General features: G+C 37.1%; 1 protein-coding gene and 1 non-coding gene across 11 annotated transcripts; one reads left to right on the top strand and one right to left on the bottom strand.

The window, feature by feature from the left end:
- Positions 1–54,251: 54,251 nt before the first annotated feature.
- LOC136401904 (U6 spliceosomal RNA) lies at positions 54,252–54,358 on the bottom strand. Its single transcript, XR_010750828.1, has one exon. It is a non-coding gene; the product is annotated as a U6 spliceosomal RNA (small nuclear RNA).
- Positions 54,359–262,061: 207,703 nt separating this feature from the next.
- Positions 262,062–561,832, top strand: EYA4 (EYA transcriptional coactivator and phosphatase 4). 10 transcript variants are annotated; one of them, XM_066373184.1, is made up of 20 exons: positions 262,062–262,542; positions 295,548–295,642; positions 415,468–415,517; positions 494,607–494,731; positions 496,092–496,160; positions 505,227–505,319; positions 509,984–510,050; positions 511,254–511,396; positions 511,547–511,690; positions 513,273–513,352; positions 516,723–516,906; positions 522,434–522,570; positions 524,154–524,237; positions 539,766–539,855; positions 545,665–545,723; positions 545,831–545,991; positions 548,500–548,614; positions 552,690–552,811; positions 554,684–554,784; positions 558,477–561,832. In XM_066373184.1, the coding sequence occupies exons 2-20, from the start codon at positions 295,610–295,612 to the stop codon at positions 558,555–558,557; spliced, it is 1,938 nt and encodes a 645-aa protein (XP_066229281.1). In that variant the 5' UTR covers positions 262,062–262,542; positions 295,548–295,609; the 3' UTR covers positions 558,558–561,832. The 10 variants fall into 10 exon arrangements, with proteins under 10 accessions (XP_066229281.1, XP_066229282.1, XP_066229283.1 ...); XM_066373185.1 differs by having other exon boundaries at positions 295,544–295,642; positions 516,723–516,888; XM_066373186.1 differs by lacking the exon at positions 554,684–554,784 and adding an exon at positions 554,545–554,645 and having other exon boundaries at positions 295,544–295,642; positions 558,667–561,832.
- Positions 561,833–576,716: the final 14,884 nt, after the last annotated feature.

Here is a 576,716-nt window from a genome sequence, read left to right as displayed (position 1 = left end):
GTTTGTTCTCCCACAAACACTTGCTATTCTGTTTGTTTACATCTATTTTTTTTTGTTTATTCTAAAATTGTCTCTAAATATAAACATTTCTGTGTAGTGATTGTAACACATAGAACGTATGCATGTCTTTCCTGAAGATGCTTCCTGAAGCATCTGCCATTTAAAATCTCAAGACAGATACAACATTGTAGAATGCAACTCTACAAATAACTTTCTAGAAACTGGGTTTGGAAGCATGATACTTTATTCTGCACCGTCTGCTCTGTTCTAATTTACAAGTAACAACTTCCAAAGGTGAAGTTTTAAGATTATTATTTTTTAAATCAGGTACTGCAAAACCAGACTTTGGCAAAACCAATTTTAAAATAGGAAAAGTTTTCTGTGAAGTTCTATAAAATTTCTTTTTAAAATTATTACATCAAAACCAAATAAAAATCTATATAGATTGATTAGATTAGTTTCTTCTAAGAAGACTTAAAAGGAGGATCTGGTTTTCTTATTAAAGTATTATTGTTGTTTTTGTTTCTTTTTTGTAGAGAATTTATTATTTAATCACAAATCTAATTGCTAAGTTTTTATCCTTTAAAACATTCAGAAAGTTATTTTGTAATAGTTATCTGCTTTTAAGACTTCCCTCAAAGCTTGATTTTCTTCTCCTTCTCTTTTAGTTAATGAAAGAATTTGGTAACATCCTCCTCATCATCACCATCAGATCACTCACTGGGAAACCAAGCACTTTGTGTACGTTGTTATAATTGTCATAACAGCCCTGAAGTATTTACAGGTGAGGCTCCAAAAGTTAATAAAGCTCCAAGGGCCCAAAGCTAGTAGTATATGATGGCTCTAGAATTTGAACTTAGTTAGTCTCTTTCAAAATTTCTCACTGTCCCTAATTCTGAGATATATAAAATTATCAAAATCTAAAACATTGACTAAGCATGTTAATAGTAGATTTATTAGCATTAATATATCCAGTGGAGCAAATCCTTAAAGTGCCTTGTGTTTGTGTCTCAGAATCTCTGAGGATCTGGGACTCCACCACACCATAAAATCTGCTGGTTTTGTTTTGTTGTCAAAGCACTTAATTCCCTGCCAGAGAATAGTTCAAACATGTTGGAAGAATCAAGCTTCCTGAATTGAGCAAGGCATAATTTGGTTTAAAACTGATATAACAATCGGAAATTCTACTTATCCACTGAATCATGGTGATTACACACCAGAGTCTTGTTCTTTAACCACACTCATCCCATTCTTTTTTTCTTCTATAGCATTCTTACAGCTACAAAGCAAATTTCAAAATGGATATTCAAAGGGATGATAGGGCTTAGGTAACTGGATAAAAATTATAAAGGGGAAATCAATTTCAAAGATAACTAGAAGTCTGGAATACACAAATAGCATCCAAGGTATTGGTAATAAAGTCATGTTATTTTATATTATCAGAAAATAGAAAAAGAAATAAAACCCCCAGATTTTAAAATATCAATAGAGATAAAGCCTAAAAATCAAAAGCAGTTATGAAGATAAAGTGAAAGACAAACAGGAATGTTTGGAAAAGTCAGATATTAGAGATCCAAAAGGGAAAACCCTCAAGCCACTCACAAAGATAAATACTGATGTAAAATAATCAGGGCACAAGGTTACAATTCAAAGTCAATTTTCCAAATTGCACATCCTGTTGGAAATGTGTGTTTTGGAGTTTTACGTGAGCTCGCTGCAGCGGGAAATCCCTGGAATTGGAATCAGAGGCCCTGGCTTGGGATCTGGTTCAGCCATTTGTTACTTATATTTCCTTGGACAAGTTACTTGGGGCTCTGTTTTCTGATGTATAGATCAAAGAGACACTATTAAATGTCTTCCAGTGCTAAAGAACCCAATCTAGCAACAGAGAACAATTTAGAAGGACACCTTAATTTGTGGCAAGATGATATTTTCTTACCATTTACTGATACTGTACTGATGGCAAGTTGCATAGGACCCAATCAAATTCAGAGAACCTATTCTTTTAAATAGTAGCTTTACCCTGTCACTGTAACAACCATATTTTGTTAACATTCTGCCAACATCTCCATGCAGGGCATATTTGATCTTTCTTACTGATTAGAAACTGACCATGCAAATAAAAGGTTGATATTTTAAGTGTATTGTTGTTCTTGAGGTCTAGATTAAATCAATGTACAACTGATCATCACTGTAATTTGGGTTCTCTGTAGAATATACTTTAGGTTTTTTTTGCTTAAATTCTCCCTGTAATTGCCAAAGCAGTAAAACCTTTCATTTCGAATACATAATAATGCATAAAAGTATACTGTGGTATTTAAATAAATTTTAAGATGGTCTGATGGAATGTATGTCAGAAAAAGTGAAGGTGAGTTTGACATTATAATGTTCATCTAGCTTTGAAGATAACATCAATAATTTTTTTTTCTTCTAGCAAGAAAGAAAATATTTTCATATCTTTTTGGGCTTCTTAAATACTAATAATAGTCACCTCTCCCAATACTCTTGAGTAATATGAAAACAAGTTCTCTATCTCCTTCCCTGATTCTTCTCCCTCTCCTATCTCTCTCTCTCTCTCTTTCTCTCTTACACACACACACACACACACACCACACACACCTACATACACCTGAGCACATTAGTGGAAGGTATAGGTATTTGAGGATGATGACGGTAGGCACTTGGAAGGCTGGTGTTCAATATGGACCCATGATGGAGTTTGAGAAGCTGATTTAGAGGAAGGAGGCACAAATGGAAATCAGTATTACTCTGAGCAGAGCTGTCCTTTCACTCCTTGCATCCTAACTTTAAGGTATGAGATCTTGTGAAAGTTATTTAAACCCTCTGACGTGCTGTAACCTACTCTGTCATGTTAGTATAAAAAGAGTACTCAGGTTACAGAATTGTTGTCAATAACACATAAAAGAATCCAGTTTTGTGCTCCAAAGCTTTCAAAAAAGTTATCTGTTTGTTCTATTTTTCAGAGGTCCATGGGTGGATTGCTTTTTATTAAGTGAAAATAAGGGACTATTCAAATGAGTAATAGTAAAAAAAAGTAAATGTGAAACATTTATAAAGATTATAAAAGAGATTTTTGAATTTTAGAATGACACATTTAGGATGCAGGAATTACTCGGTAAAAATCAGGTCACAAACAAATCAGATTCTTCATCTTCATGAAGAAAAAATGTAAATGATTAATTCTTTAGAAAATATTTCTGGATACATAGAAGTATTTACATGAAAGTCAGAAAAACGAATGTATCAGTGAGGCTGAATCAGACGTATAGAAGAAGTGAAGCTGACAAAGTTTGGTCTCGCTGTCCCCTCAGATTTACAAAATCAAACCCATAGTGCAATGATACCCACTTATACTGTTTTTTCTTTTGGTCAGGTGTCTTAACTTGGAAGAATTTGTTTCTTATTTGCTTTGTCAGCCATCATCGTGTGGGTAGATATAAAAGCATCCAGTGTTGGTTAACATGAAAAGACTCAATAACTAGACTCTTTAAAAAACAGTAAGTGAAGGCAGAAGTCAATGCTGTAAAGGGACCCAAGTGCTTTATCTCCAAGGTGGTCCAGAGGTGGTCATCATGGAGGGGAAGGACCTGGGTCGACAAAGACTCCTGTTCTTCATTTGCTCCCATTTACGGGATGACATTAACTGCAGGACGCCAGGTGGGTGAACAAGATAGTAGTCAGGATTAGTGAGCTTCTAGCCACAGTGGGAAGCCTGGTGGTCTGGGACTGGGGAGGTACACAGAGAACAGGGACATGGCAGTTTGAAAAGCAGGAGATACCAACATGACATAGATGATATGGGGCCATGATATGATGAAGAACCCTTTGTACCCGGTCCCTCAGCTGTAGGGCTCTTAAAATCATGTTTCTACATCTTTACTAATCTTTAACATTATTCTGTCATACTCGAGGCTGTACCCACCTGTCTATGTTTTTCAAAGCTGACTAAGCAGTCACTTTGATGAATTCAAATGTTGCATAATGTTCACTTGTTTCCTCATGTAAAAGTTAATTTTCACATGGAAAATATGGATAGGAGTAGAAAATCAGTCTATTAAAAATTAGGTTTTTAAGTATGTACATTCAAACAGTAAGAAAATACAAGAAATTGGTAGAAATGTAAAATTTGTCCCTATTTTTTGGACATGTAAATATTATCCATCCTCTCAATTTGTTTCTAGGTTCCTGATTAAATTAATTTTCCTATATAATTTAAGACTTTTTTTAGAAGTCTAAAGTTATAAATATAAAATCTATATTTCTTCTATATTACAAATTCTGTTTTGAAAGAAAATGAATATTCTCTTTGCCTTTTTCCACAATGTATATAGGCAATGAGGCAAAAGACAAGAAAAGATAGCACATGGCTTTAGAAAACTCTAATTTATTTGTACTTTAATACACACCTGAAGCATACATTATAAAGTCAATTTATATACCTTGTATATAACTGTAGAATAAAAACAGATATATTGAAGAAACACATAATGAAATAGTTAAAGCACTTACCATTTTTCAGAACTGCTTTGTTTTCAGTTGTTTTGATAATATTTTAAGATATTTTTTCAAAATGTGTAGTATTAAGCTTTGTGATAGTGTACTGAAGGAAATTTATTTCAAATAAATGCTTCAAATTCAAATGCTTGGGAGCCGCAAACATCCTATAGTTTGTTGTTATGCAAAAATAAAAATACTCAATTATTTACCTAAAAGCATAAGTGGAAACTTTGTATTATCATTCATTTCAGATTTCCATTTTTTTTTTATACAGATACAATAGAACATTGTTTACTGAAATGAAATGCAGAAGATTTGGACTTACACTCTAAATTATTTACTAGTTCTTGCTTGTATTTGTTAGGATAGCAGAGATGGAAAACCAGGAATCAATGGAAGCATATCTCAGAGGGAACTCTGGAACAGGAAGTGGACAAGTTTCCCGACTGGCACCCAGGAACTGGACCACGGGAAGAACACTGTGGTTTTCTAAAGGGTAAAAGAATCGGGTGCATCCTTATTGTTAAATACTGGTTGCGCTCTTTCCTTTTTAAGATTTCTGTGTTTCTATTTTATTTTTTAAACATGTCTTTATAAGTTATGATTAAGAGAGAAGGAATTAATGCCTGACAGTGGGAGGAAATAATGGCTGACATCTTTTGAATGCTGGGTGTCAGGTACTTCATTGAATTCTTTACCTGTAAAACCACTTATTCTTTTCTCTATTGTTCATTGCCTTAGCCAAAAAATAAAGGTTTACTAAAATTTCAAATGACACAAAATTAAGAGGATAGAGCTAATGAGTTGGAAAACAAAAAAGAATTCACTGAAGGTACTTTATAAGCTAGAGAGATTGGTTAGAACAAAGAACTTGAAATTTAATAGCATAAATGAAAACAAAAGCTTACATTTAGATTCAAATCATCAATTCCTTGTGTGGTGAATGGTGAGAAACTGACTTGGTAGTTAGTGGAAAAGAATACTTTAGGTTTTAGTGCAAGTTCATGTCACCCAAGAATGTGGATCTACTGCTGTTCGAACCCTTAACTCAGTCATAGACTCTCTTAATTGCAATCTAGTGAGTGTCCAATCAGGGGAATTATTAGCCTGACCTCATTTGTTGCAGGTCAAACAGGAAGTGCACTGTTGAGTCCTGGGCGCCACTTTTTAAGAGAGAAGTTGACAGCAAACTGGCACGTTTTCAAAGAGAGGATGCTGAAGGGTCTGGAAACCATATAGTACAAGGAAGAGCTGGAGGAATGTGCTCCTTTCACCTGAGAAAATGACAAGTTTTGTCAAAATATTCAAAGGATGTTTTACGGAAGTGGAGGTAGATTTTTCTACTTAGTAACAACTAAAAACAAATGGAAGTATCCACAGGATGGTAAATTCGGGCTCACAGGAGAAAACTATCATGATCATGAACAGGTTGTCTTAATAACGGGGAGCTGCTGGCCACTGAGATTATTGGGCAGGGTCTGTGTGTCCCCCTGTCAGAGCAGGAAAGAGGGTCAGGGCTGCAAAGTCCTTGTGTGTCTGAGACAATACTTTTGACATTGAATCTGTGACAAGACTTTTGTTCACTTACTATAAATAGCATAGTCAGGGCTTCAGGCAAAATTTTCCCCTTTTGTAACCAAGGCCTATCTTCCTTTCCATTAGAACCTTCTTAGGATATCTTTATGCCTTCAGTCCCTAAGCCCCCCGCCCCCCCCCCACATACACACTACCACTCTATTCTTATATATATTTTATTTATTTATTTTTCTTTTCTGAAGCTGGAAACAGGGAGAGATAGTCAGACAGACTCCCGCATGCGCCCGACCGGGATCCACCCGGCAGGCCCACCAGGGGCGATGCTCTGCCCACCAGGGGGCGTCGCTCTGCCGCGACCAGAGCCACTCTAGCGCCTGGGGCAGAGGCCAAAGAGCCATCCCCAGCTCCCGGGCCATCTTTGCTCCAATGGAGCCTTGGCTGCGGGAGGGGAAGAGAGAGACAGAGAGGAAGGAGGGGGGCTGGTGGAGAAGCAAATGGGCGCTTCTCCTATGTGCCCTGGCCGGGAATCGAACCCGGGACTTCTGCATGCCAGGCCGACGCTCTACCGCTGAGCCAACCGGCCAGGGCCACTTACATATATTTTACACCTTTCCTCCTTTTGCCTTCTTTTTTAAAAGTTTTAAAAAAGAAGACAATGTCAATAGAATAGATTTAAATCAAAGTCACAATTAGCAACTGTTGCAGAACTGTTTTCCCAAGTTTATTTCTGACTTGAACAGCAGTAGTTCGTGACCCAGCTTGGCACACCTTTGCCAGGCTTATTCCTCGTACCATGCGTGGGAAAAGGTATGCTAGAGACAACATAAGAGGTAAACACTAATAATGTTTGCTCTATAGCAAAAACCATGAAGGTGTTGCATTAAATGACCAAAAATGAAGTTGCAGATGTGTGTGTATTTTCTTGGAGATGATAGGGTAGAACTATAGTAGGAAAAGAAAAGACGAAAATGTACTGTAGTCAGCATCCATCGTTACACAGTTTTCTATTTTTTTTTTTTTTTTTTTGTATTTCTCCGAAGCTGGAAACGGGGAGAGACAGTCAGACAGACTCCCGCATGCACCCAACCGGGATCCACCCGGCACGCCCACCAGGGGCTATGCTCTGCCCACCAGGGGGCGACGCTCCACCCCTCCGGGGCGTCGCCCTGCCACGACCAGAGCCACTCCAGCGCCTGGGGCAGAGGCCAAGGAGCCATCCCCAGCGCCCGGGCCATCCCCGCTCCAATGGAGCCTCGGCTGCAGGAGGGGAAGAGACAGACAGAGAGGAAGGAGGGGGGGGGTGGAGAAGCAAATAGGCGCCTCTCCTATGTGCCCTGGCTGGGAATCGAACCTGGGTCCCCCCGCACGTCAGGCCGACGCTCTACCGCTGAGCCAACCGGCCAGGGCCGTTACACAGTTTTCTATAAAGTTTTTTGAGTGCATGTGTTAGTGACTACTGTATTATTCTTCAATGTGCGTCCTTCATTCGTAATGAATGGGAAGCCCAAATCATAGATTTATTTATAAATTCAGAAATGGACACTGTGGAGATGAGACTTCCTCCTCTTTTATTCTTCCCTTTCTCCTTTCCTCCTTTTTCTCTTCTTCCTCCTCCTCTTTTCCCCCCTTCCTTCTTCTCCTTTTTTCTTCTAACAGAGAGGCACAATTTTTTGCACCTCCTGTCCTCCCTCAGCCACCAGCCTTCAGTCTAGAGATTAAGAATGTATTTTTGGTGTAGGCCTGGCATTTTAGCTTTTTTCTGCTGTTTGCAGATTTCATGACTCTGCGATCTCTCTCTCTCTCTCTCTCTCTCTCTCTCTCTCAGGGCAGCATAAGCTATGTAGAAATAATTGCTAAAATTTCAAAAAGTCAACTCAGCATGTAGTGGATGATGAATGTAGAAAGTTTTCCCTATTGTTGCGTGGTTCTGGCCAGGCGGCCCAGCTTGTCCTGTGTGCTTTGGGGCCTTTAACTCGGGGGCCGGCCATTAACCGGCTGGTGAGGCGGCAGCACATTGTTCTGTTATTTTCAAACCACAACAGTCTCTGTGGAATCCAGAAGCCATAAAGACACAGTTCTGATGCTGCCTGACGGCAGCATAATTCATGAACTCTATAATTTAAAGGGATTTCAATGCAATTGTAAAACTAATGAAAAATGAATTGCTTTGAGGGCACACTGGTACCTTTTTTAATCAATTGACTCTACCAAGTTAAAAATACCATCCAACCTGGTAGCTCTGTGTGTGTGAAGGTAAGTAAGCTTCAATCTGAGGCCAGCACTTTCAAGTAAACTTCTGACGTTGCTGTCGGACCCAAGAGAGAGAGAGAGAGAGAAAAAAAGAAAATCCCAGAACAATTTATGGCTAATAGCCAGTAACAAAGTGTTTCTCCCTGTACCCTTTTATCATTACCCACCCTCCCCAAATGTTGATTATGCCCAAATTAAAAAAAAAAAAAGTTTTGGTAACTTTCTAGAAGGTTTAGATTTCAGTCTGGATTAAAAAAAAAACAAAAAACCCTCAAATGAAAGGCTCTTTTTAATCAGATAATTGACCAGTAATTTTAGCCCGTCTGTGACACGCCATTTGGCAGGTACGGAGGTACACAACCCGGAGCCTTCTCCTCCATCCCCCTTTCCTGCCTCCTGGGATTGTCACTAAGCTTCCCTGATGGTCCCCAGAGATTGTCCCCAAACATTTTGGAGATCAGAAAAGGAGAGTCAGCTGTAAGAGGTGACCATGCAGATGGCACAAAAGGGACTCCATCCCTCCATCCTCCTGAGGGGGACACGTGGGGCCCCCCAAAGCAGCTGCCTTCTGTCCAGAGCACCCCCGTTGGCACATTGATCCCCGGTTTCCTGAAATCCTGGCTCTGAAGTTGTTTGGGGAGGCTTTGGTGGGGCTTTAAATACAAGCACATTAACTCCCCTATTTAACTCCCCCATCATGAGTAATGGCAGTTCAAAAATGCCCTCTTTAATGTCACGTCACAAAAGGCTTGGAAAATTATCCCTTACCTCCATTGTCTGCCTGTTTTCTTTTATTCCTTCTCTACTCATCACGTTCGCTGGCAGCCATGAATGAAATGTAACATGCTAAATGACTGACATCCATTAAAGCTCCTTGACAAACCTTGGAGCGAGCTTTGAAAGGCCCTTGGAAGAAAAAGGATTGTGTGCTGTTTGAATCTTGGTCTGCTGAACGGCTGCCAAGTGAAGGCTGCTCCATTCAAAGGCCGAGTGAATAAATGAGAATAACATCCTTGGGGACCCGCAGGATCAGTTTACTCTGAAAATGCTCAGCTTCACAAAGGGTCAGAGTCACAAGGTAAATGAAAATGGCTAGGAGGGGACTTTGATGGCTGAAACACGGTAACAGTAGAGGACTTGAAAGAAAACTTTATTTAAAAAAAAAATTAAAAAGAAGCAAAAAAAAAAAAAAGAAGTGGGGGGTGGGGGACCTCAGAACTGCTAAGTCAATTGGTAAGAACAAAACGTTTGGACAGTGGCATCCATGAACGATTGCTTGGAAATGATACACGGGCAGTATATAAATATATGTGCTTATGAAAACAATCGGCTGTAAACATCATGGGGTGATTTTATTTTACACATGAATAAAAACTGGATCAAGCCTGCTAGCTCATTTTCTTGGTGGGCTATAACCTAAGGACTCTCATTATCATCTTAGTTGCAAGTAATAAAATCCTGTGAGCCATCAAACATGCCATATTTTGTTTTTGGATCACTCGTTTCCCCCTCCCACACACACACACACACACATGCTATTTCTCAATTAGAAGGATTTCTAGCTGACCACTGTAATGGGGTGCATCACAAGCAGTTTCTAGGCAGGGAAGGCAGGAAAACCACAGGCATTCTTGACACGTTTCCACAGAAACTCGGCACAATACCCATCACAGTTACTCCCAGGAAGGCCCTCTCACTCCTCCTCACTTTTTCAGATCACTTTTAGATATGCAGACTGTGATAAAATTAAAAGATATCCTATAGAATTGGTTTCATCTGATTATTTCCAGGTGAGGATGGGAACAAAGTTGAGTCCCCCGTTTTGTTCAGCAAATGACAGTTACGACAGGGGCAGTAGCTGAAGTGAATGAAGACTTGGGGCAAATGGCCGTTTTGCCTCTAGTATGATTTTCTTGGACATGATACGTAATCATACAAATTCAAGTTCGGAGGGGTACTGTGGATTAGATAATGCCCCTAGGCCTCCAAAATTCTGTCACCTTCAGAACATTGTTTAGATTGGATAATGCCCCTACGCCTCCATATATTCACCCAGAATCTGTGAATATAAACTTATTTGGAAAAAAGGTATTTGCAGATGTAATTACATGAAAAAATTTGAGATGAGGTTCTCGCGAATTGTGGTGTGCCCTAAATCTGACAAGTGTCCTTAAAAGAGAAGAGAGGGGAGAAGGAAATGTGAAGACAGAGGTGGAGGTTGATGCCACATGTCTACAAGACAAGAGCTGTTAGCAGTCACATGAAGCTGGGAGGAAGGCATAGACCATATTGTCCTGCAGAGCCTCAGAAGGCGCTGCCCACTGACACCATGATTTTAGACTACTGGCTTCCAGAACTGTGAGAGAATAACATTTTGTTGTTTTAAGCTACCAAGTTTATGGTAATTTGTTATTGCAGCTCCAGGAAACTAATACAGATGATAATGGCTGTGTGCTGTGGCATTCATGAGGCCACCCAGCTTGGGCTTGCTGCTCTTCCCAGTGAGAGGAAACTCCATTCCTCCTAGGGCAGCCCACTAAGTTACGGGGTCACCTGGCTATGTACGTGCACTCTGCTGTAGGCTTCCCTGCCTATCATTTCCCCAGGAGAATGCTTCCCGGTTCTAGGAACAAAATGTGCCTGTCACCTTCAGATCATTGTTTATAATGGAAAAAGACAATTGTTCCTCTAAACTCAGTACAGTATGGGGAAAGGCTCGTGTTCTATTTCAAATAAGGTGAATATCGGCATCGGCATCGTGTGGAATCAGGAAGGCCACGTGACTCTACACAGAGAAACTGTGCGTTGATAGAAGAATCAACTAGTAACTAGTAATTAATGGTTTCAACATTTTGTCAGTCTAACTTACTAGTCATTTACTTACATATAGAAATCATCATGTTTTAAAAAATTGTTGGTGTTTTGGGTTATTATGCAACACATTTGAATTTTTTCCATTTAAAATAATAGGAAATGGGCTTTCAGTGATTGTTTTCTTTTGGAATGGCTGATTCTCAAGAACGAACAATGCATGTTTGACAAGAGAGAGCTGTCCTTTTTGTGTGTGTGTGTATGCATATCTTAAAAAGAATTTTTTTTAATTTACTGATTTTTATAGAGAGAGGAAGGGAGGGAGAGGAAGAGACAGAATCATTAGTCTGTTTCTGAATGTGCCCTGACTGGGAATCAAACTCGCAACTTCTGCACACTGGGACTACTTCCTAACCAATCAACCTATTTGGCCACGCCTGTATGTACATATTTTAAAGAAGCATAATTGTAATGTTAGAGAAAGTCTTTTGGTAAAAGTTGTGAGGCGCTATCTTTCTCAAATGAACTGAATTAGAAACTTTAGGGAGTGGCCACCTTAGTATTTATATGATCCTTCAATGTTTTCAAGTTCAGATAGATTATTTTTTAGTTTTCATTTATGTTATTGAATATAAGAGACATTTGACTAAAGGTAATTCATTTAAAAGAGACTGTTTTCAGGGAAAAAAACTGTTAAAAAAAACTCATTGATTAAGCTTGAGTGTTTAGGAATCAGGTCAATAGCACAAAATCCTTTGTATTTAACTACTATAAAAATTTTAAGGAGGCCCTGGACAGGAAGCCCAATTGGTTAGAGTGTTGTCCCAGTACAGCAAGGTTGCTGGCTGGATCCCTCCCTGGTCAGGGCACATACAAGGATCAACCAATGAATACATAAGTAGGTGGAACAACTAATTTATGTCTCTTTCTAAACACCTATCAATAAAATTTATTTTAAAAATTTAAAGAATACAACATTTGAAGAAGAGTTTCAAGTATGTCTAATTATCAACAAACATTTTCAGGTGTCAGAGGTCTAAAATAGTTAATCTACTGTTTTTGTTTCAATAATTCCCAAGGAGTAATATATTAGAAAAGTGGCTAAAAGTGTAAATTTATAAAGCAGAAGTCATAACCAACAGTTCATATGTAAATATCCATTTCATTGCTTAAAACATGTATATAGAAGAAATCCTACTTCAAAAAAAAAAAGAAAAACATATATTATCTAGTATAAATTTATCTCAATTATATCTTTTAAAAATCTTTTTAAAAAAATCAAATAAGACTGACACATGGAATTCATTACATTCTAGCTAATGGTTTCAATCACATCTATAACAGAGCAGAGTAGACAGCAGATGTTTCTGGGTCTGCGTCTCCAGGCAAAGAGTACGCAGAACACAGGCCGTCACACACAGAGGAAATAGGTACCCAGGCCACTGAGGGCCTCTGTCATTCACACTTTTAACTCCAGGAATAAAATGTTGTTTGTTTTTTGCTTTTAATTTACTTTTTGAAAAGCCAGCACCAAGGGTTGGTAGGGAAATTGTTTTAATTTTTTTAATTGTATTTAATTTTTTAATATCATGAGAAGTTCCTAGTAGAGTTGGGTGTAATGGAAGGAGAAGATTTTTGTGATGTGTCATGATTCATTTCCAAAACTCGGTCATTTGCACGTGGAGAAAACGAGACAGTGATTTACTGACATTAGCTGGTACATGTTTCTATTTACTCTCTTTTTTTATTGCATTCAAATGTGATTTCAAGTTGACATTTATCTAGATAGCCTTCACATTCTAATTTTTATATGGAGTATTCTGTTAGTTCTTCACATACTATTTAATAATTTTATTAAAATGAACAAATGAGCTATTCTTTTCGTTTTCTTTAGGGTGTGGGGATTGATGTAAAGAAAAACTCTGTGAGTGTTTTATTTTATTTTATTTTATTTTCACAAGAATGCTCTAAAAAGAATTGAGTTGGAAGCTTATTTTCAGTTATGGGTGTGTTGAAGTACAAGGGGGAATTCTTTGCTTGTGTGTGCAGTTCTGGCCTTCAGGGGGCAGCCAAGGGCAGTGAAGCTAAATAAGAGCATGCACTGCACTGTTTTCATGCTACCTGAGTAACCCTAGTTCAGAAAAATGTAACAAAAGCCAAAGTAAGCACTTCTTTCCTATCTGTCACTGCATGGCAGAGAGCTGAGGCAGCCATATTTAATCAACACTGAAGTCTCCCCCTGGGTGATGTTCGTGCCCTTCTGCAATTTTTTATTCTAAGCCATTTCCCAGACAGCATTATTGATTCGTGTCATTATTCTCCCCCAACCTCCAGGAGCTTATGCAATGTGATACCAACTGCAGTTCTCCTCGTGAACATAACCTCAAAACCAAAAAGTAAGGTGACTGCCTGCAACATTCAGACTTAACCAGATGGCACATTATACAGTATTTTGTTGGCATTTACACTCTTTCAATCTGACATCAATTGATTACAATGCATTTTCAAAAGTAAACAACTACCAAAAACCCAAACAAACAAACAAAAAAAACAAAGAACAAAAGGAATTTGACATTGTTTCTTTTTCTGCTTTTTTTACTTCTTAACTAGTAGACTTATGCTCATAGTGAACAGATACTGTACTTTACGTATTTTGTGTGGGTGACTTGGAAGAGAATCTTCCCTCCTCTGGAAGACTCATTAACAACAATAATACATTCGAGTTTTATAGTTTTATCCTGAATAGGGTTCTGAAATTCTTTCCTTTCCTTTCTCTCAGAGGTAAAGAAGAACAGTAAATATTTTCTTTTTTTTAAATGACAGATTCTGATTTGTAAGAGGAGGCCTGGTTGTTGAATTGATGAGTGAGGCAGTGAAGGTAAGATGGAAGAAAGAAAGAAGGAAGGAAAGAAGAAAGAAAGAAAGGAAATAAGGAAGGAAGGAAGGAAGGAAGGAAGGAAGGAAGGAAGGAAGGAAGGAAGGAAGGAAGGAAGGAAGGAAGGAAAGAAGAAAAACAGTAATTTTTACTTTCAGGAAATGGTTATTTGATTAGTTTCACAAAGCCTTTTCAAATTTGAGTTCATTAGTATCCTTAAAAGTGTACATACTTTTATTTACTTGTTGGATATAGTATCCTAAAAACTAACAAATGCTCTCCACCTCGTACCTTACCTATACCCATGCAAGCATATCCTTGGGTAAAGGTCTATAAAATAGAACTTAGATATTTGCAATTTTAGCACCAGTCTTCGTTTTGTCTTGGGCCCAGTGCACTAAAGGTAGTTGAAGTGCCCACTTCTTTCCTCCAAAGTTTTTCTAATTATTGTATAAAAGACAATCCTAGTGTTACTTACTAAAACCTACTTTGCTAGTTGTATGTATTGTACTTCAAATATCTTTTTTGTCTAGTTTAATTTAAGTTTGTTATTGGAATTTTTCATTGTACAATAATCATTATTCAGAATGCTGCTTGCCACCTTTCAAAAGATAAAGTTATTATGTAATAATTTTTCTGAATACCACCACAGAGAATACATCAAGATAAGAATAATCATTATACTACCAATTATTGAACATCTTCAATGCTTCAGGCACCATATGAGGCAATTTACATCAACATTCAATTCTCACAAAATTATAAGAAGTAGAGATTATATTTAATTCAAATAAAATAGCAGAAAGACTAATTATTATTGTTTTAATTATACCACTCAAATTACTTCAAGGGCAGTAGCTGTTTTCTAAAGAATAGTTATATAATAAAGCCAAAATTATTCTAAGAAAAAATGAGTGCAAGATACTTGCCTTACTATATGTGCAACTATATTATAAAGACATAATCATTAAAAATAAATTATTGGCACAGGAATGAGCAAATTGCTAACACTGTAAAGAAAATTAAGTAATAAGCCCAAGTACCAGCTTGTAACTAATTTTATTGAAACTTCTTTTTCTTTTCCTTCCTTCCTTCCTTCCTTCCTTCCTTCCTTCCTTCCTTCCTTCCTTCCTTCCTTCCTTCCTTCCTTCCTTTCTTTCTTTCTTTCTTTCTTTCTTTCTTTCTTTCTTTCTTTCTTTCTTTCTTTCTTTTTGATTTAGTAAGAGGAGAGGAGGGAGAGACAGACTCCTGCATGCACCCCAGTCGGGATCCATCCAGCAAGCCCACTAAGGGGTGGTGCTCTGCTCATCTGGTGCCCTTGCTTCGTTGCAACCAGAGCCATTTTTAGCTCCTGAGTTGGAGGCCATGGAGCCATCCTCAATGCCCGGGGCCAACTTATTCCAATTGAGCCATGGCTGCAGGAGGGGAGGAAGAGGCAAGAGAGAGAAGTAAGAAGGGAAGGGGTGGAGAAGCAGATGGGCACTTCTCCTGTGTGCCCTGGCCAGAATCAAACCCAGAACATCCACATGCCAACATGCCAGCCTGTTGTTCTACCAGTGAGCCAACCAGCCTGGGCCTGAAATTTCTATAAATGACAAATGGCCTGGCTAAGAGTTCCTTACACTTTTCATCTCGTAATACTCACATGGTCCTAGGAGGCATTATTATCTCCACATTTTAGAAAAAGAAACAGGTTAAACGGATAGATTTATTAACTTGTCCAAAGTTAAACAATTGGTCATTGTGAACATGTCTTCTTAATTCTAGCATCAAACTGCTTTACCGTTATGTCCAGTTCCTCCAGTATATCATATAAGTTCATGATAAAAGTAGCATTTTAAATCAGCCAGTGGAAAAACAATATATTACTTAAAAAATGGTGCTGCTGGGGTAACTCCAAAAATTAAGGAAAAAAAATGAAATTGAATATTTAGTTTAATCCTACCAAAATAAATTCCAGGAGATCAAATATATAAATACAAAAAGTGGATCCATAAACATCTGAAAAGAAAATTAGGATGAATATTTTTACATTCTTAAGAAGGCTGCTTTAAATCTAACGGAAAAACCAGAAATCATAAAGTAAAAGGTTAATAACTCTGATAAATGTTTTAAACTTTAACTACAAAAGATATATTAAACAATGTAAAAGGCAAACAACATACTAGGAATATATTCACAACACATATGTTAGATAAAGTACTAAAAATCTTGATATATAAAGAACTCTTTAAATCAATAAGAAATCATAATAATCAATACTTTATAATAATTCCAAAAACTTAAAAAATAGTTACAATTAAAATATATATTACAAGATATTTAGTATATTCAAGTAGATTTATTTTGTATTACTTTTATAGAGTGAAATCAGAAACAACATAAATGTCTATCATGAAAGTACCAGTATTTCTGTTAGACATTATGGTATATGGATACAATGGAATATCATGACCCATTAAAAGTAATGCTACATAAGTGAACGACAAGATAACCTGGAGTTGTTATCTTTGAATATATGTATCCTGATTTATTGATGTCGCCCCATTAAAAATAAAATTATTAAAAACAAAACAAAACAAAGTATATGATGATTAGTTAAGGAGTTGATTAAACAAATAGCTACATAGTAAAAAAAAAAGTAATGCTACAAGGCTATATTTATGAGCATGGAAATGTGTTCATGATATTTAAGTTAAAAAATGCAAGCTACATATCGGCCATGAAAAATCATATATGTGTATTAATATATGTCTAGGAGAAGTCTAAGAGTCAACAAAACATTATTAGCATTATAGTGATTTTTTTAAAAGAAATCTTTATTGTAATCAAATATTTTATTTGTTTTATGATGTCTTATGCTTACTCCCAGGAAAGCAGCAAAGCTACTTTCCTTTTGGGATACGGTTGCTAATACGTTCTGCTCTGCCATTACTTTGACTTGCACACGTCTTTGGCTAGTCATGACCCATGCTGTCATGTTGCCATTTCTACTGCTTTCTTGGGTATTTCCTACTTAAAATCACAGAGAAAAGGAATCTGATTGACACAGATATCTTTTCTTCCATTTAGACCAGGGCAGATGTTATTGGTAGGTTTGTGGCTTGGATATCCTTTAGGCAGGTACTCACTCAATTCAATCATGGAGACTGATTAGGATATTTCACGATACACAGGTCACCCAGGCCAATCCCTCACTCAAGTAATAGTTTTGAGAAGACCATTTTTTTTACAAGGGTATACTCCAGTGGGCAGGCAGGCAGGGAATATCTACTTGGCAATGAAAACGATCATGTAGTGACTATCCTATTTACTTTCTGTGACTATTAGTTTAATAATTTAAAGAGATGGTGGGGACAAACATATCAGATTTTCTTCTTTGTAACCTTGGAAATTCAGAGATAAGAAACAATAAAAACATAGTCCAGAAGGAAATAGATGTCATTATCAAATTTGACCTCCAGGTACAAAGTACCCGGACTGTTGGGCACTCTTGTATATTCTTAGGAAATTATTCACAGCATGTATAATATGATAATTTTTTGCTTCAAGAAGTGTGATATGTAAATCTTAAAATTAAAAATCAAGAATAATAGAAAAATAACATTTAAAATGACAATTTAAATAATTTAGTGTAAATTTTAATAAAAATTTATAGTAATATTAATTTGTCCATGATGTACCGATTTAAAAATTAAATTTCTTGTAAATTCTCATAGTAATGATTTGCACTAATTACTATAATTTACTCTTTCTAAATATCTTACTACACGTCACATCTTATTGATTAATGAACAGAGATAAAAAAAATTTAGGTAATTACTCTGTCCAAATTCATATATTTAATTATTTGCTTGAACAAAGCAAAATCAAATCTTGTTTAATTATCCTAGGGATTAATTTGCATGATCAATGTCAATAATACTGTGAAAATTCCCTAAGCAAATAGAATAAATGTTGATATTACCCTAAAAGCCAGTGTTTTAGACCGAATCTGAGGATTAGATTCCATGATAATTACTCCTTTCCAATTATATTTATGAAAGATTTTAATGCAAGTAAACATAATGCTCTTATTTTGTCATTCCACTATTTTTAAACCTTGATTACAATTCCCAATGAGACTTGGAGTATGCTAGCAATATGGATAAAGATTAAAAGATACAAGCCCTAATTTGAAGGAATTTGAAGTTTAGTAGAGGAGACAGACAAGTAAATAGATTATAGCATGTAGTTTCTTAGAAAAGTGTTCAGGATGTCACAGGGGCCTGGACAATATTTCTTTTTTCATTCCTGTTGGGAGTCATCTATCTACTAATATTCTCATGAACATCCAAGTGTTTCAATATCCTGGTTTTTAGTGTCTTCTCAGGGTAGAGCCATAACACGTTTCTGGAGTTAATACATAGTCTACACATACACACACAAGCCGTTAGGCATAATTTCTACAGATATGAAACATGGCTTTAAATTCTTGCCAAACAATACTTCTGTAGTGTTTCCTGTTCGATGAGAACTGTTGTATTGAGTTCTGACAGCAATAAAGGTGTTTCATCAATCCATCTCATGAAGTTGCGGTACCCATCTAATGCAACCAACCAAACACTTTATAAAGTTTAATATTCTCATTTCATTTCCAAACACTCACTAAATACATGAAATACATTTTTAACACACACATTGTTGATTTTCTATAGAGTAAAAAGAATGTACCTTATTCAAGTAATTTTATTCAATCTCCTACACTCATCTTATTTAAAATTCCTTCTTTTTCCTACTTTCTAATATCAACTTACAAGTCATTTCGCAGTTCCCTCGGTGCCTTGTTTTGTAGATAAAAATCACATAATACAAAAAGTAAAAAAAAAAAAAATTAAAAAAGAGAAAAGTGAATTGATATATGAGCTACACATTTCGTTGATGGGCAATGAAAAGACCACAGGAATTCTCCCGATGACCCGTTTCATTTCCTAGTTACACAAGTTAGAAAAGATAACCTTGCAAAGAATCCATTGAGAAAGTGCTCTTCTAACCTCATTGTGACACTTTAATTTCAATTAAAATAGGACTTTTCACACAGTCTGAAATTGAGAATAAGACTGAAATCTTTTTTTTTCTCAGCTAGGGCTATGAGCCAACAGACTCACCCTGAAGGATAGAAAAATGAGGAGAATAAAAACCTTTAATCTTCATAAAATGTGTTACTACACATTACAACAAATAATATGTGAAAGACCAAAAAGATATGATGTGTTTTGAATATATAAAACACAGTTTATAGCCATTTGCTTTAGCTCAGATAATAAAAATATAATTAAACTATGGAAAATAAAATAGGTTTCTTTCAGAGAATAAAATGCTAAAAGACATGTGAGTTATTAGAGAATTAAAGGTTAAATAATTACTTGTTCAGTAACAAAAAGAAAAAGTAGAAAACAAAATAGAATAAACAGTAAGCATTTGAGAAAGATAGTAAGCAAGCATTTACCTAAGTTAAGAGATAAATGAATAATACATTGCATTTTGCTTAAGGTTTTCATGACTTATCTTGAATAACACGAGTTTTTCCTGAAAAGGACTAGTGTTCTGTTTTGGTTCCTTGAATGACATCTGGGAGAAAAAAAAGGCTAGATGGTGATTATTAATGTTCACGTTTTGAATTGCATGGTAGTTACAAATGCTCCTGGTTTGACTACAATCTTTTTCCTTTTTTTCCTTTTTACTTTCTCCCTCTTTCTGATTTCTTCTATCATTTTGATTAGAAAATGGGAGAGTGGGTGTGCATATTTTCAACTGTGCCCCATGTCTGTCCCTATTTCATTTTTTAAGCCTGGGACAATATCCACTTACCCACCTGGAGGTTGGTGTCTAAGTTAAAATAGTCTTATTGGTGAAGTTCCCTTTAAAAGAATAATAGTAGTCTCTATCACCTTTGAGGTTAATTATCTCTTAAATATGCTGATTAAAGAACTACTAAGGTAGAATAAAGATGTCTTTGACATATAAGTTCCTCTGAAACACTTTCAATTGAATTGAGAGAACACACAGTAATGAATGAAATCGATAATGAAATGTTTTTACAAGGAATTTTAAAAAGTTTATTAAATCCCTTGAGAGAATCCTTAGCCTGTTACTCTCAGACCCATGGCTGCCTCTTCCGGTACTCTGCTTCTGATCTTGATATTTGCAGGCTACATTCCCCAGGCTCTGGTGGCCACTGGCTTTTAGCTGTTCTTGACTAATGGGAGGCTCTGGTGATTGAGGGGTGGGAGAAGAGAGAAACCAGGGCAGTTCTTAGCACATCTCTCTGCCTCTGGTGGCTTCTTTAGCAATGCCTGCCTCTTCTCCATGGCTCCAGGTTCCTGGGCTTGCTTGCCATTGCCTCAGTTTCTTCTGAGTAGTCATGAACCTTGGCATATACAAGAGCGTCTTCTCAAAGCCTTGTGCAACTGTGTGGAAATGCAGATTGGTGCAGCCAGTCTGAAAAACAGTAAAAAGCTTCTTAAAAAAATAAAAAATGAAACTGCTGTATGATGCAGTGATTCTAATTCTGTGTATATATCTAAAGAAACCCAAAACACTATTTTGAAAGGATACATACACACCTATGTTCATTGTAATGCTATTATATTTATAATAGCCAAGATATGGAAGCAATCTAAAGATCCATCAGCAGACAAATTGATAAGAAATCAGTGGTACATATATGCAATGGAATATTACTCAGCCATAAAAAAGAATAAAATCTTACCATTTGTAACAGCATGGATGAACCTAGAGCCCTGGTCTGCAAATGGCGGCTCTTTGGCCCCTTGAGTGTGGCTCTTCCACAAAATACCATGTCCGGGCGCTACCTCGATAAGGAATGTACCTACTTATATAGTTTAAGTTTAAAAAATTTGGCTCTCAAAAGAAATTTCAACCACTGTACTGTTGATATTTGGCTCTATTTACTAATGAGTTTGCCGACCATTGAAGGGGGTATTAAGCTAAGTAAAAAAAAACAAAACACAGAGAAAGAAAAATACCATATAATTTAATTTATATGTAGACTCTAAAGAACAAAATAAATGAACCAAATAGAAACAGACTCACAGATACAGAGAACAGACTGACAGTAGCCAGAGGGGAGGGGAGTTGGGGGACTGGGTGGAAAGGGTAAAGAAATTAAGAAGTACTAATTGGTAGTTACCAAATAGTCAAGGGGATGTAAAAACAGCATAAGGAATATAGTCAATAACATTGTGATAGCTATGTATGGTGCCAAATAGGTACTGAAAATATCAGGGGATCCCTTTGTAAAGTATATGATTGTCTAACCACTATGTTGTACACCTGAAACTAATACAAAATCATGTTGAATGTAATCTGTCATTAAAAAAAAGATAACACTTCTTTCTTTGTCTACCTACCCTAATGGTGGCAATAACTTCCTTTTTGTTACTAATTTCTGGGTTTCCTTACAGTCACTGGTTTGATTTCTCAGGTCTCTCTCACTTGTGGTGTAACAAATTCTCTGCATTAAAGTCACTTTCTTCCTGGCTAGAAATTTCTGATCTAACTTATTTTTTAGGTCATTATTGAATGAAATTTTCTAAGGATTGCATATTTTGGGGGGAAGGGGAGGCTAGGTTATGTCAACAATTTTGGATGACTATTGTAAAAGTTAAATAGTAAATCAATGGTTATTTTATTCTACGTAATATCAAATAACCAGTTTAATAAATTTATTATTTTCATAATTGAGTAAGTTTTTTTGGGTTGTGTTCTTGTGTTTTTATCTCATAGTTATCCCCCCATCATTACTTAGAGAAAGTCTACTCAAAGCAAAGCATTTAAAATTCAATGCCTAATTGTCAACAGTTTCTGAGGACATGTCGTTCTCAATCATACCACTGGACACGTTGAATCAAAATTGGGTCGTGTTGGCTATTGAAAAATTTGAAATCATCAAGTTTGCTATTAGTTAAGAAAAAGAAGTAGAGAAGAAGAGAGGAGAAGAAAGGAAAATAAAAATAAAACCCACCTTGAAATACATGGGTGTTGTGAAGGCTGGCTCTGTCACAAATTGATATTTTGGGCAAGTCATTTAATTATTTGGAGCCTCAATTTAACCTATAAGGGATGTGTGTGAGTTCAGATGCAGCCCATGAATAATAGAACAGTAAACTCACCCAATTTTTTTTATTGCAAATGAGAAGAGTCGCTAGGTGGAGCTGCACCAGGTGGTCCAGGTTTGGTAATGCAGGAGTTTGTGGCATCCCCAAGGTCAGGTTCTTATCACTGTGTTTGCTGCTGTCCCAGACCTCCAGGAAGTCACAAAGTTCAAGGCAGCTGCTGAATGCAGATTCTGACTCAGGAGGTATGGGGTGCGGGCTAACAAGCTCCCAGGTGCTGCTGATACTGCTGGAGTGAGGACCACAGTCAGAGAAGAAAGTATTTAATGACCATTTACACGGTGGTGGTGGTGATGGTGATGGACTCATGACGTGCTGCAGTTAGCTTCTATGGGCTTGTGAAAGCCAACTGTTAAATTTTCAGGAATACTGGGAACTAGTTGTTTAGCAGTTATTATTAACAATGAAATTATGTACCATATTTCCCCATGTATAAGACGCACCTCTTTTTAGAAAAATTTGGGTTCTAAAAACTGGGTGCGTCTTATACAGTGGTTGTAGATTCTTTTAGTTGCATTTCCCACTTTTTTGCATTTGTTTTTGCGCTCATTGTTGTAGATTTATTTTTACTTGCATTTACAAGCTAATGGATGGGAATTTTGACAGTAATGAGGAGTTGTATGAATTTTATGATGATTAAACCTTGAGTTCAATCAATAACTTTATGTAATATATTTCTTTCAAATTCAGGCCCCAAAATTAAGGTGTTTCTTATACATGGGAGCATCTTATACATGGGAAAATATGGTAAACAATTAAAGAAATCATAGGCAAAGGCAATAAATGCTCATAACTCATGACTCACTATTTTACTACTTTTCTGAATTCCTGATGCTCTTGATTTTTTTTTAGGTCTATTGTGGAAATAGTCCATAATACTACTCATCTCTTTTCATCTCTGCACTTCACGATGTCATATTGAAAGCTTGAAATCGATGATGCCAGGAATATTTACACCATGGAAACTGGAGAGATGTTATTAAAACATTTAATAGCAACCTGAGCAGGAAATGTTGCAGTGGATAGAGCATCAGACTGGGATGCAGAGGACTCAGGTTTGAAACCCTGAGGTCGCCAGTTTAAGCGCGGGGTCCCTGGCTTGAGTGTGGGATCGTAGACATGACCTCATAGTCACTGGCTTGAATCCAAAAGTTGCTGGCTTGAAGCCCAAGGTTGTTGGCTTGAGCAAAGGGTCACTTGCTCTGCTGTAGCCCCCGGTCAAGGCACATATGAGAAAACAATCAATGAACAACTAGGGTGCCGCAAGAATTGATGCTTCTCATGTCTCTCCCTTCCTGCCTGTCTGTCTTTCTCTCTGTCTGTATCTCTCTCACTAAAAAAAATAATAAAATAAAAAATAAGAAAACATTTACTAACATATCACTCTGGTAAACCTATGTTGCATTTATACTTTACGTTTTAGTGATTCAAAAAAATCTGGTTTCATTCCTAAAACTAACTACATGGAGTCATTCATCCTTGTCTAATTTTATAGACTGGGTGAGAGTGTTATGAAGGGTCTGTTTGTTTCAGTTTGTGAGTTAGCTGGACTGTAGTTCCTGAGTGTACATATCTGTGACTTTATGTTGAGGAGGGGTAGGCTTGGTCCTCCCTCTGTACCTGCTAGTTATTCATAAGAGAGAAGAGATTATAAGAAGAGTGATGCTAGACATGTCCAGTCCAGGCTCACACGTCAATGGCTACTTATATGAAATATCAGCTTGCTCTATTGTTTGGTCTCAAGCATCCCCTCATTATAATCATTCGTTCTGCCGGTTTGGGCACAGTTTCATATTTTGCCTTTGGCAGCTGAGAGCTATTATTGGGCCCCACAACATCTGTTTCAACAACAGTGGGTCCCTGGTCAGAGAAAGTAATTACAAAAGAAGAAAAAAACAAAATGTCATAACTTACGTTGTACATATACAGTAAACATGGTTACCGGTAAAAGAAAGCAAACCCTTTTATATGGTTGGAGTTATTTACAGAACTACGACAAGTGATGAAAGGCCTGAGCCATATTTTGAGTTTGAGGCTGCAAGAGAGGATGCTAACTAGCCAGCTTTCCTGATGTGGGATGCTTTGCAAAGGTTGTGCTAATTGGCAAGATCATTCTCCGGCGTGATCAACTGTATGAATAACAAACTATAATGGGTCCCAAAACATTCACTCAGTCCTGCTGGTTCATTCTTCCATCAAATTTTCACTCATCAAGATAGAAGTACAAAGTGCTAGTGATTTCCTGGAAGGCGAAATAGTTTTTCCTAAACTGGCAGCAGCGAGAGCAGCGATGTTTACATTGGGTTGATGAAATGCAAGTAATAGACAAAACATAAAGAGATGTGGGACCAGGACCTGCAAAAATTCCATCACTTTTTCTTTCAGTTTGCTGCCCAAGTAAGAGATGATGCCGAAAAACTCAAAATCTCATTTTCTTTCCCTTCATATCCACAGGGACATGCTTTCTAGTTTTTAAAAAAATTATGAACAGAGCCTCAATGATGATTGAACTTGTACTGTGTGTCTCCTTTTGAGAACCATGACTGTCTTCTGCTTAAGACTTTGAGCATTTTGAAGCAAACCAATGACCAACACTAAATACACAGTTTTTAAAAACCAATCAATAAATGTCCTTTCTATAAACATTTTCTTTCCTACGGGGGCTTGAGGCAGGGCTGGGTTGTGAAGGCAATTGTGCTCAGTTTTATTTTTAAGCCCCTTGGCCCCACAGAACAGCTGCAGGAGTGCTGGGACCCCTGGGGAATACTGTCCACCTGGTTTCATTCTTTTCCTCCCACCCAGATGAAATTTTTAGGGTTTTTTTTTTTAGTTGTTAAAAGGACAACTACCCATTTCCATGGTTGATTGCCTCTACCCCAGATAGTTTTGAAACTGGTTATGCCTTAACTGAGTGGTTGTTTCTCACACTATTTTGTGTTGAATGGTGTTAATCAGCATGACTCCAAGGCAGTGGTGAATGCAAGTTAAGATGTAGACTCTAAACTCCATGGGTTGGAATCCAGTTTCTGCTACTTACTTACTAGCGATGACTTTGGCTAAAACACTAATTTATTTACTGTTTTAAAACAACATTTATTTATTTATTTTTTAATTTATGATTTTAATTTATTGTGTTTACATAGATTCAAGTGTTCTACCGAATATATCTCTCCCCACCCCCATGTTCTCCTCGGGCCCCTCTTCCCCTCCTTCAATGCCTTCTTTTCTTCCCCCCAGGATTTGCTGTCTTGTTCTCTGTAATGCTGTGTTCTGTATATATATTGATAATTTCACTAATCTCTTTCCCTTCTCTGATTCCATCTTCTCTTCTACTTTCCCTCTGACCTCATTCCCTCTGCTTCCCTTGATCCCACCTCTGCCTCTATTCCACTCCTCGGTTCACATTGTTCATTGGATTCCTCAAATGACTGAGGTCATATGATATTTTTCTTTTTCTGCCTCGCCTATTTCACTTAGCATGATAGTTTCCAGGTCCATCCATGTTGTCGCAAAAGGAAAGACTTCCTTCTTCCTCATGACCTTGTAGTATTCCATTGTGTGTATGTACCACAGCTTTTTAATCCACTTGTCCACTGACGGACACTTGGGCTGTTTCCAGATCTTGGCTATTGTAAACAATGCTGCAATAAACATGGGGGTGCATTTCTTCTTTTGAATCGGTGATAAAACAACATTTATATGGAACACATTTTACCCACCCTATTGCCATCAGTCTGGTAGATTTTTTAAAATACCAACAGAATACAAATGACCTATCAGAATAAATAACTGATCTTAAATAGAATGAAATTTGTTTTTTAAGCAAACAATTATATTCTTGCTTTCTTATTTTGTAATATACTGTAAAAATTTAACACGGTCTTCCATCAGTCTAGACTGGTATTTTGGGAACCAGCATTTCATTAATATATCTTTGGAATAGCATTGTTATTATAACTACTACTACAGTAAGTAGAGAGATAGTTATTGCATTTTTATGACTTTTGGCTCAGTCTGCTAAAAAAAAAAGATAAAAGGAAAGGCAATGTTATTCAGACAAAGAAATTTAGGAACCCACATACTTCTCTTTGGAGAGTAGAAATACGTATTATATAACTTCCCTAATATCAATGAAAGTGATAAATTTAGTCATTCCAGAAAGCACATATTTATACCATAAATGTTATCTTCCTGAATTTCTGGATACTGCAGAGCATGTCTGTGAGCAAACAGCGTATCTGGGATTCGAGGAAGCTCTGCTCTGTAGGCGTGTGTGCCAATCTGTAATGACCCATGGCTACACATACCGCACTGTAATATCCCTGCTGTCAGCCAACCAGAACGCCGCAGAGACTTCTGGACACCTGAACGCACTGCCGCAACAGGAGGCCTGGCTGTTTCCTCTCTTCCTGGAAAATACGGCCAGTTTACGGCTGTCCTATCCCAAGGCAGCAGAAATGTGGTAATCTATTCTTTTTCTAATGGACTTTCTATGAAGTTTTTCACCAAGAATTACTAAATCCTCTTGACATTCATCAAACTATTGCAAGACCGTCCACCCTGTTTTCCCTCAGTTGTGTCTTTCACAATTGGAAAGCATGTCAAGATAGATGGAGATTGCAAAGCTTTTGTTTTTCTCTTAGGAATTGACTGGGATGCAGAAATTATGTCCTGGGCAACATTTTCATCACTGGAACTGGTTCAATAGATGTTGCAAATTAAGTAAGTGGCATTTTTATTGTCTCATTTAGAAATTTTGAAAAACAATAAATTGGTTTTCTTTAACCCATGGTTTTATTTTAGTTTGTTTTTTTTTAATTCTCCCTTTTGGAATTTTTTGGATTGTGCATTTATTCAGAACCCTTTTAACATATACATTGAAAGGAAATGTGTGGGTTACAGTTAAGTTTCTGCTGTGGACATTTGACATTTAAAAAAAATTTCATTCATGCCTTGAGATTAATGGAAAAATCAGTGCTTTAAAAAACTATTTTATTTCCAAGATGTTTGCCTGACCAAACTGAATATGATTTAGTGTAGGTAACTCAAATTTATATGTAGAGGGACTAAGATTTAAAGTTTATCAGACTCACACTTTTGTAGTTTTGTATGTTGTAGTAATGGGTTGGCAAACAATGTGGTCAGTAATCACGCCCTGCTTCTCCAATATAGTGATCTAGGGTGCAATTCACGTTCCTGTTTCCTAAGAGCATAAGCACTCGTTTTAGACTATAGTTGACCTTTGAACAACATGCGTTTGAACTGCATGGGTCCACTTGTATGTTTGTTTGTTTGTTTCAGTAAATACTGGAAAAACTGGGGCCTCTCACCTTGTTCAAGAGTCAACTGTAGCTTTTAGTTTTCCCATTTTTCAGCTTGCGTTTCATTTATTTATACTAACTCCATGAAGTGACACAGAAGGAAGAAAAAGGCGAAAGCTTTTTTTCTAACATCTTTTTGTCAGTTGATAGCAGCTTACTGTGATATAATTCTCTAGCGTCTTTCTTAAGTCTGCTCAAAGCATGACTTATTCCAACTTTGAGACTGCTTTATACTTAGAGATATGTTCAGCTGCAGCTGTCAGATAGAAGTCAGCAAAAGCCTGAATCTGTTCCTTGGAGAACTTGCTTATATTGAACCAAGATCTGTCTCCTTGAGGTTCTGACCTTTGGATCCCACAGAGCAAATCTAATCCCTTTCTCACATGACAAAACTTATTTAAAAGCAGTGATCACGTCTTACTAAAGTCCACTCTTAAGGTTTAAAGTCTCCAATTCCTTTAAATTTTTTCAGAAAGTATAATTTTGAGCACTGTCTCTATTCTTAATTGCAGTCTTCTGTCTTCTGAATTTAGTCTTTCTTGCAGCCTGGCTCTCAGAAGAGAGAACAACACCCAGAAATGTCTGGTCAGGGGAGAACAATGATGTGTCTTCCTCACTGGGGAACTGAAATTTTGTGAATGAAGCATGAAATCTTTTTGAGGAATGCTGAACTTACCAGTCACTTAAGCCAATTAAACCATTTAGATATTTTTATGTTTTGCTATAAGCCGTATCTATGTATTTTTTTGAGAATATTTTCTTCTCTCTCTTGACTTGTACTGTAGCAAATGAAAATTTGCTAACTTCATTCCTTCAATCCTTCAATAAAAATGTGGAAAATGACAGAACTGAGAACAAAGCCCTATAAAATGTCCCTGTCCCTTCTTCTATGGTGCCATTGATTAGCATTGATTTTTTAACTGATTAATAATCCACTTAACTGTAAGGCACTCCGGCCAATCAATCCATTTTGTTCATAGGATCATTTTCTTTGTCCATGGGTTACTTCTGTAAATGAAAAATAAATCTACCAGGCATGATTTTTTCTCTGTAAACACATCTGTTTTCTAGCCATTTCTCTTGCATGGTACTTAAATGCCCATCACTTCTCAGCTATTCCCATTAGCTGGGCAGAGAAATCTTCTGCTCCTCCTCTCATCACATGTCACCAGGGTCTTGAACCCACTTAGAGAGACTGGACGTTGTTTCTGTCATGTTTGATTTCAATTCTTTTCAGCTAGTTTCATTTTTTTTCCCCTTTAACTTCAAGATCACCCTTGTTTTCAGAGAGTTGAAGAATTTTCACCTCATAGTTTTTTAAATGAACATTTTATCATGATCTCAAGCAGATAAATACTATAGATTTCTTTTATGCTCTTTTTTTTCCTAAGAGTAACAAAATTCCCCCTTCAACGTAGGGATTTTTAATACTATTCTTTGTAAGCGTTCAAAGCAAGACTTTACAAGCTTATTATTTGTTCCTGCTAAAGTCTCTTCCATTCTTTATGTTTTCATTGTTAAAGCTGACTTGGACTGGATTATTCTGAGGTATATATTCCTTTTTTTGTCCCAGTTTTAACTTCTGAAGGGTCACGCTGGGATAATGACAGTGGTATCTCTGAAATGCTTGAAGTCTATCCTTACAGATTCTTTCTGGGCCCAGCTACTTTAGACCCTCACAGGGTATAAGGTCATGCATAAGACCTCTTTCTTTTAGGTCCCTGTGACTGTCACACTGTTTGCTAATTTCTTAGTCCACAACAGTGGTGCTTCTGGTTGCTTCCTGTCATTTGAGATCTGGGGTTAGTCTCAGGGTGCAAGAGAGTGCTCCCGTAAAAATTCAAATTGTGGCACTATTTTAGCATTTCCTTTGCTTCTTGGTCATTTAGATTCCACTTTTTATATTTCCACCTTGTTTTTTGAATGGTATAATTGAGGGGTAGGGGAGAAACCCAAACACTAAACAAGCAGCCAAGTGACTGTATTCTAGGCATAGCTCAGCCGTGAACCCGATGTGTGGCCTGGGACAAATACTTGGCCCCACTGGGCCTCAATTTTCTTCCCCATAAAATGAGGCAGTTGGGCAAGATTTCTCCACTTCATTAATCTTACAAACTTAAAAATGAAGCCTGAAGGGAATTTCTTGGTTCTGAACCTTCACTTAGGATCCTGGGCTACAGTGGTGCCTGAAATTTAGGTTTTTAAAATTCTGTACATTTTATTTGTGGTATTCTTAGTAAGAAAAATTTTTCATCAAGAAGAAAATTGAAAATAGAGAAAACTTTGATGAAGTAATTTGAATGAAATACAAGGTAGAAAATTAGTACAAATTCATGCTCCCTTCTCAGAAAATTTTGGGATTAGAAATGTTTTAAATTTAGAATTATATGATGTCCAGGGAGATTTTTGAAATCAAACATTTCTGCAACCAAACAAAAATTCATAGAAAGTGAGATAAGTAAAGATTAATAAGATTAGTATTTCTGCAGAAAAATATGAATATGCAAATAAAGTGAGATAAAATTATAAAATTTTAGTTAATATCCGATTTGCTACCCATACTTATGAAACACTTCCTCTCTTCAGGTTTTTTTTTTTTTTTTTTGATTTAAGAATTGTAGGTAAGAAATTATGAGCCTATATATTAGTAAAATATTGGGGTATAAATAGTAGAGTTCAAAACCAGACGTATTTACTCATTTTTATTTTTACCAGAACTGAAGATAGGAAATTGAATATGAAATGTATTCACTTGATTTCATGAAATTTATCCTGAACTTTCAAATGAATCAAACATAAATGGCACTTACTGACTGCCTCTCCAAGTATAATTGACTTCTGTCTCGTTTCTGCTCTCACTTAATAGGTATTTATTGAACTTGTACTAGATGCCATGTCCTGAAATACGTAAATGGGATTATAAAAACAAATATGTCACTTGCTTATCACTGAACTAATTGAACTCACCAGTAAAGATATTATGCAAATGTTTGCCAATTTTCAGGGAGACTTAATCTAGTCTTGTGGTTTAAAGGGTTCTCTGAGAATATGACTGAAAACTGAATGATGGCATGCTGCCACCCAAATAAGACAGGTAAGAGAAAGACAGTATTCATCTGTGTTGGAGTAAAGAATAAGAGAGAAAGAGTAGCTGGAGAGGCGGGTTAGGAATCCAACAATAGAGGACCACCATTTTAAAGAGTTTGGACCTGTTGGTTTTATTCTCTAGGTCTTCTCTGCTGATGAGTTGTTCTTTGAGTCATAAACCATATTCTATTCTTTGTGTTCCAGATGTCATCCCAATGACTGGCATGTGGTAAGTAAATATTTATTAAAGAAAGGAAGAAATGAAGGAAGGAAGGACGGGGGGCGGGGGGGAAGGCAAGGAGAAAGGGACAAGAATGAATTGAAGAATGGATGACTGAATGTAAACATTGAAGAAAACTTGAGTATGAGACATAGTATTAATTGTATTTTAAGAGCAGGGCAGTGCATTCGCAGCTAAGCATTCAGAATCTGGGTTTTTAAATAAAGCCTGACATATGCTATAACTTCAGGCAAATAGTTTTGCTCTCAAGACCTGTTTCTTCTTCTGCAAAATGATAGTTAGCTGTCATCTTTAGCTCTGAAATTCAATAATTCTATAAAAAGAGATTTCAAATGAGTGTGGGGCAGACTTCTGTCATCAGAGCACAATTGGTTGTAAATTGCAGTGTGATTCTTGTGGATGCCACATCATGAGGAAAGGGGCATTGAAAGAGTCTGTTTTCAGGAAGGTATATGCCCACATACATAATCTAAACTTTTGGATTCATCTTTGATTGAATATTCATCCTACTTCTAACAATATAGTTTGAAGGAGCTATTTTTATTCAAATTTATATTCAGTAACGCCCTCCACATTTCTCAAATTACTAGTGTCTGTTAAGACAAGAACAAAACAAGAATGTTAAAAATACATCATGTCTCCATGCCATTGCCACAAAAACTGAAGAGCCAACTTGCCAAGGAAGGCTTTCTTTTCAAGGAAGATAATTTGCATGTGGGGCTCCATTCAAGTACTTTGAAAATGTGTCCAGCAAAACATAGCAGTTGAAATGATTATCAGGAACTGGTTGCATTTCATTCTAAATCACACTTATTTCCAAAACACTTGGGAAACTAGAACAGAATCAACTGAGGGTATTTGAATCTCACTCTTAGTCCTCAAACACATAGGCAACTTTTGATTATTCTCTAGTTTGGTCTATGGCTACTTGATCTCTTTCTCTGTTTGATTACTCCAATGTGTGCAGGTGAAATGTGTATTATTAGGCTTAGAAGTTTGAAGATCTTTGTGGCTGTCTATGAGTAAGACAAATGTTATTTTATTTTATTTATTTATTTTTTTGACAGAGACAGAGAGAGAGAGTCAGAGAGAGGGACAGACAGTGACAGGCAGAAAAGGAGAGAGATGGGAAGCATTAATTCTTTGTTGCAGCACTTAGTTGTTCATTGATTGTTTTCTCATATGTTCCTTGACTATGGGGCTACAGCAGAGCGAGTGATCCCTTGCGCAAGCCAGCCACCTTGGACTTAAGCTAGCGACCGTGGGGTTATGTCTATGATCCCACGCTCAAGCCAGCGACCCCACACTCAAGTTGGATGAGCCTGTGCTCAAGCTGGCAACCTTACAACCCCTGGGTCCTGTTCGCCCTAGTCCGATGCTCTATCCACTGTGCCCCTGCTCAGTCAGGCGAGTAAGACATTTTTAGTAATTAGTAGATATTGTAGTTGGCAGTTTTGAGAACAGGCTTGAGAGTCTATGAAACCAGTGGGCTTAATTATCTTTTTTAAAAAAAATTAAGTTTTCTTTAAGTGAGATTCAAGAGAAGATATTTATATAGAGACAAACAAACATCAGTGCTTAGCATTTATGAAATAGTTGAAATAGTGAGCTGCTGAGGCAAGACTGGAAAGGTTGAAGTCCAACGTTACCTGTAAGGTCTTGACTCATACTACATGACCTTGGGAAGTGTACTTGATCTCTCTGGGCCTTGACTCTTCTGTGGTGACTGAGTCAGACCACATAAAACCAGGTATCCTCAGTTCTAAAATTCCAAAGTCTTATTTTCTATAAACTCAAAAAGACAAGTTGCTTTACACCCCAAAATTTTACAATTGCATATTTTGCTTCTGAGCTAAAATATTGCAGAGATCCAAGTTTATTCTTGTAAAAATGTTATTACTTTTTATTTAAGGGAAGAAAAACTGTCAATTTTAGTCAAAAGAAATAAATAGCTTATATATTGTAATTAAGCCTGAAACATTGCTGGACACAAAGATGACACAACTGAAACTGCCATTCTTCAGACACATCGGAGAGGGTGTGGTTCTTTGGAACAGACAACTGTGCTGGGAAAGAGAAGGCAGCAAAGAGAAGAAGGGAGGAAGACCAAGTATGAGATGAATTGATTCTGTAAAAGAAGCCATAGCGCGGAGTCTACAGGAGCTGAGCAGGATGGTTGAGGAGAAGACACTGTAGACATCATTCATTCTTAGTGGTGCCCGGAGTCAGAGCCAACTCAGAAGCACATAAAATACACAAACTATTAACTGTCTGACTTCTTTCTCACTGTGAGAGAACCTTTGTTTAGTTTCCCCAGTGATGTGCTTTAAATCCCAAAGACCAAATGTGAAAAACACACACACACACACACAACACACACACACAACACATAGACACACCACTACACACACATATATTTACATGTACATATTTACATATTGAACATTTGGTTCATTGTTTGAAACATTTTACTACTAACTGTTTATGCTACTTTATGATTTTGGGCATATTGTTTTTCAGGTACTAGCATGCATGAAAATGCTGTTCGTTTATAGGAAATTGGTACAATCTGGAGTTTCTAGGAAATGTACTCTAGGAAGTCAGCATTGCCTAGAGCAGGTGTGGTCAACAGTTTTTGCTTCCGGGCCAGATTAGAAAGAAAACTTTTTCATGGTCTGGACAAAATATTAAAATTAAAAAATATTAAATACAAAAATAATTCATTTAAGTAAACAAAATTTTATTATGTAATTTTTATGAATAAATGTAAGTGAGTGAAAAATTTTAATATACAATATTATTTTAATAAAAATATAATTACATACTGTATAAATATGCAAACTATCATAATCAATTGAAACAATATTTAATTAATAGAATGAGCTTGAAGGGGTTATATCACAAATAAAACAATTATTTTGTTTTACAAACAGCCTGGACACGTTTTCAGTTATCAACTGCAGCTATTGTCTGTGCTACAATGCCACTTGATTCAGCACACTTGACCACAAAAATAACAAATTGTTTGACCTTGGGTGCGCACTGACAAACTCCGCCTAAAAGAATGTGGGTTTTACATCGCCGCTAAACGTCAAACAGTTCATATCGAGTACAGATGAGTACAAAAGTTATAAATCTTTATAATGGAATTTTTTAAAAAAATAAAGAAGTATCGCGAATCCATTCAACCAATTATTGGAAGTTAACCCTAGATTAGTCACATGCGGAATTCTTTTTCGCGTTTCACTATCTTCTTAAATATCTTGATTTCCAATAATCAAAGATGCTTCCACTTCTGAGTAGCTGAGATTTTAAAGTAGTGGATAATATTAAAAATGTAATCACGGGCCGCATAAACTCCTTACGCGGGCTGGATCCGGCCTGCGGGCCGTATGTTGGCCATGCCTGGCCTAGAGTAAACTTCTGTCTGTCCATGTTAACACTTTACCTGAAACATATTGTCCAAATCTGCTAGACTCGAAAATAGAGACTTCATTATAGCATGAAAGGATCTGTGGCCCTGAATTATCTTTCTAATTTTGTTTGTTTGCTTGTTTCTTCCCTATTCTACTGGTATGATCTGCTCTTTAACATCGCCTAACTCCAGAGTAGGTGTCTAGATTCCTCTCCTGTAAGATAGGAAAATGGAACCCTGCCTACAAAAGAAAGAAGCCAGATATATATATATATTATATATTATATATATATAATATATTATATATATATATAAACATTTCAAGAATATTCATAACCTGACCTGTGGTGGCGCAGTGGGATAAAGCGTCGACCTGGAACACTGAGGTCGCCGGTTCGAAACCTTGGGCTTGCCTGGTCAAGGCACATATGGGAGTTGATGCTTCCTGCTCCTCCCCCTTCTCTCTCTCTCTGTCTCTCTCTCTCACTCCTCTCCCTCTAAAAAATCAATAAAAAAATTTTAAAAAAAAGAATATTCATAGCTCTCAGAGGAAGGGAAATACATGACTATCACTGGTCATTAAAAAATTTTTTTTCACCACCATGACCAAAATGATTGGATGAGGCTTACAGTGTCATATGTAAGTGCAATAAAATAAATAAAAGAATCATTAGTATAAGAGCAAGAAGATCAATCTATAGCGGAGAAAAGAACAAGAGTATTTTTTAATGTTTTCTTTGTTTCAGGGAGCTGAAGATCCTCAAACACTGAATTATTACCCTATGGGATTTCTGCGCACTGACAAAATTTGTTTCGTTGTGGGACAGGGCTGTTCCATGGAATTGCTATGGGATGTGAGAGTCTCTGACTTGGAGGCTGCTGAGCATGACATGTAGTAACTATCAACAGTCACCATCTGACAGTTATTCTGCGGCTTAAGGAAAATGGCTTGTGGTCACAGTCCAATCTCTGCTGGACAGGTATCCACATCACAAGAAACCACCACTGAATTTGGCACCGAGACAAACTATTATTGGCAGCAAACAGAGAAGGCCTGAATCAGCGTTCAGACTTGAGAGCTCTGACCATCTAACCTGGTCACTCCAGGTCAAGACTGAGAGAGGCATGTTTGCAGGGTAAAATGGGAACATGGAAAGGGTCATTGCCTGAGAACATCTGACAGTCTATGGCTAAAATTACCATGTCCATCTCTAACTTTCCCACTTGGCACATTTTTATGTATTTAATTTCATAAATAAAAAGAACTCACCCTTTATATCAAATATAGTCTTTTACCAACCAGTTAAAATATAGAAGATACTACAGGCACTAATGACAATATTACAGGGTATCTAAGTACTCAAGGTTGTTTTAAACACAGCCCTTGTGCTGAAAGAGCTCACAATTTTTATAGACTTAATGTGATGGTGAGAAAAAGCAAAGAAATTCATGCGGAATGGTCATTCCACAGTGAAAGAGCATGCTTTCAGAGAGCTGGCAGGTTCACGGGAAGTTTACTGCTGACCACCTCAAGGGCAACAGAGGTCCTACGGTGGTTCTATCCAGAGAGCGGCATTCTTAAGGCCTTATTTTCCTTAAACGCAATGCCCTAATAGACTCTGGTATCTACTGCAGAAAAGTATAAATGGTTTATTATTCTAGTAGGATTTCACTTTGTTTCCTTCACTTCTCCATATCTGGTTATTTTTATTCAGCACACAGTAAAATACATCTCTGAATGGAGAGGGCATACTAACGGATCAAAGGTGCTCCAAGGGCATTGCCACCAATATGTCAACAGTGGAATTTACCTGGCCCATGAGGCCCAACAGTATTTAAACAGGGTAGCAGTCTGGGGCGCCAATGAGCTCTATAGTATTATAGTTAACCTTGACCCTGGTAGGGTGGGTGCACCTCCCGCTGGTCAATAAATGAGGTAAATTTAATGGCAGCCTTTGAGGTGAACCAATGTTTTATTCCTTGGCCAGGGCTGAAAATTTGGTTGGCCATAGGGAGCAGAGGGTGATATTTAGGAGTGTGGAGAGGCGGGCAAAATGCTCGTAAAGAGCTTGGAAAATGCTTATAAACGTGGTTGAAAGAGACAAGGCATTGGAAACAAAAGCAGATTTTCCAAACCAAATCTCGGAGATGCAATTATATATTTTCTTTCTGGAGACAAGCTCTGGTTGAACTGTGTGGTACAACTGCTAACAACCTTTGCCAGAAGGAGTCAAGTAAATATGGCTAAGAAATGTTTCGTCTTTTAGGGAATATTGACTTTTCTCTTTACTGTGACTGGTGTGTATTTTTTCTTTTAACCCTACCTGGAAACAGTTATAGTTGTTATAATCATATCAAACTAAATGCAGGGAAATGAATTAGCCTTGAATGTACTTAGCACTAGCCCATGGTATTGTCAATGTAGTCAACGTAGCTCAGAAAAATGAAAGTTGTATGAAGTTTTTTCTTTTATTTGACACTATATTTGCTTAATTTACTTGGACAGTCACAATTTTTGGCTTTTGAATTTAAAATGTTGTATCTGTTTTTTATACCAAATTAAAGATAATTTTTAAATGTTTTAATACCATTTCAAAGTGAAAGAAACAGAGTATAATTGTAAATAAAAAGAGTCAGTTGACATGATTAAGAAAAACAGAATCTAATTGCTAGCTTAAATGGGAAGCATTGTGATTCAGGTAGAATGTGATTTTTAATGACTCACAATGTACCTGCTATTCTACAACAAAAAAAGCATTTTCTTAATTTTTTCCATCACAACTGACTTTTTATTTGCAGAGTGTTCTCTGGAAGTGATTTTTAATTAAGGAAGGATATGGTAAAGGATCAGTAAACTTTTAATGTTTTCTTATCACCTCAATATATATTTAGGAAACCTCAGGTTATACCTTATCTAATATTTTGTTAATTTAAATTAGCCATGTGCAAAAAAAAACCCACCTGTGGCTTCTACTAAATACATTAATACTTCCCATTTTATCAGTTTACTTGCTCACAAATGAAAGAACTCCTTGACATTTTGTAAATCCTTCAACTTGAAGCAGGCTAGGAGTTTATGGTGTTTATGCCAATAAAGCATCTGATTAATATTGCTTCTTTTAAAAATGATCATGCTCACTTAAGCCTCTGAAAAGCAATGCGTTAAAAGCTATAATGCAACAACAACGTGTGTTTGGTTGCTTTGTTCCCCGGTTAACAGCCCCGTGGGCTCTGCAACACAGGTTCCCGCATTTAGCATTGTTATCTTCAAGGGTCATGTGGTAACAACAGTAGACACCACCAGGGGGTGCCAAAGGACAGCACCTGTTAGCATAATAGTCTGAAGGGCACTACCAGAAGAGTAGAAGGGATCACCCAAAGCGATTAAATTAGTACTTGGGATGACCTTGGGCCATGGGGAGTATCTTCTTATGTTAATGGGTTATGCAAAGTGTCTTCAGTCACTAGAGATACATGGGACCATTGCAATCATTCAGCAAAACCCCTCATTTTACACGCCAGTCTTCTGATATCTAGAGAGATTAAAGGACTCATCTAAAGCCTCTACTGGTGGATTGTAGCAGAACTGGGACCAGTACCCAGGACCAGAACTGATGACTCCAGATTTGCCCTTCAGAGCTGGTTTTGCTGCACCATGCTATCGCCTCACAGTGCACGTGCTGCAAGGGCAGGTCACACACTGCCTTTGACTTGGCCCCTTTGTCCTCTGCAATCCTTCGGTGGTTGGAAAACCATCTCCTTCCCTGGACCTCCCGGTTCTAATGACTTGCTCCCTCCTGAGAGATTTGTATGGAAGAGTACAGAATTCACTTCGAGGACTCTGTGTTCTATTTATGGAAACCACACACTCCTACCAGAGCACGTTCTAATTCTTCCCTCACTTGTTATCTCTACTTTTCCAGGGAGCGCCAGCTGCAGGGTCTTTCTTATTTCTATAGTCGGGATCCTGTTGGCCTCTTGTCAAAACTAACAAACTCCCTCGTGCCAAAAAATACATTAGGAACTAATATTTTAAAATATATTAAAATGTCTGTGTTATAATGCATGCTAAAACCCACTTTTAACTGATATAGACCCAGTCTTCAGGTAAAACCCACGTTCCAGCTTTGTGATAGAGTCTCTGCCTTCTTCATGAACAACTAACTGCAGGCTCATATTATGGATCTGGGTGAAAAGCCCACTGCACAACATAAATTAGAATTAGAAAGATAACTGAAGCCTTTTAGAGGGCCTATTGATTTTATCATGCTTGGTCCACAGAGCCGGCTTAGTGTGTCCACTTCCTCCTAATTTGACAGCTGCTTTGTTATGGGCAGTGCTTGGACTAACGAGGTTACAGCTGTCAGGGGTTGATCAACAGATCCAAATATGACCAAGGAATTGGGAGGCTGGTCTCAGTAAATTTGTGCAAATGTACAGATTGGGTGGGCAATATTTATATGGGTGACTTAAAACAAGACTTGAGCCAAGTGTGACCTCACTAGTTCAAGTTCACTCTGGGGAGAGAAGGCATAAATTACAGAGACAAGAGATGAAATACAAAAGCATTCAGAGGTCGGAATGACCCACAAAAAACTCATCTATTTTATCTAGCATATTTCCCTCTTAGGCAAATATCTAATTTAATTTCCAATTACTCGAGTCTAGTCACTCCTCAGAAAAGTTCTCAAACTGTCCTGATGATTTAGCTTGGGATTCGGGCATCTGTTCCCCTTGCCATGGGGCTTTATGTAAGAGCCACCCCTCCCCCGATCTGTGCACTGATGAGAGCATCCAAAGCGAGTGCCACGATGGCTGCACATCCATTTTGTTATGAAAACATCATTCTATTAATATAAATACAGACCGCACTTGCCAGGGCTAACTAGAACAGGTGCAAAGTCTTTAGATGCTTGCTTGTACTGAGAAATGAAAAGAGTGGACAAACAGTTTTCTGTGGTGGCACTGCTGGTGTCGATGTAACATTCATCTCTGCTGCATTCCTTGATGGTCATGGAAGGTAGCCCGGGAAACTCAATATGACTAGCTTGTAGGGTCGAGAGGGAGGAAGGAGGAAGAGAAAGATAGCGATGACATGGTCTTTAGGCTTCTGTTTATGCAAATACTCCTTTCTTGATCTGGGGCTCACATGGGTTATGTACAGAGTGCATTCTGTCAAATCTCCTGCTGCGAATTAGGGGGTGCTGCCAACATAAATATTCTGCTGATTCTGAATTTAGAAAACAGCTTAAAGGTTCCTGATGTTTCAGTTCTTCCTTTTTTTTTTTTTTTTTTTTTTTTAAATCTTATCCATGTGACTGCCACTGTGTTGCTGCTGGTTTCAAATTCACTTTGTAGTTTTCCAGGCAAGAGAAAGTCATTGCTAAAAGACACATCTGGGTTTCTGTCCCCACCATCAGAGTTCTCTCAATATTTCACTTTGTCTCATGGAGTGAAGGCATCAAACACATGTGCTCTTTGTGCAACAATCTTGATAAATAAACAATAAATACTCTGTGTGTGATAGTTCTGGATCTTTATACTTTTGGGGAGCTCATCCTCAGAAATGAGTTCCTGAAAGCGGAAGGGTGTCACACACACACAAACACACATACACATGTATACACATACACACATACGTGTATACACACATACATAGATACACACACTCATATGTGGTAGTTTAAGATTAACTGTTGTCAGTTCCATCATGGTGGTCTCTCCCACTCTGGTAGGCAGAATTCTAGGATGGCTCCACAGGATTTATGTCTCCTGGGATGCACATTTTGTATAATCTTTACTCTCTGAGTGTGGGTAAGGCCTGTGAATGTGATGAGATCTTATTCCCAAGATTACCTGGTGTTATTTGGCAGAGGTGAAAGCATTTGAAATGTCATTCAGGTTCCTAATCAGTTGACTTTGAGTTCATTAAAAGGGAGATTATTCTGAGATTAGGTCTGACCAAATGAAACAAGTCTTTAAAAAAGAAAGGACTGGGGCCCTTTCTGAGGTCAGAGAGATTCTCCTGCTGGCTTTGGAAAAATCAGCTGCCATGTTGTGAGATGGCCCATGAGGAGGTCACATGTCAAGACCTACGGGAACCTCTAGATAATGAGATAGGCTTCAAGCTGAGATCCATAAAGAAACTAGGGACCTCGGTCCTACAGCGGCAAGGAACTGAGTTCGGTCACAACTATGAGAGCTCAGAAGAGGATCTTGAGCTCTAAATGGAATCACAGTCCTGGTTGAAACCTTGATTTCAGTCTGATGAGACTTGATCAGAGAACCTGTAAGCTGTGACATGATAAACAGGTATCACTTAAGCTGCTAAATTTGTGGTAATTTGTTACACAGCGATAAAAAACCAATACACCAAGTTCAATACAAATTGTATGTGGGCTTTGAACAACAGGACTGTCATTCTCAAGAAAGGGAAAGTGTCCCCACATTGTGCATACCACAAATTACCTGTTATAAAGAACATCAAATTATAAATGGTGGCAGTGGTTGTTACAGTCTTCTTGTCCAACATCTCATTTTCTTCTCTGCCTTAGGTTTAGCAGCTACTCTTTCATTTCTCAAAAGGGATAGGAGTTTGTTTGAATTCTGATTGAAGGCTTCAAAACACAACATCATAATCAAGATGCATTATGTTTTTGTTATGGGATTAAATAATTATTCATGAGGTTTCCCCGCTTTGTCTCTGTGCTGCCTTTTTAAGAGGAGTCTGGCTTGTCACCAGACTAAGCTTTGGGCTTAGAGTGAAGACCCAGAAGGAAAGGGAATGGAAAGGACCACAGGAGGCACAAGTGTCAGGGCTGGGTGTTTTGTTTGGAGGGATCTGTTGTGGTAGGGATCCTCCTGACCATGAAAGCAGGAATCCCATACTTAAAAAATAAACTACATTAAACAAAGGCATAGATGCCAGGCAAAAGTGGGGCATTAAGGAAGCATTCTCTGCTCTACAAATCCCCTCTGTGGTATTAAACATTGAAATAAGTGACTGAGATTTTTCTTAAATGACTTTTGTGAACTGGACTCTGTTCTTTCACTGGGATAACACTCCAAGTTTAAGCTACAGAGATCAAAGATTTGTGCTTATATTTTTGCTATAGTTAGAGGTCATGCCAGATCAATCTTCCCCTGTTTTTGATAAGGTCAGCAAAAAAAGGGCCAACTCAGACCCACCCACAGGTTCCCACGGAAGCTCGTCCTGCCGTGCCACAGGTAGGATGGTGCAGTAAGCCTGCCACTCATGCAATCCCAACTTGTATTACAGAGCAGAAGTGAAATCGAAGAACCACTCAACTTTCTTTTTACTACATTGGATCGTTGATGTCCTTAGGCCCTGGTTTCTTCTCATAATCTATAAATCCAATTTAATTACTACTATTCTGTATCATATACAGAAATGTAATGCTTGAAGGAACAATGGTAAGGCATGGTTTATATCCAAAGTGATTTTTTTTCATAAAGCATCAACCTACAATTCTGTGGTAGTGACATAAAAAGGAAAGCTGATTGTTCTGTTTAGAATAAGTAAGTGTGGGCAAACTACAGCCTGTGAGCCAAAGCTAGCCATTCTGGTTGTTGTAAATAAAGTTTCATCAAAACACAGCCGTGTCATTATGCAGCTAGGGCTCGTGGCTGTCTTCACGCTACGAAGGCCGAGGAGAGTGATAAGACAGAGATTCTGACAAACCTGAAAGTGTTTCCACCTGTTCTTTTATAGACAAAATTTGCTAATCCCTATTTTGGGAAAACTTCCCTTATTTATTCTTATCATGGAAAAAATCTCTATGGCAGGGGACTTTGGTTGTTTAGGAAGACTTAGGAAAAGAAAACATATATATAAATCAATTTGGAAAATGTCTAGCTCTGAAAACAATAACGAGTAGTACCTGTGCTCTCATTACCAAGCTAAGTCTCTGCACACATTACCCAATTCAATGCCATCAAACTCTATCGGGTCTTATGTTTCCCATTTTGCAGATGGCAAAACTAGATCTGGGTTGAGACAAGAATCTGGCAAAAGACTGCTCCCTGTTGCCTCTGGTATTCAAACCCATAAATCCATGTCTGTCTAGATCCAGAGCCTGGGAGCTAAATATCACACTACAGTAACATATCAAGTTGCTACATACTGGTCCCTCCTACAGAAGGCAATCAGCAAAGAAGAAAGTCATTTTAATTTGGGGCCAAATGCATATTTTGGGATGGAAAATGTATAGTATACAAAATGGTATAGAATAAAAAAACAGATTTATTTCACTTACTAAATATGAACTTAATAAAACAATAATTTTTCAGTATAGTTTGCCTGAAACCTCTTATTTTAATTTCTTGTCATTGAAGAAGAACCATTCATTAATTCAACATATGTTTATTGAGTATTCACTCTGGCTAGCGACCCCCACAGCCATGGAAGACCACCTTTTTCTCCAAGTGGAGTGGTGTTTTACTCACATAAAGTTTTCTTTTGAAGTTCAGAATACGGGGAAGATGATGCTTGCTGAGTTGACACATTTCTTAGGTAAGAATTTATGATTATAATGACATCTACCCTTCTAAAACTACTTCAGTAATTCATGTGTCAAGGAGTCTCCAGCTTAACCAAGGATGTCAATTCAAAGCCCTCAGTACATCTACTAGAATAGGATGATTTGCCTTTGAATAGAAACAGGTTTTCATTAATAAGGTTTGGAAAAGTCTCTGAGACCATGAAAATTGGGAATTAGAAAATATCAGTTATAGCTGTCAACCAGGGACTAATTTTGACTCCAACGGAATATTTGAAAATGTCTGCAGACATTGTCATGAGCCCAGGGGAAAGTACAACTGTCATCTAGAGAGTGGAGGTCAGAGATGCCACTCAGCTTTCTATAATACACAGGACAACTCACAACAAAGAGTTATCCAACCAAAAATGTTAATAGTGCAAAGGTTAAAATTTTCTGGCTTAGAAGTTTTATTAGCTTTTGAACACTGATTCAGTTTAGACAGTCCCATCATTAGAAGAAGAAAGCAAGTCTTATTTGCTCAAGAGTAAGCTTATAAAATGGATGACTCCAGTCTATAGGTACATAACCACTACTGATTATTTGTGGGCATAAAATGAATTTTAGGCCCACCTATTTTTTAATAGCTTGAAATTTATCATTAGCATTTGCACTCATTCGCAAGGGTTGCCATAACAAAGCATTGCAAAGTGGGGGCTTAACCAAAAGAAATGTATTGTCTCACAGTTTGGAGGTTGAAAGTCCAAGAACATGGTGTCAGCAGGGTTGGATCTTTCAAAGGCTCGTGAGGGAGAATCTGTCCCACGCCTTATCCCTGGCTCCTGGTGGTCTGCTAGCAGTCCTTGGCTTCTGCAACATCATCCTGATCTCTCCTGTCACCTTCACGTGGTCTTGCTGTGTATCTGTGCCAAATTTCCCCTTTATATAAGGACACCAGTCATGTTAGATTATTGTTAACCTTAATGGTCCCCTTTTGATTTGATTACCTCTTAATTAGAATTTATGTCCAAATAAGGTCATATTCTGAGGCACACTGAGTGTTAGGAATTTATAAACATTAGGTGAGGGTGGGGGAGGAGCAGTAGAAGACACAATTCAGCTCGTACAGCTGCATAGGACAATTCTATTTTAGAAATGGCTAATTCAGTGTTTACGCATTTCCACAATTGACTGAGTCTGCTTTCCTTTTAAGAATCGAGAAGGCAGATGTTTTGAAGAGACTTTGTGGGAAAGATTCAAATAAACTTTCATTGTAAAATGATAAAATTGATATAAAAAGGATTTAGTTTTCAGTTCATTCATGGCCCAGTTGTCTGCCACAATAAGTGATCTCTAAACTCTTGGTAAGCACTCAGCAATGTCTAGCACATAAGCAATAAGGAGGATAAGTTTGCTTGCAGAAAAGCTGCATTTTGTCCTGAAACTGAATATGAGCAACTTAATTGGTGCTTAAAGGGAGACCGAGTTGGGCAGACTTGCTTACATTAGTGCCTGTTCATGTTTCTAAATGGTCTCTCTGCAACCTGTGGTCACCTTTGGTGGTCAGCGGGGTGCTTAAACAAAAAAGCCCAATGTGCCTGCTGCAATTCTGCCACCCTACAGTGACCAGCCAAAATTACCTGTGACCTTTCCCAGGAGTGTGAGCCGAAAATCCTTTTCGAGAGCGGGAGCGATAAAGAAATTTGGACTACACTCTTTCATGGGTTTGCTCATAGGAATGTTTATTGGCGAGACACTAAGAATAAACCCAGTTATTGGAGAGGGAGCTGGGAAGTTGACAAGCATGGCTAAACCCAGCAGAGAAATTTGATGAGGAAATTAGATGCTGTGTAGATGGTGTGTAGTGATTAGTCTTCTGAAAGCCAGGATTATTATATAAGTAAGTGGGGGGAGGGCAGTTTATTGTGTTTGACAGACTCCATTTATACAAGTATTCTTCCAGCTGATAGAGCCATAATGCTGCATTTGTTTATAAATTTCTAATGAACACCTTTCCTTTAATGAGACGAAACACCAAAGTAGCAGCAAAACTAGATCACAGCCAGGAGAATTAAGATTAGTAAAAAGGTACAGCTAAAAACTCTTCCTGGAGGCTTTTTTTTTTTTTAATTAAGGCAATGCATTTTAAACTTTATATACTTATGAATATTTGGGTTCGAGTGCACCTATAGCAATAAAAAATCCTGGCCCTACAATCACATAAGCACTTTAAAATCTTAGTGACTTCTATCCCACCTGGCCAAAACAGCTCAATTTTGCAACCTCCAATATCATATAATCGTTCATTCTAAAAGGATTTCCTAATTTTGCATTCACACAATTAATCAGATGAGAAAATATGCAGTGGGCTTACCGAACGCAGTACCTGGCCCATAATAAGTGCTCAATAAAGTGGATTATCCTCTCCTCATTTTAATTCCCGTCTTCACCCTGATACCACTTCCACAGTCATATACTGAAAACAAAGATGCCGCCGTGTGTTGGCAGGAAATGGTGTAAAAACACGCAACTCGGCTGTCCCTGCGGTGTGACTCCGCCGCTGCTGTGCTCAGCACCCTCCGCATCGTCACATGTAGCCAGGTCAGCTGCAGATTAAATGGCTTGTTTAAACTGCGGTAAACAAATTTCATATGTGGATTTCTTTGACAGCCATCGTGACCCTTTTATGGGAAAAACTCAACCTTCGCAAGCTAAAAATTCAAGTGACTTCAAATGTGGTCCATGTTTCAGCTTGTACAGACCTTTTTTTTTGGTCCAAAATTGCAAGATGCAGAGAGAACACATTTTTCTGCCTCATGTCAAACATGAAACTAGCAAAACTATATCTCGAGATGTCTCCTAAAACCTGAAATCATTTTATTCTTGATTTTTAAAAATCATGCATTTCATTTAGCTTATTGTCATTGCTTTATTTATATTTTTTTCAATTCTTGTTAAATTGAATTTATTGGGACAACACTGGTTAACAAAATTATGCAGGTTTCAGGTGTACAGTTCCACAAATCATTTTCTATACACTGTTTTGTGTGTTCATGAACTATTTGCAGGTTGTTGTTTCTTTAAGTATCATATCAATTAGGTCACTCAAAAGAGAAGGAATACAGATTAATAATGAATTAATTTTCTGGAACTTAACGAACAAGACATACAACACAGACTACTCCAAGTCTCTCTGTGTTGAAATTGAATAGGGTTAACTTAGCGACCTTCAGTGGGTGTCATCAACTTCATAAATAGACTTTCCTTCTGTTTCCTAAAAGAACCTAATATTTTGTACATACAGTGAGTAAGGAGGCATAAATCAATAAAACAACAACAACAAAAACAACAAAGAATTATTAAATAATGCCGATGAGTTAAGTAAATTAAGTTAATGTATTTACTGTAAAGTATACTTACTTGATGTATGCTTTACACATTTTATGAATACATGCTGCTTGCAATTAAGGGACACTCAGATTGAACATATTACAGAGAACTTCTATGTTCTTTGCATATCTTTACTTATTTATCCCTTGCAACAACAATCTAATGGTAAAGAAATATTTTTAATTCTATTTTACAAATTAGAAATCTTGAGGTTTACATAATTTTTTCAAGATCACCCAGCTAGTAAGTAGAGACCTCAAATACAAACCCAGGGAGTTTGGCTTCAGTTCTCATGCCCTTAAATACCGTACTACTTCTTAATGGAGAGAGAGAGAGAGAGAGAGAGAGAGAGAGAGAGAGACTCATGATGGATGAAAGTTCTCAGAAGAACAATCTCAAACCAACTATCTAAGCTTTCACATTAAGAAACTAGAAATAAAAGAGTAAATATACTCAAGAAAAAGAAAACAATTAAAAGTAAAGATCAGAAAACCATGAAATTGTAAACAAAAAATAATAGAGAACATCAACAGATCAGCTTTGATATGAATCTAGACAAAAACAGAGCTTGGGTCTATTTATGCATTGTACTCAAACAACTGATTTTATTTTTTGATTCATAAGTTGGAAAATTCATTTTTAAGAGCTCAATGTAATATTAGCCCTTTACTAAACCATCAATCATATCTAGTGACTGTATTTATAAGCGACGTAGAAGTTTATATTATAAGCTTGAGGCAGTTTCTTCTGTAGCCCAACAACTTTATGTTTAAATAAAAATCATGTGGTTTAAATACGTATAGATATTTTGTGCACTCCCATTCCTCATTTCACAGTGGTTTCATATATTGCCACATTAATTGTTTTAGGCATAAAAATCGGCAGCTTTTACTGATGTGAACACCGTGCCTCACAAAAGACGCGGAAGAAGTGCAGTGCCATTGAATTAGTCACGAAGGCTTGCTTTGTTTTTCTTGCAAACTCTGCCAAACCAAAAGTGTTTCAGGGGTTTATTTTACCTTTAAATGGAAGGACCAATTCCTTGGAGGGAAATTATATTTTGCACATTACAGTTTAAAATTCTGTTTATTTTATTTTATTTTTGCAGCAGAGGCATTGTGACCAAACAGTTTTCTCTTTACAGTCACTATTTGCCAAGAGAGCCTTGAAAATATTGTTCATTTTCCTTTCTGAAGATTCTGTTATTTCAAGTATGTTTTCTCTCTCCATTTTTTGCCAGCTGTGCAAATTTTTATAAAACAGCTTCAATATGAATCTTTTATGACTGTTCTTCAGTCATCTGAGTTATACTAAGCACGCAAGGCATAAGAGATATCCACTTTGGATACTGGCTCAGAGACGGAGCAGCATGCAAGCCACACAAAAGAAACTCGATCCTCTAACAGCTAATTAAAAAAGCATTACTTTCCACCAGGGCTGACCTCCAGCCATATAAAGGATAAAGATGGCTGTCTGTCAATCATGTTTACCTAACAAATTCTGGCACGGGATCATGATGAATGGACAGATCTAAAAAGGGACGATATTGCTCAGAACTCCTTGGTACTCTTAATACCACCTTTAAAGAGGCAGAAGACCTCATCAGTAATTTGAAACCCCTGCCTCAGTGCTAGGGATACACCAGGGCTAAATTTGCCGAGAGGACGCAGATGCTACATACAAGGAGGCAGGAGGAACATATTTTCACATCTGCAAGGATTTGGATGCAAGTGTATTTAAGATATCATAATGAGTTCATGTACTCTAATGTTTTTATTCAGGCATTTTGAAACCTATTGCATTACTTGAGGGTAAACCGAAGACTTAACAGTAGTCTGTTTTTGTTCTTCCCTGGAATAATCCCAAAATCAACTGGCAGGAAGAAATCCTTGAAGTAATTTAGTCCATCCCCCTGTCTCCAGGCAGGCCAGCAATATCCTTCACTCATAAAAGTACTAGCAGAAGGTGAGTCCATACCTCTCTCTGCTATGCTGCCATCACGACTCTAGGTTTTTACAGCAAAGAAATTTCTCCTAAATTCAAACTCAATTCTGCCATTTTAAAAGCAACATTTCATTCTGCTCTTCATTAAAAAAAAAAAAAAAAAGGAAAAAAAAAAGGAAAAGCAAGTCTTTACCATCAGCTGTAAAATATCCCCACCCAACTTTCCACAATGGAGACTACCCGTAAAGGTCTGGCTATGTCCGCAGGCTTTCTGACCTGTGCTTTTCAACACAGGTGTTATTGCCTAAGACCTGTTCTTGTTATTACTGTCAAGTTTACTTTAATTTCAGATAACAAAAAGGAAAAAAAGTTTATATATTTTTTGTCATTGGTAATAGTAATAGTGAAAATAACAATAATGCTACTAAAAAAACACAGTACCTAGAGAATAGAAAATATAAATTGATTAGTTATTTGGATTTTTTTACTTGTATTTTTTAGCCTCAGATGCTGCATCAGAATGTGGCAGAGAATATTATGACCAATGTGTGGTTGGTACATGTTCACGGTCCTACTTCTTTGGGTCCTATTTATTACTTTTGGGTTTATTCTAAGTAATTTTGCTAACTCAGACTGAGACTGTGATTTATCATAGATCTTTTCTGTGCCATCTTGGTGCTGATTATTGTTTTAAATTTTTTCTTGTATCGAATGAGAGATGTAGAAGTATCTTATTTTGGATTTATTCCAATTAAATATTATTTATTATATTAAAATACATTTTTAATTCTTTCACCATGCCTCTTCTATAATACATGCATGTTTATTCTCCACATTTTCCTGGTATGCACATACAGCTTTTGTAACACATTTATCATTATTTTCTAGCTATTTAATGTAAGTTAGTTTTGTCTCTCCCAAGGCAAGAGGCGGTAGAGAGTGGTGGCTCTGGTTCAGTGATTCCTTGGGGGAAGGTATCTAAGCTCCCAGTGCCTCCGTTTATGGCAACTAAATCCAGGCATAATAATAGTATTTTCTGCATAAGATTGTTATAAAGATTACAGAATTGATGCTTAGAACAATTTCTAATACATTATAAGCACTTTAAACGTAGTTACTGGTCCTGACCGGTTTGCTTAGTACAGAGAGTGTTGGCCTGGTGTGCAGATATTCCAGGTTCGATTGCTGGTCAGAGCACCCATGAGAAGCGGCCATCTGCTTCTCTCCCCCTCCCTCTCCCCCTTCTCTCCCTCTTCTCCTTTCACAGCCAGTGGCTCAGTTGATCCAAGTGTCAGCCCCAGGCACTGAGGATAGCTCAGTTAAAGCATCGATCCCAGACAGGGGTTGCCAGGTGGATATTATCTCCCCTCTTTTAGAAAAAATAAATGTAGTTATTACAGGAACAAACCATCCATTGAATGTTATAACAAAGTCATTTGAAAGTCCAAGCAATCAATAAAAATCCAGAAATCTTTGAAGATAATTTCTGTGTTTTTGCTCAGCTGCATTTGTCATCTATGCTTTTATTTTTCTCCCCTTCTCCCTTCTGGCTATTTTACTCTAAGTAGTTTTCCTTCATCAGGCATGCTTTCAGCTATATGCTCCATTGTTATAAAAGTATGTTATCTCAATTATTTCAGTGCATTTATAGGACACACTTAGGTAACTGCTTTGCAGAGTCAACTTATACTGATTTTATTCTTCTTATTTATTAGATTTGCAGTTCTATGCAACCCATTATCAGGTTAATTTGGTTTATTGGTTTCACTCATCACATTAAAATTTCAATTAATTGGATACTTTTGATCTACATAAATAGATTTTGGGTGATGAGTTATAATATATTTTCAACCTTTTAGCTGAAATTTCAAAGATCATGATCTGTTCAAAGTCCATTCTCCTTTAACTGGAGCTATATTGATGCCAACTTTTGGTCTTTTATTCAACTATTTATAAATAGATTAAGCTGCAATTATCTAATTATTCTAGTTGATGAGATTATAACGTTTTAAATTTTGCCTATCCACAACACATTATTTTAGTGTGCATTGAAATGAAATGAGGAAACAGGGACTTCTACTTAGTGATATAAATTTAGTGTTATCTAGGGGCTCTGTGTTTGAGATTTTCTTGCTATTCCAAAGAAGGAAAAGAGACTTTAGATAATTTATGAGATATTAGTGATCCTAGTTGAAATACATCTGTAACTTGTAATGTTTAATAGTGGTGAGAAAGTATAATTTGCTCTTTCTTCTACCTATGTATTAAAAAAAGAAGGGGACTATTGGAGTTTAGACAAAGTGAAACAGTAAGCAGGGAATATTATATGGCTCCTTCTTTTATTTGCTTTCCATGAGCTTTACCCTAAAAATCCTCTAAATGTCTGTCTTCACAATGTCTTTTGGCACTGTTTTTTTTTTTTTTTTTTTTTTTTTTGGTGACCTAATAAAGAATGAAGCACAAGAAATAAGTGTAAGAGCCCTGGGCCCTGTGGACAAATATCTGCAATCAATCATAAAATTTATAACAGATACTAAAAGGAGAAGTGATTTTACAGAGAAGGTTCTAGAATGGCATAATATCATCATAGGAAAAGACTCTAAATGACATTTAATTCCAACATACTCCAGAGATGAAACTGATATTTTATAAATTATCTACATTAAAACATTATGATAAAGGGTTATAAAAATTGAGGCATCAATGCATATAAGCTTGGCTTCGAATGAAGTTACTCTCTTGAGACTGATAAGAAACATAGTTGTCTCCTACACAAAACTGATTTAATCTCAGAATTTTCATAGCGGGAGAAGTTTTGAAGAGTTCTATTAGTAACTTGTACATTCAAAACTCCAATGATTGCTTTCCATACTATGCTACTCCTGCATGGAGTGACCATCTGCATTGTTCTGAAGGGACTGAAGAAAGAGCAAACCAGTTGTCCAGTTTGAACTTTCAAAAGTGAAAATACAGTATGGTAGAAAGTGAGCTGGATATCAAACAATCCATGAACTGGTTATATTGATATCTGCAATGCTTTATATAAAAAATGTTAAATAAATATTTCAGTTGAGGCATCAGGATAATCAATACCATAATTCAAAGAGAACTATAGGACCATGAAGCAGCATTTCCTTTTTTGGTTTCATGGAAATTATAAACATTTACAGAGGTAGATAGAATTGAATAATAAATCTCTAGTATCAAAAACTTGGCTTCAACCCATGGCCGGTCTTGTCTCATGTCTGTCCTTATTACTTCTACTAGTACATTATTTTGAAATGAATTCCTGACATCGTAACACTTCACCTATAAATGCCTAAACATATATCCCTAACAGATAAGCATTCTGTGAAGTTTAACATAGCCACAATACTACTATCTCTCTGAAAAGTTTAACGATATTTCCTTAATATCATCAAATAGCCAGCCAATGTTTGCATTCCCTTGGTTGCCTTGTAACATTGTTATTAGTAGCATGTTTGAATTATGATTCAAACAAGGTCCATAGATCATATTGGTTGATGTGTCCCTTCAGTCTCTTTTAATTTATAGGTTTTTCCTTGTCCTTACTTTTTCCCATTGTGATTACTTGTTGAAAAAATTAGGATGTTTGTTCTATCATTTCCCATATACTGGATGTTGTTGATTATATTCCCGTTTAGTAAATTCCTCTGTTCTCCTCATAAACTGACAATAAGTTTTAAAGGCTTGAATAACACCACATTTTAAAATAAGATGACCAAAATCTAATCCTTTTAAACCCTTCATTCACAAAGAGTGCAGAAAGAGTAAGGCTTAGAGATGGGAGCAGATGTGCCTATGGCCACCCCACCCTGATAACACCAGATCTTGTCTGTTCTCAGAAGCTAAGCAGGGTTGGGAGCAGATGTTTGAAGACAGAAGTTGGGATGCTAGAAGTCCTTTTTCACCTCAAATCAAGAGAAAAGGGCTTTAGTGGGATCACACTGAGAACTTAATCTAAGACTCCTGCATTTAGTCTGGGTTTGGATCTTGCCTAAAATATCTAAAAGGTCAGCAAAGTAAGACCAGCTTCTTTGATGTGGAGCCAAGGAGAGTTGGCTGTGTTGAGCTCCAGATACCTGAATTTTGTCAGACTAGAGAATGTGTGAGATCATCTTGTGGACATTAAGTGTGAATCTACAGGGTTAGTGTAGATTCTAACAAGCCTGCCAGAAAGAAAGCAGTGGATATCTATGGGAAGAACAAGGAGTAAAGAGACTGGCCCAAATACAGATTTCCTCTCGATAACAGAACTTGAAACGAGAGATTTGAACTATTGATGCGCTGTGGGTTTTTAGAGCTAATTCTCTCAAGGACTGATAAAAGCTCCTAGCAGTGAAAGTTGCCTTCTGTTTATTTCACTGTTTAGTTGAAAGAAGCAGCTCATTGGAGAGGCAGAGTTGATTCCTTGTGATTGAAGCAGGTGGGAAGAAAAACAAAAGTTACAAGAAATGGACTTAATTATTGCTTAAATGTTTTCAATGCGATCTAAAATCATGACAATACCAGAACTAATGTTTATTCTTTGGTGTAGCCCACCCCAGTTCTAGAATATAAACTTCATTAGGGATAGGAATTCTTGCCTATTATCACCAGGAGCTATTATAGCAGTGCCTGGCATGAATAGTTGCTCAAGAAATATTTGTTAACTAACTTATTACTTCTTTACTCTAACTGTATGTCTGATTTAAATCTTAATATTGCTATCACTTCAGCAATGCTTTGCAGAAATTTATGTAATGACTACAAAACCAATCTCTTTTTCAACACTTGGTAGGAAAGAGTATCAAAGTTTCTCTTTTATTTAATCTTATTTACTCTAAGACATAAATCTTGTACTTCCAGAAATTGAAAAAAAAAACAAAATCAAGCCTCGTGTTTTACAAGTGAAAAAACTCAGAGAGGATAGGTGTCTTATGAAATACAAAAAAAAATACAAAAAAAAGGAAAAGGAAAAAAACCCCTAAGTTGTTGGAATATCAGAATGCCACTCAAAACAATATAAAAAATTACAAAAAAATGTAATATTACTTAAATTCCTCCTTTCAACATTTAAATATTATTATAATAATAACTTTTAAGAAAAATACTATATACTTGTAACTGAATTTACATGAATGTGTACAGAGAAGTCATTTGAGAAAACATTTGCCAAAGTTTTGTTTGTTGTTTGAACCATGGTTTTGTCCACTTGAAAAAAAATAAAGGAAAATCAAGAACAACTAATTTTGAAAAATACTAATAGGTCTAAATCCTCTTCACAAAGGATGAATTTAATATAATGGAAGAGGTATCAGTCTGAGTTGACTTATAGACCTAACCTATCATAAAGTAGTTGTGTGATATTAGGCTTAAAACAACTTTATGTGCTTTTATTTTCTTGTTTCTGCTATGCGCAGAGTTTGGTGGTTGAAAGATAATAAAAGTAAAAGCACTTTTAAAATGATAAAAGTCTGTTGATACAAAAGGTTCCAGGTGACTATGTGGTCTTCTCTGTGCTTAACAACAAAAAGGAAAAAGTCGTGCTTCAGCAACTAGCCACTATTTAGAATCATACATAGATGTCAGAGAAAAGGGCAGTGGAAGTTCTTCTCTACATTTAAGAGTCTTTTACATAGGTTTCTTAAAATGGAAATAAATCCCACTGGTGATACCTACAGTGATGTTAGATGGTACATGAGTAAGTATTTTTAAGTTCTGTGTTTATTTCAAAGTATTTTAGAAAAAAAAATAGCAAGACTGACTCCCCAAAACAAGCTTAATAGACTATCAGGGACTTCTAATAACCATTGACCTCCTTTGAGTTTTTCCAATGGAAGTGAGTTTCTCCTTTGAGAATATTATTTTAAAACAAACATGGAGAGAGGTTGCTACTGAACTTATGACCAGTATAGAGCAAGAGAGTCTGTAGTATTACTGTCATAACTTGGGTGAACATCTATTGCATGCCAGAATCCTAAGGACAGAGTCTTGATGAGATGGAAAATTAATTGAGGCTAAAGAGGAATAATGGAGAAAGGGATCTGCCTTTTTGTCTAAAAGGATGGAATTTTCAAAGTTCATAAAAAGTACTTAGATGTACATGATAAAAAATATGAATGAACTTGGACTTGATTTTGGTTGATGTTAATGTCATAGTTAATGGCAGTTAGTTAATTTTTTTTTTTAATATGGAACGCTTCACGAATTTGCGTGTCATCCTTGCACAGGGGCCATGCTAATCTTCTCTGTATCATTCCAATTTTAGTATATGTGCTGCTGAAGCAAGCACAGGTTAGTTCATTTTAATGCATGGGGCCGATTAAGGAGATGGACAGGTGTGGGCAAAAGTTGTGAGTATGCAAAACACAGTTTATTCTTTTATTATTATTTCTTTATTATTATATTACTTATTTGTATTACAGCTATAAACCTACTTTTACCCACCCCGGTGTGTGTGTGTGTGTGTGTGTGTGTGTGTGTGTGTGTATACACACATATATATATATATATATATATATATATATATATATTTTTTTTTTTTTTTAACAGAGACAAAGAGAGAGTCAGAGAGAGGGATAGATAGGGACAGACAGGAATGGAGAGAGATGAGAAGCATCAATTATCAGTTTTTCGTTGGGACACCTTAGTTGTTCATTGATTGATTTCTCATATGTGCCTTGACTGGGGGGCTCCAGCAGACTGAGTAACCCCTTGCTCAAGCCAGCGACCTTGGGTTCAAGCTGGTGAGTTTTGCTCAAACCAGATGAGCCCGTGCTCAAGCTGGCAACCTCGGGGTCTCGAACCTGGGTCCTCCACATCCCAGTCCAACACTCTATCCACTGTGCCACTGCCTGGTCAGGCTCTACCCTGGTATTAATGTCAGTCTAGCAATGACACCGCAAATCTGGGAGTGATCAATCTATTTATAGCGCACCCTCACACACACTTATAAGGGAGCATTCTAATGGCCTCTGTCAGATCTCATTTCTCCTCTTGGCTTAATCCATTTCAGCTTCACTGTTTCTTTGGCTTTCTCGGAACATGTCAAGTGTGCTCTCAGCCCAGGACTTTTGCACTCGCTGTTCTAAGGATGACTATTAGCCTAAAGATTGTCTTTGTGTATATAGAGAAAGGTGTCACTTTCTCAAGGTGCACCCCAACATGGCTGCCCTGAGCATCTTTGTTTTGCCTGGCACACTCTTCTCTCAGACACATGCGATGTAGTTTCTGCCGCATCTTCAGGTCTTTGCACATACTTCCGTTGAGTGATGTTTTCCTTGACCACATTATCTTAAACTTGTACTTGTATTGGTTCAGCTCATATGATTTCCCTTCCTTGCTTTATTTTATATCACCTTCTATTATGCTATTTTACTCATTTATTGTGTTGATCTTTTCACACTAAAATGTAATCTTTCCATGAAGGCCAGGTTTCTTGTTCTTTTCTTCCCTCCCTCCCTCCTTCCTTTTTTCTTTCTTTCTTTCTTTCTTTCTTTCTTTCTTTCTTTCTTTCTTTCTTTCTTTCTTTCTTTCTTTCTTTCTTTCTTTCTTTCTTTCTTTCTTTCTTCCTTCCTTCCTTCCTTCCTTCCTTCCTTCCTTCTATTCTTTCTTTCTTTCTTTCTTTCTTTCTTTCTTTCTTTCTTTCTTTCTTTCTTTCTTTCTTTCTTTCTTCTTTCTTTCTTTTTCTTTTCTTTTCTCTTTCTTTCTTTCTTTCTTTCTTTCTTTCTTTCTTTCTTTCTTTCTTTTTCTTTTCTTTTTCCTTCCTTCCTTCCTTCCTTCCTTCTATTCTTTCTTTCTTTCTTTCTTTCTTTCTTTCTTTCTTTCTTTCTTCTTTCTTTCTTTTTCTTTTCTTTTCTCTTTCTTTCTTTCTTTCTTTCTTTCTTTCTTTTTCTTTTCTTTTTCCTTCCTTCCTTCCTTCCTTCCTTCCTTCCTTCCTTCCTTCCTTCCTTCCTCCCTCCCTCCCTCCCTCCCTCCCTCCCTCCCTCTCTCTCTTTCTTTCTTTCTTTCTTTCTTTCTTTCTTTCTTTCTTTCTTTCTTTCTTTCTTTCTTTCTTTCTTTCCTTCTTTCTTTCATCTATTTTACGCATTGTAGTCCCAGAAAAGTGCCTGAGACATAGTAATATGTTTGTTGAGCTTCCATTTAAATGCTTCTTGTTATCTGTCTTTCTTTATTTCAAAACCATTTCTCTTCCTCTGAGCTTTCTGTTATCTTAAAACTGAGGTGAATCCATAACGTCTGTGTGCACATGAAATATTTTTCTTTCCAGAATCTTTCTCTGGGCTTTCTTTTAGATTTGCTTCTACTTCTTAAAACATGAATCTTTTCATATCTCATAGTTCTAATTACTGAAACAGACTTGAAAATTAATTCTTATTAGGGCATTTTTAAATTTAAAAAATATGTTTTTTCCACGGCAGGCCACAGATCAGCCTATAAATTAACTTTCTTTGGATTCCACATTTAGAGTCCTCAGCTGTGGCTCAGGATTTAAACAATGATCACCCTGAGCTATTGGCCTTCTCTCCCTTGGGTGAAGCAGACACTTGATATAACCTGGTGTTAAAATATTGATTCAATTTTGTAAAATATGAAAATGTGACTTTAGTTGGATATCAGAGGTTTTCAAAATGTGTTAATCTGCATTACTCTTTCTCAACCTGCATTACTCTTGCTCACAAAAATTAAGGGATCAGGGAACATACAAATACTTCAGTACTTTCAGCCTGTGTGTGTGTGTGTGTGTGTGTGTGTGTATGTATTTTTCTGAAGTTGGAAATGGGGAGGTAGTCAGACAGACTCCCGCATGCGCCCGACCGGGATCCACCTGGCATGCCCACCAGGGGGTGATGCTCTGCCCATCTGGGGCATTTCTCTGTCGCAACCAGAGCCATTCTAGTGCCTGAGGCAGAGGCCATGGAGCCATCCTCAGCGCCCGGGCCAACTTTGCTTCAATGGAGCCTTGGCTGCAGGAGGGGAAGAGAGAGACAGAGAGAAAGGAGAGGGGGAGGGGTGGAGAAGCATATGGGTGCTTCTCCTGTGTGCCCTGGCTGGGAATCAAACCTGAGACTCCTGTATGCCAGGCCGATGCTCTACCATTGAGCCAACCGGCCAAGGCCAGTACTTTCAGTCTTTTGTATAGTGCATTTTCACCCATGAAATAAAAGTTGGTTTTGCATCTCATTTGCATAATCAAACAATACTCTTTGACTTGTCGTTTGCTTTTCTGATGTTCTTGTTTAATAAAAAAAATCAAATACTTTTTTTTTTTATCGCTTCATATTCATTTTGAAATATTCCTTAATTTTTGTAAGCAGTATATTTCTAGTTAATTCTCTCTCTTTGTAAATATCACTATCTCATGTAATGGTTAGCTACCGGGACTAGAGATCTCAGTTCCTATAAATGATCACCATCCCTTGTCAATTCTATTTCTAAAAGATCTCTATTTTTCCTTACTTAGGTTTCTCTAGACTTAACTACTCACTTTAATGATATTATATACTTCTTATCAGCATATTTTAAAAATCCTAATGCAACTCGGTTATTTTTCTCTTCAAAATCCCTCCATGATCCTAGCTAGTTTAGTAAGACAAGAAAAATTATTAAAAAGTTAAAATATTTTAAAGAAAAAGGAAAAGGTACATGAAATTATTTTGCAAATAAAATCTAGATGCATCTGCAAGTAACCTAATAAAATTAATAAGTAAATTTAGCAAAGTTGATAGATACAAGGTAAACATCTAAAAATTAATTGTTTAATGCACTAGCAACAAATAATGGGAAAAATTATAAAATAAAACAATAGCTCTTTAGCTCTGGCCAAATAGCTTGGTTGGTAAGAGCAACATCAGGAAGTGCTGAGGTTGCTGGTTCGATCCCAGGTCAGGGCACATACAGGAACAGATTGAGGTTCCTATTTCTCTCTCTCTCTCTCTCTCTTTCTCTCTCTCCCCCTCTTCTTCTCTTGATAAAATCAGTGAATAAAATCTTTAAAAAAGGAAATAAAAAAACCCAATAGATCTCTACACTAGAACTTATAAGACTTATCAGTGGATGTTTAAAAGCTGCTTATTTAATTAACACCAAATAGTTCTGTTTAGAAAATATTCTTGTTGTTTTATGAGATATTATATGTACTTAAGCCAAGTAGATATAAAAAATGTTGTCTTTTTACTTACAAATACAAATATGCTTTGCTCATCTTCAGCCAAATAAATTTTTATACTCTAGCAGGATTGCAAACCATTTTTAAAATATCTCAGTGACAGTTTATATGTTAATTAAGAAAGTTTGTCTTTACAAATATTAAATGCATGGAAAAATAAAGGTAAGGGCTTGAACATTCCTATACATTTGAGTATATATATTTGTTATAAAAAAAAACAAGTGTCAGAGTTAAATAGTAATTTATATTTGTGGTAGCAAGCTTGCTTTTTTAGTAACTGTGATTTGAATACTGAATGAAGACAGGTTTTTCATGTGATTTTATAAAATGATAAAGTTGTCAAATTTAAATACAATTTTTAATAATGCAAGAAGCAAGTTTTATTTGTTTGCGCTTTCCTTGAACGAGGCCTGTCAAACACTTGGTTGGGATAAACGTTGCTGAAAAGTTGCCCTTGATGGTGACTGCCCTCTACAAATGTAGGAAAGCTGCCAGTTTCAACACAATTCTCGGGGTTCATTTGGGGTTTTCATGGCAGTGTGCAAAATTATAGATATTTGTCGTTGGTTGAACACTTTATTTGAAATTTTTCTAGATGTTTTCTGATTCTATAAATTATATCTGGATATTAAATTGTTGGTACAAACATTTCTTATTTTGAAGGAACTAATTAGGTCAAAATGACTAATTCCCCGTTGCAAAGTCATGAACACAAATTATGATTCATGGAAGTAAGGATGACTTCATATCCAGGACATGGTAACGCTTTATTTGTGTGCATTTAAGGAAGACAGGGGCAGAAGTTCATTTGCTGCACCTGTTACAAAAAGTTGTGAAGGCAAGTAATAGTCTGGAATGGTTTGCACATCATGCCCAGTGGCACTTCAAGAATGATCGCATGTGCCAGCTACATGCTGGCAACTCCGCCTCTTTAGCCTTAGCATGACTCACACTCAGTTAGTACAGAGCAGAAAGAAACTTAGGGGTGGGGGACTCGAGACCTCTACTGGAATCAGAGTTATACAAGAAAGCTGTTGGTGGGGTAAAGAACATATTTTCTTCTCAGTTTCATAATAAATAATAGGTTTGTGTTTGTTGATTTAAGAATAATTATAAAGCGTACATTATTCTCATTAGTTATGCTTCTGAACTTGAATCGGGTTATCTGCACGCCACACATAGTTTTCCAAAAGCATTGTCATTTTCTGAGAAATTTAATTCCTATGGTTTTAAATAAATCCTTTTTTCCTAGTGTTCTGTAACTTCCCCCTACTCTCCCCAGTAAGAAGGAAAATGTAAGGCAGACAAGCATTGCTTAGTGAGGTCCACCTGCTTAGCGCACACTTCTGGAAGTATAGGTTACAGGTTATGTGCCATTTCCAGGATGCAAGCTGCAGTGGACATTGGTTTTGTATTGTAACTCAAATCTATACAATTCTTTGATTTGTTTTTTAAAGAAACAGTATAAAGATCTTTTCCTATAGAACGTTTTTAAAAAGTACAAAAAATTCAGTAGTTTCAATCTATTCAGTTTAGGTAAGCAGCCAAAAAATTCAAAAACCCAATTCAAAATTATTCTTAGTTTTAATTACTAAAAGATCAGTTTAAATAACACATAAGAACAGGTTTTCTTGAAAGATTTCTGGGTCAGGACTTCCTGACTTTGGTGTGAAACAAGGACATGACACTACTGCAAGTAGTGGACTCAGATTGGAGTATGAGAAGTACCTAGAGTCTGAACTAGAAATACTATTTGCATCTTCTATCTGAAAGGGTTTATATTTGTCTATCTCTATAACATCAGATTTTAATACAATTTTTCTTTCTAATGATTTTAATTTAATAGTAACGACAGATATTTAACGACTTAAATATTTTACTTGCAGTTTGTTGAAATGCCATTTTTTCAAGAAACAATTCTTTGTCCTTAAGTAGCATACATACCCTTTAACCGCTTGATCATTACATTTCTTTTTCATGCTTCTGTGTGGTATAATTTTTGCACTTTAAATAGTACACTATTAAGACATGTGGAGGATATTTTCGACTATATCATACCTATGGGTATTTGGTTTTTAAACATATTATGGTTTCTTAAAAGGTTTGGTATTGCAAAAACAAATTTAGAATAAAATTACTCTCTTAACCATATCCTTGAACTGGTTTGATTTCTAGCTGTGGATAAATCCTAGTTCCTTTAGAGGTTACCTCTCCCCCTTAGACCAGTCAGCCCCAGTAATTAGACTGCCAGTGCTCTCATGCTGACAGCTCCTGCATTGATTTACAGGGGTTGGAATTAAGGATTTTTTTTTTTCATGACTGCTGAGTGGCTCATAAGGTCTCCAAGTGCTACAAAGATTATGTATTTTAAATTTGGTCCTCATAAATTTGAATCCCTACCAAATAGTTATATTTGTTTTTTCTATACTTTACTTTAAAACAATGACATTCTAAATACTTGCTTTAAATATTTTCTTCTAAGTGATATAGATCAGCTTAAAAAGGCTGTATATTGCATGATTTCAACTATCTGACATTCTGAAAAGGGCAAAACTCTAGAGACAGTAGAATTGATCTCTAATTGACAGGAGTGCAGGGGAAAGAATACATGCTGATACAAAGGGAAGTTTTAGGGCAGCAGAACTTTTGTGTATGGCACTGTAATGTTTATACGTGACATTATGCATTTGATAAAACCCATAACACTTCGCAGCACAAAGTGTGAACATTAATGTATGCAAATTTAAAAACGTAATTAAGAGGTTGGGGGATCTTAGGATGGAATGCAGACTGTAACAAGAGAATATATCCGTATTACAAATGTATGAACCAACCTTACAGAAGGGCATGGTAGTAAAAGATGCTGACCTAAATAACTTTGAAAATGAATCTTTAAGGCTAAATGTAAAATGAAAAGTAGACAAGCACTGTACTCTAGTCGATAAAGTTGCTTCTCATGGAGGTACAGGTAAACAATTTTGATACTGATCAGATATACACTCTCTCTCACACACACACACATGTACTAGAATGAAAAAAATTAAGTAAATGGACAGCAGATGGTGGGAGTCAGATTTCTCCCTGTTGAAGTAGAGTCTACAGATAACCGGGAGAAGAGGTTGGAGTGATCCATGTGAGAATAGCTTAGAATTGGAGACCATCAGTGTGAACTTATACTTAGCTTTAGATAGATACAGATGGTAACATATATAAAATATTTATAGATATTTGTATTTTAAAGGGGTTAGCATATACACACATATTTCTTCGCTTTTTCAGGTGAGAGGGTCTGGAAGCAATATTCCAATTTCAAAGAACATATGTGGTACATAGATCTTGGTTTCTAATATCATTCTCCAATAGTAGGGACCAGGGCTCCTTGGAAAGATCACTGACTGTAGGGCCAGAGAAGAAAATATATATACATGGTAAGCCTGGAGCATCTTGTGGGGCCCCAAAGTAAGGAACTACTCAAACACAAAACAGAACACGCTGATGGAGGCATGTCAAAGAAGTACAGGAACCAAATGGAAGATTTCCCAATGGCCAAAGTGGAACAATTTGAATAATAAAAAATATTGTCATACTGGTTATAATTCAAAGTATACAGTAGATATCCATGAGTCTATACTTACTTAAATAAATAATTGAATAAGTTAATAAATGTGGGAGAAGAAAAATCTGTGTAGAAAAATTCCAAGTAGTTTTGTAGCTACTTCGCATTCGAGGAGGGGAAGTGTAAGTCTCCCCTCTTCAAGTGTGGTCCGTGCACACTGACTGCCTTCTAAAGAGTGGCAAGTATGAAAAGAAGGATGGAAGGGGGGAGTAATTTACAGTGGAGAAACCTAACAAATTCTACTCCAGCCAGGTGATGAACAGTAAACATCACCAGTCATGAATCCAATCGGTAATAGTTACTTCTGACATGACGAAATGAAAATGACACTTAACCTTTGTGATCTTCCTTTAAAAAAATCCAAAAACCCAGTCTTGTGAGAAAAATATCAAACAAATTCCAATAGAAGAATATCCTACAAACACCTGGTCAGTACTCCTCAAAACTCATTTTTTGTCTCATCATGTCAAAAGTCAATTTTATCAATCGGATTCATGAGTAGCAATGTTGACATTTCATCATCCAGCTAAAAAGCGTTTGTCGGGTTTCCCCGCTGTAAGTTACTCGACCCTTCCATTCTCTTTTCCACACTGTGCTCCTTTTATTGTATCATCTGTTTCTGTAGTATCAGAGTTTTAATCAGTGTAGCCTTATAGCAAATCTTGAATGTTGGTAAGATGATTTCCTTCATATTAATCCTGTTTTAAAAATAAAATCTTACTTATTACTGCATAAGTCACAATTTTTCTTGTTAAATTTTGAGTTGTTGTTTCATTTTCTAATTTTCATGACTGACATTCTGAACAGGATCTTTTTGAAAACACCTCCCCCTCCCCCAAATTGAATACTGCTATAAAACATTTTACAAAAGCTACTTTTAAATATTTATAATTTTACTGACTACCTTACTGAAAACTGTTTTATTCTAGTTTTGCTATTGTTACTCTTTGATTTGAAAAAGAATGATATTTAATTCAAATAAAGATGATAAATAACTCTGCCTGCAGGGTTAATCTTATGGCAAGAACTCTATCAATAAAAGAGAAGGGTACTACACCAACATTTACTTCATTTACATATTTTTTGGAGGTTGTTATTTTAATCCATTAATCTACTTTTTTAGTGAGACTTATTAAAATAATAATGTTTATTTATGTTTTAATTATGATTAATTTTTTTCTGAATGTGGCACAAAACCACTTACTTAGGCCAATGGGTGACTTTTTATATGGAAAATACATTTTGATTAAATGTAAATATTTACAATTATTGGGCCAGAATTATGTAAATTATTTTAAACTTGTGTCATTCTGTCCTGAGAAAAGAGTCTGAGTGTTATGGAAAAGCCTAGTTAAATTAAACTATTAGATTACTTTGATAAAAGTATAAGCACATGAACAAATAAAATCTCATTTAATCCTCATAATGTCATTTTTTTAAAAGTTGATATTATTATTCTCTGTTTTCTATAATTGCCTAGCAATCAAGTTAAGATGGAGACAAAATTGAACATCTCTTCAGACACATGTAACTCTTTAATTCATATAAATGTGGAATGGTTTTTGCTTTGAGTAAAGCAGTAGAAAGGATAAGGTTAAATCTTTAAAGTCAGGAATCTACTTACAAAGCCAAAAGACTTGTCCTTTCTCTCCCATCCATAAGAAATAAGATTTTCATGGCGGAAGGGTGGGATGGTAACATGGGGACCTTGGAGAGAGAGAATTGAAGGCAGGGCAAAAAGGAAACAGTTGAAAAGGGATAAATAAGAAGAGGTTTATGAGAAATGGGCTGTCAGGAGCTGCTCAGGAGAGGAAACATCTTGGTGAAACATGACAGGTTGGTCTCAATAAGCAAGTATAGATAAGTACAAATATATGTGCAGGTGATTTTATAATGGTGGGGAACACTAGTTCAGAGAAATTATGAGTTAAATTGTAATGTAACGTATCAAATTTAATGCAAACCGATGTTGAAAGTCAGACACAACTATAGTTTGAGAAACACTATTGCTGCCCATATTAATCAACTAACATAGAATTTCACATGCCTCTTCTTCAAATGGTACTGCAATATTTCACGCAGAAACCTTGTCTTGTATGTCTCGTAATGATCCTCTGACATCACTCAATTGCCTTGAAACATTTTTTGTTGATTTTGTTGATTTAATAAGAGGTTTCTTGGTATTGTTATTTATATTGAAACACTATATGTCTATTAACTTGAAGACAAATGCTACTGACATTAGTTGATATGTAAATATTTAGGAATATACATACTGAATAAAGCATGGTTGTCTTAACAATTTTGTATGAACTGCATCACTGTGCCTAAGGTATTTTGGTTTTAACAGTGAGCCAGGATAGGTGTTAAGATTTGCCAAAGAACTTTATTTAGAAAGCTTTTCCCCTGAGAACTGAGAAAAAAGTATAGGAACAAGAAACTTTATAGTAAAAAAACCCAAACATCATTATCAAGCATGAGTAGGATCCAGAAAAAGTGCCATGAAGGAAACTGGCATCTAGTTTCTCAGTCATTGGACAAGCATTCATCAAATACTACTGGGTGCGAGAAACTACCTTAGATACACTAAAACCATTATTCTACTTATTTAAGAAATTATAAGTTAATTGTCATCTAGTCTTTTGTGTGTATATCTATTTGTTTATCTGGTTTATGTTTCTCAGTATGAAACTTAACATATAGATATTAGTGTAACAATAGTGTTCTTGTTATATGTGGGAACATATATACCAAGATGAGTGGTTAAGACAAGAAGGCAATATAGAAGCAAGAGTTGCTGTTGTCAGGCACCGCTTTGTTAAAAGTACACGAAAAGAGCCAGATGTGGAAAGGCTGATACCCAGAACCAGAACTGCTGTGGGAGTTGTTCAGATGGTGAAGAGACAAGTTCAACCCTGAGTTCCCATAGGCCATCCAGTCCAATAGAGTGAAGATAGTAGTAGTTTGATAACAATCTATGCACACAAGTCAGCATCCAGGTATCTGACCTGGAAGGTGAGTCAGAGGCAGTCAGCCTCAGATTATTGTCAGCAGATACTGATCCTTAGCTATGAATACGGGCTCAGGTCAGAACATCTTTCTGTAGGATGAAAGTTTGCCAGAGTTGGGCAGATTATTCAACAAGAGATTTAGGCACAAGAAACAGCCAAAGCTCAGAACCAGGGCAAAGCACTAGACCACACTAGTGACATGAGGTTGAATCTGAAAAAAAAAAAGGCTTCTTTCTTATGCTCAGGGCTAGAACTGGCCTTAGAGGTTTGATGTGGCCCCAGCATGCAGGATGGAGATTCATCTGAGGGGTGACGGAATATAGTCAGATCCAGGCAAGGCAAACTTTGACTTGAAAGTCAGTTCTTGTTTATTTGTTTGTTTTACATCTCAACATGCAATGGCTAGTAAGTGCCATGTAAAGATGTGTAATTCAATTACACATTCAATTTTAATTTCTAGATTGTATTTTATCAGGTTTGATGATACATTCATGCTGTCTTTATAAAATGAATTAAAGAGATTTCTATCTTTGCCTGTGTTCTGAGATCATTTAGCATGTTGGAATAATTTAAAAACTTGGCCTTTTTATTTTAGTGGCATATTAGCTTTTTAAAATATTTTGTGTTTATTGCACTTATTTCTCATTTCGTAGCAGGTTGACGTCTTTAACAGAATCCACTTTCCTATGCAGGAGGACTAGACTGGGAGGTTGGAAACTGGAAAAACAACACTGAAGACTCAAGAGAAAAGAATGATGGAGTCAAGGCCAGAACAGCCTCTTGAGGCTGTTCTATAAATATTTCTGGGCTTTTCAAAGAGACATTGCTTAAAGGGCAATATTTCTGTCTTTTATTTTGATTTTGCCCTAAGCACTCTTTATCTAAATTACACGATAAATAAAATTTATTTATATTTATGTAAATAATATGATGCTTTTTGAGTAACTGAGTATTTTCAGTCCCAGAAAAGCAAGGTTTTTGTAACCACAGGGACCTTGGCAATAGCTGCAGGGTAGAGCCACCGAAAGAAGGTGCGGGGTTGCGAAGTTCTTCAACGATTTGTGAGTCATGCCTCCTTCTTTTAATGGGGTGACTTTGACCAACTATATAGTGTAAAAATAGGGTAAGGACAATAAACTGCTTTTACTGAAGTTCTAACAATGGTTTCTCTCTGTTTCTTACACTCACATACCCACACACAAATTTTCTGATGTTCAGAATCTAAAAGAAATATATATGTATATTAACATAACATTGTATTTATTTTTAATAAAACAATTTAACACAGGAAAAATTCTGAAATGACTATTGTGCTCTATATTTATTCTTTCTCATTCAGAAAATGCTTTTCACATTGGCTCCTAGGCTGAACATGAAAAAATGTAGTGCTTACATTGTTTAAATTTAGGAAGGAAAGTCTAACCCTAAAATCGTTTTTAAAAAGAATCTGGATTTATTAAACTAGATTTCAAAGCACAGACTGTTAAATTTTAAGTTTAATTTTTATTAATTAAAAATTTAAAGCATACTTTAAACAAAATGAGAACATTCTAAATATAAATAATGAGTTGATATAGAAAATAAAAATGCTTTAACATGTCTTCTGTGTTTCTAACGTGTATATTACCCATCATGTGAGATTTTCTACGTGGGAAAAGGCATTGAGCTATGGTCTTTGGGGCATGGTCTCAAGCTAGTTCTGCACAGCCAACTCAGGCACACAATGAAACACATTAAATGTTTTTTGTGCTTTAAGGCAGTTTCAATTTAGAAAGGAGTTGTATATATTGCTTACTTTGTCTCTATATTACTCATATTGCCAAATTTGGGCTATGATTTCCTTGAGGAAGCCAGAAAAGTGAAATACACAATTTAATTGCATTTTCTAAACAAGACATATAAACCGGTTTTTGTATATTATATGTATTCTTTACATAAGAAACAAAAGGTTGAACCACTTAACAATATAGCTGTGACTATTTTAATTCTTTGAGTACAAACTCCACAATTTAGGAATTGCACATGTATTTCTAAGCATAGATATTTTGTTAATAATACTCTCAAGCAACCATATTTAACCAGTTAAAAAACATTTTTAAATAACAATCTTTATTTTGGATTTGAATAATGCTTAGCATGAGGACATGGCTAAAAATGTTCTTCAGATTAATATAAACTAGGTGCCAAAATGTGATATATGTTTAGAAGCTAAACTTAAGCTTAATTTGAATTACACTAAACAGCTGTACAACTTAAAGATATATTCCTCATATATATTATGTATGTAGCATAGTTGAAAAATAATTGTGAAAAACAATTAAAAATGTAAGTGAAAGACAATTATGTTATTCCTCAAAAGAATGGAAATTGCCAGTTATTTTCTTAGCATCCATTGCCCCATTGCTCTACCCTAAAATGCCCTGCTTTTCATCTATGTGTTTACCTCTTCCAGGAAGCCCAAGAAGTGTAAAAGAAAGATCATGTCTGATATAAGGCAATTCCATTATCTTTCCCACAGGGACAGGTTTAGAAACCCAGAGTTAAACCAATGAGACCACAGCAATAATTTCACATGTGACATGTGACCCAATTTGGTTCTATGAGACATAAGGAAAGATTGCTGAAATCTCTTGAGAAAGAAGTCTTTTCTCTTTTAAATATGTAGTATTGTACAAATATGAGGTCTATAGTTGCTATATAGACATTTAGCCAACAATTTTTGGATGTAACCACACATTGGACACAATTAAAAGCATAGCAGGAAAATGAATATAGTTGCTGGATTAAGCCAATTCCATCACTTACTCTCTTTCTGTAAGTTATTATAAAATGTTTTGTATAGTTTAATTCAGTTTGCATTGTCTCATTAAAAACATCCTAAACTGATACACTCAAAATGCAGAAAACACATTTTAAATTTTCAGCATAGTTCTATTCCCAAGAAATTTTATTATTTTTAGAAAAAGCAATTCATTAAGTATTAAAATATACTCTATAAATAGGATTATTTTTGAAACATTTTAAGTGTTGGTAGATTTACAAATCATAAAGTTAATTTGTGAGACCACCTATCCTGATTTGGGGTTTGAAAACTATGGCCTGCCATTTTGGAGCTAATTTTGTTGTATAGTATTCTCAAATTTTGCCTAGACACTGAAAAACCATTATCAGAAAATTATTAAAACTTTTTCCATCTGCTAATTGTTTATGATATCCTTGCTTTAGTCCATTATGGGATAGCTACTTATATATCTCGCTCTCTCACCATTCTTCCATTCAGAGTTTCATAACAGTTGCTACTATTTAATAGTAAACAATAGTACATCTCTTTGTAAGGCACATTTAGCTATAAACCTTTTCATTCATTCAACATTGAGTTATTATTTTTTAGTAGAGTACCCAGTCTGTGTCAACAAGGTGCTAGCTGTTGGTATTTACCATGTTGCAATTATAGTCTCTGACCTCTAAGGGCTTATTAACTTGTAACTTGGGCAAAAAAAGAAAGAAGCAGTAATACAAAGTGATAAGAATGCTATGAGACTAAGTAAAGAGTCTTATGAAAACATCTGGTGGGTGGCATGTAATCAGACTTGTATATTTAGAGGACACTCAGAAAAAGTTATATCTAAGCTGAGATGGAAAGGCCAAGAAGGAAATAGTCATTTTAACCATGTGAAGTTCTCAGAGGAGGAAGGTGTAGCAGTGGAGTTCTCAGTGGAGGAACAGCACACAGGCATAGATAGAGAAGAGAACATGGCACATCCTGGGCAACTATGAGTAATTCATAATGCTGGAGCATAGAGCATCTTCACATCATAAGATTCCTGAAGAATCTTGGAAGGCTGTTAATGAATTTGAACTTTATTCTTGGAACAATGGGAAACTTTGGGAGGAAGAAACTTTTAAAACAGGACAAGTTTAGTACAATCACTCAAAACAGATATAGATTAGAGGCAGAGAGACCAGTAGGAAAACATTTGCAGTAATTTGAACAGGACATGATGGTGGCCTGAGTTCTTTCAAGAAAAACAATTAACAGGATCTAATGATTAATTGGATGTGGTACAAGGTTCAAGTGTTAATTTAATACAGTATTTAGTGTATTAAATAAGTGGCAGAAGATTTAATTTCATAGACTTTCTTTTGACTTGAACGAAGTTACCAGAGACTCTGGAAAAGAGAGCATATATTAGAACTATCACGTTAATGTAATAAACTGACTCCGTCTTCAAAGTAACTAAACGAACAGCCCTGTATTTGGGCCCAGTGGACTGGGCAGAAAACATGCCTGAAAGTGCAGGATTCTCCCCTCCACAGGTTTCTAATGATCAAATTCTCATCAGTGCTCTTGAGTTCCGAGGACAGGAGTGACACTTGGCATAAATCCATGATGGATTAGTAGCTGTGCATGTGGTTTTGAACTACAGAATAGCAGTGAGGTCATCACTGTTGGGAAATTTTAAAGTAGTAGACAATGGGAAAACATGCATTTCAACTTATAATTAAAGGCATTTGAATTAAGGTTGTTTAGGGGTGCTTGTAATTTGAAGACACTGTTAAGAGAAAAGGGGAAACTAAAGAAGAAGGTATAAACTCAAAAGCAGTTTGCTTGAATGAACTAAGAATCAACAAAGGAAAAGAGAGAAGCCAATAACATTCTTACTGAATTTCAGTTGTTTTTGTATAGCAATGTATCCTTTGTAGTAGTTTGCTTTTTCTTCAGTTTTTCTCTTTAGAATGTAGTCTCTAAGAATAAAAAGAAAAGAAAAGAGCCTCTGTCACAAAAATTTTCTGGTCACAGCATATTGCTACTCAATCTCTTAATGAACTGCTAAAAACAAAAGTAAAAAAAGTATGTGAACTTTTGTTACATCCACAATGTATAAAAACCCCTTTCCTTCTAAGATGAAATATTCTACACTTTATACATTATTCCCCACTTATTTAGGATCTGAAAAGAAAAATAACAAAAGGTGCTCCCTATAGAATTTTGATACTCAAGCTAAAATTTTCTTACTGATTTTAGATTTTATAAGTATTTAATTTTTATTGTGAATACAAATACATACAAAAAAGAAACACAGAACAAAAATGTCAAGTTCAACAATTTATTACATAGTGAACATCTTGTAATTACGGCCTAAGGAGAAACAGAAAACCGCCAGGACCTAGAAGCATTTTGTGTACTCCTTACTATATCTTACTTCTTCCACGAATTTCCACTACTGTAATTTCTATGACAATCCCATTCATACACATTTTTTATAGTTATACTACAAACATATGCATGCTTTAACACTGCAGTTTAGTGCCAGATTTTTGAAATTGATATAATATGCCTTCTCTTAGTCTGGGGTCTTTCATTCCACACTATATTTGCAAGATTCATTCAAAGCAGTGATTTCCAACCAGTGTGCCACAAGAATTTTTATAACATGCAATACCTAATTATTTAGTCAGGAACACTGACCTCTTTTCTCTTAGATTGTCAAATTAAAAAAAAAAAAGATAGTCGCCAGCACAACTATAGCCTTCCAGTATAAATGTCCTGTCTTGAACCATAAGTATTTATGTCATATAATAGAGTTTTATCTTATTGGTCATGTTGCATACTAAGTTTGTGTCTGATTGCACTCATTACATTTTTATTTGCATTTTCCTGATTATTAATGGACTCTAACACTTTTTCATATTTATTAACTACTTTGCAATTTCTTCTCTTTAAAGTGCCTATTTTGCCCATTTTTCTATTGGGATGTCTTTTCCTTATTGATCGGTAGACAATTTCTTACAAATTTAACATGTAGCTCTTTGTCAGGCACATGTATTACACATACATACTCTTACAGTATGTAGCTTGCCTCTTTCTCTCACCATAGAGATAAAGAGAAAGAGAGGTTGTTGGCTTTAATGTACTCTGTTTTGTTCATCTTTTTCTTTATGGTTAGTGCATTTTCTGCCTTTTGAAAAATTTTTTTTAATTTAAGGTCATAAAAAGGTTATTTTAAAGTATACTCTAGAATGCTTATTACTATTAGCTTTTCAAATTCACATCTGAAATCTACCAAGAATTTATTTTTTGTGTATGTACAAGGTAGAAAATAACTTTCATTTTAAATTAAAATTCAATTGTCCCAGAACATTTTATTCTCTACTGCTTTACAGTACTTTTTCTTAAATCAAGAGTCTATATATATATATATAAGCTGTGTGATTCCCAATGTAATTAATTGCTCTAATATATTTTTACACCAGTAACTCACTATTTTAATTACACGTTATCATTGTTCTATACAGTCAATATTCATTTAGAGTTAACCACTTATATGTCATTTATATTGCTCTCCTTTCTTCCATCTAAACTCATTTTCTTCTGCTTGCATCCCAAACTTCCATGTGAACTATTTTTTTTAAATAGTCATAAAAGATGACTATCTTCTAGTACAGGTCCTCAGGAGAATTCTCTCAATTTCTGTTTGTTTGAAAAAAGAAAATTTTTCCCAGATGGGGTTGCTGGGTGGATCCTGATCGGGGAAATTTGCCTCACTATCTCCCTTTTTCTCACATAAAAGAAAAAATAAGAAAAAAATTGCTTCTGTATTCTTGAAGTATATTTTTGTTGGGTATAAAATTCTAGGTTAGCAGTTAATGTCCCCATAAATATATTATTCTACTCTCTTGTTTTTATTTTTTGTCTATTGAGAAGATGGCTGTTTGTCCAATTATTGCTCTTCTGAAGAGAGTCTGTATTATTTTTCTTGCTTTTTTTTTCAGGGTGAGTGGGTGGGTGAATGAGTTCAATAGGTTTGCTATGATAGATGTAAGTATAAATTTCTTTTATCCTGCTTAGGGTGTGTAGGAATTCTTAAATCTGTAATTTGATATTTTTTTTCTTAAAGATTTCATTTATTTATTTTAGAAAGGAGAGTGACAGACTGACAGAAAGAGAAGAGAGAGAGAGAGGGAAAGGGAGGAGGAGGAGTGGGAAGCATCAACTTCCATATGTGACCTCAGAATTCTAGGTCGATGCTTTATCTACTGCATCACCACAGGTAAGGCTCTAATTTGATATTTTCATCAATTTTATAATGTTCTTAATAATTATTTTTTTAAATATTTCTTCTGCCCACATTTTTTCTTTCCTTTATGTCTCATATTTCATATACTTATATATTAGATTTCTCAGTTTCCTCTGTTATATCCAGTATTCTGCATTCTCATTCTCTTTCTTTTTCCCTTTTGTTTCAATTATAAATGATATTTTTTAAAGATTATATTATATAATGTTATTTTTAGCAAATAATAATGTGATTTTCTTTGTATGTTGAGCATGTACCTAGCCACCTTGGTACAGTCATTTAACTTTTTGTATATTTTGTTGATCACATGACTTGTTTTAGCCATTGACATATTATTTAATATGATGGGAGTGGAGATTTTTAAATGTAGGTATACAATTGAGCTGGTCTTTTGAATTCATATCTTTAGACATGAGAAGAACTTGCCTTAAATAATTGTTGATCCAAAGAAGATAAAAGACACAAGTTGAAGATCTGGATTCAACTTATGACTTAGACCAAACCCAGCCAGTCACAGACCAGATAGGCCAAACCTTAGCAAAGTAATAAATAAATGTTAATTTTGGAATTCCACTGAAATTATGTGGTTGTTTTGGCAACAACAGACTGATGGAATGTTATACCATTAGTCATGTAGCTATGAGAGTGCTCCCATTTCAAATAATATTTCCAACAAACTTTATAATCTACTCCCTTTTATATTCTATCCCTTATATTCTTATACCTGTAAAAATACCTCTCACACATACTTACCTGGTTCCTGCCTTTATAGTTTTGCCAGGTTTAACAATTTTTTAGTGTGTAAGCTTTTTTTTCTCAAAGTGGGTGCTTTTCAAAAAAAAAATGCCACCATTAGAAGCTGGCTAAGTTAACAGAGCCAGATATTATGAAAGTTATCTCACAGGTAGATAGACATAGTCATTTATATGCTAAGAAAGAAATAAGATAAACAACTATTAAGTTCCAGATACTATTCTAGGTGCTTTCATGTATATTTGATTATTTAGTCTTGCCAACATTTTATTTTTCTAGAAAGTTTTCAGAGCTAGTAAGTCATGTTTTGGGTTTTGATTCAGCTCTAACTTCAATGCCTATGTTCTCCCTACTAGACCTATATTAATTGAAGTATAGTCCATGGACCAAACACCATTAGCACTATCTGACAGGTTGTTAGTGATGCAGTATTTCAGACCCAACCTAGATCTTCCGAATCAGAATCTTCATTTTAACAAGCTCTCCAAATGAGTCTCATGCACATTTAAGTTTGAGAAATTATGCAGAATTTCATATGATTTTCTCAGCACAAGACACAAGATCCAAATAGGGCTTTACTTTATGAAAATTCTGGCTAATTTTGTGACTGTCTCTTTCCCTCATCCATACTAGAAAACCTCATTATTTGAATAAAACCTCATTGTTTTAATATAAATGAAAAAAAGAAAAACATAAAACAAAAGAAAAAACATGAAAAAAAAAAAACAATGAAAGAGCAAATAAATGAGGATCTAGACTAGAAGTAGGCATATGACAGAGATATGCATTATATAGGAGCTGTTGGAGGTATCAGTGACCAGAACTACGTAAGTTTAGATCATAAGGCTTTCTGCAGAGGTGATTCTAATCAGTATTTTGAGGGAAGAACTATGGTTCATAAGGCAATAACTACTGAGATATTTCATTAAGTAGAAATGAAAAAAAAATTTACTTAGAGATGGGGCCAAGAAAATTATGATCCATATATGGAAGTAAAGATATTTTGTTAGAGAAAAATAGTGAGTTGAAGCTCAGTTAAGAGTATATGTTTGATCAAGTATGCAAAGAATAGAGAAAGAAGGTAAGAATAGTAGAGAAGGGAAGGAAAGGGAAAGGAAAGGAAAGGAAAGGAAAGGAAAGGAAAGGAAAGGAAAGGAAAGGAAAGGAAAGGAAAGGAAAGGAAAAGGAAGGGAGAGGAAAAAAAAGGAAGAGGGAAAGAATGCTGTGTATAAATGTATTGGTCTGGGTTCTCCAGAGAAATACAACCAGCAGAACTGAGAGAGTTTTATTGTAAAGAATTGGCTTATAAAATTATGAGGTTGGCAAGTTCAAAAATTTATAAAGCAGGCCAGCAGACTGGAAATTCTGGCAAGAATTGATGTCTTAGTCAATTGGGAGACATAGTTATTTCTTCTGTGGACACCTCAGACTTTTCTTAAGGCCTTAAACGGACTGTATGAAGCCTACCCGCTTTATGAAGGGTAAATGCTTTACTCAGAGTCCACTGATTTTAATATTAATCACATATAATATCTAGACTGATGTTTGACCAAACAAATGGATCCCATAACTTAGTCAAGTTGACACAGAAAATGAACCATCACAGCATATGTAGAGCCACTAAACTGTGTAAGGTGTCCTTTCAGAGTTGGTGGGGCACCAATGTCGTTACCAACATCTGCTGTACAAGGTATGCCCAATGAGCTTACATCAGTTATTATTATATTTAGAAATGTCTTTGTGTGTGTGTGTATGTGTGTGTGTGTGTGTGTGTGTGTGTGTGTGTGTGTCAGAGACAGATAGAGAGAAGGACAGACAGGGACAGACAGGAAGGGAGAGAGATAGGAAACATCAATTCTTCGTTGCGGCACCTTAGTTGTTCATTGATTGTTTTCACACATGTGCCTTGACGGGGGCGGGGGGAGGTACAGCAGCAGAGCAAGTGATCCCTTGCTCAAGCCAGCAACCTTTGGCTTAATTCAGCGAACTTGGGCTTTAAGCTAGTGACCTTTGAACTCAAACCAGGGAGAATGGGGTCATGTCTATGATCCCTCGCTCAAGCCAGTGACGCCACGCTCAAGATGGCAACCTTGGCGTTTGGAACTTGAGTCCTCTGTGTCTCAGTCCAACTCTCTATCTACTGCACCACCACCTGGTCAGGCTAAAAAATGTCTTTTATCTACATTTTGACTATTAGCTTGATGTTAATAGATATGTACTGTCAATAGAGTTTGACATGACATTTCCATGTTACTCAGAAAAATTAGAGTTTTTTATTCAGTTCTGGACACCAAGATTTAATCAAAGCAGAGTTCATCTAGAGAAGAATGTCCAGAAAAATTTGCTCTAGAATTAAGAAGATTTAGGAGGATTCACTAGTTGATTGTTAAGATAACACAAGAGATAGTTATTCTATGTTGCTCCAGAATACTGATTAGGACCCATGACTTAGAAATGCATCAGGTAGGGAGAACGTCTGAGCAAACAGAACTTCACAGAGCTGAGCTGACTATCTAGAAAATCATTCCTGGAAGCATTGAGCTGAACTCGGTTCACACTTTTGCAGAGGTAGTGTGGAGGAGTTTCCCACATGTGGTTTCAGGTTGTCTATTCTGCTTCTAAGATGCTGTGATTCAAAGGCAGTGTTTTTACTTAGTCATTTTGCTGCCAGTTTCTCAGCTAAATAAATATTTGGGTATAAACTATGTAAAAAAGAACCAGAAAACCTTGGAACATTAAGCTGTCCTTTTGATCTTTGTGTTTGTTTTTAGATCAGCAATTCAGAAAGTTAGTGGAGTAGTGGGCCTATGGGCAATTTTTATTTTCGTTATGCTTTTCTATATTTTCCAAATTTTCTACAATGAATGTGTATTAATGCTATTTTTAACAAAGCAAAGGGAGTGGGGACAAGGCTACAGCCTACTTTATGTTGACCACAAATAAGCCTGTGCATAGAGGCCTTTCCGGCCCTTAGAATAGTGCAGGGGTCTGTGAGACAGCAGCTGGGAGCAAGAGGAGCCAGAACTTTGCATAACCTCTTATTTTTTTAAAAAAGTCTCATCGTGGTTTTGACCAGTATTTTTTAGCATACAGCTATTCCAGGCCCCCTATTTTCTAGCAGATTCATAACACCAAAATTAACATGTGCTTTTGCTTTCCTTTTTAAGTTAGAAATGTCCAAAACTCAATGCCCCAGGGTGTGTCAAGGAGGTAAAACCTAAAGGATGGTAGAGACTTTGCCCAATACTCCCTTTTTTTGTGATATGACAGTAGGTCAAGGCACTAGGAAGGGCTGAACTCATGCAGATTTCAGTGAAATGCAGTTGGATATGGAGTGTAGCTGAGTGGAGAGTTTCTAGGGAAAAGAAACTTTCCACTTGTGCATGTTCATTTCAGGTTGGGTAGATCACCAGCCAGATATAGGAGTACAATGCCAGGGAGCAAACTGGTTACACTCTGAGACCATGGCTTGTGTCTCACTGTACTGCAGTCTGGCTCTGCAAACTCTTTCCCTAAGCATGGGCAACACAGGTCACTGTTAGCCCTGTTTTCTTTTTGAAAGAGGCCCTGCTGGAGATAATGCACTCCGCGACATGAGAACTTGAACACTGCCTGACCAGGCAGTGGTGTAGTGGATAGAGCATCAGACTAAGATGTTAGAGGACTCAGGTTTGAAAGCCCAAGGTTGACAGCTTGAGCATGGGCACATCTGGCTTGAGCACAGGTTCACTAGCTTGAGTGCTAGGTTGCTGGCTTGAGCATGGGATCATAGACATGACCCCATAATCGATGTCTTGAATCCAAAGGTTGCTTGCTTGAGTAAGGGGTCACTTGTTCTGCTGTAGCCCCCAGGTCAAGATACATATGACAAAAAGCAATCAATGAACAAGTGAAGAGCCGCAACGAAGAACAGATGTTTCTCATCTCTCTCCCTCCCTGTCTACCTCTCTCTCTGTTGCTTGCTCTGTCTCTGACAAAAAACAAAAACAAACAAAAAACTTGAACACTAATATCTGGCAGAATTTATTGCTACATAAATATGTGTTCATAATTCCTAAGAAAGACTTCCGGCAACAAATAGCCTCAGGACTTGAGAGAGCTATTGCTGAAACTCTTCTTTTGAAAGAGGCTTTACTCTTATAAAGCTTCCCCAATTGGTCAACTAAAAGTTGGCTGTGACTTTTCAAGCTCCTCACTCAGCATCAAATAAAACTAAATAGTAATTGACCATGAATATCAATCTTATTCTTTTGATTCATTAAAAAAAAAAGCCAAGCTAAAAGTTTGATTGTTCATTTATGTAGTATTTTAAGAAGCATGTATTGAAATTTGAAAAATTAATTCAAAAATTTTCTTAATTATGCAAATTATAAGGCATTAAAAGAAAAAATCAGATTGGAAAATTCCATAACATTGCCAAAATCAGAGCTGAGGAGAGCAGTTTCAGTACTTTCTCTGATGTAAGGATGGACTGAGTGCTTGCACACTGAGGCTGCAACCTCTATTCCAACTAGAAGATGTGCTTTAAGGGGAGGTAGAGGTAGAGTAGAGTTCAATGAGGTCATTGAAACTCCCCTTTTGTCTTATTTCTAATGTGGCTTGAAGCTGCACCTTGTGAAGTTGCCAGCTTTGTCAGGTTATTATTGCTTCTATTGCCTGGTTGAGAGCATTTTTAAGTCATAAGCTACTATAAATGAGCAAAAAATCTAACCTAATCTAAACTATGTGTAATAATAGTCTTTAGAATGTTGTTTTAAGCAACTTAAAGGTACATCAATAGAAAGCACAGTAAGTCATTTATTATCCATCCTTACAATGGACTACAATGTCGCTCTGGAAAAGAATGATAGACACCACCAAGACAATAAGATACAGTAAGTGAAAAAAACATGGGACAGAATAACACACACATTTCAATCCCTGAAATTGAAGATGGCAAATGTTGATGAAATGGTTAAAATTTAAAATGCACTACTCAAAGTTAAAAATACTGAATAAATTACAAATACAGTTTAAATAACTAACATTTTCAATTTTTTGTAGAAGTTTGTAGCATTTATACTTCTATAATTACTAAAGCTTAAAATTGCACCAAGACAACTCAGAGAATGCTTTACTATATTAAAAATAAAATGGTAGATAGATAGATAGGTAGGTAGAGAAATAGACAGATAGATGCACATATACTTACATAAATCCTCATATATGTATTGGTTTATGTATGTGAATAAGATTCTTCATGTATAGTGAAAATCTAAACCAGCTGTCCTAAGGGACAGCCAGAAGTGGAGGTAGGGCAGATTGTGGGACTGAGGCTAAGGAGATGGGTAAACTTTCCACTATACAGTCTATTTTAATGTTTAAATATTTTTTACTCTGCATTTAAAATACCATACAACTACTATGCTATTTTTAAAAAAGAATAATATAAAAAATAATAAAATGTGTGAAGAAATGGTTTGAGAGGAACTTCCTCATTCAGGACAAAGGCCATTGAATATAGTTTCACCCATCACCAGCATGTAGAAAATGCAAAGTACCCACTTGTGAGTTGGAAACACTAATGAGATACACTAAATGCCCTCTCAGCTAAAAGGGTCTGCCTCGGAGGAAAGGCTATATAATGTCTTGGCAAGGAGTAAGAGGCAAACAGAGAGTCCTATTCCTGAAAATAAAAGTCTAGTTATCACCTCAAAGGAGTATAAGAATTCTGGGATATCTGTAACTTTCTATATTTGCTACATCTTTATTCTCTGTCATCACCTCTAGTCAAAGGCAACTAACCAGGTGAAAGAGAAGATGCCCTTGGTGACACTCTGGAAAGGGAGTGCTCAGAGGACCTTGTTTGCGCTGTACCGTGCCTTGGTAAATGTGGTGCTGGTGGAGAACATGTATGGAGACGACGGGTTGAGTTGGAGAAAGGAGAGCAAGTGGGAGTCCTGTGCCTTGTTACAGGAAGAAAATTCAGCCCTTAGGATAGGAAAGTGGTCCTCGGGTTTAATCGTCTCCTGTTTGCCCTCTATCCGTGAGGCCTGGGTGATAAATCTTCACATTTGAGACTTGTCAGGCTTCTGCTCTTTGGCCTCCTTTTGTGGTAAGGATTACCACAACTCTGGTTGCTTTCCGCAGAGATCACTCTCTACTCAATACGCCAACCCAGTCAAGTTCTTCCTCCCTGTGAAGCATTATAGACGAACCAGAGGGCCCCCAGGGCTCCCTGGACCACACTTTGGAGAAACTCTGGCTCAGATGATGCATGACTAGGAAATAAAATACAGTATATCAAATAGTTGCCCCCCACTTATCATATCCAAATTGTGACAGTTATGAGGAAAAAATACAGAAAGCCCAGTAACACTATATACTTGCTTTAAATATTACATCATCTTTCAGGAAAGGCAGCCACGTTTTTGTGATATATGGGACGTACCTTAGTTAAGTAACTCCTTTACCCTTGGGTTTTGAGCCGTGGTATGCCATGGCTGAAAAATGAAAGTGTAATAGGCAATTCACTGTATCAAAAATGTGTAACATCTTTTCTCATATTTTCTGGGGACAATTTCTTTATAATTTCCTTTCTGGGTAGTTAAGAGAAAAGGCATGAAATCATTTGGTACAATTAATTATCATAAGCCATTTTGTAAATAATAGTCTGGTATTTAGAAAGTTTGACTCTCTCAGCATTTGATTTTGACTAAAACATGAGTGGAATTATTTGTCAAATAGGCTATTTTTTTTCATCAGTAGCCATACTAAAATATTAAATATTCTAATGAAACATACCAGAATTCCACACTGCAATACACAAATACTTAGATTAATTTCTAAGAATATAGTTTATTTCTGATGATATATATGTGTGTAAATGCAAGAGAAAGTATATGTGGATTTATTAGTTCAGAGTAGAAAAGAGAATTTTTGTTGTTGTTGTTAAGTAAGCAACATAAATAATTGAGATCTTATTAATAGGTTACTGTGGACTGAATTGGCACACCCAAAATTCAATGTTGAAGCCTTATTCCAAATATGACTATATTTGGAGACAGAGCCTGCGAGATAGTGATCAGGGTTAAATGAGGTAATAAGGGTGCAATCCTGATATGCTAGGATTAGTGTTCTTATACAATGAGGCACCAGAGACCTCGCCTTTTCTCTCTCTCCCCCTCTCTCCACCTGTGAGCAAGCAGCCATTTACAAGCCAGGAAGAGTACTCTCACCAGAAATGTATGTTTTTGGACTTTAATCTGAGACTTCCGTCTTTGAGAACTGTGAGAAAATACATTTCTGATGTTTAAACCACACAGTCTGTGATATTTTGTTATGGAGTACCAAACCAACCAATAAGGCCAAGTAAGTATTCTGTGACTAACAGAATCTTATACAGAGTCTAATTTTAGGGACCCCCCTAAAACTGGTGCATTTCAAATATTTTGACAACATGAAATGTTGTAACCACTTAATTTTTATTTGAAAATTTGCCTTCTTAAAAGTTCACAGTGTTTATGGAATACTACTCAGCCATAAGAAATGATGACATCGGATCATTTACAGCAAAATGGTGGGATCTTGATAACATTATACAAAGTGAAATAAGTAAATCAGAAAAAAACAGGAACTGCATTATTCCATACGTAGGTGGGACATAAAAGTGAGACTAAGAGACATTGATAAGAGTGTGGTGGTTAAGGGGGGAGGGGGGAGAGGGAGAGGGAAAGGGGGAGGGGGAGGGGCACAAAGAAAACTAGACAGAAGGTGACAGAGGACAATCTGACTTTGGGTGATGGGTATGCAACATAATTGAACAACAAGATAACCTGGACATGTTATCTTTGAATATATGTATCCTGATTTATTGATGTCACCCCATTAAAAAAATAAAATTATTTAAAAAATAAAATAAAAAAATAAAATACATATAAAACTTTAAAAAAAAGTTCACAGTGTTTAAATCTATACCTTCGAGATACTGTTCACTCCAAAACTAGGAAATTCACTACGTACTTCAGCACATCTCTTAGCTTTTTATTAGGAAAGGCAGCTTATTGGAGAACTGTAATCGAGGGTTACAAAGGTCAAAGACAAATTTAGTGTGGAATATTTTTAGTAATGCTTTGACTATATCTCCATGGAGTAACCAAAGTATAGAGACTGCACATCATTTTCCCCATATTTTAGGATTTAATACAAGGAAATGAGACATGAAGAGCTCAAAGAGCAGAAGCAACCGTTCCCAACTCTTGACTGTATGATTTACTCCTCAGAGCTTTTGTAATACTCTTCAAGCTTAGAGCGATTGGTTTAGTTTTACGTGTTGGCTGTTTTTGTTATTGTTGTTATTCCAGATTTCTTAAGTGTAGCTAGATGTGTCTGTCTCTCTCTTCATCTCAACCTCTACCTCCACCCCTACATCTGTATCTGCCTTGACTTCTATGCCTGTGTCACAGGAGACTGTTTCTTAAATAAATTTTGCTGGGAGATTCTGGGGCCTGCCTAGCTTTAAAGCATGACACAGCCCCTTTCCTGCCCCATACTCACTAAATCTGTTTTCTACTTAATCAACAGGAAATTGAAATTTTAATAATAAAATGCAGGTTGGTGACTTGCCACCTATTCCAAAAGTGTGATAAAAGAGAGAGAAACTGAAGCAATAAAGAAGCTTGACTGATATTGTCACAGAATATTCTCTTACAGCTGAGCAGCTTGGAATTAGGAAGCTTTTGGACCTGAACTCCCTTATAAAGGTCTTAAACATGAACTCTATTTCCAGCCTACATTTATGCCTGTGCATAGCTGATCTGAAAATACATCAATGTCTCTAGACTTGTGTTGGATGCAGCAAAGATCTGGAATCCTTCTCTCTTCTTTGAGGGAAGTAGAGGACGCCTCATGCACTGGCTGTGACCAATCAAGTTTTGCTTGATGCCAAAAAATTAAACACAGTAAGGCCAGACCCTGTCAGCAACGAGTTGATTGCTTTAAATAAGGGAGATTTCCTGAATGTTTAAATTGAAACTTCGACTTTGATTAAAGCAAAGAGAAGTACCAGGATGGCTTCCTAACTTTTTAGTTCTTAAAATTCCTGTGAGGTCTGGAGATGACAAATTCAATTCTGATGTGCTGTGTTTTACACTCTGCAGGCTGTAGTAAAAGGGAAAAACTAATCAAGCTTGGGTTTCCCATGGGCTGAGCTTTAAGATGTTTTCCTATTTAAAGCCATGGAAATATGTTAAAACCCACATAGGCAGGATGAAGTTTACACAAGGCAAAATCTATGTGACCATGTTTTTGCACAGTGTGCATATTTTGACTTTTCATTATTTTTAGTTTGCTTAATCTTTCATTCTATTTAAAAATATATTTCTACCACATTTTTATTATAAAGATAAGAAAATGTTTTAAATACACATACACAAAAATATATATTGCGTATTACACAATAATTTTGTCATCCAAAAGAACACATTAGCTTGAATTTAAAATTTGTAGGGAAAATAAAAAATGGAAAACTGATGAATAACCAACATATAAATAAATGACTATATATCCAGGCATGCCAAGATAAAAATGTAAGAATTTATGTTTTAAGCCAGAATACAATTATGTAATTAAAATATTAATTATCATGTAAAATTTTTAAAATGAGAAGAAACAATAAAAGAAAATCAATGGACCCAAATGTCATTTACACAAGCTAGATACTTCATATACAAACAAGAGACTGAATTTTATATAAACCACTATTTGTAAACAAATTGTAATTAAAGGTAGTGCTTTCCATTTAAAGATGGAGCAAGGGACTTTCATTCATATCTCTGTTCCATTTTAAGCCAGTTTCTTATTCAGTCTTATGTCTATAAAATTTTAGATAAAACCAAAGTCTTATAATAAAAATTAAATGTTATATGCACATGTGTGTGCCTACTCTTTATTTATCTATCCATCAATCGTCTCTCTTTTTATATATTTTTCTATTATTTTTGAAGGTAGTTGATTTTAGAATATTAGAAGCAGAATGACTATCCACACTGAAATTTTATGCCATAAGAGAATGGAAATTTTTTCATAAATACACAGCAAAGTTATTAAAGTTAATCTTTGATATTTTTCTCAAACTTAACAAACAAGTATGTACAATCAGAAAATAGTAACATCGTTTTAACCCTCACAATATGACAAATTAAATTTTATGTTTTGGTAAGGTGTGCAGTGCTCAAGTTTTGGAGGCGTATTAACTCTTTCAGAAAATATAATCTCAACAGTTTACTCCTATTTCTTGAAAGGTGCAGCTAAAATATATATTCTCTAATAACACTTGTGGCTATGTCTAGGTACGTGACAGAATGGAAGTATTAGACAATGAACAACGATTTACACATTTAAATAATCAGTCTTGGTGTTCTTTTTTGTATGTTATCTTTGGAAGAAGTGAGACAGAGTTAAAATGGAATTCATCGGACACTTACTGAAAGTGGCAGAATCACACAGTTGTTGGCCTTTGTATGGACAGAGCTGATTAGAGGAAAACTTGACCGGGGTTATTTTCCCACAGTTCAGCCCTTGGAAAAGTCAAAGCTTCCTTGCTCAGTGTTAACAAGTGACTAATCTTTTTAAATTCACCACATTTTCCCTAGTAATTTATAATTACAAGCCTTGAGGTTGATTTATTCTCATTTCCAAGTTTTATAGATGAGGAATTTGAGACCCAGAGACTTGAAATGCATTCTGGTCCTTCAGCTGGTCACTGCAGGCTGGGGACAGTCCCTGAAACCAGTTCTTGGCTTTCTGCACAGAGATCCATCACAGTCCACTGCCTCCCTTTCAATGATTGTTTAGTATTTTTCATTAAAACCAGGTAGTGCAAATAAGACAGCCTCTTAAAACATAAAATTATGATGGAAAAGTTAAAATTCTTTTGGAAGAAATTTTATTTTTTCATTTAAAAAAACCTTTATCAATGGTTTACAGAAAGAGTGGATGCCCAGTTGCCTGTCCAATCATTTCCCACTTTTCTTAAAAACATAAAAGTTTTTAAACAAACAAAAATAAAAGTTCAGTAATAGAAAAATATCATTTTGACAAAACTCTCCACTATAGTTAAGTATAAACTTGGCTCTTGTGGTCTTTGAGGAATTCATACTTGTGTTAGAAGGGAAGTTAAGGACATATTTATGTGAATACCAAATTAGCTGTTTCAGAAACAAATAGACTGTATCTTTTCAAAATGAGAACGTTTGAACACACGATTATAAATCTAGTTGGTTTTGATCTTTGGAAGTCCGTGGTGAGTTGCTTTGCATGTTGTCCTCTTGCCAAACTACACTAGGAACTGTTGTTATTGCTGATGAGAAGTTTGACTTGACCACCATAATATAAATGTTAGTTTAAAGTTCCTTTTTTTTTTTTTTAATGAACATGTTCATTTGGATTGATAGGAGTGACTGCAGTTCACCCAGAGAACCGGCTGGTGGAAGTTCCAGGGTTTGTGCAGTGGCAAATATTATCTGAAGCTGAAAATACTCTTATGACAAAATCATATCAGATTATTAGGAAATTGGTAGGGAAGTGCTGTTGAACAGAAAATTATTTAATGACTTATCAAGCTTAATTGAAGTTTCCTTTCAAACTAGTATATTATAAGATTTAAATTAGATTATTTTATCTGTTATCTCAAAAAGTGGGTTTTGACTTTGTTTTTCATTATGTGAAGCTTATTTAAAGGATGTTAAATTTCTCATTATCATTTAGTTCTTTGACTCAGGTCAACGCTGATACTCGTGTAATTTAATGGTAATATCTCTTGCTGTGTTAAGAACTCAGTAGATCTATGCTGCTCAATAAGACAGCCATTATTCTATGTAACCAGTGAAAACTTGAAATCTGGCCAATCCAAGTTGAGATATGTTGTAACTGAAAAATACACAATGGATTTCAAAAACTTAGCAAGAAAAAGAGCATAATATAACTCATAAATTTTTTTAATGTTGATTACATTTTGAAATGATCATTTTTTGAAATATTTTGTTAAGTAAAATGTAGTATTAAACTCATCTTTTGTTTCTTTTTTACTTTTTTGTAACATGGCCATGAGAAAATAAGAAATTCCCAGTGTGGTGCATATTGTATTTCTATTGTATAATGGTGTCTAGAAAATCTAAAATTACATGTTATTTGCATTATATTTTTTATTAGTTAGTGCTGCTGCCTATAGTCCTCCTCATACATAGATTTTGGTCAGTTCTCCCTTATCATGTTCTTAGAAAACCAACTTGGAAATTATCCATCTAAGCTCCACCTTGAGGTATGCATAGGTATCACATGAGCACTCTCCATACTTGAGAGTTGAGTTTTCTCTTCTTAAGTTCTGTTAATAACAAAAGAATCATTGAGTTAATTTACAGGTTTAGTTATTCTTACCTTTACAATTTTTTTCCTTAATCAGTTCATGAAAAATTTATTTTTGGTCATCCTAAGTAAGCTTTTTATTTCTATTTTTTTTCCAAGAAGAGAACTAGTATAAAGGGATTATCATAGGTCAAAACAGATTCTTCTATCTTTGTCAAAGTTAGAATAATCATTGCCTTACTTGAAATGGCTGAGAAAGAGAAATGGAAGTGTTATTTAGCTGCAGCCTTGCTGCTCCATAGATATTCCTTTTCTTTTTCTTTTTTTTAACAAGGTGGAGAAACAGAATCATCATTCATATGCCAGTATCTTGGTAGTGGGAAACACAAACAAACCAAGATAAACCAAATAAAAAGAGTAAGAGTGGAAAGAGAGGGAGGGAGGTGGGGGTGGGGGAGCGGTTTAAAGAGAAACAAAATACGTATAGGGTGACAGAAGATGATTTGACTTTGGTGATGGGTGTACAGCATAATCGACTGTCCAACTGATGTGGAGGTATTTTCTCTAAATCTGTGTGCTCTGGTTGACCAATATCACCTTGCTAAGTTTAATTGTCTAAATAAAAAAATTTAAAATAACAAAAATAATAATACCCCCCCAAAAAAGAGTATTCCTCCCCTATCATTGTCCATCCCTTTGAACTTGTGAATATTGAAAGATTAAAGCAACTATATAATTGAATATGAATGAAATGTAAGATCTTACGAGATCATGGACAGTGTCTTATTCATCTTTATCTCCCCCCCGACCCTTTGCACCACACCAAGTATACATTAAAAGTTCAGGAAATTTTTGTTGAATGGAACTGGTTCATTCAAAAATATAAATAAACTGAATGAAAAAGATGGTTTAGGGAGATTACTTATAATAAAATAAAGAAAAGGATCCAAGAATGAATAGGTACCAAACTGTGAATTTACCACTAAAATGTTTCTTTTAAGTTTCATAGGTATAATGTGTTTAATTTAATAAAATTTAGTTTGGGAGAAAGAAGTTTTCTGTGTTCTTTGAAACTTAACTAGACGCAAGAGCCTCTGTCAGTCAATAGCACACACAAAATTTATCAAGTGTATTACTTGACATGAGGTTCCACTGTCATAACTAACTTGAGTCTGCCAGAGAAATTTTTTATGGAAGTGTGTGCTGCCAAAAAAGAAGTGTCTCTTGATTGATTGCCACAGCTGACCTAAACACACAAGGATCACTGTGTAATAACCCCTTTATCATATATTAACCACAAAACCCAAGTCCAAATAGCAGTAAGGGTCTTGTTCAAATCCATTAAACCTCAGAAATCCAGAGACTGAGAAGGTTTTCATATTTTTTTTCCAACCCAAAGAATCCATACCACAGCCTCTGTGTGAGATTGGGTGTCTGATTTGTGAGCTCTAAGAACAGATATACTGAAAACCTTTTAAATTGAAGGTTGATCTATAATCCCAATATTTCCTTCTTTTCCTCTGGTTTTTTCCATTTTATAATCCATTGTATCTTTAAAAATGTGAAGTATAATCATAGTATTTTAAGCCATAAAACTGAATATACCTATAGATTACTGGGAATATAAACCAGACCAACAATATTTCATGAAAATGTTTTATATCATTTAATTTCCGCTTTTATTTTTGGTAAATGTCAATTTGGAAAGGGGTGAGAGGAGTGAAAGGGCAAATCTCCATGCTTTTGAAGAACAGGAGAGTCTGCAAGAGCGCCTGTCATGGCTTCTGAAACCTATATGGACTGCCATGTATTATCCTAATTTCCTTTGTGGTCTAAAGTACAAACTGCACTGGAATACCTAAGGAGTATCAGGAAGGTTTGAATCAGTAGGACCTCTACCCTCTGTCTCTGAATTTATTTTTTTTTCTGTATTTTTCTGAAGCCGGAAATGGGGAGAGACAGTCAGACAGACTCCCGCATGCGCCCGACCGGGATCCACCCGGCACGCCCACCAGGGGGCTACGCTCTGCCCACTGGGGGCGATGCTCTGCCCCTCCCGGGAGTCGCTCTGTTGCGACCAGAGCCACTCTAGCGCCTGGGGCAGAGGCCGAGGAGCCATCCCCAGCACCCGGGCCATCTTTGCTCCAGTGGAGCCTCAGCTGCGGGAGGGGAAGAGAGAGACAGAGAGGAAGGAGAGAGGGAGGGGTGAAGAAGCAGATGGGCGCTTCTCCTGTGTGCCCTGGCCGGGAATAGAACTAGGGACTTCTGCACGCCAGGCCGACGCTCTATCACTGAGCCAACCGGCCAGCGCCTGTCTCTGTGAATTTGACTACTCTAGGCACTTCATGTGGGTGGAATTATACTGTATTTGCTTTTTTGTGACTGGATTCTTTCATTTGTCATGGTGTACTCTAGGTTCATCCATGTTGTAGCATGTGTCACAATGTCCCTCCTCTGTAAGACTAGGTGATGTTTTACTGTATGTATGCCACACATTTTGTTTATTCATTCCTCTTCCATGGACACTTGTGTTCCTTCCTCCTTTGGGCTTTGTAAATGCTGCTGTGAGTGTGGGTGCACAAATATCCTTTTTTTGAATTGAGGTGTAATTTACATAAAATACAGTGCACATATTTTTTTTAAAAAAATGATTATATTTATTCATTTTAGAGAGGAGGGAGAACGGGGGTGGAGCAAGAAGCATCAACTCCCATATGTGCCTTGACCAGCAAGCCCAGGATTTTGAACCGGCAACCTCAGAGTTCTAGGTCAGCTCTTTATCCACTGTACCACCACAGGTCAGGCCAAGTGCACATATTTTAAGTGAACAGTTTGATGAGTTTTAACAACTATATGGATGAATGTAACTGCCACGCTAATCAAAATATAGATTAGGCCTGACCTGTGGTGGCACAGTGGCTAAAGCATCGACCTGGAATGCTGAGGTCGCTGGTTCAAAACCCTGGGCTTGCCTGGTCAAGGCACATATGGGAGTTGATGCTTCCTGCTCCCTGCCCCCCCCCCCCCCCGTCTCTCTCTCTCTCTCTCCTCTCTAAAATGAATAAATAAAATATTTTAAAAATATATAGATTAGATTTGTATGTTCTACAACATAACATAAATGGGATTGTACAGTTTGTATTCTTCTGTGCCTGGCATCTTTTGCTCAGGAAAATGTTTTTGAGATTCAGCCTCTTTTCGTTGTAATTCATTCCTCTTTACTGTTAAGTGTTATGCCATTGTATGAATACACAATTCACCGTGTTGGGTTTGAACTGTTTGTATATATATATAAAATATATATACTAAATATATATGCTATATATAAAATAAATATATATATATAAATATATATATATCTTAAAAATATATATACACAGTACAGTTAATCATTTTCTCTTCTTTATGAATTTCTTACTACATTTTCTCTTCTCTAGCTTACTTTATTATAAGAATACAACATATAGTATATCATATATATCAATAGCATACAAAATGTGTATTAATTAACTGTTTATATTATTGGTAAGGCTTCTGGTCAACAGTAGAATATTAGTAGTTAAATTTGAGGGAAGTCAAATGTTATACACAGATTTCAACTGCACGAGGGGGTTGGTACCCTTACTTCCTGTGCTGTTCAAAGTTCAACTATACACAATTCATTTATCCATTCTTATTTGAGTTACCTCTGGGTAAGGGCTATCATGAATAAAGCTGCTGCACACATTCCTGTAAAAAAATAATGAGGCCCTTAGATTTGGTCCTTGTATGTTTGAGAAAGAAAAGACTAGAAACTGGGTCCTCAGTCAGTATGAGCATTCATAGATTTGAGATATTAATATATATTTATATTTTACATAATAAATATTAATTACAATTTATAATTATATTTACTAGTTTTACTATATATATTTATATGATTATTAATTAATATAATTATTTAATAATTTATAGATATAATATGTAATATTTATATTGCATGTATTTATATATATCTGATGACTAAGCTGACTTCCAAGTCTATGTTCTATTTAGGAATTAAGTGTAAGGATGGTATAATGGTGCTGTTCTAATAATTGGCAGGTAGAAAGCTAGAAATATATTTGTGTTAGGGCGAAGAATACATCACAGAAACCTCCAAGAACTGTTTTTCTCTCGTCTGTCTGCCATTTAGTGGTTTTGTGTGTGTGCATGTGTATGTGTGGTTTGTGTGTGTGTCACTTGGTAAGAAAGTCATCTTTCTAGATATAAGGGCAAGGTCAGAGCTCTCGATAAGAAAAGGCAATCACAGTATAGGGTAATTTCAGCATTACTAAAATGTGTTTTTTAGTTTGACTGGATTCTTTCCTTATTTGTAGACTAGTGATGGCAATTTTACCACTACTCCTTCATTTCTGTGGCTAAAATCTTTTCTTTCTTTTAGGTAACAAATAATAAGAAGTCTTCTTTTCCCAAATGGAGAAGGGGATGGAGATATGTAAAAACCATTTTAGTTATTTATACATTAAGCTTGAATCCTGAGAAAAGGTATTCATAGTGTGGAAATGGAAGAAAGAGAAAAGTCACAGCCTGGGAAGGCATGGGAAAGATAAAGTTATTGAGAAGAGGCTGGCTACTGACTTCATAAAGCTGAGTATGGTTGATCCTAAGAAGGAGTATGTACCAAAATCTCTTTATAAGCAGGGTGTTGGAGTTAAACACAACCAGGAGATCTGATCCGAGGGTGGTAAAGTGAATAAATTATTCTTAGATTAGCATCACATTTTAAAAAGAACTCAAAGAGATCCAAGTATAGCTTGAAAGAAGAAGAGGTTGAGAGATGAAAGAAAAGAGAGAGACAGAGAGACCACCACAGCCTGGCCTTATGGAATTTTTATTTCATAAGGATAATGAGTGTTTATATCCAGTTATGTCTGGCATCACGGTTTCACTGTGTCATTGATGATTATGCACCCAAATACTACCAAAGACTCTTTCATCCCTTCTAGTCAAGGAGCCAATATTTTGACATATTTACAAAGTAAATCAACTTTTTAAAGAAAGTAATAAGTAGTCCATCCATTTTAGAAGATTAATACAAGAATTTATAGCTATTTGTTAGAGCTGGTCTATTAAAAGAAAGTTCTGCTAGATATTAAGATAATTCTTATATTTATAGACCTTCAGATAGAGTGTTTGTTCACTTATTTAATTATGAAGCAACTTGCTGGCTATACTATAGAGTCTCTTTTTTTCACTCTTTATTACCTCCACTTCCCTCCTGTTCATCAGTGGACTACAGACAGCCAGTTACATGGTCCTTGTCTCTGTTGACATTTTCCTTTGTCGTGGCCACTTATTTCAAGTGAGTCCCATGGCTTGTCAATGCCTGGCCCCTGCTCAAGGGTCATTGAAATAGTTCTATACCTGGTTGCTGTAGTTCAATGAAATCTTATTCTTAATTTGCCATCTGATATCTGATTCTCAACCTCATAATTGCTTAAGTATACTCAGTCAGCTTTAACAAGAAGCTGACCATGTGATCTCAAAAATCTTTCTTGAAGTTCAACTAGATCATGGGAAAAAGCTAAAGACACTTTACAATCTATTCCATTAGAGGTTAAAAGAAAGAACACTGAGTTTTGTTTGGCAAATAATCTCTTGGTAAGATTTGCTTCATTGCCAATTTTTCTCTAAACAATCAAGCATTTCATTTCCAGTGATTGATTCAGATGACCTATCTGAAACAAATGCTAATTAGATGAGCTATAATTACCAGTTTCCCACCCATTATATTTCTAAAAATAGACCCTCCACTGCTCCACTGTCTTGCTTAGTAATATAATAAACAATAAGATTTCAAAGATTGAACTATTATAGTACTTAGTGTCTATATATACTAAAACTCTGGCGCTTGATTGTGCTGTTTTATATTACTCATTAGTTCATGTTTGTAAGCCTTTTTTTTCCCAGTTATGATTACAAATCAGTGCAGGCAGGGGCCCATATTTCATTTCTATTTATTTTCTGAATATCCACAGAAACTTAACATAGCGCTAAGGGAAGAAGTAAGCCCTGGACACATGCTTATTTGATGAAATTGAATCACCCCTCCAATTTTTATACCTAGAACAGCTCCCCATGAACAGGCTTCACTGTGGTGTGTCATAGCTTTGTTGTCATTTTGAAACGTTGGTCCTCCAACTCATCCATCAAGATCAACTTTCAAGTCACCTCCTCTGGGAAGCTTTCTCTGACTACTCTCCAGATAATTAACCACTCCCTCCTCTGTGCCCCATGGTGCTTTGTGAGTGTTTTAATTTTTGTGATTTCTAACTCCCATTTACTTAAAAATTTGTTTTTCCTTTTGGAATGTTAACCTTTTTTTGAAAAGAGTCTTTATTAGTAGTTTTTTGATGGGCTTGGCATATTATAAATTAAACGTTTCATTGGTAAACAAATGTGAATCATCAGAGCTGTTCCAACCCTAATAAATTACTGTTTCTGTCTATTGAACTGCTTTTGGTGAGAAGACTTTAAAGGAAATTCCATATGTTGTTTGATAGTTGAACGTCTGTGTTGAATTTTTTAGTCTTCATTTTATATTGTGCCTTGGCCCTGGTATCTGTCTACATATACTCTCTTTTTCTTTATCCTCATGAAACTTGAGTTTCTCAAATTTCCCCTGCTTTTGTCTTCCAGCTCCTGCTTTCTTCACTTGCCCTTTGGTTTTAAACATTCTCTTTATATACTTTTATAGTTGATATGTTTGAGATTATATTTATTTCAAATTCCACTTTCTGTGCCACCTAGAAGAAGTAGGAGAGACCTTTCAAGAGAAGAAGACAATTTAAAATTCTCGAAGTTGTATGAGTCTCTTAGCTTTCTAGTCTATTTGGAACAGAAGGTCTCTGCTGTGAACAAAGAGAAGTATGAGTACAAACAGAACTTAGAAACAAACGAAGTAGGGGTCACAGTCCATTTATCATGAAATACCTCTCCCTCCAAAATTATTCTCAGTAAGGCTCCTTTTATAGCTAGTTTATGGAGGTCAATTGGTATATAGTTGAATTTTCTAAAAATACCTTCACATGAAACTTTTCAGTAAGACAATGTAATAAGATTTAGTCTCACAGTGGCATCTGCAATTCTGAAAAATCATGCAATGTTTTGGATTTTCCACAAGTTAGTTCTCTTTCTTTCTTTCTTTCTTTCTTTCTTTCTTTCTTTCTTTCTTTCTTTCTTTCTTTCTTTCTTTCTTTTCCTTCCTTCCTTCCTTCCTTCCTTCCTTCCTTCCTTCCTTCCTTCCTTCCTTCCTTCCTTCCTTCCTTCCTTCCTTTCTCCCTTTCCTTCCTCCCTTTCTTTCCTCTTTCTTTCTTTCTTTCTTTCTTTCTTTCTTTCTTTCTTTCTTTCTTTCTTTCTTTCCTTCCTTCCTTCCTTCCTTCCTTTCTTTCTTTCTTTCTTTCTTTCTTTCTTTCTTTCTTTCTTTCTTTCTTTCTCTCTTTCTTTCTTTCTTTCTTTCTTTTTTAAAAGAGAGGAGAGAGAAAGAAAGTGGAGGGAGGGGAGCAAGAAGCATTAACTCGTAGTAGTTGCTTCTCATATGTGCCTCAACCACAAAAGCCCAGGGTTTTGAACCAGCGACCTCAGCATTCCAGATTGATGCTTTATCCACTGCACCACCACAGGTCAGACCACAAGTTGCCTTCTTTAAAGTAGGTGAATACCTATGTATCAAGAGCTAAATACATGCATGTCAAAAAGACCAGTGTTTATATTTCCATGTGCTATAAGCTGTTATATACTTCCTCAAAAATATAAGGTAGAAGTTACATTATTCTAAATGGGGTAAAACAAGAATGACAGGAAGGACTGAAAGCATCTCCATATTGAGGAGATAACGTATCATCTAGTAGACTTGTGATCCTTGGGCATAATTCTATTTTTGTGTTTGAGGATTTGTATTATTTGCTTTCTTTAATATTTTTTATAACTTTCTAGGGGCATTGTCTCTTGGGATTTCAGTTTTTAGGTATTTCTTTTTATTTTCTCACATACATGTTACCTCTTGGGGCAAGACTTATTCTTTTTAAGTCTATAACACTTTCCTGTACACTCCTGGAGACACGAAGAGACTGTGTATGACAATATTCTAGTCCAGCCTAAGGTGGACTTAAACTTCCCTTATAGATTGCATATGTAACTTGGGCCTCTCCTGTCGGCTTTGACAGAACTAGACAGTGCAGATACAGCTCCTACCATACTTGTGGGTGGAGTTTGCCAACCAGCAATGGTTTTCACTGTGCGTCATGCTGGGCAGGATGCCTGAATTATGCTGTCATAGAAGGCACACCTGAGAAGTTGTGCTGAAGCAGCAGCAGACCCAAGTGCTCATTCTATTCCAAAGGCTACTACTATACCTTTTTTTTAAGGGTGCACTGAAAAATTCTTCCTCATGCAATCACCTAGTTTCCTAGTGACTCTGAAATCAAGAAAAATGAGATAGTGGGGAAAAACCAGAGTCTTCTGGAAGTAAAGGGATTGATCTAGGTTAAACATACATTATGTTTTCCGTTTCTTTAATGATCTACAAGGTAGCTAGCTGTATGTTTGGTGAGGAGAAAGACTTCCAGGAAGAGAGAAAACATGGTTCGTGGCTAGCAGAAGTAAAACTGGAAGATGAGGGAAATTGTTGAGTCCCCTGTGGCTGCATGTAGGACGTTTGTTTCTATAGGATCCAGGGAGAAAAGTGGCAGGTGATACAAACGGAGGCCAGGTCATGAGAGGGTCATGTGTTTCCCTCAGCAGTTTGGGCCTTGTACTGTATAGCCAATGAGGGGCCATTGAACAATTGCAAACGGAAGGAGGCATGTTGTGGTGAGAAGATTGGGAGTTTTGTAGGATCAGGTGAACTGACATCCAGATATTCTACTTATTAGCTGCGTGATCTTGAACAAAAAATATTCTCATCTTCAGTGTCTTTATTATCTGAAAAATTGATCTAAAAATAATATATTTACACATATAAAGCACCGTGCCCAGAACATGGCATGAAAAAAAAAATAGACTAGGTAAATTAATGTTTATCTGAAATGCACACAAATGGTGTTTAGTCTCCTTTAATTAGCAATTTGGTTGGTTTAGTCAGGGGAAGGACATGGCTAGCTAATTTGTCAAACATGAGTCAAGGAAATGATGGTTAGTAGATAATATACTTATCCTCCCACAAATCTGAAAGGCACAGAAAATGTTCAACATGTACATCAAGGAAAAGACATCAAACTTAGGTTGGAAAACAGAACAACAAATTTAAAATTCTCTTTCACCTAATTTTCCGGAGCTTCTGAATAAAATGTCCTACGTTAGACTGGCCAGACAGCTCATTAGTTTCACAGGCCTCAATGTGTAATACTCTAATATTCCCCTCCTTATGGCCTTACTGCTGGCACTTGGAAATGACCTGGAAGTGAAGGTGACGGTCAGTGGTACCCACCTACAACAGGTACAGAAACTCCTGTGCTACAAAGACTCATCTGTGGACAACGTTATACTTTTAGTCAAAACTTTTGAAAAGAAATACATAAACCTGTATTGAACATAGAGATGTTCGAAAGTACTGGTCAAATAAGTTGATAAAGTGGAAAAACATGGCTTGAGACTTTGAGGAGCCTATTGTCAGATTGAGCTCTGCCAGTAATACTATGTGACCTTGCAGAGGGTTAGTTACCTCTGACCCTCGGTTTCCTCAAATATAAAATGGTGGTATTAATCCAGATCGCTAAAGTTCCTTTAAACTCTACTGCATATTATTGCAAATTTCAACTCACATTTCTAGGCTCAAAATAGCATCATCACTCTGACCCCAAGGTCTGTCTCTTTTCCCAGCATCTGTTCAATCACAAAATCCTATTCAGCATTTCTGTTAAAAAATGTGAGCTTTGGATTCAGAAAAACTTTGATGCAAATCCTGGCTTAGTCATGCATTAGCATGGGGAAGTTAGTTATTTTTCTTTACACTTCAATTTGCTCTTCTGCAAAGTGGGGTAACAAAATCATAGAATTGTGGTGTGGACTCGATAAGATAATGCACGTACGTGCTTAGTACAGTGCATAGTGTTTAATAAATTGTAATTAGAGTAAAAATCTCCCTTTCAAATAGCTCTTGAATTTGACTCTTCCTCTTCACTTGGAATACTAAAACTGAACTAGTTTATTATTTTTTTTTAAACTGTATTCTATTAGCCCTGGTAAAGAGGTAATCTTTAAAAAACACCATGATAAAATTTACATGGGGCTTCACAGAAATGGAAGGTGGGGTGCCTAGGAAAGCAGGATCTGATCTGACAAGTTTGAGACTCATGGTCTTGTTCAAAAATGACAAATGTAATGGTCTTCTTGAACTTTTTAGAACAATTTCACTCGGATTGAAGATGAGTTCGGGGGTAAAGGGTGTTATTAGGGACCCTTAACAAGGGTCCTCTATTAAGAGCATCTATGACTTTCTACATTTTTTTTCCTGTAATGCTCCCAGGACTTGCTTTGATTTGGTGGCAGACTCCTGTTTGTCCCCAAGCAGAAGTGTGGCTGATTGATTCCTGCGTGGGCAGCAGCTTTTATCTGGATGGGAAGATAGACTCAGGTAAAGAATAAACTTTCTAAAGCAAACCAGCCCCTGTTCACATTTTCAGACATAATTTAGAGCACAGTACAGGCTCTGCCACGTGGGTAGGGCTTCACTTCCCTGTGTCTTCATTGAGATGGGAAAAAAACAACCAGAAAAACATGGGCTTAAATGGCAGAATCAATGGTTTTGGTTAGGTGTGGGCATCTCCCTGAGATGGATCCTATGTAGGATAATAACATGCACAGGTTTTTCATTTAGGAGGAGTTTCTCCTGCCTAAAAAAATACGATGACTTTCCTGCTAATTAGATAGATAGATAGATAGATAGATAGATAGATAGATAGATAGATAGATAGAAAGATAAAGTTTAGACCCCATACCTGACCTGCTAACAGTCAGATGACTATGAAAAGAAGTCAGCGGGGCTCAGCTATTTCAGAACTCGGGGAGCAGGGAGTTAGCTTATCACCAAGGAGAATGGCAGGCTTTTAAACCCCTTTTCACGTTCAGGCCAATGGTAGCACCAGGGTCCAGGAGCTGGGAAGGACTAGGGGGCCATCGGAGGCTGATGGCGGAGTCACATTACAGGGCCGGAGGGACTGGAGAAGGGAACATTTGGCTCTCATTACAGAACAAAGGGACAGGGTGCTAGAAAACAGAGCGAATCTGGGTCAGAGGTACCTGACTCTCCCACAGGTGCTGTAGTCAATTTGCACATCTCCACTCTGGAGGGAACCTCCCACAGCCGTCTCCCTACCGACTGCATTTGCCAACAATAACATTTTACTGAGAACACAGCTTGTCAAAACCCAGCGTTTTAGCTAAAGCAGCGGCGTGATGAAAATAATGTTTGCTCAGGGGCCAAGCTCATTGCTCTTGAGAAAGGAGAGCTGTTAGCAAGTGATTTTCATGACATCTCCTCCCAATATTCACAATCTTTATATAGTATTAGTTTTTACAAAGCTCCCTCTCTAATAGTGTCTCTTAGGTCAGAGAGGAGAGATGACAGAAAAACTCTGATTCTTATGAGAAGTAGATATTGATCATAATTCAAGATCTAAACTTTACATTTGCCTTAATTATGATAGGGTTGTTCACAATTTGAGAGAGAGAACCCTACTTTTTTCTGTTTTGTCAGTTACTCCTTATTTCCCTCTTTTCCTATCTGCTTTCTAATGAAGCATTATTTTTAAAAATCTGAGGGTTTTGTTTTGTTTTTGGTAAGTAGTGAAAGTTCTTGGTGGCTACTTTGAATTCTGGTTATTACTCGCTTTCCTTCTTTTTCCTCCTTCCTTTTCTTTTGAAATCATCTCCAGGCTTCAGAAGGGACAGGGACTGTCTCGGCTACCACAGTGTCTGCAGGTCTGCCAACTGACCACCCCAACATTGTAACTGTATTTTAATTCATTAACAATGAAGCCCCAGAAATGTTGGCAGAGGGCACATTTCATCTGAAACAATATAAAGTGTACAATGAGAGAAAAGCAGGCCCCAGGTATTTGCAGGGGTCCTGTCATGTGGTGGTTGTGATGAAAATAGGCTTAGTGACTTTAACAGCTGGCAATTTATTAGCAAACCTGGTTCTACTAAAAAAAATATTGAAAATCAGAATTGATGTAGAGTGTTAATCCCAAATCTTTTCTATTAGCAAGACTTCTGTATTGTGTTAACTTTTACTATTGTGGGGAGCAGATATCCTCTGGAGCAAAAGGCTGGGTAAATGAACTTCCTTTGTCCAACACGGCTCCCTAGATGACAAGTAATTTTCCATTATGGGATTTAGCAAAACCAAGGGGAGAGTCTTCAGTCTTAGCTGGTGTCATTTTTGAGAATCCCTTACTAAGGCTTAATTTTGGAGTTGTCATCTTCAGTCTACATTTATGTTAGCTCTTTCCCTGGGCACATCATCCCGAAATGTTGCTTTCCCTTTGGCTGAGCTTTTATACACAGTAATTGAAAACAACACATTTTCTACTGCCGACTGGAGACACCAGAGCGATCACTCTCTCTTTCTACTTTAGATTTAACAATGTGGCAGCGGATGAGACGGGAGACATGCTCTAAGTATTCAAAATGAAAAACACCAGAACACAACCGTTATTTTATGAAAGAGGCTGGAAAATGGTTAGTAAAGAAATCACAGATGTGTTTCACAGACGGGGCGGGGGGGAGGAAGGGGAGTACTACATTCTGCAAACAGCATGACAAGCACAATTTACTCTTAATTTTGCTCAATATGTTACTTTTGGGGTTTTCTAAGCTTGTTCTGGGGGTTATTTTCACTTTCAAGAGTATCTGTGTATATGTATATGAATTTTCACCTTCTAGGGAAAGATAATAGTATTTTATAGACTGCTGACCATGGTTATTTATTTATGGTCATACATGTTTACCTGCAGCCACACTAAATGAAGAAAGGTTGATGAAACATGGAGTTGGCAACCCTCTCAAATTAGAAATTATATTTCTGAATTATTGTGTAAGAAAAGATGCTCAAAAACATGAATATATTTTAAATGATAAAATACTCAAAATAAACTTTTTGTAAAAAAATTCTACAATGACAAATTATTTACTTTTGCCTTAATTTTGACTCTGCAGAAGGCAAGTTTGTGTGTGTGTGTGTGTGTGTGTGTGTGTGTGCACAGCAGTTATGCCTTATTTTGTAGGGTCATTCACACAGCAGACATTCAGTGAATATCTGACTAATAAATTAAAAATATTAAAGGATTATACACTTTTATAGATGAAAAGATTTTTCTATCCTTTCTTCTGTCTAGGTAAACCTTTAAAAATTTTTATTTATATTTTATTTTATTTTTAAATTTTTTATTCATTGTTTAGCAAGAGAGGAATGAAGAGAGAGAGAGAGAGAGAGAGAGAGAGAGAGAGGAACATTGATCTGTTCTTTTTTTTTTTTTTTTTTCATTGATCTGTTCTTGTATGTGCCCTGATCGGGGATCAAACCTGCAACCTCTGTGCTTTGAGATGATGCTACCACCAACTGAGCCATCTGGCCAGGAGTATATACTTCATTTCTTTGCCTAAGATTTTACAATATTTAAAGGATTATATTTTTGATAGTTTATGTGTCTAAGTTACACACTGATTATTACAATGAAACAGAAACATACTCATTAAATCTTTTAAACAGTTGTAGCTGATTGTCATGCACAACAAGTGATATCTAAGGAGAATTTTCCTGTGTTCTGACAGTTTCACCAAGTCCTGGAAGAGAGAGGGGCACACCACAGTTAGGAGAACAGTATCTGAGGTTTTGTTTGTCTTTTGCCAGGAGTTTAAACATATTTTTTAAGGCAACATTAAGCTTTTGTAAGAATGATTTTTGGTTCAATTTTGTTGTGAGCATCCTTTCTGTGGGAATTAATAAAAAAAAAAAAGTCAAGGTATTCTAATTCGTCATCTATTATCAATAATTCTGTTTAGCCCTGGCTGGTTTGCTCAGTGGTAGAGCGTTGACCTGGTGTGCAGGAGTCCCGGGTTCGATTCCCGGCCAGGGCACACAGGAGAAGCACCAATCTGCTTCTCCACCCCTCCCCCTCTCCTTCCTCTCTGTCTCTCTCTTCCCCTCCTGCAGCCAAGGCTCCATTGGAGCAAAGTTGGCCCAGGCACTGAGGATGCTCTGTGGCCTCTGCCTCAGGTGCTATAGTGGCTCTGGTCTGGTTGCAACAGAGCGACACCCCAGATGGGCAGAGCATCGCCCCCGGGTGGGTGTGCTGGGTGGATTCTGGTCGGGCACATGCGGGAGTCTGTATGACTGCCTCCCCATTTCTGGTTTCGGAAAAATACAAAAAAAAAAAAATTTGGTTTAGAGCCTTAGATTAATTGGTGTCAGTCTGTTCTCATTGAACATTCATAGAAAGAATGTTGATCTATCTCTTCTAAGAGGAATTAATTGCTTTGATTTTTAATTTACAAGTGCATATATAATGCTTACTTTATGTCAGACACTCTTTTAAGCACTTGACAAATCTCAATGCATTTAATCCTCAAAACACTATAAAGTAGATACTTGTATTATCATGCCCATTTTACAAATGAGAAAATTAAGGTACAGACAAGCTGAATAAACTGTCCATGGCAAACAAGTTGCAGGTAGAGGAGTCAGCTTTGATCCCATGCATTCTGACATGAGAATCCTTGCCTTACTCTTCTGGAACAACATGGTCCAGTAGAGATATAATGTTGACCATATATGTAGTTTGAAATGTCCTAGTAACCACACTAAGAAAGTCAAGAATAACTTGAATAACATTTTATGTGATGCAACAGCTAAAGTGACATGTAGCACGTGCCAAAACAATACATATATTTGTGTTTAACTGAAATGTTTTCCACAGCTTCTATTTTAAAATTTAAATTAAACAAGATAAAAAGTTAACTCCTCAGTAGAACTAGCCAAATTTCAAGTGGTTAATAGCCACCTGAGGCTTGTAGCTATTACATAGGACAGCCCAGTCATGAAGAATTAACTGAAGAATTAAGTGCAGGAAATTTTGTTATCTCTATTACTACAAGCACATTACTATGGCAGAAGGAAAAAATAAACATTGGCTCTAAACTTCTGATTTACTAGAGGGCTGAACGCCATTGTTCACATCATTTTAATGGTGCTTCCTGATAGGTTTGTGTTCTTAAAGGGGCTCTCTCTGACACTGCCAGACTATGGCTTATCAAGGCCTTAATAAAAAAAATCAAACACCACCAACCACAGACTTGTACTAATGTTTCCATCATTCACACATTAACAAATTAAAAAAAAAATTACTATGATTTTGTATTTCTCTTTTAAATATAGACATAACCAATAGCACAAAATTTATTTGCAAGTTGAGAGTGTTAGGTCAAATACTGATGACTAGGTTGAGAGGGGATAGAGGAAAGAACTTTTGTTTTTGTTTTTTTTTGATCACTAAGAATTAAAAACTGGCTCTGGCTGGTGGCTCAGTGGATAGAGTGTTGGCCTGGCATATGGATGTCCTGGGTTTGATTCCCTGTCAGGGCACACAGGAAAAGTGACTCTCTGCTTCTCTCCCCTTTCCTCTCCCCCTCCTCTCCCTCTTACCCTCCCACAGCCAGTGGCTTGATTGGTTTGAGCATCGCCCCCAGTGCTCAGGATAGTTCTGTCAGAATGCAACAGTCTCAGACACTAAAAATTGCTTGGTCCTTGAGTACTGGCCCCAGATGGGGTTGCTGGCTAGATCCCAGTCAGGGCACCTATGGGGAATCTGTCTCACTATCTCCCCTCTCTCATCTAGAAAAAAAAAAAAAAGAATTAAAAACTAAATCAAGAGAAGGTATATTTTACATTAAATGTGACTAATTTGCATATATTTTGTATTGATACTATAAACCTAGTATATATTTAATTTTAATGAAGATAAACTTCTTACTCAGATCATTTATTATTAAAAAAGGAAAGTTTTTATTATTTTATGAGACAAATCTTTTTATAAACTGATGTTAATATGAACTAATTATGTTATTCTCTTTAGGTTTTTTAATTTTTTGTCACTGAGAGAATGTATATTTAAATTGTTCTATCTTTTCAATTTTTTAGTAAGTGGGATATCCTGTAGAATGTAGTGAAATGAGAAAGAGCTCTGGGATCAGCAGACCTCGATTTTAATCCAGAAGAGCTGAGTTTCAATGCAGATTCGGCCACTTAAAAGTAGTTTCTCGGCCCTGGCCGGTTGGCTCAGCGGTAGAGCGTTGGCCTGGAGTGCGGGGGACCCGGGTTCGATTCCTGGCCAGGGCACATAGGAGAGGCGCCCATTTGCTTCTCCACCCCCCCTCCTTCCTCTCTATCTCTCTCTTCCCCTCCCGCAGCCAAGGCTCCATTGGAGCAAAGATGGCCTGGGCGCTGGGGATGGCTCCTTGGCCTCTGCCCCAGGCGCTAGAGTGGCTCTGGTCGCGGCAGAGCGACGCCCGGAGGGGCAGAGCATCGCCCCCTGGTGGGCAGAGCGTCGCCCCTGGTGGGCGTGCCGGGTGGATCCCGGTCGGGCGCATGCGGGAGTCTGTCTGACTGTCTCTCCCTGTTTTCAGCTTAAGAAAAATACAAAAAAAAAAAAAAAAAAAAAAAACCCCAAAAAACCTAAAAAAAAAGTAGTTTCTCTCTAAACTTGAATACTTTACTTAATCTTGGTGAGTTTCCAGTTTCCTGCCCTGTAGATGGAAACAATAATGCATGTTTCTTCACAGTACTAAAAAGAATAAATGAGAAAACATGTAAAATGCTCAGCATAGTGTTTGACACATATTAGGAAGCTAATAAATATTAATTCCTTTTCATAGTTATATGCACATCTTTTCATATAAAAGAATTTTAAATCACCTAAAGTCTCAAAAAATTTTAAGCAAAATATACTATTTAAATTGATTTATATCCTCAACCCTTACGATCCCTAAAAAACTTAAGTCATTTTTTTCTCTTTAAAAGTTTCTAAATTATACTGATTGAAATAGCAAATAATTCAGAGCCTAATTTTTGGACAATTTTCTGGAAGAAAGGATGCCAGAAAATGAACAAACGAAGGAGAGAAAGAATAATTATTGAATAATAGTATAGTAATTATACTAGTGGTAAGTGAATATAAAGGTATTTTCGTTGGGATTAAACCCTTCTGAGTGTTTTTCCCTTGTACCTTGTCAGGAATAACTGGAGACCCACTGAAGTCATATCATGATATCCACAGTTAGGCTATTTAAAGGCTGCCATTTCATTTCCAAATTTCACTCCTTCTGACGTCTCTTGCACTGTTCACTTGGCAACCTTGGCTACACTTCAGCAGATAATTTGTATGCTACATAAGCATTTAGAAAAACCCAGAGTTAAACCCTGGGGTGAGAGTCATCAGTGTCTTTTATAGTTTCTGAACTCTTCACTATGTGCCATAACATGGGTCAGAGAGTGCATCTTTCAAGAGAAAAAGAACACTCTTTATTTTCATTTCTACTTCCATGTTAATATGACAATGATTCTACAGTGAAATTCGGGTTTGACTTCATTTCTCCTACAGTTTTATCAATAGAATTTTTTCCTAGATGTTCACCATTATTCTTTTTTACTTTTTTAATCAGAAAGTAAGCATTTAAATTGTTTTTGATCAAAGGTCAGTTTTTAAAAATGCAAGAAAAACCTTTGCTTGACAAAGATTCAATCTGAGAAAAGTCTAGGTAAGCATATCAAATGCACAGATTGCAGTAGGACCCTCTTTAGTTTAACAGATAAAAGCGTGTTTTAGGGGGTTTTCTTTGCAGTGTTAGAACATGTGCTCTGCTCATGGAAACCAGCTGTCATGCCACTTCCTAGCACCCGGAGGAAACAGAAACTTGCTTCTTCTCCACTGTTAATGCATGAGTCTGTGAATTAGGCAAAGATTAGGGTGACTATGTTGGTGCAGGTGGTTTTATGTATTTTGGGGAGGGGGTGGTCAAGAAAACATCTTCCTCTGTACTTCTTTTCTCCAAATTGGGCATCGCTTGAAATTGGCGCATTCAGTAGCACTGTGGGATGAGGTATGTCCAGGGCACCGTGTCCCTCAGGCAAATACCTTCACTGCTGGCAAACCCTTAGAATTTGCAAGCTCAGCCAGCACCTTTGACCCGACCACGCAGCTGACTACACAGTTGGCAGTTGGTAGCTTCCATTTATTCTAAGTCAGCTCCCGAGGCATCAACATAAAATGAAATAAAGATTTGGGAAGTAACTTTAGAAATAAAAATGGAATGCCCAACAGTTTGCTTCAGTCTGCTCAGGGTGAGAACCATTTATTAAGCTAGTAGAGATAGAAAAGTCCAGGAGAGAAGACCAACAGCTCAGGAAAATTAAATGGGATTAGTGATCAGACACATTATCTGAAGATCCAAGTGAGGAAGACACTGCTTTAAAATAGTCAACCAGCAGATTGCTCCAGATATAGTTGGGTATACCACTCATCTCAGTGGACAGAGCTTGTCACCTTCACATCCTTAGTGACCAGCACTATGGCAGTCAGTGAATATTTGAGCAATTAAAAAATGAAAATTGTGGCTACTGGCTGAAATTAGTGGCAGAGTGTTCATTTAATCTTGCAGATGTGACAGGCTTTGATTCTATAGATCAATTCTGTGACTTAATTAACTTTGAAATTATTGTCACTGGTACTTCATCAATAAAGTAAAACTATTGACTATAAAACACATACATTCATGCAAAAATATGCATTTTTTGCCACCAACTAATTATGAGAAAGTTATCTAAATAAATAATACAATTGCATGTAAGGGTTGTATATGTATGTATTTATACAAAATTCTTTTTTTCCAGTTCGTATATCTAACAGATAAAATTTCCAAGTCATATTTTCTACAAAGAATAAGATGAGGAGAAAAGAAGTAATATTTTTCTTCCATTCCTACTGTGTGCTACAGTTGAGCTCTGAGCTTTACAGAATTTCTTTTACTTTGCTTCTCATTGACCATGTCAAGGATAAAATCAATCCCTTTTTGTAGATGAGGATGCTGAGGTTCAGAAAATATATAACTTGTCCAATTATACTTAATGAGGAAATGGTGGAGCCACAATGTATCAACTGCAGGTATGTTTGATGGTCAAGTCTGTGGGTTTTTCTCTTTACAAACTTAAAATGCCATCAATTTAAAGCATTTAGAGTAGACACTGTGTATAATATACATTCTTCAAGAATTTCATGTTAAAATAAATATAAAGATTATTTATTTTTCTATGTAACAGAAAAGATCATTTAGCCAAATATAATGGATTTAAAAAATGCCTCTTAAAAGATACAAAATATATACTAATTTGGAGTAAAATAAGTAATAAAAGTATAAAACCTTATGAAAACAAAGCTATAAAGCTTTACTGAAAAGGATAATATAGAACAATAAATGGAGAGATATATATTGTTCTAAGATGGGAATTTTTAACATTGTAAAGTTGTCACTTCTCCCACATATTAATGTATACATTTAGTGAAATATTAATCCAATGTCCAAAATCTCTTAGTTAGAAATATGACCATTAATTTTAAAATTCATCTGGAAAAATAAGTGGAAGAAGACAAGAGATTTTTAAAAGAAGAATAATGAGGTCCACTTACATTATCAGATATTAAAATAAATTATAAAACTTAGAACAGTGTGGGCCCTGGCCGGTTGGCTCAGCGGTAGAGCGTCGGCCTGGCGTGCGGGGGACCCGGGTTCGATTCCCGGCCAGGGCACATAGGAGAAGCGCCCATTTGCTTCTCCACCGCCCTCCTCCTTCCTCTCTGTCTCTCTCTTCCCCTCCCGCAGCCAAGGCTCCATTGGAGCAAAGATGGCCCGGGCACTGGGGATGGCTCCTTGGCCTCTGCCCCAGGCGCTAGAGTGGCTCTGGTCGTGGCAGAGCGACGCCCCGGAGGGGCAGAGCATCGCCCCCTGGTGGGCAGAGCCTCGCTCCTGGTGGGCGTGCCAGGTGGATCCCGGTCGGGCGCATGCAGGAGTCTGTCTGACTGTCTCTCTCCGTTTCCAGCTTCAGAAAAAAAAAAATTAAAAAACAAACAAACCTTAGAACAGTGTGGTACTGCCATTAGATGGTACAGATCCCTGGAAACTGGAAGAGATTAGATTATTGATAAATAGATAAATAAATAGTTATGTATAAAATGAGAAGAGGGTAAATGGGAGATAAATGATGACAGAAGGAGCCTTGACCTGGGATGGTGAACACACAATACAAGATACAGATGATGTATTGTAGAATTTTATACCTGAAACTTATATAATTTTATTAATCAATATTGCTCCAATAAATTCAATTAAAAGTGAATATGATAAAGATAGAACTTCAAATTAGTGAGGAAATAATAGCTTATGCAAGTAATGGTAATATGCTAATGGGTTAAAAATGTAAAAATGAGTTCTCGTCTATTAGAAAATATTATTCATGTGTTTTATGTGCTTATAGAGGAATGTTTAGCTATAATATAAATATAATAACTTATAGAGGAATGTTTAGCTAACCTTGGAGTGAAGTGCACAAGCTGAAAACATAAAAGAAAGTATAGACAGACTTGGGTTGAAAACATCATAAAAAATATCAAAGAACAAACTACAAACTATAAAAAATAGGTGCAACATATCACAGGAAGATTGTTAAATTACAGATTTATAAGGATTTCATTTTAAATAAAAAGAATGATCATTGTATCAGAGAAATGAACAGACAAGTCGAACAAACTTCTTAGTCAATTTTTAAACTTTCTAGAATTGAAGATATGCTAATTAAAATAATACCTAATTTCTTGCCAATTCCATTCTTATGTCGGGGGCCATCTTTCTTGCATTTGCAAGTCTGTTCTACCACTTATCTCTGCTGTTGGCCTAGGTCAGGCGGGGCAGAGCTGCCTCTCAACCCGCATTGCTAACCACTGCTTTCTCCCGTCCCAGTGGAGACACTGAGAACAGTGCAGAAACCTCCTTGGGTCTTCTTAGATGAAAGAGAGCTACAGCTTGTTTCACTTTGGTGATACCTCGTATTGGAGGAATACCTGCACCATCCTTTTACTCACCTGGAGCTACTAAATTTTATTGGAACAGCTTTTCATGTATTCCCAGCTCTCTCTAAGGTATGACTTTAATAAAGAACTGGCCCTGAGAGACAAACCCTGGCATCAGACCCCATGTGGCACCCAGAATCTGGAATAGCCACTCCCTTTCAACAACTATATCTTTCTTAGAGGTCAGTCTCACTTTTCTGGGATTTTTCTCTCTGGCTTCCTGCAAATAAGCTGAGATGAATCCCAAAGACTTCAGTTTGTATTATTTTCCCTTACAGTTGAGTTTAACAGCCCATTCTTTTTTTTTTTTTTTTTTTTTTTTTTGTATTTAAACCTAAAAAGTTGACTTCTTCTCTTATCTAAGTTTTAAAATCTGTCTAAAATTCTCTCATGAACTGACATTACTTCTATAATTTTATAATGTATTTTTAAGAGGAAATATTATGTGTGTGGAAAATACAAGTTTTCTTTTATGAATTCATAGCCCAGGATGTTGACTCCTTAGCCAAAACTATTTCCTTGAGCCAAAGATCAAGGTATAATTTATTTTATTACAAGGAGAATACACAACATTTACAAGTATTTTAAATTTAATTAAAGAAAATGGAAACTTAGTACTTAGTTCATTTTTAAATGCTTCTAGTTTTGTTAGGTCATCCTAACTTTTTGCATTGAAATTGTAACTAAGACTGTGAAGTACAAACTCTCAGCTTGACCTTGGCATCAAAAAAATTCCTTTGAGGATTTCTTTTAAAATAAAATGGAATATTTTCCATATTCACTACCATTATGCTTCCCACAAAACACATAAAGGATATTTAAAGAAATGTTTTTAATTTTCGGAGTGTCTCCTAAGAGTTGGGTTGGACAGAGAAAAGAGCTAGAGCTATAAATTTTTTAAAGGTGTTTATGGGAAACTACTAATTTGTTCTAAGTTTACATTTTATATATTGAAACCTTATTATGACAAAGTTCTTGACATACACTGTAATAATTATACTTTAAAATACTTCTTACATGAACTGGGATTTACTGTCTATAATTTGATTTTAAATTTCTCTAAGAGAAAAAATTATGAACTTTTTTTTTGTTTGACTTTAAAATGTCCTTCCTGATGGTTAGCTATGTATTTGGTATTAAAAGTTATAAAGAAATCAACCACCATGCATTGATTGGCATTTATTATGTACAATATTCAATAATAAATTAAGTTCATTTAAAAGAAAAACAAATTTAATGCATTATACTTGCTCTTTAATCTTCCTGGGAAAGCAATAAATGCACACATATAAAAGATTAACTATAAGGCAACACTTGATGTCAAACCTGTAACACAGATGATACTGATTTAAATGAATATGAATCCATACTGAAGAACAAAAAAATGATGATGATGCTTTCCATTATTAGTTGCTTAAAAATTGTTTGAATGTAATTTGTTATTTACCCAGTGAGTGCTATTTCATATCCCTACCTGGTAAGAAGAGCCCTAAGAGAAAGCATCATTAGCATAGTTCTGATGAGGAGGAAGTTGGCAATTCAGGAGACTTCGTTTGTTACCAGACTACAACCAGTCTGGTCCAAGGATCGGGTCTCCTGTCACTCTGCAAAAAAGCCAAAAGCAGAGACTGGGTCTGAGAGGGAAACAGGCATTTTTAAACAAGATTGCTCAGCAACATGAGAAGACATGCTGCATATCCGAGCCCAAAGCCTGCCTTACAATCTCAGTTGCAAGAACTAATTATATACTTTTTCAGGTGAGGTTAATACAATGTGGGGCATGCAGTTAGTTACAAAGCAGGATGGCCGGTTCCTGGGATCATAATTTCTTCTCCATGGCATTCCAATCTACACACAGTCTTTATTGCTTCTTGGGGTCAGTCATCTCTTCAGGGTTATGGGAGCATCCGGCTTCAGTAGTTCTGCATTCCTGGGTGGAGGTTGCTAAAGACAATCTCGGAAATAGCTTACATATGGTGCACTAGCAATCATATATATATATATATGATTGATTGAATATTTGATTGATATATATATATAATAATTGATTGAATATTATATTGATACCATATCAAGTTGATATACTTTTTTAGTGATAGAATAGAGGCTTTTATATTCACATCTGTTTGATTCCAAGATCCCTGTTTCCCCTTCTTCAATACACTGCTTCTTGCAGAGAGAACACTTTCATTATGGCTGCTTTAGAAGGTGGATCTTTCATTGTAGACATGTTCATTTATTGAGTTATTCTTGCAACAAATACTGTTGACCACTCACTATCTGCCACACACTGAGCAAAATTGGATAATGTTCTTATTTAGTTTAATATTATTCAAAAGATAGCAACAAAATAGCACAAAATAAATATAAAATTAAAAAATTTAACATTACCAGAAAGAAGACATACATAGAGTTAGAAAGCTTATAATAGACTCCATCTAGTCAGGGTGTCAAGATCCTAAAATCTGAAAGGCAAGTGGACTTAAACTTTGAAAATTGGAAATATAAAGATCCAGAGAACCATGAATGAAAATGGGATGACCACATTTTTCTTTGTTCAATGGTTTTTGTTTTAAACAACATACAAAGTAGGACTACAGCACACATAGTGTAACAGACAGCGTGGCCACCGGGGTGTTTTCACTCATACTGCCTTGAAAAAAATGCACCTTTTTAAAGTGACAGAAAAGAGACAGAAAGTAGGAGAATAATATATCTGGAAACTAAGGAAAATAGTATTACAAAAAAGGAGTGGCCAAATAATGTTGATTGCTTTTGTAAAGTCATCTGAAATGCTTCATATTTAGCTAAAGAAGGAAGGGGGAAAATTTCTGACTACATACCCTCTTGCTACAAAGAAATGAAGTGGAATTATAAATTATTCTTTTAATACTTAAAAATCTATGAAAGAGAGAGTGAGACAGAGAGAGAATCTAACTCATTCCTGAATAATTTTCACCCAGGGAGACCTTAATAAGATCTATGTACCTTCACCACTAGATCCAATTTTATAATCACTGGGCTGTCCCACAGACACAGTGCTTATGCTAGTAATACATGTCTAATATATTTACCCAAGGATCACTTATGCGTCTAAAATAATTTATTGTTGATTATATTTACAGAAAGGATTGCAAAGTTACAGTTGTTAATTTATCAAACTCACGACATTTCAAAAATGATAACTTTCTGGCAAAGAAAACTTAAAATTGTTTTTTTTTTTTTCAATTACTGTTATAATTGTTATATATATTATATTATATATATATTAGTTTCAGGTGAGCATCATAGTGGTTAGACGTTTATGTAACTTACAAAGTGATCCCCCTGATAAGTTTTGCATCCACCTACACCATGTATAGTTACTAGGTTATTAACTATATTCTCTAAGTTAGGGGTCCCCAAACTTTTTACACAGGGGGCCAGTTCACTCTCCCTCAGACCATTGGAGAGCCGGACTATAAAAAAAAACTATGAACAAATCCCTATGCACACTGCATATATCTTATTTTAAAGTAAAAAAAACAAAACGGGAACAAATACAATATTTAAAATAAAGACCAAGTAAATTTAAATCAACAAACTGACCAGTATTTCAATGGGAACTATGCTCCTCTCACTGACCACCAATGAAAGAGGTGCCCCTTCCGGAAGTGCGGCGGGGCCGGATAAATGGCCTCAGGGGGCCGCATGCCGCCCGAGGGCCGTAGTTTGGAGACTCCTGCTCTAAGTTGTACAGTACATTCCCATGACTATTTTGTAACTGCCAATTTGTACTTAATCCCTTTTTCACTCAGCCTCCAGTGCCCCTCCCATCTGGCAACCATCAGTTTGTTCTCTGTATCTCTTAGTTTGCGTCTGTCTTGCTTGTTCGCTTAATATTTTAGATTACACGTATAAGGGAAATCATACAATACGTGCCTTTTTCCGTCCAGTCTATTCCTCTCAGCCCCGTACCCTAGTCTAGGCCTATCCATATTGTTATAAATAGTAACACTTCACTCAGGCAAAGAACATTTTTATAAGACACTAAATTTGCTTCACTTGGAAAGTCAATTTACATTCTCAAAGTATTTTAAAACTCTTTCCAAACTTAATTTTAACAAAACATGTGTCTTTGATTCATTAAAATTGGCAGAAATATTTTAAAAATTAAGAAAAGAACTTTAAATATATGTATGCATTTGAAATTAAAGTAATTTGAGCAAGAAAATGTCTAGATTGTGAGAATCTCATAGAGAGATGATCTAGAAAGGGAAGAAACCTAGGACGTGGGATACTAGGTTGGAGGCTCTTGCAATAATCCAGATAGAAAATATTTTCCATTCCAGCCATCTAGAATGGAATGATGAAGAAGGAAAAATGATAATTTCTGGAAATTGGTAGAAAAATTGAAACGATGCCATGAGTGAGTCTATGGAGAAGCAAAGATTTGCAATTCAGCTCATGTTTATCCAGCCCTGTTCCACCTGTAATGTTTTCTCTATTTTGTAGAAGAGGAAACTCAGAGAGCTTGAATAATCTGCCTCTAAACCCTTATTTGGTAAATTGTGGACCTAAAGTGTGTCTACTTAAAATATCTGACTTCAGTTGAAAAGCTTTTTCTAATATAAAGCCATAATCAGCATCCAGCAAAAGAGCTGAAACAAGTCATAAAATATTTTCATGAAATTTCAATGCCATAAAATGCATTTGATTAAGAACTCCATTTCAGATGGCAAAGTAGCTTTCTGTAATGGTGCCCTTCCTGTAGGGCACTAGCCCTTGATGCCAAATGAAGAGGGTGAGGAAGGAGCATCCCGTGCTACTGTGTGCTCGGGGCAACCATGCTGAAGAAGCGTACTCGTACAGCTGAGGCTGTGTGGGTTTCTGCACTCGTTCACCATGGTTCCGCAGTGAACTCCCACACTGAATGAATAAGGTAGTGACTATTCCGGATCATGCCCAAGCCCTTAAAGTTTTTATCCAAGGAATTTAGGGGGAGAAAAATAAGAATATTTTATTATTTGCTTTTTAATTTTTTTTTTAAGCCAAAGAAAAAAGGTTGTCAAGGAGAAGTATGGACATCTTGCAGAGAAACAGAAAATGAGGCCTTTAAAGACATTGTTTATATACCCCAAAGAAATCAGCTCTGATTTCAGTCAGGATCACAGAAAACTTGGATATATTTTATATTTTTTTTCCAAAGTGTAAAAAATACTTAAAAGTACATATATAGACTGAATGTAGATTTATTGCCAATGACTTTTGTAAGGCGGGTGGGTTGAGACTGCTAATGTAAGTTTACGAGTACAGCTGGTCCATTTAACGGCAGGTTTATAGGCACACCTCAAGAACTGCCCCATGTCTGTGGAAGGTATGGTATCAAACAAACTCTGTTGGACATATGGGCCCATCTATGGGCAGCGTACTATAAACCGACCCATAACTACTGCAGCTGTGATCATAAACCTTTTTAGAAAACAACTAGAAAAATCTGACTTAGAAATGTTTGCTGTGTTTCAAAATGGAAAAGTGGAACATACAAAGTGAGTGCCAATGCAATGGCTTGGGTGAAAAATATCACAGGCTCAGGTTAAACCAACAAAACCGCCTTCACTCTCACTCTGCATTGTTTTCATAAATCTCAATTGAAAGATCAATGGCAATTAATATTCTGCTCTTAAAATCCTAAGTGCCTGAGACCGCTGGTATTCCACTAAACACCCGGTGTTCCTCAAATAAGTCACCAGGATGTTGGTACTTACCTATAATGTTGATATAGTGTTTTATTACGCAGGCATACCTTGAAAGATTTGTCTCTCATGTAATGAAGATACATTTCAAAGTTGAGACTTTTCATCTGTTAAGAGGGCATTTTGCTTTTCCTCTGACATTTTGAAATATTTATTTTCAAAACCACTTTATGGAAAGGACCACCAGTAGACTAGCTAAGTGCATTATAAAATCTTATAAAAATACTATAATTGTATTTTTTTTACTAAATATTGGCACGTGGATATAAGACTTTCTCTGTCCCAAGACCTGTCCATGGACCGCATGAGGTAGTAAGAAAGCAAAGATTGCATTCAATTTATAGTAAATATAGCTGCCAACTAGATCTCCTTGAAGGCTTAGGACCATGTTATCCATTTTTATACTTCCATGGTGCCTAAAGCTAGGACCTGCAGAGCATGCATGTCGGTTAATAGGCAAAAGCACAGTGATTTCACATTAAGAGAGGGCGCATACAGAGAGGTAGTCTTACTTATTTGCAATACCAACAAATGTCACACTGCTTTCCCTTCTTCTCAATTACACTGGCCAGTCCTAGTTGGTGATGTTGGTGTTTCTTTTCTATTCCCTATTAAAGAATATTTTTTAAAATGTATAAAATGTTATTCTAATATTATCTACTATTATCTGAGAAAAAGAAATAATAATAGGAAATTGTGGGTGGAGCACAGAGCGCATTACTAGCAGCTGTGGCTGATGCAATGCTGTGAGAATACTCCAGCTCCCAGAAGCCTCCTGGGCATACCCAGGAAAGGAGCTTTCCTGCTTTAAGGAAGTGACTTAGCGCCAACCACGCAGCTCCCTGATCTTTTCAGCGATTGGCTTTGAGGAACACACTGTAACACCCTGTAGGCTGAACCCATCTATATAAGTTTGCATACTTCCTGAATAAAGTGGATCTGTGTCACTGAACCTGGTCCCCGGAGTCGGGCCTTTGCATCTCCGTCATCCTCACCCCCAGCAGGACTTGTCCACAGGAAATAGTGTGCACATGTGTGCCTGTGTCTTTCCCACTGTGTGTACCCTTCCTTATTTTGAGACTACCAGATTTCTATTTTTTTTCTAACAAGTTATGAAATCCATTGAATCTATTTTAGCACATTTTGAGTTGCACTGAGAACATTTGTGATTAGTAATATCACTTTAGTCAAAGAAATCATTCCCTGACTTTACAGGGCTTTTAGGTTTTCTTTTCTTTTCTTTTCTTTAGCAAGAAAGACAGAGAGAGGGGGGCACAGATAGGGACAGACAGACAGGAAGGGAGAGAGATGAGAAGCATTAACTCTTTGTTGTGGCGCCTGAGTTGTTCATTGATTGCTTTCTCATATGTGCCTTGAATGGGGGGTTCCAGATAAGCCAGAGACCCTTTGCTCTAGCCAATGATTTTAGCCTCAAGCCAGTGACCTTGGGTTTCAAGCCAGTGATGATGGGGTCATGTCTATGATCCCACGCTCAAGCCAGCAACCCCATGCTCAAGCTGGTTAATCCGTGCTCAAGCCAGCAACTGCAGGGATTCGAACCTGGGTCCTCTGTCTCCCAGGCTGATGCTCTGTCTACTTCACCACCACCTGGTCAGGCTAAATTTTCAATTGTAATGTGTTAAGCCATTTATAGAATATTTCTGAAAGCTGATTTCATATCATTTCTTTTGAGGTGAGAAGAGAGAAGAAAGTGAGGCAGACTCCTGTATGTGCTCCAAACAGGATCCATCCAGCAATGCCATCTGGAGATAATGCTCAGGTACTGAACTATTTTTAGTGCCTGAGAATGATTTGCTTCAACTAGCTATCCTCATCCCCCAGGCTATGCTTGAACCAATCAAGCCACTGTCTGTGGGAGAGGAAGAGGAAGTGGAGGAGAAGTTTCTCTTGTGTGCCCCGACCAGGGACTCAAACCTGGGATATCCATATGCTGTGTCAATGCTTTATCCACTGAGCCACCAGCCAGGGCCTCATATCCTTGTTGTAAATAATGTCATTACTAGTTCTTCAACACAATGAGTAGGTGGGGCTAATCTTCCCATTTTCTTTACATGACTTTTTTTGGGTGGAGCCCTCTTGAAACTGGGTTAGTAGAATCTATGGAGTACATGGATATATATTATTTTAGTGGTAACTAAATTTTTCAGTGAGAAATACCTAATTAATTTTAAGATGACTTTCAAAACATTTGAAGAAAATGTAAATAGGTGTCTACTTCAGTGTTTTGAATAAAATACCTGCTTAAAAATATTCAGTGTCTAAGCAGTCACTACATTAAAAGTTCTCTAGTAAAATCAACTATTTGAGTAAGATTTTTAAAAAATAACATAACAGAGGCTTACACATTTCAAATTACTTTGACATATTTTATCTCATTCAGTGTACACAATAAGCCTTTGAAACGGGCAGTTTGGGTACTGTTTTCTTCTTTTACAAATGAAAAAACTAAGGCTCACAGGATTAGTTGTTTCCCCTAACTCTCACAGTAAGTTATCGATTTACCTTGACCTTGAACACAAACCTTAGATTCCATGATAAGGCTACGGTTAAAATTCACATGTCACCTAAGTAGATGAGGGTCAAAGAAATCCAATTCCACCCACACTGTTCATTATATTATAGCTATTACATTGGAACACTGAAAAGAGAGTCCCTAAAGGAACAAGAACACAGGACAGGTACATTTATTGTAAGAGGGCTGTTGAAAAATTTTGCCATTTATAGCATTAGCTTGGGAGGGTAGAGTGAAGTCACCTAGACAGCTGAAGGGAGGGGCTGGAGGAGCACAAGCGTGACTGGGTATGAGATGTCAAGATGACACGGACCCAAAACACAAATACCTCCTTTGGACTGGAACCAATCTTGTGAAGGTATCTAAATGAACCAGGGCCAATTGTGGAAAATAACACTAATATATTTTTTATTCTTTTTAATTTCTTGTAGGACATAGAAACCACATCAGAAAAAACTATTTTTTTTTTTTTGTACCCTTCCGAAGCTGGAAACGGGGAGAGACAGTCAGACTCCCGCCTGCGCCCGACCGGGATCCACCCGGCACGCCCACCAGGGGGCGATGCTCTGCCCCTCCAGGGCGTCGCCCTGCCGCGACCAGAGCCACTCCAGCGCCTGGGGCAGAGGCCAAGGAGCCAGCCCCAGCGCCCGGGCCATCCCTGCTCCAATGGAGCCTCGGCTGCGGGAGGGGAAGAGAGAGACAGAGAGGAAGGAGGGGGGGAGGGTGGAGAAGCAAATGGGCGCTTCTCCTATGTGCCCGGGCCGAGAATCGAACCCGGGTCCCCCGCACGCCAGGCTGATGCTCTACCGCTGAGCCAACCGGCCAGGGCCAGAAAAAACTATTTTACTCAGCCACCACGTCTGTTCAAATACAGCTGGGCATTCCAAAAATCTTGTTTAACATGCCAGATATTCTCTGTTAGAGAATAGGTCAGCAAGGCATCTCACAACATGTTATAGAATTATCTGAGAGCCTAATTCATCTTAATTTTAATTTTTAAATTGTTCAGTGATAATAACATTAATTTATTTAACAGCCTAAATTTATAATTTAATCTTAGCTGAATTATTTTAAATGTAAGTTGTTTCTTCTTTATTTGATAATACCTTGAGAAAATAATGTTGAATATCCTCATATGTATTTTCTCCTATTCAATAATAACTTTTAAACTAAATTCTTAGAAATAGGGAGCCATAGAAAATCTTATTCTACTCAACCTATTTTTCTCTACTTTTTTTCTTGCCCGACTTCTATTACATTTATCAAGTTTTCTTTATTCCTTTATTTTCTGATTATAGTCTGGAAGTTTTATAATCTATTTCTATTTTATTAAGGACCAATCTGAATATTTAACATGTACAGTGTTCTTAACACAATCTGAGGTTCTTAGACTTCCCTTCTAGTCAATAAAGAATTGTTGGGAGCAGCTTTACTTCAATGCACGCCATACATTAAGAATTATCTAGTATTTTACTTACACCTCATTTTATACTTCAGAATTAATTGTTTCAAAAATATACAGTCAAATATTATTTCTTTCTTAAAATTTATTTTCTTGACAATAATAGCTAATAATTAATGAGTATTAACTGTGTCAGGAGTTATTATTTTTTAATTGAATTTTATTAGGGTAACACTGATTAACATAATTATACAGGTATCATGTTGTTTTGGTTACTATGGCCTTGTACTATAGTTTGATATCAGGTAGCATGCTTTCTTCAACTTTATTTTGCTTTCTCAATATTGCTGGAACTATTTGGGGTCTTTTGTGGTTTTATATAAAGTTTTGGAACACTTGTTCTAGTTCTGTGAAATACACCATTAGTATCTTGATAGGAATTTCATTGAATCTGTAGGTTTCTTTGAGTAGTATGGACATTTCAATGATGTTAATTCTTCCTATCCATGAACATTGTATATGCTTTCACTTGTTTGTATTTTCTTCAGTTTCTTTCTTAAAGTGTTTTAGTTTTCTGACTACAAGTCTTTTATATCTTTGGTTAAATTTGTTCTTAGGTATTTTATTCTTTTCAAAGCAATTGGCTATGGAAATCAGTGAGGTTTTTGTCTGCTAGAGAGAAAAAGGAGTCTCCAGAGACTCAGGTACCCTCTTACAGGAGCAACACAAACATCTTACCTTCAGCCACTTACCCTGGGCTCTGACAGAAGGAAGGCTGAGTGAACTAGAGTCATGTGAGGAGAGTCTATGGTTTGTGGCTCAGGAGAGAGACCCAGGGAACAGTTACCAAAATATTTGTGCTGAGTCATTTATGCATACCACAGTCACCATCATTCTTGGGCAGAGCACTCGCTCCATGCAGCATCAGCCGGGGGGGAAAGAAATTTGCCCCATGCTATCGAGGTTAGGCCTTGTAGAGGAGTCAGCAGGCTTGGTCAGGAAGCAGAGGTCTGGATAAACTCAGAGAGTGACAGTGACTCGGTTTCCTGACTTTGAGGTGGGAGCCATTACCCCCAACTTTCTCACAGGGGATTCAGTAGAACTATCTTCCTTCCTGCCAGTAGACCCACACTCCAGACTCCAAGGTTCCACCTGCCTGACTTCTAGTGACTCTGCCCAGCTGTGGTTAGGGAAGAATCTGGAACAGACTGAGACTTGTGACTCTGATGTGGGAGCCACACCCACCACCTTCCCTGGAGCCTGAATGGCACCTCCCCCTCAGAGGAGATCAAGTAGCCTTATCCTCTCAACTGTATCATAGATTCTTTCAGTGACAGAGCTTAACAAGCAGACAGAAGGTGAAGACAGCTGGAGGCAGATCTCGGGATGCCTTGGGACTTTTTCTGACCTGCTCCTGGGTCAAGTGCTGGTTATGCTGGCCTTGGTGTACAGCTTGGTCCTTCCCATGTGTACCCATGGGAACACATGCAGAGGCTGTTCCCATGGGTACCCATGAGAATACGTGCAAAAGCCCAGCAGAGGCTGCCACAAACTGTGGATCGCTTGTAACTCCAAACAGGTGGCTGAGGGCAAATAATAAGCAGTATCTTATATTGGCCTGACTCAGGTTCCCACCCAAGAGTCCCAGAACCAACACACCTGGTGACCAGCTTCAGCCAACATCAGAACAGAATCCAAATAGCTTTCAAGCAGCATATGCAAATGGAGAGCTTGTCAGGAACCAACCCCAGCTGAGGTAATCTGCTTCCTGTAGTGAGCACCTACATGCCAGCTTGCACACATTGGTAGGTAGAGTCTTATAGTCAGCCACCGCGAGGGTCAATCCCATGCACAATAAGCCAGTAGCAATCAAGACTCAGTTACAATAGGAGGGCCCACATAAGCCACCCAAGGAACATTTCTGGAGCAGCTTAGTTGACTGAAATAAAATTTTAAAGAGTTTTATTCAATGATGTAAGTGGTAAACTGCCTTATAGTCTTTGTTTCTACATGTCTTTAAGCCCTTTATTTTGGTTTAACAACAGTTTATTTTGGTTTTGTTTGTATACATTTTCACTTAGTACAATGAATTTGTTTTTCATTTTCTTTTGGCTTCATTGCTGCTCCAAAAATCCACTTTTAATCTAATGGTAATTCTTTTGTAAGAGATGGATTTTTTTCCCTTTTCTTTCTTGAAAGGTATTTTCCTTATCTGTGATGATCTGTCAATTTGCTGCTCTTTGCTTAGTTATGCGGTTATTTTTATTTATCATGCTTGGAGCTCATATTTCTTTATTTTAAAGATATCCAATTCTTTATTAATTTAGGAAAGTTATCTTTAAATAGTACCTTTCTCCTGGTCTCTTATTTTTTTCTCTTCATCTGAAACTCATGAGCATGTTATGACTTTTCATTCTGTGTCCCATGTCTCTTAGTCTCACTCTGATTTTCCAATTTTTAATCCTTATCTCTGCTATCTTTGAGTAAATTTCATATTTCTTTCTCTTTAAAAGGAAATATATTTTCCAGTTTAACATTTTACTTTATTGGTGCCTATTTATTCTTTTTCAAGTCTGCCAAGTTTTCTTTCATGATGTCTTTAGGTTCTTTGATAGTTTTAATTTTCTTTTTATGTTTAATCATTTTAAAAAATACATATTTTTGCCTACTGTGTCAGATTATTTTTATTATCCATGTTTTTGGGTTCTAAATCAGCTGTTTACTATGATTTCTGAATCTTGTTTATGGGGACTATATCTCTGGATATTTTATAATTTTGAGTTATAAATCCTAGACTATGGCAGCTACAACAACAGCTCACGAACCAAGTACTCTTGTTCAGTTCTCATATTATTCTCAGCACTTAGAGAAGTGTGTGTGTGTGTGTGTGTGTGTGTGTGTGTGTGTGTGAGAGAGAGAGAGAGAGAGAGAGAGAGAGAGAGAGTATGTATGGTCCATTTCAGCTATGTATTTAAAAGAAAGGTTTTATTTTATCTTGAATTTCTAGCTGTTGGAAGTAGGAGGGTTACAAGCTGTTTTATACTTTGTTACACATGGATAAAACAGGCATAACTTGCATCTGGGCAGAACTTTAGCAACATGCATAAAACAAGGAAGAATTGAATCTCAGGTTCTTGCGTATTTTTTTATTTGGTCCTGAGATTACTAGATTCTATAAATTACTATAGTCATTAATGAATCTCCAAGACAAAAAATAAAATAAAATAAAATAAACTACCTCTAACATAAGAATTTGCTTTCAGAATTTAATATGGTTTTTAGTCTTCCCAGTAAAAGGAATAAACTAATCTAGTTGTTCAAGGTAATTTGAAAAGTTCTCTCAATGCAAAATTTTCTATGCTATCCATATGCTTGTTTATTGTATTAATAAAAATTCTCCATTGGGTGTCATTTCACAGTTCTGAATTAGGTCAACTTTCATATTACTACTAAGTGCTTATCCAAATTTTAGGGCTATTTTGCTTCCTTTCTTATGTAAAACATAGTCATTCTAAATCACTTAAATTATTTCTTTAGAAGAAAACACATGTAAAATTCATGGTTTGTTCTTTTTTTCATGATTTATCAGTTTTTCCATCCTGTGTGGTACATTTAAAATAAGACTATGAAACTGCAAAGTTGACCCAGAAATGGGAGATTGGATTATTTCCTGCCTGCCTCTTTTACATCAAAAAATAATATATATATATATTATTTCAAAGGAAAAATGTTTAGAAGGCTTTCTATAGTAGAATGACTAATTTAATATCCTCCTGGGTAGCAGTAATATGCATGTCAAGAAATTATGAAAATTTTATAATCTATGATCTTTGCTCTGGAGGCCCTTCACTGAATTGCAGAACAATGTTGAAATCACATGAAACATATGGCCTATGAATCATTATAAGAGTGTGTGAAGTATGGAAACATATAGTAAGTATATGTATGTGAATGCACATATATGAATAGCAATTAATAATACAATTATGATTCAAGCTATCAGAGTAAATTGTAGATATGTTTATGAAACAAATATTCGTATTATTTAGATTTATATATGAAGTGATTTTATATGCAAATGAATATCTAGTGGAAAATTAGTTATTTTTTGTATATATTAGTCAATTCATGTATTACAACTTCATTTGTACTTTATTTTTTTTTTTTTTTTATTTTTTTTTTTTTTGTATTTTTCTGAAGCTGGAAACGGGAAGAGACAGTCAGACAGACTCCCGCACGCGCCCAACCGGGATCCACCCGGCACGCCCACCAGGGGCGATGCTCTGCCCACCAGGGGGCGATGCTCTGCCCCTCTGGGGCATCGCTCTGCCGCGATCAGAGCCACTCTAGCGCCTGCGGCAGCGGCCAAGGAGCCATCCCCAGCGCCCGGGCCATCTTTGCTCCAATGGAGCCTTGGCTGTGGGAGGGGAAGAGAGAGACAGAGAGGAAGGGGGCGGGGGGTGGAGAAACAAATAGGCGCTTCTCCTGTGTGCCCTGGCCAGGAATCAAACCCGGGACTTCTGCATGCCAGGCTGATGCTCTACCACTGAGACAACCAGCCAGGGCCTTCATTTGTTCTTTAAATAGAAATCAAAATAATCTTGGTGAAAGTTAAATTTCAAAGGATTATTACTACTATATTGGTCTTATTTATTTTTTAAAAATTGTCAAAATTTTTTTATATTTCCATTAATTTTGCTAAGATCTTGGAGAGCTATTTTTATTTAAAAATAAGCAAATAGCAGTAACAACAAAATAAGTAGAGATTTAACTTTCTATAGCAGCCAAACAAGGGACAAACATTGATAGCCTTTTCAATTTTTAGAGCAAGCAATTGAATGAGAGAATGTATTTTTCAAGTCTCAAGTGTCTGGTCTTGAAGATTAAGGAAGAATTCATTTTCTGAGCCTTAGATTATGTAGAATTGGGAAAATAGATATATCTAACCATTAGAATGTGATTGGAATGAAATCTCCCACTTCGAGGTTTGGTGCATAAAAACAGCCTACTTGATCTTCTACACTCTTGCATCTTTGGTCTACTGGCCAGATGAAAATGATCAGCCAAGGATCCATGAAACCAAAGAACACAGTACTTGAGGAACCACACAGAGAACTTCCCACTTACTAAGGTACATTTGTGGACTTACACAAGTAAGTAATGGTTTGATGAACTTAAGCCACTGAGCCTTGAGAGTTTGCTATATTAGCTAGAATTGCATAACAAATAAAAAGAAATTTGAATAAGTATCCCAAACATATATATCTATCAATCAGAGGAAGTTATTTCAAAGATAGTAAATTATAAGTTGCATATAAAAATAATTTATTTTAATGATTTTTAGGTTTTGTTAAGAGCTGAGATTAAAAATATACAGTAAATATCATTGGCCTTGAAGAATAATGGGTTTTTAGAACAAAATTTTAAGGTGGAAACTCTAAACAAATTAACCTAGGAAATGGTATGTGCACAATAATTACTTGTTGAATAAGCTGTCCAGTAACTGGACCTGTTACGGGTTATCAGTCATAGGATGACACTGTAGATTGTATTAGTTATCTATTGCTGCATTACAAATAACTTCAAAGCTAAGCAGCTTAAAACACCCAACATTTATTATGTCACACAGTTCCTGAGCTTTGCTGATAGATCTGACTCAAGAAGATCTTTCATGAGGTTGCAGTCAAGATGTTGCCTGGGTTCAGTCACCTAAATGTTCAGCTAAGACTGGAGGATCAGCTGTCAAGCTCTGTGGTGGCTGGCAGATCTTAGTTCATCAATATAAGAACCTTGGTCTTTCCATAGGGCTTCTAAAGTGTCTAAGTGTCCTCATGACACAGAAGCTGGCTTCCCTTAGAGCAAATAAAAAGAGAGAGGGAGAGACACTGAGGAGGAAGGCTCAGTCTTCCATATCCTAATATTAGAAGTGACATACTTTCCTTGTACCATATTCTATTAGCCATGTAGACCAATCCTGATACAATATGGGAGAGGACTACACAAGGGTAAAAATATGACAGGGAGACAGAGATCATTGGGGCCATTCTGAAGATTGCCTAATATACAGATATTATATCATTTCTGGGACATTTATAAATGTACATTATTACTATTAGTGTTACAAAAATATTGAGATGAAAATAAATGCTTATTACTTTATTACAAAGAGACACATGCCCACTGGTTCAACAAAATTTTGAGTGCACAGCTGTGTATATAAAAACAGTGGAAGTGTCCCTGCAATGTCCCTCCTTTATTCTACCTGCATTCATCTAATTTATTTTCTTTCATCTAGAGGTATGTCCCAAAAGGGTCTTAAACTGACAGAACGTCTCAAAGAAAGATTTTTTTTGAGAATACTTAAAACTGAATTCTAGGTTACTTGAAACCTTAGAAGTCCAGGGTTATGTTTTAAGCTCTATTGCTATTCCACATTACTTAACAGGGTTTACAAATGCTAAGAACTCAGTAAATATTTGTTGATTGGAAATGAGTTTAATTCATAGCAAAACCTGTATTGTCAGTATAGGGAAAAAAATCACATGCACCTTTATAATAAGATTTAAAATATAAAACTGATTTTTGATAAATCCATTAAATGATTGGAAATAAAGAAATCCAGACCCTAAGATAGAGTGCATGGCCCCTTTTAAATGATGCTAAATTAGCTGAAACGTAGGTACTGTAGCTCCCCAAAGACCTTCAAAGATTTCTGGCCTGAATACAAGGCTCACAAAATACTATCAGCAGGGGACTTAGGGCATGTTTTCCAAAGGGCTGCCTGGTTCTCTATTCATGTAAAACTTTGTTTATGCAAAAGCTTCATATGTATAGTGCCCTACTTTCTCCACTTTTCTAGCATTTAATAACAGATCAATCTACCAGAAAGTTAGACTTAGTTAACACAATTCTAACAATCTCTCAAATAGCCCTATAAATATTAATAAACTGTATTTTTACATCAACCAAACAGTCCGCAATATTACATTTTATGCATGGAACATCTTTATGGTGGAAGCTTGAACTGAACGGTGTCATCTATGTCCAGTTTTTTGGTATAACTATTCATAGTTAATAAATGCACACACTGCAATAAAAATGTTTTTACAACAGGCATTTGTAAGCTTTTATTCTATAATAGAGAAAAAGCTGTTGATTTATTTTAATATATACCCTGAAGAAACAAATGTAAAGCAAAAACACTTTTAGATATATTCCCATTTATCAGAGATAGTTGACAAAAGAGTAATTTGTTGTTTAGAAGTGGATCTCTTGTTTCCTGAAAAATCTTTCATACATTTTAAAGTGGTATGTAGCATAGATTTGCCAAATAATCAACTTCAATGTAGAATACTTCGATAGGACATTTGCTGCAGAAATAGTCCTAGCAGCTTTAAATATTTTGTTATGTCACAGAGATTCTATTATTTTATGTCACAAAGTTGTCGTGATCAACAAGTAATTTGTGGTGTTTTTTTATTAACATTATTCTTTCATATGTAGCATGGCCGTTTTTCTGATCTTGCTTTCTTCCCACTGCAACCCTGATTTCCCCCCAGAAATATTTGGCAATACTGTACTTAGGGAATATGGGCCCCTGTCCAAATCCAGGGGATAAACCATGACTGCTCAAAATCAATCTTTGCAAATCATTCTTCTTTGTCAGTGAATGTTTACAGGTGAACATGTGATCCATTTCTGTCTAATGGGCCACAAGAGAAAATATGTCATAGGGTTTCTGGGCTTCCTCCGTGATAAGAAGAAATATGTGCAAGGAATAACTTCCTTTATACTCTTGCCTTTGGATGTTATACGGAAAAGAAGTTATGATTGAAGCCAACTTATGATCTCAAGAGGAAACCAAATTCTCACCAAGCACTCTGATCTTGTTCAATGGTTGAATTAACCAACCATGAAACCATTTACTTTTTGACTTCTTGTTTTGTGAAATATACAAACACCTTTATTTGACTTTTGAGTATTTCATTATTTACACCCAAAAACATCATAACTGATATACTGTATCAGTTAATTTTATATATATTATTTAAGAGGCTAGTATTTATGCAGTTAATTATTAATTTACGCCCTTATTAGTGGCATTTTGTTATAATGAGTGAGGTGGTTGGGGGGGAGGGAGAGGGAAAGGGGGAGGGGGAAGGGCACAAAGAAAACTAGATAGAAGGTGATGGAGGACAATCTGACTTTGGGTGATGGGAATGCAACATAATTGATCGACAAGGTAACCTGGACATGTTTTCTTTGAACATATGTACCCTGATTTATTGATGTCACCCTAGTAAAATTAATAAAAAAGAAAGAAAGAAAAAAATCTTAGTAATGACAACTGTAAATAATACTTGGTATTCTCCTAAGACTTTTCTGTTTTTATATTTTTATAAAGTAGGTAATATACTCCTTCATACTGATGCCAAAAGAGAGGTTTACAGAGTAGATGAAAAAAATGCAACACAGCTGGAAAATAATAGCGCTGAGATTGGATTCTCCATGTAAATATATATTTAACTTCAAACACTGTACTCTTAGCTACTGTGCTATACAGCCTCCCTAGTGGGCCATGACATAGTACGGTAGTATCTTACCAATCCAAGTCTTTGTGTTAACTCATTTCTCTTATTTTTAATTTTTTAATAGCTTCCTAAATTTTATTTTCCAATGTTATAAAGAAAATTTTAAAACATAAAGCAAAGTTGAAGAAATTTTATATGAACCACTATGTACCCATCACCTATGTTCTACCATTAATACACTTGTTTGATCATATATCATAAATGCCTTTTTAATTTTCTCCTCTTTAATTTTTAGTGTTTCAACTACTAAATTGCACATTTCATTTTTAAGTGTTTCAAGTAGTTATTTGCGTAAGTGATAACTTTCTTGAATTCTATTTTGTTGCATGATAAAACAATAGAATTGTGCACTACTAGCATTATTGCCAATAACTTAAAATAATCATTATGGTAAGCAGTTCAGTCTGAACTGGTTTGGTTCTGGATCTGTTTGGTTCAGTATGGAGAGGTGGCCTGTGATGTTGCTATAATTGACGAGGACTGTCTTTCACTTCCAATTGTATTTATATTTATACAAGCTAAATACTGGTGCCATTAAATAATCATCGACATACACACATGGCTTATTTATTCTAATACTGTTTTTAAAGTCTTTCTGATTCAGAGTGCGCCTGCAGGTCTTTTCTTATTTTAAACGTCTGCAGAGGTTGCTCTGTTGATTCACCAGTGAGCAGGTTGTCTGTGCATTTCTGTGGGAGAGCCTGTGGGTGCTTGTGAGTGAAGCCACGGTCGTCTGTTTGATATTCCCCTGTGCCCTCTCCATGTGTTTCTGTTTCTGAACCTTTGGCCAGACTCTCTTAGGCCAATAGAATAATTCAGCAAAGTTCTTTAATTCAGTTCTAATCGTCCAACTGGGAAATATAAAAGAAACCAGGTTTGTAGTGTGGGTCTCCAGCCTCTCCTTTCTAATTCCATAGTTTCTAACTCTTCACTACTTATAGCTAAAAGCCTCCGGTAGGCAGTAGTGATATTTTAAAAACTTATTTTTAACTCCCCACTATCTTCATATGGGCTAAAGTGATGTGGTTCTTTGGGGAAGGGGTTTAAATATTCTATATAATAAATAAAAATGAATGCATATCACAACTATTTGATTCACAAGATGTTATCTGACATTTTTCTAAATTTAGTAGTTGCTACCTTTTCTCTTAAGAAAAAGCAATGCCATTATTTAATTGTTTTGTGGTTCCTTTACTTGATATCCATACATTACTTTTTGTACATTTTTGTCCACATTATAGAAATATTTTATTATTATTTTTTCTTTTCTTATATTTGTTGACCAATATCTTGGTTATCATTTATTTTTTATTCTGTTTAAACAAATGTTTTGTTGAAATCTTTCTTTTTGCAAGACACATTCTGGAAAACAGATGAAATAGCTACAGAGCCTGCCCCTCAGGCAACTTTTTTTTCTTTTTTTTTTTTTTTTTAGCTAGAGAGACAGAGAGTGAGAGAGAGGGACAGATAGGGACAGAGAGAGGGACAGATAGACAGAAAAGGAGAGAGATGAGAAGCATCAATTCTTCATTGCAGCACCTTAGTTGTTCATTGATTGCATTTCACATATGTGCCTTGACTGGGGCTACAGCACATCCAGTAACCCTTGCTCGAGCCAGCAACCTTAGGCTTAAGCCAGCAACCTTGAGCTTCAAACCAGTAGCCTTTGGGTTCAAGCCTGCGACAATGGGGTCATGCCCCTGATTCCACGCTCAAGCCAGCGACCCCATGCTTCAAGCTGGTAAACCTGTGCCAAGTCGTCAATCTCCAGGTTTTGAACCTGGGTCTTCAGCATCCCACTGTATCCACTGTGTCACCACCTGGTCAAGCTTCAGGCAGCTTTTACTTAATAATATGCATAACTCTTTTCTATTTTGTCTTCTTATTTTATTTAGTCTGATATAGAATTAGTAAAAGACATTTGATAGTAACATATTTTTTTCTAAAGTTCTTTTTTCTATTTTCCCCCTAACAAGTAGATAAGTTTTGTTTCAAACTGAACTATTTGGTGCTTATGTGGAAATGGAATTTATATACTACATGTTACATTAAATACCAAACACTTAATACTTCAAGAAATGAGACCTAACTTGCAATAAGTCTTGCAAACATGAAGTGGAGAAAACTTTTTGGTAAAGAGTGTTTTTAAAGAAATATCACTATGACTCTTCACAGTCCTTCTGAAGAGTGTGATATAAGATGATCACACATTTTCAAGGCCTAATAAAAATGCTAACAGTACTCAGAAGTGAAATGAATATATTATCAGGAATTTCTACAACATCATTCAAGTTGCCTTTACTCCGAAGAAGTGATTCTGCCTGGTGGCATGGAAAGAGCACATTCGTAGCTAGTCAGAAACAGATGTGACTAAAACTTCCTTGGCTTTCTTGGGTCACTTCTTGGAGTATCTGCACCCATCTTGGAGAAGTTCGTCTTCTCCAGTTCTGTCCAGTATTGGTTCTTTCTCCTCTTTCAGATGTCTGTTCAAATGTCTCTCCTTTGATCAGATCTCTTCTGTCTAAAGTAGCTCTGCCTCTCAGACCCCTACCCACTCCCATGAGTCTCTGTCTCACCGATAAATACTACAAGTGAAATGAGCAAATGAGCAGAGAGGCCTGAAGGTAACCGGAAAGGGAATTACTAGGTTTATTACATGTCATCTGCCTCTCCCCCCGGAATGTGACCTCCATGGAAGCTGAGACCTTTATTTTCTCATTCAATGCAGTAACCACCTACAACAGGGCCTGGCACATCAAAACGGTGCTATTATTACTGTTGTTATTTTTAACTTCATGCTCAGGGATACACTCTGCTCTCCTACTTTACAAAACAGTACAGTACATGGGCTTCTCATATTTTATCGCAGGGTGCACTCAAAGCCATGTGGTAACATAGACTGCCTTCGGGTTTAGACAATTGTTTGGTGAGGTTTAGTTGATTAGCTATTCCACTGGGATGAAGCCAATGGATCTCATAGTGCCAGCAGGTATTTATTAATGCTACAGCCCGATTTCCTCTTGCTGTTCAGGACTGCCAGCTTCTAAACAGGGAGACACCTGAGCCTTTTGTGTGCCACATGACAGTCTTGTGTGCGTGTGTTTTTTCCCACAGGTGTTAAAACAAAACAGGGATAAGCAGATTTTGTAATCGTGTGTGCTCTGAGCCAAGCAGAAGCCGCGCAACTTGTTCTCATGGCACAGTTCACAGTGACTGGCCAGAAATGAAGAACATCGCTAAGGACACAGCACATTTCCAGTTATTTAATTAGACCTGTGGCCACAGATCTGTTTAAAGTGAGTGTTGGGGAGATAGAAAATAATCTTTTGAAATATTTTAGATCTTCAGCTTTGTACCAGTGGCCTCAGGCTGGTTCAGGATTTAAAATAATGATACTCTTCATGATATCCAACATAATTTATTAATGGAACCAGATTTCAGGTATAAAGAAATCCCTACAGTCAAGGAGGCCTTCACTGATATTATTAAAAATTTATCTTTTAGACTGCTCTTTTTATTAGTTCATATTTCAACAATTGGAAGAAAATTCACATTTATGTATTTGCTTTAATTTAATTGCCTTATTTCTTTTAGACTGAGAGGTACACTAATACACATGGTTTTTAAATGTTAAAAATAAGTTCTAAAATTACCTTTATAATTCTATCGACACTTTTTACAAAACTCAAAAACTTGTTGCAGCATTTGATATCACACAAGGTCAGAAATAATGATTTCTAGAACCTTCATTATCTTTTATCTATTATTCCAGGTGCTGTCTCATATATATGTGTGTGTGTGTGTGTGTGTGTGTGTGTGTGTGTGTGTGTGTGTGTGTGAGAAATGGATGTGAAATACATATTAACTATGTATGAAATATACACATATATAAAATATAGCCATATAATTATATCTTTATCATACTCTAGTACAATGCATTGCAAGTGAGTAAATTGAATCTCAGAGAACTATAGTAATTTGCTAAGTCACACAACAATAAATTGCAACACCAGGATACATAAGGTACAGAATGGAATCCTGAGTGGTGTTTAACAGATTGGTTCACAGATCCAAAGTGAGAAGTTTCAATAAGTACAGCAAGGCCAAGGCAACTTGATGCTTCATGATGATGGTTATATTACTGGCAATTTTGTAAAATTTCCTTTGGAGTTGCATCAAATTACAATGTGAAAACAGAGACCAAGCTTTGATCAATTTTCTTGAATCTAGAGAAATCTGGATGCACAAAGGAAGCTCTGGCCTGGAGATCCCTCTCACTGCGGAGAGCCTATGAAGGGAGAACACACTGTCCCCTTTTTTCTCTGTCCCCTTTTCCACGGCATTCCTGGATTCTGGGAGCACAGGACCGGGACAGATCAAATCAGCTCTAACAGTAGAGCTGTTACTCTTGTAACATGGCATTTATTCACTTCCCTGCAGTCAGCCTCTTGGGCAACAATTCTTTCCCTTTCTTATTCTTACAAGTTAAAAACCCACTTCAGTTCCTCAAAGTTTCTTCATCTTAATCTCTCTATTATTCTAGCCATCCTCCCTCCATATCACTGCCAAAACATGCACACATATATACACAATTAGAACAGCATTATCTGCTCTATTCTTTATTATTACTATTTATCCTAGTGAATTTTGCATTTTATTTTTTTTTAACAAAGCAGCACATTTCTTCTGCTAATTAAGGGTATGGGATATAAATGCCTAGATTGCTTGCTTGCAAAGAGAGAATTTCTATAGTAAAGAAATAAAACTAGTATTCAATTTCATTGGAAAGGGTAATGAATAATGCTTTCAGACATTTCTTCTGAAGTTATTCATTTATACCTAGAATGATATATGTTCCATACACAAATAATGTCCAAATCCAGAGAACAATGTTTGGGAAGTTCTGTCTTCCAGGACTACAGTTGAAACAATGCCAAGTCGAAAGTTTTGTAAATTAGGATCTAAGTGTGAAATCCTTCCAGCTGTTAAATGCATCCCATATCAAATTATATGCACAATTTTTAAAAATTATTTTCTTCACTTTAAAGATTCATAAAAAAATGCCTAAAAGCTAAGATGCAAACATTCTTTTAAATTCTTAAATATTATTAGAAAAGCATATACACAAAATAAGTGTGTACAGGTCACAGTTTTGATGGGTTTGTAGGTTTGGGTTTTTTTTTTCTGTGTGGCTTTGTTACCTTTCAGAATAGTTCCTCAAAAACAGAATGAACTATAACCTATAATCTACCTACTTCATCATTTTAAAAGCTCCAGGCAACTTCCCATAAGAAAGTGAAATACACTCTCTTTTTAGAGGCTATGCTTTTCAGAGATTTTTCCTTGTTGATACAACAGCTGTGCATAGCTGATGAGTCTCTGGAAAGTGGTAAAGATAGGGGAACCCTAGGGCTTAAATATTTAGTTTTAGTTGTGGTCAATAGGCTCTGTGTTTAATGCTTAAATATTAAGTCTTAACTGATGGGTATAGGAATTAATGCACGTAAATACTTGTTTTTCAGGAGGCCTGCAAGCAATGGACCATCTGTCAGGAGAGTTGCAATCCCTCAAAGTGTCTGAAATGCCTGACTGGACCCTGCCTTCAGGAGGCCTAGGAACAGCAAAGGTTTTCCTGATGTTTCACACCCCTTACCTATCCTTTACTTCTTCTTGTAAAAAAGTTGACCTGAAACAAAATGTCCAGATGAGATTTGTCAGTAAAAAAATCCTGCCATCTTCTCAGATTGCTGGCCACCTTAACAGAGTGTCCATAAAGACCCCATCCCTGTCTCTGCGCTTCAGGTTTGTAGTGACAGTCAGCACGAGTTATGCACTCTGGTTTCAGCAATGCTCTTCCACCCTCCCTTTTAGCTGCAGGTAAGGTAGGCAGGATCTGACTTATAGAACATAACTGATTGATAGTCTAAATTTTCAAAGTCTCTTTACTCTTGAATACAGACTTTCATCTGTATTGGTAAAAAATATAATATTTTATAAACTTTAAAATATTTAATTTTGGAGAATCATTTTTTATTCATTCAGACTTTCATACTGAAATACCCTAAATTAAAGTATTCCCCTAGAAGAATGTTAAGGTAAGTTCTTCTGCCTTTATAGACACAAGGGAAGAAGAGCATATGGAATGAAAATTCCCCAGCACCTGCCTTGTGGATGTTTTCTTGGCCTGTTTTGTAGAAATCTGTTTTATAGAACTTAAGACATGCAAGTCCTAAAATCATTAACTAATTTCACTTATATATATTGTCCTTATTTCCATCCAATTCACAACTCTTGTCAATTGTGAAAATTAATAAAAGGACACTTAGAATGGTCAGGAGGCTCAAAGGGGAGCTCTCCCAGATCTCATCACTCATCTTCAAGTACCCCAAACAAGAAGAGATACATCTTGCATCTCCACCAGGAAGATGTTTTCTTTGCCTGGCAACAGCTCAGCCAATGAGAGACTGTTAAAATTTAGTCATTGAAAAACCACTATACTTTGAATTCCCGGTTTCCTCCAAAGGAGTCTGCTTCTAACGGCTCTTTACTGTCCCCTTTCCTTTATAAAATAACTAATCTTCACCTTTATTTTCTAGACTTGCCTATGGTTTTGCCATAGCTTGCATGTCATGAATTGCAATTTTTTTTTGGTTCCCAAATAAACCTATTTTTGTTAGTAAAATAATTGTTTTCTTTTTTACTTCAACAAAATATATAAAACATTAACTAAAAAGTAATATGAAAAGTTACAAAAGCTATTTAAAGGCCTTTATTGGCATATCAAATCTTGATTTATTTCTTTTTATACTTTGCACCTTAGTTTTGTGATATGTGTGAAATTGTCCTTTTACCTCTTGAACCATCTTTATAGCCTTTAGGAAACAGAGCTTGTGGGGACTGCTGAAGTACCAAGAGTAGTCCTTTGTTGCTTTATGGAGGAAAATGTGTATTGGCTCTAAAAGTAAAATGTGCTCTTATGCTCCTACTATTTATTTATAAATATAGACAAAAATAATTATCTATGATCTCATCATCATTAATATGTTAGCATTTTACTATTATCTTTTTTTCCATGCATTTTTAAAACAAAAAATTTAGTACATTTAACAATTAAGGGAAATAGTCTTATAAATTGGAACTTTGAAATAATACAGTGAAGTATTGATATTACATAAAAGCGTAGACTTTGAGTTATGCCTTTCATTCTGTCTGCACATATAATCCAGAGTTTGAGCATTATCAAATACTCTTTTATTCATGCACTTTGACAATTCAGTTTACAATATAGTCAAGGAGTTTGTCATATTGTAATAACATCTATAATAAGCTTTGATTAACAAAACTATGCAGAGACATCCATTAAAAGTATCTCCTTAATGCATTTATTTGACATCAGAGCATCAACTTCTTTACAAACATAGAAAAGCAAAATCACAGCAGATTGTCTAGAGTAGATTAATTTGTATGTAATAGTGTTTTTATTTTATTTAGTTATTATTTATTCATTTAATAAATATTGTCTGAACACTTTCCTGTGCCAGGAACTATATATATTAGGAGCTTAAAATCTATCAGTGAATAAATTCCCCCATCTTTGTCAGTGGGGAACTTACCTGCTAGTGAATTCTTTATTTCTGTTCCCCAAGCTATGTTAAAATATAGAAAATTTTATTAGTTTTTCAGTAACTCTGAGTCCAAGAGGCACAAAGCACAAAAGATCTAATCCAAATAGCACTATTTCAACCAGTATTACATAATAAACTAACAATTTTGCCTGGATTGCTGCCAACATCTATTTTACTGTAAAAGTCATCAGTTAAATATCTATTTTAGGGAGATAGTTTTATATCAATGTAGGGAATCAAAGACAGAGATTAGAAAATTGAGTTTTGAATAATAAAACTGAGGTGTTTCAGAGACTAAACTCTGAGAAATGAACTGTATTCACAAATTCACACTTTGGTGCTGTGTATGTTTGAAAGGTCCTGATCTCTGATAGGTCCACTGGGAACAAAGGGGCTATAAGGGCTACAGAACTCTGCTCTCAACTGGAAGGCGATTTGTAGATGAGGGTTCTATTGGAAACCTCATATATATAGTGAATTTCCTGCCCACATGTGGTTTTTCTTCCTAGGCGTGTCAAAAAGTGGATAAACACCAACCAGACCCCTGTGAGATGACTATTCCCTTGTAATTTACCTTCTGTGATGGGTTAAATGACTTCCAAAGATGCTACCCTAATGCTTGGAGCCTGTGACTAGATGATATTAAATAGCAGATGAAATTTCTAGATGTAATTAAGGAGAGAGACCATCTTGAATTATCTGAATGGATCCAATTTAATCACAAGAGACCTTAAACTTTTCTCCAGCTAGACAGTGCAGATGAAGTGAAAGGGAGGTTAAGAGATTTGAAGGGTGAATAAAAACAAAAAACCCAGTTGCTGGCTTTAAAGGTGAAGGAAGCCATAAACCAAGGAATATGAGCAGCTTCAGGAAACTGAGAATAACCCACAAGAGCCAGCAAGAAAATGGGGACTTCAATTCTACAACAGCAGGTAACTAAATTCTACCAACAACAGGCTGTGTAAGTCTGGGAAAGAGTTTTCCAGAGCCTCCAAGTAAGAACCAGGATGGCAGACACCTTTATTTTAACCTTGTGAGACCCAGAGCAGAAAAACAGTAAAGGTAAGTTTGCATTTTAAGCCACTGAATTTGTGATACATAATTTGTTATGGGAGCAGTAGAAAATGTGTACAACTTCTAATGCATTTTAATCAGTTAGTACTAGGTCTGCAGTCACGTTTTCGTTAGAAATAAATACATAAACCATTAAATCCTGGAGTATCATGTATTAACAGTTACATTTTGTCAGTAAGTAAATTTTATGATAATTTGGCACTGACATATTCTTCTGTATTTTCTAAATGCTTTATTTATATTTTTTATTTAATAAGTCTTTACCCAATATGGAAATAAGGAGTGATTGAAGATATTGTTGCCTAGTGTTTTTTTCTGTGCCAAACAAATACGTTATACATTTGTAGCATGGAGGATCACTTACAATGGTGAGAGATGCTTGGGGCCATCCATACTGTCAACAAAAGTCCTGGCTGACAAGGACCCAAATGAGCTATCTGAAAGGTTTGTATACATAAAGGCTGGGTGGAAAGTCTACAATTCTGAGCAGCCCTGTAAAGTCAGGTTTTGTTCTATCTTCATTACTTAGAGCTTCCTAGCTGATACAGTTTAAACCAGAAAACTTAGTTCAAGAAGGTTGAGTTGACTAACAACTCAGAGCAAGTCAGGTAAACCAAAGGAGAACTTTATCTTTCTTCAGTCCAACAGTAAACCCAATAACACTGTGTATGTCATTTCATCTGTATGATTTTACAATGAAATCTAAACCATCTTTTGAAAGATTGCTAAATGCACTGCCAAAGACATACTTTGTGCTTAACTCTCTCAACTTTCTACTCATTTGATAGCCATATGATTCTAGAAATCTGATTTTAACACAATTACCTTGGCTTCCAGGGAATAATTACTTTAATGATCTTTTAAATATTTTCCCATAAGATTTGACCTTGCTGTAAATTCTTTACTACCTCTTTATATGGTAATAGGGGATTATGCAGACACTATTCTTGAGTTTTTACTAAGCTAAAGGAAAGTGGCCAATAGATGGCCTAAAAATCATGTGAAAATATTTAAAGGAGAAATAAAAACTCAACATTCCCAGAGCCTACAAAGGTAACCAAAGTGAATGACAAAAAAAAAAAAAAGTATCATGTCAAATTAATAATAGAAGAAATCAGAAAACATTAATTTTTGCATTAAGATTTAGATTGGGAAGCTGCTGTCATTTAGTGATTATATATATTTCAAAATAATTTTTGATATGTATAAAGTTGTAAACCATATTAATAAATTAACAGAAATACAGAAATGGTGGAACTATATGATTTTTTAGCAAACATATATTTTGTGTTACTCTTAGAATGAATTCTTTTTGTGCCCTAAAGTCATGATTTTCACTAACTAGAGATCTATCTGGAAGGAAGAGAAGAGAAGTAAAGAAGGAGCAAGGGGGGGGAGAAGGAAAGAAAAGAAAAGAAAAGAAAAGAAAGAAAGAAAGAAAGAAAGAAAGAAAGAAAGAAAGAAAGAAAGAAAGAAAGAAAGAAAGAAAGAAATTAAAAGAAAGAGAAAAGGAAGGGAAGGGAAGGGAAGGGAAGGAAAGGAAAGGAAAGGAAAGGAAAGGAAAGGAAAGGAAAGGAAAGGAAAGGAAAGGAAAGGAAAGGAAAGGAAAGGAAAGGAAAGAAGAAAAAGCAAAATAGTAAATAAATTGGCCCGTCAAAGAAGGGGAAACTCATATGACATAAGAGATAAAAGTTTAACCCATCAAATTAAATGAACTAGAAAATCATATAATACTAAATTTGGTAAGACTATGAGGAAGTAGGAATTCTCATACACTTCCAGTTGGAATGTATACTAGCCAAACTTTAGAGCAAACTGACAGCATTCAGAAAAACTAATACATTCTCTGTGATCCATCACCACCACTTGTGTATGTTCACATGCAGGCATGTTTGAAGATTTTTGCCACAGTATTGTGGTTGAGAAGAGAGTTGGAAGCTACCTGGAGGTCCAAAAACAAGGAAAATAGATGAGTGGTAGGTGTGTTTTAGCTATATCCAGCAGTAATAAGAAACAAATTAACAGTACCAGTGTGGCTGATCTTAAAATCAGAAACCTGAGAGAATAAAATTAGACATAGAATGAGAACTATTATGTAATACATTTTATATAACGTAAGGCCACACACATACAATAGCTGAATAATACTTTATTTTATGAGGATCCTTATATAACCAGAGACTATATCAGAACAATGAAGAGGGTGCCAATGGAGTGGAGGGGAACGGCAGTCCAGAGATGGGCTAAAGAGGAAAACAGAGGGAGACTGTGCAGAGCAATGGTGATGGGCGCCTTGGACTAGAGAGTAGGAGTAGCTGAATTCCCAGCATGTCACGTCCAAAGCAGAATTGGAAGTAGGAGAAATAGAAACAGATTTTCAATAAGCAGGTTTTATTACAATTATATCACTCTCAACCCTTTGCCTTGTCTTCTGTCTTCATGTTTTCAATCACTGTAGCGTGCAAACTCCAGGAATTCAACAGAATCAAAGCTCTGTTAAACTAGAGTGCCCTGAATTAGTTTCCTTTTTTCCCAACCAATTATGATGAGTTCAGCAGCTAAGAACAATATGCATTTATTATTACATGCCAGGACCCACAAAATACTTGAGGATAAGAGAGATCAAGGATTAATAAAATATAATACACTACCACAAGAAGTGCTCATTCTAGTGATGAAGAGAGATATGTGCCCATTTAATTAAAATAAAATAAATAAAAATAAGGTGAAAAGTAGTGGGTAGAATTGGGATTCTGGCACCCCATTGCTTAAGTTCAAATTCTGGTTCTTCTTAATAACTGTCTGACTTTGGGAAAGGGCATAAATTTGTTATAGAAAAGAAGGAAGGAGGAGAGGGAAGAAGGAAAGAAGGGAAAGAGGAAATGGGGAAAACTTACAGAAGTTTTGTGAAGATAAAATGAGTTAATAGATGTGAAATGTTTAGAATAACACGAAGTGCACCTCACTTCTGATAACAGATGTAACTGGGAGCATAGAGGAGCAGACAATGCCAGCATTTTATCGATTTAAAAAACTGGACTCAGCAAATAAAGTGACTTCTCTGTATTTACACTGTGAGTTAATTGAATCAGGAACAGAAAAGGAGATTAGCCAGATCTGCAGTAATTCAAGGCACAAGTAATAATAGGTCTAATCAGTATGAGGATGGAACTGAGTTATCTCTTTATTATCTTGGTAAATGACCTCTTCACTACTCCTTTACCATGTAACTTTTCATCTTTACATATTAAAGTAATGACGACAACGATGATAATGATAATGATAGTAATCACTATAATCTGTCAAACCAAAAACAATTTTCAAAAAATGACTTTATTTAATTCTCATAACAATTAATAAATGACTCATTATGAGCCCTCAAATCTTTTTCAGGTAAAGTAGTTGGATAACAATCTTATCAGTTCAATACACATTTTAAATGCTCTCTGTGTGCCACCCTATATAAATTTTGCTACATTGTATAAAAGGTATGCTAAACAAAACTGGAGACAATGCTAGTTTTCCACTTGTCATTATTCAGTGTTTAATAATGAGCAAATACCATATACCAGGCATTGTAAACACAAAATGAATAAAACAAATTTATAGCATCTCCAAGCAAGAAAATTCCAGCTCTTCACAAAGCGGGGGCATCTGCTGCAGTCCTAATGACAAGATTCTAGATATTGCTGGCTGCTCTGAGCAGCAGGACAGCCTGCAACGGCTTAACTCTCCTCACCTGTGCCTGTCATGGCCCGCACTGAAATGAAAAGTTATTACTCGGTCTTTTCTGGGATTAGTTTGAGCATCTGTTTATCCTGAACAGTAAATAGAAAAGAATTGTTACAAGATAATGAAGTTTGATCAGCTTAATAAAATCATCAGTGCAATTCAATTCCGTCCAACAGGCAAACTTTTAAATTCACATCCAAATTAATAATAGAAATGAACACTTAAAAGATGCTTTGATCCAAAGGATTCCAAAGGCTTTGCAAATTTAGGTGGTTGATGTTCAAGAATGAAGTTTACACACAGCTGTTTGAAGTAGCAGAATCATGTGGCCATGCCTTCCACTAAGAGCAGTGTTGGGCCCCTGAAAATTCCACGGTGTCATGTGAAAAATAGGATCTGGGAAAGTAATATCAGGACTTTATGAGCAATCTTATATTCTTGAAATAAAACAATGGTGATAGCCATTAACTAAATGAAGAAATCATCAATAAAGTTAAACACATCTAAAATTTTATAAATAATTGGTATGTTATGCTAATTTTTATTTATCATATTTTACTTACCATAAACTCATTCTAAATTACATACATATAAAGTTTTATTAGTTGTATTATTTTAATGTATATATTTATAGATGTATAATTTTTCTTTATCTGATGTTCCATCCAAATATATAATTAAGGTGTTTATGTTATTTATCACAAAACTGAGACAATGGGGAATGAAATGAAGACTCTTAGCAATTACACTAGGATACACAGTATTTTAAACATAATTTGAACTTTTTTTTTCAGAATATGTATTTTTTCCTGAATACTTTCTCTTGTCTAAATATTTAATTTAAAATTTACTTTTCTTTATTATTAAGTGAGAGGTAAGAAGGCAGAGAGACAGACTCCCACAGGCACCCCAACGAGGATCCATCAGAGAAGCCCCCTACCAGGCAATGCTCTGCCCATCTGGGGCAGCTGCTCTGTTGCTCAGCAACTGAACTATTTATGGCTGTGGGAGAGGAAGAGATGAGGGGTGGAGAAGCAGATAGTTGCTTCTTCTATATGCCGTGACAGGGAATCAAACCCAGGGCTTTCACATGCTGGGCCAATGCTCCACCACTGAGCCAACCAGTCAGGGTAAATTTACTGTTTTTAGTAAAGACTTAAAAGCCTTGGCAATGAAAAAGATAGAGTGTGAGTATATTCTAAATGCCACCTTTCCAAATGTTTTAATCAATTATTATGCAAGTTCCCTCCATTTCTACCTTGGGCTCCAAACTATAGAAAGCCTTCCAGTCAAAGTAGAGGGCACAATGATAAAATTTTGAAACACTCTGCCTCCGAGTGGGAATTTTATTGCACTGGATTCATTTCCACTTTTGACAATCTTGATTTGATCTTTTATTACTAATAAATGCTTTCAAGACAATTCATATATTCAGTAGGCAGTGTAAGCTTTCTGATATTCTCAATTTATTAAAATTATAAGTATATATATATATATATATATATATATATATATATATATGCTAACATCAAAATTCCTTGCTGTTAGCAATTACCTCTGAGATGCTCTAAAGATTTTAGTCTATATTCAAAGGAGATGGTAGCAATATTATACACCACTTTTTTCTTTTTTTCCCTTTTTTTTTTTTTTTTTTCTTTTTTGTATTTCTCTGAAGCTGGAAACGGGGAGAGACAGTCAGACAGACTCCCGCATGCGCCCGACTGGGATCCACCCGGCTCGCCCACCAGGGGCAACGCTCTGCCCACCAGGGGGCGACGCTCCGCCCCTCCAGGGCGTCGCTCGCCGAGACCAGAGCCACTCCAGCGCCGGGGGCAGAGGCCAAGGAGCCATCCCCAGCGCCCGGGCCATCCCTGCTCCAATGGAGCCCCGGCTGCGGGAGGGGAAGAGAGAGACAGAAAGGAAGAGGGGGGTGGGGGGGTGGGGGTGGAGAAGCAAATGGGCGCCTCTCCCACGAGCCCTGGCCGGGAATCGAACCCGGATCCCCCGCACTCCAGGCCGACACTCCACCGCTGAGCCAACCGGCCAGGGCCTATACACCACTTTTTTCAAAATTAACAATTCTCAATATACTGTATTTGACAGATAGGCACAGAGATTATGCATGTTACAATCATTTCTTATATTGAAAGAGTTGAATTATTATACCATTCCTAGAGTAGAGGAAAAATATAATTATCTAGTGAATCAATATTTTTAATCTTACTTGACAAAAAACTCTGTTTTTCTGAAAATTCCAGTATTTATCCCCCTGTCAGGCATTTCCAAAAATTGACTTTTTTGTTGGGGGCTAAAAAGAAGTTTTCTCTCAGTAAGAAGGAAATTGGTTATAAGAAATTCATCCTTGAGAGTAGTACAATTTAAAATTCCCATATCATCGTCAGATATTAAATTTTTCCTGATTTCCACATTCTATCTTTTGTTTATATATTTCCCAAACATTTAATAAAAAAGAGGAAAAAAGGCAATGGAAAACTTCCTGCAGTGCAGTCCTCTATAAGTAAGCAAAACAACAAAGTATTAGTGCTAGCCTGTCAACAGAATGGCCAGAGCAGGAGTGCATAGAAAAATTCTCTAAATTGAAGAATTGTTGTTTCATACAATCATAAATTACAGTAGTAACTATAAACTTTTGGAGGAAAAATTACTAAACATGTTTTTGAAAAAATATACTGTTTTATAATCAAATTTGAAGATTAAAAACCTTTTCCTCTTTGTGATGTATGATTCTATATAGTTGTGTGTGACTGGTGAAAGACGTCTAGAGGGATTGCTCAAGGTTACAAGAAAAACTCTAAGGAATTCTTGCAGCAACATCCTGAAATAAGAGCTCTCACATAATAGATTCACTGTGGTTTCATTTGAGAAGCGAAGGTTGAGGAACACACAACCGTTAACTATCCAGGACCAGGAGCAGAGTTGACTTATACATCTGAATGCTTTTAGCCTTAGTTTACCCTTCTGTCTGAAGAAGAGAGTTATGAGATTAGTTTAATTTGATCATTTTTCTTTTCCCTTCGGTAATATTCCTCTTGTATTATAAGATATACGATGATTCCTTTGCCCTTCAAATGAAAGCTAAAATGAATTTTCCAGGCGCACTACGTGATGGATACAAAGTGAAAAATTTACATAAGTGATCTGAATCTACAACATGTACAACTAAGAGTTAAACGAAGACAAAGATTTTTTTCATCCTGAGGATTAACGTGTGTAGGAAGAAAGAGAACATTTAGTTAGGGGAAGGCAATTGGGAGACTGGCATTTTGGCCTTGGATCCAGAAATCAGGTATTCACCTAAAGTTTCCTTTATAGTTTTGACTTAATCGTCCTTCTCTTTTAACCTCTTTATGATCATTTATAATTTTTTTTTTTCATTTTTCTGAAGCTGGAAACGGGGAGAGACAGTCAGACAGACTCCCGCATGCGCCCGACCAGGATCCACCCGGCACGCCCACCAGGGGCGACGCTCTGCCCACCAGGAGGCGACGCTCTGCCCCTCCAGGGCGTCACCCTGCCGCAACCAGAGCCACTCTAGCGCCTGGGGCAGAGGCCAAGGAGCCATCCCCAGCGCCCGGGCCATCCCTGCTCCAATGGAGCCCCAGCTGTGGGAGGGGAAGAGAGAGACAGAGAGGAAGGAGGGGGGGCGGAGAAGCAAATGGGCGCTTCTTTTATGTGCCCTGGCCGGAATCGAACCCGGGTCCCCCGCATGCCAGGCCGACGCTCTACCGCTGAGCCAACCGGCCAGGGCCTATGATAATTTATAATTTTAATAAAAATGGTTATCTTTCTATGTGGATAGATAAGTACCTTAGTGTTGTGAAGATGGCAATTTTGCTCAATTGGGTTATAGAGATAGTATTATAATAGTGAAAATCTTAGTGAAATGTTCTTGAAATTATAAACCTTCAGAAGAATAAAAAGGCAAGAAATAGACATTTTTGAAAAAGAAGACTGCTGGGGGACTTTCTCTACTAGTTATTAAGAGAATAATTACAAGGCAGAGTGGCCTAAGTTCAAGAACCAAAAGACAAATGAAAGAAATAGAAAAGGGTCTAGACACAAATCTTAATAATTGTAAAAAGCGGCCCTGACTGGTTGGCTCAGTGGCGGAGCATCGGCCTGGCATGTGGAAGTCCTGGGTTAGATATTCCTGGTCAGGGCACACGGGAGAAGTGACCATCTGCTTCTCCACCCCTCCTCTTTCTCTCTCTTCCCCTCCCATAGCCATGGCTTGATTGTTTCAAGCACATCAGCCAGGGCACTGAGGATGGCTCCATGGAGCCTCTGCCTCATGTGCTAAAAATATTCCGATTGCAAGCATGGCCCCAGATGGGCAGAGCATCAGCCCCAGAGAGCATTGCCAGGTGGATCCCAGTCAGGGTACCTGTGGGAGTCTCTCTATCTCCCCTCCTCTCACTTGGAAAAGAAGGAAATAAAATTGTAATAAGCATTTTCTACATAGCAAAGTTACTATCACAAATAAATATAAGCAAAAAATAATTTAAAAGCCTAACAAACCAAGTAAAATTATTTAATAAAACTAAACTTTAAAAATCTACTATATTGCACAGAAATTTAGTGAATGGCACTGTGACAGTAGATTAAATAAACGAGGCCTTAATATTACAACTAACTAAGTTTCAGATGCATTAAAAATTAATGTCAAAAATAAACTATAAAAATTTATTTAAATAGTAATCTGAGCCTGGATTTTAGAAAAAGAGTAAGTAATCACTAAGGGAGAAAAAAAATCAGTATATTCGAGACCATAAAATAGTCAAACTGCAATATATCAAAACCTATCAGAAGTAAGATTAAGGGGTCAGCAACAAACTTGGAAAAGTATTTTCTGAAAAATGACAAAGGATTATGTCATTATATAGAGTTCCTGCCAATCAGTAAGCTTGCCAATGGAAAATGGGTCAAGTGCTTGTAGATGGATTTAACTGACAAAGAATATATATCTGACTCTGTAATAAATCATGTTTGCTCTCACTACCATATAAGAATATATCATCTTAAAATAACATAGCACCTTGACCCTGAGATTTAGTGAAGTAGGGGGAAAGAAAGGTACAATGGAATTTCACACATACCCTACCCCAGCCCATTGCTTACTAAGGTGATAGAACAATAAGGAGCCACTTTGGAAGACCAGTTCAGTACTTACTACAAAACTCAACATACTTTTACCATATTATCTAGCAATTGCACTCTTTGGAGTTTATCTAAAGGAAATAAGAACTGATGTTTACACATAAACTTGCACACATGTTTCTGGCAACTTTATTCATAATTTCCCCAAACTTGGATGCAACCAAGAAGTTCTTCAGTAAGTAAGTGAATAGATAAATAAACTATGGTAATCCAGGCAATGATTAATTCAGCACTTAAAAAATGAGCTATCAAACTATAAAAAAACATGGATGAGACATAAATGCATACTACTATGTAAAAGAAGACAGTCTGAAAAACCTACTTTCTGTATGATTTCAACTATATGACATTCTGGAAGAGGTAAAACTTTGTGGATAGTAAAGAGATCAGTGGTTAAGTTAGGGAGAAGGGAGGATGAATAGAAGGAGCATAGAGAAATTGATAGGGCAGTGAAACACTCTGTATGATACTATAATGCTGGGTACAAGTCACTATACATTTGTCCAAACCAATAGAATGAAAAACCCAAAAGTGAACCCCAGTGTAAATTATGAACTCTGGGTGATTATGATGTGTCAGTAGGTTCATCTGTTGTAACAAGTAGATCACGCAGGAGGGAATGTTGATATGAGGGTAGCTATGTCTGCAGGGGAACAGAGCATATAAGAGAAATCTTTGTATTTCCTGCTCAATTTTGCTGTAAATCCAAAACTCTTCTTTAAAAAAGGTTATTTTTTAAAAACTAGAAAGAAAGTCTTATTTTAAAAGGAATATAAAATCTATGTAAACACAAAATGTTAATATAAATAAATTTTTTTAAAAGGAATAAAAAAAGGGGGAAAAAAAGGAATGAAGAGGAGATCGTGGATATAAGGTAGACAACAGACTGTGTCTACCTCATATACTGTGAGGCAAAGTTCTCCCATGCGCAAATAAAGATCACCTGTTTGTTATCAACCTCCAAAAAAAAAAAAGGTTAGATTTATTACTGATAAAACTAAAATATGTCAAAAAAAAGCAGCTAAAAATTGTATCTAGCCATTGATTACTTTCATTTTTCTCTGACTCAAAGAGCCTACAATTATGTAAGTATGCTATTTTTTATTTTGTTTCCCATTATTAAAATTGTACATATTTTTATAAACAATATAGAAAATAAAGGAAAATAATTCACATATTACTAAATATGTTGTTTTATTGATCTTGCTTTAATACAGAGTTAACTAAAATTCACAGTTTGTAATATACTTCTATCTTTTAATTATAAAAACTATGCATTATTAGTCCCTTAATGGTGCATTTTTGTCAGAGTTCAAAAAAGGTTCAGTGCTTTATATGGTTTTACATCTTGTGATATGATCGGTAATGGTTAGCCTGTGATACTGCTGCAGTCTAGTGTTTCACTGGAATTTTTCATTTTCACTTTCATGCCATAAACTGCTACCTTAAATTTATTGCAATATTTACATATATGGCAGCTGTTAAAATGACAGTAGTTGAATGCACTTAGGGAAGAGTTACTGGGGCAAAGGTATACACATACATGCATACACGTACACTTCCATTTAAGTTACTTGTTTATTGTAAAGTTGAACATTTTTTTCCTTGTGAAAAGAAGGGCATGTGTGTTGATACTTATATAATAAAGTTACTCAATTCACTCACTCCAGTCATGCGTTTCTTTCTTTATATCAATACTTACTGAAAAGTTTATGGAGAACCTACTATGTGCCAGGCAGTGAGCCAACCACAGCACAGTCAGGGAGAAGCACACATAACGAGAAAAACAGCATTGCCATATGGCAAGAACTGCTGAAAGCGGGTATAATCAAACTCCTTTGGAGTCACACAGGGGAGTGGGAGAAGGTGACCCCTGAGCTGCGTGCTAGAGGATGAATGAGCATTTGCCAGGTGGAGAGAATAGCCTTTGCACCTGCATGGAGCTATGAAAAGAGGAAGAAGAATTGAGGCCGGAAATAAAACTTGAAAAGGAGGCTTGGATCAGCTTGTGATGAGTCTTGCATGCCAAGCTAAGGAATTTGGACTACATATTTCAGGTCGTGGGGAGTTAACTGAGGTTTCTTTGCATTGGAGACTGTCATGATCAGTTTGGACTGGGAAGAACGTTCTGCAGGAACCTGCGGACAGATGAGATTAGGAAGAAAGTGGTGACAGGAGCACCAGTGAGAGGCTGTCAGTGCAAGAGATAAGAAGGGCTCACCCTTGGGCAGTCTCAAAGGATGGAGAGGAGTAAGGCTACTTGATTGGCAAAAATAGCAATATGTAATGATTAATTAAAGGGAGAACAGGGTAAGAAAGAAAAAAAGACAAAGAATAGATTTTTAAAAAACATTGGGTGTAAAAATCAAAAAGATCAGGAAGGAATTTGAGGAAGGGTTAGAGTCCAACAGATTTGAGCATATAGATAAAGGGGGAAACACTTGGGAGAAACAGAGAGTAAAATACTTATCTAAACTGAGAGCAATGTGTTTGAAATATTTAATGTTTTCATTTTTTTTCCCCGCATAAGACTAGGAGAAAAAAGAGTTGACAAATTGATGTTCTGGGAGAAAAAGTGAGGGGAATCTAAAAATGATCAGAAGGAAGTTGCTGGGCCCAAGGAGATGAAGAATTCCGACTTGCCCTCTAATCTTTCCAACCACTAGAAGAATTTCCAGATAAGCACAGAACTCAACCAAAAGTGGAAGAATTGTTTGAGGTACTTGGGTTTTGCAGTGAACTGGTGCTCGGTCTTGCCAAAGGAGACAGGTGCTTATAGATTAAGCACTTTTCCCTCAGTGTACACTATCTAATAGTCATTACTTCAGAATGACATGTAGACTGGAGATGGAAGCCCTGAACTAAAAATAAAATCTGGTTCTAGCCCTGGCCTCACCATCTCTTACACATATGACTTCCAACAAATCACCTCAGTCTCCTCACGTATAAAATGATGTTGTTAATATGCTCCCTGTCTACCCTATTCAGTGTTGTGAAGAACAAATAATAATGCTAAGAGAAAATCATTCAAATGCAGAGCATTCATGAGGTTATTGGCAGTATTATCACTATGTCCGCTGAGCTAAAACCAATAGAACCTCCAAACCTGAGAGAATTTACTACCATGAGATGTCTAATTTAATTTAGTGCCTCAAGAAAATCTTCAAACTTTATGATGACTTTCACCAATACCAAGCCATACGTTGCAAATCAGGGTAAAAATCAAGAACATGCGATTTTAAGTATAATTGTTTTTCATCACCCTGTAATTCTTTCTGTTTACCCAGACCTGACTCCTAACTTGATCTTAGCCACCAGGGCCAAATTGCAAAGTAGGAGGTTTCAGAGAAGCATTTTCCAAATCGTGTAGTCTGCTCATCAGCTTTCTGAACAGAAAAAAATAGAAAAAGATGGGGGAAAAGACCTCAATTTTCTTAGCACAGCTTCAAAGGTCCTATCTGATCTAACACTCCTTCTACTTTCTCCACTCCAGCACCATGACCTTCATGTCAAACTCATTCTTGCTTCAATACTGATCACAATTTCCCTAACTACAACACATAAAATAACAAAACATGACCAATCCTTAATAATTGAGCTTTATAACACTCGATCAATAGCAAATGTACAATATACTCATTTGTTTCTTATCTGTCCCTCTCGTGTCAATGGCAGCTCCACAACAATAAAAGCTGGTCCTGTTTGCCACTGTTATCCCTATGCCTGATGCATGGAGGGCATTCAATACACACTGCTGAATACATGGATGAATGTGTCTGTAAAATGGATATACCCATTTCAAATGTCTTGTGTTCTTTGGAGGATTTTAAAAATTAATAAAATAAAGTTGTATGAGGACTGTTGCTGAGGATTCAAGGCAGGAAATAAAGACTGCAAAATTCAGTCAATGAATGGGCTTCGAAGTAAGAGAGCCTGAGGAACTTGCCAGATGGAAATAAGGGCCCACCACAGCTGGTAAAATGGCCGGTTCTATTTGGACAAGCAATTTATTTCTAGGTACCCAGAAATTTTCCAGTTTTAGGACCCCAAATCCCTCATCTCATACAACTCTCAATCTTTGGCAAACTGGGACAGTTGGCTGCCATGGCTTTTAGAGTCAGATGCCCCGTGGGTTTGAATTCCACATTCACATTTATCAGCAGCAGAACTTTGGGTAAGACCTACTCTCCCTGATTTTAGTTTCTCATATGTAACTGAAGGTGGACATATCTGAATCAAAGGTTTCTAGGGATCTCTTAAAAAGGACTATAGGAAAACACTGAACACATTGCATGGAGCATAATGAGTGCTGGGTAAATAGCAAATGGCATTATTAAGGTGCTGGCTTATTATTGGCATTCAATAAATGCCAGTTTAAAGATGAGGGAAGATGCCGATCCCTGAGTATTTTTGCGTGTGACTTGGATGATGACTTTCTATAATAGAATTATATTATCTCAAAGGTATAATAAAGAACCCTTCAATTGTAATATTAAATTTCACATTCTGTTCATAGATTTTTATCACATGGTCTTCATCTAGGAAAAAATAGCAATTTTTATATTCATTGTCTTTGTTGTTATAAAAAATAATGAAGTGCAGTAGAAAAAACAAAAATTTCTGAAATTTTATATATTTGAAAACATTACTTAAATATTTTTCCCTGTAAATACAAATAATTCATTCAAAGTCCTTCAAACAAGGCTGGAAAAACCATATTTAGGGAAGCATAATTTTCTCATCAACAAAAACAAATGTTCCAACCAGTTTTGTGAAATAAAAGCCTTTCAAATAGTCACTTGGAGTTGATTTAAAAAAAAAATTCTCTTGTCTGTTTCTGTTAATGCCCACATGAGTTTTACTAGTTGCAACTGAAATCACAAAAACCAGGGTTTGATGCTTAGCTGGCAAGAAGCCAGAATAATGAAATTAATAACATATGCTGAAGAACCCATTTGTAACAATTTTTCCATTAAAAAAAATGAAGCAGCTCAAAGCTACTGACAGGGCTTTCTCCCATACACCCACCCTTATATTTTCTTTTGCCTTCAATATGTCTGAATGTTGAAGCTGAAGGTTCTTAGTTGCTTTCACAATTCATGAGACTTCAGCATTTAAATAACGCCATAACTGCTAGACAGTTTATTTTTGTTGTTGTTCTAAGATTTTTAAGGTCAGAGATGAATTTTTTGAGTGTCTGCCAACCATGGATACCCTCCAATTTGGAGCCAAGCCTGATACTAGGAGGGACACGTATTGAGACATGGTCTTGGTTGTATTGGCTGGCGTCACCTGTCAGCAGCTGCTGTGGAACTCTTCTACAGGTAACTCTCAGATCTCAGAGCCCGTGACCAAAGGTACATGCATCTGAGATAAGAACCTCTGAAGCCCTGGCTTAAGACTTCTTCACCCCCACTTTATGCAGACAGCTAGCAAGCATGCTAATCTAATTGGCAAATATAATAAATTAGGACAGCAAATTCGGAGGAAATAAATAAGCAGTTAAGAGCAGCAACAATTTAGAGACATGCTCAAAGCAAGCAATTACGCATAGAAAAATACAGTGCTCTCTGTCATTACTAGAAGAACTTTTCGCAACTCAGCACTTTGGAAGGGCACCACAGGATTTCAGGGAGCTACAGTCTCTAAATTATTGATGTCGGTGTTCCTGTAGATAAACCCGAGTCATAAGAAAATGTCAATTCGCCATTGAAGAACATGGGTAAAACTGTCATGCATTTTTTTCACAGGTGTTAAAATAAAGATACATGTATATCTTTATTATAAAGCAGCTCATATATGATATGTCTGTGAGATTGCATATGCATAAAAATGTTCAGAAGATTCACCAATAATGACAGTGTGATAGGTAAAAAGAAAAGAGGACCTCTACTTTATGTAATTCTGCTTTGCTAAGGTTTTCAAAATGAGCATGATTACTTTCATAATAAAACTATTTAGGCCCTGGCTGCTGGTTCAGTGTATAGAGTGTCAGCCCTGCCTATGAACGTATAAGGTTCAATTACTGGTCAAAGCATCTGCTTCCCTCCTTCCTCTCCCCGTTCTCTCCCTAATCCCCTCCTGCAACCAGTGGCTCTATTGGTTTGAGCATAACCCCAGGCACTGAGGGTTGTTTGGTTGGTCTAAGCCTGTCAGCTTCAGGTGTAAAAATAGCTCTGCACCCGATTATCAGCCCCAGACAGGGTTGCCAGATGGAGCCCAATCAGGGCACATGCAAGAGTCTGTCTCACTACCTCTCCTCCTCTCAGTTAAAAATATATATTGTTTTATATAGATGATTTATTCATTTTTTATTTTATACTAAAGCACTGTTACATTTTTACCTATGACTTTATAAATCAGCCTGTAAGCTAGAAAGAGCTTGAAGGACAGGGTGAATATTCATTCTTCCTGCACACATATATTGAAATTTTGTAGTGTGCTATATCACTGTATGGTATCTTTGTTTCCTATGCTGGGAAGAAAATATATATCTGATCTAGTTTTGTCTTGCAAGGAACTGGTCATTGAGTAAGAAGCTAAGAGGACAGGAAAAGCGTAAAATATGATGTGGGGGTACGTGAAGGGAGAAAGCCTTAGAGTATGTGGCCTTGAAGACCAGTCAGGAGAAGGTGCAGTCAAGAGGATGCTGGGAGGCCAGTGGAAACGGGAACATCAGGAGATGATGAGATCGCGAGGTTGCCAAAGGGATGACAGAGAGAGATTTGGGGGAAAGAAACCGCAGTGATGTTAAAATGTTACAGAGGGCAGAGTCATCGACACAGTGGTCCCATGTTTGGGGCCCGGTTTGTTCCATTTAAGGTGCTTAATAAACACAGATAACATAAAAAAGCCTTTCAGTGTATATTTGTGGATTTAGTCATACCCAATCCACTACTCTTCTTTGTGGTCCAACTCTTTCTGATACTATCAGACATTAGGGCCCTTGAAGGCAGCACCAAGCCAGCACAAGGCAGAGAGGCAATTAACAAATTCTCTTTTAGTGTATAATTTTTTTTAGATAATATTGGTAACTTGTAAAGGGTCTACTTTATAGCTCTGTCAAGTATCTTACACATAAGACATGAGTACTGGTGTCCTCATCATGAGTAATTCTTTCTTCTTCTTTTGAATTCAGGAATAAACAATAATAAAAGTTAAGCAAAGATCCTTCTCAACCAAAGAAGAAAGTCACACTGGCTTTATGTATATGTCTATTACTCTATCTGGAACAAACTGGTGTCAAAGGCATGCCATTTTGTTAAAGGTTGACTGAGATATTAATGAAGTAAAAATAAGAAGTCTAAAGTAATAAACCAATAGGAGAGCAAATCAAAGATATTTTCAAATCAGAATGAATCTGGAAACTGTAAAGATGGGGGGAAATGCCACATTGTTTAAATGAATTACCATATCTTCAAAAGGAAAGCGTCCTAGGTAAAATCAATGTAGGAAGAAGGAACATCAAAGAATTAAAGATGGCTTTGTTGCCAAGCTCAAGAAAGGCTAGGATACTCTGCAATATTTTATACTCAAGAGTAGCAAAGACAAGATTATATACTGGACACTAGTAGCCTACAAATGTGAAATCATGGAAACCTTGCAACAATCCTGTACCATCATGACACTGCGATGATCATCTCTAGATGAAATGGATGGGTAAAGAAATTGAACCCCCAAAAGTTTAAGTGTCTTTTTCAAGAGAACCAACTAGTAAGTGGCAAAGTAGGTTCGAACCTAAAATCCATGTCTTTTATCTCTATTTCATATTAACTAATTTTTCCCCCAGCCGTAACATCAGCACAGTCTGGAAGGCTAGTATATTTTTCTCATTCAAAGACCTGTGACATAATGATCACAACTGTCTATTAGTGCTAACCTCCTCCAGTAGTCACCTAATTATTAAATTAGGCCCATTTAAATGCATTTAACCTCATCTACTTTTTCTGTTGTTCATAGAGCAAGCATTCTTGACTAAACAAGAATATTGTTTATTCTCTCCATAGATACGTTTGACTCCATGGGAAAAACAGAAATTATATAGTTTTTGCTTTCAAAGACCATGCACTCATTGGAGAAGGCTAATTGCTGTAATAATCCCAACATTTCAGTAGCTTCTCACAATAAAATGTTGCTCTTCCCATTCCAGGGAGGCTTGCATGGCTGAACGAGGCAGAATAAGGGAACTCGATGGCAGAGTTAATCAGGCACATACATTTTCTCACCAGGAGCTCTGCCTTCCTCCAGGAGCTGGCTTCCCTGGGCTGGCTGGTGGTGAAGGATGGAGAATCACCTCTGAGACAGTCCTAAGCGCCAAGCTGGAGGGGGGTACCTGGTTGATGTTCCCATTCCCTTGGCTATCTCTCAGGCTCAGCGCCAAACCTGACAGGAAGGTGGTATCCAAGAAGAGCCTAGAAATGTCTGCTGTAGTCCTAAGTCAGGAAAAAACTACCCTGGCTTTTACTATTGGTACTAAATGTTGGATCAGGGAGGATTTAGAGAGGAAAATAAAACCTGATCTAGGATGTTTTCTAAGTGAGAAGGGATTTACTATAGGGAATCAGAGACTTACATAACCTTCAGAGGAGCAGCCCGTGTCAAGGTCAGGGAAGCTGCTGCTAATGTTCAGGAAATCAAGTAGAGAGGGATTCTTGGGGAGCCATTGCTGAAGACCTCATTGCTCATAGCTCTCAGGCTGGTGGCTTCCTGGAAATGCTGGCAAAATCTTCACATTATCTTCTGGCCTCTGCTGAGGTTCGCATGATTTCCTGCCACTACAGGAGCAGTGATGAACCTTCCTCCCTTCCACCAACCAACTGTCACACAGGGGCCTCTAATTCTCAGACCTTAAATGGCAACCTGCTGGCAAGGACATCCAGAAAATGTGGTTTTCAGGTTGTCAGCTCTTACAAGCGGGGAAAGAACAAAAACGGGTGTAAAGATGGTTTTAAGACATCAATAGACAACCAGACTTGGGGGGGGGCGTGGCCTGTTTCTATTTTGTGTACAAATTTTATTTTGGAGATTATAAAGAAGGAAAAACTGTGTTAGAATTCTATGTATTAGAGCCTTATTTAGTCTTTCATTCATAGCTGTTAAACTCCCTTTTATGAGTTGGAGCCCATTTTTAAAGTAGAATATTAGAAAAGTTAACGTATCATATTTGTATTTGATTTATTATGCTAGTTTGGAGGTTTAGAATGATTTATTTCCTAAGCAGTTCTGATGAGAAAAAATAAATATAAAAGTCATTAGATTCAGCACAGATACCATCTATCTAGGATTAAATTGATGTGTCGTAACCAGTCAAAGAAATAAATCAATATTAATATGTAATCCTTACCATCACCGGCAACAGTGGCCTCAATCTTATTTCTAATTTTAGCTTTAGCCTCCCAAGGAAATGTTAGTCATATTATAGACTCAATGTTACTTGTAATTTGGGGAGAGAGAGGTATATGAGGTGGGGGCTACATCATACCTTGCTCAATACAATGAGATATTTTCTTTTCACTTTGCCTAAATTCTCTGATTGTTATTATTTAAACTATAACTTAAATTTCATTTTGATAGTTCTTGGTGACATTTTTGCTTTATTACTCACTGTGCTGAAATAATACCACAGCTTTGGTATTTATTATATAGAGAGGATTGCAGAAAAACAAGTACAGTTGTCGACCACTATGTGTAAAAATAACAATCAAGAGTTGAGGGCAATTCATCGATGCCAACCTCAGCCTGTGCCTGCAAAGAGAAATGTGCAAAACCACTGGTGTGAACGTCACTGTCTGGTTTGTGACCAGGGCCAAATGGTTCTGTGGGATCTAAACAAGTCTGATCGCTCTAGGCAGCATTGTGAGCAAATTCTGAGCATGTCCCTCTCAACTGTAACTTCTCTGGGGCTGAAGGCAGAATGTAATAAGTATTTTGCTTTTATTATGCACAGTGAGTACATATTTGCTAATATTTACTAAAAAGGATAATAATGATAACTAACACATATCGTGTTCCTCACCAGACACAGAGTAGGAAATGTTATCATCCACATTTTATGGATGCACTCATTTGTGATGCAAATAAATTAGTTAAGCTGCCCAAAGTCATAAGCAGTAGTTTGGTGTCCAAGTTCTTACTCAACAGGGTGATATATGGCCTACAACTGGAGTCATTTTGACTGTCTCAGTGCACATAAAACATCTGCTTGTGGATTCAAGCAAGAGATGAAATCATTCGCCCTATCTATTTCAGAATCCTGAATTAAGGGAGTAAGACCAGCCCTTGCCTTGAGTGATTTTTGACTTTGTTGGAAACGATCAGCTTCCTATTACAATTACAGTACAAGTAGGGGTGGGGAATATGGGAGATGGCTTCTAAGGAGACTTTTTCCGGGAACACATCATGTATTAAAACATAAATTTGAAAAGTTACCTTAAAGGGTCAAGGTAGTTTTAAGCTATCAATATATAATTTCATTGCTAACAAATACATCATCTATCTATCTATCTATCTATCTATCCACCTATCTTTATATCTCTGTATAATTTTAACATAAATCTAACTATAGCTATATGAGATGTCAATTGGAAAGCACTATTTATAGTAGCAAAAGACTGGAATTAATATGAATGCTTATTAATATTATACTGGTTAAATAAATGAAAGTATATGCTTATAACAAAATTTTAAAATTATGAAAAGCTTTCTATATATTAAAATATATATATAATGCTCACAAAAACTAGGAGATATTTTATAGCTTAATATTCATTTTGAAATATCCCGAATTTTTGTGAGCAGTATATTTAAAATATACTATAAAGGTATAAAACTGGGTTTAGACTAATGGATACATTACCATTTATATAAAAAAGCATATGAAAAAAGAAATGCATTTGTGTATGACTTGCACCAATAGAAATTTTTTGGAAATACAAACAAGACAATAACAATAGAGGTTACTGTGAGGTGATAGAAACTGAGAATATAAGGGGTAGGATGGGAGAAAGATTCATCACCATCTGTTATTTTATCTTTCTTATGTTGGCACCATGGAAATATGTTCTCTATATTAAAATCTATGGAAACTTCAAAGAAGCACTTATTGAATACTTAGGTATAGACAATTTCAGTGATACATGATGGGTAGGGAAGATAGAAAAGACAAGGTTCTTAAAATTATTATTTGTGCAAACAAAACATATACCACTTAACACTTAAAACACAACATATTAGGAAACACAAATCAGGATGAGACAAACCATTGTTGTAGTGCTAATGTCATGCAAACAATGCCTTGAGTATAATCAGAGGTATTTTTCTGAGGGAATTGAATTGCAGGTTTTGGTTTGAGAGTAGAGATACGGTGTTACACACAGTGTGGACTTGTATACGTAGCAGCACCATGGCAATTACCACAGGTGTGGAGATCAGACTAAAGGTTTTCAAATCATAGAGTATGATTGAAGGGCTAGTGCCTTGAGAGGGTGGGACATTGGCAGCTTGAATCACATCACAGGAACAACAGAAAAGGGTTATATTCATCTTATTTATGTAGTTGAGCTTGGTCTTGGTTTGTATTTATTTTTTACCCTTGTAACTAAACGGAGTTTATTATTGTTTGTAATAGCCTTTAGATCCCTTTAGCTGTTCTGGGTACATATTTATACCACATATATAATGTAATACTTTTTCTCCTTTCTAATTTCTATGTCTCTATAGTTTTCTGTATTTTAATTGCATTGGCTGGCATTCCAATACAATTTTTAAATTAAAGTAGTTATACTGGGTATTTTTCTTATTCCTAATTTATAGGAGATCATATAGTTTGCTATTGAAATAAAATATATTTTATTATGTTAAAGAGTCATTTTATTAAGTATTAGTTAAGTACTTTAAGTATTTTTTTAAAGTAAGAATGGATGTTGAATTCTGTTAAATGCCTTTTCAGCAGCTATGGTAATGATCATTTTTTTTCTTTAGACCTATGAATACAAAGGATTATGATAATAAATTTATAATATTGAACTATCCTTGCATTTCTAGAGTTATAACATTCTTATTTTTAATTTTTGCTATATTCTTTTTGCCAATATTTAATTCAAAAGTTTTGTATCGATATTCACAAATGAAAGGTCCTATCAGGGGTAAGGCAGATAGACTTTAAGGTGACTTTGTAGTGTTTATTCCCTTGTATAATCAAGTTCCCTTGAGTGTGGGTTGGATCTATAATTTGCTTATAATCAGTAGAATATGAAAAAGGTTATGGGATATAAGTCCCATATTTACCTTACATTATTTAAATCTCTATTTGGCTAACTAACTTTCTAAAGAGTCATTTCATTGGTGGCTTTGAAAAATTGAACTTATATGAATTTTACAGCCACTAAGAGAGGAATTCTGCTGACAAACTAAGTGAGCTCAGAAACCATTTTTCTCTAATCGGGCATCTAGTTGAGATTGCAGTGCAGCTGATATTTTTATGGCAGCAGATTCATGTAAGCCATATTTGGACTTGAGACCAATGAATAATATAAGATTACAAATGTGTTGTTTTTGGTTGTAAAATTTGTGATAATTTATTGTACAACACAGAAACTAATTACAAGGACAATTCTTATTAGGATTTAGAACCAAAATATCTTATGTTTTCTGGAAAAGGTTTGGAAGCTTATTTTCTTAACTTACACTCTGAAATATTTAAGTAACATTACCTTCCAAAAGTTAGGTAGAAACCTTCAACTATTTTCAGTTAGTGCTTTTTTAGAAAAAATGTTTTTGACAGTTTTCTCTATTTCTTTTAGGTCATTAGATTTTTCTATTTCTTCTAGAGTCAGTTTTGGTAAACTACACGTTCCAGTTAAAATGTTCTTTTATTCAGATTTTTTTCATTTATTCGTATAGAATTGGACAAAATACTCTTATAATGCTCTTTATTTCCTTTATTTCTGAACTACAAAAAATAAAGTCAGTGGGTATTTTAATATATTTTTCTAACAAAAACAGTTTGGTATTTATTACTTTATTTGTTTATTCATTGTTTGTTTATTTTCTAATGAATTCCATTTCCATTAATTTCTTTACAACATTTATTTTTATTCCTTTCTTACATTTTAGATATATGTATATTCCATTTGTTTCTAATTTTATTTTTTAAATATACTTACTGATTTTAGAGATGAAGAAAGAAAGAGAGAGAAGAGTGAGAGGTTGACTTTTTGTTTTACTTATTATACATTTATTGGTTGATTCTTGTATGTGCCCTGACTAGGAGTTGAACCCTCAACCTTGGTGCATTGAGATGACACTCTAACCAGTTAAGCTACCTGGCCAGGGCAATCCATTTGTTTTTTATTTATGCTGTGTGTTAATAAAATATTTAAAACTATAATGTGTTAGATAATATAAGTTCTAATATGAAATATTTGAATTATCATGTTTAGACATTTTATAACTTGAGATTGAATTTTCTCTTTGAGCAAAAGTTAGAATTTTCTAAGTTCTAGGCAGTAAGGCATTTTGTTGCTTTTATTAACTCTTAGTTTCAATGCATTGTGATCAGAGGTTATTTTCTGTATTTATTTTACTCTTTGGAGTATGCTGAGATTTTTATTCTTGCCCAGTATGATTGATATCTATCAAAGGTTTATGGACACTTAAAAATAAGGTATATTCTCTAATTTTATGGTTCAGTATTTGATATATATCAATTGACTTCTTTTTTCATTTTTATTTAATTTATTGGGATGGCATTGCTTAATAAAAATATTTAGGTTTCAGGTGTATACTTCAATAATACATCATCTGTGTACTTACTGTATTGTGTGTTCACCACCCAAATCGAGTCTCCTTCTGTCACCATTTCTCTCCCTTTTACCCTTTTCTACCATCCCCATCACTTGACTTCTGATATTAAATATGTTGTTAAGATAAGTGAGGGGAGACTAATTATTTTCTTTCAGATAAAGGATATCTATTCCCAGCTGCTCAAAGGATTCTTCATTTTTTAAGTCTAATAACTATGCTAAAACTTTTCAAGCATTGAATATCTGTAACGCATGACCTGCCCTTACTATGCAGACCAAAGTGCTACTTATTTTCAAATGTTTCCTTGGACTGAATCTTTAAATATCTAATTTATTCTATTTTATTTTTATTACAGACTCCAATTATGCATATGGTGTGTCTCCATTTCCCACTTTCTACTACCAATATTTTCTAAGTTTTTAAAATATTTATCTCAATTATATTTTGTTTATCTTGCTTATTTCTCTCATCATTGTCTATTACTATTTCTCCTCAGTGTTTATTCACTTTTGAGACTTCTAATTCCTTCTTCATATTTTGATGTTTTTATTTTTGATAGTTTTATTTTTTCTACTTCCTTATTTAGTTATGCTAGTTTGCCTACTACAAATGTTCTCTCTCTCTTCCTTACATTCTTGATCTTTTGCTTTGTGGTCTTCATCCTCAGAGATCATTGTACATTTACTTTTCAAAAATTTTTATACCAAAATATTTAAAATTAAGTCTATTTCATGGCAACATTTTTTTTTAAATCTGGTAGATGGTTTTGTTGATAAATTTTACTGTTTGTTTCCTTCTTTATTCTTATGGCTTCTGTGCATAGGCATGTGCTGATTTCATCTTACGGTTTATTATTGTATGAATTGGGTGTTTGTGGACCTGTTGAAATAAAAGTTTCCTGTATTGGGGGTGGGGCAAGGTAGTGTTCTAGAGTAGCTGATACTTGTTTTTGTTTCCTTGGTCACAGACCTTGCCTTATTCTTAGCTACCGCAAACCTAGGCAACTTCAGGCAAATACAGTTTTCTGTATTGTTCTTTCTTTCTCTCTTTTTTTTTCTTTCTGTAACTCCTTTTCTTCCTTTTTTCTGATTTAATCATTCTATTGGGTTAGGGGTGAGGGACGGTGTCTTCTGCTTTCAATTAGCGCACTCCTATTTCTGCACCTTCTTATGAAGATATTGACAAACTTTTTGACCCCTTTACAAGGGGTATTTTGATTACGCCTTCAGAAATTGTGATCATTGTGTTTTTACTCTCTACTGACCTCCACTTACTTCTGCATGACTTCTACAACTTTTGGCAACCATTAGAAAATTTTTAGTCTAAGTATTAAAAATGGAGTTAATACTTTTGTTTTTAACATTGCTTATATTTCTTCTGATAGTACCCCAAAATAAAAGAGGACAATTCTGAGTATAAATTGTTAGCCCATACTAGAAGTCAACAAATGCTCCTTGAGCAACTTTGATCAGCAACTTCTGGTAAAATTATATCACCTCTACAGAGTAACTATATATTTACAGCATTGTGGCAAACATCTGGTTTTATTTTTTAAATTTTTTTCTGTTCTGCTTCCTCTCCCTCATACTGTGATTATGATGGGGCCATCAATTTCATTACCATACTTCCTGAATGCAAAGGTAGGCACATGATATTATCCCTTAAGGCGAAGTACTTAGCTCAGTTTAAGCACTTGACCCAAACTGCATCAATCAGAGCTCTTTGGGGAGATTATTATAGAGTGAGAGAATATGATCTTTCTTCTTTCCAGATTTCAAGCTGTACAAATCCTGTAAGTCTGGTGCTCCTTGTGGTCATCTTTTCCTTCACATAAGAAAGAGCTTGCCTGAGAGAGAAGGAATGGAGGGAGAGCAGACACTTCCTGATGACATCACTTGAGTGCCTATATCCAACCGTGCCTGAAACCAGTCTTGTACTGTTATGTGACCCAATAAATTTTCTCTTTTGCTTGAATTAATATGCATTGGGGTTTTTGTCTCTTGTAACCCATACAGTCATGACTGATTCTAGGACTTTTAAGTTTTTCAAATCTATTATTGACTTTGAGATCCTTTTCTTAAATTTCAAAATATTTTCCTATTATTTTGACCTATCAGTGTGATATCTAAAAGATTTTAATATATCTAATTAAATTATATTTTAATAAGTGTACAACTTCCTTTTGAAATTTATTTTCTCTTATTGCATCATTAAAAGTCAGTCTTAGGTTTCTACACACTAATTATTGCTGTTTAAAGGAAACTTTACTATGGTACGACTGAAAACATTTATGAATCTTTATAAAATGTCAGATAATATGCCATTATCTTATAATTAGATATTATTGTATTCAGATAATCAGATATTCTGAATTTTTCCAATGTGTCCCCTCAAATGTAGTTCTGATTTTCAGAATGTGTACTCAGTAGTCTACTATTACTTAAAATAGAACTAAGTGACATCATTACTTTTAAAAAGAGAACACTTTACAGCCGTGTATCCCTAAGAGGTATACTTGCCTTGGATAAATGAGTAATTCCAGAGCAGTGGTTATTTTCCTGTGATGGGAGACTCAGATGGAAATGTTTGCAACTAAAGGCCTGAGCAGGTATGGATGCTGGGGGTCACTCCACCTTCAGTGACTACTGAGTGGGAAGTGTGGTTTCTCAGAGTCTGAGAATGAAAAGAGACTTGTGTAGAAACAGAGTTCCTTACTGAAAAGGAAGATTTACAGTTTATACATCTAGTTTTGGGTCATTAAACAAAAGCTTTTCTATGGCCAATGCAAGTAAATTTGTACTTCAAAATCAAATAGGGCTTATATTAATCTTATTTCTATTGTCATCATAAGGTATCTCACCAGTAAAGAATTGCACTTATATTAAAATGTGAACCCCTGATAAGCACACTGCCTTTTGCATAATCTCTACATACATTAATAAAATATTATATGTGAAATAAAATAAAATTTGGTCAATATCTTTAATATAAAAATTGTTTGGTACTGACTATATGTCTAAACTTTCCTATTATATTAGACAAAAATCCTTAGGAAAAAAATCATTTAAAAATATTTAATAGTATAGTATACATCAGTGATTTTCAACCTTTGTTTCTCATGCACCCATAAACTAATTACTAAAGAAAAAGGGGCCCTGACCTCTTCTTCCTTAGTAATTTATTTGTGTCATGAGATGAAAATGGTTGTATTTAGTCAGGGGCACTGACCTTAGTAATTAGTGTGTGTTTGTGCCATGAAAAAAAAAGGTTGAAAATCACTGGTATTCATAATAGTAAATGTAGTTTTCTTACTTTTTAGAAATTTGCATGCTGAAATAAATGATCATGAAACCAAATAAATTATATATTATTGATTAAGAAACCCTATTTTTCACAAATATGAGTAAAAATTAATAGTCACAAATTTATATTACATTTTACCTAAAATAAAAGACTGAGACATGCTAATGATGCTAAATTCTGGGAAGTTTAACTCTCCCTAGGATTTATTAAATGAGAATGATCATCCTGAGCCCTGCAGCCTAATGGGTGAGGGCTGCAAGGCCTGAACTATGTCTCAGAAGGAACATATTTGGGGGGAAATGTGCCCCCCAGGATAGCACTAACAGGTGTCCAAGGCTCCCAAACACAAAGTTGGTATGAATCCACTCTTTCTCATCTTCACAACAAATGGATATATATGTCCCTCTCCGTCCACCAAACACACTGAAGATAGCCCTGTTGTGATTAGTTTTCTTCTTCAAGCTGTCCATAGTGTTGATTTTAACCTGATTTCAACTGATAAACACATTAGTGGAAGGGAGCATAAGACATACACAGGAGCCCTAATGTGGCCCAAGGTTTGTTTTGTTGTGTGTAGTATTCATAACTCTAGACCTGAAAGGAAAATTACAATAAAGAGCAAATGTTTTGGGGTGCTTCTTATCTGCCAGGCTCTGTTATTAGCACTTTATCTCTACTAATACATTAAATTATCAACATTAAGTAACAGTGCTTATAAGATGAGCAGTGATATTCTTCCCATGTTACAGAAGAAGAAACTGAGAACTAGAACAAATTGCCCCACTTCACACCATAAGAAGTTGACTAGGAATTCAAACCCAGGTAGTTGTGCTGCAGAGTTTAGGCTTTGAACCACTACATTCTGCTTTCTCCAATGTGGTGTTTGGTTCTCATATTTATTAATAGCTTTTGAAGAGAAGACAAAATAAAATAATATTTGATGGAGGCAAAGGAAGGTTGACTTTTGACCCCTAAAAACAAAACTAGTTATTGGGGAGCGAGAAGAAGTTACTAAGATGGGACTGAAAAAGAAACAACTAAAAGATAAAAACATTATCTTTAGCACCCTTAATTGAATGTGAATTTCAAATATAAATGATTCAAAGGCCACAAATCAAACTGAGAAATAGATTTTCAAGAACCAAGCCATACATTACCAGAATGCTCTAATTCATAGCCACTCAATGCTTTGGTTCGAACCTAGTATAAAAATAGTTTATATGGTAAAAAAGCACAAAAATTGAAAAACATTTAAAGCAGTATGCAAAGTGTTTATTAATTGAATTTAACTAACACATACCTAATCAGATTAATAATATTTAGGGGAAGAAAGTTTTAATTTAACAATTAAGCGTGTACTAAACATCCTAGTTTATTTAGTGTAAACTTCAAATTGTTTATAAAAATCTTTTCTTTTTAATTTATGCACTTTTCTGTTGTTTATTTGTGTTTTAATCATCATCTTGACATTGGTCATCCCAATACTGAAAACAAGATAAAAATGATATTAAATATATTTTCAGGCAGAATTTTTCTTCTGCTCTGGTTAAAAAATATATGTTTTCATGTCATTAATAGTATTCCAGTCACTTCTGGAAAACCTAAATGTTGGAGATGATAGATGGAGTAGTCTAAAGAGATAACATTAATATTGTGCTGGGCAGGAAACCTAGGGGTGCCTGAATCATCTGCCAGACCAATAACCCCTCTGTGGGAGGTCGCAGGGAGACCTAATGTACAAGACAATGAGTAGTAAAAGCAAGGACTAGTGTTTTTTATTATTAGCTAGTTTAATAGTCTAATGTAAAACATCAGTGAATTAGGCACAGGAGTCCTTTCCTTCTTCTTACAGGTAGAGCCATGTTGCTTAAAACCAAAGCAGGCCATATATGAGCTTTGTGACCTTTGTCTCCATCAACCATAAAGACCAGATCGAAGACTCAGATCTCACCATGACTATGTAAGAAAAGAAAAATCCAAGGCATATCCATCAACATCAGAAGACAGGGAAACCAAGAGGAAAATTCTTCAACAAAGACAACAACCCTGGGCTCAACCTCCTAGTAGAAGAATATACATGAGTGGGAGGAATACGAGGGAGTGGAGGGAGGAGGAGGAAATAAAAAAGAATGAAGGGTGAAAAAGGACAGTTTGACTTTGGGTGATGGGTATACAACATAATCAAATGTCAAAATGATCTGGAGATGTCTTCTCCGAATCTATGTGCCATAGTTGACCAATGTCACCCTGTTAAAGTTGATTGTCTAAATATATATATATATATATATATATATATATATATATATATATATATATATATATATATATACACACACGCACACACATTCCCAAGAGAAAGGAGTGAAGGTGGTCAGAGTGGCTCAGAGCAGTCCCAGATTTCTCATTCTGGTTGAATAAATGAAACAGATGGCTGCTCAGAGCTATGAAGGAAATAAAGCAGGCTAAAGTGATAGAAAGTGGCAAGGTGGCAGTGTCTGTTTTAGATACTGAAGACACTTAAGTACATGTAAGTGATATTTAAGTAGATACACCATATGAAGAAAAGGAGTGTTCCAGGAAGTGGGACTATTGAGTCTTTAGGATGGAAGCAAACTAGACTGTTGCAGGAAGATCAAGAAGTCCTGTGTGGCTGGAGTGGACTGAGAGAAGAAGAGACTGTAAGATGAATGTGGACAGGAGGGCAGTGGTCAGATGATTTAGGGTATTGTAGGCCATGCAAAAGAGCATAGATTTTACCCTTACCATAATGGGGAGCTATTGGCAGACTTTTAAGCAGAGTGTAATAGTTTATTGTTTTCAAAAAATAGCTCTGACTGTTCTGCTGAGAATAGATTTCAGGAGACCAAGAAGAAAATTTGGGCAACTAATAAGGAGAAAAGTTCCTGCATTTGTATAAAAGATTAAAAAATAATAAGGATGGCAACTGACAATTCACCATTCTATTAGAGATGAGCTGTTTCCCTTGAGAGACAAATTTTGCAAAGTGTCAAAGATGTCCATCAAACATAGTTGTGGGACTGTTTACCTAGTCATTGACTACCGTGTAGCTACAGGGACCAATGAAGTAGTTAGTTCGGTTCCCAAAAGTCTTTATACATGCCTGTTTGATGTTATCCAAAGAAGCTTCTGATAGGAGTCAATACAGGGAAAATATTAAACGATATCTCCAACGTACTTTACATTCTGTTTTCCATCTAGATTTATGTTCTGTTCTAATTTTACCCAGGTTCACCAGAAAGGGTTAAACAATGAGCACCAGATTACCACATAACCCAAGTAACTCAATGCCAATATCAAATGTCTGATGTTTCCTGCTACCCTATAAAATTTAACAATACAACCCCCCTCATTATCAAACTCTCATAAATTCCTGACAATGAATCAAATCCCTCTTTTCTCACAAATAAATTTAATTTCCCCCAAATGATTCTTCCCTCCCTTGATCCCATTGAAAAATGAAGGTGTACAATATTAAAATCTTCACACAAAACCACCTTCCTGCCTGCTCTTATTCTGTCCCTGGAGTCTGTGTAACAACTTAGGAGGCCAATTACAAAGGTTGATTTGTCCAGTTCTAAATCTGTCATATTTTTTGCTTTTCCAGAATTTCCATAAGTACATTCCTGATCTCATAGCTATTCAATACTAAATACTAAATCACTTAATTGTCAATGCCATATGTAAATGGAAATCTTTTTCTAGAATTAGAGCCTGACACCTACAGATATCTTACAAAAGCCTCTCATCAAATTCAAAAGAAAATAACTCCAAACCATGGTCCCAGGACCTCAAGTGATCTTGTCCTTATCTAACTTTCTAAACCCATCTTCTATCATTACCCTTTCATTAGGTGTGTCCAGGAGCACTTAGGATGACCCACTCTTCCCAATTTGCCATGAACTTTCTTGTGTTAGCCCTGAGAGTCCTGTGTCCTGGGAACCCCGTCAGTTCTGGGCAAATGAATATGCATGAGCACACTGCCCTCGGCCTACTTTCTTTCTTTTTTTTTTTTTTTTTTGTATTTTTCTGAAGCTGGAAACGGGGAGAGACTGTCAGACAGACTCCCCCATGCGCCCGACTGGGATCCACCTGGCACGCCCACCAGGGGCGAAGCTCTGCCCACCAGGGGGCGATGCTTTGCCCCTCCGGGGCGTCTCTCTGCCCAGACCAGAGCCACTCTAGCGCCTGGGGCAGAGGCCAAGGAGCCATCCCCAGCGCCCGGGCCATCTTTGCTCCAATGGAGCCTCGCTGCAGGAGGGGAAGAGGTAGGGAGGGGGAGAGGTGGAGAAGCAAATGGGCGCTTCTCCTATGTGCCCTGGCCGGGAATCGAACCCAGGTCCCCTGCACGCCAGGCCGACCTCTACCACTGAGCCAACCGGCCAGGGCCTGCCCTCGGCCTACTTTCATTTCTCACATTGCAGGCGGGTTCCTCTGCACAGAACATCCTTTTCACAGGTGCCTTTCCAGCTCACTCTTTCCCAGCATTCAGTTCTCTACTCAAAAAATCTTTTCAGGAAGACTACCTCTAGCCACCTGTATTATTATTATTAATAGCAGCTATTATCCGATAGTATCTTTTTTTCTGCATTTATTGGTTACATGTCTATTCCTCTAGTATATAAACTGCAAAAAGTACTTTATCTTCTTCTCTGCTGTAATTCCACCTCCAAAATCAGTGCTTCATCCATGTCAGGCTCTTCAAAAATATTGGTTCAGTGAATAATTTTTCTATTCTGTTCTAGTCTTCATGTCCTAAAGTATAGGGGTCACAATCATCAGTACCAACAAAAACAGAAATTTTATTCATGCAACGATTTAAAATTTCAGAACTAGTAAAATTTTATGAACTTTGGCAAGCCAGTAAGTGCAGGGAGTCTCTGAATTCTGTCAGTGAATTTCATGGAGAAAGGTTTAACCAGCTGGACAAACCATTTACGTGGTTTAAAACAATACTTAATGAAGAAGTTGCTTCCTTCGTGTCCTTTTAGAACTGTTACAACTCACCTTCCCTTTCTAACATGAATCAGTTCTTCAAATTGGGAATACTTCAGTCCATAAATTTTGTCTGTAGTCCTGCATGGAGCAAAAGGTTTGTTACATCCTTAAACCGTTATTCTAAGCATATCTAATACCAGACGCCCAGAACACATTTTGGAAATTTCCTCAAATTCCAGATTATTGTCATTATTTTTAATTCTAAAATCTTCCAAAACAGAACTGGTTCTTTACCCACAGCTTTGTTTAGCTCAAATTACTACACCAGGCCTTTTAGAAACCTTCCCTTCTCCCTCTCCAATGTTCCTACATAGGTTCTTAGACCCTTGCATCATTACTAGAAAGATATCATACCATTATAATGGCAGATAATTTTGCAACCCCCAAAGGATATTGTGCATGAGAAGGTGGGACACACAAGGTCCTCTTCTCCCTTAAATTTCATTCTTCTGTTGTCAGGTGCAAGGCTTAATAACTTGAAAGACCTTCCCAGCAATGAACAAATGAGCTCCTTTAAGAAACTAACTGAAATAAGCCTTACCCCAGCCAGACTCTCCTTAACCTTACAAATGAACGAAAGGATAGAGGGGTGAAGAGGCCAGAATAGGTGGCTGCATCACCGCCTTCGGAAGGTTCTCTAATGACTGTTAGGAAGGTAGGTAGACCCCTGAGGATAGTGGATTGAAACAGCCTGCTTTAATACAAGCACCAGGAACCTAGATACAGAATGTTTACTGTGTCATCTCCTGGAGGTGACTAAGTGGACAGGCATCTCCAGGAGCCCCGCCAAGAAAGCCCTGCCTAGGAGTGACACTTCCCCGCCTCCCACACTCGGCTGCCTTCCTGCTGCTAAGTGTGCAATGGAACAGGAGAGACGACTGGTCTATCAGAGGTGCTATCAAAACCATCAGTGGGGATGACAAAAAGGTAAAGACAGAGAGGAACACAATTATTTTTAAATGCTGTCTTCCAAAGGCATGCTTTTCCCTGGAAATGCATGTTCCTTGTTGGAGGAGAATTGTGATGTTGGTTTGTGGCCTGTGAAAACCACTGAGGCGCATGCTGGCCATGGGTCGAGCAGCCTTGCAGGGAGTGTGGAGTCGGCTGCGTGGAAGGGGGCCCCTCCACCTGGCCAAGCTCTGGAATTTCAAAGGTAGGGCTCAGCCCCCCTTCCCTGTCTTCCCCCCTCAACAGACCTCAATCCTCCTCAACCTCGGGGACTTTGGTCTGCGCTGTAAGAAATGAAACATATTTCCCAATGTGTTTTCTTTCTTTTTTAATAAAAATATCAAAGGCATACTTATCAGTGGCTGAGGAGGCAAAGCTGCGGCAAAGGCTATTTTTTAACTGGAACATGCCCCGTGCTGTGACACACTCATCCAGGGGCGGCAGAAGATTGATGGCTGGACATGTGGACGGAACTGCCACTGATTGAAATCAGACAACTGCACACTGTGAGGGAAGCCAGGGGAAACCATTTTAACCGCAGCCATCCAGTCTTAGCACATTTGGACAGGGCTTTTCCTCGGCCTGCCGTCTGCACCGCAGCGCTCGGAGGGGCCTGGCAACACGAGGCCAGGCTGGAGGAGGGTCCGCGACAGCTTCAGGCCTGCACACCCCCCCCCCCTCTCTATGTCTCTATCTCCCCTGCACCTCTTTAACAAGCCTCCGGGCGGAACAATGACCCATCCCAGAGCTCAGGACTCCACATGAAAAAACAAGCAGCCCCCTTTCACAAGCGGAGAAGAGAGATAGAAACGATACAGTCCACTGCTCCCCTGGCCTAAATCCCTGATGTGGCCGTCCTTTAATTTCGTGCAGGATTCTTTTATCTGCTTTTCAATGGGCCGAGGCCGAGGGGAAGGAAGCCATGGGAAATTGTCAGCACAGGACTTCGGACCCATCACCAGGATCGCAGCCAGGGTTCAGGCTTGTTAACAATTGTGCGGCTATGCACTTGAACTAAGACATTTTTATTTCATTAGGGGTGTCGGTTTACAGCCATTAGCTAAGCAGATTGGCCAGGACCAAAGGCCTTTTTTGTTCCTTATCACCAAATCTCTCTTCCATTATTCAGGTCTTTAAAAAAGAGAGAAAGGGAGAGAGAGCGGCTTTAAACACATTATATTTTGTGACTTGTTTCCATCTTTGGTCTGGAACAGTCGAAAACAGGTTTTATTAGAAATCATTATTTAAATTCCTGCCCGGGAGCATATCGATCTCCCGTGTATAATGGTTCCCAGATCACGGAAAGTAGCAGAGAAGGTCTCCAATGGGCCGACATAATGTCAGTGACAATTCATTTTTTTGCCAGTTAGGATGCTGGTTTAATATCCTGAAAAAGGCACTTAACACCACCCTTTCATAACATCTGTCAGGGCCCATCCAGTGACTTGTTTCTCACACTGTGGGCTCCCAGGCAGTTTGGGGCCTTTCTCAGAAACATACTTCTTTCCTTAGAGGCCACAGAATTCCTCAGACATTCATCTCCCCCCCCAGCCCCAGGGCTGCACACTCGCAGACCAGCTGTTACAACTTTCCAGGGCACTCCTAAATTTTCTAAATGTGTGCCATATAAAAATAAAATTTAGGACAGCGAATGCTCGGGAGCTTTGTGTGTAAGGATATAACTCATCTCGTGTCCACGGCCAGCTATTCCCACATTCTTCTCCTGCATTCACAGTCCCGTCTCGGTCCGCAAAACGGTTCGGCAGGAATCTCAAGACTTCAAGTTTGGGTCAAGAGGTCATTTTTTCTTATTCTTACCTTTTTTTTTCTTAATGTCTCATTTTTATTTCGAAAAAAATGTAAATAAAACAATGTTGAAAGAAAAGTATACACTGGGATTTTACTATGGTTAAAATTTTAGTTTACTAGCTGTCACTTGTTCACTCACACTGTTACACTATACCTACATTTACACATTATCACACATACTCTCTCACACTCACATTCTCACACATGTACACATGGACACACTCAGGTGGGGTTTTTTTTTTAACCATTTGAAAGTAAGTCACAGGTGTCCTGACATACCATCACTTACATATGTCAGTGATTGTTTCCTGGGAACCCTATAACAAAAATGTCTTCATCATACCTAAGAAAATTAACAATAATTTTATTATATAATCTACTACCCATTGTATATTGCATATTTTCTGTTGTCCTTTTATAGCCATTTCCCCCAATCCAATTCAGTCAAGATTCATTCATTCTCTGGGATTGTTTTTGTTTTGTTGTTCATGATGAATTTTTAAAGAATTCAAGTCAGTAGTCTTTCAGACTGTCCTTTCCCTATCTTTCCATAAATTGTGTTAATGAAATATATCACACAGAAAAGTACGCAAGTCTTAAGTGAGTTGTCCCAATCATTTTTACAAATGAACACACCTATGTTACTTGCACCCAAATCAAGTTATGTGATAATGCCTGGACCCATCAGCCTCACGTAAGCCTCATTCTGTCATTGTGCTCAGCAAAAACTGACTACATTCTGACTCTATCACGATAGGTAAATTTTGCTCACCTTCCTCCTTCACATTATGTGCTGTTAGTGCTGCAGATGGCACAGTCTACTATATCTGGAGTTCTGATGAGATCTCTTTCAAACACACACTACACCAATACTGATTTATCATTTTTTTCTAAAGCAATGATATAAACCTCTCTAAAAATAATTATGCAAATGACTTTTTACTGCATTAGCCAGTGAAATAAAAAAAAAATAACAGATTATTTTCTTCTTTCAAGCTGCAATTCTGTTATTGTGCTCTTTATAAAGCTCATCTGGTTTGAGCAAAGTTCACCAGCTCGGACCCAAAGTCGCTGGCTTGAGTAAGGGGTTATTGGGTCTGCTGAAGGCCCTGGTCAAGGCACATATGAGAAAGCAATCAATGAACAACTAAGGTGTCGCAATGAAAAACTGATGATTGGTGCTTCTCATCTCTCTCCGTTCCTGTCTGTCCCTATCTATCTTTCTCTCTGACTCTGTCTCAAAAAAAAAAAAAAAAAAAAAAAAAAAAAAAAAAAAAAAAAAAAAAGACTGTTGGTTGCATTAAATTCCTTAAAATTAAAAAAAAAAATTTAATAAGAATAAAACCTCAAGGAACCTAGACCCCAGTATGCCTTCTAAATGCTCCTTACCTTTAGGGAACTAGATTGTAAAACTAAAAGATCACTGACTGAAATATATTGTTATGTTCTCACCAAAACCTGTTACTTAGAGAGATTGAAAACAGGTTCTTCATGAATAAGTAATGAAAAGAACACATCGCATAGCCATGGCCTTCCTTTTAAACCTAGGCTGCTCTCTGCTGATTCATTTTTGCCAAGAATTACATGTGTCTTTTAAAAGCTGTACTCTACATTCATTATAATTGTTGTCTCTCTCTGCTCATAATATTTTGGCAGATAAGAAGAGATATTTTGTACTAAAATTTTAAGTATCACAATCTAAGTGATGATTTTTAAACATCTCTCTCTCTCTCTCTCTATATATATATATATTACATGTGTAATCAACTTCAATCTGATTGAATTTGACCACAGAGGAATAGTAGTTGCCTGTTTGATGTTCTTTAATTATCTGACAAATATTATTATTTTTCTCTTAATATAAAATTATTTTGGAAATCTTCTCATAAAACAAAGAGAAAAAGCTCAGAGTTGGCTCAGGTGGACTCACAGTCTTTGTCCGAATGCCACAATTACAACATTTAAAAATTGGACCGGAGTCATCATTGTAAAGAAAAAAATGATGACAAAGTTCAAATAAAATTGGAGCAGATATTAGGATTTGATGTCACATTCCTATAGAGACCTCTTAATACAAAAAGAGGTAAGATTTACCATCTCATTTAAGTTATGGCGTCTCCCACCACATTGGAGAGTTTAACCAATTTTCAACTTAAACCTGATAACAACTAATATGGCTATAGTTTTATGAAATGTTTCTCAACTCTTCTCATTTAAGTCATCATTTGCTTTTCCCTACATAAACTGTTAACAAGTTTCCCTAAGTGAATAAGATGTAAATATTAACCTTCCAGACAAAAGCTTTGAAATAGAATTTTTTACTTAGTCTGGCTCCCAGAATTCTAAGAGCAAGTGATTTCTCACCTACATTGAAGGGAAAAAAGAGAGTAATAGAGAGACCATCAAATTGGATTATATGCCTATTCCTGGCTCTACTGGGTAGCCATAAAGGCTAAAAAGATTGTCTGGCAGGAGATACTCGTATCTCTATAACAAATTTTTAATGAATTTAGAATAAAATTATAAGTTAAAATATAGTTTTAAATAAGATGATGTTGATATTTTTCTTAGTACTTTCTATTGGTGTTATTTTTCTTGTTATTGTTATTGTAGTAAGAACACCTAAAATGAGACTTATCTTTTTAACAAACTTTTAAGTGCACAATACAATATCATTAATTATTGGCACAATACATCTCTAGAACTTACTCGTCTTGTATAACTGAAACTTGAATTCTGTTGAATGACTCCTAATTGCCCCCTCCCTCAACCATTTTGCTCTCTGTTTCTATGAGTTCAACCATTTTAGATACCTCATTCAATGAAATCATGCAACATTTGTCCTTCTTTCACTGACTTACTTAGCATAATGTCTTCCAGGTTGTCACATAAAGCTTTGCTTCTTTTGTGAGGTTGAATAATATCCCATTGTAAATATATACTACATTTTCTTTATCTGTTCATCTATCAGTGGACACTTAGTTTATTTCCATACTTTGGCTATTGTGGATACTGTTGCAATAAATATAAGACTGAATATATCTTTTTGAGATCCTGACTTCAGTTCCCTTGAATACATAACTAGAAGCATAATTTTTGGATCATATGGTGGTTCTATTGTTAATTGTTTGACAAATAACCCAATTTAAAAAATGAGCATGATACTTGAATCACATTTCTCCAAGAAGACATACAAATGGCCAATAAATATATGAAAGGATGCTCAACATCACTAAACATTAGTGAAATACAAATAAAAGCCACAAGATATCACCTCACACCTGTTACAATGGCTATTATAAAAAAATATAATAACAAGTACTGAAGAGTATATGGAGAAGTTGGAACCCTGTACATGATTAGTAGCAATGTAAAATAGTACAGCCATTATGAAAGTGCCTCAAATAATAATAGAAATATGGTTGTATTTTATGTGTCTTCATTATTCCTCTATTTCAAATACTCATCACTGAATGCCAGATTAGAGGCAATAGTTGAAACTGAGAGAGATATAAGTGCAGTGTTTGGGTGGAAGAAGGCAGAAAGTTAAAAAGAAGGTGTTTCCAGATCTTGGCTATTATAGTTTATGCTGCAATGAGTGCTCATCAGGAGATGAGTGGTTAAAAACTCTGTGATGCATTTAAACAATGGAATACTATGTGACCATAAAAAAGAAGGAAATCTCACCTTTTGTGAAAGGATAGATCAACTTGGAGATCATTATGTTCAATGAAATAAGCCAGTCAGAGAAAGGCAAATACCATATGATTTCATTCATTGTTCACTCTAATAAACAAAATAAACTAACAAGCAAAATAAAAATAGATTCATACATAGAGAGCAAGCCAACAGTTGTTAAGGAGGGGCACATTGGGTGAGAGAAGTGGAGAGATAAAGCCCAAAAGGACAAAAATAAATAAATAAATCATGGACATGGACGACAAGTGGTGATGGCCTGGGGTAGGAAGGTAGAGGAGGGTCTAGGAAGTAGAAATGGTCATGGATGAAGACTTGACTTGGGGGAGGGAGTTGAATACACAATATGGTGTACAAAAATGTGTTGTAGAATTGGGCAGCTGAGCCTGACCAGGCAGTGGCGCAGTGGATAGAGCGTCGGACTGGGATGCAGAGGACCCAGGTTCGAGACCCCAAGGTCGCCAGCTTGAGTGTGGGCTCATCTGATTTGCGCAAAGCTAACCAGCCTGGACCCAAGGTTGCTGGCTTGAGCAAGGGGTTATTTGGTCTGCTGTAGCCCCATGGTCAAGGCACATATGAGAAAGCAATCAATGAACAACTAAGGTGTCACAACGAAAACTGATGATTGATACTTCTCATCTCTCTCTGTTCCTGTCTGTCTGTCCCTATCTATCCCTCTCTCTGACTCTCTCTCTGTCTCTGTAAAAAAAAAGAAAGAAAGAAAGAAATAGGCACCTGAAACCTTTATAATTATGTTAATCAGCATCACACCAATAAAATATAATTGTGTTAAAAATAAACAAATAATACATTTTTGTTTAATTTTTTTAAAAAAGATGAGAAAGTGGAGGAGAAGAGAAAGAAGAGGGAGAAAAAGAAAATAATGTATTTGGGCAAACCAGGACAAAGAAGCAATTTAAAGTAAATTTAGAAGTTATGGTCATTAAATACTAGAAGCTCAATAATTGTGAAGCTTCCATAGGAAACATCAAGAATACTTTCACCTAAATTAAACAATGATTATTCTTTTGACTTATTTGAATCTTAAATCTAAGCATAAATGCACAAAACAGAAGAAGAAAAAATGTAGATGTGACCCTAGTACACCAAAATGTACTTGGAAACCACACTTTAAATAAATGTCTTAGTGCAGAAAATAAAGATAAATTTTAATGTCATTCTCTTTTTCCCATCAAATTGAAAATTTCCTTGGAAAAACAAAGATCACACCTAATCAAGGTCAAAGTTACTGGTAAGAAATCCTTCAAATTACAGTATTTCTCAGTCTTAGCTTCTCTGGTTTACTAGATCAATTTCCTTTACTGTATAAGAGAGCAACAAGGCAATAAAGCAAGAAATGGAAAGGAGAGAAGACTTTACATAGAAGGAGGAAATTGGGGAAACACGGAGGACATTTTGAAACCATTTTTATCCAAAGGCATTCTCAAAATTTGACATATTACCCCAAATTCCTTGTTGTTGCCATGCCCTGCCCACTGAAATAAGTGGATTATGGACTTGTCTTAATTTTTTTTAGTGTTTAGTGTTATCTTTTGAATATACCTATTTACTTCCAAAATAGTTTTGAGAAAGTATTTTAAAAAATGGCTTAATTTAGTTTCAAAAACTTTTTAAAACAGTGTGGTCTAACCAGAGTTCCTTCTTCACTACCTTTCATTTTTTTTCACTCATCTGCTATTTGTCATCCAACCCCAAATGGTAAATTAAAACTGTTCTCTTGAAAAATCACCAGTGACCTTCTAATTTCTGAATTTTGAGACATTTCCTTTATCTCCATCCTTCTCAACTTCTCTTAGTTGGTGGTTCAAACATGACCACACCAAGGTTATTCTAAAGTGAAGCTAACATTGAGAATTAATATTAGAATTGGTCATAATATTGATCACCTGAATTCTCCCCAAGTTTTTTCTTCCTTTCATTATACTTTGGTTCTACTATAATTCTAAACACTTCTTTAATTCTAAGCACCTAATATGTCTCTTGTTCTTCCTGCTTTCTTGAATGCCAACTGCATCTATATCCTCACCCACACTCAAAGTTTTAAATATGCCCTTCCAAGTCAACATCTGCTTCAGTTTCTTTCTAGAACTCCAACTTGCACTTCTTATAACCAGCTAGAGTTAGCCACCTAAATATTCCAATAACCTTTTGAATTAAAACCTATCTTCACTCAACAAACCTCATCTTTTTCCCCTTGCAAAGTAATAATCTTCTTGATATTCTTTTAAAAATAGTATAAATAACAATAAAAATAAGATAATTTAAAATAAAACTAATGTTGAATCCCTGAAAGAGAAAAATGAAATTACAACATGACTCCTTCAAATGCTAACTATGGAAATACTACATATTCTCCAAGAGTCTCAAGCATTTTTCTTTCTTAAATATTTTCAGATTCTTATTGCTAAGCACAATCTTCCTCTTTAAAAAAAATCTAAGTAGTAGTTTCTAACTCATTTATTTCAGAAATTGAACTATGCTGTATAATAGCTTGTTGGTTTTTTTGGTTTCTTCTTTGAATAAAAGTACAAGAGCAGTGGTTATAATATGTTAGAAAGCATAAAAATTGTTGGGAAGGTCAAACTACAAAATCTCTGGGACGAAGATTCCAGGTCAAACCACACAATATTCTTATTCAGTAACGTGGATGGTGCCCAAGTTATTTACATACACATAAAGCAGCTCTACTATAGATGATTCTAGAATTGCACTTTGAGAAACATTCTCTCACATCAGAAATCTGTGACTTTCTCACTCTACTTTGTATCTCTAGCAGCACCTCAAATGTAACAGATGCTAAATGTATATTGAATTACTGGGGCAACACTGATGCTTAATTAATGAGTTCCTTCTTCCTAATATCATGAACTTTGAGGGTTTATCCCCTACTGATTTGTTACAATTCCTCAAATCTTCTTCAAATCTCTCAGTGAAACTCTCAGAAACTATCAGCAAAGATAATGTTTTCTTAGCCCCTTCTTTACCATACATCACTCCCTAATGTTATTCCCATAGAGGCATATACTTCTCGATCCGTTCAGTCTTATCCATGAAATAAATTGAGGATTTCTCACAGTGAGAAACACTTAACTTTGTTACCACGCCAAGCTCTCAGAATTAATCATACTGTCCACGGATTGGAATAGTTCCACTGGTCTGGATTTCATACTTATTCAAAGCTCAGCAGACAAGAAGTGCTCAGCTATGGAAAAGGAACTCACAGACTCTCTGAGGCATAATCAATTGGATTAGGAGTCTTTTCCGAAGCTGGTATTGTAATAGTGTCTCTTCTAAATATTTACAGTCACCGGTCATTTGGCCTTTCAAGCTCAGTTGAAGAGAAGAAGGTGTACCATGATTCAATAGGTGAATATAATTATAATACAATTAACAGCAAATTTAAATGTTAGAACTATGTTTCTGTGCCAAATTCATATGTTAAGAATTATAGACTTATCTTGTTTTCAGATTTCTTGGACAGCAACAAAATTATTTTCTTTGATTTCCACTATAATGCTAAATGCAATGCTATATTGTTCTTTATATCACCATGGCTTAGTGTGAGAATGTTTTCATTAAGGCAGAAAGCAATAAAGAAGGAAATGTGAAAAAGTTTAGCCTGATTGTATTACGACTCATTTATCCCTCAGCAGCCCTTTTAATTAAGAAAGAGCAACCATTATACAAAATCAAAGCAGAAAATCCAGGAAGCAGGAAATACTTTTAAAGCATTGTGTTGTTTTAAGATTTACTAAAGAAAATATGACAAAATGAATTAAAATTTAATTACAATATTATTGTTAGAATAAAAAGGTGGTTTTAGGTCAGTTTTATTCCCTTTTGAACAGTTTTATGATTTTTTTCTACTACTTCAAAACACTGGCAATGTTATAAATAAATAGCTTTGTTTGGACTTCAATAATGTGAGAACTAGGATACTTAAGATGTATGAACATCAAGATCTTACTGGGCTCAGTGAAAGATATAAATCTAGATGATGGAGTCCGTGAAATAATTTATTGATGGAAAGTATGATGTAAGCCTGTTTCTTCTTTCTCTGAGAAATGCTTGGATGGTTCCTAGGATAATTTTTACCTTCAAGATATATTTAGAATACTAACACTGGTTGGCTGTTGTATACCATCATTTTATATAAGCAATAGATGTTTTTACCTTATTGGTTTGAGATTACACATTTATTTAGCAAAAAATTATTGAATTCACTACCTTCTTGTTAGAAAATCAAATAAAACAGATTCTCTGGCTTCAAAAGCTCATGCTCTAATGGAAAAAGTGATTGAAAAATAAACAATTTCAGTCCATCAAGAGTATAATCCTAGCAGTTTGAACAGGGTGCTTTGGGATTACAGAAGAGACAGGGCCTAATTCCTTGATGAATTGGAGTGAAAACTTGGCAAAAGTGATTTCAACTGTTTCCAAGCAGGTGTCTGTCTGACATGTAAGAGAGGTAGGAGCTTTAAACCAGAAAAAAGCAGTGTATGTCCAATAAGGGGCTTCAAAAAATTGTGGTTTCTTGGGAGAAATCCAAGCTGTTCTGTATGGTAGGAACACAAGATAGGTGTAGAGGAATTATAGAAAACCATATTATCAAAAACAGTGAAGGTCAGAGAGCTGGTTTCTTTCTGAGGCTACAAAGACTCTGAAGAATTTTAACCAGGAAAGTGACATAATTCTATTTATATTTTTAAACAACTTTATTGAGGTTTGATTGATATATAAAAAACCATTTTTATGCAGAAATATATATATATATATATATCCATAACTACAATCAAGGTAATGAACATATCCATTACTCTGAAAAGTTTCCTTGGGCCCTTTGGTCATGTTCCCCCTCTCCTCTCTCCCACAAGAAAACCCAGGAAACCACCCAACTACTTATCTTCTTTCGCTATAGATTAACATTTTTCTAAAAGTTGACATGAGTGGAATCAGATAGTGTGTGCTCCTTTTGTCTGGTTTCTGTCATTCAACATAATTATTTTTAGATTTGCCAATGTTGTTTGCATCAGTCAGACAGACTCCCGCATGGGCCCAAGCGGGATCCACCCGGCATGCCCACCAGGGGGCGATGCTCTGCCCATCTTGGGGCATCGCTCTGCCTCAATCAGAGCCATTCTAGTGCCTGAGGCAGAGGCCACAGAGCCATCCTCAGCGCCAGGGCAAATCTTGCTCCAGTGGAGCCCTGGCTGCGGGAGGGGAAGAGAGAGAGAGGAAGGAGAGGGGGAGTGATGGAGAAGCAGATGGGTGCTTCTCCTGTGTGCCCTGGCCAGGAATCGAACCCAGGACTCCTGCATGCCAGGCAGACACTCTACCACTGAGCCAACCGGCCAGGGCCGATGTATTCCTTTTTATTGCTGAGTAATATACTATTCTTTTATGTACACATATAACAATTTATTAATCCATTTAACTTTGATAAACATGTTGGTTGTTTCTAGTTTCTGACTATTACAAATAAACCTGGTATGTATATTCATGCATAAGTAATCTTTGTAAGGACATAGGCTTTTATTGTCTTAGATAAATACTTAGAAGTTGAATGGCTGGATCGTATGATAGGTCTAGCTTAACTTTTTTTAGAAGATTACCAAATAGCTTTCAAAGTAATTGTTCCATTTTTCATTAGCAACAATAGTGTATAAGAATTCTAGGGCATTCAGATCCTCTCCAACAGTCAGTGTGGTCAAATTCTAAATATTAGTAAGTATGTAGTGTTATTCATTCTGCTTAAATATGCATTTCCCTAATGACTACTAATGTTGAGCTTCTTTTCATGTGCTTATTTGCTACCTGCATATCTCTTTTAATGAAGTGTCTATTAAAATCTTTTGTCTATTTTTCTAATTGTTTTTTAAGTTTCCTTATTATTAGAGTTTCAAAAACTATTCTGGATACAAGACTTTTTCAGATATGTGATTTGCAAATATTTTCTTTAAGGATGTGGTTTGTTTTGTGAAGAGTAGATGTTTGTAATTTTTTAAAAGTCTAGTTTATCAATTTATTATTTTGTGAATCATGCTTTTGCTGTAATTTCTAATATATATTAATATATATATATATTTGTCTAACCCAAGGTCACAAAAATGTTTTCTACTTTATCTTTCCTAGAAGTTTATAATTTTAGGTTTTATATTTTGTGTGTGATACATTTCGAGTTAATTTTTTTTTTTTTTTTTACAGAGGCAGAGATAGACAGGGACAGACAGACAGGAACGGAGAGAGATGAGAAGCATCAATCATCAGTTTCTCGTTGTGCGTTGCGACTTCTTAGTTGTTCATTGATTGCTTTCTCACATGTGCCTTGACCGTGGGCCTTCAGCAGACCGAGTAACCCCCTGCTGGAGCCAGCAACCTTGTGTCTAAGCTGGTGAGCTCTTTGCTCAAGCCAGATGAGCCCGCACTCAAGCTGGCGACCTCGGGGTCTCGAACCTAGATCCTTCCGCATCCCAGTTCGACACTCTATCCACTGCGCCACCACCTGGTCAGGCTCAAGTTAATTTTATATGTTGTGCCAGATGTAACTAGAGGTTTCTTTTCATTTTCTTCTTCTTTTTCGCATATTGATGGCCAATTAGTTCAGCAGGTTTTGTTGAAATTATTTTCACTTCTCTACTGAATTGTTTCTGTACTTTTGTCAAAAATCAATATTCAACCTACTTAAACACCTATAGATCACTTCATGCAACAACAGCATGATACACATTTTTCTCAAGTGCACATGGAACATTCTTTATGATAGACTATATATTAAGCCATAAAAGATTTCCCAAAATATTTATAAAAATTTAAACAGTACAAAATATCTTTTCTGACTACAATAGAATAAAACTAAATATCAATAAGAGGTTATCTGAAAAATTTATAAATGAGTGGAAATTAAACAACCAATGATTCAAAAAATAAATCACAAGGAAAATTAGAAAATGCTTTGAGATGAATGAAAACAGAACATAACGTAACAAAACTTCAGTGATGCAGCAAAAGCAGTGAGCAGAGGGAAACTGATAGCTGTAAATGCTGACATTAAAAAAATATTTTTCAAATCAAAAATCAAACGTTACACCTCATGGAATTAAAAAAGGGAGAACAAATTAAACCCAAAGCCAGCAAAATGGAGGAAATAATTGTCCACAAAATGTTGAAAAAGAAAGAACAAAAGAGTCAGCCTGTTCTTTGACCCTCGCAGCATACTGAATATGTTATACATTTAAAATAATGGTATTGTCATAAAGAAATTTTATTGTAAGGTCAAAATAATAATAGATGTGTAGTTGTTAGGTGCATAATAAAGTTGACATTTGTATGTCATTTATTATGAAAAAGATTATGACTTTGGAGAACACAGATTTAACATAACTTTACCTCAAAATTCTACACATAGTGTTTCCATAGTACAGATGTTCATTTTGAGGTTGCAGCTTATTACATAATGTACCAATGGGAAAAATATTCATTTCAACAGTACGTGGTCAATGTTATTCACCATAAAATTCTGTCTGAGCAACACGTCCTTGAAATATACCTCATTTGTACATTAATGGATAGAATGGAAGTTTTAAGGGAAAATTTTAAGGTTAGATTAAAGTAAATTTTATAAAGGAAATCAGTTGACTTTTAACTTCATGAATTTAAGAAAGTGTGATCTTACCCAAAGTACCTCAAATTAACATGAAAATGAAAAGATCTCCACATATGTGGAGTATGGGTAAAATGGAGTAAAATTCAGTTTTATGTGTTTGGCAATGATTTGTTACCAGTCAGTTTCTGGGAAGAAAGTTGCAGCTTTCTATTCTGGCTGATATACTGAAGAAGCTAGGTGATTATTCTAAGTGAGACTGCCGGGAAAACCAATATGAGTTATTGCTATATAAGCTTTAGATAAATTTAAAACATGCAAAGACATGAAAAAAGGAATTGAGTTACCCGCCAAGTAAACAAAAACCATTTCTTTTCATTTTTCTGTGGACAATCTCATTCATACAGCAGACAATGCCTGCTTATAAGCAGAGCAGACTACTACCTCTGCCCTCCACACCACATTCAAAACATGAACCAGTCTGAGCCCTAATGTGGTAAATTACATGATAATGTGAGCTTGAGGGCAGCTACCCACAGACCATCTAATATGAACAACACAAAGAAACCCAGGATGTGATAGAGCCAGAGGGTCAGGGCTTTTAATTTCAAAGTCTGAAGGAAAATGATTTCAACTGTAAACAGTTGGGCTTCAAAGCAATCAGGGACTCTAGACTTAGGTACAGTTTCCATACTGTCAAAAACTTCTTCCCCCTTTATATGGATAATCATCTTTTTTCATGATTTGAGAAATCATTTTATGGTGTGTGAATTCATAAACAAACAAACCAAACCAAAATACAAAATAATCCATTTTAGAAATTCAGGAAATTCGGGAAGACATGAAGTTAGTTAAATCTGAAGTAGGAATACCATACAATTTAGATATTAATGCATTTGTCCTTTTATTCAATATCTAATATTAAACACTGCTAGTGTGTGAGATAAAACCAGTTGTTCAAATATTTTCCTGTGTCAACAGGTGGATTGAGATTTTTGGTCTTGTCTACTACATTAAGAATCAAAGCCTAGGTGTAAAACTGAACAGGACTGGTGGTTGGCTTTTGAGCAGTCAAAACCACAGTGCTGTCTAAAGCATCACTTCTTAAGAAGGGATGGGCATGACAGGCAGAGAATCAAGATTTAGCAGAGATAGAGTAGCAGCAAGATTGTGGAGGCAGGACCACAAACAGGAGACAGAATCAAAAGAAATGACTGCAAGCTAAGTCACGGAGATGGAAGACTTTCTTAAAAAACAAACAGAAACAAAACAAAAAATACCATGCAATGATGCAATTAAGACACAGGGAGTCCCTCTTTTCCCAGTTCTTTTATTTATTTTTTTACTGTAATTCTTATTTTATGGAAACCATAAACTTCTTAAAATCTTTTCCATTGACCTTTTAATCCAAATATGGTATCTTTTGGAAATTGACTCATATATTTAATTTTCCATTCCCAGCTAACCACTAAGTGTTCATTAAGCAGTAAGGGCCTAGTAAGTCTTTTGTGACTTCCAGTTTAAATTTTTTGTTCAAATATTGTAGCATTTCAACATATACTTGTAACTGCCTGTTGCCTTATGTAAGTTGCTGAAGGGTCCCTGGGTTTCAGCCTAAGAAATTATGAGCACTCTTCTTTGCAGCTAACTCTTTCTTATGAACACTCTGCACTATTGAGACTTGGCCTGGCAATTAGTGCACCAATTGGATTTTCTGACACCAGAGCCAGAGGCTAGTGGCGTCTAAACATTTTCTGGGCCACATATTTTAATGCACTGCTGAATCCACTGACCACATATTTCTGCTTGTATGATATGGACAATATGCATTTAAAAAGCTACTTCATTAATATTTTGTGAAATAAACAGTAGACTCTAAATAATCTTAAAACAGTCACCATAAGTTTTCTGCCTAGAGAGACAGAGCTGATTATAAATCATCTTATTGCATATCCTTGGTCAGAAGTTTTCCTAAGAGCATCATATTTCTACTCAAGATTCCAACACTTATTTCTCTTTGATATTTTTTCTATCTTATTAGATATGAGCTGAAACTTTCAGATCCTCTAGAAAACATAATCCAATAACTGTGATAGATTTCTATTACATTAAAAATACTCTAGACTCCTTATTTATATTCTTAACACAACTCCTCTCTTTTTTCCAGACACACTCTTGTGATCAGACAGTCTTACACACAGTAAAATCTATTTTAAAGATGAATAACAGCCCTGGGCGGTTGGTGGTTCAGTGGTAAAGCATTGGCTCGATGTGTGGATGTCCCAGGTTTGATTCCCAGACAGGGCACACAGGAGAAGCAACCATCTGCTTCTCCACCCTTTTCCCTCTCCCTTCTCTCTTTTTTCTCTGTTCCCCTCCCACAGCCAAGGCTCCACTGAAGCAAGTTGGCTAGGGCACTGAGAAGGCATCATGGCCTCACCTCAGACACTAAAGTGGCTTTGGTTGTAACAGAGCAACTGCCCCAGATGGGCACAGCATTGCCCCCTAGTGGGCTTGCCTGGTAGATCCCAGTAGGGCACATGCAGGAGTCTGTCTCTCTGCCTCCTCACTTCTCATTTATGAAAAATATATTTTAAAAAATGAATAACAAACTAATGATAGGACAAGAGTCCTAACTTGTGGAGAGTGCATGTGGGATGATGATAGACACATATTTAAAATGTTCAAAATAGTGACACTTAATTAAGCAATTGATTTATCAGTGTTTAAGTTTAATTATCCCTTGGAAAAAAATCACTCTACTTTTTCATTTCCATTCTTTATTTTTCTTCTCTTTCTCCTAAAACAAAAGTCTTAGCCCTGGAAAAAAGGACAAATTAGATCAGTTATTGTTTTGCTTTGTTTAATTTTCCTGGCCAATGATCACAGCTGATTCCAGATATAGAAATGCAAATGCAACACCCACTCAAGAAAATTGTTTGTAATTAAAGTTAATCTATGAATAAATCTAATATTTAAGTCTATGGATTCTCTAAGAAAATCATGCTCAGAGATATAGAATCAATAATTAACACAGAAAAGCCCATCAGTGGCAAGCCTTATTTGACTTTAGAGTATTTTTCTTTTGCTGCTATGTTCCATGAAGGAAGTTTTTGCTTAAGCAATAACAATATTCAACACCTCCATAATATTTCACACATTTAGCTGCCCATATAAAAACAAACTCTGGACCTATAAACTTTATTTTTATACTGGAATATACACAACAGACAAAACACATGCAGGTGTGGCATGCCTGTCCAATGCCACTGAACTGAACAAAAGCTATAGTGCTCCTTATCGTGACCTCAGAGCTTTCCAGAATTTTAAAACACAGAATGTTTTATCCAGAATCAGACATTTTTGGAAAAGCTAGCCTGTAATAAGGCTTTAATAGAAAAGCTTACCCTTTCCCTTGTAAGAATATTTTCTTCATTGTCTGCTTCAGATATTTTGGTGTTATCAAAATTATTATTATAGGATTCAGAAGACCACCTTCCAAGATGGCACTTGAATTGATTACTAGGAAAAATCAAGAAAGTTGATGAACCTGAGAACTTAAAAAGTAAATATTTATTGTATTTGGGATTGTCCCATGATGTGATATAGATGTGTCATTTAGGTCAGTGGTCCCGAACCCCTGGGCATCGTGGGCCATTTGGTACTGGTCCACAGAGAAAGAATAAATAACTTACATTATTTCCGTTTTATTTATATTTAAGTCTGAACAATGTTTTATTTTTTAAAAAATGACCAGATTCCCTCTGTTACATCCGTCTAAGACTCACTCTTGACACTTGTCTTGGTCACGTGATACATTTATCCGTCCCACCCTAAAGGCTAATCCGTGAAAATATTTTCTTACATTAAACTGGTCTGTGGCCCAAAAAAGGTTGGGGATCTCTGCTCTACACGGCTTTCAGACTAGAAATGAAAGCATATTGGAATGTCTATCAAGAAGAGCAGAAGTGAGTAGCAGTTAGGTGTGGCTGAGAGAGAACAACAGTGCTAGAGAGAAGCAGGCTTTGGGTTGGCGGCGCCCAGGCTGGACCCAGACAGGATCTAGACTGAAAAATGTAGATGTTGGTTCCCTTACTTGATGTTGATTAACTTGAAAATGTATCTACCTATTAAACTCATAACATATACAGCTAAAAGACGGAAAATAATGTCTTTGAGGAATGATTTTCAAGCTTTGCTTCTTAGAGCCTTAAGCTCCTTGGAGTTGCCTCAGCAACCATCTTGAACAGCAAAACAAGGGCTGAGCTGCTGGGGCTGAATCCCCACTTCCATTTTCATCAAAAACTGTCATTTTCTTCATTGAGATGTATAATAATATTTTATTTGGAGGAGAGTCTCTACTGCGAAGAAAAGTTTGTAAATAGATATGAAAATTACATAATGACAAACCACCTTTGTAATAGTTTTTCATGGACAAGACAACTGTTTTAGGGGAAAGGTTTTACCTTATTATTTTTTTTAAGCCTAAGAATTTGTTATGGCAAAAATCAAATACTTTTTTGGAAATAACCTATGCCATATTTTAATTGTTAGTTGATCACAACATTTTTTGTTCTATTTAACAAAAGACCATGATGTTATTTAGGAAGAGAGACCTCTTTCAAAAACTAAGACCGCATGGTCTTCTGAACCCAAAGACAAGTACATGGGCATATGTACTGATTGTAGTCACAACACTGGCTGTAAGAAGGTCAGGGAATGGAGTGGCACCATAGGCAATGGGAGAGGACCAGGACACCCATGCAGATGCTGTGTATGGCCGCTCAAATAATACATCTTCACTGTAGTGGTCCTCTCTCTATTGGGCGAATCACAGGGACAGAAAGACTAAGCTTCTCTGTGTGATCTGGCATGGTCTCCTTAACTGGGATTTCAAAAGCATCTTGGAGGAAGTTTACTACACTTTCATCCACTGAATCTAAAACATTAATCCAAAAGATAACCTTCTGGAAAAATGACCTCCAGCAACCAGCCATGTGAATGATTTAGTCCTTTTTTCCCCCCGGCTTTTCTGAGGTTTGGTGAGATATGCTAAATAAGAAAAAAAATGGCTGGTATATTTTGAGGCAAACTTTTGCTTCACCAAAAGCCAAAATATTAACTTTTGAACAAAGACCAACTTGGACAAGAGCCTTTTTAATTTTGGAAATTTTTGTGGGAAGGTCTGGAAATAAAAAATGACAAGTGAATGAGTTGGAAATTACTACAATAATTACACAACTTTGAACTTACCATCATAAATTGTACATACTTGTTAGAATGCATACTAGAGTTTCAACAAAGCAATACTAATGGGCATAATAAATCTTAAACTGGAGCACTCAAGTATTTAAAACAAGCACTAGACCAACCAAAGAAAACATTTTAAATGAGCAGTGCTAAATGAATCAAGTCCTTTTCAGGTAGCACGGGTCTCCTGGATCTCATGGTCTGGAGCATACCAGATGTTTTTTGCATGTGTTAAAATCTTATTTGTAAGTATTAGTAATGGGGCAAAAAGTAATAATGAGATAGAACATTAAGGATATCATACAGGTTATAATACTGCTCCAGCTAATCACAGAAGATAGAAAATTAGTACGATGTTCTTAAATAGAGAAAAGAAAGGAATTATAGGACAATAAAATTTTATTACAAAGTAATCCATACAAAAGAGGCCATTTCTCACTGCTACAACTTGTTATAGAAATAAATCTAAAAGTTAAAAAAATATATAATGGCATGATCACTAAGTATTTAAAACTAATAAAATTGATCTCTAGAATCTATGTACTGTATAAATTTTGAGGTCAACAAATAAGAGTCAGCTGCATGACATATTTGGTATGGTCACTCCTTCCTTTAAAAAAAATTCTTTTGGGGTCTCCTTGCCTCCATCATTAGCAGGAAGGGTTATAAAAGAAGTGTTTGAAAAATATCAAAGTGGAAAAATAAAAACTAAAGACTGCATAAATTGTCATTATCATTTGTTTTGTAAATGCAAATAAAGAATAATTACTTGGTCTGTTTGCATTTCCCATTTTCCTTCCTCACTAGTACAATGGAATGGCTATTTGAAACCATATAAACCAATTTCAGTAATTTCCCTTATCATGCTATGTATTTGTGATGAGAAATTACATAGTTGGCAAACTTAGACACTCTCTTTAAAGATCATCTAAAGTGGCATGATGCTGAAAATTTTAGAAAAAAAAGGGGAGAAATGACTTGGCTAATTCCATCTCTATTGCTGCAGTAGCTTAGGGAAAGGAATGCATTTGTGTGATTCTTTTTTCTATTAACCTCTAGGCTGATTTAAACATGGATTTTTCTTTTTTACCAGGCATGGTGCAATGAGCCTGATCTCCCCTTTTTCTCAGGAGGACGTTGGCTTTTTCCATAGCTGAGGAATCAATGTAAAACAGCCCTGTGGAATAGCAAAAGGCTATCCCAGAGCTTCCCACCCTGAGTCTCCTTTCCAAATGCAATGAGGAGAACAAACAGTCTACTGGTACTTTACATTTTACCCCTGCTGTGGGGGAAGTGCTGGGGTTTAGTCCTGAAGTTCTAATTCTTTTTATTTCTACACATCAGTAAATTGTAAAGTGCATTTTAATGACATGAAAGTAATCAGAATTCATCAATGTTTTTCCTCTGTGTAAAGCCAGTAGCCACAGCCACCATCACAGCCGCCTGACCCGTGCAGGTTCCCATTTGATTCAGACAGATAACGAAACAATGGAGCCAAGACCGGTGGGCCATTAGCTTTACTCCTAGCTTGCACCCTGCGGCCGAGAAATACATACAGTGGGAAAACACTTTCCTTTCAATTCAGGGTTCCCAAAGTCACTGACTCATCTGAGTTTCCTAGAATCAAAGGTTTCTACCTCACCAGCCTTGCTCACCTCTGTTCCCCATCTCCTTCTCTCTGCACAAACTGGCTTCTCCTTCAGCATTCCGGCATTTTGGCTGCTTCTCCCTTGCAATGCTAATAGCAGGAACCCAGAGAGTGCAAGCCCCTGGTCTGCCCCATTTTATAGTGTAGATATCAACACCTTTAAGCCAATATACAAAATAAGGAATCTCTGATACAAAGTCACTTATCTGAGACATAAATGGGATTCCTCATAAGAGTGCACCACCCCACATCATGCAACAATCAAGGGTATGGGAAAAGCTTAGTGTTGAGAAGATCTTAGTATTAAAAGAATGGGAAAGGCTTAGTCTTAAAACTAAGCCTTAGGCTATAAGGATTCTGACTGCTTACAGCCTGTCCCCCACAACCAATGCAAACTATAAGCGAGCAAACATATACATTATATTATACTTGCAAACTTATTTCACCTACACTCTGTTCCTTAACTCTTTTATTTTTAAGAGGCTTGTTTTTAGAGCAGTCTTAGGTTTATAGCAAAATTGAGAGAAAAGTACAAAGATCTCACATATACCTCCTGATCCCACTCAGGCATAGCCTCTCCTAGTATCAACCTCTCCCCCAGAATCAACATCTGTTACAATCAATGAACCTACTTTGACATAACACCATCACCCAAAGTCCACAGTTTACACTACAGTTCACTCATGGTGTTGTATATTACATGGGTTTGGACCATAGCATAATGACTCATATCCATCATTATGCTGTCCTACAGAGTAGTCTCGTTGTCCTACTATTCATGGTGGTGTTCCATCTATTCATTCCCCTTCTTGAGTCATTTTTATCTTCAGCTCAATCTATATACATTATGGATCCTTGAATGTTAGAGTTCTAAATAAATATATGTTCAATTAATAAATGAGTCTCTAAAAGACCATAACAAATACAGGTAACTCAGGAAAGATCAGCTAGGTTAATAACCTTTTCATTCAAGCCTACTTCAGATAAATGGATCTAAACCTATTCTTTCTGAAATACATGACCTACTAAGGGTCATTTTGCTTCGTTATGCCCCTGGTGCAGCTAACCCAGCACACAGGAACAGCTGGGAAGAAAAAAAAAGTGATTGCAAAGCACTTCCATTTGAAAGCCCCATTGGCTATTGTCAATTTATTAAACATAATGCCAATAAATATTTCTTCTGATTAATGACTTGTTGATTACAGAAAATTGGTAAGGATTTCTAATAAAAAGTTTGTTTACACATGCTACTGATTTTAGTTCTAAGTCTTCACCACTATAGAGATTAGTTCTCCGGAGAATATTGAAGAGGTCACTGGTGCTCTGTGGGCAGCAGATAACTGCAGGGAAGTCAAAGAGCTCTCTTGAACAGTTTTTGATGTTCAGTGTTGGATCTACAAAGGAGAGGGCCTGCGAGGATGCTAGTGGGATGGAGGCAAACCAGTTGTCCACTGAAGCTGTACTGTTACTTGTTAGTTTCTTACCATGCATCGGGGCTAAAAATCCAAATTGTGTTGTCCCGAAATACCACACAAGTACTTTCGTTGTTCCATTTTTTTTTTAATTTTATTTATTTATTTTTAGAGAGGCGAGAGAGAGGGAGAGAAGGGGGAGGAGCTGGAAGCATCAACTCCCATATGTGCCTTGACCAGGCAAGCCCAGGGTTTCGAACCAGCGACCTCAGCATTTCCAGGTCAATGCTTTATCCACTGCGCCACCACAGGTCAGGCCTCGTTGTTCCATTTTGAGTCTAATTAGAGCTGATTTCTATGATGCTGTGATTTTGTAAAGTAAAATCGATTATATGATAACATTCATCTTCTTTTCCCAAGGGGATATGCATAAATAGCAACAGATAGTTTTTTGAGATATATCTTACTTAAAGAACTTCTCAGTGGAAAACTGACTTATAGTTTAAACATATTGTTTTCACATAAATGTTACATGTCTCACATTTGTACCTATTACTGTACTGGATATGTTAAAATAAGAAAAAACCGATATAAGGCCTAATCTCAAACTTTTGTGATAGAAAAACCTTATTTTAATATAAAAAATTCCATAAATTTCCATGTGATATAAACTATGAAATCTTAGTACCTTTGAGTAGGAACACGTATAAAGGGAAAGACATAAATGGATTCAGTGATGGTTTCAATTGTTAGAATTTTAATCACAGCAGAAATTCATTATACGTAAAACTGACATTGCATAAATGTGCCAAATATATTGCATATTAATTTAATAGTTAATGTTTGACTTTATTGGAAAGTGCATTTGTAGATTCTTCTTGTAATAACTTGCTGGACCACCAGTATTTGTGGCCACAGCTAGGGACCCACTAATCTAAAGAATAAACCAGCTTGTGTAAGAAAAATGTCATTGGTGTTTCAAGGGGCCATTAGGCAGCCTTCTGAAGGAGAAACAGGAAATATTCTTTCTGGATAAACCTCTGTGCCGAATGCTGTATATCTGCACAATGGGGCAGTGAGCAGACCACACTCTGTGTGGACATCTGAAGGCATCAGTCATGGACTTTTCACTTCATCCATCACTGACAGTTGGCTGCCATGACCACAAAAGCCACATAAATCTCCTTTCATTTACATCAATCCAAATAATTTTCAGGTTCAAGTCATAGTTTTGATAGCTTGATTAGAAACATTCTTTACAATAACAATTTTAAAACACAGACACACACAAGGATTTCTGGACGATCCTAGCCTGTTAGTGAGAATAGTTAAATTTTATCTCATAAAATATATATATGACAGCAAACTAAATATTGAAAGGACAAATTTACAATCTATATACCATGTTCTTTCAATAGATTTAGAACAAATATTGTCTAAGAATATGAAACACAAAGGTAAGGTATTATATTGATATTGAATAAAATACTATTAAAAGAAATTATTAAAATGTAGACTCTCACTGAGGCATTTTAGAAATTTCTGATATACAAAATCTGGAAACATGCACTTTAGTACATTAGTAAACAAAAATCATTAGCTTGAAAATAACTATTTAGATGTATTATATATTTATGAGTTTCTATGAATATGAAGAGATATAGGATAGAGTTTTAACAATTCAGAATGCCATTTGTGAAAATCATTAAAATATATGCTTATAAAAATTTAATACAACAAATCTAAAAACATAGACTCAAATACAAATGCATTGTTTCAATTATCATTAAGGTAGACACCTTTATTAAACTATTAGCTTGAGAAATTAAAGACTGAACAGTATTATAAAATATAATTCTGCCAATAAATCTTGTCTTACAATGATCATCACCTTCAATCATGGTAAACTACCTTATTTGGGAAGTTGCTTTGACAAAAGTGTCCAGCATCCATGTAAAGTCTTGAAGATTTTAGTGAGTATATTGAACACAATTTTATAGCCAACTATATTAAAAAGTTAACCAAGTTAATATAATCTCTTATGTACTTATAATAGCAATTTTTCTACTATATGTTATATGCTAGATTCATATGATATTTTACATTTTATATATAGTAAACCTCCAAATGTATATTATATTTGCATTTACTTAGTTTTAATTTTAATTATAACCCATTTAGATCATAAACTCAACAATTCTACAAAAAAATCTTTTTTATAATGTTCATTTTTTTCCATTTTAAGCACCTTACATTTATTTTATGTACATTCTAGAATACTGCATTATTTTTGACAATGCTGAAAAGATTCTTGTTTTTCAGGTATGATTTAAAAAGACAAGTAAGAAGAAATTGAACTACAAGGGATTTTATAACTAAGTATACAGTGTCTTTAATATTAATTCATTGAGACTTTCACTAGTTAACTCAACAAATACTTATCAAATTTCTACCATAAAACAACCAAATGTCCTTAAATAGAGGATTGGATAAAGAAGATGTGGTACATATATACTATGGAATGCTACTCAGCCATAAAAAATGATGACATATTATCATTTACAACAACATGGAAGGACCTTGATAACATTATACTGAGTGAAATAAGTAAATCAGGAAAAACTAAGAACTGTATGATTCTATACATAGGTGGGACACAAAATTGAGACTCATGGACATAGATAAGAATGCAGTGATTACCAGGGGTGAGAAGAAGGGAGTAGAAAGAGGGGTTGGAGGAGGGGAGGGGCATAAAGAGAAACAAATAAAATGTGACAGAGGATGATTTGACTTTGAGTGATGGGTATACAATATAATTGAATGTAAAAATGATGTGGACATGTTTTCTCTAAATCTATATATTTTAGTTGACCAATGTCATCCTGTTAAAATTAACTGTCTAATTAAAATTAAATTAAATTAAATACTAAAAAAAATTTCTACTATAGTCCAACCACATGGTAGATGTAAATATAATTGTGTCCTGTGTCTTTATGGAGCTTGAGTCTAGTAGAAGCAATAGATAATTCAATATATAGCAACACACAGTCCTGACACTTGTATGTAGTCTGCACCATAATGCTTAAGATGGGCTGTTTTCATACTGATAAATTCTCCACAGGTGCTCAGAGAAAATGTTCAGAACTGTAGACATGATCCAAAACACTTTTAAAACAATAAATGAATTGCTATTGGGTCTCAGTGAGGGTGGTAAAGGGGAGTCTTTGTAACAGCATAAATAAAACCCATAGCTAGAATGTTGAGCCTCAACTAACAGTACTCAGTTCTTCTGGAAATTAATCAAAACCTACAAGCCCATTCTAAAATGGATGAATCAAGAGAAAATGTGAGCAGAGCAATAAACACATGAGCATGGTCTCCTTAATCCTTAAAACACCTGGGAGTCACTATGGAGTTGCTTTAAGGCTTTGGAACATTGTAAGGATAATACCTATAACAACTATCGTAATGGAATTTGTCCCTTTCCATTAATAGTGGCCAAGAGTCGATTCTACTGAAGAGTCACAGTATAAGCTATGTTCTCAGTAGAATTTATTTGGGAAGGAATTCCCTATGACTTCCATAAGACAAGACTTTTCTTATTCAAGTATGGCAGAACACTGTGGTTCTCTTTCTGTCCATCACTGTGGCATCAGACACGTTGGTCCTGCTCCGTGCCCACATTTTGCCCCCACATCTTTAATCCTCCCCTGAAATGCTAGAGCACCAATTTCTACATTTTTTGGCTTTTTCTTTTTATTAGTCTTGGGTGAATGATGGGTACCAAGATGCTAATAAGCTTTTAAAAAAGTTAAAAATTGAACACAGATAAAGGGAAAGTCAAAGCTTTAAAATAAATAAAATGACTAAAGAAAGGAGAAAAAATTTATTCTAATAAGATCTTGACTAAACCTTGGTTTTAATTACAATCTTCAGTTAATCTTTTTAAAACTGCTTTTAGGAGAAATATGCAAATAAAAAGAGTTTTAGGATTTTCCCACGAATAACTTTCAAGGTAGATATTTGAACAATATAAATTTTCTTGGCCCTGGCCAGTTAGCTCAATGGTAGAGTGACAGCCCAGCATGTAGATGTCCCAGGTTCAATTTCCGGTCAAGGCACACAAGAGAAGCACCCATCAGCTTCTCTACCTTTCTCCCTCTCCTTCCTCTCTCTCTCTTCCCCTCCCGCAGCCAAGGCTCCATTGGAGCAAAGGGGCCCAGGTGCTGAGAATGGCTCCATGGCCTCCGCCTCAGGCTCTAGAATGGCTCCAATTGCTGCAAAGCAAAGCCCCAGATGAGCATCACCTCCTGGTGGGCATGCTGGGTGGATCCCAGTCAAGAGCATGAGGGAATATGTCTGCCTTCCTCTCCGCTTCTAACTTCGGAAAAGTAATAAAGAAAAAAAATTATCTTCAATTTCTACATTACCTCTATCTTTTTTAAAGTTATAGGAAAACAAATATTGGCTATTCAGAACACTGAGTCATTATGAAATATGTATTCATTAAATAAAAAATCAATAATATTCAGAATATTATGAATACATGTTACCATGTTTTATAGATATTTCAAGACTAAAGATTAAAATCTATAACCAGAATGTTTTATTTTCCAAAGAGTTACAATTTTACTATATGTATATCTTTCACATTCAGAAGAATCTGTTTTGATCCATTTTAAAAAAATGATCAGTGTGATATATACTTTTATTAGAATTATATGCCCATTCCTGCCTTGGAGTTTGTTTGTTTTGTTTAGGTTAGTTTTGTTTTTAGTCAATTTTAAATAGGCAAAGTCAAATAATGATGTTTATGGTTTTAGGTTACAGGGAGTTTTGATTCCAGAACTCTAATGTATAAAAGGTTGTTCCCATTTAAATGGATGCATTCATCCAGCAAATATTTGTTGAGCATCAGCTGTCAGGCCCCCTTCTATGTGCTCATGATGTAGCACTGAACTCAGCTGACTAAGGTCTGTGGCCTCTGAGACCTATTCTGCTGGGGAGAGACAGACAACAGAACATTGTAAGTAGGAAAATTACATGTATGTTAGAAGGTGATAAGAGAATTTTATAAATTAATCTTTTCAGCAGCATGAAGGATGTTGGGTATGCTGAAGTTGCAGAAAGGAAAAGAAGGAGAATGGGTTAGACCAGGGGTCGGGAACCTATGGCTCGCAAGCCAGATGTGGCTCTTTTGATGGCTGCATCTGGCTCGCAAACAAATCTTTAATAAAAAAATAATAACGTTAAAAATAAGAAATATTCTCATGTATTACAGTCCATTTATTTCCTACCACTCATGTTCATGGTTGCAGGTGGCTGGAGCCAATCACAGCTGTCCTCCGGGACAATACCAAATTTTTATTGGATAATGCGTAACGTACACGGGTTGTTGTATGGCTCTCATGGAATTACATTTTAAAATATGTGGTGTTCATGGCTCTCTCAGCCAAAAAGTTTTCCGAGCCCTGGGTTAGACTCTTGAGTAGGGTGGATGGAAAGAACCTCATTGAAAAGGAAGTGAGTGACTAAGCCCCGTGGATATCTCAAAGAACAGTGTTCCAGACAAAGAGAACAAGTAGAGAAAATATTCTTCTCCGAGCAGTTTCCTAGGGTAACTGGAATGTCCCCAGATAATGGGAGTTAGGGTTGACTGAGCCATTAGCAATCATATTTCTCAATGTCTTTTTCACAGATAAATAAACTAAGGCTTCAGTAAGGTCAATGGTTTCTCCAGGATACCATATCTAATAGTTTGTTTGAGAGTTACAACTTGAACTCAGGTTTCACAGCTTTTAACCCGGGTTTCTTAAAATTCCACCGTGCCGGGTTTTTTTATTTTCAATAATTCCTTCAAGATAGTATTGAACTCTTCATTTGTGATACAACCCCAGAAAACACTAGATGTACTTAATTGTCCTTAAAAGAGTTAAATCAGGATGTAGAAATAAGATTTACATAAAATAAGAGGTAACACTTAGTGATAAATAATTAAATATTAAATTATTTAATATAGTTTAAGCTTGAAAGATTTTAAAGGTGAGAACATTAAATTACTATGGGAATGGGCAGGAACGAGACATTACTGTGCCTAAAAGATGCAGCTAGTAGATCACCAAGCATGAGGGGTGGGGAATTCCATACACGGAGAGTATGATGCAGTCATTCATTCCATAGTCCATGAACACGTTATGTTCCGGAAATTATATAAGGTACTGGACTCAGAGATGCATGAAACCTTGTCCCTGCCCTCAAGAAAACTGCAAGGTCTTAGAGCAGAGGACGCCTAACGACAAATGGAAGGGGAATACTGCTTTTTAAATATAGTAGGAGGTTTGTCATAATATGACCTGGAATCTTGCTCAAAGGTGCAGAGTTTCAATAGGTAACAGCCAGAGAAAAGGGAGACATGAGACATAGATGGTTTTAGAGGGGAAGAGACCATTATAGAAGCTTGGGAATCAGGAAGGGTTTCAAGGGTACAAGCAACTTTATGAAATAAGAGTGAGACTTAAGACATTAAATGGACCATATACAAGCTAAAATCTGGCATGTCCAAACTTCTCATTGAAGAAGTTCCCAAAGCATCTGCTGAGCACGGTGGTAAAGGCCAAAGGTTATTGGGATGTGAGGAAAGAAAGGGTCTAGAAGGGCTGCCATTGATCCAATAGGAAGATCAATCCGGAGTGAATAAAATCATTGTTGGGATTTAGCAGTCTGGTTTGAAGCTGAACTTCAAATATTTGTAGAAAACCGTATCTCCTCACTGTTCGTATTTCTCCAATATCTTGAGGCCTGAAATTGGACTTGAAAAAGCAGACTAAGTGTCAGGTTAGGGACTGGGCTGGAAATGTCAAGACAAGGATTTAGGTAGTATTGACACAACTAACAATAAAGCTGAGAAATAATTTTAAAGAAGGATTAAACAATGCTAATCTTATAAAGTTCTACTCAACTACTGGTCAATGGACTAGCTGCATCAGAATCTCTGGGGGTGGGAGGAGCTTTCCAGTAATTTAAATTCCTAGGCCGTAACATCAAAGATGTTACACAGTGAGGTAGGGAACCATTGGTCTAGCCTATCTTGGGCACAATGGATTGAAGAAGGCACTGGTCAGGCTTGAAGCTTCGCTCTTAACAGACATGGGTGGGGTAGAGAAATATAGAGGTTCCCTGGAGGACGGCAAGTGCTACAGTGTCACAAGTGAGTGACCTCTCAATTAGGTCAGAGATTTCATAGGAATGATTTGGCCTTAAGGAAGTTTTACAGCAACATTTAAAATGGTTATATGCAATGAATCAACAGCATTGGTAATACTGTTCATGTGATTGTTTATGCTTTATAGTGTTCCTTCATCTTAAAAAGAATCTGGCTTTTGCTTCTTTATAAAGCAGTCTCTATTGCAGAAGTGCCAAAGTGACAAATGTACCATTGCTTATATATATATATATATATATATATATATATATATATATATATATATATATATATTTTTTTTTTTTTTTCAAATAAATGCTAAGGAACAATGACTAGGTGGAGTTTCTTATTAAAAATTTAGCAGCTGGCCCAGGCTGGTTGGCTCAGCGGTAGAGCGTCGGCCTGGCATGCCGGGTTTGATTCCCGGCCAGGGCACACAGGAGAAGGGCCCATTTGCTTCTCCACCCCCCCCCCCTTCCTCTCTGTCTCTCTCTTCCCCTCCCGCAGCCAAGGCTCCATTGGAGCAAAGATGGCCCAGGCTCTGGGGATGGCTCCTTGGCCTCTGCCCCAGGCTCTAGAGTGGCTCTGGTCGCAGCAGAGCGACTCCCCAGAGGGGCAGAGCATCACCCCTGGTGGGCAGAGCATCGCCCCCTGGTGGGCGTGCCGGGTGGATCCCGGTCAGGCGCATGCGGGAGTCTGTCTGACTGTCTCTCCCCGTTTCCAGCTTCAGAAAAATACAAAAAAAAAAAAAAAAATAGCAGCTATCTTATTTTGAGGGGCTAAGGAGTTTATTTAATATTTCTGGCTAAAGAAGAATTAAAAAGAGGAAGGAGGAGTAGTCAGGCCAGCGTATTGTTAATGGGACATGGAACATTTGCTTTGAACCCAGAAAAGTGCCTTAAAAATGTAACATGTTTTTCTTGACTCATCAGATTAAATTATACTATGGGTATCCTTAATTGAAAGCATCATTAAACTTCAGAGAGATCCATTTTGAGAAGGGCCTTTTTAAGGCAAAACTGTTAAGTCATTGAAAAAATGGCTACTAGCTGGAATTAAATCCAGAAAAATTATTTTGTTAAGGTCAAAGCATTTATAGGTGGACAGAGTCCCATCTCTTCACTCTGGTTCTGGTCTGACTCTTTATTCTATAGCTCTAACCTCCAGTCATTGGTTTTGACAGTAGATGAAATGAAAGGTGTATGATTGCTGGGTTACTTAATTCCCAGTTAACATTGTCTTTTCTGTAGTAAAAATGCTTGAGAGGCACATCCTCATGCCCACCTATAAAGCTTTACTTCCTAAGCCAGCTGCCATGAATTCTGGTAGCCAAAGGGCCTCTGAGAGGGCAAGTCACAAAATAAGATATTTGGGGAGTTAATGTTTCCTGGGCAAGGTCTGAGAAACTAGCTGGGAGTCCTCAAAGTGGCCAGAGAGCTTATATCCTGAACAAAGCACCACGTACTTGGATTCTATCCCACACATGGAAGAATGCCAGTGGAGAGAAATATTTCGAGGCTTCTTGTTGTAAGGCTGAGGAGGCTCGGAAGAAAACATGTACAACTGTATAAAAGAGCAAAGCCATCTCCCGAAGGAATTCAAAGTCAGTGTGGTATAATGGTATATTACAGAGTTTGTGATCTTTCTTCCGCTGTGTTACTGCTGCTGACTGCCCCACCATGCCCATCTTATCAAATTATTATAACTATTTTTTAACACCAATGTAATATATATGGAAGGGGACCAACACAATGTGTTTCACATTTATTTCTTTTAAGATTTTTAACACGTGTCAATAATCATAGGTAAGATGGTTGTGGCAAGTATTGTTTATTGCATTTTTTGAGATATAAGGATACTTTAAATAACATTTGTTTAAATTATACTATTTGTCAAGGGTGATTTAAAATGGCACAAAAATTCTAAGGGGCCATGGCCTTTCAATCTATTGCTTAAACTCTTTGTAGTTACCTCTTGATATTGACTTTCTCTGAAAAATAGATTGCTTTTTTTCAGGAAGACCAGCTGCATTTAGTCATACTGTGTAAAATGGAATCGAAGTACCTTGCAAAGGCTATTGCCTTTCACCATTGTCACTGAGTTCTTTTTCCTATGCAAATGAAGCCAAGAAGAATCAATGAATCACCACCAGGCAAAGTTCCAAAGATTCACCACCCATGTTGGCTAACCTAGAGACTTCATTTTCTTTTGGCATAAATGGCCCAGATCTATAAGAAATAAACTTACATGATCTAACTCTTTCAGATGTTTAGAATTACTCTCTCGGGTCCAAGCTAAATACAGAGTCATCGCTCTATATTAGTTTTAAATATTCACCATAGACAAACTGTTACAAAAACTTGGAAGTCTGGGGAGAATATAGGGTAAGGGCTACCAGCCAAAATACAAGATGCCAAAATAAAATAAACAAATAAATGTTTTAATATTGGTATGTCCCCAATATTTCATGGGCATATTTATACTAAAAATAAATTCATTGTTTATCTGGAATTCAAATGTAACTGGGCTTCTGTATTTTTATTTGGTATATCTGGCAATCCTAAATAGGGAGAAACAAAATCCATATGTATTTTTCTTTTAGCTGAAACAGAACTAAAATCTGGCTTAATTTCTGGGTTTCGATATGAGCAAACTATTCTGAGCTGAGACTGCTTGTGATGTGTCAGATACTTCATACCGGCTTAATCTGTGTGGACAACTTTCTACCAGATTTTAAACTGATACTGATACCATCTGATGGCCTGTATACGGCCCTTGTTAGTCACCAGGTATGAATGAGTTCCCATTCCAACATATCCCATCATTGTCTAGAATAAAATCAGCTACTGTCCTCTGAGTTGAAAGGATGCCTTTTTCTTTATTATTACCCAGTCTTTTGAAGCATCCAGTCCCCACTTCCTACTCTTTATGACAGTCAGCATACAGTACTTTTTGTTCTAACAGGTGTATAATGATATATCTGATTACTTATCACAAGGTATTTTGTTTTTCAAGACACTAATAGAATGCCAGTGCTAGGAGTCTGGTCCAACTTTAACATATACTAAGAGGTTTTAAATCATTAAACCAAGAGGGTATTTTTTTTCTAGATGTGTTTGTATATTAAAGATTTTAGGCATCAGGCATATTTGCCCCTGTTGTTTGGCTTCATTAACAATATAACTAGCTTTGTATATCGACTGAGAGTCCTTATTTAAACTTGATTAAGGACTATCAACTTTCCACCTATGTGATTAAACAAAAAAGTTTTACTTAGACTCCACTGTGTCTAATTGAAAACCAATTACTTCATGACATTATTCTTGTACTTAAAAAAATCCTTTCCAGAATTTCTGGGTGATAGTGGTAGAAACATTTTATTATGACATTGCAGTTTCCACACCCCACTTGTAGAATTTCAATAAGAAAAATACTTGTAGAAATACAAAATCAACACTTAAAATACCGTATGAGTGGGACAATCCAAACACCTGTCTCCGGAGACAGGAGGCAATGCCTGATTAGTGACTTTATATTGATAATCAGACAGATCAATGCTGTTGGTTCATCATCATTAGAATGATGTAGTATCTTCTTCAAAATCTCTATAGTGCATGCACAATAAAATTTGTGGTTTTATTTGATTATTTGTAAAGAGTAGGAAAATTTATTCATCCATTAATACTTTTTTAAAATAATAAGTATAAATATTTTAGAATTATAAACATGAATAAAATAAGACTGACTTCACTTTACAATGTCAGATATGCTGTATTGAGGGGACAGATTTCCTCTGCAATGGAAAGGTAGGAGGTTCCTATGATTTATAAATCAAAATGGTGTAACGCAAAGAAGAGTATCACAAGTTCGTGTCTCGTCTCTTAGGTTAATTGATTTTCTTTTTTTTAAGAAAGAGACAGAGATAGGAAGGAAGAGAGAAAGAGAGCACCATTCATTTGCTGTTCCAATTAGTTGTGCGATTATTGGTCACTTCCTGAAGGTGCCCTGACTCAGGATGGAGCCCACAACCATGGTGTTTCTGGACAGTGCTCTAACCAGCTGAGCAACCTGGCCAGGACTGCTATTGTGCTTTTTATTAAAGGCCTACATTCGTATCTCTTTTCACTAACCAAAGGATTCCAAAAAGAATCTTCATGTTGACAAAAAGAAAGCCATTTTCTTACTAACGTAGTGGCATTATGCAAACTTTTGGAAAGCAGGGGATACCCGTATTTATTACTTAGCCATCCTGCCACACCTTAATAAGTTAACACCAGTATCACAGCTGCTTTCTGAAATATTGTATTGCCACTCTTTGTGTGTGTGTGTGTGTGTGTGTGTGTGTGTGACAGAGACAGAGAGAGGGGCAGATAGGGACAGACAGACAGGAAGGGAGATAGATGAGAAGCATCAGTTCTTTGTTGCGGCTCCTTAGTTGTTCATTGACTCCTTTCTCATATGTACCTTGACAAGGGTGGGGGGGCTACAGCAGACTGAGTGACCCCTTGCTCAAGCCAGCGACCTTGAGCTCAAGTTGGTGAGCCTAGCTCAAACCAGATGAGCCCGTGCTCAAGCCAGCCTCCTCCACGTCCCAGTCCAATAATCTATCCACTGCGCCACGGCCTGATTGGGCTGTATTGCTACTTTTTGTGAAACCCAGCAAATACTCAGAAACATTGTACAAAAAAAAAATTAATTATATAATTTTTACATAGGAAAATTACATATGAAGCATACGTGCATGTAAACACCTGCCACCCTTTTGCCACAGAATATAATCAACACTTTGAAGTCCTATGTGTAGCCCAGGAAAATTTTGGTTTTGATCTCCTGAATTTTAAATGCATCTCTTTGTGCTCCTCTGTCACTTTACCACACATGTACACATCCTTCCCCAAAATATTGTCAATAAATATTTATATACTTATCTTCCTTCTCATAGAATTTGGGTGTTTTTCAGTTTTTTACAACTATAAACAACATTCCTAAGAATTTTGTGTACATAATTTCTGTGTACATATCTAGAAGTAGAAATGCTTCCAGAGTATGCATCTTCTAAATCTATTAGAAAATGCTGAACTGTTTCCAAAGCTGTTACATTTATTTTCCCACCAGCAGTTTATGAGAGTTCTCATTGCTTTGCTAACCCTCGATATTGTAAGAGATTTCAAAATTTTACGCCATTCTGGTGGTTGTAAATTTATTTCAGTTAAATTTCTTGAATAGTAACGAGGTTTCTTTTCTTATTTATCAATCTTCTGAATTTCTTTTTCTATGAAGTGTCTGTTCAGGTATTTTTTCTTTTCTCTATTTAGTTATTTGCCTTTAAAAAAATCAATTTGTAGTGATTGATTCTTTATTAGTTTCGATGGCAATTCTTTGGCAAGAATATATTGCAAATATTTTCTACCTGTTTGTGCTTATTTGTTCACTTCTAAATGGTGTTTTTTAATAATAGAATTCTCAATTTTAATATTGATAAATTTATAAATATTTTCCTTTTTAGTTTGGGCCTTATGGATCTGATTTTCTTGATGGGTGATCATATTATATAAGAATAATGACAGTTTTTTTGCTTGTTTTTTTAATCTTCAGTATCTTATCTATGTTTCTCACATTATTATATTGGTGAGGTCTTCCAGTGCAATGTTGAATAAAAGTGATCATAGCAGGCATTCTTGTTTTGTTCTCTTAGAGAAAATTTACCACTTTGCCATTAAAGATGTCTACTATAGGATATTTTTAGATATTACATTTATCAGTTTGAGAAAGTTTGACAAGATATTTTAGTTTTTATTATCTTTTTCTTTAAAGTATGAATAAATATTGACTTTTGTTGAAAGTTGTTTCTTCTGTGAGGAAAACGTGTTTTTCTTTTAATTGATAAAAATGGTGAATTACATTAAATTATTTTTTAGCATACTATATTAATATTGCTTTCCTGAGGTAAATCCAACTGGTCATACTATAAAATCTTCTTAAATATTGCTAAGTTTATATGCTAATATTTTGTTTTTAATTTTTCATGTATGTACATGAGTGATAATGTCATATTGTTTTCTCATTGCTCATTTTCTAATTTTTTTGAATCAAGGTAATTCCTTAGGGAATGAGTTAGAGAGTAGTCTTTCATTTGTTTGGTTTCTGGAGCATTGTTGGAAATAAGAATTCTTTATTAAATATTTTCTAGGACTCATGATTAAAAGCATCTGTTCTATTGTTTTTTGTGGGAAGATTTTAAATGACTAATTAATTTTCTAGAGTAATATGACCATCAGATTTTTTTTGTATTAGTTTCAGCTAGTTATATATTTTTAGAAATTTTATTTCAAGTTTTCAAACTTATTTGCATAATAGCATCAATCCTTTTATAGTTACTAATTTTGCTTATTTGTTCTTTGCCAATTTATTTATGTATTTATGCATGCATGAATGTATGTATCTTCTGTCCAGTAGTTTAAAAATTCTACACTCTGTTTCTACTCTACTAGTATTTACTCAGAAGATTTAAAATAATTATTTTAATGAAGTTCACATTTAATCCATTAATTTACTTCTCTCAGGCAACTCTAAAAATTTAAAATGCACTGTAAACATACTTTTCTCCAGTATATATGTCATTCTTACCCATTGTCTTAGATCTGCTTTGTTAATTTCATAGATTAGACAATTATCACTATGTGATCAAAATCTATATAGATTATCCCCATATTTCTCATAATTCTCTTCGGTCATCATTCCTATTTAGACCTATTTCGGAACATTTTGTTCTTTTTGAAGTTTGTTCTTTATGTAATCCTTTAGAAAGGGTCAGTTGGTAGCAAACTTTCTTAGATTCAGTATGAAATATTTCTATAGACCCTTTCATATAATTCTATATTTGAAGGTGGTAGTCTCTTGGGACCTCAAAGGTCAACCATTGCTCTCGAGACACTTTTCTTATTAGGAAATCAGTCTAGTTTTCATTCCTTCATGAATAATATTTTTCCTCAGTTCTTTTTGTCTTGTTTTATTTTACTTCAATTTGCCCAAGTGTAGATGCATACCTTCTTTGAGATGCAAAGAGTTGTCTCACTTTAATTTTTTCATCTATTATAGAAAGTTCTTGTATATTACCTCTTCATGTATTGCCTTTTCCACATTTTGTCTACTCTCTCATTCTAGAATTCCAAATAGTTATGTTTCCCTTTCTTATTCGACCTTACCAGTTCCTTGACTTATTTTTAATATTTCTAATCTCTGTGTCTCCTCTTCTATAAACTGAATAATTCCTCTACATTGTCTAATCTACTACATCTCTCTTCAGCTGTGTCAAGTCTTTTATTTAGTCTACCCACTGAGTTCTCATAATAATTATTTTATATATTTATATTTATAGTATTTCTATTAATATTTTACCCAAAATTATTTCTGAACATTTGGAATATTCTATTGTTCCTTTGTCATACTCTTTCTGCTATGGTTTCTTCAAATGTATTAAGCATACATATTTTGTAATAAGTCTGTAGTTCTTGTGTATTTCCTAATTTTTGAATTGAGACCTCATATTTGTAACACTTTATAGGGGTATTTTTATGGCCCTGGTTTAACATGTATTCCCCCACAGAAGATAAACGTTGCTTCTGCCAGGTGGCCAGAGGCACTAGCAACCCAGGATCAATTTAAACTAAATTTTCATCTTGGGGTTTTAGACCACACAAATAGAATGAATTCTGGCCCAGAACCTGAGTAATGCCTTACTTGTGGTTACAAATTCTCAGGGAAGGCATTTTTTTCTTCTTCCATCTACAGCCAAATTTTTTTTAGTTTTTTCTTTTGGTGTGGTACTTTTTCTAGTTTATTCTTTACTGAAGATATTGCCTTTGGAAGGTTTTGGCATCGTGAAGATATTTATAATTAAACATACCACGTTGATTCATTTACAGGCTTTATTACCTGGAGTCCACTCACATGGTCCATTGAAAGAGAGCTTGGGGCCACCAGGGCCTGGGAGATGTCTTCCTGGGCAACTGGCCAATTGAGTGCCGTAACCGATCTCTGGATTTATGCTTGCTTGTTCTTTTTGGCCTCTGTGAATCTGCCTCCTTCATTTCTTGCCAGATAGTTAAGCAATTGAAAAGATGGTTTAAAAATTTTTTATCCAGCATTTTTAAGATTTTTGTGCAAAGGGGATATTTTTAAAGGATAGCTAATCAGCATATTGTCAGAAAAGAAAACCCAGAAATAATCCATGCAAATAATTTAATAAATTGTATTTCTACATAAAAATATCTAAAGGCACTTTTAGTATATTATAATTTAAAGAACTAAGAAAGCAGTTCCTAAATTAGGTTTTTACTTGTGCTATGTTACTTAAATCATAAATTTGAAGGTTCACTTCCTATGTCTCAAGTTTACTTTACCATAAATATTTTTTCTTATGTTCCACTATGTATTTGATTTTTTAGATATGTATCCAGAACTCAAAATAAAATCTATTACATGTTCTGCTTCCCGTATACTTAAATATGTTATAAGAACATATCATCTTATCATGAAGATCAACTCATCTAACCATCTGCTCATAAGAATTTTTATCTTTAATCTCTACTTTTGAGTAGTGGGCAGTTTAGTGGCGCTCGGGGTGAGGGCAGCAATCAGGAACCAACATCATTCAAAGTTGCAGGTTTTACATTAAGAACATTATTGGCCCTGACTGGTTGCCTCAGCGGTAGAGCGTCGGCCTGGTGTGCGGGGGACCTGGGTTCGATTCCCGGCCAGGGCACATAGGAGAAGCGCCCATCTGCTTCTCCACCCCCCCCCCTTCCTCTCTGTCTCTCTCTTCCCCTCCCGCAGCCAAGGCTCCATTGGAGCAAAGATGGCCCGGGCGCTGGGGATTGCTCCTTGGCCTCTGCCCCAGGCGCTAGAGTGGCTCTGGTCGCGGCAGAGCGACGCCCCGGAGGGGCAGAGCATCGTCCCCTGGTGGGCAGAGCTTCGCCCCTGGTGGGCGTGCTGGGTGGATCCTGGTCGGGCACATGCGGGAGTCTGTCTGACTGTCTCTCCCCATTTCCAGCTTCAGAAAAATACAAAACAAAAAGAACATTATTCCCAAACTTTTAAGTAGAAATAAAACATTTACTATTTTTTGTATAAATTATAATTTCCATTGAAACTGTACTTGGTGGTTCTTTTTCAGAAGAATTTCCAAACTCAAACTACACATGTATTACAATTGTATATCCCAACTCTAAACAGTGAATTAGAATTGACTGTGTCCCTTAAGCAATAAATAAATAGTCTGTTTATTATTTTAGATTTTATTTATTTATTTTTAGAGAGAGAAGAGAGGGGGAAGGGAGCAGGAAGCATCAACTCCCATATGTGCCTTGACCAAGCAAGCCCAGGGTTTTGAACTGGTGACCTCAGCATTCCAGGTCGACTCTTTATCCACTGAGCCAACACAGGTCAGGCTAAATAGATAGTCTTTAGCCAAAAGTCTATATGTATGTATGGATATACATATGAACATACTTTAAAATATGTATGTGTGAAATATATATATGTACATATACATACATACACATTCTTATTAATATTTTTCCTCTTGTCCAACTAGATTGATAACTTTCCAAGGCCAATATTATATAATATTAGAAAAATATTGCAATTATGTGAAGTGATGAATGTGTTAACTACCCTTACTTTGGTGATCACTTCACAATTTACACATGTATCAAATTATCACATTGTATGCCTTAAACTTATAAAAAATTATGTACCGATTAACTCAACAAAGCTGGACAAAATGCAGAGGCAGCAATCCCTCCTGCCTATTCCTGAATTAATGGCAATACCTGTTTCACCAATATGTATTTACATTTTAATTGCATTAAAGTAGTTTTTTAATCCAAAATAAATATAAAATGTTACCAAAACTACCATGTTGTATTCCCTCTTTTTACTTACTACTCTAAAATATTTTAGAAATGGTAATCTATACTCAAACAATTATTATATTTTAGGAATAAACCTCTTTTAGAACTCTATTTAGACTTCTCTGTACTCATTCTCAGCTTGATTTATTTGAAAGTGATAGTTATAATTTATGCCTGCCTGACATTTTTACATGCCTTATCTCATTTCATTCTCACAACCATCCTGCAAGTTAAATATAATTAACCTACAGTGTTAGAATTAAGAAATGAAGTTCAAGGAAAGTAGAGAGCTTGCTTTATGTCTAACAGCTAATAGCCAGAAATGTCAGCTGTCAAAATCTGGGCTTATTGCACAACACTTACTGCTGAGCCTAGGATGAGGTCAGTGGATGTTAATATTTCTTTCTTTTTTTTTTATTGATTTTTTTTTTGTATTTTTTTTTCTGAAACTGGAAATGGGGAGGCAGTCAGACAGACTCCCACATGCGCCCGACCGGGATCCACCCGGCATGCCCACCAGGGGGCAATGCTCTGCCCATCTGGGGTGTTGCTCTGTCGCAACCAGAGCCATTCTAGTGCCTGAGGCAGAGGCCATGGAGCCATCCTCAGTGCCCGGGCCACCTTTGCTCCAATGGAGCCTCGGCTGCTGGAGGGGAAGAGAGAGACAGAGAGGAAGGAGAGGGGGAGAGGTGGAGAAGCAGATGGGCACCTCTCCTGTGTGCCCTGGCTGGGAATCGAACCTGGGACTCCCGTACGCCAACGCTCTACCACTGAGCCAACTGGCCAGGGCCAATATTTATTTCAAAGAATTCTGGGGCAGGTAAGATGACTGTAAGCTCCACTGTTCTCATTTGCCAATAGACAAATTTCTTATCATCCTGGTTGTTCTGAGTGCCTCTCACCAATGTCCCCACTTCCCTAGACACTCTCTCTCACATTAGAAAACTCACAGCCCTAGGGAACAAATACAAATGAAACCAACTGTTTTTTCCATGGAGCTAGATAACTGCCTATAGATATTATATAACCATGGAGCACCTTTCACTCTTTATTTCTTAGATCCTTTACTCATTCTTGCATCACCACCTGTCTTCTTTTTCTTGCTTCTGCTTCCTCTCTAACTTCTGCCAGACTCGGCCTCCCCTGATCGTATATAAGCTTGCTCATTCTTATGGGAAATACTAGCACCCATTAGTTTTTTTTTTTCTTCTTCCAATTCTGAAATTCCCATCATCAAAGTTACCTTAATATGACAGGTTTTCATCTTCCTATTCTGAATTCCAAGGAGAGGTCTGAAATGCAGGAATCTGATTCTCAAACTTGATAAAATACATTATATATATATTCCTTCCCCTGCATTGAGATTCTAAGAAGACTGCTTCTGTCTTGTGGAGGGAAAAGAAAATCCAAAAAGGTTGGTAAGAAATCCAAAAAGGTAGCAGCTGAACAATTTAAAACACATGGGTGACTCCAGAAAAAATAAACCATATACATGCTTAATTTTGATAACAAGTAGATCCATTTGATGCCTTCACATTTTAAATTATATAAGCATGAGGATTATGGGGATTGGGTGAACTTCTCAAGTAGACAGGATTATTCTTTTCTATTTGAAAACATGAATTTCATTCTTCTCATCACCAGGCACAAGATCTTGTTCAAGAATTATTTGATTTCTGTTCACATGCATTTCTACAACTGACCATGTTAGGTAAAAGAAGGAAATTTTCATAACATAGACAGGAGTTCAGCATTTTGAAACAGTGTCACAAGTACAGTAGAGCAGTGGTCGCCAACCCCCAGGCTGCAGACAGGTACTGGTCCGGGTCCGTGGGCCATTTGGTACCGGTCCACAGAGAAAGAATAAATAAATTACATTATTTCCATTTTATTTATATTTAAGTCTGAACGATGTTTTATTTTTAAAAAATGACCAGATTCCCTCTGTTACATCCATCTAAGACTCACTCTTGCCACTTGTCTCGGCCACGTGATACATTTATCCGTCTCACCCTAAAGGTTGGTCCGAGAAAATATTTTCTGACATTAAACCAGTCCATGGCCCAAAAAAGGTTGGGGACCACTGCAGTAGAACATTAGGGTAGTGGGATTTTGGTAGAACTCTTACTGGAGTGCAGCCATAAGTAGCAACACATTTGAGCAAACTTCAATAGAAGCTACATAACAAACAATGGCAAATCAAAAGTTTTTATTCAAAACCCTGTGTTGTTGAAAAAATAGATGTATAAACTTGCAATACTCTCTCTCTAGGAATTAACAGATGAGTTTAATTTATAAAAATCTATAACCACATTTTTTTTTCAGATATAGGGATAGGGGAAATTGTGCTCATTTCTAAGTGGAATCAACATTATCTTGTGATGAATTACAGAAATGATAGTGATAATATTAATTATTCATTAACATAAACATTAATATTTCCACCAAAAAAGCAAATTAGAGAAATACAACTTATATCATATTTTCTGCGATTTTATTTTTAAAAAGTTAACCATGTGCTCAATTGCACACATTATCTTATAAATAATTTAAGAAGGGAGGCATGTAAGAAAGAAAATATAATGACCTTATTAATATACAGTGTGTCCGTAAAGTCATGGTGCACTTTTGACCGGTCACAGGAAAGCAACAAAAGACGATGGAAATGTGAAATCTACACCAAATAAAAGGAAAACTCTCCCAGTTTCATACCTATTCAGTGCAGTTCAATGAGGGCTCACGCACAGATTTTTTAGGACTCCTTAGGTAGCTATCCCATATAGCCTCTACAGACTCATCACTGACTGATGGCCTACCAGAACGGGGTTTCTCCACCAAACTGCCGGTTTCCTTCAACTGCTTATCCCACTGAGTAATGTTATTCCTATGTGGTGGCGCTTCGTTATAAATGCGCCAATATTCATGTTGCACTTTGGTCACAGATTCTAATTTAGGGAGCCACAGAACACACTGAACTTTCCTCTGTACCGTCCACATCTCGACTGGCATGGCCGTGGGCTGCTCTGCTGTATACACGGTGTTACGTCATCATCTGCGCATGCGCACATACTGCCACATCATCCTACAGAAACTGGGAGGGTTTTCCTTTTATTTGGTGCAGATTTCACATTTCTATTGTCTTTTGTTGCTTTCCTGTGACCGGTCAAAAGTGCACCATGACTTTACGGACACACTGTATATATTCTAGTTAATTTACAAAAAAAAATAGGTATCACCAAAAAGTAAAGAATAGTTAACTTAAGGACCATAAATGTTTTCATGTCATCCAGAACTTCAAATTCTTACATATTTTAAAAACATATTTTTAGATTGCAAAGGAAGAAATATTTGAGGCCCCAAACACAGCAGAACGCAGTCCGAGTAGAACTAGCATGTAACTGGGATTTCACTTCTAACCCAATAATTTCCTGTGTGATCGCCACAGATCCCTTAGGTTCTCTGAGTCTCCCTGACCAGAGCAAGCTGGAATTAGATCAATAAGGTCTCCCTCATCCCATCCCACCTTGAATTATGTCACCTCCTGGACATCCTGCTATAGTGCAGAGAAAATAGGGCTCAGAGACTAAGCCTCTGGGTTCCTGTCCCAACTCTGCTGCAGATTTATTCCATGAGAGCAAATGTCACTAGGCCTCAGAATTAGTTTTTTAATTCCTTCAACCTTTGAAACTTTATATTGATTATAAATATTTGGAAGTATATTTCAGGGTACACTTTGCATTATTGTGAGTCAATAGGGGGAGCTCTCACATTGCTTTTTTTAATGTATCCCACAAATAATAGAATTTACATGACCTTAATTGCAAAGATCAGGGTGGATTATTTCATTACAATCAGGTAATTATAAAACAGGCATCTCATTACCCACTACAGCAATATAAAGCTAGCCCATTTACTCAGGGGTGCCCTTTAACTTTGGGAGCTTTTTAATCATCTGTCAAAGCAAACATTTGTTAGTCTGTTTAAGCCATTTCAGAAGTTGTTTTGTTTTCTGTGTGTCCACTGGACTTCAGCTCCAAATGAAGTTAAGGTTTACCTTTGATTTGTATTCAAACCTACAAGAGCTAAAAGCAGCAAGAAGGGTTCATAGAGATTAAAAAACAGGAAACCATTTCGTTAGGTCTGCTCTTCCGTTGGGTGAACTTGCTGCACACACAACCTGACATGTGTACTTAAATTATTATTATTCAATTATGTATTTCAGGGGTTTGATTCTTTGTTCTTTATTGTGTTTTTTTTCTGTGTGTTATATGTAATTTACTGCCCTAACTCACAAAATATAAAAGCAGTTCATCATTGAATCTTTAGGAGGTTTGCTTTCTTTAATTGAAACAGATCTCTTTTCTGTTAATTAGAATATGAAACATGGGTTGTGAACTGTTAGCTTTCAAATGAAACCCATACATTAATGTTCAGGTAAAATGAAAAGGAGACAACACAATTTTAATAGATATTTCTTCAATAAAGTTGTGGTTCGTTTTTAGGATGGAATTTTATTGCTTACTGTGATTTATATCTACTTTATCTAAAGGCTCGTGGTGGCCAACAAATAACGGCTCATATTTTTTGGCCATTTTTCCCTGAAAACATAACTACATTTTAAAATGTGGAAAAGTAATTTATAAGCAAAATGAAAAAAGCTTACATGGAAGATTACATAAAATACATCTGTCTTTTCAAGCCATTGAGATATATAAACAACTCGTTAAAGCCTTAAAATGCCAAGAGGAAGGACAAAGATTCTTTTATTGCAATGAACTTTTGAAAATATGTCCGCTTTTAACTTTAAAGAAGTAAAATTTTACTTCACATCTGAGTAAAGATGTTGATTAAATGGGCATGCATATGTATTTTTAAATAATAACGCTTCAAGATCTTACTTCAAAGAACTCAGTGATAGAACAAAAAAAAAAAAAAAAAAAGGAAAAATAAACAGCTTTGGCAGCCAAGAAACTTTTTTTCAATGAAAGTACAGTCTTTTGTTTTTGACTGCGAAGTTTTTTTTTTTCTTTTATGTCAAATGGAATTTTAAGATCACCTATGAGTTTGGAACCGAATCCTCGACTGCCAAATCTGATTCCAATCCTTAAAATCTGTTTTTGTAATACTGCCAGCAATGCACTAACTTTAAATAGGTAGCCCAGACGTATTGGCAAAAATATACGTGCTTAATCAAATAAAACTATGTAGCAGTTTGGGAACAATCAATCAACTTTCAGAATCCTTTAAGTAGGAAGCTGCTGCGAAGACATCGCGAATCGCAGTGAACTAATGCAATCACACTGCAGGAGCAGCTGCTTTTGAGTTCATCCTCCCTTTCGTTTTGAAGTTTTCATAGACCTGCCTCTCAACTATGAATTTTACAAGCTCTTGAAAGAAGAGAGCTGGCAAGCCAACTACTCCAACTAACAAAGAGATGAAACTGGTAATGCAGTTGGAAGCCGGACACACTATGAGAAGAACTGCCAACTTGTACTTATCTGATTAACTGCTATTGTACGGATTGCGCTTGCAATGCCTCACGTTGACTGACAGTCCTTCACTGAGAGGAAGCATACATCCGTGAAGAGACTTAAACACCTCTGATGTTTCATAACTTGGTTTTCATTCTTTTCAAATAAAAGATAACAGTACCTAAAAACAAATCTTGATACCCAAACATTAACAAGTTTCATTCTTTACAAACTACATTTCTGTTATGTGCAAAATTATGACTATCCTTTAATACATGCCAATGCCAACCCTACAAGCACTCCACTTATTAAAAAATAAATAAATACGTTCTGTTTTAAGTCAGGAAGCAAAGTTGCATTTTACAAATATGTTATTTATGAAACAGTTCTAAGCCCTGTAATTAAATTAGAATGTTATACTTTTATTTTGTTATCCATCTTCTATTTTTGTAAGTATAAATGTGGTTAACTGAAATTTTAAGACTTGAAATGCTAATGAACAATTTGACTCTGTCAAACCGAAATATCGGATCTGACCAAATTGAAAAGTCAACGATGAAACACTCAAAAATATTATTCTTATCAATGTTTGAGGTTAACTTTGCTTAATCTTAATAGAGGCTAATAACATTAGTTACTAACACATTATGTGTCTTTATATGGTTTATTTGGTAAGGAGACGTAGGTTTTTCTCATTTTACCAAACAGTTGTATGTTTTATCAAATATCCCCAGATTTCATCATAGATAAAAATCTCAGGATTGTTTCTGAAGTGGATATGAATACATATTTGGAAAATACATGGGTTACAGTGGTACAGTTAGTGTTTGAGCAAGTTCATAAAAGCATTGCAATGGATGTAATGGTGAATTTGGAGCAGGAGAAAGTAAACTTTTGGTGAAATAGCTGACTTGTCATTTAAATATATATATATATATTAAGCACTCTTGTTTTCTTTCACAGAAATATCATGCTTATAGAAATCAAAGAGTACGCTATAATAAATAAACCCAAGACAAAACAAAACACAAAATGAACCCTCTGGCTCTCAGCCCACCCAGCCCCCCACTCCTGTCTGCCTTAACCCCTTCCTAACCTCTAGGGCCCAGGAGAGAAGCCTCCTCTGCCCAGATCTGAGCACATTCCGCTCTCCCCTGAGCCCAGCCATGCCTTCCCCAGCTGGCCTAAGTTAGGTAACTCTCTCCCACATGCTCTAGTTCCCCACCAATATCATTATTATCGTACTTGAGAGTTTTATTTATGTGTTTAATGTGTTTCTCTTTGTTTACAACTAAACTGCAATCTAAAAGGTGGACTTGCCTTATCAATTTCATACAATGTCTGCCTAAAAGTCATGAACTGAAAGAACGCATGGGTTAAATTACGCTTTCTGTCTGAAGGCCCAAGTACCCACAAGGGCAGAGTTCGAACCATTTATGGTCGGTGTGACTAACCATATGAAGAGACAGGAAGGCTGATGAAGGAGCAACCACATGGGTATCCCAAGACTGCATGCCGGAGGTTCAGGTAGGACATGGTAACTGACAGTATGTACATACAGTATGTACATGCATTAACCCAGCTCTCCCTCCGGTCCGTGTTTACTATAAGAGGACAAAGGTGCAGTGTCACCAGAGCTTAAGAAATTTCAAGTATTTAAGAAATTTAGACTTTTTAAATATAAAATATCCTTGCTTTTAAATTATAACCCAATATTGTTTAAAACACCCTGTGAGCCAAGAAAATAAGTGAATAAGCCATAGATGGCTCTAAGTAAGACGATGTCATAAAAATCTTCCTTGAATTAAAACTGATGAAAAAAGTCAAAGACTTCCCTACCAAATTGGAAAACAGACATATGTTTTTATCTGCATTTGTTTACATTGCAGTATATTTAAATTTATACTTCAGTTTATATATAAACTTATATCATATATATTACATATACTTTATATTTTTAGTTAAATGAATATATATGTTTATATTTGCATGTGTGTGTATGTGTGTGTATGTGTGTGTGTGTGTGTGTGTATGTGTGTGTGTATATATATATATATATATATATATATATATATATATATGGCCTTATTTGGCAGGCAGCCCTCCCAATGGGGAAACTTAAGGTCAAGGTAGACCTGGATGGAAACAAGAAGAGTACAATTGTAAAAATGCCGACCTTATTACTTGGGTTGGAATCCAAGTTTTCAGGCAGCTTGTTTTTCTGACCTTTGAAACCACCTCTGAGTCTCTGATAAACACAGAAGTGAGCTGAGGAGAAAAGGTATTTACAGCACCACCTTTGGATAACTTTAAAGCTGCTCAAGTGTTTTTGCAGTGACGGGAGGGGATGGAATGCTGGGAAAAGAACAGCGCTGGAAACAAAGCGAACTGGTTTTATCTCAACTTTTTATATCCAACTGAAGCACCCTTCACCTGTGAATAGTGATTATTAAGCTTCTTTCAAGGGACCAGGGCCTGTAATTCATGAATGCTGCAGGTGTGAAGCCCACGAGCCTTTTCTCTGAGTGAAAGAACGTTAATCATTATTCATGGGTGAGATAGTCCATTTATTCCACAGCAGAGAAGGAATTCCTTTTTTTATCTTCTTAAAACATGAGACCTTCAACTTTATAAGCTTCACAACAATAAAAGGTTCTTAGAATTACGTTTATTAAGATGTTCTTACCACATGCTTGCTTTTTTTAATACTTGGATTTGTGTAGTTTCTCAAACATCTGTATAAAAATGAGGTTAAAAATAGTAATTAATTAATTATTCAATATAATGTCCAAAGACATTGGTTATTCTAGACCAATATTTATACCTATGAATACAGAATAAATCCTATCACAATGAAATCTAATGGAGTAGTTGTCCTGGATTTTTTTTTTTTTTTGTACCAAATGTTGCTTAAAATTAGCAAGTCATTGGCTGGAGTTTAGACACCTTCTGATTGTGTAGAGATTTTAATTAGTCATGAAACTCAATTGACAGTGTTCATTCCTGAGTACAATATTACTCGACAAGCTTTAAATGTTCTTATTTAATTCCTCACTTCATACATTCCATCTTTTTCTTGCCATTTTTAAAAAGTATTGAAAATATATTTGAAATGGATACATACTTCTTTACATAGGTGTGGTTAATCTTCTCTGGATTTTGTTTTCAAGCAGCAGAGAGCACATCATATAAACGTTACAGTTTATGTGAGCATCAAATTGATGCTGAAGACAAATCAGGTATTTGAATGGTTTAAAATCACTTTTCATTTACCTTTAGCATTTTTTGTTATGTCAGATTAGGAAAAAAAAACTTAACTACCTAACAAGATTGTATTCAGAATATATGCTGAGTAATAACCAAAGAGTTTAGTTCACTAATTCTTCCCTACTGAGGTACAGGTCTTGATATATATGAAGTAAACACAGAAATTCAGTCATGTTGAATAGCAAATAGTTGTGTAAAATTATGAAAGACGTTGGAAGAGAAACTGTAAATACTACATTAACAAATGTTATAACTAAATGGCTGCCTTATTCAATTTAATCAGATTATCTAATTATATTGCAAAACCAAAACTTAAATTGGGGACCAGGACAAAGTCCACTTCTCACTAATGTTTTACTCTTAAAACAAAAAGAGGCTGCAATCCTACATTTGGTCAGAGAGAAGACAGTGAGGTTACAGTTATATTTCTCCTAATTAGACAAGACTTGTTCTCTAGTTCAACTCTGTAGAGATTCTTATCTTGGAACTGGTCTCAATAGTTAAAGTGCATATAGATTTGTTTTTATTTGTTGTGTTACTTTATTTGGAAAATTTCTGTAAATATTAGCCAATACACAATAGTAAAAAAGATTATCAATTCTTTGGGATAAGGACAGAAAATTCATCCACCACAAATTCAGAACAGTCAATTTTCTATCATTGGAAAGACCTGAACCTCAGCCTGTTCTACCATTGGCTGGGTTGAGACACTCACTTACTATCATGAGGGAAAACTGCCTCCCCTATTTTATCAATCGTCTGGGTAAAGAATTACCAGGTAGTCTTTATGGCTATGTCTAGCACAAAGACCTAATGCCAGAGGTAACTCATAAATAATAAACCATTAACCAATCATTCTGCACTGTATTTGTGTTTGCTAAGAAATGTACCCTTTACAATGCATACAGGATTGAACCATCTTCTCCAAAAGCAAAGTGCAGACCTATACATTCAGCAGCTGTGTCATAAGTATATATAATAGCTTCAAAAGCATCTTAACTGACCCTCCAACTTTTCATACCCAACTGGCTTCTTGTTGCCCTTACTGGATGTGATGGCTTCTTCCCCAGCCATGTGGTTCAGCTTCCTCAATGCATCCTTGGTAACATGAAATATGTTTACTGCCTCTCTCTTGCTTGTTCTCTTTGGCGATGTGAACTGAATCTATTTTTAGAACCTGGCTATTCTTTGGACTGTCTCAGTCTTGGCCTACGAAAAGACCACTGTTCAGTTTAGAGCGCTGTCAATGCACCCCACAAGTGTGTCCGAGGTACACTTTTCCACCCAGTGAGAAATCTACTTTCTATTGAAAAGCTAATTCTAGAAAGAAAAGCATATTTCACTGTTACATCTTTCCACGCTTCGTTGCATCCCGACACCAATGAACTGGGTTGTTGAATTTAAACACTCGGGTCTGTACTTCTCCAGAATCATACCAGGAACAGTGCCCAACAGCTTCCCCAACAACTTGCTCAAAGTGAAGGAGAAATTGCTCTCAAATGCTAGTTATAAACGTGTAATCTGAACTCCAGCCACTCCACAGGGCTGCAGAAGAATTTACGATGTGCTAAATATTTCCTTTGTTCTTCCCAGTGGTAGCCTGCTGTAGCAATTAGGAAGCAACTGGCTCCACATGTAAACTGCTAGAATTTTCGAAAGAATTGTTGATAACTGTTCAACGGGCTCAACAAACAGGATTTTCTTATTGTGCAGAATTCCGATTTTTTAATTTCCTTCCAAGGTTGCATTTTTTTGAAATTTTTTTCTACAATTTTCTTCCTTCTTTCTTGGTGCTTTTCCATTGCCCTTTACAAGGAGGGAGGAAAGGTCAAGATGACTGCTGTAAACCAATGAAACCCAGGTTCTCAGACTCCTAACACTGCAATCCTTTTTAAAGCCGTATAAAGGTCCTTTGTGTTGCTATCAAAAACACCTCTGACCTCCTCTTTCTCATTTTCATAGAAAGTGACAGCCCAGTCCCATCCTTCATAAAAAAGCAAAAAAAAAAAAAAAAAAAAAAAAAAATCTGCCAATACCGTACGTACTTCTTCAGAAACCAGACGCTATTAATCATCAGCAGGAGGCAGTATGGCTTCAATTAGCTGTGTAGTGTACAATAAATTCTCAGTTATTCAGAGTGTGTGTGAGAGAGAGTGAGAGAGAGAGAAAGAGAGATAGGCTCCTTCAGTGCTGGACATTCCTCTAAAAGCTTAACATGTATTAATTCTGTGAGGATAGTACTATTATTGTTCCCATTTCAGAACTGAAAAATTAGAGGGCCTAGAAGTTTAATATCTTGCTCAAAATCATGTAGTTACTTAGTGGCAGGGCTGAAAATAGTTCCTAAATAAAGGACTCTGGTTGAAAGAGCAAATATTTTTAAGAGGCAAAGAGTTTAAGAGTTTAAGGACTAGATTGTAGCATCTGCCATTCAGTGCTATGTAATCTCACGCAAGTTACTGAGCCTCTCTATGCCTCAGACACATCATCTATGAAGTGGGATAATAGTACCCAACTCTCCAGGTTTTTGTGAGGCTTGAATGAGTTCATATACATTATACACTTAGAACAGCTCCAGGCATAGAACAAGCACAATGTAGATGTTACTTTTTGTAATCCATACTAATTTTTCAGAAATAAGAGTTAAAGAATAAGGAGAAATTTGCTACATCCTTGCCTCTAGGCTAGTTGCAAGAGATCCAACTTGAAGAAGTGTGTAATGCTTTCATGGAGAAAAAGTACGTACACAAATTATAAAAAAGTGTAGTATGTGTGATAACACATGAATGTTATTTTTTAAAGCATGATAACAAGATTTTGAACTCTGTCATTCAGAAGGGGAAGACTTCTTAAATTGTACCAGACATTATCCTATGCATTATGAATGTGACTAAAACAGTTGCAGAGATAAGCATTGAAGAATAAGAATTATTCTTAAGTGGGGTAAAGAACTCCAAGGCTTAGCAACAGCATAGGCAAGGAGGAAAAGTAGTGTGGATCTAAAGAACTGCTTAGTTGTATGTGTTTAATTGGATGTGGGGCAAAGTAGGGAGAATGTGGCTAGAAATCTTCAGAGGCTGATTCACGCACAATTGGCAGATTGCCTTACCTAAAGGACAATTCTTTTTTTTTTTTTTTTTTTTTTTTGCATTTTTCTGAAGCTGGAAACAGGGAGAGACAGTCAGACAGACTCCCGCATGCGCCCGACCGGGATCCACCCGGCACGCCCACCATGGGGTGATGCTCTGCCCACCAGGGGGCGATGCTCTGCCCATCCTGGGCGTCGCCATGTTGCGACCAGAGCCACTCTAGCGCCTGGGGCAGAGGCCACAGAGCCATCCCCAGCGCCCGGGCCATCTTTGCTCCAATGGAGCCTTGGCTGCGGGAGGGGAAGAGAGAGACAGAGAGGAAGGCGCAGCGGAGGGGTGGAGAAGCAGATGGGCGCTTCTCCTATGTGCCCTGGCCGGGATTCGAACCCGGGTCCTCCGCATGCTAGGCCGATGCTCTACTGCTGAGCCAACCGGCCAGGGCTAAAGGACAATTCTTATCAAGACCTTCCTTATTACAAAACCGCTAACATTTATTACTATTAAAGATTAAGTTTAAAATTCTTTTTTCTTTTTTTTTTTTTACAGAGACATCCAGAGATAAGGACAGACAGACAGGAATGGAGAGAGACGAGAAGCATCAATCATCAGTTTTTCGTTGCAACACCTTAGTTGTTCATTGATTGCTTTCTCATATGTGCCTTGACCACGGGCCTTCAGCAGACCAAGTAACCCCTTGCTCAAGCCAGCCACCCTGGGTCCAAGCTGGTGAACTTTGCTCAAACCAGATGAGCCCACACTCAAGCTGACAACCTCGGGGTCTTGAACCTGGGTCCTACGCATCCCAGTCTGACGCTCTATCCACTGTGCCACTGCCTAGTCAGGCAAGTTTAAAATTCTTATATTGAATTCTTAACCTCAATATCTCAGAATATGACCTTATTTGGAAATAATAGGGTCATTGTAGATCAATTAGTAAGTTAATATGAGGTCATACTATAGTAGGGAGGACCCCTGATCCAACATGACTGTATTCTTATAATTTGGAAAAATTTGGACACATTGACAGATGTGCTCAGGGAATGTGTACCACATTCATATGAAGGCAAAGACTGGTGATGCATCTACAATCCCAGAAAAGCCAAGGATTGTCAGCAAACCAAAGAAGTCAGGAAAGATGCATGGAACAGGTCCTCCTTCACAGTCTTCAGAGAAAAACAATCTTGCCGACACCTAGACCTTGGACTTCCATCTTCCTCAACTGTGAGACAATGCTTGTCAGTTATTTAAGCCACTTGGATTATAGTACTTTTTAATGGCAGCCCTAACAAACTAATAAAACCACAAGTACAACATAAAGACTGCATTTGTCATTTTTTTCTTGAATTTCCTAAAATAATTGGTAAAAGACGGAACTGATAGAGAGGTAATAAATAGGGTTGCACCAATACCAGGTCCCTTTCTAACATTCTGGACTGATATAACTCATCCCAAACTGATAAAAAGCACTACAGCACTTACTATTCTTAAAAGGTATTTCTCATGTTCTTGCAGTTTTTACTTTAAAATTTATCCTTAATCATTTACTATATCTAGAATATATTTTCTTTGACCCATAATTATGACTCAGATTTCTATTCATTCTCAAACACCTAACTGAAGTGTTCCTTTTTCTACAAAGCATTTCTCTGAACCTAGCTGTTAAATTTTCTTTTTTATTTTTTTACAGAGACATCCAGAGAGAGTCAGAGATAGGGACATACAGACAGGAACAGAGAGCGATGAGAAGCATCAATCACTAGTTTTTCGTTGCGACACTTTAGTTGTTCATTGATTGCTTTCTCATATGTGCCTTGACCGTGGGGCTACTGAACATCAAGTAACTCCTTGCTCGAGCCAGCAACCTTGGGTCCAAGCTGGTGAGCTTTGCTCAAACCAGATGAGCCTGCGCTGCGCTCAAGCTAGTGACCTTAGGGTCTCGAACCTGGGTCATCCGCATCCCAGTCTTATGCCCTATCCACTGTGCCACCACCTGGTCAGGCAAATTTTATTTGTCTTCATGGTGCTTTATATGATTTAATCATACATTCTGCCTTGTACCAGGCAAATAAGAAACCTACTTGCTTTCTGTCATTGAGGAGAATGTGAAATCTTTAGAGCAGGAGTAGTGGTTATTTTACTCCTCATTTATTACCTGACCTATTATGTTTAATATTTGGTAAGTAATCATATTTCCATATTCACTACTCTTTAAACTATATTTAACATAATTTGTAATTAGTAAAATAGATTAGTTCTGCATTATTGTTGTTGAATTCCAATTACACATATGTTATTCCACTTGACACTGGTCCTCATTCATTGATACTTTGCTCCTTTAATTTTATAATGACCATTTTTGTGTTTTATATACTACTTGTATCATCTCTTATTGCTATGCTTTTTTCTGTTGATTACTTTCTGCCTTCATTGTAGGTTGCATTACTTTGCTTTTTAAATTTTGATTGGATTCCAGGCATTTTAAATTTTATATTTTTTGGTGCTAGATTTTTGGTATTTTTGTGTTAAATTTAATTTTTAAATAATTTTAGTCTTTGTTATACAAATAATTTTTTTGAAATCAATTGTAAGATTTGCTTTTAAGCTTTGTTAGGGTGTGTTTAGAAAAGCCTTCTGTCTAAAGTTAATTTATCTTCATTACCAATGCAATAACTTCTAAGGATTCTATGCTCCATATATAAGGTCTATGAATTCTTGAGTTCTTGCTGAGAACACAACGTATTCCCAGTCCTGTATGAGTTCTGGGAAGATTTTTTTCAGCTATTTCTTTCCAGTGGTTCTTTCTCTACATTCAAATATTTTCTTTTCACATATTCATACTCATATATCCATATCCATTCAGTCAGAGATTTAAGGGAGCTCCTTCATATTTCGCAGGAGTACTCTTTCTGTGCAGATCTATTTGCCCTATTTCTGCCACTCTCATTCTAAGCACCTAAGCCTCACCAAAGTCCCAAGTCTGTCTCTTCAACTCAACAAGGTTACTGAGCTCTGTTTGAGCTAACTCTTCGTACACTGTAGCTTGGCACCCCTCTCCTAGCAGATACATGAAGCTCATTTTATTTGTTTCCCTTCTCTCAGGAATCACTGACCTGTGTTACCTGCTGTCTAGTGCCCCAAAAAACCATAGTTTTAGAGATTTAGCCTTATTTTCCAGCTCTTTAAGGTAGAAGAGTAAATTTAAACTTGGTTACTCTACAAAAACTAGTAAAGTACTTATACTGTTGTACTTGTGAGCATTGACTAGAAAGTATTAAAAAGAGTGTTGTGACCGAGTTAAATAAATTTGTTCCTGTGAATAAATAACTGGCATTATTTATTGTCTCTGAATCTTTTACTTTATGTGCTTTTGTTTGTTTGTTTTTTTCTTATGGAAGAATCATTTAAAATAAAGTTTGGGTGAAATATCTATAAGAAATGGGTAAATGTAGAGCATTGGAGTCATGCCACCCTATGTTCCAAACCTGATTTCACCACTTCAAGTGACATAACTGAAGGCTACTGACTTAAGGCTTCTCAGCCTTCCTTATTTGATAATAAAACAAAAGATAATACAATAATCCCACATGGTTATTGTGGGAATTAAATGTCCATGATTCTCTGCAGCTTTTATAATAAAGTTTTATTCTGAGATCCATGCAACAGGACGGGTCAAGAATTGCATATGAAGTTCATGGTGGAGTCTATGCCAAACAGGCACCCAATAAGGTTCCTTCACATCTCCTCCCCTCCAAACAACAAGACACTTTTTGCAATGGGAAGGCAGAAGAAAGGAAAGTCTAATCTTTGCTGTTCTAAAATTTGAGCCTTTTTCCCAAGCACTTTTTTGTTCAAATGAATAAGCAGATAAACCTGGTTCAACTATTTTACCACTTTATGTCTTCAGTATGAGAGTCCAAAGTGTAATGATGAATTAGTTCATTTTTCATTTTGATAGGCTTTCTTCATAGTTTTCCTAAACTCTTCTTCCAGGAACCTAGCATATGATTTTGCTTATAGTTGAACCAATATTTCTCATACCTTTTATTCCCTGTTTTACTGTTTCCTCTTATTTTTATATCCTTCATTGCATTTCCCCAAAGATTAATTTATTATCCTTATGCAATATGCTTATAACTCCCAAATAGTCACCTTAATTCTGCCTTTGAAATTTCTACTGTCATTTAGTTATGCTTTATCACAGTGTTATTCTTGATGCAGCATTGTTTCCACCATTACTACACTATCATTCCAGCCACAAAGACTCATGCCTCTTCTTCTAATGTTCTGCAATTTAATTTCTCAATTTGTCAAGTCTTCATGATGATTCCTCTCTGAGACCTCAGTCATAGAAAACACTTTCTCACAAGAAGTAGTTTGTGGTGAAGAGGAAAGAGTCTAGAATATGCTGATCAAATATCCGAGATTGAATCCCTATTTCCAGCACATTACGCATCCTTAAACATTCTGAGCTTCAGTTTACTCATGTGTAAAATAAAGATAATAAAAAACTCAGAGACTTATAAAAATTAAAACGAGATAAGCTGTAAAGTGCTTAACAGAGTAATCAGCATACAGAAGGTGCTTAATGGCTGTTAATTTGCTTCTGGGCTCCATATTTCAAGCCTTGTGTTTGGACTTTGGTAAAAACTTTCTAATATTTTTTTTTCACTTTTAAGTTTTTTATTTCTATTTTTATGAACAGGGAATAGTTATCCTGAACAGGTGATTGAGGATCAAATGAGATGTGTAAAAACTTTTTTGCATGTATAGCAGTTAAGATGTATTTTGCTATAAAAGTATTCAAGCTTAAACAGTAATAAAGAATGATTATATAAGAAAAAAATATATAAACAGTGCAGACTTCTGGGATGGTAAAGTCAGTAGGTTCTTTCCATATCTCTTTTTCTAAAACAACAGTGTTGGTTTTATCCAAGGATAGATCCCCTCATGTCAAAAAATTGAGATCATATGCTTTTTCTTCCTTCTTGTCCAACAGGAAAGAGAAATTGGTTTCCTGTATGTAGCTTTCTTTTAGTCTCCAGCAAGTATTTCCTCTCATCTCATAACCAAAATTGAGTATTATGCCCTTTTCCTCAAGCAACCATTGGCAGGAGATAAAAGGGTTACTTTTAACCAGACTGGCCCACCCCGTTTACTGTATTGTTGCTACTCAGTGTGAAGGAAGTGTGGAAATGATGCTAGAAGTAAGCCTCAATGTTTACTGTCTATCTTGACGAGGGTAAGACCTTGTGTTGTCTCTTTTTATTTATTCACTGTTGAACTTCTGGTGCCTAAAAGAGTGGCTGGCATGTAAAACCGTTAAAAAATAATTGTTGAGTGAACATTGGTATTGTCACTGGTTAGCTTCATATTTCTTGGAACTATATTGCTGTTCCTTTCAGATCTCCTAAATAATTGTTGAATGGATTGCCTATCAAAATATTCTAATTGTGTGCATCTAACCTTTGTATTGATTAAGGCTCACTTTCTTCTTCATGTGTACTTTCTCTTTTCCCATCGCAGACTGAGATGGACACTTCAGGGTTCATGAATCCTCCACACACTTGGCTTTTGCAAGTTTTTAAAAGTTGGAATGATTTTTCTTCTCCTCGAAATAGACTATCTCTCTGAAGTCTTCCAAGATCAAATATTTCCAGCTCTAGTCACTAAATCCCATTCAAACCTCAGCATTCTGGCACATTTCCTTTGTCTTTTGGAATATTTATAGGTATGTTTCAGCCTTTCTTTCTTGTTCAATATTAAGCCTTGGAGAATTATGTCTGTTTTGTGGAATATATGCCATATGTAGTATATAGAGTATGATAGGCATTGGCAAGATATTAATGTCTGAGTGACACAGAAACAATGCTTTTGCTTTCAACGTCAAACACATGGATTATTTAAACTCTAGGGTATACCAAATAGATGTGAATAACTTGCTTATCATTCAGATTTACATATTTATTTCCAAAGAGTCTGATTTAGGTATAAGGTGGTACTAAAAAAAATCTGCATTATTTTTATCAAGTGTTCCAAATAAAAATAAGATAAATGATATTTGGCTGAATGGATATTATTTAAACCACTTTTTTTCTTACATAAATACAAAACTAACGAAGTGAGGCTTACTGTCCAATACTAAATAAACTAGTAAATGAATACTGCTGATCTCATGAATAAATGCTAACTACAATTACTGGAATAATTAAAAATATATTTATCCCTGGCCAGTTGGCACAGTGGTAGAGCACCAAGCCAGCATATGGATGTCCTAGGTTTGATTCCCAGTCAGAGCATGCAGGAGAAGTGACCATCCCTTCCCCTCTGCCTTCTCTCTCTCTCTCTCTCTCTCTCTCTCTCTCTTCTCTTCTCCTCCCACAGCCATGGCTCAGTTGGAGCAAGTTGGTCCTGGGTGCTGAGGATAGCTCCATGGCCTCTCATTAGGTGCTAAAAATAGAACGGGTGCCGAGCAAATGAACAACAGCCCCAGATGGACAGAGCATCATCCCAGATGGACAGAGCATCATCTCATTGCTGGGTGGATCTCAGTCCAGGTGCATGTGGGAATCTGTCAATCTGCCTCTCTGCTTCTCACTTAAGAAAAATATATATCCCAGCCAGGGCACATAGGAGAAGCGCCCATTTGCTTCTCCACCCCTCTGCCGCGCTTTCCTCTCTGTCTCTCTCTTCCCCTCCCGCAGCCAAGGCTCCATTGGAGCAAAGATGGCCCGGGCGCTGGACATGGCTCTGTGGCCTCTGCCTCAGGCGCTAGAGTGGCTCTGGTCGCAATATGGCGACGCCCAGGATGGGCAGAGCATCGCCCCCTGGTGGGCAGAGCATCGCCCCTGGTGGGCGTGCCGGGTGGATCCCGGTCGGGCGCATGCGGGAGTCTATCTGACTGTCTCTCCCTGTTTCCAGCTTCAGAAAAATGAAAAAAAAAAAAAAAAAAAAAAAAAAGAAAGAAAAATATATATATAACATTTAAAGAAGCGGCAAGGATAGGCAAGAAAGAGGAGGAGCAGAGAGATGTTATCAGATGAGAAAACTGAGTTCTGATTGTGAAGCACCTTGATTGCTACACACTATGGGGTCTGGATTCTTCTGAAACCAGTGGGGAGTCTTGGAAGGTCTCTGAGCATGGAATGATACAATATAATATGTGTTGTAGAAAACTCACTTTGCCTGTGTGTGATGAATTGACCAAAAAGGGGAGCTGGAGGCAAAGGAGAATCACATGTGATCAAAACCACAAATGGTTTCTTCAGGCCACAGGGACAGGTAAGGCCCTGCTGTACCATGAATCAACATAAGGCAGGTATTGTAAGTATCTATGATCTCCATTTGCAGTCAAAGTGATTCATCTCTTCAAGGCCAATGACTGACCGCTATTGGCTGCTCAGCCCAGAAAATAAGGTTTTCAGTCCTCAATCACTCTACGCTAGGGTTTAAAACACAGAGGCAGCCCAAGAAAATCTTTTATTTTTCACTTATTAATAATGATGGAAAGTATACAGCTTAAAGCTAGCAATTTATAAGGAGCAGCAATTATATTACATCAGCTATATATCATTAGCATAATTTTTTAAAGGAAAAAAATGTCAATCTATTGAAAGAATGGCTGAGACATATTGTTTACATGTAGAGCTTAAATTGGAGTACAGACTTAATCTCCGGAGCTGGCAGCCTCGGGGTCAGGTGTGAGGAAAGCCCTGGCATGCTATATTTAGAGCAGAGGAAATAGGCCATTGAGAGTGGCCAGAGAAACAGGCTTTCCCCTTATTATGGAAATGCTCTCTGCCTTTGCCACATATCTGTATCAACATTTCCCTTTTATTATCTTTCCAAGAAGTCCACTTGCTGGACAAAATGATAGATGGTAAAATCGGAGACACTGGAGTTAGTTCGTTGTTTCCTTTGGAGAGGGACCAAGGAATGAGGAAAATTGATTCTGTGCCCGGAAAGAAGTCAGCTTGAAGAGCCAAAACTTATCAAGGAAGATGGAGAATATTAAGTGAGATATTAGCTAATTTTCCTATCTTCTTAAATGTTAAAGACCGTCTTTTAAAATCTGTACAACTCAAAATGATGTCAACTATTCCTTGATCCTTCCCTTCCCCGCTCCTCCTTCCTCCTTTCCTTTCCTCCCCTCTTCAGTCAGGCAAGTCAAATCTGCTCAAGCCTTCAATGTGCTTATCACTCTTGGTTCTTAGCAAGTCAAAAAGTCCCAAATTTAGAAAGAAAGGAAAAAATTTTCCCTTATTGTATCTGCATAACTTTTTTAAAACATACTTTTTATTTATTTTTACTCTCAGTGAAAAATAATTAGAAGACAGCCAGATAAAGAAGGCAGTATTTTCAGCCATATCTGCCACTAATTGTGCAAGCCAGGGAAGTCTTGAGACCTTTTTCTCCTCTTCCTTAGTGAGAGTGAGTTTATTCCAAGGTGGCCATTGTGGGCTGAGTTTTGGCATCTCCGCACTCCAGTAAATGCCTGAATGGAAATGAAGCCCAGCCTGGTACTCATAATCTCGTATTCTGAGTATTGATATTTCAATTGAGTATATAGGGGGTCCTCAAGCAACTTTCCCCGATGGTCCTAACAACTGTCATGTAAATATATTGCCTTTAAATTTGTTGAAAAGATGATAAATTAGGAGAATGACTCACAGGGGTTGAAAATAATTGTGGCTCCCCAACCACAATCCTGACTACACCCCGATCATGGCAGAAAGGGAGCATTTCATCCGTATCTTAACTGGCCCAAGAACTAATTTGTCAAGCCTCAGGTGGGGAAAAATCTACCAAGCAGTCTTTCACTTGAGGTTTGAGTAATAAACTCAGAATTGGAGGTAAGGAAGTGGCAGGGCCAGGTACAGAATTTGTGGGGCTCAGTGCAATGAAAATGCAAGGCCCCTTGTTCAAAAGGCAAGAAATGGTGCTGTTAAAGTTCCTAAACTATAAAGCTTTTGTTTTCTTATTTCTGTGGTCTTTCTCTCTCAATTAACTATGATTTCTTTTAAATTTGCTTTTCATGTTCTAAGTAAAGCATAATTAAAATTTTAAATTAACATGCATTTCACCATTCATCTTTATGTGGTACAGTCCTTTTTAAATGAAAATATAAGAGCATTTGCCACATATGTGAAATCAGCAAAATCACACAATTTGTATTTTCATAGCTTATACATGTATATACATTTAATCCTTACTGGGACAGCAGAAGGGATGCATAAAACATAACTGTTTTCATTTCATATGTCTATATGCACACATTTTTACCAACAGCCTCTACCTTTGGCTTAATTACAGATGTGAGGGAAGACTAAAAGGAGAAAGACCTATAGGTTACTTTATTTTTCCCTTTCCTTCTATGTCATCCTTTTTAGCCTAAGTGGTTGGCTAATCCAGGAAAGTAACATAAGAAAGAAAGTCTATGGGAAGGTTCTTCGGGCGTAGTGCTTCTTATAACTTCACTGTGTTTTTTCCTGTGTTCAAAGCATGTTCTGGTTCTCCAGGAAAACGTGGCCTCTTGAAACTGTCAGCACCCCGCCCACTCAGTTGTAGACATAGCATGCTCAGCTTGCCCTCAAGTGTCAATGAACTCTCACACGTTGAGTCCGCAGGAAGGTAGTGCCCACAGGCAGGCCAGGGGCAGTAGACACACATTCTGAGCATATCTCCACTCTCGAATGCTCAATTCTTTCAATAGATTTCAGTTGTAAAACTCAAGTTTAAAAAAATGATTAAGGATTTCAAGAGGGTGACAACAGAACATTAAACCAAGTGTGAAACCCTTCTGAGTGTGGAGCCCAGATCAACTGCAGATTACATGCCCAGGAAGCAGATCCTGTGAGCGGCCAATCTGCTTTACCCCACCTCCCATCCCGTTATTCTCACTGGTGTTAGGCACTGAGTCGGCCATCTCCTCAGAACTGGCAGAGAAATTTTGCCATCTCTTTGCTTCGTCATAGTTTCTTTCCTTCTCTTGTTTGCTCCTCATCCCAGAATCATACTCTTCTCATACCGCTTGGCCATCTTTTAGCTCTGGATCTCCCAGCAAGAACAGGCTGGGGTAGCTTGAAGGAAAGATCCTCATTCTAGTAAACCTTCTTTAGGAGGTGCTTTTGAAACAGCAAGCCCAGTACATTGAAGGTGAAGAGCTTTCTATGACATTTTTGGAGTGGATGCTGTGTTTAGAATCACTTATAAATATAGGGAATGAGGAGCATAGAAGATTTAAAATAGAAAAGGAAGTTGAAAAAATAGAAATATTTTTATTTTAGTAAACTCTCATATAGCGTGGACTAGAATCGGAGAGATCAGGACTAAATCATGGAAACTAGTTAGAAGGAAACCACTCTCACACCCCTCTGTAAAATGATAGTTGCCCCAGACTCTAGTACTAAACGACGCTATGATCCCTTGATTTCACTTATGTGGTAGGGACCAGGTAGTCGAGAATTATTTAGTGGACAGCTTCAAAACTGAGGAAAAGTATCTCCCAGCTAGAAGTGGCTAATGGTAGAAAGAGGACAGAAGGCAGGTGACAGAATACAGATAATTCATCTAGGAGCTTCAGAGAAGAGAATGTCTTGGCCAGTATGTTTGGTCATCACTACTAGCGGGCAGCTGTGGCCCCTCATGAGATTACATAACGTTGGAGGTGGCATTGGAGCCTGTTGCATTGAAAAACACAAATCCTTTTGTAAATCCAGCCCCTCTTTTCCCCACCTAGGGGTTGAACTCTTATGCTGAGCTTTCACACTTCTCTAGAGTGTCTAAATCTAAAGACTTGGGAAAGAAGGAAGAAGAGGTCATTGCCATTCCTTACAGAAGCTGCACATATTCATTGGTTCTTGAGAGCCTACATTTTGGCCCAGACAATGGCATTAACAGAAGTCTTTATTCCATACTATTAGAACAGAAAAAATTCTCCATGTTAGCAGTAGCTCTTCTATGTGGGTTCTGATTTTGTCTGGCTGTGTTGGTTTAGGGTTTGAGTGTTTTGTGTTTTTGCTTTTGTCTTAATTTCTTTCAACAATGCAAGCAATTCAGGGGTGTTTTTTTTTTAGGATAGTTACCTTTATTCATCATGTGAAACTGTTTCTTATTTGAATTAAAGCCGCATGTGGAAAACTGAGGGCACTGTTGGGCTCTTGTATGAGACTTATGGATTTTAAGGACGTTTAGGTAGTTTGTCTTAAATAACAATGTCAGGATAAATGGAAACAAAACTGAATGCTTAATGTTTTCTTTTATATCAATCTTTTTAAGTTATTGTTAGCATCTTGTAAAAACTGCTAGAGAAATATCATATGCCTGCTACCTCATCTGGAATTTCCCATGTGCAAATTCCAAGTTAACATTTTTAAATGAATAAATAAATCGAGCCTTGAAAGGTAGTATGGTTTTTAATTCTACTTTTAAGTATATAAATGAGGCTAGGCCTTTTCTCTTAGTTTGATATCTTTTAAAAAAAAACTTTTAAAACTATATTAAAGATGTAATGTAGTTAAAAAGACCCAGAACAGTCTTTCCTCCAGAGGTAGATATTCTCAAACCTAGCAATAAAATGAAAATTTCAGAAAAATAAATGTTATTATATTACTATTGTCCATCCCATGGAATCAAACTGAAATACTGGTGCTTTTGTGAAAGTTTTCCCAAATCATGTCCCGACTTCAGATTTATCAATTTATCATAGAAATCAGATAATGCAATAATCCCAGGGTGAATTCTATTCAAATATTTCAAAATCCTTTAAAATTGTTTTATAAACGTAACTTAAAGATGTTATTTTGACTATAATATACTTAAAACAATATATTTTTTAAAGTCCTATGTGTCTTATTGACAAGAAACACACATTCAAAGGTAGAGAAGTTCTCACTTGTACCACCTAGAAATTATTAGCTTGGGACACCAGACTGATTATTTTTATACTTCGTTTACCAGACACTTCTGAAAATGTCTTATTGTTTTACATGAGCAGCACAGCCCTTGGCAATCTCAGAGACAACCACACTGATAGGCATTTACTCACCTCAACTCTATGAGAATCATGAGGTCTGACAGACAAGAAAAACTACCTATCTCCCTGTCTCTTTCTCTCTCTCTCTCTCACTCTCACTCTCGCTCTTGTTCTCCCTCTCCTTTTCTCTCTCTCTCTCTCTTTTCTTTAATGAAGTAACTGCCCTCTAAACTTAATCCCATATGATCCTGTTTGAGAAAAGAAGGGGGAAAATTAAAATCAGTTCTCGGGCCTGACCTGTGGTGGCTCAGTGGATAAAGCGTCGACCTGGAAATGCTGAGGTCGCCGGTTCGAAACCCTGGGCTTGCCTGGTCAGGCACATATGGGAGTTGATGCTTCCAGCTCCTCCCCCCTGTTTCTCTCTCCTCTCTCTCTCCTTCTTTCTCTCCTCTCTAAAATGAATAAATAAATTTTAAAAAAAAATTAAAAAAATATATATATATTAAAATCAGTTCTCACTAATTAAAGGAAAATTACATGTGAACAATTGAAAGGTCTTTTCATACTTATGGCGGGTCATTGCTACCAAAGCCTTAACTTAACTGACTGTTGGACCTGAAGGGTTATGTGCTTTTTTTAAGAGACATGTGCTCCCGTCCAAGTACTCGCTGGGACATGCTGTGAGTAGTGTTAGATCACCAGAAGCTCTTTCTATTTTGGTCTGTGTCACTACTTGAAGTTCTAATTAATTTGGATGATTCTAAAATTCATAATTATGACAGTTCTGATATTTGATAAGAATAACTTACATTCGGTTTTGCCAAGAAAGTCATGGAGCATTTAGCAGAAGGGCAAAAAAAAATTCTATACAGTGACAAGGAACATCTCACAGAAAAGCGCAGAAGCCTTGATAGGGCTTAACTTGTTCTAGTAAGTAATTTGTGGAATATTCCACGCTTGCTAATGAACTATTCTGCATTTTAACTGTATTTTCTATCGGTAATAATGTGTGTTGGATTTGTTTTTGTTTTTAATCTAAAAGTTTATCTATGGACAACATTTATACCCAATGCTAATTTTAAGTCGTTCTTGTATATATTATAAAAGCTTTGTGTACCCACAGAGCATAGTATTTTATTTTTTTCAACTTAAATCACCATGATTTAAAAACCTTAGTGTCATTTTTAGATTCCTCTCTCATGCTTCTCATTTTTTTTTAAATTCAGTTTTACTTATAGCAGCTAAGTGTCTTAATAGTCCTTCTCATTTTTCAAACTAGAAGAAGAATATATAAAGGAAATGTTTAAGAAATTAATAGTGAATGCTTAAGATGTTGAAACATGATATTTTTTTCTGCTTTATTAAATTATTCAAATTACGAACTTTGAAAAATGTATTTTTCACATGTAACCAATGATCTTTAGAGTACTGATACATTTTTATAAGATCTCTTTGATAATTACTTAAGAATTATACTTTTATAATCTGTCCCAAATGGGTTGATAACAGGTCTTATAATAAATTATTTTTTAGAAAGACATTTATTTAAATGCTTAGAGTTATAGCTGCATAATTAAAGAAAATGAAATACAATTTATAGTCAGAAGTTTTGTATTTAAATATTGACACTGGTCTGTATTGGTAGTTTAATTTTATATAAATTATTTTCTTTGAACTTCACATTTATCTATAAAATGAGGATAGTAAAAATAATAATCTATAAAGTTATAATGAGAACCAAATAAGTGCAAGAATAGTAAGCTGTATATTTATGGTTTGTATAAACAATTAGTCAAGAACTAGTATTATTCTAGTCTATAGAAATTGTTTCTTGCTTTATAGTGTTAGGGAGGAAATTACTAAATACGTAAGTTAAGGGGAGGGAGTGTAAACTCATTTATTTTTGTTTCCTTTCTGGTTTTTCACTGTCAATTTTTTATTGTTATTTTAGAAAAATTGATAATCAGAAATACTACTTTATTTTGCCTTTAATAATTAAGCAGCAGTTGTGAGGAGGTAATGAGTGCTGATTTAGAGGACTGCGTTCTGTTTTCACCTTATTGATAATTTCATACAGTCAGATAGAAGTACTACTTCACTATAACTTTGATTGTCCATCTATAAACTGGGAGCAAAAGTACTTTAATTTTAAGTAATTAAATTTGTATATGTAAACGTGGAATCCAGATCCCCCACATACACTGCTCCTGGCTCTCCTGAACCGCAGATGGGCACACTCCTCTACCGGGTCAGAACTCCTCTGGAGAGGACACTAGCAGAGGCTTGAGCAGCCCGATCACTTCCCTGGTATGTCCAGAGGTAGTGAGAGTGGGCTCAGGGGATCAGGGACAATTCTCAAACTGGGTCCTGGGCATCCAGAGATCTGATCTTGTTTAAAGCCATGATATACTTCCTCAAGTCTGTGGGATTGGGAGGAGAGGAAAGTTACTCACAGGAAACACTCCTCTCTGGCCTGGGAGAGCCACTCTCCTATAAACGTTTCAAGGCACACGGATACTAGTATCTGTTCATTAGACCTTGCTGAATCTCCTGCGGCTGTTGACCTGATAATCTCAGAGAAGTGTGCAGCAGCCGAAGTCACTGTAATAGAATATGTATAGGTATTTTGTTGGGTATCTTTTCTTTCTTTCTTTTTTACTGATTTGGGAGAAATTGTTTACTTGCTTTTTGTTCCATTCCCCCCCCCCCCCCCCCCGGTAATGTGAGCAGCTTTGTGCTCCTAAGAAGTTAAAAAAGAAAAAAAGAAGAAAGAGTTTTGCCAATATAATGTGTACATAAAAGACACCAAATGACAAGGAAATTTTGTGTTTGTTCTATTAATTCATGTAAAGTATACTCTAGAATCTGATGTTTATTTCTTCAAAGTAAACTTCTACATAGTATTAACTTCAGTTAAAAAAAGAGACATATTTGAAAGTACATATTTTTTATTTCTTTTTTGGAAACCAATGAACCCCTCTTAATTAACATTTTATAGTAAATATTTAGTAGGATAAAAATCTACCTTTGAATTAATACTTTTCTGTGATACTCTAAAAAATATAAACATTCCATAACTGTAGTGAAAAAGAAGCTAAAATGCTGTGGATTTAGGTTTTTAGTTGACATTTTGCTTCTTACTTCCCAAACCCTGTTACTTTTATTTTTTCTAAGTACTTAATTTAGATTTGTAACATGAGTTACTATGGGTTGGCTAGATAGTAACCAGATATTAGTTATGGTCTATTTTGTTTTTGTGGTATGTCCCACATAAATGAACATCTTGAATATTCTTAAGTAAAAATTAAAATAAAAACAACACCCTATCATTAAAAATATATCAGCTAAATTTTTCAATAATTTCCTTTTCTTAAGAGTGTAATCCATCTCCTAAGTTCAATTTTACTTTCTCTACATGTTCCATTTTTATTTCCTTTAAATCACTTTACTTTGTGTGCTTTCTCTCAAGCATACCTACAATAAAGCCATCTGTTGTCCAAGGGGTCGTTCTTACATGAATCATGCTCTGTCAAAATTTTGAGGTTATAAATGTTCAGCTAATTGAGCAGTCTGACTAGCTGAATACTTGTAAGTGCTTTATAATATCTTTCAACACTTCAAAACTCTGGCCCACTTAAAAATCCAGAATCCCGGAGCAAATGGGACAAGTCATTCACATGAATTCTTGCTGATAAAACTAAAAACATGTTTATGAATTTCTCAAAATTTGAGAAAAGTGAATGTGGTTTTACTCTTATTTATTTTTGAGCTGTGTCTATATTATGCCAAAGCAAGTGGTAGGGAAGTGAAAAACTTACCCAATCAGCCAATTATTTGACTACTCTGTATTAAACAAGAACTAATTTGACTTGTTCTTTTTCTCACCAATTGGATGTTTTGGCATCCTGGAACCTTATTGTTTCTAAGGAAGAAGTTAGTCTCTCTCTCTCTCTCTGTCTCTTTCCCTCCTTCCTTCAATTACTTTCTTCTTCTTTAAGAGACTTTATGGTGATGAGATATTGAAAATAAATGCACAAATATGCACTTACACGACAACCCAAGTCACTCATCCTATGCTCTTCCTAAGATTTCTGTGCATTCTTGCTGGACACATATTTTCGTGGCTACTTCCAGCCTCAAGTTCCAGATGCCACGGGAGTCCCAGGCTCACTCATGTATTTGTTCCATCCTTTCTGCCTTGCGTCCATTCAAACACAAAACTCAGCTCTTTTTCCTGATGGCCTCAAAAAATAAAATCTCACCAAAAAAGTATCTTTCAGTGTAAATGATTTTATTGAAAGTTTAGTGAGACTAAAGTTTACATAGCAATTACACAAAATTTTAAATATCAGTCATTTCTCTACATAAAATTATGTTGACCCAAGCTATATAACACCTGAACTAAAAACACCCTCTTCTTGTTTATAGGATAATTCCACTTCCTCTAGCTAACCTTAAATTCAGTGCTAAGTTTCTAAGGCATATTCAAGGACTCAGTAAGCATACTTGTAAACACCTACTTCAGGTATTACCCATTCTCTGTCCTTTGCCAGTGCCACTCTCTCTACAAGGAGAGTGAATAGGTCAGAAAAGTTTTATTTCACTCTTAAGAAATATTCATGCACAAACCACACACCTACACCCACACAATTACACATATGAGTGCAAACCATTCTCCTCACTTTCCCACCTCATAGAAGGCAGAAGAAGTATCTACAATCAATTTGGGTTTTAAGCAAAAATTCCCCTTAAATAAATACATTTATATTAATGTTTAAAGGCTCTTAGTTGTTGTAGAAATATAATATTTCAGTGGAAACTCTTAACTTATACTCCAACTGGCCCTTGCGTGTCCCTCAGATCTTGTCTCATATCATGCCACCCTGGCCTTCTTTCTCTTCCTTAAAGGGCAAGCTCATTCAAACTATATAACTTTTGTACCTTCCTATCTCTGTACCTTTCAACATAATGATTTACCGTCATGATGTGTGTCTCAACCATGTTTCTCCCATTTAGAAGTGACTATTCAGTCTATAGCAATATCTTCCCATTCACAGTATATCACCCAATATTTTCCATAAAAGTCAGTTTCATTTCTTTAAAAAGTTAATACACTTTGAAATTAATTTTGCTTTTTATTTAAATCTTATTAGCACTTTATCCTTGTAGACAGGGTTTTTTTTTTCTATGCTGTTTACTTCCATATTTCCAGAATGCAGAAATGTGGGTTAAGTGCTTAATATAGTTTTAAAATAAATAATTATATCTATTATTAAAAGAATAAAAAATAAAATTTGCTTAATAGTCTTAAAAAGTGTAATTTAAATCTAATATATTTTAATGGGCAGCTCATATTACAAGTCCTGTCAGCATTAATATTTTAGTTGTTTTTTTCATGTTGACTTTATTGATTTTAGAGAGAGAAAAGGAGAGAGCAGAATTGCCCTGACCAGGGATCGAACTGGCAACCTCATTATTTCTGAACAATACTCTAACCAACCAACCTATCCAACCAGGGCCAGGATTAATATTAATTGAGTAATAATTATTGTTATAGCTAGGACTTCCTGATATCAACTTGGTGGTATAAAGTCCACCACTTACTATGCTCATATTTTAAATTGTAAGTTTTTAGAAATAGTATTAGCCTGCAAGTTAAAACAGTAGATTTAAAGATTGGCATCGTGGAATTCTAACTCACCCTTTCATTTAATATTTGTGGCAACTGAGACACAGAAAAACTATCTTGCCCAATATTAATGGCAAGTTTAAGCCTGGAATTTAAGTTTCTTGAATCTCAAATGACTAATTTCCGTTCCTAAATCATGTCCTTGTCCCAATCTAAGAGTAATCAGTTACTGCATATTTTCATTTATAGAATAAGCAGGTGAAATTAGATGATCTCTCAGCATTTGCAGCTCACTCTTATTCTTCCTTCCCCAGTACATCAATTATTCATAACGTACCTGGAAGCAATCTCCTTAAATTCTCATTCATATTATCAGGCTTCTACCCAATGGTACCTTGAGTCTCTAACAGTTCTAAATACCTATTCCTCAGGGGTGTTTGTGTCATCTGATTTGTTGCTGATAATACATGGCACAACAGAACTTAACTATTGAATCTATACAAGGAGATAAGTAGGGAGGGTTTATCACTTGCATGCCCTCTTTTGGAAGACCTCCTAGTATTGGGAAATAAGACATAGACAATCTGATATAATGTAACAAGGTCAATTATGTTCAAAACAAAGTTCAAGTTGCATTTCACATTGACCAAAGCTCAAATTAAGCACCTTAGGATCATAGTGTTAAGACTTTTTGGTGATCAATGTACTTGATTTAAATTGCTTTGTTCATCAAGAGGTAAGAGGAGTGTGTATTGTGTGCTTCTTCTGTTCTCAATGGTTTTAGTTTCTGTTTTCAGCTGAAATAGTTTACCCATAAAAATGTATAACAATATTACAGACTAGAAAGAAATCTCATTCACTGATGTAGAAACCCTAGGATGAATCAAATTTAGTCTACCTGGGTTAGATTGTTAACCTATTTACCTTAACACCTCACAAAAAAATTACAAAATCTACTAGGTTAGTTAGTTCAAAGTTTTTGTTGTATTGTGAAAATATTTTTATAAGGAAACTGGATTGAAGCACATTTTCTAAGCTATTATATGAATTCAGAACCTTTCATTATTTTTTTGTTTTATAATTTTTAAATATGCTAAGGAATTTAACATCTTCTTGAGTGTGTTATCTTTGTGCCCGGTGAGGAGTTTCCTAACACTGGTTTAGCACATGTGAGGAAAATGAGACATGATTTGTCCTATACATGAATATACTCTCCTGCCATCTTCCTTTGGTTGCTCTCTGCAGTGTCTAGGTATTTGGTTAAATCAGTCTTGGTTTAGCCATTTAGCCACTGGAAAAACAATAAATAGGTGTAGACAGAAAGGTAGAAAGATGAGATAAAATTTTGGGATAAAAATCCTGAGGTATATTTTAGAAGAAATCATAACAGTTAAGATTTACTATGTTTATATTATGCAATAGTCTGTTAATCTGAGATCTATGGACTCTCCTGAAACACTTAGGGGAGGTCCATACATCCCCCAAATTTTCATGTATGGTAGTGAGTCTGCATATTTTGGGGAAGAAAGAGACAATCCTTACTTTTCATCATATCTGCAAATTGGTCTGTGATCCAAAAAAGACCAAGAAAAAACATAGTACTATGTCAACAGGTTATCAGAGAACAAGCATTGTAAAAATGGAAAAGAGTTTATTAATATTAAAATCATATTTCTCATCATCTCTAACTGTATTTGATGTTTTTCATGCTCAGACTTGGAAATCATATATTGCTTTTGGGTTGTACAGCTGAATTTCCTATTATGTTTTGATTTTGTTGGTGACAACAACCAGTATTTTTTGAGAACTTACCAAGTGTCTTAGCTAGTGCTTAAGCATATCTTTCTACATCGAGTTCTCACAACGAACTCATGGAGGAAGGAAATTTCCCCTCCATGTTTTAGACAAGGGAATTGCAATCATTTTGGCATGTCAAGAAGAACTTGAAGAAGAGATGAAACTTAACGCCCAATTTCCAAAGATGAGTGTGTACATTTGGAAAATGCACATCAGAGTTAGAATGGAAAGGAGCAGGGAGGCAGGGGCTGGCAAAGCAGCAGAGCAGAAAGTAACAGCAAAGTTAGATTTCATTTGACAGAAAGAATCTTCTCTTGAGAAAGACTTGTAGACAGGCAGAGATTGATGAGGAAAGCTTGGAAATTTTGTCTTCTAGAGATCTGGAGCAGAAGAAAGGTACATTGAATCAGAATGGGACTCTATATGAAGGCTGGGGAATAGACAACACGTGTTAGGTTATTTTCCCCCCAAGTTTCTTCCAGCTTTAATTCTTCAAAATATAAAATTAAAATTTTCTGAAGCAAAATGAATATTTAGAATTTATAAATAGGTCAAGAATGGTAGACCATCTTAAGAAATCTCTTTCATTGTTTTGTAAAAAATCTTATTAACTCTTTCAAGGCAAGGAGCTATGGAAAGAAAATCTGTTGATCATGAAGATTCTAGGGAAGATATGGTAGCACTGTGTCCCTCAAAACAGCAACCACCACCTTTAAAATATAAAATAAGCCCATCATTAGATCATGAAGTTATTAGAAAGATATTGCAAAGAACTGAGAAATGTTATTTCTGGGTATATAGCCAAAAGAATTAAAAGTATTTACAGTATCCAAAAGGTAGAAGCAACATAAATTCTTTGATGGATAAATTAACAAACAAAATTTGATAATATGCATTACCCAGCCTTAAATTGTGGGATATTATCCAGCCTTAAAAAGAAAGAAAATGATGACATGATATGACATAGGTAAACCTTGAAGATGTTTTGCTAAGTGAAATAAGCCAGTCACAAAAGGACAGATACTGTCTAATTCCACTTATATAAGGTATCTAGATTACTCAAATTCATAGAGACAGAAAGTAGTATACACTTTCTAATACTGGCAATAGTAGGTAATGAGTAGTTATAGTTGAATGGGTACAGAGTTTCAATTTAGGAAGATAAGAAAGGTTTTGGGGATGGATGATCATAATGGTTGCACAATTATGTGAATGTATTTAATGCTATTGAACTATACACTTAAATTGATTAAAATGGTAAATTTTATATTGCATATATTTTATCTACCCATTTATCAAAGAGAACAGAGCTTAACTTAATTTGTTTGCTATTTTTAAAGCATATTTTTGTTCCTAGTCTTTAAATACATATATGCAATTGAACTCCATGCTAAATAAGACTGAGTCAAAAATTATACATTTGTAAAACATAGTTAATAGATTTATGTATTTGAAATTAATATAAATGTTTTGCCTTAAATTCCTCTATGTTATATAGCTTGATTTAAATATGCTTAAAATATATGGTTAACATTATATATCTCTTGGTTATTTATTAAGTATAGTCAAAGTAGAATTTCATTATCCAAATTGAAAATGTTGTTTGACATGGTTGATGACTAGTGGCTTATGTGGTAGGAAAATATTTTACCAGAAACTCTTGGTTAGTGGGAAGGCCAATAAGATATATTATCAACACTTTAAAATGGTGGTATATTCACAGAGTGCACATTCTAATAGATGGCTAACAATTTGACAAATATCATTTTTTAAAAATTAAATACACTGGAATGTCTCTATAATGTTTTCCAGGGATCTGGGATTTTTTTCAGTGTTACATGATCCTCTTTGGGCCCTTAGCCAGCCCTTTAAAAAATGAACATTAGCTGCAGGAAAATGTTAAATGGAGGCATATTGTGATTAATTTCACTGTCTAGTATTTATTTTAAAGGGTTTAACCTAATATACAACACAGTGAAACTTTGCTTTCTCATACATAATGTATTAAAAAATTTAGTTCTTTAGAAAACATTACAAATGAGTTACAGTGAATAACAAATCCATATATACTTAGAGGTAGAATTTTTTCAGTACAGTTTATTTTTTCATAGCTGTCTTGAATGGATATTTTAAACTTAAATGGGTTCCATTTCTCCTAAAATAAAGCATCTTTAGAGGAGAAATTTTAAGGGAACAGATGAAATTTCATTACCATGCATGTGGTCACACCTTGTCAGAATTTAGGTCCTGAATTTCACTGTAATATTGATATTTGCACACATTTAAAGTGACATTATTTGGCAAAAGAACAAGTATCTAGTTTGAGTTAGTGTTGCACATGGTGATGACTAACCACGTACTACAAGGTTAAAACAATTTTTAAAATCACTTGTTAATGTGATAAGACCAGGCTCATGTTTTTCCTGACCTCATTTTCAATTGGCCTTTTTGTTTGGCCAATAGGTAAATAAATGTTTGGAATTGACAGATATAATTTTTACTCAAATGGAAAGGACACAAGGGTGAGATATTAACTGCTTGATTCACACCTTCGTGGGCATGAATCCCTTATTCTAGAATTGAGTAGTGCTTTTAGGGTAACTGTACCTAGTTTGACTCTAAACCAGATTTCACCTAGGTGAATGAACTAATAAGATCTTGTTGGAAAAATATATTTCTGGAAGAACTCTGTTCTAGGGAATAATTCATTGAGTATAAATTATAAGTTTTCTTTCTCCCCCATTACTCTTCTTTTAGCCCAACACTCCACAAAATAAAAAATAATAATAATTTCCCAAGATAAATGAATTTCATCAAATGCTTAAATTTTACCTTTATTGATATTCTCATTCTACATTTCCCCCCATAGGTAACGAGTCTTTTAGATATGGAATTTATTAGGTATTTAGCAGGTTCCATTTTTATCTAAAAATTATTTTATAGATTGACATTGTCCATAACCCTTAATAATTTTTTGGGACATTTTTGGTTTTGTTTGTTCCCTTAAAAAATTAAAGCTTCTTATAATTATGGCCACTTGTTGCTATGCAATATATCCAATTTTATCTCTATTGTTCACCTCATGTTTTTTTATCTCTCTCCCTTCATGCCTCCCATCTTCCCAACATAGAAAAAACTGTGTACTGCTCTGCCTCACAAGAGCTCTGCTCTGCTGGACTTCATGGAGTCTTATGCTGTGTAGGCAGAGTTCAGACCACAGCCAGAAAAGCAATGGAAGCCCTATCCTTATCCCCACCATTCTGGACAACTAGCTCCCTCAATACTAGGGACCTGCCTCTCAAATTTCACCTTCTTTGGCACTTCTGAAATCAGATAATTGCTTCCTCAGCTAAATGAAACCACTATAGTCTATTTAGGCTCCATTTTCATATGCTCAAGTACAGAAAAGAAGAGGCTTATCTCATACTTCTCCATTCTTTCAAAAATGACAGTTCTTTACCACCTGTTGCCCAATACTCCAAAAGTCTCTGTCACAAATTTTATCCATCTTTATAGTGATTAACATGGAAGGACAGATCTCTTGGCAATTACTATTTCATGAGGATCGTTAGACATTCTAGAGGCTCTGCATATGCAGGCACTGGAAGTATACAGGAACACTCCATGTGCCTGCTGTTCAATTTTGTGGTGAGCTTAAAATTGTTTTAAGACATAAAGTCTATTTTTTAATTAAGTTTTTTAAAAAAGAAATCCTATAGATTCTTTAATTTTTTAAAGATTTAGTTCACACATCATAAAATGTACTTTTAAAATCTGCAATTCAGTGGTTTTTAGTATATTCACAAAATTATGAAACTAACACCACTAATTCCAATGCATTTTCAGCACCTGAAAAAGAAACCCCACGCACATTAGCAGTCATTGCTCCAAATTCTGTCTCCTTAGCCCATGAAAACCACTAATGTACTTTCTGTCTGTATAGATTTGCCTATTCTAGATATTATATGTACATGGAATCATACAATATGCAGACCTTTGTAATTGGCTTCTTTGATTTAGCATAATGTTGTCAAGGTTCATCTATGTCACAGCATTTATCAGTTCTTCATTACTCTTTATTGTTAAGTAATATTTCATTGTGTGGATATGTCACATTATCTATTCACCAGTTGATAGGTATTTGGACTGTTTCTACTTTTTTGACTGTTGTGAATAATGCTGCTATCAACATTCATGTAGAAGTTTTGTGTAGCCATATGTTTTTATTTCTCTTGGTTATCTACCTAGAAGTGAAATTGTTTGGTCATATAGTAATCCTATCTTTAACTTTGTAAAAAACTACCATATTGTTTTCCAAAGAAACGACACCATTTTATAGTCCCAACAAAGTGTAAGAGAAAAACTCTTTGGAGAAAACAATGATTATTAATTACCCGATTGAGTCCTTGGTGATGTTGAAAGGGGCAGATTGCCTCAAAAATTTTTTTCTCCACCTAGCCAACACTTGCTATTATCTGCATTTTTTATTACAGCTATCTCAGTGGGTATGAAGTGGAATTACATTATGGTTTTGATTTGCATTTTTTTGATTCCGTCTTTTTGTGTGCCATTTGTACATCTTTTTGAAGAATTGTCTACTCAGATCTTTTGTCAACATTTAATAGATTATCTTTTTATTATTGTTGTAATAGCTATTTGTACATTTTAGATACAAGTCTTTTATCAGATATATGATTTTCAGTTTTTTCCCAGTTTGTGTGTCATCTTCTCATTTCTTTTATGGTGTTCTTTGAAGCAAATTTTTTTTTTTTTTTAATTTTGGTGCTGTCCATTTTATCTTTTGTTGTTGCTGTTGCTCAAGCTTTTGGTATTATATGTAAGAAACTATTGACAAATGTATGGTCACAAGGATTTATACCTCTCTTTTCTTCGAAGAGTTTTATATCTTACAGTTAGATCTTTCATCAACTTTGAGTTAATTTTTTCATATGGTGTGAATTAGGAGTACAACTCCTTTTTCATAAGGTATCTAGTCATACCACTACCACTTGTTGAAAAGACTATTCTTCCTCCATTAAATTATCTTGGCATCTCTTACAAAATCAGCTGTCCAGAAATGTGAACTGCTATTTCTAGACTCTCAATTCAATTCCATTGGTTTTTATGTCTGTATTTATGTCAATACCACATTGTCTTATTTTCATAGTAATTTTCTTGGTTATTTTTGTTTTGCTCTTTAATAATAATGATGATAACAATAATAATAACTTGTAATTATTATACCCATCCTTGATCCATTTTAACCAAAGGTTTGTTTCCTAATTTATGTGTTTAATTTGTGCCATTTTAGAAATCTTGAATTGCTTTTCATTCCATAATGTGAAGAGAAAAACTCTTTGGGGGAAACAATGATTACAAATTAATTACCTGAGTGAGTCTTGGTGACCTTGAAAGGGGCAGCTTGCCTCAAAAATTGTTTTCTCCACCTGTAAATTAGAAGAATTTTAAGATCTTAAATGGCATAATTAAGAATTATTTTAATTTAATTGATGAGGAAAGCATGAAAGTTAAGTAAGCTTCTCCAGACACTGATTATAGACATAAATAAAACTAAGCTTTCTTAATGGATCTAGAGTTAAACAACATTATATCCCTATAGAATTAATGTAATATATTCCACAAAGTATCATTAAAGAGAATTAGAACTAATTAACATTAGAATTATTTAGAAGCCCTTTTTGATTTGTCCTGAGGAAGAGGATAGATAGAGAAGGAGGAGAATCATGACAAGCCTCAAAATGAAAATACCTTGTTGGCCAGTGAAAAATAGAACCAAAATAATGCTCAACTTTCAAAGCATAATTTTGTATCTCACTTAAAATTCTGTCCCAGAGCTTTGTTCATTGCAATTGCAGGTTCCTGTATAAAATTTCTTATGGGAAGAGTGGAGTATCTCAGAAGAATGCTTCTGAACTCAGGGCCAGGTTAGCTCAGGAAAAGTCGGCTATCCCTTTTCTAAGAAATACAAAGTCTTTCGACAAACATCAGTTGGTCAGACTTCACATCTTAAGTTCAAAACAGCTTGTTTATTTTAAGAATATATGTTTCTCTTTCAAACTATGAAGAGCCAGGTTATCTTCTTTAAAAAATGGGAAACTGGCTTTAGGAAGGAGAAAGAAATCACAGGATTGAAACCTTATAGAGATTAAGCAACATTTTTGTTGAAAGACAAAAGCAAAATCTTGCCAAGAGGAACTGATCACTCAGAGAGGAGAGAAATTGAATGTTTCTAGTTAACTCAATTTTCCAGATTTTGGTTTGAGGCCATCTTTGCTATCCTTGACCAAAAGAAGGAGAAGAATCCAGTGAGATTGAAAACTACTGTGGGAACTGTGGTCTTTGTTGCAATGCAGAAGAGTAATGGGTCCCAGGAAATTGAGATGAAAACAAGTGACTGCTCTACTGCATGTTCTGCCTGTAGGAATAGCGCCTTTTCAACACACAGACAAAAATAAACACCACAAGAGTTTCATTACAAAGGCTCAATATTCGTATGGTAATAACAGTTAAACATACAGGGAAAAGTAAATATTTTAAACTGGTATTGGAAACATATTCAACAAAATTTAGAATGCAGAATATTTTTTTTACTATTTTATTTATTTCTCAATTCTTTGCCATATTTTTGAACTCATCAAAATGATTCTGAAGAATTCATTCTTTTTTTGAATGCATGCCACTCTTTTATTTAAAAATTATGTATTTTATACTGCAGTTATAATTTCAAATTCTTAGAGGCATTGATGTTTGGAACTGTTTCTATAGTTCATGGTTCTTATAGGTTTGAAAAGCAGCATTTAATAGTGGCATATGACAAGAATTCAGCAAGTACTTATAAAATAAGTATAAAATAAATATATAAAATTGTTTTTCTTTAAAATTACCTTCTACATAACAGCAACTTGAGCCCTTGTATTTGGTATTGAAACTAATTTGAATTGCATTATATTCATGTATAAAATCACATAGTCCTGTTGGTTAACCTTCACTGTCCATACTCTACAGAGTGAATACTCTATATGCATTTAATCTTACTTTCTTCCCTTCTGCAGAGAGAAAGGAATACTGTTCTGAATTATTAGGGAAAGTTTAATTAAACTTTATACCACGTGAAATTACATTAATTTTGAGTATGTCTAGTCCTAAGTAAATTGTGAAATAAGAGAAGTTTGTTTTAAGATCTTATCCTTTAGCTTTCTATTTTATAACCCAGCATCGCTTTCTCTTTGTCATTGCCTGCTTGTGCCTGGTTTGACCCTGACCCTTTAAGGTATTCGTAAGCTGCCTTCTTCATGCAGTGGTACACACAACAGGCCTCCATGTGGGCTTGGTGTCAGCTGTCCTGTGCTCAGACCTTGTCAGATTTGCTGCCTTCCTCACATCCATATGAAAATTCTCTTGTTCTGAGTTCCATCCTGTCAAGACTCCACTGCCTGCTTTTTTTTTTTGCACTTTTCTGAAGCTGGAAACAGGGAGAGACAGTCAGACAGACTCCCGCATGCGCCCGACCGGGATCCACCCGGCGCGCCCACCATGGGGCGACGCTCTGCCCACCAGGGGGCGATGCTCTGCCCATCCTGGGCGTCGCCATGTTGCGATCAGAGCCACTCCAGCGCCTGAGGCAGAGGCCACAGAGCCATCCCCAGCGCCCGGGCCATCTTTGCTCCAATGGAGCCTCGGCTGCGGGAGGGGAAGAGAGAGACAGAGAGGAAGGCGCGGTGGAGGGGTGGAGAAGCAAATGGGCGCTTCTCCTGTGTGCCCTGGCCGGGAATCGAACCCGGGTCCTCCGCATGCTAGGCCGACGCTCTACCGCTGAGCCAACCGGCCAGGGCCTACTGCCTGCTTTTTAAGGAGATTGCTAATTAATATGATAAATGTAACTCTACTGATGTGATACACAGATTAACATATAACATTATTTTATTGAAGGAATAACATAGATTCAGAAAATGTACATTATTCAGAAATGTGCAGCTCAATGGGAGTGAACACACACATGTAACCAGCACCAAGATCAAGAAATAGAACATTGCCAATAGCCCCAAAACCCTTTTCCAAGCATTATATATCCTAGAGTCTACATTATTCTAACTTCCAATGACATATACAATGTTTATTTTGTACTTTACTTGAATTGAACCATACCATATGTAGTCTCTTGTCTCTGGTGTCTTTCACTCAACATTATGCCTATAAAATTCCTCTACATGGTTGCATGTGTTTGTGAATCATTCTCATTGTATATATAATATTTCATTGCATGAATATGCCACAATTTATTCATGTTCCCTTTGATTGGCATTTGAGTAGTTTCTAGTTTAGGGTATTATGAATATTCTTCACATGATTTTTGTTTATTAATTTTTTTTGTTGTTTTGCAAATATAACTTCACATTTCTGGTGGGTCTAGACCTATGAATGGAATTGCTAGGTCATAGGGTACACATATGGTCTCAATTTTAGTAAAGACTCTCAAAACATTTTCCAAAATGGTTAACCAATACATACTCCCTGCAGCAGAGTGTAAGAACTGGTTTTTTTCCAAATCCTCCCCAAAACTTGGTATTGTTTGCCTTTTTGTTTTTAGTTATTTTGTGTGTTTATAAAAGCCCACCATAATTTAAATTTGCATTATGTTGATGTCAATGAAATTGAGCATCTTTTCATGTGTTTATTGGTTTTCTATATACCTTTTTGATGAATTACATATTAAAGATATTTGTCTGGTTTTCTCTGTCTTTTCGTGCTAATTTATAGACATAATTATATTTAAACAAGGCACTCTAATCATGGGAGCATGATGGTAAGCAAGGTTTTAAAAAAGGATGTCTGGATATATTATTTTTATTTGTCTCAGTCCCCAAGTGCACTTCTAAATAACACAGCAACACAACTCCTGTCTTTAGCCACGTAGATCATTTCAACCAATATCCTACTTTAGAAAATGTACACATTTGTGTTATTTTTTATTTTCAATTGGGGCTGAGAAAAGTCTGGTACAAAGTCCAGATTCTGCTGAGTTGACATCAAATAGCAAAACCCCAATGGAAAAATACATGCAGAGAACTAGACCAAGTGAGGGCGAAGTGGAATTAACGTCTTAGCCTTGGCCGTTGTGTCTCTCGGCCATAGATGCCACTGTGGTAATGTTATCCTACTTGTGTGGTCACAGTAACCCAAAGCACCGCTGGTGAAAGCACCCGGAAAGAGTTAGCCCACAATGTTTGAATCAGCCAGGGGAATTTTCCCATCAGTGTTCCTCCTGAAAGAGTGCAAGCAGCGATGCAGAGAATAACAACACTGCTGAATTAGTAATGCTGTCAGCTGTAATTTCCATTTTTCTTTTTGAGATTTTTAGTCACAGGACTGCTATAAGTTCCTGCATTTGGCAATGACTTCTTGTTTCAATTGTATAATAGTGAGCCCATCAGTCTGCTTGAAAAGGTGCTATAGCAATGCTGGTTAGTGACAATTTTAATCCAGCCTGATTCAATTAACCTCAGACTCCAAGTCTATAAACCTGTGTATTTTTACTTGATTCCATAAATGCTGCCGCAAATAATTATCTTTTGTTTCGGTTTTTGTCTGTTTTCTTTTTCCCAATGGTATGAGCCAACCTAAACCCAACAACCATACTGAGCAATCTCCCAGGTTTAACACTTCACCCTCAGGGTCTCAGGACCTGGATTTGAATCTCTGTTGTTTTCCCTACATAGCAAGTGATTTTGACTAAATAACTTGACATCTCCAAGCCCTCATTTTCTTATCTGCAAAATGGAAAAAAAAAATTATTTTTTATAGTTGTCAGGATTAAAGGGGATTATCCACTTAATATTTTATGTGAGCACACAGTACATTTGGCTAGTATTACTACATATTTTATAAAATTTATTATATTGATTTTTAACAGCACTTATCTGAATTATTTTAAACTTTGCTAGTATTTTAGAAATGGCCCTTTTTTTTCTACTGCCCTTTAACCACTGAGCTTTCTAGAGCCAGAAATGAGGAAAAATGACATTTTAATTCCACATTAGATTTAGAGAAATCAGTACACTAACCTGTGGTTATCTTTAATTTCTAAGCAAACAGAATTAACAAGAAAACTGTGCCTCACCCAAGTTCTCAAGTAGTGTAAATGTAAATAAAATGCTTTAAGTACTCTGATAAAAGAATCAAAAGCAAAGTTTTATAAAAAAAATTACCCATGATTTAAACATGAGCCAGCAATCCCCTCTAAATAAAGCAGGAAGTTGATTACATGTATATTTTGTTATTTCTCTGTCTTCTCTTTTTGTTCATTTTTTACTCTTGGGGTCTGAGGCTCCCCTCCTGAGCCTTTCTGGTTTCCATTTATCTCCACCGTGACACTTCTCTCAGACCTATGCTTACCGCCACTCAAACCCTATTATCTCCCTGTCCCATATCAAAATGTCTTTATTATCTGATACACTCTTCAAGTGTGGCCCACTTTGCTATCACCCTGAAAATAAAAATGTCTTACTATGATAGCTTAAAAGCATTATGGGGCTACCTCTCCAAAGACATGTCTGTGTGGGATGAACCTAGAGGGTATTACACTAAAGGAAATAAGTGAGACTGTGAAGGGCATGCACCAGATGTCACTTATGGGTGGAATATAAAAAACAAAATAACTGAACCAACAGAACAGAAATAAACTCATAGATACAGAGAACAAAGTGATGGTTGCCAGACAGAGATGGAGTTGGGAAGCTGGATGAAAAAAGTGAAGGGACTAAGTACAAACTGTCAGTTTTAAAATAGGCAGAGGGATAGAAGGTAAAGCATAGGGAATGTAGCCAGTAATATTCTAATAACTGTATGGTGTCAGCAGGTTACTAGACTTATAAAGGGGGATCACTCTGTAAATTATATCAATGTCTTACCACTGTGCTGTATATCTGAAACTAATATACTATTCACCTTCCACTACAATTGAAAAATAAAAAAGGATGCCCACATAACACTTATTAACATCCATATAGTTAAAAAAATAAGATTCATGATGGTTATAACCTGCTTTTGTTAACAACCCAAAATATGTTTCACATGGGAAAAATACACATCTGTAAAAAAAAATCAACAACAATATGTCCATGTGAACAAATGGATCTTGGTTTAACTAAAAGGAATCAATTCTTAACCATAGAATGTCGGGAATCTCTTGCTGAGCTGTGGGTGATACATATGGAGAGAAAGTACATTTTCTTAGTAGATCAAATCAGTCAACCTATTAACCTATTAATGGTTCTACAGCCCTGTGGGCAATCCCAGTCCTGATTAAATACATCCATCGTGTATATATTTGTGTGGCTTTAAATGAACTTTCCCAGTATTTTTTTTTTACTATATGTAATTATGTCTACTCATATGACTTATATCTTCCCTTCCTCCCATCACATGAAAGTGGTTACAGCACACCATCTGAAAAATGGCCCTATTCGCACACCCATGGTAAACTGAACCTGAAAAGCAATTATCCTGGATTAGCACAAGTCCTCTGATGCTAAATTAGCAGCCAGACCCATGCACGCCGCTGCTCCCTAACCCTCAGATACTCTTCACAGAAAACCTGAAGAAATCTGAGTAGAGCAGTCCTTATGCTATTGGTTTAATTTACTTACCATTTATAGACCTGGCTTCAGTCAGGAAAGAGATTTATTTAGTGACTAAGAAATTCGTCCAACCTAGATACATATTAAGCAACAATTAAATGCTTATTCATTGGCCAGCAAATAAGCGCCTTGAAGGAGAGGGGTGCAGAATCAATGTTAATGCTGGTGCAGGCTTTCCAGATCACCACTGAGCTGGATCCTCCTTTTGCTGTAGATTAGAAAACTGATGCAGTCAAAACAACCCATGAAGTGTCCAGAACAAAAGTGACTCCAGCGCTTCAATAAAGAATAGAAGAAGCTCTGTAATGGTATTGTAGGGAATGCCAAAGGTAAGAAAACTGAGGGAATAAAGCATACCTAGTCTGGTGTTAATACTAGATTATTTGTACTGAAGTTGGAGTTAAATAAGAGCTAGACCACTGAATTCAACCCATTTATATACCACACGTTATTTCTTTTATTTTCTTCATTTTGCTTCTTTATAAAGTAACAATTTATTGCTTAATACAACTACAAAGCACTTAGTTTAGTACTTGTTGACTTCTGTCTGCTCACTAATTTGCAATGCATAGACTAATTTTTTTTTTCATTTTCTTTGAAGGGTGTTAAAACTTCTATTATAAATCATGAATCGATTAAAAACTGATTTAGTTAAATTTTCTAGTAGGAAATAGAACTGAAGCATTTTAATCCTTGGGAAAAAATACCCTTGTTGTCCTCTTGCACTCTTTAGAGAGTAAATAGTCACTCCCCAGCCCTTCTTTGAATAAACGAAACAACTCCAAGGACCAGGAGGCATTGGTCTTGCACTCGCTAGGGAGGTTCCCTTTTTCCAATGAAACCTGAGGGATCAGTCTCAGCCAGGCACAGCTGGAATTCCTACAGCGCTTCCCACTGTACCTAACCATCACACCATTTTCCCATGCCCTGTGTGTGCTACCATTTATGACTTTTTCAAACAACTATTGCAAAATGAGAGAGGCTCAGAAATGAAATAGAAAGAGTTAAAGTGGGCTTCATGCAAATAAGAACAACCCAAACCGTGGAAATTATGGGTTTGGGAAAAATGTTTTCTTGGCTTATTTGATTAACACTTTGCCACTGAGGCGAATTTTCCTTTGAGGTTTCTTATTCTGGATAGTTTTTAATGTAATTGGTTTAAGTGATACTTTACTTAAATATATCTTAAAAAGAAATCTGCCTCTAACTATAAAATTTTCATGTTCAGTCCAATTGACTTCAAAGTAATCCAAAATGCGTTTTCCCAAGTGACACCTATCAGTCTCCAGCTGTGCTCCTGATGGAGACTGACATCTGAAACCAACAATTAAAGTTACCTAATGCCAGAACTCTTTAAAGACTAAAGGGCTTTACAGTACCCTATCAAAGCGGCTCATAACCAACTCATACTATTATTGTTTCTATAAGTGTGCTGGGAGGATTAATTTCTTGACACTCATTTAACATTACAGGAAAAATAATTTTCAGAGCCAAAAGGTCATTCTTTGCCAAATCAGCACATTCAAAATAGTATGTTTAATAAAAAACCAAAAATATTTTTAAGGCTTTGACTGTTTTATATGTGTTCTATAATCATTCTGGCCTTTTTCTCATTTTCTGTGTAGCATCAATTAAAGGATATTATTTAAATTTGAAACTTGCCTTCAAGAAACAAAAGCAAAAAGAGGAAAGGAGGACCTCAGAATAATGTTACCATTCAGATTAAGGTATAACAGATCAATTTCCTTTTTCTTTAGTATTAAATGCAATTATTTTTTAAATGCAATTATTTTATTATTTCACAAACCTTTCTATTGGCCTTCAGACTGGGTTATTCAAGCCAAGACTGAACAGAACTTAAAGGGTTAAAAAAGCAGCAATTTTCTTGTTCTGTAATGCAGACGTCTCAGAACTCATGAAACCCATCATGATTGCTCCAAATCTTAAGAAAGGTGCTTTCAAGGAAACATAGGGAAATATCATTAATATAAAACCTACATACTATGTGCCAGGTCCCGATGGTGTTAAAGGATAAAGGGTTATGAGTGATACCAAAGGAATTCTTGCTAAGGGTGAGAAATGGACATCCTTAACTATGACTGGAACAAGAGGATCAGCATGTAACTCCTTCATCTAACCCTCCATCTAACCCTCTTCCCCTCCTACTTCCTATCAGCCTCTTCTCCAACTCCTTCTCCTCCAATTCCTCCAACTCGTTCTTTTCTTGATGTTCACCATAACCACAAATTACCAGGACCACAGAGAATTAATTAAAGATATTTAAAGGAACTTAATAATAAAATTGTTCAATTATTGAGCACAATGAATGATCTATCAGTACAAATAATTAAGGCACTGGATACCTCCGGTTGATATTCAATTGGATAATCAATTTTTCAAGTTCCAGAGGAGACATCTAATCTGTAGTAGACTGATGATTCTCAATTTCATATTGCAGAAACAAGATAACTTAAATAACATAAAAACTTACTGGTAAGATTAATGAATGTTGAAATACAAACTGTTTTTATTTGTTATAATAACTAGATCTTTTTTTTGAATCAACTTTTTTTAAAAAACAATATTTTGTTTTGGCATTGATAATGGCTGACTTTCAGCTGTAAAGTAAAATAAGATTAATGTTACTTTAAGGATTAGTGGCAAACTGGGCATTAAGTAGAGAATACACATATAGTATTTATGAAGGTGATCTAGAGAAAGAAATATTTAGTTAAATATCTAATTTTTTAGGTGATAATAAGCCATTCCAGTTTATAAAATGTCAAGAAAACATTCACCAGAATGTTTTAAAGCTATGTGTATAGACAGATTTCTGGAGGTAAATTTCAGTTTATGGATTGTAAGTTAATCAACTTAGCAAAAGCACCACAAACAATATACATTTGGATAATGACTTCTAAATTATAAATTACATCCCTGAAGAGACAGTTGTTATAATTTGTTTTCTAAAGAAATTAGCCCAGGGAATGGTGAGATTATCACAAATTAATTGTTTCATGCTTAATATTGTTTAGAAATATATTATATCCATAAAAAATAGTCCTACCTTTGCCCAGAATTATGGTTCATCTGCACCTGGAATAGGATTACAGTTTTGGAGATCATATTCCATGAAAAATCAGATGGGATTTGAGAAAGTCCAAACAAGAAGCAATTGTATCTGGGATTTGTATGTGTCATTTATTCATTTTATAAGGTGACTGAGGCTCTTCGGTCTCCTCACAAGAAAATTCTAGAGGTCTTTTAATAGAAATCCATCAAGTCATGACGTTACAAGAAAACACTTACAAATATTAAAACAAAACAAGAATCTTTCCAAGAAAAGGATTTTTTTAAAGAGTAGATCAACGCATGTTCTAATGGCTTACTAACAAAAACTGGAATGGGGGGGTCAATTTAATGGGCAGAAATGACTGTTTTGTTTGTTAGGCCGTCTCAAATCTCAGGCTATATGTACTTTTTTAAAAAAGCCACAGACATTATTTTTTTTAATTTTTTAAAAGATTTTATTTATTCATTTTAAAGAGAAGAGAAGAGAGAGAGAGAGAAGGAGTCGAGGAGCAGAAAGCATAAACTTTCATATGTGCCTTGACCAGGCAAGCCCAGGGTTCTGAACGGGCGACCTCAGCATCCCAGGTCGATGTTCTATCCACTGAATCACCACAGGTCAGGCCTAGATATTCATCTTCAAACTGATGTACAATCCTTGAAAATATAAAATTTCATAAGTACGGAGTTGAGTAATCCTTTCTGAGTTTTAATATGAATAATTTGATTCATCTCCATTACTTTAACAGAATGGTTAATGATATTAAAATAATGGATTTTTTGTTAAATGATTTTAAGGATCTCAGTAAAATCCAGATTAAAAAAAATGAAGAGACAAAACATTGTCTTTTATGTTTGATCAAGAATGGTACCAAGATACAATTTGTAGACTCCATAACATGCAGTAAAGTTAAACTAGGAGCCAATCTAGCTAGTTATCAATACTTATGGTATACAGACCAGTGAGGCCCACGAGGAGCTGCTTTATATAAACACACACTTCAAAGTTACAATAAAATGAAAAGGAACTAAAGCAAGTTTTTTGTTGTTGTTATTGTTTGGAAATACAACCTTCCAGGAGGTATTGTTTGCATATCAAACTAGATGTATAAACAATGCTGTTGTGGGTTTAATTTCTGAAATGAGTGTAAGCCTTGATGAACTGTGATGTTTGCTATTTGGAAATAGAAAACTACTTTTAATTTTACATATTCATCAGAAGATTGACACAAACATAAAATATGTAGACTCCCCAAATTAGCATAAAGCTTGAAATTTTTTTCAGCAAGAATTTAAATGATAGCATAAAAGTGGTGGTTTTAAAAGTTATGTCATCAGTTATGAGGTTTTATGATATAATACCCAATAAAATATTTCAAAATGCTGTGATATTAAAAATCCAAGTGAAATACTTCCAGTTGTTGGCAATGGGTACTTAAATCCATGCACAACTGTGTCCTCAGCCGTTGTGGCCAGTCTTGGGTGTTACATACGCATCATGTTTTTAGTTGATAGTTTTTCTAAGTATCACTCCGATGTGCTCAGAATGTGTTAACATTGTTTTGAGAACAGTAATCCAACATTAATATTGATTAAGCACTTATGCTTATCAAACACAAGTATCTTTAAATACTGTTTTAATAGTGAAAATAAAATTGTAGATTCAAGTGAGGCTCTACTCTAAAAATAGTTAATATAAATTTTAAATTAAAAAAACAATGTTATACACTCACATTAGTACTTCTGGTTCATTCATATATGTCAGTTGTAACTTGCTGCTGAGTTGATATTCAACTACTATAGGTAGTATCAGTCAACGGGTAGGTCACGTTCTCCTGATTCCTGAAATTTGATAACCATGGTAAATGGATTTAATTCATTCCATCTTTAGAATAATATTCTAAATTATAAGCAACAGGAAACCTATTCTAAAGAATTGTTTTATGAATTTCCGATTTTAACCAGAAAATACAAGGTGCTACAAAGAGTCAACCTTAAAAAACAGTTAGAAAAATAGGGAAAAATAAAGTAAGGGTGAGCATTGCCAATTACTTTATTGGTCAGCTAGTTACATATTTATATAAAAATGATATTATATTTAAGAGAGTAACTGTTAAAAATTTGTCATCCACAGTAATAATAACACACATGTTTATATTCTCAGTAGCTTCTATTAGCATGCTAAGAATTGTGAGACCTGTATTCTACTTGTATTTCTCCCCAACAACTAATGAGGAAATCACTGAAAGAAGTTCTCTGCGCCTAGAGTCTTTTGCTAAAGAATGAGAATTTTGTGCCAGATTATAACCCAACCTACTTACAGATTTATAAAATCAGTTATTTTATGACAATTATTATATTGTTATTAAAAAGTTAAATTATCTGAAACTTTTTGGTGGGTTGCTGACAAGGGTGGAATAAACAAGTTAAAGAAACAGTGGAATTACTTCAGAAGAAAGAATGATACATTTTTTTAAATGCAAGATTCCCAAAATTCTAACCCTGGATATACTTTGATGAACTTTAACTTATTTTTTGTTACATAATCATTCAAAATAGTGTGAACACTTTTAAAAGCTATTTATTTAGAGGCAGCTTATCTTGATAAAATATGATTAGAAAACAAATTAAAAGCAGATGAGCAAGAATAAAGGTCGGATGGAGCCTTAAAAGGTATAAAGTGAAGGCTAATACAAGAAGACACACCACAGCAGCCTTGCTGTGAATGAGTCCTAAACATGGTTCTAAACTTTTGAGCCATAAGTCAAAAATAAGATACGTTATTGGTTGCATAATTCTCATTGCCATCAAGATTAAGCATCAAGATTAAGATAGTTCTGATGATGCTAATTTCCTTTGTCCTTTGCAAAAAAGAGACCGTAAAATACCATGAACTAATTCTCAACAACAGCCTATGAAGTAGGTATACTAACTCTTTCCACTGGCTTATTATCACTATTAGGATTTATTGTGTCTTTTTAAAAATTATAGCTGTATCAATTAATAAGGTATATTTCAATGAGGCCCAGGCAATACAAGGAGGCTCAGACAGTGTGTATAGAATTACTGGTATATTCAGTACTTTTATATAGAGTGCTTACTATGTGCAAGATTCTACATTAAGCACTACAGAGGATTCAATGATGAATAAAATGTAGCCTCCCTACAATGTAATATCAGTAATCATCAGACCAAGTAGATTTTTTTCTTCACCTATAACACATACAACAATGGAGGATGTTCATAAGAAAACAAACCAAAAGGTATCACTCAGGTCTGTGTGGTTGAATGAAGGTGATAGTGTTGGAAGGACAGGAGATTGGAGGCTTTGAAAGGTTCCCTGGAACGCCCCCCTGTCCTCCCCAAATAAACAAGTGACATGAAAAGAGCTGTGCTGAAAAGTGAATGATCTAATAGGAGAAGCAAGGAAAGGATTAGAAATAGAAAAACTAATTACGCAGCCACCTACATAGTCTGTGTGAGAGTGAATGAGACCCAGATAAAGTTAGTGTTAAAAAAAAATACAAAGGAAAAAGAAAGCAAAGCTTATAGGAAAATGGGAACTATAGGACTGATTGGATAAACAGGGCTAAAGAATGAAAGGATTCATTTCCACTTCCATGCGGCTGGGAGGGCATTGGTATGGTGCCAATCATAAGAGAGGGGTCACTGGGAGAGGTGTATCTTGTTGGGGGTGGGGGCGGCAAGGCTGAAAGAAAGAGTAAGGACTTATATTTTTGTTAATTGAATTATACATACTCCTAGACATTCTTTAGGCTCTAAGGCTGGGTCCAAATGCTGTCTCCTTCATTCTCTTAGCTGGACACAAACTCTCTCTGCTCTGAATTAAAATAGCCTGTTTGTCAATGTTTCTTTTAAGGAGCTTGACACTTTCTCATGTAATAACTATTTTTAAATGCCCTATTTTCTGCTCTATACTGAAATTTTCTGGAAGAAAGGGCTGTGCCTAGTTCACCTCTACTCCTCCTTATACTGAGTAAGCATGCTTGACTGCTAAGAACATGTGGAAGGAACATCCCCACTTAAGTGGCGAGAGGGAATTCAAGGAGAAGACACTAAGGAGTATTCAGAGGCAGAGGTGATGAAGGCCACATAGACCCACAAAAGTCAAAGGAGAAGAAAGTTCCAGCAAAGAGTTCGTCAGTGGGGCCATTTATCAAAGAACAGGTCTCCAAATAAAGGGACCGAAAAAAGGATTTGACATTGAAAGTCGAGGGTTTTAGGAATTTGATATTGTGAAACCCAGGATGAAAACAAGGCAATGCCACCAGGGTTTTGAGTTCCACTAGACTGATGTCCTAGGTGACTTCAGCACTGGCAGCTAACAAAGTTTTTTGGCAACCGGACCAATTTGGGGGAAAATTAAGTGTTTATGGGTTTCTTTCTTATTTTTTTATTCAAAATTAAAATAACTTCTTTATTGGCTCTCCTGGGGACAAAGGGTCAGTTCTTATAACTGAGACTGCCTTTGATTTGAAGGGTAATGAAAAGAAAGTTATAGAGTTTCAACCACTCAAATATTCAAATGAGGCAGAATTGGGGAGCAACAGCCCAAAGACTTCCCTAAACTGTCTCACAGGTGCACTAACTAATTTCAATTGAAATAAAAGTTTGTGGGTTCATACCTTTGCTTCAAATGAGGTATCAATGGCTTACTTTAGATTAAGATTAAATGAGCAGGGGAATTGCATCCGAGTCAGTTCATTTAGTTCCATGCAATAATAACATTTATCATCGCAGCGGCACTGTGGAAGACACGAAGAAAAGAAAGAGGTATAAGAGGCAGCCATCTTGAGTCCTTCCCCTCCTGACTTTCTCTAACCCAGCCCTCCCTCTCCTGTGGATATAGTTCGCTGTCTCAATGGGTTGCCCTTAGCCTCCCCTCCTGAGCCACAAGTCCCCATCTGTTTTTTGTTTTTGTATTTTTTTTCAAACTCATAGACTACTTTGAAAATTGTCATGAAGCTGGGATGGTTCACCACAGATCCCAAACTACAGGACACATGCAGAACACTTTATCTTTGCTAATGTGGAATAGTAAAAAGTAAAATTCAAAAGAGGGAAGATGTTTTGAATTTTGAGGACAAATCCAACTGCCTCTGTGATCCTGTGTGAGTTGGCACTCCCCAACTTTAAGCAAATTAAACATCCAGGAGGAGGCTCCCCATCAGGTTATCACAGTCAGTTTATTACAGTCAGGTTATCAACTGGTGTGTTTACTAAGCCTTCATTCAAGCCTTTTATTTATTTATTTATTTATTTATTTTAGTAAGTATTCATCTAGTGTCAGATACAAGGTACTGTGCATGGGAGAGAAAGGGAGATTCAGGGCTCTGGTTTGCTCTATCCGCTCTGGGCAGTTGTCACTGCTGGCACAAGATATTTGCACTTTATTAAATAAACATTTGGAACCTACTGAAGATTTTTAACTGAAATAACTGTACTTTAAAGAAAAAAATCTGTATCTCTGTGTAATGAATTGGCAGAAAAGAGGTTTGAAGAAGAAGGGATTGCCAGTTAATATGTGGAACTGGATGTGGGGAGCCAGCAATGATAAAAAAAAAAAAAAACGAAAAGGAAAGATAGATGGGGAGACATTGCCAACAGATAACTAACTAACTTGACCGTTTGGCTTATTGTATGTGGAAGGTGAGGAAGAGACGTAAAGATGAATTCAAAGGGTCGAGCCTGAATGATAGTGGTGCCATTTTCCAAATTAAGAGCTAGCGAGAGGGGTAGAGAGGATAGGATGATGCATTCAGCTTTGACTCTGCTGAGATGCCAACAAGACCTGCAGTTGAGGACGCCTAGCCCTCTGAGAAGGAGATTAATGTTCTTAAATCACCCATTTAGAGGTGACAGAAGAGACTATAGAAGTGAATAAAATAGTTAAAGGAGAGCATCTAGGGAAGAAAAAGAAGAGACCTTATGTCTAATTTTATTTTCAAGTGTAATTAAGAGAAAAGAAGCTGTGTACGAACTAGAAAAGTAACAATCAGAGGATAAAGACAGAATCATGGAGGTCGAAAAGGAAGTTAGCAGAAGGCTGCCGTCAGTAACACCAAATGCTCCCTGGGAGTCAAGAATGAGGAAGACTAAGAAATGATCATTAAGAAACCACTGATGATCTCAAAAAGAGAAGTCTCAGCGAAGGAATGAGAGCAGGTCAGACTTCTAGGATTTAGTGGCGTCTGGAAGTAGATGCACTGAGCACTGAGCAGTAGTTGAGAGGACTGGTGGCAGAATAAACTCAGGTAGACAGGAAAGTCATTATAATCCTGCTGAAGAGGTTGACAAGAATGCATGCTTACAATAACAAAAAACATTGTAGAAAGAAATTGTTTCTAAATGTGCTTTAAAATATAATGGAAGAAATGGACAAAACAAACCCTTCAGTAGTTTTCTATGACATTATAATATTTTCTTTCAAAAATAATCAATCTAAATAAATTGTTGCAATTTAGTAATTTTCCTAACTTTGAGATTTTATAAAATAAATGGATGCTGGAGTAAACCATGTCAAATGAACTGCTTTAAAGTTGTCAAATCAATTTGTTTGCCATCCTTAAAGTAAAATTCCTTTTCCTACTAATCATAAAATTGTGTATTTGGGGACTTTTGAATTATAATCAGTGAACAATTTTCATAACATCACAGGATATACAATAAAATGTTGAATAAAAACAGATTAATTGGATCTTTCCTATGTTGAAATGATTTATTTGATAAACCAATGAAATCAAAAGAACTACAAAGTGACATTGTTTCTACATATTTCAAGTACAATTATCATTTAAAACTGTGCATTTGAAGTACAGTGGTACCTTGAGATACGAACAGACTAACATACAGGTTCTTTTAAGATACGAGATGCTACTCGGTCCATATTTTTGTTCGAGATCCAAGCGAAATTCCGAGATACCAGTCGTGATTCAGGAAGCTGCTGCTAGTTGGTGCGTTGGTACACGGGTCCAGTATCGGCAGTTTGATATACGAGTTGACTGACTTACAAGCTCAGTTACAGAACGAATTAAATTCATATCTCAAGGTACCACTGATCTTGATCAAACAGAATTATTATAGTATCCCAAAAGAAACACTATGTGAACTAAAAATAGAGGAAAAAATTACATGTATGTTTGTTAGAATATGAAAGGAATGTGAGTGAGTGGGAATTTGCAGTGAAGCCAAAACCTAATGTCACAGAAGAAAAAAAGGAACTCATTCTAGTATGTTAATGAGACCACACCCAGACCAATGTATTCAATGTGGGGTACCTCTAAACAAAAATGAACATCTAGGAAACTGAAAATAGTTCAGAGACAAGCAATAAGCATGATTAAGGGCTTGGGGAGACTGAACTGAACCAAGATGAAAAGGCCTTACATTTGTTTAACGTGGCTAACAGATGACTAAAAGTGGGCAGGATATCTGTTTATAAACATCTGAATGTTGGGTGTAAACATGAAAGCTAGAGTCGAGTTGCATACTATGGTATGAAAAGGATTTAACTTGGGGGAGAAAGCTGAAGAGAGAATTCGAAAGTCAATACAATGAAGTTGTCTCCCAGAAAGTGTGTTTTTTCTTTTCTTTTCTTTTTTAAGAGACTCTGCCAAGAATGAGGAAGTGTAGCACAAAGCCCAGCAGAAGAGAATGACCCAACAGGTCCCCTGCAGATCTGGTTTCTTCACTTTCACAGACCAATAGAAACATTTTTAAGCTTGAACGGTTTGCACAAAATTACTCAGAAAGTGTGTTTATTTGTAGATTTTAGAAAACCAAAAGCAGAGCATTTTAGATTCCTGGACAATCATATATCCTCATTTGTTCTGTCATTGGTAGAATAAGCCGATAAAACAGTCTTAAGTGTAGTTCATACTGATGCTGGCCTCTAAATGTCTATTCTCCCAAAGCTCAAAGGGTTTGGCTTAGAGTTTAATAAGAAACAATTGAATAATTTTATTTTTAAAGAATTGTATATACTTCCAGCTGGAGTTCAAGGATACACCAACAAAGGTAACTCAAGAGATCTGTTCTGAGATAGATTCTATAAGCATCCCGTCTTCTGTCTTCTTTTTCAGTGAATGTATTGTCTCATTCCATTTTTTTTTTAGCCTAAAATTTGTTCTTACTAAAGTGATGGAATTGTTTTCCATTCAAGTTGCTTTAAAGAGAAGTTAAAACAAAAATTAAATTAAAAAAAAAATTTGAACTGTTCCATTTTCTCTCTTCCCAGAACAAATGTTTTTCTCGGAAGAAGTTGAACGTTTATAGATGTTCTGATGGCCTGACTTATGTCATGTAGGACCTGCGAATGTTTCTAAATCACTTCCAGGATTTTCCAGCAGATCTTAGACTCCTATATTGCCCTACGTGTCTTCTTAGGCTCGTGGAGCTTCTCTCTCATTGATCTACTTGTGCCTCCTCTTCATTGCCTTGTAGAACTCGGTTGCAATACCAGACTGGGCCAATAGATGCTGCCACTTCTATGTTAACCGTTGGAAACTTTTTCTGTGGTTAAGGCCTAGGGTTAAGAGTGTGTTGGGGGGGGGAGGAGTAAAGGAAAAAGGAGGGTAATGGGTAATTGCTAAGTCTCTCAGGAGAGTAATTAGGTTTTTATTTGTGTGCTTAGGAATTATTTGAATTTTACAACAAGTAAGATAGTAAGCAAAACAACATATAAATTATTTTTAAAAAGACACTTCCATGTCTGGTGCTTCGATTATATTTTAGGCAAGAAAATTAATAATTGAATAACAGAATTTTAAAACTCATATCTAAAAGTATTTTGGACTCAACATTTCTCTACAGTAATGGAAAGGAAAGACATAAAAATATGTTTTGGAGAGCCCAAGGGATATAAGAAATGTAATTCTTTAGTGTTTTGCAAACTGATGTGTAAGATTATTTTAGGTGGTACAGGATAAATGATTTTTATTTCCATAATATTAGATTTATTTGCAAGGTCACTCTGTCTTCATGGCTAGTTATATTGGTTTTCCATTAATGGTGATCACGAAAAGCTTCCTATATCAGACAAATGGATTTAATAGCTTATTTAAAGGAAAATTTGAGTCATTAATATTATAGGTTAATGGCAATAAGTATAAAAGTGATACTCAATGGAAATCCTAGAAATATCGCCCTGTTTAAACACACAATACATTTTCACTTCTATAATTTTACAATTCTTTGTTTATTACACTCAACTAAATGTCAACTGAAAATGTGACATTTTATATCACTCATAGAGGTATCCATGTAATACAGAGGTGGGCCGAGTAGGTTTACAGTTGTAACATTCTTTTCAGTTAATAAAGCTATGGTAATAATCATGAACTGCATGTCTTTTTCCATGTGGACAACTGTAAATGTACTTTTGCCCACACCTGTATATGTATGTCTAAGCCTATATCATAAGAAGAAAGTAATAAGAATTTGAATAACTAAATTTGTGCTAAAATCTTGGGTTTTTGTATAACTTCTGTAAAGATATTTTTATGCGAATGTAGAAAAATTGTGTGATAGTAAAGTAACTTGAAAGCAAGGTAAATATTGCTGAAAATCTGATTGTAGAAGGGAGTAAAGAAACATCCTAAACAACTATACTTGTGTGAACAATATACTATACAAATGTATGAACTTTTTTTCTTAAGTGAGAGGTGCAGGCAGAGAGGCATAGTGGCAGACTCCTGCATGTGCTCCCATGGGGATCCATCTAGCAAACCCATGAGAGGATGATGCTCTGGCTATCTGGGGCCCTTGCTCTGTTGCAATGAAGCTATATTTTAGCACCTGAGGCAGAGGCCATGGAGCTATCCTCGGTGACTGGGGCCAACTAGCTTCAACCATTTGAGCCATGGCTGCGGGAGAGGAAGAGAGACAGAAAGAGGTGGGGGGAGAGAGAGAGAGAGAGAGAGAGAGAGAGAGAGAGAGAGAAGGGGTCAGGAAGGGATGGAGAAGCAGAAGGGGGCTTCTCCTATGTGCTCTGACTGGGAATCAAACCCAGGACTTCCACAAACCTGGCCAATCCTCTACCACTGAGCCAGCCAGCCAGGGCCTGAATTTTTATTTTATCTAAATTATACATCTTCCCATCTTTATGTAGAGGCCAGCTTAACATTTAACATTCTATATTGAAATGAAATTCAAAATTTTGTGGCCTTATGAGGAAAGTATTTAATTCAGCATTGCATTTAATTTTTCAATGTATTTGCTATAGCCACTGAGAATTTCTAGACACCAAATGAGTCACAAAACATTTAAATTGCATATATTGCCTGTGACATATACACTGTACTGAGAATAATTAATAATTTTCTGACAACTACTGTTACATTATAGTGGCTAAGAGTGATCTTTGGGGTTACACACAGGTTGGTTTCAATCTTAGGTCTGCAAGTTTTTAGGAAGTTACTAGAAATTATGAACCCTTAGTTTTCTTTCCTATAAAATGAGAAAAAAATAATGGGTAAAGTTATCTAAATTTGTCCATTGATATTTCTGTCTTGAGTGTATATTACTGGCATCCTCTTCAGGCCAGAATGCTTAGGGTTCTAAATCTTCTTTGCACCAAGCCCACCGCCGGAACCCTTTCTTCCTTGAGAACCAGGAAAGGGAACATTATACCTGGCAAGTGCCTACTCCTACCTTCCCCCAATGAATCTGCAGGGAAGCACACTCAGTGAGAGCAGCAATGCATGCCTTTATCAGTTTAAATATCCAACCTTACCTTTTCCAGTGCCTGTTAATAATTGCAGATAATGCTCCACTAATGAAAAAATAAATTTAAAAATGTAACTATAAATATCAGGTATTGTTTTTGCTTTTGAACTTGACAGTATTCATACCAGTTGCATAAGGAGGTATAGAGCAATAGAAGACAGAACAAAGAAACAAAAACTCAACGGGCATAGACAACAGTGTGGTGACTGCTGGGGGTCGGGGAGTAGAGGAGGGGATGGGGGCATAAATGGTAATGGACAAGGAAGATTTGACTTGGGGGTATTAACACACAATACTGTGTACAAAGATGTGTTGTAGAAATGAGCACCTGAAACCTGTGTGATAATGTTAACTAGTATCACCCTAATAAATTCAATAATAATAATTAAAAGAAAAAAAAAACAAGCTGAAGTAAAGGGGGAAAGCTTTTCCTGAACTTTTTACGGAATATAATTTAGTTGACAATGTATTACAACTAAATACTCTCCCAATGAGAGTAATTTATGCCAGTTAATCTGTAATCTCTGAGGCCACATTTAAGGCAGCGGTGGTGGTAGTTGGGGAGAGGAGTGGCTTGTTGAATCATATAGGCTTTCTGATTAGAGACCACTGGGTTTGTCTTTGGGAAAGTTGCTGGGGTTTCTTCGGGCCTCAGTTTACTTAGCTCTTATAGGGGCTTAAATGATCATCATAGAGTTGCTGCAAAATTAAATGAATCCATGTGCACCATAAGTGGCCAGAATACTCAGTAAATTCTCAGTACACTTACATTATTAAAACACTTAAAATTGATATGACAAAGAAGATGTTCCTTAGACAACAGATTGTAGGAAGAGGTGATTAAATGGATATAACATTTATTTATTGTTTATAGTGCATTTTGCTTCAGCCCCTGTTTGTGATATACACGTGTGCAGTCCTACGTAGGTGCATAATACAGGCGCAGAAGGTTTAGAAATGAAATGTCACTTCAGCAATGTGCCTGGGAAGCTCTGACGCTGCCTTGGAAGTCAGTCGTCGCTGCCTGACCTTTGGTCGTCTGGGAGGGATGCCTATACCTGCGCCCAGCGCTGGAAGGGGCCCAGGCCCTTCCCAGCACAGCCTATTCCCAGACTGCTTGCTCGTTCCTAGCATACATCTTCACGGAAAGGGTTATTCCTCCCTTCAGTGAAAGTTTCCCAGTCTGGCGTGGGTTGGTTTTTATTTTACGTTGTTTCAAGTAGGCGAAGTCCCTTCTGTCTCCTCCCTTGGGGTAAGTGGAAAGGAGTCCATCAGGACGTCCGCAGTGGCCTACACCCGGGGACAGGGTAGCGGCCGAGTTAGAGACAACTAGGCTACTGCCCCAGCAGAAGCAGGTGGGGACAGACAGCGGTTCCCTAGTTCCGGCAGGAGAGTGCGGCCGCGGGTCCCTCCCCTTAACCTGGAGGTCGCGGCGTCCAGCGCCTGGACGGTGGGGGGCGGGGTGGGGACGGTTCTGAGAGCGCGGAGATTACCGCGGCGCCACCAGGGATGCCCAAGGTCCCGAGCGGTTTCCCCACGCAGGACCACAAACGATGACAACAGGCAATCGTCCCCCTAGGTCGAATAAAAAAGAGGCAGTTTCCCGCTCACCGCCGCCGCCTGTAGCCTGCCTCCAGGCCTCCGGCAGCCTCCAGTGGCCGCGGGCGCCGGCGGCGGCGTCCCCCGCCCCCAACCCCGCGCGCAAGTGCGAGGCTGCCCGCGGCGCGGCGCACGCTCCTCCGCTCTCGGCTGCCGCGCAAAACTTCGAGCCTGTCCACGAGAAGTTGTCGCTCCCCCTTCCAGAGGGGAAAGAGCTTTGGGAAACGCTGGGGAGTGACGACTGCGGTGGCTGGGCGCGCGCTTTCTTTTCTTTTTCTTCTACTTTTTTTCTCCCTGCCGTCAGTCCGCAGTTTTGGCTCCTCTCCTTTCCTCCTCCCCCTCGGAGCCGGCTTGTCCCCCCGCCCCGTTTCTCCCCCACTTGTGTATGCTATTTGTTGGGGGGTGACCGAAGGGGATGTCCTGTTTTCACCAGAGGCACAGCGCGAAGGGGAAACTTCGACACTGGAAGGAAAGAGAATAAATAGCTAAATACGGACGCACGGATCCGCTTCTGGGACAGACACTTGAACTTCAGGATCCTTAGGCGGTCGGGGCGGCGAGAGGTGAGTGCCCCTCGCTTCGAGCCCCGTCCTGGCGTGCGGGGGTTCAGGTTTAAGGGGGCCGTACACTCTACCCAGGACGGTGCGCCGGGCGCTGGGGACAGAGGGCACACGGCGGGCCAGTGTCGGCGCCGGGGTCCCCGCGGCTGCTGGGAGGCGGAGTGCCGCACCCCGGCCGGGCCGCTCGCGCTGCGGCGGTGCGTGCGCGCTGGAGTACGCCCCGGCGCCCCGACTGCCTGGGCTGAGCCTTCCCGCTGCTTGCGGGGCCGCGCTGGAGCCGGCGCTGAACCGGGTGCGCCGCTCCCTACCTGCACTCCGCCCCTGCTTCGCAGAGATGCGCTTCCCAGGGTCTCCCCTTCATCCTTGCTGTGACTTTTATTACTTTGTGATGACTCCCTAGATAAACCTGGGGCGGGGATGCTGACCCGGGTCCCGGGGAAGGAAGGCCCAGACGCCTAGGGTTTTCACGATCTTGGGTGCGTGTGTACGTTCAGTGCTTGTGCTCTGATCTCCGGGCGCGAACCGGGCTTTTATACTGCGGCCATCCCACTTTTAATAGTTTTTATGTGGCGTGGTCCGAACGTCCCCTGCAGTTTGCCAGGGTCCGTGAAATTAGAGGCGCCTTGTCAGAGGAGTTGCGTTCATTGGCTCGGGACGCAGATGCCATGGAAGGATTATAACTTCTGTAAACGAAGGGACCTGGTTTTCTCTCTTTTCCAAGCCTTCTGGTTCGGGGGTGGTTGCGGGTCTGGAAACGGCTTGCTGCTATAGCATCGTTGAGCGGTGTTTGGTAGTCGACTTTGTGCGTGCTTGTTTTACTTTGCGCCACACAGCTGCCAGGACTTTTTCCTTTAGTAGCACTTTAAAGATGTTTCTTTCTTTGTATACATTATTCGGAACAGCTTGGAGCTATTGGGGAATTTTTCGACCGAGTCCCTTGGCATAGTGGTGGCGAAACTGGAAAGAGCAGTTTAATTTTTTGTCAGCTCTTCTCTAGTTGGGGTGATGGTGTCACCCCTCACCACCACCTCTCTGCCCCCTTCCCTTGAAAGCTAGGGGATTTGTGAGTTGGGTGAGTGGGTATGTGTCTAGTGTGGATGGGGGGAGGGTGTTGTTTGTAGACAGTCTTTTCTCCCCTCCACCCTGCACTACCAAGGGGACACAGTTCTTCATGAATCCTAACCTGAGGGCAATGGAAGAAGGTGCAAGTTGCTCGGTCTGCTAAGGTGCAGAAGAGCGACGGGGGTGTGTGTTTTGGTTTCAGAGCAGTTCCACGTGGAGCACCTCCGTGTGCGTGTGTGTTGTGTACTTGATCTGTGAGGAGGTAACAGGAGTCTCGTGTTCAAACCCAGTGGGCTGTTGGCCATTAATTTGCTTTCCTGGCTGTCATTACAGACACTTCCAAAATCTGATACCTAAGAGAACCAACAGGTTAGGTTTCACATTAAGAGCTCATACTTAACAGTTTTCTTTCTCCCTTTCCCCTTTTGGCTTGGCACCCTGGGATCAACGTAACTGATGGAGCGAAACATATCTTCTCGAATATGGCATTTTGTTCCTCTTCTCATCAGCAGCTACTTTTTGCACCCTCGGGCGTTTGTCAGTTTCAGTGCGGGCTCCTGCGGGACTTAGGTGGGGAGTCTTAGGAGCGTTTAACAACCCCGGGCGCCCCTTCAACAGCTTCTGAAGTTTCACTTACACGTAGGTGACTGACAGTATTGAAAGTTGACGATGGTTTTTCTTCTTTGTTGGGTTGTTTTTGTTATTTTTTTCAAATCTTAGGACAAGGATTGTACTTGATAACCTTTTCCGGGTTATCAAGTACTTCTTAAGCCGAAATATTGCTTTTTATTTCTCTTTAAAATATTTCTGGCCAGTATAGCCCAAGGACCAAAAACTAGGAAGAGGCACAGGCAGAGAATTCTAAAACAAAATACTTGGTACATAGTAATAGTGCGTTTTAGGAGACTGTATTCAAAGGCATTTATGTACTTTAAAAAATAACAGTATTCCAAGAAACAAGTAGCAGTAGTAACAACAGACAAACTATTCTGTGTGGGGCCAGACTGCCAGAATATAATTTTTATGGCAACAATACCAAATGCAGATATAACTACATCCTTTTTTATTATTATAAACCATAAAAATAGTTTGTTCCACCTGATTAAAAGCTGTAAGTCATTCAGAGTTAAACCAATTTTTAGAAATGACTGTATAAGAAAGTTAAAACCTTTAACAGTTACAGCTTTAAAAGTAACACAATTAGCTTATCTGGAAACTTTCTTTTTTTTTTCCTGATTATTAGGGCAGTAATTTTGTCTTTTATAACAAGTGAAGATCTAAAATCAATGTGATTTTCAAAAGCCTGTTTTCCTTTGTCAATTTCCTGAAGATACTGTGCTTCAACATTTTCAGACCATCAAAATTACAGGTTGTTTCACAGACAGCTGAAATAAAAATCATTACTTGATTATTTTTATTAATGAGTAAGTATTTTACTGGCTATTAGGAACTTAATTTCTCTTTTACAAAATGGAAAGTTTTATGTATATGTATATATTTATAGTTAATATTTAAATAATATGTTCAGTTTTAAAAATTAAAAAACTCAAAGCTTGTCTAAAAACAAATTGGTTGAAGGACAACGGTTATTCTTATTAAAAATATAGATACTGTATTCTACAGGGTTGTTGAAGCTAGTTGATAAAATAGTCTGCAAAGAATTTTCTTTTTTGAGGGTAGACTGGCAGATGAGTAGTTTGTTATTTTGGTATAATTTTTTTCTTTTTTAAAAAAACTTCTTTGAATTCAAAAAAAAAGGAAAACAAGTATTTCATTTTTAAGAGTTTCCTTTCTATTTATATTGTGATTTGGAGTGTAAATAAATTTTACATAGCCGCGGGAAATAGAGTGTCCTGTTTCATGTTTTCAATCTCTGTTGCAAGCTCTAAATGACTGATGCTGTATCTAAAAATATATTTGTGTGGCTTGGTCTTTCATTTTTTTTAAATTTATGAACTGGAATTGAAGTATTGAGAGTTTTTAGGAATAGAATGGTAGAAAAACCGTATCTATTGTTATGAAAACTCAGGAGGTTGCAAAGTTCATGTTTTAATTCTCAAATAGTAAAATCAAAATTATTTCACCCAATGGAAGTTTTTATGTAGAATTCAAGAAAGGGAGAGATAATTCTTTTCAAGACTCAGTGAAGTGTTAAGTAATTCAAAAGTGCAAGTATTATGTTTTCTCATTATCTTTTCTTTTTTTTTTCCTGCTAGGTAAATGCAGGAACACTGAACATTTAGTGAAAACAGGCCCCCCTTTATAAGGAGTTTATTCACCATAGTTCTGTATTGCAGCTGCTGATCATATTTCATGGAGCTGTTAAAGCACTTAAAACCTAAAATTAGGTACTGTCTGGTTGTAAATATTTCAGATCATTCATTTCAGAAACAAACAGAAAAGCGTGCTATCAAAAGTAGGAGACATTTTGAATCCTCTCATTGGAGAGCTGAACAAACCTCTATCAAACACATTGTTTTTTTCAGTGAGAATGTAATCATAACAGTTTCTCTTACAAATAGATATTATTCTTGCATATTCTGAACTCTTACAATGTGTCTGCCTATAGAGTATCTTAAACTAACTGTATTCAGAAATACAGTTGGGGGATTTTATTACAATGGTTACTAGGTGAATGAAATCAACACCAAAGAGGAATGGGATGAGGTTGCCAGTGTACCTGCTTCTCTCATGAATTTTTCCCAGTGAACTAAGAAATAACATGTTCTTTCAGGCATGCTCTAGAAGCGGGTGAGATGCAATGTGTATTTAATTGTAGTATGTGGAATACTGCATTTTGCAGTCAGATGTGTTTTAATGCAGGGAACACTGAATATTCATTAAATTGTACGTGGAGCCAAACTTGGTGTCATTTAACTTGAACTTGAGTGCAAGAAAATAAACAAGAGTCACATTTTCAAAAGCAGTACACACAACCTCCACTGCTTGTGAGTCTGAAGACTTTGTAAACATTACTGTCACCTCATATTACTTACTGCACCGCATATTAATATATACCTTTGTGATGTACCATTTTGCTGTTCAGTGTTTATGGTTCTTATCATGTCCCCATCCATGTTTTCACTAGTTAGAGAGGTACTGACAGTGAATACCACTATTCTTCTTTAACTCCTTTCCCTCTTTCAAAAAAAGAGATGAAACAGATTAATTTAAAAATAGAAACCATTTTTTGTTATCAAAACCATATTTATATGAGTGGTTCTAAACAGTTTCTGAGAGCGAGCCTCCGCGTCTCACTGTAACCTTTTCTGTCATTGAAAGGTGCTAATTGATCTTAGGGCACTGACATAATAGTATAGTTTGATATTTGAAACCTTTCAGCATTGGTCTGGCCCTTTCCTCACCCTGAGATTTCAGTGCATGGCTGATGAGGAATAACACCGTATTAAGATACCAGGAATCTAAATTTTCCCCTATATAAGACATTTTAATACAACATAGTCGCACTTTAGAGCTTTTATTTATGCACACTGGTAAATTTATTTTAATGTATTTCTGAGCCATGAGAAAAATGATTGTTATCATGTTAGGATTTTTTAGTATTATTTTTCCACAGGTACATCATTTTTAGATTGAAAATTTTAGATAAAGCCTAAATTGCTATAATCACATTGGAATACACTCAAAGGGAGGTTTTATTAAATCCATATAGAATAGTAATCTTGAAATTTTATATTTGAAGTTTATTTTCTTACACATATTTATAGATTGAGGTATATTTTAAAATAAAAATTGCCAGTTTGGATTTCGTACCGTTGTAATTTTTTTGTCTTGTTTAATCATCATTGTCATTGTCATTATCAATCATTATCATCATGACATCATAGCTGACATTTACTTGGAATTTACTTTATGCAAAATACTTTAAAGTATTTATGTGGATTAGCTCATTTTAGTCTTCTCAACTATGCCATAAATTAGGTACTTTTATTATTCCCATTTTACAGGTGAGGAAACTGAGACCCAGGCATCCAGGGGAGTGGAGCCAGGATCCCAGCTCAGCAGGCTAGCCCTAGATCCCTATCCTTAAACAGTGTGCTAGGCAGTTGCTCCCACCAGTCAGGTATACAGAATCCGTTTTAGGTGCTACTCAAACATTTTATTTTTATATTATTACTTATGTATTTATTTCTAAGGATATTAGGAAAATGTATTAAATTTTATTTTAAGCCTGTATTTTCATGGATAATATTAAGACAGGGCCAAAAAAGTATTGAAGTAAAAATAATCTTAAAAAGCACCTATTTAAAGAAACATATTAAATAACAAACAGTGAACAAGTACTTGGCTGAAATAGCCAAAATCATGAAGGTTGGCGGCAAATGACTAATTTGGAGAAACTGTTACTCGGGAATGCTTCCCAATCGTTAAGAAGTTGTGACTAGGTCTTTTTAATATCTACCTTGCATGGAGAATTTTCTTTGCCTTTCAAACTTATCCGTTGGTTAAAAGTTATCAGTTTTACAGGTTAGTTTTTTATTTTCTTATTTTAAGCTTGATTGCTGGTTAAGATTCTCAAATCTACACATTTATATCAATTCAAGTAATAAGGACTGCATCATGATTACCAGAGGCAAGTTTAAACTATGATGGGGTCAGCCATATTTTGGAAATATTTTCAACTTAACACAGATATCAGAAGTTGCATTTTTAAGGATTTTTTTCTAGGTGAACACTTGTATTGCTGCTATTAATCTATTTTAAATCTTTATTGTCTTTTTTCACTGCAACAGGGATTTTCACTTTTTATTTATTTAGTCACAGACCCTTTTGTTCACATGAAAATTGACTCTGTGCCCACTAGAGAAATATCCACGGCTCAGGACGTGGGTGGCTTGTGACTCACTCAACAACACTGCCATTGCCACCTCCCAAAGTCTCTTTGAGGATCTTCCAGTGTGTGAATACCACTGGAAAAATGAACAAGTCTTGTGACGAAAGTGGACAGAGGACCTGCTCTAGTATGTTTGTGTGGCACTCACTAAAAACTAAAACTAAACAAATACAGAAACAAAACATCACAAAAAAACAACTCTCAAATACCACAGAACACCTCCAGTGTAATTATATAGGCAAAAGCTCTGTCTGTCCACTCTAGTATAACTTAAATATTCTTATTAACTAGTCCGTAACTTTATTTCAGTTTAGTACTGAGAAAAATAAAACAGTAGCATCATCTTAACACCTGAAAGTTGACATAACACTTTTTGGAAGTATTTTTGTATTAATTTTTTTAATCTTATTTTTATTAATTTTTATGCAGTGACATTGATAAATCAGGGTACATATGTTCCGAGAAAACATCTCCAGATTATTTTGACTTTTGATTATGCTGCATACTCCTCACCCAAAGTCAAATTGTCTTCTGTCACCTTCTCTCTGGTTTTCTTTGTGCCCCTCCCCTCCCCCCTCCCCCCTCCCTCTCCTTCCTCACCCCCTCCCCACCCCTTCACCCCACCCCCTGTTACCGTCACACTCTTGTCCATGTCTCTGAGTCTCATTTTTATGTCCCATCTACTAAGGTGCTGTATTAATTTTTATTAATAGTTAAAGTGTTTCCCACATAGAGTAGGTCTGATGGAGGCACACAGAATTTGTACATGCAATGATTTGTGTTATTAGAGCATTTTTCCTTTAAAGAGTTTATGAAGAAATATCAGCAGTTGCATAAATTGAACTGACCTTAACTTTCATGTACATTACTACTTTTTCTATTATTCTTTCCTCCTTTCTTTCTAAAGTGAAAGTGATGTTTATTGTGAAAGATCACAATTAAATCCTAGAAATTTACATTTGTATGCCATTAAGTTTAATTCTACCCACAAAAGCAGTAGCATTAAATTTGAAATTCTGCCTTTAAGCAAGTAGGTGTACCATATACTGGGAGAACTTATTCTCTGCAAGGTCATATACACAACTTACAGACCTCCGCATATACCCAGTGGAGGGTTCTACTCAGTACATTTCACCTCTGACTCTGAACTCCCTGATGTTAAAGGCTTTAAAAACACCTGAACGTTCTGAAAAAGAGATTGAATATTTTTACCTTAATGTGTCTAATATGTTGAAAGTGATGATAACGGGGAGTCCACAGGTCTCTGAAATAGCTAATTCTTTTTATTTAACATTTTATATTTTAATGTAAATGTTTATTCATGCATGATTATGACTCTAGTAATTCTAATCAGATCTAATCACAAGGTGTGTAAGCAATGTTCAAGTTGCCTTTTGCAGGTTTTCAGTAATCTCAAACTGTGCTTCTAGTAAGTTGCTTACAAATGCAAACTTCAATAAGTCCGTGAAGAACAGCAATACTTCCAAAACGTGTTATGTCAACTTTCAGGTGTTAAGATGACACTACTGTTTTATTTTTCTTAGTTGACTTGAGATGATTTTTAATTTAGGTCTATTTTTGTTGTTGTTGTTGTTTAATTGTTGGCCTTAGTTTTTAAAGGCTTCACTCAGGAAAATATCTGGCAAAGTTCTGGGTACATGTAAATGCTTTTTAAATACCTTTTTATTATCTGTGTTGCTAAAGACATGCAAAAATTAGATTGAGGTGAATAGGTTTTTTCCTACTCTGCATAGTTTCTTATTATAAAAAGATTTGGTTTTCCTTGACATATACTATTTACAGGGAATGTTTAGCATAGTGAGTTAACCATGGTAACCAAGGTCACAGGTTGAATCCTCAGGTATTGCATTAGCTTTAGGTGGGCAATTGTCCTATACACACTTGCTCATATTATCTTTGTTATAAAATGTATAGTTGTGATAGCTCGACTGCTTCTTTTTGGGGAACCATTCTGGACTCTGCCAGATCTGTCTCTAATACTCTCCTCCTCATCCCTAGGATGTTCAGCCACATTTGTTCAGTTGTTATCAGGGCCCTCCTTGACTAAAAATCCTTTTAAAACTTTTCTGTAGGACAAACTCCAAAATTCTTAGCAGAGAGTAAAGAGATCTTCATGCTGAGAACCTTGCTCAGGCAGCCATTCTCCTCTCGAACTATCCACTCACAAGAAATCTCTTCTCTAGCCATATGGAATGCTGCATTTTTCAAATATACTGCCCACAAAAATTAGGGGGTATTTCAAAACGAATATGAAGCTAATTTTTGTGACCAGTATACATCCTGGTTATTTTCATTTCATTTCTTCACGCATGTGATTCTTTCTGTCTGAATGCCTCTCAACGCTGCCCCTGAAACTTTCTTTCTTCCTCCTTTTTCAAGATTCAAGACGCAAAAATGTTACCTCCTCTGGTAAGTTCTTCTGAATTCCAGAGGCTGAACTGGAAGTTTCTTTTTTCTTTACTGCCAAAGCTCACAGTTTCTACCTTTTGCATTGCGCTTGCCACATTGAAATGTAACAGGTCACGCAAGTTTAAGTCTTGTTCTAGACTGAGAATTTACTGAAGTGATTACCAATATTTGTCATCTCAGTATCTTTGGTAAGGAGGGATCAGTAAATTCCTGTTGAGTGAATGCCATTGACCCTGAGAAAGAAGATACTTACTAAGAAGGGCTCCTGTGGCTAATTGGGATCAAATTTAAATTCAGAGCCTAGAAGCTGTTTCTAAACAGGGGCCTCACACACAAGCTGCCTTTCAGGGAGAAGCCTGCACTAAGCTGCCTGCCTCCTGCCCTGAATTCCCTGCAAGCACTGTGTTCTTACAATCTAAGCCAGCCTTTATAAATGTGTTAGTTCCTGGAATTGTATTTCAACCAATAGGACTGTGACTTTCCCTGTCCAATCGGAGCCATATAACTATATCCTCATTAGCATCTTTACCATCCAATCAGAGCATTTCATTCTGACCAACCAAGAGAGTGCTTTTTGGACAAATCGCACCATGAGGATTTGGAGTCCTCATTTGTATGAGGATGGACCAATCAGGGACTTTTATGTAAGTCAGCTCCCCTCTGGCTCTGAGATCACGATTCCTTTTCTGCCAATGACCAAGTAGTGATTCCATACCTCTAACCCCCTTCCCGGAAACTGAAACACTAAAGATGTCTCAGAGGAGCAGAACAGGGCTGTCTAATTTGGAAAGGGGCCTTGCCCAGAGCCACCTCACAGCTATGTTGTTACACAGTTGTGCTGATTCATAATCCAGCTTTAACACAATTAAGCAGCTCCACAGCTATACTGTATAATGATTGAGGTGTTTGCACTGCACGACGTTTTCTCCTTCACTACATCCCAAATTGAGGATTTCTGTTGGCATTGAATTTGTACCAACAACCTTGGTTGACAATGTATAAAGGATATGGGGATGAGAGCAATGATGGTGACACAGGCATTCTCTGCCATGAGATTGGGAACAGTGGGAATAGCTGTGACCATGACAAGTCAGAGCAGGCTTAAGAAGAGCCTCAGGGAACTTATGTATTAACCCAGTAGAATTGTAGCTCTAAATCAGGCCCGACTTATGCATATGTGTATATTGATGTAGAGATGTATTTGTTTCCTACATAACCATTGGGAAGTCACTGATCTAGTAGACAACCATGGATCCTGACATTCTCTGGAGATGTGGGTCTTTTAGAGCACTTGAAATCTGAAGATTCCATTTCTTTTTATAGCATAGTGTGGTTAAGTACCAAGAATATGGAGCCAGGTTGTTTGGGTTGGCACCCCAGTTCTGACTCTAACAACTCTGTAATGATAAGCGTGATACTTAAACTGGTTTTGCTTCAGATTTCTGAAGTGTAATAGAAAATACTCCATGGGGTTCTTATGATAATTCAAAATGTAAGTGTATGTAAGCATTTAGAATAGTGTCTGATACAAGTTTTAGCTATTACAAATGTATACCCTCCACTATATTACCCAAAATATTCCAGAGGTTTCTAGAACTGAAAGTCCTTTTGTGGATATAGCTTGGGGACCATGAGTTGAGTCCACAGTGTTTCAAGTACCAATTTATTTCTCTGGGGTAATCTGGGCAAATCTAAGAGAAGACATTAGAGGAGCGCAGAACTCAGCTGCGGTCATTTGTGTAGCAGAGGGTTTCTTTTAACACATACTTCCACATACAGTAATCTAGATTTGTAAAACATTTTTTTATGTGTGTCTGTGACAGAGACAGAGAGAGACAGATAGGGACAGACAGGAAAAGAGAGAGATGGAGAAGCATCAGTTCTTTGTTGGGGCACCTTAGTTGTTCATTGACAGCTTTCTCATATGTGCCTTGACAGGGGCAGCAGACCGAGTGACCCCTTGCTCAAGCCTGTGACCTTAGGTTCAAGCTGGTGAGCCCTGCTCAAACCAGATGAGCCTGTGCTCAAGCCGGTGATCTCGGGGGGGTTTGAACCTGGGTCCTCTGCATCCCAATCCGACACTCTATCCACTGCACCACCACCTGGTCAGGCTAGATTTGTAAACATTTTGACCTATGTGGTTCTTTAACTCCCTTAAACAATTATATAAGTGCTCTTATTTTACAGACAAGATTTGTGTCCTCAGTTGCTTTTTCTTCAGCCTGAAGACACTAATTATAAGAATTTGTGGCCCTGGCCGGTTGGCTCAGCAGTAGAGCGTCGGCCTAGCGTGCGGAGGACCTGGGTTCGATTCCCGGCCAGGGCACACAGGAGAAGGGCCCATTTGCTTCTCCACCCCTCCGCCGCGCCTTCCTCTCTGTCTCTCTCTTCCCCTCCCGCAGCCAAGGCTCCATTGGAGCAAAGATGGCCCGGGCGCTGGGGATGGCTCTGTGGCCTCTGCCTCAGGCGCTAGAGTGGCTCTGGTCGCAACATGGCGACGCCCAGGATGGGCAGAGCATCGCCCCCTGGTGGGCAGAGCGTCGCCCCTGGTGGGCAAGCCAGGTGGATCCCGGTCGGGCGCATGCGGGAGTCTGTCTGACTGTCTCTCCCTGTTTCCAGCTTCAGAAAAATGAAAAAAAAAAAAAAAAAAAAAGAATTTGTATAATTTTCAGTTGCCAGTGGGATTGATGAAATCAGTTTAAACATTTTAAAAGATAACTCTAAATATTGCTATGATTATTATGTTTGTAGAGACAATAGGAGATTGTTAGCACTTCTGTTCTTAGAACTTGTCGCTGGTCCTTGGATTCAGATGTAATGACTATATGGTAGAGTGGGGCTAAGGAAGGAAGGAAAGTTAAAGTATTAATTACCGAGGTCTCATTTTTATGCTTACCTGGAGTATAGCTGGAGTACAGCTGTGGTACAGCCAGGTACAGGTGTGTGTGGGGGGGGGAAGAATACTAATATTAATGTTGTGTCTGGATCCTCAATATATTAAGACCAGGGTTTCTCAAATTCTGCTTGCTGACATTCTGAACTGTTTATGTTTTTGTTGGGTATCTGTGGCCGTCCTTTGCATTATAGAGTGTTCAGTAGCATCCCTAGTCTCTGCCCACTAGATGCCAGTAGCACCTTCCCCCGAGTGATGAAAGTGTCTCCAGACATTGCCAGACGTCTTGTGGAAACAAAATTGTCCCCAGTTGAGAACCCAGAACCAAAGTAGAGTTTAAGATCACTTGGTATTGTCAAAAGATTCCAGAAGGTCTGCGTGAAAAGATTGTTCTATTTTCAGTCAAGTGTAGAGAATCATACCTTTGTCCGAAATGTAATCACAAGGTCAAACAACTCTCATTGGTCTGTGTTGATAAGTTAATTTTACAAGGAGGACGTTTACAGATAAACTTCACACGGGTGACTGTCTTCGGCTTATTTTCCTTACAGGAAACAGTATGTGAATGGGGGGAAGCAGAATATCTAGGAAAGAATATAAGAAGCAGATATTTATCTGAATTAATTATATGTCTATTCTTTGTATTATTTTTACTGTTACTTGTTGGTAGGTAGTTTGGGGTCATTTTTAATAATGACAATTACATGTCCTTTTCAGTAGATAAATATGCAGTGATAAGAAACTTGTACTTGATTCAGTCTGTAGTGTCAGAAAGAGTTGCTACCTATTATCACAACTGCCTAAGAATAAAATTCTTAATGAATTAAATACTTTCTTCATTTGTTTTAATGAGAAATTTTCAAATGATAGTATGGCTTAGCTTTCAATTCATACCGCAATTTTAGAATCTTAAGTTTAATGACACTGGTACAATCTGGAGAAAGTAAAAATTGCATGTAAAAGCTTCTTTGGTAAATTACTAAATTCAAACCTATATTCTAATTCTATAGGTTTAATCTTGGCATACATTTAATCTATGAATCGCTGTGCAGTTGACTGAAAATAAATGGGACTCTAGTCTGAGTATGACCTCTAAACTCAGCCTGTTTGGATATAGGAAACAGGTTCCAAAATTCCTGAAAGGAACAAAATAGGAACATGTAATATACACATAAAAAGAGAAGATAACTTGGCCCATAAGAATTTTCGGATGAATATGAAAATTATTTAAAATATGAAACACTGTAATAAATATCTATATGATTAGACTAATATCCACAAGGTTTAAATCCCACTAATAATTGCAAAGATGCTTGAAATTCCACACATATGTATTGTCTAATTTAGTGGTTTTGCTTTAATTATATTAGGCAGGTAATCATGTTACCTGGAAGGAGTCAGACTAACCTGATGATTTCACATCGTTTACTAATTGATGCTGAAGCAAGCAGGGTAGAGGTTCTTGAAAACAAACTGCCTGTCTGTCCGCTTCTCTCTCTGTCTTACCTCTCCTTAGACTTTAATTTTTGAAATGTACTCTTAAGAGGGCAAAGTGGCTCAGAATATAGCATACTGTATGTGACCAAAATGTCTTTCTGTTCTAAGAACAGAAGGACCTGGCACAGCTACTTGTTAGCAGAGAGATGGAGTGGGTTCTGGGCAACCCAGTGACAGATGGGGGCCATACTAAGGGACCTGGGAAGGGAGTTGTATGTCAGGGGCTTAAATCGTAAGTTTTCAGACAATGGAGGAGAGTTCTGCTTCATGCATTGACAGGAAGTACAGAGAAGGTCTAGCAAACCTTAAGTCCATCTGGGCACTTTACGCCTGACATTGAACAGGAAGCCTGGTAGCCCTTAGTCATTGGAGAAGAGCCAGCAAACCAGAGGTTCTGTTTTTCCAAATGAATACTTTTGGATTCATAAATCAGAGACCCCCGCTTCCCCCCAAAGAATTCAAGTCACATGTCTACTTTCTCAGCTTGGTTCTTTGTACAGTGGATCCTAATGTAAGACTTGTCTATGTTTATGCATACTCTATGCTATGGAAGTGGTTTTCAAACATTTTACACTTAGGGACCAGTGAAAATGAGAATTATTTGGGGGACATCTAAGACAGAATCACCCTGAGTATAAGCAAATTCGACTAAGATCATTGGGTCTGTAATTTTCAGACTACTTCAGGGTGATTAACTCTTTCTCAGACTGGAACAAAATTTCTGATGGACCGGCCCACTGACCATTTGTTAAAAAACGCTGTTCTGGGGCATAAAATATAATTAGACACTTCCTTTCCTCTCCCTGGGATAGTCTCACCAAATCCTACCCTGCTCCGGCTCCCTTAATCTACTTGCCTCTTATTTTTTTTTTTGCCACCTACCAGGACAAAAAAAAAAAAAAAGCTACTCAGGTTTCAAGGATTAGCTCAAATGTCACCTCCTCTGGGAAGCCTTCTCTAAGGCTCAGGCAGAATTCTTTCTTTCCTCTCTGTAATACCATAACACCTTATTTGGACCATCAATATAGCAGCACGTTGTTCTGAGGCTAAGTCTATGTGAGTCTGTCTTCCAGGGAGCATCTGGCCTCACTGAATGGAGAGCTCATGTCTTCCCCACTCTGCAGCCCCAATGCCTGCACATACTGATGGAAGTTCAGTAGCTACACGCACTCTTCCATGCATGTCTTCAAAGGACATTCAGCTGAAGACATAACTACAAAGAAGGAAATCTGTTCACATTTTGCGGCCATGGAAACAGAATGATTAGTTTCTATTCTAACTTATTTAAGGCTTCATCTGTACCTGTGGTCCAGCATGAATGGATATTTTGAATAAACTGAAATTAAGACAAATTCTACTTGAGGTTTATGGTCTTCCTGTTTCCAGTTTTCTCCAGAAATAAATTTGATCACTTTCCGCTGAGATAAATTTCATGTTATCTTGAAGAATTTTTAACCCTCAGAATTAAGGACTTCATCTGAGAGGTAGCATGTTCTGTATTTTCTATCACTGTTTGAAAAATTGGGCATTGAAACTCCCAGATATGTTGTATGTATATGTGGCCTTTTGGTGAGAGGAATTAGGTCTGTCTTTTTCCAGGCACAATTGAGGAAGGAAAAAGTTTTGTTTGGTTTCTAGTGGTTTGTTTTTAAGCATTTTTCACAAAAAGATGAGCAAGACCTTTCAAAACCACGAACTTGCTTATTTAGGGGGAAAGAAATTCCTCCTATGTCCAAAAATAACATTCAATTAAAATTATTGTTTCCAATAGTTTAAAATTTGTGGTTTTATTTCCTTGTATGAGTCATTTCTGAATGCAGGACATGATTTCATACATCATGATGAAGCATATTTGCTTTGTATTTTAGGAGGTCACATTATTCATCAGAGGATCAGATCAGAAGTGGAGCTGAGCCTAACTCTCCATTTTGCAGATAGATAACTGACATAGAGACATTAGGTGACTTATGAAAAAGAAGCTGAAAAGGGAGCCGCTACTGTGCTCTCAACTGTACATCTTGCCCTGATTTTTGTTGTTGCTGTTCATGTCTGACAAGGATTTGCAAAGACTGGACTTAGACTACCTGTGTGGGTACCCAGGCCCTGCCGCCACTCATCACGTCGGCATGGAACTTTGGGGAAGTTATTTACTGACGTGCTGAAAGCGTAGTTCCAGAGTGTGTAAACTAGCAGGGGGCTGTAATAATGATAGTACCGACCTTGTGGAGTTGTTATAAGGAATCACTGTGTGCACACAGGACAGACACTCAGGGCACTGAAATGCTCCATAGGCGTTTTGAATGGATTTCTTTGAATAAGCTGCTTAGTGTATCTAATACTTAAGGAAGAGATGTTCATACTGCTGAAGCACTGGTTTTTAAAATTGTATCTTTTTAAAAATCATATCTTTTTTAAAAAACAAAAGCAACCTATAAATTGTGTAACATACTAAAACAGGTATGATAAGGGGCCACCTCTGGATGAAGAAAAAAGAGAGGGTACTGGAGTGCTGACAATGCCTTGATCTTGTTCTGACAACGGTGATATGTGAGTGTTTATTTAATAAAAATTCATCAGCTGTGTAGTTGGGATTTGCATCTTTTACTGTGTGTATGTTATACTTAGCTAAAAAATAAAAATCCAGATACATGTAAAGTAAAAAGTGTGTTTTCCCACTTTATTAATCTCTTCCACATTCCACAGTTTGGGGTAAATTGTTCTTTAGTCTGGTTTCCTCTTGGACAATTTTTTGCTCTACATGTGCAAATTTAAGACCTATGTGAGATGTCATTTATTTTTATTTTACATTTTTAACTTGAAATGGTTCATCAGTTGCCCTAAAACTTGCTTTTGGTTTGCTGTTTTTTGAATACTTTTCCATATTAGAACATACAGTTTGGGGTACTTCTAGTTAATATGCTTGCATTTTATAATTTAACTGCTCTCCTCTTAGAATTATTGAGGTTGTTTCCAGCTTTTTACAATTACAAAGAGTGATGCGGTGATGATTTTTTCTATCTATCTGTACATCTGTCCAAAATTCCTGTAGATACATCTCTAGATGTAGGATTAGTAGATGAAAGTGTGTGCAGTTGCACAGAAGATGCCAAAATACATTCAGAAAAGTTGTAACACCTTACATCTCAGTGACGGTACTTGTATATTTCTCATAAAAACCAAGGGCAAAATTTCCTGCTTAACTGAACATTGTAAGTATTTGTACTCTGGTCCATAAGCAAGTGTTATAGTGGTAAATCCCTTGAGACTCATATACTAATTGTGCTGGTTCACTGATAAGCACCAATAATTCTAACCACATTTATATCAGATTTGTTATATGTAGTTAATATCTCACTTAAGAATTGTTACTACTCAGTTATATGAATGATTATTATATATATTCTTAGTTTTTTAAATTAATTGGTAGGAAGAAAAAAATCAGCATATACTATAATTACAACGTATTCACTTAGCACCATAAAATATTTATATGAATTATTAGGAGACATGCCTTTAACACTGATATTGTTAATAAGAACTTATAAGGATTTATTTATTCTTATTCTATTAAAGGCCAAATGTTTGCCTGGCACAGTCCTAGCTAAGCACCTTACATATATTACAATAGCTTTTCAACATATAGATTAAAAGTATAGACATTACATTATTATATATGAGATTATTCCATTCTGAACGTGTTAATAAATATTAGTATGTATTATCTAATGAATGTCATAAATTTAAATCTGTTGTGTTAAAGTCTGCTTAATATGAAAATTAAAATTAATGTATCAAAATCCAGAAAATTACTGCTTAAGTCCTGGCTAAAGTAGTATATGCATAAAACTTAAAATTAAGTACATTAATCAGCTGGCTTTATTGTTAGGATCTTATAGGTAGTAAATTTTGTATTTAGAATATCCAGTTCTTACAGTTTTTGGTAAATTGAGATACTGGTTAACCTTTAATGGTTATCTAGTGCCTTAAAAGAGGAATCCAACTCAAAATAGCTACTTATTTCTTCAACATTGGATAAATATGGCTATCAATTTTTGTGGGCTTTTTTTTTTCCTGCAGAATTTCCTGTTATTCTAAGGGATTCAATAGGACTTACGCACATAAAACTGAAAATTATATCACTACGGGGAAATGGTTTTGTGCCTTCGAGAAGGAACTCTCTTGCTAACTTAAGTACTGTATGTGTGTTGAATAGCTAACATATTCCTCCCCAGAAATTTCATGTATGCAGTTAAAACAGTCTTAAATTGATTAAGGATTTGTTATATATTTCCAGAAGCACTCAAGAGTACTTTTTATGGTTATAAGAGTAGAGTGCATTAGAATGCCAGAAACCAACGAATACGCTAGAGGCCTTCAAAACCATGCCCGGCATTCCTGACTTCACCATATAAACACACGGGCAGCCTGGAAAACAAAACAACTCCCCTTCCCCCAAATGTGGGCCAGCCTCTGATGATAACGCAACTGGCTTGAATATTAATTTGCTACTTTTTTCTGTTACAAGTAATTTTTACTACTTAGGAAATGGAATGAAGAAGTCAAATAGGACTGGTATTTATTTCTCAAGTAAAGTATTATAAAATAATACACATTTGACCAGTTACCTTTATACTTTTTGGAAAGTGTATTATTCTACAACTAGCACTGTATTTTTTCTATTAATCGGGGAAGCTAAAAAGCGTTTTATAAATGTTGAATCAAAACTCTTACTGCTGTGAGGGAATTAAATTTCAAGCCATATACTTCTTTTATAGAGTGAGAAACTGAAGTATGGAGAAATTACAAGGTTTTCCCAAAGCCATACGTTAGCTGTGGCAGACATGGAAGTCTACAATCCTGTTTGCCTCATTCAGTCTGAAAGTTCATGAAATTAAAGTTATCTACTTACCAATGTGTGCCTTAGTAGTATTTCCTCATTTACTAATTCATCCCTTCCTTTATTCATTTATTCATATATGTAAAAGAATTAGTATTTTTACAACATATAGGACGGTGAATAATACTTGGTATTTCTCTATCTTAGATACTTTTTTTTATAAGAAGCTCATTGTATTTTTTTTTTTTTTTTGACGATGAAAAAAAAATTAGAGCATTAAAAATCAAGTTGGGTTGGCCAGGTGTAGGGCACAACAGGATCTAGAAGGATCTGAAGCTTCTTTGGGAGCTAATAAAGTTTGTTCAAGTGCTTGAACAAGAAGTTGGCTGAAGACAAGGCCTGTAGTGTAGGCTGGTGACCAGGAGAGTCTACAGTACTTATCAGGAGTGTGGAAAGAGCTAGTGTCTTCCCAAGTTTCAATTCTCACATTTAAATTCTTATTGTGATCTTTCTCTTACTAGTGTAACCTTGCTTTACCTTCTGCGTTTTATCTTCCGAGCTTTAAGAGTCATATTTAAAGCAAATAGCTTTTTTCTGGGTCAGACCTCACTTTGGACTGAGCAGCTGGTACCACAAGTACTTTCAAATGAGAAAAGTCTCTGACCTCTGCCCCAACACAGCACCCTATGACAGAGAATCCAAAGATCCAAAGACTATAGGGATGCCCTCTGCCCTCAACTTTGTTTCCAGAGAGTTTAGTGAACAGTTGTTGTGTGTTTGTTTGGTGGTTCTTTGTTTCAGCCCTGAGACTGAAGACTTAGACTAGTTCTGGCTCTTTGGGTCCCCAGCTTTTCCCTTCAAAGTGTTCTTCCCCAGGAGGCTCCTCAGGTCCAAGAGCACTTGGAGCCTTGGGAACCCAACCCTTAGATTCTACAAACAAGCCCAGACATGTCCAAGTCCTGGGCAGACCAAACGTTCCTGTACCTTAAACACTAGTCTTTTCTTCTTTAGTTTTTGTAAAGAATAATACAGTCTTCAACAAACCAGGAAACAAACAAAACCCTAGGGTCTTTCTCAAAGGAGCATTCTTACTGCTTTGAAAATTTATTGTCTTAATTTCTATTTTAGCTAATTGAGTTTTCTTTCTTTCTTTCTTTCTTTTTTTGGTCTGGGTATAAATGTGGTATGTAGTATATATTAATTCTGATCTATTATAATTTAATGCCAATTTACAATTGAGTGGTTTAAAAGTAATGATGCACTATGACCTAGTAATTATCCACCTTCCATTTAATGCAGTTCCTAGGCAATTATGCTTTTGTAGGCAGAATTTTCCTACAATCCATGTTGGGAAAGAAGAACTTTTTTTTCTTATTAAAGATGTGGTAGTATTAGCTAAGGGCAATTTGAGGAAGAAAGACTTAGGGGTGACATGAATGATAGCACTCTCTTAATATTTAATAGTTGGCCATATATACTTGAAAACAGGGTTCAGTTATGTTTTGTGGCTCTGGTGGGCAGACCAGAGTGGAAGTCCTGGAAGGTAAGTGTTAAAACTAATATATAAGGAAGAACTGAAAAAAAAAAAGAAAAGAAAGAGGAGAAGGAGGGAGTTCTATTCAGGAGCTCATAAGATTTAAGTATTATTCAGTTACTATATCTGTAGACTCATATGATCTTTCTGTAAATAAACCTCACTTATTGCTATACTCCTCATTATCCCAAGACAAAGAAATAAGATTATGGGTTCCATTCATGCTCTTTCTCTGTATCTAAGTTTATCCTTAAAGATAGAACATACAACATGAAAACACAATATGGAATTGAACCACAACACTAAATTTATTTGAGAGAGTATATACTGATTTTCTTACAACTTTAGCCCTTAGAAAGTTCTTTGGATTTAGAAGTTACAATAACAGGGATTTTTTTTTTTTGGAAGTGTGATTTTATTTTGAATGCAGTTATAAAGTCAGTGAAATTCTTTTATACTCTGAAACTACAGGGAAATATTTAGAGGGAAAGAATGTATTCAGACTTTCCTGTATGCCTCAACTATAAATCTGGATGAACAAAATTTTCCTCAAGTGCTCCCAAATTTTAGGAAGGCAAATAGCATCATATTTAATTATATCCTTAGTTAATATTCACTATGAACACAATTCAAGCAAGTAAGTTGACTTTAGCTAAGTCACATTTACTGCTATATTTTGTATTTTTCATGTTTACTTTGTTATATATTGCCCCCCACATCTTTGATAATAGGAAACATTTGACTTTCAGACGTCGCACACCTTGACTCCTGAGAAATTGGTGTATGGGAAATTTAAGAAGAAAGATATGTTTGTGTCTATGTTATCATTTTTGTCATCATTAATTTCATTCCGAATCTTATATTGTACTTCACAAATTGTTGTGTTTTTTTTTTCTTAAGTGAGAAGCAGGGAAGCAGAGAGACAGACTTTCCCATGCACCCAACCAGGATCCACCTGGCAAGCCCACCAGGGGCTGATGCTCTGCCCATCTGGGGTGTTGCTCTGTTGCAACCAGAGCCATTCTAGCTCCTGAGGTGGAGGCCATGGAACTATTCTCAGCACCTGGGCCAACTTTGCTCCAGTGGAGCCTTGGCTGTGGGAGGGGAAGAGAAAAATAGAGAGGAAGGAGAGGGGGAAGGGTGGAGAAACAGATGGGCATTTCTCCTGTGTGCCCTGACCGGGAATTGAACCCGGGACTTCCACACGCCAAGCCAATGCTCTACCACTGAGCCAACCGACCAGGGCCCACAAATTGTTTCTTTAGCTGAATCTAATCTGCTGTTTGATTCATTATTATTATTATTATTATTTGGTAATTTCAGTGCATCTATTTTAAAAATGTTTTTATGGTTCTTTTCCAAATGTATATTTTTTTCATTGTGTGTGTTTCCTTCAGTTTTGTTTGCATTTGTTTGTCTCTTTATTTGTTTTAAGCATACTAATTATTTGGTATTTTTTCAGACAGTCCTATAATCTTGGAATTTTGGGATTCCAGTTTCCTTGTTGTTGAATTTGCTATCTACAGTGTTTTATTCCCTTACATAGCTATTGTTGTTGAGGAGTTTTTCTCTCAGAATCCACTGCACCCTATGGAACAATTCTGCATTTGCTTACCCCTGGGCCTGGGGATTTCAGGCCTGTATCAGTCTTGATTTTAATTTTTTGGCCAGAGGTTTTGATACCACAGATACAGTAATAGTTTAAAATTTACATTTGTGTAAAGCTGAGGCTTTGATATATCTTGAGTAATTATTTTCTTTTATTCTGTCTTCAAAGGCTTCATCAAATGATGAACTCTGTGCTGAGTCAGATGGTGGGCTGAGGTTTTCTAGCCCTCTTTGATAAAAGGGACACACTCTTTATACTCCTTTCTTTAGCTTTGTCTCTTGCTTTTGTCTCCTGCCTGTCCCCATAAATAAAGATAATGATAACAAAAAATAACACAAACGTATCTTTCCCTCTCAACTTTTATATCATATATCAGCAACTTTTCAAGAATCAAGGTGTGATACCTTGAACATCATATTGACATTATCAGTTAAATTCATGTTTTCTATGTCCTATTGATTTTACTTTCACATTATCACTTATATCCAGGCCTTGTTCTTGCCTTTCTCAGCCACCACATCAATCCAGGTTCTCTTGAGTTCTTACCTAGATCATCCCAACAGCCTGCAAGTTGCCTCTTAGCCACTTATTATTCATCTTGTTTTCCAAATCTGCAGTATCTGTGTTATTGAAGTTATAGCACATATGCTATTTTCATTTGTATTTTAAGGCTATCAGGATAGAATAATAACCAATTCAAAACTTACTAGCATCCAGGAACACTGAATACTTACCTGAACTCATGCCTTATTTTCCAAAAACCTCTTCTCTTTCACATCACCATCTATAATTCTTTTTTATTTTTATTTATTGATTTTTTAGAGAGAGAAGAAAGGGGAGAGAGAGAGGGACAGGAACATCAATCTGTTCCTGTATGTGCCCTGACTGGAGATCCAACCTTCAACCTCTGCACTTTGGGATGATGCTCCAACCAATGGAGCTATCCAGTGAGGGCCCCATCTAAAATTCTGTTATTGGTAGCATCAGTCTCTCAGTCTTGTGTGTGTGTGTGTGTGTGTGTGTGTGTGTGTGTGTGTGTGTCAGAGACAGAGAGAGACAGATAGAGGAACAGATAGGGACACACAGACAGACAGGAAGGGAGAGAGATGAGAAGCATCAATTCTTTGTTAGGGCACCTTAGTTGTTCATTGATTGCTCTCTCATATGTGCCTTGACCGTGGGGCTACAGCAAACTGAGTGACCCCTTGCTCAACCCAGTGACTTTGGGCTCAAGCTGGTGGGCCTTGCTCAAACCAGATGAGCCTGCGCTCAAGACGGCGACCTCAGAGTTTTAAACTTGGGTCCTCCGCGTCCCAGTCTGATGCTCTATCCACTGTGCCACCACCTGGTCAGGCAGTCTCTCAATATTAATTAAACAAATCATAACTTTGATGTTATGCAGAATGGCAAATTAGAAAGAGCTAAATGCTAATGACTTAATCAAGCTATTGTTCATGGTTACAAACTTATGTGAGTTCAGAAATTGGTAAAAGACTGGTGAATTTTGGCTACTGTCTAAATATAGATAGTTAATACAGCTCCCGGAATTTAAAGATCAGTATACTATTCTTAGTTGAGCAAAGTTAAAAATCATTACATTTTCACAAGTAATTGCATGGATACTACACTATGCAGTGAGAAATGTTTTAACTCTGTGTATGAAAGGCCAAATATAAAAGTAGAGAATTTTTACTCTATCACTATCAATCAAATGGCATTAATTTTGGAATACATGATTTTATCTAATCCTAATAAAATTTAACAGATATTATTACTGTCCGTGTATTATAAATGGAGAGAATGATATTTGAAGGTATTAATAATTATGTCAAGACCATGAAGTTATCCAATGGTAAAGCAAGGGCTTCCATATATACCTGTTTTATTCCAGAAGACTTTACTTGGAATTACTACATTTATATTCACTTTAGCAAAACTCTTTTAGACCTCTAGGGTTTCAAGAGGTGAACTCAACATAAGCGATGTATTTTTCAGTTCTTCCAAAGTGCAACTAATTTTTTACAAAAATCATCAGATGTGTGTTAAATAACATTTACAGTCAATATATCCATCAAAAAAAGGTTCCTAGCTATGGAAGAGGGGTTTATGGCTGAGAAAGAAAGCAAACTGCTTGTAAGAAAAAAGCTGAAGTAGTTCTTTTCTGCCAGGCTACAGGAGAGTCAGCTAGGGTGAACCATTAGAGTGTATATAAAAAGCTCAGCAAGTTAACACTAATAAAACAAACAATCCAATTAAAACATGGGCAAAGGGTATGAATAGACACTTTTCCAAAGAGGACATACAGAAGGCCAATAGACATGAATGTATGTTCATTGTTACTAATCACCAGAGAAATACAGATTAAAACCACAAGATATCATCTCATACATGTCAGAATGGCTATCATCGATAAATCAATAAACAAGAAGCATTATTGAGGATGTGGAGAAAAGAGAACCCTGAATAACTATTTGTGGGAATGCAGACAGGGGCATCCACTGTGGAAAACATTCTGGAATTCTCTCAAAAAGCTAAAAATGAAACTTCCTTATGACTCAGTGATTCTTTTTTGGAAATATATCCAAAGAAACCGGAAACACTAATTCAAAAGAATATATGTATGCATCCCTATGTTCATTGTAGTATTATTTGCAATAGCCAAGATCTGGAAGCAGCCTAAATGTCCATCAGTAGATGAGTGGATAAAAAAGCTGTGGTATAGCCTGACCAGGTGGTGGCACAGTGGATAGAGCATCGGACTGGGATGTAGAGGACCCAGGTTTGAGACCCTGAGGTCGCCAGCTTGAGCGCAAGCTCATCTGGTTTGAGCAAGGCTCACCAGCTTGAGCCCAAGGTTGCTGGCTTGAGCAAGGGGTTACTCAGTCTGCTATAGCCCCCCCCCCCCCCCCCGGTCAAGGCACATATGAGAAATCAATCAATGGGCAACTACGGAACCGCAATGAAGAATTGATGTTTCTCATCTCTCTCCCTTCCTGTCTATCTGTCCCTATCTGTCCCTCTCTCTGACTCTCTCTGTCTCTCCCACAAGAAAAAAAAAAGTGTGGTATATTTACACAATGGAATACTACTTGACCGTAATAGAGAAGGAAATCTTACCTTTTGCAACAGCATGGATGGACCTGGAAAGTATTATGCTAAGTGAAAAGTAAGCCAGTCAGAGAAAGACAAGTATTATGATTTCACTTATATGTGGAATCTAATGATCAGAATTAACAAACAAAATGAAAACAGACTCATAGATACAGAGAGCAAACTAGCAGCTTCAAGGGAAGGGTGTTTGGGGGGTTGGATGAAAAAGGTGAAGGAATTAAGCAAAGAAAAAATCTTATAAACACAGGTAGCAGTGTGGTAATTGTCAGAGGGAAAGGGGGAGAGACAGGAAGCAGAGGGTAAAGGGGTGATCAATGCTAACGGAAGGAGACTTGACTTGGAGTGGTGAGCACAATAAAATACAGATGGTGTGTTATAGAATTGTACCCCTGAAACCTATATAATTTTATTAACCAATGTCACCCAAATTCAATAAAAAATTTAAAAAGTAAAAATATAGCATAATGCTGACATAAAACTTGGTAAAAAGTGGTGAATACTTGAACAGAGATTTGGATACCAAGATGACCACCATGATGGAATATCATTAAAATACTGTATTCAAGAGACATTTATGTCATAAGGAAACATATAATGTGTAGTAAAAAAGGAGGAAGCATGACTTTATATTCAGCAGGATCTGTTTTGTGGTGAAAAATATAAAAGGTAATAATTTTAATTATTTTAATTATTAAAAAAATCTCGGCAGAGTAGTTGTGAAGTGCAGGTTGGGGGGAGCGGATGGGGAGGAATGTTGGTCCGCAGGGTCTGCCTGAGAATCCGCAAGGCACAGAAGTTGCTCAAGCTCGGGATTCTTGCAGGTGTTTCTCTGGGATCTTCCGCTTATAACTGTGTTTGTGTTATCTAAGGTAACCAGCCAACCATCAACAATTAGCAAACACAAACATAATTGACAACGTTGGGTAACCCTGCTTGTCAAAAAATCAAGTGATCATAATTTATAACTCCAGGATGGTTGTTGCTATCCCGTGAAGCCATCACTGATAACCAAAATGATTATCATAAAATTGAGCTTGTAATTTTTTTTTTAGCATGAGAAATTAACGCCATTATTTTTAAACATTTTGTACTAAATGGACCATTTTGTGCAAGTCCATGCTATATCTTTATAAATAGTTAAAAATAGTTCAGCATCTAGTTTGTAGCTTGGCTTCATTTAAGGGAATTGAAATCAGGTAAAATACTCATTATTGTTCACCCAGATCTGTTTCTTGGACACCTTTGCAATTTTCCTTTTGTACAAGCAGGGAAGAGAGTCACGTGCGTGGGCGAAGAATGCGCACATCCGCCTCTCTGAACAGTTGGCCGTAGAACCAGAGCTAGGTGTTCTTTGTGCCTCTGGCTTCTCTCTCTGGCGTGCTGCCTGGGCCGTTGGAACCAGCCAGTGGCTGACCCAGCTTCGCAGACCCATTAATGAAATTTGGAGGGTGGTGTAGATAACTGGGTGAACAGGACAGGAAAGCAATGCCCTTCTTGACAGCTGGTCCCAGATATAATTTCTCAATAATGTAATGAGGATCGAAGTTGTTAGACTTCCTATACAGTGACAGTTTTATATTAGGCAATATGCTTAATAAAGGAGAGAATTAACTGAAGACTCTGAGTGTGGCGCATGGAAGCCAAGGAGGAACTGAACAACCAAGCAGCAGGAAGAGCACAGAAACAGTGAGACTGCAGGAGTAACCAGATCCACATCCTTAAATTCTGCCAGGATGTTCTTGCCATCCTCACTTTTGCTCTTCTTTCTGGGTCAGCTCCCTTTTGTCTCTCCCAGCACACCAGCTATTTCCACGTGTTTTATATCCTAGACATTTTGCCCCTGGAGGAGGACTAGCCCGACACTCTCCCAGGCTCTTATCCTGAACATCAGGAAGGGCTTTTGATGAAGCATTAGAAGTAGTTTGTTGTAGTTGGAAATGATCTGGGGCATCTCATGGGTTACACACTGAATATGGATCAGCGTCGTAGATGTATATTATAGGTATGTAACCTAGCCGCATATAGGCAAACCTTAATTTTGTACACAACATGTTTCTGAAATTTTACTTGCAGTTTGTAAACCTTAAAGGTAAACAATAGATTAGCTGCCTGAATTATAGAGTATAATGCAAGGGTCCCCAAACTATGGCCCGCGGGCCGCATGCGGCCCCCTGAGGCCATTTATCCGGCCCCCACCGCACTTCCAGAAGAGGCACCTCTTTCATTGGTGGTCAGTGAGAGGAGCATAGTTCCCATTGAAATACTGGTCAGTTTGTTGATTTAAATTTACTTGTTCTTTATTTTAAATATTGTATTTGTTCCCATTTTGTTTTTTTACTTTAAAATAAGATATGTGCAGTGTGCATAGGGATTTGTTCATAGATTTTTTTATAGTCTGGCCCTCCAACGGTCTGAGGGACAGTGAACTGGCCCCCTGTGTAAAAAGTTTGGGGACCCCTGGTATAATGGAAGGTCACTCTCCTCTGGCTTAGAAAATTCTGCATGTGTATGTTGATTCCTCAGAGTCCCCACCTAGGCTGAGAAAGGGCTGTGCCAGAGGTGATGGATAGGGCGAGCCATTCGCCTCCCCTTCCATCCCAGGGTCTACATAGGGGCTGGAACTGAAGTTTGGGCAACCCACAGCTTTTACATCATTCCCTGAAGGATACTAGACATCTGGAATGTGGGCTGTAAGTGAGCCTCTGCCGTGCCCGGAGCCTCTGCCGTGCCCGGACCCTCTTGGAAATCTCCCCTTCTGTCCCAGGTTCTACGTAGGGGCTGGAACTGAAGTTTGGGCAACCCACAGTTTTTACATCATTCCCTGAAGGGATACTAGACATCTGAAAGAGGGCTGTGCCACAGGTGATGGATAGGGCGAGCCATTCGCCTCCCCTTCCGTCCCAGCGTCTACGTAGGGGCTGGAACTGAAGTTTGGGCAACCTGCAGTTTTTACATCATTCCCTGAAGGGATACTAGACACCTGGAACGTGGGCTGTAAGGAGCCTCTGCCGTGCCCGGACCCTCCTGGAACTCTGGTGCTGTTCCCAGGCTCTGGCTGAGGCTCTCCGGTGGTGGTGAAGGGTGGGGAACGGCAAGGACAGGGTGGCAGAGGCTAGGGGAGAAGGAAGGTGGAGCTCTCCCTTAGAACTCGCACTTTAGACAGTGGCTCCAGGGAGCAAAACTCCTGACACTTTGGCAGAGGGGTACCCTGTTAGGCTCTGCCACAGCTGCAAGTAGGACTGCTTAAGAATTTCCAGCTTAGGTCCTGGTCGGTTGGGTCAAGAGATAGAGCGTTGGCTTGGAGTGTGCATGTTCAGGGTTTGATTCTCGGTCACGGCACACAAGAATGACCACCACCTGCTTCTCCTGCCCCGTTCTCTTCCCCTCCTGCAGCCATAGCTTGATTGGTTTGAGCACATTGGCCTGGGTGCTGATGATGACTCCTTGGAGCCTCTGCCTCAGGCACTAAAAATTGCTCATTTGAGAGCATGGCTCTAAATGGGTAGAGCATCGGCCCCAGACCCCCATGGATTTCTGGTTGGGGTGCATGCAGGAGTCTGTCTCTCTATCTCCCCTCCTCTCACTTAAGGAAAAAGAAAAAAAAGAATTTTCAGTTTATCCTAAGGATGGGCTAAAGCTCTGAACTGTTGAGAGAATACAACCAATCTTTATTTTTAAACTATCACTCAGGCCTGATTGAAAAACGAGGTCCAGGGAGCAGGTTGGAGGAAAGGTGATCCTCAGGAGGCTGACACTGCAGTCCAGGAGTGGGCAGTGATGGCTTGCACTACTCCAGGAGCAGCGAGGAGAGAAGGAGGGAGAGATCTGAGCAATCCCTATGAGGTATAGATACAACTTGTTCATTTATCGAATGCAGAGAGGAGTGGGCAAGGAGTCAGTGACAAAGGCCACAGGTCTGGTGTTAATGACCAGTGGAAGGCTGTGCCATTCATCTGCCCAATCCAGAGAGAGGTAGAGTACTGCAGGTGCAGCTTCTGTCCCTGTCCCCCGCCAGCCCTAGTGCACAGAGCCCCCCCCCCCTTCTCGTTCACCTTTATTCAGCCAGAATAAAGCACGCCTGGGCAAGCTTTTTATCGAAGGTTTGATTAGGAAGATAGAGGATTAAGCTACATCACACAAACTCTACACACTGCTTTTTCTTTAAGGCACAGGGTCCCTTGCTATCTCTACCACCTGGACCAAGCCTGAGTATCTCATTCCATTTCTGATTACTGCTCTTACGATATATAGATCTCATTATGTAGTTAGATTAGAAAAAATTATCAATTTTTATTTCTCATTTTCTAAGAGACAGAAGTTTACAGTTCATTTCTAGAGTAGAGTTAAAGGCAAGGTTTTGATCTGTTTTCTATATATTGAAAACCTAACTGCAGAAGAAGTAATCTCTCATGGAATGGGTGAGGTTGCTGTTATTCCTGTTTTAAACTCACCTTTTCTGGAGGAACGACCCTGCAATCACGCTGGGAACTAGATTATTGCCCTATAAAACAGCGTGAGGTTACTATTATTCCTTAATTTTATATCCTTATTATGAGGTAATACTTCTCTTACTTGATTCTAAGAGTGTTCTCATCTTTTTCTCATATATTTGTGAAAACTAAATGTTAAAGGATTTAGCATAACAACCATTGCTAAATTATGAGGTAAAATAATACTGTGTCTGCAATTAGCCTAGGTAGTTTTACTTGGTTCAATAATATGAAATCACTGGGCTCATAATATTTTAGTACCTCAGTGTGTTTGGCAAAGAAAAAAATTCATGTTACCATAAAAATGTTAAACTAAGTAACAATTAATCTCAATTTTAAGGAAATATAAAAGAGAGTATTATGTTGTAACATGGTACATTGATACAAATAGCTCCCCAGGTAGAACATTAAATAGATTCTGAACTGGTGGTTAACCAGAAGAGGCTAGTTTTTGCCTAATTCTCGTATGATCCAGTATCTTCCGGAACTCTTCATTTTAATTTCATTTGAGTTATCACCAGTGCCCTGGTGGTCCTTCTAAAAAATGATGACTTCTTTCCTAATGATCAATATCCTTTATTTTAATTCTTGTGTATCCTTTCTGGTAATTCTATGTTGAAATCTTGATCCCATCTTAAAAATGATTTAAGTGTGATAATAATATGTGTTGTGCTTTGAATTGTGTCCCTCAAATGATATGTTCCAGTTTTTACACTCTCATCAATGATTGTGACCTTATTTTGAAATAGGGTCTTTGCAGATATAATCAAGTAAAGAGGAGATCTTACTGGATTAGGGTGAGCCTGAACCAATGGCTAGTTTACGTATAGGAAGAGAGGACTTTGGACACTTGAGACACTGACACACTATTAGAAGGCCGTACGAAGAGGTGGACAGGGAGAATACCATACAGCAATTGAGGCAGGGATTGGAGTGATGCAACCACAAGCCAAGGAATGCAAGGATTGCCAGCCAACACTAGACACTAGTAGAAGAAACAAAGAAGGATTCTTTTCTAGAGCCTTCAGAGGAAGCATGGTCCTGCCCACATTTTAAATTAAGACTTGTCTTGAGAACTGTGAGAGAATATAGTTCTAGTGTTCTGAGCCACCCAGTGTATTTCTTTCAAAGCAGTCCTAGGAAACAAAATCAATAGGCTATGTTGTAAGTAAACAGTTGGTTACAGTGGCATCAGTAGTTATTTTATTTTAAATATTTTATTAGGTCATCTTTGTTGTAATAAGTATGGTTTTAACTGATCTTGTAAAATCAGTTTATCAACATTTGGTTTTATTTACTGCATGCCTCCTTGTATTACAGTGAAAAAAATAAAATTTTATTTATTGCACAGACAACATTGAAATCAGCAATAATCAAAGTACGGGAAACCAAAATTATTATTCTTAATTATATTTTTATTTTTCAATTTGCCTTTTAAGCAATATCTTGCTAGTGGTAATGTCTAGTTCCCTAATACTTTGAGAATGCAATCGGTCACTACATTGTAAATGTTATAAACATGTTTAAACTCTTATCCACAGTAATTGTCCTAAGAAGTAAACTTGCCCCAAAACAAGTCACAAGAGATATTCACTACAGTTTTATTCATGATAATAAAAACTAGCAACAGCCTTGTCTTTGCAATGGATCAATTAAACAAACTGTGGTCCACCAACTTAATATAATACTGAACGACCAAAAGAGTTATTATTAGAAACGGGAAAAGTAAAAATTGTTGTATATTAAGTGAAAAAAAAATAGGAACCAAATTTTAACTATCTAACGCTAATGTACATGAATTTCAATCAAATGAAAACACCATTTTCTTTACTATATCCTTTCTGACAATGGGTATTACATTTAAAATGTTTTGGTTATTGAGTATGTATACAATAATCCAAAATGCATATTTATTGCTTAAGTTTGCATATTTTGGCAACTGTGAGACTTTTTTGTGTATATATATATTGTTTACATTTTTTTATGCTTTGTGTTTTCATACCCTTGCTTAATTATTTAATAGGCTCTTAAACTTCTCCTTACCAATTTCTTTGTTCTCAGCATTACATCTATAATATTGACTGAACATATTTTCCACAATCTTTTCTGCCCTTTTAGTTTGGGGGCTGTTTTTCTTTATTCAGAAATGCAAAGTTTCTGTGTTGTGTTTATGTAGCTGAGTCTGTTCTCCCTTCCCTGTGCAAGCTGGTGGTGCTTTTACCATCCATCTTACTTGTTTATCTGTGAGAATGAAAAGGAACATCAAATTCTCTGCTTCAATAGAGCACTTAGCTAATTTGTTATCCAGGAAGTGAGAAGAAAATGGCTTTAAAGATGATCAGCCACAATTCCATCGGAAGGGATGGAGGACGGGCTGGAGAGTCAGGCAGGCGTGGGGTCTCAGCAGTCTCTGTCAGTTGGACTAGTGGTCTGCACTTTCTGTGTGGTGTGCACTGTATCCAAGGCGAGCCTGAGCTGGAGTGGTCCTAGTTACCTGGTGTGTGTGTGTGTGTGTGTGTTTGTGTGTGTGTGTTTGTGTGTGTGTGTGTGTGTGTGTGTGTGTATTTTCATGTAACTTTCTTTTTTTTTTTTTTTTTCCATTTTTCTGAAGCTGGAAACAGGGAGAGACAGTCAGACAGACTCCCGCATGCACCCGACCGGGATCCACCCGGCACGCCCACCAGGGGGACGCTCTGCCCACCAGGGGCGACGCTCTGCCCACCAGGGGGCGATGCTCTGCCCATCCTGGGCGTCGCCATGTTGCGACCAGAGCCACTCTAGCGCCTGAGGCAGAGGCCACAGAGCCATCCCCAGCGCCCGGGCCATCTTTGCTCCAATGGAGCCTTGGCTGCGGGAGGGGAAGAGAGAGACAGAGAGGAAAGCGCGGCGGAGGGGTGGAGAAGCAAATGGGCGCTTCTCCCATGTGCCCTGGCCGGGAATCGAACCCGGGTCCTCCGCACGCTAGGCCGATGCTCTACCGCTGAGCCAACCGGCCAGGGCTCATGTAACTTTCAATTCTGATTATTTTTGTGTTTGTGCATGTGTGTATTCAAGGGGGTGGTGGGGCTTTTTTGTTTTCTATTCCGTTGCTTCTATTATAAAATCCTTCTCTCTGAGAACTTAAAAATATATATGCCTATTTTTTAGAGGTTTTTTTTAAACTTTAATTTGCTGCAGAAAATGTTGATGTATGGTATAAAGATTAACTTTTTTTGAATAGTAAACTGATTTTCTTACCATAGTTAATTGACCAGTTGTCCTTCCCAAACACAGGGTTAGGGCAAAAGTAGATTTACAGTTGTGACTACACAATACAGAATTTATTCTTATATTATTACTTATTACTTACTGTTTTTTCCTTACAAACAACTGTAAACCTACATCACCCAAACCTTTATATTTGTGATAACTTTGTTATAATAGTCTTGTTTTTATTCTCTTTTTAATGTTGGCAATGTATTTAATAACATTATGTTCTTTGGAACTAAATAATGATATCTGTTAATTCAAACTTTCCTGTAATAAAAACCTGTCAAATTAAAATGCACAGGCCCTGGCTGATTGGCTCAGTGGTAGAGCGTCAGCCTGGCGTGCAGAAGTCCCGGGTTCGATTCCCGGCCAGGGCACACAGGAGAAGAGCCCATTTGCTTCTCCACCCCTCCCCCTCTCCTTCCTCTCTGTCTCTCTCTTCCCCTCCCGCAGCCAAGGCTCCATTGGAGCAAAGATGGCCTGGGCGCTGGGGATGGCTCCTTGGCCTCTGCCCCAGGTGCTAGAGTGGCTCTGGTCCCGACAGAGCGACGCCCCGGAGGGGCAGAGCATCGCCCCCTGGTGGGCAGAGCGTCGCCCCTGGTGGGCGTGCCGGGTGGATCCCGGTCGGGTGCATGCGGGAGTCTGTCTGACTGTCTCTCCCCGTTTCCAGCTTCAGAAAAATACAAAAAAAAAAAAAATTAAAATGCACATTGTATTGCCTGATCAAGCGGTGGTGCAGTGGATAGAGTGTCGGACGGGATGCCGAGGACCCAGGTTCAAAACCCCGAGGTTGCTGGCTTGAGCGCAAGCTCATCTGGTTTGAGCAAGGCTCACCAGCTTGAGCCCAGGGTCACTAGCTTGAGCAAGGTGTAACTCGGACTGCTGTAGCCCCCTGGTCAAGGCACATGTGAGAAAGCATTCAATGAACAACTAAGGTGCTGCAATGAAGAATTGATGCTTCTCATCTCTCTCTTCCATCTGTCCCTATCTGTCCCTCTTTCTGTCTCTGTCACAAAAAATAAATAAATAAATAAATACAATGGACATTGTATTTTCTTAATTTTATGTACTTTATAAAGTGAATGGTTAACGTGGACTTAATATTTAATCCATTGATTGTTCAGTGACATACCTCTCTCAGCAAAATAAGGTAGTAAGTGTTTATTCAGACTATATCCAAACTTGTTGTCAGATGTTTTTGTCTATCTGTAGGATTCCTAAGTAGCTATTTACATATCTCAATTTAACCATGAAATGATTTTCAAGATCATCATTTCTGTCATTTATGAGGACAATATTAATTAATTTTGTTCTTAAAAATAATTCAGATAACCTACCTACTATCATGAAAACCATAGTGTGTTTTGATAATTTTACAAATAAATGAAAAAGATAACGTTTTCATTTCCCTCCTTTGTTTTCATCTTTTTGTTGTAGACAGTCCGTTTTTAACTGAAGGAAGCCGCTTCTACTCGGGAGTGGCAGGAGAAGTGAGGAAACCACATGGAAGACTCCCAGGATCTAAATGAACAATCAGTAAGTCTTCATTTGTTTCAAGTTTGCTGAAATATGTGTGGTATGACTACTCAATATCGTACTGTAAGGAATAGATTGTAAGAAGCAAGTTTTTTTAAAACACATTTTGTAGTTGATTTTGAAATTCTCCTTTAAGACCACAACACAGACCTTTGGGAATTTATGGTGTTCCTGGTTGTGACTGGGATCTCCCACGGTTGTCTACTTGTAAAGCCACTGGGAGAAAGACCAGGGAATTGAAATCATGCTAAGTGTTTTACTCAGTATAAACAATTTTATACACCTCTTTTATTAGTTTTATTCCAAATGTGCTTCAGTAATGCATCTGCTGTTGAAAAGAGAAAGTACTTTGCTAGCGTGCCTATTGCTCATGTCAAGGATGGCAGCCACAGTCCTCCAGGGCTTTCCTTATTTTGCTGAGCTCTTTGCAGAGTGAAGAATGCACAAGACTGGTGACAATCATTCTAACACTCTGATTTCTCAAAGGGAAAAGATTTATATGGCCTTTCCTGCTAACTCATTAGCAGTATCTCCCTGAGACTAGTTCCTTACTGTGTTGATGTGGATTCACTAGGAGGTCTTCCCTCATACTCTCACATTACTACCAATGTTGGCCCAAGCTTTTCTGTTCATAGACAACTAATGATATCACAAGTACGGAGACATGTGTATCTACCAAGTATGGGTAGTGCTGACTGATGCTATTTTTTGTTAGCTTATGTTATCATGATTTGATGTTAGAGTCTAATGTTTCTATCAGGCAACAAAAGGCAGTGTGTTTGTGTTTAACAATGTGGTTCTAGAAAAGATTTCTTTGATGAGTTCAGTTTTAAAATACAGAGGTAGACCAGGTGGTGACGCCGTGGATAGAGTGTCGGATTGGGACGCCGAGGACCCAAGTTTGAAACCTCGAGGTCGCCAGATTGAGCGTGGGCTCATCTGGTTTGAGCAAAGCTCACCAGCTTGAGCCCAAAATCACTGGCTTGAGCAAGGGGTTACTTGGTCTGCTGTACCCCCTGGTCAAAGCACATATGAGAAAGCAATCAATGAACAACTAAAGTGCCACAACAAAAAATTGATGCTTCTCAGTTCTCATCTCTCTGCCTTCCTGTCTGTCTAATCCTCTCTCTGACTCTCTCTGTGTCTCTGTCAAAATATAAATAAATAAATAAATAAATAAATAAATAAATAAATAAATAAAATACAGAGGTATATGTGTTCTGGTATATATATGTCATTTCAAGTTAATTTAATATTTTTCTACTATTTTGTTTAAAAGAAATGACAACTGAGTCTTTACCTACACACATGACTGTTATTTAAGTTTATTATATATTATATGATTTTTTATCTTTACATAGAATCAAATATAAGAAAAATTATAAAACCGTAAAACTATAAAAGTATCTGTCAAATAATAGAGATGTTATTCTTCAAAAGTAGACTGACATTTTTAGAAAAGTAGACAAATGAGAGTCTGGGGTTTCAAAGTTTTTTTTTTTAGTGCTGGTCATTGAACTTAAATGTTCATAGTGTGGATTCTAGAAAAATGCATGATAGCATGGTGATGTTCCTAGATCCCTGTGGTGTCAGAGCTCTGTAAGCCTAACCATGGACGTATCTGAGTAAATGATGATATCCTCTTAATAGTGATGTTGCACGAGAGGGCTACTGTTGATTTGTAGTTTGTTCTAACACACGGAGGGTTATTTAAAAGTATCTGAGTGTGTGTGTGTGTGTTGTTAGACCCAGGAGGTTCCCAGGACATGGGACTATCAAAGCTTAAACAGGTGGAGTCTGGGATGTTTGATCCAGTTGATCCGGGTGTGTGTATACTTAAGAACAAATTTCTGTTTTTAATGCAGTGGAGGTTAAAGATAATATGTTTTTATGTTCAACATTAGAGTGAGCTTATTACCCAAGGTGCTTCATACCACCTTTTGCAAAATGAAACCCAACACTTGTAGATCAAATATAAAGTTTCTTCTTAGTGATATTTTAGAGCTGTGGAGCTCAGTATTTATTTATTTTTGTTAAACTTTCTGGTGTTACTAAGGTGAAGCCAGGTTTGAGAACCAGAAATGTCAGGGGACATTCTGGCCTCTTAGTTTGAACCAGCTGCTGAATTTGTGGTGAGAATAGAAAAAATCTTGAGAGAAGAAAAGGGTGCTCTTCCCTGTCTCTCTTTCCCTTTTTCCACACGGGGTTCTCACATGAGGGTTAGTGTCTGGTTAGTCAGATGAGAAGATGCTGCTCTGTGGAGTGGTTTGTTAGGCCATCAAGAAGGGGAGCTTCTGGTTTAAACCACAGGAAGCTTGAAGTTTGTGTCAGTGTTAATGGATCAATAGCTTTGATTTTATAAGCACTGTAAATTCTTTCTCCTTCTTCAACATCCTTAGACATAGAAGACCATATAGACCAATCTTTTGATCTTGTGTATGTGCAAAGGGACACTTGGCACTCTTAAATGACTTGCCCATATTGGCATGGCTGGTAAGTGTCAGAGTTGAGACTTCACACAGGTCTTCTGACTCCAAGTCCAAAGCTCTCTTCATAACATTAACATGACTTACTGCTTTTGAGTTTTCTTATTTTGACATTCATCACCATAGAAATGTCAAAAAAGTCAGAATGGGCCCCCTTTACATTGAAATGGTTTCTATTTGAATGAAATCTTTTAATGACTTTAAATCTTGTAGAGTAAATTAATGCTTCAAAACTTTTTTTAAAAAGAGACATCACATTTATCAAGATGCAGAACAGCCGCCAGACCTGACCTGTGGTGGTGCAGTGGATAAAGCGTCAACCTGGAATGCTGAAGTCGCCGGTTCGAAACCCTGGGCTTGCCTGGTCAAGGCACATATGGGAGTTGATGCTTCCAGCTCCTGCCCCCTTCTCTCTCTCTGTCTCTCCTCTCTCTCTCTCCCTCTGTCTCTCCCTCTCCTCTCTAAAATCAATAAAAAAAAAAAAAAGATGCAGAACACATAGGGTGGAATTTAAAAAAAGTGCATAATAAGATGAAAGGGAATTCACTGAGATCACAGCTATTTTACTTAAAGAAGAATTCTTTCTCTAGGCATAGGCCTGCCAATCAGTGCCATTCATTGCACATACATACTCCATTTAGCATTTTCCATGCATTCTCTCCAACACTTCCTATGTCCTTGTGATGTAATGGTATGGTCACCATTTTACAGAAAAGAGCATGGTGGCTTAGAGAATAGCCAGATCAAACAACAATTAAGTAGCAGAGATTAGAATTGAGCCCGCTTTTACCTGGCCCTAAAACCTGTAATGGATTGTGCATGCTACACCACAGTATAGAACTTAAGGAATTGAATGCTGAAGCCAGACACCCCTCACACTTCAACACTTGATAACCTTTTAGAAATTACTTAAACTCTTCCTCATCTGTAGAGTGGGGAGGGTAATTAAAAGGAAGTTATTTGAAAAACCCTGCACATGCCTTGCTTAGAGTAATAACTCGTTAAATGTTAGCTGCTATTACATATATCCCGACAAATTCAGGTGGTCTTTAAGAAGTATGCATTTATTCTTGCATATCCAGCTACACTCTGGTGACATCCCTTCCTGGAGGCACACAGGTCCACAAGCTCAATAGGTGAAAACTGAACTCACCAGCTCTCCTGTCAGTGTTTCGTCCTCGCTTTATTGCACTGCTTACCGTCTCAATGGAGAGCGTCATCAGCCAGAGTGGGTTAAATCAGAAAACCGGTAGGCATCCTTTTCTCCTTCATCCCCATTTCAAATCCTGCCCATTCTTAATTTTTAATATCTCTCAGAGCCGCTGTCTGTGCTTCAGGTCCTTATTTTGGATCTTTATTTGACCTCTTGCCTGTCTTTTTCTGCTTTGTTAGTTCTAGAGTGGTCTTTCTAGAATACATACCTGATCACATCATGGTTCTGCTTAATTTCCTTCTCAGGCCCTTTGTTGCCCTCAAGAGACGGTCCCAAGTGTGTAGCAGGTTACACAGACATCACTTCCCACCTGTAACTCACCAGTTTTATTTCTGGCTTCTTTTGGTTCCCTGAATCTTGCAGGTTCTCTGAGGTTCTTATGACGTGGCTAATGCTATAGCCTCTTCTCATGTGGCTTCTTCTCCACCAAGATAACTCCTAACTCTTGAAGACTCAATACAGATTTCATGGCCCTGGCCGGTTGGCACAGTGTTAGAGTGCTGGCCTGGTGTGTAGATGTCCCAGATTCGATTCCCAATCAGGGCACACGGGAGAAGTGATCATCGGTTTCTCCATCCCTCCTCCTCCCTTTCTCTCTTTCCCTCCTGCAGTCATGGCTTGATTGGTTCAAACACATCAGTTCCGGCCGCTGAGGATGGCTCCACGAATCACTTGCCTCAGGCACTAAAAAATAGCTCTGTGGCAAGCATGGCTCCAGATGGGCAGAGCACCAGCCCCAGACGAGGTGCCAGGTAGATCCAGGATCCTGGTTAGGGTATATGTGGAAGTCTGTCTCCCTATATCCCTTCCTCTCACTTGGAAAAGAAGAAAAAAAATCTAGGTTTCATTCCTTCTGAACAAGCCTTTCAAACTGTTTCTCCTTCCCCAGGCTGTTAGCCGTGCTGGGTCGGAGGCCTCTGCAGTGTGCTTCCGTAACCTCGGGCATTTACCTCTTTCTCAGGACTTACCCCACAGAACTGAAGTCTGCCTGTTTATTTGTCTCTATACTAAATCATAAACTGCTTGAGAGTAGTAGTGGGTCGTGTTCATCTTGTATCCTCTTTAGCACAGTTCTTGCTGATAATGTTCTCTTTAAAAGTTTTTATATACTATTAGCAAAGCATGTTAATGAATAGCCTGACAAGTTTTAGAAAACTAAAATGTTATTGTCAGGATGGATTACTAAATTATGAATTTATGTTTCACTTATTATTTTTTTAAAAATTGCATAAACATGTAATATTAGTTTAACAGCATGTGATCAAAACAAATTTTGGTCCTTAAACATTGTATTTTACAGCATGGCTGTATCTTATTTTGTAGTTTGGATTAAAGGACTTAGGGAATTTTAAGAGGTAAGCAATTAAAGTAAAATTTAACATTTATGTTGGCCTGAAATTCTGTATTAGGACTTCATAATTACTTAGAAGCAGTTTTAGTTATATCCAATTATATCTTTCTACAGTTTTTAACTAAATATTGCTCTATTAATAGAAATAAATATGAATCTAGATTATACATAGCAGTATCTACTATATTCATAATCTGAAGTTCCTTTGATACCATGAAATATGTTATATTCCCTGTATTCAAATAAAGGCTGAGTAATATTTCTTGTTTTTGTAGCTTTTATAAAAATTCTTACACAACAAGATATTCTAAAGTTTTATTTTTGTGGTGTTGAATATTGCCAATATTTTTTTTCAGGTCTGATTTATTCATACTTAAGTGAGAGTGAGAGTCTGGCCTAAGTTTATCATTAAACTGGAAGGTTTGAAAAAAAGAATATATTTTGTTAATTTTAAGTACTATATGTTATACAAAAAAACATTAGCGACTAAGTGAGGTAAAATGAATAAGTTGCCGCTTACAATAGGATTACTTTCCTTATTATTAAATATTAAGAGCCTGAATATTTCTACATATGTCAATTTTGTTACTAAATCAGTCAAATCATATTATTGATGACATACATTAGTTAGTGAAGTCTAAATTAATTCATATCTATTGGATCCATGTTATATATTACATATTTCAGCAGTACACTTAGAAATTCATATGTATTTATAGATAGTAATAGTATTTTTTTCTTGCCTAAAACCTAATAGCAATAATGTGTATTAAAATTATAGTTAGTTTAATAAATTAATTTCTGATTCTGTTTTCCTCCTTTAGAATTCCAAATGACTTTAGATTATTCTGTACTATGCATAATACTATATGTAGTACAAATAGAGAGATTCCATAGTATCGTCTTTGATTATAGCCACTACCCCACCCTGATCACCTGCACTGCTGTCTGAGCCATTTAGACAGGTCTCTAGCTGTTGTATGGAATTGAGTATACCATCCAATTTATCATCCAGATGTAGAGCTTCAGAATCAGCCATTTCTGTCATTGTTCCAACACTATGCCAGAAAATAATTGTTTTGATTAGTTTTAGTCATTATCAAATTGTACCTAACAGTACTATTCTACTATTGCCTTTTTCTTAGGTTCTCTAAATAATTTTGAGCAGCATGCCTATTTTTATTTTTAGAGGTATTTTATTTAGATCTAATCAAAATCAGGAGTTAGTTTGTTTTGAGCTACAACTCTGTTTGGAAGAACTTGGCATTTAAACTAGTCAAAAGAGTCATGTTTACAAGATGTATTCTTTACAGCGTCCAAATGGACAGCATACTTCAGAGTTCAATGGAATTCTGCTTAAAGCTCAATTATTTTAGAACTGTAACTCTCAATGGCCAATTACAATCTTACTTAGCAATTATATAATAGAGTACCTACTCTATAAAATTACAAAGTAGATCTTAAATATATTTTAATTTGCATTAGTCATTAAGATTTATCCTTTCATTTCAAACAATTTTTTAGCTCTGAATTTTTATATTTTCCATGAGTTTATAAGCATTCATAAGAGGATCTTGTGAATTATTATATTCTATGATTTTCTCATTTTGTTATTTAATTTATTAAAACATTCACAAATTTTGGAACACACACACACACACACACACACACATATATATATATAGAGAGAGAGAGAGAGAGAACCCCATATTGAACAGAATATGGATTGTGATTGCGTACCATTTTCTAATATGTAGAATGTAAATATTAGGCTTCTCTTCTGTCAGCTGTAATCAGATGTAGCAGCTGCCTCTGTTGAGTCAGAACCTAAAGCTGCCTTCTAGCTCATTGGAAAAGTAACATTATACATGTAGTGTGGTCTGCTGTGGACTGGGTCTGCCAGCGTCTAGGTCCGCCTTGGGCTGGATCTGCCATAAGCTAGGTCTCCCGTGGGCTGGATCTGCCATAGGCTGGGTCTGCCATGGGCTGGGTCTGCTGTGGGTTGGGTCTGCCATGTGCTAGATCTGCCACGAGCTAGGTCTGCCATGGACTGTGTCTGCCGTGGGCTCGGTCTGCCGTGGACTGGGTCTGCCGTGGAGTAGACCTGCCGTGGGCTGGGTCTGCCATGGAGTAGACCTGCCGCGGGCTGGGTCTGCCATGGAGTAGACCTGCTCTGGGCTGGGTCTGCCATGGAGTAGGCCTGCCGTGGGCTGGGTCTGCCGTGGAGTAGACCTGCCGTGGGCTGGGTCTGCCGTGGAGTAGGCCTGCCGCGGGCTGGGTCTGCCATGGAGTAGGCCTGCCGCGGGCTGGGTCTGCCATGGAGTAGACCTGCCGCGGGCTGGGTCTGCCATGGAGTAGACCTGCCGCGGGCTGGGTCTGCCATGGAGTAGACCTGCTGTGGACTGGGTCTGCCATGGACTTGGTCTGCGTGGACTTGGTAAGGAGGAATGGTACAGAGCCTCATACCTGCTGATCCTGGGCTATGCCAGCAGCTCGGAGCACTTTGTTTGAATAGTACAGATGAAAATAAAAGCTAAAGTCTTTATCTGAATTTACAACTCACATATGGTATATTAATTGTCCAATAATTCTCCCTTATATATTAAAATGAAAACCACTGTTGAGGACAGAAATTTTATTTTATGCTTTTATAATCCTTTTTGAATCCATTCTAATGGATATATTATAATTCACTTTTCATTATTTATATATTTGTAATTTTTTAAATTACAGTTTATAGTCAATATTATTTTATATTAGTTTCAGGTATACAGCATAGTAATTAGATAATCCTATACTTTACAAAGTGTTTCCCCTGATACTCCCAGTAATCTCCTGGTCCTATATGTAGGTACAACAACATTAGTGACTATATTTCCTATGCTGTATTTTATACTTCCTATGCTGTACTTTATATTTCCATGACTGTGTTGGAGCTAACAAGTACTTCTCAATCCCTTCACATTTTTCACCCAGTCCCCCAACCTACCTTATAATCTCGAGAAAAAGAAAAAACGAAAGTAATATAACTTTTGCTACAAAGTATACAGCAAATGGTAAATATTCACTGACAAAAAGACTAACACTCATTTTACCTCATTTAACTTAATGGTTGCCAATGTGTTATCATATAACATATAATATACTGCTCACAAAAATTAGGGGATATTTCAAAACAAATATGAAAGCCCTGGCCAGTTGGCTCAACGGTAGAGCGTCGGCCTGGCATGCGGGGGACCCGGGTTCGATTCCCGGCCAGGGCACATGGGAGAAGCGCCCATTTGCTTCTCCACCCCCCCCTCCTTCCTCTCTGTCTCTCTCTTCCCCTCCCGCAGCCGGGGCTCCATTGGAGCAAAGATGGCCCGGGCGCTGGGGATGGCTCCTTGGCCTCTGCCCCAGGCGCTAGAGTGACTCTGGTCGCGGCAGAGCGACGCCCTTGGTGGGCAGAGTGTCACCCCTGGTGGGCGTGCCGGGTGGATCCCGGTTGGGCGCATGCAGGAGTCTGTCTGACTGTCTCTCCCCGTTTCCAGCTTCAGAAAAAAAAAATCTATAAAAAACAAAACAAAACAAATACGAAGCAATAAAGTATCCCCTAATTTTTGTGAGCAATGTACTTACAATTTTGTTCATCCGTAGGCACCATGCTAAGTGGTTTATGTGACTTATCTCAAGGAACATATAGCAGCCGTGTGGATGTGCTCTGGCATGACCTCAGTCCAAAGAACAGCCCCCTGAAGCTGAGCTTAGAGATTTTATTCAAAGCTGTGATAGCGAGAAAGGGACGTGAGCTCATGTCGTCTTATTCCGGATTCCACACTGCTGAACAAAGTATTTTATCTGCTTCGGTCAGCTTAAACGGTTTTCAGACCCTTCAGTACATTTTGTCTTTTAAAAGTATTCATTAAAACTCAACTTGATCTCAACTTATTTGAACAAAAAGCAAAGGTTTTGAATATCGTAGATCTTAGTGAGAAATAGAAGTTACTTCCTCATGAATACAAATCAGCTACACAATCTTCATTAGTAAATATTTTGAACAGGCAGTCATAAGATAGCAGAATATAGGCAAGATGAGTGATAATTCAACAAATTCAGTTCAACAAATATTTAAAGATTCCTCACTCTTTTGTCAGGAGCTCTGCTAAACTAAGGATTAAGAGATAAATATAATACAATTCCTGTCCTCTCCCAAATTTTACTTGAATATATGATTGCAGGATGTTATGCCAAGTTCTAAAGTTATTTTAAAATGCAATTTGGACAGTGGCAACTAATTTATTCAGTGAATATTTGTGGTTACATCTGTACTTGAAGCATCGTTTTAGGTGTTGGAAATACTTGGTAGACAAAATGGATACAGTTATCATTCCCATGGAGCTTATATTTTCGTGGGGAGACAGGCAGTAAGTCAATACAGTGTGCTGATAGTAATAAGGGCAAGGAGAAACGTTCAAGCAGGGAGGAGGATAAGAAGTTCTGAGCCATGCTGGGTGGGTAGGGAAAGCGACGATTTTTGGAAAGTGATCAGGGGGATCACACTGAGAAGATGGCATCGTGCAAAGACTGGAAGGAGATGAAAGAGCGAGTTGTGTGAATATGGGGGCGAGTGGATTTTGGTTTAGAAGGAACAGCAACTGTACAAACTGAGGTGGCAGCATGCCTGGTATGTTCAGGGAATAGGAAGGAGGACAGTGTTAGTGGCAGTGGTGGAGACAACAAGGTGGAGATATGGATGTGATGAGGATGTGGAGATGGAGGAGTCCACCTTGTGTAGGGGTTTTTAGGCACCATAAGAGCTTGAGCTTTTCTCTAACTGGCATGGGAAGTAGTTGGAGGAGCTTTGGGATGACATGGTGTAACTTAAGTTTTAAAAGATCACCCTATCTGCAATGTTGAAAATAGTCAGTATGATGTCAGGAGTAGAAACCGGGAGACTGTAAATATCCAGATGTACAAAGGACAAGGTAGCTGCGGAGGTGGTGAGGATATGTTTTGAATGTAGGGCCATTCAGTGGATTTGGATGTGGATTAAACCAGGAGTCACAGATGGCTTCAAGGTCTTTGTCCTGAGCAGTGGGAAGGATGAGATTGGCTCTTGCTGAGCTGGAATGACTTAGAAGGAACAGATGGAGAGTGGGGATAAGGAGGTTGGCTTCAGACAAAGTGGCAGAGACATTCCTGTGTTTTCACCAATTCTGTTTCATATACTTTTTTGCTGCTGTCCCAATTACTACTCTCCTCCCCCCTCCATTTAGACCTGTCATTTCCAGGCTGAGGCAGTGAGAAGCCTCTCCACGATTTTTTGGTCTCTGTGTCCCCCTGGTATGAAGAATGAAGAGGAAGCCTCAGGCTCACATGGCAGAGCCCCAAGCCTGAGGAAGGCTGGATCCCTGAGGCATGGCATGGAGGCCAGGTTCCCAGGACAGTGTGAAGCAGCTGAGTTAATAGAGACATATTAAATTTTCCCTGATATGAGACATGCATGGAAATGTTCGGTAGTCAGATGTAACCATTTGGAGCTCAGGAGAGAATGTTGGACTTGAAAAAGAAATTCGGGAGGCTTCAGGGTATCGGTGGTATTTATCAATGGTTGAGAGCACTCAAAGAGTTAGTCTAGATAGAGATCAATGAAAAGACCTGAATACAGTCAGTGAATTGTCTTTTGATGTGTTTTTCTTCCAAATTTTCCAACAGTCACATTATATTTATATATGGGTTATGGGTTACTAAGTTCACCTCTCTCAGGGGAGTGTACAGCTGATTAGGTATTGAGACATCATTAACGTCTTTGCCTTTTTTTTGGTCAAAGTAATAAGAAGCCGTAAATATTTAGAAGAAAATAGACAACAAGTATTTGTTATTTTCTCATTGTTGTTTGTAGATATGATGTTTCCATCATTCCAACTTAATAAAGAATTGACATACAATCAAGGTTTCTAAGCTTCAGCATTATTGATATTTAAGGATGGATAATTCTTTATAATTGGGTGGGGAGGGTGCTGTCCTGTACATTATATGATATTTAGAAGCATTTCTGGTATCTACCCACTAGATGTCAGTAGCACTTCCTTACCACCCCCAACATCATTACTGACAATCAAAAATGTCTTCTGAGCAAGGTAAGAATCACTGATCTATATTATATCTGCTTTTAGTGAGTTAGTTATTTATATATTTATTCTCTGCAAAGTATCTGAGGAGGTTTTCCTGAACATTTATTTAATATAATATGCTATATTAAATTATTGAGGAAACTGAGATGAAAGATAAAACCATGATAATACAGAATTTAAGCAAGAAAGCAACATAACATTGCCAATTTAACAGTACAGAATAATTAGCACTATGTAATTAGCGGAGAGAGTCTATTCAAGAAAGGTCAAGAAAGGAATTAAAGATGGGTTAGGTCATTCCTTAACTGGTAGGTCTTGAAAGAGGGGGTGACATGGTATGGACACAGCCTGGCCTGGTGGATAGCAAGAAGTGCAAAGCAGAAGGCAGGGAGTCCCACCTAGGTAGTAGGGATGGGTTAGAATGATGGAATCAGAAACTCTGTGGGGTGAAGATGTAGAACAGTGGGTAATCTCACTGAGAAGTTCTGAGGCCAGACTGGCGAGAGTTTTGAAGTAGAAGGAAGAAGATGGATCAGGAGAGACAGAGAAGACAGAGTAAGTGAAACAAAGGAAAGATCAGGATAATAATGTTTTCAGAGACAATGGCCAACCTAACTTTCGGGAGGAATTGGTCATTACTGTCTGACATTTCCAGAGGTCAGGCATGATAGAAACTAAAAAAAAAAGGCTGTTTTATTTGTTGATTAGGTCATTGGTGGCATTTCAGTATACAGTCTCATAAGAATTGTGGCAAAAAGAGACATCTCAGAGGCTCAATACAGAGAAGAGGAGGAGGGAAGAGGCAGCTGGTGCATTTAAAGAAGAGAAATGGGACAGTAATGGAAGGGAGCACTGGTTCCAAACCAGAAGAGCCTTGGTTGTGTGGTTGATGACCAGGGGAGAAGAGTCAGTGGAGAATAGAATCAGTTGTTGCAGAAGGGATGTTAGGCCTCGGTGGAGGGCAGAATAAAGAAGATATAGGGATGAGGAGGCAAAATATTCTCTGACTCTGAAAATGTTAGATAGAAAGTGCCTGTGTTCTTGCATACTCCAGGGTGCACTCTCTTGATGGCATTTGGTTTTTTGTTTGTTAGTTTTCTGGTAACACAGGAGGGAAGTGCTTTTGTTCATTCAAGGTCAGGAAGTGGATTGAAACATGGTGGGATTAAAGATTTAAGTCGTATAAAGAAGATCAACAATGACCATTATTTTTTTAAAAAATGATAGGTGAGCCTGACCTGTGGTGGCGCAGTGGATAAAGCATCGACCTGGAAATGCTGAGGTTGCCCGTTCGAAACCCTGGGCTTGCCTGGTCAAGGCACATAGGGGAGTTGATGCTTCCTGCTCCTCCCCACCTTCTCTCTCTATCTCTCTCCTCTCTCTCTCTCTCTCTCTCTCTCTCTCCCTCTCTCTCTTTCTAAAATGAATAAATAAAATAAAAATAAAAATTTAAAAAAATGGTAGGTGAGTTCCTAGAACTCAATGCACAGATTATTAAGAGACATTTTCAGTTTTCCTTTAGCAAAGCAGATTGCATTGACTATGACTTAAGACTCTGCGTTAGCCTGAAAAGTTTATTTTTTTGCATTGAAACCATTAAGAAGACACAAGAGAAAAATAAACATTTTGTGGTTAATGAAAATGCCTCTCATCTTTGGAAGAAACTGCTTCCTCTGTTTTCTTTGGATATCAGTATATCCAACAAAAAGAAGAGCCTATTTATTTAGATGTGATTGGGTCAAATTTAACAAGAGTCAGACTGGAAAAGTACTTCTCTCAAAGTACATGAAATTCTATCATTTCATATCTTCTTGGAGAAAGGACTGATTTTTCTGCTCAGACTTCTTTTAAGATGCAAATATCCTTGGAAGGGTTAATATGTTCAGAAGTTCATGTTAACTCTCTTGGCAGAAGCTGGGATGGCAGGGTGGAAGAAAGTTTACCAAAAAAAAAAAAAAAAAAAAAAAAAAGCAAACGAGAGTTAAAAAAGAAAGGCAAACATTGTCTGCTTACTTTGCTTAGCTTTCATTATTTTGCCCAAACTGCTGTGGATGACACATGTGAACAGTGGATTATAACAAGATCCGTGAGTGCCAGCTGCTCACAGACGACACTTACGTAGTCCTCACTTGGGCTTTCTAAGTGCCTTATGTATACTAACTTCTTTAATTCTTTAACAATTTGCTGAGGTGGTCAGTATTATTATCCCTCAATTTCTAGGTGAGGGGTCACTCAGCTAGTGGGTGGGTGAGCAGGATTTTAATCCAGGCACTCAAGTTCCTGAGCTGACAATATTCGTTGCTAGGGGAATTCATTGCAGGTAGAATACCCTATTTACTTTTCATTCCTGACTCAATGGCTTCTATCAAAAAATTTGAAATGTTTTGACTTTTCATACATATGAAGAAAACAAATTTGATCTGTGTCAGTTTTTTTTTCTATTATCATTTTCTTTCATTGGCAGATCTGTCATACCACACATGGTGTGAAGGGGTAGACCACACACCTATAAAATAATAGGTGGTATTTGTTTTTTCATTCTAATTATTAAAAAAGTGGGCTTAGATAGACACTGGAGTCTATGCTGGTTTTCCACATCAGGATTTTTAGGAAGACAGAGGCACACTTACATTTCTTTTACATTAAACATATTGCAGGCCTTTTCTCCTTTTCATGTTGTCATGCTTGATACAAAGGCCTAGACGACTTGTTTTATAGGTGGTTGCGACCTTTAGAGATTACATTATCCAAATTCTTTATGTTGTGGATGCTGAGAGGGCTTAAGCTCCATCTCAGGCTAAGACTGAGGAGGAGGGTGTTTTGAAATAAGACTTTATGACTCATTTCCACCTCAACACTAAAATTTGAATACTTCTGTATGCAGGATTTTAACATCTGGAAATTAAAATCAACCCCTGTGTTAAATTAATGCTTTATTTGGAGATTGATGAAATAATTTTATTTGAACTTACACTAAAGTTGTTGGTAAATCAGGGTCATTTAAGAAAAATCCAGGAAAGGTGTGATATTTTACATGTTTATTTTTCTCCTGGTTATTATTTATTGCTCAATCAGCATTAACAGAAGAAAAATAGTTTGGCTGCTGAGTTACTGTAGTATAGGATTTCAAAGGGCCTTATTAGAGAGGGATGTAATTTCATCCTCTGGGCCTTTTATGTAACAGAGTGCATATTTGGGTTACTTTATTTTGACCCGGAATTAAACAATAGATTAAAGTGGTGCACAGGAAGTTAAATTATTCAAGAAAGATTAAAAATATATTATGGTTGATTTTTAGACTACTCAGGCCGTCTCTATACTTTATAGCTTTATACTTTTATTTTTGGTAACTCTTGTCTGAATGCCCTGCCACAAAGTTTTCTGTTTATTTCACAAATTTTATAAAATGTAGGTATTTGATAACTACTGTGTCTAATCAATGGTTTTTAAATGCATAATTTTGACAAATTGATAGACAGTAATGCTTTTGTATATTGTTTAACTATACAGTGTGTCCGTAAAGTCATGGTGTACTTTTAACCAGTCACAGGAAAGCAACAAAAGACAATAGAAATGTGAAATCTGCACCAAATAAAAGGAAAACCCTCCCAGTTTCTGTAGGATGATGTGGCAGCATGTGCGCATGCGCAGATGATGACGTAACACCGTGTATACAGCGGAGCAGCCCACGGCCATGCCAGTCGAGATGCGGACAGTACAGAGGAAAGTTCAGTGTGTTCTGTGGCTCACTAAATTCAAATCCATGACCGAAGTGCAACTTGAATATTGGCACGTTTATAACGAAGTGCCACCACATAGTAATAACATGACTCGGTGGGATAAGCAGTTGAAGGAAACCGGCAGTTTGGTGGAGAAACCCCGTTCTGGTAGGCCATCAGTCAGTGACGAGTCTGTAGAGGCTATACGGGATAGCTACCTAAGGAGCCCTAAAAATTCTGTGCGTGAGCCCACATCGAACTGCACTGAATAGGTATGAAACTGGGAGAGTTTTCCTTTTATTTGGTGCAGATTTCACATTTCTGTCGTCTTTTGTTGCTTTCCTGTGACCGGTCAAAAGTGCACCATGACTTTACAGACACACTGTATATGACCATAGTTTAGTTATGGAATTCAGTAATGAAAAATAGAGTAGATGTCACAGATTGTAATGAAGCTTCACATATTAAATATTAAGGGAAGAAAACTTGAAGATCTGTGAATTCAAAGAAAAACGCCTTTACAACTTCAGTTTTGAGAGCATTTTCATAAGATGAAAGAAACACATAATATCAGGGTACTGCTAACTCTAGCCATCTAGTAGTGCATGGATCCATCATGAGACTTGAAGGTAGTCCTCTCTGCTCCCTCATCCCATGACTGACCCTGTGATTTGCATAATAATATCCACACTGGTTCATGTTTGGGGTGATTGTTTCCATCCTCAATGTGAGACTGTGGAATTCTTATTTTGTTTCCATGAAGTAAAGTTTGCATTGGCTGGGGTCCCAGCTAGACTGATGCTTTTTTCTCATTTTGTTTATTTGTTTAATATCGTAGGTTTTGAAAGTCATTCAAAATTAAAGGGCTTGCATATTATCCTAAGAAGATAATTTGTGATTGAAACCCTTTGTGAAAAATTACAAGAGGCATTTAAATGTTTGTTAAGTAACTTGTTATTTATGGTTGGATGAGAGGTCGATGTGGAGTATGCCTCTGCTGAAAATTTATATGGTACTTACTGAAGGCTATCTGCCTACTTTTTGGAAGATACAGACACATTCCAGTGTGCATAAGTTACTTCACAGAAGTCAATCAGAAATTGTAAATGATAATTTTAGGTCATACATAATTATATTTTAGAGCCCTGGCTGGTTGGCTCAGTGGTAGAATGTTGACCCAGTGTATGGAAGTCCCAGGTTTTGTTTCCAGTGAGGGCATACAGGAAAAGTGACCATCTGCTTCTCCTCTCCTCCCCCTTCTCTCTTTCTTTCTCTCTCTCTCTCTCTCTCTCTTCTCCTCCCACAACCATGGCTCGATTGAACCAAGTGCTTCTGCCCTGGACACTAAGGATGGCTCAGTGGAGCCTCAACATCAGGCACTAAAAATAGCTCGGTTTTGAGTAGGTTCTCAGATAGGCAGTGCATTGGCCCCAGACAGGAGTTGCTGGGTGGATCCCGGTCAGGACATATGTGGGAGTCTGTCTCTTTATCTCCCCTCTTCTCACTTAAATTAAATATATATATATATATATATATATATATATATATATATATATATATATATATATTTTAGAATGTTGAATGTATGTGCTAATCTATAAGTCAGTAAATTTTACATTGATATTTCTGATTTAGTAGTTTTAATATATTAATGCTAGACTAATTTTACCTTAGTTTGCTATTTCTTGCACTACAATGGTAATTGGAATATTTTAATTCTAGAGCCCATTAAGTCAAGCTCGAGATTTAAGGGAATTAATTGAAGGCCTTCAAGATATTGGTATTTTGTTACATGGATTGAATATTGATGTTGAGGTCTTAAGCTCAAAGTTGCTTTGCTGTTTGATTCTGTTAGACTGAGTATACAAGGAATTGGGGAGGGGAGAGGATATACTCGCATTTCCTGGCTTTCTCTACCTTTGGAACAAGTAACAAATTTAAGAATTGATAAAAAAGGAAAATTTTTGTTTTATTATAATTTTTTCCAGATTTTATTAAATACTCTTTCGGCTTCTGGATTTATATGAAAGAACTCCCAGAAGTTTATATGTCTATATAAATAGTTTTGCCCTTTCTCTAAATATCCCTTTGGCAGAGTCTTTGTGTGTTTAAGCTTGGAGACAGCAGAGACCAAGAAGTCCAACTCATCATTTCATAGATGTATGTAGAGTGAGCTAAGGACCGGGGAGGTTCAGGATCACACAACTGGTGGGTGGTAGCATCAGGATTCAAGCTTGCATTTTGAATCCCAGGCTGTGTTTTTTACGGTCTCAGCATGCTTACTTTTTTCTGTGTCCAGAGCTTACATCCATGACATTTATTGAAATTTTGAGTCTAGGGGAACTGTCATTGTTGGAATTTTTGAAGTCATACAGGGTCTAAACCTTACTGAAAATTTCAGACTGATTTGGAAAGGAAAGAAAAAAACCCAGAAGTTATTTTCTCTGTTCTTAAGATCACAAAACTGACATTTTATTTTTTTTATTTATTTTTTATTTTTTTATTTTTTCTGAAGCTGGAAACGGGGAGAGACAGACAGACTCCCGCATGCGCCCCACCGGGATCCACCCAGCACGCCCACCAGGGACGACGCTCTGCCCACCAGAGGGCGATGCTCTGCCCCTCCGGGGCATCGCTCTGCCGCGACCAGAGCCACTCTAGCGCCTGGGACAGAGGCCAAGGAGCCATCCCCAGCGCCCAGGCCATCTTTGCTCCAATGGAGCCTTGGCTGCGGGAGGGGAAGAGAGAGACAGAGAGGAAGGAGGGGGGGTGGAGAAGCAAATGGGCGCTTCTCCTATGTGCCCGGCTGGGAATTGAACCTGGGTCCCCCGCACGCCAGGCCTACGCTCTACCGCTAAGCCAACCGGCCAGGGCCAAAACTGACATTTTAAATGAGATAAAAATCCTTCTGAAACTAGGGATTACTTTATTTAATTTGTTTTAATTTTTAAATTTTTATTGAGGTATAATTTATATACAACAACTGCTTGTGTGTGTGTGTATGTGTGTGTGTGTGTTTGTATTCTGGGTACAAATTCTTTATCATATATATATATATATTGCAGATGTTTTCTCACATTCTGTCTTATTTTTTCATGGTGTTAGTGGCTTGTTAATTACAAGAAAGTGAAGGAAAACAAAGCAACTGGGATTTTGATTGACATTGCATTGAATCTGTAGAATAATTGGGGAGAATTGACTTAACAATGAACATTGTGTCTTTATACACATTTATTTATGTCTTTACTGCTCTCAGCAACATTTTATAGTTTTCAGCATGTAGGTTTTGCACAACTTGTCAGATTCATATCTTAGTCTTTCATATTGTTGATGCCAATGGAAAAGTTTTTTTTTATTTCAATTTTCAGTTGTTTATTCCTTATATATGGAAATAAGTTGAAATTGGTATAATTTATTATACAATCTTGCCAAAGAATTATTAGTTCTACTATATTAGGTTTTCTATATAGACATATTGTCTGTAAATAAAAGCAGTTATAATTTTTCATTCCTCAACCTAACCTTTTATTTTTCTTTATTGCTCTGTTACAATAGCTAGAAATTCTAGTTCTATGTTGAATACTGATGAGGAAAATATCCTTTATACCTTTTACATTGAGATGAGAATGGAATCAATGGTCATTCATGGAAAGTCTCAAATGAAACTTCTTAGAAGGCTCATGACTGATTTGAAAAAAACATCATATTTTGCATTCTTCTCTATAGCTTTCTGTTTTAAAATATAAAATAAAATTTAAAAACTTAATAGTTTAATTATTTTGTTCAGAAACTGTCTACCCCCTGACCCCAAACATCTATGAAAGTGTTGATTCAGGAAGATGTGCTGTAGTTAATCCTGTGTTTTTTATAGCATGTATCTTAAAACATAATTTGAGAAGGAAGGTAAATAATAAAATATATGTCACATAAAATATATCTAAACAATACAAAACAATGTAAAATGAGTGTAAGTTGTATAACATTATACTGAGTTATATTGCAGGCTGTATTATTAACTTAACTTTAGGTCTCTATAGGTAGACTGTAAATTTCTTCTAGGCAGACCTCATCTTATTCTTTATTTTATCTACCATAACCTATAGGACAGCCCTATATACATTTTGCAGAATGACTTTTACTAGACCTTACTCAACTTTCACATGCAGAGATCACTGGAAATAAGTAAGAGAGAGATTATACTGGAGTGATCAGAGAGCAGGTTAGAAGAACTGAAGTGTGTGTGAGTTTGGGGCCAGATTGGAACAGAGGCTAGGTCGATGCCCATGAAATGGAAGTAGATTATATGTCCATTATGATTAAAGACTGATATAGAACAACAACTCATTTCTTTATTGCACTGAATAATATTCCATAGTCTGGAGGTACCACAGTGTATTTATCCATTTACCTACTGACAGACATTGTCATTGCTTCCAAGATTCGGCAATTATGAACAAAGGTGCAGTAAATATCTGTGTGTAGGATTTTGTGGGAACAGTTTTCAGAGCCTTTGGTTAATTTTTTTTTCTTTTTTTTTTTAATTTTTATTTTATTTATTTATTTTAGAGAGGAGAGAAAGAGGGAGAGAGAGAGACAGAGAGAGAGAGAGAGAGAGAGAGAGAGAGAGGAGAGAGAGACAGGGGGGAGGAGCTGGAAGCATCAACTCCCATATGTGCCTTGACCAGGCAAGCCCAGGGTTTCGAACCGGAACCTCAGCATTTCCAGGTCGACGCTTTATCCACTGCGTCAGCACAGGTCAGGCCCCTTTGGTTAATATTAAGGGGCATGATTGCTGGATTGTATGGTAAGAGTATGTGTAGTTTTGTAAGAAACTGCCAAACTATTTTCTATAGTGGCTTATTTGCCATTTGTATATCTTCTTTAGTGAGGTGTCTGTTAAAGTCATTGGCTCATTTTTTTTTTTTTTAATTTTCTGAAGCTGGAAACGGGGAGAGACAGTCAGACAGACTCCCGCATGCGCCTGACCACCCGGCACACCCACCAGGGGCGATGCTCTGCCCCTCCGGGGCGTTGCTCTGCCGTGACCAGAGCCACTCTAGCGCCTGGGGCAGAGGCCAACGAGCCATCCCCAGCGCCCGGGCCATCTTTGCTCCAATGGAGCCTCGGCTGCGGGAGGGGAAGAGAGAGACAGAGAGGAAGGAGGGGGAGGATGGAGAAGCAAATGGACGCTTCTCCTATGTGCCCTGGCCGGGAAACGAACCCGGGTCCCCCGCACGCCAGGCCGACGCTCTACCGCTGAGCCAACCGCTGAGCCAACCGGCCAGGACCAGTTGTTTGTTTTCTTATTGTTAAGTCAGAGTTAATATTTTGAGTTGTAAAATACTATATAGGAAGATCTTTTGTGTGATTAATATAGTTTTTCCCAAGTTATGAAAAAATTCATGTTTCAAAGGACATCTGAGTTTCGAAAGGATTCTTTAAATGATTGGCTGTATGCGCATGTTCTTCATCTGATTATATGTGCAGGTGATCCCTTACAATGGTTATAAGTGGAATCATCAATTAATTCTAGGACTCTCAACTCACATAGAAAAACACTTTGTAGCTATATTCAAAGTATTTCATCCAGCCTCAGCAGGGAAACTATCTTTCTCATGCAACATTGTAGGACCTTGCATTGAGATTGGGCTTGGTCATTATAGAGAGAGATACAGTAGGAAGATGTCTCCAAAAGTAAAAATATAATGACATCTATTATTTATTTAGCACATACTAATTATAAATCACAGTGACTTATATATGATGTTCATATAATATATATATTAAATGTATTTATGTACATGCTATTTTTATCATTGCTAAAATTACAATCGCAATTTGGGCATTTACATTTTCTTCTTAAAGGTTAGACAATGCAGCCCTGGCCGGTTGGCTCAGTGGTAGAGCGTCGGCCTGGCGTGCAGGACTCCCGGGTTCGATTCCCGGCCAGGGCACACAGGAGAAGCACCCATCTGCTTCTCCACCCCTCCCCCTCTCCTTCCTCTCTGTCTCTCTCTTCCCCTCCCGCAGCCAAGGCTCCATTGAAGCAAAGTTGGCCCGGGAGCTGAGGATGGCTCCATGGCCTCTGCCTCAGGCACTAGAATGGCTCTTGTTGCAGCAGAGCAACGCCCCAGATGGACAGAGCATCGCCCCCTGGTGGGCAGGCCGGCTGGATCCCAGTCGGGCACGTGTGGGAGTCTGTCTGACTGCCTCCCCATTTCCAACTTCAGGAAAAAAATAACTAAAAAAAAAAATTAAAAAAAAGGTTAGACAATGCAATCTTAATGAGGTTAAGATTTTGCCCTAATTTACATATCAAGTGGCAAATATGGGATCCAAATCCAGTTCTTTCTGACCCCAAGGTCTTAGTTTACTCTGCTATATTTAGTTTATTATTTATTGATGAATTTATTAAATAAAGATTAATGGAGTACTTACTAAGTGCCAGACACTGTGGTGCTGAAAATACTGCAGTGGAAAAAGACACCAAGTTCTTGCTTTTAAACATTTTATATTCTAGTGAAAGAAATAAAGAAGCAAGTGTTGTATGAAAGGAGAGGTTAGAAATAAAGAAGCAAAATACACATGATTGTCTTGTGATGGAAAGTGCTATAGAAAAAAGACAAAGCTGTGCAATAGGATAGAAAGTGATGGAAGAAGAGGTATGCATGGGAAAGGATGGGCCATGGTAATATGTGCAGGAATAGCCTTCAGGCAGAGGGAACAGTATGTGCAGTGCTCTCTGAAGATAGGAAATTGATTAGCATGATTATGGAACAAAAATGAGGCCCATGTACCTGAAACATGTTGAGTATAGGGGAGAAGGTAGGATATGAGATTAAAGAGGTGGTGTGCGGTCAAAACCTATAGGCCTTGGTCAAGATTTTGGCTGTTACTTTAAAGGAGATGGAAAGTCATTGGAAAGATTTAAACATGGGTTATGACATGGTAGGACTTATATTTTAAATGGAGAACAGACTATAGGACAACAAAAAGGGTACGGGGGACCAGTAAAAAGGCTACTGAAGGTAGTTCAGGCTTGGGCTTGACGAATAACTGTAGAAGTGATGAGATTCGAGATCTACTTCAAAGGTGGAGCCAACGAGATTAGCTAATGAATTGGATGTGGAGTGGAAGGAAAAGAGAGTGTTGATAATGACTATAAGTTTTTTTATCCAAAGTACTACAGTGAGAAAATCTTGAGGAGGGAAGATTGGGAAGGAAATCAAGATTTCACTGTGTGTATAATGGTGGGTAGGTTTTCCCTACCATAAATAGCCTATTATTTCCAGCATATCTATTGGTCTTTCTTCTTTTCCATTTATCATCTATTTTTAATTGATCACTTATGAGATAACCATTTATATCCATTAAGGAATATATAATTGTGCTATTCAGAGTTCCAATTTTACCATTTTTTCATTACTAAAGGAGAGTGACTGAATCTATTAATTACTGAAATAGGTGTGTTAAAATCTTTCATTGTGATGGCAGATTATCATTTTATTTTACAATGATATTTTGACTTTATATATACTCAAGTTGTTACTGGATTCATGCACATTTAGAAGTGTTCATTCTTTCTGGTGAGTTAACTTTTATTATTATGTGTTAATATCTTTATCAAATGTCCTACAGTCTGTGTGGTTATAACCATTCTTCTTCTTCTTCTTTTTTATTTATTTATTTATTTATTTATTTATTTATTTATTTATTTATTTATTTATTATCAAGTGAGAGGTGGAGAGGTAGAGACAGATTCATGCATGTGCCCAGACCAGGATCCATTCTGCAAGCCCTCTACCAGGCTCTTCCTGGCTGGGCTGCTGCTCTGTTGCTCAGCAACTGAGCTATTTTAACATTTGAGGCGAGGCCATGGAGCCATTTTCAGTCCCAGGGCCAACTTTGCTTGAACCATTTGAGCCATTGCTGCAAGAGGGGAAGAGAGAGAGAGAGAGAGAGAGAGAGAGAGAGAGAGGAGGAGGAGGAGGAGGAGGAAGTAGCAGATGGAGGCTTCTCCTGTGTGCACCAATTGGGAATTGTACCCAGGACTTCCACACACCAGGCTGATGCTCTACCATTGAGCCAACTGGCCAGGGCCACCACCATTGTTCTTTTGGTTAGTTTTTGTGTTCCTGTTTTGGACTCATGTTGTTTTGAACGTTAGCTATGGGAATCCTTTGGAGTCTGGGCTTAAATTACGCTCCTCCATGAAAAACGTGAATTTGCACCTGCCAGATTCCTGGAAGCCCTGTCATCTGGGGTTCACTTAAACTAAAGTTTGATTTAGTTTTTCTTTTTGTGGAAATCTTTGTAGCTTAAATGTTGAATATCAAATTGAGTGATTGTGGGCTTGGAATTAGGAATTCTCAGGAAAGTGTTCTATTATTTTCCCATCTGAGCCAAAGTCGTGATAGGCGTGTGGCCCCATCATCATCCTCCACAAGATGGGCTTCTTCTACTTCATCACTGAAGGTAAACCCTTTCCACAATCCCACCTTGACGTGAATGTTCCCGATCTAGTACCCACTCACCCACGGGAGTTTGAACTCCTGACTTTGCCGCATTAAAACCCAACTTCAAGTCCACTGGGATTAACACCAGATAAAAACCCAGCCTGCGCTCACTAACTCTGCTGAATTTTCCAGTCTTTTCATTATTTCCTCTGAGGAATTTCCTTATTTCCTGCTATCTCAGATATGCTTTAACAGGTATTGAATTTTTATACACATGTTTACATCTGCCTGAGCAGCTAACATTTTCCTGAACATCTAGTCCACAGTGGTTGTGGGTGACATGCAAGGTTGTAAACACATGCAGGTGTGAGGCCAAGCCCAGCATTGTGGTTTTTGTTCACCAGCTTTGCCGGTAAATACCTTTAGGTTGCATCAAGAGCCTCTTCTGTAACAACCTGTCACTGAGTGGCTTTAGCGTCCACTAACTATTATTGACTGAATTACCTGTTATGCCAAGGGCTACGAAACGGTGATTTTCAAGACCTATTATTTTTTCTACAAGTATTATTTACCACTTTTTCCATAAAAAAGAGCTTTCTCCTCTGACCTATATATATATATATTTTCTTACTGTGGTCTCATGGGTTATTTATAATTAAATATGTTCTAAACCTTTACCGTTATTATTTTTTTTGATACTCATACTGTCCTGAATTTAAGTGGAAGGCCTTCAAACCAACTCTTGTGTTCTTTTGCGTGCCCCACTTAGAGCTTTGTGCCCATCTTTGCTTTTTGGAGCATGGAGATGTTGCAGGCTTGCTTTGTACGGTCCCATCACTAGATCTGGAGTTAGCCAGTTCTCCTGAGGAGCCCTGCTGCTTCTGGTGGGAAATGGCATTTATAAACCAAGATCAGAGAGACATAGCTCATTGCTGTTGGAGTCATTGCTTTTAGGTCCCTTTGGTGGAAACAACTAGAAAAACTAATTTTAAAATCGTAAGTTTACACTGGTATTTTCAATTTACAGAGTTTATTTGCTCTAAAAATAATAAATATCAGAAATTATAGCATACTGGTTGATAACCTCCATTCTGAAATGTACTGGTTGTTGACCTTGGGAAGTTTATTTTACTGCACATCTTTCTTAGTTCCCACATCTATGAAATCAGAATAATGAAAGAACCTACCTTAGGAGGTATTGTGAGAAGTAAGGAAGGGTGTTGATATATGTAAATTGGCTATATATGTCCCTGGCTTAGAGTATGCACTTTATAATCCTTTGCTAAATTAGGTGGAAGCTATGTAACTACCACTGTTTGACCATTTTGACCTACAAAAATGATCATTTCATGTGGCTCAACCTAATAAATATATAAATACCATCCTCCAGCAATTGCCTGTTAGGGGCTAGATACCATGATCTGCAGTAGACACCACAAGGTCAGTACAAAAGCCCATGACCTGAAGGAGTTGAGAGAGAAGTGTTAGGTCAATCAATAAGATTTCCCAATAGCACTTTTTATATAGTGGGAGAGTAAGGAAGGACTCTTCTTAGACTATCATGAGTCAGTTTGGGGAAGGAAACAATCTTGAAGTCTAGAGAATGAAAAGAATGAGATTGTGTTTTGGAATTCTCAGACTCAAGGTGGGAACCCCTGTGGAATGTCCCCAGGGAACGAGTTAGAAAAAAAGAGCACATCTGAGCCTGACCTGTGGTAGCACAGTGGATAAAGAGTTGACCTGGAACTCTGAGATCGCTGGTTCGAAACCCTGGGCTTGCTGGTTAAGGCACATATGGGAGTTGGTGCTTCCTGCTCCTCCTCCTTTCTTTCTCTCATTCTCTCTCCTTTCTAAAATGAATAAATAAAAAATATATATAAAAAGAGCACATTTGTGCAAGACTATGTATAATTTTTCAAACAAAAGTTCTAATAATCTTGAGCCTGTTTCCATAATGTGACCAAAATGAACATATGTGTTAGAATCCTATTAATTCCTTTGTTGACTCTTTTAAAATTATTTCCTCTCCATTATTCATATGTGTTACAAACTCAGTCCTGTATTTATATTTTTGGCATTGAAGTGGTACCATTAAATACTCACATCAAGCTAACGTACGGTTATCCTTCCCAACTGGGCTGAAATAGAAATTTATGTGGTGAATATTTATAGTTTTAGTCTCTGATTCTCTCATCATTCTTATTAAATGTTAATGAATGATAATAACACAGGATTAGCACAAATACAGGGCTGACAATAGCAGGTCTTTCTTTAAAAGCTAGTCTTTTATTGGCGATGTTTTAGTTAATCTCAGTATCAATCACAAATATTTGTACAAAATGTTACTTGACTTTTTTTAAAGAGTGATGCATTATATATTTGCTTATTAATTAACTAATTAATTAATTAAAGAGTGATAGGTTCTTATCCTGACCTCTGCCATTGTTTAATGAGCTTGAATTCCTGGAAGTGTTAGAATGGAGAAGTATTAGGAGCACCTTCTCACAGATTAGCCTTTTAAAACTTCTCATAAGCACAATAGCTAGATCATTACCATATTGCACTGCTTGCCTTCTCTTTTGTATGTCCAATTATTTTTTTTAGTGCTTATAAAATTAAAAGCAAAGTTTTTACAGAATTCTAAGAAACTTTATTTTGCTGAAGTCCAGCTCTAGCCGGGAGTTGAATTTTCATACCATATGGTTTATATTTTATACACTTTTGACTCTAATGAGACTGGCATCGCCATGTGAGTCATGCTGGTGAATAGGATGTGTGTGTTTGTGTTTATGCTCTGTAAGAGGGTTCTGGAACATGTGTACTTATTACAATCATAAAAATCTATTAAACCATCTTGATAAGAAACTTTAAATATGTAAACTATTCATTAAAAAACCCTTTAGAGAGAAATTCCTTAAAGAAAACATGATGAATGAGTGTTTATCTTTTAAACATTACACTATTGGATTAATAACACATGATGAAAATGCTAACTAAGCACCGTTATCTTTGGCTGGTGAGCCTTTCCTTTGTGTGTACTTTGAATTACAGGTTTTCCTTTGGTGTACCAATCTGACTGTGTGTGTGTGTGTGTGTGTGTGTGTGTATGTCAGAGACAGAGGGACAGATAGAGACAGACAGACAGGAAGGGAGAGAGATGAGAAGCATCAGTTTTTCATTGCAGCACCTTAGTTGTTCATTGATTGCTTTCTCATATGTGCCTTGACCTGGGGGCTATGGCTGACCAAGTGACCCCTTGCTCAAGCCAGCGACCTTGAACTCAAGCTGGTGAGCCTTGCTCAAACCAGGTGAGCCTGTGCTCAAGCTGGCAACCTCGAGATTTTAAACCTGGGTCCTCTGCATCCCAGTCCAACGCTCTATTCACTGCGCCACTGCCAGGTCAGGCCCAATCTGACTTTTAGGATTATTAAGATTTTAATGGATTCCTAAATGCCTTTGGGGGTTCTTTTTTTATTTTGTGAAAAAAAGTAATATCTTAATACAGAACAAATGAAAAAAGCTTGTGCATATCAGGAATTCTGGTAAATTCTATGTGCATTATTTTATTTAATCTTCATACAACCATATGAATTAGATGATATATATATATATATATATATATATATATATATATATATATATATATATGAGGAAAACTGCAACTTGGAGATGTTTGCTAACTTGCATAATTTAAAAGTAAGTGGTGGAGCTGGGGTTTGGATCTGCCTTCAAGACTTGATGCTCTTATCTGCTGTGCTCTATTTGGTTTGCTGTGTTGGTTCTCACCGCCACACGCACTCATGCATGGTCATTCTGCACTGTGGACAAGGAGACGTGCCGCACTTCAGAAGCACAAAGATGATTAGATCAGGACACGCCCCTCGCAGTGAAGGAGCTCCCATCTACTAGGGCACGTAGTCATTGAGTATAGGAACTGTGGAAATACAAAAGAGCATGGCTACATCTGCCTGGGATGAAGATAGGGAAGCATCAAGTTAACTTCTCCGGGGAGCTGGGTTAGGCTCAGCTGGCATAGCAGGGGAAAAGGACTTTCCAGGAAGTGAGGACAACAAAATGGTGGTTTTGCAGATGCTGCAGAGACGAGATTTGGAAAGACCTTGGATGCCTGGTGAAGGAATTTTGAATTGTGAAGAACCATTGGAAGAGTTTAAGCAGTAATGGAATTAGGTTTGCTCCTTTACAGACTTATCTAGCAGCCATGTGGGAATTTTGTTACAATGAGGCAGACTGAAGGCTCTCAGGACTTCATGGTCCAAGTCTTCTTGGGAATCGAGCAGAGGTAGAAAATCCCGAGTATCTGAAATTTCAATTTAATATTAGAGTTGTAGAACTTTGAGTTGGTTTTTGGAGTCCAGACTATATTTTTTCATGTCCCCAAATCAGAAACAGTTTTTATAGCATGTTTATTAAATACTTGTTTCAAAATGGACTGAATTTGGAATTTAATCAACCAGAAACTTTGACATTCCAGAAACAAATGTGTTCATAACAAATACCTAGATATGCTTGTTTTATTTTTTCACCTAGCTGTTAGCTTCTGCAATGAAGTTGAAACTAAATCAAATATATACAAACTACACACAAATACACACACACACACGCTTATACAGCAATTTACCACTCACTTGTTTATATTAAAGCCTAAGTAACAATAGATTTACAAATTAAGATCTTTAAATCTTTATGAACAGATGATAGCATTCTCACTATAAGAAGAATATGCAGTTACTAAATGTAAAGCTTTTTGAAAAGTTAGTAGAATGAAAAGTTTCATCTAGCTAAAAAATATCTTATCAGCTGATATACCAGCCCCAGATAAAAGATTTATATTATTAGCTTAATCCAGGGATCTATAGACTTTTTCAGCAAAGGCCCAATTAATAAATATTTCTGATTTTGTGGACCGTACGTTCTGTGTTGCAATGACTTCACTCCACCATTGTTTAGTGGAAGCAGCCATTGCCAATATTTAAATCAATGAGTGTAGCTGTGTTCCCATAAAACTTAATTTTACAAAAACAAGTGGTGAGACAGATTTGGCCCACAAGCCATAGTTTACTGACTCCTGCTTTATAGTTTCATTTGTTTGCTTGCTTGCTTATTTTTGATTCTTAATTTTATTATAAGATAAAGGGTAACACTGAATGATACTGTGTTTTGTCCCAGTACATGCTTAATGTAAGCATATCGGTATTCAGTGTTTTCTCAGTGACCTTTTTTTTCCCTTTAGTAACATAGATTAGTTTTATATTTGGTAGAACCATTTGCACTAATTTTTTTTTGCTTTCTTTTTAATATTATCTTTAGTTTGAAACCAGTGAAACAGTTTTTCATGGTATTTTTATTCTGGTTTTTTTATTTTAATTCTTCCAGGTATTTACTTAAACAGAGAGACAGTCCCATCAAAAGTCCAGTTGAGGCAGGTGCCAGAGCTAGACCGCTGTGTCCCAGCTGGTGTCACACAACTGGAGGCCCTTTCTTCTGCCTCCCAGATGCTGACTGAGCCTGGGCTCTCCTCTCCGCATCCTTCTGCCTTTCCCCACTCCCCATTTCAGGGTTCAGGGATAACGATTTTGAGTGCTTTATCAGCATACAGTAAAGTTTTCGCTTAGGAACACTAAATTATTTGAGTCCCTATAACTGGATGGAAATAAAAAGATATTTTACTTTATTCCATCATTTCAGATTTGGTGTAAGTGGAATATTATTTTCCTTTAACATAAAATATGAATGACACAGTGCAACCAGTGCTTTTAGTTTAAACCAAATTTCACGTCTTTCATATTATCTTTTCTTATCACCCCATCCTAAGACTGATATATATTTTCTTATTAATTTGTATCTTTTAAAAAATTTATTGATGTTTTAAAGAGAGATGGAGGGAGAAAGACAGAGAGAGAGACAGAGAAAGAGAGAAACATTGATTGTTCCACTTATTCATGCCGTCAGTGGTTGATTCTTGTATGTTCCCTAACTGGGGATTGAACTTGCAACCTCAGCATTTCAGAGCAATGCTCTAATCAACTGAACTAACAGTCAAGGCCAGAAGTGATATCTCATGTGTCACAGTTCTAGTAGGACTTTGTTCATATCACTCAGGTGAAATTTATGTGGCACTAAATTTAATATGAGATTTGTTCACCCCTAGTGAGAGGTGAGGGCAGAGTGGATAAAGGGCTCTGGTAGGGGAAGGTTACCTCCACCATCTTCATGTTGTCCACAGAGTCTGACACAGTAGGGTCATCCCTGAGTAGCCACAGGGAATTGATTCCAGGATCTACTAGGATAAAATTCACAGATACTCTAGTCCCTTATATAAAATAGCATAGTATTTGCATATAACTTATGCACATCCTACCATATACTTTAAATCATCTAATATAAGTAATCTCATAGAGTACTTGCAACACCAGTGTAAATGCTGTGTAAATAGTTGCCATATTGTGTTGTTTTGGGTATAATGAAAAAGAAAAAAGTCTGTATATGTTCAGCATAGATGCAGCCATGCGGCCATCCCTTCAGTAGGCCTGACTACATAGCATATGCCAGCAACAATGTAACTTGTTTTACAGAAGGCTCAAATACATGTGTTGGTTGAATGAAGTAAATAAATGGATGTTCTCCATGAAGGAACATGAATTGTACATATGATATAGTTTGTAGCAGTCATTTCTGCCCACACCCTGAACACATAAATTTTCTAGTAAGTTTCTCTGGCCATCATTCAGTTCAAACTTCATTTGAGCATTGATCCTGGGCTACATCTTATTGTAGATTCTGGGGATACACATAATATATTGGTTTATTATTTAGTGAATTATCTAGTAGGGAAGACAAACATTAACATATTCTTTTAATAAAATGTGATATGTATGTCTTAGAGAGCATGTGCAGGGTACTCTTGTAGTCCACCCCCCTCAATTCTCCTTCAGGAAGCTGGACATTCTTTTCTTCTCTTATATTCCCACCCAGATCCGGAAAAGTAAGTACAGGGAAGTGAGGGGAATAACGGGAGGAAAGAAGGAAGGAAGAGCACTTGGGTTGAAGAACTAGCTACGACAAAGACAGAAGAGGGTGAGACATTGTGGCGTGCACTGGGAACTACCAGCAGCTCTGTGTTGGAAAGTGAGTCTGGAGAAATCAGCCAGCCCAGATTATGGAGTGTTACATGCCTCATGGTAGGGGAGCATGAACTTTATCTTGGGAGGTAGAATAGTACAGTGGTCAAGTGTGTATTCTAGAGTATGCGTTTTAATCTTCCTTCTGCATCTTACTGCAGGCTCAGAGGCCCTCTCCATTTTTCTCACCTGTAAAGTGGGGCTACAAATGATATAACTTCTAAGGTTTGTTCATTGATTCAAGTTGACTGATGAATACTTACTGTGTTTCAAGACTTTCTAGGTATTGAGAATATAGCACTAAACAAAGAAACAAAATCCTATCCTGGGAAATTATATCCTAGATGGAGTGGAATGGGGAGATATGTACAATGAATAAGATGAGTAAAATCTAGAATGTGTTCTGCGGTCCAAAGAGGATAGGGCATGCTGGGACCAGGTTAGGACTGAGGGCCAGGTCAGGGAAGACCTCTTTGAGAAGACGGCAGTTGAGTAAAGACCAGAATGAAATCAGGGTCCAATCCATGAGGATATGTGGGGGAAAAGCATTATTGGCAGAGGGAACAGCAGGTGTAAGGTCCCTAGATGAAATGCTTCTGACATGTTTTAGGAGCAGAAGGAGTCATTCTGGTTGGAGGAAGTGAGTGAGCAATAGACAATGAAGTCAGTGGTAAGGGGACTGCAATTTGTAGGGCTTTGCTGGTCATTGTTATGGCATAGAGTGAGACAAAGTGTTCAAGGGTTTGGGGCAAGCAGTAACATGATCTGTCTGTGTTAATAAGAGCACGTTGGCTGCTCTTTTGAGAATATACCCGGTAGGGCAAGGTCAGAAAAGAAGACCAGGTAAGAGGCCAGTGTGATAGGAAAGGAGTGGTGAGAAGTGGATTTTATAAGGACTAGACAACTTGTAGGTCAATTCTAGTAGTGCCTGGCACATGGTAAGCAATAAGTGTTAGCTGTTAGTTGATTGTTAAAACTTCTAATGACATTCAGCAAAGAGGGGTCAACCTATCTGAGGTTTGATTGAGCATAATGAACATGGTTTGTGGGGTTTTTTTGAAGTTAAGTGAAAAAAAATGTATATTCCGTTACTAGCTAAGACATGAAGACCTTACCTGGAAACAGCAGCCATGAGGAGTTAAGCATAGGGACCTAGACGCCCAAGAAGCGAATGGCAGCCATTCTATGAGCACTCACAGTGAGCCAGTGTTGTGCAGGTTGTGGAACACTTTTCTCTGTGACCTGCTGGGTAATCCAGCAGTATCTATGCTTCAGTTCAATCTGCTGAAGAAGTTTAGTGTCCTGTTCACAACCAGAGAATTGGTAAATGGCAGATTTGTATTTGAAAACCACAATTGTCTTTTTCAACTAGGTTAGATTGCCTTATACCTAGTGCCTTGTATCTATTCAAAATTTAAAGTAAAAAAAACACAAAAAACAAAAAACAAAATTTAAAGTCGATCATACAAAAGAATAAAATATGTAAGTAAATAAATATATGGAAGGCATATCTATGTTATATTTCTGCCATTAGTCATAACACCTGAGTAATAATGAAGACGTATGTGTTTGACAAGTGTTATTTTTCATGTGTGTATATTTATTCAGATGGTATGTCTCATATAACCACAGTAAAACATTGGGTCACATAGAACCTTTTCCCTAGAAGTTTTAATGATGTTGCAAAATTCTGCGGTGCTTCCGGGTTCTTTTCTCTGCCAGGTAGACAGTGCGTTTGTATTGCATGATTTTTACCACGAATTACAAATGCAAGGAGACAAGGGTCAGGAGAAGTTAAATGCTGTAAAGACACTTGCCCAGGAAAGTAGAAGAATTTAGATTAGATGTGAACACAGTGGTACCAGACCCTGTTACTCTTATGGAACAGAGCACCAGAAGGCATAGTCATAGATATATGGTGTGAGACGCGACCTTATCAGCAGAGGTCCTCATTTCTACGTAAAAAAAGTGGGGTTCTGATCGTGGGGATTGCTGTAGCCAGTAACTGGTAGAGCCAGTACTGTAATCTGGGCCTCTCACTTCCATTACCCTGCTTGGCTTTAATTTGATCAGCTGTTTTTCCAAGTGAACAGTATATTCTCCAAGGGGAAAAACAAATACTTCTTTTATTCTCTCAACGTTTCTGAGCAGCTTAGTTTTATTGTGGAGCTGTATTAAAAATGGAATCCTTAATTTGAAAACCAGACTTGCATCCTTCAGTTATGTTTTATGTTAAATTATACTGAAAAATTATCATATCTAGAGTTTTTCTTGTCTGTTGAATTCTGTTTATAATACTTAACATTTTCAAAACAACTGATACTGTAACCCTGTTTAAGTAGTTATTTCTGTAAACCAAATATAAGGATATATATATATATATCCTTATATATCCTTAGAATCAAGACAATATGACATACAGATAGTGATAGTAATTGAGCCCTTACTATGTACTAAGTGTGATTCTAAGAATATATAAAGATATAAAATATAAAAATACAAAAATAGCGATTTAAAAAGCACACATAAATTTAAATCATAAAAGAACTGAACTGATTAGAGATCCTCAGTAGGAACTTTAAAAAAAATGTATTTAATCCTCACTTTCCAATCGCGGCAACAAAGTTTGGAATGATTTATGTACAAGAAAAACATTTTTTATTATTTTTGTGGTGGGGCATTTATTGCACACACAGTAAGTGTTATAACCAAAACAGATATACAATTGGGACATTGTGTTTAAATTATCTTCTGTCATGTGCTATATAAACCGACAATAGTTTGAAATGTATTTAAACTACCATCTGGGACAAAGCAAAAGCAGTTCCAGGATCCAGCACGTGATGAATGGGAGCTGAGTTTCATTAGGAGCCTTCCTAGCACGTCTCTGCATCCTGGATCATTTGTTCCATGGTCTGAAAGAATTCCAACATTCGTCTTAGCTCCCAGAGTTTTTGAGTGTTTTTAATAGATCATGACATTTTTTCTGGCTTCATAAAGAACTAAATCAATGAAGTTAAAACTTTTTTTTTTTTGTCTAGATTTTCTTTAGTCTTGAGAGATAAAGTTCAGGCTTGTGTCTTTTAATGTTTCAGCAGAAAGTTCCATCTGATGGGAAGAATTCTTGCTGGGAATATAGTTTGCAAGGTGCAGTCTTCAATGAACTCACCTGAATCAAGTACCCATTAAGTGGCATTCCAGACCTAAATAATAATCTTGCATCCTAATCTAGCTCTGATTGGCTCTAAAGCCCTAGTGATTTTCATTTAGGATACTGTGTTTATTGTGTTTTCCCTATACAATGGCAACAATATAAATAGTGACAGTTACTGAGCCGTATTATGTACCAAGCATGATTCTAAGGTCTTTATACAAAATATCTAAGTTATTCATAACAACAGTCTTATGAGGTAGATACATTTATAATCACCATTGTTTTACCTGTTAGGAAACTGAAAAGCTGCAAACCTGTGTGACTTGCCCAAGGTTTCACGGCTAGAAGTCCTCACGCCAATGCAGGCATCATCTCAGTCTTTACAGATGATAAAACGAGGATAGCAGTTAAGCAAATCTCCTAAATCATGTATCTAACAAATAAAAAAGGAAAGAGTTGTATCCAGGACTTCTGATGTCAAATTCAATTTTAAAGTAAAACATGTTATCTTTTCAATAACTTTATATTTTTGTGCATATAAACTTTAATACACTTACATAAGATATTTAAAAATAAATTGAATATGTAGTTTTAAAGTAATTTTTTATTCAGAGAGATCTCTACATATTTTTTTTTGAAATCTAAATTGTGTTAGAGAAGACACAAGATTATAATTGTGGACATTGTATAGCTGCTACACTTTCCAGTTGTACTGAAATATGTTCGCCCTTTAAAACAAGAATAACATAAAATACCATGCACAAAAGGCATTTTTAGTATTATGTTTGAAGATACTTGATATAATATAATATCTAACATATATAGGTTTCTTTAGTAGTTATGCTAAAATGTTTTTCTTTACTAAATATAATATTCAATATCATATTCTTCTGTAGACAATGAAAAAAATTACAAAACTGTGGAAATCAAAGATATTTAAATTGGTAGTTAATAGAGGTACTACATTTGTTTTCAGGGAATAAATTTCAGTATATTGCAGTTTAAGTAGAGTCTGATAGTGGTTATATGATGATATGGAAGTATAGTAATCTTAGATGGACCAGAGCCTTGACATTTAATAAAAGTATTTTTAAATAAACTATGTGGTGACATTGCACTTCATACTTTTAAAATATTTGTTTTAAGTTGTTAAATAATATATATGTAATAATCATATATTTAGACATATATATCTACAGGTATGAGAGAAAAACAGGTTTTTTTTACATAAAAATTTTTCTATTTTAAAGCCGCTGTAGAGATTTTCAAACAAATCTTTGTTCTGTCTTCTGATTGAGGTAGTAATACTCCAAAATATTTAAAAATAGTTTCCATTAATTTGCTATTGATCTTACCATTCTGGCTTTTTTTTTTTCCTTAATAGAAGACTGGTAAAGGCATTTCCGCAATATGAGAATGTCCTAACGTGTATTTGCTATGAAAGCAGATCTCTCTTTTTGGTTTGAAACATGTCATTCAGAAAGTTCTCTGATGTAGGAAGCCAAAGGAGGTTAGCCCAAGGGAGGAAGACTTCACGGTCAAAGCCCAGGTGAAGGCAGCACATGGACCTTTGGGTTGAGAGCTTTATCTTATTCTTTGATTGTCAGGCAGTATCATCTACTGATGAGGAGAGTGTCAGGGAGAAGGTACTGGGGACTTCTAGGGGAGGAGGGGAAAAGTGTATGGGAAAGACTATTTTGCCTGTAATAAGCAAGTGTTAAACAAAGTCTCTTCCTTTACTGTGAGGGTTTGCGATGACGTGGTGAGGGAGCACCTCGTTCACCTCAGAAGACTCAGTGGTCAAGGCCTAGAGAGTGAGGAGGCTCATCTGACTTATTTGGTGATTTCAAGTGGAAAGTCTGTGCTGTGCTGTAATAACTCCTACTTTAAAATACATTCAATAATTGTTCTTTCTGAAGGGAAAAAAGCCTTTTTAAAAAATAGATATATTTGTTGCTGAACAGGAATCTAAGGGCCTTATAATTTCTCCACTGTGTATTTGTTGTTTCATTCTGATTTGGAAACAGTTTACTATATATAATGATTCTGAATAATCTCTCATTTATCTCATTACTATGTCATTGCAACATCTTTTTCTTGTTCCCCTCAACAATCTATTAGTTTGTTAATATATAATTTTAATACAGCCTAATAAGATATGAATTTGGTTAGTTTGAGTTTTAGTATTTTTCTTTTTCTAAAAGTATTTTACTTACTGATTTTAGAAAGAGGAGACAGAGAAGAGAGAAATGGGGGAGGGAGAAGCAGGAAGTATCAACTCATAGTTGCTTCCCATATATGCTTTGATTGGGCAAGCCCAGGGTTTTGAACTGGTGACATTAGCATTCTAGGTCGATGTGCTATCCACTGAGCAACCACAGGTCAAGAAGAATTTTAGTATTTTTCTTTAGGCTTTGAGTACACCGTAAATTGGCACAGTGAAGAAAAATGTAGCATATAATTGACATGGAAAGAATTATTGAGGGCTTGGTGATAGTTTTCTGAGAATACATGATCTTGGCTTGAGGTTTGGTTAACAGTATTTTCATTGCTTTTAAGATTTTAGTGACTCCAAAATAAATTTGGAGGAGTCCTGGTGAAAAAGAAATGAGAAAATCCCTGAAAAACAACTGTGAAACACCACAGATGATAACAAAACAGTATGATTAGATGTCTAATGTTTAGCCAAATTCAAAATCCAAAAATAGATTCTTGAATATGAAAGCATTAGGATGAATTTGAAAACTGTCCAGCTAGCCTTAATTCTGTAGGAAACAACTGAAAATTTTATCTTTGAAATTTCCTGAATATTAAATTTCTAGAAGGCCATATTTTATTATATTTTAAAATTTCTATTTCTTAGAATCTTTTTTTGTTTGATGATTCTGTCATGAGATCTCAGACCTTTTTCTTATATCTGTATTTGAGGTGACCTTGTTTAGTTGACATTTTGGTACCCGGACCTAAAACTAGATTTCACTATTTTCTCCTTGTTCATTCCCCATTTCATTGCCATCTTCAAGGCCTGTCCATTTTACCGCCCAATATGTGCCCAGTCCGTTCAGTTTTCCGGCTTACTGCCTTCACATCTGCCCCACTGGGCTGTAATGATGTTTCTTCTGGATCATTACATTGCTTCTAGCAAGTGTCTCTTCCTTTCCCCCTTTCCTATGTCCTGTCTATTCTCTATACCATGGAAGGGATACATTTTAACATATTTTAAATTAGGTCATATCCCCTTCACCCCCAAAGTCATTCAGTAGCTTCACTGCACTCAGTTAAAAACCCAATTATTTTTAATTTTCTTCCAAGTGAGAGGAGGGGAGATAGAGAGACAGAATCCCGCATGCACTCCAACTGGGATCCACCGGCAACTCTGTTTGGGGCCAGTGCTCTGCCATCTGGGCCCATGCTTACAACCATGCTAGCACCTGTGGCGGAGGCTTCATAGAGCAGTCCTCAGCTCTTGGGGCCAATGTGCTCAAACCAATCGAGCCATTGTTGCAGAAGGGGGAGAGAGAGAAAGAGAAGGGGGAGGGTTGGAGAAGCAGATGGTCACTTCTCCTGTGTGCCCTGACTGGGAATCGAACCTGGGACATCCACATGCCAGGCCAATTCTCTACCATTGAGCCTACTGTCCAGGTCTAAAAACCCACATATCTTACCATGGCGTACAAGCATTGCATGATCTGCCTTGAGAATGTAAACTCCGTGGAAACATTTATTCTCATTCAGGAATGTTTATAAAACTTGTATGCAACATAAGCACTGTGCTAGATCCTGGAGACACAGCAATCACATAATGAATAAATAACAATAAAAAAGAAAAAGAAAAAAAAAACATATGTGGACCCTGTATGCATGGAACTTACAGTCTAATGGCATGGTAAATATTAATCAAATAATCACACACAAAATACCCTATAAAAGTACATGATAGATGCTATAGAGAATAGATCTGTGGTTTTTTGAAAGCATATAACAGGGAAGTCTTACTGAGGTGATCATAACTGAGGTCATGAGAAAGGGGGTAATTATGTTGCATGGAAGATTGTGAAGGGAGGGAGGAGGGAGAGAGTATTCCAGAAGGAAGAAGCAGCATGACAGACTCTGTGGTGACAAAGACAGGCTGTGGCTGGAGGGCATAAGATGTGTCCATTTCTGCAGAATGTTGTGGGTCTCATTTAAAGATTTTCTAATGGATTGAATGTGGGAGGGATGAGGAAAGGAAGGCATTGGCAAGTTTTTGGTCAAGTTTTGGGTGGATGTTGCCAAGCATGACTTAACACTTAGATACCTTGATTCAAGTGTTGGTGGTACTACGTGTGTGTGTGTGTGTGTGTGTGTGTGTGTGTGTGTGTGTGTGTGTGTGTGTGTGTGAGAGAGAGAGAGAGAGAGAGAGAGAGAGAGAGAGAGAGAGAGGGAGAGAATGAGAAAGAGAGAAAGAGATAGAGAGAGATTGAGATAGAGAAAACCATCAACCTACTTTAGGTAAATCACTTAACATTCTGAATTACAGACTTCTCATCTTATTTGTAAAATAGACAGAAAATATTACTTAACTCGTGGTGAAAATCAAATGAAATAGTGCAAGTAGTTTACAAACCATAAATTGGTATTTTCATAGATTATTATTATTATTACTGTTTCTCAGATATTTCCCTGAATTCTTCAGTTGTACTTTCTGGCCACTGTCCCACTATACTGTCATTCTTCTTCACCATACCAATAGCATTTACCTAAACCTTCATCCTCACTCAAAGCAAATTGTCTCTTTACAACCCATTCTCTTTAATAGATTCTTTGCTTCCATTTTATTTTTCGGCCTCTATTAAATTTATGTTCCTTTCTTGTTTCTTTTGTGTTACCATTCACTCTTGCATTTTCTATTCTTTCCATCTTGGGCTATATTTCACTTTCAGAACATGACTTTCCTGCATTTCCCTGTAGGTCTGAGCCTAAGACTCTGCCCTCTTATGTTTTCCCCCTAGGTCCTTATGGGAAAGAGGGAATGAGAATTAAATATAAACACATTCAGTTTTTTAAGTGCATTCATATTCTTTTATACTTATTTCCATTTTCTTTTATAAACTAGACTTTCTTGATTTAAAACTTTGGTTAAAGCTCATGTCTATAACATTTATGTTATGTATCTTTTGTTCCTCAGTTTATTGTGTTCATTAGATTCCACACATAAGTAAGATCATGTAATATTTGTATTTCTCTGACTGGCTTATTTTATTTAGCATAATAATCTTCAGGTCTATCCATGTGTCAAAAAAGTAAGATTTCTTTTTTTATAGCCATGTAGTATTCCATTGTATAAATGTGCCATATCTTTTTTATCTCCTTGTCCACTGATGGACATTTAGACTCTTTCCAGATCATGGCTATTGTAGACAGTTATGCAGTGAACATGGGGTTGCAAATCTTCTGAATTAGTGTTTTCTGATTCTTAGGGATATATTTCTAGAAGTGGGGTAGTTGGGTCATAAGACAGTTTCATTTTTATATTTTTGAGGAAACACCATACTGTTTTGCACAGTGGCTGCATAAGTCTGCATTCCTACCAACAGTGCAGAAAGGTTCCCTTTCCTCCATATCTTTGTCAACACGTACTGTTTCTTGATTTATTGATGATAGCCGTTCTGACAGGTGTGAGGTGATATCTCATTTTCAGTTTCCACCATTAGTTTACATTTTCTCAACTTAGAGTATTTACATATATACTTAAAAGAAACCTAATGATAAATTTTAATTTTCAGAAAAATATATTATTTTTTTATTTTATTATTCTACTTGGATTAATTTTGCATTAAATTTGGATTAATGGATGAATTTTCTCACATAGTAAGAAAGTACTGTATTTTTTCAAGGCACACTGATATAACTTGCCTTATGCATGAAAATATTTCTGCTTCTCAAGCCAAATTTTCAACTAATATTTAATTAATAAAGCAAGATTACTATTATATTAATTAAAAGCTAATATTAAACATGATTAATTTTTGTTTTGATATTACTTTATTCATCATCCTTAACTATGAGAACATTTTGCGCCCTGTAAAGCATTTTAGATGGCAAAATAGTTATATAGGACTCTCCTTTTAGTAGTTGTTTTATGGAAACTCAAAATCAACTGAAATTTTGAGTGTGGGATCGCTGGCTTAAGTGTGTGATCATAAACACGACCTCATGGCCCTTGGTTGCAGCCTAAGGTCTCTGGCTTGAGCAAGTAGTCCCCAGTCAAGGCACATATGAGAAAGCAATCAATGAACAACTTGATTGCTGCAACTACGAGTTAATGCTTCTCATCTTTCTGTCTTCCTGTCTGTCTGTCTCTCGTCCCTTCCCTCTCTCTCTCTCTCTCTCTCTCAAAAAAAAATCTGCTGAAATTCCTAACTGCAACTGGAATTCATTATGAACCAATGCCAGGTGTCACCCTATTTTCCTGCTCATCTAATAGTAGGAGCCTGTAATTTGGAGTGGTGACACGATTTTCTAATAGAACTTTGAAAGAACAGTCTGTTAAAATGTTGCTTCTCCTCAGTTCTCTTCCCTCAATGGAAAAGACACGTCTAAGCTGAGGGGCGTCCACCTGTGTGGGAAGGAGCCAGTCTCTGGGGACATGGTTAGTGGGGTCCTGGACAGACAGATCTGTGATGACTGAAGCGGCAGAGAAACTCAGGGTCGCGGCCCCTAAACCGCACGTGGCCTAGGCCGCCGCATAGTCAGGGGAGGCTTGCAGATACTATTCAGGACAACAGCCCCAAGTCCATTTTTCATAGAACTTTTTCCAAGTGCTTTTGTAAAACCATTAAGTGTTAAAACATTTTGGGGATGGAGAGTTAAAGATTTTTCTCTCCCTTTATGGTGATATCAACTTTAAGGTGAAATATTTCTTAAATTGAATAAAGTACATTGTTTTAAATAGAGAAAATTACATTAAAATAATTTCATAGGACATAAGAGTGCAAGCAGGGGAAGTCTGTTTTTATTTGAAATCTGCATCAATACTCTTAAACTCAGAAAATTTGCTGCAAGTTCTGAAAACTGGTAGAAGGTTAGTAAAAGACAAACACTACTGATAGAAATGTGAAAAGATATAAAGACATTTTAGGAACAGAAGTGATTAAGGTGACGAAAGCAAATCCATAGGGTCTTTAAATACATAGAAACAAAAATTTAAATTATGCTGATGCGAAGAGAAAGTTTGTGGGATTAAATTATGGTGAGAAATGTATTCTATAGTAATAATTGGCAAGTATATTGATTCTTATACTAGCTCATTTTAAAAGCATTTTTTTTTTTCTCAGTGCTAAGATTTGTGTGATTGAAAAGGTGTTTTGCATCTCCTAACAAAAATTCATGTTGGAGTTCAGTGGCAGCCACAGTGGGATAATTTCTATAAAGAGGGGGGACGCAAAGTCAACAGAAACAGAGCGTTATTGGAAGTGTCAGCGGGAAGCTCTGGCTCACAGGAGTGAGCGCTGAGACTGTGCAGCACACACTCCGAGAGCTCTTCCGGTTCCCATAGGGGGTCCAGCAGAGCCAGGCCGGCTCCAGGAAGGCCTTTCAGCTGATGTCACTGGTAGGTGGGTCCGTGGTTAGTATTCCTGTTGAACTGGCTCTTGCTAAGTCTCATTTGAAGAAACTAAAGACTCCCTAATTCTCTCAAAAGCCTGACAGTTTATTATTTCTTTTTATCAGCAAATAGTTAACATTAGTGAAGGCTTATATAGAGATTTCTTCAATATGGGAAGATGTGTAGATGAACATTAAAAAATAAATGAGCTGTGCTTTTTTGTCTCCTTAAGTTTTAAAGTCCCTTTACCATGCCTGATTACTATAGGTCTCAAGGTAAACATCTTATAGCCGTAAGCGTACAACCATAACCAAGAAAGTTCTATAAGCAGCCACTTAAATGGGTTTTAGCCTGGATATTAGGGTAAATGCTTTCTCAAAGAGATTTTTCTGTGTAGCGAAGTATTTTGGGTAGCTTTTTGTAGGCATTCTTTTTTTGTGTAATATAATAATTTAGAAAATGTGGTTTTTTTGTTTGTTGTTTTTTTTTTTTTGGTTTTCATTTTTCCAAAGCTGGAAACGGGGAGGCAGTCAGACAGACTCCCGCATGCGCCCGACCGGGATCCACCCGGCACGCCCACCAGGGGGCGATGCCCTGCCCCTCTGGGGCATCACTCCGTTGCATCCAGAGTATTCTAGCGCCTGAGGCAGAGGCCACAGAGCCATCCCCAGAACCCAGGCCATCTTTGCTCCAATAGAGCCTTGGCTGCGGGAGGGGAAGAGAGAGACAGAGAGGAAGGAGAGGGAGAGGGGTGGAGAAGCAAATGGGCGCCTTTCCTGTGTGCCCTGGCGGGGAATCGAACCCGGGACTCCTACACGCCAGGCCGATGCTCTACCGCTGAGCCAACCAGCCAGGGCCAGAAAATGTGTGTTTAAGTGAATATTAATTGAAATATTACTTTAGCCAACCAGTTCCCCCACTGTCTTGTTTTAGTTCCAGTAGGTTTTCTACTGTACTCTTTTTTGGTCCTTCCTTACTTGTATATGGCTATTCATTGACCTGTCCCTACACTGTATTTTGTCTCTCACTCATCCCCCACCAACAATATATAGAGTATCCATTAGATATTTTCTTCCCAAATCACTAGTTTACTCTTGCTGGGACACCCTTTCTTCAGCTTGTACATATTAGTTCAGCTGCCTACCAGTAGGAACTAGACTTCTTCGCTGCCTGTTGATGACCTTGCTGTCCGTGAAGCATTCAGGCCCTCCGGTGCCTTCCTGGTGTCTGAGTGGCTCACCGCACTTTCTTCTTGGGCCTGCACAGAGGCTTATGCTTACTTTATTCATGATTGATCCGTGGGGCCTTGTCTGTTCTTTGTTCAGTTTGGAACAAGAAAGAGAATGACAGAGAGAGACAGAATGAGGGGTTCGAGGGACAGAGTCTATACTGAGTGATGTTATTACCATCAAACATCTGCTCAAATCTGGACAGTTCCATTCATTCTTTCCACACATCAAAGGGGCAAAAGATGCTGGGATATTAAGAGGTAGATACTACTTAAATGTTAGGATTATCCTAATTTAGCAGAATTCTAAGTTTATATTTATTATTGTTATATCATTCGAGAATTAATGAACTTATATTAATAGAAGTAAAAATAATCATAAAATGCATGTCTACAGTTCTGGAGTGAAACTGTTCTTAAATACATGAAATGAAAGAGAATGGTACCATTTCCTCATTCACTCCTATTTCCTAGGTGATAACCACATAATAGTTTAGTATGTATCCATCTGAGTTCTCACATAAATATTTTCAAATTTCCTTCCTTCCTTCCTTCCTTCCTTCCTTCCTTCCTTCCTTCCTTCCTTCCTTCCTTCCTTCCTTCCTTCCATCCATCTATCCATCTATCATCTTTTTCTTATACCAGTGTAATCAGACTTGATTTTTTTCATGCAGTTTGGGAGACAAATATATACATTTGAATAACATACTTGTATTCTTTTGTTGATCTACAATTCAGAGGGTTGATGTACCAGTGATTTCTTAGCCTAGGGTTATAGAATTAGAATTATTTTTCTGAAGCATGACAATTTGTGAGCAATTTCAGGGTCTGATTTGTGGATGATGTTGGACCCTTCTGTGACTATGAATGGTTATTATTTGCTGGCTCCACTGAGGACAGAACTAATGTAGAATCAGTTTTAGAACTGAATGGGCATTGGTGATTGTTCAGAATTTTATGTGAAGATTTTTATCTGTGAATGAAAACTGGTTTCTCTGTGAAGATAAGCAGAAACTAATGGCTTCTCTTTGCTTGTCCTAGTTATTTTCACATCCTAGTTTCTGTGAAACTTCTATGTTCATTCATGTCTTCCCTTTCCAACTGTTAAGATTTGTACTTGGTGCCTGACCGGGTGGTGGCACAGTGGATAGAGTGTCGGACTGGGACATGGAGTACCCAGGTTCGAAACCTCGAGGTCACCAGCTTGAGCCCAAGATCACTGGCTTGAGCAAGGGGTCACTCGGTTTGTTGTAGCCCCCCGGTCAAGGCACATATTGAGAAAGCAATCAATGAGAAACTAAGGTGCCACAATGAGGAATTGATGTTTCTCATCTCTCTCCCTTCTTGTCTATCTGTCCCTATCTGTACCTCTCTCTGTCACACACACACACACACACACACACACACACACACACAGACTTTTCTTAATCTTTTTCCAGATTCTCTTTTTATTCTGCTGTTCATATGCTTCTGGTCCAAAAAGTCAACGTTTCACCAGTCAGTGTCTCTCAGTTTCTTGAGCAGCTTTAACAGCTCTTCTAAACACCCAGCATCCTGGACATCGTCCATACCACTGTAGGTACCATTTATGATGCCCCCCCCCCCCGTGCTTATTTTTACCTAATACTCCAATGTGTACCTAAGAGTTTCTACTTTGGGGTTTCCTTTACTTAACTTTCTGTTTTCTTCTCTCACTTTCTTTGGCACCATTCATGTTTTTGTTGTTGTTTTATTTTTATTTACTGATTGATTGATTTTAGAGAGAGAGGAAGGGGGAGAAAGAGAGAGAAAGAGAGAACACTGACTTGTTCCACTTTGTTGTGCATTCATTCATTGGTTGCTTCTTTTTTTTTTAATATATATATATTTTTTTATTTTATTTATTCATTTTTAGAGAGGAGAGAGAGGGAGAGAGAGAGAGACAGAGAGGGAAAGAGAGAGAGAGAGAAGGGGGGAGGAGCTGGAAGCATCAACTCCCATATGTGCCTTGACCAGGCAAGCCCAGGGTTTTGAACCGGCGACCTCAGCATTTCCAGGTCGAGGCTTTATCCACTGCGCCACCACAGGTCAGGCCATTGGTTGCTTCTTATATGTACCTTGACCGGGGATTGAACCCGCAACCTCAGTATATCAGGATGATGCTTTCTACCAGCTGAGCTACCCCACTAGGGCCATTTTTATGTTTGTTTTTGTCACTATTGTCACTATGTTTTGTCACTATGTTTAAATGTAGTCATTATTGTATTAATGTGATTATCTGATCATAAAATACTAGATTAGCTAAAGCCCGTGTTAATCTTTGAAATTGTGTCCAAGCAATGAATCTACTGATAGAAGGCTATATTGACAGCATTTTCACTAATCACACTTGTGGCAGGCAGCTCAGGCTGTACCTTCTAGACAGCCCTTTGTGCTGCAGTACAGTGACTAATAAAACTCCATTTCCTCTTGCTGTGTCCCACCTCCCCTGCCAGAGTTTAGACCCCAGGAAGACTCTCTTCACAGATCTCTGGGGGAGGCAGGGAAAGACTTCTTCATCTTGGATTTGCTTAAATCTTTGTGGAATCAACATGGTGATGTCTTTTAAGAAGATAATTTCAAGACTAGACACAAGCCTCTGTGCTTAAATTCAGCAGTCAGAATTTAGATATACAGGGGATTCTCAGGTTATTACATGGTTTTGTTCCTACGATAGTGGCATAACCCGAATTTTGGTGTAAGTTGAAACACACCCTAGCCTGTCACTTACCTATCCTAACACAGTTGTAAAATCATAATCCTGTGGTTGGCTTGCACACTGAAAGGGGCAGTGCAGGGTGGGAGAGAGTGATCTATTGGGAGGAAGAAGCTGGAGAGGCAGGAGAACTTGCAGAAGGTTCTGGAAATACTGGGTCAAGTGAGTCAGGATTGCCTATGGAACATGCAGTAAATGCTGAGATCATTCTATCTGTACTACAGGTGTTTCATCTCAAGAAGCAGCTGATGTAGAGGGTACAGGATCTGTTGCAGGCCTCTCTACCTTCTTAAAGAATTGTTCTAGGCTAATCTGGAAGGTTAATGACATTTGCTCTTCTGAAATCTGCCTATAGCATTGCAAGGTATCTACTGTGTCCGTAAAGTCATGGTGCACTTTTGACTGGTCACAGGAAAGCAACAAAAGACGATGGAAATGTGAAATCTGCACCAAATAAAAGGAAAACCCTCCCAGTTTCTTTAGGATGAGTGGCAGCATTTGCACATGCGCAGATGGTGACGTAACACCATGTATACAGCGGAGCAGCCCACGGCCATGACAGTCGAGATGTGGATGATACAGAGGAAAGTTCAGTGTGTTCTGTGGCTCACTAAATTCAAATCCATGACCAAAGTGCAATGTGAATATCGGCATGTTTATAACAAAGCACTACCACATAGGAATAACATTACTCAGTGGGATAAGCAGTTGAAAGAAAACAGCAGTTTGGTGGAGAAACCCCGTTCTGGTAGGCCATCAGTCAGTGACGAGTCTGTAGAGGCTATACGGGATAGCTACCTAAGGAGCCCTAAAAAATCTGTGCATGAGCCCACATCGAACTGCACTGAATAGGTATGAAACTGGGAGGGTTTTCCTTTTATTTGGTACAGATTTCACATTTCTATCATCTTTTGTTGCTTTCCTGTGACCAGTCAAAATTGCATCATGACTTTACGGACACACTGTATATCAGCTCTGTAGACCTTACTGAGTCTGTTATCACTGATGACACTAACAGCGTAAGTCGAAACACACGTCTCAAGTTTTTTTTTTGTTTGTTATTTTAAAAAGAACCATGTTTTGAAATTTATTTTTAATTTTGCTGCTCTCATAGCACTTAGTTCATTACTAATATATAATACTAAATAAAAATTAGTCAGTGATTAAATATATATTATTCTTATTCAAAGATCAGAATTACCATTATAATAGAATAGAATAAGTCAAGACAAGTAACATCTCAGTTTTTTATAGTTTTTATGGGAGTGAGCTTCATAAATTCAAAATGTCGTATGTAGAGACTGTGGTAACCCAAGGACCCCTGTAATCAATTGCCATGAAACTAGATGAGTAAAAATCTCCCTGTAAGATCGCACATTTTTTTAGTTAACTTTTACTTTGCATACTTGGCATGTTATGTTTTGTGTGTACAGAAGTTCATAATTTTATATCTTCTCGATGGATTTTCCTTTTGCACTGGACAGTGCCTCTCTTTACTCCTATTTACTCTTTTCTTTGACATAAATTTTATTATTTTATACCAACATGGCCAAACCACCTTTCTTTTGCTTAATAGTTGTTGAATATTCCTTTTCCATTCCAGTGATAACTTTTTTCTTTTTTCTTTTTTACAGAGAGAGAGTCAGGGACAGATACACGGGAATGGAGAGAGATGAAAAGCATCAATCATCATTTTTTCATTGCAGTATCTTAGTTGTTCATTGATTGCTTTCTCATATGTGCCTTGACCGTGGGGCTACAGCAGACCGAGTAACCCCTTGCTCAAGCCAGCGACCTTGCGTCCAAGCTGGTGGGCTTTTTGCTCAACCAGATGAGCCCATGCTCAAACTGGCGACCTCAGCATCTCGAAACTGGGTCCTCCGCATCCCAGTCTGATGCTCTATCCACTGCGCCACTGCCTGGTCAGGCTCCAGTGATATCTTTTTAAAAGCAATTGTTTAGCATGCCTTTGTATTAGTGGTGTCATTTTCAAAGCAGAATAAGTTGGATTTCTCCAATCTTTCAAATATCTGATAATTCTCAATAGGTAGTTTATTGTTTACACTTATTGTGTTTAAGGCATATCCATATTTATTTTTATTATCTCCTTTTGAATTTCCTTTTACCATCCTGCTGTTTTGCTGCTCCCCCCCCCCTTTCTGTTCTTTTTTGGATAATTAAAGCTTTCTTTATTTTATTTTACTTTTTTCTGTTTACTTGAAAGCTATACATTGTATTTCTGCTTCTTTAGGAATTGCTTTTTAAATATTTATAAATTATTATACATTTTAAGGTCTGAAGTTAATCTGTGTTTATATCCTCTTCCTGAACGTACCTTAGAGTGTTATAAATACTCAATGAATAATTCTTATTGTTAATTCTGACTAAAGTTTTGGTTTTATTTTTACTGGAGTATAATTAGTTATTATTTTATAGTGAACAGTTAAATTTTCAATAGTTTTTTTTCTTTTATCCTGTGGCATTCATATGGATTCATTTTTTTATATACTGAAGTTGATCCTTAAATACAAGTTGGGGCAAAACTAGATTTATAGTTGTTCATATGGAAAATAATATAGTAATTAATAAATAATAAAAAAAACTTTCACATACTAATGACTGGAACCCTACTTTTGCCTTACCCTTTAATTGATTCAGTGACAGTAAAAAATGTGGCTTTAATTTTATTTTTGAGTAATAATTTTTCTGGGTTCAAAACTCTAATATTTATTTTCTTCTCAGCACTTTAAGGATGTTCTCCTATTGTCTTCCTCCTGAAATACAGTAAGCAAAAATGAATAGCATCTGCAGTTGCTCATAAGAAATGACTGTTCCTTTGCTGGTATTCTGGCTTTTTCTTTCTATCTAGTGGCTTTGATACTTAACTAATCTAGTTGTTTGCAGTTTTCTTATTTGGATCTGTAAATATTTAGCTTTACCATATGATAGATTAAGTTATTGATCTGTGGAGTGATATAAATTTACAGAAAGTCTTTTTTTCTTTTTTTAATTTTTCTAAAGCTGGAAACGGGGAGAGACAGTCAGACAGACTCCCGCATATGCCCGACCGGGATCCACCCAGCACGCCCACCAGGGGCGACGCTCTGCCCACCAGGGGGCGATGCTCTGCCCCTCCGGGGCGTCGCTCTGCCGAGACCAGAGCCACTCTAGCGCCTGGGGCAGAGGCCAAGGAGCCATCCCCAGCGCCCGGGCCATCTTTGCTCCAATGGAGCCTCGGCTGCGGGAGGGGAAGAGAGAGACAGAGAGGAAGGGGGGGGGTGGAGAAGCAAATGGGCGCTTCTCCTATGTGCCCTGGCCGGGAATCGAACCCAGGTCCCCCACACGCCAGGCCGACGCTCTACCGCTGAGCCAACCAGCCAGGGCTAAATTTACAGAAAGTCTTAATTTGTATATCTCCAAAGTATTCTTTACCTATATTTATCTTATCCATAATCTATAATCATTATCTATGAAATATATTTATAATCTTTCATCAACTCTTATCAGAGATATGGTCCTGATCTATAACCTCTTTTTCTACACCGCCTATCAGAGATGGGGTGGAGCCACTCATTTGCTCTGCAGGGTCTGTTTATTTCAACAGAATCTTTAGATTTCCTTTCCAATATTTTAAACTTATTATATTTATATCTTCTGTTCTTTTAAAATTCATGTCAGTTGTTGTTTGCATAAGTTTTATTTTTGAGGGAGGAAGGCAAGGAACTTTTTCTATTATTTATCTATTTGAAAATTCTACACTAAGTTTCACAAATGTAATTGTCTATGGGGGAAATCAATGGTCAAACTGGTTGATTTTATTGTGTTTTTGGGATTAGGGGTTCTTTTAATGTCTTTTGGAATTTTGGTATGCAGGCTTACTTTAAGTAGGAGGATTTCACAATTATACAAAATTGAGTGTGAAGGAAGCAACTGGGCTCTGTATTAGCTCAAAATTTCAATTAGTGATCTGGGGTAGGGTCTGTATCTTGTGTTGAGGACATTTTGTTTAGGCTTGTGATGCTCTGAGCCAAGTTACTACCTGCTTCTGAATGTAGAGGCCAGTACTCCCTGCCATCTGCCTCCCATACCACTTTTCCATTTCTTATCTAAATACACTAATGATATATTTTTTAAAATCTCAATTATAGTTTTATAACTTTACATTCTCTTACTGTCTTACAACAGCTGTAGGTTTTGAGCCAGAAGAGATATGTCAGTGATTGTATATGTGGAAACATCTTAACTGGAAATTGAGACTTGACTAGGGGAATAATTACTGACAAAAAAAAAAGATTAAGCTTTGGTTATTTAGATTGAGTGACCCTTGAGGACATAATACTAAGTGAAATAAGTAAATCGGAAAAAAGCTAAGAACTGTATTATTTCACACATAGGTGAGATATAAAACTGAGACTCCTGGACATGGATAAAAGTTAAGTGGCTACTGAGAAGAGGGGATCAGAGAGAGGAGAGAAAAGAAGGACAAATATATGGTGACAGAAAATGATCAGACTTTGGGTGATGGGCATACAACACCACAATCTACAGTTCAAATGCTATGGAGATATTCACCAGAAATCTGTTTTCTCTTATTGATCAATGTCACCATATTATATTTAATTTCAAAATAAAAAAATTTAAAAATAGATTGAATGCCTGTATCATTTATCATGCAAACTGAAACCATTTTGAAATTGAAAGAAGGTACTATTAGTTGTTAAACGGAATAATAAATTAATAGAGGCCACTATAGAAACATAGAATTGTATAATCATTGTGCTATAAAAGACTGCTCTCCTTTAATTTATATATATATAAATATATTTATATATTTGACTCAGTATTACAATCTTTCCATTGATGACTGTATTCCCCACATTGCAAGATAGTTTTCCTCCAAGAAACATATAATTAGTATATAAATATAAAATTCAGTAGACTTTGAAAACTTGAAATACAAAGTGGATTAAAATAAAGTGGGGTGCATGAGCAAATCTAAAGCTAATTATATTCATTAATGTTTTGAAAATATTTAGAATTATCTCATTAAAATATTTATAGAGTTGCATTTTGTGATAGTTGAGTCTAATTTTCCTTAAAACAGATACAAGGATGTAGCAGTAGGAGATGATCCTGAGGTAAAGTTGGTGTGCTCACTTTTGTACATATAGAACACTGTTTCTTGACTACTATACTATAATTGCGACAAATCTAGTACATAGACATATATATATAAGAGAAATTCAGAAGCAGTATGCATTGTAAGTACTAAGCGAATCAATATACTGAACTTTAGTTAAGACTAGCAGCATGAAGGATATTTTACAAACACACTTAGACTTTTTATTCATCACAAAATTAAACATAGTACTGCACCTGCCTGCTACTGATAAAATACAACATAATAATGTCTAATTACCCTATCTGTAAGGGTCTGTGATTCTAGTCATTGGTTTTAGCAAGTATTATCAATTTCTCAGGACACAATTCATTCACTTTTATCCTATATACCTTTTTCTACATATATCAATAGAAAATATCCCTGTGTGTGTGCATTAGGCTCAGAAACCCATGGTGAATATGGGCTTTCCGTTTTTCTGCTCCTTACCATATCTTCCTGAGCCAACATAATTCTTGTTTGTTTTCTTTTTCAAAAAAGCACATGCCATCATGTTGGTCAGATAGAAGGAGAGCCATCTCATATTTTGTTTGTTAGAGAGTTTCAATTATTTAATAAGTGCAAGTAATTAAGACATTAAGAATTAAAGTGACTCCAAGAAGAGCGCTGAGACTCTGCACTGCAGAGTGTTGCCTAGGTTTCTGAGTTTGAATTTCAACAAAAATAAAAAGTCCTGCTACAGGTTCTTTCAACAATTTTATAAGATGCAGCGTGTTGACATTATACTGTGACGTAGACAGTGTAAAATCATGTAACCTTTGGTTAATAAGAACAGTTATAAAATCCAAATACAATGCTTTAATTTCTTACTAAATTGGAAAGATTGTCTCACCAAATGGCTCAGTACAAATATGTATTTTTTTTTGCCTGTATTCAATAACTTAATAGTTGATAATGTGGCTCTAGTGGAAGCAAGGATTATTATGTGCATGTGCACACACACAGGTGTGTATGTGTGTATGTGTGACTGAATGGGGAGAGGGAAGGAAAAGAAGAAGGAGAGGAATAGGAGTGAATATATCGAGGTCAGTATTTCCAAAGACTTTCTTTTCAGTGACTGTATTTTATATGCTCAGGTAGGCAAAAATACATACTAAAGGAATTACCACAATTATTTCTGTATTCTTACAAATGTGCTATAGTTTCCCTGAGGTTATAAGGCACACACCAGGAAGAGGTGGTACAAATGCAAATATCTTAACACACAAATATCCATAAGAAGCTACAAAATGTGGTTATCTGAATAACTGGGTGGCCGCTTTTATTTCTCAGATAATAATGGGGTTAAACCTCATTCTCCATTAGCATTTTTAAAACTTTCATCTTCATTTAAACAAGTTCAAATATTATTGATTTCTCCTTCTTCTTTTGAAAATCAATCCCTCAAGTTTTCAAAGACAACTTGAATATTAGATAGCAGTTCATATATAATGCATATAACCTCTCCACTGCTGTCAAAATAATCTTTCTATAGGTTCATACAAGAAACATAAAGTTCTTAAATTCAGAACAGTGCATCTCTTTATATGACAGAGAAGTTATAATGCATTCTGTCATCCAAAACAGTGTCTGTAATTAGTTTTATTTTTAATAACATTTAAGCTTCTGAAATGAAAAATGTAATTTTATAAGAAAGAATTTTAAATCTGCTGTGTGTGTGTGTGTGTGTGTGTGTGTGTGTGTGAGACAGAGAGAGAGATAGAAATGTCATATAAATACTTGATTCACTAATTATTTTGTTTTCAAGTATTCAGTCTTTAAAGTGTTTCTATCTTATGGAATATATAATGGTAGTTTGGTTTTATGATTTTTTTTATATAAAATAAGTGTCTAAAATACCAGGTTATTTCTCTGGTCCAGACTGGCTCCTACCTCAGTGCACATAGTAGGTCTTCAGTAAATACTTGTTGAGTGGCACATGGCATGAACTTTGTTGAATATGAATCTTAATAATGAATTAAAAGAAAGTATTTTATTAGAAAATTAGCCAATATTTCAAAATAAGCAAATTAATAAATCTAGTCCTTTCTTTCAAGTTTTGTTAGTTATTCCTGGAAACTTATAGAACTTACTTCAGTAATTATTTTGACAGAGGCAGCCTTATCTCTGAAAGCTAGCTGGTACATTTCAAGAATGCCAGGTTAGTTAACCAGGTAAAGTATCCATTGCGGAAACCAAGAGTCCATTCGTAAAATGATCAATGCAGCATGTGCATTTAGGCGGGTGAAAGTGAAAGTTGTGTAGGAATATGGTTATGATTCCAAGAAGAAAGGACTCATATAATCTTGTGGAAGGTAAACCTGTTGGTTAGAGTCGGGGGACAGAGCGAGCGAGATAGGGAGGGTAGAGAGAGAGAGCTGAAATACATCATATTGGTGTGGACCATTTTGTTAGTATCAAAATTACTGTTTGTATCCAGATCTGTGTAATCCATCTAACTAGTGTGGCTTAGCTGAAGATATTGACTTTTTGATGGTTTTATGGTCTGTCCTCTCAAATCTTATAGTTCTAAATTTTCATCGTTTGTACTTATTTCCATGTATAAACTTGCATCTGGAAAGACCGATACTTCTCCAAGGCAGCCATCAACAGACTTTCTGTAGAAAGGGCAGATAGTAAACATCGTAGGGTCTGCGGCTATCAGGACCTGGTTGCAATTACACAGCTTTGCTGCTGTAGCCAGGAAGCAGCCATAGACAATGGGCGAATGAATGGATATGGCTACTCACTCTTGTTAGCTCAGCTGTGGGGAAACCAGCTTTCTTCTACTCTCCTCAACCCTGCCCACACCCCCCACCCAGCCATTAGCTTGTCACAGGTGATCAATTAAACTTTCTTTATCATTACCCACCACCTATCTTATGATTGCCTCATTTGTAATGCTCTACCTACAAGTTCCTGTTTGATGGTCTACCTCTTCATCTCTTATGCTTTATAGACCCTCTGCTAAGGAGACCCTAGGGGACATCAATACCTCTTTGAAGGTTCATATTTGGGAAGAGGGTACCTCCTGTGCCCTTTTTTTTTGTGTGTGCCTTCACATGTGGAGGCAGTGATGCCCAGAACAGCCCAGTTCCAGAGCCAGTCTTGACTAGAGCTTCACACGTGCTGGGGACCTCAGCACCATAGGCTGGCAGGTGTAGGATGAGTTCTGCTGTAACTGGTGCCTGGAAGGGTTGGATAAACACTGAGCAGGGCTGTACGGCTGTGGAACGGGACCCCCTCCCCCACAGTCACATGAATCCGTTGTCCAGCTGGGAAGGGGACCCAACCTGCTTGACTGGAGGGGTTGATTCGCTCTTCTCTCGAACTCTGAATTCACTTTCTCATACCTTTGATGTGTCTGAAGTGCTGCTCCTCATGGGCAGCTAGCCATTAAATGATTCCCTCTGTTAAGTACTGATGGCATTCGGGTCTCCTGTGTTCTGCCTGTTCCATCACTTGACCACTCTTGACTCTCAGTGCCTGCCTGAACCACGCCTCTGTGGGCTTGCTTGTTGGCTTTCATTCTCTCTTCCCTGCCTTCTCACCTTCTAGGCGGCACCTGCTGCTGAGGACTCATGCTTCCCCATTGGCCCAGCATGATATATGTCCAAGTAGAGATCACCTTGCTTCTATTCAATGTAGTGATACATAATTTGATCTTTTGTTCAAATCTGAACATTTTGTGGTTATTATTGGTTAGATACAAAGAAAACACACTAATATTGATTTAAACAGATATTTTTCAAGGGATTTAAAAATCTGTGCTCAAAGATACTAAACATGAATTAAAGCCAGAAAAAAAGTGAGATTTCATGTCGGTCATGATGCATAGGGAGCAACATAGGGAGAAATTTAAGATTCACAAGAGATAAAAACAAGGCTGAAAGTATTGGTTTTTGTTCAGTGATAAGAACCTTCTAGAAAGTTTTCTGCTTCTAAATTGTCTTTTACAATTCTAGAGTCAAAATACTTGCTATAATTTAGTAAGTAGGCATACACAAGAGCTTAGTGATTATTTTTTATAACATACAATTTCTAGAAATAATATCAAGTAATAGTAATTCTTTTATAGCAGAGTAGTCTGTAGAGAGAGACATATATGTATATGGACTATAGAGAGGAAAAACAAGATGCTTAAGGTTCAATGAAAAGACCACTGCAGTTGTCTGGGGACAGATTGGAAATATGAAATAGAAAAGTTTCATAGAGACTGCAAACTGGTTAGTTTCATTTTTCATATAAGTCAAGATGATAAACTTTAATAATGGTCAGAGTCCTTTAAGTAACCAACATAACCCTTTGGGATAAAGGCTTGTGGTTAGCAGCTTTGGGAAGGAAATATTAGAACAGAGGTTAACAGCAATACCAAGGGCTAGCACTACTTGATGTACAGCCCAGTAATACATCTTAGTAGTAGGAAGATTATTTTACCTCGCTATGCCTAGTTTCCTTATCCTTAAAATAGAAATATTAAAAGTAACCAACTTTATAGGGTTGACTACCTAAAGATTTAATGGGATAATATGCGTAAGACACTTAGACCATTAAAAAACATATTATTATATGGAGTTAATAGACATGGATTATAATCCTTGCTCCACCATTTACTAGCTCTAAGACTGTGGGAAAATCAATTAAATTACTCTGGTTTAAGTATTGTTATCTTTATTAAAGTAAGAGTAATATTACTTCATAAAATGGTTGTAGGAATTGATCCCAATAAATATAAGTAATTTTAAAATACATCATAAGTGTTCAATAAATTATAGCACCCATTAGCATTTGCTAAAGAGATAATATACCTGGTTTAAATAATCTTATTGCTTTGAGGGAAAACTAAAATATATGTAGAGATATAAATCTATTTCCTCTTTGTTATTTATTTAAAGTTAGTTTATAGTTTTCCTTCACTGATATTATCAAAATGTAGTCACAAATTAAGTCCAGATTAGTATTTTGTATGAATAGAGAAATTGCTACAAAATGCCAGACAAGTGTATATATAGAGAGTTGTCCTTCAAGACCTAATACTGAATTTTAAGATCTTGACAATGCATTGTTTTGATAAATTCATAGGTTTTCAGGAGGCACTGTATCATTACAGGTCAACTTCTGGCTTATAAAAATGGTACTGGATGTTTATATAAATGTCTCATATCAACTTCAAAAATTTGGAGACTTAATTTAGTTCAACAAATAGAGGGCTGCTTGAATGCAAGGAAATTTCTCTACTCAGTCTGCTTTTGAAGTATCTTTCATTTATTTGTCTAAATCTTTTGAAAATACTTTTAGTTCTTGGAGTGGTGACAATTATTTTTAGTATATTGTGACTTGATGATTAGGTCTGTGTTTATACCATCCAAAACTTTTCAAGGTTTTAAAACATTTTTGAATTTATTTTTACCAAGTCTGTTTTACCAATGTAAATAATATCCACCCTAAGCGTCTTACATGCTAACAAGTCCATTCCCAGCCTAAAGCCCATACCTGCTGGGTAACTACTATCAAATATTCACACACACTAAAGAGAGATTTTTAAAAATGGTGGTTTAATCCTTCAAAAAATAGCTAAAATTCTAGCTGGGAGATTTGAAATTGTGTGTCTTATTTGCTTGAGAGCTGCCATTGTCGTCCAGTCTATGCCTGCCTATAAATCCATATGGTACAAACCACATAAGGGCTAATAAGGATTCTCTGTGGAAGTAAGTGGTGACATGATGTAAACGAGTTCTGAAGTGGTGTTTTGCAATCAACTCTAAAGGAAAAAAGGAGCCATGAATGCAAAGGAATTAAAAGAACTATACGAGGAAGGTGGATCTACTTCGCCAGATTTGGAAACCTCTCCATTTAATAAAAAATATACAGTGGGAAAGAGAGAAACAAGGGAAGCAAGAGAGTGGAAAGTCTCAAGTGATTCAGAAAGGATATATATATATAATTAGTTGACTGAAAATGAAACGAGCCGCCTAGAAAAGTTGAGTGTTCAACTGGTGGAGATACTGAAGTCAAATGTCTCATTGTTGGATGCTGAAGGAGTTCATACATCAGCTATTGATGTCTTCCACCTCTCATTTGCTGTGATTCTATGATTTATACTGCTAATTAGCCAATGAAAATACTATGTGAAAGATATGACAATACATCTCTTTCATGATTGCTCTGGAATAATAAATTACCCCTTTAAGTAACTACAGTGATTTAGAAAAACACTACTAAAGTAATATATTTCTTTATGGGAAAATTATATTACATTTTCTAACTTGATTTTCTAAATTCCATTTCAGAAAAATCATCCCTCTGCTAATAGAAATAACAAAAGTCAAATTTTTTGACTGAGATTATAATGTATAAATATTTGGGGGGAGGATCATAATGCTTAAAATAAACCTAGTAAAATAAAAAAAACCTGTATGTTTGGCTGATAATTTTTGGAGTGGCCTAAATTTTGTCATACACTGTGGTTTTCTAAAGAGCCCTCATTTTCCCAAGTAAATAAAATATGTCCCTTAAATGTTTTCACCCCTGCAAGTCTAGTTTAATAGGTGTCATTTTCTCTTATGCTGATTTTTCAGCTATATATCATGTGCAAAGGGCAGTGAGAGGAGTATGTTTTTAACAGTGAAGGATGCAGTAACTGGAAGCACTTAAAAATGTGACTTATGATGGCTCATGGAAAATTAAATAAAACACATCGATTTTGTAAGATTCTTTTTCTGATTATGTTATATAAGGAGATCAAACAAGCATTCTGAAGTTTCATTCCTAATGCTGTTTGATTTTTTGTTAGTTAATACCTAAACTCTTTCTTGCTCCAGAAGTGTAAAAATTAATGATTAACACATTCGTCTCCATTATTAAAGTTGAAATTTCAGATTTTTTATTCTGAGGCTCTGTATACTTATCCAATAAAATAAGCAGGTTGTGTGAATTAAAATTGTCACCAAATGGATATAATTTTATAACTAACAAAACTGATGGCCCTGAATTTCCAATATACCTTAACAACTTTGTGAAAATATCAGAAATCTTGGGAAAATGTGACTTTGAAGAAGGATAATGCATAGGTGTGATCAGTATCATTTATTGTCGGCAGAATGGCAGAACCCTATAAATAATTCACTTTCTGAAGGCCTGACTGATACCTAGCGAATCCCTGTGTCATCAGCAGCATTATTTAAAAGATGGCACAGAAGGTAACATCTGGGAGCCAATTCATCATTTAATTAAATTATCCTGTAATGAAATCTTCAGTAATGAGATTAATTTTAATTATTAATCAGGAGTTGACATGGGCACAAGGCACCATGAATAATAAATGGGAGGCTTTGTCTGTCCCATTTCTAAGAAGGGACCTACTTTACTGCAACAGTGCTTTTGTATAGAGCGCTGCTGAGTCCTCGCAATGTGATCATCCGAGAAGCTGGCTTGATTTTTATTTCAGAGCCTAGCGAGAGGATAACTGATCGATACTTTCAGATTTGAATTCTAAATCAATTTATATTTAGTGTACACAGGGATTTTTTTTAATTGAAGCAATTTTCAGTCTTTCAAGTAGTTTTGAAGATGATAAAGACAGGACGTGCTTTAAATACTAATGTCAGTTAAATTTCTAATTCACATATGAAAACGTCGCTTTTTTTTCAGAACTTTATTGAGGTATAACTGACATGTTAGTTGGTGTAAGGTTAAAGTGCACTCTTATAATTTGATACATAGATATTACAAAGTAATTGCAATAGTAAAGTTAGTTAACACATTTATCACCTTCCATAATTACATTTTGTGTGTGTGTGTGTGTGTGTGTGTGTGTAAGGAATATGTAAGAGTTACTCTCTTAGCAACTTTCAAGTACATAATACCATATTTTTAACTGTAGTTACCATACTATATGTTAGATTCCAGAACTTACTCATTTTATAACTGGAACTTTGTACCCTTTGGAAAACGTCACCTTTAATGGGTAAAAATAGTTATTGCATTAACAATTTTCTATCAACTGTCGGTGTGCAGTTAAAGTCTTCTATCAATGGTCTGTCAGTTCTTGACAAATCTGTCCATGAGGGGTCACCAGCCTCCAACCAGGCTTACACCAACACTAATAGGACAGTAGGTGACTCAGGGGACTAAATCACAATTCAGTGGAAATTCAGCAGTGCCCAGGACTACAGGGGACCCCCATGGTTACCAAGCAGAAGCCTCCCCAAGATACTGGCCATATTCACTCAAGTCTTATGACTTCCCTTTCTCATGGCTGCCTGAATGGAGCTGAATGAAGGACAGTCATGAAGAAAAGGAATGAGACCTACCCTTTGTAGCAGTAGATTTCAGAGTGAGGGTTAATTGACAGAAAAGTGTTTGAAAAGTCTTAGAAAAGCAACAGATCATTTCACTCCTCCCCATGCCGTGATTAAAGTTCTTCAGTTGATTAATTTTATTTAGACTAAAAATTAATTTTCTTCATAAACCCACAAGGCTTCTGCAACTTCACCTTTCTTTCAGTCACCTCTACCCCCTTTCCCTACACACATACATTTTGCTATAGTCTCAGCAATATTATTTTAGGAACTGGAGGATGCTATGGCTCTTTCTACTCAAGGCTTTCATTATGCGGTTCCTGTTGCTTTCTCCTCGATATTTTCTAGTATGCTCCTAGTCATACTTCAGGTCTTAGCTTAAGTATCTCTTTTCTCAAGAAGCCTTTGCACCTTTCTCTGCCTAAATCATTGCTCCCCATGTGTTATAATCTCTGATCACACTTCCATTGATCCGTTCATATTGTGTGAGATTATTTTGGACTTACTGTGTGACACCCAGCTTTTGCTTTCCTTTAAATAACCTTATCAAACTGTGTAACTATATAGTCATTTTCTATAATTATTTATTTATTTGTTTTACTAGACTGTAAGCCTCAAGAAGGCAGGAAGCATACTGAAAACCAGATAAGTAACTAGTATGTAGTATCCCTTAGTGAATACCTGATAAATGAGAACAAGAGAGATGAGCACTTAATAATTTAATCTATCAGATACATTAATGGAAATGCTTAAGAAGAGGCTATACTACTTAGTTGAATTTTCCTCCAGAAAGGGTATTTAAGCATTAGAGAGGAAATTAAAATAGATAATTATAAAATTTTACTCCAATTCTACGTGGGGGGTGGTTATAATATCTAGGAAATAATCAAATAGTTGCTTAATAATTGACTAAGGCGTTTCTTCTTGGTGATAGTCCCAATATTTGCTTCATGAAGAAATTGAACATTTCTAATTTATTCTTTAAGCACTTGTTATTTGTTGAGAATAATCTTTGAAAGCTGAGACTCTTGGCTTAATATTTTACCTGTACCAGTTTCTAACACCAAATCAGCCATCACGCCATTCTACTTTCACTTTAATTTCTACCAGTTGCACTAGAAATATTTTAATATTCCATCGTGATATATTAGAATAGTAAGGATTATATGAGCAGGGGAAATAACATGATAATTGTAGTAAAAAATAACCACAGTCTAGAATTTGATTAGGTTGTATTGTACATTTTAAGTGTTATTACTAAGTAATGAGCAAAGTTTTGCAGGTCATAAAATTAGCTTGCCTTCTGAAAAAATTCCTTCACAATTGGGAATTTACTGGTGGGCTATATATACACACTAAGGAACTCTTTCTTTTTAGTTAGTAAAATTCCACTGCTCTCAGCTATCTCTCAATCTTAACTACTTAGTGTAATTAAAGAGACAGAGCAGAAGACGCATCAAGCCTCCCTACAGTTCTTGAACCCAGTTGGCTGTTTTGCTCATTGACAGTGAATCACTCAGTCTTCACGAAGGATATTCCTACCTACATAGTAGCTTTCAATTTATAATTTGACAGAAATTTGAATTAGCAGATGCATATCCTAAAACCAGAGCATTTTTTTTTTTTAAATTCTGGTTTTACAAGCCTAACTTGTCCATGATATGCCTCAAAGGCACAGAGGACAGGATTTATGTAGCTGTTTCCTCACACTCCTTATGTGTAAGAAAAGAGATTCGGGTCTTCATCGTTTTGCCTCTGGGACCTTAAAATAGTCCAGTCCAGAATGGAACATTTTTTTTTCAACATCAACTGTTTGTTTGCAAGTTGGTAGTAATAGTAAGACTTTCAGATAAGGATTTTTTTTTCTTAAGTGGTATCTGGAAGTTGTATTAGTAATTGTAATTAGCTGGCTCTACCTAAATATATTTTTCTGCTACCATGTGTCTAGCTGGCATGTGTCACCAGGGCTGAACATTTTAGCACCAGCTAGAGGTTGTATTGTGTTTCAGTACTTTTCCTACATGAGTGCGGCTTTGCCAGTCTATCTGTTTGATCACTTCTAGCAAGGGGAAAAAAAAACACCCTAGTGATTGCCACCAAATTGTTTATAAAATAAAGTCTATTTTATTAAGGTTTGTTTTTAAGCCTCTATTGTATACTTTGTAGGTGACAATTATTAACATAAATATTAGAAATAGTACCTACATAAAGAATATTTTGGCATCTGTTTATCTTTTGTTGAGAATTTCTTTCATTGCTGAAATTTCAAAAGCCAGGCAGTAACTGAGCTACATATAGATCTGGCCAATAAATAACACTCTTCTGCTAATTTTAGGGGTAAGAGTATTGCCTATGCCCTAATTGAGCATTTTATATCACTTTTGCGATGACACAGTGTTTTGTACAAGAGAGAATTATTAATTCCACAAAAGAAAGAAAAGTTATTTTTAGGCAAGACAGATGACCTGGTGGAGGCCTTTCTGCATATCTGATTTTTACAAAGTAGTTTGTTGATCTGGATCACTAAAAAATTAAAAATAAAAATAAATTTCCAAAGGAAGAACTACAGCAGCAGTTCAGCAATGTGCCTTTAAATGCTTAAGTCTTTGCTTCTTCTTTTTTTTAGCTAATTATAGGTAGCTCAGTTATAAGTTATGGAGACTTAGATTGCTAATTTGTAAATTTCTACAGGCACATCCATTCTGTGTCTAAATAGTTCTAAAGGTGACTAAATAATGATACCATGCATCAGTTCATTCATTCGTTTATTCAACAGGCATTTGTGAAGCTTCTGCTATATTTCAGACACTGTGCCTGGTTAAAAAATTACTGATTTTGTTCTTATATTGCTTACTGTCCAGTTGCTAAAAGAGAGATAAAGCAAATAATATGAAATCCAGCTGTCTTAAGTATGATAAATTTAGGTAAATAGGAGGTTTCTCTGAGGAAGGAATTTATTGAAGACTAACACTGATGAATAAGAGTTGGATGGGAGGAGGTACCTGCGGGGAGCATTCGAGGTGGGAGAAGAGCCTGTATACTCTTTAAAAGAATGGAGCATGATGCTTTGTACGTGGACCCTGAGAGCCAAGAAAGCTTCATAAGTGCAGGAAGGCTGTCCAGGTGAGTAGGGACCAGTGCAGGAACTTGGAAGCCAAGTTAAGGTTGTTTTGTTTTGCTTTGTTTTTCTTTTTGGTCTTCAAGATCAATGGATGCCCTTGAAGTGTTAAAATGTGTGTGTGTGTGTGTGTGTGTGTGTGTGTGCGCGCGTGTGTGTGTGTGTGTGTGTGATAGAGATAGAGATGGATTAATAAAAAAAAATTACTTTGGTTGCACTGTAGAGCTTGGGTGAAAGGCATTAAGAAATGATACAGAGTAATGATTATAATTTACATAACATGAATAAAAGAAATTAAAAATAGGAATCCATAGTGATGCTTGGGGGTAGAAATGGAGTGGGGGGAAAGAAAGCTCTTCTTTACAGAAAAATATTAGCTCTTATAAGTAGAAGGAATGATATAAAGTCAACATTTTTGCAAGTCCTAAGATAGTAACTAATTAGAATATCATTAACAAAAGTAAAACCATTAGATAAATGCCTATGAAGAAATAGTATATTCATATGGTACCAAAGTATTACCTTAGAGAATGAGTACTAATTATATAAAATAAATTGTAACTTTCCAGTAGAGGGTCACCACTTTCACCAAAGGCTAAACTTAGCTTCACTCATAGTGGGAAAGCTTTGTCATGAGATGCGATGGAAGTTCCTAGCCTTGCCTATGAAGTATTTATGCAAAAGGAAAAAAAGGTTTAACCTGACTATAATCAAACCTCTAAATCTAACTCTGAGTTTGTGGACAATGTAAGAATGGACAATCAATTAATTGACACCATGTGGTGGGACATTCCACAAAACTCCTGGCCTAGATGTCTTAGAAACTTGGTGTCATGGATAGAAAAGGTGGTGAGGTTGTTTAATATTAAAAGAGATTAACAAGATGTATAGCAAAACCACTTGTAAAGATCTTGATTGTATTTTGGTTTGAAAATTTATAAAAAAAAAAAAAAAGACTTCCTTGGGACAATTAGGGATATTAGAGGATTTTATGGTATTGTTAGTTTTTATAGATATGATAATGAACCTATTTTTAGGAAATGATATGTGTAAGGTTGAAATGTTAACCTACTTCCAAATGATTTAAAAGAAAATATAAATATAACATAGAAATAAAGATAAATATGGAAAAAATGTTAAGAATTACGGAATTCAGGAAGAGAATATCTAATTGTTCATTACACTATTCTTTCAGGGTGTTTTTGTCTCTATGAAAAATTCTATAATAAAAATTTGGAGGGAGAGGGAGGACGGTCAGCTGGGTAAGTTACCTGACTCAGTTTCTGCACCTGGTCACAGGGTTTCTGGTACATTAGAAGCTAGAGTTGGTGGGCTGATCCTTTATCATTTCAGAGTCAACCTAGTGTCCACAATGCCAAAGCTGGAGAGGAAGCACCTCAGCAATGTAAATACGTGTTTTGTAGTGTGAGTCTCAAAGCCTACACACCTCCACTGAGAGTCTGGGACTCAGGGTGGGTTATGGACGCCTGCAACAACTAGAGTGTTCATGCTTGACTTCACACAGAAGGAGTGACTGGGATACCAGTGAGGAGGCTCTAGCAGCGTGCTGGATAGAAGCTGATATCATAGCATTTGTTCCAGGATGGTGGCAATGAGAGAGAGAAGCATAGATACAAGAAATAAATTTTAGGAGGTAAAAGATAGCTACACTTAATATTATATTGGTAATGGTGAGTAAGGCAGAGAGGGGTATAATGTCCAGCTCCTAGGTGTCTGACTTGTATAACTGGAAGGCTGTCATGTCAGACACGGAGAGTAAGAACTCTGAAAGTAGAAAAGTTTGTAAAGAAAGATCCATTTTATTTGTTTTTTTTAATTTTTATTTATTTATTCATTTTAGAGAGGGGAGAGAGAGAGAGAGAGAGAGAGAGAGAGAGAGAGAGAAAGGGGGGAGGAGCAGGAAGCATCAACTCCCATATGTGCCTTGACCAGATAAGCCCAGGGTTTTGAACCGGTGACCTCAGTGTTCCAGGTCAACGCTTTATCCACTGCGCCACCACAGGTCAGGCGAAAGATCCATTTTAGACATAATGGATTTTATATATTTTGAGAAATCGAGGTGTAAATGTATTATTTGATTATATCAGGTTATGAAGTCTAGTTTGGTGGGGGAAAGAGACTTTTAGAAATTATTATACTATAGTCCTTTGCATGAAATAACACTTATTTGGTGTACTTTCCTGACTGTTCTCACTTAAATAAGTTTCTGGACAATTACATGATAAATTTTGTCTAACAGAAATTTTTAAAGCACTTTCCTGCATTGTTTATTCCCTATGAAGCTATATTATATAGGCTATTATTTTTGTTCAGAATTTCTCCAAATATAAAAGTTAATATTCAATCAATGTAGGGACTAGAAAGAGCCAAATGCTAACTTCATTGGCTAAACATATAGTCATTAGCAAATAACAAAACAAAACAAAAACACCAAAATATTACTATCACAAGTAATAGATACTCATTTTAGAAATATTAGAAAAATTCTAATAAGTTTGGAGAAAAATATGTCATTTGTCATTTCAGTAGCATTTGATGTTGATTATGCTCATTTTAGACTCAAATTATATTTTTGCTTTTTGTGTAGTAAGTGAACTTATTACTTTTGGACTAACCACATATATTTTGCCATAATTATTCAACAGGACAGAACTGGATATTTTGTTTAATTTTACCTGAATATTTGTATTTCAGTATGGTATTTTTTCCAGAAAGTCTCTACTTAATTTACATTGACAAAAATTTATAAAAAGTAAGCCTTTTATCTCACCTCTAGAAATCTGTTAGATGTCATACCATAGCTTCTATAAACAAATGCTAGCGTAATTTAAGGCCATGGCCCTGATACAATACACTCTGTTGTACTTTTACACACTGCTACATTAGTGTCATCAAATAATTTCTTAGGACACATTATAGCAGTCACACTTGGTAGTGCTCAATTTAGCTATGGCATGATTTTGATAGGAGAGGTAACAATTTTAGTTCTTGCTGAAACCATGCAGTATTGTGTGTGTGCGAATGCCCACAGACACATACACAAAAGAACACTTAGAAAATGATCACTGATTACATTTTTTTTGTCATCTCAAAAATAGCCAGATGTATTATGTAATAAAAAGACACATTCTTAAGAATCGTGTTTCTCCTGTGAAGAAGATGATGTCTTCTGGGCATCATTTGTGTCTTCTAAATTGATTGTCACAGTCATTTTTATCAGCATCAGAAGACCTTAGTAGGTGCTGAAGTCATCGGTCATCGCTGGGCATGCAGGATGTGGTCAGGGAAAGCTTTGTGACGCATATCAGGAGACCCGAGGTCTGTACAAACTGGAACACAGACTTTTCAAATGTCTTTGCCCAAGTCACTGTTGATGGAACTAGCATTTGGGGAGTTTGGATAGTCTATTTAAGGAACCAACTAAGAGACCATAAAAAGGGACTGTTTTTGACTTCTGTTGAAGCAGTACAAGGTAGTGAGGTCCGTCAGGCTAGAATAGACCCAGTTCAATTTTCTTAGGTCTCTGAAGGAGTGGATCTGTAGCTCCAGAGAATCTAAAAAGTTGCTCTGAACAGCAGAGTGCTGCCTGCAGGTGTATGAGGATTGCAGTTAGATGACTGGTTTCAGTGGCCAGTGGTGGTACAGAGCCATTAGTGGGAAGGGTATCAGACTTTTCTGTTTGTTTTTAGAATTGGGGAAATATGATTGTGCTTGTCATCAAAGCAGAGGTCATCCCTGGAGAGGAAATGGAAATATGCAAAAGAAATGATGGGGAAAGGTCATTCTTGCTTATTGGTATGATTATTCTTTGAAAAGATGATCATGGATTCTGGGCTGCCCAATGAAACATGGCAATCATAGTCTATAGCCTGTAGTTGGGGCATAATGTTCAGTGAAAATGTGATTTCTGAAGTGATAAGAGAAGAGCTTGTATTTAGAGAGGACCTCAAGCACTGATAGATTGATAGGTTTATAAATAATAAGTTACGACAGGGTCCAGGTAGACGTTTATAGATAGCTAAAGTGGAAAAGTACTAGGAAGTCATTGACTTTGAGGCAGTGAAGGTCTTTGTGTCCAGAGGCAGAAAAAGTTAGTAAGATGATGTTGAATCATCAGGGACGATGGCCAAGAATGGATTACAGAAGTGTGTACAATAGTTGCTGAAACCAACAAGCAGGTTTGGAATGTTGATGATGGGAATGGTAAAATTTAGCAACCAGTTAGAAGTTAATATAAGATGGTGAGAAAGTCTTAAAAGAGAATGGGATATTAAGTCACATTATCAGAATTTGCCATATCCACTGATGTGGGTTAAAAAAAAGTTGTCACTAATATCAAGATTGTGCGTAGGCTTAATGCGTTAAGGCATGGTTAGAAGTTCATTCCACACCCTTTATGTTTACTGGATAGATTGTGGTTATAGACAAAAACAGTACAAAACAAGCATAGTTGTTTGTATGATCTCATGTCTCATTCTTTGGCAAATTGATTTTGGACTACTCTTTTAGATTCAAAAATAATTCTTTTTCTGCCTTTATCCTTTTGAACATACACATCTTTCTCTTAGGATTTGTGCTATTCGAAAGGACCTGAACACGTTTGACCGGGAGTATTTTCAAGGTCACCCTAATTTATTTCTTCACATTTTCATAATATAGGTCCTTCAGGTCACCTAGGCATCTGTTTGCTGTGTTTATCCAGTGCTTCATTGTGCAAAATCTTCCCTGGAAGATTGGTTGACCTTCTCTTAAAACGTGTACTCAGGGTGCTCAGGCCCAGACTTCATGTCCAGGCTCTATACCACAGCCAGTATAAATGTAGGAGGAGTTATACATTATTATTTCTTAAATTTTGGGCTCCATGGTAAGTAACTTCCATCTAAAATACAATCTACTGGCAAATCATGTTGACCAAATCTTCAGAATACAACTATATTTTAACCCAGGGGTCAGGAACCTATGGCTCACGAGCCAGATGTGGCTCTTTTGATGGCTGCATCTGGCTCGCAGACAAATCTTTAATAAAAAAAAATAATACTGTTAAAAATATAAAACATTGTCATGTATTACAATCCATTCATTTCCTACTGCTCATGTTCATGGTTGCGGGTGGCTGGAGCCAGTCACAGCTGTCCTCCGGGACACCACCAAATTTTTATTGGATAATGCATAATGTACACGGGTCCTTGTATGGCTCTCATGGAATTACATTTTAAAATATGTGGCGTTCAGCCTGACCTGTGGTGGCTCAGTGGGATAAAGTGTCGACCTGGAACACTGAGGTTGCCCGTTCAAAAACCTTGGGCTTGCCTGGTCAAGGCACATATGGGAGTTGATGCTTCCTGCTCCTCCCCCTTCTCTCTCTCTCTCTCTTCCCTCTCTCTCTAAAAAATCAATAAATAAAATATTTTAAAATATGTGGCATTCATGGCTCTCTGAGCCAGAAAGGTTCCCGACCCCTGCTTAACCACTTCTCACCAGCCCCTCTAATTCCATGCTGATTAGTGGCACAGATGTGAAGCTATCTTCCTGTGTGTGCCCTTACCCCTTTGCATTTCTTTCTTCACACAGCAGCATGAGGAACTGTTTTGAAGACTTACCTCACCGTGCCACTCTTCTGCTCTAACACTCCAGTGGCTTTCCATATGACTTACAGTAAAAGCTTAAGTCTTTATTGACCTCGAGGGCTTGATAATCATCATTTTCACCACTCCCTCTGACCTCAACTTTGAGCCCCTTTCCTCTCTCTCACTCTTTTGTGTCCATTTGGCTTCCTTGTTTTCAGACACTCAAAGCACAATTCTGCTTTATGACTTGTACACATCCATCCCCTGGAACGTTTGTCTCCCATTTACATGTAAAGTTCCTTCTCTCATGTCTACGGGGAGGTCTCTGCACGAATCTTGCCTTTTCAGCGGGGCTTGCTTCACCCCACCACATTCCTCTCCAATCTCCTTTCTAGCTACATTTTCTCATAACCCTTATCACTATCAGACATGACATATATTTTACTTGTTTACTTATTTATTGTCTGTTTGACTTCCCTAGATCAGAAGCACCCAAAAAGCAGAAATTTTTGCGTTTTGTTCATGTTTTGTCTCTGAGCACCTACAAAGTGACTAGAGAACATGGTAGATTTTCATTAAATGTTAGTTGAATGAATAAGTGATTAGAGGTACATATGGATGAATTTAAATACATGGTGATTTAAAGTATAAAGGTAAGTGGTAAAGCCAAGATTGACACTGAGGACACCTTTTGGTCAAAGCTACTATTCCTTTTACTTTACCATATGAACTAATCTAGATTTTTTTCCTGAGATATATGGATGAAACATTAATAGTAAGTCCTTTGTAGAGTCCACCATAACATTGAAATTTATATTCAGCCTGACCAGGCAGTAGCACAGTGGATAGAGTATCAGACTGGGATGTGGAAGACCCAGGTTCGAGACCCCAAGGTTGCCAGCTTGAGCACGGGCTCATCTGGTTTGAGCAAGGCTCACCAGCTTGAGCCCAAGGTCACTGGTTTGAGCAAGGGGTCAGTCAGTCTGCTGTAGCACCCTGGGCAAGGCACATTTGAGAAAGCAATCAATGAACAGCTAAGGTGCTGCGACGAAGAATTGATGCTTCTCATCTCTCTCCCTTGCTGTCAGTCTGTCCCGATCTGTTCCTCTCTCTGTCTCTCTTTGTTTCTGTCACACACACACACACACACACACACACACACACACACACACAGAGAAATTTATATTCAAGCCGGATTTAGCTTTGTGGATTTCCAAATAAAAGTAATCTTAATAAATTCTAATTTAGAGGTACTGAATAGAATTTACAAAATTATTTTCTAGCCTTGAAACAAAGAACTTTTGCAATAGTTGAATTAAAAAAAAAAACACATTGACTCACAAATGACTAGCTAAGGGAGAGCAGGATTTCTAGATAAGCAGGACAAAAAATTTCCACTGTTTCTCACCAAGTATGTAGCTAATGGGGATGGTGGCTGTAGGCCAGCTACCACTTAAGGGAAAAAAAAAAAGCGTATCATTCAACAAGTGAAATAGTTAGTGTGGAATGGATAGCGTCTATTGAAATTTGATTTTTAGCAGTCTATCCAAGTGACTGAATAAATTTTTTCAACCTGTTTACTTTTATAACATGTCTTCTCATAGTTAAATTTCAGATTAATTATATGACAGTATGTGGTCTAATGCTACTCAACTTTCTTCATAATATCTTGAGAGATCATTTGAAACATGCTGGATCCTAAATGGCCTGACTGACATAAGATCATTAACCCACAGTGATCAGAGTTTAGGGGCAATTTACTATCAGACTGAGCCCCAAATCCAGATAATAAAATCTCAGAAAGTGAGTGAAACTGAGACTAGTCTAGATTGGAACCAATACCTGCGGGTCTCTTCTGTGGCAGGGTGAAGTCAGGTGGGTGGTATCATGATGCCATTTTGGATCTTGGCTGATACAAATCTAAAGATGAATTCTAGCCAGTAGGGAAAGAGGGTACACAGGCAGGTCGAATCCCCAGAAGGGCTTCACAGAGCCTGGACACATTTTCAGGGTTCAGCCAAATAGGTTAAATTTCAAGACAATTATATAGGTCCATCTGGAGGAAAGTGAGACAGATACAGGTCAGCAGACAAGTCAGGGGTATGGGGCAGCTCTTTTATAGTAAACATCTAAATTTAGGTCCTATATTTCTTAGGCTTACCTGATAACAAGGTATACTGCTCCTGTCTCATTTAAGGCACCCACGGGAAGTTTATAGTAAGCATCTAAATTTAAGACCTATATTATGTAGGTTTACCTTATAAGAAGGTATACTGCTCCTGTTTAATTTAAGGCATTGACTCTAATATTTTGATGAACTTAAATGAACTTGGCTGAAGGCATATATTAAACTTATGCATATTATAAGTCCTTAGTATTTTTATATCTGGGCCCAGCTAGGGTAAACAAGTATTAACAAGAGATTTGAGAATTTCTGAAATATTTATTCAGTATACCTATAGCAAGTAGCCTTAATATAAACAAACAGCACTAATTTATTTTAATGGTGAAAATGCCCTTATAATGTGATGCTAATACTGTATTTCTTTAATACAGTACAGACTTGATTCCTTGTTGTACACTCTATTAATAGATCTGTATTCAGAACACTGTTATTTATATTGGTTTCTTGATTTTTGTGATTTTGATAAAATGAATGTGTTTATTTTGTAAGTTAAATTATGAAAATATGCTATAAATATGGAAATTTACAGGTTAATGACTATTCTGTGTTATTTGATTTATTAACTTTATAGGTTTCTGCTAAGGAGGTGGAGAGTAAATTGATCTTCTTTAAAATTTTTTATGGACCGTTCCAGAATATAAACAGATATCCTAAGAAATGAAGGAATAGACTTCTTGTAGAAGAGCTTGACCTTAGGAAAACCTGAGAAAAGCTTAGTTGTGAAGAGCTCCATCAGAACAAAATTGCACATATTAACAAATACAGCTCCTCTATGAGACAACACAACCCAATGTGCCAGGATGGGTCTTGACCTCTCTTTTACTTTAGATCTATTTTGGTTTTCATTTCCAACTTACTTACACACTTTTACTCTGTCTCTACTTTACTACCCTTGAGTCTCAACCCTCCTCTACTATTTTGTCTTTTGTAGCATAGACTTTGCTCCTATACTTGGACTCAGTTTAAACTGGTGTCCTAGGACAGTAATGATCTCGTTCCCTAGCAACTGTCCCCACTCACATCCAACAATCTCTTCACCTCCTCCACCATCATAAGCACCACCACCCTCTCCACATACACACCATGGTGAGTTGTATTCTGATGTCCTTACTTTGTTAGACTTGACTGTTATAACAACACACTACTATCTACAGTTTTCACACATTCATTTTTCTTACTTGATTGCCATTTCAAAATAGAAGATGAAAATTATGAATTAAAGAAGAATTATATTTTAAAAATATTTTTATATTTATGATTAAGAAAGGGTTTAGATATGTTATTTATAAATATTTTCTTGTAGGAAATAACATATTTTGGACTCTTATATGTGCAAGATTTTATTTATTCATCAGAAAAATATTGCCATGAAAGTCTTACAATTTTACGAAGATTGAAAGCCATTATTTATCAGTAAACTTTATTTATTATTAAGTAAATTTTTATTCTGGCTTTGTATGTTATACTCTGATATAAAAATATCCTCTTGTTCTTGAAGTGAGGAGAGAAATCAGGAGAGTCTTCTCCTGAGCATTGTAGAAAAAGAGATGAGCATATGTTCTATATTCACTCAATGTTTGGCACAATCACATGCCCAGGGCATTTGACTAGAATATCCAGGCCCTTGATGACATGATGTATCTGACTTATCTTAGGTCTTCAGTTTCCACATGTGAAATATACTGGAGTAGATCTAGGACCCTGTGATTTCAAGCATATGTGAAAAGTGAGATCATGCCCCTTTTTCTTTTTGAAATGATTTCTAGTGTTTTTTGATTTTTCAGATATACAATTTTACAAATTGAGTAGTTTGAAACTGTGTTTTAGCTTTTGGAGAATTTTGCTTTTTCTCATGATTATAATTTATTAAATTATTTTAATTGTATCTGATCAGTTAATGTATCAGGTTTGTTTTACAGTCTGTTTGATTTGGTTCCATTTATACTTTGACCTTATCAATTTTAGGCTAATAAATCAATTAGGTAAGAAAACTGCCTTTAGACTAAGTTGATATTTTTAAAGGAGATGACATTTGAAATGATTACTTTGATATAAATATTAAATATTTTTATGTATCATGCATGTGTTAATATATAAATGGAACATTTTTAATATAATACTGCATACACATAACCAAAATTGTTATTCTGATAAACTATTTCTTCAGTCATATCAAAGTTGCATCTTTTTGTTTACTCATTCCATTTTTAGTTGTTATATAACAACATGAATTACATAAAATTTTTTATGGTGTTTTTATAATGCTACCTCATATATCACTCTCATCAGAACAGAGAAATGTATTGGCTTATTTTCTAAAAATGCCTTGAATTTTTTGGTCCTTTCTACTTCATCTGTAAGTAGATGGCTTCCAGTTTTGAAAGAAACAGTCTCATATCTGAAGAGACTGGATAACTCTTCACATTTTTTTAATTAGATAAAATTGTTAGTGCTTGACATAACTGTATCGGTATATGGAACAGATCTTATCTAGTTTTTTTAAATGAATAATGAAATTAAACAGTTTAAAAGCAAAAATGTAGAAAGTTATTCCATGGAAGAAAGAAAATCATTAAGCACATTCTTTTCATGCAGTGTGCTAATTTAATTCAACACTGCCACTCTTGCTTAGAAGGAAGTGGCAGGGATGATGGGATGGAGACTTGGCCACTTCTGCCTTATAAAGAGTGATATTTTCTTGCAGGGACTATTTTGTAAGGCTCTCTCTCTCCTTTTTTTTTTTTTTTTTTTTGTATTTTTCTGAAGTGAGAAGCTGGGAGACAGACTCCCACATGTGCCCGACCAGGATCCACCAGGCATGCCCACTAGGGGGCGATGCTCAGCCTATCTGGGTCGCTGCCCCGTTGCATCCAGAGCAATTCTGGTGCCTGAGGCAGAGGCCATGAAGCTATCCTCAGCACCCAGGCCAACTTTGCACCAATGGAGCCTTGGCTGTGGGAATGGGAGAGAGAGAGAGAAAGGAGAGGCTGAAGAGTGGAGAGGCACATGGGTGCTTCTCCTGTGTGCTCTGAATGGGAATCAAACCTGGGACTTCCACATGATGGGCCGTTATTTCACTGCTGAGCCAACTGGCCAGGGCTGGCCACACTCTCTTAACAAGCAATCTCCTCCATAATTTTCTGAGGCGTGTGGATACTAAATATGATGTATATATCTTTGCATAGGCGCATGCATGCATAATTAAAGATGTACTAAAGTATTTAAAATTAAATACATAAATCCAAAACCTGTATATTCAACTTTAAAACTTCTAAAGATATGTTACTTATTCTCCATTAGTGGCATTTTTAGGAGATAAACCAGTAAATTTCTCTGTCCTGATGATATAGCTATACAGAGAACTTAGGTAAACACCATAAAAGTTTTACACCATTCATGTTGTTATATACCAACTGAGAATGAATGAGAACAACATATTTATTTATTTTAATTTTGTTTAGAAATTTACATTTAATTGTGATATTGGTCAATAAGAGTACATAGGTTTCAGGTAAACATTTCTATAACATTTGAACTGTTGGTTATGTTGTATACCCATCACTCAAAGTCAAATCATTTTTTGTCATCTTTTATTTTTTGTCCTTCTTTACATCCTCCCTCCCACCCCTCCCACACATCACCCTGACCAAACAACATATTTAAAGAGATTGTTGGCCAAGCATTTCACTTTGTCATGATTTCATAATAAGTGACAGTGTGTGTGAACATTTTAAAATCTATTTGAAAAATTGAAGTTGGAATAATAGTAACTAAATTGTGTATTTGCCTGTTAATTCAGTTAACTGTAAGAAAACTGATTCTGTGGAAAGGGCACCAGTAATAAAAAGTCTGTGCTTTGGATTCCCCCTCAATTTTCCAGACATCGTGAAACCTATTTTACTGTTTACTTCTGCACAATATTTATAAAGTATAAGAGAAGATAAGTGCATCTTTAGAGAAAGAGAGTATTTCTAATTCAGAATTACTTCAGCACTGGTTATCTGGAATGGATGGCTTGATATGATACCATGTAGACCTGCAATCAGAGAACGTGAGTGTGTAGACTGCATGAGTGACAGACACCCCACCTGTTCACTCCTTCCTCAGTTAAGTGCCATCACCTCAGCCCCTGTCTGGGGACTGAGTCAGGCTTGGTAGTTCTGAGAGAAAACTGCTTTGGGGCAATGATTGCTTGATATGATTGTAGTGATCGGTTTATCCATTAGTCTTTTGAGCTTTCTAGATTATGTCTCCAATGTGCTCCAGAGATACAAAAGTGTGGTTTTTTTTTTCCTTCAAATTATAGGTTTAAATAATTTTAATTTTGGTCAAACTTTGGACTAAAATTTGATGCAGATACTAACTCCTCCCCTAAGGTATAGTTGCATCATTTTTCTTGACATGCACTTAGAATGTACAGTTTCATAATCTTGAAAAAGTGTACAAATAAATTGCATTGAAGTAGATAGAGAAAGCCTTAGATGTTCTACAGTTTTTAGATAGAATAACAATCAAAAATTTTTTTTTCCAGGATATAGTTTGTAATATTTAAATTTTTTTATAGTTAGAAACCTTGGGAACTTAAAATTACAATCTTAGGATATTCTAGAATCATTCTATTTTCTGTTTATTTGTGCAGCTCCTTAGTCATCCTTTTTACAAAGTAATAGCTAATATTTATTGGATGTTTCCTATGTCACTGGAGACAAAATGGTTTTCATAACTTTTGTTTCACTCTCTGCTAGCGGCTTTATCTGGCAGGAATGCTTGCTTCACAGTGAGAGGGCAGCAGTTGATTCTGGGTTACAGAGCGTGGCCAAGGGGGACTGTCGTCCTGTCAGGCTGACTCCATGCTCTGAGTGGTAGTCCCCACCAGGACACTGTGCCCAGGTCGTGAGCTTCACCCATGATGCAGAAGGGCTTTCCCTGTGGTGACAGTTGTGTGTCTCATGGAAATAGCAGCATTGTTTTAGTGATGAGGAGTGACCAAAGTACATTTTAAAAGGTTTTGGTAATCTGGTATTGTAAAATGAAAATCCACTCCCTCCTATAAAGAGCTCATGGTTCCTGGAGAGATAGGTGGCTTACTATAGTGTTATTACAAGGGTCAGAGAAAGCGGCAGCTCTGCCACGAGGAAGGATTTGGAGAAGACTGGATGCTTCAGATTAGATGTGAGCAGAATGCTTTGTTCTTTTGTATGGCCTTCTTCTGGCAACATTTTTCGGTGTTTCTTGACACCCTTTTCATATCACAATTTACATGAGTTTGTGCTCATGGTACTTAGTCTAAATATACATTTCTCTACTTTTGTTGCTGTTGGTTTTCATATGCTTTTAAGTTTCTCTTTATGAGTCTATAAAGTGTATATTATACTTGGTAAAGTTTTTGGATAAAGAGTGATTATTCTAGTTTCATAGTTTTCCTCCAACTATAATTATATTCAGCTCTTTTTCACGTTAGGGTGTTATGTGAGATGGTGATTAGGCACATTTCCTTATACCCCCCATAATTTTATAGCTGTCATATCTACTAGTAAATACAGTACTAGAAAGGGCAAGGTGATTGCCAAGACTTAGCACAGTGCTGAGAAATAATAATTGCTAACCTTTGTCATGAAATAACTCTATGACAGGCATTGTTGTCAACGTTTGTCATGGATTTTTTAATTCCCACAACTCTATACATATATAATTACTTTAATGTCAGTTTAGAGATGATGACACTGAAACACAGTGGTTAAATGACTTGTCCGGGGTCACATGCCTGGCTAATGGCAACGGAAAACCATTAACTGAGGACATCTGATTCTAGAGCCTGTGTCCTCCACTTCACTGGGTCTTATCAATTTTGAAAGAAATCTGTGATTTACGAGCTAATCATAACTTTATATTCATTCAATAACTATTCAGTAAATATTCCCTACAGATTAGAACATTATTTTTCTCTATGATGATAGTGTTGTTTAGATGTTATCAAGAGAAGCAGATTATATAGGTCACAGAGTAGCTCACATAGTTACAAATGCCCTATTCAAGTTTGGGCTCTACCATAATTAGTTTTGTGACTTTTCCAACCCTCAGTTTTCTCATTTGACAGATGACATTTTAAGTATCTTATACCTTCAACAATCCATGATGTAAGGTTTTTCTGGCGTCATTCTTACTTAAATATGATGTAAGTTGAAAGCTTCAGACTGATGTAATGGGCACTCTTCTCATCTCTTTCATCTTTTCATATTGAAAATATTCCCTTCATGGTCTCATCCAGTCTCCAAATTTTAAATATTATTTTTGTAATAAACATTCACACATTTTAAAATCCAACCTAGACCTTTCCCATGAGCTGAAGACATCAAACCCATTAGCCATCCTTTCTCTACCTTTAAAATCTAACCAGAATTTGATCAATTTCTAATGCATTTATTTCTACGCTGACTGGCCCCAGGAGGCTTCATCTCTATGTGCATGATTGCAGTTGCTTCCTGATTTGTCTTCCTATGGTCCTGTTCTCTGCACAGCCCCAAGTGAACCTTTTAAGACAGAAACAAGATCATGTCACTCATCTATTCAAACTTTCCACTGGTTACCACAGTGGCCCCAACCCCTGGGCTGCGGACTGCTACTGGTCCCTGGGCCATTTTGGTACCAGTCTGCAGAGGAAGAATAAATAACTTACATTATTTCCATTTTATTTATATTTAAGTCTGTACGATGTGTTTTTTGTTGTTGTTGTTGTTTTTTGTTTTGTTTTGTTTTGTTTGTATTTTTCTGAAGTTGGAAACAAGTAGGCAGACAGACTCCCGCATGCGCCCGACTGGGATCCACCCAGCATGCCCACCAGGGGGCGATGCTCTGCCCATCCGGGGCGTTGCTCTGTTGCCACCAGAGCCATTCTAGCGCCTGAGGCAGAGGCCATGGAGCCATCCTCAGTGCCTGGGCCAACTTTGCTCCAATGGAGCCTCGGCTGCGGGAGGGGAAGAGAGAGACAGAGAAGAAGGAGAGGGGGAAGGGTGAAGAAGCAGATGGGCGCTTCTCCTGTGTGCCCTGACCGGGAATCAAACCCAGGACTCCTGCACGCCAGGCCGATGCTCTACCATGATGTTTTATTTTTTAAAAATTACCAGATTCCCTCTGTTACATCCATCTAAGACTCACTCTTGACACTTGTCTCGGTCACGTGATACATTTATCTGTCCCACCCTAAAGGCCGGTCCATGAAAATATTTTCTGATATTAAACCGGTCCATGGCCCAAAAAAGGTTGGGGACCACTGGGCTACCAGACTTACTCCAAAGCAAGTCACAGACCTTCAGTGCCCTACAAGGTTGTACATGATCAGCTGCTCAGCTGCACCTTTGGCATACTTATTTTTTTTTTATCTACTCTAGCCAACTTAGCATGTTGTGGTCTTTGAATACACCAAACGTACTCTTGCCTCAGGGCCTTTGAACTTCACCTTCTGCCTAAAGTACTCATTGGTCAAATGTCTCCTTGGCTTACTTCCTTATCCCCTTTCGGTCTTTGCTAAAATATGTTTTGAATGAGGTGTTCCCTGATGACCAATGACACCCCCATTTTTTATTTGCTTTATTTTGCTGATTGATGGTAATGAACATCATCTGGCGAGGTAAATCCTATTTTTCTGTTTTGTTTTTTCTCTCTTCATCATTGATATGTATCCTTAGTGAAAATATAGATTTTGAATGTTTTTATTTCAGTATTATATATTCATGCTCTAGAAAAGTACTTGACACATATTAGACGCTCAGTAAACATTAAGTTAATATATGAATGGGTTAAAGAATGAATGAATTAGATGAATAGGTGAGTGAATGTGTTCAAATTTTTTTTAGAAACTTGCATCTTTATTTGTAAATCATTACAAGCTAGTGCTGGTCTCCTATTCTGGCAATTAGGACCTACTGAGTATATGGCAGGGCAAAAAGAAATGCCTTGAGACCCAGGCAGATTATGTAAACATGGAAATGCTTTGGGATAAATCAATACAGAGGTGTGGGGGCTATGTCAAAGCCCCGTCTAAGAGTTACACCTCAGTTCTGTCATTGGCAAATAGTCTATCACCCTTTGACTTGGAAGAAGCAGTTGGAAACCCAGATTTTTTGTGAGATTTAACAATTCATAAATGTTGACTTCAAATTCAAAATTTCATGTAGGTCAAACAAAACATATCTTTTAGCCACATTCAATTTGTAGGCTGCCAATTTAGGAGCTCTAGTAAAGGAAGCATAAATGTCAGAGATCTACCTATTTGAGCAAATCATATCTGTATAAAATATTTGTAAAATAACTTGAATGGAAAATATGTAAGATATTACATACTAATCAAATCAAAACTATTTGATGAAAAATGATTTCCTAATTTTTTTGAGGTGTTTCTGATTCCCCTATTGATTGTTACTTAGGGTAACAGGGGCCTCCCTTGTTTATGATGTCAATAGTGTATTTTAGCAGAGAAAATGAGCAAACAAAATTTATTGAAAAGGTCCTGTTACATGCCACACGTTATTTTAAGTGCTAGGTTATAGGGGTGAAGACAAAAGAGGTACATCTTTGAATAAAACTTCCAATCTATTTGTAAGTGTGTGACAGACAGTCATCAGATTAATGAGAAAGCTAATTTTAAAAAGATATAAAACAAAATGCTCTGACAGTGCCGGGGCTGGGGTAGTGGCTAATTTACAGAGTAGTTAATGAAGGTGTCTTTGAGATGGTGACATCTGAGCAGAGACCAAACCAAGAAAAGCAACCATTCAAAGATCTGGGGCAGAGCTTCTAGACAATGGGAATATTAAGTGAAGAAACAGGAAAGCAGAAAGGAACATACTGTCTTTGGGGAACAGCACACAAGACAGAGAGAGGGGCTGGCATACAGTGCGTGAAGCAGAGAGCTGAGCTAGGTGGGGTTGGTGAAGTAGGCAGGGGCCAGATTATGACTTAAATATAAAGATGGCTTTAGAGCCCAGAATGTGGAGTGTGGATTTTATATAAAGTGCAACCAATGGGAAGGCACTGTATATTTAAGGATAATTTAGTTTATATTTGAAGCAAAGACATTCATACTTTTTGGTTTAGACTAATAGAAATATTTTACATAGCTGCCTAATACACACACACACAAAGACCTACACACCCTTCAAATTTTATGATAATACAGTTAGTTTTATTATGCAGAAGACACTCTGCTATTTTCTTCTTTATTCCATTGTGTTAACAGAAAATGTCTGGTTTAGATTTTGTGACCCAGTTAAGAGTCATACCCTACAGTTTGAAGAACAGTACTTTGAACGCACTACCACTGGTGTGTAGATGAATTGTGCTAGGTCAAAAATAGAAGCAGGGAGAGCACCAGCAAATGAGGGAAGCAACACTATCTTGGACTAGAATTATCTTTGTGCAGATGCAGATGTAATGGAGAAGCAGGGCTGAATCGAGGGAGATATGTTTTTAAATCATATATTTTCTCACAAAAACGAAGGGATCAGGGACTATGCAGATACTCTAGTACTTTCAGCCTTTTGTATAGTGCATTTTCACCAATGAAATAAAAGTTGGTTTTGCATCTCATTTGCATAATTGAACAATTTTATTTGACTTGTCATTTCCTTTTCTGATGTTCTTGTTTAATAAAAATAATCAAATGCTTCTTTTTTTAATAATTTTATTTTTTAATGGGGTGACATCAATAAATCAGGATACATATATTCAAAGATAACATGTCCAGGCTATCTTGTTGTTCAATCATGCTGCATACCCATCAACCAAAGTCAGACTGTCCTCCATCACCCTCTATCTAGTTTTCTTTGTGCCCCTCCCCCTCCCCTTTCCCTCTCCCTCTCCCCCCTCCCCCCGTAACAACCACACTCTTATCAATATCTCTTAGTCTCACTTTTATGTCCCACCTATGTATGGAATAATGCAGTTCCTAGTTTTTTCTGTTTTACTTATTTCACTTCGTATAATGTTATCAAGATCCCACCATTTTGCTGTAAATGATCCGATGTCATCATTTCTTATGGCTGAGTAGTATTCCATAGTGTATATGTGCCACATCTTCTTCATCCAGTCATCTATTGATGGGCTTTTTGGTTGTTTCCATGTCCTGGCCACTATGAACAATGCTGCAATGAACATGGGGCTACATGTGTCTTTGCATATCAATGTTTCTGAGTTTTGGGGGTATATACCCAGTAGAGGGATTGCTGGGTCATAAGGTAGTTCTATTTTCAGTTCTTTGAGGAACCACCATACTTTCTTCCATAATGGTTGTACTACTTTACATTCCCACCAACAGTGTATGAGGGTTCCTTTTTCTCCACAGCCTCTCCAACATTTGCTATTATTTGTCTTGTTAATAATAGCTAATCTAACAGGTGTGAGGTGGTATCTCATTGCAGTTTTGATTTGCATTTCTCTAATAACTAAAGATGAGCATCTTTTCATATATCTGTTGGCCATTTGTATTTCTTCCTGAGAGAAGTGTCTGTTCATGTCCTCTTCCCATTTTTTATTGGATTGTTTGTTTCTTGTTGAGTTTTATGAGTTCTTTGTATATTTTGGATATTAGGCCCTTATCTGAGCTGTTGTTTGAAAATATCATTTCCCATTTAGTTGGCTGTCTGTTAATTTTGTTATCAGTTTCTCTTGCTGAGCAAAAACTTCTTAGTCTGATGTAGTCCCATTCATTAATTTTTGCCTTCACTTCTCTTGCCTTTGGAGTCAAATTCATAAAATGCTCTTTAAAACCCAGGTCCATGAGTTGAGTACCTATGCCTTCTTCTATGTACTTAATTGTTTCAGGTCTTATGTTTAGATCTTTGATCCATTTTGAGTTAATTTTAGTACAGGGGGACAAACTATAGTCCAGTTTCATTCTTTTGCATGTGGCTTTCCAGTTTTCCCAGCACCATTTATTGAAGAGGCTTTCTTTTCTCCATTGTGTGTTGTTGGCCCCTTTATCAAAAATTATTTGACTATATATATGTGGTTTTATTTCTGGGTTTTCTATTCTGTTCCATTGGTCTGAGTGTCTATTTTTCAGCCAATACCATGCTGTTTTGATTGTCATGGCTCTATAATATAGTTTGAAGTCAGGTATTGTAATGCCCCCAGCTTCATTCTTTTTCTTTAGGATTGCTTTGGCTATTCGGGGTTTTTTATAGTTCCATATAAATCTGATGATTTTTTGCTCCATTTCTTTAAAAAATGTCATTGGAATTTTGATAGGAATTGCATTAAATTTGTATATTGCTTTGGGTAATATGGCCATCTTGATTATATTTATTCTTCCTAACCAAGAACAAGGAATATTCTTCCATCTCATTATATCTTTTTCGATTTCCTTTAACAATGGTTTATAGTTTTCATTATATAAGTCCTTTACATTCTTTGTTATGTTTATTCCTAGGTATTTTATTTTTTTTTGTTGCAATAATAAAGGGGATTATTCTTTTGAGGTCATTCTCAAATGTTTCATTGTTGGCATATAGAAAGGCTATTGACGTCTGTATGTTAATTTTGTATTCTGCGACCTTACTGTATTGGCTTATTGTTTCTAGTAGTCTTTTTGTGGATTCTTTAGGGTTTTCGATGTATAGGATCATATCATCTGCAAAAAGTGATACCTTTACTTCTTCTTTTCTGATATGGATGCCTTTTATTTCTTTGTCTTGTCTGATTGCTCTGGCTAGAACTTCTAGTACCACATTAAATAAGAGTGGAGAGAGTGGACAACCCTGTCTTGTTCCTGAATTAAGGGGGAAAGCCTTCACTTTTGTGCCATTTAATATGATGTTAGCTGATGGTTTATCATATATAGCCTTTATCATGTTGAGATATTTTCTTTCTATACCCATTTTGTTGAGAATCTTAAACATAATATTGTGTTGTATTTTATCGAAAGCCTTTTCTGTGTCTATTGATAAGATCATGTGGTTTTTGTTCTTTGTTTTGTTGATATGGTGTATTACGTTAACCGTTTTACGTATGTTGAACCATCCTTGAGATTCTGGGATGAATCCCACTTGATCATGATGTATTATCTTTTTAATATGTTGTTGTATTCGATTTGCTAGTATTTTGTTTAGTATTTTAGCATCTGTATTCATTAGAGATATTGGTCTGTAGTTTTCTTTTTTTGTGCTATCCTTGCCTGGTTATGAGGGTTATGTTGGCCTCATAAAATGTGTTTGGAAGTATTGCTTCTTCTTCAATTTTTTGGAAGACTTTCAGTAGAATAGGAATCAAGTCTTCTTTGAATGTTTGATAAAATTCGCTGGTATAGCCGTCTGGGCCTGGACTTTTATTTTTGGGGAGGTTTTTAATGCTTTTTTCTATTTCTTCTCTACTAATTGGTCTGTTTAGGCTTTCTGCTTCTTCTTGACTCGGTCTAGGAAGGTTGTATTGTTCTAAGAATTTATCCATTTCTTCTAGGTTGTTGAATTTAGTGGCATAAAGTTTTTCATAGTATTCTACAATAATTCTTTGTATATCTATGGTTTCCGTGGTGATTTCTCCTCTTTCATTTTGGATTTTGTTTATATGAGTTCTTTCTCTTTTTTTCCTTGGTAAGTCTTGCCAAGGGTTTGTCAATTTTATTGATCTTTTCAAAGAATCAGCTCCTTGTTCTATTAATTTTTTCTATAGTTTTTCTGTTCTCTATTTCATTTATTTCTGCTCTGATTTTTATTATCTCCTTTCTTCGGCAGGTTTTTGGTTCTCTTTGTTCTTCTTTTTCTAGTTCCTTAAGGTGTGAAGTTAAGTGTTTCACTTGGGCTCTCTCTTGTTTGTTCATATATGCCTGAAGTGATATGAACTTCCCTCTTATCACTGCTTTTGCTGCATCCCATAGGTTCTGATATGTTGTATTGTCATTTTCATTTGTCTGTATATATCTCTTAATCTCTGCACTTATTTCTTCTTTGACCCATTCATTTTTTAAAAGTACGTTGTTTAGTTTCCACATTTTTGTGGGATTTTTTCCCTCTTTTTTGCAGTTGAATTCTAGTTTCAAGGCTTTATGATCAGAAAATATGCTTGGTACAACTTCGATTTTTCTGAATTTGCTGATGTTGTTTTTGTGGCCCAACATATGGTCAATTCTTGAGAATGATCCATGAACACTGGAGAAAAATGTATACTCAGTCACTTTGGGATGAAATGTCCTGTAGATGTCTATCATATCCAGGTGCTCTAGTGTTTTGTTTAAGGCCACTATATCTTTGTTGATTCTCTGTTTGGATGACAAGTCTAGAGCCGTCAGCGGTGTATTGAGGTCTCCAAGTATGATTGTATTTTTGTCAGTTTTTGTTTTAAGGTCAATAAGTAGCTGTCTTATATATTTTGGTGCTCCTTGGTTTGGTGCATATATATTAAGAATTGTTATGTCTTCTTGATTCAGTGTCCCCTTAGCCATTATGTAATGGCCATTTTTGTCTCTGAGTACTTTTGCTGTCTTGTAATCAGCATTATCAGATATGAGTATTGCTACGCCTGCTTTTTTTTGGATGTTATTTGCTTGGAGTATTGTTTTCCAGCCTTTCACTTTGAATTTGTTTTTATCCTTGTTACTTAGATGAGTTTCTTGTATGCAGCATACAGTTGGATTTTCTTTTTTAATCCATTCTGCTACTCTGTGCCTTTTTATTGGTGAGTTTAATCTGTTTACATTTAGTGTAATTATTGACACTTGTGAGTTCCCTATTGCCATTTTATAGATTGCTTTCTGTTAGTTTTGTGTCTTGTTTGATCCTTCTCTTTCATCTTTCTATCTTTTGTTTTTATTTGGTTGTATTCCATACATCTTTCCTCTGTTGCTATCTTTTTTAAATCATGTGCTTCTGTGGTGGTTTTTTCAATGGTGGTTACCTTTAAGTAATGAAGAGGGTTCCTACCCTGTTCATTGTAGTGAACTATTTTTTTTTAAGATTTTTATTTATTTATTCATTATAGAGGAGAGAGAGTGAGAGAGAGAGAGAGAGAGAGAGAGAGAGAGAGAGAGAGAGAGAAGGGGGGAGGAGAAGGAAGTATCAACTCCCATATGTGCCTTGACCAGGCAAGCCCAGGGTTTTGAACCTGCAACCTCAGCGTTTCCAGGTTGATGCTTTATCCACTGTGCCACCACAGGTCAGGCAGTAGTGCACTATTTTGTGAGTACTTTTGCACTCCATTGTCCTTTGCTACTGTTAATCTCCATCCTCTCCTCCCCCTTTATTTTTGTTGTTGTCACAGTTTAAATTTGGTTTTATTGTGTTCTTCTTGGAGCTTTTACTTGTGGCTTTGTTTTTTTTTTTGTTCTTTGTATCTGATTGGAGAACCCCCTTTAGTAATTCCTGGAGTAGGGGTTTTCTGATGATAAATTCCCTCATCTTTTCTGTATCTGTGAATGTTTTTATTTCTCCTTCATATTTGAAGGATAGCTTTGATGGGGATAGTATTCGTGGCTGAAAGTTCCTCTCTTTCAGGACTTTAAATATTGGGGTCCACTCTCTTCTAGCTTGTAGAGTTTCTGTTGAGAAATTGATGATAATTTAATGGACCTTCCTTTATATGTTGTATTCTTCTTTTCCCTGGCTGCCTTGAGAATTTTTTCTTTGCCGTTGGTTTGTGCCAATTTCATTATGATGTGCCTTGGAGTAGGTTTGTTGGGGTTAAGAAAGCTAGGAGTTCTGTTTGCTTCTTGAATTTGAGGCTTTAGTTCTTTCCACAGGCTTGGGAAGTTCTCATCTATTATTTGTTTGAGTATGTTCTCCATTCCATTTTCTCTCTCTTCTCCCTCTGATATACCTATTATTCTTATGTTACTCTTTTTGATGGAGTCAAATAATTCCTACATGGCTATCTCATTTTTTTAAATTTTTGAGTCTCTTTCTTCTTCTCTCTGTTGTGCCTCAAGTTGCTTGTCTTCTATTTTTCTAATCCTCTCTTCTATATGGCCTGTTCTATTAGCTAAGCTTGTTACCTCATTTTTCAGCTCGTGTATTGAGTTTTTCATCTCTGTTTGATTTGTTTTGATAGTTTCAATATCCTTGGAAATATATTCTTTGTGTTCATTGAATTGTTTTCTGAGCTCCCTAAATTGCCTTTCTGTGTTTTCTTGTATCTCTGAGTATTTTTAGGATTTCTATTTTAAATTCTCTGTCGTTTAACTCCAAGGTTTCCAATATATTAAATTTTTTCTCCATAGATTTTTCCTCATCTATCTGTGTTACCTCTCTTTCTTTTGTATCCATGATATTCGATTTTCTCTTCCTTAATGGCATCTGAGGGTGGCTTTGTTGATAGTATTAATGAGATTTAATAAAGAATAAAAAGTAAAAAAAAATAAAAATAAAAAATCAAAGTTTTTAAAAAAATAATTAAATAAAGAAAAATAAATAAAATAAATAAAAATAAAAAGGAAATTATTCCCCCCCTCCTTTTTTCCTCTTCTCTCCTCTTCCCTCTTTCTTGAGAAAATCTTGTGAACTGTGAATTATATTGTACTAAATAGAACAAACAATGCCTATACTGGAAGGCCTGAATTGGGGAGAAGAAATAAAGGGGCAAAAAAAGAAAAAAAAAACAAAAAAGGGGGTATTGACCCACAAAAAGCAAATAAGGAAAAAATTTGGGTCAAGAATAAAATGATTTGCTTTTAGGTGTTGGTTGACTAAGAGTTATGATGAGAGGAATAAGAGGGAAACAGGAAAATGGGGGGACAAATTAAAAAATTACTATTGTATTTAGTGGAACAAGAACTAGATAAAATGGAGAGCCAGGGATGGGAGTACTGCTAGTGAGTTAAAAAGGTGAAGTAAAAAAAAAACCCAAAATGCCACAAACATAAGTTTTGAGTTCCAGATAAGATAATTTGTTCGTTATTGAGGTTTGAATGAGAGGAGACGTAAAGGAGAAAGGAAGAAACTAATATAGAGGGAGAAAAGAAAGAGAGAGAGAGAGAAAAAAAAGAGGGTACCACTAAAAGAAGAAAAAAGAAAAAAGAGGAGAGAAAGAGTTAAGGGTTTTGGAGTACAACCCTCATAGAGAAAAAGGGAGAGGAAAGAAAAGATAATGGAAGATGTAATACTTATGGGTAGTGTAGTTCAAGGAGAGGAAAGAGTAAGACCGGCAGAGAGTTAAACGACCAAATTGGAGGAGGAAACAAATATCAAGAATGAAGATAAGAGAAACAAACGAACAAATATAATTAAATGGGATAGGCTATAAAGTCTGCGGATTATTCTCGATTTTGAAAGGTTATCTTCTTGCTTTTTCTTTTCTCTCCCTCTTCCTGGTCCGTGACTCTGTACCCTGGGTTCTGCCCCTTTGGCACGCTCAGGTAGAGGTTTACAGTTCATAAGTCTCTATGGTGATGTCATGTATTGTGCTTTAGTCTCGTTGGCAGTCGAGGCTCATTAGCATTTATAGGCTCCGACAGTGAGAGACTCCGTGTTCCTGGAGCCTTTCTCCTAGTCTTTCCTTCCTGAATTAGTAGCCTGATAATCCAGCTATGGGGTTGCTGATGCATCTGCCTGGATAGTAAGAGGCTCAAAGAGTTGGCCACTCCCCACTCTGTTCCCAGTCAGCACAGGGCTCTGGGTAAGGCTCAGTCAGTCAGAGCTGCTAGCATAATCAGGCAGGGCTTCCGCCCACTCAAAGACCTCTGGCTCTGCCACTCTGTCCGGTAACACGGGTGGGCACCCACTCCTGGGGCGCTTGGAGGAAACTCTTGCTCACTATCTGTGCACAGACCAGGATATGAGGCCGGAAGTCTCACACTCTGAGTGAAACCCCCACCCACACGGAAAAGTTCCAGAGTTTGAATTGGCTCTCGCTCCCTCCCCGTGCGCGGCTTTTTTTTAGGGTGATGGGGCGGCCTGGACATTCTGCTTTTGACCCACACAAAGGGCCCTGACTCTGCCCCTCTGTGGGACAACATGGGCGCACACTGCCAAGGCACTCGGAGGAAACTCTCGCTCACTATCTGCGCGTGCAGACGAGGATATCAGGCCGGAAGTCTCACCCTCTGAGTGAAATCCCCGCCCACACGGAAAAGTTCCAGCGTTGGAATTGGCTCTCGCTCCTTCCCCGTGCGCAGCTCCCTCAGGGTGCTGGGGCGGCCTGAGATTCCGCTTTTGGCCCACACAAAGGCCCCTGGCTCTGCCCCTCTGTGGGATAACATGGGCTCCCACTTCTGAGGTGCTGGGAGGAATCTCTTGCCCTCTCTCCGTGCATGCTCACCAGGATATCAGGCCGGCCGCCTCACCCTCTGAGTGAAACCACTCCCGCACAGAAAAGTTCCAGTGTTGGAATTGGTTCTTGCTCCCTCCCCGTGCGTGGCTTTCCCAGGGCACTGGGGCGGCCCGGAGATTCTGCCTTCAGCCCACACAAAGGCCTCTGACTCTGCCTCTCTGTGGGACAACATGGGCACACACTTTCGGGGCTTTGGAAGGAATCTCTCGCCCACTATCTGCGCGCACTGACCAGGAGATCGGGGAAAATGGCTGCCCCACTTGTCTTTCTTTGTCTGGGTTTGGCGCGTGTGTTAGCTTGTATTGACTGGGTTGCCACAGGCACAGTTTTTCCTCGGCTTGGATCTTCGTGCCACAGCCTGGTTCAGCCGTTTGTGCCGCGGCCTGGATCTATTCACCCCCTTTGCCCGCCTCAGTTTCTATATTCTCAGTTCCCAGTGAAAGCCGCCCTGTTTAGGTTAGTGAGGAAAGCGGAGCATTTCTTACTCCCTATTTTTTTCGGGGTTTGATTATATATTTAGCCAATTTTTCTCTTGACTAAACCTTCGGGTGCATTGCGAAACATCTGGAGGCTCCAAGGATAGGTTTTTCTGTTTCTAGTTGAAGATCTTGTTGAGTTTTGGGGGAGATTTATCGGTATCGCTTCCTATGGCGCCATTACGCTGACGTCATCTCCCATGCTTCTTTTTTTATCGCTTCATATTTATTTTGAAAGAATCCCTAATTTTTATGAGCAGTGTATATTGAGATACAAGTTACTTACAATAAAATGTACCTATTTTAAATATAATGTTTGAAGTGTTTTCAATAAATGTACATATATACATTCATGTAACTACCACCATAATCAAGATAGAGAACATTTCTATTACTTCAAAAAATTCCTCACTTCTCTTTGTAGTCAGTAAATCCCCGGGCCCTAGATCTGGCCAAACATTGATCTTTTTTTGTAATGATAGGATAGCTGTGTGTTTTCTAAAATTTCATCTGAATGTATTCATACAGTGTTGTATCTCTTTGTTGGTTTCCTTCTCTCAGCATGATGCTTTGGAATGTCACCAAATTGTTGTGGCCTCAGCAATATGTACTTTGCATTGTTGCATGTCATGGCTATGTATGCAGTATAGCTGTATTGTGACTATGCCACAGTTTGTTTACCTACTGAACAATTGGTGAATATTTGGGTTGTTTTAAAGTTTTTTGGGTTATTATGAATAAGACTGAACATTCATATACAAGTCCTTTTGAGAATTTATGGTCTTATTTTTATTGGGTAAATACTTAGGAGGAGAATTGCTGAATCATATGACAGATATTAAAAATGTTAAAAACCTGTCAAACTGTTTCCCAAAATGATTTTTTCCATTTTACATTCACACCAACAATGTTTAAGAGTTCCCAGTATTCTACTCTCTCACTAGCATTTGACATTGTCTTCCAAATTTTAACTATTTTGAGAAATGGATATTTCTCAATCCATTATCACAGACATGTTTGATAACTTGAAGTATTTTTATATGCTTATTCCCCATTAATAATGATGTGAAAATTATATTATATGGCATTAACCATTATATATCTCGTGTGTGTGTGAAATGTCTGGTTAGTGCTTGGTATTGGATTTATCTTCTTATTTTGGGTAGGAAGATTCTTGACACATTCTGGATACAAGTCCTACATCAGATGCATCTATTGCAATATTTTCTCCTAGATTGTGACTAAAAATATAGTTAAAGAGTGGATGTTTCTAGATTTTATTTTTACTAAATCTGGAAAAAATTTTCACATTATTGCACAACTATTTTTCTTCTCCTTCCCCCCGTTGTACATGTTTGACTGGTTAATATTGTTCCACGGGTCCCTGTGGCTGTATTACTTTCCTTTATCTTTTTTCTTTTTTTATGCTTCAGTTTTGTGTGTCCCCAAGTTTTCTGATCTTTTCTATATCAGTATTCAAACTGCTGTCAAATCCAGTGAATTTGTTTTTATTTTAATATTCTACTTTTAGCTCAAGAAATTACATTCTATTTTTTACATATTTTATTTCTTTTTATTATATTTGTATTTTATTTGTTATCAAATATGTTTATAATAATGGTGTTAATGTTCATTTCTCCAAATTATATTATCTCTGTTACTTCTGTATATATTGCTAATGACTGATATTTCTGGTTATATTTTCTCTGAATGGCTAGTAACATTTTATGGGATGCTGCACATAATGAATGTTGTGTTGTTGAGTGTCTGGATTTTATTTTCCTCCCTTGTGGAATGTTAAATCTTGCTTTAGCCAGCCATTAGGTAACTTTCGAATAAGCCTAAATTTTAGAGGCTTGTTTTTAAGTATTAGGGGGAGTCCAGTGTAGCCTTACTAGTGCTTTGCCTTACCTGTAAGGTGTGAATTTACAGGATCTCAACAGAATGTTTCGGCTATTCACTGAGGTCTTTCCACTCCAGCTCCATAGAACACAAATGTCTTCTAGCTTTCTGTGAACGCTACACATGAGGATGAGAGCTCATAAGTTGGTTATGGGTTTTATTTTTACCTGCCATGTGGAATCTCAAGTTATGTGTATATAGTTCAGTTCTATCAACTACCTAAAGGGCAGATTTCTTGAGCATTTTGTCCGTATAGCTCAATTATCCCCAGTACCATGCCCATGTGTTCTAGGCTTCCTACCCTTCCCGAACTCGACCTCTGACGTCTAATCTGAGGGTATCACAATCCTCCCTCCATCACAATCTAGAAGGTGACTCTAGACAGAAATCTGTAACAATTTCAGTGCTCACCTCCTTTATTCCCTTTCTTTCATGGATTACTCTGCTGACTTTATCTAATGTTTAAAATCAACCATTTTATATATTTTATCTGAATTTTTTTTTAATAATGAGGGGTGGGGGAGTCTGATACAAGTTCTAAACAGTCAGAAATGGATTTCTATGAAAGAAAATTTTTTTCTATAGTATTTCATTATGGAAATTTTCAAACATATAAAAAAAGTTGAGAAAAGATGCTAGCAAGTTCTTATACATGTGATTCATCTGTGATAGTTACCAGCAAAATACCAAACTTGTTCACTTATATACTCTCTTCCATCTTCCAAGTCCCCTCACCCATTTTAGATTACTTTTAAACAAGTTTGGAGGAAGAATTTAAAGCAAAAAGTGGGAAGACAATGCTATGTTAAAGACAAAAATAATGGCCCTGGCCAGTTGGCTCAGCAGTAAAGGGTTGTCCCGGCATGTGGAAGTCCTGGGTTCGATTCACAGCCAAGGCACACAGTAGAAACGCCCATCTGCTTCTCCACCCTTTCCCCTTTCTTTCCTTTCTATATCTCTCTTCTCCTCCTGCAGCCAAGGCTTCATTGGAGCAGGGTTGGCCCAGGCACTGAGGATGGCTCCATGGCCTCTGCCTCAGATGCTAGAATGGCTCCAACTATAACAGAGCAACACCCCAGATGGGCAGAGCATCGCCCCCTGATGGGCATGCTAGGTGGATCCTGATCGGGCGCATGCGGGAGTCTGTCTGACTGCCTCTCTACTTCAAACTTCGGAAAATACAAAAAAGAAAAAAAAGACAAAAATAACATAAGAGAAGTTGTATTTATTGAATCCCTACTTTTTTAGTTAGAAGTTATTCCTGAACTATTGATCTAAATTGGTTTTTCTTAATCTCAGAAACTTTATACCTTACTTTAATCTTTTTGAAGACTGCCAAATATTTTGAATAAACTTCATCTTTTAGAGTAGTAGTTTATTTTTTTTAGAGCAGACTCACAGCACAATTGAGTGTAAGGCACAGAGACTTCCTGTATTCTCTCTGTCCCCATACAAACATAGTTTCCACACCATAGTTTACATTTGGTAGAGATTGATGAGCCTGCATTGATACATCATTATTACCCAAAGCCAGATACTTATAAATATATTATGCATTGGATTTGTGTTGGTACTTTTGTTGCTAAAAGTCATTACAGTGAGGCAAATAGTTTCAATTATTTATGTACCTCAAGCATTTTCTTGTGTATAAAATATAATCTAATTTGGTTAAAGTGGATAAAATATAGTAATCTCACAGTTAATGGCTGCCATGGGAATGATGTGAAAGAAACTTTGCAATAGGTACATGTGCATTATAATATGTAGCATTTAATTCACATCTGCTATATCAATGGTTTAAAATGTCATGTAAAAGTAACATATATAATATGGTGGATATCTTTAAAGGAATCCAAGAAAAACAAATAAAGTGAATATTTTTCTGATGGATTAGTGGGATTATTTTTCTTTTAAAATTCTCTTTAGTACTGTTTCATCAATAAAGACAAAATGAAATAAATGGAAAAGGGAATAAATAATTGGAGGCATATGATTAGTGACAAACCAGTTGATTTAATTTACAAAGCATGATGATATTGAGGCCAGAATTTGAACCTTACTGAAAGAAGAAAGAAAGAAACATAGAGATGAAGCCAAATGTAATCAAAGGAAAAGTCTTCAGAATGAAAGTTGAGAGATAATCACCCATAGCTAAACCAAGACCTTTAATACACTAATGAAGATCCACAGGTTTTAGCTCAAAATATTATGGTTGGCAATTGTGGAAAGTTGATAACCTTGTCCCAACACTAAAGATGTTTTGGACATATACGTACGAGTTCACATGATTTTAAGTTCATAGTTTTTATCAATGAAAGTAAACTTATATTGAAATGAAAATTTCATTGTGGGTAGTATTTTCTCTACTTTGTTATAAATTTCATAAACATTTTTAAAACTATGATTGTACATTGTGCTGAGAATATTTATTTCTCTAGTTATGTAGGGAATTTTCTGAATCATGGATCATGATTAATTGGTATTGAGTCATTTCTCTGTTTCAAGTTCACATAAACTGTTCTCAATGATCTGTTCATCAATATTCCATTTCTAACATATTGCCAATGAGGGGTGCTGATGGGTGTGCCAGTGTGTGTGTGTTATGAAATGACAGTTCTTTAATTCTGTTAATGTTGAGGTGAGTGAAGGTTAGTTATCTTCCCTTCTAAACCTTGCATGAAACATTTATTAGAAAGCAAACACACACACACACACACACACACACACACACACACACTCATATAGTTTGTTCTGTAAGCTTAAGGAAATTCTAGCTCTGTGTCTTTTTAGGTGTTGTGACCACCACATAAAAGCCTCAGTTGATACAAATATCAAAACACTAAAGGCAAGATTCTCTCATCAATCCTCTTATCTTTAATTCATCTGTGTGAACTCATTTCTAACACCACAGTATTAGTCTAGAAGCCCGTTTTCATCAATGAAACCCCATTTTTGACAGTAAATATTCTAATTTTCAAAATGTTAGTTGCTGATGGAAATACATACACCAGAAGACTTTAAGTAGTTACCCCAAGGAATGTGGGTTTTCCAAAGAGAATGACACCCCTCTATTGTTGTAATTTTTAAAAAAATAGAATGCTTGCCACCCCTCAATTTTAGCTTACTCTAAGTAACCCAAACATAATAATACATTGTATATGCTACAGTATTTTAAGGAAGATTACAGACATCATCATAATTTATATGTTTGTAATATTAAGGACAATAGTAGATATGCTCTAAACATCCTTATTTACAGCTTCTGTGACAAAAATGTCACGTGGATCCTTGAATGAACCGTGCTGTATTTTGTAGGATCATCACCTCCAGTTGTTCACCACAATGATTCAGCTACTTAGTTTTTCTGATGAAGAATTTCACATAAATAGTAAGCAGCAGAACTAGAACACAGATTTTCTAGGTTCTGATTCTAAAGTATGTACTTATTTCCATGGCCTAATTCTTCTACTTTTTCTGTCACATGTATTATTTATTATTGATTTAAATTTATTGTGTTTACATAGATTCAAATGTCCCAACTGAATACAACCCCCTCTCCCCTGTGTTCCCCTCAACATCCCCCTTGCCCCTCTCCCCTTCCCTCCAGGATTTGCTGTCCTGCTCTCTATAACGCTGTGCTATGTCTATATAATTTCTTTTTATTTTTTTTATTTTTTATTTTTCTGAAGCTGGAAACGGGGAGAGACAGTCAGACAGACTCCCGCATGCGCCCGACCGGGATCCACCCGGCACACCCACCAGGGGCGACGCTCTGCCCACCAGGGGGGGCTGCTCTGCCCCTCCGGGGCATCACTCTGCCATGACCAGAGCCACTCTAGCGCCTGGGGCAGAGGCCAAGGAGCCATCCCCAGCGCCCGGGCCATCTTTGCTCCAATGGAGCCTTGGCTGAGGGAGGGGAAGAGAGAGACAGAGAGGAAGGGGGGGGTGGAGAAGCAAATGGGCGCTTTTCCTAGATGCCCTGGCCGGGAATCGAACCCAGGTCCCCCTCACGCCAGGCTGACGCTCTACCGCTGAGCCAACCGGCCAGGGCCTGTATATATAATTTCAACAATCTCTTTTCCTTCTCTGATCCCATCCTCTCATTTCCTCTGTCTGCTTTCCCTCTGGTCCCTTTGATCCCACCTCTGTCTCTATTCTGTTCCTCAGTTCTCATTGTTCATTGGATTCCTCAAATGAGTGAGGTCATATGATATTTTTCTTTCTCTGCCTGGTTTATTTCACTTAATGTAATAGTTTTATAAGGAGTCCTGCAAAATATTGTAGGTATATTTCTGTTAGGACTTCTGGGGGGGAAATAGTTTATAGGAAAAGAATAGTTTACAGGAAAAGAAAGGATCTAGGATCTTTCAGTTTATTAAAAGTTGTGCCAAGGGGAAAAAATGTGAAAAACCTCATTTTTGTTAATGAAAATAACCAGTGTCTGTATAAAGATATGACTCAGATCCATTGAAAATAGGTTGAGGTGTAGTTTTGTTTTTTTCACATAGAAACTTATGGGAAATCACAAAAACAGGGCCTTCTCCTGAAGACTACTGCCAGAGCTTTTAGACAACGGAATAACAAAACTCTTTTTTTGGGTCCATAGACCCAAATCAAGGTTCAGATTAATGGGTTTTGAAAAGTAGTTCTTTAATGATTCCAGTTTCCTGGGGATGAACCCTAGTTCTGAGCACACTTAGGATGCTTTTCCTCAGTGAATGTTATCTAAGTATCTTTAATAAAGTTTCTAAATAGATTTGTGTCATTATTTATGTTCAAAGAGTAAGCTTCTTATTTTGAAAACTAGTTTTTAAATATTATAAACCTCAAAATTCAGGATTTTGAATATAAAAACCAAAAAATAAAAAAAACAAAGAGCATGCTTTTATTACAAAAATAACTATCAGTAGGATTCTATTATACAGTTGCATACTGTCTTAACTCAACAACATATCATAAATTGGATGGCTTAAACAGCAAAAATTTATTGCTGGGAAGTCCAAGACCAAGATGTCAGCATGGCTAGTTGCTGGCAAGAACTTTCTTCCTGGCTTGTAGACAGCACCGTTTCCCTCCCTCACATGGTGGAGAGGTAGAGAGACACAGGCCCTCTGGAATCTCTTTTTGTAAGGACATTAATCCCATCATGAGGGCCCCACCTGCCCGGCCTCATCTAATCCTGATTACATCCCAAAGCCCCCTCTCCAGATACCATCAGATTGGAAGTTAGGTCTTCAGCATACACATTTTAGAGGGATACAAACATTCAGCCTGTAAAACTTATCATCATCACCTTTAAAGTCAAGAGTCATACCACTCATTAACAGTTTTTCACTCAAGTAGAATAACACATGCAGGTTATTTAAATTAGCTTATTTTACTCACATTGGATTAAGACATATTTTGATGGTTGTGATGATGATAGGGAAATCAGTGCTTGGCCAGAACTTTCTGTGTTACTTTCCCTAGAACGTATTGACCTCTGAGGTTATTTATTATTTATGAATGTTACTATGAAAGTTATGCAGAAGATAGCAGAAGTTGATTGCTGCTGAAGTGATAATGATGCCTACTCAAGTTTCAGATTCAGAAATGAAAGTTATTATTATGAAGCCAGCTTTTTTGATATTAATAGGACCAGTGATATAATGAATGTAAAAGAGTTTTGAGAATGAGCTTAAATGAAAGATTAGTCTACTATCTGTGAGCAAAGTGTTATTCAGTTTCTTTTAAAAAGAAAGTGAAGGACATTGGTTAATCCAGTGAGTATTTTAAATGCAAGAGTTTATATCATATCATGGCATCATAATAGTTAATATGAAATATATAATATGATTATAGTAAATACCTACACAGTAGTGACTTTAAATATATGTATAACTAATGTGCAGTGGATTATTCAGGAAAAATTAATTACAATCTTTTTATTAGGCGCAAGCTATTTTTTCAGTCAAACTCAGTTGTTTATTTAAACCATGAATCAGACTCAAATTTCTATTTTCACTCATGACAAACTTGGTTAAGAATAGTTATATATATTTAAAATTGATATTTTTTCCTGTATATTTACAATTATAGTATACTTAATAGTCCTTGTTTACTGGTTCTTAAAACAGTTTTTGTTCCTCTTTTTTTTTTTTCTGTTCTGGTTAAACTGAGCCTTTTGAACTGAAATTAATTTTCTAGCAAAAAAAAAAGAGTAAAGGGAGGACCTTTGTATTCTCACAAAATCTGTTTTGTAAAAATACCTAAATATTGTCAAAGTAGCAAAATGTTTTCTGTAGAGGTTATTTTTCCCCCAATCTAATTAAATAGTAGAATCAGATCTAATTGTAAGATGATTTTTGAACTGAAGGATCATTTGGAAAATTTTCTAAAATATCTTTCCACTCTTGGCCCCATACATTTCAGAATTTGACATAAATCTAAACACTCTCATTTCCAGGTCATGTCAAAAATCTAAACTGTTTGTTCTACAGTGGTTTCTAAAGACACGGAAGCCCATTATCCAGGAGCAGCTTTTCTTATTCACACATTTCGCTTAGAATCATTCACATAAAGTGGAACCCTTCATCACTGGGTTGTTTGTTTTGTAATTAAGGGAGGGAGTAAAGGGGTCTTTCTGATTTTTTTTTTTTTTTGCTTGAAGCACAGATTTCACATTATGGTCATGCTTATTGTCACTTTGGGGACGATAGTTATATATATATAACATTTATATAAATGTATTTAAGTATTATATATTTGTTTATATATTTATACATTATATTTAGAAATAGTAATTCTATGTGATATATATATATATATATATATATATATACATATATATATATACTGCTCACAAAATTTAGGGATATTTCAAAATGAATATGAAGCTATAAAAGGGAGAAAGGGAGAAATTTTACCTGAAGTATTACTAAGTCTTGTTGCTACATATTTCCCTTTCAATATGGTTTGAATTAAAGCAAATATTAAAGGTAAAAGAAACCCTGAAGAAAACCCTGCTATTAACTTCATAGCTTTTGTTGACTTACTGTTAATTTTATTGAAGTTCTTGCTTTAACACAGCAAAACTCACAGGTCTAAAATTCATTAGAAAATAAGAAACAAAAATGTTCTTACTCAACCTGCTACTAGAGCCTCTCTTTAAAGCAGAGGCAGTACCTGGGCTGGAGTTTGAGTCTTGACTCTTAAGTATGATTTCTGTGACCATGAGAAAGTTGCTTAGTATCTGAATCTTTAGCTATTTTCTTCTGTGAGATTGAGATAACTACTCTCCCACAGGATCAAATGATAAAATGAATAGGTGATTCAAAAACTGTTCTGGGACTGAAAAACGCATCTATAGATCTGTACTTCTCCCATATGAAACTCATAAATAAGTGATGCATTTTTATTCAGCTTTTTAGCTATCCTCGGTTTTACCCATGTAAAGTACCAATATATTTTCTCATTGAACTATTTTGATTGAGAATTTTTCTAAAAATAATTTCACATGTAATTGCTTTCTAAAATGCATGATAGCATTGCTTTATATTTACATATTCATTCATTCAATCATTAACAAAAAACTGTTGAGAGCCGTTCTATACGATGCTCTCTGCTAGAATCTATATATAAACTCATGGAAAAACAGACATAGGTCCAGTTTTCACAAAGTGTGTGAGAACTAGCAGGGAGACAGGCACTAGATAGGTAAAAACAAAAAATAATAATAATAAATGCATACACATTGTGATGTGTTAAGGGAAACAAGATAGTAGTACAAGAAAGAACAGGGAAGTACTACTTTCAATTGAGTGATCAAGAAAGTTCTCTCTGAGAAAGTGAAATTGAAGCTGAGATCTGAAGGATGAGAGATAGCAGCAGTCTTATGGCCCATGGGGGAGAGCATTTCAAGTACTGAAAACATCAATGAGAGGCCTTGTAGGAAAAGGGCCCTTTTAGTTTTCAAGAAGACTGAAATACATGGTGGCTGGAACACAGTGACCCAGGGAAGAATTATCTGACATAGAATCCTATAGAGATTATAAAGCACATTACAGAAAATAGCTTAAGGCAACCAGTTGAGATACATAAGACATTAATTTTTTAACAAATATAGGCATTGAGGGTAAAGGAGGATGACTTGACCAATGTTACCTTGCCAGTAGCTTAGATTAGAGCTCCAGTATCTGACACCTCTTCCTCCTGTGAAAATCTCCTGGCTAAACCTTTTCACACTTCAATAAACCAAAACCCTAAGGGGCAGTTGAAGTGTGGAAGGACAGTCTTTTGGATTCTTGTATTTGAATCACAACTTTCTATTTTCTTTGCTCTTGGGTAGTAACTCTTTTACATGATGTCAGCTATACCCTTCTCCTTTTCTGAAGAGCTGCAACATGGTAATTAGCATATTTAATTTTGTGGGTATGTGTAAAGTAATTATCAGTAGCCTCTGAGTTAGAGTCCATGGGACTCTTCTATTAATATAGTCAATGAACTCAGGTGTGTAGACTTTGGTATGTTCTCTGACTGTTCAGAAGCAAAGTTTTTTTGGTCCTTATTTAGATATTTTCATGATAAATGAAGTTATGAGGGTACAATATTAGACATATGAGGCATTACTGGTGTTTGGGAAGGAAACTATGTATTCCCATTATTTTGTTGTCTCAATAGACTAAGCAGTGATATATAATTATTCTTAATTGTAAAATTGATTTTACATTGGAAATATTTGCCTATAAAATACAGCATATTCTGCTGTAGCAAAGGACAGCATGCTTACTGCCCATTATAATAAGTTTGGGTTCCCTAAACTCAGAGTTGTTTTGCTGTAATGTAACCCAGATGACGTGTTCCCCTGGGGAATGATGAAGACATCATAGGTGATTAATGGGATATGAGAGAAATTCATGAACACCATTAGTGAACATGTTGACCAATTTTTTTGGTCAGTTGGGGAATAAATGGTCCTCCATTTTTTTTCCAGTTAATGGCAATGAATTGAGGAAAGGTGGTCATAATCTAAGTACCCAGAAATAGATTCAAGCTCAGCTACTTGGATGGTGTGCTGGTGGCTTACTCCATCCTAGGCACAGGGACTTCCTTGCCAATCTCTGGATCAACTTTAGGTCCATCTTATTGTGAGAAATAGTACAATGAGTCATCTGTTCTGGAGGAAAGTTCTGACCCTCTCCAGACAACAGCTCTCATTTCACGTGCTAAGCAAGGAAGGGGGGACTTTGAAAACATTATAGTTAGGAGCCAATCAAATGGCTAGAAATTTGACTGGTTCCCTTGAGAGATGAAAGTGTGGGCTCTATAATAGTTGTTAAAAAAGAATGTCAAAACTTGGTCAATTTTGCAGTTCATTTCTCCTGTAGTCTGTCATACCAACCTTAGACCCATTAGGGAGCAGTAAAAGGGTTTAGAGTTCCTGCAGTGGGTCTGAGCTGCTGTAAAGGAGTATGGCCTTCTTGGGGGATTTCCCTGAATTAAAAAGCTCCTATGGAGGCCCTGGCTGGTTGGCTCAGTGGTAGAGCGTCAGCCTGGCGTGCAGAAGTCCCTGGTTCGATTCCCGGCCAGGGCACACAGGAGAAGCACCCATCTGCTTCTCCACCCCTCCCCCTCTCCTTCCTCTCTGTCTCTCTCTTCCCCTCCTGCAGCCGAGGCTCCATTGGAGCAAAGATGGCCCGGGCGCTGGGGATGGCTCCTTGGCCTCTGTCCCAGGCGCTAGAGTGGCTCTGGTCTCGGCAGAGTGACGCCCCAGAGGGGCAGAGCGTTGCCCCCTGGTGGGCATGCCGGGTGGATCCCGGTCGGGCGCATGCGGGAGTCTGTCTGACTGTCTCTCCCTGTTATCAGCTTCAGAAAAATACAAAAAAAAAAAAAAAAAAAAGCTCCTATGGAAACCATAGATTAGGTGATGAGTTGTATTTGGGTTCTTACCACCCTGAAATGCTGATGAAGATGATCTGCTAGGAAATGAGAAATTGACTCAAAGAAATCTAGACAGCCCTGGCCGGTTGGCTCAGTGGTAGAGCGTCGGCCTAGCGTGCAGGAGTCCCGGGTTCGAGTCCCGGCCAGGGCACACAGGAGAGGCGTCCATCTGCTTCTCCACCCCTCCCCCTCTCCTTCCTCTCTGTCTCTCTCTCTTTCCCTCTCGCAGCGAGGCTCCATTGAAGCAAAGATGGCCCGGGCGCTGGGGATGGCTCCTTGGCCTCTGCCCCAGGCGCTAGAGTGGCTCTGGTCGCGACAGAGCGACACCCTGGAGGGGCAGAGCGTCGCCCCCTGGTGGGCGTGCTGGGTGGATCCCGGTCGGGCGCATGCGGGAGTCTGTCTGACTGTCTCTCCCCGTTTCCAGCTTCAGAAAAATACAAAAAAAAAAAAAAAAAAAGAAATCTAGACAAATTCTAGTAGTCATCCCATTTGCTGGGTGAAAGTCCCATAATTCTTCTGCTGAAACAAAGATAAAACTTTAGAGATGTTATTATAATAATAGAGCAGTAAATATCGTAAATTAAAATAGACTGATTAAAACAATTACTGCTGTGCAACTTAAGCTCAAGTCATCTAAAAGGAGTGAAGACCATAGCCACAGATAGTGCAGTTATGGCTATTAAGTCCAGAGGTTCTGCTGAAATAGATGATGTCAGTAATGATGATCTTGCTCCCCAGTACAGTGCCTTCTTTGCATGGACTGAAAACTTGAGAAGCTCATATGATTGAGTCCTGAGCCAGCTGTCAGTCAAAGCTAAAAGTAAATGTACCTTCCTTACTAAAAGGAGTTGTTCTTTCCCCCTGTAACCCTAGATTGTTCCCTCTCTCTCTACCCCAACTTTAGCTTTTCTAAGGAGAAAGATATAGGTTAGGAATGAGGCTGTGGTCTCCCTGTCCTGATGGAGGACCAAAAGTCTTATGCACTCAACCAAATAATATGTAAGAAGCATCCTACATGCTGGGAAACTCTGGAGAGGGGAGGGACTTAAACTTCCAAGCTGCCCATTTCACCATTCTACCTTTCCCATGGAAGGAGGAGGTGCCTGAATTTAGTGACTGTTGCTTTGTAGGGTTTGCACTGTAGGAAGAAAGCTCACAGGCCTTGTGGTGGGGCCCATTGAACCAATTCAATATAGCATTGTTGTAGCTTACACTGCCGAATTTTACATGATTACAGGGAGTCCTAGAGTTACGACACAGTTCCATTCCTATGACAGTGACATAACCTGAATTTTGATGTAAGCTGAAACACACCCTAGCCTAATACACATGGAACACTTGCACTTTTAACAGTCCAAAATAATGTAGGTAAGCATTACAGGGGATGCTAACTCCTTCACTCATATACTCCATTACTGCATATTCTTCTGCCGCAAGCAGCCACAAACTAGTTCATCCATGTTGTCTGTAAGTATGATGCTAATGGCGTAAGCCGAAACACTCATGTCTCAATTTTTTTTAGTTTTTATGGGAGTGTCATAAACTCAAAGAGACTGTCATAACCCAAGGACCCCCTGTGCACTGTAAATGTTTATAAAGTCCAGCAGGGACTTCTCCTGATCCAGAAGAGCTGCTAATATGTTTTGTGCCCCACAATCATAGTGACCTCTTTTGAGCTTCAGGTCACTGTGACTTTCCTAATTGGAGCCTCTATCAATTGACCTGGAGGTAACACTTGATGTTTTGGATTCATTTATGCCTGACATGCATACTAGGTACAGTCCTTTTGAGTCAAACTGAACGCCTGGCCAATGGAGGCTTCATCATTCCTCAGCCTGGTACTCTCACTTTGGAGTGGTTCAACTCCAGTAACAAGGTGGGAAGGGCCCAGCCAGCCTCAGTTGTCAAATGGAAATGATGTGGCCAGGAATGCAACTGGGCTGACACCAGCAGCATCTTCACTTCACCTGAACATGTGGCAGCTCTTCCTTTGGGGAAAACTTAATCTTTTTGATTCATAGGAGGTTCCGTTAAGTGTGGGGCCTGGTTCACTGACAGATTGGTTAAATTGAAACCTAATGGCATCCACTGAGCTTCTGTGACTGTTCAGCCTCACCATAAGCTATTGCAGAATAGATAGTGTCTCTGCTCAGTGTGCAGAATTCAAAGCAGTTCTCATAGCACTGGCCAATGCTTCCCTTAATGAATCTTGTTATATATTTACTGTCTTTGGGAATGTTACCAGTGACCTAGGTGTTTGGCCTGCCACTTGAAAAACTACCAACTGGCAGATTTAACATACCCCTGTTGGGGGCTACAAGCTGTGGAAATGGTTAAGCTGTCAGGATCGTTCATGAAGACACTTATGGTGAATACCTAGTCTCTGATGAGAACCAACTGGAATCAAGGTGCTGATTCAGCTGCACCAACCAGAGTGCTGTCATTGCTGCCCCGGTGTGTTGTTGAACTGGGCTTACAGCACATCCATAGTCACAAATGAGAAGTCACTCTGTTTCAGAGGAAGGGGTGACCAGCATAGAAGACTGGTAACTCCTGCTTATGGTGGGCCTGTTTGTCTCAGTGAGGGAAGATGTTTTGCAGGAGTTTATCCCTGCCATCCTGACAGATTAACAGCATTGGACCCCCTCTAGGGACTGTCAGTGGTGTCTCATTGCTATTGACACTTTCTCAGGTTATGGCTTTGCTGGCCACATCAATCAGCTAACTCCAGCCACACCATCGTGGTCCTTAAAGTTGGTCTATATCAGTATGACAGTGGTGTACTGTCTATTACAGAAGCCAGGGCTGATAGGCAGGTATTTATTCAGTGGCTCCTCCCTGCTCCCAGTCATCCACAAGCATTTCATATTGTTGAGCATTGGGAAAGTTTTCTTCAAAACAAATTGTAAAAAACAATTTGATTACTGAATCCAACAAGCCCTAGTTAGGAATTGCCTCTCAGCCACTTCCTGGGTTATGATCAGGATGAAAGGGTTGAGAGGTTATGTCACATATTATATTTTGAAAATTTGAGGTATTTTCTTGACCATTTCTAGACAGGATGAGTCTTTCTTTCCCCTAATAGCTACTCTAGGCCAACTGTTTGGTTCACCCTCTCGGTGACAGCCTAGTCAAAAGGGGTTGAAACAGAGGATTCAAATTTCTTCAGCCACTTGAGTTTTCTTGTTGTATTGAATCATCCTAGGTCATAATCATGTTGATCACTTGACTGAATAGTTGCTCTTTGAGTCAGTCCCCTACAGCAGACCTTATAGGCAATGTGGGGAACATATAGGCCTGTGTAAGTTTTATAAAAATAGCCTTGACCCTTTTGCTTATGATATTTCTCATTAAAAGATCTGCATGCAAGTAGGGGATGATTGGAAAGAAGTGAAGTTGTAGCTACTGGAACATGACACATGATTTTGTAGTGATGAGGGGCAGAGTAACAAGTCTGAATGTGTGGACTTTGCTGTCCTTAGACCTGGGAGGTGCAGTGGTTGGAAAAACATTCAGGGCTGTTTGTCTTTCACAGCCGCACTTAGAACCTTCCTCTTGAAGGAAAATGCCCTCCTATACTGTTAAAAGCACCTTAAATTTAACTGATTTCTGGTCTGCTACTTGTGGCAGCTTGGATAGGTTTGAACTCCATTTTCCTTAACCTTAGCACATCTATAAGCCACAGCAGAAACTGATCCATTTTATTCAGGTCTCATGAAAAGGGGCTATGAACACCTTTACGTCTTCCCCATCATTCCCGGAGCTATGATTCATTCATTCCAGGACTGAGATTGAACTGACTGGTTCCCCAAACAATACTAGACACAGTTACTGGAGCTGATCTAGGAATGTGAAGGCCCATCAACTGACCTAGAAGCCATGTTGCAGGCACCTTCCACCCGTGCCTTCCCAATTGATGTCAGTTCCACTTATAGTGCCCTGACGGTTGTAAGAAACATTTTCCTTCTGGGCATTCTCTGTGTTAATGTTGGAACTGTGCTTGTTGTGTAAAACCCTTTTATATTAGGAGTGTCATAAGAGATTTTACGTTGAAAATTATAGATTATATACTCATCCGATATAGAACTCTGTCCAAAATAAAGCTACGCTGGGTCACTCAGGAAAGTTTCATGGAGGGGTAACTGACTCATAACTTGTGTAGCCCTGTGGGCCATTATCTCTGTCTCCAATTAGACAAGGTGATATCAAATTTATTCTGATTTTTAGCTGAAGTAATCAACAATAGCACCTTAGCCCTGGAACGTATTCAACCCATGTTCAATTCACTAGCCATGATTGTTATAGATGACAGAATTGTCTTAGAGTTCCTCTTCTGGGCATGTTGGTATTCACAGACCAGACAGAAAGGTCAATAAAGAAACAAGAATAAAGCCACCTGGCTCTCTAAAGGCTGACTTTGATGGTTTATGAGCTTTATTGAGCTGATTCAGTCTGATACTCTGGGGCACATGGTTGAGGTCAGTTCTTCAGGTTCCTGCTGCTCAGATGAATTTAGATGAAGAACCAGAGGAAAGAAAGGGCCCAATGACTCTGGTTTCTAGCTTTATTTACAAGGAAAAATATTGGACAGCAAAGACAGGATTAGTGGAGAAGGAATAGTCCCTAGCACGAGGTTTGATAGGGTTGTGAGATATTGATATAGAGATATAAATTAGGAGTATCTGAGCGTTTGGCATTCAGAGGATGGATATGGAAGGTAACAAAATTTTGAGAATCTGCAGCATATAGATGATATCTAAAACATAAGAATACATAAATCATCTGAAACTTGAATGGTTTGGGGCAGGTCATTCATTTTGGCAATAGTCCCACCTCTGCCTGACCAGCGTCTTTCCTTAAGATTACCCACTTGGCTCTTGAATGTACTTGGGTTTGTCAGTCTTAACAGAAAAAGAAGGAAGAGATGAAACAAATGGCAAATATAATTACTGCATTGATTACTAGATGATGTTTGTTATACAATGGCATGGACATAATTTGCTAAATGTTTATTTAAAAGTAGGCTCTTAGGTTTTGGATTTTATATTCTAATATAGACAGCATATCAGTCACCTGGAGAAGGAGGCTGTTATGCATTTGTGGTGGCTGTTTAGTTTTGGTTCCATATGGTCTCTTTCAGATAAACATTTTGAGAGCTTATTGTACATACAGAAATTTTAAGTTCTTTTTCTCTCCACTCTATGGTTTTAAGTTGTCAGAATTATGTGAGTGCACTTTTGATTTTCTTTTGTTTTCCCATCTTGACTCTGTTTATATCTAGATTTTTAAAATTTTATTTTTAATGGGGTGACATCAATAAATCAGGATACATATATTCAAAGAGAACATGTCCAGGTTATCTTGTCATTCAATTATGTTGGTTACCCATCACCCAAAGTCAGATTGTCCTCTGTCACCTTCTATCTAGTTTTCATTGTGCCCCTCCCCCTCCCCCTTTCCCTCTCTCTCTCCCCCCTCCCCCCGTAACCACCACACTCTTATCAATGTCTCTTAGTCTCACTTTTGTGTCCCACCTACATGTATGGAATAATGCAGTTCCTGTTTTTTTCTGATTTACTTATTTCACTTCGTATAATGTTATCAAGATCCCACCATTTTGCTGTAAATGATCTGATGTCATCATTTCTTATGGCTGAGTAGTATTCCATAGTGTATATGTGCCACATCTTCTTTATCCAGTCATCTATTGATGGGCTTTTGGTTGTTTCCATGTCCTGGCCACTGTGAACAATGCTGCAATAAACATGGGGCTGCATGTGTCTTTACGTTTCAATGTTTCTGAGTTTTGGGGATATATACCCAGTAGAGGGATTGCTGGGTCATAAGGTAGTTCTAGTTTCAGTTTTTTGAGGAACCACCATACTTTCTTCCATAATGGTTGTACTACTTTACATTCACCAACAGTGTAGATTTTTAATATCTTCTTTGGGATTTTTCACAAAGCCATCTTATAGCTATTTAGACAATAAGGAAAAGTAGCAGGAAATGCTATACCTAAGAGGCTGGAGGCATTTTATTGTTTTGGAGAACGAGGGTGCCGGATAGATTATGAAACAATATACAGAAAAATGATGTAGGGAAAAATGAATACAATGAGTATAAGAGCATCAACCTTGTGCTGTTTCTGGGGAATGAGTGGTCAAGGCAGATACGAAGATGGCACCCTGTGGAACTACAGTGACTGACTTATTTTCTGAATTAAAAAGCTTATTAAGTGATTTCAACAAAACCTAAGAGTTGCCATGATCAATTAAATGAATCTCGTTTTGCATATTACGTTGAAGGCATTTGAAAAACACTGGAGTGGTGTCGACACCGTGCGCGTCCCTGCTGTGTACTGCTTCAGCTGTCAGCAGTTCATAACAGCGTCACTTTTATCGGACTGTGGGGCAGGCCTTCTTGCTCGCACTTCTGTCACTGAAAGGTAGACTGGAAGAAACTACTATATACATGGAGGTTTTAGAGGTCAAAGTGTCATTTTCAGTTTTTTCAGATATAAGGCAAACAAGCATTTACCCATAATACAGGCTCTATAGTTTTTTTTTAAACATTCCATTCCTTTGATTTTTGCAATGTGATTAACTCATTTGTACCCATAGGGTATGTCATAATAATTGACAGCATTGACTGACAGCTCTGTACCTGATCTCAAGCATGCGTAGTGAAATCAATTATTGTTAAATGAAATACCTTTAGGAGATGGAGTCTTTGAAAATATGTAGTTCATGCTGAAAAATATATACGATACCACTGACACTCTGAGATGAAAGTCTTTATTTCACAGGTAGAGAAATGGATGCTTAGAAAGAATGGTTTACCTATTTGTTGCAGGTCATATAATTAGTTGGTGGCAATACATTGGGACAAGAAAGGCATTCCGACCATATCTATTGATAAAATGTTATTTTAAAACCATCAATGTAATTTTTCTTCGTATTTTAATAGTGGAAAGTAAAAATATACCATTTTAATTTTATGATTCTAGGAAGACTTTGATGCCCTTATGTAAGCTCAGATAAAGATTATACATATTTCTCATCAGAAAATTTGTAGCTATTTGTATTCTTTAAGAGTTGGAACTCCAAATAACAATTGTTTTCATGTTTATAATATTTTCCTTATTTACCAAGTTTTTACTGCACGTTGCCCTTGGCATTATCCCCTATTCTAACCAACTCCCCTCCCAAGATTAGGGGGAAAATGACCATTGTCAGCCCTCTTCTCTTCACGGAGAATTTATTTCCTACTCTCTTAGAATATTAGGTATGGTTCATTGGGTCTCTATTATAACAGGAACAGACATAAACGTTGCTTCAATGAATATTTCTTGAACTCTTAAGACTTTAGAAAATATTGAATGACTTATAATCCCTTAAGAAAGTAAATATTTCAGAAGCATATTCTGTTGAATTTAAAAATTCAGATTTATCCACAATACTCAAGAAGCTCTAACTGCTTGAAATCCGGATGCAAAAAAAAAAGATTATTTTTAGTGATCCTAACCATATGAGGAACAAAGAACTGAACTGTCAACATGGCGTCTGTAAAATAATTAGTCGACTCGTTTTATTAATGCTGATGGAGCCAGGCAGCTGTCAAGTAAGCATTGTAGGGGCATCAAACCTGGGCTGAGCATGTGCTGCAGGTGGAATGTCCGAGCTTACCCAGTTTCTCTGCAGCAGCAGCAGCAGCAGCAGCAGCAGCAGCAGCAGCAGCCTGTCCTGTGGGGAGACAGCGCCGTCTTCAGTTCCTAAGGGCACTGAGCTTTCTATAGTGCTGCCCAAACCTGAAATAGGTAACAGCTTCTCACTCAGCTCCTCTCTTGAAAATAAAAACGACTTCAAGAAACACTTGTGTTACAAATGACTCAGAATGAGGTATTTTTACTCCTTGGCTCTGTAGGTCTTTATTTTGAAATATTTGCCTCACTGTATCACTTAGCGCCACACTGTAAAGATCAAGGGGAGAAAAAAAAAAAGAAACAGAAATTCATCCCAGATTTATGGAGACAATTTGAGGCAGTAATTCCCATAATGCCTGTAAATGCTAAATTGAAATGTCGTAGGCGGAATTTATGAAATGAGTTTAGTCTTTCTTTTGACATCTCTGAGACACATTTTTAAAGGGAGGAATTGGAAAAGTTGCGTAGTATTGTTTTCTCTAAAGAAAACAATTCTTTTTTTAATAAACCATTAGATAAAAGGGGCCCACAATGCCAAAGAAGAGATTTGTTTGCATTATCCTTTTCTTGAATTTAGCTCTTCTTGTTTACTTCTCATTTCATTAGAACTTACCATATATCTTCTTCCTTAAACAGAAAAGGTTTTATGTTATAAAACATTTTACATAAAATAGTAACCTCTGGGTGAGCATTTCTCATTGTGTGTTCATTCGTTCCTCTGCCTCAAATAAAAATGGAATTAAAAATGCCTGTAATCATCTGCCCACTTTGTCAGCATACACGTGCATGTGCTTAGGGGAAAGAAAAAATGTTGTACTAGCCGAGAGATACAATAATGAAAGCGAACTTTTACAGCCCTTCTCCCTCCTCCAAAAAACAAGACAACAACAACAAAAAGCATTCGCAATGAACAAACAAACAACATAAAGCGTTGGTTGGGGACTTTAACTGAGCACCAAAGCTTATTTATTCCTTATTTAAATGAGTACCATTTCTTAATTTGGCATGAGGTATTTTTCTACATAAATGTTTTGCTTTAAAAGAAATTTAAGTAAAATTCACTTTTAGAGCATTTAATGCAAGGATTTAACTCCTTGAGTAGCTGCACCGGTAGTTTGTGAACATGTCACCATGCCAGCAGATTGACAGCCCAGGAATCAGGGTAAATGCTGTACCTTCGTTTCCACTGAAAGGCAGGAGCTATTGATGGGGGTGACCTCTGACAGCAAGTCATCTTACTATAAACGGAAGGTCGTGGAAAGCCATTGGTCCGAGCTAAGAGTGTTTACTCTCCAGGTCTCCTCCTCGTTAACCTAAATAACTGCACTGCTTCTGGAGTCCGGAGGTTCATGCCAGAGCAAGGTGGTTTTAAGGCTACCTAGATGTTGGTTAGAGACAATAAACCTCTCAGAGTGTTCCGTAATCCTCTAACCGGGTTTCATTCTACTCACACTCGAGAGTGGAATTTATTGGCTGTTGAACTTCACACACACTCACACACACAACTTCCAAATAAAACTGGAATTAGTTTCAGGTTTTTGGACTTTGAATGAGGTAAGTTGTATTTAGCTTTTGATTGAAGCATTGTAATTATTATTATGTTACGTGGTAACTCATACCTTTAATGATAGGCAGTTCTAGCTCAGAGAAAAGTATTGGTTAAAATAAATTGCATGGATTTTTCTCAGTTTTGGCATAAGGATGATAAAAGAAATATGAACACAAAAATTGATCAAGTAGATTAATATAGACAAAATCCCTAATCTTTCCCATTCTGAAATGGGTAAATACATTTGACTTGACTGCATAAAATTTAGCTACTAAAATTACATTATGTTAATGCTCAAAGCAATGCAGGTGATGCAATAATTGATAATTAATAAATTACATTTTATTAGAAGACATTAACAGATGACTTTGAGGAATTTTTCCTTATAGGTACATGCTTCAGGATTTTAAAAATTAATACCAGCTATTTAAATGAAAGGTTCTTTCTTTAAATAATTTTTATTTTGAAATTTTGTGTTGAATTTAGATTTTTCACTAGATTTCAAATCTAGTTATCTCAATGATAAGTATTATATATTTTTAAGAAAGCTAATATTTCTATTTATGGAACTTTATGATTTTTCTAAAGCTATAACAGTAAGATCAAGTTTGCTTTCAGCTTAAAAAATTGTTTCTCGTTGTTTTACCTTCATTTGGATGTGCATGTGAGCATGTGCTTTGATTTAAAAACTTTATATAGAAGCCCTTGGTAAACTATGTTTCAGTTGTTTTGTATCTTTGCATCTCATGAAGAAACAGTGTGTGAATTGCTCTTTTGCTACATCAAGGGGCTGAAATGTGGGTGAACTGTCACAGTAATTATGGTATCTTAAAAATTCCTTTCATCCAAGACAATTGAGGAGAGCTTTGCTCTGTTGGCACGTTACATTATTCTGGTGAGAAAAACACAATTCAGAAGGAGAAAATATCGTCTAAGTGTCTGTGAAAACTGATTTACTGCCAGAGTTCGGTTGTTTGGGGAACCTGTTTGAAGAAAGGGAGGATGAATTATCACAGCCAATAAGTTTTCCAGTTTGGTTTCCAGGGTCTACTGAGCATCAGTCAGCGCTCTCCTGTTTCCTGCTCCTTTTCTTAGTTGCAGTTACTGTTTTCTGAATCCTGTGTAATTGAATAATGATGTTGCACTCTTATTTTGCTTTTTGAGTGTTCATTTTTTTTGTCAGATTTTCCCAAACTACTAAAAATGACTCATCAGAAATGGCAGCAAAAACAAACACCAATAACCAAATAATGCCTTTTGTTATAACTTCTTAACCAGAGAGAGGATGGGAAGGAGGAAAGGAGGGAAGGAGGGAGGGAGAGAGGGAGGGAAGGAGAGAGCGACAGACCAATACATATTTTTTTATCTCTACTTCAATTTTTCTCTTTCCTCTTCCTAGATCTTTAAAAACTACTTTTGTTAGAATTTTCACAGTTGTTTGATCTGACTTTCTGAGCTCACAGCCACCCGCAGAAGGAAGGTGGTTGTGTGTGTCCGGGGGCAGTCTCATGTTTTGCTTTGGGGAAATGGTGCAAGCCAATTTTGAAGGTAATGCAGCTGTTAAAGAAATACAAAAGCCAGATGACTTCATAAGTGTGCATTGAGGAAACCAGGATAAATTGACCTTAGATTCCGCTCTCAGAAATCCATTTTAATTGAGGTCAAAGAGGAAAAAATCGTAAGTATATCTCAATTATTTATTAGGTTTATCTAGAATGAGACCTTCACTGCAGATAGAACTGATCTATAATTTCTTTTCTGTTTAACCCTTGCGTTTAACAATTGTGTGGATTCATTTTGCACTGAGAATGTGGAGGGCACTTACTTCATTCTTGATGATAAATATTTAGAACCACAAAAAATGTGAATTATCTGACTAAATGTCACTTCCATCTAATGAATTAAATTCTTTTTGCATTTAAAAAGGCATATAATAAATTGCATAGTTTTTACTTGAACTTGCACAGTTAATGGAACTATTTCTTCTTACCACATAATTGTTCGTGTGAAATATGCTTTCTATAGAACTTTTTTGTCTTATGCCCCTAGCTAGTAGGTGATTCAGAATGTTACATCAGTTTGATAGAAAATCTGCTCAAACAGAAATCCCATAATTAGTGTAATTATGCTACAATCTCTGTTTTATTAACTCTTCTAATGAAGAATTTTATTTTGGGTAATTATACAAGATAAAATTAATATATAAACTACTTTAGAATAGATTTTTAAAATCATAAAACATGGATGAATTATTATAAAAATATCAGATTAAAAGGTAGCATGCTACAGATCTTTTTCTTATTGTATATACTTTAATTTTAAAAATAAAAAACTTGATGCCAGCACCCCAGAATTTTCTTCTTATAAAAGTTATTTTAACAGATCAAGAATTTAAAATTTATAAAATTTAAAAGCGTACATGTTTTTATAGACTTCTTTTATCCACATTCTGTGCCAGAAATATTTAATCATATATACGTTAGCTTTTAAAGAAGTTTATTGATATAAAGTAATATATACTGTTCAATTTAAAATTTCCTTTAACAATTTATTTTTACATTTTAGCCATTTGTTTGTTCTTAAAAACTTTCTCAGTTTTTCTTAAGAGTAATTGTGATATCACTAATCACATAGTTAAAGTTTATATATATGTATTCAAACCTAAGAGAGATTTTAACAGAAACTTTTACTAAAACGATTACACATAAATTCAACAATTATATAGTAATAAACCAGACTATCTCTATATTTATTATTGTTGAAATTGAAAAGGTAATCAATTATACCTAATACACAATGATAGTAGGTACACTAGCATATGTTAAACAATGATTGATATTTTTGCTTTAAAACAAATGATGGCTAACCTATGCCTGTGGCCAAATTCTTTTGAAGTTTCACGACTAAGATGAGCTGAATTTGTGAAGTGGTAGAGGGCTGTGTTGTCTGGGGGCCTGTTGTGCTTGGCAGGTCATGATAAATGGGGAAGTTTTTCTTAACTTGTGGTCAAAGCATTCCACTATCTAAAAAGGAAAATAAAAAGATATAGAAGACATTGCCAAAAACATTAGCAAAATTTCTCTATTTAGGGGAATAAGGTCAATTCTTGTGATTATTTTTAAAGCATTACTTGGATGAATTTATTAATCTTCACTTGACTAGAGGGAAATTTAAAGCTCAAGAATTTGATATTTAATACTGGTGGAATGATTCTTTCCTGATTCAGTGAGAAAATGTGCAATGGAGTTAGCAATTTGAATTTAATTGCAATGGATTATACCAAATTAACATGATGCTCATTACATTTTAGATCTTGGTTTAGAGTTGAATATTCCATTTTGCTTTTTTGTTCCTTCCATACTACTACCTGTCTTGTGGAACCCAGGATTGTAAAGAAACATGTAAACAAAAAATATAAAGGAGATGAAGCTATGTGGGTAAATATCTTAGGTGTTTATAGTACACATTTGTAAAAAAAAAAAAGTTCTTTTTAACACTTGTCATCATTGATATGCAGAGTGTTATGGCTGAACAATCTAGTCCTGTTCCAAACCTGGGGAGAGTGGGAAACTTTCATATGAGCTGTAACATGATATGTTAAGTCATCTTATGGTTCCTTCTGTGGCATTTTAAGTACTGTGTTACCTTTGATATAGTCCCTTTTGGGTAATAATGAAAAACTTACCATTAGAAGAAGTTTGAAAATTTCCGGAATATTTCATATAGTATATGTGGAGTTTATGGCAGGTGACAAAGGACTATAACATAAATAAGGAGAAAATATGCTTCAGGATTTTAAAAACTCACGTGGCTTGACATTTGATTTAATAGGTATATACTAAACATAAATTATTATGCTTTGTTTCCAAGTCATTGTTATATGCTGCTTTTTAAATATATCCAACCTTGCAATGAACTTTCTGATCATTTGAACACTGTTGTGACCATTGTAGTTGATAAAGAGTTACAGCCTACAGGATTTTTTACATTTAAAAACATAATTTCTCCCCAGTGTGTGTTTTTATATTACATCCCTCCGCCTAAACCTGGGTCCTGGAAATTAAGATCTTGCCCATGGCAGTCCAATCTTAGAAGGGTAAAATAATTCCACTTTAGGTTTTTGTTGGTGGATTTTTATTTATTAACCTTGTGCCCTACTAATCACAGTATATGTGTTTATTTTATTACTCTCACAGTTGAAGACAGGGTATTCAGTTGTATCTTTGTACTTTATGTATGACAGTTGAAGAAGGGTTATGGCAATTTTTCTTTGAACTGAAGTGGATGCAGACTTCCAGTTATGCAGTAGCATTATCTCACTTTTCTAAAGAGTAAGTGGTAGCTTGGCTTTCTGGAAACTGATACTTGGTGTGGCGGGGATGGGGTTGGTTGGGGGGAGACGCCTGGGTAAGCAATGATAAGGAGGTTGAAGAGGGCTAATACTAAGTGAACGCAGGAGTAACAAACTTTCCTAACTCCATAAGAAGGATTTTGGAAATGTATGAATTTGAGAGCTGCAAAATTTTTGTCACTAAGAAGGAATGACACTTTCTAAAAATAGTTTTAGATTATTTAGTAATTAGATCTTTACAAAATCTATCTCCAAGTCTGCAGTTTTCTGACCCCCATTTGGCAAAGTGGCATTTTATTTATTTTTAAAGCCTCTCAAATTTATATAGGCATATTAAAACAGAGATATGTTTTTAAAACTCTGACATTGTGTTCCAGAGATTTTTTTTTTATGCTTTGCATTTTTAGAAGTCAAGAATTGTATGGAAACATATAATTAAAATGCAAAGCAGGTCTTGGTGAGAAGTGTGGAGACATTGTAATTGAAGCCAGTTTATAGCTAGTGTCTCCCGAAGTGTGTATCGGTTCCGAACTGGCAACACAGCAGTTCATTGCTGACCTCAACCTAAATTATGTGTCCTTGGCTGCACAAATGATCACAGGTTATCTCATTCAAGTGTGCATGTATTTTATGCTAAGTTCTATTAACTTGTAAATTTAGAAAATAAACATTTTGTCACTGTTCTAAGTAAGTAAACATTAACATAACTTTTAACAAAAGCCTCTATTGTAAAAATTAGACATTTTGTTGACTATTCCAACTAGTATTACTTTGACACAACCTTTAAATTAATTCATATATCGACTCTTATATTTCTTAGTTATGTTACTACATGCATTCTGAAGTAAAATAGAAAACAAATATTATAATTCATATTTATTTAATTCTACTGACTAGAGAACAGGGTGATCTGAGCAAGCCCATTGAACTCGTATCAGGTGGTTCAACTAAGTGAGAAAAAGTCAATGTGTTAAAAAGGGTCATCTATTTGAAATGTATTAAATGAGGCCATAATTTACATTCCTAATATAAAGCTGGCATAATTATAAGAAAATACTTTTCAATTTTATTATGTAATTTAAAATTCAAATATGATCATTTCTAAATATTAGAAAATAAGAAAAATGCTACATAGCAATGGATACTTCAAAAGGTCTCTTATTTTCACTACATCAGAACCTAAAAGTAACACATTCTGTTTTATCAGGCAATTATTTACAGTTATTCTATCTAACTCAGTCATAAAGTACATTTTTTAAAAACATACATTAATACACAAATTGGGCATTGATAGGCTATAGCATTGTATGTACTGTTCATTCGGTTAGAGTCACATTTTAGGATATTTACATTTGAAGTACAACCAAAGCTGACACTATACAGTTACATTATATTTTCTATACAGGTTAGTGAAGGAATAAAGATTTTCTTAAATATTATCTGTAAAAATACATATAGTAAGTCATTCATTACATTAGCAATCTTTTACATTTCAAATTTTTATCTTGGATGTGTAGTTGCAGAATTGATCCTTTATTATCACTGTATAGTATGTTCTAAGCCTTAATCATTAAGGTTTATTTCAAAACAAAATAAAGTTACAAAGGAGGTCTTTTTAAATTGTCTTCTTCTATTTTTCAATCCTTCACGTTTTTTAAAATTTTTTTTAATGTTTCAGGATTTATAAACAGCAAGATAAAGTAGAACATAATTGGGATAATTGGTTCCAGCTTTTTAAAAATATGGAGGATAAGATAAAAGCAACTTGTTCTTTTTTATACATTTTTAATGAGTTAATTATATTTTTAATTCTTACAAAAGTTAATTCATGCAAAAGGTCATAAAAGCTGCTCGAAGCAACTCATGTTATGAAACATAAAAAATTTTAAGGTGATTTTTATACATGAATATAATACAAAACATTTTAAAGATTGTATTTTCTACATATATTTTTCAGACTTTGAACATTTTTATTATTCCCAACACCAAATCCCACTTCATAATTTATTTTAGAAGTATAATTTTTTTCAATTCCATTTTACATTTCAATATTATTTTATATTATTTCAGATGAAAAAGTACAGTTTCTGTTCTTCATGTACATACAGCCTAAAAAACTTGATGAGTGAGCGGTATTATCAAATAAGAACAAGATTTGTAATTTTTTTTTTAAGATTTGTAATTTAATAACTTTGACCAATCATCTTCACCCCTTGTTCTGCTTTATTTTCTCTTGGTACTCATCACTGCTGACATTATAGTCTTTATTTACATTTTTTTTTAATTTACTGTACATCTCCTCCACTAGAATGCATGGTCCATGCAGGCAGGTTTTTTGTTGGTCTAAGTTAGTGCTATTCAACAGAAATATGGTGCAAGCCACCTATGTATTTAAAACTTTCTAGTAACTGAATTAGAAAAGTAAAAAGAAACGGGGATTTATTTTATTTAGCCCAGAAGATCTAAAATATTTTATTTCTCAATATAAAAAAATATTGATATATTTTGGCTTCTTTTTTCATACTAAGTCTTAGAAATCCTGCACGCCTTCTGCACTGACTACACATCTCAGTTTAGACTCTCCACATTACAAGGTCTAACCGCCACGTGTAACTTGTGGTTATTCTGTTGGACTGCTCAGGTCCAGTTCATCTCCATTCCTTGCATGGTCTCTAGTATTCCTAAGGCGTTCAGTAAAGCTTTGTTGAATGAATGGATCCTGCTATTTCGGACACGAAACAGCAGAAAAATGAAAGTGTTTTTCACATTAGGTCTTCTTTGCAATTGTTAGGGTGATGGATGCTAGAGGTTTTTGGATATTTTTTGTCAGAATGTTTCATTCTGCAAACATGGGATTTATATGTTGCTAGTGCTTGGTAAAAACTGATTTCTTTGGTAGTCCAATTTAAAAGATTTGTTTAGTAGTTGATATATTACCAGTAACTGGTAGGTCCTTTAAAAAGCATTCTATGGAATGTTAGTTTCAAGTCTTGGTTTAAAAACAAAAAGCAATTGGCAAGTCTAGTATAGGAGAGAAAGAAAGGCTTGATGCATAGCATTTGTTCTAATTCCAAAGCTGTTAGTGCTGTTAGGGCTATAGCTGTGGGACACTGGACAAGTTGTTGAACCCTAGTTTTCTTTGAGCCTAGTTTTCTCATTTGTAGATGGAGGATTTCATTCATCATTCTTGTCTTTGTAGATTAAATTAGATTACATATATATATATCTATATATAGTTCAGCACAGTGAATGGAAAGGAATAATTGCTTAGCAAATGGCAGGAATTGTTAAAAAGCAATAAAAATTGAACTTTTTAATCATTTAAATATTTTAGGTTGCACGTTCACATATTTTAGGTTCTTAATATATACTGCTTAAAATGTTTTCATAAATTTGGGTTTGAAGTTTAGTACAGAACTTGCTTGCAGATTACATTTTCTGATTCCCAGTATTGTCATCCATGAATTGGGGAAAAATAATATCCACCTAAGCATTGAGCCTGGCATATAATAAACACTAAAAAGTTTAGGTATTATTCAGTTAGGTATTATTCGTTCATTTGTTTATTTAAAAACCAGTGTTTCAATAATATATTTTTGTTATACTAATAATTTTCTTAAAATAGTTAAACTTTTCTTTTTCATCTTACTTTAATGTTGCATGTTCTTTAATAACATTAAATACGATTAAAATTCACATTAATGCAACTATTGAAATGCATTTAACACAATTAGTCTTTCCCCTCTTGGCATATTTTTTGCCCACCTCCTTGTGTGTCTTATAAAAACTAGGATTTGGATTTAAATTGTAGGCACGAAATTTCACCTCATTTCTTGGCCTGCTTGTTTCAACTTTGTTCAAAACAAATCCAAAACTAAATTGCTGGTCATTGAAGACAGAGGTTCTATATATTTTATAATAATATTCTTTCTTCAATAGCATATATGTTTCAGCAGTCACCATTTAATGAAGTGTTGCTGATCTCTCAAATGGGAGGGTGTGTTCAAATTTAGGTAAAACTTTCCATTTGGCTTCTAATTTCGTGTTCAAGACACTATAAACATATAACTTTCTTAATGATTCATTTAACTTTTCTCCATCAATTCAGAAATAATGTAGGGTTTTGAAGTATTTTAAAGTCGTAAGTTAACTTTTTCTTTTTTTTTTGGTTTTCGGTAGTATTAAAAATTTTTTCAAGGATGGATCAAAAAGTCAGATAATATTCTGCTTTAGACTTTGCCTCAATCAATAACAACATTCTGCCAATTCTGTCTCAGAAATAGTCATCAAAAACATCCTCTCAACTCTTTCCCCATGGATCCTCTCTTAATTCAGGTCTTCACCATCTCTCACCTATGACTGAATTATTCACTTGGTAACCTAGTATTTGGGGACCCTCTTAGTTCATTTAAGTTGCTGTAACAAAATACCACAGATGAGGTAGTTTATAAATGACAGAAATTTATTTCTCAAAGTTCTGGAGTTTGGAAAGCCCAAGATCAAGACACCAGCATGGTGTGTCTGGTGATAGCCCACTCTCTGGTTCATAGCCAGCTTCTACTCGCTGTGTCCTCAGTGGTCGAAAGTCTGGGGAGCTGTATGGAGTCTCTTTTATAAGAGTGTGAATCCCATTCATAGAGGCTCCACCTTCATGATCTAAGCACCTCCCAAAGGCCCAATTTTCTTATGTTTGAAGGTTAGAATTTCAACATATGAATTTTGGGAGGACATAAACATTTAGACCATAACAGGGAGCACCTACTTCAGTTTTGGAATGTAGTGATGTACCAGGTCAATGCCAACTCTGCTTTCATGGAACTTATACTCTCTCTCGTAGCATTAGGCTGTTATCTGTCTTCCAGCCCCCACCTTTCCCTCCTTCCACGCTGTCTTCTATACCATCTCTACTCAGTCTGTTTCTTAAAACCTTAAAATGGTCTTCATTGGGCCAAGGTTATAGATTTCAAATTCTTCATTACTTATAAGGTCTTCATAATATGGTTCCTCTGGCAAACCCCATGATGTTGAAATACCTGCCTTTCTTTGAGGCCTGTATCTTTTAAGACTTGGTTCAGAAGTCAGTTCCTTTGTTGCCATCCCCATTTTGCTTAGGCTGGGGTACAATGTCCTCTGAACACCCATAACAGTGTGTAGACCTCCCCTGTAGTAGTTATGGTATCCTATACATTATTCTTCCTTCACTTGACCATGAACAAATGAATAAAGCCCTAAAAAGAATCACTGTGAATAATGCATATTTTAAATATATTGAAAAGAATATCTATACTTCAATCTTTATCACATATTTATTAGCTATGGATTCAGGATTCAGTGGTAAATAATCAATAGATGTGTCCTCTGCCATTACAATTTCTACTTTGAGAGAAAATTAAAATAATCAGCTGTTCTGTTAATTATTTGGGGAATGATGCTCTATATAGCCATGGGTATTAAAGAAAAAAAATTCTTAGTTTTTTGAACCACTGAAGCTTGTCTCGTTCTGACTCTTGCTTGGGAGTATATGTCTGGTTTGCCTATGTAATCTAAAACTTCTCCAGTCAGTCCCAAAGTCAAGTCATTATAGTCTTGAGGAAAGTGACATTCACTTTGAGATGATTTCTACATATTCACTGGGTGTTCGTGTACTTTCTGATGATGAATCATGGGAAAGAACCAGTGGGAAAGAAGGATCTTATTCTGGTATCCTGCCTTTTTAGTTTTTATTTATCTTGGACAAATTTTAACAGATATAAGATATTTGTGGGCTTTGTAGTGAATTCTGTGTTGATAATTTAAGAAAAGTATTTCTATTTCTTAAACTAATTATTCTTAAAAACATATTTTTACCTTTCCATTTTATGGTGCTGAGTTCCATGTGAGGGGCATAGGAAATGTTACAAATAGAATAATGTCTTTACTAATCAGTTTTATTTTCGTATTGTGTAAACATATAATGTAAAAGAAAGTACAGTTTATAAAGCAAATTATTGGTTTCCCAGATTATAAAAATATCTGGGCTTAGAATTGATAGCAAAAGGTATTTCAAAAGTGTAGGGGTTTTCTGTGTGTTTGTATTTTAGCATTCTTCTGAGTCAGAGAAGGAAAAATTACTTGTGTGCTAGAAAGAAAATGCTGTATCTTTAAAATTCAAAATGTACTCTTTAAATGTTGCCACTTGTACTGCAATTTATAGCCATGGTCTATGTTCAGTAGTCTTACTTATCACTTCCAAGTGACCCATTAGAATTTAAAATGCCTTGGATTCTTCTGTAGGCTGCATAGACAGACCATGACAAAATAGACACCAAGAGTATATGACAGTGGACTTGGAAATGTATATTGTTAATGCTTCATATTAAGTAAGGGATTTTTGAAATTGAGTCTACTTTGCATATAAGATACCATTTAGACCATAAAAATCAAATGTAAGTATCTGTTCTTGCACTAAAATAATGAAAAGCGATGGATTTTTGCTTTACCTTATTTTGGGGAACGTATTGCACAGTATGGTCTAGAAATGGATGACATGTCTTCGTAGTATAAGTTAATTTTCATTCTTTATCTATTGTGGGTTAAAACCCACAAATTTGAAATACAGTCTTCAAAATATACTTCAAATATATGTGAGAAGCCTGTGAGCAATGCTGAAACTTAATTAATATGCTGGGAAATACATAAAACATATAGCCACTGGATTGAGAAAATTAAAATTCTTATATGAATGTTTTAACTAACACTGTGCTTTGCCCCCAGAACCTGGTATTTATTATTGTGTGCTTTAGGAGGAGACAGAAGCAGTATCGATTGAAAAAAACATTTCTTGGTGAATTGAGAACAGTATGGCTTTCTAGTTCCTAAGTGGGAAACCTGGCTCTTTGGTTTCTTTGTTCCCAGTTAAGCTAGTCCCGAGCTATTTTAGCTGAACATTTTATATACTAATGGAGTCTAGGGAAGTGCCTTTGGCAGCTGTTCATGGGAAAATAATGAAATACACTATTTAGTACTTCTTGCTGCTGCTGTAAAATGTGGGGAGCATTTTATAGAGATCTTGGTGAGCAGAGCTGTATCCACTTTAAGTTTAACAAGTGTGTGAACCTAAGTGAGGAAGTTGTATTTTCATATGAGAATAACTTGGACTTTTTTCTTACAGGTAAAGAAAACGTGCACAGAATCAGATGTTTCAGAACCTCAGAATTCCAGGTACAGTACGATTTTCTAAGAAAAATTTCAATTTTAGAGAACTAGTAAGTTGTTATATTCCAGAAACAAAACTGTGATTTGAAACACTGAGTTTAAGAACTTATTCTGTATGGAAATTGTATATTCATACTATCTATGGTGCCATTAATCATAATATTATTATTATAAGACAATGGTTAAAGTCAAGTTTAAAGAATAATAGTAGAAATATCTCTAGAAAGACTTGAAAACCTCTTCCCTAGTATTCATTATTTTACACTCACCATCATTTTTCTTACTAATCTCTTATCATTTATTCACATCTAAAATTTAGCCACAAACTTTCAGATCTGTTTACCAGAAATACTACCATAGTTCTTTTTCTTGTCAGTCAAACATGGCTAGGTTTTGAAATGATGTCAAGCTAAAAACAATCAAAATTAACTTGATGTTGTTCTCTTTTTGGTTATTTGGAGCTTGTAGAAATGATGAGCTAAAGTGGTCAGACCACTACATACAGGAGTTTTTAGTTGTTTGGCGTTGGACCAGATGCCCAACAGATTGTTTCAGGCTTACATGGTTTCATTTCAAGATCCAAGGCCTCGGTTTTAAATAGATAAGTGAAAGTATTATAAACCATTACTGTAATAAACCTTAATATGGTACTAATGATATACCTTAATATGGTACTAATGATATACCTTAACTTGTTGCATTAAGAGATTTGTATCTGCATTAAGGGATGGTTCTTAGTTTATTCTACTTTCTTCAGGATACAATGTACACAGTGATTTTCTTGGTGTAATGAACAGTATGGCTTTAGGAAGGTGTTAATAATCGCCGTGTATTCTCTTTAGACAGCAAGTATATATTCGTACAGTCCATTTGCAGTTTGAGTAACCATTTTTATGCAGTGTGATAGTTCTATAATTAATTCCTATACATATTATATTAAAATGATTGTATATGGTCTTTTCTTTAAGATCATCAAGAATATAATCTGCTATAAAATTTTTGGCATTTAATCATTCTTCTTTATAATTAGGTATCAAAATAAAACCAAATAGTTTTAGCTTGTTGGAGCAGTAGGAAATTGATGAACCATAATATTATTATTTTTTTACTACAAAGCAGAGTAATTCCAGGGTGCCTGGAGAGAAGGAAAGGCCCAACTTCTATTTCTTGTGGTCATTTCCTTCCCACTCATTTCACTGACCTCTATGGGTGACCCTCCTATGACTTGTTATTTAAGTAATTAGATAATTCTTGCAAGCAACTAGTCTTGAGGATTAGTAAGAAAAACAGAATATCATCATTCTTACTGTTAGTATTTCACATCAAAATATTTTATCCTTCAAGGCACTCAGAATTTTTGGACAAATAATATTAAGCTTAATATATTAAATAAGCAGCAATCCACCAAACTGATTGTGTTCACAGTTGATATCAATAAGTCAAGAGAAGAAACAGAGAGTTTAGAGCTCAGCGTATTTAAGCCTAGATTACATCATTCTCTTATCTAGCAAATATCAGGTGGCATGGCCTTAAAAGTACAATTTTATTTTTAAGGCAAATATGACTATTTTCAAAAGACTACTTAAAATATATGTTATAATTTTATAATCTATATTTTAAATTTAATATATTGTACTAATATATTACTATATATTATATGATATATATTAATTGAACAGTAGCTTGACTTCCTGGAAACTGGCAGTTGGTTGTCATGGATTAGCTGCTTCTAAAAGTCTCCTAAATCTGTGATATAAATGGGTACAATTAGACGAATCAATTTCTAAGAACTCTTAATATTTTGTGATATCAAAAGCAAACAAACAAACAAAACAACCTTACTTTTAAAAATCCAAGGTAGAAAGACTTTTAAGATGGCCTGAACTTGCCTGACCAGGTAGTGGCGCAGTGGATAGAGCGTCGGACTGGGATGCCGAGACCCCGAGGTCACCAGCTTGAGCACGGGCTCATCTGGTTTGAGCAAAAGCTCACCAGCTTGGACCCAAGGTCGCTGGCGAGCAAGGGGTTACTCGGTCTGCTGAAGGCCTAGGATCAAGGCACATATGAGAAAGCAATCAATGAACAACTAAAGTATCGCAATGCGCAACAATCCTCTCTCTGTCTCTGTAAAAAAAAAAAAAAAGATGACCTAGACTCATTTATTGGTTCGACATTGTCCAGACTTTTTGATAGTGGCCCATCTCCTCTCCTAACTTCTGGTACAAGGGACAATCTCCACAGCCTAATAGTGTCTGTAACATAAAAGTTTGACTATTCTTGGATTCTCTGTTTATTCACAGGGATTAGGTATTGGAGTGCCAAAACTAGCACTTAATTAATTCAATGGTAGAATACCAAGAAGAGAATAAAAATATGCTAAAGAACATTATGCACAAAAAGCACACAATAACTTACTGAATAGTCAACAAGTCAAGGAATGCAGACAAACAGTATTTATTATATGCATGTACCGAGCAAGGTTCAGTTTTTATAGCCTGTCAAACACCCCACACCTTAAATGCCTTTGTTACACAGCATATACTTTAGTATGGACATACATGGTTATTAAACGCCACAATCATTCAGATATTCTCTCTCTCCACCCCCATCTTTCTCCCTTCCTTCCTCTATTTCTCCCTTCACCCCTTCCTCCCTCCCTCCCTCCCTCCTCCCTCCCTCTCTTCCTTCCTCCCTCCCATCTGTATGTATGTTCAGATGTGAAAGGGAGGGAGAGTGAAAAAGTAAGAGAGAAAGAGGGAGAGATTGATTCAGATAAAGATTTAAAAGCCGAGGGCTTGATAATTCTATTCTAAATAAATACAAAGTAAAGAACCAAGCTCCAAATGAAATACTGTATCAGCATAAAATAAATGCAAGCTGGAGACCCACTGCCTTATAAAATGCTGCCTCACTTGGAACCTAAAGCTAATGTCACTCATTCAGCTAGCTTTACAGTATGTTGGTTTTGGATTTGAAACCATTAGAATGATTACAGATGGAAAGTGTTTTTACAGTAGGGAAGTAATTAAATTGGGTGTGGAGACTTTGTCAGGAAAATTCTTGGAGTGGCATATGTGTATCAGCAAATTCTTTGTCTTGCTTGGCCTTAAGTCTTCCTTTAGAAAGAAGTGCTTGGGCTGCAGATGTGACTGGTAGATGGGGAAAAAGAGAATTCACAAACTCATGCAGTGTACGTAAGGTAAAAATATCTCCTTAGGAATAACATTGTGTGTATATACTGAAAGTCAGACATTAGAGACAGTATTTTCTCAAGTTCATAAAACTGTATTGAACTTGATGTCATATGAAAGGAGATATAATGTGCTTCATAGAAAATTCAACATTTCTTTTTCTTGCCTTTCTCTATGTGGCATAACATCATTAAAACATTCCTAAAACTAAATTTAATCATGAAATGCGTACATGAGAAAACGAAAATTTATATTTCTCATACCCTAAAATTGTTTGTTACTGGATAGACCATCTTAAAACATAATTGAAATATTTTTTGTTGATTTTGTCTGTTGTCATGGTGATTTTACTTGTGTAGATTTTGTCTTGGGTGTCACAGATCTTGTTTAACTGTACTATTATAGATAGCTCCTAGGCAGGTGAAGTTAATAGCAGCTGTTTCAGAGTCACAGTTTTTTGAACTCTTCTGGTTTTAGTCCTTTTTATTTCTGATAGCAGATGAGGAAGTCATTTATTTCATTCTTTAACTGCATTCTCGGCGAACAATCTTAGAGCACCTATATGTTAAAATAGTCCCCATGGTATCTGCATGATTTCTTTGCTGATCTTCTTTGGTAAAGTTAGGTCACTCTTTACTTTTCCCTTTGGGGCCACCAACTACTGTAGCATTTTCACCAAGGCAAGATCAAGAACAGAGAAAGAAAATAACACTCAAATCAGGCAATTTTGTTTTTAAACTCCTTCTGTTAATTAAGGAGTGAATGGAAATCATCATTTTGGTGACATTGGGTTGTGACGTGACTTCTAGGAAATGTATTCTTTTTATGTTATTGCTTCATCTCATCCTGACCACAGTGCTACCAGTAGATTATAAAACGGGAATAGAAGGGACAGTAGTAAAATACAGGCAGTACATGTGGCGCATATGAGCTAAGCTGAAAGTTTTTCCATCTAGAGTGAAATATGAATGTGTGGTAATGGGGAAGGTGGTCTCTTCCCCACTTTCAACGTTAAAGAAATTGGGTCTGCTGAGAACTTAAACTTAATGGTTGCCTAAAATAAGCAAAGCCTTGACCCTGTGCTGTGTATTCTTGCTCTAGTCTATCCTGTTTACAATTATCAAGAGAAAGGCCGAAAACTCTCCAGCTTTTAAAGAAGCATTGGAATGAATCTGTTTAATATCTAGTTATTCAGCGAGTCCCAGGAAGTTTAATTTGGTGTCTATGGGTAAAAACTTTAAAAATGCAACTTATGTAAAGAGTTATGATTTAACTATCTTATATTTAAGACATTAAGTTATACATGTTTATTTGCAATGAAAATAATTCTTGCAATGCTTCCAGAATTCAGAAATGTTTATTTGCATATAATTTTCTGTCATAAATTAAATGCTGGTTTTTCATATCAGTGAATACTGAGGACCCCTTTGTGAATCACACATAGTATTTATTATTTCTTTTTTTTTTTTTTAAATGAATTTTTATTAATGGTAATGGGATGACATTAATAAATCAGGGTACATATATTCAAAGAAAACATGTCTAGGTTATTTTGTCATTAGATTATGTTGCATACCCCTCGCCCAAAGTCAGATTGTCCTTCGCCATCCTCTATCTAGTTCTCTGTGCCCCTCCCCCTCCCCCTAACTCTCCCCTTGTCCTCCCTCCCCCCACCCCTGGTAACCACCACACTCTTGTCCATGTCTCTTAGTCTCATTTTTATGTTCCACCAATGTATGGAATCATGTAGTTCTTGTTTTTTTCTGATTTACTTATTTCACTCCTTATAATGTTATCAAGATCCCACCATTTTGCTGTAAATGATCTGATGTCATCATTTCTTATGGCTGAGTAGTATTCCATAGTGTATATGTGCCACATCTTCTTTATCCAGTCTTCTATTGAAGGGCTTTTTGGTTGTTTCCATGTCTTGGCCACTATGAACAGTGCTGCAATGAACATGGGGCTACATGTGTCTTCACGTATCAATGTTTCTGAGGTTTTGGGGTATATACCCAGTAGAGGGATTGCTGGGTCGTAAGGTAGTTCTATTTGCAGTTTTTTGAGGAACCACCATACTTTCCTCCATAATGGTTGTACTACTTTACAGTCCCACCAACAGTGAATGAGGGTTCCTTTTTCTCCACAGCCTCTCCAACATTTGCTATTACCCGTCTTGTTGATAATAGCTAATCTAACAGGGGTGAGGTGGTATCTCATTGTAGTTTTGATTTGCATTTCCCTAATAACTAATGAAGCTGAGCATCTTTTCATATATCTGTTGGCCATTTGTATCTCTTCCTGGGAGAAGTGTCTATTCATGTCCTCTTCCCATTTTTTATTGGATTGTTTGTTTGTTTGTTGTTGAGTTTTATGAGTTCTTTGTAAATTTTGGATATTAGGCCCTTATCTGAGCTGTTGTTTGAAAATATCATTTCCCATTTAGTTGGCTGTCTGTTTATTTTTATATCAGTTTCTCTTGCTGAGCAAAAACTTTTTATTCTGATGTAGTCCCATTCATTTATCTTTGCCTTCACTTCTCTTGCCATTGGAGTCAAGTTCATAAAATGTTCTTTAAAACCCAGGTCCATGAGTTTAGTACCTATGTCTTCTTCTATGTACTTTATTGTTTCAGGTCTTATATTTAGGTCTTTGATCCATTTTGAATTAATTTTAGTACACGGGGACAGGCTGTAGTCGAGTTTCATTCTTTTGCATGTGGCTTTCCAGTTTTCCCAACACCATTTGTTGAAGAGGCTTTCTTTTCTCCATTGTGTGTTGTTGGCCCCTTTATCAAAGATTATTTGACCATATATATGTGGTTTTATTTCTGGGCTTTCTATTCTGTTCCATTGGTCTGAGTGTCTATTTTTCTGCCAATACCATGCTGTTTTGATTATCGTGGCCCTATAATATAGTTTAAAGTCAGGTATTGTAATGCCCCCAGCTTCATTCTTTTTCCTTAGGATTGTTTTGGCTATTCGAGGTTTTTTATAGTTCCATATAAATCTGATGATTTTTTGTTCCATTTCTTTAAAAAATCTCATAGGGATTTTGATGGGAATTGCATTAAATTTGTATATTGCTTTGGGTAATATGGCCATTTTGATTATATTTATTCTTCCTATCCAAGAACAAGGAATATTTTTCCATCTCATTGTATCTTTTTCGATTTCCCTTAACAATGCTTTGTAATTTTCATTATATAGGTCCTTTACATTCTTTGTTATGTTTATTCCTAGGTATTTTATTTTTTTTGTTGCAATCGTGAAGGGGATTATTTTTTTGAGTTCGTTTTCTAATATTTCATTGTTGGCATAGAGAAAGGCTATGGACTTCTGTATGTTAATTTTGTATCCTGCGACCTTACTGTGTTGGTTTATTGTTTCTAATAATCTTTTTGTGGAGTCCTTCGGGTTTTCAATGTATAGGATCATATCATCAGCAAAAAGTGATACCTTTACTTCTTCTTTTCCGATATGGATGCCTTTTATTTCTTTGTCTTGTCTGATTGCTCTGGCCAGAACTTCTAGCACCACGTTAAATAAGAGTGGAGAGAGTGGACAACCCTGTCTTGTTCCTGATTTAAGGTAGAAAGTCCTCAGTTTTATGCCGTTTAAAATGATGTTGGCTGATGGTTTATCATATATGGCCTTTATCATGTTGAGATATTTTCCTTCTATACCCATTTTGTTGAGAGTCTTAAACATAAAATTGTGTTGTATTTTATCAAAAGCCTTTTCTGCATCTATTGATAAGATCATGTGGTTTTTGTTCTTTGTTTTGTTGATATGGTGTATTACGTTAACCGTTTTGCGTATGTTGAACCATCCTTGAGATTCTGGGATGAATCCCACTTGATCATGATGTATTATTTTTTTAATATGTTGTTGTATTCGGTTTGCCAGTATTTTGTTTAGAATTTTAGCATCTGTATTCATTAGAGATATTGGTCTGTAGTTTTCTTTCTTTGTGCCATCCTTGCCAGGTTTTGGTATGAGGGTTATGTTGGCCTCATAAAATGTGTTTGGAAGTATTGCTTCTTCTTCAATTTTTTGGAAGACTTTGAGTAGAATAGGAACCAAGTCTTCTTTGAATGTTTGATAGAATTCACTAGTATAACCGTCTGGGCCTGGACTTTTATTTTTGGGGAGGTTTTTAATAGTTTTTTCTATTTCCTCCCTGCTGATTGGTCTGTTTAGGCTTTCTGCTTCTTCATGACTCAGTCTAGGAAGGTTGTATTGTTCTAGGAATTTATCCATTTCTTCTAGATTGTTGTATTTGGTGGCATATAATTTTTCATAGTATTCTACAATAATTTTTTGTATATCTATGATGTCTGTGGTGATCTCTCCTCTTTCATTTTTTATTTTATTTATTTGAGTCCTGTGCCTTTTTTCCTTGGTGAGTCTTGCCAAGGGTTTGTCAATTTTGTTGATCTTTTCAAAGAACCAGCTTCTTGTTTTATTGATTTTTTTCTATAGTTTTTCTGTTCTCTATTTCATTTATTTCTGCTCTGATTTTTATTATCTCTTTTCTTCGGCTGGTTTTGGGTTGTCTTTGTTCTTCTTTTTCTAGTTCCTTAAGGTGTGAAGTTAAGTGGTTTACTTCGGCTCTCTCTTGTTTGTTCATATAGGCCTGAAGTGATATGAACTTTCCTCTTATTACTGCTTTTGCTGCATCCCAGACATTCTGATATGTCGTATTTTCATTTTCATTTGTCTGTATATATCTTTTGATCTCTGCGCTTATTTCTTCTTTGACCCATTCATTTTTTAGAAGTATGTTGTTTAGTTTCCACATTTTTGTGGGTTTTTCCCCCTCTTTTTTGCAGTTGAATTCTAGTTTCAAGACTTTATGATCAGAAAATATGCTTGGTACAATTTCAATTTTTCTAAATTTGGTGATATTGTCTTTGTGGCCCAACATATGGTCAATTCTTGAGAATGTTCCATGTACACTAGAGAAAAATGTATACTCTGTCGCTTTGGGATGAAGTGTCCTGTAAATGTCTATCATATCCAGGTGTTCTAGTATTTCGTTTAAGGCCACTATCTCTTTATTGATTCTCTGTTTGGATGACCGATCTAGAGCCGTCAGCGGAGTATTGAGGTCTCCAAGTATGATTGTATTTTTGTTAGTTTTTGTTTTAAGGTCAATAAGTAGCTGACTTATATATTTTGGTGCTCCTTGGTTTGGTGCATATATATTAAGGATTGTTATGTCTTCTTGATTCAGTGTCCCCTTAATCATTATGAAATGACCATTTTTGTCTCTGAGTAATTTTTCTGTCTTGTAGTCAGCATTATCAGATATGAGTATTGCTACACCTGCTTTTTTTTTTGGGTGTTGTTTGCTTAGAGTATTGTTTTCCAGCCTTTCACTTTGAATTTGTTTTTATCCTTGTTGCTTAGATGTCTTTCTTGTAGGCAGCATATAGTTGGATTTTCTTTTTTAATCCATTCTGCTACTCTGTGTCTTTTTATTGGTAAGTTTAATCCATTTACATTTAGTGTAATTATTGACACTTGTGGGTTCCCTACTGCCATTTTATAAATTGCTTTCTGTTAGTTTTGTATCTAGTTTGATTCTTCTCTTTTGTTTTTCTATCATTTGTTTTTGTTTGTTTGTGTTCCATACTTCTTTCCTCTGTTGCTACGTTTTTTAAGTCAAGTGTTTTTGTGGTGGTTTTTTCTAGGGTGGTTACCATTAAGTAATGAAAAGGGTACCTACCATATTCATTGTAGTACCCTATCTTATAAGTATTTCTGCACTTCATCGTCCTTTGCTACTGTTAATCTCCATCCTCTCCCCCCTTTTTTTCCTTTGTTGTCACAGTTTAAGTTTGGTTTTATTGTGTTCTTGGTGGAGCTGTTACTTGTGGTGTTGTTTTCTTTTGTTCTTTGAATCTGGTTGGAAAACCCCCTTTAGTATTTCCTGGAGTGGGGGCTTTCTGTTGATAAATTCTCTCATCTTTTCTGAATTTGTGAATGTTTTTATATCTCCTTCATACTTGAAGGATAGCTTTGATGGGTATAGTATTCATGGCTGAAAGTTCCTCTCTTTCAGGGCTTTAAATATTGGGGTCCACTCTCTTCTAGCTTGTAGAGTTTCTGCTGAGAAATGTGATGATAATCTAATAGGCCTTCCTTTATATGTTGTACTCTTCTTTTCCCTGGCTGCCTTGAGAATTTTTTCTTTGTCATTGGTTTGTGTCATCTTTATTATGATGTGCCTTGGAGTGGGTTTGTTGGGGTTAAGAAAACTCGGTGTTCTGTTTGCTTCTTGAATTTGAGGCTTTAGTTCTTTCCACAGGCTTGGGAAGTTCTCGTCTATTATTTGTTTGAGTATATTCTCCATTCCATTTTCTTTCTCTTCTCCCTCTGATATACCTATTATTCTTATGTTATTCTTTCTGATGGAGTCAGACAATTCCTGTAGGGCTTTCTCGTTTTTTATTATTTTTGAGTCTCTTTCTTCTTCTCTCTGTTGTGCCTCAAGTTGTTTGTCTTCTATTTCACTAATCCTATCTTCAATCTGGGCTGTTCTGCTAGCTAAGCTTGTTACCTCGTTTTTCAGCTCGTGAATTGAGTTTTTCATTTCTGTTTGATTTGTTTTTATAGTTTCAATTTCCTTGGTAATATATTCTTTGTGTTCATTGAGTTGTTTTCTGATCTCCCTATATTGCCTTTCTGTGATTTCTTGTATATCTCTGAGTATTTTTAAGATTTCTATTTTAAATTCTCTGTCATTTAGCTCCAAGGCTTCCAATATGTTAAGTCTTTTCTCCATAGATTTTTCCACATCTATTTGTGTTACCTCTCTTTCTTTTGTATCCATAATATTCGATTTCCTCTTTCTTATTGGCATCTGAGGGTGGTCTTGTTGATAGCACTAATTAGAATTAATAAAGAGTAAAAAGTAAAAAAAAAAAAAAAAAAAAAAAAAAAAAAGGTAAAACACCCCACAAAAAAAAACAGTAATAATTTATTATTTCCCCCTTTTTTTCTTTCTTCTCTTTCCCTCCTCTCCCCTCCTCAGGGAAATATCGTGCCTATAATGGAGGGCCTGATTTGGGGTGAAGAGTTCAAGGGGCAAAAAAAGGGGAGTAGGGACCTACTAAATGCAAAAAAAAAAAAAAAGAAGAAAATCTTAGACAAGCATAAGATGATTTGCTTGTGAGTGATGGTCAACTAAGAGATATAATGAGAGGGATAAGAGGGAACCAGAAAAAAGGACAAAAAAAGGAATAATAAAGAAGAAAAAAATAAAAATGATAAGTAAAAATCTGTTGTATTAAGTGGAGCGAAGACTAAATACAATGGAGACCTTGGGTTGGGAGGACCCAAAATGCCACAAAAATAAACAAACAAGAAAAAAACTAAAACAAAAGCGAAAAAGAAAAATAAAGCCAAAAAAAGCCTTGAGTCCCAAATTAACTAATTTGTTCGTGATTGAGGATTAAATGGGATGAAAGTAAAACGAGAAAAGAAAAAACGAATAGAAAGGAAAAAATAAGAAAAAGAGAAAAACGAAGGAAGAAATAAAAAAGGAAGAGAAGAAAAACAAGATAAAGCAAAACAAAATAAAACAAAAGAGGAGAGAGTGAGAGTTAAGTGTTTTGGAGTATAACCTTAAAGGAGGGTGAGTATGAAGAAGAGAAATAAAATGTAACACTTATGGGTAGTGTAGTTCAAGAAAAGGGAAGCATAAGATGGGCAGAGAATAGAAGGACCGAGGTGGAGGAAATAAAGGCAATAAGATAGAAGAAACAAACAACAACAACAACAAAAATTAGTGGAACAAGTTGTAAAGTCTGTGGATTTTTCTTGATTTTGAGATGTTAACTTCTTCCTTTTTCTTTTCTCTCCCTCTTCCTGGTCGGTGACTCTACCCCAGGCTCTGCCCCTGTGTCACACTTAGGTAGGGATTTGCAGTTGATGGGATTCTGTGGCAATGTCATATAATTGGCTTTAGTCTTGCTGGTAGTCAAGGCTTGTTGGCTTTTGCAGGGTCCAACGATGAGAGAGTTTGCTTTCCTGGATTCTCTCTCCTAGTCCCCCCTTCCTGAATTAGCAGCCTGGTGATCCAGCTATAAGGCTGCAACTGCTTCTGTCTGGGGAGTAAGAGGCTCAAAGAGCTGGGAAATCCCCACTCTATCCCCACTCAGTGCAAGGCTTTGGGAAAGGCTCTGGCAGTCAGGGCCTCCAGTGTAATCAGGCGGGGGTGGGAGTCAATTGTTGTCAAGGTGACTGTTCAGTGCCTAGTATTCAGTTGGACCTCTCAACCCAGGCTTTCCACACTTTGTAGCCTGTTTCGGCTGGGAAGAAGAGGCACTAGTCTCTGCTTGCGACTAGTGTAGTATATATAGATCTTATTATCTGCCAAGTCCTTCTTGTTAGCATTTATCCCTGAATATGGAGGCTCTATCAATCAGAAGTTGCCCCCGCCCCTTTAGCGAGAGGCACTAAAAAATATCACGCCTCTTGTCTTGGGTCGCTGAACTGAGAGAGATCTTATCAATTAGAACCGAGGGTGCGCAGATTTCACGGGTTAAGCTAATTTCAGTGATTGGGTCGCAGCTGTGCTCCCGAAGGTATTTCAGGCTGCCTGCGCGCGCCCCTCCCCCAACGCTTGATTGTTAGCTTGAATGGCTGGGTGAGGTGCCCCGCCCGCGGAGAGAATCTCCCAAGTAGGGAATACCGCCCTGGGGCCTCTCCCGCTCCCCCCGCTGCTGGCGGCTGGGGCGCACCGGGCGCAGGATGATGGGGCACCCTGGGTGTGCGGGCCAGCAGGGCGCTCTGGGCACGTGGAATGCCCAGGGTACACGCGCGAATGGGGTGCTTCGGGCACCGGTGGCTGGCGACTCTCACTCGCAGTGCGCGGGCCGCTGGGAACGTTAGCGGTGCTCGCTCTGCAAGCGCGCGCCTGCGGCTGCTCGCGGCGGCTGCTCACGGCGGCTGCTCGCGGCTCCCGAGTGTGGGCTGACTCACCACAGGCGCACTTCCTCGCGGCTTGAATGAACGTCCCTGCGGTAGCTTCCTCCACACCCTCGTCTCTCAGATTCAAATGATAACAGTCCTTTCGCTTTCGGTTTGTGTGGAACTCCGGAATGCTCCGAGGATAAATTTTCCTGTTTCTAGTTGATAAATTTGTTGTGATTTTGGGGAGATCTGTCGGACGCGCTGCTCACGGCGCCATTTCCGTGACGTCACTCCTCAGTATTTATTATTTCACGGTGTCAAATCAGAAAAGTCAATCTGGCTCAATATTCTATTTCTAAGACTCCTCAAAAGTTATTACTACCAGTTTACATATTCACAATCTTGAATTTTTGATAGTATGTCAGGACATAGTACCAATAAAATTGGGTCTCCTCAGTAACACAATCTAACTCTACAGCCCATGAGATTATCTAAGCATTTCTTTACACTCCGTGCTATCTTTTTGGACTAAAGAACCAAGAAAATGACTAATTACAATACAAAACAAAACAAAACAAAAAAAAACTACTTTCAAGTTATAAGATATCCTTCCCCTAAAAATTATAGATGCTCAACAGGTATTCTAGGAGTGTGATCTAATTCTCGTGTTTCAGGATTTGAAGAGAAAGACCCTGATAATGCAATCTCTATATCCAATGGTTTAGTTAACCTGAGTCTTATTATAATTTTATATCTTTTTCTTCCCAATTGAGAACATGTTTGTCTCATTTCTAAGCCTGGCTTCATGCAGATGCCATTCTGGTCTCTTCATCATGTTGGCTAGCCTTCACTGGAGGTTTTGTGAATCCATTTTGCCTTCTCTGGTGCATGTTGACAGATTCCTACAGGTGCGAAAGCCTCTGGGTTTCTGAAAAAGAGTGAATGATGTGTTGTGTGTTGCTATTAATTTGTGTCCTTATTATCTGGGATATCTTGACCCTTTTGGCCATGGTCACATATTGAGTTTTATTTCCTCAGATAATTGTTCACAGTGTCTGTTAAATCCCTGAAATCAGTGATAATTAAAGATTTGAAGAGTGATTATTACATTTTCTACCTCAGTATCTTTCTTTCTAGTGGTGAATTTTTTAGTTGTCCTGCCTTAACTTCAGAGTAAACTGACATTTCTTTCTTTCCCTTCCCAAAACCTGTTGGTCAAGTTGTATTTAATTTCATTTTGCTATAATTTGAATCTCTTTATCCTCTTCCTTCCTATTGCTACTAGAAAAGCTCTTGTTACCTTACTTAATAGAAGTCCTAATGTGGCATCTTTGGATATTGATGTTGTCTTTATCTTCTGCCAGACTGATGAATAAGCCTCTTACTTTTTTTCTTTTCTTTTCCTTTCTTTTTTTCTTTCTTTCTTCTTTTTAAGATTTTATTTATTGATTTTTTTTTAGAGAGAGAGAGGAAAGAGAGCGAGAGGAAGTGGGGGGGGGGCATAGTTGCTTCTTCTATGTGCCTTGACCCAGCAAGCCCAGGGTTTCAAACCACTGACCTCAGCATTCCAGGTCAACACTTTATACACTGCACCACCACAGGTCAGTCAGGATGAGCCTTTCTTAATGGCACTTTCATGTGGGTTTGCCCTGTTCATTGATCAGACAGACAGTATTTAGTAGATTAGAGTATTCACGGAAGCATGAACACATAACTTAAAAATAAAATTATCTGTGAGAGGTAAATAAGAGGACATATACTGTTTGTATCAATTTGTTGTCCACAAAGAATCAGGGATTATCTGGACTATCTGTAATCTACTTTCCTATTGCTATCTATGAGTGTCAGTTGTTTCATTAGTCTCTTTCATATTCTTTCATTATTCTAAACTGACATAAAAATACATAAATCTAACATGGGTCCCCGAAAGTAGGTACTTTAATTTTCATACTTTTCTTCTCCTGTCCCCATAGACCTTAGTGTAAAATAGAATATTTGAGTATTGGGAGAACCGGCTTTAGGGCAGTACTCACCTGGTGGTTCTGCAGATGAGCACATTTCACCAGAGAGACAGAGGAGAATAGTTAGCACTCCCAGAGTGCAGCTGGAGCCTGTGCTCTGAGGGGCAGATGGTCAGGGAGAGTCTCATGGAAAAGTTAGGGCTGAATGTCAAAGAACAGATAAGGTGTTTTTCTATGATTATTTTTTATGAAAGGAATTAACAGATTGAATGTACATCTTGACAAAAGAAAGTATTTGGAATGATAGTGAAATCAGAGTACCAGACTGGCAGAGATTACCTTCCAATCATAAAGTGGGCAGGATCAGCAAAGGAAAGATATGAAACAGCAGAAGGCAACAAGAATACCTTGTACAGCAAACTAGGTCTTCTATAGAAGAATCTGCGACATTTTACATTTCTGTTGAATTTATTGGGGTGACATTGGTTTACAAAATCATACAGGTTTCAAGTGTACAACTCAACAAAACATCATCTGCACCCTGCACTGTGCACCCATCGCCCCAGCAAAGTCTCTTTCTGTCCCCGTCTTCCCAGGCTGTGCCCACCTCCACCCAGCTCACATCCCCTACCCTTTGTCTATATCACCCACTGCTGTCTGTGTCTGTGTGTTATATATATAAATAAATGATTTTGGATTTTATTTTTGCTTAGTGCCTTCACCTTCTTTCATCCAGCCTTCGAACCACCTCCCCTCTGACAGCTGTCCATCTGTTCCATGGATCCATGCCTCTGTATCTGTTTTGTTCTTCAGTTTATTTTGTTCATTAGATTTAACATATAAATGACATTATGTGGTATCTATCTGTCTTTCTCTGACTGGTTTATCTTAGTTAGCATAATTCTCTCCAGGTCCATCCACTCTATCACAAAAGGTAAGATTTCCTTCTTTTTTCTGGCAATGTAGTATTTCCATTGTGTAAATGAATCACAGTTTTTTATCCACTCATCCACTGATGGGTACTCAGGCTGTTTCCAGATTTGGGGTATTATATGTAATGCTGCAATGAACATGGGGGTGCACATATTCTTTCAAATTAGTGTTTTGTGTTTCTTTGGATATAATCCCAGAAGTAGAACCACTGGGTCAAAAGGCAGTTCCATTTTTAGTTTTTTGAGAAAATTCCATACTGTTTTCCACAGTGGCTGTACCAGACTGCATTCATACCAACAGTGCACAAAGGTTTCCTTTTCTCCTAATTCTCACCAACACTTATTGTTTGTTGATTTTTTTTTTTTTTTTTTTTTGTATTTCTCTGAAGCTGGAAACGGGGAGAGACAGTCAGACAGACTCCCGCATGCACCTGACCAGGATCCACCCGGCACACCCACCAGGGGTGACGCTCTTGCCCACCAGGGGGCGATGCTCTGCCCCTCCGGGGCGTCGCTCTGCCGCGACCAGAGCCACTCTAGCGCCTGGGGCAGAGGCCAAGGAGCCATCCCCAGCGCCCGGGCCATCTTTGCTCCAATGGAGCCTTGGCTGCGGGAGGGGAAGAGAGAGACAGAGAGGAAGGAGGGGGGGGTGGTGGAGAAGCAAATGGGCGCTTCTCCTGTGTGCCCTGGCCGGGAATCAAACCTGAGTCCCCCGCACGCCAGGCCAACGCTCTACCGCTGAGCCAACCGGCCAGGGCCGTTTGTTGATTTATTGATGATAGCCATTCTGACAGGGGTAAGGTGATATCTCATGGTTTTTGTTTGTATTATTCTGATGATTAGTGATCTTGAGCATTTTTTCACATATCTGTTGGCCATCTGTATATTCTCTTTGGAGAAGTTTCTATTCAGGTCCTTTGCCCATTTTTAATTGGATTGCTTAACTTCTTGGTGTTGAGTTATATGTTTTATATATATATATATATATATATATATATATATTGTTTTTGAAAATTAACTCCTTGTTAGAAGCATCATTGTGAATATGTTCTCCTTTTCAGTGGTTTTTTTTTTTCATTTTGTTAATGGTTTCTTTTGCTGTGCAAAAACGTTTTAGTTTGATGTAGAAAGAAAAGATAAAATTTGAATTCTGAGGTACAAGAAAGGAATAGAAACTGAAATTAGAAGGTATCTTTTATGGATGGTGAATAGTCCCACTTCATCCATGTGGAGAATTAGTAGAGTAGATTGGAAAATAGGTAAATTAGCACAGATTGTGGCTAAGTTTGGTTCCCTGTGGTTTTAGTTAGGACTCTTTTGGTTATAGCTACCAATGTGATACAGAGGAGTTTTTTGTTTGTTTACTACTTTGTTGTTTTGATTTTAAACAAGGACATATATACTTGAGTAGAGTTCTGGATCTCACAGGGTCTGAGGTCTACCTATGTACTGGCTGCTACACAATTCCAATACTTTAATATCTCTATGCAGACTGGTTAATCAATCTCACTCTTTCTCTAAGTCCTACAATAGGAAGAAGATGCCTATGTTAACACTACTGCGTTTTTTATCATTTTTACCTCTGTAGGTATTCAGACAGTAGGATCTCTCTCTCTCTTTTTCTTTATCTTGTTTCAGATTTCCAGGGAAGATAGTAGTACCAGAAAGACAGTCAAAAAACAGAAATAGGGCTCTCAGGCCGCCCCCCCCCCCCGGGAGCATATGAAGCAGGAGTGAGAAGAACTTCCAAGACAGGATGCTGAGCAGATAACCCAACAACTGCTATCCACTTTCTACCTCTGCCCAGAATACATAACTGATCTCTCTTATTCAAAACTCCTTTCATTCTTTATAATCCAGCATACATCACTCTCCCCTTCCCTAATTGGATATAACTCACTGGTTATCCATTTCACTAGTATGGAGAACTGGAACTTGGTTTCATAGGTCAGACATCTACGAACCACGATCTACAAAGTAGAGAATGCTTGAGAAAGCTTTAAGTGGAATGGCAGCCAAACTTCAGAGAGAGAGAAGCTCCTTCACGTCTTTCTGTAAAACCTTCTACTGAGTCTTGACTTTCCTGTTCCCATCCCCAAGCTGACCAGTTGCTATTCCGTGGAACCTGTCTCCTCTTCTGCTCCAGGTTACCAATCCCAATGTTAATTGCTTTCTCCATTTCCTTTGATTAACCCAGGTGTCAAATAATTGTCTGATGAATGCACTTCACACTGTGGTTTATATTGTTTACCTTTCTGAAGATAATTTTGCAAAATAAGCATCTAGATTTGAATTTTAAAAACAAACAAACAAACAAGATTCTCAAACACATTCAAAGAAATACAATCAATTACGTGGAGCCCAAACGAAATTTTGGCAACCTGTCTTTACAGGTATTGGGAGGTCACCAGTGGATTTCTGATCAGGTAGTAATATGATTAAAATTGTCTTTGTGATGACTGATGACAAATCAGCCATGTCACTGGTGCCTGGAGGCAGAGAAACCAGCTAGGAGATGTGTTTAAAAGGCCTGAGAGACTGAGCAAATTGTGGTTATTTTGGGAGGCATTGTACACTGTGGTTTTTTTTCATGATTTAAACACATTTTTTCAATTTTCTACATTGTGTATTTATTTCTTTTTGTATTGAGAACAAATGTATACACAGCATGAAACACTGGATTGGACTTGAACGGGGCATGGTAGCAGTGGAAGGGACCTGGCCGCTTCTTCCTGACAGCTTGCATTAGACTCTAAGTCTGAGAAAATGTTTTATTTTGCCGCATGTATTAGTGATGAATTCCAGAGAGCAGCTATGTTTCTGGTCTGCCTCTTGTGAACTGAATTCCTCTGAAGTCTTTATGGTTAATAATATGAACCAGTCTTTTGGGGGACTGTTAGCTGCTTTGAATTAATTCATTTAGAGTAAGTAACACATCACATTAAATAGCATCTGTTTGGTGACTTTTATCCAGCAGACCTGAGGAACTAAGATAAGACTCTACTTTGCATCATAGTTATAATTAAAATTATTATGGTTAGTGGGGCAGCAGAAGTCTGTGAACGTCTGCTTTGTTGGCTGATGGACTGCTTAGGACTTACTGAGCTGCATCAGTCCTTATGGTTATTTTGGATGTGGGGTATCTTTAGTGCAAAGTTCTAGACTCAGTGTGAAAAGAAACATGGAAGCTTTGGGGGTCCACTTCATGGTAAGTCAACGTAAGGTGAAAAGAAACAAGAGGATCTTAGAGTTTTCTTTTCAGGAGTTCAATCGTAAGAACACTTATTCTCGCCCTTAAAGTTACTATTTATTGGGCATCTACTGGGTGTCAGGCATTGGTCTGGGTGCTTGAGGTACCTCAGTGAACATAACCGAGCACACATGATGACGGAATAGGTGAGGAGGCGGGAAATACTAGGGAATAAAACAGGATGTGGCGCATTGGGGAACAATGGGTGGTAATTTTAAATTGAATGATACTTAGGCAAAGATGTGAAGGAAAAGAGCCAAGAAAAGGGCCGGGGAAGTGCATTTTCTCAGGAACAAGTAAATATACGGCCCATCAACGAAAGCCTGCCTGGAGTGTTTGGGCAACAGCGGGGAGGACGGTGTAGCTAAAATGGAATGAACCTAGAGTTTCAAATTTGAAATAGCAATATTCTAGTAAAAGCCAATATTTCTGTTGCCAATAATTTTTTTTTTTTTTTTTACTTATTGGTAATAGTCTCTGACAGGCACCTCATCCATCACTGCTACAGGATGGGGTTGATCCAGCCAGAAACACCTCTCTGCCTCACCACACACGTCCTCCAAGACCAGGGCGCTGGGCTGGTCAGGAGGCTTCAAGCTTTTTCACGAGCGAGCTCAAACACCTGAAAGTTGGGGTTTTTTTCTTTTTATTAAGTAAAGTTTTAGCTATAAATGTAGACGAAGGCTTAGTGAGGATTCCGAAAATTTGATTCGTCTAAGTACAGAGATTCTACTCGTTATCTCACATTTAAATCGTCACATCTCAGTCGTCTTAGCAACCTACACAATGTTCTCATTTGCTTTTCAATAAGCCAATGGATGAATGGAGCCTTTGTTCGTGTGTTTATGAATTTCTATCACCTGATACTTGATGTCTTCCTGGCACGCTTGCTGTGCCAAATAACTGTCTTTATATTCTTAAAATTCACGTAACTAATATTAAACTTCAAATTTCTTAAAAATCTAAATTTTTAATGAGAAACTATCCAACTTTAAGAATAGTTGGAACAAATATACATATAAGCGTGTGTTATAAGAATGCTTTTATTTTAATTATAATTAATTTTCAAGGTTCTGTAAACTTGGCAAACTGAGTTATCTAACAGAATTCACCCACACAGGCTTTTTTGTGAACTACAGAGAAAAAAAAAAGGTCTCATGACAAATCCAGGTGTCACAGGGTTCATTATCTCCTTCTCTAGATGGTGTCTCAGAGTGTATTTTCTCTTACTTTATACATAACTCTAAAGCTTCATAGCTCATTAAGGTGGATGTGGGAATGCTTACATACAGTGGGCAAACACGATAGACTACTGAGTTCAACTCCCAGCTGTGAGCCACTTCTCTGTGCCTCAGATTAATCAGCTGTAAAATGGAAGTAATACCATAGTATCCCATGGAGGAATATATGGAAAACAGGGAAGTACCTGCCACATATTAGGTTAATTTAAATGACTGCTCTTATTACAAATAAGCTTAGCAATAGTATTTACCAGTGACAGTCTAAGAATAAAAAGTAAAGGGAAAAATAATCAAAATGCATAGTCACCTGGGATGTTTGGCATTAACGAGAAGCCCTCTGTGCTCTTGTAATCCCTGAGGGCATTGGCCTACCTTAGTTCAGTGTAACGATTCTCTTTATTGTCGATCACCTTGATTCTCTAAGTAAAAGTTAAATTATATTTAGCATCCTAACAGATTTAGGAATTATTATCATACAAAATGATTCAATTTTAAAGGTTCTATTGCTTATAATGATGCACATCTCACCTACCCAGAAAATTTTACTAAAACCTAATGATTATTCCTTGAAGTTTCTGGATAGCTTAGGCTTTGTAGAATTATTTCTTTTTCCCATTCATAGGAGCAACTCAATGTCTGGATAATTTAGGGATTCTTTTTAGTCCTTATCAACCCAGCTTGGGTACAGAACCTACACTAGTATAGTACCTACACTATTCTCACTACATTATGCTATATAGTAACTAATAAGGCTTAAATGTCAATTGTAAACAAGGTCAAATCTGAGAGACCTCTCAGTTTACTATAGCAAGGAAGTGACTACATCCCAGCTTCCCCAAATATAGTCCCAGTTTATACTCACTGTTTCAGTGTCCCGTTTGCTTAGAGTCACTTTACTTTCAACAAAGTCCCAGTAAATTTCATTGTTACTATAATTAATATCATTATACCCCTACCAAACCTTTTTTTTTTTTTTTTTTGTATTTTTCTGAAGTGATAATCAGGGAGGCAGAGAGACAGACTCCTGCTTGCGCCCGGCTGGGATTAACCCAGCATGCCCACTGGGGGTGATGCTCTGCCCATCTGGGGCATTGCTCCACCATTGCAAATGGAGCCATTCTGGTGCCTGAGGTGGAGGCCATGGTGCCATCCTCAGCACCCGGTCCAACTTTGCTGCAATGGAACCTTGGCTACAGGAAGGAAAGAAAGAGAGAGAAAGGAGGGGAGAAGAATGGAGAAACAGATGGGCGCTTCTCCTGTGTGCTCTGGCCAGGAATTGAACCCCGGACCTCCACATGTTGGGCTGGTGCTCTACCACTAAGCCAACCAGCCAGAGCTCCTACCAAACATTTTGAGATAGAAATTTAACAATCAGTCTCTCCCCATCCCTCCCTCTTCTATCCTTTCTTCTTTGTGTTTCTTTCTTCTTTCTTTTTTTTCTTTTCTTCTTTTCCAAGTGAGAGGAAGAGGGGAGAGGGAGGTGTGGAGAAGCAGATGGTCACTTCTCCTGTGTGCCCTGACCAAGAATCGAACCAAGGACATCTACATGCTGGGCTGACACTCTACCATTGAGCCAACCAGCCAGGGCCCCTTTCTTCTTTCTTAGGATAGTTTTATAATAGGGCATTACACCTTTATCTTTACAGCAACATGATATGTGAAAATGCTGCTTGGAACAAAAGTTTATTTAGGAAATAATTATTCTGTTATTATAGGCTTGATTATTATGTTTTGTCATATGATTAATTTGTAGAAATTCCATACCTCTCAAAAAATATTATCATCTTTTCAAGAACAGAGACAGTCTTATTGCATATAGTGATGTAATTTTTTTTCATTTATGTGCCTGTATTACTCATTCTCTCATTTTTTATTATTCTTCCAATGGAATATCCAGAGTCTCAACTAATGGGAATGGTAGATACCATGGTAGTGCTCAGGAAAAAAATGACAAAAGTGGTTTGGCAGAACCCCAAGGCAGATGTACCACACCCTTTGTGCAGCAGCTGTTGTGATCACTGCAGGCTTGAGAAAGGAGCATCATATCTCACAGCAAATGAGAGACAACACAGGCTGCTGTAGCTCAGACACTGACTTTTACGTACTCTGTAGTATGATTTCACATGTACTCTGGGGGTAGTAATTACCCTGTGTTTTCTTGTTATTATTTGTTTGTTTTAAAGAGAAGCAGTAATGATAACCCTGATATAGAGATAAAAAGAAGTGTGTGTGTACAGTGTGACTGGAAGTATAGATGACCTCCCAAAGTCTCCCCAGGGGGATTTGGATGAGTCAATTCTTTGTTATGCATGCCCAGCACATCGCAGGACTGTTCAAACCTGACTCCTTCCAAATCTCAGTTTTGCCAGTCACAGTGAGAACACTGCCTGGCATGTTTTCAAAAACGTTCCAGGTATGCAATAGATGCCTGATTATGGTCAGAGGAGGCAACTCCTAAAAGTTCATACATGTCTCGTGACCTAGGAAAACTTTGATAAACACAGGCTTTAGAAATGCTAGGATAAAGCCAACCTTCTTAGGGTCCAAAACAAATCATTAACTTGGCTGGAAAAAACAGCAATTAATCCCAATCATGGCTCTCACAGACATTTCACATTGGAACAAGGGCACTCTGAGAGTATAGGCAGCAGAGCACAAACCCATCAATCCCTTAGAAAAAAAACTCCAGGTCAGTGTCTCAATAACATCATCATTTGACATAGGTGCTGCATAGACAAAATCAATACACTCCACAGCGAGAAGTCAAGGCCTCATCATGGCAGTGGGAGAGGAGCGATGTGAGGATTCAAAGTTATTTCCCAAATTCTATATGTTCAGTTCCTCTTTACTCTTTCCATTTCATTTCCAGTCTATCTATTGCATTCTAACAGATTCTTGATATTAGGGCTTGGGGATTTTTATAAAATTAAATTTCATTTCATGAAAAAGTCTTTTTCTTCCTGCATTGGGAACTCCTCTTTGAGGAGTATAAGAAATAGTTGGCTTTTGAATATTGATAACCTCTTCTTGATTTATCATTTATCAGTACTCTAAACAGAGGTGGGAACATCTTTTTGGGGGCTGGTGTCCTTTACTTGCATAGATGATTTATGCCCAAATCTCTCACATTGCATTCTTTTGTGTGTCCTTTTCCCTATGGTCATGCATTGAGGACCCATTTAATTAAAATAGCTGAGTGGCTTCTAAAAAAAATTGGAAAAAGGATAGTACAGTGCAAAATGTGGGCCTTGTCTTCAGGTTAAGATTCAAATGAATAGCAAAAGAAGGCTTGTTTTCCTTCTCTGCAGTTCCTGGGAGTGACCAAACTGGTTTTACAGAGCATGTGAATTGATTCTGTGTGTATGGTAAGGCAGAAAGAGATGCTGAGACTAGTTTATTTGAAGTAGTTTTGAGAGTTTTTTACTTTCTAAATAATGTCCTTTTTCTTATGGGAAAGGAGATTTTATGCAGTGATCTTCCTTAGATTGAATTTCCATGTCCCCGTTGAAGCTGCATCAGTTGGTTGAACTCTCCCTAGTGGAGTGACTAACAGCACCGGTTTCTGCTGCTTCTTACTTAGTGAGTCTGATTTATTCAACGGCTACTACTTTTCTTCAAATTTTCATGTTTCTTTTAGTCGTTTTTTCGGTCGATATTGTCACACGTAGAAGTTAGAACTTCCCAGTCTAACGTGTTTCTCTCCTAAAAAAATGAAAGTTCTCTGCTAAAATTACTTCTTTTGCATACATACTATAGAAGGTTTGTTTGAAAACTTTGGGAAGAGCCTAAATTACAGAGCCCAGAATTTTACTAAAAATGTACACATTTTCTGTGGTGAACTGTGCACTGTAGAATGGGAGAGGCTCATTTCCTATAGAAAGTCTTGATATGGGGCTTTTTCCAAGAAAACCATTTACAGGTTAAAATTGTAAAATCTTGTCCCCAGGTGCACCTGGTGAAGTGTGCACACGGACGAGAAAGCTGCTCAAGGTCGTTACCGCTGATGGTATTGGTTGCTATTTGAAGCAGGAAGATGGGGTTTGTTTGAAGCTTAATTGTAAAGCACATAGATGAAAGTTCATTAACGATGTCTAAGATAAAACATCACTACATGGTATTTATCTTTTGGCTAAACATGAGCCTCCAAGGTCTGTAGTCTTTTGCTGCCCTGCTTAAAGCAGGGCCAGTTCAGGTCATCTCTTGCCCACACCAGGTCACACTCAATCCAGGTCATTGTCCAGGGGAATGAGCTTGCTCTGCTGGTGGATTTTTTGCGCATAGTTGACACATGCTCAATTTTTTTCAGTGTCAGTCCAAACATATTTCTGTTATAATTTATTCTGTATAATTGTGAACTCCTTAATTTGGAGAAAATATAAATTATTTCTACCGTCAAAAGGAACAGAAAGGTATTACTTTTGTTAAACTAGTACTTTAGAATACTTTTTTCCCTCTTTCAAGCAGAGGATTAGTATGAGAATCTGGTATTCAATATTGCTCATTATCTGGGTTATTTCACCAGATCAAGATGTCGGTGTGCAGTGTCAAAAGGTAGAAAACGTTAGGGAGTTAAAAACAGGTTGATACAAGATGCTGAGAATAAAAAAATCAAATGAAGCTTATGTTTTAAATCAAGAATATGTTTTCAGTGAAAATATTTTCTGATGAGTCACAGGAGAATGTTGTCAACTTTGACTGCATCTGCTGAAAATCAGAGTGTAGTTATGTAGCGTTGGATTCTGGCAGTAGTCTCTCTATGACAGGGAGCGAAGTTCCCATTATTGACAATACTTTTGTATTTTCCTAGCTTTAAAAGTAGTTTCCTGACTTAAAAAAAAAATGTCAACAGCTTGTTTTTCCTTCTCCACATTACAAGAATAGATTGGCAACATACTTATATGATTTCCAGAGTAGGTTTCTTAAATAATTTTGATGGGATGATAATTGTTTAAAGTCAGTATACAAAGTCCTGCCACAGTTTTTTTTTTTTTTTATTAAATTTAATGCAGTGACATTGATAAATCAGGGTACATATGTTGAGAGAAAATATCTCTAGATTATTTTGACATTTGATTGTGTTGTATACCCCTCCCGCAAAGTTAAATTGTCTTCTGTCACCTTCTATCTGGTTTTCTTTGTGCCCCTCCCCTCCCCTAACCCCTCTCTCCTTCTTCACCCCATCCCCCCTCCTCCAACCCCCCGCCCCTGTTGCCATCACATTCTTGTTCATGTCTCTGAGTCTCATTTTTATGTCCCTTCTATGTATGGATTCATCTCAGTTTTTTTTCTGATTTACTTATTTCACTCTGTATAATGTTATCAAGGTCCATCCATGTTATTGTAAATGATCCGATGTCATCATTTCTTATGGCTGAGTAGTATTCCATAGTATATATGTACCAAAGTTTTTTAATCCACTCGTCCTCTGACGGATACTTGGGCTGTTTCCAGATCTTCGCTATTGTGAACAATGCTGCCACAAACATGCGGGTGCATTTCTCCTTTTCGAGCCGTTCTATGGTGTCCTTGGGGTATATTCCTAAAAGTGGGATAGCTGGGTCAAAAGGCAGTTCGATTTTCAGTTTTTTGAGGAATCTCCATACTGTTTTCCACAGTGGCTGCACCAGTCTGCATTCCCACCAGCAGTGCAGGAGGGTTCCCTTTTCTCCACATCCTTGCCAGCACTTATTCTGTGTTGTTTTGTTGATAAGCGCCATTCTGACTGGTGTAAGGTGATATCTCATTGTGGTTTTAATTTGCATTTCTCTAATGATTAGTGATGTTGAGCATTTTTTCATATGCCTATTCTGCTACAGTTTTAAACAGAATTAAATAAGATAAAATACAAAGAGGGGTTTTGTATAATATCTAGAAAAACATAGATTGAAGGAACAAGTAGGTATTTAGATCTGAAAAACTTAGAACTTCCAAATTTTATAATATAATAATAAGGATTTATGGCTTCATTCTCTGATGTTGCTTGATTTTTATGTTTCTGAATTTACGTACTAGAATAGCAACATATTTATCTACTTATTTATAGTTTTTTATTTGCTTATATATTTTCCATTTAAAAGAGTTTTATGTAAAACTGAAACCTACCTAATACATATTATGTGTGAAACAACATCATTACTAGAATATATCCTGACCCAGATACAAGTTAGAAAATTTCATGAAAGCTCCCTTCCATAAACAATTTGCCAATATAAGATTTTTATTTAACAAAATTCATGAAATTAGATTTAGTATGCATTTGTGCCCTGGGTTATCTATCATATGAAAGACAGTCACACTCAAATCAAGGATAGTAAGGTAGTATACAAAGGATTAGTTACCTTCTCTTTTAACAGTGTTATTTTTAAAATACCTTAGAAGTGTTCTAAATTTTGATTTGGGATCAAACCTACTTCAGTTAGCATCTGCCCCTTTTCTGTTAAGTTATAGACAATTTTATTGCTTGATTAGCATAAATTATAATAAATTCTCACCTCGTTGTATAAGAATGAAAAGAGAAACAGTTCATATGGGCAGCTTTCATTTTGGAATCAAACTGAGGATTATAGCTTGCCTACTTCTCTGGTCAAGCATTTTCTTCTCAGAAGATAACATTAAAATGAACATAGACTTTAGACATCAAAAGACCTCGGTACAAATATCATTCCTCTATTCACTAACATCGAAGTTTCATAATCCTCTTTTACCCTAAAGAGCCGGTATCTTCCCTTTTTATTTTCACGAAGACTAAATCAGATATTTCGTTTAATGTTGGGTCCATAGTAAACACTCACTGAAAGGTAGTTATTATTTTCCCAGGTATACACAACTAACCCTGGGAACTTATGACTTGACCTAATTGAAATGTGGCAGAAACCAGGACTCTGCCTTCCTAGGAATAAGCTGCCCTGTATTGAGGGTCTTTTCCTGCACACTGTCTGTAATATCAGAAACCCCGTATTTTCACCAGCACAGGAAAAACATGTCTGGTAGTAATAGTGCCACAGGTGAACTACACTGCTTCCATCCTTTGAGCAGTAACCACAATGAACTCAGCAGAAAAGAAAGGCTAGCTGGAGTTGCCCACTTCCTCATTGTGGCCAGCCTCCTTCACTGGCTATGGGGGACTAGCCTTGACCATTTTGTTCCAAAATTTCAATCAAAATGTATAAAATCTATATGATTTTGGGGAGAGAGGGAATATATTCTTGGGAGGAGGGATGTACATATGTGTGTCTATACACAAGCATATATCTTCTTTATACCATTGTAGATTGTGGACCCAGTGTGCACACCTCACACAGACTGCACAATGGCACCAAAGGCTGTCTAATGGCAATTCTTTAAACTTCTCCGAATACTGTGTTAGGGAGAAGTAGTTGGTACATCTGTTAAGTTATGGAGTGCCAGGCTCTTATTATGTTGTCTATATTACGTTATCTATATTATGTAATTATTTGTTCATTATTTAGAAGTTGGCATTCCAAATACACCTGTCCTTTTAATTCCCTATCAGACTTCTAAAATGGTGACATTCATGAAATAACACAGTATTATACAAACCATTCCAAAGTGAGAATCTAGTTAAGTATCTGGAATCTTAGATTCAAATGACTTAATTATCAGCACACGTGTTAAAATATGTATGAGTTAGCCGATTTTTCCCTGAATAAATTCATTGTGATGAGGCACTGTGAGAATGTTGAACTGGAATTGGGAATCACATGCTCACCTCTTTGTCTAGTCCAGTGACTCAGGGAGCAGAACAATGTAAAGAGGCGGTCAGGCCCAATGAGGAGATGCTGCTGTCTATTAATCCCTTGTGTAAAAAAAGCCGTCGCAATGTATCATTTTTATATATTAGCTCGGTCAATAATGATTAGGATTGCATGATCAGGCATGGCACAGTGGATGTAACATCGGACTGCGACACTGAGGATCTAGGTTTGAAAACTTGAGGTTGCCCAGCTTGAGCTCGGGCTCATCCAGCTTGAGCGCGGGGTCACCGGCTTGAGCATGGGATCATAGACATGACCCCATGGTCGCTGGCTTGAGCCTCAAGGTTGCTGCCTTGCTGGTTTGAGCAAGGGGTCACTGGCTCAGCTGTAGCCCCCCTCTCATCAAGGCACATATGAGAAAGCAATTAATGAACAACTAAGGTACCACAGTTATGAGTTGATGCTTCTCATCTCTCTCTCTTTTTGTCTGTCTGTCTCTGTCTCTCTCTCCCTCTACAAAAAACTTAAAAAAAAATAATGATTAGGATTATGTTAGAGATGAATTAAGCCAGAAGGATTAGAATTTAACCCAAAAGGGAATAGAATAAATCCTTTTACAAATATAGTAAAATCTCTTGTCTCTAGAGAAATAAAATGGAGGGCACCTGGGGACAGGACCAGTAAGAATTACAGAATAGCATGGGTTGCAAAACCATTAACTTGCTTCCATTAATTGTAAAAATAATAGTACTTCTAATATATACCTTCTGTTGAATGCTTGAGAAAGGGCATTGCACAGCAGAGGACAGGGACCCTGCGGGGACAGCCAGGCTGGGATGGAATCCCAGCTCCTCAGCATTTGCTCTGCCACCGGGATCCTCCTTTTAATCACTCAGGGACTCCCTTCACTGTTAATCATGAAGTCTTAACAATCTTAGCCTTTCAGAGTTGTTGTGAGGATTAAATTAGTTTAACTATTTTAGCGTTTAAAATACCATCAAATGCTATTTTTATTATTTCTGGTAACACTATTGTGTCTGTGCAATATGTAAAACAATCATTACTATCGGGCAGGTCAAATAGCACACACAAAAAACATTGTTTTGCTAAATAAGAATTTATATGGTTTGACTTGATGGAGAATAAAATCTATGCAATAACTAGCTACCTTGCTTTATTGATATTTTTATAAACTTTGATTCCTAAAGACTGAGCCTAAGCAATTGTGTTTTAGAGAGCATAGTTATAAAAAAATAAACTTCCTGTTTTCCTTCAAATGCCTCTTTAAATGAAGGGGGGAAAAATAAGATTTTATTCCAGCATGTTTAAGTCGAGTAGTGCGTATAGTGTACAATGACAGTTCCATATTAAAATGGCAACTTGAGAGTGTTGACTAGGAGAGAGTACACTTAACTTTAAGGATTTTCCTTTTTATCAAACAATATTTATTTTTTCATAACTGAGATTATTTTTTAAATAGTATATTCTAATCTGAGTGGATTATAGTCATATGTTTGCACACTCATAATTTAGGTTATATTTAATAAGGGAAAGGAAGCTACCTTAGAACATGTTTTCCAATCATATATATTTTTGCTAAAATATCTAGGGAATTTCAACTCTTGCTCTCTTTGGACTGCTTCCTTTGTTCTCTTTTTAAAGTCACAAGTGACTGTTGCCACCAAGAAATAGATTAGATGAAAAACATAAAGCACATTGTCTCTTTTCTAATTCTGATGTGATTTAGTTCTGCAAAGAGAGCAGATAAGATCCCTCGTTACTGAAGCGATGAATAACTTCATTCCATTAATTCATGCACATCCACTCAGCCAGTATTTACTGGAGACCTTCATTTGTCCCAGTCACTGTGCTCCTTCTGAAAAGACAGCAAGGCGTACCTCATTTTATTGGGCTTAGCTTTACTGCATTTTACAGATACTGCATTTTTTATAAAGTGAGGGTTTGTGGCAATCCTGCCTCAAGCAAATCTGTGAGCACCATTTTTTTTAACAGTATTTTCCACTTTGTGTCTCTATAACAGGTTTGTAATTCTTACAGTATTTCGGGCTTTTTTATTGTTGTTATATTTATGGTTATCTGTGATCAGTGATCTTCGATGTTACTATTGTAATTGTTTTGGGGTGCTAGGAACTACACTCATATAAAACAGAGAACTTAATTGATAAATGTCGTGTGTATTCTGACCACTCTTCGAAGACCCACTGTTGCCCCCATGTCTCTCCCTCTCCTCACACCTCCCTATTCCCTGAGACATAACAATTCTGAAATTAGGCCAGTTAATAACCCTGCAGTGGCCTCTAAGTGTTAAGTGGAAGAGTGGCACGTCTCTCACTTGAAACCAAAAGCTAGAAATGATTAAGCTTATTGAGGAAAGTAGTCAGAAGCTGAAAGTTAGACGAGAGCGCCAAACAACTAACCAAGTCGTGACTGCAAGGAAAAAGTTCTCAAAGGGAATTACAGTGTTATTCCAGTGAACACACGAATGATAGGAAAGTGCAATGGCCTTCCTGCTGATACGGAAAAAGTTTTAGTTGTCTGGATAGAAGTTGAACCAGTCACAACATTGCTTTTTTTAAAACAAAAGCTGGATCCAGAGCCAGGCCCTATCTCTGTTTAGTTCCACGAAGGCTGAAAAAGGTGAGGAAGCTGCAGAACAATTAGAAGCTAGCAGAGGTTGGTTCATGAGGTTTAAGAAACAAGAGGTGTCTCCGTAACATAAAAGTACAAGGTGAAGCCTACCAGGTAGCTTGGTTGGTTAGAACATGGTCTTGAAGCACAGAAGTTGCTAGTTCAATCCTCGGTCAGGTCACATACAGAAACAGATCGATGTCCCTGTATCTTTTCTCTTTCTCCCTCTCACCTTCTCTCCCTTCCTCTCCTACTAAAATCCATAAATAAACATTTAAAAAAAGAGTACAAGGTAATGCAGCAAATGTCAATGTAGAAGCTACAACAAGTTATCCAGAAGATCTAGCTAACATAATTAACGACAGTGGCGACATTAGACAACAGATTTTCACTGTCGATAAAACAGTCTCATATTGGAAGAAGATGCCATATAGGACTTTCAGAGCTAGAGAGAAGTCAGTGCCTGCCTTCAAAGTGTCACAGGACAGGCAGACTCTTGTTTGGACCTAATGCAGCTGGTGGTTTAAATTGAAGCCAACGCTCGTTTACCATTCTGAAGATTCTGGGCCCCTAAGAATTTTGCTGAATCTACTTCTCCCTGTGCTCTGTAAATGGAACAACAAAACCCAAATGATATCACACAGGCGTGGCCAACAGTTTTTGCCACCGGGCCAGATTAGAAAGAAAACTTTTTTCACGGGCCAGATAAAATATTAAAATTAAAAAATATTAAATACAAAAATAACTCGTTTAAGTAAATAAAATTTTATTATGTAATTTTTTTATGAATAAATATGAGTGAAAAAAATTTTAATATACAATATTATTTTAATAAAAATATATTTTAATAAAATGTAATTACATACCATATAAATAACCCAAACTGTATCACAATCAATCGAAACAATATTTAATTAATAGAATGAGCTTGAAGGGGTTATATCGCAAAAAAAAACAATTATTTTGTTTTACAAACAGCCTGGACACGTTTTCAGTTATCAACTATAGCTATTATGCTACAGTGCCACTTGATTCAGCACACTTGACCACAAAAATAACAAATTGTTTGACCTTGGGTGCGCACTGGCAAACTCCGCCTAAAAAAATGTGGGTTTCACATTGCCACTAAACGTCAAACAGTTCATATCGAGTACAGATGAGTACAAAAGTTGTAAATCTTTATAATGGAATTTTTTAAAAGAAATAAAGAAGTATCGTGAATCCATTCAACCAATTATTGGAAGTTAACCCTAGATTAGTCACACACAAAATTCTTTTCCACATATCACTATCTTCTTAAATATCTCAATTTCCAATAATTAAAGACACTTCCGCTTCTGAGTAGCTGAGATTTTAAAATAGCGGAGAATATTAAAAATTTAATCGCAGGCTGCATAAATTCATTACGCAAGCGGGATCTGGCCCACAGGCCGTATGTTGGCCATGCCTGATATCACATATTTACAGTGTGGTTTACTGAATATTTGAAGTCTGCTTTTCAGATCTACTGATCAGATAAAATGATTCCTTTCAAAACATTACTGCTCATTGACACTGGTCAGCCAAAAGCTCTGATGGAGATGTAGAATGAGATTAATGATGTTTTCCTGCCTGCTGATACATTCTGCAGCCCATGGATCAAGGATAATTTCAGCTGTCAAGATTTATTATTTAAGAAATACATTTCATATGGTTATAGCTGCCATAGGTAGTGATTCTTCTGATGGATGTGGGCAAAGTAATTTGAAAATATTCTGGAAAGAATTTTTCATTCTAGATGTGATTAAGAACATTTGTGATTTATAGGAAGAGGTTAAAATATCAACATTTTGAAGTCTGGAAGAAGTTGATTCTAACCCTCATGGATGACCTAGAAAGGTTGAAGACTTTAGTGGGGGAGGTAACTGAAAATGCGACAGAAATGGCTCGAGAACTGGAATCAAAAGGGGAACCTGAAGATGTAGCTGTATTGCTGAAATGTCATAAAAACTTTAATGGATGAGGCGTCGCTTCTTAGGGAAGAGTAGAAAGAGTGGTTTATTAACATGAGGCTATTCCTGGGGAAGACGCTGTGAAGGTTGTTGAAATGACCAGCAGGGATTTAAGGTATTACCTCAACTTAGTTGATACAGCAGCAGCAGAGTTGGAGAAGACTGACTTCAATTTTGAAAGAAGTTCTACCGTGGGTAAATGCTCTCAAACAGCAGTGCCTGCCACAGAGAACCCCTTTGTGAAAGGCGCAGTCAGTTGGTGTGGCCCAACTTCGTTGTTGTCTCTCTGTAAGAAACGGCCACAGCCAGGACAGCCTTCAGCAGCCACCACCCGGATCAGTCAGCAGCCATCAAAACCAGACCCTCCACCAGCAAAAAGATTGTGACTTGCTGAAGGCTCAGATAATGGTTAGCATGTTTAGCAATAAAGTATTTTTTAATTAAGGTATGAACAATGCATCATTTTTTAGAAATAATGCTATTACACACTTGAAAGACTAGAGCACAGTGGGGTTTTTTTTGTTGTTGTTTTGTTTTGTTGTACTTTTCTGAAGTTGGAAATGGGGAGGCAGACAGACTCCAGCATGCACCTGACCAGGATCCACCCAGCATGCCCACCAGAGGGCGATGCTATGCCCATCTGGGGTGTTGCTCTGTTGCATAAAGAACCATTCTAGTGCCTGAGGCAGAGGCCATGGAGCCATCCTCAGCGCCCGGACCAACTTTGTTCCAATGGAGCCTTGGCTGTGGAAGGGGAAGAGAGAGACAGAGAGGAAGGAGAGGGGGAGGGGTGGAGAAGCAGATGGGCGCTTCTCCGGTGTGCCCTGGCCGGGAATCGAACCCAGGACTCCCGCATGCCAGGCCAAGAGCACAGTGTTAACATAAGTTTTAGACACACTAGAAACCAAATTCATGCGACTCTCTTTATTGCAATATTCACGGTATTTGGTGTGGGGAGCCCACCCTGCCATATCATTAATGTATGTCTGTACACACTCTTAACTGGGTTAGACAAGTAGTGACTCCTAGTCCAGTATTTCCCCCCAAACATTCGGAGATGATTTTTTCATATTATAAATATAATACATTGTAGATCCTTTAGATAGAAAATACCCACCGTGCTTCTAAATAAAATAAAATGATCTATTGTTCTAGTTCCTACCGCTTTTTGGTGATAAGAAGCAATTCTAGTTGTTGGCTTGACTATTTAAGGCTTTTCTTAATATAAAATACTTGAGATTAACAATGTCCTATGCATTTAAATATCAGTTAGTATAAGCCTATAAGAATATAAAGCATTTTCATTTCACTGTGGAGTGGACATTGGGTTTATGTGCGGTCCTGTTTCATCAGACACCTCGAAGTGGTTTGCTTATATCCAGCTTCCAGTGTCCTTGGCACTGAGTGTAAAGAGGGAGAATGGGAAACCCCAATTCCTTGTTCACTTGATTCAACATCTATGATTACATTCTATTTTAAATCTCTCCCCTGATGGTACCTGCTACTTGTTCTAAGCTGACTTTAAATGTGCTTCTTTCTACTTGAACACACTCCCTTAGCTCTTCTCATGGGTAATTCTTACTTTTTCTTTCTCACTTAAGAACACACTTTATGACAGTCATTTTCTAGTGACATGAGTTCTTTTCCTATTCACTCATTAGTCATGTGTGCTTATCACTGCCATGTTCAGCTGCAGCACACTGTGTGTTGTTCAGCTTCTTGCCACCCTCACTGGACTTCAAGTTGGTAGGCACTGTGCTTTTAACTGTGTGCCAAAAGCCTCAGCCATCTGCAGGTGCATGGAAGTGGGTGTCATAATAATATCTATTGGGTATGTGAATGAGTGAATGGATCAGCATCATTTTAGCAACCTCTAGCCTCCAATGAAAGCTGGAATGGAATACACATCTTACAGTCCAAATGGTTAAGACTGAAAGAAATGGTTATCTTGGTGACAGAAAGCACTGTCATTCTGAAAAACTCAAGGCAGTCTAGTAATTTATTTATTCCTGTCTTTATCACAGTGAGGTGGCTCAGTTCCAAGTCTCATAAAAATTATTCTCAATGTTTTTTATTCTAGTATCTGTGAAATGAAAATATTCTTGATTCATTAATTCAGTAAATATTTACTGAATGCCAGTAATGTGCCAGGCATTATTTAACATGAGGGTTCATCAAGGTATAAAGCAGACAAAAGTTTCTCCTTTGGGGCTTACCTCCTAGTGACTAGAGGCCAAAAAAGAAGCAAGATTAATATATAAAATGTGATATCTTTAATGCTGGTGTTATGAACAGAAAAAAAGCTGGAAAGTAAAAGAGGGAATATGTGAGGATAGAGGAGTGACCGTTTTGAATTGCATGGCCAGGGAAGGCCTTAGTGAGAGCATTAGAAGAAATGAAGGGGTCGGCCATGCAGTACCTGAGAGAAGAATTCCAGACAGATAACTGCATATGCAAAGGTCCTGGGGTAAGAGCGTGGTTTTTTTTTATTTATTCATTTTAGAGAGGAGAGGGAGAGATACAGAGAGAGAGAGAGAGAGAGAGAAAGAGAGAGAGGAGAGACAGAGAGAGAGAGAAGGGGGAGGAGCTGGAAGCATCAACTCCCATATGTGCCTTGACCAGGCAAGCCCAGGTTTCAAACAGACAACCTCAGCGTTTCCAGGTCAACGCTTTATCCACTGCGCCACCACAGGTCAGGCCAATGTTTGTTTTGTTTTAAGAATATTTTAGCCAGCTTAAAAGCAGTGAGAATGGGAGAGACTTCTAGGTGATATGGTGGGGCTTGGGATGGGGAAGATAAGTAGTTAATCCAAGGTCATCATAAGGATTTTTATCTTTTACTCTTGAGTGAGCTGGAAAGCCATTGGAGGACTGTGAACTGAAGATCAAACAAGTTGACTTTGTTGATTGGATCATTTTGATTTCTCTGTAGAGCAGTGCTGTACAATGTAATTCTCTGTAATAGAAATGTTCTATGATCTGTGCTGTTTAGTATAATAGCCACTAGTTACATGGTTATTGAATGCTTAAAATGTGGAGAGTACAACTGAACTACTGAATTTTTAATTTTAATTAGTTTATATTTAAATAGCCACATGTGGCTCGAGTTTATTCAACAGCACAAACCTAATGCTACTAGTGATAGCAAATATTATCTTCTATGTGTATGCATATATATGTACATATATGTGTGTGTGTGTGTGTGTGTGTATAGTGTAGACTGTCAAATTTCAATAATGTTTCCTTTTATTGATTTAACAGGCAATGAGTTATTTAGCACATGGTATAGTCCAGGTTCTGTCCTAGGTATTGAAGGGATTTTAAAATCTATTAGATGTGATTCTTGCCCTAAAGAGGTTTACAGAATAATGGGAGAGATAAAAAACACAAGTAGTGACACAAGATAGATTGCAGAATATCTATAAAAAACAACTAATTGGCTAAGGGAGAGAATAAGGTCAGAGCTTCCTGGAAGAAATGGTGTCTAGCTGTATCTTGAGCATCATGGAGTGAGGACAGACATCAGATACAGTGGCATAAATATGGCCACATCGGCAGGGTAACCAAGATCTGTGAATGCAGGCAGAGGAGGTAAAGATGGAAAGAAAAACTTTGGTCAGCTTTCCTTTTGGAAAGCCTTTGAACCAGTATGTGTTTTGTGAAATCTCTTTAGTAAAAATATCCTAAGATTTTTCATGTTGAAGGCCTTGGTCTGCATAATCCTCTGTTGCCTTCAGCTAAATGCCAGTATGTATCAGCTATGTTGCATAGCTCATATACATCAATTAGAATTCATAGCCTTTATAATTTTCAAGTTGAAAGCTATTAACAAGTTGTACAAAACCAGTTTTTATACTTTAACAATATATATAAGTTCCAGGTATACTACTATGATTTTTTAATTCTAGAAATTTTTTATCTAAACTAAAATGAAATGTTCCAAATTTATTGATCATTTCACTCCTCATAATTGCCTGAGTAGAGTAAATTAGGAAGAAATCCAGAGAGATTTTAAATTAAGCTTACATAAAATTATAAAGAAAAGCTGAAAAATAATATCTGTTGCATTGGTTTTTCCATAAGTTGAAATATAAAAATCACTTCTTTGATTTTTAACTTTCAGATGTATTGTTGGTGTTTCTCCTTAGTAGATTTTCCCTAAAGCTGTTGGTAGAATCTCTGTATAATACATTATGTCTTTGAATTTAGCAAGAAAGAGACATAAATTTTGCTATCATTTTTTTATTCAGGAAAAGATTAATGAAAACCCTTAAATTTAGCTATTTAAGTTAACTTTCAATTCTAATTCTGTTTTATCAACTATATGTTTTCACATGGGTTTCTAAGTAAGCGATTCTCCGCATTTATTTCTTTTTTGTGACAGAAAAAGAGAGGAAAAGATAGGTCAGACAAACAGGAAGGAGAGAGATGAGAAGCATCAATTCTTCATTGAGACACGTTAGTTGTTCATTGTTTGCTTTCTCATATCTGCCATGACCAGGGGGCTACAGCAGACTGAGTGACTCCTTGCTCAAGCCAGAGACCTTAGGTTCAAACCAGTGACCTTGGGCTTTAAGCCAGTGACCTTTGGGCTCAAGCCAGCGACCCCTCATGGAGTCATGTCTATGATCCCGTGCTCCAGCCAGCGACCCCTCACTCAAGCCAGTGACCCCATGCTCAAGCCGGTGAGCCCATGCTCAAGCCTGACGGGCCCATGGTCAAGCCGGTGACCTCAGAGTTTCGAACCTGGGCCCTCTGTGTCCCAGTCGAATGGTTTATCTATTGTGCTATCAGGCTTTATGCAGTTTTTAATTGAAGGAAAGCCATTCATCACAAGGGGATGATTTAGATCATTCTGTTTAGTCTTGTTGGAAATTTGTGAATGTTTCTTAAATTGAAAAAGGATCGCACTACATGTTGAATGGGGTGGGGGTGAGGGGGCAGGAGGAATACAGACCCCGGGAGCCCCACACTCTCACATCCTTCGTTGCTCTAAGAGCCTGCATTCCCCCTCCCCCCAGGGGCATCACATTACAGCAAGCTTAACAGAAGCAGTTCGCAGGGTGCCAGCTCCCCTGACTCTGGAACAATCCAAAGACCCCCTGTGCCACAGATAAAACGGAATAATAAATCTTCCGAGCTCTAGTCAGTTTAGTCTCCTAAATTCAATTAAGTTGAGCCTCACAGGAATTTGTAAATCGAATCGTAAACTATGTCGATTCCAATCCAAGGTAGAACTCCTATGTTTGTTCCTGATTTTCCTTTTCAGAAAAAAGAAAAACACTGCTGCTGTTTTCCATTTTTCAGCTTCCTTGTAAAGGTATTTCTTATTGAAACCAAACTCATATTTCTTAAATTCCTAGACCACTATCTATCATGCAGTTCAAGTCAATTTTCCAACTGGTAGAATGCCAGAAAATCAAAAGCTGTTGTTTTGGGTTGCCTGATTTTCTCTTGCATTCTTTGGAGGATTTGAAGTAGGAAAAAAAAAAAAAAAAAAAAAAAAAGGAACCCAAAAGACAAAAACCTGACCTATATTAAGAACTAAATATAAAAGGGATTAAGAAAAGCTTTAATTTACTTAATTATGCAAACATTTCCAGAACTATAATGCCATACCTTTATAGAGTTTCTTTTATTGTTGGTGTATAGTTTGGATTTTGCCAAAGAACATTTATTACTAAAGATTCAAGGGTTCTTACAGAAAACGTCATCATGCATTGCATTTTACATTTGGGCCCTTCACATGATAAGCAGAACATTTCTCTTGTGTCTTTTCTGGTGAATGCCTAGCTGAAGGTCTGATTGAGAAGCTAGGGAAAGTATACCTCCGTCAAGGGCTGCATCTGGCTCCTTGGCAATCTCCACGATGAACTTTTTGTTAATGGACTTGACTTTGCTGGGAAGCCTTTTATGTGGTCACTTTGTCTGCGTAGTCCTGTCTTCCTGATTGATTAGTGTAAGGGTTTAAAAATTTTTTCTTTGTCCAGTGTAGGACCCGTGGTTGCCACCATTGTGGTCATGCACAGGCAGGTTCTTATTGGATTCTGGCAGATGGTAAAGAAACAGTGGAGCCAAAAAAATGGTGGGCCATTCCTTTATTAAAGTCTTGCACCCCCAATGAGCAAACACACAGGGCTCCCAAAGCCACTGACACATTCTCTGGTTCTGCTACCAAGAGAATCTTCTCCGGTTTCTGCTAGAATCAAAGGCCTCACCAGTCTCAGTAGTGCTCTCAAAGCCCCTCAGCTCTGGTTCCCCATCTGCCCACCTTCTCTCTCCCTGCCAACATGGCTTCTCCTTCAGAACTCCACGTTCTCTCTGCTCTCACTCTGCAAACATGGCTTCTTTCTCTGCCTCTTCTCCTCCTTCTCTGCTCTTTTCAAAACTTTCTGACTCAAAAACCTCTCTTCTAGCAAATGTTAGCAAAATAATGGCCTTTCCCAAGCAGGAAGGTAATTTGCCATTTCACAGACCACTTATACCTGGTACTACCCAGCTCCCAATGCAAACTATAAGAGAGCAAACATAAAAATCATATTTTACAAACTTCTTTGACCAACATCCAGTTTCTAGAATCTACACTTAATGTTGAAAGAACCTTATCAGAAAAATATTTTTAAGTTGTTCCTCCAAAGTCCAAAGGCAATCTGGTATGGTGGTAGAAACATACATTCTGGAGCCAATCTGCCTTAATTTGAAACCTGGAAACATGCTAGTTGTGGGGCCTTGGATAATTGACTTAACCTCTTTCATGTCTCAGTGTTTCCCTCCAAACATGAAGTGATCATAACAGTACCTACCTCATATGTTTCTGTGAGGGTTAAATGAGTTTATACCCCCAAAGCTTTTAGGACAGGGCCTGGCATAAACTGAGTCCACAGTGAATGTTAGTCATGATGTAAATCTGTCCATGGTATTCATCAAACTAGATAGAGTATGTTCTGATTTGTAGGGGATTTAGAATTAAATTCGGCTTTAACTGTCCAATGGCTTAAGGCTATTTTTGATGGGGCTTATGGAGATGTATAGTCATTTTGAGTGGAAACTAATGTCAGTTCCTTTGTAAAGTGGTGAAGAAGCAGTTCACTTTCCACTAACTAGACTTCGGACTTGTGAAAGCGCTGTTTCAATCTGGATTTTATTCTAAGTGACAATGAGTCAGTGAGCCTTAGATTCTGGGTCCATAGGTGCCATGTTACATGGAAAAGCCTCAGATCCCGAATGGCAAAAACAGATACTTGGGACTGGATCATTTGGAAGCATCTACTACTCCCAACCAAAGTTAAAGCGTTAAAATTTATATCTACTTTTTTTTCATGATCATTTGATCATTTAAATGGACTTTTCTAAGTAGGAGGACTGTTGGACTTTTAAAACACTTCAAATACAACCACAACCGGTACGTGTCTACTAAAAGTTTAACATAGAAAATTTGCTAATATTTGCAAAACCAATTCTGATATAAAATTAGATCATGACTTTAGCAATCTGTGTATTACCAACATCTGTTGATTATATCTGTCTCACTGATTTAATGAGATGATAGTGAAATATCACTTGGATAGTGGACATGCGTAAGTGAATGGAATGGTTGGCATCGTAGAAAGCTTTCTTTTCAATGGAATATGAGTCAAATGAACCTATGTAATATATATAGTTTTAAATATTTTTTTATTGTTTGATTTTTAAAAATTTATTTTATTTTTTATTTTATTTTATTTTACAGAGACAGAGAGAGAGTCAGAGAGAGGGATAGACGGGACAGACAGACAGGAACAGAGAGATGAGAAGCATCAATCACTAGTTTTTCATTGCGTGTTGTGACACCTTAGTTGTTCATTGATTGCCTTCTCATACGTGCCTTGACCGCGGGCCTTCAGCAGACCGAGTAACCCCTCGCTCAAGCTGAGGACCTCGGGGTCTCGAACCTGGGTCTTCCGCATCCCAGTCCGACACTCTATCCACTGCGCCACTGCCCGGTCAGACTATTGTTTGATTTTTAGACAGAGAGGAAGGGAGAGAGACAGGAAAAGATCAATTTGTTGTTGATGACACTTATTCATGTCGTCACTGGTTGATTCTTTATGTATCCTGACAGAGGACCCCATTTACCTCTGCTTGCCAGAGTGACTCTAACCAACTGAACTACCTGGCCGGGCCTATATATTTTTTTTAACAAGAGATGTGTTAGTGGTATTTCTTTAATATTCATAACATGCTGCTTTTTTCTCCAGATTTGATTTAAACTTTAGAGTGAGTGAACAACAGGGTATGAAATCTAGGAAAGAGAAAAAACACATTATTTTGCAAAAAATTATCATTTATCTTAGGGTAACACCAGCTAATTTAAAGACTTTGGGTAATTTCTACCCAGGTCACAAATTTTCAAACAGAAAATAACACCTAATATAAAAAATAGCAACTTTGTTCAAAAGCAAAAGTTATGATTTGACTATACAGAATTTCCTTCTAGGACCAAAAAAGTCGTGTTTCCCCATTTCCCCTTGAAGACTTCTACTCTCCTATGGACCCGCATGCACCCGCAGTACCTCCTGTGGACCTGGCATGCCTCCTTCTGTGGGCGCCCTGCCGCCCACTTCAAACAGGGCTCTGGTTCCCCAGTTGGCCAGTTAAATGATTATCCCCAGGTGTTGAGCCACTCTTGGCATTGTTGGGCTTTACCTCTTTCAGCCTTGAGTCATGGGGGAAGGGAAAAGGAGTTGGAAGAGGATCACAGTAGCAGTGCGCTACATGGAGCAGTAGAGGTGGGGCTGAGCCTACAGCCCTGCCTTCTCCCCCTCCCTACACTCCCCTCCCACCCTTCTGCCCTCCTGAGCCTAATCAGAAGACAGAGCAGGGTGAGTGGCTGAATCATGAACTCTGCAGTTAAAACTATTTTATTTTAAAATACAAGCAGCATATTTAGCAATATACAATATTCAATTAATTGTATAGTACAATTGTGTAAGTAGAAGATAACGGATGAGGTCTTAATATTTTTTGAGCGTATACTCTGTTCTCTGCAAGGTACTATGGGTGAACATTATGATGAATAAAATACGCCTGCCCCCAGGTAGATCTGAGTCAAATAGTTAATACAATTCGTATGGAGCAGAACACAATTGTTATTTGTGTTGTTTTATAAATATGAAACTTCATGAGAGAAGTAAATAAAAATGCATCACCAACATGATATTTTTATCTGCAATCAACAGAATTTTACAAACTGTTTTTAGAAACTCTAGAAAACACAAAACTTATTAAAAAAATATTCTACCCAAAGACAACCACACTTTGGTATACTTTTACAATATATATATTTGGAATAGTACTGTATATGTACATTTCTATCTTGCTGTTTTCTTAAACTCTACATTATATTGGGAACATTTCACTATGTAATTGAAAAGTATTTGCATAATTATCCCATCACAGGATATAATGGTTTATGTAATCATTTCCCTATTTGGAAACATTTCTGTTCCTTTCAAAGTTTCCCTTCTTATAAATAATTCATTGATATATTTTTGCATGTCTCCTTTTATTTCTGATTTTCTTATAATGAACTTATAGAAATGGAATTTTAGGTCAAAGACCATGCGTATTTTAAAGCTCTTGAAGCGTTTTGCCAGTTAACTTTCCACTGAGCTGATGCCACTTTAAAGTCACAGCACCAAGGCATGTCTTATGCTTGCCAGCATTAAGCATTACTAGTTTTGTTTTTTTTTTACCTCTAACTTTTTCTATTTTCATAAGTAAAAGTGACATGTATTTTTTTTTTCAGTTGGATAATTTTAAATTTTAATTTTTGAAGTGTAAATTATATACAAAAATGTGCACATATTAAACATGTTCAGTTTTGTGAATTTTCCCAGAACTGGAGACAGCGATGTAATCAGTACCCGGAACAAACAATGAGCATGACCAGAGCCCAGCAGCTCCCCTCACGCTGCCTTCCAAGCCATAACCCTTTTTTCTGACTTCTACATCATAGGCTAATGTTACTTGTCTTAGTGGAATGATATTACTGTATGTACATTTTTGTGTGTGGCATCTTTTACTTTTCTTCATATTTGTAAAAATTCAACTGTACTACCATGTGTGGTTGTGTATTTGATTTAGTCTCCATTGATTTCTAAGTATCAGTCTTGTTGCATGAGACCTCATTCACTTCCTGTCTGGCTTAGATTTCATGGCTCACCTCTCCAGCCACTAACCTGCCTGTAGTCTTAGTTTCCTTTCCCCCTTTCTCTTTCTCGTGCCCTTTAGCAAAATCAAAACTATCTGCCTTCTGTGCTTACACACACAAGGCTTCTGAGTGTTTTAAAAATGAATGTATATATTAGACTACAGACTAACTGAGAAATCTTAAAGCACGCTAATTTAACAGAATAGATTTTCTTCTTTTACATAAAACTCCAGAAGTTGGTAGGTGATCTGGGCTGATGATTGGCTCTGATCTGCATATTGCTTGATGTCCATTGTGACTCCAAAGTGGCTGTTCTAGTTCTCACCAGCTCCTAGCTGCCAGAAGGCATAAATAAGGACAGAGAGGACAAACCCAAGTGGGAATGGTATATGTCTCTTATGTTCATTCCTGTTAGCTACATTGGATTCATGTGAGCAAACTATCATGGAAGAGATTGTGAAATGCCAAATTATATAGTGGGTGGCCATGAGAACAACCATTTATTATGAAGGAAGAGGGAATCACAAAATACTGGCGGACAGCTAGAAGTATGCAAGAAAGCTACCAATCTATTCTTCATCCACAATAGGCCCTTAATCCTCACTGACAATTATTCTGTTTCACAAACAACTCTTTTTCTCATTCCTGGTAGTATTTATGTAGGATCTTCTCCATTTTTCATTAGCTTATTCCACTTTTTGGTCCCTTTATATTCCCACATGTGAAGATCTTGCCTCCTATTTCACAGATAAACTAAACACTGAAGGTTAGGAATTTACTTTGCTTCCTTTCTTATCTGTAGCCACAGACATCTTTCTTTGCATCCTACCCTTGTTATTCTGACAGGGGCCAATTCTCTCCACATATTAGATATTCTGGCTGCCCAACCATTTCAGTGATTACACTGGGGAACAAAATTTTTGTTGCATCTACAAAAACACTTGTTCTTACCTAATTCGAGTATGCTGATCTCAAATCTGACATTAGTTTTTCTCTGTAAGCTACAGTTTTTTTTTTGCAATTCAAGATTTTAGGTTTTCATTTTATTGCAAAATTTTCAACATTTACTTTAGCATAATGAAGTAGAATGTCTTCTTGGGCATCATCTTTGTGAAAATATGATAATTTATATAATGCAGTAAATACACTAAAAGATATGATTGCATCAGAATTTGTCTGCAATTTTGAAATAGAACATATTAAAACGCTTATTTTAAACATAAAATCTGCGCAAAACTTATTTAAATTCTATTCAGGCAAAACTCTGCATTTGTAGCTCTTGTGTTTGTGTACTTGTTGAGAACAATCTCATTAAATTCTTCAGCAGTAGTCTGCTCATCACTAACAGCTCCAAGGTTTTCGGGAAACTTATCAAGGTGACTGTTTAGGAAGTGAATCTTAATGATCATGTTACATTCAATGTCACGGAAAGCCAACAGCATCCTGTTGAACCAGAAGTTCATAGTTTTCTGCTTTTTTATTGCCAAGGAAGTTCTTTGTAACTGCCACAAAAGACTGCCATGCTGCTTTCTCCTCCTTATTCATCTTCCTGGCAAATTCTTCATCACGTATGACGGTTCGAATTTGAGGTCCATCGAATACACCTGCTTTTATCTTCTTGAAAGACAAGGCAGGAAAAGCAGAAATAATATGTTGAAAGCATTCACTTTCTCTATTCAAAGCCTGAACAAACTGCGTCATTAAGCCAAGTTTGATGTGAAGTGGGGGAAAAATGATCCTGTCTTGATTAACTACAGGTTCATTCACAATATTTTGCATCCCTACTTCCAGAGCTCCACGTTTCAGCCACTCCCTCTGTGTCCAATGTTTCTCCCAAATTTGACTGTCCCACAAACACAGAAAGCAAGGATACTTCGTGAAACCTCTCTGTTGTCCTAGTAGGAAATTTACCATTTTAAGATCCACACAAATGATTCAGTTATGCTCCTCATACTTCAGAAAATCGAGGACAATTTTTATGTCATTCTTACTAAGTCATTCAATTCGGGTTGGCTAAACTGCTGAGGGGTTAATGACTGGCATCAGAAGAAGACCCTTCAGATTATACAACCATTTCCTCGTGCATCTTATCAAAATACACTTGATCACCATGTTTACTTTCTTCATCCTTAGAAGAAATTAAACCATTGAAAACTGGAACCGGGAGTGTCTTAGAGTATGGGATAAGTCGTATTGCTGAAGGAATATTAGGATATGCGATCATATGCCATTTTTTCTTGCCGATGCTTTTTGTATGGATCAGACAGAAATAACAGTCACTGCTGTGGTCCTTAGGTTCACAACAAACCATGGGAATACCAAAAAGCATTCCTTTGCGTTTTCCTTTTGTCCAGTCACGAAGCATTTCCTCACAATTATGACAAACAATATGAGGAGCACAATTCTTGTCTTGATCGCCAAGGGGAACTTGAAAATTGACATATATGCACATGTCACAAATGATGAAATATTGCGCCATTGGCATTGAAGTGTGTAACAGCCAGATATATAACAGAAGGTGTTGGGACTATTCTTACATTTATGCCTACTCGAAGAAGCCATAATTCAATCTTAAAACAAAAGAAGAGGGTGTTTTTATCAGATAATAATTTTTTACATTTAAAAACAACTACAATTATGTAAAAGTGATGTTTGTAAAACATTAATTGCCTTGTGGTTATGTTCAATCCAAGAGTCGTTGCCCTTTAACTCCAATTTAAAAACCAATGCATGCCATTAACTGTAACAAAGAGAAATTAAAATTGCATAAAAACTAGAGCATGGACCAAAAAACAGATTTCAGATTTGGAATCAGCAATGCAGAAATACATAGAAACAGTTCTAAAACCTCATGCAACAGAAAATGAAAAAAAATTGTTCCCCTGTGTTACCAATAACTTCTGATGCTAACCCAGTGAATTTCTTTCAACTTTCCTGAGACCACACCTTCCAGGCTTTCCTGGACTCTCTTATTTTTTTTATTTTTTATTTTTTTTTAGATAATTTTTTTTTTTTTTACAGAGACAGAGAGAGTCAGAGAGAGGGATAGTTAGGGACAGACAGACAGGAACGGAGAAAGATAAGAAGCATCAATCATTAGTTTTTCGTTGTGACACCTTAGTTGTTCATTGATTGCTTTCTCATATGTGCCTTGACCGCGGGCCTTCAGCAGACCAAGTAACCCCTTGCTCGAGCCAGAGACCTTGGGTCCAAGCTGGTGAGCTTTGCTCAAACCAGATGAGTCTGCACTCAAACTGGGGACCTCTGGGTCTCGAACCAGGGTCCTCCGCATCCCAGTCCGATGCTCTATCCACTGCGCCACCGCCTGGTCAGATGAGATAATTTCTTTATCTGTATATTGTGTTGTGTGTTCACCACCCCAAGTCAAGTCCCCTCTGTCACCATTTATCCCCCTTTACCCTGTGTACCGCCCTCACCCCTCTTTCCCTCTGCTAATCACCACACCGTTGTCTCTGTCAATGAGGTTTTTTTCTTTTGCTTAATCCCTTCACTTTTTTCACCCAGGCTCCATCCGCCCTTCCCTCTGACAGGTACCAGTCTGTTTTCTGTGTCTATGAGTCTGTTTCCATCTTGTTTGTTAGTTCATTTTGTTCATTAGATTCCTTATATAGTGAGATCATATGGTATCTGTCTTTTGCCGGCCCTCTTTTTTTTTTTTTCCTTTTCTTGCAACTCCCACCTTTTCTTGATTTTTTCTTTTCTGATGTCTTTTTGTATCTCTTTTATGCCCATTGCTGCTTCCCAGGACACTCTGACTTTTATCTTCTCATGACCATGATCTTCTTTTATTGAGTGACCTCTTCCATATACAGAGCTTGAAAAGTCTGGATGTGTTGATGAATCTCAAATCTATTTCCAGCACAGATCTCTCTCTCAAGCTTTCTGTTGACTGTTGGATATCTCTACTCGCATGTTTTTTGGGCACCTGAATCTCAGCTTGTCCAAAGTTGAACTCAGATGCATCTTTGCTTCTTAACTTTTCTTTACTAGTGCCTTCTCTGTTACAGAATTCTGGATATTCATCTTTTATTCTTTTCTCATGCTTCCCCCTCATATTTAAGCAATAATAATTTATTAGAAAAACCCAGCTCCTTAGAATGTTTAGAATCTATTGACTTTTATCTCTGTTGTCACTGCCCTAGTTTCTATTGATACTCTGTCACTTAAATAGCAGTTTCCTGATCGGTTCCTGCATCTCGGGTTCTCTTCCAATCCATTTTCCACATGTTTACTGGGATGATTTATACAAAAGTACAAATATAATTAAATAATTTTTCTGTTTAAACCATTGGTAGCTCCCCATTGCCTGCAGTACTGATCCAGTGTTCTTAACCAGACATGTGGGGCTCTTCATGATTTGGTGCCCACTGACCTCTTCACCACCTTCTCTTTCTTCACCCCTTGTATTCTGCATACCCTCCGTGCTCATTCTCATATCTGGGCTTTTGTATATGTTCCCAACTTTGCCTAAATGTCCTGATCTTCCTTTGTTTACTTTCTGTTTAGGTTTTAAACCATCTTTTGATTTTCTTTAAGAACTGTCAACAGCCCTGGCCGGTTGGCTCAGTGGTAGAGCGTCGGCCTAGTGTGCGGAGGACCCGGGTTCGATTCCCAGCCAGGGCACATAGGAGAAGCACCCATTTGCTTCTCCACCCCTCTGCCGTGCTTTCCTCTCTGTCTCTCTCTTCCCCTCCCGCAGCCAAGGCTCCATTGGAGCAAAGATGGCCCGGGCGCTGGGGATGGCTCTGTGGCCTCTGCCTCAGGCGCTAGAGTGGCTCTGGTCGCAACATGGCGACGCCCAGGATGGGCAGAGCATCGCTCCCTGGTGGGCAGAGCGTCGCCCCTGGTGGGCGTGCTGGGTCGATCCCGGTCGGGCGCATGCAGGAGTCTGTCTGACTGTCTCTCCCTGTTTCCAGCTTCAGAAAAATGAAAAAAAAAAAAAGAACTGTCAACATATTAAAGGGGCCCACTTACCTGTATGCATCAAAGCCCAATAAGACATGAACAGGAGCTTGGAGCCTTCTAGGTAAGGGGTTATTACTTGAGGAAATGATGTCATGCCAGGAGTCACAAGTAAGCTAATGCTCAAATGACATAGCTCCCCAATGGCTTCCAGGGGATGAGTTTTATAGGTGGGAAATCATTAATCATGGTAGCTAAGGGAGTTAGGGTCATGGTCAAGGTTATGGTCTCTTCTGATTGGTTGGTACTAGGGTAGGGGGTAGTTGACCAATGTATCTAGTCCTGATGTTGGCCATGGTGTCGTTTCCTCTGGTTTCACTGCTTTGCTGGGTCTGGAACTGAAACACCTAGATATTATCTTCAGTGTGATTGAAACTCTGTCCTTGTGATCAATAGACCTGAGACTTTGTTCCTATGATTATTTGACACTGACCAGAGCCTCATTGACCTGTGGGCTTAATGATTCAGGGATTGATGTGTAAGAGAGAGGGAGGCAGGTGAGTCAGGGTGCCAGACGGGTCAGTTTGAATCAAGAGAAAAGAATGAAGAAAAGGTCATGTTAAAGAAGTGAAGTTTCTACATGGTTACAGAACCTTTCTCAAAACTGTCCTTTCCATGGGTTGGTGAAGAATCCCTTTTATATACTGCTCACAAAAATTAGGGGATATTTCAAAATGAATATGAGGCAATAAAACATGAAGCATTTCATTATTTTTTATTAAACAAGAACATCAGAAAAGTAAACGACAAGTCAAAGAAAGTTATTCGATTATGCAAATGAGATGCAAAACCAACTTTTATTTCATTGGTGAAAATACACTATACAAAAGGCTAAAAGTACTGGAGTATCTGCATGTTCCCTGATCCACTAATGTTTGTGAGCAATGTACATATATTCCGAAATCATTGTGTGCTTGCCTTGGTTTTAGAAAACTTAAAAATATGTATTGTAATTTTCTGTTTATCTCTCTGTTTCTCTTCCCACTTGGTTCCATAAGCTGTGATGCCGACAGAGTAGAAGGAAAGCATCTTTTAGGAAGGTCGATCTATTGGTAGGGCAGGAATAAAAGTTGAAGCAAAAAATTCTGACAGAAAGAGGTCCTGGATTAGGGGATAGTAAATGGGAGTAAGACATAAAAGGTGAATATGGGGCCCATTTTCAAGATAAACTCAGAAGGACTTGTGATGATTGGTTTATGAACTGTATTTTTGCGTAGAAAACAGTCAGAATATATATGGAGTAGAATGTTGAATGAATAAGGATTTACGTCCATATGATTGTATGTCTATACCCAGCCCTCATTCATGTCACAGGTACACTCTATATGGGGTATTTATAACCAGGCATATTGCTCGTAAACAGAACAGCAACCAAAAATGATTTATTTTTTTACTATTTATAACGTGAGATATTGTTTCTATTATACAGATAGAAATAAGGCTCCAAGTGGTTAAATGTTTGTCTAAAATCACAATTAGTGTGAGTAGCTGAACTGGGACTTGAAGACAGTTTTCTGGAATTAAAGTGTGGATCATTCTACAGATTTTAATTAATTACTCAAAACATAGAGAATAAACATATATTTATTTATTTATCAGTGGCTGATTTTTACACCTAATTGCTTTTATTGTATGCAATGCATAATATTTATTCTCAGAAAACACATACCCCATGCCTCTTCCCCAATTTTCCAGATTTGTTTTGGTTTTACTGTTTTTCACGGTATTTGTTGGCTAACCCCATGATGGGGGCATTAGTTTTGCTTGTCGTCTTTCACTTTCCTCCTTTAGCTTTTCATCATTCAGCAGTTGGGGAAAAGTAATATACATTCTGAACCGAGGTACCTAGCCAAAAATCTGTGAAGTTCATGTCATAATTGACTGCATTCTGGGAGTTTGTTTGCAAGAGCCAGACTCTACCAGGTCACATTTTTCACACAGCAGATGTGACAGCTGTGAGCTTTGTTATGTATATCCTAGACTCTTAGACGTCTTACAAATCTCCTCTCCACACAGTGCCCAGCAAACACCTAGCATATACTAATTGCTTAAGAATATTTGTTGAATGCATGATTAATGAAGATTATTATTGTCATTACTGTGGGCTTTTTTTTCTGACTATGGCATTTAAAATTGAAATGTATGCATACATACATAAATGCACATGCCTTATGTATACACACACACAAATATAAGCTGTTACTGTTTATGCTCAGTACATTTCAAATACACATTTCAAAATTGTTAAGACAGTACACAGACAAATTGTATAAGTCTGAAACATGAGCTTAAGGTTTTGTTCAACATGAGTACTTCCTATTTCAGACAGATTAGCTACGTAAAGGATAGTACAGTAACTGAGACAGCTCTATAAGTAGTTTAACTGCATATACAATCATCAGAGGTGTAATGATAGATTATGATTGCATAAAATTTATAATTTTGGCATTTCCAGGTTAGAATACTGTTTACTTTGTTCTTTGATCCATGAACATAGAGAAAATGTTAAGCTGTTAGCAATATTTTGTAAACTGGTGAAGACTTACTGCCATGACTTTCTGTTCTTTTCGTTGATAGGTTTAAATAGAGTGGTATAATTCTCTGCTTTCTTTCTCTTGTCTCTGGGCTTTTGACTGTCTAATTACATCCATACATAGGGCATCAGATGGGCTTTTCCTTTTGTTATAGAGGGTGTATTTATGCTATAGAGGGTGGAATTACACAACAGTATGTCAGTATTTCTTCCAGAAGTTCCTCGGATTCTTTCATTCCTGGTGTGATTTTAGTAGGTGCAGATTCTGCACAGCCTGACAAATGAAGGAGAAGAGAGAGACTGGGAGAAGTGTCCATTTACATGAACTGATGAACTGCAAGCCAGCCAGCCTTACACTCTGTGACAGTTGGGACATGTGCTTCCCCAAATGGAGTTGGTCCTAAGTCAAAATGGAAATATTTTATTTGTGTTTGGTTCATTTCCCATTGCAAGTCATTTGTGATTTTTTTAAAGTTTCTCCTTTGTGACATACTCTTATTTTTTGCAGGATGTCAATGGTTTTATGTCTTAGGACCCCAGGGGCATGCATTGTCTGTATGTCATCTCTTGTGCCTTTATGATACATTACCTGGTATTGTCTTTTCATGTGTGATTGTTACGTGTGCCTTTCTAACTAAACTGTAAACTTGAAGGAAATGAATTCTAGCTCACAAATCTTGCTACCCCCTAAATATGTCTCAGAGGAAGATTTTAGATATATATATATATTTGTGAGTGAATGAAATTATTTCATCCTATATGAAAATAATTCTGACATGGAAGGCAACATGCAGATATACCACAAATACTGTTTCCTCTAGGAACTCTCCTCTCTGTGGGAAGAGAAGACTCAAACAAAAACCTAAACACCTAACTTCCCAAAACAGAAGGATTTCTGTACATTATAAAGGAGTGCAATATAGTCCAACAGTACATCAGCCATGACAGTCTGAGTAGGTGGGGGTCTCACTATGCGGGACATATACCACATCTTCTTCATCTTGTTTATAGAGTGTCTAGAACTGTGCTTAGCACATGGAAGGAGCCAAATAAAAGCTATGAATGAGTGAATGAAATGCTGTACATCTGAGAAATCAGAAGGGCAGTTTCATGTTATCATTCCCATTTGGGGTCCTGTTTAGTGTGTGAGTGGGAGAAATAGCATAAATGTAACCATGGGGAACACATCTCCGAGGCAACCTGCCATTGGAGAGAAGCTGTGGGGATGGATTTGGGCCAGTAACTGCAAAAGAAAGTTCTGATAAAAGCTGTAGTCTTAGTCCCTGTAATTTCACCTCAAAAAAATCACCCAAAACTTAATCTGCAGGAATTTTCCATAATTTAAGTGACATTCTTTTGGGGAAAAATCATAAATTCATGCCTTTGCATGCAACTTACAAATTCAAAAAGCATCTTCCCAAGCTTATGTTCTGTCATCTCTACTCCAGTGTTCTTGGTAGGCAAGGCAAAGCTACCTCCCAAGTTCTGGGGAACTGAGAGTGCAGTCAAGTCTGTATCATGTCACTCCCGGGAAAGAGTGGGGCTAGGACCCCAGAGCCCAGGCTCTTCGGGCATGCCCTTCTCTCTGCCAGAAAAGTAGGAAAGTAGGTTCTTGGTTGACTGTTTGTTAAAACAATGTTTGAAGTAGAGATGACCTCGATGGCATGGAGAACATTAGCACTTGTGTTAGCCCGAGAAAGATCAACTTTGCCAAACTTGCGGTGTCCCCATATATGGGGGGGGGGGGGGTAAGCTGAAAAGCTAATCCTACCGTGTGCTTGCATTTTGAGCTGTGATCATCTGCTAGAGTGAATGTTAGTGATGGCATGCGCCCATGCAGTCTGACAAGCAGCTCTCTAAATTCTGACACTCAATTCAGTGCGAAACGAGTAGGCCCCTTCATTTGGTTCGAGAAAGAACTGCATAGCTGATGCAGAATAGGCCACTGTTTAACAACCTTTTTTCATCCGACTCACTTTCTTCTCTCTCATTACTGTGACCACAGCCTACCCTCTAAGGCAAATTTCTATGCAGAACCCTTCCTTCCTTTTCCCTCCATTTGGCTTCTTCTTAGCCTAGACCACCTCTTCCGAGAAGACAAAGCTAGATGCAGTCCATCCAAGCAAGAGGCGGTCAGAGTGAGCCCTCTCTGCCTTTCCCCTGGGCAGAGAGGTAGGTTCTCAGGAGAAAGAACTCTTGTGGTTCCTACCACATGCTGATTATAATTGCACCTGGAGTCTCTTCCAATATAAATGTCATTCAAATTAGCTTAGCTCTTCTATCCAAGAATTCTCAGGAAGAAGATCTGCTCACACTGCCAACACATTAATCCAAACATGCCAAGAAGTCTAAATAAATCAAGTAACATCTCATTTAGAGTAAGGTTGTTTTGAATTTATTCCACGTGCCTAAAATTTGGTCACAATAGGGTTTTTTTTGCATGGGTTCTCAAAGAGTGGCCTAGAGGTCTTTGAATGTTGTTGTATTTGGGGAATCTTTCTATGGGTGTTCCAAAGCTCCACCTCACTTTAAGTTGACACTCAGGGTAATTTAATTGCAGACTCCAGAGTTTCTTGAAATTGGGTGTCAAATTATAGGAAGGGATTGAAACTGAGTTTACTGTTTTGCTTAAAGCTAAATCCAAATAAGAGCTGCTCAGCTTTGCGTTATCCTGCAAGAACATTCACATTATGAAAAGCTTAACCATACATGATCAGGTTAAAGGATACTTTCCATGTATTCATAAGTTCATAGATGGACTGTGAATTTGGAAGGAAAATTTGTCAGTCTTAATTACCTCTGTTGCAACTGAACACCTTACTATTTTTCATTATAATGGCTTTTTTAAGGTATCATATTCGACAAGTCTTTTATTTTGTCTTCATACATTTTTAGTAGAAAATACTAAATAGTTTTGGTACTAATTCTTTTAATTTGAAAGGAAACAAAACCATTTTTAAAATTTTTTATTCACTGATAAACTTTAGTACCAACCTTCTATCTGTATGAGATCTTAACATCAGTTTATTTTGCTTTTGATTGCAATAACAAACACCAGAGGCACTTCTGAAGATCCTCATTTATTTCCTTGAGACACCTGCCTCCTCTCTATGTGAGAAAAGTACTCTCTTGAATTTAGAAGTTATTATTCCCATGAATGTACTACACTTTACTATATAACTATGAATTCAGAAAAAAATATATAATGTCTGTTGGCCAATTTTTAAACTCCATGTGAATATAAAACAAGATGGATAGTTCAAAGGCAGGTTTTCTTTTTCTCTAAGGTTATAGTCTTTATATTCATATGCATTAATACATGTAATTCTAGTTCATTGATTATACAATTGTATTATTTTCTATTACATTTTATATATATGTTGATATATATAAATGTTGATATATATAAATATTTATATATATGTTTATATATATATAAAACTCAAATAATCTATGCATTTTTGTAGATGGACATTTAAATTGCGTCTGTTTATTCTTACAAATAACACTACAGAAACATCTTTCTAGAGGTGAAGTGAAAGAGGGGCATGCAGGCTTAGTGCATGGTGCTTGCTGAACTGGAACAAATGACATCAGCACTTCTGCATTTACCCTGTGATGCAAGAGTTCATAGCAGTATTTAAAATATCAGGATGTATACAGTCAATAAAAGTATTTTGGGACACTAAAAATCTAAAACATCTCAATAAAAAATAATAGTAACAAATCATAAAATTATAAACTATTTCTCTTAGTGCTATTGGCTTTGCTGCTTTCTGGGTGTTTCATTACCTCCAACAAGAATGATCTTGGGGTTGCCATCTCTGTATTAGCTGGCCCTACAAAGGCTTCCGGGCCATCCTGCTGTGTACACTTATACTATGGCCCCTCCCTACCCACCTTACCCACTGTCAGACTGTCCCAATCTCAGAGAAGAGATGTCTCTTCTTCAAATGGCACTTCTGATCCCTGCTCCACCATTTTGGGGGGGGTAGGGTAGAAGAGGCTTAGATGGGCATGGTGGGGAGGTTGGGATCGGGTGAGAAGGTGAGATGTTGACAGGAAAGGAGTTTCCTGGTGTGGAGAAGTGACTGGCGGTTTGAGTGATGCTGTCCGAGAAGAGAAAGAGGAGGGAAGGGAAAAAGGGGAAAGAATGGGGAGAAATCTAGGAGAGACAAATTAAGCTGTGAAATTCTGAAATATCAATGTTTACACAAAATATACACAAGTCTATGCCAGTACATTAAAATGGCACCAATTACTGGAATAAGGGAAAATTGAAAACTGGTAGTGCAATCATTAGTCATATAAACAGATTCTCAACTTCGCTAGCTATTGCAGTATTTTTTAAATAATTAGATGTACCAATTTACATTCCCAATGGAAGTGTGTGAATCACCCATTTTACCACATTTAGCTTGTATTTGACTTTATCTGATTTTGTAACATTTGCTAGATGGGTTTCATACAGTATATCATTGTCCTTTAAGGTCGCAGTTCTCTGATTGTTAGAATAGTAGCTGAGCACCTGGCTAGAACACTTTTTTTAAAATAATTTTTACAATTTTAATGAATTTTATCATAAAGGTAAAAAATGGTTTTATAGCATCATATTTAAAATATTTTAAAAAGCAAAAGAAAATAAAATCAACCCATAACCTACCATATAGAGATACCTATTATTTTTATTTTTGAAAAATTCAGCAGTATTCCTTTATGGAGGTATATTTAACATGCAGATTTAAATGTTCAGTTTGATGTTTTGACATAGGCATACACCTGTAAAGCATTACTATCATCAAGAGAGTCAACTTATCCACCACCCCCAAAGTTTACTTCTGCCTCTTAATTTCTTTCTCCTCTGTGCTCTCTCCGTTCCCTGGCAAACAGCGCTCTCCTTTACTAGTTATTTTCAGATTCCTCCATGTCATAAGCATCTTTCACTGGGTCATTCCTTTGTATTGCTGAGCAGTATTCTGTTGGGTGGCAGCACAATAGTTTGTGCACTTACCTCTTGATAAACAGCTGTGTTGTTTCCAGATACTGAATTGGGAAAAAAGTAGGCTTAGAGTTAGTTATTCATATGGAAAGTTATACAGTAAGTAATAAATAATAGTACAAGAATAAACTCTGCGTTTTGCATACTTGTAACTGTAAACCTACTTTTTTCCCAACCCTGTATATCTGTAAGCTTTCTCATATGCAACACATTGAACATGAAATAATCCCTGTAAAGAATCAGAGCCTAGGACAGTGCCTGGCACGGGTCAGTAATTATGTGATGAAACTAGATATCCGTTGGCAAATATCAAGGCTAATTAGGAACACAAGGCAAGCACGGAGCAGTTGAACTGAACTAAAGTCAGTTATATATATTTTTTACCCTTATGTCAGGATGTCCCACACTGTTTCTTTGGAAGTCTTTCTTTTCCTTCAAAGCAGCACATCACTCACTCATCCTTCACTGAAAGCAGTCTCTCCCTTCTGTTTCTCTTTTGTTCCATCCTTCTTCCAGCCACTGACTTCAAAAGCTTAATTGTCTTTGAATTTCCCTCTCTTCATGTCTAATTAGTTTTCAGGTTCTGGTAATTCAGTTTCCTATACATGTCAATCTACTGCCCCATCATGCTTTCGTGTGGTCTCCATCCATGTCTTACTTCCTGGGCTCCTGTTTTCCCCTCTTTAATTCACATAGTCATCCCATATTTTTCTAAAATGTAATTTTGACCATGCTGTTTCATGACTTCCAGCTCTCCATTTGCTCCTCCCTGCCTGTAGACTACATTTCCAAGTCCTCAGCATGACTCAGATAGCTCTGGGCTTTACACCACCTGCTCTGTGACTCGTCTGATGCAGAAATATCTAACTTCATACAGGTTTCTGAATACAGTGTGCAGTATCCCACCTCCATGCCTTTGAATAAACCTGCCCTCCCATCTTCTGGAATCCATCACCAACTTTGACCAAGCAGAGTGACTCTCAACTCAGTTTTGAAGCCTTCTTTGTCCCTGGACACACATGCACAAGCATTCACACAACACCCAGTAAAGTTAGTCACTTCTCATCTATGCTACCAATGTCCACTGTCACAGAATGTGGAGGCCATGACATTTTTACCTTTGAATCTAGTGGTTGATACAATGCCGTTACCAATGAGGTGCTCAATAGATATGTTGGAAACTTGATAAACATGAGTAACTCAAATTATGGTGGTCAATGCATATAAATACAACTGCTCACAAAAATTAGGGGATCAGGGAACGTGCAGATACTCCAGTACTTTCAGCCTTTTGTATAGTGCATTTTCACCAATGAAATAAAAGTTGGTTTTGCATCTCATTTGCATAATTGAACAACTTTCTTTGACTTGTTGTTTGCTTTTCTGATGTTCTTTAATAAAAGAAAATCAAATGCTTCTTTATTTTATTGCTTCATACTTATTTGGAAATATCCCCTAATTTTTGTGAGCAGTAGAAATGAATGCATGACTCAACTATCTGATCAAGTTGTAATTTTTTAGCCAAATACACTTTATGTCTTTTACTTGTTTTCAATCCTGTTATCACCACCTTAGTCAAAAACTATTGGCCCTGGCCGGTTGGCTCGGCTCAGCGGTAGAGCGTCCGCCTGGTGTGCGGGGGACCCGGGTTCGATTCCCTGCCAGGGTACATAGGAGAAGCGCCCATTTGCTTCTCCACCCCCCCTCCTTCCTCTTTGTCTCTCTCTTCCCCTCCCTCAGCCAAGGCTCCATTGGAGCAAAGATGGCCCGGGCGCTGGGGATGGCTCCTTGGCCTCTGCCCCAGGCGCTAGAGTGGCTCTGGTCAAGGCAGAGCGACGCCCTGGAGGGGCAGAGCATCGCCCCCTGGTGGGCAGAGCTTCGCCCCTGGTGGGCGTGCCGGGTGGATCCCGGTGGGGCACATGCGGGAGTCTGTCTGACTGTCTCTCCCCGTTTCCAGCTTCAGAAAAAAAACACACACACAAAAAAAACTATTCAACCTCCTGTCTGAATTGTAGCATTAGTTTCCTAATCAGCCTTTATCAATAAATTCGTCCTCTTTTCTAAAACATGCAAACGCAGATTAGCTAATCTCCTACAACTGCTGCTTTAACTGTGTTACTCCCCTGTCAGATTCCACTGCCTGGCTTTCAGAAAGCTCTAGCTACTCTCCTAATCCAACTTTTTTTCTATTAGTCAACACTCTCCTCCATTCTTGCCAGCCTGTTCTTCCCTCTTCCCAGTGCTAAGTAAGCTATGTTCATTGCAGCGTGTGTTCCAGAGTTCAAGTTTACTGCTCAGCAGAATACCCTGTCCTCTCACTTTCGTCTGTCCAAATGTTACTAATAATTTATGTCTGACTAAAGTTGCGCCCGTGTGACTGAGTCACCCTTTCTATTGACTCTGTGGTGTTTCTCATCTCTAGCACCCAGATTCTAAGCTCATTGTAGACAGTCTTGTAAATAGGTGAGCTAACCCATTGCAAAATATGTCAGTATGAGTAATGGTTAAAATAAAAGGGAGTATATATTGTTCTCTCCTATCCCACATGAGAATGTAAACTCCACGAAAGCAGAGAATTTTTGTCTGTTTTGTTCACAAAGGAAAACTAAGGGCTTAGACACACAAACATTTGTCAAATAAATAAATTAATAAAGGCATGAAATTGTTTACTACATAGTGGGGATTCAAATATTCCTTTCTTCATAAAAAGCTTTGAAGGAAATAGGAACAAATTTGAGTGATTTCTAAATTTTAAACAATGTGATATTTTAGAGGTGTTTTCTTAGGTGGATTCAAGACTAGCATTTTTTTGGAATTTTTATGCACTAATATAAGTAGATATTAACTAAAGATAGTCTTAATACAAGTTGAAATGGATGAACATAAAAATGGTATGAGGATGTTAAAGCTCAGAATAAAAATACATGGCCTGACCAGGTGGTGGTGGTGCGGCGTCAGCCTGAGACTCTGAGGACCAGGTGCGAAACCCCAAGGTTGTCGGCTTGAGTGTGGGCTCATCCAGCTTGAGCACGCGGCGGTTGGCTTGAGCATGGGATCATAGACATGACGTCATGGTCACTGGCTTGAGCCAAAGGTATCTGGCTTGAAGCCCAAGGTTGCTGGCTTGAGCAAGGGGTCACTGGCTTGGTTGAAGCCCACCCCCCCTCGTCAAGGTACATATGAGAAAGCAATCAGAGAACAACTAAGGTGCTGCAACTCTGAGTTGATGCTTCTCATTCTCTCTTTCTGTCCTTGTCTGTCCCTTACTATCTCTCTATCACATATATATATATATATATATATATATATATATATATATATATATATATATATATATATATATATAGCAGATTCTTGGGTTCAGAGTAGTTTGATGATACCTATATTTTCCATAGCTATAGTCATTTATCAACCCTTTCCTGAATTATATGATTTTTAAAAGAAGAAACTCATAACTCACTCTTTCTATTTAGCCCAGAATCTCACAATATCATGTGCAGTAAATATTTTTTTAATACTTGAACTTTTTAACAATGGCAGAACTTTTCTTTCCCCCAGGGATGGGAGGTGATTTTTTTAAAAAGGAGTGAAATAGTTATAGTTACATTTGAGAAAAATAATTCTGATGATTGTTTGGAGGAGGATTTTCAGAAAAGTCAAAAAACAAACAAACAAAAGAAAACCCAGATGTTTATTATGCCTTGAAGGGCAATTATGGAGCATCTACTTGTTGATATGCACTTAAAAGAGAATAAGCTGCTAAGATTCTGTGTGATAAGCATAGGAGGTAGAAAAAGCTTAGGTGAAGAATTCTAAAGATTTAATTTAAGTAGTGATGAGGATGGAAAGGAGTGAAAATTTGGAATTTATTTAGACAGTTGCACTGAAAGTATCTGACGACCTTTGCTAAGATTGAGAGCTTGAGGATATGATGTCAAGTCTTGCTCTGAGGGACCATTTTAATGGTCTAATTAGAGATAAGAGTATGAGTGGGCCTGAAGGGAATGAAGGTGAGAGTTTAGCTGTTAGAAGAGTCTGTGAGAAATTTGTGGATCTGAACAATATAGAATTGTAGGTAATACCTGTTCTTTAAAAGAGATACGAGGAAAGAGAGAGAGAGAGATCTGAGGATCGAGGAGGAAGGATTTTGAATTGATCAACAATAAGCAGTTATTGAGCGTATAAATTCATGTGAAAATTCCACGGAAGGGTGATTACCTGAGTGAAATGAGATGAAGGCTAAGGATGTATGTAGATTACAGACATCAAAAGGTTAAGAGGACAAGAATGATACACAAAGACTGAAAATTAATGGCCAGATGTGACGTCAAGAAACCAGGAAAGAGTAGTTGTATCAGTGAAAATGGTATCAAGTGCAAGTAATAGAGAAGCTGACTCACTCAGCTTTAAACAATAAGGTAATTTACTGGTTCACATAGCTGGAATTCCAGAGGTAGAATGGCCTGGGGAGTGGTTGAACCAGAAGCTCAATAACTTCATCAAGAAACCAGTTTCCTTTGTCTCCTTTCGCTCTGCCATCACAGTTTTGCATTTGCCCTAAGTCTGTTTCTTCTCTGGTAATAGAATGACTGCTTGTAGAAATCAGGACTACATCTTCCCCCATTCATATCCAGCTTAGGAAGCACTTGGGATCTGGAGGTTCTCCGGAAGAGTAAAAGAGAACTCACCATTTGTCTCCACAAAGTCCTTCTTGGGCCCCTTTGACACAAATAGGATTACCTAATAAGTCCTGAAACAGTCACTAACTTGGGGAAAGGAATTAGGCCTCCATCTCCCAGAGCTGAAGGTGGATTTAACTTTCCCTGAGATGCTGAACTCTGTTGGTGAGAGAGGAATACCTGAATAAAAACCAGGATTCTTTAGGTAAAAGGAAGTGGGAAATGGAGAATGCATAACCAGACAGCAGGAGCCACTTCAGAAATATGAAGTATGTCTAAGACAAGGAGAGTTTGAGAAGTCATTAACATTGTCAGATGCTAAACAGGGTCAAAATAAGAGTTAAAGTAAAAAAGCCAATTAGATTGTGAATTAGCAGGTGACTCTAGATAGATTGAAGTGGAGATAGGATGCCTCTGAGGTGAGAAAGAAGGTATGAAGTCTGGGTTTTGAAAGGAAGACTACTGATAATATGTCAGCTAGTTGAGAAAAGTAGTAAAAGGAAAGTTTTTTTTAAACTGAATTTATTGAGGAGGACATTGGTTCAGAAAACCATATAGGTTTCAAGTGTTTAACTCAATAAAACAGCACCTGCACATGGCATCATGTGCTCATTGCCCCAAGCAAAGTCTCTTTCTGTTCTCATTACCCCACCTACCCACCTCCACCTACTGCCCAACCCCCTCTCTCTCTAGCTATTATATTTTTGCAATCATCAATTACCCATTTCAACGTCTAGTCAGTGTTTCCCAATCAGGTTCTGAAGAAAGCTCTTCTGGTGACCAGTTCTATGAACTCAGTCAACTTGTCATGCTATCTCTGAGTTCTCATCACTTGAAAAAAGAAAGTTATTATATATAGATGTATACATATGCAGGGTGGACAAAAGTGGGTTTACAGTTGTTTGTATGGAAAATAATACAATAATAAATAATAAATAATAGTACAAGCATAATCTCTGTTTCATATATTCACAACTGTAAACCTACTTTTGCCCACCCTGGTTTATAACCCAAGGAGAAAGGAGATTTAGGAAATACTTTAAAGAAGAGAATAATCTTTTTTATACTTTAGATATGTGTGTTTAGAAGAGATCTTAAATGTTATACTCCACTGACACATCAAAAAGTCATTTATTTGGTTATGGAAAATAGAAATACTTTTGTAATTATTAGCTCAGTAACTATTTATAGAGAGAGAATGCAGTTATTGATAGTTGACCATTCAGCATGCATCCTTGTTTTGTATTGAGTGAATCTTGCGTTGTACCAGGTAGAGGATGAAGAACACCACTCCCTTCCATGCCAACAAATTACAAAAGACTGAGATTAGTGTCCTTAAAATTAATGATAGATACCATTTTAATGTAAAGAAAAAATTACAATTGAAGTATTTTTTTCAAGCTTTTAGGAACTGTTTAAGTGCTTTATATTCAGAACATTGTGTGTTCCCCTCAAATAGTAATAGTTTGAATCAATGAGATTCATGTGAGTGATCGCAAAACTTCTTTCATCCTACATTTTATAAGCAACTTATTTCAGAGTTTATGGGCAGCCATTCATATTTTCCAGGGAGAACTTACAGAATTATTTTACTTAGGAAAACAAGAGAAAACCAAAGATTGCATGTAGGCCTAACAAAATATTCAGTTTGCTTGATATTTTTTGCCAAGACTTTTGTCATGAGGGCCAAGCGTAGTGCCTGGTTGCACACCCCCAGCCAGCATTTGCAAACCACCAATCCTTTCCTAAGGGACTGTAACAGACGGAAGCATTGAATTCTCTGCAGTCAATATTGCCTTCCACCTGGGAAAAGACAGTCCTGTAATTGAATCCCAGCATATGCATTGTCATCCCTCCTGCCTGCCCCTCTGGTGCGACAGCAAATTAAAAGACTTCTAAGGCTCAGCCTGCCTTCCAGCTGCCAGCCCCTGGTAGACATGAGGGAGCCAGAAGGGACCAGGTGGAGCAGTTTTGAGTTGCACTAAACACACAGTGCAAGGAGGTTGGCCGTAACTTCCCGATGAATATTTATACCAGCCCCATTTCTCATGTTGCGCTTTGGCAGGGATCAGAGTGCTGAGCTCCTGCTGATTTCAAGGGCCCTGCATTGTTTGGACCGGCTCCGTGAAGTATTACGCCAGATGAGAAGTGGACCCCAGGTTCCTATCACTAAGATGGCTGGTCGACTATTTTTTTTAATGGAGACTATCATGTTATAGTGTCATAAGGATGGGGCAATGGGGGAGTTCCCTGACGTCTTCTGGCATTGCTGTTCATGAATCGCACGCAGCCTCAAGCACAGCTTCCTGCGGAGTGGAACTTTAATTGCTTATATTAAGAACCACACAGTACTCTACGTTGTATATCACTGCGTTTTCTTCATCTTTTTCTTGGAAGGTTTATTTTTGTTTGCTAAGGTCAGGCACTTATCACAGGGCTCTCTCATCACATTTCACATTCTGATCCCTTGTGGCAGGTGCTAACTTCCTTGCGCTCACAGTGAATGGGTTGAGTAACCTCATAAAGATACAGAATGTCTTGGCATAGAAAAGAAGGGAGTAAAGAATGCCTGTCTATGGAAGACTCTCAGTATTATTTAGTGAGCCCTGTAAACTGAGAAGATATTTGGAAAACCATCTACACACAAACCCATTAACTTTTTCTAGGTAGTAGATCATAGACTTACACTTATTCCCAATCCATATTGTTACCTAGTAAAGCATACAATTTATCATGAGAATTGTTTAAAATAAATAATTTGTGTTTCTTTTAAAATTTTTTTTTATTAAAGCATAGTTAGCATACAATATTGTATTAGTTTCAGGTGTACAACATAGTGATTTGATATTTATATACCTTACGATTTTGCTGAGCAAAATCAGCCTATTAACCATCCATCATCACGCAAAGTTACTATTATATTAGGTTGACTATATTCTCTCTGTTGTATACAACATGCCTGTGGCTGATTTATTTTATAAGTAGAGCTTAGTCCCTCTTATTCCCCTTCACATTTTCCACCCATCCCCCACACCCTACACCCCTCTGGCAACCATCGGTTCATTTTCTGCATCATTGAGTCTGTTTCTGTCTTGTTCTCTTTTTTTAGACTCCAGATATAAGTGAAATTGTATGGTATTTGTCTTTCTCTGACTTATTTCACTTAGTATGATACCATCTATGCCCACCCATGTTGTTGCAGATGGCAAGATTTCAGTCTTTATGTCTGAGTCATAATTCCTTGCATATATGTATCACTTCTTTATCCATTCACCTATGGACAGCCACCTGGGTGACCTTCATATCTTGCGGCAGTGAACATAGGGGTACATATATCCTTTTGAATTAGTGTTTTTGTTTTATTCTGACAGCCAGAAGAATTACACTGCTCACAAAAATTAAGGGATATTTTATCACTTCATATTCATTTTGAAATATCCCCTAATTTTTGTGAGCAGTAGATTTCTGTATCGTACAGTAGTCCTATTTTTCATTGTTTGGTGAACCCCATACTGTCTCCCATAGTGGCTGCACTAGTTTATAATCACACCAACACTGCACAAGGGTTCTCTTTCCTCCCCATTCTCACCAACACTTATTTGTTGACTTTTTGATAACGGCCATTCTGACATATCTCACTGTGGTTTTGATTTGCATTTCCCTGATGATTAATGATGTAGAGCATCTTTTCATATGATGTTTAAGGCCGTTGTTTCCTTATTGAGTTTTTTACCTGTGTTTTCTATCTATTATGGTATGTGTCTATTAAAGTCGACTATTATTGTTATGATGTCAGTTTCTCTCTATGTCTGGTAGTATTTGCTATACATAGTTAGGGTTTCTATGTTGGGTGCATAGATATTTATGAATATTATATCTTTTGACCCTTTGATCATTCTGTAATGCTCTTCTTTGTCTTTTTTTACAGTCGTTTATTGTTTGTTTTTTTAGTGAAAGGAGGGGAGACAGAGAGATAGACTCCCGCATGCACAGGACTGGGATCCACCTGGCAAGCGCTTGAGGCGGCGATGCTCTGCCCATCTGGGGTCGTTGTTCCATTGCTTAGCTACCAGAGCCATTTTTTTTAGCACCTAAGGCAGAGGTCATGGAGGCATCCTCAACACCCTAGGCCAACTTGTTCGAACCAATTGAACCATGGCTGGCTGCAGGAGGGAAACAGAAAGAGAGAGAGAGAGAGAGAGAGAGAAGGAGAGAGAGAGAGACCAAAAGAAGGAGCGGGGGAGAAGCAGATGGTTGCTTCCCTTGTATGCCCTGACAGGGAATCAAAGCTGGGACTTCCACACACCAGGCTGATGTTCTACCACTGAGCCAACCAGCCAGGGTTACAGTCTTTGTTTAAAAGTCCATTTTGTCTGATGTGAGTATTGCTACCCCAGCTTTCTTTTCACTTTTATTTGTGTGGAATATCTTTTCCATACATTTATTTTCAGTATGGGTCTGTCTTTTGATATAAGGTGAGTGTTGTATATGTAGCATATGGATGGGCCTTGTTGGGGTTTGTTTGTTTGTTTTTGTTTGTTTTTTATTCATTTAGTCACCCTATGTCTTTTGGTTGGAGAAATTAGTCCATTTATATATAAAGTAATTAATGATAGGTATGTGTTGTTTTTTGCCATTTTGGTTTTTTTATTGTTTTTGTAGTTGTTTTCTGTTTCCTTTTTCTTATTATTACCTTCAAGATTCTCTCTTTACTTTTAATTTATGCCACTGTAATTACAGTATGTCTTAGTGTGGGTCTCTTTGGGTCCATCTTGTTTGGCACTCTCTGTGTTCCCTGGACCTGGATGTCTGTTTCCTTCCCACGGGAGGAAGGTGTTCAGCCATTCTGTCCTTGCACTTCTGGGATCCCTCTAATGTGAACATTAATGTGTTTGATATTGTTTCAGAGATCCCTGAAACTAGCATATTTTTTTCTTTTTTCTTTTTTTTCCTTTTTTTTTGTTTTTTTTTTTTTTTGTATTTTTATGAAGTTGGAAACAGGGAGGCAGTCAGACAGACTCCTGCATGCGCCCGACTGGGATCCACCCGGCACGCCCACCAGGGGGCAATGCTCTGCCCATCTGGGGCATTGCTCTGGTGCAACCAGAGCCATTCTAGCGCCTGAGGCAGAGGCCATGGAGCCATCCTCAGCGCCCCGGCCAACCTTGCTCCAATGGAGCCCTGTTGCAGAAGGGGAAGAGAGAGACAGAGAGGAAGGAGAGGGGGAGGGGTGGAAAAGCAGCTGGGCGCTTCTCCTGTGTGCCCTGGCCAGGAATCGAACCCAGGACTCCTGCACACCAGGCCGATGCTCTACCACTGAGCCAACCAGCCAGGGCCTGAAACTAGTATATTTTTATTTTATTTTTTTTAATTTATTCATTTTTTTTTAGAAAGGAGATAGAGAGGGAGAGGAGAGAGAGACAGAGACAGAGACAGAGAAGGGGGAGGAGCAGGAAGCATCAACTCCCATATGTGCCTTGACCAGGCAAGCCCAGGGTTTCAAACTGGCGACCTCAGCATTTCCAGGTTGACGCTTTATCCACTGCGCCACCACAGGTCAGGCCTAGCATATTTTTAAATTCCTTTTTTTCTTCTTGTTCTGATTGGGTAATTTCCACTATTGTCTTTTTTTTTAAGTGGCTAATTTATTCTTCTGTGTGATCTAATCTGTTATTAACCCTAGTCTATTTTATCATTTTTGTTTTTAATTTTAAGCTGTGATTGCTTATTTATTATAGTTTCCAACTCTTTTTTGAAGTTCTGCCTGACTTCTTCTATTCTACTCTCAAGTTTGGAAGCATTTTTATGATCGATACCTTGAATCTTTACCTGGCAAATTATTTGCTCCATTAGAAGTTTTTGAGGGTGGTTTCCTTATTCCTTCACTTGGGACATATTCCTCTATCTTATATTTTGACTTTCTGTGTTTGTGTCTATGGATTAGATTAAACAGCTATTTCTCCTAATGATGAAGAAGTGGCCTTGTGTAGAAGCAACCTCTGTGTAGATGTATGTGCTGTTTTTGGCATTCCAGCTGGAGCCACAACTGGCCTCTGTGGTTCCTAGGGCACCGTGGGGGGGGGGGGCTGACTGGGCAGAACTTCAGCAGTCACTGGCTGAGGTGGCCTGGGGCATGGGCCTCCAGAGTGCCCTCACAGCTCTGCAGTGGGGGGCTGACTGGGCAGAACTTCAGCAGTCACTGGCTGAGGTGGCCTGGGGCATGGGCCTCCAGAGTGCCCTCACAGCTCTGCAGTTTGGGACTGGAATGGGCCTGGAGAGGGGTGGCCCAATGTGTGTATTTAGTGGTACCCTAGTAGTTTCACTGTCTGGGACCAGAATGGGAGTAGGGTGGTGAGACAGAGAACGTGCTACAGGTGTGTAGAGTTCCTGGACAGAGCTCCAGCCTGTGCTATCTGGGTGAAGGAATTTAAAACTCTGGCACTCTCCCCGACCCCTCTCAAATCAATGGGAAAAATATTTTAAAGGTCCCTGGGGGGGCTCAGTGAATAAAGCATCATCTTAGCGCACCGAGTTCACAGGTTCAAACCCTGGTCGAGGCATGTGTGAGAAGCAATCAATGAGTACACAACTAAATGAAACATTAAGTGGAATGGTGAGTTGAGGCTTCTCTCTTTCTTTCTTCTCCTCTCTTTCCACCCCTCCCTTCCTCTCACTCTCTCTCTCTCAAAAAAAAAATCAATTGGAAAAATTAAGCTAAAAACAACAACTGTGGCACTCAAAAGAGCTTCCAATCCCAGACGGTTCCCACAGTTCTCAAAGCACTTACGCAGTTCCCCAACCTTCCCTGTGTGGTCTCTCTCTTTCCCTTGTGCAGAGCTATTCAGTCAGCCCTCAGCTGTCTCTCAGGAGGAACTGGTTTATATGAAGGAATTGTTTTACATGTATGTACATATTCAGTGTGTTCATGGGAAGGGGTGCATTCAGAATCCTTTAGGTTGTCATTTTGGACTGGATTGCCCCTTACGTAAGCACACCATTCTGTTGTTTCTTTATATGACATAATAAACTACAGACCAATGCACTTCTGTAGTTTTTCTGATTTTACAATTATATTCTTAAGTAATTAAATGCAAATAATTAGAAAACGGGCTACAGTTTTGAGAAGTCAGCATAAGTTCTCTAAGCAGAAGGAATATTATAATAGACTCATAGTCTTTTGTGAGAGCAATACTTGAAAAGAGGAACAGGGAATGCATTGTACTTAGTACATGTGGAATTCAGCAAGGTGTGTGTCAAAGGCTCTTGATGTATTTATAAGGAAAAGATAGAACTTTCTATCAGCTCAATAACTATTCCCGATTAGTTAATATAAATAATGAGATATACTTCTAGAATCGTTGACATCAGCCTACTCAACATGTCTACTGTAATTTGGCATTGAAGACACACAAAGAAAATTTATGGGTGTCATGGCATGGGGGAAGAGTACATCGAACGGCAGAACCAGAGCCTAACAGGACAAGCTATAACAATGGATACAGTTCAAGATGGCATTTGGGAGGAACACATGAAAAGCTGTTAACTTGAGTTCTATATGCCAACTTCAGAGTATGGTAGCTGTGAGGACACAGGTCTTTAAAGCATCACATGAAACAGAAGCTTAGGCATCTGGTCACTGTTTTTCAGTATGAGATAATACTCTAATGTATCTGCTAGCAAAGCTAATGTACTCTTCGGGCTAAATGTTGTGTCAACAATGAAAGTGATAACATCCTTGCCTCATTTTTTGTACCATGACTGTAAGACTATGGGTCTTGCTGTTTAAGCAGCAGCATGGAATTTTTTCAGAAGAGACCACTAGGAAGTGCCCTCTTTGAAACGGCCTAAGTGAACCAAAGAAACTGGAAGAAGCTTAACCTGGAAGAGAAGGGTTCTGGGTCGGGACAGCCTTTTTGATGTCTGAAGGGCAGTTAGTTATGTGAAAGAATGTTTAGACTTGGCCTATGTCAGTACATTATAGTGCTTATAGCACTAAATTTCTATGGAAACCATGTACAGAAAAAAACTTCCCAATAATAAGCTGCCTCTTAAGGAAGTGATTTTTTTGAAACTTTAACTTTTCAAACAGATAGATCAGGCATTTAGTGACAGTATTGCAGAAGTCATTATAGTAACAGCTAACATTTATTAAGACATACCATATATCAAATTCTATGCAATTTGTGTGATCTTATTTAATTTACACAGTAACCCCCCCCCCCCCCCGCCATCAGTGGATATTATATTATTATCTCTGCTTTTGAGCCTAAGGTCCAATGACGAATAAATGGTAGAAGTTGAATATAAAGCCCAGGTTTGAGTCTACAGTACAATCTCTTAACACTGCATTCACAACCTCAAGCATAAAACGGTATTTTTGCATTTGAGAACAGTGAATGTCCCCTCAGACCCTGAGATTTCATCGCTTGAATAAGGAATCATCATTTTTTTTCCCATTATGTCAATGCTTTGCCTTTTTTAGTTCCACATTCTAGTATGAAAATATCCTCATTCATTCTTACAGTAAAATGTCTGATTGTTATTGGTAGAATTTTTTCTTTAAAAAAAAAGGAGTCACTATATTTCTTGGTATAATTGATGATATTAGTTGTTTTGATTGTGGCCTTATGGCCTTACTGTTCTACTTTCTGGAGCAAAATAATTTCCTGCTTCATTACCCATGGTGCAACTGATGGAACAGAATCTTGAGACCTGTGTCATCCAAATAATGCTTGGAGAACTCACTGGATTTCTTTTCTTTGTTTTTAAATTAAGCAGTGCTTTCACAACCTAATTTTAGAGAAATGCTTCTGTTTTAAAAAAATACTTTCTCACATTTTTTGGCTGGGAAGATTATGTTTTATCTGAATAATTTGTTTGAGTTATAATGAAGAAGGGGCTGGAATTACAGGTCTCAAGTCTAGAGTCATAAGCCCTGGAATGCAGGGATGGTAAAAGTATCCAAAGAACAGTGTGTTTATGGCTTTATTTGTTATTACTCCAAGGCCTGAGGTCACCCTGGCAGGCAGTTGCTTGCACTGCAAGCATTCATACTGGCCCCAGGGCCAGGCATGAAGTCACTGGCAAATTGCAAGAACAGCTCCCATTATGCATGGCCCACTTCCCTGATCCTTGCATTATGGGATCTTCTCTCAACACATCCTTTCCTCTATGGTAGAATGTAGTTCTGACCATGTCTGGTGAAATGGCCCAGGGAAGGTGTCTTTCTGAGACTGTCTGTGTACCTGTCAGTGCCATAGACACTGTGCAGTAGAGAAGATCCACGTCTCCCTGCCTTTCTGCCAAAGGAGAAACTGGCTCAGGTCTGCAGCGATGACAAGGGTTTCTTGGACTGTATCTGAAATGTGTTGGATTAAGATCACCTGGCATTGCTATCTGATGTTTTTCAAAGGCCAGTGCTTTTTCCAGAGAGTGAGAACTGGTACGCAGTAGTGACATGCCCATGACTTTCATCCTGATCAAAGTTGGCCAAGTCTTTATTATTATTATTATTATTATTATTATTATTATTATTATTTCTTCCACAGTGGCTTTCTGTACCCATATATGGAATCTTCCCTCCCTCCCCCACCCCCACACACTTACCTCTTACTCATTTGGGAGATCTGACAGTGCACATTCAGATATGAAAAGTCCACACACGTTTATATCGTAAAACGAATCCTCTTGTTCTCCCACTATCCTGCAAGCGCTTTGAAGATACTTCATGCATTCCTAGAACTCCCTCAGTGCACAAATTTAAAAAGCTTCTTCTTCCTTGGGTTTGAAGGGGACATTTCAGTTCTTAGAAGTAAATTTCATATGTCACGGAAGCAGCTCTAGACGACATTTGACTCCAAGTAACTCAAATCACGTCATTTACATTTTCCCTATTCCTATTTTATTTTTCATTTATTAGTACCCAATAAGTACCCTGCACAGTTTTAAGTGTAGGGGGGGAAAACACAATGAACAAAATTTAAAATAATCCCTGCCCTAATGGCGCTTACACTAATTACTTAAGTAGAAGCCAGTGTTGTTATTCCTACTTTTTAGCTGAGAAGAATGAAGGGTTATATTACATAGAAAAGGAAGTTGTAAGCAAAGCAAATACCTGAACATGTGCCTTTCAACTCATGTGATGGTCAGAATGAACACTGGCTGATTAAATGGACACTGGAAATGTGGGACAAAGAGGCAGGCATACATAGCATCCACTTTATGCAGAGGAAAAGCTGGCATAAGAGTGAGTGTCTTTGAAAGTCTAGGATGCTTCTGCATTTCTTGGGTCATGAACAATTGATGGAATCTCAGCCTGTAAATGAACAGGCTATGATTCATTACCAGCATTTGTGCAGAAGGAATCTATTTCGGAGTTAGAGCAGTCTCTAAAATGTACCATTATAGAGCGAGCTCTTTCTTGGGTTTGAAGAGGATATTTCAGTTTGTCAGAAATAAATTCCGTCTGTGCTACAGAAGTTGCAGAAAAGAACCAAGAAGTTGGTTGCATCTGACTGGCAATTCTTTATTTTCTTTATTTAGTGAGTGTTTGTAGTTATGGGCAAGTTCATTTTTTGTACTGTCCAGGTAGGTACATGCGAGTATTCATACAGCCTTATGACAGAAGGACCACTTTTCAACCTTTTTCATCTCTTGGCACACATAAACTAATTATTAAAATTCTTCAGCACACCAAAAATATATTTTTTGCTAATCTGACAAAAAACTAGGTCTGATTTTGATTCATTCACACTGGATGACTATTGTTGTATTGGCTGTTGTCCTTTTTTTTTTAATTTGACAATCAGTGGTAAGTGTCCCTGACTGAACAGTCAGATAGTGCATGTTCTAAGAATTCTTGTGGCATACCAATTGAAAACACTTCTTTAAGGGAGTTGAAATAGAAATCTTGGGAGGAAAAGAAGGTGACCTTGAAATATGATAACAACTGGTGTAAATTGGGAAGGATAAACATACATTGAGTTTAGTAATTTTTCAAAAACCACTCATTATTTTATATTGCACAGATATACATTCTTTTTTTTTTTTTTTCAGAGACAGAGAGAGAGAGTCAGAGAGAGGGATAGATAGGGACAGACAGACAGGAACGGAGAGAGATGAGAAGCATCAATCATCAGTTTTTCATTGCAACACCTTAGTTGTTCATTGACTGCTTTCTCATATGTGCCTTGACCATGGGGCTACAGCAGACCGAGTAATCCCTTGCTTGAGCCAGTGACCTTAGGTTGAAGCTAGTGAGCTTCGCTCAAACCAGATGAGCCTGCGCTCAAGCTGGCGACCTCAGGGTCTCCAACCTGGATCCTCCGCATCCCAGTCCGACACTCTATCCACTGCGTCACCGCCTGGTCAGGCAGATATACATTCGTGATTGTGGTTTCACACAGTGAAAGAATCAAAGTCACTTCTTAAATGGGAAACATACAATTTATGATAGAAAAAATTGAGCTCAGGCATCAGATAGACCTGTGATCAAATTCTGGTTCTGGTCTTTCTACTTACATGATGTAAGCCTCACTTTTTTAATCTACAAAATATTGGAAAATAATATGTATCTGAATGTGTCATTGCAAAGACTAAAGGAAATAATATTAATATAAGATGTATCATATAATATACATTAGTAAAACTGGTACTGATTAATCATTTTCTGCTGTGGAACTGTAAGGTAAATTTCTTATTTTATATATTACATTTTGTATAAACTAGACTTAAAAAGAATCATATTTTCTTTTTTTATTGGATCAGTTTTTATATATTGTGTCTCAAGAAATTTGCTGAATCTATCTAACTTGTATTATTTGGCATAATACTGTTCATAATGTTCTCTTATTATATTTTTAAATATCTTTAATATTTCTAATGTTCATCTGGATTTGTAAATTATCTCTGTTGTTCATAGATTTTCTATTACAGTGATTTCTGCCTTTTATTATTTCCTTTTCTATACTTAACTTTGGGTTTAACTTGCTTTTCTTTTACTAGTTTCTTAACGTGAAACTTAGATCACAGATTTTAAACCATTCTCCTTTTCTAATACAGATATTTAAAGATATAAATTTCTCACTAACCCACTGCTTTATTTGCATACCACAAATTCTGATTGTGTTTTCCTAAGACTTCCTTTTTTAGAGAATTTTAAGTTTTACAACAAAATTGTGAGGAAGGAACAGAGATTTCTCATATAACCTCTGCCCCCACATATACATAATCTCCCCCATTATCAGCATCATCTACCTGAATGGTGCATTTGTTACCAAGTATGAACCTACATTAATACATCATAATAGCCTAACATCTATAGTTTACCTCACTTAGGGATAACTCTCAGTGTTGTACATTCTGTGAGTCTGGACAAATACATAATGATACGTATCATTACAATAACATACAGAATATTTTCACTGTCCTAAAAATTCTGTGTACTTTGCCTGTTCATTCCTCCTCTGTCCCAACTCCTCACAACTGCTGATCTTTTAATTTTCTTCTTAGCATTACCTTTTCCAGGAATTCATATAGTTGGAATCATACAGTATGTAGTCTTTTCAGATTGGCTTCTTTCATTTAGTAATAGACATTTAACGTCCCTCCATGCTCTTCATGGCCTGATAGCTCATTACTTTTTAGTGCTGAATCATAGTCCATTGTCTGAATGTACTGGAGTTTATTTATCCATTTGCATACTTAAGGACATTTTGGTGGCTTCCGAGTTTTGGCAGTTATGAACAAAGCTATTATAAACATTTGTGCGCAGATATTTGTGTGGATGTAAGTTTTCAGATCCCTTGGGTAAATATCAAGAAGCACGATTGTTCAATCATATGCTAAGAGTATGTCTAGTTTTGTAAGAAACCACCAAAACTTCCTAACAAAGTGGCTGTACCGTTTTGCATTCCCATCAGCAAAGAATAAGAGTTCCCGTGGCTCCACATCACTGTCAGCATTTGATGCTGTCACTATTCCAGGTTGTGGCTATTGTAATAGGTAGTGATGATATCTAATTTTAATTTGCATTTTCCTGATGACATGATGTGGGACAAGTCTTATTGTGCTTATTTACCATCTGTATATATTCTTTGATGGGGTGTCCGTGGAGGTCTTTGGTCCATTTTTCAGTCAGTTGTTTTTGTATAGCTTAGTTTTAAGAGTTCTTTGTATATTTTGAACAGAAGTTCTTTATCAGATATGTCTTTTGCAAATAGTTTCATGCAGTCTGTGATATATCTTCTAATTTCCTTGACATTGTCTTTCTCAGAGCAAAAATCTTTAATTTTAATTAAGTCTCGCTTATCAATTATTTCATGAATCATATCCTTGGCATTATCTTCAAGAATTTTTATAGTTTTGCTTTTGACATTTAGATCTATGATGAATTTGGAATTAATTTTTGTGAAGGTTATAAGATCTGTATCTAAATTTATTATTTTTGAATTTAAAAAATTTATTTACAAAATTAAATTTAATGGGATGACATTGATCAATAAGAATACATAGGTTTCAGATAAACATTTCTATAGCATTTGAACTGTTGATTATGTTGTATACCCATCACCCAAAGTCAAATCAGTTACCATCACCTTATATTTGTCCCTCTTTATACCCTTCCCCCACCTACTCCCTTGTGTTCCCAGATGCCCCTCTCCCTGGTAACTGCTTCACTTTTATCTGTGTCCATGAGTCTCAGTTTTATATCCCACCTATGTGTGAAATCATATATATTTTTTAGCTTTTTCTGATTTACTTATTTTACTCAGTATAATGTTCTCAGGGTCCATTCATGTTGTCATAAATGGCAATATGTTGCCATTTCTTATGGCTGAGTAGTATTCCATTGTATATATGTACCACATCTTCTTTATCCAATACTCTATTGAAGGACACTTTCAATGTTTCTATGTCTTGGCCACTGTAAATAATGCTGCAATGAACATGGGGGTGCCTTTATCTTTACTCACCAATGTTTTTTAGTTTTGGGGGTAGATAACCCAGTAGAGGGATTGCTGGGTCATATGGTAGTTCTACTCTTATTTTTTTATGGAACTACCATACATTTTCTATAATGGTTGTACTAATTTGCATTCCCACCAGCAGTGAATGATGGTTCATTTTTCTCCACAGCCTCTCCAACACTTGTTATTTCCTGTCTTATTGATCATAGCCAATCTAACAGATGTGAGGTGGTATCTCATTGTAGTTTTGATTTGCATTTCTCTAATAGCTAGTGGAGATGAACATCTTTTTATATATCTGTTGGCCATTTGTATGTGTTCTTGGGAGAAATATCTGTTCAGGTTCTCTCCCATTTTTTTTTTTTTTTTTGTATTTTTCTGAAGCTAGAAATGGGGAGAGACAGACAGACTCCCACATGCTCCTGACTGGGATCCACCCGGCACGCCCACCAGGGGCTGATGCTCTGCCCCTCCGGAGTGTCGCTCTGTCGAGACCAGAGCCACTCTAGCGCCTGGGGCAGAGGCCAAGGAGCCATCCCCAGCGCCCTGGCCTTCTTTGCTCCAATGGAGACTCGGCTGCAGGAGGGGAAGAGAGAGACAGAGAGGAAGGAGAGGGGGAGGGGTGGAGAAGCAGATGGGCGCTTCTCCTGTGTGCTCTGGCTGGAAATCGAACCCAGGACCCCTGCACACCAGGCCAACGCTCTACCACTGAGCCAACCAGCCAGGGCTTCTCCCATTTTTTAATTGTACTGTTTCCTTGTTTGTTGCTGAGCTTTGTGAATTCTTTATATATTTTAGATATTAACCCCTTATTGGAACTGTTGTTTGCAAATATTATCTCCCATTTGGTTGGCTGACTATTTATTGTCAGTTTCTTTTGCTGTGCAGAAGCTTTTTATTTTGATATAGTCCCATTTATTTATTTTTGCCTTCCCTTGCCTTTTGGGTCAAATTCATAAACTGTTCTCTACTAAATTTATTATTGTGGTTGTCCTGTTGCTTCAACACCATTTTTGGACAGATTGCCTTTGTTCCATTTTATTAATTTTGATTCTTTGTCAAAGATGAGTTGACTATATTGAGCGGGTGATGTGTTGTCATCATTTTGTCCTAAATATTTTCTACAGTCACTCCAACATCTCCTTTAATGCATAAATTATTTAGAAGTGTGGTATTTAATTTTAAAGTATTGAGGATTATTTTGGGTATTATATTATCATTGTTTTTTATTTTAATTTATTGTGATAAGATACCACACTTTGTAAGATTTAATTTAAAATCTAGTGATACTCATTTTATGGCATAACATATAGTCTTTTTTGGTGGACATTCGTATGCACATGAAAATAATGTGTATTTTATAATTACTGGATATTAGTGTACTAGGACTGTCAAGTCACATTAGTGATACTATTCAAATCTTCTGTGAATAGTATATTATTAAATATGTATAATTAAATTTATGGAGTGACATTGGCTAATAAAATTATATAGTTTTCAAGTGTGCAGTTGTGTAATATATCATCTGTATACTGCACTGTATTTTCACCTTGCAGAGTCAAATCTTCTGTCACCATGTATTTGACCCCCTGTTCCCTTTACTACATACACCCCACCTCTCTTTCCCTCTGGTGAACACCACACTATTGTCTCTATCTATATGTTTTTGTGTGTATGTCTCATTTGTTTATTTTTTTGCTTTTAGTTTTATATCCCACATGTAAATGAAATCATATGGTTCTTGACTTTTTCTGTCTGGCTTATTTCACTTAGCATGATAATCTCAACATCTATCCATGTTGTCACAAATGGCAGTATTTCATCATTTCTTATGGCTGAGGAGTATTCCATAGTATATATGTAGCACATCTTTTTTATCTGGTCATCTAGTGAAGGACACAGCAGTTACTTCCATGTCTTGGCCACCATGAATAATGCTGCAGTAAGCACAGGAGTGTATCTTTGCAAATAAATGTTTTCAAATTTTTCAGGTAGATACCCAGAAAAGAGGTTGCTGGGTCATATAACTCTATTCTAAGTTTTTTGAGGAACCTTCATACTGTTTTCTATAGTGGCTGTACTAGTTTATATTCCCACCAGCAGTGAATGAGGGTTTCTTTTTCTCCACAACCTCTCCAACACTTATTACCTATCTTCTTGATATTAGCCATTCTAATAGGTATGAGGTGGTATCTAGTAGTTTTGATTTGCATTTTTTTATTAGCTCGTGAAGTTAAGCATTTTATACATCTGTTGGGCATTTTTTTTATTAAGTGAGAGACTAGGAGCGAGAGACAGACTCCCACTTGCACCCTGACTGTGATCTACCAGGCAAGTCCCCTACTGGGTGATGCTCTGCCCAACTGGGGCTGCTGCTCCATTGCTCTGTAAACAAGCTATTTTAGTGCCTGAGGCAAGGTCACAGAGCCATCCTCAGCACCTGGGGCCAACTTGTTTGAACTATTTGAGCCATGGCTGTAGGAGGGAAAGAGAGAGAAAAAGAGAAGGGGAGAAATGGAGAAGCAGATGCTTGCTTCTCCTATGTACCCTGACCAGGAATTGAACCCAGGACTTCTACATATCAGGCCAACACACTACCACTGAGCAAACTGGCCAGGGCCATCTGTTGGACATTTGTGTGTCTTCCTGGGAGAATTGTCAGTTCAGGTCCTCTGCCCATTTTTTAATTCGATTGAGTTTTTTTGTTTGTTTTAACTGTTGAGTTGTACGAGTTATTTAAATATTTTGGATATTAATAACTTGTTGGGGGTGTTGTTTGCAAATATCTTTTCCCATTTGGCTGGTTGTCTTTTGATTTTGTTGACAGTTTCTTTTGCTGTAAAGATGAATTTTAGTTTCAATAAATGGTGTTGGCAAAATAGGAAAGCCACATGCAAAAGAACGAAACTAGAATGTTGTTTGTTACCATATAAAAAATTAACTCAAAATAGCTCAAAAACCTATATATAAAACCTGAAACAGCCTGACCTGTGGTGGCGCAGTGGATAAAGCGTCGACCTGGAAATGCTGAGGTCGCCGGTTCAAAACCTGGGCTTGCCTGGTCAAGGCACATATGGGAGTTGATGCTTCCAGCTCCTCCCTTCTCTCTTTCTGTCTCTCTCTCTCTCTCTCTCTCTTTCTCTCTCTCCTCTCTAAAATGAATAAATAAAAAATTAAAAAAAATTAAAAAAAATAAACAGCTGAAGACCAGATGTGATCTAAAAAACAAACAAACAAAAAAAAACCTGAAACAATAAATTATATAGAAGAGAACATGAGTACTAAATTTATGGACCTTAGTTTTGGAGAGACTTTTATGAATTTTACCTCAAAGTCAAGGTAAATGCAAAAATAAACGAATGGGACTATATCAAACTGTATATATATCAAATTTGACTATATCAAACTGTATATATATATAAATGGGACTATATCAAACTGTATATATATCAGTTTGACTATATCAAACTGTATATATATATAAATTTTATATATATATAAAATTTACTTTTTGTCTACTTTTTATTGTTTACTCTATGAAGCATGTTATGAAAGCTACAACTATGAGCATAGATTTTTTATTATTTTTCTTTAATTATGTTAGTTTGCTTCATGTGTTTTGAAACTCTGCTATTAGGTTCATGAAAATTTAGGATTGCTATGTCTTCTGGGGGAAAAAAAGTGTTATCTGCTAATACACTTCTTCTTGAGGCCTAGTTTGTATGATATTGTTATAGCCCAAATATTTATATTTATTACTTACATGGGATATCATTTTTTGTACCTTACCCTGAACCTATTTGAGTCATCACTGTTCAAGTTCCCAGCAAGCAGACCTTGAAATGGTGATGGTGTCAGAGTTTGTTGAGTTGTGCTATCAGCAGTAATAACTTTGGGAAGATAAAGGAAGCATGATTGGCCTGAGAGGCATTGATCTTCAGTGCAATTGCAACAAAGGTTTCAGCTGATTTTATGCAGGCTCTGGAGTCATGTGACCCTGAGATTCAAGGTAATAGGCTTTATGGCCCTTTATGGACTAGTTTGTAGTTAAAGGCTACTTTCTAAGAGGTGTGATCTTGCGTAAAGTGAATCGGTTTAGTTGAGGGCAAATCCTGGAAAGAAATTCATTTGAGAACTGCCAGTTAGTAACACTCCCAACAGCTATAGGAATAAACTTTACTGTCATAGAACTAGGAGTCTGGGCAGCTCACCATCGTATCACAGTGTTGCTTAGGTTTAAAGTCCTTTTGTTATAGATACCCGAAAGGTGAGACTTGGTTACTTCATCCAACATGACAATATTTGGTTTTTTAGTGGAGTCTTTAGTTCAAGATATTTATTGTAATCACTGATACATTGTGTTTGAGTGTGCCATCTTGCTATGTGTTTTCTATTTTTCAAATGTTCTTTCTTTTTTCTCTTTTCCTGACTTCTTTGGGGTTAATTGCATTTTTTTAAAGTTTTTCAGTAGTTTTATTGATTTTGTCATACTTCTGATATTTTTATTAATATTTAATGATAGGTATTACTTAATATATCCAAAACTTGCTTCTTATCTATGTTTATTATAACACCATATGCTAAATGAAAGAATCTTAAAGAATATAATTTTTGTGCTGTTGTCATGTATATTATTTCTATACCATATTATAAAGTACACATTTGGCTCTTTCATGAATTAAAAGAAAAATAAAGGATAATCTTTTGTAGAAATAAAACGTGCCTGCTATTTACCTTCCTGTCAATCTTTATTCGTTCCTGTAGATCTGAGTTTTTATCTGGTTACAAATAACAAATTATGAGGATTAACTACGGTAGAAAGTTTATTATTATTATTATTTTTTTTTTTTCATTTTTCTGAAGCTGGAAACGGGGAGAGACAGTCAGACAGACTTCCGCATGCGCCCGACCGGGATCCACCCGGCACGCCCACCAGGGGCGACGCTCTGCCCACCAGGGGGCGATGCTCTGCCCATCCTGGGCGTCGCCATATTGCAACCAGAGCCACTCTAGCGCCTGAGGCAGAGGCCACAGAGCCATCCCCAGCGCCCGGGCCATCTTTGCTCCAATGGAGCCTTGGCTGAGGGAGGGGAAGAGAGAGACAGAGAGGAAAGCGGGTGGAGGGGTGGAGAAGCAAATGGGCGCTTCTCCTGTGTGCCCTGGCCAGGAATCGAACCCGGGTCCTCCGCACGCTAGGCCGAAGCTCTACCGCTGAGCCAACCGGCCAGGCGAAAGTTTATTAATTTTTAATGAACTGGCATGTTTACCAGTTTAACCAAAAAGTCTTAGCTGTTGGTTTCATTTCTTGTTATTGTTACCTCACATTCATGCTCAATAAAATATATATGTAGTTTATTAAGAAATTATTGTTGAGCCTGAGGTCTCCAGTTCAAAACCCCAAGGTTGCTACCTTGAGCATGAGATCATCTATATAACCCCATGGTCACTGGCTTAAATCGAAAGGTTGCTGGCTTGAGCCCAAGGTTGCTGGCTTAAGCAAGGGGTCACTGGCTTGGCTAGAGCCCCTGGGCAAGGCACATATAAGAAAGCAATCAATGAACAACCAAGGTGCCACAACTATAAGTTGATGCTTCTCATCTCTCTTCCTTCCCGTCTCTATCTTTCTCCCACAAAAAGAAAAAGAGAGAGAGAAAGAAAGAAAGGGAGGGAAAGAGGAGAAAGGAGAGAGGAGAGAGGAAAAAGGAAAGGAAAAAGGAAAAAGGAAAAGAAAAGGAAGGGAAGGGAAGGGAAGGGAAGGGAAGGGAAGGGAAGGGAAGGGAAGGGAAGGGAAGGGAAGGGAAGGAAAAGAAAGGAAAGGAAAGGAAAGGAAAGGAAAGAAGTTATTGCTGAAATTTCAACTTCTGCTCTCTTGCTTCCTGCTCTAACAGGTCTATGGAAATGCAGGACCTAGCAAGTCCTCATCCTCTTGTTGGAGGCGGTGATACTCCTGGTAGCTCCAAACTGGAGAAAGCTAATCTAAGTAGCACATCAGTCACCACAAATGGGACGGGAGGTAAGTGTACAACCTTGAAGACACCCAGAATCACATATTATTTTTGCTGCAATTTCACATGTTAGGGATTTACTAATAAATAAATATTTCATTAGCAATAACACAATCAGCATTATATTGAAGAATGTTATTTATTGTTCTGTTCGCTTTCTTGAAACTTTTGCTTTTCTTCTAAAACTGGAAGCATTCAGAAAGAATAGACAGGCCTAGACATTTGAAGGCCTTTAATGAGGCTTCCTTTTCTTGCATTTGTCATTGTAAATATTTCTTTATATGTAGAAAATGTGCCCAAAGATTTTCACTGGATCGTACAAAAAAAAAGGAAGACAAAGAAAATAAATTATGTTAATTTCTGGTTTTGTTTTGAATTGCAAGAAAGAAAATCTACCCCATATTTTTTCTTAAAAATAATTTTGGAAATAGAAAACAATCCCTATCTGCTGCAATTTTCTTTTCAAAGAGAATAATGCCTAGCAAGAATTTAGAATAGGAATTGAGTATTTTTTCCAGATACCTTCTCATTTGATTAGTCCATAATTATTCCATAGCATACAGCAACAGTCAATTATTACAAATATTCTTCCCTATTGTTTTTAGAAAATGCATTCAACTTGCCAGAAAATATTATCTTATTTTTGTATCAGAATACATAGACTACATATAGATACACACATGAATGTATAAACTGTAATTTAAATTATTCTCACTCATTTTGAAGTTTTGTAGATCTAGTTGTTTTATTCAATAAGTGATAAATTATAGGAAATTTGTTTTAATTTCCAAACATCATAGGACTAGAGATCAGCATTTGCCACATCATATTTTCTTTTAAATTTTCAATAAATATTTATGAAATTGATACACCTCTTTACATTTATTTGAGAATAACAGTACCACCTAAAATTTCCTTTGTAAAGTTGTGTGCATTGCAACTTGCCTGTATTTAATAATGTTTTACCCCAGGCCCTTTGTAGATTAACATTTTTCTTGTTTATAATGTTTATTTGTCTCTAAACATGCATCTATAGTTTCAGCTAATTAATTATAGTATTGAAAATTTATAAGATTGTTTAGTGATGACTTCTGGAGTAAAAACATTAATATTTGAACCTTAGCTTGATAGAAATAATACGATTTTTTAAAAATCATACATCTGGAATCAGACTTTGGAGTTCACTAATTGTCATGTGTATATATTTAACTGAACTAAAACAGATCTGATAAACTAAAATGTGAAAGTCATGCCATACAGTTATAATTTTTGGCAAAAAGGTCAGAAAGCAGTGCAGGCATGGAAGACTATTGGTGTACACTGAGCAGGCATTCAGACAATGAACCCTTATACTGTTCCTATCCTCAGGGGACAACATGACTGTTTTAAACACTGCAGACTGGTTGCTGAGTTGCAACACCCCCTCTTCCGCAACAAGTATGAGAGACGATGGTACACTGCATGTGTTTGGGTGTGTGGATTTGCCCTTCTGGTTTGCTTTCTGCTGCTATTTCTCTCTTTGCACCTTTTATTCTGTGTCCAGTACTGTAAAGAAAAAGGAGAAATGAACATGCCTTTTAATTATGTATTGGTAACAGTTGGCTCTGGTTTTTGTATCAGCTAGTTATTCTCTTTTTAGAATCTTTATATCAGCAGTATTTTTTTCTAGATTTTTTCATAATTTTGCAAAAATGGGTCCATCTGTTTTTCTAACTACATATCAATTTACTGAATGGTTAATTGAGCGCAACAGACCTGTCAGAGCTTTTGAAGCAAGATTGTACATAATACAAACTCAATTATCTTTTAAACCTATTTCTTTTCATATTTAAATTGGCTTTTTTACCATGGGAGATATTTACTATTTTAGAGTCTTTGTTAAATATTCTAATTAAAGTACTTCAGTATTAATATTTAAAATCTCATCATTTAAAAACCATCAGTGATGAAAGGTATATATTTTAAATTATAAATTAATATCATCCTTTATATTGTCTTGATCTATAGACATTTATTATATTCACATATGTAATATAAAGTATAAACAAACTTTTCCTAAACCAAAAGTTAATATACTATCAAAATTAAAAATTAAAAACAAAACCATAACACTATGGTGGGACCACCCAATTTTAAGGTTAAAAAGAAGAGCTTACTACCTATCTGAAATGTGCATTACAAGCAAGCAGTTAGGCTAGGCATAGTTTGCTTCAGACCTTACTGTATCTCAGATTATATTAGAATATATGATATATCCCTTATATATTTGTAATTTTTGTTTCAATTTTTTTCAATTCTATACTTAAAATATACTTTTCATACTTAAAAGTATATTGCCAGAATTTAGTTCCTCTTAATTCTAATTCATGGGGGTTTTTCTATAAAGAAACTGTAGTAACTATTGTAGGCTCCATAGGTTATAACTGCCTCTGTCTCCACTACTCATAATGCCATAATAGTTCAAAAGCAGCCACAGATAATACATAAATGAACTAGTGTGGTTCGGTTGCACTAAAACTTTATAGCCCCTGAAATGTAAATTTTATATTATTTTCACATGTCACAAAATATTCCAAAATTGATGGCTTTTAAAAATATTTAAGTTGTAAAAAATATTTCTCGCTCACTGGCTATTCTCTTCTAAAGTAGAATTAGCCCTGGCCGGTTGGCTCAGCGGTAGAGCGTCGGCCTAGCGTGCGGAGGACCCGGGTTCGACTCCCGGTCAGGGCACACAGGAGAAGCGCCCATTTGCTTCTCCACCCCTCCGCCGCACTTTCCTCTCTGTCTCTCTCTTCCCCTCCCGCAGCCAAGGCTCCATTGGAGCAAACATGGCCCGGGCGCTGGGGATGGCTCTGTGGCCTCTGCCCCAGGCGCTAGAGTGGCTCTGGTCGCAATATGGCGACGCCCAGGATGGGCAGAGCATCGCCCCCTGGTGGGCAGAGCGTCGCCCCATGGTGGGCGTGCCGGGTGGATCCCGGTCGGGCGCATGCGGGAGTCTGTCTGACTGTCTCTCCCTGTTTCCAGCTTCAGAAAAATGAAAAAAAAAAAAAAAAAAGTAGAATTAATACAACACAGGCAACTTTATACTAATTAATATAGATGTTGAATATTTAGTAATTTTTTATCTAATCTTAACTGGAAACATTTTTTCTGAGCATTACACATCAGTGTTTTTGGGTGCTTAGTGTTAATGTTAAATGTCATGTGCTCATGTGGGAAGAACAAGGACTCGTATGTCAGGAGCATAGATCTGGACCTTGGCACTGCACTTATTGTGAGTGTCTCCTTGGCCAAGTTACTGAACCTTTCTGAGCTTCAACTTCTTTCTATGAAAGTAGTAGGTTGATAACACTTCCTCCTGGCAAGTGTTATCTTAAATTCGATATTGTATGTATGTTGCTTGATAATAAATACCAGAATATTGCCTTGTTAAATTGATAATTTGATAATAATTAGGCAACAAATTCTTAAGGAAAATGGAAAAAGAATGCATTATATTTAAATACTCTCCAATGTTTAGTTAGATGTTAAATTCTTCTTCATTTAGCCTGACACAGGCGGTCGTGCAGTGGATAGAGCGTCGGACTGGGACATGGAGGACCCAGGTTCGAGACCCCGAGGTCGCCAGCTTGAGCGCGGGCTCATTGGGTTTGAGCAGGGTTCACCAGCTTGAGCCCAAGGTTGCTGGCTTGAGCAAGGGATCACTCAGTCTGCTGTAGCCTCCCAGTCAAGGCACATATGAGAAATCAATCAATGAACAACTAAGGAACTGCAATGAAGAATTGATGTTTCTCATCTCTCTCCCTTCTTGTCTGTCCCTATCTGTCCCTCTCTCTGTTTCTGCCACAAAAAAAAAAGAAATTCTACTTCATTTAGAATATGTAAAGTGACTACTAGGGGCAAACTTTTAGTAACAAAATGTTACATATACTTTGATAACTAATGATATAGTCTTGGTAGCACGTTTATATGAAATTTTTAATAAATTTTAATGACTTATGTTTAATATTTATAACATAAATTAAGCATTCAGTGCATAATCTCTCTCAATGAGAGTAAACTATTTTATTTTTAATCCTGGGTTTTATTTTTAGTATTTGATCATTATTAAAAATTATTATAATAAAAATGGCAGAAGCTAATTTAGTATCTTTTTAAGAACTTTCCGTTAACTTTGAGGTTTTCAAAAAGATTATTTTAATTATATAGTTTATACTACTATGAATGAATTCATAGTATCATCTTAATAACCTACCATGCTTCATTGGTGCTGTTTAAATATATTACTTTAATTTAAAATGTTTTATCACCTTAATCCTAATTATTTAATTACATGTACAGATTTATATTGAGGCTAGATTTTCTTTTCAAATGTTTGTCACTTATAAAATTGTTAGAATATAGAACTATTAATAAAAGTGATCATATCTCAGCATATAGATCAGTGATTAACAAACTTCTTATATAAAGGGTCAGATAGTAAATATTTTAGGTTTTGCAGAACATATGATCTCTGTTGTAACTATTCAACTTGGCTATTGTTGGACAAAAGCAGCCATAAACAATATGTAAACAAATGAACTTGGCTGTGTTCAAATAAAGCTTGATATGTGAACACTGAAATTTGAATTTTACAACATTCTCATGTCACAGAATATTTTATTTTTTTGATAATTTCAACTATTTAAAATGTAAAAATTCTTAGTGCATGGGCTATGCACAAACAGGCCATAGGGAAGATTTAGCACATAGGGTTTAGTTTGTCAACCCCTGACTGATACAGATAAATATGTACTATAGCTAGAGTATACACACTTCATGTATATGCATATTCATGCATGTATATGCATGCCAACTATATTAAAGTTACTTTCAGATAGAGGAAAGATTCTAATTTGCTTAATGGTGTCAGATTCATGATTAACTATACTTTATATACAAGTATACTTAGGGAGTACTTAAGATAGAGTCTCAAAATTAATTTTTACTTTCTCAATTAAAAATGCACTAAGTTTGTACTATAGTCCAGGCTCTGTGCTAGGAAATGGAAACCCATGACCTATATAGAACACCATACTGGCCATCAAGAAACCAAAAATCTAGCAGAGGAAAAGGGACCAGAAAAATGATGAGTGCATAATTGGTTCAAGGTGGGTGCACAGTAGAGGAAGGGAATATTTGATTCTACAGAGAGATGAAGAAAATACTTCAAAGTGGTTTGGGGACCAAAATTAGACATTCTGATCAGGTTTATGGAGTTTTCTATACAGGGGTGTGTCAAAGGAGGTTAATAATAATGATAATAAATACAATCTTTAATAAATAAATAATAATATGAGAATAAACTCTTTTGCATACTCACAAGTATAAATCTACTTTTGCCCCCCCCATGTTTAAAATCTATATATCATGGAAAAGAATCTTCCAGAATATTTAGTATATCCATGATTGACTCACATGTGATGAATTTGTTTTTGAATGTTATATATATATATATATATATATATATATATATATATATATATATATATATATATATATGCCGTAGAGCCACTTGCTATTTGTAGCTCTATATTTTTAGATTTGCTTTTTGGAATGAGAACCATGAATTGCCTCGTCAAATTATTTCACAAAATTAAATATTTTTTGAATAGTTAGGAATGAAACATACTTGGTGCTCTATGGTTTTAAAGTGGATATATTGATTTAGACAGACATTAATCATAGGCTTAATTTTATTGAAACTGGCAGGCAATACTGTTCCCTAGCCAGTGGTAGAATTGTATCCTTCCTGATCTAACTCCTTCTGAAATTCTTGGTAGAACCTAAACCGTCAATGTTTAATTTTGTGGTTCAGAAAGGAGTGCATACATATGTGTGTGTATGTATGTATGTATACATATATATATATATGTATTTATATATAGTATGTGCTCTTTTAATAAAGCAGACACTGGTTTAAATACAGATTTCTGTAGATGAAATATAAAATGTAAATTACTTGAGTCACCTTCTCTTTCAAGGAATAATCCTGAAACAGACTTTCTTTAAAAATATACACATGAATGTTATACCAAAGTTCTTAAGGTAAACTGAAGGGACATAATTAAATTTGCTTTGAAAATATGTGTATGAGGAGATGAAGACTGGGATGTGAAGAGAGGAAACCAGTGATTTAGTAGCCATAGCTGACACTGGACAATAATCACATACAATGTTGATTTTGTCTGTAGATTATTTTAAAGGTAAAATAATTTAGCCATATCAGTATGTTAAAATTAATTTAACCCTTTAAATAAAAACTATGTAGCTCTATTTTAAAAAAAATATAAATTACAAGGGGATAACTGGTGGAGAGGGGGACCAGATAATTCAAGCATTTCTGGAAGTAATGTTTCTGTGCAACGTGCTTTAGTTTTGTTATTTTACTCTATTGGTAATGAACCCTTGTTTGGAGCACGTAGATGGTGACAGAACTCATTAACCTAGGACATTAAAATATAGTTGCTGCTTTTGAAATCAAAATATTTATTTTGTACATTTGAGTGTTGTTGACAATATGATACTTTTCTCCTGTAGAAGGTTATCGTTCCATTTTAGAGTCTGTAATGATGTTGTTGGACACTACCCTGAAAACAAGTCCAAAGGCCCTTTTAACTTCTGCTTAAATTTCTCTTCCATTTAATTTTCTTACGTATATTAAGAAAAACAAAATATAGTTAAAAAATCTATTTGATCATGACATAAATATACACTGGTAATCATTTGTAATGAGGATTTTTACAAGAAAATAATAAGATGCATAAAACTTTTTTTTTCTAAGTTGTTGAACATTTTTCCAATAGAGCCTAGCAATTAGTTCATTAAAATATGTTTTCTGCCCCTAGAAAAGTATATAATAGATCTAATTAAAGTATGGAAACAAAAGCAAGACAAAAGAAAATTGAATACATTTCAAATATATTTGGACCTTTGATTAAATTGTTTCATTTTTCTAGTTTTATCTATAATTATTATTTTGCTTATATGAGTTACCTGTTCTATGAATATTAAGATACTTTTTGTATTCTAGCATCTTATTAATAAATCAAGTAATCATATAAAGAATGCCTATGTTTTCTACCTGAATTTTCTGTCCTGAAGAAAACAAATTGTTATTAACAAATATTACTTTATAAAATCAAACCAAAAGACTGCATCTTACTTGTAGTTTAAGAAATGTTTTTGATGCTCACTTAATGTGAAAATAATTTCTCTTCTGTAGCAGCGTACTTAATTTCCCCCTCTTCTCTCATTTTCTACTCTTACCTGGATATAAATTTGCATTAATGTGCAGCTTTTCTTCTCCAAATGTTGAGTTATTACTTTACAATCCATGCATTTTAGTACACTGAACACATCTTGATATTTAGGCTTCTCTTCCTATACTGTCTAGGGATACATTTTCTGAGTAAAATGCATCTTCTTTGTCTTTGACTACATACAGCCCTTTAAAATGTTAGAGAGATGTTTCCATTATAATGAATGCAACCAGAAACTCTCACTCTTCCTTTCCTTCCTTCTGCTTTTGACCACCTGAAACTTTCAAATTGGGGAGATTATAATCAACATCAATGCTACGCTTTTGAAATCAAGTCTGAAAGTTGGTATTCAACGTAACAAAACTAATCTTTATGTCTGGCTTCTAGAACAGTTTTATTAGACACAAGTCCCAGTCTCCTACCCTCTTGCCAATGCGCAAATATGTATAGAATGAATAAATGTATTTTACAAGTAGTCTTCATAGATTTAAATACGTTTAAGTAGGAATTCAGCCACAGTTAAAATTTGGAAGTTTCTCTTGTCTTAGTTTCACTGAAGGTTTTAGACTATGCCTTTTTTTTGTCATAAATGTCAGGAATAAGACATTGCATCACAGAGAGCCTTTACACCCATCTAGATTACACTCTGGGTCATCTTTATACAGACACAGATTAAAGGAGTTCTTGGTTAGTGCTGCCGGCAAAGGTAGTATGGTTTAAAATTTGTGTTCTGAAACCACACCACCTTGTCTCAAATTTTAGCATTTACTAACTGCGACTGTAGGCAAATTATTTCACCTCTCTGTGCCTCTTTGTTTCCTCATCTGAAAAATGAAGATGATAGTATTACCTACCTCATGTGATTGTCATGAGCAGTAAATGAGTTAATATCTATAAAAAGCACAGAAAGAGCACCTGGAATGTAGAAAGTACCTTTGAAGTGTGCATTGTTACCTCCTTTTGCATTTGCTACTTCTTGTGTCTTTTAAAATGTTTCAAGAGGCCCTGACCGGTTGGCTCAGCAGTAGAGCGTCGGCCTGGCGTGTAGGAGTCCGGGTTCAATTCCCGGCCAGGGCACACAGAAGAGGCGCCCATCTGCTTCTCCACCCCTCCCCCTCTCCTTCCTCTCTGTCTCTCTCTTCCCCTCTCGCAGCTGAGGCTCCATTGGAGCAAAGTTGGCCGGGGCGCTGAGGATGGCTCTGTGGCCTCTGCCTCGGGCGCTAGAATGGCTCTGGATGCAACAGAGCGACGCTGCAGAGGGCGGGTGGATCCCGGTCAGGCGCATGCGGGAGTCTGTCTGACTGCCTCCCCGTTTCCAGCTTCGGAAAAATGAAAAAAAAATAATAATAATAAAATAAATAAAATAAAATCTTTCAAGAGAAAGAAATGAAAAACATACTTTTTTAACCTATTCCCAGATTTTGCAGTTTTCATTATTAACAAAATGTGCCTAACTACTCCATCTAAAATAACCCCATTCTTACACTTTCTGAACCCATATGCAGTCACTGTCATGAACATAAGCCATTTTCATATGTGAAGACAGCCTGTTATGGTGAAGAGATCCTGATTTTAGAGTGAAAGACCTACGTTCAGATCTTAGCTTTAGCATCTGCAATGCAACAAGCCCCTCAGCCCACCAAAATATTAGTTTCCTCATGTATAAAATAGATATAAGGGTTCACATCGATCAAGCGTTGTTTTGAGGATTAGCTAAATGTAAATAATCTAAACATAGAAAGCTCCCAATAAATAATTATGCAGTCGTAAATAATTTTGTAGTGGTAAATTTCATTAGTGATGAGCTATTAGCATAATATGGACTACTATACAAATTATTACTAAAAGTAGTAACCATGGTTCATTATCATCGTACAAATAATTAGACACTACTTCTCAGGTGGTTGTTGCTATTGAAAAATAGGTCAACCTTAAATATCCCTGATGCTAGGAGACTTAAGCCAAGTCTCTTCACTTCCTCTTTCCAACTTCTTAAACTTCTTGTAGTTTTCTGAATCTTCCAGCAAGTCTTCATGACATTATTGGATCCTGGATACTAAATTAACCCCAGAGCTCACTAAGGGAGGTTCCAATCTATTCTGTTCATAATCATTACTGCATGTTTCTCCACTAATTAATTGCTTTTCTAACAGCGTAACCATGCTCAATTGTTTGGTGGGTACATGCTGACCCACTACAGTATTCTTTTTGTCACGTTTATGCTTGGTTGGCTAGTCTTCAGCTTTCTTATAGTTTTCTGCTTGCTTCTAAGGCATTTAACTGTATCATTTCCAGGAATCATAAGAGGTGTTAAGTAGAAAATAATTTAGCTTATTCCCTTGCTGCTGTGATATATGTAGCAGAGCTTTGCCCACAAAGGGAAAATATGGTGTGACAAAATGAGAAGAGGCTTTTTCACTGGCCCCTCCCCCCACTCACATCTAATAATGACAATAATGTGTGCCAGGCTACATCATTGCCAAGTAAGGATTTCACAAAAATATACCACCTCAAAATAAAAATAACATATTAAAGAGTTTTTAAAGGTATACTTATTGCTGTAGAAATTATCTCTTATTCTGTGTTTCTCTCTATATATATAATTCATTAAAAGTTATTATGCCATTAAAATAAAAAGCCTAACACCTTATGTATAGCTCTTTCACCTTTTTAAGAACAGAAAATTTATTGAGTGTCTCATTTTTCACCCATCACATAAATACACCCATGGTTTCCTTATTTGAATATGCCTCCATTGTACTCTTATGCACTCTTTTTTTTTTTTTTTAATATCTTCTTGAGAAGAATAAAATATAAGCTAGTACTTCTCTTTGTTATGTTTTGGATTAGACATTCTGAAGACTGACTGATGGTTTCTTTTTTCTGTCTTTTGACTATAATATCAGAGTGTGCTTTAGGTGAGTTAAAAAATACAAATATGTGTATTGCTATTTCAACTATTTAAGGTTGACTGCCTTTAAAAGCCAGATCCGAGAGAACTGGTTTAGCCAGAGGATTTTTAGATTAAGTTCTCTACAAATGCATGTCCATTTAGAAGCTAAATTAACAAAACTCTCTTCACCAACTCTATAAGTTCTCTCTTGCATGACCATGGTAGCTAGAAAAAAACACTAGTAGAGCAGTCAGCATCTTTGATATCAGTCTAGATATGAGACTCACATGTACTTATTCTTCTACATAGTGTCTCTCCTTGCAGTCAAAACAGAGCCTTTGAACAGCAGTGAAACTACAACCACGACTGGAGATGGAGCGCTTGACACTTTTACTGGGTCAGGTAAAGCCTTAAGCTCGTGTGTTGTTACATACACCTTGGGGTATACGTGATTCTTCTAGTGAACAAGCTGCGTAAACACCAAAGCTGTTAGAACTGGGTTCTTTATAAATTTAGCGATGAATTTACTTTGAGAATTGATTGTCATAAACCATACCTTTTTGGAAATTAAATTTAGAATCATTTTGCCAGATTTTTTTTTTTAGTTGACAGCAAAGCCATCCCCCTGACTTTCTTATTAGAAATAAGCAGAGCTGGATTCCTTCATAAATATTTTATACCTTGTTTGGTTTAATAATCACATTGTCATAGTTGACTTTATTCCTTTAACTTCCCCACTTAGGTGACATAAAAACGGCCTTTCCTCCAAGATTCGAGATGTAAAACTATCCATTTGATTCCTTCTAAATAACCTTGTTTCCTTTCTGGGTTTAAAAAAAAGCCTCCTGTGTAAGCAGCTGAGTGACAAGTATTAAAGGTTAATGGGCTGCAGGAGAGCACATGCTGGTTGCATTAGAAGCCAGCCTCTGAGAGCACTACTCTTACTCACATGCTTCAGAGAGAACAATCGCATGTCTTGAAACATCAATCCTTTTTAAATCCAAATACCTGGTAACTCCCACGTGAGCACAAAGGACATGCGTTAAATTGACTTAGTTAAATTATAGTCTTTTGTTTGGTTTATTATCTGGTGAAAGGATTTTTTTTTAATGTGAGAAGGCATGTGTATAGCAGAAAGATGACCATTAAACCTAAAAAAAAGTATTTGTGGTCATTACAACTGGGTTCTGTTATTCTATTTTATTTTACATTTATCCATGCTTTTATGTACAAAGATTTTATGTGGGCACACTTCATGTAAAGAGTTGCAGTATGTCCTTGAGTATGATGTCATTAGAGCATAAATTGATTTTTATAGATATGGATGATCCCATTTCATGAGCTCACACTGACTGGGAGCATTTGTTTTGTACTCACATAAATATTACTGCCACAAACTGAAAGAAATAATCAGTCATACACTCTGTATAGAGATTCATATGTGCTAATCTACATTGTTTTCTAGCAATTCACTTGCCTCCCAGGAGATATATAGGTACCAACTAAATCTAGCATTTTTTATTATTCACCAAAACCCTTGTAAACTTTCTACAAAGTAAGTGCATATGAACATATTTTTAAGGAAAAGAACAAACTTAGTAATTGCTGACATACGTTAATAATACATCACAAGTTAATTGAAAGCTAAATGACAAGATTATAGAATGTCAACTCCACAAGGAATTTTAAAGATCTCTGATTCATTCTGTAAGCAAGAATACTGATGTCCTGAGAAGTTAAAGGCGGTTAAGGCCATACAGTCAAAGCTTCACAGGTCAGTACAGGTATAAATATTTGACAACAGCATTCTGGTCTGGAAAAAAAAAAGTTCTTCAGTTTTCTTTTAAGAATTATCTAGCCCTGGCCGGTTGGCTCAGTGGTAGAGCGTCGGCCTGGCGTGCAGAAGTCCCAGGTTCAATTCCCCGCCAGGGCACACAGGAGAAGTGCCCATCTGCTTCTCCACCCCCCCCCCCCTCCTTCCTCTCTGTCTCTCTCTTCCCCTCCTGCAGCTGAGGCTCCATTGGAGCAAAGATGGCCCGGGCGCTGGGGATGGCTCCTTGGCCTCTGCCCCAGGCGCTAGAGTGGCTCTGGTCGCAACAGAGCGACGCCCCCTGGTGGGCGTGCTGGATGGATCCCGGTCAGGAGCTTGAGGAAGTCTGTCTGACTATCTCTCCCCGTTTCCAGCTTTAGAAAAATACAAAAAAAAAAAAAAAAAAAGAATTATCTAGGACCGCACTGTTCATTAAAGTAGTCCCTAACCATGTGACTATCTAAATCTAAATTGATTAATATTTGGTACAAGTAACAAAAGTTACCTTGTCACACTAGTCATATTACAAGTGTTTAATAGGTACATGTGTTTCCTTAGTGGCTTTTATATCGGACAACTCCGATATAGAACATTTTCAACACCATGGACCAAGTTCTTTAGGACAACAATGATTTAGGTCAGCAATTCTCAATAGTAGTACTACCTAAAAACTGGCGTATTTCTCATTGTGGGGCAGCTGTCCTCTGCATTTTAAGGTGTTTAGCAGCATCCTTATCATCCATACCAGGATGACAGTAGGACCCTCCAGTTATGACAACCAAAAATGTTTCCATGTATTTTAAATGTACCCTGGCAAACAAAATCCCTACTTACCCTCCAGCCTCACCCCCCACCTCCCACCCCATTGATGGTCACTGTTCTAAAGTGCCATGATAATAAGAACAAACCATTAAAACTGCTTGACATCATACTCTGAGATTCTAATAATATTTAAAATTTTGTTTTAATTAATTTTTAGGAAATATAGAAAATTTTGCTTACTTTTATAGGCAGAAATGATGAGCTATAATGAGTTGAGTGCTTTGGATAATGTTTCTAGATTACTTAAATGGCAATGAGGAATAAAAGGTAGGTCTGCATGCCTTGTTTTCCAGAAATCATACTGGAGGTTAGGCTGCCTGTGTAGCATAATTCCAACTCTCTTTAGATAAATTTTGTTATCAGTTATGTGCAGAGTGATGCTAGAATAAAATGTAAAAAAGTTAGTTAAGATGCACAAATTCTCCAAGTTTTATGTGAACATCCAAGTTTCCTGAGCCAAAGGTTTTATATTCTATATTCTGTTTACAAAATGAATGTATAGTCATTAATATAAAATTTTAAAGGTTGCACCTTTATACTGAAATTCATTCATTAGAGGGAAGATGCATCCTACATATTCAAATTTGTGTTCATGTATATGATTTTTTTCTGAAATAATTTTGTGCTTTGGTTTATTTAATAAAAGCTGCTATAGTGAATGCTTCTTTTCATTATTTAATGTTTCTTTGGTAAAATCTTGTGTTTTACAGTCCTGAGAATAATTGGTTAGTATAGTCCAAGACTTGAGTGTACCAAAGGGAAGTTTTGTGAATCAGAGACAAAACACATGGTATTAAGCCTCATTCAACTATATTTTGTTGGATAAACAGAGTATTCACTATTGTGAATTACTGAATTGGACTGAATTTCCTGTGGAGTAACACCGTTGATACTATGTAATTTACATATAGTGCTCATAGTGTAGTAAAAAGAGTCTGTTCTCATTGAGATCACTTGAAAGTTTTAAACATTCTTTAAATCTTTAATAAATAAGTGGAAAATGAGTGGTCCATTGGTCAATGTACACTGCTCACAAAACGTAGGGGATATTTTACCTCTTCATATGCATTTTGAAATATCTCCTACTTTTTGTGAGCAGTATAATTTAAGGAAAAGAATGGACCTTGTAACTTGTTAAATATATTTAATGATTTTCAAAATTGATTATAATATTCATGAAAACATACATACTTTCTGAACTGTTGCTATGGAAACCATAATAGACTTTCATACTCAAGGTTTGCAAACCAAACAGCATTTTAAGCACATTAAATTCTACCTGCTTCTGAAGCAGCAGATCACAAAGGTACTTAATAGCATTTTGATATAGAAAAATCTCATGTTTCATCAAATAATTAGCAAGCTAAACCTATTTGTCACTTTTATAATTCTAAAAGTTTAGCTCCAGAATTATTATGAACAACTAAAAAAGGACATAGTACTTTGAAGTATAACTATGATTGATTAGACTAAACTAATTCCAGTGCTGCGTTGTGTACTACTTTAATCTTTTTGAAAAGTGAATGAACAGCAGATGGCCTAATAAAGACACTCTGTGTGCCTGCCCAGTATGCACTGGCTCTGAAGGGACTGCCTCACACTTCAGAGCCCATATATTTGCAACACATCCGTCTTAGTCAAGGCAGATGGTTAGAGGAAACTTCCAACTTTTGGATGTATTCCAGTTTGGGGCTGCATGTTGGGATGAAATATTAGTAGGACTCGACTTTCACCTTTATGTTCTTCTTGTAAAGGTTCTATCTCTGATAGTTCAAAACATTTTTGTAAACAAGATTGCTGCTTCATTTTGCAATTATGTTTTTTTAAGTGTTGCATTATCACCCATGCTTTCCATGTATAGTATATTCCAATTATTACTAGAATACTTTGGACTCGGCATTTTTAATTTCTCATCTGGTAAAAGAAAGGAAAGAGAAAATGATAGCATTTGACAATTTGAAAATGAAGGTTGGAATGTCACATTTTTAAAATAAACTTTTATTGTAATTCTAGTAGAATAAATATGGAGGAAAGAATCTATTACCATCATATTTAGAATTTAAAACATATAAAGTTTGCACATTTTAAAAATTTATCTTTAGATCATTAAATATTAATTTCTTATAATCAAAGATTTTTTATAGTATATTAGTATGTAAGCTCATGCTACTGATTTGAGAAAATGGAAGAATGATGGAGAGGAATGATTTTTAACATTAAGAATTCATTTCATGCTCTTAGAACAAACTTAAAACAGTTCAGTTTGAATAAAATGTTTAGGCATCTGCTTCTGTTTAGAAAATGAATCCATTTATTGAATCAGTGAATTTTAGAAACATATCTTTAACGTGGTAATTTCTTTAAATTGGTTTAGTATATTCTAGTGAAATATATTTATGAAGCAACCTTTTTGCACTTTTATTGTGTCTTACAGTAATAACAAGCAGTGGCTATAGCCCCAGATCAGCACATCAATATTCCCCACAGCTCTATCCTTCCAAGTAAGTGGTCAGTAGGTTCCTTCAAATGTGTTAGAATGATTTTCCAGGACTATCTTTATAAATCTGTATTCATACAATATAACAACTTTAAACCGGAATACATTTATGTATATCAATGTGTTAGAGACATTTGGATAAATTAGTTGGATAAATCCATACCCTGCACAAACCTGCAAATAAAGAGACACTCATTTTTATCTGGACAGTTCCCTTAATGCTGGATGTTTATACATCTTGAAGAAAGCATCAAGTTCAAACCAGAACGCACTGATATTTTTTAATGAAAATTCTGAAGTGCCGACTAGTTTAAAGCAAATCTAGAGCTTACCTTTTATGCAAATGTCACATCATAATTTGTTTCATTGTTACAGTATTTTTATTGGATTTCAAGTCCTGAAAAACATATTTTTGAAGACTATGCTCTTATTATTTTTATAATTAATGCAGCAAACTTATTGAGGGCAGTGGTAGAAATTTCAAGTTTAACCGTATTAATTGTTGCAGTCAGTCAGATGTGTCAATATTTTGGATCCCAGATTCATGCACATTTAGGTGTTATTTTCTGTGACTGTGACAACTAGAGTGTCCTTCCACTGCGCCACCGTCTGGTCATACTAAGTGTCCTTAAGAATAGGCAGGAGATGGGATATCCATTTGGGAACATTCTGTAAAATGTGGCTTGATGAAGGGAATGGCATTCTATTTTTTTTTTTTCAAGAAGTTGCCTACTCTTTTTTTTTTTAAGATTTCTAGTTCTTGATAGACAATTCTTGGTAGGGCTTTTAATGACTCTTGTAGTCATTGCATAGTATTAGGTCACTTACAGAAACTGGAGAGTCTCAATTAATTGGTCTGTGCTCCATTTTCCTCATTTGCATACCAATTAGAATGCTGCGTCTGAAGTAAACAAGAATTATAGACCTAGAAGAGGCTTTTGATATAATATCTAAATCAAATTTCTCACTTTACAAGACAGTGTAGACATAGGGAGTTTAAATTATTTATCCAAGGTCACTAGACTGGTTTGTACGGAGCCTGGACTCCTGACATACAGACCCATGTCCTTTCCTATATTGCTAAAATTATATTGTGGATAAAGAAGAGGATTACTTCCTGGCTATTATAAGGTTTCACTGAATCTAAGCTGTCTGAATTAATATGCAGTCTTTGTTGCCACAGTAATGCTATTTTTCTGATATTTAGGCCCTATCCACACATTCTTTCTACACCAGCAGCTCAAACAATGTCTGCCTATGCAGGCCAGACTCAGTATTCGGGAATGCAGCAGCCAGCCGTCTACACAGCCTACTCCCAGACAGGACAGCCCTACAGCCTGCCCACTTACGGTATTTCACGTCTTCTCTTTTCTCCTCCTTTGCTTATAGGCAGCAGGTTATACTCCTGCTGGCTAGTCGCTGTATATTCTAATGTATGATACAACTCAGAAATAAGATCACTGAGTAACAAGTGGTTTTGCACATGCTTCTTCCAAACAGATTTGGGTGTGATGTTGCCAGGCATCAAGACAGAGAGTGGACTTCCACAAACTCAGTCCCCGTTACAAAGTGGGTGCCTCAGTTACAGCCCAGGATTTTCCACCCCTCAGCCGGGCCAGACACCTTATTCTTACCAGATGCCAGGTAAGGAGCCACACAGGAGATGTGTTAGGTGAGAAGAAATTTTTTGAATGATGCTCCTTGGCTTCAGACCAGAATTCTGCAGCCATGAAGACAGTTTTAAATGTTAAACCTCAACTCACTCAATTTCATTAGAAAGGAAACATGACAAAAAAAGTCAAATATGCATTAAGATATATGACTCATGCCCAGTACTTAAGTTTAAGTTGCGTAAAATTGGCAGAAAACTTGGTCCAAGCAAAGCAACCCCCAAGCCAGTCACCATGCCAGCAGTCACATATTTAGCATCTACTTAAGTGATTTCAAAGATTCATAACCAGACCACTATTTTCTTGTTAGTGTTCCTTAAGTAGATCCTGCTGTTTTGATTCTATTTAAGGTTGAGTTAGCACTTATTCTAAGTCCTGCTGATCATTGAATGAGGATTTTTTTTTTGTTCATTCCTAAAATATCTGTATCCTGTTGACACTACATTTTTAATAGGAATATTTTATATAATTTGCACCACCCCCAAATCCTCCATGTATGATCATTGTTTAATATTTCCTCTTGTTAACTCTAATTAAAAATTCTTTTTAATCACTGTGCAGTAGAAGCAGGAAAAATTTAGTGACATAATAAAAACATTAAAAGCGGTTTCTATCTGTCATTTTGTCTATATTATCATAGTCATAAATTTGGGGCTATATTAACATATTTGAAGCAACTAGTACTGACATTTGAGCCAGTTGACTAAAATGAAATAATTACTTAGACTTTTTTTGCTGAAATGGCAAGTTTCTCTTTACGGAGAATGTAGGTAGAAACGTGTTTGCATACTTGCTACAACCACAGTTAGCCACACAACTAGTTCCGGTCAGTTTGCATTGATTATCTACTACTATTTAAAACCCAATGATAAAATAATCAGCTGTCTCAATAATCTTTTAATTTACTCTTTAACAAGTACATTCCGCAGGAACATAGTCTTTAAAAAAATAATCTGCAAATTGATAGTCCATTTGTTTTTGCCCTAATTTTAAAAAATGTTGAATAAATTCCTGACCTAATAGTGAATTTTAGAAGGCCCTCAACTCTTAGATTATTGCAGTATAAACCCTATGGAGTCTGAGCCCTGGTTCCCAGGGCTTTATGTTGTAAGGAAAGGGCACAGGAATGAAGACAGGGAGCTGCAAGCATCAGTTAATTCTGGGTGGGTTCTGTGTGTTGATCTCTTAAGCTAATACTGTCCAAATGTTTAACTCAAGGGGTTTGTGTATACAAAAGCAGTTGATATGACAATCTGAAAGTTCAGTAATCTGGAAGTAGTTTGAGTCTGATAATATTTTATTCTTTGAGTGACTGCACTTATAGACACTTAACACCATGAAGAGCAGCTATAGTCCATATTAAGACTTTTCTAGATGTGACCTTATAGTCACAAGAGAAATGGAGTTAAGCACATATTCCTTATAAATCTCTCAACTTCAATTTCACTATCTTAACAAAATTAAAAATACATTTATCTCATTGAATTCTGCAAAGTGAAGTATTTCTATTATTTTACAGTGAATACTTTAAAAATGTATTTTTTATTTATCTGTAGGTTCTAGTTTTGCACCATCATCTACTATTTATGCAAATAATTCAGTTTCCAATTCAACGAATTTCAGCAGTTCACAACAGGTAAAGTAGTTTTTTTTGTATTTATGCTTCTTATATCTATTCAGATTTTGAAAGATTAGTTTCAGATTATCACATAAGTACATAGTCTCCCACAATAAGGTTTTTATATTTAAAATTAAGAGGGCCATTTCAAGGTAGTAAAAGGGGTAATCCAGAATTTTGGGGATATGTGTAATTCTAGCTATTCTAGGTTTCCTGTTTTCTAGGTTTGCCCTTTAAACATTTAAGCTGCTATTGGTTTAATTATTTGTCATGGAATTACAAAATGTATTGCATGCTTTCCTATAATCTTAAACTCAATATAATTTATTGAACACTAAACAAAATAGTACTAAATACAATTTTATTTTTTGTGATAAAACAGTGTGTGAACATTAATTGATTGAACTGTAATCAATCATTGGATTGTGTTATGTCAGTTTTAGAGTAAAATACCATTTGTTACTAAACAACCTTTCTGTTGGACTACGGTTGGCTTTTATTTTTATTTATTTAGTTTACTAGGTAGAGTGACAGCATGAGGAAAGAATTACTCTGTTCCACTTGAAAGAATAAAAGATTCATAATGGAGAGGAAAGATTTATATCATAAAACAGATCTAGTGCTGCCTGAATATTTAAATACAGTGGTTTCAGTATAAAATGTGTCCTGCATTTTGGCCCATGGACTGAATACCAATTTATTATTCTAGGAAATACTTATCGAGTACTTATTCTGTATTAGGAACTGGCTGGTGTCCTGGGGAAATGAAGGTGGGGGTAAAATGGATTGGACCTGATTCCTACCTCATGGAGTTTACAGCCTACTGAAAGAAACAGACATTAAACCAGTCATCATACAAGTAAATATATAATTAGGGAGTATGAAGGGAGAGAACAAGGTCCTATTAAAAATACTATTAGAAATTTAATTTAAGTAAGGAAAATTTGGGGGAAGGCCTATCTTGCAGAACAGACATTTAGGCCAAGTCTCATAAGGGCTGTGTGAAGAATGAGGGCAAGGGTGTTTTGGGAATAGAAAGCAGCTTGTACCCGACCCAAGGGCTGAAAACCTTGGTGCATTGGTGAACGCAAAGCAGGCTGGGGTTGAGTTAGTACATGAGTATCCAGTGGGGAAACACATTTGTTTAGATGTACAGGGGCCTGGGGTTTGTAGGATGGAACTTGTAATCTATTTCAAGCTCAATAGGAAGCTAATAAAGCATGTTAAGCAGCAGAAGAGCATTGTGTAATTTATGTTTTGAAAAGGTTACTTTGGCTTTAGGGCCTTTAGAGAAAGCCAAAAATGGAAGTGAGGAGAGAAATTAGAAAACCTGTCCATTGGCTACAATAGTAAGTGAAGGTGGCTTGGACCGGGATGAAGGGGTGACAATAGTGGATATAAAGAGAAGAAAAGATCTCTAAGATATGCTTGAGTACAGAGACATTATATTCACCAGAAGTTGATGCCTGTACCTTTCCAGTCAGTGAATTAATTCATCTTCCTTTGAGGCGTAGCAGAGATTCCAGCTCCCAGATGCTAGTCAGGCTTTCTGGATTGAGGCTTCAGCTCTGAAACTTGCTAGCTGTGTGACCTTGGGCAAATCACTGAAAGGCACTCTGTGCCTTCGTCCCCATCACTGTAATGATAATGCTGCCTATGGATTGTGATAATTAAATGACTAAGTTCATTTAAGGCTTTAGAACAGTACCTGACACCAAGCAATCATAATGTATATGTTTGTTTTTATTGATTTACTTTGAAAAATATGTGTTGCTAGGAACATTGTCCAAATACTGGTAAGATTTTGTTTTTGTTTTTTATTGGCTCACAGGTTGTAATGGGACTATCAAATCTAGAAATTAACATAGGATTTTAGTTTTCTACCGAACTACTTAACCCTTTCTTATCATATTTGCTTATACACTTATTTACTTATACAAAGAATTTCCTGCCTGACCAGGTGGTGGCACAGTGGATAGAGCATTGGCCTGGGATGCTGAGGACCCAGGTTTGAAACCCTGAGGTCGCCGACTTGAGCACGGGCTCATCTGGTTTGAGCGAGGCTTACCAGCTTGAGTGTGAAGTTGCTGGTTTGAGCGTGGGATCACAGACATGACCCCATGGTCGCTGACTTGAGGCCAAAGGTCACTGACTCAAAGCCCAAGGTCACTGGCTTGAGCCCATGGTTGCTGTCTTGAGCAAGGGGCCTCTGGCTCGGCTATAGACCCCCTCACCCCCAGTCAAGGCACTTATGAGAAAGCAATCAATGAACAACTAATGTGCTGCAACAAAGAATTGATGCTTCTCATCTGTCTGTCCCTTTCTGTTTCTCTCTCTCTGTCTCTGTCTCTGTCTCTCTCTCTCTCTCTCTCTCTATATATATATATATATATGTATATATATACACACACATGCACACACATATGTATACATATAGATCTATATATCTTTGTGATATATATATATATATATTGCTAAAATAAAATTTCCTCAAACATGGATTTTTTTTCCCCCTTAGGAACATGTATGAGGGAACCTTAATCCTGACCAAGGCTTTTTTTGTCATTAACAACAATTTGGGCTAAAACGTACTAAATATTTTAAACACCAATTGTCACAACAAATCCTTGTTCATTGTCTTAATATATAAAAGGATTTGAAGGATTATTTCAATCATTTTAAGGTTCTTAAAGTGTTTTAATAAACAGCAGGTCAAGAGGAGTTGATCCAATGTTTTCTTTTCTCACTGTAACAAATGAGGCAAATTAAATGTTTGAAAACCTCACTAAAAACTCCAAGTCAGGGCCGCAGAGGGGATCTATCCTGTGAGAGACTGGGCAGGAAAATCTTTTATTCATCTTCCTTTTTTCACTCTTCCTGCCAAGAAAACAGAATTTTACAGGGCAGCCTGGAAGGGAAATAAAAATCGCAATTATGCAGACCCAGAGCGAGGTGTGCATGCAAGCTGGGAGGGGTGGTCACACCTCCCCCTTGCAGGTGATGTTAGAAGATGCATGAGAACAGATGCTGTGAATAAGCACTTATTTCTTCTTCCTCTTTCCTCAAGTGCAGAAGACCTGATGATGTTAAATCCTTGAATAAATAATTATAGGGGCAAAGTGAATCAGATGTCACATCCTTTAGACAGATTCAAATGTGTGTATTGGATCTGATTTGAACAGCCAGCGGGGGAGTCCAGGACATTGTTCATGCAGAAGATGCCCACAGAAGAGTCTCTGCTCATTGACATCACCTCAAAGCTGTGGGCTCCAAAACAAATGGAGCCAAATACTAATCTTACCGTTTACCATAGTGATTTGATTTTCTTTCAAGCCTACTAGAGGGCAGTTTCTCTTAACAAACACACATGTCTCAATTACTGTTTCAGGATTATCCATCCTACACAGCCTTTGGCCAAAACCAGTATGCACAGTATTACTCAGCATCGACATACGGAGCTTATATGACATCAAATAACACAGCTGATGGCACTTCGTCCTCCACCTCAACCTATCAGTTGCAGGAATCTCTCCCAGGACTGACTAGCCAACCAGGTACAGATCTTCATCCAGGTGAAAAACTTTCGTATGTTTTGCTGTGTCTAATAATATGGAGAAAATGGACATTTCAGAAACAAGGTTGAAAGCTCACAGACGATTATGCTGCTGTTTAATCTGTGCTCATCCCACTTATATGAAATGACCTCCTGGCATTTCAGAAAACATTCCTTTTAGATGTGATGCAGTTAGGAGATTTTAATCTTAAGTGGCAGTGTACGTATAAATATAAAAGGATATTAAAAGGTCAGTGGACCTTTTGCTAGATGAATTATTTTGTGATGATCTTGACAACATAGAAAAGTTGAAAGTTGTAGTATTCTCTTCTTTGGGTATAACTGGTCATATTTCCTTTACACTTGAGAGAGTTTATAGCTTCCTTTAGCACTGAGAGTCATCAGCACTTCCAATGAGTGAATTTTCCCTACATTCCTAAAATTTATAAGGTAGTCTAATATCTTTGTCTAATCCATACATATTTAAAATTTGTTGTATTTTTTGTTGTCTGAAGCTTATCTGTTTTCTAATTGGAATTGTATTTGCTGACACATTTAATCCAGCTGAAGTATTCAAGTTAAAAGCTACTTTAATAGAGATTCATCATAATCCCAGTCAAAATTCTGGCAAGACTTTTTGAAGAAATTATTAAGATAATTCAAAAATTAGAAGGAAAGGCAAAGGAACTAAAATAGCCAAAATTATTTTGCAAAGTAAGGACAAAATCTGAGGGCTTGCATTGCCTGATTTCAAGTCTTGTTATAAAGAACAGTAATCAAGAATGTTTGGTGTTGGCAAAAAGACACATACTTGGAGTAATGGACTAGAACAAAGGGTCCAGAAATATATATATATGTATGTATGTATGTGTGTGTGTGTGTGTAAATAGGAATTTTGGCAAAGGTGCAAAGGGAATTGGAGAATTAATAGTTTAAAAGGGGGCGCTAGGACAATCAGACATGCATATACCAAAACAAACAAACAGACAAAAATAAAAGCATGAGAATCTTGACTTATACCATATACAATGCATGTAAAAAACTAAAACTATGAAACTTCTAGAAGAAACCATGGAAGAAATCTTTGTGGCCTTGGATTATATAAGATTTTATAGATATGATAGATACAGAGATTATGAGATTCTCTGTTGAATTTAAGGATGAAATTATTTCTACTTGTACTATATTATTCTTTCAACTACGAAAATCATAACAAAGACATGTCTGGATTTTTAAGATATTCTGTGACCTCAGAACTTCAGTTAAGATAATGATAAGTTTGAGTTTGCCTTTTTAGACCTGGCAATCATAAAAATAAGCATAACTAGGAAATTTTTCTTTATTATTGGTGAAAGTTGAGCTATTTAGTTTAAGGATATGAAAACCATTTCCATTAACCAGTTTTGCATTTTGGAATTAAATTAGAGACCTAACAATTAAATCCACAATTTTTTGTAAATCATTGACTGTTAATTTCTCCCATTTTTTAAAGGGAAACCTACTTCCTGTTCTCAAAGAGACAGCTAGTTATTTTGATTTAGAGATAAACCCTGATAAAGTAAAGTTGGATCTAAATATTTAAAGCATAGAAGGTACAGTTATTCTTCAGTGTACTGATTAAAGGGTAATTATTCAATCACGTATAGTATTGGCCCAAGAAAATACCTAAGGCATTTGGTAATGACTGATGTCGTCTGGAAATTGCAAATAGCATTCAGTTATTACTCTACCTTATTAGGTAGTTTGACAGTGTGTTTAAAAAAAAAAAAAACATTACCATGCTGATTAAGAACAGATGTTTTAGTTCATTATCTTTATAAAGATCTCTCTTTGCTTTTAACATAAAAATTATCATAGGTGTATCATAATTTTGATTTGCATTCAGAAAGTTCAATGACTGATTAGCACATTAAAAGAAGAATGTGTTTATAGCCCCACCTTTTAAAAATATTTTAAGCATCTTTAAAATTTAATATAATTAGTATTTTTGTAACAATATTTTCCTTTACTGTGAGATCTTGGCAAACGTTACAATACATTAGCTAATTAAACTTTACAAGTGCTTCAGAAAAGTAAGGGATATAGTAAGATCACATCACTCTTTGAAAGGAAGCCAGTTTCTTAAGCAGAACTCAGTAGACTTTCCATAGCTTCATGGCACTTCACTTATAGACAGGAAGGAAAGCAAAGTGCTAATTCATTTCATTGAAGCTAACAAGAGGATTTAGATAGAAATCCTCTAAGCACAGTTAGCTTCTCTGCCAATATACATTTTCCCAACCTGCCGTATTAATGGGCCCTAGTGAAACTACCTGAGTGAAATTTGGCAGAGGCACTGGAATTGACAGCTTTCTTCTTTAAAAAAAAAAAAAAAGAACTGTTAACAAATGTTTAATGACCATTTGAGCTCAAGTTTCTGGTTTTACCTTTTATCAGAAAGAAAGGATAGCAGCACCTTCCAAAAATATAGAGGTCAGAACAGTTCTACCTGGTCGGTTGCTATAGGAGCCCAGATACAACTTCGGCCTCTTCAGGACCTGCTCTTTTACTACAAATTTCTTTTGATGAGTTCTTTGGCTCTTACTTACATAAATTGTATAAAGTCTGTATTACTCTTTTTTTTTTTTTAATAAATTTTTATTAATGTTAATGGGATGACATTAATAATTCAGGGTACATATATTCAAAGAAAAACATGTCTAGGTTATCTTGTCATTAAATTATGTTGCATACCCCTCGCCCAGAGTCAGATTGTCCTCCGTCACCCACTATCTAGTTTTCTCTGTGCCCCTCCCCCTCCCCCTAAATCTCTCCCTCCCTCCCTCCTGCATCCTCCCTCCCTCCACCCCTGGTAACCACCACACTCTTGTCCATGTCTCTTAGTCTCGTTTTTATGTTCCACCAATGTATGGAATCATGTAGTTCTTGTTTTTTTCTGATTTACTTATTTCACTCCGTATAATGTTATCAAGATCCCACCATTTTGCTATAAATGATCTAATGTCATCATTTCTTATGGCTGAGTAGTATTCCATAGTGTATATGTGCCACATCTTCTTTATCCAATCCTCTATTGAAGGGCTTTTTGGTTGTTTCCATGTCTTGGCCACTGTGAACAATGCTGCTATGAACATGGGGCTACATGTGTCTTTACGTATCAATGATTCTGAGGTTTTGGGGTATATACCCAGTAGAGGGATTGCTGGGTCATAAGGTAGTTCTATTTGCAGTTTTTTGAGGAACCACCATACTTTCCTCCATAGTGGTTGTACTACTTTACATTCCCACCAACAGTGTATGAGGGTTCCTTTTTCTCCACAGCCTCTCCAACATAACTAAAGAAATGTTTATTATGCTACCTACCCTGACACAGAGACCCATACAATGTACCGTGCTAGCAGTGTTTTAAGAACAAATAATATATGGAGCAAAGACATATTTTTTGATGCTGTGTCCTAACATGCTCAATGTTTCCCCCAAAAAAGTTACAACCATTATAAATGATTACAAGTCAGCTATGTAAAATTACTACTTATTTAGAATATCTCAGAATAAATATTATCTAAATGTTATCTAGTTTGTTCAGACGTGATTATTTAGATTAATAACTGTTCAGCTGTCCTTCTAGTTATTTTATGTTAATTTTATATTAAAGCATGATAGTGATAACATCTTAATATTTAAAGATTGTATAACCTAAATTTAATACTTTGCCAGCAGGCTCTCATAGTTTTTACTTCATGCATATGATTTAAATCCAATTAAATATAAATCAGATCAATATCATTAATTCAGAGGTAGCTGCTATTATCCATGCTTTAATAGAAAGAAAGAGAGAGAGAGAAAGGAGGGAGGGGGAGAGAGAGAGGGAAGGAGGAAGAAGGGAGGGAGGGATGGAGGGAAGAAAGAAGATAGGGAGGGAGGAAGGGAGAAAGTAGGAAAGAACAGATTAAGAAAGACTGAGTAAAATGCTTGCAGTTTACAGTAAATCTGCCTCTTGTTACTTGTGGGGTTCTGCTGCTCCTCACTGTTGCCTCCATTTGTTTATCTTAACACCCCCCTACACACACACATTTACTGCTCAGTGCTCCCCACCTCATAATATGCTACTCCATTGGCTTTAGACATGGAAGATTTTCAGGTATCCATAGGGCATGCAGAAATCAATTAGATACAAAGTCTGAAACTTAGGATGTAGCTTGGTTGGAGGTACAGATTTATGTGTGGGTCATCCCATAGAAGGTGGTTAACCTATGAGAGGGTTAAACAGATCACCCAGATGACGTGACATGAGTAAGACAGTGATCAAAGGATGGAATTCTTAAATGTTGGCAGTAAGGAATGGGAGAAGAAAAAGGAGTCCTGTGTCCTAGGCAGAGAAGGACTGGTGAGAGAGATTTTAGAATGAGAAGAGGGCAGAATATCAGCTGCCAAATAATGGTTCTGGGGAGTTGCTGTTTCAGAGGACCAAACCCAGCATGGAGATCCAGGAAGATAAGGGTTGAATCTCTCTATTGCACTTGTCAGTGTAACTATTGGAGACTTTGCAGGAGAGAAGTGTTGGAGTGCTGGTGAAATGAAGCTAGGTAATGACAAATTGGATGTCAGGAAGTTGGGAGAGATGTGCTCTTCAGGGCAGTCGCTGCTGGCCACATGTGGCTCTTGAACATGTGCAGTGTGGCTAGTACAGACTGAGGTCTGCGGCAAGTGGAAACCATACACAGGCCTTAATATGAAAAAAAATAGTGTAAAACATGTCACTGGTAATTTTTCATATAGATTCCATGTTCAAATGAATATTTTAGATGAAGTTTATTTGTCAGTTAACAAATAAAATTAATTATACATGTTTCTTTCTACATTTTTTTCTAATGAGGCTCCAGGAAATTTTAAAGTGTGTATGTGGTTAATTTGTGGCTCCTGTTTTTGTTGGACAGCCCTGGTATGCACTATTGTTTTAAGACATGTTACTTAAAAAAAAAAAAAAAAAAAGAAGAAGTAAGTTAGCAAGCAGATAGCTTCTAGATGAAAATGCAGGGTCAAAGGGAAGGACTTTTAAACTTGTGTGGGTTCCCAGAAAAGGAAGAGGTTGCAGGCAGGATGAGAGATTGTGACTGATGGAGTCGGGTTCCCTAAGAGGTGAGAGGTTGAGGAGTCAAGTTTGCAGGTGGAGACATGGGATTGATCCCGAAGATATTTCATGGTCTGAACTCTGATGTAAGGAGGTGAGAACAGATCTAAATTTAAATAAATATAGAGTTGGGGGTAGAAACAGGAAGTTGGAGGCATATGGAATATAAAAGGCATTCAGTTATAATAGATCACAGAGATTGAACCGAGGAGGTGTTTGTCTGACCTACGGAATTTTTGACTGCCTTAGGACTTTAGGTATTTGGGAGTATAAATCTTCTTTCTTTTCTTTCTTTTTTTTTTTTTTTTTGGTCCTAAGGAGATCTCTGTTGAATAACGATTTGTTAATTAATAATGAAGATTCACACCTGATCTAAAACTGAAGTGCTATTCTCGACCTGTTCTGTTATTTATAGGAGAGTTTGACACTGTGCAGAGTCCCTCCACACCCATTAAAGACCTTGATGAGAGAACGTGCAGGAGCTCTGGGTCCAAGTCCCGAGGAAGAGGCCGGAAAAATAATCCCTCCCCACCGCCCGACAGTGACCTGGAGGTATGCTAACCATCCTCAAAGACTGTGATGAGATGTTTGATTTTTATTGACTACATAGTTTATACTTACTGTTTCACAAAGTTTCAAGCTCTTATATATATGTATAAATAAAATGAAGGGAGTAGATCTACTTTGTAATAGGCATTTTACAGCTGCCAAGTGTGAGATTTCATCCATTATAATGACCAAATTAAAAACAATAACAAACAAATTTTAAAAATAATGCCATTGCTTGAGGGATAATTTTCTGAGAAATACTTCATTTGGTAATACTAAGATAATGAAAGATATTTATGTGAGTCCATTAATTTTAAAAAGTAAAATTAATCTGTTTGGAAAGGAAATATTATCTCCTGAAAATAGGAAACATTTCAGTCATTTGATATAGGTTAAAATTTTTATATCAGTAAACATTTCTATGTGCCTTTTTTTGTTGTTGTTAAAAGCTCTTCTGAGATATGTGCATACAAAGCAGATTGATTTTTGTTACAGAGCATCAGGAAAAACTGTTCTTAACCATAATACATATGTTACTTCTTAAACAACTGCATACTTTAATTAAGAAAAAATATTAGGCCCTGGCTGGTTGGCTCAGTGGTAGAACGTTGGCCTGGCGTGCAGGAATCCCAGGTTCGATTCCCGGCCAGGGCACACAGGAGAGGTGCCCATCTGCTTCTCCACCCCTCCCCCTCTCCTTTCTCTCTGTCTCTCTCTTCCCCTTCTGCAGCCAAGGCTCCATTGGAGCCAGGTTGGCCTGGGCACTGAGGATGGCTCTATGGCCTCTGCCTCAGGCGCTAGAATGGCCCTGGTTGCAACAGAGCAACTCCCCAGATGGGCAGAGCATCGCCCCCTGGTGGGCATGCCGGGTGGATCCCGGTCGGGCACATGCAGGAGTCTGTCTGACTGCCTTCCCTGTTTCCAACTTCAGAAAAATACAAATAAAAAGAGAAAAAATATTAAATTTCCAGATTTAGTGAAGTTAAGTAATAGTCATTGCAGCCCTTCAGAAGAGATCATTTCCTTTACCTGCACAGCAATAGCAGGTTCAGACACAGGTGATAATCAGTGGGTGAGCTGGGCTCAGAAGCAAGACTATTGTGGGAGCAGTGAGCATTGGCCCATTGAAAAGGGGACCACCCATCCCTGCCACATGGAATACCAGCCAGTATCGCCATATCTTCCAATTTCTGTACTGCAGTCAGAACTCCTAAGGTTGTTGGAAATCATCCCAATCTTGAAAAGTATATCAATAATTAGAAATCTTTCAAATACTAGGCAAGCCAAACAACACATCTGATGGTCTAAAAGCTGACTCAGGAGTCCACACTTTGCAATATCTATTTAGGGATCTCTTCGAGTCTTCTAAATATATTAAAATTTTTAATTGTTTGGATGTATTACAAAATGTCATGAGTCTATATTCTAAAGTCCAAATGTGTCTTTTGGGATATTAATTGCAAATAAATATTTGGATAAGTTTATTCAAATTAGAATATCTGATTTTTAACCTTAAAAGATTTTTAAACTTAAAGAGATTTCTGCTTTTAGAATGTGATCACTCTTGATGTTTGTCTTTTCTTCAGCGTGTGTTTGTCTGGGACTTGGATGAGACCATCATTGTTTTTCACTCACTGCTCACAGGTTCTTATGCCCAGAAATATGGCAAGGTAAGGCATCAAGAAATTTTTTTTCCCCAGAAATCTTGTTAGAGTTTTATTTTGTTCAAAAATCAAGAGCCTTTTAAAAATACATGTAAGTGTTTTTATTGAAGCGTGTCAAATATCCTCTTCATTCTTTCTTTTTAGTGGCCTGTTATTTGTTTTAATGTGACTTGGCAAATTTTACAAAACTACCAAAAAATTGCATTCTTTTTTTTCTTCATGTCTTTGAATTTTCCACATCAAAACCCAAGAAGATTATTACTCTGATGTAATTATTTTAGAAAAAAAATTTTTGTAACTTGAGATGCACTTTAAACATTATAAAGTTATATATTATCCTCTAATAAGGGAACTTTTTAAATTTTTATTTAGAAAATTAAATTTAACACGGTGACATTGATCAATAAGAGTACATAGCTGGCCCTGGCCGGTTGGCTCAGCGGTAGAGCGTCAGCCTGGCGTGCGGGGGACCATGATTCGATTCCTGGCCAGGGCACATAGGAGAAGCGCCCATTTGCTTCTCCACCCCCACCCCCCTCCTTCCTCTCTGTCTCTCTTTCCCTCCCGCAGCCAAGGCTCCATTGGAGCAAAGATGGCCCAGGCGCTGGGGATGGCTCCTTGGCCTCTGCCCCAGGCGCTAGAGTGGCTCTGGTCGCGGCAGAGCGACGCCCCAGAGGGGTAGAGCATTGCCCCCTGGTGGGCAGAGCATCTCCCCTGGTGGGCGAGCTGGGTGGATCCCGGTCGGGCGCATGCGGGAGTCTGTCTGACTGTCTCTCCCCGTTTCCAGCTTCAGAAAAATACAAAAAAAAAAAAAAAAAAGAGTACATAGCTTTCAAGTAAACATTTTTATAGCATTTGAACTGTTGATTATGTTGTATGCCCATCACCCGAAGTCAAACCATTTTCTGTCACCTTATATTTGTCCCTCCTTAGGCTCTTCCCCCCACCTCGTCCACCATGTCCCCATGTTCCCCTCCCCCTGATAACCAACTGTTTCACTTTCATCTATGTCCATGAGTCTCAGTTTTATATCCCACCTATGTGTAAAATCATACAGTTCTTAGGTTTCTCTGATTTACTTATATCTCTCAGTGTAATGTTCTCTACGTTCATCTATGTTGTCATAAATGGCACTATGTCATCATTTCTTATGACTGAGTAGTATTCCATTGTATGTATGTATGTGTATGTGTGTGTGTGTGTGTGTGTGTGTGTGTGTCTGATATATATCACATCTTCTTTATCAAGTCCTCAATCAAAGGACACTTTGGTTGTTTCCATGTCTTGGCCCCTGTGAATAATGCTGAGATGAACATGGGTACATATGTCTTTACGTACCAGTGTTTTCAATTTTTGGGGGTAGATACCCAGTAGAAGGATTGCTGGCTTATATGTTAGTTCTATTCTTAGTTTTTTGAGGAACCACCATACTTTCTTCAATAATGGTTGTACTAATTTGCATTTCCACTAGCGGTGAATGAGGGTTCCTTTTTCTCCACAGCCTCTCCAGCCCTTTTTATTCTGTCTTGATAATAGCCAATCTAACAGATGTGAGGTGGTATCTCATTGTAGTTTTGATTTGCATTTCTCTAATAGCTAGTGGAGATAAGCGTCTTTTCATATATCTGGTGGCTTGCATTGTATTGTTGCACCACATGTTGCTATAGAATGCCATTTGGAATAAGGAAATAATCTTATATCTGATGGATCCTTTGTATTTATGAATAAAAGTATATTTTGTAATTTCGAGTGAGGACATGAATTGAGACCTCACTCACACATTCATATTTAAAGACAGATGGTCTTATTACTCCTCTTCCTTTCTCTCTGGCTATTTTTTTTATTGTGAGCTAGCTTCTTACAACTGTGCTGTTGCACACCTATATGAGTATGTGTTTCAAAGATTGATGCAACCGCAACAGGATTTTTAGCTGGAAAATTGACCATGTCATTACTTACCATTTGCATCTTTGACTCTGTGAGACTCATAATCTAACCAGAGCCAATTAAAAAAAAGAATATTGGCCCTCCTTCAATTACCAGCTTCAAGGTTGTATCTGACTTTGGGTACTTTAGATATCACACCTACATAAGTGTCTTTCTATGTATTTATAGTGTCACATTATTTAATAGGGACTCATGTCAGCTCAACATGTAATTTTAGCAGGTTAGTTATACTTTATCTTCTAGACTAGCAATGATGAATGGTGCTCATGTATTTCCTCCTAAATTGCACTCTTGGCGAATCTGCATTGCATTTTATTTTTAGTATAGTTAGTCAATGTTGCTAAACTGATGAGAAAGGTAACAATTTTGTTTAATGAACATTTAGAAGGAGTCTTAGTCCCATTATCACAATCATCATTATCTAAAACAGTGATCTTCAAAGCAGGACATGTCCACATGTACTAGAAATGCACAAGAAGCTTCACTGAGATAAGGAAAGAAAGTATCAGTATGTGTGTCACACACACAAGTATCTTTCAGTTTCTATTGTTGTCTTTACATAATGAACATACTTCATAAATATTACATATGATTATAATTTAAACAATATGTATATAATTTAAAAGTAAGTTAATTATACATAAATTTGGTGTGCATGCCAAAATTCTATTACTTATAGAGTACACCATCTAAAATGTTTCCAGACCATAATTTAAAGCATTTCTTCTGGAATAGTTTTGACTTATGAGGAATACATAGTAAATCTTGTTGAACTGATTGCAGTATTTTTGTACAGCTAAGTTTCATGTTAAATAAATGTCTAAACTAAACAATCTAACTTGAAACCCTTGAATCCAAATAAAGTTTCCTTCAAAATAGACACCATTGACGTCTATATCTAAATATCTGTGTCATTTCTATTTGGCCAGATCAGTGGTAGAACTAATCTTTTTACAGTTACCTTTAGATTTTTAAAATGTCTTGTGATTCCAAACCTTTATTCTTTTGTGGAAATTTTGATCTTTAGAAATACTAAGATCATTTGAATAAGCAACATAATCAAATATTGCTACTTTTTTTATTTGCATAAAGTATCTTTTTTTTAATAAACTTTTATTTTAATGGGGTGACATCAATAAATCAGGGTACATATATTCAAAGAAAACATTTCCAGGTTATCTTGTCATTTAGTTCTGTTGCATACCCATCACCCACAGAGAGATCGACCTCCGTCACCCTCTATCCAGTTTTCTTTGTACCCCTCCCCCTCCCCCTCTCCCTCCCTCCCTCCCCCCCACCCCCCCCCATAACCACCACACTCCTGTCCATGTCTCTTAATCTCGCTTTTATGTCCCACCAATGTATGGAATCCTACAGTTCTTGTTTTTTTCTGATTCACTTATTTCACTCCACATAATATTATCAAGATTCCACCATTCTGCTGTAAGTGATTCGATGTCATCATTTCTTCTAGCTGAATAGTATACCATGGTGTATATGTGTCCCATCTTCTTTATCCAGTCTTCTATTTTTTTTACAGTGATTAAAAGCCTTTAAGCAAACTCTTGGCCAATACAGCAAGAATTAATAAAAGAGTAGTGTCCTTAACATGTTCACCAAGTCCAAGTTGGCCCCATCACCATGACAGATCCCTGAAAAATGCAACCCAACCACAGTTCAGTCTGTTAGGAGCTGTCACAGGGAGCAGGAGTCCAGGAAAAGTCCACATCCAGGAAAAGTCCGTATGGCACTGGAATTGTTGTTACCATTCTATACTTTGCAGCTCATGTCCAAGTCCCAATGACCGCTGCTTCTAGCTGGTAATGATTCAGGTAGACTGGAAAAGCCATTTGCAGCATGCGTGGATATGGAGCTTCTGTTCTCCTCTGCCTGGAGAGATGAGACCAGGTTGCCTTTCCCTGGAGCTCTGCGACTATGGCATGGTAAAGAGAACCTTGGGATACACTAAGCTGGGTGGCAAAGGTAGATTCATAATAGAAGTTGGCAAAAGGGGGAAAGAGAGCTCTAATTTAGGAGTAGGCCCCAGCCTGAAATATGAGTGGGGCATTGAGGTAGGAGGAATAAAGGAAACACTATATATTAAACAAAGCAGCAGAAAATAGGACTATCAACACCCACAACAGAGATCTTTGAGGGAAGAATAAAAAACCTGACTATTCAGGCAAAACATAGTTAAGTGGCCCTTGTGCAAATGAGATCAGTTTACCTGCTTCTTGGAAGAAATACCCTAGGCTTGTCCACAGTGTCGTAGATGGGGCCAATGGCCATGGGCACCTTCAGCCTTCAGTGGCAAACCCCAGCTTTCTGGGAAAGGTTAGGTCATAGGTGGCTGGAGCAGGGCTGGAAGAGACTGAACCTTCCTTTAGAGGAGCGAGGGGGAAGCCTACCTTCCAGTGTCCCTGTTTCCTCACAGCAGAGGCATGTAAGCCTGGCAGGCTTTAGCTCAATGACCTTCCTTTCCGATCAGGAACAAGGCAGGGGTGCCCCCTTTCACCACTCTTATTCAACATAGTTCTGGAAGTCCTAGCCACAGCAATCAGACAAGAAAAAGAAATAAAAGGCATCCAAATTGGAAAAGAAGAAGTAAAACTATCATTATTTGCTACTTTTTTTTAAGTGAGAGGCAGGGAGGCAGAGACAAACTCCCGCATGTGCCCTGACTGGGATTCACCCCTATCTGTGTATACTCTGCCCATCTGGAGTCACTGCTCCATTGCTCGAAACAGAGCTATTTTAGCACCTGAGGCAAGGCCATGGAGCCATCCTCAGCACCTGGAGCCAACTTGCTCAAACTCTTCAAGCCATGGATGCAGGAGGGGAAGAGAGACAGAGAGAGAGAGAGAGAAAGAGAGAGAGAGAGAGAGAGAGAGAGAAATGGAGGGGGAGAGGTGGAGAAGCTGATGGTTGCTTCTCCTCTGTGCCCTGACTGGGAATCAAACCTGGGACTTTCACACACTGGGCCAATGCTCTTGCCACTGAGCCAACCAACCAGGACCCACTATTTTTATTTTTGTCAAAAGTATCATAAAATAGTTTTCATCCCATAACTGAGCATAAACTGCCATTTGGGATGAGAAAGGGTGCCAATAAACAGGCCAGGAAGGCAAATCACTAGAAAAAATGAAGCTGCTCTTCTTGAGTGACTCATGAACTGGCTGTCAGAGTCATTCCAAGAGCAGAGTGCTCACCCTTGCATCGCTGAAATAAACTGCCACTTCCTCATGTGGCAACCTGGATGTGCAGCATTCATTTCACATACAAGTTACATTATTTCAAAGTATTTTCAGAAGCTTTATTTGAAACAAAATAGACACATTTTCTATGTTTTTCAGACACTTAAAATAGCCAAGTTTACCAAAGGAGTGGAGCAAAGGGGGGAGGGGAAGAAGGGAACTAATGTTTAATATTTACCCTGTGCCAGGCAATACGTGTCACAATTTTAAGGGGTAGGTTGTTCTCTCCAATCTATATGTGAAGGAATGGGCTCAGAGAGGGAGTAAAATGTGTGAAAGTCACACAGCTACTCCGTGGCAGAAATGAGTGTTGGGTCCTTGGATTAGCTGACCCCAAAACTCATGTGATTTCTACAACAGCATATCACACAGCAGAGACCGTCCATCTCCTATCAACACAATATATAAGTGATCTTTCCTAAAAGGAGTAAAGACAATTAATGATTTACTGTGTAGACAGTTTTGTGAGTTCTCCTTTCAGTAGGAATAATTCTAATTCTCTTTTTCTCAGAGAATTGGGATATTTTTCCATCAATAGGTAAAATTTAAGAAATGTTCAGTGAAATAAAGTGTGGTAGACAGATATTTGAGCCTCATGGTGTGTGACCTAGGAAAAGAATTGGGATATTTTTCCATCAATAGGTAAAATTTAAGAAATGTTCAGTGAAATAAAGTGTGGTAGACAGATATTTGAGCCTCATGGTGTGTGACCTAGGAAAAGAATCAAGGTCACTACTAGAAGGTGAGGGGGAAAATAAACTGACATGTACAGAATACCTACCACGTGGTAGAGCTGGTGCTTGGCATTTCACAAGCAATAGGGATGGATGGTGGTTAAGGACGAGAGCCTCTGAGTCAGGTAAACCTAACTGAAAAAACCCGGTGCTATTGCAAACAGCTTTCTGCTGCTGGCCAATTTTCTTACTTCCTCAGTCTCAACTTTTGTGAAATGAAAACAGTACTATCTATAGTGAATAAGAACTATAGAGAAAACATGTTTCAAGGGCCTAGTAGAACCTCTGGTGTGAATTAACACTCAAGAAAATACTATAACTGTTATTAGTCACTTTCACAAATGTTATCCCACATAATTCTCATAATTACTATGCTGTGATTTATTATGATCTAAATTCTATGGATGAGGAAGCCTGGATTTCGGGGGTTTAAGAAACTTGACTAAGGCCAAAAGTGATGAATGCTGGTACATATATTAGAAATCATGTCAGTCTCATAACAAGTCTTTGTCCTTTATACTATTCTCTGTTATTCGAAGGGGGGGGGGGCTGTGGAAATTTTCAACGTAAGAAATACCCAAACCTGTAGAGAATTTTTATGAGTTTATTTGAGCAAAAACTGATGACAGTTGTCAGGGAACAAGATCTCAAATGCTCCGGAGAGTAACAATTTTCAGTGTCTATATGCATTTGAGATGACAAAGGGAATTTAAGGAAGATTTTAAAAGGTGGGGGAGAGCAAGGCAGGCATTGGATTATAGAATAGTTAAGAGGGTGGTCTGCTTTAGAAGGAGAGTACTAGAAGGGTATATTTCAAAGGCGTGTTAGCCTAAATGCACAGAAACAATGAACAGGGCTTGCTTTATGGCAAAGATAAGCCTTTTAGTAAAGAAGTTGTAGGCCTGGGGCATGACTACCATGACCTGCTCACTTAAAAATGTATGATCAGATCACAATGTCAGGTTACTTTTCATAGAACCCCTTTCTCGTCCACAGAATTGCTCATATTAAATAATGTTTTATTCAAGGCAATTTAAGACAAATAAAAATGTTTTTAGGTGCATATTTTTCCATCAAAATGAAAACACACTTACTGAATTCCATGAAAAATAACTTAAGATGACTTTATTTATTAAATTATTATTTATGTTTTTTAAAACTCATTGGATCATTGACATTTTTCTCAATATCAATAGGAAATTAGCATTGCCTTTTAGCTAGTAAGAAATTAATATCTTGTCATAATTGAAATAGCTAAATAAGGGTTATATCAGGCCCATCTTGTGAAGCTGGGGACCCTGGGTCATTCAAAGGGGACAGAGAAGACATTGGGGAGCATCCGAGGTCACCACAAGCCAGGTATGAGATGGTGAACTAGAGCTCTACAGACAGAAGGTGTTCATCTAACAAATATTTACATAACACACAGCAGACATGCTTCCTGCTCTCATGGAGCTTATAAGCAAATGAAATTTCAGATAACAATAACTGCTATAAAGACAGTAAAAGTAGGTCATATGGTGTGGTGGACAAGTCCTCCCGGGGGTGAGGACAACGGAGACACAAAGACCTGACTCTGAGGACCAGATTCAGTGACACAGATCCACTTTATTCAGGAAGTAAGCTAGCTTATATACACAGATTCATCCTATAGGGTGTTACAGCATGTTCCTCAAAGCCAATGGCTGAAAAGATCAGGGAGCTGCGTGGTTGGCGCTGAGTCACTTCTTTATAGCGGCCGAGCTTCCTTCCTGGGTGTGCCCAGGAGGCTTCTGGGAGCTGGAGTATTCTCACAGCATTTCATCAGCCACAGCTGCTAGGAGTGCGCTCTGCGCTCCACCCACAATATGGAGTGACTTGGGGATGACTGTGGAGATGACATTAATACTGAGACCTGAGTTACAAGATGGAGTTAGTTGTGCATCTGGGGGCAAGGGAAGGTGGGGAGGTGTGTCTCAGGTGGAGGGCACAGACGGACCCAGAGGCAGGCACAGTCTGAGTTCCAGGAATATAAAGAGTAGCGTGGCTGGAAGGTTGTGAACAAGGAATGACCCAAGGTAAGAACTGAGAGTCAGCAGGGATCTGCGTCAGGTAGGGAAATCTTACTTCCATGTATAAATAAATAACTTTGTAAATTTTCCAAGGAACTTCCTAATGTTATCACTCTGGACTGTGTTCAGTTGTCAACACAACATGCTCTTCTCTCATGTAGAGTTGTTTCTGGACATTCAGCATGAGGGTTGACGGTATCTGAATTCCGCTGCCTGTGAAGCTGGTGGTGGACTTTGCAGACACCCGAGCATCAATGGACACTACAGGGGTCACCACTGCAGAACTAGAATAGGAACTGTAAATTAGACCAGGAATCAGGCATCATCTGTTAGAATTTATGGAGATCATTCCTATTCTCTGATTAACTGAATGTATTATTTTACCTGATAAGTTGCAGTAATTCCTTATTTGGGAACAAGGGGATGAAGGGAGCCACATTAATTGTGCTTTAGGGATTTGTTTTATATTAGAGCATTAATGTGTCCTGTGCTATGAAGCCATGATTCTCTAAAGTTATTCCATTGTAAGGATAGAAGGAAGTAGCCCAAGGCAGGGAAGAGGCCGAAGGAATGGTGGACAGTCACCTTATACTGTCGAATTAAAATTCAAGCTCCCAACACGACTTGCTCACTGTAGAAACCTTCTATAAAAGCAGTGTTGGGGAGATAATTATGTTCCTTGGGGTCAATTAATTGGTTACTTTTATATTAAACAACTTCTACATAGTTATATAGAAAGACTTATGAAAGCACCAGCTAAAATTTAAATTAGAGAATAGTCATGAAGATAAATACTGAGTTAGATGCATGTCAACTAAGGAAAAGCAACATGATTTAATAGGGAGTTATTATAACTAACCAAGTGCTGGAACCATGGATTGGAGGCTCCCCATAACAGCACTGTTAACACCAGGCAGGTTACCATCTCTCTGGACATAATGGTTAGAGAATTCTGGCTTTGGAGGGTAAATGACCTCAGTTCAAAATGGAGCTCACCTCTTACTACGCTTGTGCCTTAGGGGAGTTTATTTAGTTTTCTCAAGGCTCAGTTACCTTTTTTCTAAAGTGAGGAGGATAATAAAAGTATTAATTTGATTAGGAGAGTTAAACAAGTAATGCATTAAAACTCAGAACGTTGCCTACCACATAATAAACATTCAATAAATGTAACCTATTTTATTTGATTTCAAGGAAATCTGGATGTTGGGGAAATTGGATGTTTTCTGAAGATATTTGAATACATTTGTATCTGTGTTATCCCATAATGTAAGATATTCACTGAGCTTAATGTTTAGAGAAGTAGAGGGTGACTAGAGAGTGGCTATGGTACACATAAAATAATGAATGCAAAGTCTGACAGCCTCCGTATTTTTACAGTTGTTTCGTGGATGTATTCTCTGCCTCTGCCTCAGCAGCTGAGTGTGGCCACCATCTCAAGTAGGACACAGCGCTCCTGGCTCAATTAGGTCTTCCAGCTGATTCTTTTTTCTTTCTTTTCCTTCCTTCCTTCCTTCCTTCCTTCCTTCCTTCCTTCCTTCCTTCCTTCCTTCCTTCCTTCCTTCCTTCCTTCCTCTCTCTCTTTCTGTTTCTTTCTTCCTTTCTTCATTCCTCTCTTTCTATTTTTTATAAGATTTTATAGATTTATTTTAGAGAGGAGAAAAAGAAAGAAAGGTGCAAGGGGGAGCAGAAGGCATAAACTCATAGTTGCTTCTTGTATGTACCTTTACCAGGCAAGCCCGGGGATTTGAACCCACAACCTCAGCATTCCAGGTCAACGTTCTAGCTACTATGTCACCACAGGGCAGGCCCAGCTGATTATTTTAAACCATCTCTCCTCTCATAGCTTCAAAGCCCCCTCTTAATTCTGCACAAAGCTCCTCCCCATCACCAAAAGCGAGCAACTAAAATAATTACTTCATCTTCTTATCATAAACATGTTCTCTGCCTTTTCTTTACACCTTTGCTCCTATCCTGGATCCAGACCCTCTCATGTATTCAAGAAATCTACTCCTGCAATGACCCCCATAGCTCCTGAGACCCCAGTTTCCCACTCCTTTGGATTATTCCTGTCACCGCCGTCCATGCTGTAACAGCCCCATCACCCGGAAATCCTGTTGGGCCCGCCTTCCCCAGCTTCCCAGTTGGGTGACTTCCTGCAGGTCTGAGGACTGACCTTATCCTGCCACACTTAAGGTTCATCTTGCTGGGGCCTCTCACCAGCCTTTGACCCAGCTGAGCACTCCCTGTTCTTTGGAATACCTGGTTCCCTTTGCCTCCCTGACCTGGGTCCCTCTGCCTCACACTGTCCCACACACGCTAGATCACTCCCACCTGTGCGCATGTCTCTGCCACCCCCGGGAGTCTGGGCACAGCTCGTTCCCTCTCCAGCTGCCACCTCCTGGGGATGGCCTTCCCTGGGCTTTCCTTAAATGAGCCATCACCGCTCATGCCTGTGGCTTCCTCCTTCTGCTCACTCTGATTGTTTCACCACCTAAAATACTATATATTGGCTTGGTTTTTTGTTTGTTTATCAGGTAGCTCATCCAGTGATAACATAAACCCGTTAAGGGCAGGGACTTGGCTTATTTGATTCTCTGCTCTTGGCCCAGAATTTGAATATTTCTGACACATAGAAGACACTCAATAAATATGCGCTAAATAAATGAACGTCCCTTAAACCATTCTCCAATTCCCCCTGGGAACTCTTAGGGCCACTGCCTATCCGTCATAGGCAAACATCTCAGCTGTTATATCTCCCTTCCGATTCGTGACTGACCTTCATCTCCTGTCACTGGTGAAAAGCGCTTATTTTCCTAATAAAACCACTCACCATTTCCACCTCGGTTTGGGGAGCGAGTTTCTCCTCCTTCTTTGGTAGTGAACTAACACGTCTCTGCCTCTGTGTGCACAAGCCTACGTGTGCTTCAGGCCTCAATGGAGTAACTGCTCCAAGGACTTGAGCTCTTAAAAAAAAAAACCTCTATTTTTTTTAAACACATAATGATATAATTGTTTTCTCTCCTGAGATATTTTTATATTGTGTCCCTAGAGGAAGGATTCCAGCTGATGGCCCAGTATAAGGCAGAGGCCCCTAGACAGACAGTCTGGCTCCAATGTATGCTCTGTGCTAACATGGCTGATAGACGGTAGTATTTAGATTCAGAGAACTGCCGTACTTGAACTTGACTTGGTTATATGCTGGTAATATCGAACTTAGAATCACACTGTTAAGGACCAAGAGTTATTCAGGTTTTTCATCTTCTCTTTCTCTCCCTCCTTCACACACACACACACACACACACACACACACACACGCGCACACACACCCCAGATGTCTCGGGAGTAGTTTCAGTATTTTAATAGAACAGTGCACGGAGTTGGCAGAAGTTCAGTTTGTCCCATATTAAACTCTGCCATAGACACTTTGAACCTATTGGAACTGTTTTATATGTAAAATATGCATCATAACTCCCACAAAACCTTGTTGGTACCTTTATTATCTCACTTTTTTTCCTCTGTCCAAGTTTTCACTATCACTTTATTTCAAACCCTAAACTCAGCACTCCTACAGGTAAACTGAAAAGGGGCAGTAATTCTTGATTCATAAGGCGCCCATAATTCTACAAACATCTAATGAAAATGAGCAAACATCTCTGTATAAAACTTGGGTTCAACCCAGAGGTATATTTAACTCTCAAATGTCTGATAAAACCACAGGCTTGCCGGCGCCGGCAGCTCGTTCACAGTCGTCTGGCGAAGGCAGGGGGAGCCCCACATTACAGAGACCTCGCTAAGGCTACCCCCACCAAATGCCTGCTCATCTTTCTTGGATTCTACATCTGTGGGTCTGTTAGCTGGAAAGATGTGATACTATAAGTTGCTGACTTAGAATCAACTGTCCCAATGCCTTAGTAAGATGGGGGTAAAGAAAGTAAAATCAGACATTCAAAGCAAGCCCTCACTAGACACCCTCGTGGAAACTAGATCACTACCTCTTACGCACATGGTTTTCCTTGGCCTGTGTGGCATGACTGTCCTGAGCCCATCTGTGCCCAGCCTTTGGCGTGGCCGACAAAACACCTCCCTTTCAATAAGCCTCACTCTTTGCAAACCTTAGTAAAATACAGCTGGTTCACACTCCGGCAAACCTCAAACCTAAACTTCCCCAGTTTACAAATGGTATTTTGCCAATGTGCTTGCGAAGTCGTGCCTCTAGTAGGAGTATGTGATGCCGAGTCGCCATAGCTCGGGGAACAAGTGAACAGCCCCTGTAGGATTATGTGATGCCGAGTCGCCATAGCTCGGGGAACAAGTGAACAGCCCCTGTAGGATTATGTGATGCCGAGTCGCCATAGCTCGGGGAACAAGTGAACAGCCCCTGTAGGATTATGTGATGCCGAGTCGCCATAGCTCGGGGAACAAGTGAACAGCCCCTTCGAGGGCCGCGGGGTTGCATTCCGGCTGAGCGCTCAGATACAGTTTTCATCACATCATGCGCTCTGCTTACTTGTTAGACCATTCTTGTCAGTTCTCTAAAAATTATCTTTGTTTTCATGCTTATCAGATGCACAAAATGCATTTTGCATGGACTTTCCTGTCACCGTTGGGGTAGCATACAGAGTTAGGGACTTCAGAAGCGTGGAATTGACGGGCAGCGCAATCAGAGAGGAGCAGTATGGTTCCTTCCATCCCCATAAATCTCGGCTGCAAATGCAAAGAATGTGAATTAAAGAAAGTCTGTAATTTTATTTAAATCTTAAAAAAAAAAAAAAGGAAACTGGCAAATCGTGGGATGAGAATTTAACCAACCTCGCCTCAGGAAAGAAACCCTTCTCCTCTCTGAATCCTCTTCTGAAATAGATGTCTTTAGGGCAGTCGCCATCAGAGACGTTTAGACTGGTGTGGAGCTCACTTTTATTGTCTTGCATCAGTTGAACATTCCTCAGTAGCATAGAGCGTCACTAATGGAATTATATGTTTTCATGCTGTAATTACATTGGATTTTTCCTGATTTTTTGTAGACATTTGTTCATGGTCCCATGACTAGACAGAATATTTACAAGCTTTCTGTGTCTTCAGCATACCCAACCCCCACCCCCAAAGAGAAAGAGGAATTTTTTTTTATAGAAAAATGACAAGTATATATTTTTAAAACTTCTATTCAAACTTCAGAGAGATTTTCTTTCAACAACAAAAACATGAACAGCAACTAAAAGAAATAAGAAAAACGAAGAATTTTTGTACTTGAAGGATACAGAGATCCCCTCTGAATTCTGAACGTCCTTGAGACAAAATGGACGTTTTATACTTTTGTTCTTGTGCTGATTGACTATTTGTTGGATAGAATGGAATTGATTTGATTTTTGAGTATATTGCTCTAAGTGATCCTGTCACTGGAAGACAGTTGAATCCAACAGTAGAGTCAAAGTAGAGGCTTTTTTTTACTGAAGGACACGAGACCAGGACACCATCACATGTGTGAACAATGAACATCTCTTTTTCAGAAGAATTTCACACTATAAAATCCATAGAAGTCTCTGAGGAAGAGATGTAAATAATTAGAAAATTATGTTGACATTTAACATATTGTTATTGTCCTATTTCTTCTCCCATATCAAGTCTTAGCTTTGCTCAACACACCTCAATGACCTCTTTCTTTTCTTAGCTAAGCACTCAACTCCTATTCTCTAGGTTTTAATCAGTAAAGAACATTGAGGTGATGCTTGCTTCATATCGCTATGGAAAGAAGTATGGGAAAAAGCTTGTAGTTGCAGCATAGATGTAGAATGTGGAGGGGCTTCTACTTGCTAATTGTAGTAAGTTCAAGGGTGCATATGAATACTGCTGGGCCTGACCTGGGTTGCATATCCTTATCATAAATTAATGTCAAGTTAGCATTACATTTTCCCAAGTTGAAATACATTTCTTGAAATGCCATTTATTAGAACATTAAAAACACAAGTTTGGTACTCTCTCCTTAAATCCCTACAATCTGGCTTCTGGCCCAGCCACTCAACCCAAATCACCCTCTGAGGTCTTCCAAAACGACTTCTCAGCCAAAACCAATAGAATCCTTCTAGACTTGTCAACTTTGTTAAAAACCATATTCTCCCCGCTAACATTAGGTTCATTCTGGTTGCAAATCCTGAGGATTTGTTCTTTCTAGGTTTTCTATTTTCTGTATCTTCAGGGTCACACCTGTAGTAGTTCTCTTTAGAGATCATTCCAACTTTGATCATTTTAATCACAATGTTTAAGCATGAATTACTTCCTTAGCCCCACCCCTAAACTCTCCTTACTTTTAAAATCTGACACCCATTGGTGCTAGGCTTTCAACTGGAGTTAGTCATCATGGTAAAGTACAAGCTCTGGTATTGATGCTCAGTCCCTTGCTCCTGTGTAGTATCTTGATTTCTGTGTAAACAAAAACTAAGTCACTTTGACTCTTTACTCATTTTACTTTTATTAAAATTCTAAGTAGATATATTTTCTTCTTAGATTACATTTACCAAATTAATAATGTTCCTCTCATTATCCTCGACCCTTATCTCTTCATTCCTAGTCAAAGATACAGGTTAGACTGCAATAGACACTTATGCAGGCAAATATTGCCTTTCAATTAAAAAGAAATTCATCATTAAATGGTGATTTCACCATGTTCAACCAGCTCTTCTTATCCCACCTCCAGATAACATTGCCCACTCAAGTCCTGCAAACATCCAACAGACCTACTATCCTCTCAATGTGAATATTTTATTTATTTATTTATTTATTTATTTACTTACTTACTTATTTATAGTGAGAGAGAAAAGAGGGACAGACAGACAGGAAGGGAGAAAGATGGGGAGCATCAGTTCTTCATTGAGGCACTTTAGTTGTTCATTAACTGCTTTCTCATATGTGCCTTGACTGGGAGGCGCCAGCCGAGCCACTAACACTTTGCTCAAGCCAGCGACCTTGGGCTTTAAGCCAGCGACCTTTGGGCTCAAGCCAGCGACCATGGAGTCATGTCTATGATCCCGTGCTCAAGCTGGTGAGCCCTCACTCAAGCTAACAACCTCGAGGTTTTGAACCTGGGTCCCCAGTGTCCCAGGCTCACACTCCATCCACTGCACCACCCTGGTCAGGCATATTTGTCGTCCTTCTTAAAAGGGCATCCTTTCTTTTTAACAACTCTGTTCCATTCTGCAGTGCTCCATCCAGTTACATTTCTCCAAAGGCCTTTCCACAGAGTACATATAAACTGAACCCTGTGGACTAGCTTGCTTTCCCCATCTTCCTCTCGTGAACGTATACAGCTCTCTGTGCAAATGTATTCTAAGTCATGTTTATGTGTATATAAATTTCTATAAATTCACAGATGCATCTGTATATTTTTCCTATCTTAGGTAAACCTTTTGGAAAAGTACCTTTTCAGAGAATTTGGATATTTTTCTGAATCAGGTGAAAATTCATAGTCTCCCCATCACTACAACAACACGGACTTAAATATTTTTAATAACTCAAGTTACTGAATTTTACCTCATTGCATGTGCATTTTCTTTTCAGGATCCCCCCATGGCTGTAACCCTTGGACTCCGAATGGAAGAAATGATTTTTAATCTTGCTGATACACACTTATTTTTTAATGATTTAGAGGTAAGACTTTTTAAAAGGCAAGAATAGTTGTATCCACCTATGAAAACTCTTAGATGGCTTCTGTAAAACCAGAAATTGAAAGAAATTTAGCTTAAGAGAAGAAATATATATACAAATATAAACAAAAGCTAAATTTAGTCCATGAATTATACATAGGTCGTGGTACAGAATTAGAAAAAATATCTCAGAAGATTGCCTTGCAGTTGCATTACTGTATAGCCCTCTACACTGCTTTTCATTCTTCCAGTGTCTCAAACACAACCCATTTGCACCTTTGGAATCATCATTAGCTTTTCCAGGATACAAACCTGGATACTCCTTAAGTTAATCACTGGAGAGTAGTCAGAAACACTCTTTATGGTGCTAGCATAGGTCATTATGTTTTGCAGATAATCTGACACCTAAATTTAGACAACATTATCATTCCTCAGTTTCTCCTTTTTCTGACAAACCAGGGCTCCAGCTATTACAATCACACATCTAACTGGTTTGGCTGCTTTTATGTTCTCTTTTTTTTTCTAATTTATCTTTCTGTTTCCAACCTCAAATGAAAAGAAAGTAAAACAATACCAAAATGAAAGGATCCAGGAAACAGCCTCATGATAGCTGAATAGGTACTGTAATAAGGTATCCAATCTGGGTGCTGATGAACTGAGCCCTTAGGCAGTCCGACAATACAATTGGACAGAACCATGTGTCCAGGGCGCTGAGCGGGAGCACTTCCTAGCCAAGCACCGCTATGCTGAAAGAGATTTTGCTTTCTTTTTTTCAATGTCATATTTAAATTTATTTCTGTATCTCATGATTTCACAGTGGAATGAAATTATTTGTCTATAACATTATGAATAAAGAGGGAGATTTTTATTAGTGAATCCTCACCTTGTTCTTGGCATTTTATATTGGTCTTTCCATTAATTAATTAACAAGCTTTTGGAATGAATATGTGTACCACATTATTTTTTTTATTCACACCAGATTTATTGATTTTAGAGAGAGGAAGGGAACAGAGAGAAAGAGAAAGAGTCAGGAACAATGATCTGTTCCTGTATGTGCCCTGACCGGAATCGAACCAGCAACTTGTGTGCACAGGCTGACACTCTGAACAACTGAGCTATCTGGCCAGGATGACCACATTGTTCCTGTAGAGGAATTGTTGGGTTTACAAGCGTAAAGATTATGTATGAGGTTAACTGGTAGCTCAGTGGTAGAACTGGGATTTGAAACTCTGGAGTCTGTCTGCATCTAAGGCACATCCTTCTGCCCCCCATGCCATGCTGAAATTCACAGCAGTGTGGGAGAAGAAAAGCCAACCAAATGTGTCAGTGTCTTCAGTGAGTTGTTGTTTTTTAATTGACAGGATCTCAAATTCAGTTTCAGTTACAGTTGAGACATAAGAGCAAAACTGGTGTTGTTCAGTATACCCCATAAATGTATATGTGGGAAATCTGTGTAGAATAGCATTTTGTTGTTTTCTCTTCAGTGACTCACTGCTTTCACTGGATAATAAAATAACTTCTCTTTAAAGAGGTGTTTTTAATCTTTAATGGACATATGAAAGATTAGTATTTCTAGGCAAGTGTTCCAGTTTTATAGTAAGAAATAATAATCACCTCTCTAAAACCTGATTTAAAGTAATCTTGCTACTGATCCCTGTCTAGGGCACAGAGTGATTTCATATATACATGATAATAGGAAACACATTTTAACCTCTTTGGAACTTGAATTTTTTATATAGAGTGATAACTTCTTAGGTTGGTTTTTCTCTTGGTTAAAATGGATTAGCCTCATTCTAAAAGAGAATTCTAAGATTATTAGTTCTTTCAAACATGTAAAAGACAAAAAAAAAAGAACTTTTATCCAAATTTTACAGTTTTATTTCATTTCATTAATTATTTTTTACTAGAAATAAATGGAATGAATGAGCCATTAGCTATTTTACTGATACATTAGAAGACAGATGGAACAAATTTGCCACCCAACTTTTAACAGAACTCCGAAGTGAGAAAGTGAAAGTAGCATGTGATGAATTTGCAAATACCTTTGGCAACTTGACAGGAGTATTTGCATATCAGAAACATGTGCTCAGCTGTGGTGATTTAAGCACTTTAATTTTGGATTAGATAGTATATAAATTATATTTTTAAAATATCTAGCAGGATCTCTACCAGAAATATTAAATGAGAAAAATTGATACTGACTTGCTTTCTATGATTACAGCTTTTTAGTTGTGTTTTAGAATGCGATAACTTTTATTTGATGCCAACACTAGAACTTAATATCCAGCAATACTCTACTTAATCAAAAGAATGATTGGATCTCTTGCATAGAAATCGATTGAATTCTTAAAGCGCGCGCGCACACACACACACACACACACACACACAGAGACACACACACATTCAGTCAGTAAATGTTTATTACTGACTTAAGTGAGATAAATACTAAAACTAATAAAATCTGAATAGTAGCTTTCAGTTCACTCCTTCTGCTGCTGATTTCAAAAGTCAGCTTTAATTTCCCCCAATCTTTCATTTCAGTAAACCTCCTCTCAGTAACGATTGTCCTGGGCTTCATCACTGGTATTAAGCTATTTTTTGTTTCTGACAAAGAGGAGAATTCCTCAAGAGAGTAACTCCATCGTTAGCCTATTATGGTTTTTTTTCTTCCTTGTGTATTTAATCTCGCAAGGTATCTTTTTCTTCACCCCAAAAAAATCTAATTTGAGATTCAAATCCTTCAATAGATACTGCAACATGTGTAGTAGCAGCTGCTTTCACATAGTTCCTTAGAAGATATACATTTAAATCCCCCCTAATAGACACTTCACTACATCCTGCCCAACTGCAGAGAAGGCAAATGCTCAGGCTACTCCCCCTGAGAAGAGAATGCTCTGTTTGAATAAAATGTTATTTCAGTTAGAATAACTTCCAGAAAAGAAGGCACCAGGGAGTTCTGACTCGCAAAAGTGAGAGAAGACCGCTGTGGGTTATAACTGATAAAGATCAAGGACAACTTTGCGGTCGCCTTATAAAACAAAGTTAAAGAATTTAAGATGAGTGCCAGAACGATCCCAAATGTTTGAGTTCTTATGCTGAAATGGTTGAAGCCAAAGCGTTACACTGTTTTTAGTATTTCGGGGTTTTGGTCAAAATAATTCCTGCAAAGTTCCTGAGTAAAAACTAATTGAAGAACAATTATTTAGATTTTTCTAAAAATGTAAGTGATTGAAGTTCAGGTTTCTTTCACTGGCCTGTAATTCTCGGGCAAGAGTCCAGAGTCAACAAGCATCGCTAACTAGGCATAAATTTAAAGAGAAGTTCCATTTGGAAAAACCTCAAACATAACTTCAAATATGGACTTCAAGGTCCAATAAGTTTGATATACTGATGTCCTCAGGAGTAAAAAAAATGAGTTTGGGGGCAAAACGTATAAATTAATCATGTGAGTTAATACTAGAAATGTCAGAGGAATTTCTTTAAAATTAGGATGAGAGGATATTAAATATAGAAATAACATCTAATTAACAGGGTAATTCATAAACATTTCTTCCACACTTTTTTTGGATATTTGTGTTTGGTTGTGAGACCTGGAAATTATTTAGAAACAAAAAGGTTTTAGACCTTAAGCAGAAGTAAGCAGCTTCACGTGATGCCATTTCAAGAGTGATTCTATTCAGCCTTCAAACTTATCAAGAATGTCAGCATCTCTAAATAAGAGATAATCCTTGTCACCCAGAACCACCTTGCTGCCTCCGTATCCTGGGAGGAAAATTTATTTCCAACTTCCATGCTAAATCTTACCAACTTCCATGGTTAAATCTTTCCACTCATTCTTCTAGATCCCAGCTATTGCTGTTGCTTGCTCTACTTCAGTCTGGTACTGTTCTGGAGCCATGGTGCCTCCTTTGGTTAAAGTTTGGGTTATACTCTTTTCAAAGAATACTCAGTCAAATGGGGACGAACCTTTCTAAATGCCTGTCCTTCCATGACTCCTGTGACCTCAGTCCTTACCCCCTGCTCTCACCCTCCCTCTACTTCTGATATAAATATCTTCCTACAATTCTTACCATCTAAAATATTGTTTCATATCACCATAATTTTATGTTAGAAAATTTAAATGTCTGTGGTAATTCTGTCAAGAACCGTAATTTACCTAGAGTTCTGCCATTTATGCAACAAAGAACTGTTGAGTGATTACTCTGTAACAGATTGTGCCTTTGGTGGGGGTATATCTGGGTGATCCAAACACCCCCCCCCTTACGGAGTTTCCAATCGGATTAGCTTACTGGCTCTTTTTAACCTAGGTAGAGGTTTACTCAAAATTTAAGAAACCCATAATTGAAGTGAATCATATGAACATTTAAAATTAATTTATCTGTATTTTCAACTTATGTACTAAAATCGTATTGATTGGGTTAATCCTTCAAGTTTTATATTTTAGAAGAAGCCAGTGCAGAATGCTGGAGATGAGATAGTAAATATTTCACTACCAGATATTTTCAAGTTTTATAATGGATATAACTAGTAGATGGAAAGCCGTTTTTTTTCACTATGGCATCACCTTTTCTAAGTTCATTTTTTTTTAATTTTTAAATTTTATTTCGAAAATTAACTAAACAGGGTGACATTGATCAATAAGAGTACGTAGGATTCAGGTAAATATTTCTATAGCATTTGAACTGTTCATTATGTTTATACCCATCACCTAAAGTCAAATCATTTTCTGTTACCTTAAATTTATAATTTTTATAATTGGTTTTGAATGATAAGCATTCTATATATAGTCAAAATCTGTCAGTATGAATGAAATAATGGGAATGGGAAAAATAGAAGCCCAAAAGGCTAAAACATGTCCATTCTGAGTTTAATAAGTATTAGGTGTTTTAAATGCCCTAGTCAGATTTCACCATTTGATCATGTTCTAGTTCACTGGAACTTTGCAGATTATTTGAAGATAGAATAGTAAAGACGAACAGTGAAGAAGAACTGAATTCTCCTGCTGAAAAGTTACCATTTGTTCTGAGCACTCTGTAATTTCAATCAGCCTGATCATTGGGTAGACATACCTTAAGTTTATTTTCCTCTGAGTGTGCAGCATATTGGATGTGGTAGAGCTTCATTTTTTCCTTTTTCCTTTTAAGTATTTTTTTTTTTTTTGGTGTAAAGATTTTAAACCTTGAACAAAAGACACAAAGAAAATGTCAGCTTCTGTGGTTATTAGCTTTCTTTCTGTTAGAAGACCAGGACACCGGGACTTTGTAAATAATACCAGCAGCGTTCTCTCCTGGTCTCTCTGGCCCAGCACATGCTGGGAGTCCTAGAAATCTCCCAGAGCCCATCAGCAGCAAGCCCGTCTGTTTCTGCTCAATGAGTGATAAATAACAGTCGCCACTTGAGGTGCGCAGACCGTACCGTGTTGTGTTTCTTCAGATTAGTTTTGCTGCAATACTTAAGTATGCACAATGGAAATGGAGAAATGGCTGAGGAACCTCCAGTGGTTATTATAATTCAAAAGAGATTTCTTATCAGTTATCTTAAGAGTAAAATGATTTTCTAAATTGCTGTAAAGGAGCCCACATGCCTGTGTTTTCGCCCCCCCCCCCTTTTTTTTTTTTTGTGGCACTCTTCTGGATTTGGATTTTACGGAGTGAAAATGGTGCCCTGTCTCAGCAGGGGGTGGTGGCATGGGTGGACAAATGCTGCCATCTTCTGGCCGTAGCCTGATCCAAATGGAAAGGTGGGGAAAAACCGTCAAATGGGATGACAAGCATCATTTGAAAACCAAATAACTTTCCCGCTGTTTTCAACAGGAGTGTGATCAAGTTCATATAGATGATGTTTCCTCTGATGATAATGGGCAGGACTTGAGGTAAGCCATGCCTTTTCGTATGCTGTTTCCTACAGAAATTCAGCTATGGAGTTTTGCACATGTAATTATTTCTTTTATCTCTTTTTAATATATTTTGGGTGTTGCAGTACCTACAGTTTTGCAACTGATGGCTTCCATGCAGCTGCAAGTAGTGCAAACCTTTGTTTGCCAACAGGTGTAAGAGGAGGGGTTGACTGGATGAGGAAGTTGGCTTTTCGTTACAGAAGAGTAAAAGAATTATACAACACCTACAAGAACAATGTCGGAGGTAGGTGTGGCTATTTAAATCTAATACAGGCGCTCTAGTTAGAGGTAGACTTTGAACTGGAGTTCCATATTCCATATTAGAGGCTATCCTACTCTAAAATAAATTATCAAGAGCTCATGTTGACCTACATTGAGCCAAAATTTTAAGTTTCTTGGATGGGTGATGGGAAATTCTAACTGCAAAATAAAATATGCAGCTCTGTCAAAGGCATTGGAAATTCATTATTCCCAGCTATTTGGTCAAGATTAACAGACCAAGATTAACAGGCCTTCTTCAGCTGGATGCTACCAGTGAGAACCAAGCAGAGGCACTAAGTGAGGTGCTGGGAGGACCTGTTTTAAGACAGGAGCTCCAGCCATGGCAACAGAGGTGTTAATAATCATTATCTTTCTGAGATCCTTTCAGATACAAATATAAACAAGCACTTTTTTGTCATTTCAAAGACTTCAAAAAGTCTATTTTATTCTTTTAAAAATTGTATGTTGCCTGGCAGGTCATAGAGCAATGGATAGAGCGTCGACTTGAAATGCTGAGGTTGCCAGTTTGAAACCCTGGGCTTGCCCAGTCAAGGCACATAAAACAAACAATCAGTGAACAACTAAACTAAACAACTATGAGTTGATACTTCTCACTTCTCCCTTCTTCTGTATAATCAATAAGTACAATCTGTAAAAAAAATTTTTTAATTACATGTCATCTGACAGTATATCTTTACCATATATAATGTGAACTGTGATTATCATGGTTTTTGAAAGTTTATGTACTTATAGGTGATATCTAAATCATTTTATACATATATTACAGGTGATATCAAAATCTATGACATCAAAACCAAGACCCAGAAGTGCTTCTTGATAAAATAAACCTTGATGATCTCTATTATTAGAATCACTTTTAGATCAAGATCCTAACGTTAGCCATGAGGTCACATAAGTATTTTCTCCCAGGGTTTTTTATTTGTTTCTCTTTTTTAAAAAAAAAATAAATGAATGAAAGAAGAATAAATAAGGAACATAAACCAGAATTAAAATTGAATGATATAGCTAAATACACTTGTACATACTATACATATGTATCTCCACATTTTTGTCATAGAACACAATATAGTAAATAAGATGTTCTTCTATGGTATTTATGTTACATACACCCGTACTCATCATAAGGGTGGGGCTGTATGTCAATTCACCTTGTAGCCCCAGTGCCTTGCTAGCTTTGAGGTGCATAACAGATGCTCAGCGAATACTCAGTAATGCAAGAGAAGAGAACAATGTAGAACCATGGGCAGTAATGTTAAAACCAAGAGGGAACTTACATATGGAAGACCTTTATTTCCAAATTAAAAATAGGCGTCTGCAGGTAACTGACTTGCTCAGGTTTCCTAATTCATTTTGCTGCTCTATACAAGATGATTTTGTAAAATCAACTAATTAGGTATTCTATTTAAAATCATTGTGAGTAATATGTTTAACTTGAAAATAAATATCCTTTGGGAAAATCTGAATTTTTATCATTCAGGTATGTTATTAATTCCTTTTTGGAGACTATTATTAAAATTATTTCATAGTTACCAAGATTACTAATAAATAACCTTATATTTTAAAAAGTTTAAACAATGACCTGAGAGTCCATTTTCTGTAACACATTAGCATCTTTCCATTGAGATAAGGACAAATGAGACTTGCTAGAAACTATAAATTGTGATTTAAAAATATTATCTCCCTATGTATAAATTCCCAGTATTCTGAAATACAATTAAAATAAGGAACTTTCTTTTGTAATGAATTTACATGGTCTTGTTTTACCATAAAGGAAGAGCTTAAATTTAAAAATTAGCATGCATACTTCTTTTCTTATAACTTCAATATAGTTTTCAACCATTGTCTGTAACTGTGTCATATACTTCAGGATTTTCAGCACAATTCTTAACTTCTTATAAAACCAAGTATTTGTAAGTGCTTTAATACAAATATTAGAAAGAGACTACAGGTTACATAAAATAATGCCATTATAACTGTTTGAAAGTGGTATGATTGTGAATATTAAGAAGCTGAACTTTTCAGACACCCAAAATATTTGAGATATTGTAACCCTTGTGTTAGACTGGTAGACCCGGACTTCTCCTCCAGTCCTGTTGTATCAGAGCCTTGGGTGTGACCCAAGAATAGGCGTGGCGTGCTCAAGCTCCACAGGTGATCAGCATTCACACCACCAGAGTCCACGTTCAGTGAGGGCAGAAACTGTGACCCACTCTGTCACTGTTATTTCCGCAGTTTTCAGCTCAGTACCTGACATCAAGAATTTGTTCAATAAATATTTGTGGAATGAATGAATGGATAATCAATTCTGAAATGAAGGCTTCATATTGTTATAAATCAGTCTCTCTTTCTCTCTCCATTTCTGGTACAGGCTGGAATTAAAAGTATCTATACTAGACCAAAAGGAGAGCAAGCTAAGTATTCTTGGAAAGTGTTCATGCCATGACTGTGCCTTGCTTTTTTGGTGTTGCAGGACTCCTTGGCCCTGCCAAGAGAGACGCATGGCTGCAGTTAAGGGCAGAGATTGAAGGCCTCACAGACTCCTGGCTAACAAATGCACTTAAGTCTTTATCAATTATTAGTACTAGGTAAGTGGTATCGTTGCAGTTTCTACATGCATTGTATTGCAGATATAGTCCTAGTATCACAACATATATAAAAATGTTTTAATTCTTTGACTATTTTAGCATTTGAAGGGACTTAACAATTCACTGAAGGCCCATTAGCCCATTTCTCTACCATTCTCTCCTCATAACCGCAACAATCCCCACAGGAAGAGCATGTGAATTCTAGCTTAAAAAAAAGACACTACTGTTAGTGGGCAAGTACAGAAGATGATGGCACAAGTAAAACAATACTGTTTATAAAAAGAGTGGGTGTTTTTAAGTCTATATCGTAACAGATAACATGCATGAATTAAATGCATCAAAAAAAGGGAAGAGAAGCTCTTAGAAAATTGTAACCTTTGTGTTGTTTAAACTAAAGAGTGAAGTATTGACTAGTTTGTGTTGATAATGGAATGGAATAGATTTAGAATTGGTTGAACACCATGTACCGTAGATGCTAATGAATAAAATAGTATAAATCTGGAAAGTCAGGGCTTGTAGGGTGGAGATGAAATATTGTACCATTCTTGTTCCTTAGCTTTATTTCCAAGTTAGATGAGTAAATAAGGGCATGCTTAACAAAGTGTGGGTAACCTAAAATTCAGGGAAGAAAAAGGGTATTTGTACTGATTGTGTCAGAATATAGAAAAACCTTGGCAGGGTGAAAGGAGAGTCCAGTATTTAGAATACAGACATAAACTATCGTGTATCAGATCTTGCACGTGGCTTATAGTGAAGCCATGGGCTGTGACCAGCAACTGTACTGGTAACAGAAAGTCTAACTGAGGAGGGGTGGGGACAATAGCTCCTGGGTCAGGCTAGGAAAGCCAGGACAAAGTACTTTGCTCAGTCCTGGGCACCACATTCCAGTGGGCTGTGACATATTTGAAGCATCTTATATCCAAATGGCTGGAGAGTTTAGGCTGTGGAAACCACATAAAAAGAACATTTGGAGGGAGAAACCACGGAGTTTAGTCTGAAGAAAAGTCATGTGTGGAACAATAATACTAATTCAACTATTTGAGATGTTAGGCTGAAAATAAATTACATTTCTCTGTGCCTGTGAAGGAGAGAATTAGGGCTGTTGAGTAGGAAACCTAAGAAAAGAGGTTCTTGGTCCATGTGAGGAAGAATTGTCTAACAATTAAAGATACTTTTATAATGGGACTTGCTGCTTTGTGATTTCTGCAACTGGTAACACAGAGATCAAAGGTCAAAAAGCTGGGATATGAGGATTTCGAGCCCCTGAAACTATATAAAATGGAGTGGACTGTGTATTTGCCTGGGGAGGAGTTCAACAACTTTTATTATTTCTAAAAAAAAAGGTCTCCTAGTTAGTTAAAATTCAAAGGTTATTACATATTCCATAGATTATATACTCGCTAAATCTAATATAATTATAGAGATTGTTATTAAACACGTGGCCTTAAAGGAACTACATGGGTGTGTGATCTTTAAGAAATAAGGTATAACAAGGAAATGGAGGGTAAAATAAGTCATTACACACTGAAGATTTAGGTGCCATGAAATTTGCATATATTACCCTATTGGTAATTTTCACAAAACATTTGGGATCAGAAAGAGGAGGTGCCCTGTACAAAACATTGATGAATTAGGTATCAGAGCCTTTGGCAAAGTTTTTACCCTCTGACCCTGAGTCTTGTTTCATGAATATAATGAAAGGTTATTATCAAATGTATAGGAAACATTCATATATAAGGTAGAGTTATTTATTAATGTTGAGATATCAAAAACCGTCTAAGTGACCAAGCTCAACTTTTAAAAATGACGGTGCAGCCACACAAGAGAGTAGTTTACACACATTATGTTTTGTTGGGAAAAGGGAAATACTATTATTTCCCTACAATATGACAAATTTATAAGCTTATGCTATAAGCAAATAAAAAAGTAAAATACAAAATTATATACATAGTATGATCCTAATGGGGAAAAAAATCTGTACATAAACAGAAACTCTGAAAATAAGTGTACAAAATGGGGAAAACAGCAACCATCTCTGCATAGTTAAATAATTGATGCTTTTTATTTTCTTATTTATATTTATCTTTGTTTTACAACCATATAATATAATTTATAAATATATGCAATGTTTATAATTAAAAATCAGAATGCATTACAAGTTGCATAGACATATATGCAATATTTTTAATTTAAAAAATATGTAATTCTGAGTATTCCAGGGTAAATGGTGAAGCTAGATTTTAGAACCATTATCTCTCAACTTCAGAAATTTTTGCTTTATTTTATCCCACCATGTTTTCATTTTGTAACACTCATTTGTATATGACACTGAATAGCATCTAGTTTTGAAAAAATATTATGTAGAACTTTAAATGTCAAAATATAGTAATGTGTTTATATATTATTCTTAATAATTTGCCATTATGTGGTTAGTTTCTGTCTGATAATAGACGGATCACTTTCTAGGTCTTGATTTCCTCATCAGTAAAATGAAGGATTGTATTGATGATATTTATTAAACTTCTACCTCTAGCTCTTTGTTTCTTTATCTTGTATAAATTGATGATCACATCATTTGCTTCCAGGAGTCAGAGCTCTTGTTATAAAATCAGATATCTATGGAGAGAATTTAGAAGTGAACATTCTTTACAAAGAATTTACAAAGAATTAATTACAAAGGCATTGTAATTGTTTTCAAATAAATTATATGAAGTTTTTCCATATAAATGATATGTCTAAAGAATATAAGTATGATAGTAAGTACACTGAGGGCTAAGCATGTATATACCCATGAAGGGTTAGCACTCAGCTTGCTCTTCTAAGTGGCCATGAGGCCACAGAAAGTTAATCTAGAGAATATTTTACAGCTGTCACAAATATTCATTAAAGGCAGACGATATAGAATATCTAATAGAAAAAAACGTCCATAGCTATATGCCTTCTCTTTCTCAATTTCACAGGTGTAGTTTTGAGCCCATCAAAGCAGGATGGCTTAATTGCCCCATAGTCAAGGAGGACCACAGTCCATTCTTCCTGAATCTATGCCTCACAGCACTTCCCACTCTCTTGGTGTTTCCTTTATCTCCCCGACCCCAGTATTACCATGAAAGAAACAGCTGTAAAATTGCAGGATGGGAGATTCTCACTCTCAAAGAGTAGGACCTTTGTTGAGGATTAAGCTTTTAGCCATTAAATGCAATTTGCCCTTTGTTGTTGCTGAAGGAGAGATCCAGGGGTTCAGCCCCTTCTGTACAAAACAAAGATCCTCTCCATCTTTCTTCAGCATCTATCATTTGCCAGCACCTTGATTTAGACTCTCTGTGCTATTTCTTCTACAGAATCTAAAAACTGCTTTTACCCATTCTGTCACATTCTTTCTGCCTATGTCCTCTACTTTCCCATAATCTGAAAACACTGGGACAGTGTTCTGTTACCCTAATATTTACCTGCTCTGGATGCTTTTAAGAAATTAGAGTTAGGTCATTCTCCCTCTGATAACCTTCTCGCCATTGATAAAAGCTGAGGTAGGTATTCTCTGAGGTTCCACAGGGACCTGACAAGATACTTATTACAGAACACATTTAATATTACAGGTGTCTGTTTACTTGTCTTTCTCTGTGTCTGTCTTGTAATCCAGAGGGGGAGAAAACCACCATACATATATTTGCCCATTTTTCTTCTATTTCTCCATTTTAGGATGTATTCCTAGCACCTGTCATGGTGCCTGACACGTAGTAGATATTCCATAAATAACTGTTGAATGATAAAAGGTTAGGTTATCAAGCTCTCTTTATTAGGGAATTGAGAGACCACAATAATAGTTTTAAATCTGTACGAATAGCCCTGGCTGGGTGGTTCAGTTGGTTAGAGCATCTTTCCAATATGCCAAGGTTGTGTATTTGATCCCCAGTCAAGGCACATACAAAAATCAACCAATGGATCAACGAATCAATGTTTATCTCTTTCTCTCTCTCTAAAATCAATCAATCTGTCAATCGATCAGTCTTTAATATCTGTACTAATAGAAACTATTTAGTATTAGAAGACAAATATGCATATTTCCTCCCTATCTTAGGAGTAACTGCGTAAATGTCTTGGTAACGACAACGCAACTGATCCCAGCACTTGCGAAGGTTCTACTCTATAGCTTAGGAGGTGCTTTCCCCATTGAGAATATTTACAGTGCGACTAAAATAGGTAAGAAAATTCATTCTAAATCTGTATGAAATATGTTCACTTCTGTGTTTGGAGAATTTTCCTAATGTGTGTCTGCATGATTCCCTCTTTATCCCCTTGGCTGTTAGAGTATCAGGCAAATTTGACAGCACACAAATATATATATATATCATAATGGCACATATGAACAATACACAGTGTATCTAGCCATGGTATTTAATAGTTTATTTAGTGTGGTACATAGTATTTTATCCTTGCATATGGAATAATCTAAATCTAACATAAAAATACTATTTTGGCAGAAGAGTGTCAGATATTCCAGAAATACATACTTTGATGAATTAGAAAACATAATTGAAACATTCATAACACACAAATGGCTAGCAATCCACATTTTCAAAACTGTTCAGTAGCAATCAAAGGATGACAGCCTCGCTCATATGGTTAATATCTATCTGTGGAGCCATCACTGATTTGAAGTGCCTTTCACAAACTAAGACTTCTGGTAAACTTTCAAAACCAAAACTTCATCAAATTCTGCCATCCTGAAAGAGTTAAAAGAAAAGAACTCTTGTATTCCCTGTCTTTCAAGGAAATGCCTGGGGAAATAGATGGGTTGTATAACGTGCCCTGAGGGTCAGCAAACTCACACCCTGGCACCTTGACAAGAGAAGTTCAAAATCCTAAAATCCCCTCCCAAAAATAACCCACCCTGGGCCTTGCAGAGTTTTTATATTGACACAGGCAAAAGGAGCCCCTAGCTGCAGCTGTTTGGGGAGGAGAGTGAAAGAGAGCCAAGCTTTGGTAAATTCTCCAGTGTCATAAGCAGAACAGTTCAGAGCCCTGGTAGCAACCTTATTCATTTTTAATAAATATATGTATTTACACTAGCAGGATTAATATAGAGAACTTGCCTTTATGACTAATCAAATAATTTTATACAAGCATAGACATTTCTTCTAGTAAGGACAGTATTTTTTCTTAATAGCCAAATTATTGCTAATGATTAATCTGAGAAAAAAGTCTTTTTTTATGTTTTCCTTTAAACTGGTATTTTTTTTTTTTTTGAATTATCAAATTAAGAAAAAGTGCAGAAGTAACCATGACTACATGAACATTCTGGGAATGAAATTCAGAGAATAATGCCAAGGCTATAAAAACGAAGAGCATGTAGAAATTCCATGGTGTATTCCCATAGTGCCATCAGAGGATATTAGTGTCACCAGTGCCGTGGCCCAGACAGCACTCTTGGTACATTTAATCTGAGCAGACTAGCTCCCAACCACCCAAAGGAAAAAATTTTATGTCAAAGTAAATTCACATCTTAATATGCCCTCTTTTCTTATAGGTGAACCTTCAATAGTTCTTAATAATATTTTCAGCTGACTTGTCTATACTATATAAAATAAACTAGATAAAAGTAATATATAGGATGAAAAGATAAATGCCAAAACTTACAGTTGCTTGTAAGGTTGTTCCAATAGCTTTTTGGTGAAGTGAAAGGTATTAGTATTTTCTCTGGGTCAAATGCTTAACCTTGCAGATTGTTTTGAAGCATGGGACACATTTGTGCAGTAAGCAGCCCCAAGTAAAGACTAAACATAATTCAAGCATATTTGTAGATTTTATTAACCCAGAGGTTGCAAGCTAGTTTAAGTGATGGATGTTGAAGAGAAATTAACTGAACACTTTATGTGAATCTTTAGGTTAATGAATGCAATGGCTGGAAGAATAAGCAGTGCATTGTTTTTCAGGCAAGGAAAGCTGTTTTGAGCGTATAGTGTCCAGATTTGGCACTAACATAACTTATGTTGTGATTGGAGATGGCCGAGATGAGGAGCATGCCGCTAACCAGGTAACTTCACTCTGAACTTTATCTCATTTATCTTCCAGGAAAAGAAAGTTGCTTTGAACGAATAATGCAAAGGTTTGGCAGAAAAGTAGTATATGTTGTAATTGGGGATGGTGTAGAAGAAGAACAGGCAGCAAAAAAGGTAACCTGTCTCAAACAATGTTGGTGTGATACTTCTAATGCAAGCTTTTTTGTTTGCATTCCTGTAAGTTTGGCCCAATGGCAGCTTGATAAATGATTTAAACTCATAGATGCAAAGCAGTAAGAGCATGAGAAGGTCAATACTTACATTCAAATAAACCATTTGGAGTTTAGCATTTTTTTTTCCTGAAATTTGATAGGAAATTTAGTTATAATTATTTATGTGTGTGCGTGCGCGTGTATAATACACACTGAGATAATGGTCTGTAAGATGGGGAAAAAGAACCATTTTTAGGCACATGAGATTTTTCACAGTATAAACAAGTCTAATGAGCTTCACAGAAAATCATGGAGCTCAGTCCTACCCTTCTCCTCACCCATCCTCTATGCCACATGGTCCCTGTGAGTGCTCAATAGCAAGTGTGCTCCCTGCTGACAAATGCTGAGAGTAGATTTAGTAGCTGAAAGAGAAACTGTTGTGAGAAAATTTAATAAGCGCTATTGGAATGGGATGTACTATTCAGATCCTTTGTGCCAGCTTGTTGTAGAGATTTAGAGGCAACGTGCCTCACATCTTCTAGAAGAGTGTTGTCTATTTTGGTGAGCCATTGGTACATGATTGAAGCTAAGCAGCTGGCTTTGAACATACTCAGAAGATCTCATAGGCCCTAGGTATTTAAAATAAGCCTTTTCATCTGGCCCATATTTCTACAGAAGAAATCAAGGCAGTTAAAAACCATTAAATGGTTGGTCCAAGATCAAAAGAGGAATGATATCAGGATTGGCCCAGACACCAGACTATCAGTCAACACAACAGAGATTTACTGCTTCCTTCTCTGAATGATAACAAAACTCTCAAAGCCAGAATAAAAGTGATATAATTTATAAAACAAAGCAAAATTACAAATTAATATTTGGAAACAATGACATAGCAGCTTATATTGTTTCACATAGAAAGAATGTTGTTGTTTTTTTTATCCTGAGATTTCAAATCCTCATCTAATAAAACCTTCTCTAACATGTGCATGTGCTAAAGTGTTTACCTGATTTTTGTTCCCCCTCCCCCCCCAAATTTTTTTCTCCCCCCCCAAAATCAACATAAACAATTTCCTAGAAAAGTTTAGAGCTTGCATAACAAGAGAAAGGAAATGACATATATGGAGTCAATTCAAATCCAGCAAAAGGAAGGAAGAGAAAGAGGTTCTACTTTAGAAGGTTGGGTGACATGTTGGAAGCCATAAACATGAAGAAATCCTACGCAGGCTCAGCTTCCCACAGAACTCCTTGGTCTCAGCAGTCAGCGCCCCTAGACTGCACGCTGCTCCTACAGACATCCTGTAGGATGAGGTCAGAGATGCAGTTTCCACAAATACAATTTTCATTGCTGACTGCTATTTGAAATCCTTTCAGTTGCACACAATGGAAATATCTTCTGTAGTTGGTCCATGTCCTGAGTCCATATTGTTATTAAGATTTTCATATTGACACCATAACACAAAACAAATAGCTCGCAATGCCGCCACTAACAGTAAACATTTCACATATATTTGGGTCAGGGATCATAAAACTCAGTTTTCCAAACCGGAAACAGTATACGCCTTTGAAAATGAAAACTTCTACCCCAGTTATTCATGGCGTGAAATTGGTAGACCGGTTGTTGTAACTTCTGCCTCGCACCCAAAACCAGGAGAAAAGGGCATGAGTCCCAGAGGATGAGAACCTTGGTTAGAATGCTATTTCCAAATGGTTGTTTATGTAGGTACAGTTTGGTGGTGGTGAAGGCTTATAATTCTATTCTGAAGCACAGGTGGTTGGTTTCTCTAGTATCCATTAATGCATGCTTTCCTTTGAATGTAGCTGTAATCGCATGTGCAGAGATATTAAGTACTATTTTGTTATTACAAATAGATCTGAGCTGAATGAAAAAAATGTACTTCTGGGTATATTTCTGTGTTTAATTTCATCTAAAACTATAGGGTTTTTTTATAAATCAAAGAAGAAATTTCAAAGTTTAGTAATAATAGTGTATAACTGCAATCCCCTATTGAAATATATAATATAAATACAAACCATAATTGTAATTGTAAATTTTCTAGAAGCCATGTTTTTAAAAAAGTAAAAATGGACAGAATTAATTTTTGTAATATAGTTAACCCAATTTATCCGCAATACCATTGTCTCAACACCTAAAAAAATATAAAAATTATTTTTAAAATGTTTTAATTCATTTTTATTTACATTCTAAGTCTTTGAAATTTAGTATGTATTTCAAACTGGACAATTTCAACTATTCAATAGCCACATGAGATTAGTAGCTATCATATTAGATAGCAAAGGATTATATAACAATAGTGATTATTATTTTAATGATTAATTTTTATAATAAAAATGTATTCCCCATTTTTTATACAAATGTATTTTCATTATACACATGACTATATAACATATATATTCTCTAAGAAGTCATCAGCCGAAACTTACAAATAATGTTTTCATTTTGTTAATAACTCGAGTTTAAGAGTCCTTTTTACTCATCATCCTCCACAATGGAGTTGTTCTGTACTTGTTTTTTTCTTTATCTTTTTTTTTTTTCACAGGGACAGAGAGAGAGTCAGAGAGAGGGATAGATAGGGACAAACAGACAGGAACAGAGAGAGATGAGAAGCATCAATCATTAGTTTTTCATTGTGACACCTCAGTTGTTTATTGATTGCTTTCTCATATGTGCCTTGACCGTGGGTCTTCAGCAGACTGAGTAACTCCTTGCTCGAGCCAGCGACCTTGGGTCCAAGCTGGTGAGCTTTGCTCAAACCAGATGAGCCCGAACTCAAGCTGGTGACCTCCGGGTCTCAAACCTGAGTCCTTCGCATCCCAGTCCAACGCTCTATCCACTGTGCCACGGCCTGGTCAGGCACATGTTTTTTTCTGATCACATCTTTTTATGAAATATTAATACCATACATGTATCAGATACTGGTATATTTTTGTAGGGCCATGAATCACTGTAATGTCTATGAATTGTTGCCCCACAAGAACCCATCTTTTTGTCTCCTTGTGTGTATGCCCCTTCCCAGTGAGAATGGTTACTGTAATGCTTTCTCTCAGACCCACAGCAGTGAAATAAATTGATCAACTCTACGGACTCCAGCTAGTTACCCCAGCAAAGTAAGAAAGTTGATCATCCCCACCTTATATAGTCCAGCTTCAGATTGTTTTTTATATAGAAATGGGTTTACTCTTTTCCTCTCAGAAGGACAAAAATCCTTGAGCTGAGGCAGTTTCTCGTGTTTAGATTTTTTCATGTTTAGCTGAGAGATGGAATTTTCAGAGTGATATTGTGGTTAGAACTCGCTCCCCACTGACCACACAGGATTTTGATGCCAGTTGCTTTTCCAGATGCTGCTGTTGGTAATGATAACTTCCCAGAATAAATATTAAACCACCTAAGAAATCTCAATGTTTGCTTTTTCTGTCATTAAATCCAGTTCAGATCTATTTCTCAATTATTTTGACAATGCCATAGTGATGCTACCAAGCCTTCAAATATGGTCATCCCTCTCTTAAACTCCCTCCCCTGAACTTGGGTGGACTACACATCCTTGTGTGTACGGCTGCTTCATTGAGACAATAGTTATGATCTCTCTCCATTCCTTCCCCTTCTCTCTCCCGTCCCTCCCTCTCTTAACCACACAGCACAACATGCCCTTTTGGAGGATATCAAGTCACTCAGACCTCTTGGCTCTACATCAAGCACTGGAATTAGAGTATTTGTAACTGTGTTCTCTAACTGGAGATCCGTTTTTTTATATATATATTTCAAGTACACTGAATTTTTATGTGTGATTCAATGCCTCTGGCTTTACACATATAAATTGTCTTAAAGGAGGAAATCATATTTGGAATGAAAATTCCAGAATGAAGAATTCAGATTGCAGAACGGGATTAAACTTTAGTGCTACAGAAAGGAAGCTCTATGGTCTTATATTTACAACACTTTAATGGTTTAACAACAACAACAACAACAAATCTGTGGAGGTTGCTGGTACACACTGAAAGAGTCCTAACTGGAATTAACAGCTTTAGCAAAGAACTCTTACCCTGGCAAAGCACCAACACATGCTTCGTCTGACAAGGTGGTGTTCAACAACATTCCTCAAAGTGGGAGATCTTCTCAGCCCTGAGGTTTGAATCTGACTTTAGCCTACCTAGCCCAGAAAATCTGAATTGGAATGCACTCAGACTGTATAAGGACAATCCTATCTAGACCTGTAATTTGTGTAAATTATTGATGAAAATAATTTACTGTGACTTTATTAGCAGCTGACTTTGAAAGTGGATGCAATTTTTCTTTCATTTGTCGGGGAAGGGCGTGGGAGGGGCAATGGGAACCTAATATTGTCTCTTTTTTTTAAGTTTGGCAAACAGAATGTTCATACTGATGTGTTGTGCCTTAAAGACAAGACAGCATTTGTGTGTTACAATGTAACTTTGGTTAAAAAATCTCTGTAGATAATTAAAAGCAAAAACCTTTGTGATCATTTTAAACATGACCAAATTTAAAATTCAAGCTCTCAAAGCTGAATACTGCATCAGCAAGAAACTGAGTTATTTGTTGCAATAAGAAAACCTTAATAATAAAAGAAAGCTTGTGTGTTATTTGGGTTCTTAATAATTCCAATAATGTTATGAGGCAACTATTTGTGCATCCAACCATAAGCTGAAGGTTAGGGAAAGACTGTGGGACCTTTACTTAGAGAAAGTGAGATGTATGTTGAAGTCCTGAGTAACCTTTCTACAGTTTTATTGGAGAAAACTAAGAGCCATATTCATGACGACTTGCACTGGTCTGAGTTTGACTTTTTGATAAGTGTAAGTGGTGTAGAGGAAAATATTCTCATAAAGATTATAAACTAGTATCACCTAAACTTCCTTAGAATATATCATGAACATGGCTTTAAAATTCCATTGATTAAACATGGCTTAAAATAAAGCTCAGTGTATTTATTCCCGATGCCATTGCAAAAATGAAATGTCACTAGTAGTGAAAGGCGGATGCCCCAGCTAGGGCTTCCAAAGAAAAAAGTGAATCGATAAAAATGTTACTGAGAATATTATCATAAAATAATTTAGCAAGTGAGCCGGATCTTGGCAGCATTACTGAAATTACAACGATGAAATTGTACCTGGTTTCCTGTCTTAGCACATCAACCCAGTTTCTCTCCATTACAGACCTGCGCACCTTATTTTCTAGCTATCCTGTGATTGCACAATGGACTGCATTCATTGCGAGGAGAACCTGTCATCGTGTGTTTGCATGTTTTCTTTTTCTTGGTGTGTAGCCCATGTTAGGAACATGATACAGGTTCTCCTGTCATTTTGTGTGACACGATTTCCCTTGTGGAAATTTAAGACTTCAAGATCCAGAAGTGTTTTAATGATGTTTGCGCCTGCAGTTCTGTGTTTAAAATGTCAGAATGTGAAACTGGAGTCCAGCTACCCGGAAGTGACCCTAAGCAGAGGTTGGTCGGAATTCTTCACCCTCTGAGGCTTCAGTGGTCCCGTAGGTAGGTACGTGGCTCACTGATCACGCCCACTCACTGTGGAAATGTGATTTTACTTTCCAGGCTATAAACCAGTATTTCTTTACTGAATGCAAAGGCCATGTTTACACTGGGCAGGAAGAGATTGAGATCTGGTTTTATATAAGATTGTGATTTTTATCACACAAACCTGTCAACTTATTCTGTAGCTTTCGGCTACCTCTCCCCTAAGTACAGTAAGTACAGTCACAGACAAAGGTTGGAATGCTTTTAATAATAATAATGATGATGATGATAATAATAATTCTTTCATCTGTTAGCCTTTAGCATGAAAATAAGTTTTAAAAAATTAAAGAGCTGCATTGATTATCAATAATTATATGTTGTGCACTAAAACCTTAAATATTTATTACTGTGAATAAAACAAAATTATCTTTACTGTACGGCTAGTTTCTTTAAATGACAGAATGGTGGCATTACATCTAATTTTTCATTCTTTTTCATATCAAACAAGCAAGGCTTCTTATGCTGCTAAGCCTGCAGGTGCAGAGAGGAACGCCCCTTCATAGCACAAAGAGAAGGGTCACTGATTGTATCACCCTGTGCTATTTCTCTCACACATTTTCTTCTCTGATTATGTGTTCAGAAGAGGCTGCCAGCATAGAACTTAACGCTATGATGAAGGAGAAAGCTTGTCTGGCACAACAACGGAGCAGGCCAATGAGCCGACATCACGGCTTGTCATGCGACTTTGAGCATGCTCAAACTAGAGCCCTTCCCTCCCCACCTTAGTAACAGAAGATCTGCTTCCCCTCTGATCTGAAAACTAACTAACCAACCAACAAACAAAAAAGCAACCCCTTTGGCAATATCTGCATTCTATTTATCTATAGAATATTGTGCCTTATTGTAAATCAGTTTGAAAAATATTTTGCAACTAAAAGGAGTTTTTGGCTACTTTATGTACAAATATGATATAAGACTAGAAGGGTAACCGTCTTGTGTTGCACCTGAAATATCAAAATAGGTGGGCTGGTTATAATATTGCAGCATACAGGATAAAGTTGATTAAGTCACTGTACCCCTACAAAAGTTTGTAAATCAGATTCAGAGGCAAAAAAAAAAGAATCATGCAGTTTGTGCACAAAAAGTAGATAATAACTCTCTAACTTTTTTTCCCTTAGTCTCTAGTGAGCTAAGATACAAAATAGTGTCAATAGCATGTTCCAGTATGAATTTTTTTAAAGCACATGTGTGTATGACAAGCCTACATTCTCAGTGAATATGGCATTTAGTATTTCTTTTAAAAACAAACTTAAGCATCATGAGCCAAAGTTGTATTTTGACTCCCTACTATGGTAGCGTTATGGAGATCTCACAAAGTCAAGGGTTTCTGTTATGTATTAGTAAAGTATAGATTATGGGGGCCTACATAATTTAAAGAAATGTAAATTAATATTAAAAGCTTGTAAAAATATGTACATCTTTACTATTTCTCAATAAATACCTTTGGAAATGTTTTCATTTTCTTCACCCTCCCATGTTGTAGAGTTTTTGTTTTGTGTATTTAGTTCGCTTCTAAATAATGTGAAATTTGTCTTTAGGTTTCTTGGTGTATTCTTGTTTTCCCTTTTTATGTGTGTGCCTAAGTTGCATAATTTGTAGTTAAGGCAAGCTAGGATGTAACTCAGTAAAATGTGACTAAGTCTAAAAGTGTGCTGGTGTAATGAAAATATGTGAGCTGCATAGATTTTTACATAGAGCTGCTACATTCAGGTATAATGCATAAAGTAGTCATAGTTTATTAATGATAAAGTAATGCCTGTTAGAATACCTAATACAAGTTCCCTTGAGATAGATATGGATGTAGTTTATAAATAGCTTCAAAGAGTGATAAAGGAGTGTTTTTCTGAAATAGATTATCTTTTATATGTATATATATATATATATATTTTTTTTTTACAGAAACAGAGTCAGAGAGAAGGATAGACAGGGACAGACAGACAGGAATGGAAAGATGAGAGGCATCAATCATTAGTATTTCATTGCGCATTGCCACACCTTAGTTGTTCATTGATTGCCTTCTCATATGTGCCTTGACCACAGGCCTTCAGCAGACCGAGTACCCCCTTGCTCGAGCCAGCGACCTTGGGTCCAAGCTGGTGAGCTTTGCTCAAACCAGATGAGCCCGCGCTCAAGCTGGCAACCTCAGGGTCTCGAACCTGGGTTCTCTGCATCTCAGTCCGATGCTCTATCCACTGCACCACCACCTGGTCAGGCTGAAATAGATTATCTTGTGTGTAGTATTATTTGCAAATCTGTTGCATATGCAAACCAAAGGCAAAATTCAGACCAACGTTCTTCACACCTTTTAAAATGTTAACCTCTGAATTGAGTAGGTCCTTCTCCCTAAAACTGCACATGCTCCCCAATACTCCTGTCACTTCCCTGCTTTACTGTTAAATAATACTTAATCCTTAGATTTATAAGTATCCAACATGACACATTTTAACTGACCTTTTGTATGGGATGACTTGCCCATTAGGATGTGTACTCCTTGAAGGCAGGGATATTCGTTTTGTTCTGTTCACTTCTGTACAACTATTTTATAGGAAAATGTCTGGCATATAGTAGGTACTCAGAAATATTTGTTGTATGAATGTGTAAACCATAGAACACATGCATAACTGTGGTCTGGAATTTAAAAAGATTTAAAATGGTAGCACTAGATTTAAGAAATAAATGAAAGGGGAAGACATAACAAGTTAGTTTGGATGGGACCAATGTAAATTTTTACAGGTTAGCTGGGGTGCTTGCTGGCAAAATAATTAACAAAAATAAAAAGCAAGGATGGCTATAAGTGAGCATGTATTTGGAAAAGAGTTATACATGAGCAGAGAATGATTGGCTGGGGGGGAACACATTTACAATGAATCAATGATATCTGCCTCTGAACCTTTTACTTTTTTATTTAAAAATAAATAGTGTGCATGATCAGGTTTAGTTGATTTAAATTGCTTAAAGCCACGAAATATCACACAAATCAGATCTGTTTGCATGCTGTGGTTTGTTATTCTGAGTCCCAGAGACAAACAAAGGGAAAAAAGAAGAGGAGGTATGTGATTTTCCTTAGCCAGCGGAAGCTAACCCATCTGTGTATGATTTATATTTTTTAAAAATCAGTTATTGGATGTAATGGTATAAAAGTACATACATTCTCATTCACAGGTCACTACTCAAAGCAGTCTCAAATCTGGCTGGGCCAAAGTCAATTCTGGATGTATTATGGCAAAAAAAGATGCTCCCTTAGAGCATCTAGGGGGAAATGTTCCATGTTCTAACTTTTAGTGCCTTTTCCTCCTACAGAGAAACGTCCAGGGCTATGTCAGCACACAACTTGAAAAATGTCCAAACATAATATGCTGAGGAATCTCTGATCCAGCAGATAACTCTCTACAAGCCAGATGATTATTTTCTCTCCCCAGGAAATACATTTTGATAGGGGCTTGTGGAGACACTCTCTCTCCATGGCTAAAGGGCACTGTTACTATCCTTGGTAGTCAGGAAGTCTTAGATTTGGTGCTCCGTGGCCTCTGTAAAGATGTCACTCTAGCTCTCTGGTGAACATTCAATGAAAATACTTGGAACTGAGTGGGGACATGGAGGAGCCACCCAGTAAATCAGTCTCCACAAACCACGGCCAGGTATGGCTAACCCTCAACTTACCACACTGCGGACCCTGCACCTCCGGTGAATAGTTGAAGAGGTACTTAACCCATCCTCAGAGGGAAGATTCCCAAGCTTGGACTCCAAACACAAAGTGGGGAAGGCCAGGGGAAGGGGGACTGGAAGCATCTGAACAAAAGTGGAAAATATAAGAGGGTATGGATAAGAAGAGAAGAGAATGGTGTGGTCAGGGAACCGCAAATAATTCTTGTTCTGGGGCACAGAATAAAGAGAGGGACTAGTACAAAATGAGTCTGGAAAGCAAACAAGGGCCAAGTCATGAGGATTTTCAATACAACTAATGAGTTTTGATTTTATCCTGGGATCAGTAGGTGTCAAATGAAAGATTGGAAAGGTAAACAAAAGACTTACGTGTCTGGATTTGCACTTGATAACAGTATCTCCAGCCCCACGGTGGAGATTGAAAAGAATCTAAGAGCCTGGCACAGGATCCCGGAGAGTTAGAAATAGATTCCTGATAGTGATGGCCATGAGTATGGAGAGAGGTGGACAGATTCAAAGAGAGGAAGACACTAATAATTAGGATTTAGCATCTGTTGCTCCTTCTCGGATCCTCAGGCAAATCCAGCCTGACCCCTAGGTTTCTGGTTTGGAAAATTTGGTACGTGAAGTTCAGTTCACAGAGATCAGAAACCCTAAAGAAGAAAAAAAGATTCTAGTTATTTTTATTGTTATTGATGGTGCTGGTTGTTGAATGGAGATGCTAAGTCCAATGACGAGGATGTTCACTGGCAGGTGGTGGAGGATCTCAGAGTTTTCCAGTGGGAAGATGAATTTATTCATGAGTTTCTCATTGTTTGTGAAACACCTTGCCATGTCATAACTGAACTATTCTGAAAAGAGTCAAAATTGTAAATAATTTTTATCAGATACTATAAATCATCTAAAAAGCATTTATCCTTTGTGCCACGTGATGACAGTATGGAGAAAAGCCAGGAATGATGGCAATAGTGTAGCGGTGTATGGACAGTGAACACCATGGAAGATTATTTGGGTTTACCACTTGAGTTAACATCCTGCTTCCCCATCTCCTGCCCTACCCCTGTTTCCAGTAAAGGTAATTAATGTATCTGAATTTACATCCCCAAAGAAGTTCAAATGCTCCTACGAAATTCTTATTGGCAACTGGTATACAAGTCATCACCAGTGTATGTATACTTGGAAACAAACATGACGTTCCTTATTTATTGAAATTATTACCAAAAATGAAAGCTATTAGAGAAAGAGCTCTACAACAAATGGCAGGTGATTTATTCATTTGTTCATTTGTTCTTAATGTATTCCAAAAAAATATGACTTTTATTAAAATAGGGAATAAACTGATTCAGGAGAGTGAGCAGTAATAATCTGAACAGAAATTCAGGTACATGAAAAGAAATTAAAATTAATACCAAACACACACCTATAAAACTATCCTTTTTGGCTCATAAATTAAAGTACATCTACATCAGTTATGAGAACAGCAGGTGTGGGTAGGGGAGACACTAGAGAGAGCTCTGAAAAGAATGTATTATAACATCATTTTTAAAATTTTTATTTAGAGCAGCAATATTCAATATTTTTTCATTTTATGACACACATGAACTACTAAAATTCTGCAGCACACCAAAAAATGTATTTTTTCACCAAAATGACCAAAAAAAAAAAGATAATTTTGATTTATTCACACCAGGCAGCTATTGTTATGTTGGTTGTCATTTTTTTTTATTCGACAATCTGAGGGAAAAGAGATCAGTGCCCTTGACTAAATACTCAGGTATTGCACATTTAAAAATTTTTTGCAGCACACTGGTTGAAAGTCACTGATTTAGAGTTTTACAAATGACAAGTGCATTTTCCAAACTGTGAGGACCCACTGCTTTCCTAAATAAAACCTACTACCATAAACAATTACCACTTTGCAATATATGTTGTTACCATACGTAGTTGAGGAATTGCTTTTAAAAAAGAGAAAAGGTAACGTTTCCCTCTGTCCAAGCAGAACAAGATTATTCATTTGTAAAACCTTTATTATTATCATAATTTTACTCATCCAACCTACGTGGTGTCTGCTGAGCAGAAACAGATGGTATCTTTGAAACAAGGTAGGGAATGGGAACATGCAGGAAGCGGTCAGCTTGGATTCATCGATAGCTCTGGGGCCAGTTCTACAGGGAGCACGCTGGAAAAAGGAAGGGGAGGGACACTAGCATTTAAAGACTTTTTTTTTTTTTTTGTATTTTTCTGAAGCTGGAAATAGGGAGGCAGTCAGACAGACTCCCTCATGTGCCCGACCAGGATCCACCCGGCCCGCCCACCAGGGGGCGATGCTCTGCCCATCCAGGGCGTCGCTCTGTCACGACCAGAGCCATCCCCAGCGCCTGGGCCATCTTTTGCTCCAACGGAGCCTCGGCTGCGGGAGGGGAAGAGAGAGACAGAGAGGAAGGAGAGGGGGAGGGGTGGAGACGCAGATGGGCGCCTCTCCTGTGTGCCCTGGGCTGGAATCGAACCCGGGACTTCCGCACGCCAGGCCGACGCTCTACCACTGAGCCAACCGGCTAGGGCCTAAAGACTCTTGTGATGAGCCAGAAGCTTACATCTGTTACCTCATTTAATTATCACGTCCCAGAGAGTTGACATTATTTTTCCTATTGTACAGTTTAAGTGACCTCCCGGGGTCACAGATTTGTGGGTGACACCAGTAGAGCTGGAACTCAGGTCGATTAGGTGGACTCTCTAGAATGCAAAGTTATGCTCGTTGCACTGTACCTGGATGTCCATTTACTACAATGGAATTTGCTCAGAACCTGTAGAGTTATGGTCTGAGGAAGTAGAATCAAGACCATGTGAGATTGCAGGTAATGGAGTTAACTGTTCACACTTTTCTTGCCCCGTGGGTATAAATGCTACCCGAATAACATCCTGTGTTGCCTATGTAACATACGGCCCTTATGCAGAAGAAATGTAACTTTTACAGATAAATGGTGAGAGGGCCCTTAACTAAAGATTTGGTTTAGCAATCACAATTCTATCCAGTTATGTCTCTGTGTGGAAGCCTAAGAGATAACTATCAAGTGAAATCTATTGATTTGAAACAGACTTTCCTGGTGCCCCCTTTTCAAAACATATCTGTAGCTCTTGGCATACCTGACTTGTAGGCTCACTGGTCTTGAGAAGGACCCTGAACAGTCAGTCATGTGACCGTAGTGAGGGATTAGGAGGTTTCTATAGCTACCTAGTATGGATAAGACAAACAAAGCAGGGTAAAACACTGAGGAATTCTCCTGATTTCAGGAGTACCTGGATGGCAGATATTCTGAAGGAAGCCCCTAATGAGTAAGTGGAGAAAATGTTTTTAGAAACTGCTTGGCCAATATTATATATTTTCTAAAATTCTATAGTGTATATAACTTTTTAAAAATTGTGGTAAAACACATAAAAATTTATCATCATACCCATTCTTAGGTGTATAATCTGTTGTGTTTAGTACATTCACATTGTTGAGTATCTATCACCATCATCCATCGACAGAACACTACACTCTGCAAAATGGGTGCTGTGCAGTCATCAAACGGTACCGCTCCATACCCCCTCGGCCCAGCCCCTGGCCACCACTACTCCACTTTATATCTCTATGGATGTGACTACCTTATATAAGTATAATCATACGCTATTCCTCCTTTTGTGACTGGCTTATTTCACTTAACATGATGTCCTCAAGGTTCATCTATGTCATAGTGTGGTGTCAGAATTTACTTCCTTTTTAAGGCAAAAATAATACTCCATTGTACATTTTGTTTATTCATTCGACCATGGATGAACACTTGGACTGCTTCCACCTTTTGGCTATTACAAACAATGGCACTCTGAACATGGTACAAATATGTGAAGTCTCCACTTTCATTTCTTCTGGGTATTCATCCAGAAGTAGATCATGTGGTAATTCTACTTTCAAGTTTTTGTAGAACCAACACAGTTCTTTTCCATAGTAGCCGCACCATTTCACATTGCACAAGCGTTCCAGTGTCTTCACGTGCTCATCAATTATTTCATGTTTTTTAGTGTAGCCTTTCTAGTGTGTGTGGTGTGTCTCACTGTGGTTTGATTTGTATTTGCTGAATGATTAGTGATGTTGAACACTTTTACATATGCTCATTGGCCACCATTCATATGTCTTCTTTGCAGAAATGTCTAGTCATTCCTTTGCTCATTTTTTAAATTGGGTTGTTTGCTTTCTTGTTGAATTGTAAGAATTCTTTATACAGGGTGGGGCAAAAGTCTGGATTTTTTTAGTTTCATCAGCCAAAAGCTGGGGTTTTTTTCAATTTTTTTTTCTTAAATTTGTTTGACTTTGATTTCTAGAATTTGCAGTCACAAGAGTATGCACTAATAATAACCAATGAGAAATGGTGATTTCTGGAGCGAACAGCTCAAAGCATGCCCTCCAGTCAATGCTTGGGAGAATAAAGGAGGTCAGAGTTGGTCATTCATATGTAGGGTTGTCTGGGACTCCCAATTCTCTTCCTAAGTCTTTGCTCTTTCCAGCTACACAGTGTCCAAGAGATCTGGGTACAGCAAGAAAATGGAAGGGAGGAATTGTTTGTTTAAAACAGAGGGGCTTTATAATAGTTTCTCATATGATAGTTTAAAGCTATTGATTTCAAATATAGTTGGCTGTCCAAATCCATGGGTCCTACATCTGAGGATTCAGCAAATGGCAGATTAGAAATAATCAGGGGAAAATGTTAAGTTGTTGCTTACATATTTTATGTAGTTAGGCCTGCTCTAATGTGTTTGTGCTGAAATGTACAGAATTTTTTTCTTGTCATTCTTTCCTAAATAGTACAGTGAGACAATTAATTGTATAGGGTTTTTTTTTTTACAATGTATTAAGTATTATAAGTAAGCTAGAGATGATTTAAAGTATATAGGAAGATATGCAGGCTATATGCAAATACTGTGCCATTTTATATAAGTGACTTGAGCTTTTGCGTATATGGGTATCCAGGAGAGGTCCCGGAACCAATCCCCCACAGACACCAAGGGACAACTGTGTCAGCCCCTCTCCTTCCATTGCTCTGGAGGAACCTTGGCACCTCACTTTATGTCACTCTACAAGTGGGTTGTACATCCTGAGAACACAGCTCTCCAGGACTGGAACCTCAGCGCTAGAGCCCTCCAGGCCCCTGCCCCACCTGCTGACCACACCGCCTGATCATCTGTGAAATGCAAGTTAGAACTTAGTCGATTAAATGGCAGATCCTGTGATCATTCCTTAATTTTTTTTCCTTTGCAAAATTATTGGCCTATCACCCTGATTCATTTCGTTCTCACCTATACGCATGTGAAATATTCAGCAAACAGGGCGCCACTGAATCACATGAAATCCCCAATATTCTGTATGATTGGGAGGAAGTATGCCTGGTAGTAAGGCACGGAGGTTTTCTCTTTTTTCCCATTTCTCAAAACACCCAGACTGGCACCCACCCTGACAGCTTATTTTCTTTGCAATTAAGTGGATCAGAACTTTTTTTAAAAAACAGCACAATGATAAGCCCTAGAAGTAGGAATGTGTTAAAACTGACAGACCTGAGTGCTAAAAAAACACATTATGCTAATGAAACAAAAAATCATGACTTGAGAGTAATGATGATATCGCTAAGACATTTTTGTCTTCTTACAGGGCAGTAACTGAAGCTTGAAAGTATTTATCTCTTTAACATTAACTCTAGAAACAAGTTGCCTTCATGAAATTCTCTTAACTGAGGACAAAAAAGTACATAACGCAGTGTTCATTAAGAACAAAGTGGTCTATCAAAGTTTCCTTATGAACAAAGTTTTAATCATGTTTATTAAATACAAAACATAAGGTATTTGTCAACTGTGACCATAAAGTGTTCTATCCTGAGGCTGCTTTTGTTCTCAAGAGAATAAGCAGTATACCTTTTTTTTTTTTAATAACCAACCCCATCTTTATAAAACTTTCCAGTTGCTTTTGCTTCTTGAGATTTTTTAAAAAATAAAACAGACCAAAATAAAACAACATAAAATTATTTGTAACAGTGTAGGTAAGTAGAATTAAAGTAAGTTTTCCATTAAAAACAATGTCTAAATGAACATCTAAATTCATCAGCCTTCTACTGCCTAATAATGTGACATGTTTACAGTGTTGAAGGAAATCAGGTGTTTTCATGTTAAATGAAAATAAAATTTATGTACTGTTATTACCATATTCTTTCCCTGCTGTTTCTCACTCTATTCATCATTAAAGGCTGCTCAATAAGTACTGTGCAAACTGCATGTGGGAATGTTATGCAGTAATAACTCACAATCAGCTATAAATAACCACCTACCAGAGCTTTGGGAAGACCCCAGGGCTAAAGGGGGAATGTTTGCTCCCCAACTGCTAAATTGAGAAAAAGGGAAATATTGGTCTATTTTTTCTTTGTATTTGAAACACTAGAAAACTACAGTTGAACATTAACACTCTAGTCTAATAAAGATCTTTATCCATCATCATGTCAGCTGAGATAGGCAATAGGTTAAAAACAGTGTAATTTTAGAGACTAAAGTTTCTTCTACCCAACTACAATGCATTAGAAAAGTTGATGAAGGAAAATTTACTTGTGTACCTTGTGTATTAGTTATCTATAGCTGTGTAACAAATTACTCCAAAATTTAGCATCTTAAAACATTAACCATTTATTATCTCACATAGTGTCTAAAGGGTCAGGAATCTAGGAGCAGCTTAACTGGGTGGTTCTGGTTCAGGGGCTCACAAGATCACAGTCAAGCTGTAAGCCAGGACTGGACTCATCCGAAGCCTAGACCAGCTGAAGCATCTTCTTTCAAGCTCACTTAAATGATCGTTGACACCAATCAATTCTTCCCTGGCTCTTGGCTATACACTTCAGTTCTTGGCCACACGGATCTCATCATAAGACTAGTCATGATATAGTAGTTTGCTTGCCTCATAGAGAGAGATCCAAGATGAAAGTTAGAGTGAGCTAGCAAGACAGTGCCCCAAATGGAAACTGCAGTATTTTTTTTTACCTAATCTCAAAAGTGGCATACCTCTTGCCAGGTCTTAACCTTTAGACAATTGGGAGAAGACTTCAAGGGTGTCAGTACATGGAAGTGACAGTCACTTAGGGTTCATTTGGAGGCTGGGCACCTTGCTCGTGAGTGAAATTGGCATTGATGTTTAAGAACAAATTAAAAAGTGAAATAAATCAGCAGAGTCAATTTGAAAGGACACAGTCCAGGTAAGACATGGCTCTAACCCTAGAGTGATTCTTGATACCTTCTGATATTTATTTAACCTCCCTGAGCCTTTGACTTTCCATCTCCAACCCTTAGCAACCCTTCTCGTATGGTTGTTGTGAGCATTAAATGAACTATTTAAAGAGCTTTCCTTCTGTTTTGTTGTTAACCTCCAATTTCTAAAAGGAGTTAACAACAAAAACAAGGGCATTTTTTTTTTTGATAAGGTAGAAAATGGAATCCAAAAATAGTATGCTACCGTATACTTTGGAGGGCACAGTACCCTCAAGCATGGACTGCCACAGGTGACTTGAGGGTGTTGACAATGTTCCAGAAAGAGTAATGCTTCTATTACTGAAAACTAAGGTAATGCTCCTACATCACTATGCTGGCTAGGGTTTCCTGACAGTGCTGTTGAGTCACTTCCCAAGCATTTATTAAACACTCCCAGCGCCAGGCACTGGAAAGACTAGGGTTACAGAACCAAGCAAAACTCAGTTTCTGAAGTCAACTTGCTCTTAGTCATGCCTGAGGATAGAGAGATGCACACAAGACAATTCTAACTTTAGGTAGAAGTTTGAACAAGGAAGTGTGTGTGCTCAGAGGAAGGAGGGCCTGACTGCCTGGAAGAAAAGAGGAGGAGTTTCAACTAGCTCTTGGCTTTCCAGCAGAGGAGTGCCGGCCAGAGAGGCAAGCAGCATCATGCTCAGCGTGGGCAGAAAAAGAGGGATGCTATTATCTACAAGTAAGTACCACTGCCTAATTTCAATTATTTAGACTGTGCGGGCAATGGAACATGGATGTCCTTTAGCTCTTTCAAATCAAGCTGCTGTTCCATTTTAAGTAAAAAAGGGAAGCCATGAATCTATTACTTGGTTTCGTATCAGCAGCCAATGTCTGCTTTGGACAGAGAGAAAGGTATTATGACATTTATACATTTTTACTTTGTCCCTCCCACCCCCCACTGGCAAAATATCCCAAGATTCCTTAGCAGAAGAAATTCTTCAACTTCTATAAAGTATGATTCTGTTCACAAACACTTTATAAAATGCCAGTAATACATACGGCATTATATTCTAATTTACTTCCTTTTTACTCAAGGCATTCTCCTCTTTTCTGCCCCCAACAAGAGCGTCTTTAAAGCCCAGAGTTGTAGTTTGCTCCTGCCTGAGAAAAGAAGGAATGACTTGCCTCTGTGAGATTGTTAACTAGTCAAGGATAACCAGAGGTTGCCTGTTTAACATATCTGACCACAACTTTACAAGATATTTTGAGATTTAACCAAGCCTTATATCTACTTTAAATTGCATGATTTATCTCTTGTCCTCTTTTTCTCTTTATTATTAGAGTTCCTTTCTTTGGAGACATTCTTTTGTGTGATATGTACTAGGGAAGAAGTTGAGAGAGTAGCTGGCAGTAACTAGCGACCATCATAAGGAACGTGCTTTAGTGGTTTCGTATTGGCCAAGACCCGATCACAAAGAGCTCTGTTCTCCAGCTTTGATTTTAGTAAAAATATCGAGACCAAATTTAAATAGTTCAATAAAGTTGATACAAAAAATTATATTTAGAAATTGTTTTGGACTATCAGAAATAATTTTTTTTTAAAGTATAAAAAGGCCAGCAAGAGATGATAGGAAAGCACTGGACTAAAAATCAAGAGAACAATTTCTGGCCTTAGTTTTAGGGGTTTTTTTGTTTTAAACTGAGATATAATTTGACATATTAGTTTCAGGTGAGCAGCATAATGATTTGATACTCATATATCTTGTGAAATGTTCATCAAAATAAGTCTAGCTAACATCCATCATCACAGTTACATTTTTTTTTCTGTGATGAGAACTTTTAAGATCTACTGTACTATCTTAGCAACTTTCAAATATACAGTGCAGTATTACTAACTGTAGTCACTATGCCATACTTTACATCCCCATGACTTATTTATTTTATAACTGGAAGTTTATACTTTTGACCACCTTTACCCATTCCATCCACTCTGCACCCCCACCTCTGGAAACCACCAAGCTGTTTATTGTATCTATGGGTTCAATTTTGTACTTGTTTTGTTTTGTTTAGATTCCACATGTTTCTGAGATCATACAATAGTTTTCTTTCTCTGTTTGACATATTTCACTTGGCATAAAAACCCTCAAAGTCCATCGAAAAAATATTTTCCTTTTCATTCTGTTTTTCAGAAACCTTTTTAAAGTAAAATAAGGGGATACAAAATTATTGTATCCATTATTTCTTCCTGTTTGGGGATTCTAAGTTTTTATACAGTTGATTGGAACTTGGAAATTAGCATAATATAACAAAAGAAATATATGACTTGTGTTTGCATTTGAGAAACATTTTGGCACCTGGCATTAAAAACCTACTGATTCATTTATTCAACAATAATCATTGACCACCTATTTAGGTCAAGCCCTCTACAAGGCCATGGTCCAAACAGCATAGGAAGGAGGCCTGGTCTCCTAGGGGAGTTTGGGGGAGGGGTTAGTTAAAAGCACAGTCAACTACCATGCCTGAAAGAAGTGGGGAGGGGAGTGTTGTCATAATAGCTATAAGACATAGTATTTGGAATTGAATGCTATTTCCAACTTAATATTTTTTTATCTTTCTTTTTCTTCTTTTTCAAGCGAGAGGAGGGGACATAGAGAGACAGACTCCCGCATGCACCCCAACCAGGATCCACCCAGTGACTCCTATCTGGGGATGACACTCTGCCCATCTGGGGCCATGCTTACAACCAAGCTATTTTTAGCACCTGAGGTGGAAGTTGGTTCCAGGGAGCCATCCTCAGAACCAGGGCTGATTTGCTCAAACCAAATGAGCCATATGGCTGTAGGAGGAGAAGAGAGAGAGAAAGGGGAGAAGTAGAGAAGCAGATGGTCACTTCTCCTGTGTGCCCTGACCAGGAATCAAGCCCAAGACATCCACAGGTCAGGACGATGCTCTACCACTAAGCCAACCAGCCAAGGCCACCAATTTAATAATTTTTGTAGTGGAATCCCTTTCAACCATGTTAAAAGGAAAATTAAAGTAGCTTCTGAACCTTACATCACAATATAAACAGTGAAGTGGATTCCAAATAATTCAGGCTTTCTGTTAATCTGGAGCAGGGAAAGCCAATGTGCTTAGACATCTGTTTAGACATCCACTTAGCAAGCATTCTGTCAGCCTGTCGGGACCAGAACCCACAGCTGAAACACAGATAGCTCCAGACACCAGCTGTAAGGGAACCAAATGGTGCCTTAGCAAAAATTGCCTTAGAATTCAAAGTATCTAAACAGTTTGACAGGCACAACTAATAATTTACAAAGGAAAACCCACAAGCACACTGACATACATAGGCCCTAAATTCAGTAAGGAACAGTTCCAAAATTCAATTGTATCACTTCAGTACTGAATTGGAAGTCTTCCCTATAGAGCAAGATAGTGCATAACACCAAAAAAAAAAAAAAAAAAAATAGGCAAAATATAAAGATATGTTAGGTGCTGGCCAAATGATGGTAGATTAATTGGTGAGATTACACACATTCGAAACACTTGGCAGTATGAGAAATCTTTGTTTGATAGACTGGTATTGTTATGAAAAGGTAAAAAATGAAGATGCTTTTTATTTTTGTATTTTCAGAGTAGTAATGCAATGAAATGTACTACTTGGTCATTACCGAATTGGTCTCATATCTATTAAAAATAATTAAAGAAAAACCTGAAAGTTCTAGAGGTTTGCTAACCAGGAAAGAGCAGAAACTAGTTTTAAACCTATTTAATCAGTAAACTTCGGTTGAAGGGCTGTCATAACAAGCTAACACTAGAGCTGATTGTATATACTTGCCTCATCAATTAATGAGAACTTGCTGCAGTGAGCACAACTCTGCAAACCAACCAATCAGTGGCAGCCTTACATTCTCAAAGCCAGCCATTGGTTGGCACAAACACTAGTGAACATACTTCTAAAATCAAACCAGTCCTGCCTCTGTCACCAGCACAAAACCCTGCTTCCTAGACTGTGGCAACCTCCTCTTGCCTCAGTCCTCCTATAACCAACACTACCCAGAACAAGTTCTTCCCCAAGCTCTTCCTAAGATATTTCTTTGCTCAGCGAGACTAAGTTAGTCAATAAATTCAACTTTATATTTTTGAGATCAACTATGTTGGTCTCTTCCTTTTTCTACACTATATACACATTATTTGAAATTAGAAGATGAATCTTTATTTTTTAATTACTTTCTGCAGACTTTCTTTTGTATATAATAAGCCATTATGTTAAAATATTTATTTAGAAAACATTCTTTATTAAGTATAGATTCAGACTCCTATGTAAAATTTGGATGCTTTTTACAAGTTTATTTTTACTAACAAATTCTGAACATAATTTTTCTAAAATTCAGTTGGGATTCCCTATGTCATAACCATCTGCCTCGTTCTCCAAACTGCAAACCTTGAGCTTAGTATTGGCCCTCCCTTCCCTCTTTCTTCTCCAACCTTACCAATACTGTTCTTGAAATATTCTTTAAATCTCTGCCCTCACTTCATTCCTTTGGCCCTATCCTTGGTTCAAGATTTCAACTCCTGGTTGCCAAGATGATTAACAGTGTTAAATTGTTACCTGAAGTTGCTCTCACCCTTCTAATGCATACCATGTGAGCCAGCCTATTGAAAATCTATTTATAGACACCGAGATCTCTTAGGAGACCAAGTAGAGACTCTTTAGCACGACAGTGTGGCATCAGTGGTACTGAATTCACCCTCCTCTGCCCCGTTTCACATGGACTTCATTCGGTCTCTCATGAACACCTTTACTCCCCATTGCTCACGCTGATTAATTCCTCTTCTTAGAACTTCTTTTTGTCTTCTGAGCATGGTTATGTCCCTATCTCAGGCTGGCAAAGTCCTTCTTCTACTAAAACCATCTCCCTACACTTTGCAACCCCTTCTGCTAGGAAAGCATGGACTTCCGTGCACTGATGCTCACTGTGCAGTGCTTTCCTCCCCTACTGGAAGCAGCTTAGGCAAAAGCAGAATCTTATTCCTCTTTGGGCCCTGTTGGTTAAAAGACAAGGTAACAAAGAGTAAGATTCCAGTAAATGTTACTTGAAAAGGATTTCACGGGTGTGGGAACTAGTTTCTGTGGCAGAGTTTAATGTATTCATAGGACTTGCAGAATTTCTCTACTGACAACTTTTCATCCTATGAATCCACCTGACCTTGAACTCTCAGCACTGACTATATTAAGGCCTGTAAGTTTCTATGAGCAAATGCTAGTCTCTGGTGTCATATTCCTCTCTCCTGGGCTCTCTCTGAGCTATTCTTATGAGAGAATGCCAAGGCATTCCAGAATGAATGTTTGCATGTGTTTCCGGAGGAATGTTTTTTGGACTTTCCTGTCTTCACTGGC

This window comes from Saccopteryx leptura, chromosome 3 (genome assembly GCF_036850995.1).
Source record: "Saccopteryx leptura isolate mSacLep1 chromosome 3, mSacLep1_pri_phased_curated, whole genome shotgun sequence".
Classification (NCBI taxonomy): domain Eukaryota; kingdom Metazoa; phylum Chordata; class Mammalia; order Chiroptera; family Emballonuridae; genus Saccopteryx; species Saccopteryx leptura.
The sequence above is the reverse complement of the archived record's forward strand: the minus strand, read 5'-3'. Positions and strand labels throughout refer to the sequence as shown.

What these genes read in the sequence shown, in the direction of transcription:
- EYA4 (XM_066373184.1), top strand. Translation starts at nt 295,610, where the DNA reads ATGGAAGACTCCCAGGATCTAAATGAACAATCA. An exon ending in CCACAGCTCTATCCTTCCAA is followed by an intron (nt 510,051 to 511,253) that starts GTAAGTGGTCAG and finishes TCTGATATTTAG; the next exon opens with GCCCTATCCACACATTCTTT. An exon ending in CTACAAGAACAATGTCGGAG is followed by an intron (nt 545,992 to 548,499) that starts GTAGGTGTGGCT and finishes TTGGTGTTGCAG; the next exon opens with GACTCCTTGGCCCTGCCAAG.